We start from the raw sequence: 481528 nt of genomic DNA, 5'->3' as shown, positions 1-481528 counted from the left end.
AGACAGTAGCAACAATCCCTACCTGGTTCTTTGGCTGAGGTAAACACAGCCAGGCTGCACTTCAAATATTTGTCAAGCCATAGACGTTCCCTCAGGGTTACCCACAATCCCCTACTATGTCCACAAAGAACATGAGTCTGTGCTACATCCTATCCATGCCATTAACAGGCAAAATTGTGCAGTCGCTCCTGAATGGAAACAATAAATATTGTCTATTCAAACCTAGACAACCAGCACTTGACAACTCCTGGGTCCAAAATGCCATTTGTAATTCAATATGTTTGTCTGAACAGGGCAATGGTTGATTTCCCTGGTGTGATGTTAATTCAGTGTTTAAGCTTACACGAGCAAGGCTTATTAAAACACCACTATCTTTTTTTTCTCCTGTTGCCACCACAAGCTTGTTAGTAGTCTAGATATAGTACAGTAGTGTTATATACTACAGTTATTAACACTAGAAAAACCACTGAATATTCTATCTGTTATAAGCAGATAATATAGCCACGACTATTATAGTGAATTTGAAAATTAAATAACCCAACTTTGTGCAGAATGCTTGAAATTTGACATCAGACATCTTTAAACCAGAGATTTCAATTCTAAAATTCAAAACAGCTATCGATTCAAAGCATTTTGGCCTCTCTAGTGTTACAGGAGCCCCTGGTTATTATAAGAGACAAATTTTGCACACGGGTTGCTGCCTCAGTCAGTGTTTCTTCCATGTACTGTTATGCATCGGCTCTGCATGCAAACTCCATGCAGAGCTGTGGTGAGGTTAGCCAAAGTAATCAATGAAAATCTTATTTTCACATGTTCTGTTTATGTAGGGGCATACGTGAAAAGGAGAGGGGAATTCCTGTTATTGGTGATGATCACATCTCCTCATATTGTCAAAGGATTTCAGTTTGCTGACATCTTCAACCACCTGATTTTCCTGTCCAAAAGCAGGTCCTGTTAACATTGAACTAAGTTTTCCAATTTTACTGTAACTGATAGCTGACATATGTGTGTGAAAAATAAGCCATCACACCTTCTAAAACCACTGAACATGTGTAGTAAAAGCTCAAACATCGATACTGTACAGTCGGTGTCAAAAGGAAAATGAATCCATTCTTCTTTAGTCCTGCTGACATTATAGAGAGAGCAAGGTTTTTTGGCAATGAGTCTATGTATTTGTTGCTGTGAATGATGGCTATACAGGGTTAGTGAAAGTCTAGACGCATTAATGACAGATCAGAGGCTTACTGCCTACGCAAAAGCTCCTAATGCATTCTCTCAGCAGCACAGGCACTCGGTTTGGACATCCAAAGGCATATTTAAACATTAAAACTCTCAGTTCAAGCTTTCAGACTTGCTGTAAAGCCAACTTCAATCACCAAAAAACACTCCAGAATTGCAGATAAAATTGCAGTTGCCAGTGGAAATGTTTTTAATTATGACAAATTACTATGATGTACAATCCAGGCTGTAAAAGTATAGCTTAATCTTCTTTGGACTCTGAGTAAGAAGGAGTGTTAGAAGGAGCACATGAGAGGCTTTTGAGGTGCACAGAAAGGAGAACAAGGTCTCTGTTTGTTATTGGCTTTAGTTTGTTTGTAACGTAACGTGCCGTCATCAGTGCTGTTATCCTTGTCGTCATCATCCATGTCATCAGTATTTTTTCTTTTCTTTCTTTCTTTTAATTCAATCCTCATCTTCAGACAGGATCGGCTCTGGAATAGATAGTAGTAGGAATAGTAGCATTGCAGTCTAAATAGGACACAAACAAGCCTCTGGTGTTAACAGGAAGAAATACTAGTGACCTCACCAAAGAGTGAATTTGTGGATATCATGATGTTTTTTTTTTTTTCTTCTTTTTCATGTGTGTGCAACTACTCGTTCAAAACTCTTATATGTAGCTTGAAACAAAGATCATTTGCTTATAAAAACTCTAAATATGTGATATGTAGTGTTTAACAAAGCTGGGAATACTTAACACTGAAAGGTTTTACATTCATTATTTGCATTACAGGGAAAGCTGGAGCTGTCCCTTCCCATCGCACTGAGGTCAGTCTTGCAAGTGTGTATGAATACTGTTCAGCAAAGTTATTCAAAACGGAGGTGTCTCTGTGAGAGAAATGCTGATTCTACATTGCTGCATCATCAAATGCGGCTGGTGAAAGCTTTATGCAGATAGAAAATCACTGAAAACAAGAGAATGCCTTTCCCATTGCGTTCAACACACGACACGATGGGTTAATTCAAATGCACTCCAAGGTTGATAATTGTATATCCTCTTCCTCATTATGCGCTAGTTAAAGTTGTTTTCATGATGGAGAAATTAATCATCAAACAGTTGACGGAGCCATTATCAGTGCCATGGATACATTCATTAATGACAAGTCCACTTATTGGACTTATGAATAGGCAAAGGATGAACTCACATGCTAATGAATGAGTTTTTAACAATTTGATTATTTTGGGAGCTACTACTCCTGATAACTGGAAGCAAAGGCTTATTTAATTAGCATGGTTGCTTAGCAACAGGTGACCCAGATGCTTTATAGCCAGCTCTGTGCATAATAGTTTCAGCTTCCATCTCCTTCCCACTGCTGACTTCAAATAGTGGGCCAAGTCTAGCATAGGTCTCAAGCTAATGACATAATGTAGAATGATGGCTTGGTGAAGACGGGTCATGACAGATGGTGATGCAGCTCTCTTCAAGCACACACGAGATCTCTCAAAGTGCTCTTTTTCCCCATACACTCATGTCTTAACAGTGTTTCACCAGCAGGATTCTTATACATTCATCCAGATATGTATACGAAGCACATCTGATTGCTGAAATTATTGTTGTGGCTTGAGAAAAGAATGCAGCTTTATCTGACGGGTGGATGTCAGCTGTTTGAATGCCGGAGGGCAGAGAGTCCCAGCTTTTCTGTTCAACTTCAGATCAGATTGTCTGACAGCCTGAGAATAAAATGTGAGTCACACCTGTGTGCCTCAGCAGACAATTTGTGTATTTGCCTGAGTTGTCTTTAGTAAAAAAAAAAAAAATCTAGCATGCCTGAAACTCATCAGCAAGATTTCACTTACCTTAATCACCACAAACTGTTTTGAAATATAATATTGGAATTTATATACTATAAATTGGAGGCAATGTTCAAAATGAATTCAAAAACTGAACTGAATTTTCATCAGACAGGATGCCTGTGGACATCCTTATTTTATTGCTATATCCAGACCTGACCAGTCCAAGAGGGAAAAGACAGCAGATATAATGCTTCATTTCATTTCCACCTGGAACTTTGAATTTATGACCCATAAATGTCCGACCTGCGACAGCACCGAGCTCACAGTGTCAACTCAGGAAAATGGATGCCCACAAGAAGGACATGCATTTTCATCCAAGAGGAACATTAAATGTGTGGGCCTATGCATCAGTTTTTGCACACATGGTAAATATAGACTTGACGAAGCTCCTACAGTAAACAACAAAATGAGATTTGCTCTTCATTGTTTATGTGTGCTCTTACATCATTTGGGCTGAATTTAGTGAAACTGGACCTCTGGAACAAAACACAGTTTCCTCATTTTTCATGAGTTCTGATTTTAATTGAATGCTGTGTGACAAACATGGTTGCAGATTCAGGGGTTAGAGCAGTGCAGGTGTGCATGAGTGTGTTTGTGCGTGAGAACAAGTGTAACCACTGCCAGTGCCATGTCATCCATGTCATCCTGATCCAAGGAGATCAGGATGACATGGATGACCCCGACACCCTCCACCCCACCCCCATCTTGTGGGAACAAACACACCTCTCTCCAATCTTGTCGAGACTTGGAAATCTATTTTCATGGAGAGTCCGAGCTGTCATGATGGTGAAAATGCCTGCCTCCCTCTGGTGCTGGTCGACTCATTTAGGCTCCAGTCTCCAGTCTTTCTTTGTTTTGTTTACCGTTTTTGCCTAGCTGGCACACAGACATAAATTCAACACATAGAAGGTCTGGTTTGCCAAGTGACAATAAAATTTACTGAAAGAAGTGGCTATGGCACGCTTTCATATTTTGTTAGTGAGCTATAACTTCATGGATGTCTTTGCCTTCACAGCTTACATCTGAGTCACCCCGTGTTCTCTCAGCATTAATATTGTAAAATGTTAAATAAATCAGACGGGTGGGAAGGCTAACCAGCATTTTAAAGTGAATATTATGGAGGTAGAAAATGTGTGAATTTTTCTATGCAAAGTGACTTGATTTGATTTAACTAACTACCAAACAGGGACAAAAACACAGCCTCCTTAGCAGAGGCAAGGTAGGTCTTAAAAATGTAAACCATATATTTAATACCCAAACATAAGCAATTAAGGAAAATCTCACTCACCTTTAAAAAGCCCAGTGGATCCAAATGAATCCAATCAGGTCCAGCCATTAATGCCATTAATTTCATATTCAAATTAGAATTATGATAGTCAGAGTTAGACGTCTGTCTACTTTTCAATCCTTTTTTCAGGTCTCGGGTCGTGCAGCAGTGGGCCTCATTCATTTCCAAGATTATGCATTATTCACTTTTCTGTTAACAGGTGCCACAAACATGCAGAGATGGAGCCAGTGCTGAAGTTTAAACTGGAAATCAATCCCTGAGGCAATGTTTACACAGCAGTCACACAGACAAAACAAATTACACATTATAACCTGCACAGCGGCTGCTAATCACTAAATGACTTGAAAAAGAGGGAGAGGAAGGATAGAGAGGAAAAGAGAAGAAAAGATGAGAGAATACAAGAGAAGAGGAAAGGAGAATAGAAAGTATTTGATTTTGAGCACAGAGGATGCACTTGTGTTGAAATCCTGAATAATTCCGTGAATTTCCCGTCTTATATGTTTTGATGGTGCACTTTCATCTCCTCTGTTAAAATGAGCAATGGAACAGAGATCGTGTTGATGCACAGTCTGCTGCAATAGTTGCCAATTGTTTCATGTTTTCCGAGCTTGAGATGCATATTCCAATAAAAATCCCTGGGCCAAACCTGTTTGAAGAAACACACAAGAAAAATACCCCCCACATTCATCAGACGTCAGACCAAAAGTTGGACCCCCTCAAACAGTAGATCATCTTAAGGGGTTTATCCTAATGAATCAACTTATATCATCAAATGTAAAAAATAGCCTCTTGAACAACTTGAACAACAGATGAGCTTTTCCTGAGCTTGAGACCAAACAAACTCTGAAATTGACATTAAATTGCTCAGAACGTACTGCTGGTATTTAGTGAGAATTACCTAATAGAATAGCAATGAAGAAATATCCTTGATCCCCTGATGACTTCACCTTTCTCCTCTATTGCAAAGCGCTGAAATACATCTGCAAAAATGTACTAGCTGACCATAGGTAAATATGCAGCACTAATTCACATTTGTATGGGTAATGTAAGCAATATACAATTTAATTGGTTGACACGATTATTGTAGGCCTTTCCCTAATATGCAGCGAGACACTCCACTGAATGTAGTGGGCATGTGTATACAAAGAGATAGAAAGAGGACATGTGTGTGAAAGAGAGCGAGAGCGAGCGAGCGAGCGAAAGAGAGAGAGAGAGAGAGAGAGAGAGAGAGAGAGGGAGAGAGAGAGAGAGAGAGAGAGAGAGAGCAAACAATTACCTTTGTTAGTGAATGGCTACTGCTACAGGTCCCCATGGCAACCTCTCCCTCTCCATCCTGAAGATGGTGAAAGCAGGACTAGAGCAGTTTTTTACTGTCTCAAACAGTAAGACATGTCACACAGACAGGTAAAATAGAGCTTCACTTATCTGCGAACCCTCCAAAGTTCATCTTACTTTCAGCTCCTACATGCAGACAACTTTATCTGTGTGTCTCCATCTGCCTACCACTTCAGTTCAGTTCAATTCAATTTAATTCAGTGGTACAATATGTAATGATTTCCTCTCAAAGCTCTCAAAGAAGCCAAGGCAGTGACTTTGCTTTGTGTTGGGGAATCCCACACTATTGATAGAAGCACTGAGGCAACCTTGAAGCAGGACTGCTTTTCATATTTCCAATAAAAAGTGAAGAGAGCTCAAAAAGTGCTCAGGTGCAGTGCCAACGTTTTGGTTCAGCTAAGCAAAGTAACTAAGATACGGTTAGTGATTAGTGATTAGCAAGACACTACTACTGCTTTTGCTTTCAGTCTGAACTTTTGTGTTGCTGCAGAACATTACTTGTACCATACTTTGTACCAGTACGTAGCCTGACATTTATGTTTGCCTTGTACGGCTGCTGCTTGACTTGATGCTTCTTGCTCTTTTACAGTAAACAGTTGTGACTTTATGTGCTAACATAAGCTGTGATGTAGTATAAAAATGCAGCCCTTAACTATGATAAATTAAATACTATTAGGCTTGTGCACAGATGTGGAAAGCAACAGCTACTAGGATGGTATGGGATCATTATAAAAATATATAGTGTTCTTTTAATGCAGTACACTTTATTAGCTGAGTGTGGACAGTGGAGTATACTACATGTTCAGTTCCTCCACTCCCCTCCCTCTCTCTCTCTCTCTCTGCACTTCATCTCTCAGCTTGTCGTGATGCTCCCATCAAGCTATCAGAGGAACTGGTAATCTCAAACTCGCTGACATCCACAGTCACAGGACAGCATATTTTTGACTGACCTCTGTAAAAAAGACATGTATGCCAAGACAGAGGGAGAGAGAGAGCTCTCCTCCCTGGTCTGTGGTGCATGTGCTGAACCTAACACAAGGATCTCCGGGCCTGTCAGAGATGTTTAGAGGAGCTAACATCATCCCTCTGGGAAGCCTCTGTTAGGCAGGAACAGGTCCTGCTCTATGGGCCCCATGCAGGGCTGGGGTCAGATGATGGCTCAAGGGATGAGAGTGGTGAAACACATCTCACTGCTCATAGCAGGCCTTGACAGCGGCTTTAGTGCAAGACAACGAGCATGCTGCTTCAGGGAATGTTTTCACAAACTGCAGGTAAAATGTACTATCGGTGCAGCAGACTAACATAGAGCGCTGCTTGTTTCTTACCCAGTGTGTCAAACAGCAAGGTTTTCATAAACTGGCAATTGACTGAATCACTATGATGTTACAATTAATGACAGTGAGCACTCTTGTGACAATGTTGCAGATTATTCCTTTAAATAAAATGATATAAGATGGTTAGTTTTATAACCAAAAAAGAAAAAAAATTCTGTCCAAGACCAATTGTTGAAAACAAGATCTTACCAAACACAGATCATTTCAAAAATTTGAATGTGTTTGTGTGCATTTTGAGTTATTCATTGTGTTGCACAATCCATCTTTCAAATAATTTCATTTTAATATGATCTACAAGGCTTGACATTTTGGTCCTCTTATTATTTGCCAGAGTGAAGATGCTGGCATTTTGTACTGAACACGACTCTAATTCCTAATTCTGCTGGAACCCTATTCAGCACACATGGTGCTGCTCTGGCATGACATTTCATTTTCAAACAAAAGCATTTGGTGACAATGTGGAGTGCTTTTTTTAAATTATTTTATTATTATTATTTTTTTTTTTAATTTTTTTATTTAACCTTTATTTAAACAGGTGCTGCTGCAAGATACCAGTTGCTTGCAAAAACTGGACTTAAAGATAACACAATAGAAGACACATAGTGCATTAATATAGCAATCTATATTACTGAGCCACATTAGCCTTGCATTAAACTGCTTGAAACACAAAATGACAAAACATCCAAAGATGTAATACATAGAGCAGTGCAAAGAGATGCAAGCAAAAATCAAAAACCTCCAAACATAAAGACATAGCATTCTGACAATAGGGGGCGCTAGTGCCCCACAGGAGAGACTTTTTGACCATTCAGCTGGTTTGTTTTTGATGACAGCAGCATCCAGTGGTGTAGAAATGTTATACATATTCTCTGCAGACATATAACCATGAAGGAAGTATGCATTAGATGTACACTCAGTTACCTCATTATCAAAGCTGAGGAGGATTAGGCTCACAGTTGACTAATTAGACTGATGATAATAAATGATGACAAAATTGTCAAATGCTGCTGTTTTGGACAGGGGCAGATAGAGAGGACAGCAGTGAATGTAAACAGATCTAAAGTGGGTCACATATAAGCAGTCATGCTCCCAGGTTGACCTATTCTGATTGACTATCTGTGACAAAAGACCACCCTGTCTGTCCTCCAGGCACTCTCCATTCCTGACCGTTAAAAACATCACAGAACAGATGTCACACATGAGACTGGCACGTTTTTCGTGACGGGGATCATAAAAGCTTCAGTGTTTTGTAAGAGGTAAAGCAGATCCTCTTGTGGAACGTGTGTAGCAGAATGACAGAGTGCCGGGATGACAAGCAGGTAGCAAACTATCCATCTCTCTTACAGTCAAAAAGCACTGACAGCAAACTCAACCCTGCAAACATTTGATGGATGGCGATGCACAGGCAGTGGTCAAGTTCAGTTCCTCATGTTTACATGAAGGTTCAACGGCTTAAAAAAAAAAAAAGCAAACTAAAACAATCTAAAAATTGTTTTGAGCAAAGAGATATCAAGATTCCAATTTCCCAAAACAATACAGTTAACTTTCATGGATGACTACTAATATCATCTCAGCCTCCATGATTGCACAGCACACAAGAGCTGAGGTTTAACTCAAGCACTGAGGTTATTTCTGCTTCAAAGAAATGTTTATAGAATTAACAGTCATACAATATCTGCATATTTTCTTTTTAAAAGATTTTCAACTTCAGTGTGGTCTGAATAAGCACTAAATTGTTTTGTCGGTTGTACAGCCAATTCAAAAGACCATAACCTCTCTGGGAATAATTTCTTCTATTCTGAGCATTTACGTTGATGTAAACAAGCTCGACTTGTCTAATTATACCGTGCTTGTGCCACATGAGGCTGCTGTGACCGCAGTCCAAGACTTTATCAACTTTGAAGTCATTTATACCCAAGAATCAGATTACAGGCTCATTTTAACAAAAAGAAATTACAATTAATGGCTCAGTATGTACCACAATGTCCCAGCAGTAAACACCTCGGTGCTGCCTGCTAATGTGTAAGTGAAGGGATCAGTCATATCAGTGGGGAACTAATTAGGATCTCTGGGTGGTTCCTGGTCTGCTTCTTCATTGACACACTCCAACAGGCCCATGCAGATCAATATCGCCATGGTGATGCAATGACACCTAAATAATTACAGCCAAAGAAATGTGTTAAAGACCTCTGACCCTATTCTTTGAAAGAGTTTCCACATAAATACATTTATTCTTGAATTCCTAACCCTAATCTCCCCCTCACTACTACTTACCCTACCCTCATCTAAACCAAAAACTTGCTTAACCCTAAACTAATTTAAATCATAACCCTTTTCCTAACCTAAACTTAATTCTTAATTTAACCCTAAATGCAATTTCTGTTTGTGTTTTCTTATTCTTCCTCGCTCCAACTGTCTAAAAAGACTGCTACTTGCCAGCACAGAAATCTAGGCACACACACACACAAACACACACACTCACACACACACACACACACACACACACACATGCAAAGAACTAACATTTCTCTGCTGCACATACCAATCATTTACCAAAGTTTTATGAAGACTGAAAGCTTTTTTTCTGGCTCTATATGAATATGATTCATGCAGCGACATTGCTTAGCTTTAGCGGACAGAAAGCTTAATTGTGTCTGAATGGCAGAATGCATGCAATGAAAACATCTTCATTCTTGTGCTGCAATATCATTCTCATTCATTTTAACTCCCGTGTTCACTGTTGAAAGCTAGACATTCCAATATCAATCTGTTATTGTTTCGGCCTATAGAGAAAGCTATGCAACCCGCTGGTCTGCTGACAGGCAGGGACACGTAAATTATCATATAATTGGTCTCATAAATGGTTGCTCTTGAAACAGCACCACTAAACCAATGTCATGCGGCCAGTGATGCTGTTTTTAGCCGGTCACAAATAATAGTGTGTAATACTAAAATGATTTCGGAGGAAGGGTGCATATAAAATTGGGCTCTCTGGTGGATGTTTGTACTTTGCTTCATTTTCCATCAGAAGCACACAGTAATTGTGATTCAGTTCCTCCATCCAGGCCTGGTTATTTGTTCCCAAGTCCAACTGGATCCAGTTACACTTGACTGACTTTGGTCTAGTCAGAATAAATCTCTCAGATTTTATTTGGGCTCTGGATCAAAAATGTTGTTGAAAATCACTGCTGAGAGGAATTCACCGTCAGAATTTAATTAGAACTTGTCAGGCCACAAAGTCAAGTTTTGTATCTGTAGATTTAGGTGAGGTAACATCTCACAAAACTTAACTTATTTCCTATTGATTTGTGTATAAATTTACTGGCTCAAAATTAGCCACCATCAATCAGTGGAATTTTGTATTCCATATTTATCTTCTATTTGAGTTCTTCCCCCATCTGCTGGATAAGAAAAGCTACAGCACCTTCATTTGAAGCCATCAGCATCATTGCAATGAGAGGTTTTTAATGTTTTCTGACCACTACATTTCAGCCTCTAAACACTGTCCGCGGTCATGTTTTAATGATGTAACTGGTAGCTCTAATAAAGGTGAGAAATCTGGATCTGCGGGACAGCATGATGGAGTATAAATGTGATAAGACAGTGGGAAGTTTCTGGGGAAAAGTTGAAATGCAGAATTGATGTTGGGAAACGGATTACCAATGTAGATATTAAACAACTGCTAAGAAAAAAAAAATGTTCATAATTGCTCGTGAAAGTGCCCATCAATTTTGCTCATAAGTTTTGTTCATGAATCATGCAGCAAAAATACATGCACCACTCTGAACCCCACCCGTCTGGGACCCCAAGCAGGTTAAAACAAATGCTAAGGATTATTCATAATCACTATCTGACAGCAGCCCTAGCTCATACAACAGTCCCACTGGCTCACAGGCTGCATGATGCTGGTTTATGACTTTATTGCATGAATGTGATGAGAGATTTACTGGTGCTTTGCTCTGGGGAGAAGGCTGTTGAAGAAATTTTGTTATTCTGGGGCAGAGAGCAGAGTGGACATTTGCAACTACCATGGAACAGGGTCTCACCTTGGTGCCAAAAACACCTACTAGGTGCCAAATGGGCTTGTTTTTAGAGAGAGAGCTGCGCTAAAATAGGAGCATGCGGGACTTTTGACAGGCCTTTGGTTCAGTGGCCAAACCGACAAGCCTTTTCATGAAATATAACCCAGAAATCTGTTTTCACTACCCGGGCCTGAGCTGCTCTAAAACAACATGGAAACAAACAAGCCTTAGTCCACTGAACTAATGGACTCATTTACTGTACCATGGATTTGGAAGACCTTTGAGTCCAATATGAATGCCCTGTTAATCCTACGTAACTATTAAGATATGCATGTGTCTGGGTGTGCACATGTGCATTACTTCTTTGTATTAACATTGTAATTAAAATAAAATTCCAACCTATAAATACCATTTGGGTAAAAAAAAAAGCCATTTGGGTAAAAATCAAAATGATATACTAGATCAGGAATTCTAAAACAGATCCACAAATTACAGGGGTTTCTCGCCAAAACAGCCAAAAAAAGAGCTTGTGTTGTTTTCACATAACTAAGACACAATGTGGCAGGGATCCATTTAAATCCTATGGAGCCAGCAAAACAGACTTTTCTCTCTCTCATTTTTTTTTTTTTTTTTTTTGTAATAGCAGCACAGTAGGCCGTCCCTATTAGAGACATTTACTGATGCTCTTCTTAATTCCTGAAGAGAAGAAAAAAGTATTGTAAAAGCAGCCCCTTTTGTGTGGATGTTCTAGGGATGCACTCCAGTCTTAATGGTCTCTCCTCCTCATTCTCTCTCTCCCACTATGATCTTTCCCCCATCTTGCCTTCGAATCTTTACCACTTTTTCTTTCTTCCTCTTTGAATTCTAACACTGGCTCTCTGGCTTGCAGTAGTTAAGACTCTGTGTTCCCCTTGTTAAATTTAGTGGGTCACCTCCAACCGGGCTGATACCAACTTTACTGTGTGTCATGTAAAAAAATGGTGCACAATGGCTTCGAGAGTACCACAAAAGCACCATTTTATCAGCTGGTAAACCTGGCATGAGCTATGCAGTAGTTAAAAAAAGGTACTTTACAATGTTGTTGTTCCTCACATTACCCAAAAACTTGTGTGATACACTGACAAACAGCATTTCACATTTTATTGAAACTTCATGTTGGACCAACATACAGCCATGCACATGTTGACTATTCCTTAGTATGCTAAAGCAGAATGCCAGCAACATTTTCAGCATTTTAAAATGCATTTGATCCCATATTTAGTGTTTGTTATTGGGTACTAGTTCCATTCAGCCAACAGTTTACATTTACATTTACCCTTTGGGCCATACACTGATTCACACTGAGTGACTTCTAATGAAATGTAATTGCAATGAACTTTTATACCACAAAAGTAGGCCATGATTAATGCCATGATTCAATGAACTGCAAATATTCATCAGGAATACATGGTATATGAACCACAACCAAATACTTGGTACAGCCGCTTTGCCTTTCAGTAATGACTGAGTATAGTTTTGGAACTGATGAATCACTCATGTCACAGCCAACATGTCAACCATTTGTAATGTTTTTGAGTTTGATCAATAGAAGCTTGTGTTTAAGGGTTGCCGGGCTGTGCGGTATAGGAAAATGAGGCAAAATTCACATAGTATATTTTATTTTTCTCTGTGTCAAGCCTGATCATCTAAAAATGTCTATTGGAAGAAGGATGAGTAATTCATAAGTATTTCCATTGATTGTTTATGTTTGTGCATTTGGCTAAGTAGAGTTCACGTGAGGGGAATTTTTTTTTTTTTTTTTTTTTTTTTTTTTTTTGGCCAAGCGAAGGTGACCTGAGGGAAGAGCCGATGGATTATGCTCGTCTGTGTTTTTCTCAGTCGGAGACTTGTCTCATAACACCACTAACTGGTGCTTGGGCACAGGGGGGTGGAAACAAACGGAGTGCTTCCCATGTGAAAGTGGTTCCCTCACGGATGGGCAAGAGCCCTTGTCTTAATTAGCGGGAATGAGTTACGGCTGGAAAAGCTGAGCTCAGGCAGGCAGGCAGGCAGGCAGGGTGAGATGGAGCAGCAGCAGCACTACAGTCAGAGCCATACTGCCATGCAGGAATAGTTTCAACACACTGAGACCATTGACCTGTTTGCTAGCGAGGCTCAGCTCCCTGCAGCTCCTGATCCAAAGCAGCAGCACTCAGAGGGTGAGACACGATGGGATGGGGAGGTGAGGGCTCGGCTGAAAATACTGACAGAAGCAGGAATGCCTTGCATGGGAACATTTAGAGTGGTGATGGAGCTAACAGCAGCTTCTGTGAGAATGTTAAGAAGTAGATGGTGTCAGTGCGGGGTCATATGTACCACTGAGGACTCCCACCAGACCCTCCACTGGCACGCACTAAAGCTGCAGTCTGGAGATGATGTAAGACCCACAAGCCAACAAAGGCTCATTTGTGCAGATCTGCTGTACAGCGGTGCCTCACAGTGCCCTCTATATACACAAGACTTAAAAGTATGAATGTTTCAGGTAGAATACTTTGCTGTTGCTTAAACTGTTTCAATATGCATCTCCAAGGGCGAAGGGGCTTTTCATCAGCACAAGCCTGGCTTCAAAACAGGAGATTGGGGGCATCAGGTTGCAACCAGCTCACCAACCAGGACGTGGGTGTAGCGGACACGGGGTTCACAGGGAATACATCCCCTGCACTTTTCGCAGCACACAAATCTGTCTGTCCCGGGTTGTAGAGTGCAGGGTACAGAGTTATGAGGCAGCAGACAGGTATAAAGCTCAAAGCAGTCTTAACTAGGCAAAAACTCAATCCAGTAACCAGAAAATAGTTCAACACCAGCAGGTCAGTCAAACAAACAAACAAATCCAGCAGTGATAAGGCACTCAGAATAGGATAAGTGGGGAATATTTTGGGAAGATCGCAAAAGCATGTAAAATAGTTGCTCTGTCCTGGGGCATTAGCTTTAGTGGCTTGCTTGTTGTTAGCCTAACCCTGGTGATGCAACAGGTCCTCATACCTAAACAACAGAACAGGTTGTTTGCCAGTGACCCCCAATATGACATATATGAGTGTGTCCAAATGACATTTTTCAGCATTTTCAGATATGCGGTACAGCATTAAAGACCAGGTTGTCTTGGTTTAGCAACCAAAATGACAGGTTAAGGTTAGGTTAAGGTTAGAATATGATGGCGACACAGGAAACCCCAACCATGTCCCTGAGTGGACTTTGTCGCTCTTTATACTACTTCTCCCTACAGGTGGCTTATATTACACCAAGAAAACATAAACCTTGGTCTTCTTACACCCCTTGAACAAACAACCACTTTGTCATTTTTCTAGTGAGGCCAGACTGATTAATGCCCTATCAGGGACAATGTAATATTCACTTCCCTTATAGCATCCATGAATGGGCCCTCCTAATCTGCATCTGGACTGTATCTGCACATAGCAGGACATGATTCTAACTGCTATTGCCAGGAGATTTGTGATGTGCAACTGCAAAGCCTTTATGAGGCTACTTTAGGGAAGGGGCATTTGTTAACCAAAGGATGCACAATAATGTGAAATTAGTTTGCCCACATGTTATGATGACTAGCCCTCTAGTTGGTCTAACTCAATACTTACTTTGCATTTTAAAAAATCAAATGAGACACAATGATTCGGCAAAGCTGCTAAAATGATCACACTCCAGAACAAGGCTCTCTCTCACTTGAAATAACGTGCACTTTTTTAACCACCAGATGTGATTCACAACCTGCACCATGCGTCTACACTTAGTAATTATAAAGCTGCCCATTTCATTTAAAGCAATATGGCAAAGGTCCATCCTCCTTTGCAAGAGGTCAGCAGGCAGAGCGCCTCAATGAATAACTCATTATTACAGTTATCTGTGTCAGAGTGAGTGTGTGCTGGTGTCCACTACTTGTCCAGTCAGACTGCAGCTGTGTGGAGCAGTGGGGAGGAACAACACATCGATCATCACTTCTACTCTCCACCCCAACAAGAGATAGACAGATAGAGAACGACAGGCAGACAGATACATGTAGACATAAACACAAGAGTGCAAGTAACAAGCTGCAAAATTGCTACTGTACACAAAAAGCCATTTCTGTATTTTACATTTTATTACAATTCAGGCATGATGAAGCCTGAATTGATGATGAAATCCTGAATTTAAAATGGATAATATGATTTTTAGTTACCAATAACCCATAACCTAAAATGGAAAACTGAAATATGTTTTCAGTCAATACATACTTAACTCCACTGGCATTCCAAATTGACTTATCGTGCATCCAAATTCCTGCGAATGTCCTTGAGATGTCTCTACTACTTGCTTTGAGCCCACCTGTAGCCAATTCAACTGATGGGACATGATTTGGGAAACAGATGGATACTCTATACGGTGTAATGTTTCTGCTGATGACTTTGCATGGCAGGGCAGAAACTCTGAAGTCCAACAAAACCGTTTGTGGAATCCAGAAACAGAATAGTGAGGAGGTGTAAAAGCTGGTATAAAAGGGTATAAAACAATTTCTATGAATGGAGCTTTTTTAAGACCTCACACTGGGTTGATATTTTATCTTCCAACTGGTTAGTGACACTAAGACAGAGCTAAATAAAGACTGCAGTGGCTTAACAACAACAATGTGAAAGCCTGCGAGTGAATTATTTCTGTATTTTCCCCCAATACATTTGCAAAAAAAATCTAAAAACACAATTATGCCTCGTCATTATGGGGCAATTTGAGTAGATTGGTGGCCAATGCAATCTATATTGAACTTGCGACACCACAAAATGCTGAAAAAGACCAAGTCAGAATACAATCAAAAGGCAGTGCAGTTTTAATCTTAATTATGACTGGACTGGAAAAAGCATTGTGCTACATTTTAATTACATCTACATAAAAACCACATCATTCATAAATTAGACAACTCTTTATGCTCTACATTAAAGAATCCACTTTGATCTCTGTCCTGTCATCATTTTTACATCTCTGCGCACACACACACACACACACACACACTGCACCTACAGCACTATATTAAAATGACTGAGCGGCTTCCTTTTTAATTTGCTGACCTCTCAAACATTACTTGTCACCCTCACTCTTCTCTTTTCAGTGACTTCTGCCCTGCACTTGTCAAAGTTGAGGTCTCGGGTGTCTGGCTGTCTCAAACTCACATGTTGTGAAAACGATCCTCTAAAACTCAACAAGGGATCCAAGATCTCATGTGGTGCATCCCCTGCCTGTGCTGCTCTGAGAGCCTCACACATTTTCATATCAGGAGCTGCTCAGTACATCCAGAGCCTTCTAGTGTCGACCACAGAGCAGCTTCACGGGAGCAGCTTCACAGGAGCAGCTGGGGTTCAGCCCCTGGCTCAAGGAGGACACACTGACTGTGCTTGTTGAGGGAGCGGAGAGGGAAGAGTGTTACTCTTTCATTATTGTCAATTGACCAGACATCAGAGCTATTCCCAGCTACATAACAGTGACACCATCTCCAATCAAACCACCTCAAGCACCAGCTGAACCTCCACAAAAAGGCCTAATGTGTATAGGATGTCTGAGAGCACTCAGCAGTATGTGCACACACACACACACACACCACATCCAGCGAACAAACTTGAAGATGTGCTAGAACCACAAATGGTCCAGTTTAATGAGCAGGTTGCCTCATCTCTGATGACAGCAAGATTCTCTGTTCTCCTGCTTCATAATGGGATATGTTGGTGTTTAAGACTTTTTGCTTAGACGTGCAACACTGTAGCCATATCATTTTCTAGCAGCAGGAAGGCAGTGACATGACAACAGGGGAGGAAGGGACAGAGTCTCAGGAGAGGTCTTAAAATTGATTAATGATAAATATGCTGAATTTTATGCTGTATGCCAAGCATTTTTCATATACAGAACAGCTCAAAATTAATCAAACTGATCACCTACTAATTTGTTTTTACTGTAAGTGTCATGCCTCATTTTTGACACATGCTGGCAAATGCGCCCCTCCCCAATATCAAACTTGTTCCTTTGTATGCCCCTGCTCCAAAGTTTTTAAATTTGAAAACGGCTTTGAAATGTGGATGGGGAAAATAGAGGTTTTTGTTAACACTGACAGAAGATTGTCATGGGATCTAGGACAAAAGTCTAGTATTGAGCATGTGCAGGCCACGAGTGCATGCCTGTGGATGGCCTGCACATACACTTACTTGATAAGAGACCTCTAGCATCCTGGGGTGCTTCAGTGTGGACGGTCTGAAACACTAGTGTGGATGGAATACCAAAACAGTATTTTCAATTTTACCTGGCAGTGTGGACAGTCTAAACTGGTAAGCAAACTGAACAATCTCCGCTCAGAAGGTCCTGTAATGGCTCTCACAGCCAATCCCTCAGGCTCGTGCCACCCCACATATTTCATATATTTACAATGAGCACGTTTTCATACACCACAGAAATCATATTACCAGCAATAATCAGCTTAAGGCAGCATTTTGATTACAATGTTTACATTGTTTGAAATAAAGCAGATTCTCTGATAATCCAGCTTGTATGGATTCACTTTGTAATTGGTCTACTGCTTGCCATTCCACTGCACTGAATCGTGTTGTTCACTTTGCAAATGCAACATCTGAGTTACTGCATCTGCTGACTGATGGGCAGTTTGAAAGAACATGACAAATCAAATCTAGTCTTTAATTAAAGCATTTAATTCAATCTAACTGTGTTAAATGGGTTATGTTACTCTAATTATGACACTGATTAAAATAATCAGACAAGGGCAAATGCATGATCATTGTAATAGCAGGACTATTGGGTTAACTGAGTTTGGATCAAATTATTATTGTACTTGCAAATGCTCTCGGCATAACAACTTGTCATGATGCTGCTTTCTTGCTCAGGTCTCATGTTAGAAAACAGATTCTCAGTCTCAAGGCTGCTACCTCCTTAAATAAAATAACTTTTGTTTAAAAAAAAAAATAAAAATGAAAAGAAAGACACTGTTTACTGGATCTACTGATTTTTCCATTGAGGCTCTCATATGACCAACCCTCCAAACTGAAAACATCTTACAGATTGGTCTTTCTCCTAACCCCTTTTGAATTCTTTTCCATTCATTTTCAGGTACGGTGCCTGTTAATGTCGAGTTAATGTTTCATTTGTGATTTTAATGCGTCACACACATTCTTTTGTGGGTTGGTAAAGGGAAGCATATTTCACGTTGGAAGGGGACAGGGATGTTTTCCATTGCACGTGCAGGACGTACAGGAAATGTCTGGCTGCAGCTGCAGTAACAACACAGTGCGGCTCCTGGCCTCCTCGCTGTAGGAGCCTGTCCAGGGCCACGGCTGTTTTCAAACCTGCATAGACCTTCTCCATAGGTACATGCTGGGACGTGTCATATGGACGTCCGTCATTTTTGCTTGAATTGCAAAAACATCTGTAGGTGGTTTGTTGCTACAAGAAGTAGCTCTTTTCAGGATGGGGGCAGTTGAATATGACTGAAAAAAATAAAGATAAGAGGCCCCATTCTGTCTGAATGCATGCAGGGATGTAGTAGTGTGTAAACACATCAGGTTATCAAAATTATGTAGTTCATTTTATAGTTCACCCACATTTTTATGGTACCATAAATGATGCGAATGATAGAAATACAGAGTCTTTCAAGGAAAAAATAATAAATTAAAGCCAACTGGCCACTTTAACAGCACCACAGTATTGAGCAGCAACTGAGCTGCAATACCCAGAGGTCATGCAATATGACATTAGAAAACTACACATTTCTCAGACCAAAAGCCCTCTACTTACTGGCTGGCGGAGGTGATGAAGAAGTTCAGCCAACATTGAGTCCAGCTTTTTCTGGATGCTGTTTAGGAGCCACTTTTAGATATTTTGCTGTTAATTTTAAGTCTTAAGGAATAGGTCTATTTCTTTTGTTCTGATTTGTCTCTTTGAACCTGAATGTGATGTGATTTGGTGTTGCAGCTGCACCTTGTGATTCGGGCTGATAAGATGGGTCTATTTTCACAGGAATGTCTCAGGAATACAGCTGTAATTTTTTCCTGGAAACTGTTTTTTTTTTTTTTTTTTATGTTTGTGGTTGATTGCTTTCTGGTGATCACTGATCTACTTTTCATTTGCACTTTACATTCCCGGCAAACTGAAATAGTCTGCTTTCAGGGGCCAAGCAGGTGACCAGTGACCTTGCTGGAGCAGTTTGACCTAAGCAGTCACACCAGGGGAGCATCATCCATGTGAGCCCTTTCATCTCAGAGGGCAACCAGCCAGGTAGCCTTTATTAGGCAGCTTGCAGACTGACCCCAGGCTAGCATTCATCAGCTGTTGATTAGTGACCTGCACCCTATCGATCGTGGAGTTGAAATAATGTGCCGTCTTCTCCTGACAGACTCCATTAGTGACCTCTGACACAAGACAGGATGATGGAAAGTCATCCAAGTCTTTTATTTTGTCTGATGTAGACTGAATAGGACATTTCATGTGGGGAGTAAAAATGTCTAGCGTATGATCAGTAAGACCTTTAAATCTATTGTATTGTGTTGTATTTAGGGGCATTTAACCACCTCATGATTGATTTTCAGTTGGTCATATGCCTCCATATATTTATTGCTTGACTATTATCTAGGCTCCTCATGTGAAAAATGCGATCTAGCATACAGTGTAGAGGAGCATTGATGGGACAACTGGGAGACTGAAACCAAATGAAGTCAAACTATTCTCCACTTTACTCTTTATTCAGCTGCATTGTCTTCCTCTCTATGAAAATGTGAAGATACCATAAAAGATCTGAAATGGTCTGACTTTCAATTATATGAATAATGTCGCTCCTTGTTGTGCATGATCTTTCCACAAAAACAAATAGACAGCAGGTAACGTGGAAGGGGATCTCTCAGTCTCTCTCAACAGACTTGTTTTGATACACATCCACATCTTTTCCCAGGTGGTCTCTGCATTCCAGCACCATAAGAGGTATGACATGTAATATCGGGACATTTTGAAGAAGTCCAGGGGAGCAGGCTTGTGCCATAGTTAATTTTTAAGATGTCTATGCCGATAAGCTTGTTTCTTTGAGGGACTTGGAACAAAGGGGATTCATGGTCACATGCAGCCTAAGAGGCACATTTCTGAGGTGGAAGGGATGGCAGTACACATGTAAGTTATGATGCTGGAAACTAGTGAAACCACATCTGTTGCTCCAGAGCCACCATTCATTCGTAATCAAATCATGTTGCAAGAGTCAAGGTTTTTGCTTTACTTTTGGGATATGATGTTACCTGCTGCTTCTTTTGAAGAGGTTGCTGCTATTTTAAAAGTACATTTTAAAGGTGCTACATGTAGCATTTTAAGCATCTAATTGTAACGCCATAATATAATTACCATAAACAAATGTGGCCACAGTGCAGACAATTAGTAGCCTGTCTCATACAAGCGGTTCTGTTAGTTCTAGTGTTTCTCCAAATTGAGACCTTATTCCTGATTTTTCATTCTCTTTATCACTGCTTAACTTTTCTAAGGAAAATAAACATGCTGAAGTGATTTTTCCATTGGCTTTTCACTCCTTCCACCATCTATCATTACGAGAAACGCTGAAAGCTTGTTTGGACTGGAAGAACAGTGTCGTCTCAGGGTTTTGTGCCGTAAAGCAATCCAACAGATTTGCTTTTGGATTGCATGTAAAATGTCTCGGCTGCGCTCTCTAAATTCTAAACGAGCTCCCTAAATTTTGATAAATTCTTCCAGCGCACTGGCGAAATTTACCAGACAGTGGTTACAGAGATACACATTTCTATGTGCTTAGATGAATGAAATCTGAAACCATTAAAGTGTTTTTTTCCCCATCTGTTTATGTAACCAGTCAACACCACATAGCCTCATTGTTAGTGGAAATCTTCTGAACTTGCCATAATTTTACAACCATTCTGTCTTCATTATAAATATTTGTTCGTGTAACAATGACAGTAATAGTCCAGTTAATGGTAAAAAGCCGGAGTCAAATGTAGTGATCATTTTATAGCATCTAGCCTCATTGACTGCCATATGTTCTACTCTGTTTAACAAGTGCTCAGCACTGCCCCCGGTGCCCGAAAGACTGTATCGCATTCTTTTGTTGTTGCTGTCAGTGGCTGTGGTTAGGCTTTCTCTCTCTACAGGATTTGATAATATCACCGATAACCCTAATGCCACCCAGATCTGTGTACATTACCTCCTCTCCTCTCCTCTCCTCTCCTCTCCTCTCCTCTCCTTCAGTACATCAACAGCCAGCTCCTTCTCTGATGGTTAACCACATGCACTGCGTTAAGAAAAGTCTTGGTGTACCACCCTCTTGTTAAAGAGCCAGATCAAGCCTTGGGGGGAACATCTGCCAAATAGGGGAAGAGCTGAGACGACTGGCTGACTGCTGGTTTTGGGTGGTGCACTGTTGCAGTTATGCTTCTATTTTGGAGAGCTCTGCTGAGGTCACATGGGAACCGGTCTGGCAAGGAGGTAGGACTGGATAGAGAAAGTGAATAAGGATGGGTAGAGATACAGAGAGCTGGCTGTGGTTTCTAGCTTGTGTAGCTGTATTTGCGGTATCAGCCACAATGGGAAGCAAAGCCATGAAGAAATCAGGAACAACCCAGGTAAACAAATTCAAACATACTCGAGATTCTGACCTGGTCACCATGCTGAGTGATGATGGAGCATCGCTTCAGGGAAATATCAGTGGCCTCAGGTGATCAAGGACTTTACCATGCAACATGCATTTTCAACATTGCAACAGACACTGACATTTAGAGAAATATGCCCTTTTGCCCTTAAAGCTGCACTAGGCAATTTTCCACACTGGCATCTCTAAACAGCAGAGAGGTAACAGTTTGAAAACTATTTGAACTTCAATACCCATAAGTCCTATAATGTAACACCAATAAACTGCGAACAGCATGGTTATATTTATCAAACTGGCCAGTCAGTAACCGATTTAAGCTTTATATTTCACAATTAAAGCTAAATTAAAGCAATTTCATTTTTTTCTTTTTTCTTTTTTCTTTCTTTCTCTTTCTTTCTTTTTTTTCTTTTTTTTTTTTTTTTTTTTTTTCCTTTTTTTTTTTTTTACAGTAAAATGACCCCTTGACCCCCATGTGATGGTCATCACTGTCGGTCTTCCTTCCACCATTCAATTTTCAGCTAATCTGTTGTTATTGCCTGGTTTGAGCTTTATAAATTTCTGTATCAGCCCAACAGTAAGCTCCTGCTCTGCCCTCCTGCTCTGAAACCACACATTACGCAGATAAATGCAATTTCAGATAACTCGCACGAGTACCTCTGTCACTGCAATCTATACTTCATCCACAGGAAAAAAGTTAATTCAGAGCAGCTTACCATGTAGCTGAAAGTTTGCAGCTTCTTGTCAGAGTGAAATGCACCCCTCAGCTCAAGCCCCAAAACACATTTTCCCTTTCACTTTAAATTTAAGTTTCAATAATGTAGGCTGATAACACTTTTTTTTTTTTTTTTTTTTTACATAAAATATTTGCTAGTGTAGCTTTAAAAGTTTAATGTAACCTTAAGCAGCACGTGATAGCCAAGAAAATGTCACATGGCATAAACAAACCCCAGCAAGCCATGTGAATCATACCCCTGTGAAAATTTTTGAGTTTATAAACAGCTTTATGACTAAATGCCAGCCTTGGGGAATTCCCTCTGAACATTTTAGGAGTTGTGTGGAAACCTTGTTGATGTTTGTTTTTTGCCGACAGGGTTCCTGTATGTGGCCATGTAGTCACTCAATGATCCAATAATTGCATGGGGAGAGCTTGGCAGAGCCCAGTAAAATGCCTTGACCCCAGCAGGCTACAGTGATGGCTCTGACATGTAAATGTTCACAGAAACACATTTAAATCTGAGGTTAAAGGACATAAAACCTGAAATGGATAATCTAGCACATCATGTGCCGTGCAAGATTCACGTTAAATTGCTTGAGAAACACAGAGGCGGTGAATAGAGGAAGCTTTGCAGTCTTTGTATTGGTTTGGAGGGTGATTTATGTTGGTGCAAATGCCTCTGAGGCTTGTACTTCAAGGGGAAAAATATCTTCTTTTCTTCTATGTCATCCATTTTATAGACATATGTGGGCCGTATTATAACTCTGAGAAGTGCATGGATAGGAAGTAGACATTCTTTTGATCATTTGCATGGCCTTGATTTAAACATCTGCTTGAAGTTTCCTTCTATGGATTCCATCCGCTCTGGATAACAATGTGGCTGACATTGTCGGCCAGAAATCATCATCAGTGTCTGGGCATTGAACTTAAATGTCGGCTAATCATGTAGATTGGATTTCGAGTGACTGAGAATTAGGTGATGGATAATAAAAAAAAATCTGTTCTGGTTCTGATTTCACCAGTCAACACAACAGTGATGTCAACCTGTGATATATTGCCAGCGTAGAGATAAGTTCTCAGTGTACTAGTTTAATACAGCCTCCATGGAAAATATTATTCATGGAAAACAACAGAAAAGCTGGCCTGTCGTAAAAGCTTCACCTGTCTTTCCAGCATACAGCAACACACCTGCTCCATAATGTATCCTAATGTTATGTAATGTATCACTTTCATTTTCAGCACAGAGGTAATGCCAGTCAGGGCCCACAACACAATATGATAGATCTACGATAGCATTCCTGGTCAAGTGCAAATTGAATTACTGTTGAAAGGACAGTTAGACTGCAAGTCCAGCCAGCCAACGAAAATGCATTAATTTTCTCTGTCACATTCTTGGAGGACCTGAGTGAAGACAACATCTGCTCAGAGTCACTTGCTTGTCACTGAACTTTGCCTCTCAACAAGTTAGTAGTAGATGACCGAGGTAAATAAAAAATGAATAAATAAATAAATAAATGACACAGTGAGACTTTCACTTGCTGATGTGTGATAAGAGCTATAGGTCTGGGCAGAGAAGAGGTCAAACTAATGTCAGATCGTGTTTGTGTGTATGAGATCTGCCGGGACTCATCTTGTTTTCAGTGGTACAGGAAACCAAAAAATCTTCCATTTAATATTTCTAGACTTTCCCAAACACATGCTGTTCTATCTCCTGATGGTTTTCCTTATTGCTACATTTTATTCCTAATACAAGACCCATGTTAGTATATCTTGGACGACAACGTTCTTCGTCTCCATATGATATTGTGCCTTTCATGCTTTCACAGGACATTTATGTGCCTTTATATTGCTTTGCAGCATGCGATCTGCAGTTCACATGAATATAATAGGTGTATAAAATTATAATTCTTCCTGGAAATATTCTTTTCCATTTCCCTCATGTTCAGATGTTGAATTATAATAAAAGATAATGGATGTCCATATGGGTATTGATGGTTACCATGCACCGGTGACCTTTCCCGTTCTGTCTCATTGTATTATGCAGCTTCTCATTGATAATGGCTATTATTTTGATGAAATTATTTAGACAGGCACGAGATACAAAAGAAAATCATAACGCTCATCTTGGTTTGCATAATGCAGCTTTCATGCCCTGCCAGTAGCGGCCAGAGGCTCCGTGTGGCCAGTGGCTCAGCACATTGTTCTCATTCTCCCATTTATACTGGTTACATTTTACGAGAAGCCATTATCTGTCTGAAAACATCAGCCTGCCAAATGCACAGATAAAAATGTCCCAGTTTTTTTGTTTTGTACACAGTGATGAAGATCTTGGACCAAGATTACATTACGATATTTTTCTGGCCTCGCGGCTGGTGAGGCCTGTTGTGATTAAGAGGAAATGAGAAAACAAACCTGCTCAAAATCACATCATACAATTTACTGGATTATGGCCCACCAAAGTTGTAATCCACAGAAGAGACAGCTTCAAATTTAAAGTGCTGCTTGAAATAAAATATTTTGTTTGTAGCTGCACACAGTGTGAATGCCTTGGCAGTTTACAGCTTGTGCGTGCCTTCATATTGACACACTGACACTTTAATGTGTGGTCTGTTCTCGAGTGTTTGAGTTCCTACACTTCAGTGGGATCCATGTCCCTACCCCAGTCCCCAGCCTCTAATCTGGACGCTTGTAATCTGGCCAGCTGTGGTTTGGCTGATAGACAGTCAGCCAAGTCCTTCTGTTCTGTTCTACATTCCCTTAGCCACATTCAAAATACATAGTGACCCATATAGACGGCAAACCCTGTTATTCATCACTCCTCAGACTAAGTCCTTCCACAAACAAAGTGTCTATCTAATCAGCAACAGAGCCCTCATCGGGGCAGGCAGGCCGTTAAGGACACAATTTAAAGTTTACGTTATTTGCTCCATATAAATTTTTGTTGTATTCGAAAATATTTTTGAAGAATGTGCCTTAGAGGTACTCAAGGCAACTTAGTAGTTGGACGACATGTCATAAATGCAGTTTGCTGAATTTTGGTGTACTTTCTCTTTTAAAGGATATCATATTTGACAACTAGGGTTCTAGGGCTTGGCAATCTACATGACTGCTCAAATCAGATTCTTCTGCTTTTTTTCAGCTCCTTTTCCATTTCTGCTTGTGTGTATCTCACTGGCTTTTGATTTTTCCGTCATGAGAGCCTGGAATACATATTTGATTTTGTTGTAGGAGTCCTAGCGAGTCTGAGGAGCGCTAAAACTGCACTAAAACTGTTGCTGGGGTGTCATACTTGATGACAGACTCTCCTGTATGTGGTTGTTTGCATCCTTACCCATTTAGTCGTGTTTGCTGGTCTGTGTGAGTGTAATACATCCACCAAGTTTGGTCCATTAACTCCTTCCCTGACACAAGAATGGAGCTTTGCTGGGAATGCTCTGCTCCAAAATGAATGAAGTCGATGCAGACCAGAAAACAACACAATTTTGAGTGGCGTTTTGAAGGATGCACAACAACATATGTTTGTTTTGGTTTCACTTTCAAAGCTCTTCTCAGCTCTATTTTCTGCCATAGCACAGTAGCACTGAGGTCCCATATTCAACTTATATAGGGTGATTTATTGGGGGAATGACTGGTACTGACTGACAAATCAGCAACCTTATCAACCTCTTGCAGATGCATTGTGGTTATTTTGTGCTAGGTGTTATGACTGTTGTTCTTGGGGCCATGTGTTTTTGTTGTTGTGTGAACTTGACAGCTCCCTCCCCTACTCTCCTCAGTGCCTGCAATCAGTGTGTGTTGATCTGCTGCAGGTATGTGTCGTTTGGTCAGCTGACAGAATGCTGTTGGCTGATTGGCTGGGCGTGGCTATTTCATCCCACCGGTGCTGGTCTCCCACCCCCTTCCTCTCTTATGTTCCCAACAATGGAGGCCATGCTGTGATTTGCCTTTTTGTTACTGTCCCGTGAAGATCTAGTGATTGTAGATCAAGTTAATTGTAAATATTGTCAGTATCTATTAAAAGGCGAACACAGAGTAGCACTGGGTAGGAAGGAGAAGCCCTTTTTGTTGGAAACTTTTTCTCCTGTGTTAAATTTAAGAGGTAGGTTAAACTTTTGTCTTTTGTTTTATTTGTTTTCCATGCCAGGTAAGGTCAGGGGCCTGTTGCACAAAACTAGGATTAAGACATCCGGGATAAGTGAGTGAGCCTAGCTCAACGAATCCAAAACACGAGCGTCCAGGCTTAATTGGTTGCACAAAGACCAAGCCAGGATCAGCAGACACGGATTCATCAAGCAGCTGAAACCTATCCTGGATAAGTGCGCGCACGCGGCTTCCTCAGATAGACCCCGCCATCGATCACAGATCCACCGATTCACCATGGCAGCGAGAGCAACGTATTTCTCCCCCTCTGAGGCAGAAATCCTTATGGAGGCTTACGAGGAGGTGAAAGATCAAATAAAAAAGAAGGGCAACACGGACACTGTTATCAAACAACGAGAGAAAGCGTGGCAAAGTACTGCAGACCGCCTGAATGCGTAAGTAGTGCGCAAATACACACTCACTGCTCCGCTGAAACCATCACAATTACAATCCAAATAGTTAATTAACATCTCCGAAAACGTAGCTGTACTCTGATTATTAATCAGTTGAAACTGTAAGTGAAATTGACTGCAGATGTGAGTGAAATTGTGTAAATGTAACTCCATCAGACTGTATAACAATTTGATAAATAGATTAGCTCACTGACTGAATTGAATTTCCCTTTTGGATAAATAAAGTTCCTCTTATCTTATCCTTATATTTGCCCCTCACGCTCCATGCTCCTCTGCATGCACATCAAGATAAAATCCCCCTCAGGTGCCCATCAGGTGGGTTTTTTGAATAGGAAATCCTTTCACAGCATTATGTTTATGTGAACATGACTTTTTGATATTGTCAGTTAATGAACACTGTACACTGCTTGTGATGTGCGTTGATTGGTTTAATAGTCTTCATCTTATAATTTCAGATGGTCTGCAATGCTGACTGCCTGATCAGCAATGTTGTGGCAAAGTGGCCTGGCTCAGTCCATGACTCCCAAGTCTTTCGGACCTCCGGAATCTATCAGCACCTATCACAAGGTGAGCCACACAACCTCTATTAATAACCACTTTTTACATCATGGCTGTGTCAAGAATGTCACGCTATTTATGAGGCTGTGATGACGAGATTTTGTATTGACAGGTGAATTCTCTGGTGTGTTGCTGGGGGACAGGGGGTCTGCCTGCCGGCCTTTTCTCCTGACACCACAGACCCCCAGGGAGCACAGCAGGCCTACAGTCCTGCCCATGCCAGGACAAGGGCCAGGACTGAAATGACCTTTGGCCTCCTGAAGGTGCTTTCACTGTCTTCAGGACTTAAGGGTCAGCCCTATGAGGACATGTGACATCACTGTGGCCTGTGCTGTCCTCCACAGTGTGGCCTGCCTGAGGAAGGAGAGGGCCCCCAGAGTGCCATCACACAGACTGGGACAATCCTGCATCTTCCCTGATGACGACAGTGGTCGGCTGCTCAGGGACCAATATGTGTTAAATTATTTTAGTTAACATGCATGCTCTAAATTTAAGTTAAATATGTCCTGCAGTGGCAGAGATGCCTGCTGTGAATCTCAGTTAAATATGGCCTGCATTGGCAGAGGAATTAAAAAAAAAAAAAAAAAAGTTTAATTGTATTTAAACTGATTTGACCTCTTATGTCGTTTGTGCTGTATACTGTGTGTATACAAGCTTGCTACTGCATCCATTCATTTGTCTGTTCATTTGTTGTGTATGGATTTGTCCTGCATTTATTTCAGTGTGCAGACATGCAGGGTGTATTACATACAGACCTTTGAATGTGTCTTTATTCTTGTGTTGTATAATATGCTTTGATTCTGTGCTGTGTGAAGGAGCTGATTGTTTACCTGCTTTGATTTATCCTTATTCAATAAAGGAATGTCATGTTACTCTTTGATGTGTATTTATATGGGATGTGTATTTTATAGTCTATGGGAAACTGTAAATTATATAATATTGCAACATCTAAAATCATCATTTATCATCAAATTAATGATCACAAATGTTTAAATAATGACAGGGGGTCTAGTTTCGACACCTTCCTAAAATAATCGCCTACGTAATTTTTTTTTTTTTTTTTTTTTTTTTGTCAAAAATGAGTTTTTTTTTGCCTAAATCATCTCCTCTTGATGCTGGCCACCTCTGGTGAAATCACCAGCATCAGAACAGGTCATGCCATTCTACCCCTGAAGTATAACTGCCTAAATCAAGAGTGTGCAAAAACTGTGACTTTGGTAGTTTTATTTTTGCCTAAGGCAAAAAAAAAAAAAAAAAAAAAAACGTTTTTAGGCTATTTTAAGCATTTCAAGATGGCAGCGGTATCAAGAAGAAAGAAAATTTTCTCTGCCAGTGAAGTTATTTCAATGATCCAGGGCTCATCCTCAATTGGTAAGTGATGAGGTTTAGTATAACTTTGGCATATAACATATTACAATTGCCTAAGTCAACAAAGGCATGTTCAGAAATTTGCCTAAGTCATTTATTTCTGTTATGTTACATAACTGACTGACACTGTTTTTAGTATGTCAGTAGTCATCTTTTTTTTATATAACATTTTTGAGTGAAATTTCCAATAAATATCATAGTTAATTTTTGGTGAATTTTTTTGTGTCTCTTGAAAAACCTGAAAAAATGACTTAGGCGATTATTTTAGGAAGGTGTTGATGTGATAACAATGCGTAGTGGGCAGTGGAATAACTTTTAGTTTCCGTTTGTGGTGACTGCTGACTGAGATAAGGGATAAGATTAAATAAATCCTGGAACTTAGCCTGGTCTGGAGCAGGCTAGCTCCACAGAATATATCTCCATGGTAATTTATATCAAAACATATCCTGCTATCCACTATCCTACTTTTGTGCAACCGGATCAAGGATAAGTTAATCCAGGATAACCAAGATATCCCGGCTTAATCCCTTATCCTAGTTTTGTGCAACAGGCCCCTGGTCTTAGTTGTTTTGTTTGTTGTTTTGGGCTAAGTTCTCCTGTCTGAAGTTTAAATAATAATAAAAAAGTTGCTCTGTGAACTTCCACCATGACTTGGTCCAACATTCTTGGGGATGAGAAGAGCGGGGGCTCTGATCATGTTGTGTGTCCAGGTTTCCCCTAGGCCAGGGCAGTAGAAACCTTACTCATAGCCTTTATAAACATGGAAAATGCATTTTTCACAGCTTTTCTGACCCATTGTAAATAAGTATGGGCCTGTTTAATGGTTACCTTGCAACGGTGCTTGTCTCAAAATCTCAATCAATCACTCTGGCAGTGGGGAACTGTCTTCAAGTCAATAAACCCAACACAAATCAAGCAAACAAGACATGTCATCACAGATATGTGACTACCCTGCGTTTCCTCTCACTCTGTATGAGGTGATGTTGTCATTGTCTTCATTATGATTACTGTATCTGTTTATTTTCATTATGAGACTGTCATAAACCTGCCTAACGTAAACCAGTCCCCTGCTGCTTGTGTTTGTGTGGTCTGATTTGAAGTTTGCCATGAGCACTGCATCACTGCAAGGCTTGAAATCGGGGACCACTGAATCGCCAGGAATCTTTTTGAACCATCTGGGTTTTGAAATTGTGCGCTGTGTGGTTGCGTGTTATGTAATAAATGGTACAATCTCCCCCTCAGGCTCATAAGGAACCCAGGGACTCTATGAGCTCCTGGTGATATGTTGTGATAATGGCTAGTTGCCTCTTGTGGTCCTAAAGAGGATTTTTGAGTGGATGAAAATGACATCATTGTCTGGTACAACTCAGAAACTCTGAAGGCAAGGAGACTGTGTCTTTATGAAGTGCCACAGCTGGACTGATGTCAAATGAGAAGTTCGATGTGTTAAGGTCGCAGGTCACAAGATCTGTTAAAATTGGACCGGATTTTTTTTTCCAGCTGATTTCTTTTCATTGACATTTAGAGTGAGGCCCAGCTTTGCAGTATGAATGGAATTATATTGCCTCAAATGATGAGATGTAATGGTGAAATGAAATGGTGGCTCATTCTCACGTGTTCACAAGTTCATTGGAGGTTGGTTGCTGATTTTATGAGGGATACTGATGGTTTTAGAACAAAATTCAACTTTTGGTAGAGTGTTGGGTTGTATAGTTACTTGGGTGAGTCCACATGGTGGTGAAATATTGTCATTAGATGCTCTCTACTGCCGTGGGCTGACCTGGTAAAGCACTTGGTAAACCATTTGTATAGCACCTTTCAAACACAAAGCATTCAAAGTATATATAGGAGATTTAAGAAGACATAAAATAAGATGAAAAAGAATGAAATACAATTACAGTTACAGTATGAAGTTTAATAAAAGGCAGTAGCAAACAGTAAAATTTGAAACTTTAGCTGAGAGTTGGAGCAAACCTCAGATCTGCTTGGAAGCCCAGCAGGTTGTGAAATAACACTTTCAGCATGTAAACGAACAGAAAATAAAGCAGACTATACCACTGAAACAAACAAAAAACAAACAAACAAAAAAACAAATCCAAGAACTCAATACAAGTACAAGTGCAATAACAAGTATGCTATAATAAGAACTAAAAGTTTTCACGGTCATTCTGGATGATCTCTGATCTGAATGATGGAAGGTCAAAAATTTTGAGTGTACGATATGCATCAAAACCCTGAAAATCTGCAAGATCATGAAATGAGAAATAAGCAACGGAGATAATTTCAAGTGCATGTGTAGCCCAACTGCAGACAAAGCATCAAATACAGTGTTAGGATATTAAACTTTGCACAAACAGCTTTAAATATCAAATGTTACACCCTTAGGCCACAATATCAAACTGATGTTTTTACATCCTGTTGAGAGGACTGACATAAAATTTTGGTAAACACACTGATGCTACTCAGAGGTGCACCCTGTTCAGCTTTGGTGACCTCATGACCTTTCCTGTAGTGTCACCCTCAGGCCGAACATTTTACTGGATTCAGCAAGTCACTAAATCTAGTAGACGGATTGCCATGCAGTTTGCTGAATGGACTAATCCCAGTCTACCTCTGCTTGTATGTTAAACACTAACATGGAAAATTGTAACTACATTCATGCTCCCACAAAGAGGAATCCTAACACACTCTGCATTTCATTCACCCTTTCAATTCTGGTAATCTCTTAACATTTCTTCTTTCATTCAAATAGACATACACTCTTTTCCCATAACTTGCCCTCCCCAGTCACACACTACACTCGAGAGACACCGGCCTTTCTGTGTGGAGTTTGCATGTTCTCCCTGTGTTTGCATGGGGTTCCTTTGGGTGCGCCGGTTTCCCAAACCATCCAAAAAATGTGCGGTAGGTTAATTCTCCTGTCATTTCCCTTGACAAAGAAAAAAATTGGAGCTTGTCCCTGGGTGCTGCACAGTGTCTGCCCACGGCTCCTAATAGTTAGCATGAGTTAAATACAGAAGACAAATTTCCACACAGAGATCAGTAAAAGAGTACTTAAATCATTACACGCTATAAAACCCACACGTGTTTAGGTAGATTTTGGAACAGCCAGTAGGTGATGCCTAATGTCTTCACACTGTGATCTGGCCCATAGGGAATTAGAGGTCTGTGCTTGAGCATATCCACAATGCATTGCTCTACAATAATCTCCTATGGCTTCTCAGGGCCTGTTTTCTTACCTTAGCCTACAACTGCATGTCAGTGTGTTGCCACTAAGGTTGAAATGAAACCCCTGCCTTTGGTTTTGCTCATTTGTGCAGGTGAGACAAACACCTTTCAAAAACTTTGATGGTACCAGTGTGCCTCTCTGTCCTCTTCCAAAAAATACGCTGTGGTTATGTTTGTTTGGAGCCAAAGTTTTAGGGTGAGAAGAAGTTGAAGGTCAACATCCATCTTCCTATAGCCTTCAGTCACTCATGCTTGGAAGGCCTAGCATAGCAAAATGAACTGAGGGCAAACTTGAAGACAAGATGAACTGAGCTGACCAGAGGATGTCAATTATAACAAAGAATGTAGACAAGTCCACTGTGCATGACACGTTACAAAAACTCTCTCCAATAAATGGAGTTGATTGTTAGTGCAGGTGACTTTTATTTACAAAATCGTAAACCCTTGTAATTGGGTGTTGTGAACCCAAAAGAACCAAATTTTAAAAATGCAGCAAAGTAAACTTTTCCACCATGGTTTGGACCAAAGAAAGCAAACGAGATATGATCGCTCCCCTAATCTGTTAAATTGCCTCAACAAATTGAGTTGAGAGGGGAGGCACTTTCCCTCACAAGGCTGATATGGCAACTGCACAGTATGCCTCTAAATCACAATCTAAGTATACATGTGCACACACACTCACACACACAAAAATACACACTGAGCTCTTCTATCAGCCGTGTTTATTTCACATACAGTTCTGCCTCAACGTGACTTGGGTCATTGGATCACAGCTCTCTCTGCACATTTAGTGGCCACAGTCTTGTGTTTCGCCACGTTTTCCCTCAGCTTGTACAAACCAAGTGGTCACTTCATCTTAACTGTGCAGCAGAAGTTGTCCACTTCATTCACCCCAAGGCCTGGGGTGAAACTTTGTATTAAAACTACATACACCCCTCTCCTTCCAATGTGCACTGTCAGTTCTCAGAATTGTCTGATATATTATCCACTGTCAGACTTGACTTCATCTTTTAACCATAAACAGAGGCCATTTAATAGCTTCTGTGGAAGTGATGTCATCACTTTATCCCCTCTGATTGGCCTGATGTGCAGCCATAAGAACCTGTCTGCTCTCTTCCTCTGCCTGTTAATAATTTAATTTTCTCCTGGCCTGCTTCATTGGTAAAGAGGATGCATGATGCCATAATTCAAAAAAGGCCAAGATTTTAGAAATGGGACAGCTCTGACAATCAAATGCATGTTTGTACTTGCACTAGAAGTTGGTATGGTATTAATATTGACTGTGATCTACGTGGATGTTTTGGACAACCATGAAAAGACGGATGCAGAGAGTGTTGTTCTTTAGCCAGGTTATGTCACTCACTGGCGGATCCATTTGTTATCCATCAAGATCCAAGAAAGGACGCTAAAAACAAATATTCTGTGAATGTCACTTGTCTTAGTTGCAATTGTTTTCTGTCTCGGTCAGAAAGTTCTTTCCAAAGGTTATCATTGTTTTGGATTTTTTTTTTTTTTTTTTTAAGTCAATATTGTTTTCCATTTTACTTCAGTTTCAGTTTAGTTTTCATATCAGTTTAGTGTGGTTTAGTTTATAGAAAATATTTTTTATTTTTAACATGTATGATTTTAATTCATTTTTTTGTTCTAGTTGTAGCATTTCTGAAAGAAATAGGTATTATGTACCTATTTTCAGCTTCAGTTTTTTCAGTGTATGATTTTTTTTTTTTTAATTTAGTTTTCTTCTCAGTCATAAATCATGTACTTATTACTTAGTGTTTGTCCAATTTTACTACAATGACCTTGTTTGTCAGTCACAACTGCTTTTCGATTAAAGTGGTCATGCTTTGTCTTCTTTAATCCAGTCCAAACCACCGCCGTTGAGAAGTGTCGTGTGGTTTCGGCTGAAGCCATTTCAGTATCACAGAGACAGCAACAGAGCAGGTCTGCTAACAGCTGGCCTCATCTCATTGGTGATGCATTCCTTCTGCAGATTGCCCTCAGCTTGCAACCCAAGCACTACTGACAGCAGAATAATGAAGTCTGAATGTACTTATGCTTGTGCTCACGCATTGTTTTACAGAGCTTTTGATTTGGTGAGCTGTTGGTAAACCAAAGGCAGTGATCTGACTCAAGCTGGAATCAATCACCTCTGTTTTCATACAGTCTAGGGGGCTGGGATACAATCTTGTATCTAGGCGACCCAAATATCATCTAATTAAATATGACATCTAATTAATAACTTTAATTCCTCAAAATTAAACTGACATTCCTATTGTCTGCAAGTGAAACAGCTATGGTGGTTAACAGCAATGAATTGTCTTAGTGAGATTCACATTAGCACAAAGGATGACGGATGATAGCGAGAGGCTGTTTGGACCAGAGCAGACCTCACAGAGATTTCAAAGTCCTAGCAGCTGTGTGTCTTTCCCTAATGTTTTGTCTTTGGATTATAAACTTTTCTTCCTCCTACACTTGAGAGCATGACAACCCATTAACAATGCAAGGCATTAAAACAATAACAGAATAAATGCAGTGAAACTAATCAAGCATGGCTCAGGCAGCGTTTCAACATCGTCGCCAGCCGTTGACTGCAGAGATCTGGTGTTAACGTGGCATACTTTTCTTCAGAGCAGCCTTCCCCCAGTCTGCCCGGCTTCCTGGATACATGCGTCTCTCTGTAAGCCTGGCTGGCAGTGCTCAGCGGGCTCCCTTGCTGCGTGTGTTTCCTTGTCTCTGTTTCCAGCCCTGAGGTGAGATCTCAGAGCAGAGCTGAGGATCATACAAGGACAGGCGCATCTGGAAAATCTAAGCTGGCTGCACTTGCCAGTTTGCGAGCTGGTGATAATGAAAAGCAGGACTCCCCCTACCTCTCACATTGCCTGTTTAGTATTAGTGAAGCTAATCTTCTGTAGTTCCTTAATGCACCTCCATACTTTCATAATCTGAGCATTACAATGCAGCAGTTCATGAAGTAAAGACAAAACAGCCTGCTGAACATCTTAAAGCAGCGTTTAGAAATGTTTTTTCCACATCCTATATTTACAGTATAAGAGGGTGATGGTGCAGGAAAGTTTCACTACAAAGGGAATATGGATCAAACTCTTTGTGGCTATGATGTCAAGACAGCAGGGCAAAATTTACAAGAGAATTATATGCTTGGACAGAAGGGTCCCCAAAATTATACTCTGCTTGCCTGATATCATTGTCTGCAGAATGGGTGCACACTAATGTTAGACACGCTGTGGCTAATATGGCATGTATACATTTAGCTGCACAGTAAGAGGGATTGTTAGTGGTTTTAAGAATGACTAAGTATACACAGCAATACTTCTTTCCCCTCCCTAGGAAGTCAAAGTGACACCCCAGTCACATGGCAGTGCATTGGTGCAGGCACTGCAAGGCTATTTGAGACATTACACCGTGTTTATTTAAGACTTTGCAACCGGCATGCTGTGTGGCTTTCGCTTCTAAGTGTGCCAGTATTCACTGCTGTGAAATCCTATGGTCATGAATCTTTCCTAAGCACGTGACAACGCCCTTGCACATGACCAAAACCACAACCAGTGGTTTAGAAAGTAAAGAGCCCGAGGCATTACCATGACTTCTCTGGGTATGCGGGGTCGTTGCCCTCTCTGAGCTCTCCAAGGCCCCCTTTCCTCTCATGTCAGCCTCAGCTCAGCCGTGTCCCAGGGCTGAAGGCTGGGAAAGGTGAGCAGGTGTGACTGGAACACCGAGCCCCATTCAGAGGAGGAGGCCACGGGGCAAAGACAGGAGTGTAGGATTTACACCGTGTCCACATCTTTACTGTGCGCGGAGATTTACAACCTCCCTGGAAAAGCTTTGCCTATTTCCCAATGACAAGCAGATTTAGAACCGAGGACTTGTCACCTTTTCACAGGACAGCCGGTTGTTTACAAAGCAGCTTGATATTTTTAGATGGGCTGGGTGAACTGCAGTATGATTACACCTGAGCAACATCATCTTGAAATAATCTTCCAAAATGTGTGATCATGATTGCAGTTTAATTGGAATGCCATTTAAATGTCAAGCCTTTGCCATAATCACAAGTCACCACAAATTATCCTATAAAAACCTGCCTGCCAGCTTATTTCAACTTTTGTAAACTTTTTTTTAGTTGCTGTTATTTGGATTTTTTCCTCAAAAAACATTATCGAAAAATTGTCAGTGGATTAATCATAGAATTGCTGAAATCCTGGGTGGACGACTAAATTTCGTGTTGCATTTCACTGTCTTGTATGCATGATTAAAATGTGTGTTTTACATTCTGAGAAACTCATCTCGCTGTGTTGTTTTTTAATCTCCTCCTCCACCATGTTTGCTCGGCTCTCTCGGCAATGTGGGTCACAGTGACGCTGGTATGAAAAATACTCTGTTCAACACACAAACAAATGACCTGCGATTATTTTCAGCCATGGCATGGATGTCAACCAAAAATAAACCCGAAACATCGCAAACATCTCTTTTTAATGTCCGCTGGATTGTGACGACAGCCGAAGTCCACAGCCTAAACAAAAGACTTTGAAAAATAGTGTTTGTGTCAGTTGTTTAGGACTTCGAGAAACCAGCATGGCCCCTTCTCCAGTTTCTGAAAGCAATGTTTATGGTCTGTGCTTCTGTGTTTGCCTGAGTCATAACAAAGATTAAAAAATATTTCCCAAGGCAACTCTTTGGTCTGCATTTGTTTAATTAAACAGCATTTTGTTAATCTGTCCTGCTAAAACTTCTGTTTTGGCCTACGTGCAAGATTAAAGCATGTGCATTTTAGAGTTCATTGTGTTAGGACTTTCCCTGCTCTGATGTTGTTTGTTCTCACACACTCGGTAAACAGAGAGGAATTTAAGTATCTCTATGTTGAAAGGAGGAATTCCAACTAAATATAGCCAAAGTATGCCTTTTCAGTGTCTATTTAGCAACTCAGAGCAAATAATGATATAATCGATGGCAAAATTCTTCTGGAGGCAGGATGTTTGTGGTAAAACAAGAACATAGATGGCAAAGAAAGGTGGATCTATGTGATGGGGCTCAGAAGCAGCACCTAGTGGCTGCATCAAGTGCTGTTTGCACTCCAAAACTGATTCTGCACAAGCAATTTTTTTTTGTTGTTATTTAACGGTTATGTATCGGTTTGAAATAGAAGACAATTGCCTGAATGTTTAAGTGCATATGTACAGAACTATTTTGCATATTGCACACAGATAAAGAAACTGAAATCGAATGCTTCTATCTTCCCAGCAGGCTGATTTCCCTAAGTCTGTTCTTGTCTTGTGGTCATTCAGATTATTTTTTAATTACGCACATTCCTTGTCTTCCAGTGTTCATCTGAAAGTGCCTCCAGGTTTGTCGATAGAACCCCTGGATTTGTGATTTTACCTGCTGGAGGACCCAGGGCTTTCCCACAGAACTGTACCAACACTGTCTAATAACTGGGGTCAGCAAAGGCAAATCTCTCTTTGAATAAAGGTCATGTCAGTCCAGTAAGTCTACTCCTTTCTGTCAGTCCAGTCATTCTGCAGAAAGGAACAAATGAAAGAAATAAAACATGTTCCCTTGGTCTTATGCTGTTGGCAAAACTTGAAAAAAAAAAAGTATTAGCATTCACTTCCTTATGTCATTTTCTGTCTGTATTATTTGATAAGGGACCACCATGGACCGCCAGTCCTGGCTCTTGTTTCAGCACAGGCTGCAGAGGGAAGATATCCGTAACGTTATTCTTGCCCCCAAGGGAGCACAGACCAAAGGAAATACCCGGCGTTCCCAGATAAACCAAGTTAGACTTTTCCCATCCTTTTCTGATAGGCAGTGGAGAGCTGCATCATATTAAATGCCTTGCGTGCCCTTTGTAGTTGAGTATCAGTAAGCTGCAGTGCCATGTCTGTGCTTCTGCTGATTTCATCTGGGAGGAAACATGTTGAGGTGAGCACCGGGTGAATTTTTCCAAATGTTTTATTGCCATTTTCTCATTTCAAAGCTATTACAATCAACAGACACAGGCTTTCTTAAACAAAGAGGGGAGTGAGGATGGCTATCTTCTGATCTGGTCAAAATCTTCCCCGATACCTTTTTATTCTCAATTAGAGCATTGTAAAGGGAAAACACTAGGACACGCCAAAAATGCCTTAGTGGTGCCATAAAGACTGGGAAACTTGTAAACCTCAGGGCCAGGGGTGTATAGGAAAGTATGTAGTAAAAGAGCCTTTATAAAGGCTGAGAGGTGGATTGAACGAGAGCCAAACTGATGCTGGGAGTGCAGAGGAGAGCCAGACATGAGGAGTCAAGCGGCTAGGCTTCCAGTCAACAGCAAACATCCAAGTGAGGGTTTTTCTAGAGAATTGGGCTTTTACTTAGACAAACATTTCTCCGAGGCAGCGCTGAAATATTCTCACCAGTTGAGTTGACTTCAAAGAACCAAGACAGATCTACAGTAAGAGGAATAACTGACAAACCTGAATGGCAACGACACGAGTGAAACTAAAAAAATATCAATGGCAATCACTGTTTTCATTATTTCATGACCACATGACCATACAGTAATGATCTTAATTAAGAGAGCTACATGCTAGTAGGCCGATGTGGAAGTAACTAATCAACTTTAATTATGTTAGTGTAACCGAGTGGCTTTTTTGCATACTTTCTGAGTATTTTTAAAGTCAGTAATTTTACCTTTACTTGGGTGCAATTTTGCTTGGGTATTGCACCCAACAACATTTTAAATCATATCCATTACAAAATACAAATGATCAATAACAGTCAGTCAGCAGAGATGAGAAAAGGAATCTTGTTCTTCTTGATTGGTTCCACTTTCTGTCATTTCCAAATTTCAAATAAAAGGTGTACAATGAGAAACTGCAGATGGTCAAAGGAAACAATGACCATTTAGACTCAACTGGCAAAAATGTGGAATAAGTGCGAGGGGAAAAAAGGAGGATCAAAATCAGTAAGTTGGCCTGACAATGAAAACCATGTAGACTCAACCATGATATTATGTGCTTATTCCACATGTGTCAGTTGAATCTACAGGGTCCTCACTTTAATCAACCATCAGCAGTTTTGCAGAATGCACCTTTAAAAGAATCTAGTTTGAATCATGTAACTTTTACTCTGAGTATGTTTTTAAATGAGCTGCTTTCTACTTTTCTATAGGTAGATTTTTACAGCAGCACCTCTACTTCTGCATGAGTAAAACACCAGCAAAGTAACAGTACTTCTACTTGAGTAACACTTTGCAGCACTCTTTCCACCTCTGCTATGGCTAGTTAGAACCAGAGAAGCAGTCGAGAAGTGAGGTGGCCCAACTCCAAGTCATGTCCTGTGTTGTGTGACATGGTTCAACGCTGCTGACCCCTCCACTTCAGGAGACAAGTGGCAGGTCCTGAATCTATTCACTCCAGTGAAAGAGGGCATACCTGAGAGCAGATTGATCTCCATTCCAGGGTGTTGGTTTCTGGGCTAGCTTGGTGTTACCCTACCCCCGCTAACGCCGCTGCCAGGGTCGATGTCAAATGCCACTGGCGGACCTTTCACTGTAGTTCATTCATTCATTTTCCAAACTGCTTATCCATAAGCCTGTCCCAGCAATCACGAGGAGGAAGGCAGGAGAACACTCTGGACAGGTGGCCGGTCCATCACATGGCAGACACACAGACATATTCATGCACACGTTCACACATAGGGCCAATTTATTATCTCCAATTCACCTACCTTGCATGTCTTTGGACTGTGGGAGGAAACCGGAGCTCCCAGCAGAAACCCACACAGACACAGGGAGAACATGCTGGCCAGCCAGGAATCAAACCCAGGACCTTCTTGCTGTGAGGCGACAGCACTTACTGTCTGACCGCTTTACTGTAGTTAAGTTAGGCTGCTCACTGAAGACTGTTTTGAAATCGTAAAAGACTTTTCTCCACAGTAATGCTTGTCTTCAGTCTCAATGTTTGTTTTTGTTTTTTTGTTTTTAAAGTGCATTTTAACATGAGCATAACACTTCTAGAGTTGACTCATTCATGCATGCTCCAGATTTCCTCCTGTTGGTAACAGCGCAAACATCTTCCTGTTTCCAGAGCACCATGGCCTCCCTTTTGTTGTGCTTTCAAAGCACAAGACGCAGAAATATTGTCCAACTTTTCCTCCACAAAAACTGTTTTTGCCATCGTTGCCATGGCAGTAGAGACTGAAGAATATAGTGCTGAAGATGAAGCCAGTTAGCGTATGCACAAATGAGCCGTGTCAACTCCAACGCTAAAGTATTAATTGTGTAAAAAGTGTAGAGAAGCTAATGTAGATTATCTAGGGACCTGAAACAAGTAAGTATTATTAATAGGTATTTCCAATATTACTGGAAACGTATTCATAAGTAAATCCAAGATTGTCAGAATCTTCTGTCCTTGTGCAAAAGGTGCATATTAATAAAATTTCCATGTACGAAATATAACTAGGGAGAAGACATGGATGTTTTTTTACGTCATATAACGATTTGGCACGAACACAGTAGTTGTATAGCTGCTACCAACTGCATTTTGTTTGTAGCAACAGTGCAAGGCTTCATAATACCAGCTCCTTTCTCTCTTACCTCTTGCCTTTTCCAACAGACTTCAATGTAATGTTACTTAGCCAGAAAAACTGTGCTTGTTTGGTTCAAGTTTAGCTCAAGTCCTCACATTATTTTTGCCTCCGGAGCAGCTTTGCTTCTGTGAGATGGCTGGATAACTCAGCCACCAATCTGTGTTTTCGAAGACCAAGGCTCTCTGACATAACTTCAACCGAGAAACATCTTTCAGTGATTTTTGGATGCAGTAGCTCACTTTGAAAATGAATTTCAGCAGCTCTGACGAATGGTTTCTGGTGACTTGACGTAGTCACCGCAGCATTTGGAGCTGGAATCTCACACAGCACCAATAAAATAATATGCACCAATCTTGTTTTGCCTGATTGCACTGACGCCTCAGTGACTGCTAATTGTCTTGGTGTCCCGCAATCTGCACGTTCCAATCATGATTCATCGCATCATTTTACTAAAATATGACTGGATCATTGCACTCTAATAAAACCAAGACTTGAAGCCACTAAGTTGTATTTACAGCATTTTCATCCTTTGGTAATGGTAGACTGTCACTTCTTGATATAATAGCTGATATAATAATATATAATACGCTCTAATGGTGTTGATGTATTTGAATGTGAAATTTTTTAGCTGTGATGTGCTTGCATATAACTTTATGGTCACCTCACAAAGTTGAGTTAGAGCTTAAAAGCTACAATACAAAACACGCCAGAGAGATGATGTCATGTACACTATGATAGTTATACCATGTATTTTCTTTTCTATGTATGATGCTCTCTCGATTTGCTCAGTTTTGCCCATTGCCATCAGTGCTATTGCAGAAATGAACTGTGACGTGGGCTGAGAAAATAGTGGAAAGAATATAATGAAATTTTCGACATTTTTAAACAAATAAATGCATTTATATTTTGTGAATTTTGGTGATTTGTGGGATTTTTTTCAGGGTAATTTTTTTTTTTTTTTTTTTTTGTTATTTTGACCCTTTTGCTTTCATATAGCTGCGTTTGAGAGCTCAGTCTCAGGAATGCCACTGAAGGAAGTATGCTGCCTTTTCTGGACCTCCTGGGTTTTATATTGTGACAGACTGCATAGCCAGTGTAAACCATTTGACTCTGAGGTGATTGTTTTGTTTTTTTCCACGAGTAATTTGATTTTGTACAGATATGCATCGAGGTTGATTGAAAAAAGTACATACCTCCCTGGAGTAGGGGTATAAATTAGTTTGTGGGCCTCCTGTCTCCTCTCTGCATAATATATACAATTAAATCTCCCCAGACCTCCTTGAGCTTATATTTTTTAGGGCAGTTGATCCACATCTAGGCCACAGTAGACAGCATTAGGCCACCATGGTCATATTGTCCAGAGATGCTCCGCAGAGATGTACAGCCCTTGTGGGAAACATTTTCTCCTCTGCTTTACTGCAATGATAAGCTGACAGAACCATCCTGACAAAATTATTTGTCTGGGGTTTGTTTGGGTTGTGGATTAGTGCTGTGGTGTAAATCAGCAGGAAGCTGGCGGCCAATGAGACAGCTAGAAGCCACATTAAAAGGCAAGAGCGGCTTCGTTGTCGCCGACCACATTCACTACGCAGCCGCTTCCCATTGTTTTTCCTCCAGAACCTGGCAACCCACAGATCCAGCCTTGAATCTGGCAAATGCAGCCACAGTTTTGGTCATATTTCTTTTCCCTGTTTCTCCCCCTGGTACAAGCAATACAGAATCAATTTTAAAGTTAAAATCTGGAATGTCAAAGTCTGATACTGATTCGAGTTGAGACTGAGTATAGGGTATAATGTAGAGACTGCTGCAGGACAAAGAAATGTAAACATTTTATTGTATTAGTGCCAAGGCAAGGATAATGTTTACACTGATACTCTCACTGTGCACAGCATAGTCGACACAAACTATAAATTTGCCATACAGTTACATGCAAGCATTTCAGTGGTAGAGAGTGTTCATGAAGGTCAGGTTCAGTTAGGGGAATAGATTGAGATGCATTGCACTTAAAATTATGAGGTCAGGACATGCAGAGGGAGCCAGGCTGTCTGAGTAGACCTACTTTTAGTTGAGAGGAAACTGTCTCGGCACGTGCAGAAACAGTTCACCTTACAGGTCAACAAGCCCAAAGGAGGAAAGTTGTTGGAAACCTGCTAAATAGAAACAGGGAGAGAAGCCATAGCTGTCGGGAGGCACTCCCACTCGATTGAGATATTTATACGACACTCCCAAGGCTATAATCGCGGTCTCCTAACTATGTCCTTGGGATTGTGGAATGGAAGTGTTTATCTGAACCCCATGGAGAAGCGACAGGAATAGCCAATGGCAGTTTAACATGAAACAGCCCTCTGCTGGCCAGAGTTAGACCTGGCTATTTTGGGCCAGGAACCTCTGTGTTCTTTTTCGGGCCCTTCCAACTGGACCCTGTCTCTAATCAAAGGACGAAAACCACTTCATTCTGGAAATGGGCAATTACTCGTGCTTGAAATGTGGTACCAGCAACATAAAAATGGCATCAAAACCATGAGTTCGTTCAGCTGATGTTTTTGCTGAGTTGATGATAATAGGGCATTTTCTGCACAGCTGTTTAGTGAGCTTAGGCTGCTGGAGGACCTGCTGACTGGATATTTTTTTTTACATTTAGTCAGAAAACAAGGCCGAATAAGCTGGCCAAGGTAGAAGCCTCACTCTCAACAATGTTAGGACGTCCCAGCCTTTGAGCTCAGAATCTTGCACAATCAGCACTTCATCAAGATTTCATTGTGCCAGAATTCAAATATTTTTGTCACAGTTGTTTTGTTTTTAAATGGTAAATATATAACATCCATTTCTACAGGCAGCACTTTGAGGTTTTTGAGCTTTTCTTGCATCCACAATCCCTAAACAGTGAGAACAGCGTCTTCCAATCAAAGTCTTATGCAAAAATGTGCGTTCTAGATTCGTTCTAGAAATGTATTCAGTATTACAAATGAGTAATATCTTTGGAAATCACGTATTTAAATGGAATGCAGCAATTATTGAGATTGCAAAGTGTCACATTAGATGTAAAAAAAAAAAAAAAAAAAAAAAAAAAAAAAAGAGTTCACAATGTAAACCCTTAAAACATTTTTGACTGTCAGTTCTAAGATGCCGTCTACTTTGAACTTGCATCTGAAGACTTTGAAAGGCCACATTCTTCAGTGAGGAATAGCTTCACGCCGTAACTGTCATGTTTTAATGTTGTTTCCTTATATATCCTGTGTGTGGCTTTGAGCTGTCAAAACCCTCTCAAATTTGAAGGTCTGGCTCATTAGTCACATTCATCAGCTGTCCACCTTGTTTTGATACTCTGCGCTGAATGATCTTTTTAGTTCTTGGTTTGGGTGATATTGTGTTGTGATGTTAGCTTGCCACAGTGAACCCCCACACCTTCCCCCTCAGCTCAGTCCAGCTCCATAGGGGTCCCCCATGAGAGGCGGGCTGCTCCGCCCTGGGGAGCACTAAGCTCGGTGACACGGCCGTCAAACAAAATCTATGCACTTCCCAAAGTCCTGGTTGCTACGGGAGAACATCAGGAATGTCGCCGGCTGACAAAGAACGATTAGTAGCCTGATTTCTCCATATGCTGACATTTGTGAGTTTTCATGTGTTGTATGGGAATACTTGGCATTGAGGTTGGCTTAGACTCCACAAAGAAGCTTGAAGGTCCTTTTTCTGACAATTAACACAAAAGATGTTGCAACACATGCAAAACGTTTGTCTCAATCTCACAAACCTGGATAAATATAATAGAATCCGTTCCCTCTTTCTGCAAAGCATACAGTTTCACCTCTGTGTGAAGGTGAAAACAGCACTATTAAACAAAGCCTGTAGTTCGAAAAGGTTCATTATGTCTGCTTTTTCACAAGAGAGTTATTGTTCCTATTTTCAGACAAAAAATTAAGGTAGTAATTTCCTCAGAGTCAGGAGACGTTTCTGAGGAAGACTGCAGATGCCAGTTGAAACATGTCAGGGTAAAAAATAAACATTTACTACCTTAATTTTTTGTCTGAAAATAGGAACAATAACTCTCACATAAAAACAGTGTTTAAGAGAAATTACTTATTTAACCCATGCACTTTCCTTTACAAGTAAGTCTTTACATTACAAAGTTGCTCTTTAAAAGTAACATGTAAAACAAGCATAGATTTTTGCATCACCTTCTACAAAAACGGCCATAACAAGAAAAACATTGATGGTGCTGCTCAAAGTGCAGTCAGGCATGATTTTAAAATCCAAAACAAGACTATCGCTCTGTTTTTAAAACTATGTGCCATTTATTTTTACTTTTTTTTTTTTTTTAAGATGCATGAAATATAGGATTCTCACATTTGTCTTTGAAAATGCAAAAAAAAAAAAAAAAAAAAAAAAGAGACAGAAAAATAAATTAATGTGACAATATTTTAATTTTAACAAGCATATAATTCATGATAATCTGTTGCTAAACTAACTGATTTAAGATTAAAACCCAGGAAGTCTGGCATGGCAATATTTCTATTTCTTGCAATTTGGGGAAAAAGGACAGAGTCATTTATGCCTGCTGCTGATTGCAGCTAAGAAGGGACAAAATCAGGTTACAGGAAGTGATGAACAAATAACATTAAGTTACTTGTTACACTGAATAAAACATAATCAGTCCTCAAGCTCCTGTGCTAAACCAATCAGCTTATTCAGTTCAACAAGCGGCTGAGCTGTTTGTACTTATTTGAGCTATTTGTCAAGCTCGGCATATTAAGAGATGATCACTTTATGTAACGGGTCTGAAATACCAATGGAGTTATGAAAATTGGTGCCCCAGAAGGCATTCATTTTCCTTCCGCATAAGACATAAGGTCCCGGTTCACAGCATGAATACCTGCAGTCAAATGACCCTTTGTTTAGAATAATCAATCTGTTTGCATGCTTCTGGGCCCCAATCTGATTTACTTGTGTTACCACAGTAGCTAAGTGTGTTGATCCCATAATTAATCCTTGCAGCGCCTCTAATTGTGAACTTGGAACCCTTTTTTTTTTTTTTTTTTTTTTTTTTTTTTTTACTAAATGGGTTTCCCAGTAAAGCAAACAGAGTGTAATCACCTCACTGAACTCTGGGTCTGCGTAATGAAGCGTTGTAAATCACTTTCAGTCTCGCCTTGATCTGATCCTTTGATATGACATGCTCAAGTGGCAATTAGGTATTTGCTTATTTTTTTGCCACAACAGTGAGTACCTCATGTGCTTGTGGCTTGAGAGCACAGCCTGTAACAAAGGCAGTAGTCTACTGAAAATAGCATGACTTTGCAGACAAACAAAAACCACCTCATTTCCTATAGGGGTTTGGCTTTGTACCCAGCAGCTGACGGAGAGGGCTAAGGTCAACGTCAACCAAAATGAACTCAAGGTTTTTATCGGACGATCTGATGGCAGCTTCAGGAACTGTTTTGACGTGATATCAGAAATATATTTAGGCCCTGGTTTATATTGACAGGAAAAATATGCGCATCCAATACTCACAAAAGATGCAGGACTGAAGCAGCAATGTAAAACCGTGAGATGAAGAAAAAGGGAGCAGCAGTCACACACTATGACTGCTGCTCCCAATGTGGATTTACTGCCACCAAATATGATGTAACGTTAGGCAACAAACAGAGTGCAGACTTTTTCTTCATCTCCCGATTCATATTTACACAGGTTTTCAATATGTGGTATTACTATATATACACATGAGGCATGATACGTTTACTTAGAGCACCTAATTTTGCCCCAGCATTGTGCATATTAATCCTTCTGCATTTCTGTATGTGAAACCAGTTGGATTATCCTTGGCCTGGAGGGCGATGTGGTCTCTGTGATTTCTATTAGCACCTATTTACCACCTGGAACACCCCAGAGCTGTGGCATTCACCCTCATTAATTGCTAAGTGGTTTGTGCCAGACCCAGTGCCAACCCTGCAGGATCACATCTGGCCACTCCAGCCACAGCCTGGTCTCTCTCTCTCTCTCTCTCTCTCTCTCTCTCTCTCTCTCTCTCTCTCTCTCCTCTCTCTCTCTCTTGCTCTCTCTTGCTCTCTCTCTCTCTCTTTCCTTCTCTTCTCTGCCTCTCTCTCTCTCTCTCTCTCTCCTCTCCTCTCTCTCTCTCTCTCTCTCTTTCATCTCTCTCTCTCTTCTCCTCAATTATTGGAAAATAATTGCATCCAGGCCGTCCAGTAGCCGCCACAGAGGGGTTTCCCCAGGCGTGTCCAGAAAGTTGGCTCAGCAGCAACAGCTCCATTTAACTCGAAATAATGTGAATGCCAGAGGGGAAAAAACACACATTTGGCTATGTACACACATGCAGAGGCATAGACAACACACACACACACACACGTGCGCACACACGCACACACATGCACATCCAGATTTTACGGCTAACAGTAAAAAATAAATATTGCTCTCCGCATAACTTCAACATGGTCTCCTCAAGTAGAAGAACAGGTCTTTGAGAGAATTCCTCTGTCACAGCTGTCAGTGCCGATCTTATTTTTCATTTAATGACTGTTGTGTTGTGAACCTGCAAAACTTATCATTGGCTACATTCAAATGCACACCGATATTCCCTCAGCATCCAGGAGCATCAAATGTTGATGCATGCAAACACAGGTTGTGTTTCACTTAAAAATAGCCCAGATTAGATAGAAAACCAACAGTGTTGCTGGTGTCGTGTGAAAACCCTTCCATTTTGGTGATTTTCGTGTTTTAACTTCAGTTGGAGGACATGTTCCTCTGCGGGCTAAGAAAATTGTATGAGCTCTTAGGCTGATGAAACCCTTTCAATTTTTTGGATAAACTCAAAACATAAAAACATAGTGGTCAATCTGAAAACAAAGCCACTCCCCGCTACAGAAACATTTTTTTTCCCCTTCATCCATTTTTTTCCTCAAGCACTGTTTCCTATCTTCTCTCCTTCTTTCCTTTCTCCTTTATTTTCCTTTTATATATCTTCTCAAGTTAACTTCCAGAGTTTGGTAACCAAATCCAGCTAAAATCTACTTCTTGTGTCCTGTTATACATGGCAATATACATGTTATACATACATTATACATGACAATATATTTATTGTCATTTGATAAACTGCCACCTGAGAGACTTTGTGAAGCATTGGAGGAGGATTGTGGCTGTCCGGCCGAGCCCCCAGACAGACAACAGTGCGTGTCAGTGGAGGGAGAGATAAGTAGAAGCTGATGTAGCGTGGTGACCCCCGCTCAGAGGGCACTGTTGACTGACGCACAGCGGTGTCGTATGCAGACAGACTCATGTCAAACCAAACAATATCTCCTTAACTCTTTCCAGGGATGTAGCGGGGATCAAATCCACCTAAACTCATTTTACCCACTGGATTTAAATGTTTTTGACTTAAATTTAGAACGTACGCTGGACCATAGAAGGCAATGTCAAGCCAGTGTAACATGTATGGAGATGCAGCTTTCTGAAAATCGAAATTATTGGAATTTCTATCAATAGTTGTTTTCCTTGTGATGATCATGACTGGAGCTACATCACTGTGGATGTGCATTGCTAAGAGTAGCTTGACAGGTTGAGTTGAGGTTTAAGCTATCCAGAGTTAGATAGTTATTTATTATTATTTATTTTCTTCTGTATCCTATTAAATGAAGATTCAATAAGGATCCTCTGAAAGTGCTAGTGTCTTTTTCCCGCTGTTAGGATTTAGTGCTTTAGTGCTTTTGTAAGTGTTGGCACATCGTGAGTGTGAAAGGTTGAAATGACTTATTTCTCTTATTTTCAGCATCATCGTCATCCAGACCTTAAAGGAGTACTTTTGGTTCATCTTAGCCAGATATCCACATTAGCTTCGGTCCACTCATGACTCTCCTTTTTGTACTGAAGCTGGGACCACACACTTCTATCCCACAGCTGTTTTAGAACTAACAAACCCTATCAGGCTCATTTGTGGCTCACTGGAACCACTCACTCCCCTCAACACAGGCCGCTTTGCTCTGACCAACCTGGGCCTCACAAGAACAAACCGGCGACAGGTTAAATATATCGTTTCCTGGCTGATAAACACAAGCTGATATAGCTGTGGTAGATTAAATCTGAATCTCTGGCCTTGCTGCAACTGGGGACACGTTTTAGACGCTAATTGGCTCAGAAAAGGTTACAGAGATGACAGTAACACCAGACTGAAACCAGACTGAAACCTCATGAAGCAGCGTGCTTTATAAGGCTTCATTAGAGACGCTGCCAGGCCAGCACGTTTAGAGACACTACAAGCTCTTGGTCACTGTCGTGATGTAGTAGGCATAATGACAATTTAGTGAAAGCAGGGCACAGGCTTTGAGGTGGTGGAAAAATGAGAGCAATTCTCTGCCTTTTTGTGGTTGGCTGCCCAAAAACTCTTTAATTCCCAAATAGCCATGTAGATAACACCATAAATACATAGCTGCTAAGTGAGTGGAACACTTTAAATGCTAAGCGGAGTAATTACAGCTCTTATTCCATTTATGAAAGTGGAGATAAAAATAGAAAATATGCAAGTCTTCTGGGGCATTCATAGCCTTTGTAGTGCAGAAACATTATCTTGCAGTTTTCCTCCTTGCATACACAACTCTGCTGCAGTGAGAGAGGGAGTTCTGAATGGTAATTATTCTTCTTAACCTCTTATTCTTGCAAATGAGTCCCTTCTGACTCCTGTGCCTTTTCCCCATCATGTAATGCTGGTCCCATCGTTGGGCTTGTTATTACAGATGCATGCTGCTTTGTTCAAACACACAAAATTTTATTTTAAACTCCCTACTATGACATCTTGTGTTTGCATATTTAAGCGTGATGTAGCCTCATTGACAGAATATCTATGTGATATTGTTGTACAGTTTGGGAAAAAAAACTGTATTGAATTTTGAAGCTGCTTAGGAGGAAATTTAAGGGAAAATCAGAGTTCAAGGGATTAACAGGGTTCACAAAATCTTATTTGAGTCTGACGTCTGTCTTAAAGACAACATGCTCACTGAACATCTCTTTCCTGCTGAGCGTTCAGTTTGAATTTTTTAAGGGGCTCATCATACCAGCGCCGCCTTACCTGGATTCCCTTACAAGGCCATAAACATTTGGAGCCTCCACATAATTACAAGTGGTCTCCCACTCCTGTAAATCACAGTTCAGACAGTTTGGTGTCTTTAAAAACAAGGTCAGAGATGAAGAATTAAGAGTTAAGTGAGGTTTTTTCTTTTCTTGTGGAGCTCTTTGATGAGACAAACACCCAAAGTGTACAGTTGATGAAAGACACCGGCCAAGATTGTCCCAGTATAATGTATCTTAGACAGCACTGATGTTAGTTGGCCAACCCTGTCATTGTCAGTGTCTGCCAAACCGACACTACTGAATTAGGTCATGCTGTCTGTCGCCTTTGAATGGGAAACAGCCAGTGTTTTGGATTGTGTTGCACTGGATCAATATTGCACAGGCTCCATTCTTACCACAGATTCATCACATCTCATAATTCAAACTGAAAAATTCTCTGACAGCACAAAGCGGATTCTAACAGTCCTATATTTATATTTGATGGAGACAATTAGGTAATGTTTTTACAGTGGTTACCTTTTCCTGTCACAATCAACTATATTTCCTAACCCCTAAACCTGAAACATTGACTTTCCCAAAGGCATCAATGGCATGCCTTTATCCAAAAGCTATGACGGCTGAAGTCAGCTGAAGGACAGCAAGCCCACAAGCTTATTGGCCACAGTGTTGCTTCTGTGTAGTTTTGGGAAGAATTCGTTTTGGGTCTTATTTTGTAGACATCCCATCAAGAGCAATATACTTCCATTGTAAAAACTGCTATTTCTATGCAAAGTGGTTACCCAAATCTGGGTTGGATTTGAGGGTTTATAATGCCTAGAATGACGTCTAATTATACCATAGCTGTATGTTCATTTCGTGAGTCAAAAGCTCCCTTTAAAATCGTCTTTATATTCCAGTGGATATTACTGTGATGCAGCCTAAAACGGCTATCTCTTGGGGGTTATTGTTGCCCCTTTCTTTCTGATAAGTTGTTTGTTTTTATAAACCATTCATTGCTGTTGAGTTTTCTTCTAAGACAGAACAACATGTTGTCTGTTCATATGTCTGGCTACGGCGCTGTATAAGGAGTCCACTGTTCTAGTAAGCCGCGCACTTTCTGAGCAGTAGCCTGTAAGTTCTCCAAGGAATGTCAGCAATTAGCTCAGTAATCACAAGCTTTCGGAAATCTGTAGGAAAACAGCCTTTATTGTTATGTGAAAGTCTTCTGTCTGCACTACTGGTCTGTCTAAAGGGCTGCTTTTACTGCAGTGTCAAAGCTAGCAACGTATCGGTAGGTTATGTAGGGCAGACATGGTAGAGGCTGAGAGTTTTAACCCAAGCTTTGGCACTGACCCTTGGCTTAACATAACCTTGCTGCTAAAATATGCACCAGAGTCTGTGGTAACCAGACCATAACAAAGCTGCATAAACCGTGTATCAAAAGTCTACACGCCCTTTCAAAATTTCCAGTTTTTATTACCTTGTGGCCTGAAAAACCCATTAAAACCGAGCTTTAATTTACATGTGGATATACAATAACCATAAAATCAACGTACAAACAAAAGGCTACTCATTTTGTCAGTGTATTAATGCATCGGCTTTACTGGGATTTAACTGGCCTTCATATTAGAGCATTTCAAACTGCAAAAATAAGATTACCTCACTGTTCCAATACTGTAAAATGTGTGTCTCAGATCACATCCACACTATATTGCTAATGGGCGTCTGATTAAATCAACATAAAATGGATTCCAGAACTGACGGGCAGCAAAAGGAGTACAATAGGTGTCCAGAGGGTCTAGGCTCCTAATTTACAAATGTAGAGTACAAAGGATCTTCACATGCAAGAACACAACGACAGTTTTTTTAATATGACTTTCACTTCACTTTATGATGACTTGTAAAATACTGATAAAAACGGACTTAGAACTGAGAGAAAACAGATCAATCAACCAATAATTAGGCAAGGAATAACTTTATTTTATCAGTGAATAATGCTAGAGATGGGTAAGAATTGTCAAATGCTTCATTAATTGCTTATCGGAGTATTTTTCAACAAAATTCTGAAGCTTGAACTCACCCCACACCTTAATGAGTGAGAAAATTGATAAGGAATGTACAGCCTGACTGCAGTCCAACAGGTCTGCTGGGTCTTGTTTGAGCCTGTCAGGTCTCAATAAATTTGAATTGAAATGGCCATATAGGAAAACGTGAGAAGACAGAGAAAAGGAGGACAGCTGAGCAGACGGGGGAATTAATAAACACTGGACTCGAGTTGCATGTTCTCCCAGCAGGTGGATGTACATCATGTTTGATAAAAGATGAGAATTCCTTGCATTCCCTGTTATGTAAGCAATAAAACCACGCCATCACCATATGGAGGCTTTGTCCTGATCCAGGCAATCCTATAATTTCCATCTCTTTTATGTTGAAGGAGACAGAGACAGGAATGTGGACAGGTGTGTTTGATAGAAGTGTGAAATCCCAGCAGGGCCTTGAAGTTATAGAGCACTGAGCGATGTCTATCAGCTTCCTTCGGACGTCTGCCATCGACTGGAGCTGTAGGTCACCGAGGCAGCACCTCAGGGGGATTCTCTGCTGCTCTTTTTTGACTGAGCTCTTGGCTTTTGTCCGGCTGGCTGAGGGCTCACCGTGGAATCTCTCATTTTTGTTTTGACTGATTTGTAGTACAAGTTACTTTGATGTAAGGGCCATTGTTTACAGAGCGAGCGGTCCTCGGGGGATAGTCGTGATGTTCTGCAAAACTTTCCTCTGGGTTTCAAGAACAATAAATGTGCCAGTTTCCCTCTCAAAGCATCTCCACGGTCTTTGTCTGCTGGTGTGAAAGCGAGAACGTGGGAGAGGAGACAAACGAGGCAGCTTTCAATGGTTACATCCACTCAGAGTGCTGTATTCGTTTCGGGGCTCGTACTCCCACACACACGCACACAGGGAAAAAGCAAACCGGTGACAAACCGAGTCAGGCTTTTAACAACAGGCCACAGTGTCAGATGAAACGCGGATGGTGCTTTTCTTGCTCTCACTGTTTGTGGTCCGACCAGACGAATGGCCAGGCTTGGTCAAAGTGACTCAACGAGAGGGTGTATTCACACCAGCACAAAAAAAGCATCAAACCCTCCCTTGCCTCTTTCAGGCCCTGGCAAGTGCAGGGGATCCTGAAGAGGGGGCCTGTGTGTGTCCATTATCAAGGCAACCTATCTCCTCTTGGTGCTGAGTGCTTTTCCAAGGTGTACAGTACAGCTAGCCAGACAGAAAGGACTCCATTCTTCTCCCCACCCCAACTCTCTGCAGAAGTGCAGCACTACCTCGGGCTCTGGTTTCTGTGGTCCTTTTGTCTCGCGCCACCGATCGAGGACACAAAATGGGTCTGGAGGCAACCCAACACCGCACCCTCACGTTTCTCATCACCCCTGCCGAGCTTCCAGCCCATGCAACATAAAAAGGGAACCTGTTTTCACAAAGAGAGATTGAAACACTTAAACAGGTGGTTTTGTTTCATGATTACTGTCCATATTTGTTTCACATAATGACAGCAACGATGCTTTTTGTACGGCAAACTCGGAAACTCGCTTCACTCTGTCTATTCATGTAAATACATATTCATCACCATTACCTGATACTGGATACAGTACTACCATCTCCTCTGGACCCTTAAATAGGCATTTCCCGCTCACACTTGAAACTGTCCCAGGTGGGCTGCCCAGTAAAGTAATGCCATTGACCTAGTAATGTGAGCAGCATACCTCCCTCTAAGTAACTCTGTACTGCATGCACTGGACCCGAATATAACAGAGGCCTGTCACAGTGGAAGCTGGTAATCGGAGCTTTTCACTACGGGTGAAGGTATGCTGCTGGTAACCACAGATTTGCCATTAGATATGTGCGATACCAAATCTGACCTTCACTATCAAAGGGACACAGTATCTATACAAGATCATGGGCCAGTAGCTGGAGGGATTGGTGTTTGTGGATGTGTATGTGCAAGAGAGAGAGAGAGAGAGAGAGAGAGAGAGAGAGAGAGGGAGGGAGAGAGAGCAATCAATCAATTTAGCCCAAGCAAATCACCTCAGTGATTGTTATTCCACTATAGAATATAAGAGAAAAAAAATGCACAAAGCATAGACCAAGAGAATAGCGTTGTACCTATTTTTGTTTCTGCATTTCTGTCGGCAGCAGTGGCCTAAAGGACGTAGAGGAGAGCTTGTGTCGGGTAGGCTGCTGTTTTTTATGCCCAGTCTGGCTGGCTAACGGTATCCACTGTGGAGCCCTTGAGCAAAGCCTTCAAACTGCCAACATCTCCAGAGGAACAGTGGAGGACTGTGGTTAGACTGGACAACTCCCAGGTGTAAATGTGTGCAACTGTATGAATGTGAAGTAGGACATGACACGGAAAAAAGCATGCAGTCAGTTCTCTGTGGATAAGTAAACTTTGAAATGCTATGGGTAAAATTATGTCATTCTAATCTGTATTCACCACTCACTATCATATGCTGTGAATACTGTAGCTAGTGTGTGCATGAGTTCGGCATGAACAGCCGCTTGACTTGATGGCTCCATAAAAGCATCTCTCAGGTCTCTGTGTTTCCTCCTGTGATGCCTGCTGACAGACTGGCACCGCCTTGTCAGCCAGCTTCATTTACGGGGGGCAGTCTGCCAGTCGGCTCACCCACTCCCAGCTTTCGGACATGCCAGGCACAGACCCATGTGAGGCTTAGGAAGCCAGTGTGGAAGTCTGGTGTCTGGCCTGCTCTTAGCCCACATCAGTCTGTACGTTAGTCACTTCTGTAAACCTTGTCATGGCACAGGCAGGAGCTCCAGACTGGAGGATTGCCCGTCTCTTCCTGTGTCTTCCTGGCAGACAGCAGCGTAAGCAGAATGGACTCCACTCAGAGTCTGTGTCTTTACTCAAGTGTTTCAGAAGATAGCATGAATGGTAATGTTGAGGAGTAAAATTATAGTAGTCTCTTATAAGCATCTTAAAAGTAATAGTCCATGACCTTTTTTATATAAACACATGGTGGTTTTCTTACATGCTCTTGCCAGTGGATATAACGCAACAGTGATTCACCCTACACCCAGTTCATGAAAACTTGCTGTTCTAGAGTAAATGATAGTTTTATGTTTCTTCTTTGGATGCCATAAAAAGAGTAACTGTGCTGTTAGCACGAGCAGTGATAGCCACAATGACCGAGGAGCCAAAAAATAAATAAATAAAAGAGAAAGAGAGAGAGAGAGGGAGAGGGAGGGAGAGAGAGAGAGAGAGGGAGAGAGAGAGAGAGAGAGAGAGAGAGAGAGAGAGTGAGAATGGCCTACAGAAATTCAAACTAAGAGAAAATCCAAGGTTGGTGTTATTATGGCGTTCTGGGCAAGACACACCCACAAGCCCTCACCCAACCACAGTCCTAGCCCTATCTATCTATCTATCTATCTATCTATCTATCTATCTAGTAGGTATTTTACACACTTAATGACCTCAAAATATGGGCACCAAAATGAATTCATAGTGTCATCATTTTATTGATATCAGATCTTTTGCTGAATGTTTTGCTGTAACTCCAACCAAACTGTGATACTGGATTGTTCCTGTCTTTTTCAAGGCCTTCTTAACTCAAGCTTCATCAGATATGTCAAATCAAAGATGCATCAAGTAGTGTAAGACTTCTCACGGCGATACAAAAAAGAAAACACCAGCATCTCTATCACAGCCCTTGTACACAGCCAGATCTCACGCAATGCCTGCCTGTAGGAGGCTTTAGTGTCTGCATGGAAATCTGTGTCTGTCACAGCTATATCTAATATTTAACACCTCTGTGAGGAGAGTGGGGGTGGACAATTTGTGGTCAAAGCGCAGAACACGTACAGACTTCCTCTCTTGCTGGAGGGGGTCAGTCATGCCTCTGAGTGTTCAAACAGCCAGTGTCTTTCATATTTCCACACTGTACTTTCTGTCCTGCAGCCCACCTCTCTTCATCTGTAGGCCTTGATGCTCAGTACCAAATTGCTGCTCATCAGGATGTAACCAATATGTAATATCTAATTAAATATAAACTGGCAGATATCAAAAACATGCCTACTCAGTGCAGGAAGAGGGGCAAAACACATTACATACATTTTTGTACCTACACTTCTCCATATTTTGTATAGAGCATATTGTTGAGGTCTAGTGCAGAATTGAAAAGGTGACTAGATGCAGTTTTTGGTGTTTATACAGATTGCTGATTATTGTCATTCGGGAAAAAACAGATTTTGGCTACTTTCAGCTGTGTTGTGAATGCAACTAAAAATTCACTTTGGTCTTATAGTTCTTCAGCTCAGTATTTTTACTATTTGGTGGTGACCCACGCCCAAGACTATATTATTGCCTGACTCTGATTAAGTAGACGCAGCCTTATGGAAATATATGCTGTTAAGCCTCCACACATGGTGCACTGGCTATGATGGTCGTCATGTATCTTATGATAGCCTGTGATTGTACAGTCACTTTACGGTAAAATGCCGCTGAGTCATACTGGTGCAGATAGGTATAAAGCCAGTTTTGTCTTTGCTGTGGTAAGGATGCTGCTTGTTTGAGGCCCCGTCTGTAACTCAGCACAAGCCCATGGCTTGGGTGAGGGTTGAGAAGGAATTACAGGCCATTTTGTAAACAGAAGCTGCAGAGCAGTAGCTGGGCGTGCTCTCTTCAGGAAATTAAAAGCCATGGCTACTTCCTTCAGTCTCTGTATCCTCTCTCATCTGCTGCCAGTACAGTTAATGAATAGCACACTAATAGTGTCTGGCTTCTTCCTTCCACTGTAGATTGAAGAGGTCATTCACCGATAATACAACGAGTTTAAATAATTGGTCACAGTCACTGAATTACTGTTAGCTCAGCACAACTGAGGAAATCACATTTGTTGGGATATGTGAATCACCGTAATTTTGTAATGTCAGAGACAGTATGGTGGGCTTAGTGCTTCTTTGCTGCAGATGGTAGCTTTATTCTCAAAACCTGCAGTCACTCATACCTGCAACAAACTGAAAAAAAGTTCAACTGTCCTCACATCTCCCCGTTGTGATGACGCAGCTTTCTTTTGAAGTAGTAACAAAAATTCTGTTCATTTCAAGACAGATGACAATTTTTGGAACCACGACTTGCTCTGTGGAGAGGAGGGGTCAGTTGTTTCCAGCCTCAAGAATAAGAGTAAAATGTCCTGATGTGTGTCATGCAAAAAACCAAAGTTCCCAGTTCTAATTGCTAAGAAGTTATGTTACCAATCTATTTTGTTGCAAATACGTTTTGCTGCATCCATTCTGGACACTGTGCATTCTTAAGGTAGGATGCTAGATGGCAAAATCAACAAACTACTGCACTTTGACGCAGTTGATGCACACTTGACAAAGCTGTGTAGTTAGCAAAGTGTGTTTTGTTATCTTCTCCTAAAACCTAGTGTGAGTGCCTTGCAAAATGTTTCGGGACTTTGTTCCACTAAGGCTGCAGAAAGAAGAGGGGTCTTGCACATAGACAACAGAGGCTCTTGTAAATTCTGTTAAATGTAATGTGTTTAGCATAGAAACCTATACAAATGCTCTTTTACATATATTTTTGCATTTAAACATTTTCAGTTAACAAGTCACACGTAAAAAAGTAGATTCTATCTCGTTGTGCTTGACTTGAATAATGGAAAAGTTGCATATGAAAGTCAAGGAGAGCACGTGCATGGTATTTCCAGACGGCAGAGTAAAAGCAGGCATTTGGCGTACTTCTCAAAGCAATAAAGGGGAACAACAAAGGGTTTTCATCCAGAATGGAATCCTGGTCACACACCCGGAGCTGCCAATGTGGTCCTCTTGGGCTGTTTTGGAACATTCGTCTTTTCGCTATTCAAATAGTTTCTCTGCCTCACTTGTGTCTAGAAGAAGACCAGGGAAAAACAAACAGTGGGAACGCGCAAAGAAGTGGCACAACACGCAGACGTGAGAAGGCTCAGACATGTCCAACTTGCCACCTCAGGAAAATGCTGATGATTACGGTAAATCTCAGTGCATGGTTGACATGCCAGACACTTCAAAATGATCAACAGATTTTCACTTTTTTTGACCTTTTGTTTTTCAGTGTAATCTGTATTTTCATAACCTGTCATTTCACAGGCTTGGAGGCATGCCAGCATAAGAGCATCTTTCTGATGTTTTGAGATCTTCTGTGTATCACTGGTGATGAAGGTCACATTTTTCCATCAAAATATTCACTGCCTATTTGAGTTCACCAGGTGCAGTCAGCTCAGGGGTCAGAGGTCGTGGCTCATCCTAGTTAGGAATCCCACTGCAACTGCCAATAATCACAGAAACAGCATTGTGCTGTATAGGGGATGATTTTACGGGGCCTTAGGGAGCAGTATTAAGAGCAGTAGCCAAGGTGTTTATGTGATTATATGGCCGTTATGTCACCAAGCCTGACATAATCACAAGAACCTTTTCTTTATTTCATTGCTGCCAGGAAACAATGCACTTCTGGTACAAAACTCATAAAGCTAAGCTAGAGTTGTGGTATGCAGGCAGGGGATGGTGGGCTGAGGGGGTTTAGGTAAGAAAAGCACTTTGTTTCAGAAAGTCCTTGTTTTGAGATGGATGACCCTGAGAGTAGCTATGCCCATGTCTGAAACACTGTTGTCACTCACTAATTAATGACATGAGGTTTCGCTCAGCTGACATTAGCTGCAGTAGGAATGATTTTATGTAAAAATCCACCTGATTTATCAAACTAAAGCACAACTAGGAGTTGCACACAGAGAAGAGTGTACATCCTATATAAATCAGATATCATTACCCTGTTTACTCAAATAAAATTGGTGTCAGATATGTACACTAATGGGAAGTCTTTTCCACCAACATGAAAAGATGAGTTCCTTTGGTAGTCTTTGGTGTAACGCATCACAGACTGGACAGGTTGCTCAACATGAGCACAAGGTGTACAGTTTGTTTTTCATGTCCTGACCACAAAAGTTTTCCATCAGGGGCAATAAAGTTCACTGAGTTGAACTGTTTACTAATGTCATATTACAGGATTTCTGGGTGTTGAGAGTTCAAGTTTTGACACGCTGTTGCTGCCAACAGTACAGTACAATCAAACAGTATCAGGTATCAATAGGTTGTTTATTAATACTTCATGCATTCCTGTTCACTCAGGCACATAGCACATGTGCTGAATGTATGAGTTTTCACGGCTTTATGACTGAGGTTAAGTTTAATCTTGACCCTTACACACCCACACACTCTCTCTCTCTCACACACACACACACCAGTAATACCATAATGAAAAGAAAATTCTCAGCTAAACCACATTCCAGACCTATTTTTGCCATGTATTTATTGTTCATGAAAATGTTATTTTATTCTTATTTGAGTCTCAGATACTGTATGTACAGGTGGTGTGTTTCTGTTCTAGTACTTATAGGGCTGTGTGGTGGGAGAGGAAGTGGTACTCAGTAGGGGGTCCCTCATCTCAAAGTAGCACTTTAACACTTCATACACAGCGGTGCAAATCACAAAGGTGCTGAATGAGAGATGTGAAGTGAAGGGGAGCCAAACCAAATGCATCATTTGAGATTTTGTGGCCTTGCTGCTGTGGGCTCTGAAAGAGCTACGCGCTCTATCCACTTCCCGGGCTGGATTACAGTAACTAAATAAAGGCGTTGTAACTCCTGGGTGGATGGCCTTTGTTCCATTCATCAGCACTTTGCATTAGTCACCACAGTTCAAGGCTGATGCTCATATCCTGTTACAGTGAATTACTTGCTTGCACACTCTTTTGCAGACCTATTAAAGGTAGTGGAGGTAATTGGGCAGGCCTTCTGAACTTTGGCCTGTCATTACTTAAGGAGTGTGTTTGGTAAGTGGTCAGAGTAGCAGCTTGTGACCGGAAGGTTGCTGAATTATATCCTCTGACCTGCTGGGAAAATCTCAGAGGGGCAGAGAGAAAAAATACCATCAAAGGGTAATCTGAGAGTAATGCTGCTGAACCTTGATACTGGCACTAGAACCGCAGAGGCCACCTGCATATGATTGTAGCTATACTGGGCATCCAGCTGCAATGTGTATAAAGCCCATCTACTATCTGCAAATATGCTCTTGGCTAACTTGCCAGTTTACATAAGAGCTTAAAAAAGACTTTAACTAGTCCTCCAAAGTGCATCTTAGGCCTGAGCTATATTCAGTGAAACAAAGAGGATCTTACACTGAATGTATAGTAAGTAAGTAAGTAAGTAAGTACACTTTATTAATCCCACAAGGGGAAATTCCAATTTAAGTTACATCCCGTCCAAGAGACACCAAACAGACATGACAAATACAGGGTTACAGGATCAGGAGAACTTCGGGTCAGCCACTGTGCGCGGCGCCCCTTACATTATAAATTATTAGGGACATCTCCCTGATGTTGAGTTAAACTTTCTTTTTGCACAGTCCATTGGCTCAAAACATAAAGCAATAAATGATAATGGCTTGTAGAAAGATTCATGTAAAGAGTTATGTGTCTCTAACATTTTGTAGCTTCATCCCTGGTTCCTAGTGTGGAAAATCTGCTGTATGTGTCATATTATTTTCATTTCTCAAATATGAGGAATATTTAAGATAATTTAGGGTTTTCCAAGGCAGACTTTGATTGGAGACAATATTCCTACAAGTATACTGGCCGTGTAAAATGTGAACTCTCTATCATTTGGCAATGATTTAAGATGTGGCAACATTCTTGTCACAGAGTCTGAGGAGGTCGGAGTAAGCATGTGGATGTTTTGGGAGAACTGGCCAAGGGGCATGAGAACTTAAGTCATCAAACAACAAACAGCATTAAAATTTCTTGCCTTAAAGAAACAATCCATATTTGCTTATAAATAAATGCCCATTTGAAATGCTACATCTAATGGATATACAGGGTGGAAAATTAAAGTTTTGGTGTAATTCTTCCAGCCACTCACAGACACCTCCTTAAATCAGTAAATATTTGCCTAGAAGATACGAAAACCATTCAGCTGCTTCTCTTGATTCATTTGTCATGTCCTCGCTTCTCAGTGAAATAGCCGTTTTTGTCGTGTATGACTAAAGATCGCGGGTTTTCTCATGTTTGAAACTTGCTTGGGCTTTTTGGCCTGTTGGTGGATACTGGATGATGATACTGGATATCACTGTTAAAACAAATCATTCCTCAATTTCCCAATTCCCCAGGTTCATCAAATGTGACCCAGAAATGTGTGAGATAGTGTGACGCTTAGGGCCCTGTTAATGATGTTGGCGCTGTGGTAGGTCAATACGGTTTATATTAAAAATGTCACATCCCAGTGTCAAAATCCATCACTGTCCCAAGTTTCTTCTAAAACAGGCCAGCAGAGGCTCAAAATCTGTCTGTGTGTCAGACAGACAAACTGAGCCCAGGCTGTAGTTCCTTCCCTGATCTTCAATCATGGGGAACAAAAATTTACAACCAGTGTGACTTACACCAGTCATAGGGATGTCACAGTCACTGTGGCCACTGTTATTATGTGTGTCTACCAGCCTCTTAGCTCAAACTATATGCTGCCACACTGTGCTTTTAACTTTCAACAGTCCGTTCTGGTGCCAGAGTAGACAAGTGACACTGCTCACTAAACGTTTTCGTTGTTAATAAGTTTTCATATCACACGATGCACATGAAGTAACGTGTTTTTGTGTGTTTCTGACTCGAGCAACAACAGTTTGGAATTAATGCGAAGATCAGGGTTTAGCATCAGCAGCAACAGCCACCATGTCTGAAATGACATCATCAACAGAAAATCCAAGGACAAATACACAACAGTACAGGACACACTGGTGGACTGATAAGTAAGTCATCTCTGGGAATTGCAGTGCAGAAACACCACAGCAATGACTGTCTAGCATCACAAACGCAAGAATTTGCATGCCACCACTTCAAATGGTGCCACATAATCCTTAGCCAGTCATCACCATGCAAGAGCAACAGGAGATGTTCATGATGTGATGTTTCACTGGTGGACTATTTAAGTCTCTGCAGCCCAAAAAAAAAAAACAAAACAAACAAAAAAAAAAAACAGCCTGTTAGTGTCAAGGTTTGTGTCAGCCTAATATTTGCTCCCAGTGTTGTTTAACCTTCTGTGCAAAGGTCTGTCCAGATCACAGAGAGGTCAGGCAGATCAAGCCCAGAGAGAGACCGCTGTGCCACATTCCACATGTGGCCTTCATCACAGAAACCATGTGTGCCTTTTTGCTGAGAGAAAGCCCTGTAAGCTCTCCTCCATTAGTTTCTCTACATTGGGGAATCATTTCGGCTTAGGGTATGAAAGTGCTGAGTATCTAAGTATTGACTGTTGCATTCAGGCAACAGTTGATGTAATGAAAATTGGTCTTCTTAGTGATGACTTCTGGTTGGAAGACGTGCCTGGTATGAGTCATCTGCCAATTTGAGTTTAATGCAAACCATTCTTGCATTTCCACATCATCTAAACAATATGTACATCATTGTTGTATTGTTGTTTTTGATATTTTTGTTGCCTGAACTCTTGATCACCAATAAACTAATGTAGCTGCATAGTGGTAAAATAATTCCTATGCAACACCGATATTCAAGAGAAAAACACATACAAGAGGCTGAGAATTTTAACAACTATTTATTGTTCTTTAAGTATGTAACAAAATAATTGCTATGAATAAAAACAGCATTTTGCTTTGTACAACTAAGTAAAAATGTTTACACATAAGCAACACTAATTGTACAAAAATAATAGTAACATTGGTACACAATAACAAAAAAAAGGTAAAAACGATAAAGAACAGAACATCCTCACGTCAGTGTGCAAACCGTTTATACAGATGGACACGCCCCATTTCTTAGGCAACGAATCCCGATAAATTATTTAAATAGCATTTATCTACACACTCACACACACAAATCAACCTTTTACAAACAGCTAAGACAAAACAGAACAATAATTTATCTGCTAGAAAAAGCACTGGACATACATAATAAAGCAAAATTATTTGTAAAAACTCTCCCATTGTGCTGTCTTTTTCACTGGGGTTGATCACTGGATTGGGAGTTGGGTTGTGTTTTTAGAAGAAATGTCATATTATTTACAGCTCATGCTACAGTAGCAATAAGATGTCCATTTCAAAAAGCATATGAAAAAAGTACTTAGGTTGTGTTTTTGTTTGATCAAATTATACAACAGCAATGAGGTAATATTTGTACATCGAACATTTCCTTTGTTTTTCATCTCTCTCTGAAGAAAAGGCACACAGGTCACATACGTTTCATACTAAGCAGCCCTATCTGAAGAGTTGTTTAATACCTAATTCTCTTTATAGAGCAGGAGATGATAGATCCTGACAGGAGCATGCATCCTACTGCTGGCATCATTACACCTGCCTGTATCTGACTTGGGTCGGTTTTTACTGTGGTACTGGGTGAATCTTTAACTTTGTTAAGTTACTCAAATTCTCTTTGCTGCCTACATTGTAAGCAAGAGTCAGTAAATTAAATTTATTTACACAATTTCAAATTTAAAAGCCTCTAAAGCTGAGGAAGATACTTCTGTTTTATATTTCTCATCAATCCATACCAAGGCTTTGATGTAAGAAGGGGGTGTGTTTCAGAGGGAAAACTGGCTTTGAGATCACTGGCTCTGGCAAATTCTGTTATTCTAATATGACCCTCCCATGTTTTTTCGTACTGGTTTGATATGCTAAGATGGTCACTTCCATCTCACCCTGAGAGTTGTTCAGTTAGCCAACATCATTCTAACGCTTGCCACAAAGCCAGTGACACTTGCAACCCTGTGAGGTCAAAGAGTAGCTAATATATTTTGTAAATGCGTACGTTTGTAATCTTGTATCCACAATACTAAAAAGCACACAATTTCTTAACTGCATCTAAAACCAGCCTTCCACACATGCATGAACACAAACATCCACGACATAATGTTCCTCCTATTTCGCACTCACTCTGATTTTACTTAAACACAAGCCCTCTTAACAGAAAACAAAGAAGCAAAAAAGACATGTCATTGCTTTCTTCATCATTTCGAGTCCTCAATCGTTCAGAATCTACATCCTGGCAGATCTGGTATAGCAAAGGGAGTATTTCATCAGTCTTTTCTTTGGGATGTCCATCCAGAAAGTAAGGTAGAAAGGCACAGAGGCAGAAGAGGAGAGACAGAAAGACAGAGAGGGAGCAAGAGAGAGAGAGATGTAAAGGTTTGGAAGTGCATAGTCGTCTATGGGGAGCCGTTCCCGCACAGAGATGAATGAGGTCTTTCAGAGAGCAAGAAAGCAGGGAGAGCTGGGATAGAAAGGTGTTGGTCTCCCACTGCCAAAGCAAGAGGGCATGTTTTTTTTTGTCCCAGCTCTCCCTACTCTTGGTGGATGGTAAGGGTGGGGGAGAAGGGACTCTCTGATCCTCAACTGGCAGTCAGCCGGTTGGTTCTTTGCCAAAACCAGCTTCAAGTTACCCTGAGGCTGACCACACGCCCTTCGCCCCGTCCGAGTGTGCGTGCCGCAGAAGAAAGAGTTGCGGAGATAAATCGGTCCTGGACTTTGCATCGGAATACATAAGTTCATACTTTATACAGAAAGGTGCATTCCTCAGAGCTTCCTGCGCCGTGCATTTATGCATCTGTAAAAAAAGAAAAAAAAGAAAATAGAGGAAACCGTGATTGGTTTGTCTACTTGTCAAAACAAGCTATTCTATCGTAACTGACTGACTTATTTTTTACTCTAGAGAATCGCAAACAAAGCCAGCAAGCATTTTGATGTTGAATGGATGTTGATGTGACCAAAATGACCATTGGTCTGCACCAGTGTTGAAAACTTATGAAAATTTATTGCTTGGTTGGGTTGACATTGAACCTGCATGTGAAGTAAGAACAGGGTTGGTACTGTATTTAGGGTTGGATGTGGTCACCAAACGCTTGCTTGGAAATCACTCATTACTGATTCTCTATAATTTCCTTACCTCTGCATTCATACTTGAGGTCAGAGAAGTATACCATCTCTTGTGAGAAGACAAAAAGACCTAGTCTGCCGCCTGCATATGTCTTGTCGTAGATGCTACCAGAATCTGCCATGATCTTCTTGCCCTCGTACATCACAACTCTGCGGGAATCAAGATGAAAAGAACCTTGGTGAGATACACAGCTGAGATGCCTTATTATTTAAACCACAAATAACTTGAACCGCTTGTACAGCGTAAACATGCAAACTCTCTCCTTTCCTTCGAGGATTAATTAATAGCCCCTGCCTACCTAATATGTCCTGTTCTTGGTCTGTGGATCAGATGCCATCTGTAAGCAGTGAAGTCCTTCCATCCAACATTCTTAGGGTCATGCCAAAGAGTGCGGACCTAAGTATGGAGAGAAACAGATGCGTTTTTCATTTCAGGTAATGCAAATCGGGCATTAAATTAGTTCTTTGTGTATTTAGAGTGCCTCCATAAAGTCCATCAGCTGTGTTACCTGTCCTGGGGTGTTCCCTGTGTGCCAGAGGGCGTTCCTGAGGTGCTCCCCTGGGCCAGTGGTGGAATTGACCACTTTGATGGACAAGCCAGAGTAGCCCTGGGCCTTGGTGGGTTTATTTGACCAGTAGGTCTGTGTGATCTGCTTCCACATCACCACATAGAACCTGGAGCTGGACTGGTAGCCGAACACAAAGCCAGCATAATCATCATCCCTCTCCGTGTTGATGAAGAATGTCCCACTGAAGTCAACGGCATTGAACTCATCATAACCTGATGAGGAAGAACACAGAATTAACAAGCTAACCTTTTACAAAATTGATTGCAGTTGCACAGCAGTGCAAATCAAAATGACTCCCACGTATCAGTTTACTTACCAACTGCAATGCCAGGGTCACAGTTGACTGTCTGGACCAGCTCTTTGCCCTGGTGGCGAACAACCCAGTTGGGATCGATCTGAGAGGTCCCTTTGGGGTCCAGAGGAACCATCTGGAACTTGCGGAAGTCTGTCTCGCTGATGGCAAAATTTTCTGGACAAACGTCATAGATGTCGGGCACGTTGTCTTGGTCAAAATCATCTTTGCAAGCGTCTCCACGGCCATCACCTGGAAAATATATATTTATTAACCTCAATAGGCAGCAGATCACAAACAGAGCAAATTCATCTGACAAATCAGGCTGTGCCAGTGTACTGTGGCTTCAAAGCCCTGTAGGATAAATGTGTTCAGGTGAAACCATGTTCCATCAAACTCACCATCAGAATCCAGCTGGTCAGGGTTGAAGGCCAGTCTGCAGTTGTCTTTGTCATCAGGGATGCCATCGTTATCGTCATCATGATCACAGGCATCTCCCTTGCCATCCTTGTCGTGGTCAGCCTGGTTGGCATTGGGGATGTAGGGGCAGTTGTCCAAGTTGTTCTGATGTCCGTCCTCATCAATGTCCTGGTTGCTGTCACACTTGTCTCCAACACGATCATCATCTGAATCCACCTGCAATGGTTTGGGCAGTGTTAGCAGTGCCCCTAGTACTAATGTTATGTCTAAATATACAGCTTGAGAGGAGAATGGAGCATTAGTATGCTAACGTTGGTGATTACATTCCACAGTGCTCATTTCATTTCACCATGGTGCTATTGGGCAGCCCTTTCTCTTTCATCTCCTCTCCTCCCCTGCTTTCATTAAGGACTCGCTTTAGTCTGCAATCTCTCTTTGGCTCTGTAAACCTGCCAAGCTCAATTTGTCCAAAATCTGCCGGCGGTTTTCATCTCCTGACAATCAAACATCCCTCCACACGACTCTCACTCCTCCTGCTCCAATCTGCTTGATGAGCACCGCCAGCCTCACCAGCCAACAGCAAAAGCATGCTAGCCATGCTCGGGAAAACTAGACAGAATAGGGGCAAGGGGGAAAAGAATGGGAGGAGGTGGAGGAGGGGGATGGGGTTTGGGGATTTAGGTAACTATGTAGAATCAAAATGGCATTGTAGAAGATCTGAATAGGACCAAAACATTTGCAGAAAGGACTTTACTGCCCTTTTTGTACTCCATAGAAGAACAAAAGGAACAATATAACTGCTTGCAAGTTTGAACTTGTCTGTTTGAGCCTTTAATTGCAGTGTGCAATTCACTCTTTTGAAGACCACATGTGTGTGTGTGGATTTGGACTCACTTTGCAACTCCCCACTACCTCCCTTTACCCCTTTACTGAGTCCCGTTGTTCAATGCATTCCTACTCCTCAGTGTAGCATGGCACAGGTGGACTGGGCAGGCCCGCGGTGAGCCGATGGGGCATGCACACAGCCTAGGGCCAGCCCATTCCACAGTACTAACCAATGCAGGGCCTCTTTTCCTCACATCAGCCACATAAGCTAACGTCAATGGGCCATTGAAAAAGGCCCCTAGCCCCCCACCACGCCTTACTGAACTGATGTGCCCTTGAGCTGTGCATGGGATTTGCTCCACCTTCACACAGGTTGATATAGCTTAGACAATGACACAAAGCTAATACCTGAGGCTCTCTCTCAATTGAAAGAGATATATGCTTAACTGCAGAGAACAGCAGGGAGATGAATTGGATTATTGTTAGCGGGTGAAGTGGAAAGAAATGGGTAAGGGTGGTGTGCATTTGTGTGAGTATGGGTCTGTGTATGTACACACACCTGATCAGGATTATGTTCCAGAGGGCAGTTATCGCACATATCTCCCACCCCATCCAGATCTGTGTCTCTCTGGTCAACATTGTACACATAGGGGCAGTTGTCCTTCTCGTTCAGAATACCTGGGGAATGAATCGCGATCCATGTTAAAAGCCAATTCCTCATGGTTGAAGTTCAGCATGTTTTAAAACAGCATGATTTCCCCCCCAAGACAGACAGTAATGCAGATGTCATGAACACCATTACTATATATGTTTCAGGTCCTCACCATCTCCATCAATGTCCACAGCACAGGCATCTCCCTCTCCGTTGTTGTCTGTGTCTGTCTGGTCTGGGTTGCTGTTGTAGGGGCAGTTATCACAGCGGTCACCCACATCATCACGGTCATAGTCATACTGCCTGGGATTGTAGATGAACGGGCAGTTGTCCTGTTTCAAAAAGAGAGGGGGAGGGAGGGGGGCAAGAAATGAGAAAAATGGATTGATTTTCAGGTGCATGTCATTTGCTGTGCCCTGAGTGGATCTATTTACAGGGAAAAAGAGATCTGGGATGAAAAGGTGGTTTATTTTTAGGCTCTGTCCCAAATCTAATGTTGGGATTAGCAGGACACACTGTAGCTCCTTCAGAGTTGTACCTCTGTACTGGAATTTGAGGTTTTGGCTCAGGCCGGGGAGAAACATTTGCCTTCCTGCTGCAAACCCCACCCCCCCACCTCCACCTGCCTTCTTATTAGACAGCATGAATGATGAATATAAAATTACACTTGCAGGCTAGAATCCAGGGGGAACACACACATACAAGAAACAAAAACACTGCCTTGTGTATTGTACTAGCCGTAGCTGGAGATTTCCACCTACCCTGTCATCAGGAATGCCATCGTTGTCGTCATCATTGTCACAAGCATCTCCAATGCCATCCTTATCGTAATCTTCCTGCCCAGAGTTAGGGAGGTTGGGGCAGTTGTCCTGCAATACAGACAACATCAAGTCAGGCACTGCATATATCAGTCATAATCCTTAATAATCATAAATGCTATATATAGGCTTCATTTGACTTTTAATATACAAAATTTTACTCATACCAGCCCTCAAGGCAAAAAGTCTTCACCAGTAACACTCTTTACTAACATTCATCCCCTTGCCTTCCTCAGAGTAATCATGACCTACCTTCTTGCAGTGGTAGGTGGCGTTCTCGACACACACCAGGTCTGCATTAGGCCATCCATCCAGATCTGTGTCTTCTCCGCAGATGTGGCCGTTTCCAGCATAGCCAGGCTTGCACTCACAGCGGTACATGGGGTCAGCGAAGTGTCCCAGGTAGTTGCAGCGAGCGTTTTTGTTGCAGTCGTGGCTTCCATCGAGGCAGGGATTACGAGGTGTGCACACCTAGAGGAAGAGAGGATAATGGCCTGTTTAATCGATCATTGCCCAACTTAGTCGCAGACACTCATGAGTTTCAAGGATGTTTTTTGGCTCCATGGAACTCAGAAAGACAGGCATTAATATCAGGTCATGCATTGGCCATGTAGTGTATTTGTAGATCTGTGAGTCATCAGTGTGACACATCGGGGCATTTTACACTCTGCTGTTCTTACCTGTTTCTTAGCAGCAGCCTCCTCCACACCCCTGCCAAAGGGCTGGGGTCCAGAGTAGCGGGGCGGGCAGGGCAAGCAGTTGTAACCAGGATCTGTGTTCTCACAGCGGTGCACACCATTGAACTCAAAGCAAGCGTCAGGGACCTCTTTACACTGTTTTTGAGGTAAAAGGAACAATAGAATCATTTGTGAATATTAAATTTTGATGATGTTAGTTGTTACAATGTGCAAGAAACCAAATAGGTAGCCTGATGAATCATAACACAAGGGTATTCTTAATTACCTCATCAATGTCCTTGCACTTGATACCATTGCCAGTGTAGCCACTAGGGCACTTCCCGCACTTCCAGGAGCCATCAGGGGAGCTGGTGCACTTGGCTCCAGCAAAACAGGGGTTGGAAAGACACCCATCTGAAAACAGCAACGTTGGCTCATAATCAAGGCACAACATTTTAAAGAGCCCAAAAATCATACATGTATGTGAAGCTCATATGTAGAAGCTCAGTTAACAGTTCAGTTAACAAATGTCTCACCAATAGGACAGTCTTTCTTATTGCACAGCTGGGAGTCCTTGGCATCACCAACACACTCTTTACCACCATATTTTGGTGCAGGGTCATTGCATAGGCGTTTACGGGTCTGGACGCCGCCTCCACAAGTGACAGTGCAGGTATCCCATGGTGACCAGGGTCCCCAGTTGCCATTGACTGAGGAGGACAAAGAAGAGACATGTAAATTATCAATGAATGTCCTTACTGGGTAAGAATAATAGTTGCTTGCCAGTCATGTGAGCTTATGCATATACAGGTAAATGTAAATGATGAAATGAAAATTTAATTAACTTGCGGGCCTTACTGGGGCATGGAGACTTCTGACACTTCTCAGTTTGCCGGCCCTCTCCCTCACAGTCCTTGCCTCCTAACTGGGGGGTGGGGGAGTTGCAGAGGCGGATACGGGTGATGACACCGGCACCACAGGTGACGGAGCACGACGACCACGGTGACCAATGGCTCCAGTTGCCGTCCTGCTTGACTGAAGTCAGCAAAGAAAGGTCAAAAGTCGGTGATCAGGGGGCAAATGAGAAGGTCGTTGAAATAACATTTCAACTAGCAGCATAATAATGATGAAAGAAGAGGGAAGCCTTTTCCAAATGGGGGAAACTACTATAGCTGCTGAACAACATCTGCTTGTTCAGTTATGTTTGGTTGAAGGATGTGAGTGGGTCATGTTAACTCACAGCGCTTGTCACACTCCTGAAGGTAGCAGTCGCGGGTCTGCACAGAGGTGCCCTCACAATTGTTGTTGATGCGGTCGCAGGAGCGCCCACGCTGCTGGATGCCCCGCCCACACGACACAGAACAATGAGTCCATTCAGACCAGGGCGACCAGCCATCCTCTGCATAGTCACTCGCTGAGAAGGAGGGAGAGGGGAGAGAAAGAGAGAAAAAGAAGAGAAGATGGAGACAATAAAAGAGCTATTCCGCAAGAGAGCAAAGACCCCCCTCCCCTTCCTTGGCCCTAAATGAGGAGGGAAAGCTCTTAAAGCAGAGGGCTAATAGTGTGGATTTAGCTGCAACTTAAACAGAGAGAAGGCCCTCTGTTTAGAGGGAGGACTGAGATCAACACACTGAAAGAAAGGCAAGGAAAACAGAGAGGGGCACTGTCCTCAGAATACACAGGGATGCCCCATTGACTTATGTTTTCCGAAAGAGGAAATAGATTTTGCTAAAATGGCCCTGGACGTGTAATGACTTCAACAAGTGGCCAAGGTAGGAATGAATGTGACTCCCCCTGTTTATTTAGGTTTTAGGGAAGCACTGCGGCCCAGCATGCATAGGTATGCAGAACATGTCACTTCGCCTCGTGCAGAAGATGGCTTCACTAAACAGCCAACCAATTTTCCAGCCCACTTTAACCAATTTGGCAAATTATGCCCATTACAACTTGAAGATTCAAAGATGTTGTGGGGCACAAAGCGCCAATGTTCCAAAAACATAAGCAGTCTTTCATTTGCTGGGATGTTATTGCAGTTAAATCATCTCTAAAATTAACAAGCTTTCTCTTGAATAGGAACCTTTACATCTGGGGAAATATTTGTGGGTTTTTGTTTTATATGGCAAATAAGATTGAAATGGCTCACTCAGCAAATGGGGCAGTGTGTGAATACCCTGTCTGTTTTAGAAATATATACATTCCAGTTTACATGGGCCATTTATATAGTAACTCAGTGCAGGTCTACATAACTAGGCTTATACTCTCCTTTGGCTGTACAGGTTCTGACAATATGAGCTGCGTTTTAGAACAGGAGTGATCAGTGTACTTACGTGTTCCACAGCGTGGGCAGCACTCGCCATCAGGAACAGTAGCATTAGCACAGGGGATCAGGGGACAGGAGATCTTGCGGCAAACAGTAGCAGAATTCTGCACAGAGTACGGAGATAAAGTCCATCGTTAATCATAAGCTTAAATGCATGAGTGTCCCTCAGGTTGTAGCTACACATTTCCTCCAAGTTCAGTTTCCCATTTTGACACTGTGGGACTGTAGACATAATTAATATGCAAACCAATTCTAATTAGTGCATCTTTCAAGGCTGTTGTAGTCCTGCACAAGGCTTAATCCCTGTCCATGCAACCATCCAATTAAGTTTCTTGCTTCACACATGGGTTTTGCCAGGTGTACTGTGCCAGAAAAACAGCAGAATTTGGCTGAAAATCTAGACCCCTGTGGACAACCACCTGCCCACTGGGTCAGGGTAAGGTGGGAATGAGGCCAAAGTCCTAATAATGGAAGTTAGTTTCACTTTGGAGCTGGACTGGGCACTGAGCCCCAGACAAGGAAAGCCAGCCTGCCAACACAACCTGTGTGGGTACACCATGAATGACTAAAGGATAAAAACTTTAACTATCCATGACAATGTCCTTCCTGCTGGATGTGATAACTGACTGGGGAGGGGAAGAGAAATGAGGAGAGTGTAAGGGCAGAGGGGAATCAGGAAATAAAAACTTGATTGTGAAAGGCAGAGGGATTTTACCCCCAAAGTGTTTTTCTCCTGAGCTTATCTCTCCTTTTTGCCCCTTGTCTGAGCCAAGGTCTTGTTGTTAATTAGAGGCAAGGCACTGGTGTAAAAGTCTGGTCAAGTCCCTCTAGGCCACACTACAGTTGAATGTCTGACAACACAATGAGCTGTAGTCTCTTCATTACCACAATAACTGCTGTTGACCTTCTGCCAGCCCTTCAATTAATCAATTGAGTGGTGGTGAGTGTTTTGTCTCAATGTGTGTCTTGGGTATGGTTGTCTTTATGTGTGTGTGTGTACAAACAAAGGAGCACCATATGCATCCACCCACGCGTGTATTAATTTAGTTAGCACCAATATACTCAAGTAGACCGTAGCACAGTCTTGAGAGCTTACTTGACAAGTGCACTCGGTGCAGTCGTCAACCGTCCACTCATCCTTGTTCTTGCGGACGATGCCATTGTGGATACAGACACCGCTGTGCATGCCGATGTGGGTTCTAATCAGCTTGTTCTCATCAGTCTGTGACACAGACAGGCAAACACACAGATAATAGCATTGTTATTTTCCATGTGGTCATAACCAGAAAGTAATTGAGGTGCAACATCATGTAGGATGAGGTTTACATTAACCCAAACAAGCACAACATTTCACAATATGATATCGAAACAGCTTTGGACATTGTTCTGAACTGATATAAGAATGAAATTTAGCAGGTGACACCTGTAATCAAGTATTTGCATAATAATGTACTTCATAGGGATAGATTTCAAAAGAATTACATCCACCAAAATGGTTACTAATAAACAAGCATTCAATTTCTCAGGAGATTCCAAACATTTTTTAACTTTATTTACTGTATTCCTCTCCCTGAATGTGATTTAATGAACCTATCCAATGATATTATTTTCTAGACAAATGTACATAGGTGGTGATGGAAAGTCTTAATACTACACACATGAAATATACAGACAAACAGACAGACATCAGGTAGACAGACAGACAGGCCGAGTGTGGTGGGTTTACTTCCTACCAGTTTGCGGAGGTCATTGGACAGCTCTTTGACCACCACCCCAAGTCCCTTCAGCTCTTTAAACATGCTGGCCAGGTCATCGCAGGTGAAGCCACAGACCATCTGCAGGTCTTAACCACAGGAGAAACACACAGAGTGAATGGTGATGAATGGAGAATCTAGCTAAAGTTTTTCATTCCATGTAATTGTCAGTGTTGTTACTAACGTGTTGATCTATTATTCTTACATGCTCATTATAATTCTGTTCTGTTCTATTCTTGTATATTCTGCTGTATTCCAGTTTAGTCTGGTCAGTCTGGTGTAGTCTAACCTGCAGTGTAATCACCACATCAGCCTAAAGCTGAGGGGGGGTTTAACTGGGTATAAAGAGGTCCACATGTCACAGCCACAGCAACAGTGTTTACCTTTAGTCTTATGGCCAGTGTACTCAGTTCTGATGGCTGAGGAGCCGTTGAGGTTCTCCAGGATCATGGTATCAGTCGGCATGGCTGCAGGATGAGCAATACAATAAATCAGCTGCTACAGTTTTTGCAGTGCACCAATTTGAGCCACAAGCAGTCTCTTCTGCACAGTTCGTCTAGTGATTTAAGTGCATAGTAAAGTATGAGGATATTTGTGCTGCTGGTGTCACATATTTACACTGTTTTGAATTACATTGCATTCTTGAAGGACATACTTCAAGAATGCAACACACAAAGATAAAAAGGTTCCTCTGTGCCTTCTGGTAAACAACTTGCAAGCAAAAAACAAAAAACAAAACAAACAAACAAAAAAAATAGAAAACACTACTTTGATAAGGGCTTTGTGGAACTTGGCAGTTCTGAAAGTGGATGTGTGAGGAATAAACACACAGGGTGTTTTAGTTATGATTACTCACAGTTTTGGCATCCCTTGTTGCGCAGGATGGCGTCCAAAGTTGTTCCAAACACAAAGCGCACGTTTTGCAGCACCCCCTACAAGTAAGGATTCACAGTTTAATTACAACACTGCTTAGCAATAAACGGACCGTCTGTCAATATTTAATCACAGACAGAAGATGAATCATCGCATTAGGTTCTGCTACATGTGCGTATTTTATGAGTTTGGGCACTTTTACGCATTAGCCTTTTAAAATAATCTCTCGGGCAACAACATTAAAAAGAGAATTTATCAGACAGTCTCAAGCCAGTGATGCCTCAGGCTCTTACCATAAACCTGTCTTTCACGGCTCCTTTCCCGATCCTGAGCTGCGCGCTGGTAGGGGTCTCCTGCGTCAGGATGCTCTGGATGGGCGCATCCAGCTCGGCGGTGTTCACCTCATCGCATCCCGCGTACAGCTGCGCCCGGTCCTCCTGCACGAACAGGGTGATATTCTTCCAGTGGCCGGTAGCCAGATCCACCTCTTCGACGGAGACCACCTGCTGCTTGTTCTCGGTGGAGAAAACTATGTCCAATGAGTTTGCCTTCCCGTTGGAGACGATCTCAAACACGGGTCCAGAGCCGTCCATCTTCTCCACGGTCAGGAGGCTTCCCCGGGTCCGTTTGAACTGCTTGAAGTTAAGCAGCAGGAGGAATCCCCTCTCAGCATGGATGGAGTCGATCAGGTCCCTAAAGGCGCCCTCGGGAACTGGGGGGATCAGGTCCGGGTTGAGGATCTTGTAGGCGGGGCTGTACGGGTCGTCTCCTTTCACCAGAGTGACCCCGTGGTTCTTCCTGGGGACTTGGACGAGCTCAAACAAGTCGTACACACTATTGTCATCTCGGCTCTCTGCGGATGAATAATAAGCAGTCAGCCTTTGTCCGGCATTGCATTGGATTTCTATTGTTTGATTTTGGATAAAATTTGGAAATGCTCAAACCACAACGTTTTAACATTGTGAAATAATATGGTTTCTTTTACCGACTGTTGTATTCTTAATATTGTAAGACTTTTTTTTTTTTTTTTTTTTTTTTTTTTTGCAAGTTCAAGTTGAATCACATTGCCTGCATAAAGTGTCTCTAACTCACCTGCGACTCTTACGCTCTCGCAGGTCCAAAGCATCAGTAACAAAAAGATCCCTGCCAACTTCATGGTGAAACACCAACTTGATGCCTATGAGAAACAACAATTTTACCAGTCTCGACGATTATAAAATTAATGTCACTGTCAAGCAAAACTGGAAAATCTACGTGAACAAGTAAAAAAAGTGAATTTTGCTAAAATAAATGACACAATTCAATATCTTCTTCCACTGCAGCTGCTGAGACATAAAAAAAAAACAGACTAAACACATTCCTTTGCAGACAAAAATATTTCCCACTCACCTGCTTAACGAAGGCAGCAGACATAAATGAATAAAATCCCCAAATATGTAGAAATCCAGTAATCCTCGAGAATAAATTTTTAATCGTTGCTTTAAATGGAAAAACAAGTCCCAAATGTAAAGTGCAATGAGATAAAATATCTTGCGTCTTTTTTTGTTGACTGAAAACGTCTTGCTTGTATCGGCCGCTAAAAAACTCTGTTTTAAGCCGAGGGGGGACAAAGTGCTATTTAAATAGTTTGATGCCATTCCTAAGAAGTGGCCTCGTCCAATCACAGTGAGGAGAGAAAAAGGGACGAGCTTATCCTCTTAGCTCACAGGGTGAGGAGAGAGGGAGGAAAAAAAACACTTTCCACTGGGGGACGAGGGACCATCTTCCAACTTCAGTACGGGACTCATACACTTTAATGGACCAGCATTTCCGGTCACTGGGTCTTCCATCAGTCTTGCACAGGCATTTCCAACTCGCAGAGATTCCCCTAATGAAAAGAAAAAAAAATCTGTAGTGGTTTGTAGCACCTCTGTGGTAGTCCACAACAAGTTAGAGAGTTTATTACACTTTGTTAAATCTGCAAGGTATAACCATATTATTCCTAAAAGAAGGTATCACTATAATATTCCTCTAAGATAACATTTTCTGTATGGTTCATACTGTAATTTTGTTGTTTCTCTTTCTAAAAAAAAAAAAAAAAAAAAAAGTATCATGAGATCATCACTCCTTATTGTTTAGACTTGTATTTCCTGAGCAGACGATAAGCAGCATGTTTGATGTAAAAATGCCCACATCATGTCTGAAAGCTGCTGAGTTGGAGCCACAGAAGCTGAATATATCCTCCTCTATCCTCACTCCCAAATTTTCGGACAGCATAAGATGCCTCAGCTGCCTGTTGCTATTCCAGCTCTGTCCGCTAGGAGCCGACGTGAGTTCACTGGAGAGATACCTGAGGCAGCGGCAGATAGTGCTGCACACCTTGATCTGTCCAGAACATCTTCACTGATATCCACATTTTCAGTGTTTTTAGAACATAAATATAACGGAAAAATGTCCATCAAACGGGTAATGTTGTCATGCATCATCACAGTTTTAGTTTTTGTAAGTGGTGAGCTGATCAACCTTATGTCTACCACTATCAAGTGAGGTGTCATTGAGCAAGGCACTGAATCCCTACCTGATCCAGTATACTCTTGTTAACGGGCACTCTTTTTAAAATATGCTAAAATTCATGTGAAAAAAAGCTTTGTATTAATATGTGAAGAGATTTAAGGTTATAGATTCTGAGCTCTGGTAACATCTGATGAGGATTTGTCATTACTCTTGACACTTAAAGGCTAAACCATTAATTAATTAATCAAAGTAATAACAGACAGATTAATCAGCAGTGCAAATTGTGGCCCACAGTGAAACCAGCTCATCCTCAAACTAATCGCTTTTTATCAGTGTCAATCTATGATCGTGCATGAGTTCAAGAGTTGTGACTTAAAATGAGGGTGGAGGGAACATCTCACCAAGCCTTCATGACAATGAATCATAAAACTAAATCAGAAATATATTAGCATATTGGCAGACAGTCGATTTGCATTAACAAAGAAACGTTTTTTTTTTAAAAAGGTTTGGTGAAGGTCTGTTTCTTATAGAAATGGAAAATAATGATAACCATGATTATAAATGGTATCCAGACTATTTCAATTCCTACCACAATACTCTGCAAACATTCAAAATATTATTATGTGGAGTTTAGACATTAATAGTATCCATTCTCTATGCTCATATCTGTGCAGATTCACTATTTTCCAACAAATATGCTCATTTTTGAGACATAAACAGACACTAAAAACACCTGTGGGGGTATAAATAAAACTGGAATGCACTTCACTAGGTAATGGATTCTGCTCATAAACACTAGATATTTACTGATTGCACTAACAGTTTTAAGTTCAGTTAGTAAGTTCTATGTCATTGGAACAACCAATGATCTTTGAACCAGGTATTCAGCATTATTTTGCAATTTTACAACAGCACAGAGACTTTATTTTATGATGAAGAGCCTAAATATTTTTTGAGAACAATTTCCACTGCAGAAAAAGGATCACTGGCAAATCTGAAACAGTTAACGTGTGTTCAGGTCTAAAGCAACTTTAGCCCATGTGTCTATGTGTGAATGCGAGAAGGAATCAATATTCAAGGAAATCTATACCACCCATTACCACCTCCAAGCCTTGTAACATTTCAGGGGAAATGCTGCTAAGGCTGTGGTGTGAACGAAAGCAGCAACATTTCAAGGAAGGGAATGTAAAGGGTTACATCTATCCAATGAATGACACTTTCATGTGGAATAAGTGAATGGCTGGATACTGGACAGATTCAGATATAAGGAAGCTAAAATTGTTAAAATTGTAAAAAAAGTTAAAATTGTTACGCAACTGGCTGGAGCAGTTAGAGATGCTGTAGTGTACAGGAAAATAACAAGAATGCTATGTGAGCTTGGCATAACGAGGCAGAAGAGTCAGGTCTTAAGTCCCTTGTCCCATCTGTTCCAGCATTGCCATGGCATGTGTGAAAAGGCATAAGATGGAAATGTCCCTGAATGTAACTGCTTGTGTGAATAGTGAAAATCACAAGCAGTAACTGAAAGGTTATCCCAGTAATTTATCGGGAACTATGTGTGAAACAGGCTTGTGACTCACATTCACTTGAGGAGCTTCACCTGCAATCTATTTCTAGAGCCTCTTTATTCTTTTGTCCACTATATACTCCCGCTGCTATTGGCTCCGCTATGCTTTGGTGCAGTAGAGTTTTAAAACCACCCATCCAGATCAGCTATCAACAACCTGAGCCATGTGGCCTCTCATTTCTTAATACATGTACGGTCTGTGGACTGGACACAGCACTGTGCAGTGATCGTGAGCGCTTGAGAAACAGTGATGTCTTTTACAGTGTCCTACTCTCCATTCTTCATCTGCCAGGATCATAATATCCCCCTCTTTCTCTTAATCCCAGAGAGTTATTAAAAAGGACGCAGGAGGAGCGGGACGAACAAAAAAATGAGGTTGACGAATGTTACAGCAACTGTTCGCTCTCCGTCTCAAAACAGACAGTGTTTTGACTACCTGGCAACGGGAGAAACATCATCTGTAGATGGTAGACAGATTCGCCGTTTGACAGACAAGTAGTTGGACCTGTTGCAGGCCTTTGTGACACAGAGAAACATGTACATTGGTTCAATGTATAAGACAGATGCATCTACATCTAGTACAGCAGGATTCTGTGCTGAGTTTTGCAGACAGGTGTGTATTTGTGTATGGGGTCTGGTCTGACAGCAGCACCGCCATGAGGTCCAGCGATGTGTTGGCTGACAGCTGATTAGGCGTCTGGGGACTGAACCTGTAGCCTGAGGGGTCCTGAGGTCGGAGATGAGGTGACTCTCCTGGAGCCTGCAAGTCTCTGACTCAGATCAGGACTCTTGATGGAGACTAGCAAGCCTGTTTCAGCCTGTGTAGCCTACACTGTTATTGCCTGAGGTGCCAGGACAGCTGACTCATCTGCGGAGTGACATGGATTTAATGTTAAATGAGGAGTGTGAAATAGAACATTGAGGTTCGAATATAGGTCATACATGGCCTGTATGTTAAAACATGTTGAACAGAAAAAAACCCAAAAAAGAATAAGAACAAACAGTAATATGTCATCATCCAAGTATTTGCACTGTTAATGGGGTGTTACAGAACACATTAGTGCTCTATTCAGTTTTTAGGAAACTGACTATTGGCAGCTGCTAATCAGGTCAAATTGTCACACCTTATTGTTTTTTTTTTGTGTGTCCTCACTGTCATTACATTAAACAAATAAATAACACAAAAACAACAATATATGAATATATTTGACAAGAGTTAACAAATGACAGCATCAATAAATACACTGTGTGGCTATAATGAGACAGCATTTTGCCAGGTATCTGCTCTCCAAAACTAGTTGTTGCCCTTTGGAATTTTTTGCTTAGTCACAGTTCGGAGAAAATAATGCAACAAGAGAGGCTGACATGCACAAAAAAGGTCAAGGTCAGACTCAAAACCAGACCGCCGTGACAAGATCTTAATGGCACATGCTATACGAGTTGAGACATCTCCTCCTGTTATTCTCTGTAGAGATGAGGAGGAAGACTTGTGGTAAACAGAGGATTAAGTATGTTTTGCTGAGCTTTCCCATCATTATGCATGACAACTCATCTACTGAGGATCATCATTTAGGGCTAAATGCCAAATAAGATGGGAGAAATTTCATAATGTGTCAAGAATAAAATTATTTAAATTAAAAGTGCCAGTCCCACAATATGCCTGGTAATTTTCCATTTTAGGGAATATACTTTACACCAAGGTGTCTACAGAAAAACTTTGAAATACCTTTTTAAAAGACACATTTTGGTGAAATTTAAGACAGATTTTTGGGTCAAATCATCTTAATCTTATTCAAATAAATCACTGCAGTAAAGCATAAAGGTAAATACTATATATTTGGTCCAGATGAGTTACTTGTAAACTTCAGTGTGAGGCAGGTAACCATGAATACGACTGACACCAGTTATTTTCCGGTTGGGAAAGACTCGGTAGACGTCATCATATTAGTGACAAATGGACGCATCATGTGTACAAATTATAAATACCCAAAGTTACTAAGATTGTAAGGATTAATCAGATTGAGAACATGGGTTAAAAAAAGGCAGTTAGGTGGGTTTATGGCCTTCTATGTAAGGGTCGAGGCTGCTGACCCTTCCCTCTTGATACCACTGAAGCAGAGTCTCCCCTCAGGGCTCTGCTCCTGGTTTTCACTGATGGCTCTTCTCAGTGAGTCTCCAATCATCTTCTATCTTGTGTGTGTGTGTGTGTATATATGTGTGCATGTGTGTGTATATGCATACCTCACTTGGCAGACACACTTCTCCATTGTGCAACAACACCATAGCATCCACCTATCTGCTGGTAAGAGTTAACCTCGGTGACCATATGAAGTGACTCACGTTTGAGTGACGCATGGCTTCAGATCTTGTCTAAGCTCGTTAACGTTCCTGTTAACGCTGCGGTTGTTATTCTGTAAACATATCCCATAAAGAAGAGCGTTCATACAGAAACTAGTTACTATTATAGAAAAATGTGCCGCTGTTCTTGGCAAGAGAAGACATAAATAAAAGGATCAGGAGGAGAGTTGCCTGAATACATACTCACTCCCACGCACACATTCACCTTAGCCCATTTGTGTTTAGCCCACAAGGCATGCACAATCAGATGTATAAGCATACATGCATGCACACATGCAACACACAACCTATACACAACCATCAGCACCACACACGTCTCTTTTTTCCCCCTAATTTTCCTTGCCAGGCAAGCAAAGAGGAGGCTCTCTCCACTTCTCTCCTCCCCATATAATGTATATTTAAACCTCCATGCCATTTAGCTCACAATGTATCATCTCAAATGAGAAGTGTGAAGCAAGCTCAAAGGGGAAACATGAACTCGCAAAATTTCCATACAGTACCTGGGCTACATTTAACTGTCCTGTGACTGACTCAGCCAACAGCTGCTGTCACACAATGTACCCTCCACTTCCTTGTGCAGGAAGTTAGTGAGTAACATCTCGTGACAGCTAACTAAATTTTGTGCAATCCCTGACCTTCTGCCCGGTGCTGCCGAGGTTCAGCGTCACAACAGGCTCTGACCTGACCCCGTCCCTGCCCGCTGGCTCCTTCGTTTAATGTATTGGAAAATACCTACGTAAAAAGACATGCAAGATCCTCCAACTTTCACTGGAAGCTGAGTGTCCAGAAGCTGGTGATTTAGGGGCTGAGAATGAAAGGTGATGGCAGGTTTATGGTGCGACGCCTTAATCTGTTGTCAAATTCAAGTCTCATGTCCTGTCATCATCTTGGCTTGATGCAAATCCATGCATGTGTCATACTTAGTTGGAATATGAATGTTTCTCTGTAATGTTAGCTAGCTGATTTATTACTCAACAGGACTGGAAGTGATGCACTGCAGACGTATCACTTAGTCATTTTATGCCAGATGTGAGCAGAAAGTAGGTGCTGATAACAGGCATATAAAAAGAAGCTTTGCGTTTGCCTGCTTCCACTTATGTATGTATGTGCAGTACCGAACCTTTATAGGCCTTTAATAGATATGCGAGTGTCTCTGTGTGTGTCTGTGTACACATGTGTTTGTCCTTGTGGAATTCCCCTCAGTCACTGATAGCGAGTATGAATGCATGCAAGTGGCTGGCTGAGTGCCGTGATAAACAGCATGCCATGTGTTTGACTGGTTTGCTCCAGGTGTCATGCACGTGTTTAACTCCTAATTATTACCCTGGACGTCCAACTTTGGTGGTTTTGCTGAAGGTGTTGACACATCTCTCCAACTCACCTGCACAAAAAATAAATAAATAAATAAAATAAAATCCTACTTGGAAACTCATTTCAGAATTCAGTGCATTGGTCAAATCAATGGCATTGGTTAATTGATAGAGATAAATGGAATGAGTCACTCTGCAAATGGTTCCAGAAAAATATTAATAATAAAATTAATAATAAAAAATATTTAAATTGTTCTGTTGTCTAAATCGTCACAAAATTCAAAGGAAAATTTTAATGGCTAAAATAAATTGGCAAAAAGTGCTGAATTGAATCATTGACTCCAATCAAACTGAATCATTAGAAAAAAAAAAAAAGAACAGTCTTAATCACCAACTAGTGGATTATGCATTGTGAATTCGAATTCAAACTCGGTCAAGCCAAAGATTCACAACCCCTGGTAATTGCCACCAACAGCTTGACATGAACAGTGTTTCCAAGTCAGGACCTCATATTTACAGTAAATCCAACATGACGTGAACGCAGCACTTCCTCTCCTCTGCCCCTTCATCAGAGAGGGAATTGTTGAGTGATTGCAGGTGAAAGCATGAGGGCGGTCGGGGCCATCGGGAAAACAAGGACAGCTACAGTGTGGTTGTTATAAGTAATGACAGCTCATTTGTTCAAACCTCATTTTAGTCGCCGGGCATTTTCAAAAATGAGCGGCTATGTTCTGTTATTAAAAGTACTGGAGTTATCCAACACACGGTGAAGAGGCACTGCACCCCTGTGTTTGTTATTCTGCTGGAGCGGCCCAGCTGGGTGAGAGTTTGCCTCAGGCCACACACTCCCATAGGAGATTATTGCTATTACTGCTCCCTCTACAGTGCAGCAGCCAGACAGACAGACACACACACACACGCACACACACACACACAAACCATAGCACCCTCTCTCTTCGCGTCTCACAGCTCTCATTAACCAGCACAAATCACACAAACAATACCAGCCATGGAGAAGAGCTGCTGAGAATTACTGCCCCCCCTCTCACCCCTCCCAGCCTGGCAGAGCTCCAGTGGCCAAAGTTTGCCCATACCCAGATAATTTGAAGAATATTTCAAATTAAACTGGCGATGCATAGATAGATTTTGAGAATTTGGCTGAAAAAAGTGTAGGAGATGTTTTTCTCATTTCAAAATTAAAAAGAAAAAACCCTCACGCTTTTTTTTTTTTTTGATTGAATTGATCATTGTGAACAATTAGTGTTCGCTTGGGTTTTAGGTCCATAAGAACAGATCCCATTAGATCTGATTCTATGTGCAAAAGCTTTTTCCAGGAGTGCGGACCTACAGCTGACCACCTGTGCATTTATTTCACTGAGAACCCCCCCCTTCCCTCTAACTCCTAATAAACTACTCATTGGAGTGTTCACCCATGACATTACTGCGCCCGAGCCAGGACCATTAGCTGGATCTTGTGCACGGGAAAAGACATTCGTAGCCACAGGCTCAGCCACTCTGTGATTTCTAAATATCTAATAGTGTCTAGGAATGTACCCTTGATCCAGTTCCATCTTCAGCCTATTAGGAGGTCACGGTGTGCCAGCTTCTTTTCATGGGCTTCCATGGACAATGTAATTTGCATTCCAGAGCTCAGCGGGACGAGGGAAAAAGACGTTTGGGTGTTCTGAATCATCTGATATAATTGCTGCTGAGAGCGTAACTGCCGATTCTATTTAATTCTAATGGGGGCCTCTGCTGAAATGTTTTCTCCAAATCTGGTGAATTAATACAACAGTCTCTCCCCTTGACCATTAGCAATGTCGCAGCTGTAACCCAGCTGTTTACTGCTAACACTCAAACATACACTCACAGTTGGGTTTCATGGGGAGTAATATATTGATGAAATCTTGTGGGCCGGTTTGCTGGTTTGGAGTTCCACCTCTTTAATGAAGCTCGCTGACGAGGTGAATCGGGGTAAAAACCACCATTACTTATTGGTTTCCCTTATTAAACCTGTGCAAATCCAAAAAGGAGGTGATGTAAGAAAAAAGAAAGTTAGAAAAGCATTCCAATCCACCAAAAATTATTTCCTTATAATGACAGAAAAATATTTCCTGATGCAGTTTGTTCCTGAGACTAATCATTAGTCTCATAACATTTGAAAATACAATGGCTTTAGTCATTATTTGACTTGCTCTATGCTCTTGTTTTTTTCTGCTGGGGCTTAAGCTGCACCATAGTCCACATTAAACAGAGAAACTAACACATTATCACTCGTGGATAATCGCACATCCACAGCTTGGCTCTATTTCCTCTGGGGTCAGTAAAGAAGGATATGAAGCTTTTTTAACTGGGTTTCCAGGCATTTTGCTTCTATCTCTCTCTCTTTCTCTCTCTCTCTGTCACAGAGAGACAGAGAGAGAGACTACCATGTTCAACAGTTTTAAAAAACACTTTTTCATCACCATAGACATTTTTTCCAGGGAGTTTCAAGCCATGGCTTTTCCTTTACGGCTCCATACACATTCCTTCGGTAAACAAACACAAACGGTGGTGACCTGGGCAATAGCAGCAATAAACAATCATCAGCCAGCCTTATTTGGAGATACAGAGGGGTCACCTGCCATGTCAACATTCCTGGCATAGCACAGCAGCATACATAAATATCCTGGGAGCCTTGTTCCATATGCCCTCCCGGTCTCTCTGCCACAGGGCTGGACAGAAATCACTCTGATTGCCTCTCGGCTCACTCAACACAACAAGGGGCACCACAATATCCCCCCTTGTCTTGTGTCGTCAGTGAAAGCCTTGGCAAATCTCAGCTCACCAGGGATGTTTTCACATAGCTGATGGACTGTGCATAAAGGCCTGTCATGTAGTTTCTCTCCTCCCCACTCCTCATGAAGAATAGTTTGTTCATCAGCAACTTTGAACTTTGTTTCCCCTTCGTGTTTTGAAACCACGTTAAATATTGCCTCCAAGCTCTTCTGTAAAATTTGCATTGTGAGAACAAGAATGAAAGAAAGCAAGAGAGAGAGAGAGAGAGAGAGAGAGTTGAAAGAGGGAACTAGGGATACGGATAAAAGGGAGGATTGGTCCAGACCTGCACAGCCCCGACAGCCCATGCAGCCAAATCAAGAAACACACAATTAGGTGAGTGTCTCAAATGCCAGCAGTTATGGAGAATGGGCGTGGATCAGCAGACCCAGCAGTCACACGCAACAGACAGAAATAACCTCTCAGTGAAGGTTTGTTTGCACATCGCCTCCAGGTATTCTTCTGCTCCACACCCTGGCACGGTACTATCTTCTCATCCCGACATCCTGGGATTGTTTACATCAGGTGTAATGGTTTTACTGAAGGATAGGCACCACACCTCATTTGCTATACAGTCAAATCTATGTCAGATGTGCCTGACCTACAGTCTGTAGTGAAGCCAGCCTGAGGTGCTTGTTTCTGCCTGGCTGGATGAGAAAGTCTTATTGGCCTCAAGCTCTGCACATTACGTTCTGGTAGCAGCTACATGAGAGCTTTCAGCAGGTGTTTTACTGCTCCTGGGACCAACTATTCATTGAGAAGGGGCAGTAGATGCTAATTCAATTCTGCTACATAATATCCAGCTTATATGATTAGAAATGAGGAGCTTGTTTGGGTCACTGTGTGTGGGCACTTTGTCATTGTTGTAATTGTAACAGTTGTTGTTATTGAGAGGTTTATTGTTGTCAAGTTGAGTTTTGTTTTTTAGTGATTATTACACAGTTGTTTTGCATTAAGATGTGATGTTTACTTGTGGGGACCCCAGGAAGAGTAGTTGCCAGCATCGTAGTAATTAATATCCACATAAATGAATGAATGAATGAATGAATGAATGAATGAATGAATGAATGAATGAATGAATGAATGGCCCACACCAATGTTGAGAACCAGTTTAAATGCTGTGCCAAAATGAAGGTTGAGACAGGCATCTGCAGTTGCCCATGCATGCTACACAGCTGAGAATAGCCTCCATATTGAAACTATAGCCTTTCCAGCCAGCCTCTATCTTTACATGCTCCATAGAGTCAGTTTTGCAGACAAAATCAAACAAACCGGACATGGTTAGACAAAGAAGTTATTTTCGCAGCTAACTGCAGCCAGCTAACATTAGCTAGGACCTGAGAAGTGGTTTTCTGTAGGAGTGATTGCAAAACAGATGAAGGAAAATTAACAAATATCTACCTTCAGCTCAGCCTCAGACAGCTTTGCAAAGTGCAGGAGCTGCACATCTTGAGGGTATGAATGGAACCCAAACAATCATGTCATGTCACTGTAAAAAAGTAAAAGTACAGAAAAACTGAAGCCTTTAACATGTTAACACTAGATAAAACCTTGGATTGGTGATTTATGGTGCACTTCTGGTGCCTTTTTATTGTTTTATGTTGTATTTTTCTTATTCCGCAACTAACGAGTCAATTTTTAACTCACTGACATCACTGAGAGATATTCTCAGCACAGCATTTACATTTACACATTTTAGCCATCAGATCTCAATTTCAACCCCTAAAAATAAACGATCAAAGACCTCTTTGTAGACTCACCAATTTCAAGCAATGTTAAGAATCATACTGGGAAAAATCCAGCATAGAACAGGGAGAGCTCACTTCTCCCTTTGAGCTCAATTATAGCTGTAGCTGCCTGCGATGTGCACCACATTTGACCAGCTTATCAAGGGAAATATGTAACTGCACCCTCATCAAAACAACACCAGAAACTCAATGTAAGCCAGCAATCCCTAAACAGTGTTAATCAGAGGTGGACCAAGTCATGCCAGTCACAAGTAACTCTGAAGTCCTAGTATCCAAGTCCCAAGTCAAGTCTCAAATGAAGATAGACAAGACTGAAAAGTTCAAATGAAGTCCCAAGTCCTTAACTTTGAAGTTTGAGTCCATGTCTATGCTGTTAATGTGCAACTTTATCTTATAAGATAATTGATAAGATATTTGGTTCTGGTTTCACATTATGATATTTACTTGTTCTTTTAGTGTAAGGTTCATGCTCACATCCATTCAATGTAAAGATATTTGCCGTAACGGTGACATCCTGACTTTCATGTTATTTCTTGTTATCAGTTGGTTTTGAGACGCAGCTGGATCACAGAGTTTATATGTGCCTCTTCTGCAGTCCAAGGTCTTTACAAAAGGCTTATGTGAGATGGTTAACTGAAGCTGAGAACTTCTCAGTGTGTTTAGTCTCAGAGGAAGAAATCCTTTGTTTACAAGATCTGTCTGACAAAACGATCTTAAAAATGTCAAGCAGATAATCTTTCAGGTGTTTACTGAAAGCTTGCATATTTGTGGTTTCATATTTTCTACTTTGTCCTCTGCTTTCGTATAAAAAGTTTAGTCGATATACGCTACTTGTTGTTTCAGTTGTGTTTTTTTGTCCTGACTAGACTTGTTCAGGTACAAAAAGAAAAATCAGGGCTCTCTAAAGTTTGTTTTACAGATTATGACAGACGTTGTCAGCAGCTATTCTTTTTCACATCTGCGACTCCAGACAACATTGAAAAACAGTCAAACAAAAGCGATCATGCTGGCTCATATCCAGTCTTCTTAAACTAAAAATATTAAGACGAGTTTCCCTTTTCCCAACATGAACCAACATCATGGAAACTGCACTGGATTATTTGGTGGTTTGTAAGCTTATTAAATTTACCAAACCATTTATGGGTAATAACAGTGGAATGCCTTTGCTGCGTATGTAAATGTGGAATGTTCAACTTCCAGGAAAAGGAAGTTTGTCCGTACGGCAAAAAAGCCAGTTTTGGGAATCACAACATTCCAAGACTTCCAGAGTGACTGCAGGACTCAGTAAAACCATGACAGTCGGCTAGCTTGGATGCTGGTTTTGGTTCATCTGGTCCCAGAACTAAATGATCCATACTAAGTGACAGCTGGTTTGATATAACACTTTTTTATAATGGCTTTTTTGTTAAAGGCTTTACCAGATAGCCTATGCGTGGGCATGGGGTTGGGGCTGAAACCCTTCAAAATCTTATTCGCTACATCTCTCCTTTATGCACTCAGATTTATCAGCATATCTTTCTAGAAGAACACATATCTTGCTGTAATCAGCAATCAGTTAAAATTCAGTAACAATTCCATTATCATGGATGTTATTACAACCAAGGATTTAGAGTAAGGAAGATGTATTTTTTATTTGTTGTTGCATTTTCCTGTTTGGCTTCATACAACTGTGTGGGAAGGTGTTTATCTGTAAAGAGCCCTACAGGAAATGCTTCACTTAATGTCTTTCCTTGATCAGCCAACCCATAGTTTCCCCACACAGAAGCAAAGGTTTTGCAGCACTTCGTCTTACAACCATTTAACTCAATAAGCCGTTGCTTATTTTGGCTAAATATTTACAACGTTTCTTTGCTTTTTGCCAAACTAGGGCTGCATAAATACTCTGGAGATGCGATAAGTGATGCTTTCCAAAATATCTGTTTTTGTCCCTCATCCTAAGTTGTGGTTGATACAAAACAGGCTGTTATCAGTGGCTCTGTTGATGTGGTTGCCGGGCAACGGTGGGATACAGCCTAATGCGTAAGGAGCGGACTGGACCTCGGGTGATACAAAGAGCTGTTCCAGGGTCATGACCCAAGACAGAAAGGACACAAACTCAAACTCAGAGAGATAGGGTGGGATGTTGACAGTTTCTACACAGTTTCTACTCTTGTTTTGTCTCACGGATTATAAAAAGGGGGCTGCCCATGAACTCACTGAACTCCATGGTAATTACCAGAGACTTGCCATACCATATGGGGCCCCTCCCTTTGCAGACAGATTTGTGCCTATGTCAGGGAATCAGGCATCATTGCTGTATTTGACTCCAGACTCAAAACCAATTTAATTACAGAGAAAAGTCAAGGGCCAGACGTGTGGTAATTTTGTCTCCATCTTTGGTGCTGAGCGGTCACTGCTGTGGTGTTTCTGCACTGCACCTCCCAGATATCACCTGTCAATCAAACTGTGTCCAGCACTGTGACCTCCTCTCCCTTGGATTTTCTATTGAGGAAGCTTGAGTTCCTGTTGGTGGTGCTCTTTTCTTTGTCTGTTCAACCGTGGTGGTCGTTGCTGCTCATTCGATCTCCCCAGTTCTACTTCTGTTTATTCCAAACAAACCGGAAACATGAAGTTCACAGCTTCCTGTGCAGTGGAGGGTTCGTCCCAGAAAAAGACCAGACAACAAGTGTACAACAACAAATGTAAAAGCTTTTATGGACGCTGCTTGCAATCAGAAAATTAGAGAGTTGCAAAACATTTTGGATTATTTGTTCAAAAATTTTTCACACCTGCCTGGTGAGGGTGTTTTGTTTTAGCAACAATGTAAATATTCAATGTCCTTCCATAACGGAGTGGAGAATGAATGGGTCTGGTTCTTGAGCAGCTGGAAAAGCTCTGCAGAGTTGTTTTTCCTGCTGAGGAGGACAGCAGCTTCAGTGACCAGGGTGACGCGATCTGGCATTTATGTTTGAACATCATGTCTCAGCTCTCAGCAGCTGTCGAGCCAGCAGGGCAGAATGACAGGAGCTCTGAGAGGGGGGGTTATAACACTAGAAGATGGTAGGGAGAACATAAGCTGACATGTTGTTAGTGTCAACGCTTTGGTGTGGTTCTGTGGTCAAAACTGCATCATGGACCACAGAGCTCCCTAATCTTGTCAAGCATCCAATTTGAGCTACTTAACATACTTGAATCAATGGGGCCAACATGTCAGGTAGTTGCCTTTTTTGCTTTCATCTGCTGCAGCCTGCCTCAGGATATATTGTGGCTCCAAAATACTACTCAAGTATTCACCTGAGCGTGACACGCTGATTTGTGACAGGGGTTTATGTTTTCAGGAGAATTCCTAAAATGCAAGTTTTCAACAGTGGAAAGGCAAGAAAGGTTGAACGTTTTTAAAAACAGGCTTTGTCAAATTACACTGGCATCAGCTGTTCAGTGCCTGCAGCGATCTTTTTCACATACGTTACTCTGGAGAATCAGCCCTGCTGCTCAACCAGTTTCTCACCGTTCACAGCCGTCACTACACATGTGCTCATTTTTGCAACCAAACTGAAAGTCCATTTTTCCATGCATGCTCCATGGCCAGTCTTTACAAACATCCCTACTTGCAGTGCTCTGACCTCTCATGGGAAGCACAAATATCACCACCTGCCCTTCATCGCATTCCCTGTCTTTCAGTCGTCTCACACCATGTCTGCAGGTCAGTGTCACCTTTTCTGAGGTCATGGAGTCAGTGTATCAGACCAAGCACTGTGGTCAGTGGGTCCAGAGGAGGCTATTCAGCTGCGTAGATGTGCATACCTGAACCAGAATAGAAACATGGCTGTGCAAACAGGGTCTGACCTAGTGGCACCCAGGACAGAATTTGGGGTAGAAAAGGGGTAAAGTGTTTACCAGAGCCACCACGGTTATATGGAAAGAGAAAATGGGGTGAAAGAGAGAGTTATTTCTATCTATGTCTTTTAGTCGGATGCATCTGTTTATTCAATAGGACCTACCATCAACTCTGCAGAGACACTTTAAAACTTATGTGTAAATATCTCATTCAAAACAATAGCTGTTGTTCACTTCACCAACAAAGATAGGTAGTCTGACACTACACTGTTTTAATGTGCAACTTGTCAATTATTTACTTTGAATTAAATAAATAATCTGTGGAATATTCAGTAACGCTTAAGATTACAGCCCACAATGTACGGCGTAATTACTCCAGAGTTATGGAGTAATGTTTTTCTAACAAGCAAACTATTCCTTGATAATTTTGGAGTAGTCATGGATACTGTCAGCCTCTGAGGACTGTCTCAGCTGTCTTTGACTTCACCAGCAAATTTCATCTCTGGAAGCTCGTTTATGGCCTCATGACTCCACCTGTCATTCTCGGACAGAGTTCACCCACCCCTGACGTCACTCACTGGTGTTTTCTGTGTAACCACATGGTGACAGGTCTGATGTCTTTAAAATGCTGAAACTCTTGTCCATTTGAATTTGACCAGCATTACAGCTGCTCAAGGTGCAAGCTCCAGTATCCATGACTTCCCCAAAGTTATGAAAGGAACAATGTAGTTTGCCTGTTTGTTGGTAAAAAGTTCATTTTGGAGTAAAATCACATCTGCATTACTGAGTGCTGCAGAAGTCATCACTCCATCTTCCCTGAAATGTGCAGAATTTTGCTAATTTTTTGGTCATACCTTTTGTAATGGACTAGGGACCCGGCAGTTAAACAATAACAATAATATAAGTTCTTTATAAGATCCCAAATTGTTACCCACTTATTCGATGGCTTCACATCTTGTTCCCCAGTGCCTACCAACCTTATATGTATTGGCACTTAATGTACTGGTGCACCTTAAATACAAAAAAAAAATTCTCCACAAGTCCAGAGGAATTATGCAATAGGTTGCAGGCTGTAATCTAAAGCACTTGTAAGTTCATTTCTGTTTAGATATGATTACAAATTGATATAACAAAGTAGTGAATCAATTTAACGCCAGTTAATTAAAACCTTTACATTTGCAGTTCTGAACACTCAGTGCCTGGTTGGTTGGTCCTCTGCTGCACAAAAAAAGTCATGCATTCTTCAGTTCATGTTCATTTTTAATAAAAGAGTGACTGGGTAGTTTGCATGAAAAGTGATAGTCACCATGGCAAAACAGAAAAAGAAGAGCCCCACCTACAGAAACCCAACATCAAATCCAAGACGTCACACCTCTGGATGCACTGTTTGACTGACAAGGGAAACTATAAATAAACCTTGCAGATTACCACTTTAAATTGTTTACATACTACATCCTTTGCGTGAAATGTCAATCCTTGTACTCTGCAAGTGAGAGATTGTGCTGTGTTGTGACTTTGTGCCACGCAAGCCACTGGAGCAATAAAGCTTTGATAATTAGATGCCACATAGAGTTCACAGTTTATAAACCGAAGAATGTTGTTGTTGAGGGGAGACATGCATCAAGCTATGTAAATTCTGACTTGCCATTAAGCTGTCAGCATGTTAGGCTTTCCTGTTGTTAGATCCCTCCACTTGATTGTTGTTCCATTCCTGAAGGAAGTCATTAGCAAACATCGCTGGGTGGAGTGGCTCTAAACAGACTTTGAACATTTGCACAGAAGCAAATAAAACTAATCAGAAACCCATTAATAGTCTGGTGGCATGGAAGTGGTTTTGAGCAAAAGATTTTGCAGCTTTTGCAACCAAGTGCTCAGTTTCCTCACATGAGCTCCCACAGCTTATTTTCTTCAACTGAGCAACAATGCCCTTTGTTGAAGTAAATAAATGACATAAAACTGGCATCGCTAACCTTTCTGAGACCTGCTCTTGGAAACCACTCAGTCGAAATGTGTCCAACCACAGAGCTGAAGCCGAAATTAATGAGAGCCCCTATTCATGTCTGTAATAACTCCTGTGAAGCGAACACCAGCGAGTTGCTACTGTATCTTCGTCCTCTAATCCTTTTTTGGGAGCAGAAGCAGAACTTGGCTCAGATCCATCTGCTCACTGTACAAAAGGCATACACAGCTGACCAGCAGGAAGAGTTCATAACATAAACAATGTGACTTATTCAGTGTTGTGTGATATGATAGCTGGGCTGGAGATTGTTTGTGAAGCCTTTATGTCCTGAGGTGAGAATGTGGCCAGTGCAAAATAGGAATAACCGCACACTACACAACTTTAAATAGGGCTCTTCTTGTCTCTTCTTGAAACACACTTCTATCAGAAAGCATATCCTGATTTTATGTGAGTTGCCTGTTTTATTTTACTGGATTTTATTTGTTTCTAATTCCATGTTTATTATTTTTAATTTTAAGTTTGCATTTATGTCTCTGTGAGGCTCTTTGTGATCCTTCTTCTTCTGCTTCTCCTTCTTCTTCTTCTGCCTCTGCATCTCCTTCTCCTCGTTCTCCTTCTTCAATTCAGCCAGGCTTTGGACAGCTCTATCTCCTGCCTATACACAAACAGTGTACGCTGTCAAAACAGGACTATCTCTTGAGAGCTTTATAGCTTAAAATAAAGCCTTGAGTCACTTCCTTGAGAAAACAGAGGATACAGCAGATAAACGCCCTGTCAGTAGCAAAGCAAGCGTGAAGAACGCTTGACATGTAATGATTATGTCGGGCAGCATGGCTGGGATTCATCTCGCTGTAACAGCAGTGAATGATGTGGTGATGCAGCCTGTGGTAGGAAAGAGCCGTCATGGACACGACAAAGCAGCTGGGACAGTTTGTACAGGAGCGTCTGTAGAAATGAATAATGTCTAGGATTTTTTCATCTGCTTAGTCTGTCCTGTGAAGAAAGCTGACATGACTTAGACACTTAGATGTAATTACTCAGATAGATACTTAGATATACTTAGGAAATTCTTGTTGTCCAGACATTGCACAGGAAACAATAGTAAGCTACACAAACTATATCCATCAACACTAGGAGAGAAATATGTATATTCATAAAAATAAACACAAATAAAAAAATAATAAAGTGGTTCAGTGCAAAGAACATAAGGAAAAAAAGAACTTTGCACACACACACACACACACACACACACACAGACAAATACATCTATACCATCTTTCACAGACTATATGTATAATGAAATATCTGCAAAATATCTACAGAATATGTATATATATATATATATATATATATATATATATAGAATAGATGTATAATCATAATGTATAAATTATAATATAATTTCTATGTGGCAGTCTCTGGTGCCCGGTACAGGGTGGCACAGACTGTCAGACTTGGCCCAGCCTTATCAAATTCAGTTTTTCATATAATTCAGCATGCAAGTATATAAAGAATATATATCAATATGTAATAGATAAAATAATAAATGTGATTAAAATATATAGATTACCCCCAGTCCACCTTAACTTCATGGCTGAGCCAAACCTCTCCAACTTTAACTCAAACATAAAATTGAACATTTGTAAAAGTATCCCCATGTTGTATAATTTCATTGTCTAGTTGAAAATTTCTGCTGAGTGACCGTTGCCATAACAACCAAGGGCCATTCTCTTCAACCCCTTTGGCGTCCAACCAATTTCACCTTCTCCGTGGGGCGTCCTGAGAAATGGCTGCAAAATAATCACTCTTCATGCTGCTTTGGCCCGGCCCCAAAAGCAGCAGAATCCTGAATGGAAATGTCTTGTGTCTGCGGTGAGGTTCACGGCTCTGCGTCTCTGTTGTGGGAGTCACACAGGTCATGTTTGTGTGGATATCAACAGGATTTACTGCACAATAGCAAGTCAAGTCCTCTGCTTTGATCCAAAGTATGTGAGACAGGGTGCATGTTGAATTTGTTTCTGCCAGGCTGCCCGCTGCTGTTGTCAAGCCTCCTTAGCAGGGAGGAAAATTATTTTTAGTAGTGATGCAAATGAAAAGGTAATTTAGCATTTATTATCTTTTTCATTATGGTGAGTCATCTGTCAAAGAGAGCTTAAAACAGCAACCGGATGGCTCCCATGGGCATCATACTTCTTGAAGGACTGTCACTGAAAAGAAATATTTGGAACAGTTTTGTTCAGGCAGACTGTAGTTTTTCATGCTTCATTCACAATCAGTCCAAAAAGAATGACAACTGAGCACATATTTCATGACTGCTTGTGCAGGAGCACGTTTCATGCCTGTGTAAAACATTAGCGCAACCTTAAAAACTTAAAAAAATTAATGCCATAATGATTAATTAACTGTTAGTTAATTATTATTATGGCATTTACTAATGTTAATAATAATAATAATAATAATAATAACCCTTAAATAACATTTAAATTAATACCTTAACATGAACAGCATTAGTACATGATTCTTAGACACATTAGTTTACGGTTAGTTAACTGTTACTTAATGTTTATTACCTGTTACTTAATGTTTATTACAGCATTAACTAACGTTAATTATTGTACTTTTATTGTAAGTTGTCACCAAAAAAATAAATAAAAAAAAAAAAAAAAAAAAAAATCGGAGGCTGATGCAAACAGAACAAGTTCATAGCTGTGCAGATGTATAATCTTCTGATTAACATGTGCCAGGATGTTGTCATCTTACTCTTACTCACACCACAGGATGTTGTCATCTTACTCTTACTCACACCACATGCACCGCACAGCAAAGTCTAGTTTTGTTTATGCTTCTGATTAATTCATTTTTTTTTTGTTTGTTTGTTTTTTTTTTTTTGTTTTTTTTTTCCTGTTTTAGAAGTTTGCCCCCTAAAATGCGAATGATTAATCCCTTTTTTCAAAATGATGCTTCTCATACGCAATGTTTGGCTGCGGAAATTAGTAAATAAGATTTATTATTACCTTGGAATATGACTCAAAATAAAAGCCTTAGACCAGTCAGTGTCCTTGACTTTAAAAAGGCACAATATGACATCTCTGGAAAGAGTGGAGCCGCTCCAAATACTGTTGAATTCTTCTAATCTGTGCCATTGTTTTTTTCTCCATGGAAATGCCAAAATAAACAAATTATAATCAAGCCCTGCAGAGAAACAATAGTGTTGGAATAGACCTTGCAGTGATACTATGGAAGGATTTACAACAAAAGCTGATGTAATCCACATTAACTGTATCCTAAATGTTGATTCCTACCTCACTTAAGTTCATATTAACCATCTCCACTGTATTGTAAAAAACTATTACTAATGGCGGGAAATAACAAGATTTAAGTCTTTTTGGGTGGGAGTAGCAGCAGAGCAGCAGTAGATTAGCAAATACACAGGGCAAAGCTGGATTTCAACAATGATGTCATCTGTCATACTGTGTTATGGAATTACCCTGAACTATGACAAGGATGACAATATCAAAAAGAAAGTCACAATTATGTAATTGCTGGGTACTATAACATAACATTAATATAGCAGGATATAGTCTTAGTAAAACGGCAGTGTAATATGACTAGACACAAACACAACAAGTGACAAGGTGATAGTTATGATTTTGCCCTTCTCATGTTACACAGATTCAACATTTTACAAATTTTCACCTTATTAAGTATAGCATGAATATTCAGAACAATGAGACACAACACTGGCAGCTCAGTCTCACGGCTGCTGGTGATGTAGTCATGCAAATTTAATCTATAGATTTGTTAGCATGGACACAAACCTATAGATGTACGTTTTTGTTGGCTAGAGCTACTAAATTTAGCCCCTTCTTGAAATGTGTTTAGTCACTTCTGGTAAAAGAATATTCATGTTGGTGGACACAAATTTAATTCATGTCCATATGCATGAAAAAAAAAAATGGCCAATTTGTTTGTCCATTGTACGGGAGCCTCCTCAGTTCAGTCAAAATTCAAGTGGCAAATACAATAACTGAAATGTGTTTGAAGCAATCAAGGGAAGCCTGGGTATAAATATGGTTATGAAATGTTTTGCTGTTGTTTCTCTGCATACTTGTGTGTTTTGGGGATCATTGACTACACGTTAATATCAGATATTGGTTTCATTCTGATTCTAAAGATGGAAAATTGGGTATAAGCAGCAGCATGGAGCCTAAATGTCTTCAGTGTCTGACTGACTTGCACAGTGTGAGCACAGAGCACATCACGTGTATTGCAATGAAGGCATATGCTACACAAAAGACTACACATACACCCTCCTGCATACCCCTCTGTAAATGCCCCACGTCTGTCTGAGAGCCAGTTGTTATGTTCACTTGCGAAGTTTCTCCTGGGGCTTTCTGGGGTGAGGAGCTTATTTAGGTTTTCGGTAATGGTGTTTTCCCTGTAAAGCAGAGATAGCAAACATCAGTGTTTGCTCACAGAGCGTGACCTTCACTCACACCTCCAGTGAATGCCTTCCCCTCCTCTCCCCCCTCCTTTCCAGCTGTGTGAAGCAGGAAGAATGAAAGACTAATCCTAAAATCGCACTTTCCCCAGGTGTTTTGGGTGTCTTGATACACCTCCGATAGGGCCCTTATCATGGTCCTGATTTCCTATCAGCTTTCCTGCATCTGTTAAAGCCCTCATTTGTTTGGGGATTAATGTGCATTTGGCCCTGGGAGCCATCCTCATCCCTGTGAAAGACTGTCACGGTCCCAGCAAAAGAATGCCCGTTGACTCGGAGGATAGAAAAACCTGCTGAGATACGATTATTAACACAGACCTGGGTGTTATATCATGTTACCCAGGACCTGATGGAAAAGATAGCAAATCGTAATACTGCATGGCTAAAAGTATATTGTCTTTCACCAGCATCTATGAAGTTATTTACCCAGTAGTGACAGAAGTGAGTGAGGATTGGATTTCTAAGTTTAAAACCTCAGATGGAAATCTCACAGCACTGATACAGATGAACATAGCATTTCCTATTTGGTGGATGCTTTCACACTTTATAGGTTTTTGACATGGCTGGTCCCAGTGGGAAACACTCCCCTAACACTGGCAGCACAAGCACCATGCTGTACAATTTAATCTACACAAGAGCTCCATTCACTCTCACTGTGTCTGATTTACTCTTCCTGTTGTTTTCACTTCCTTTTAATCATAGAGTCTGTGGTGTGATGAGACAGCTTCAGCAGTATGATGGTAACAGCCCACAGGCAACCACACAAGACTGGTCCAATCTCTGTGTCTCTACTTTTCCTCACAAGAGGAAAGTGAAAACACTCCTACACACACAAACAGACTCTGCATGATTACTTGTCAACGTTATGGTCCTCTGGCCTTTCTCAGGGCATTTAAAACACACAGTAAAACCACAGTCTTATATCACCTCTCCACAATTAGGTGAATCATCCACACCTTGGGTCAATTAACCTCAGAGGTGGAGAGTGCAGCTAGAGGTGGTGTGGCACCCAGGTAGACAGTGACCAAAAAGAAACAAGCAAGGATACACGTCTACACAGAAATCAAATAAAAAACATAACTGTGAACTTATGTCCCCATTACGCTACTCAAGCACAACCAACTCATTCAACTGGTATTCTGTATGTGCAGTGGCAGCCCCACAGGCAACATAATGCAAAGTACAAAAAAAAAAAAAACACAAAAGACCCAAAAACAGTTGGGGATCAGCATCACAGGAAAATCTTTACCAGCATCCAAACAACAGGCTAAATCACTGTTAAATATCATTCAGTATTATTCCATTACAATAGCATAGATAAATCAAATTCATCATTCAAGCCATGACTGGTACCATAAGTTAAAAGCTCTGAGATCCAATAAGTTTCTTGTTTCAAGAATGCCTCTTACTTTGGTTCTGCCATGGATCATCAGAAAAAAGCTGACTCTGTGCAACAAGTGCCAGCTCATGTCCTGAGTCACTGCTCAAGGGAACTTTGCCATTTAGTTTAAAAACTTCCTCTGCCAAAGTCCAACATCTTGAATCAGCAGGCATATCTACACTGCTTAAGTTTGCAGAGTGCACACCAAGGCGCACAAGCAGTACCTTTACTGATACACACCTTATTGAAAGACAAACAGATGTGCGCCAGCTGTGTAGATTGTTTTTACTGGGGGACAGGAGTCTTTTTTTTCTTTTGAAATCTTTTGTTTGTACCTTTTGATCACACAATTTTGACCGTTTTTATTGAAGCACGTTGGCATCTCAAAAGGTCTCTGTAATGTTCCTGCTGTATGTAAGCCATAACATAATAATCTCTAATCCATTTCAACACTCATTACAATTCTAAGATAACTAAACAAAATGCAACTGATCATTTTTTGTCAATTGTTTTAGACATGCAACCTTGCCAAACTTGTGGATGAATATGAAGTTGCCTGTAAAACATGACCTCAGGAATGAACGGAGCCTGTTCTCTCATAAAGTATGCTGTCAAGGGTAGGCTTCCAAAAGTCATGTCATTATGAATAAACTTAACTCAAATTAATTGACAGCATCAGCACAGTTCAAAGCATCATAATAACTTTGAATCTGTTCAGCATCAAGTAGCATCAAAGAAAGAATCCGCCTAAAGAAGTGAGTAACCCTCAGATCAAGCTGGAGGCTCTTGCACATGCACTTTTACCAGCATCCTTTGGCCTGTAAAGATTTTAGTCTTGCAGCCTGTGAGCGAAGCCTCCTAGCTGTTCTCTACACAGAGGCCAAACAGGAACCTGAAACAGAAGGCTTGTAAAAAGTCATTAACCATGACTGTAGGCATGGCAACCATCAAACAAACATAACACTAGTTGCCAGTTTTAATGCAGGAAGTGTTGTTCATTTCACATTTGTAGAAGTTCGGGGGCTTTAAGTACTGTAATCTCTGATCATGATCAACGTCTAAGTCGACCAGTGGAAACTAAAATAACACCGATAAATCTTTTCTTGTCTTACACAAGTCTGTGATACAGCCAACAACTTTCTCACCCCACTCCCATCCCCCACCCCGGTCCCCTGGAGCTACTGTTGCCTGTAATTGACAACAACAATAAAGTCACGCTTCCCAGTAAAGATGAGAATGCTTGCTCAGAAACATGTACAGTGAAGACATGATATATCACCTTGTTAAATACTGAAATAGCAATACTGCTTCGTTATTTGCATTTTTCTTGCAAAAGGAGTATGCTTTTTAGCCTTTGCAGCTGAAATCTTCTGTATCACTGGTTGCCTGCTTTTATCTCCATCCTCCGTTTTGGCAGCTGATAATGAATGTGGTGCTGGGGAATATTAGAGGTGCCTTGACAGGGATGTGAGAAAAAACGGATCCAAATCAGACAATGGAAGGTGTATTTTAAAAGTCATATTTCTTTGAATCACTGGTTTTGATCTACAGCTTTATCAATGCCTCACAGAGTCATCACTGTGTGTCCTAGTGAAAATCTGACTATATTTAACCCTTAATAAGTATGAATTGTATAACTGTGGGTGTCTCCTTGTGCACTTGGACAACAGAGACCTGGGAAGTGGGTGTGAGTGAAAGAATGATATTCATAAGTGAAGTAAGTTCAGTAAAGTGAGGTATGAGCCTTATTAACAATAAAAGTCAGGAATTCTCCCCAGTAGCAGCACATTTGATGAGATGGGGGATGACTTGTTTTGTGCCAGTAGGGTTCGTAGATTACAGTAGCCAGGGCTTTTGGTGCTAAACTATTCAACCTCCTTGATTTACTACCGTGCCTTCGGCCATATTATTGCATGTGCAGGTAAGCCTATTTCCCTCCAACCTGCCATTTATACCCCAGGTAGATAATCCCTGCAGGTATGCGGAGTATTTGTCACAGTGATGGGGCATGTAAAGACTTAATTTAGAAAAAATGTGCAGAAGCTGAATACAATAAAGAGATGCAGTTCAGTGAGGCTTTTGGCTTCATCAAAGATGACCTGCTTATGGCCCAAACTCTACAGCACTCTGACTTTGATTTAATGTGTTTGTGTATGTTTATGTTTGTGTCTGTATGGAGCTTTGTGCAATGAACTGCAAGACATTAATGTGCACAGTGCAAAGCAAACATTTGGGAAAAACCAACAGACCTTTATTCAGGATCATTTAGGAAGTGATCAGAGAGAGCGAACAGCCATTAGTGCGCAGTGGTTGGAAAATAGAGAAAAAAAAAATAAGAAGCGAGAAAGAAAGAAAGAAAGAGAAAGAAAGAATATTGCAAAGACCATGTGGCTCACATGTGTCTCCTAGCCTCAGCTCCTTGTTGTGTGTGGATTTGCATACAGAGCGGCACATGAAAGCAGCGGTGCAGACAAACAATGGACAGATGACACACAGGATACTTCAGGGTGCTATTGGAGATAGTCGGAGCAGAAATCAAACGCCAGCTTGAACACCCCACTGCTGTTTACTGCAACGGGGTAGGAATGTAAAGAATGTCTGCTGTCTGACTTTGTCCCTGAATAAAAGGTGCTTATAAAATGTGTCCCAGGCAACCTTTGAAAGAGTGTTCATTTCATTTTATGGATGCTGGGAATCCCCCTCTATCTGTTTTCTGTTTACAGATTACATGAAACTAAATATCCACTGCATGTATAGGATATGGATCAAAAAGTCCCACACATGTTAACTTTAACCCTAAACAGCAACTACCATCAGAATGGGATGTGATTCATGAAAGACAGAAATGACAAATTGTATAATTTGTCACCTCTGACCTAATGATCAGGGGCAGTTTCGGAGGGGAGGAGCAAGTGATAATGGGCTTAACCTCTATCGTAACGAGGGAAAACAGTATCTAAACCCAAATGGCTTAACCTTTGAGTCTGGCCTCCTGTCTAGTTTTACATTACCAGACCTCCAAGGCTGAGACCTGGATCTGAAACCTGGTCTCATTGGAATCTGGCTCAGCAGAGACGTGTCTTGGTACTCTTTAATATATATATATTAAAAGAGAAAAAATTCCCTGTGTGTCAAATAGTGCATAATCAGTGGGCAGGGACTGTTGCTGTAAAGATGGTGGGGAGAGACTGTTGTGACTTGCAGAATATGCATCCAGCATGCACCCTATCATATTGGTCAGGATGCTTTGTCTGCAGGGGGTGGGATGTCTCTTGCACCGTTAAATTGCGCCTTACTCTTTTGGCAAGCTGAACTCAGTGAACCCAAACTTAGCTCACCGCCAGATCGCCTTTCCCTCATTTGTTCAGAGTCAGCCTTCCTGGATTGCATTCTGCTTGGAGCGTGTAATGGCGGCCACCCATCTTCACCAAGACTTCACGCTGTCCTCATTTTCAATAAGCTGGCCTCATTCACCTCACTTCTAAGTTTAGCAACTGACACGCATGGTTTGAATTAAAAGATGCCCTGAAAACAGTCACAGTTATGGCTGGAACATTGAATCAGCCAAGAGATGTTGATGAGGGTACATCGACCCTCAAACATCAACCAATGTAATAGAACTGTTTAAACTTTGGCCTGGCGCAATGTTCACCAATGTTTTCCTTTAAAGAGCCCTCAGCGAAAGCAATACATTTTTAATTCTGGCTTATGTTAGTGCATGGACATTTTCTTCATCTGCTGCTTTATTTGAGCTTTGGGGTTTCTATTTTTAGTGATCACATCACATTTCTGGTAGGTGATGTGTTTTATGCTTCCAGTAAAGACTAGAAGTGGGTATTAAGCGTGATCCGCCACCATGACTGAACAGACAAAGAAAAGTGTGCCACCAACAGATACTTTGAGAGGAAAACCAAGGAGATATCTGTCACAGTACTGGACACACTGTTTGACTGACAGCGTGATCTCTGGGAAGAGTGGTGCGTATAAACCACAGCACTTAGCACTAAAGATGGGGAGAAAATGTAATGAAATAAAATCTTCCTGATTACTACTTAAAGTAATTTTTGAAAAACAATTCAAAGTAGATACTCCAACCACACTGTTACTGCTCTCCTCAGGGTGTGTGCCTTTTGTTACTAAATGCTCTGATGTTTTTCCAAAGTAGCAGTTCAAGGAATGAGGTTCAGACTATTTGCATAGGGCATAGGCAGACCGGGCACTGATGGTGAGACTGATGGTGAATAATTTACATTAAGTGGAACTTGACACAGCGCTGCACTTACCACCATTTAGCACTCTTATTTTATCTGTTTGTGAAATGTATATAATTCAAAATGCATGCCTTTCAATGCATATTTTAATTGGGTTTGATCCTTCAAACATGCCATTTCCTTTTTTTTTTTTTTTTTTTTTAAGACATGTTCCATGCACCCCGCCCACACAAGCTGAGTGGTCACGTTGCTGCCCTTGTGACTAAGGATTTTGCTCCACGCCGAAGCATATTCTGCACAGTTAATTTACCAGGAGGTGGAGCGTAATTAGCATTGAGCCCCACATTATTTAACGGACTTGTGGTGGTTCTCACGCTTGTCATATCTGGAGGATTGCGTTACCCTGAGAAAGTTGGTTAAGGATGCCCGCGCGGTGATAACATTTGCTATTCCCACTGCTATTCCAGCAACAGGTCATTAATAAAACACAGAGAGAACAGGAAAGAAGGAGGAAATTAGAGGGGGGCAGAGCGAGGCAGGAAGGGAAAGGCACAGACAGTTAGACACAGGGAGCGAGAGAAAATGAGGGATGGGGAGAGTTTACTGTTGATGACTCCTGTTTGTGGAATGCATGGTGGCTGTGAGTTGAGGGGGCAGACAGGATCATGGATCAGTGGTCATCCTGAAACTGGAGCTTGACTCATGATACCTGATGGGAATCACTTTCTTGCTTGGTGTTGGCTCTAAACATTCCCACACTAGCCAAACATTGTGGGCAGAGGAATTTAAATGATACGGGTTGTGCATGTGAGAATCCCTAAATACAACTTTTGGTTTACATGCAAATCTGTAGCAAAAGCTGTTTGTGTATTCATAGAGTCCTGCCGCAGATTCACTTCTCATGCACTCTGTTACTATATGACAGTATGTGTTATACTGACATGGTGTTACTGGATCAAAGACATTTTTTCAACCTGAAATGTATCATCTGAGCTATTGATACAAGAACTGACAGCTTGGGATAGCCAAAAAGATGCTTTTATATTAATAAACAATAGACAAAGCCTTTAAGAACATTTTGATATACTAAGATAATAATATCAATTCTACTTGAAGGGACACACATTTCGCTCTGTTTTTAATACATTTCCAATTTTCATTTCCATATCAAGCCACAAATATATAAAGAATACCCAACAATACACCAGCTGCCTACCAGTTCAGATCAGGCAGGTAGTAGTTGAGACATTTTCATTGTTGTAAATTATTAGTCTCTGCTGCCTTCTGTCCACAGCCATTAGCTTCAAGGAACTCTGAGGTGAGGCTTCCCCTTCACACTGTGTACTGTTATATGTCTCCCCTGCAGCTCACACAACATGCTAGTGGTGATGACAGATGTCACCGATAGGGCCGAGAAACACAACTGTAATCATCAGGTTGGCCTGACAGAGCAGATGTTTTGTACTGATTTAAGGCCAATTAGGAATGTCTGACAAGAGCTTCAGAGCTTCTCAATTTGAAGGGAGGAGGAAGTGGACGTTGATGATTTTTAGAGTAATCGGCCATGTCATGAGTCAGGAGTACAGCAAGAGAAGCTGATAAACAACAGGCTGTCTATGACCCAGGAGTGAAATATGTGCTTTTATCGTTTCCTGTCTGCTTGGTTGCTGGTTGTAAAGGGGGAAAAAACAATGCTGAAAATTAAAGCAATCATATATGGAGTGAAAGAAGAGCAAAAATGGCCTCGGCTTGGTGGCTCCATGTGGCAGCAAGAGGCAGCACTTAAAAAAAAAACAAAAAAAAAAACACTGAATTTCAATACCCAGATATCCTTAAACTTAACATAACACGTCCATGTCTACCAGTCCTGTGATTGTTTCTTACCAAAGGAAGTAAAATATCCAACAGCAAGTCCCGCTTTCTCTGGAGTGTTTGATTGTCAATTTAGAAAACAATGTTAGATTTTAATCTTAAGACTGATGTGTTACTTCTTGTGGACAGAGCAGTGCACATACCCATAACACCAGAATTTCATTTGAGGGAAAAGAGATGTTTAAACCAGGCTACTCTTCTCTGTTTGACACTGTGATTTAGGCTGATAAGAAAGGTGATTTTTTTTTTTTTACATAAAATCTCGCCTATGCAATTTCAATAATGCAGGCAAAAACATCTGCAGCTATTAATCAATCTAAGATATCAGTTTACCTCCAGCATGGTAATCTTGTGTATGCTCACAAGGTATGAAGAATAAAAGCAAATTCTTGGTCACAGTGAAAAGTTATACAAAATAATTATCATGGTTCTGCGTTTATGTTTCCCCCTAGACCAGGGGTGTCGAATCATGTGCCATGGAGGGCCAAGAGGCTGCAGGTTTTCATTCCAACCAAGACTTCCACCAGGTGACTTCACTAATCACCTCACCTTGTATCAGGAAGGAGGAACTAATCAGTGAAATCACCTAGTGGAGGTCTTGCTTGGAATGAAAACCTTCAGCCTCTTGGCCCTCCGTGGCACATGATTGGACACCCCTGCCCTAGACTCTGTAGTTTATGTAGTTGGAGATCTGTTTCTGCTCTGTGTGTCCCTCATGCCTCTCACTAGACCCAGCCCTGCCTGTTTGCTCCTCCACACCTGACCTGAGTTCAGTCCCATCAGTGTTAACCTGGCCAATCAGCTTCCCTCATGCTCTCCAGTCTCATCACCTGTGTCTAGTTAATCAGCTCAGTTAGTGTTTGTCTTGCTTTTCAGTTCAGTTCTTTGTCTGCTCATCATGCTGGCCATGGTTGTGTGTCCACCTGCCTGTGTTCCTTAGTTTCCAGCATTTGTTAATAAATCCATACATCCATGTGACAATAATGTGTTTATTGTGTTATACTATATCACCTTACATTGCAGTGATATTGCATTATTAAGAGTGCCATTCATTTATTCAAGCATCTCAGTACATGTGCCACAATAAACCAATCCTACAGTTTGACCATTTCTTTAAGGCCTAAAAAATCCATCCAAAATATGAACTAATAAGGGTAGTACATAATCATAGCAAAATCACAAATGTAGTTCTGTCTCTACCTGCCCTTATCCATCAGTCTCTCACTCTGAGATGCTGGACTGACCTTGTCTGTGGTTTTACACAGCACTTCTGCCAGATCACAGCAATGAAAGCAATGTGTGTTATGCCTGAGATGCCAAAGTCCAGCCAAAGTCGGGAGCTGACACTCCAGCCTGCCACAAATCGATGAATTCTATTAATGGTCAGATTACAGAGGGTGAAGCCCTACATGTTTTCTTAAACTGACATTTCTGTGGGTTTTTATTTCATTTGGCGAGCTTTGGCCTTTGTGTTTTTCTTGAATTTTTCTTCACTTTTTCGTGCATTCTTTCATTGATTTCCAGGATGCTGGGGATGATTGGTTTAGTGAAACCATAGAAGGCCAAAAGCGTCTCCAAACCCCAGATCAGACAAGACTGCAGCGACTACTAGCTGCAGTACAACAATCTCATGTCAGCAACACACAGTGCAGCGGCCTTTCAGACATTTACCACTAATGATAGTGGAGGTTCCCGCTATTATAATTTTGTTTGCATTAAAATTACAGTTTGCGTGCTGCTAGAGCATTGGATCATGGGCTCTAATTCGCTCCTGGGAGCAGTGGGAAACCACAAGCTCTGGGAGAATGTTATATGCAAACATATACGAATATACGAATATAGGCAAAAATATAAATATTTTGATATGCCTTTCCCTTTTTATTTTTCACTTAATTTTGGTGTGTGGGATATATAACATTCTATTAAAGTCGTCAATCACAGATTACCAGCCCGACAAAATGTTTCACCCTTAATGCTTGGCCTCATTTTGGTTGTATTGTTTTGAAATGGATACCACAACATAACAATGATTTTTTTTTTTTTTGATCAGGTCTTGAACAGGTCTCTGTCAAGGATTCATGTGGATTCTATGACCAACCGCGCCATGAAGCACAGCCAACACAAACAATGTCTTCTAGACTTACTTTTCCCCATAAGGGGCAATGAATCGGGATTTCCCACATAGTTTTTGTATCTTTTAAAGACTGGCATGTTGGCTGCTCCAAATGGCAGCAAGAAGTAACTGCTTGAAACCCAAAAATCAAGACAGCCTTGAGGTAAAGCACAAGTGTGTCTGTTCAGGCTGCTAGTTCTTTGAAACACACACACATGTACACACATGCTTCATGGCCGTGCTTGAGAGGTGTTTCCAAAGTCACTGCAGCAATATTTGAGCAAAAATTTGAGAACTAAGCATATGACTGGATACCAGAGACTTGAATTACACTGCATGATGAGTGTGAGGTTTTTAAACAGAACTTTTGATGGCATTGCGCTGTTGTAAAATTACAGACCCAGTTTTTTCCATTGGATTAGACATGGCTAGCGTTTCTGGAATATTTTGGAATATAATATTGAATATATTAAGTTTACCATGAAGGCATGCGAAGTAGAGCTTTCTTCTTCGGTGATTGAAGGCAGAACACAGGGACAGTTTTTGCTATGGGCAATGTGGGCAACCGCCCAGGGCGCAATCTACTTGGGGGCGCACGAGTGCCCTCCAAAAAAAAAAAAAAAAAAAAAAAAAAAAAAAAAAAGGATAAAGGATACCATATTGACCCACATAAAAGACGATTGATTTTTCAAGACCATTTTTTTGGGAAAAATAGGCTACTTTTTATATGTACAAAATCTTGTTTGAATAAAAAAGCCACCAGCCGGCATCAGGTGGGCCGGCCGCAGCACCGGCTAGTACCGCGCCCACCAGGCCAGTAAGAATAGTAACATGGAAGGGTGCAAGCCAGTAATTTCGCCTAGGGCAGCAACATAGGCAGAACCGCCACTGGCAGAACACGATCAGTACTTTTAAAAAAAAAAAAAAAAAAAAATGCATTATTGGTGAATTATCCCAGTTCATTCACTGTGTCGTGTTGGTTAAAAAGGTCCATACCTGACACAAGAATTTATTTAGAGTGAACAGGGCGAATCCACAATGTGACAAACAGGGGCAATGGAGCACTTTTCTCTGTTGTGACTACACTTTGTGAGTTTTTGGCTGGTAAGACAGTTGTATTGTTACATAAAACTGTTTCCTAGTTGCAGCTTTAGTACTACAGGCCACACACAGCCAACAGCAATGTCACAATGTCATTTTTTATGCTCTGAAAGATGACAGTGATTTCTGTCTCCCCATCTCACTCTACCCCTCCTTCACTCTCTCTATGTCTTGCTCCTTTTTTAAATCTCTCTCTCTCTCTCTCTCTCTCTCTCTCTCTCTCTCCATCCTTCATTCAAGCAGAAATGGCAGTGTGAGACTACTTCTCAGCAGATCAAAGAGGCGGTCAATGAGTCGAGGGAAACATTGTTAATGTGGCTGATACCGTGCCGTCAGCCTATTTGCAGCATGTTCTCAATAACAGGAAGCCAGGAGAAATGAGTTCTCCCATAATTATGTGGGGCTTGTTTTTCCCTTCGTCCTCATACAATATTCTGGGGGTAAACTTTCACTGAGATCAAAGGCTGGAATGTTGAATCTTGATCTTATATCAGAGAGAGCTTACAGAGAACAGCAGCCCCAACTTAATTTTCCTTTCATAAACCCTAATACCAGTTCATAAGTGGGGCCATCCACTCTTTATTTATCCAGAGCTGGGATCTGCTCATGGACAGGAGGAGAGGATCCAGACTGCACAAAGATCAGTCTGTAGGAGCAACACCAAGCCAAGTCAGAAGGCAAACAATATAATCATTGATGGATAAGCCATGGGACAGCGATGGGAAAAAGTTGGGAAAGTGGTGAGGGACATAAGCAGTGTACACATGCACATTCAAATGCTTGATTTTGCCTGATCTGAGCTCCTGAAGGGCAAATAATGACATTTTGGGAATGAAGTCAAAAATACCTATTTTGAGCCATGTTCAATAACATGTTCAATAAATGGAAACATGTTTTTTATGCCAAACACACAAACTCTCCATTGAAACCAAGACTAATGAAATTCTCCAGGTGTTAATATGTCATTATTGATATTACAGACTGTCTCTATTACCTCTCTCCTAAACAACTCTCAGGGATGCCCACACTCTGGTTTTCCTCTTACTACTACAGTAATGAACATTTTCACACACACACACACACACACACACACACACACGCGCGCGATAGTGGTGATGATACAGTACCACTCTGTACAGAAGAGAAAGGGAAGAGACAATAGGGTGAGTCTTTCAAAACTTTATTCAGCGTGGTTTAAATGAGGATCAACAAGATTCACGTCTAGAAATCCTGACACCAGACACCTGGACAAAGTGAATAACTATTAACCAAATGAGTAGGCAAAGAGGTCTGAAGCATGTGTTTCCCTCCAGGAATAAAACCAGATTCTGTGGAAAATAGAGACATTGGATATGAGGAGCGGAGGCCTACATCTGGAGGACAGATAGATGTGTTACTGGCCGCAAGCTTTTTTTTCCATTGATTTCATTCTCATTGCAATCACACAGGCAAAGACACAAATAACAGACACACATACACAAGTACACTTGAACTCGAGGCCTTTCCGAGTATTCCTGTTCCAGATCAGCAGAGCACACACTCCAGGTTAATGTGGAATTCCCTGTGATCACAATTGTTTATTGACTTTTCTGGACATCACGCGTGTTGTTTTTTCCTCTCTCACATTTGAGTCTGTGTGAGTTGATTACATAATGCAGGAAAAGGCAGCTCATTAGGAGCGAGATTACCCTAGACTCTTTGAACGAGCATCTTGTGCAGCTACAGACACAGCAAACAAGCCAGCAAAAGTGATATGAGTTGACTTTGTGTCTGAAACATCTGCTTACAGGCTGACACACGTCAAACACCACTGGAGTGTTTTTCCATACAGTTAGACTGATACTGAACTTTTTATTAAAATTGTATATCAGTCAGTCAGTGTCATCCACTGCAAATATAATGGATATGATGCTCTGGTCTGTTCTTACTATCAGTCTACATGATAACAGAGAGATTCAGTGACTTGCATTGATCGAAATACTGTTGCAGACATTTTCCCATCCTCGCAATAATGGATTTCTTTCTCCTCTTCTTGTCTTATTTTTTTTCTTTCTTTGACATGAAAATCATCACAAAACATCAGTTATCAGCAGTTTCAATACAAAAATATTAGTATCGGCGTTCAAAAATCCATATTTGTCAAACCCTAGTATTTTCCTTGAGGTGTTGTGTGCCTAAAGGGAAAAGGCAGTAAGCGTGTGCATGTAAGTGTGTATGTACTGTTATGTGTGAGTGTTCATGGTTGTATTTTCCATCCATGTTTGTACATGTGCCTGCCTGCATGCATGCGTGCCAAAATGCCTTTGCATGTGTCTGTGTCTGTGTGTGTGCATGTGTTTACAGCAGAGTGAGGGGGGGTTATTGGGACCTAGGAGCCTCTTAAACAAGTGCCACGGGCTCAGCCCTTGACATTTGAGTGTCTGAGGAGACAGATTAGCCTCGTGTCACTTAGACCGTGAGGAGTTTGTCTCAAGGATGCACTTGATGGCCAGCTCTTGGAGAGAAGAGAGGAGCTGACAGCCTAATCACTGCCTCTTCACCTCCTGACCTCCTAAAGGTTTGGGAGGCTCTGCTGATAGCTATGTGTGCACAGTTGCCTGTACTTAGTGCCAAGATGAGAAAAATCCAGAAATTCCATAATGTCAACCATTAGACAGCTGAGATTTAATGCTGACCTACAATCAGAGCTATGGGCGAATGTGTGAAAGTGTGTGTGTGCATGTGCGTGTGTGTGTGTGTCTTTTTTCCTCTGCTGACAGCAGACAGGGGCCGATCTGACCTTGTTCCCTCTATGTTCTATGTAGTTTTTATGACTGAGACTGAACAGATCCTCTATGACCTCCTTCACATTAGCGATGTCAAATTGTCAAAAATGACGACTGGTGTCTCTGTAAAGTCAGGTAGCCACTCTCAGTGAGACTAACCAGGCTAAATAAAGGATAAATAATACATGAACTAGGATACTTTGGATTGTTCTTGGTATTGTGCAGCCTCCTTGTTAATGTGATTTGTTTTTTTTAATTATTACCATTATTATAAAAGATCTGATCGATATTCCAACACCAAAAACATCAGCCTTGCCACTCAAAACTAAAAACTGCAAATTAAAAGTCTGAAGCTGAAAAACATTTCTATGTCATGTTTATTAAAACTTGAATAAATCAGATCCGTATTTCAGTCACCATTGTTCAGGCAATTCGAACAAAAGGTTTTTATGCTTCTGCGAGGCAAATTCCTCTGATTCCTCTACGGTGCCTTCAATAACTTTTTCCACATTTTGTGTTGCTGCTGCCCGAATTTAAAATGGATTAAACTGCTATTTATGTCAACAATCCACAACATGCCCCACACTGGCAAAGTGTAAACATGTTGTTAGATCTTCCTGTAATTTATATTGGAAATAAAATACAGACTCTTCCGGATGCATCTCATTTGAATGAAAGATGAGCGAATGAAAACCCCTATTGTCTCAAATACTGAATCCAGGATAGCGGACACGATACATGAAGCACCAAAGGAAGAAAAAAGGGCAGTACAAGTATAAATATGGGTTGAAAATGTATTCATTATTTTTTCCATCTTCAATTGTAAATTTAAAGTCCTCTTTGACTTTATTGTGTGTAGATCAAGTTGAATACTTTCTGAAGGTATTGTTTGTGATTATCTAAAGTTTGCAATGAGGTCAGCTCCAGACTCGGGCTCTAAATGTTAGAGGAGCCACTGAAGTTGGAACTCAATGTTCATCTGGAGCTGGCTGATGTCTGCAAGCCTTAACACAGGGAGACAGCATTCCCCTCCGAGCCGATAGTAAACACCGCAGTGAAGTCTTCCACAGCCAGACGTGGAAATGTGGAAATGCAGCTGTTCACCCCAAAGGCTTATCATCAGAACAGACTGCTGGCACCTCATTCGGTATGTTTACATGCTGGGTACTAGATAGTATCAGCATGTACCCAAGCAAACATTTACACACTGAGTAGATGGTGATATGATGGTCTGCACCCACAGTCCTCTGAAATCCTGTGGAAATGTAGCTCTAATATGAAAGCTGAGATGTCTCGCGTCTACATCGATTTCTCTCTTTTTTTCATGAAATCAGGACCCATAGCTCAAACAAGTGTCCAGTTTTATTTTAATATGACTTTCTGCTGTCATTATTTCTTGTGAGAATTTTGTTACTTATCACAATTGATGCTGAACGTCCTGTGGGAGCATATCACCGTGCAGCATTTGTCGGGGCCCTAGCTGAATTTCTATGCAGGATTAAGTGCTTCATTTACATCTTGGTGAATTAGCAAAACAGATTATTGCCAAGGAGGTTTACAAAAAATGTAAACCAATAATAAACATGGTTGTGTACTTCCCTCCCAGCGAATCACATGCCGGTATCTTCATGTTTTTCAGCGTCAGGATAACAAGCTTATCCGTGTGATTGTTAATGGGATATGATGTTTTGCATATGCCCACCAGAAACAGAATAATCCTGATTAAAATATTCAAAATGAGTCTCTTAGATGCATTTATAAACACCCACAGCACTTTGCAATGTTTTCACTTCCAGCATTGACACTGAATAGGGTATTGACTCTGAGAGACATTATATAACAGTAAGACATTTACCGTTACTGTGGTTTTTCTCCTGAAGGGTTTGACCCTCTGTAAAACAGGGTGTGAGTTATGCTGTATGCCTCTCATGCCACAGCTCTGCAGCAGCAATGAGAAGAATGTCCTCCTGAAGGGACAACAGCAACCAATCATCTTTCAATAAAAATCTCTGACTGATTCGTTCATGGTGTATATCCTCATGAACACATCCTCCGTGACAGCAGGCGACACTGGGGCACTTGACACTGCACACCTTGTTTATACAGTGATTTCCTGTATTCATTTTTATTTTTTCCCACATCCTGTAGCTATCATTTAACAAAACGAACACTTACAAATCTTGAACATATAATGCATTTATAGCTTTTTGTTTGTTTGTTTGTTTGTTTTATTCACTGTAGAATAACTCCATTGTAAATGCATTCGGACCAGTTCTCAAAAGTGGTTCATAACTTGTATTTGGTTAGAAATAATGGGACCGGGGCACCTTGAAATCATCAGGAAGACTTTTTCCATGTGGTGCCCCTTACCCACTGTGGTCATTATGTGTTATTCAACATGTAACTCGTGCTCTGTCTTTGCCAGTAATGCGTTACAAAATGTCCTGATATGTTCTTATATCAATATATCAGTTTGTTTCATTTTCCATGTCCCAGGGACTTGTAATCACAGGAACAGAAGCCTTGGAATGAAGTCAGACCTTTGATTGTACATTTTTTCCTCCCCACGGCAGCATGCTTTTGATCCCATTAAGAGTTTTATGTAACTATAAAGTTTACCTTTGATTCAACTTCAATATTGTCATCAGAATGATTTAATACCTTAAATCTGTGATTAAACACATTCAGTGGTTCCAGAGGTGACATTGCTTCTCTTTGAAATCATTCACGCCTCCATGCGCCATTAAAGCACTTAATGGCCTATCCAAGCATTTAACTGGGAGAGGGACATGGAGGAGAATGGACCTGTTGTGTGGCTGACCTGTATGGGATAGAGAACATAAAAAGAGAGAGAGAAACAGAGAGCGAGAGAGGGAGAGAGAGGCAAAGTGAAGTGAGAAGAGTGACAGGGGTGAGAAGAGTCACTGAGCTCTCTCTCTCTCTCTCTCTCAAAAACGAGAGAAGGGATTAGAAAGTGAATGGCGATTACCTCCATGCTGACCTGCCAGCCTCTGTAATCAAGGTCAGTGTGAGTGATGCCATGATTGGCCGAAAGGAAGAGACCAATGACAGTAATCCTTGGGAAAATGTGGGCCACAATGACAGGTCATGCTGAGAGACAGGAGCGGCTCCATGTGTTTCAGAAGGGGAGGAGAAAAGGGAGAAGTTTGAGAGGAAGGGGGATACAGAGAAACTTCCTCTGCCCTTCAACACCTTTAAACCGTCTTGCGGCCTTCCAAAGAGGCCATGAAGGCCTGTCAGCCACTTTGGTGAGAGAACAAGAAAAGACAGTGTGAGGAAATAGACAAAGAATGAAAAGAAACGGGTTTCTAATTCAACAATTTGTTTTGGAGAACAATAGGCCTTGTGGTCGCTTAATTTCTAAAGAGGCACAAATCAGAAAACTCACAAAGGTCACTGCATTGCAGACGGCAGACTGAAATTCCTCTGTATAATAGTATCTAAATGGGATCAGACCGAGCTGCAGCTAATTCCTCTGACCACCCACATGATGAACTAATTACTGCTGTGGCAATGCCAAGGTAATCGCAACCACACCACCCTCACACACACCCCGCTCCTCTGGCCATTATCTGCCATGCCTCCATTCATACTTTCTCTTCTCTCTGGCCACTAAAAATGTATCTATTACAGGACGCTGCTTAGAGATTTAGTCAATAATTAGCCCAGCTCTAATAATGTAATCTGATTACTTTCAGTGGAGTTCAAAGGCAGCACTTTATTACTGTAAATCATTATAACGACGGCACAGGTATTCCAGTCTGAAACATGCAAACATTCAAATAAATGTTCGCATGTTTCTGAGGTAATAAAAAAGTGGCTGAGAGGCATCAGATGACATCACTGATATTTTGTCACATGTAATCCTGCCCTTGCCCATGGAATCAGGTGACTGAAGTGTTGCTTAAAAAAATAAGTGAAGGATAAGAGAAGGGGAGGGCTGGATTAAAAAGAAAAAAAAAAAAAAACTGCTACTCAAGCCCTCACATCCAGGGCAAGTAAACGCTGTCAGAGTGTCATGGCAACAGGGTCACTGTTGCATAATGCCTTGAGCAATCCATGAGGGATTGTTTAAAGAGTTACAGTGTCGTTGTGGGGGGTAAAGTTGTCAGTTAACATACAGACACACATGCACAAACACACATGCACACACACATTCGCAACCCCTGCACCTCTCACACTGGGAACAATGCAGGTCTATTTGCTCCTCCGTCATTCAGGAACTTTGATAGGGAGATTATGAGGAGCCAGCTTTTATGCTTGGTGTCCACCGGGTTACACAGGGAACATTGCTTTATCCGTTTAAATGGGCTGAAGAGGGACATTGTTTTCCTGTAATCCAACTTCAGTATAACATGATAAACCAGCAAATGCAAGGCTGCGCTTTAATTGATGGGTGAAACAAAGAGAGAAAAAGTGTTTTTCATTTTGCTCAATTTGTTATGCAGACGCATAATAAACTGGCCTGTGAATTTATTGTCCTTAACCTCTTACATAACTCTCTCTTTTTCTGCACAGACATTTCAACTTGAACTTAATGCTGTTAATGCTCTGGTATTTTCTGCAGTATTTCAGCAGTAATCTTGAAGCCTTGGAGGGATGGGACCCGTCCGGCCCTCCAGATTCCCGCAATGAATGGAAAAGAGGGAGAGTGAGAGAGGAAGAGGAAGGAAGCAACACAGAGATAAAAGAAACATAGAGGGCGATAGAGATGTTTTTCTGTGGTTGCTCAGTCATTTCCCTCTCTGCTGGGACCACATTAGGCCACCATACAGAGGCCACAGAGCAGCCCCCACAGTTTACAGTGCAGCTCGAGTTAACAGCAGGCAAACACTGGCTGTAAATAATCGTTGTTTAGTGACATCATGATGCGGTCCTGAGATTTAGTCTGGAGAGCCCATTAAACTTTGGCCATAATCAAAGGAAAAATGTAACCTTTCCAAACTTGGTTGACAGTGCGGTTGCTGTACATGTTCACAAAAATGTTAATTTCCAAATGTTTTCTTAATGTATCATGCCCAAGTTATCTTTGAGATTCATTACCACTCGGAACTGGCAAGAAAACAGCTTCTCATACATTTCATATGTGGCTCTGCATGCCTGGATTTAGTTTGTAAGCAAGAAAGGAAAAGAAATCTTGTAATGCATAATGTAAGCAACATAATTTGAAGGAAGGAAAACAAGGAAGGCATTTTTGGCCAGCTGGTCAGCTTATCTGTTAAATGATGGAAACAAAGGCACAACAAATGAAAAAGTTCCAGCAAGCCATAATAAAAGCACTGACCATTTTTCATGAATAAAAACTCATCCCTGCTAACAGCCCACAATCACTAGAATGGGTTAGGGTTAGGTCTAAGTTAATGGGTAAGGTGGGATGGGTCAGTCTCTCAAAGCCTTCCTTTAAAGAGGCACAGGTTTCAGCCACAATCCCCGACTGCCAGCTCTCAGGTGAGGTGGTGCCCCTGCAACACTTGATCATGTGCTGCATTGCTTGCATGCTTCAAGAATCCCAGGTGCTAGCTTACATAAGGCAAGCCACTGACACCACCCCTCCACCAAACCCAGTTATGCCTGGAATGGATTTTTTAATTAACTTGCTTTTGCAGTTTTTTTTTTTTTTATCTCTGTTGCATTTGTTCTTTCTTTCGCTCTTTTTTTTGTGGTCACTCTTAAAAAATGTATTCCAAAAACGAGTGTCGCCCACTGATGAAGATCTTCAAGAAGAGGGCTGAAGAGAGAGCAATCTGATAACCTCTGAGGTTAACAGATGATTAGATTGGCACATTATTTGCACTCCCCTTCTGGCTGCTACTGACCCTCCAGCTGCTTGGAGTTAGACCCTCTAATCAGACACACATGTAGGCGACGCCTGCACAAACATAAAGGCCCTTTTTTTTCCTTTTCTGTTTACTGCATGTGTTACAGCACTACACCAACCTTTTGGGAGTTTGGCAAGACAAGAGGATTGACACTAAAATTCTCTGTCTGTGGTAGATTGACCTGTCTGGTGCACATGCTAACCAGCAAGCAGTATTTTAAATAACTGTAGGCAATTAGCATCATTCTACAAAGCAGGAAACAAAAACTTGTCACAACTATGGGGCTATATCGGTTGTTAATTTTAATGACACACATTTCTGGAATACAAGGGGATATAGACATAAAATTCAACAAATTTAACAAAAAAAAAAAAGCACTTTCATCGGCAAAACATGACTCTTCCTTCAGGAATTTAGACAGCTAAACTTTTTGCATCCATATGGAAATGCAATATATGTGCGGCATGCAATTTATGGACATATATGTCTGACATATGTTACAAGTACATGCATCCTCTCTAATTTGTTGAATCATCAGCTGCTGCTTCCACATACATGTACTGCTCAGTTACTCTGTCAGAGAATCTGTCCCCAAATGGCCAGGACCACCTACAGATGTGGGTCTTACTGGGACAGATATAAACAGTTTCATGTGTTCTGTGGTCCTGAGCTGCTATCCGTCTGAGGCTGCATCATGAGTTTGGAGTGTAAACAGGGTCTGTGTTGACCAGGTGCGGATGCACATAAATGACCATATAAAGTAGAAGTATTTCTCTGGTAAACCAAATCTACTACTTTCCCACTGGTTAACTGACAAGTTAAAGAATCTCTAGAGGCCACAAAAAAAAAAAAGAAAGAAACACCATTTGCATATTTTGGGCAAGAGCAATTACCATCTGTATGCTGAAGCGCCAGAATGACACATGATTTTCAGATACTGACTAAGGTGACCATCAGGCCAAACACCCCAAAACATTGTGCTGTCCTATAATATATAAATTACCAGCAACCTGATCCCAGTGTTTTGCTACAAAAAAATGAAGTGCTGTACCTTTCCCCGTCCACACATGAAAGCTGAGAAAGGTTTCCTCCCTCAGGCAGTTATAAAAAGTTCTGATGCCAAAGGTGGCACACTGAAGTAACCGTAAACCTTAACGTCCTCTCATTCCAAAGCAGCACAGGTAGTTAAGAATTTAGAGCTGCACAAGTAAGGAAAATGATTTCCTCCTCTGTTGCACTCTCTTTCAGACTCCTGGGTGTGTTTTGATGGCCTGCTTCATGCCAATCAGTGATTTTGTGAGACAGTTTTATTTACGGGACTGTCCTCTGGGCATCTTCACCTCCGCCCCCCCTACTTCAGTGCGCCTCTCTCCACAGCCTCTTGGTTTTCAAGTAAACGTAACATTAACTGTGTTGCATGCGGTGGGTCCCTGGGCAGGCAGGCTGTGCTTTTCATTCAGCTGCAGCATATTTATATATTAATACTGCTGAAGAGGGTCAGTGATGCAGGTAAAGTGTTTCATGCAAACTTAAATCCCTGTTTTTTAGTAAAACCCTAAATTATGTTATTTTCTTGCTCTATAATTGTTATTTTTGTTCCATTACACAACTCAAATCCAGAACAGAAATCCCTCATGGCCAGCAGTCAATCTTGTTTGCTGTGTGATTATTTTTCTGCCTCTACTGATGATGATGGCTTACCACTCCTTGTTTAAACATATGTTATCTCACTTTGGCTCGATTCATTACAATTGAAAATTTTGCTCCCATCAATCTTCCTCACCTGACAGGCTGAATTACATAATATACAAAACAGCAGAGGAGCTGTGGCTTGACTTGCATGAAGATTTGCTTCAAGTGAAGTTGTTTCGTTTCCCCGAACCTTGTTGCTTCCAGTGGAAACATCCACACATCAAAGAATCCCTGCGCAAAAATGTAGATTGGCTCTTCCAGAAAGTGGTTTGGGTGGACAAAGGTGGGTTTGTGCGATGAAAATGGTCCATAAAGGCCCATTGAGGAGCAGAGCGGGGAAATAAATGTGAGCTGACTGAAAAAGGCTTGTTGTGACGGGACGGGGGGATGTGTTTGGAACAGGAGCTCTGTGAGATGGCCATATGAAAGTGTGTGTGTGCCCATCCCATGAGACCTGTGATGGGAAACGAGCTATGCTAAAAATCTGTGTATATGTTTTAAATATGCATCATGTATGTCTGCCTATACCCTTACTCTTGTTTGGGAAGTAATACAAACTGGATTTCAGTTCCACTGTAACATTGGCTTACCTGGTCAAATTGGTGAGTTAGTTTCTCATTGGCTGGAGGGTGAGCATTAAAACTGAAATTCATACGCTGGCCGTAAATTTTCAAACCAGTCTATGGCAACAAATTGAAACTTAAGTATTAAGCGAACTATGTTAGCTCACTTCAGCTGTTTGCTGCCACATCTTGCCCTGTTTTTAAAACACCAATTGCTTCAAAACTGTTGATTAGTTTTTACTTTCCAGCAGTTAACATTGGTGTAATATTAACATCAACACTGAACTAACTGAGTCATTATTGCATGGATATGTGCTGTCATTACTTCTTTTGAGTAAATCCACAGTGCATACAATGCCGTGGCTCAAGTTGAACAATATATTGAACGGTAAAGTTGAACATTATATTGCTTTTTAAAAGTAATTATCTGCCCTCTCTTTGATCGTTGGTGAGTGGCCACAGTATTGACCTTATGTGCCCCACCCATTTTTGCAGTTGTCTTTGTATTTAGATACTACATAGTGTGGATGAATCCCAAATAAATGATGCATATATGAACAAAACTGACTCATTGTCCATTGTCCTTGTAATAAAACTATAAGTAAAAGAGAAGAAAAATGAGTGGTGTGTCTTTTTTCATTCAGAAATGATGGACAGATCCCTTGCTGGACATTGCACGAGAAGTGGAAAGACAAAAGTAGCAACATGGTGGCATACATATTGCCTAGAAACATACTGTGGACGAGAAGTATAATAATCCTTAATGATGCATCAAAGGGTTTTTTTTTTTAATGCACTCTACAAGGGCAACAGTCTCTGCCTCAGGTGGTTCTTTACTTCAGTGTCACGCAACATGGCTAAAGCCTTTCACGCACACCTTGCTGTGGATTATCCCATACTGATCCCTCATCATGCTCTTCAAAAAGGAGAGGAGAAAGAGAGGGGGGCAGAAACATCTTCTTTGTAGTAAGCAGGAACATATGGGAAATGTGCTCTTGATTTGGAGAAACACAAAATGCTTAATGTTGCTTGTATGTATAGCCAAAGGATGGACCGTTACAATAAAAGTGGCCCTGGACTTTAACCCAGACTGGCCCTCAGCACAGACACACCGTCCAGACTCTCTGTAGCCTCCAACCTAACCACACTGGGCCCACTCAAAAAAGTCATTAGTTTTAGCAGCTAAGTCAATAATAATAATAAAAACTTGCATAAACAGACAGACACACATTACAGAAGTGCATCAGGGAGACATGTTCGGTGTTTTCCAGCTGATCATAACTCTACATCAAAGTCACATTCCTCTCAGTCTAAAGAACAATTCACCACAGGGCAAACCAATACGAGGCCTCGGTGGGATCCCTCCATTCAGGAGAATCAGTAGCAGGAAATTAAGTGCTTTCCAACTGTTCAATTAGGCGTGTGAGAGTATCTGTCAACCCCTTCCTTCTGCTCTGTGATGAGAAATAAGAGAAGTTGGAGCGAGTAGCTGCTCTCCATCATGTCACAGGGTTTAAGCCAAGCTATACACAGCGGAACAGAAATCTGACCGAGTCCGACAACACTGGCAGGAAATTAATGACATTCCCAAAAGTTGGTGGCTTCTTTTTACATAGCCTGAAATGCATATATCTGGCTCACTCCCTCACTCAGCCCTTGAATGAATGATGTTTTTTTAACATTCATTTCATGTTTAAATTAAATTTTGTATGATATCGTCTGATAAAGAAGAAGAAATGCAGAATACAACCAACCAGCCAGGTCCCAACAGTATAATGCATGAATTGTTAACGTTTGCTGTAAAGATGTGAATCCTAATCTTGTAATAACTTAAGTAATCTGTTCATTCCCCTCTATCAATCAAGTTGGGAGAGGACAGAACAAGAGGGGAAAGGGAAGGCAAGGCAAGGAAAGGAAAGGAAAGGAAAGGAAAGGAAAGGAAAGGAAAGGAAAAGAAAAGTGAAAACCACAACGATGGCGGAGGTCAAGGGTCCAAGGCATGCAGAGGGCCAGCAGACAGAGCATGACCTACTTGGCGGGAGGGGAAAGGTTTTGACAGGAGACGCAACTTGACCTGAAGATGGATCGCCCCCAGGAATAGTGCAGACATTGTTCCAGACAACAAATACATGATCGCCGTTCAAAAGGCTATTTGTCTTCACCTGCAAAACAGTTTAGTGCTAAATTTTTTTGCAATCACATCATTTCCTGCTGTCAGCTCGCGCATCCAGAAGCACGCCATCAAAACAAGTCACAGCTAAGGTGCTACAAGTTACATTTCATAAACAATATGTTATTGTCATATCATTTGTGATACTTTGTTGTAATTAGCATAAAGAAGTGAGACGCCATGGAGGTGACAAATAGCTTCTATCTCACAGCAGTAGCATGCTATCATTTCTCAAAAGTAAGACCACATTTCCCATAAACCATCACAAAGAAAATGTTGCCTATTTACTCAGATTTTCTGCAAAATCTGACCTTGTGGCAGACAATATAAAATGCAATCTACAAGGCAATAAAGGCTGCCAGACTTATGTACGATTTTCCTGTTTATTTAGAGTTGTTCTTCAGTAATATTACGATGGTATCAAGCTGCAAATGAGATTTGTAGCTCCTTCATGGATTTCTGTGAGACAAGATGCAGCCTGAACTGTCATGTGGTACAGTTGACATAAATGCATGAGACACAGAACTTGATTAATTTCTTCTTCCAAATTTGAAAACATGAATAGATAGACTGACAACCCCAGACATCATGAGAAACGCTGACAACAGACTGGTTACAGACTCCTACGATTCACTGGCATTTCTTAACACCTATGTTTAGAGGTTTCCAGCCATATCCAAATGATTTTCCCTCTCATGTTGGCGTCTTTTTCATCATCCCCTTGTTTCAACATTCGTTCATCAAAGACAGCAAGGGCAGCAAATGGCGCACAGGCTGAGGTTTGGGGCTTGCATGCAGCGCACAGTGTGAGTCATGGTGTGAAAAACAAAACAGAAGATGACAAAAACATTTTCAGAAGCAAACATCTGTGAACTAGACAAGCCAGCCCCATTTCATCCACATCGAAGTAGCTTGAAAGGATTATCTGGATTGTGAGGTTAAAGTGGAGAGCTGTTGTGCAACGGCCTCTTTGAGCTCAGTGGCATCTCCAGTGGTTTAATAAAGTTGAAGGCTTCTGGGCTGTTTGTGTAAATAGAACAGTGAAAGGAGCGAGGAAAGCTCTTTGGCTGGTCCAGCAAGCAAACCAGCTGTTAGCACATTTAAATAAACCACCTGTTACTTTATTGCACTATAAATGTATTCATAGTCCTTAATTTCACAGCATAATGCACTTCACTGTAACATTAGCCTCCACTGCTACTCTAGAAGCTTCCTAAAGAAAATGATGGCATTATAAAAACTGACTGGAAGCCTTTTGGAACAGTGAGTCCACTCCGCCGTAATTGCCCAACAGTGAAAGCGACCCTGGCTTCAGGTAGCCATGCATTAGCCTCAGATGCCCTGGTGTAGGCTGTGATGTTCAGGCTGAAACGCTGGGTTAAGCTAGTCTAGATGCTATCAGCAAATGAAGCCTCTGGAGCACCAGGGCACAGCATACTTCAGTGGCAGGCCCAGTGCAGATAAAGTTAATAACACCAGGCATACAACAAATCACCGCAGACCACGATTAAGCTGCGGACAAGGAAATGTGATGGAATGCACGCTTTTCAACACTCCCAGCGTGATTCCATCACAAGCAAAACAACTACTAGTGTTAGGGCCGTTACTGAGCACCAGCACCCGTCCTCTCTTGCTTTCTGGCTTCGTCCTGATTGTGTTCGCGGCATCATTTGAAAGTGCCGACAGTCCATCTGGAACGGAGTCAAACTGAGAGCGGAAAAGAAACGAGTTGGAATGTTTCAACAAATTCTTGAAGTAAAATTGCCCAAGACTCTTTGGGAAAGAAGAGGATGCATGGGCACTGGGGTGAAAGTAGGCAGCTGCTAGGATCCCCACCCCACCCCCCCACTTGCTTCTTTTTAAAATCAAATATTCAGTTAAATAAAAGAGAAATGCTGTCAAGCTCTAAATCTGTCAGCTTTCACCTCTCTGTCTGTGATGTTGCAGCTGGTCCTGATTGTGCTCTGAGGGGATTTACAATCAGTAGCAAAAGAATTTTGACAGACAGACGTATCATGGGCAATTTCTTTTGGTACATTCAATAAATACATCTCTCAGATCAGCTGCTGTACACTGAAAACTACAGAATGGCAGGTTCTGATTTTGACCATGTGTCATACAACATGTGATGACAGTTGTTTGGGCCGGCCCCATCCTCAGGTTTGGGGGATTTTTCTCACAAAATTTCTTCAAGTAAATGAAAAATTCACAACTCTTCAAGTCCACTTTTTACAGTTTTGTAGCAGAATAAAGTATCAACCATTCAGAAAAAAAGGCATTTTAATAAATGTGCAGTCTAACTACAGGTGTTTAGCATGGTATGCTCCTGCCCTAAATAGTGTCAAATTATATCTTATATATCTTATATCTGTATTTTTAATCATTTGTGTTATTTAATTTGTAAAGGAATTATTTTGTTTCTAAAATAGATATGCAGTATATCAGAGTAAAGCCCTTCTCTTGTAAGATACTTCCCTCCCTGCATCACTAAATGGTGCTATTATTCACCTTATGTCCACATTCTGGACTAGTGTCCCATCCATAAAAGACTGCGCCTGCAGGAAATTTCATGAATTCCATCAAAAAATTAATGAGGCTGAACGATTCTGTGGAAGTGTCTGAACAACTTGAGCTACAGAAGAAAAAAAAAACCCAAAACAAAACACTAAGATGTGGTCAGCAAACAGCCGTTTTGTATTTTCACATTAAAATATTTCAGCTTTCAAAATGTCCCCACATGACTTCCTAGATTCAATTTCTGTGGAACCCATTGTTGTATGATTGTCAAGATCATGCAAGGACAGAGCAGTTTTACTAATGTTTATCTCTTTCGGTTTACAGCTTATTAGTCCTTATTAGTTAGATTGCAACAATCCACTGGCCTTTTCAGCGTTGACATATACATGGTCGTCATCCATTTAACATTTTGCATCATCATATTTCTCTTTTACAGCCGAGAGCAGACAGCAAAGGCAAGAAGAAGTCTCACACTTCTGTTACCATGCATGAGGCATGCCTGAGTGTATACTGGAACTGCAAAACAGTGTTTATTTCGGCAGTTGATTTTGATTTAGTCTTAGTCTTACTGTTCTGACTAAAATGCATATTAGTTTTAGTCACATTTTAGTCATCTGAATTAGTTAGTGTTAGTCTATTTTTAGTCGACAAAAATCTCTTTCTTCAAGCATCCACAGATGATTTTAGATGCACTTCAGTCTGAACTACATAATGATACAGTGTGAAGAGCAGGGGAGTAGGACCCTGCACTGAATGTTGCTTTTTCTTCAAATCAAGAAACCAAACATTCATTATTTATTTTTTATTTAGCTGCTTCTTGTGTAAAACTGCAAAATGCAAATACAGTGATTTTAATACTGACAGATGATCATAATTAGGCCTGTCAAAAAGCAGCACAGGGCGTCTGAACTCTGTGTACCTGTGTGGCTGTGGCTGTGGCTGTGGCTGAGGCTGGGTCAGCAGTACCGCCCTCATTCAACCAATTCAACCAATGACAGAGATGCACACTTAACAGGGCGGCACACTTCAAGATATATTTTGACAGATGATGCACAAGAGGGGGAATTTTTTGAATGTCTAACAGTCTACAAGTAACGTTTTCGTCCTGTCTTGTCTCGTCAACAAAAAGACCAAACATACATGTCGTCATTGCTGTTATTATCTAGGAACTACTTTTAGCTCTTCTCGTCTTCATCATGGAAAAAAAGGTGGTTAACGAACATTTTTCGTCATCGTCTTCATTGTCAGAATTAACGCTGCTGCGAAAGGTCAGCTTTAATGTTCTGTTTTATTTGGTGACGGTGACCTGATGAGTTTTCCACAGTTCCTCTCTTGAGCGAGTGTTCACAGAGTTCATGTGCATTAACAGTGGCCTCTCATGCCTCTCTCACAGTATGTTTGGGTTGTATGTACCCTCTAAAACTTCATTACGTAAACCCAATTTCCTAAACTGGCAGAAGATTTCTTGGAGAAACATTCTTTTAAAATTGTTGACTGCATAGGTTTTTTTTCCTCAGACTTTCCATAGGCACGGCAGTTATGAGTAACAGTCACATAACTTGTTTTATTAACACAGTACATATCGTAGAACTTAGAGAAAGGTACTGTTGGCCCTTCGTCTGTCATTTAAACCTGCAGCACTGACGTTCACTGCTCTCTCATGGATAACCGCGGGAAAAAGTAACCCAAAAATAACTTTCTATGTACAAGGAGTACAGCTGATTGAGAAAAAGGGATGGAAACCAAGTTAACCCTTGATTAAAGACTTGCATAACTGTGTCCCATATTATATCATCCTCCTGGAGTAGCTATAAACCTTTGGCTATTCCTCATAAGACTATAGATCTGCCAGAGTGGCTTTTATAGACTCCTACAATTAAATCTACAGCTTACGTAACCTACTGTAGCTCACGTTATCTGAGCACTGTCCTTCTTATTTTGATTTTAAAGAGGCAGGTGTGCCATCTTAAAAGACAACTGCACTCCTGCAGACGTTTATTAGAATAACTTTTTCCACATCTATAGGCACGCTAGAAAATCATTGCCAAGCTGGGCTGCAAATTACCCCTGAATCCTGATGTCTGAGAGTCAGCGTATGCGTTCATTCATAATATAAACAGAACCTATGGTCTAGAAGCTTCTCCGTGCAAAAGATTACTTTGCCTGTTGAATGGAGTATTTGTGTAACATCTTTAAGAACTGATCCAAGGCCAACAACTTATTCCATTCATCCATAAAATATATGCCTTTACAGTATTTTGTACTTAATCCCCTGCTAATGATTCAAAGGTTTCAAAGCTCAGTTTCAGTCATGTGATTCAAACAAAGGTATAGAGTATCAGCACGCCACAGTATTCATGTGTATATGCACTCGTCAAGCAACTATTAAGAGGCAGCATAGAATAATTTCAGCCAATTAAAAAACTGTTTAGTCACAAAAAGCAAGATAATTTATCTGCTTCAAGGCAGCGATTGTTATGTAACCTATCTGAGTGGGTAAATATTACATAACAAGGAATGGCTAGAGGTTTGGTAGACATACTTCTGAAATGAACCAGATGCCGCCTCATTTAGTTTGGAAACACACTGCTTCATTCAGTACCAAGGAGGTTCGGCATATCCCATCCACAGGGGCTGTGTGTGTGTGTGTGGACTTACATCCATGCAGAACACCAAAGAGATCGCTCAAATCTACCAACTGAGTGGACTTTGTGGTCATCTCGACATAATTTACTTTGGAATGAGTGAAATCCTTGCTGCCTTGCTGACCTCCTGGAACATATTCGAGACAAAAGAGATATTGATTAATGGCATGCAGGCCTTCCATCCATCCATTTTTCATCCTGAGCACCTTTGTATTGACAATCTGAAGAGCCCGATAATCCCACTGATTTGAAATCGGTGAGATTGGCTGACAGAGTGACATGTCTGTGCCAGAGAGCTGGTTTACTGCATGATCTCTGGTCATGAATCAACTTGGGTAGTGCTTTGTATTTCTGAGAATGAACTGGGCTTTCTTTTCTTCCTTTGTATTAGCACCCTGAGTGTGATGTTTGATATGAACTGTCATCCATATTTTTCCTTGATCAAACTTTAATGATAGACACTGATGTTTTTATGGAACTAGGACCTAAATAGCTTTCTGATTTAACTTCAAACAGTCCCCAAAGCTGTTTTTAATATGGTTTCATATTGTGCCATAATCAGCTTACTAATAAACTCACTAACAAATGTGATGCAGAAATACTGTGTCATAAATAGGGGTTGGCAAAATTGCATGTCTGTATAGTTCAAACTGTTTCCTGTGTATGTTAAGCCTTCGAAAGGGGAAATTCATCACATTGCGGTTCCCAGCTGTATCTAGTGCATGTGCAGGGCAGGCAACCGAAGAGGAGTTAATTGTGAGTACAAACAGCAGTCAGCTGATGGTGATAGCTACCACATGGAAAAGCAGACAACTACACACCAACAACACTACACTAACGAAGCAAGGCGAGCCACCATGTGTGTTCGAGCAGAGATGGTGTCTGAGAAGAGGAAGGCAACACGAAACAAGAGCTCTTTGAGTTGGAGAGGTTTGCATTTACTATTGCACGATTGGCCAGAGCCTGCCAGTTCTTTGGTATTATGGAGGGATATCTAACATTATTAGATTTGGTGGCACATATACCTAGCTGTACATTATACATAATGTTATCCCACATATATACAAGACATGATCAGTGCTACTACTGGTGTCGCCATTGCAGCATTAGAAGTTTCTTATTATAGAGGGACATTACAATATCAGTAGTATGTTGCTATTTTCCCATTAAACCACAAAGGCCCGCACTTTGATCCACTTCCAGTTAAACTTGCTGCTTCTCCTTGATGTGTAGCTGATGTGTAGTCTGATGCAAAGCCATGTCAAAGTGGAAGTTTTCAAATACCTATTTCCTCTGGGCAGAATGTAATCTGTTTCAACATCGTCTGCTGCAGAACCAACATCAATGATGACCAAATATCTACAGAGGTTCACTTAATACTACCCTCTATCCTTTCCAAAGTTAGATCTCTGTAAAGCCTCTAGCTTTGAGACAGAGTCACATCTTATGTGTCTCTCCTCCCCAGGGAGAGGCCCATTGGTTGTGGGTTTTGGGAATGGGAAGCAGATGCTGGAAGGAACATCAGGTACTGGAAAGAACAACAGGTATCTCACCCCTACCTGAGAGTGGGGGCGACTGCTGGAATCCCCCTCAAAGACTCCCGACAGACATTTCAACCTTCAGTATGTGTTGATATGATGGCTTACATTTTCTTTGAAAACCTGTGTTAATATAGTGACAATTGAAAGTTGAGAGGACAAGCTTCAAAAGTTGTTCTAGGAATTTCTAATGTTCCATCATGTTGTGAAAACTTTGTGCTCATTTGACCTGATGGTGAACCAAATCCTTGCTGGATAATTTTAAAGCCACCAGGACACTCCAATGGTGCACAGGCAGAGGCAGGCAGGCAGGCTGTAATTTCCCACACCCACCATCTATTTTTCCAATATACTATTTCACAAAGCACCAAACCTTTCCTTGTTAGCCTGTTCAAGTAATATGATCCAGGGTTATGTTGTGCATTGTTGGCATATCTGTCCAGCTCTGGCCTGTGTCTGCTGTTATGACCACTGGCTTTTACCCAAGCCGCATCATGCTGCATCTCGGTTCAAAGAGCTGATGTGCGGTGACCAAGGCAAGGACTGCTCCTCTTTTGTCAAAACTGATATGATTTATATTTGGATGTAGCCAAGGGCATGGAGAGGTCATTTCTTTGGTTTGTTAATCAAGATAAAGAGCTTTCTGTGTGTTAAGCCTTTGAGTAAGTGCCCAGCAAGCTGGTTGGTCCATTTTTGTGTTACTGCAAGAACTGTCCCCTGGAGCTTCTGGGCTGAAAGACAGCTATGCAGATATTTTTAAGTGTTTTTCAAGTGTTTGAGATTAGATTCACTCAGATCTGCTGCTCATCTGCACAATTTTCCTGATGGATACGCCAAAGTGTTACACAACTGCTTCCCCCAGAGATTGACATGTTTCCAAAATATTGACACTTACCAAAATATTCGACTAAAAAGAAACATGGACATCCAGACACACAAATAGCATTTGTAAAGATCCATTGCGACTTCTAGTTAATTCAAATACTGATGTAAAGAGAAAAACAATGGTATACAGTATATTTCTTCATTATGTGCCTTACGTATCTCATGGTTTGCTTAGGTAGTGTGACAAGTTAGTGTGATCTCGACAGCAGTGTGATCTGAACACAGAGTGCTGAAAGCGGTGAGGTCATTCTCAAACCACCATAACAGCCAAAGTTTAAATCATTCACCAGCCCATGCAGCTGCTTCTATGGTTCAGTCAAACTAGGGCCATGTCCTAAGCATAAGCATAGGACAACATGTCTGACTGTAAAATCTGATACCTCACCTTTCTGTTTTTCTGTATTGTGTCATTCAGTGCATGTTATCTGAGGTCATGATTCCCTTTTTCTCCTACTCGAACACAATGTGCAGCTTTATGAAAACAGACAGCAAGACCACAAAAAGTTAGATTGTTTGTTTTTGGCACCATCCTGCAAGCTACTGCAGCTAACTAGTATTAGGTAGATAAACTGAAGTAATAAAAAGGACAGCATATCAAATGGCCTGGAGAGGGTTGGCACACTCTAAAGTGGAAATAGGATCTGGGTACATGATATCTTCCTTGGGGGAATAGGGACAATGCACATTTACATGGCAATATTTTGATGGCTTGCACACACACGAAGCTGATGTTCTGTATCTAGAGATTGTATCTAGCACTGGTTTTCAACCCCCGTCACTTGCTGGGCTTTTTGGCAATGAGCGTTAAAAATTAATTACGGTACAATGCTGGAGTAACATATAAAGATAAATATTCAGACACACAGACACATATATGCATACATGTGCACACACACACATGCACATACACATACTCACAAATGTGACCCAATGTACAAGTTTCAGTACATACATTTCAGTTAAAAGACAATTTAAAAATGCATCAAAATATTTCTGATATTTGATAGACATGTTTATGATAATGTTTTTGATTGAAAAGCATATCTGAGAAAGGTGATTTATTTATTTATTTATTTTGTACACTCATCATCCCTTTCATGCTAGATGTTAGGACCTGATACCTTGCTAGCTGACCTCGAGGATGTCTACATTGCTGGTAACCAACTCCTGTGCAACTTTCAGGCAGGTTATTGATGTAAAGACAAAAGAGCAGCGGGCCCACAACTGAACCCTGTGGGATACCTCTGTGAATTTGCTGCTGATGATTTTTCTGATTTAATGTTCACAAATTGCTGTCTGTCCTGAAATGTGAGGAGTCTGACATGATGGATCTAAGTGTGACTCTGTTCCATTTTGATTCAATATATCAAATGACACACCAAAAACCAGTGTGCAGTGGTCATAAAATTTCCCATTCAAAAAAGCAACTTATGTAATCACAGCCTAAGACATGCCTTTGTACTGCATGTAAAAAAATAGTGAGGTAGAATGGATTTTACTGCAGATTCTATAGAGGCTATGATGTGCATTAAATCAGCCTCGTATATTATAGAAAATACATTATGACCACATTCCTTTTTCTCAGTCACTGTTACTTTTTGTCCTGACACACTCTGACTGATCAGCCTGATGCAGTGTTTGGGCAGCTCCATGAGGACTGCTGTGCCAGGGTGTGCAGATGCTGGGTGGTCCACACCCTCCGCTATCCCATGATAGCTCATTAGCAAGAACCCAAGTGATCATTTTCCAACGACTTTGTCTGGGTTTACTCTGTAGCATTGATAATGTTCCTAGAATTGATGTTTTTAATGAAACAAAACATAGAGCCAAGGAGTGACATGATACGAGGAACAGCCAGACTGACTCTCTCCTAAGGTAGCTGTAAAACAGTTGAATGAGACCTTGTTAGCACAATTTGCCTTCTGTCTCTCCCTCATTTAAAGTGCACACATGCACTTATGTTCATGCATGTGCACAGACCTGCCAAACATATATGTTTTCAGATTGGAAGAGGTTCATGAACTGGATTTGAGAGGTTTTGTTTGGAGTTAGCACTTGCCACTGCAGCACAACTCTCTCTCTCTCTCTCTCTCTCTCTCTCTCTCTCTCTCTCTCTCTCTCTCTCTCTCTCTTTCCCTCTCTGTAATTCTCACCTTTTCTCTCAGTCTTACTTCTATGTTTCTCTGGGGAAGTAATCAGTAAAATCTCTGAGGAGTTGTACCAGGGAGGAGCAATAAAGCATTCTCCTGTGTGTTGCATACTTTCTGCACATGTGTACAATGTGAGTGTGAGTGTGTGTGCATGAATACAACATGTGTGTGTGTGTGTGTGTGTCATGGAATCTAGACAAACAGAGCACAGCGGACAGCAGCAGACAAGGAGGAGGGAACAGCGGCTCTGACAGAAGAAGACGGGGCCTCCAAATATTGACTGAGTGTTACGTCAGATTTCCCAGGGTCAGACCTCACAAAACTCCAGTGCTCCTGTAAAGACCTGAAATAGCCCACTACTGGATTCCTGTCTCCCCCCTGGGACAGACAGCCCAGACAATGTTTTGGCTGTGTATTCAAAGAAACAGATAGCAAGCGCTTTGTCATAGCACCTTGTTATTCTATCACGGCTTGTTGCCCAACACTGGCATTTTTTTTTTAATTTAACACCCATGTTCCTTATGAGGCACTTTCTAACTGTGTTTTAATAAGTGTGTGTGTGTGTGTGTGTGTGTGTGTGTATGTGTGTGTGTGTGTGGGTGGGTGGGCGGCATTGTGCAGTGTGCATTTTGCTATGCTGTTCCAAGAGGCTGTTTTGAACTTGTTTTGATCTCCAAAAAGTTGTTACTCATTACTTGTTAATAACAGCATAAGGATTTTTTATCCTCATTTTATTTGAATGTGATTTCAGCTGTCTGGTTATGTTGTTGATGAACTTCCTTCATCTCTTATCATTCATGTAGTAGCATGGATTATGTAGAAATATGTTTTAATAATTACTCAAAATCTGTTTCTCAATCATCATCACCTGACTACGTAGGCCTCCAGAGGAAATGTGCACATAGCAGCTTATTGTGCAGTTTGGGCTTCTTTTTTCTTCATTCCCTCTTTTTTGTGGTTTCCAGCTATAAATATCTTTGTCTGCCTTCAACTCTTTGGTGTCGTTAATGGAGAGGTGCGTGCCTCTCACATGATAACTGACACCCATCAGACATGCTTGCTCATTATCTTTAGATATCGTTAACACCCAACAGCAACAACTGCCCACCCAAATGCTTTGCCACAACTCTGATTTCTAAATAATCTAAAATAATTTTATCGACAGATGAAATGATAAAGAAGCCCTTGAAAAAAAGATTAGGGTATAGATAATCAAAATCCATTCAGCGTTTCAGGGCCTTAGGTTTTGGTGTGTTCATTAAAAAAATCCCATTAAGCAAGCCCTATTGTGAATTTTGTAATTTATGTCATTGACTTTGGTCAAATATTGGCCCAACAAACTAAATACATATATACATAAATGTCTGTATACAGTACAGTTTGGAGTAAGATTTTGGTCACCTGGGCTTTATTTTTTTATTATTATTATTATTATTTTAAAATAACCATTACATATAACTTTTAGTTGAGTATGGTGGGAAGCTGGACTTATTTTGACTTGTGATGTAAAAGTAGTTTGTGTCATGATTTGTGCTAGGCAGCAGTGAGCAAAAGATTTCTCTCACATGGACCTTTACCACACCTGCTGCATGCTGATTTTTAATGAATTTGTGAAGTTTTCAACTTTGACTACTGCAGGGTTTAACCTATATTATACCATGTGTTGTTTCATATGTGACACACAAATAGATTGGAAAGAAAGAAAGAAAGAAAGAAAGAAAGAAAGAAAGAAAGAAAGAAAGAAAGAAAGAGAAGGAAAGAAAGAGAATTTTTGGTAAGGTCCTTAAGTGTGTGCTGCTAATGAATTAACCAGAAGCTAATCAGAAATATGGTAAAGCAGAGTTTGTAATTTATAGGTACTTTAACTTTCCGCACATCATTATTTCTTATGTGTTTGTTCCAATCAAAGCAATCAGTACAAAGTGGGTGCAAAAATACTTTAAATGTCATCACTGAGGAAGATAGAGTAGACACATTGTGCCTGGCAGATTAATACCTTTGTTCAGTCAATTACAGAATAGAAAGTCAGGCATGTCTAGTCATGTCTGCTCTCAGCTTTGCCCTTTCTCAGTTTGTCTACCCTAAAACACAATACAGCCGTAAAGTATTTTTCACCCAAAAATCATTAGCAGCCTTTTGTTCTCTGTCTTTGCTTGTCTCCAATTTCTTCCACGATTGGGCGTTTGTGAAACATGTCAAACCATGATGATTGTTGTTAGAGAGGAATCGAGGGAGGTTTTGTGCCCTCCAGGCTTGGCATATTTCTGAGGTTTAATATCTCTCTTAGTATCTGCTAGATAAAAGACTGTGGAGGGGAGAGGCAGCTGGGAGATAATCTCTGACACCATCTCTTCTCACGCTGTGTGTTGCTCAAGGCGCCACATCGTGCCCCCCCTGCTGTACGCTGCTCACGCGCAGCACATAGGGCTCCACTTGGGGGAGCAAGTTTGCGGTTCCTAATATAGCGTCTGAATTTCTAATTTACTTACGTTCATTGCCCACAGCCTTTCCCTAAAGTTATCCATAACCAACTTATGTCTAATCCAAACCTTAACTTAACCGTAACCTTAGCCAATAAGCCAAAATGACCACCCAAAATTATTCTGAAATGCTGACACTGTACTAGGAAATTAGCCTGTGGGGAGTGGGGACCAAATGTATTTCTTTTTATGTTAATTTTTATTAAGACACATAATAAGTGAAGGTGCATTTAAATAAATATTTCCTGGGGGGAAAAAAAAAGTAACACGTAACTGTTCATATGCTTTAACAACTGTCGGTCATGACCTGTGTACTCACAGGAAGACCTCTGATTGGCTAACCCTTCCTTAACCGAAGGCAATGATTACTAGGCAATCAGTGGCAGGTAGGGCAGGGTTGGAAATGGCATCCAGAAGAAAAAAAAACAAACAAACAAAACAAAACGTCAAACAGGCTATTTTTGTAATTACTAATGTTCAACCTGCACTTGGCAACTTGGTGCACGGTTGGCTTGAAATGGCACTGAAGAGGAAACTGCACCCAGCACATTGTTTACCAAACCAGTTGGTCTGTAAGGCTTTATACCAAATGACCTGAGAGGCATAAGATGTGATATTGAATTCAGCTTTCACTGCTCACTGTTGTTGAGGAATTTTGTATTTTGCTCTTGAGTTTCATTTTGTCACCCCCTGTGTGCAGTGAAATGTAGATAAGCAATACCAGTATTTCATCTTGGTGAGGGGACAATACTTTGTTTTGTAACAGAGATTTTGGTGCAGCTCTAAAATTTACTGCTTACTTGCAAGTTTTGTTACAGTGTAATTATTCTATAAACAAATATATAATTTATTTATTCTTACAGAAATAAGCCCAGTTGGTTCCCCCTGTGCTAAAAGCAAAGTACATGTTGCTGTCCAGTTATACTTAAATTCTGATAATCCAATCAGTAACATTAATAAGCATACATTATCTGAAAACAGAATGGATAACCTCAGTCAGTTGCAGCCAGTGCAGTCTATTCCGATCAGTTCATATATGGTAGGTAAGTTTCCAAATAAGAAGCTCTTAATAAACTCCTCCTCACCTTTAGAAAAAGAGGTTTACATGATTATGCATACACCATCTATTGGCTTGGATGCTTTAGTAATTCAAAAGAACCATCACACTGGTATCAGCATGCACCCCTAAACCTTGACTATGTTTGTTATTTTTTCTTTGTAATCTTTTTTTCTTTCTAATTACATAACTCCTTTCATTTAAAAGATTGTGACAGGCAAACTTGAGATGGATTATCTTAAAATAACATATTGGGTAGAGTTTTGAATGTGCTCATACTTTACTGGAATGCCTCCAGGCAGACGTACTGGTCTCCCACTAACTTGTCGGTGTTTTTTTGTCAGGACATCTCAGCTGGAGGCAATGGACTTTGAACGCTTCTGCAAAGGGTCAGTTAATTAATAAGCTACATTAACTGGGATCAACACAATTCTCATTTTGCTGATGCTATGCGGAGTAAACAACCTCCCCTTCTTGGACAGCTGTCTGTCCTGGAGATCATAATGTGCCTCTGCTCCCACCAGCTGTAACTCAGAGAGGAAAACTGTCTGCACTCACCTTTAGTCCAGTTGTAAAAACAGGGGCTAATATGTATAATGTTATAGCACCTAAACCTCACAGGTGACAACAAAAGTTTTCCCCCCTATTCATGGTGATGCTTTTACTGTCATGCTATTTGACAGTTGATTGATCCTCGGTCAGTATTGCGCTTGTTAGAAGTTTAAAAAGGCGTTCTGCTCCTGCTTCAGTTTTATCGCTAGAATGTCCTTGGCAATCCTCACACATTTCCAGCATCTCACGGCGTAGGTCCACGAATGAGCAGCTTCGAAAATATGTCAATAGAAGATGGAAAATTATGGCTGTATAATGATTTGTTTTCGTCTGACCCTTTGAAAGAAAAAAAAAAAAAACACGCCAGTTTCCAAATTTAAAATACATGACCCATTTCCATAGTCCACTTTGGCTCGTCCGGGTCACGAAATGAGAATCAAACACGAGCAAAATGAGCTAAAAAACAGACACAGAATTTCACCTCCCTTCCTTCAGTTTGTTTTTGGCCATGTTTGAACCTAAGCCAGCTGTGTGGACATCATGCAGATTCGTTTTATGATTAACAATAAAGTAAAAATCAACAGGCCATGGACAGAAGCAGCCCACAGCTGTTCACCTTGGCAGTCCTCTTCACAGACTGCTGGCCCAAAAGCCTGACGCCCCCTTAAATCTTCTGTGGCACACCTGTGGATCTGGATTTGTACGTAGTCATGCTTGTGTTTCTATAGTTATTTAGCTGTAGGTGTTCTTGGCCTACTTGTGTCTGTGTTAGTGTTTTTATGTGTATATCTCTCTTTTCGCCATCATATGCTCTCTTATCTGTCTGTGTCCTACTCCCTCGCATACCTGTGTGCCCACTATGCGACTCTTGTGTTTCTGCCTCACTGCTTGTGAGACTGATACTCATGGGAATGATCCTCAGATCCTCGGCAGATGAAAGAATTAGTGATGATGCTCAGACTGGCTGGCTCTGTCTTCTCTGACTCACTGTCATCACACTCATCCAGCCTCCCCTGATCTACAGTACCTATAGTGCTATAGTCTCCTGTCTGCGGGTCACAGCTAAGCCTTATTTGGGGTCTTGGCTATGTGAGGGTTGTCAACACTCGCCAAAGTAAAATGCACTGGAATTCGGGGCCTGATTTCCAATTAACAGCACACAAAGCTTTCTCTCTCCTTGACTCAATATAGAAAACAGTTATGATTCAATTATGTCATCGATAAACTCTTAATCACGAGGTTTGCATTTGTAGCCAAGCATTTTCCCTCTCAAATTAAATCTGGTGCAGAATGTACTGTTACCCATATGCCTTATCAAGCCATATTAAATGTATGCCCACAAATCCAGAGGAAACATGAAGTGTAGACAGTGTATAATCTGGGATGTCATGGTTCGTGGAAATCTACGCAAAATCTCGGCAATTCCATAAGATTTTCCATAAAGATTATTCGTTTTGACGCAGCCCTGCTCCATCATTTCGCCATAGTGTTTTGAAGTGGAACTAACTCCTGTCGGCTGACGCTACAGTGGAAAAGCAGCGACGGTGTTGCAGCAAGACCGCCTCCTTTCTGGTTACAATTAAGTGATTTATAATCTGGCTGGCCCTCTGCTGGGTGTCTGGGTTTCTTCTCTCCTTTCCTCTCATTCTTTCCTTCGCCGGCCACTGTAAAGTGGATCAGAGCGGATCTGTGTGTCAGCTGCCAATTCACACAGGTTTGTTTGTCGAGTCAAACCAGGTCAATCCTGCTCTAAACTCTCTCCTCCAAGTGGGCACACTGCAGCATTGTGCTGAGTTCAGTCTAAGCAAAAAATGTATGCCTCTGCATGTTGACACAAGCAATGAATTCTAAATAATCTAAGCCAGGATATGGAGGAGATCTGAGGATGTATGAATTTGTTCAGAAAATTTGCTTACAGGTTTTAGCATGGGCAGACACCATTTCCTCAGACAAAAATAATGCATAAATTGTCATAATTCCCAATTGATTGCCCTGTTCTTCTCCTTTTATATACAGATTAAAAAAAAAGAAATACATTTTTCTCATGTCTACAATGCATACTTGGAATATTAACTGGCTCAGTGCTTGCTGTAGGCTGGACTCAGACTGTGAACTTTCTGCTTCATCAACAGCGTGTGATGTGACCACAACTGTAAATGCAGTCTCATCCCATTTCTACTTCATAAAGATCCCACTTAAGGAAGTTGTCAGATTGTGTTTATACAAAAGTGAATTTACACTTATTTATGTCCAGTCTACCCTAACATAGCATGTCAGTGTACCCAGCATCTGCATCCATCACACTTTGTATGAAAGGTGTTTTTGTGTACCGCTCCCACTAAACACCCTGATAATTTCATGATTGAATGCATTGCAGTTTTGTGATTAAATTTCTAAGGCTTGGAATGAGCAATAAAAACAAAGCATATTTGTATGTTTGCCAGCTGGCAGTGCATGGACCAAAATATTCAACGGGAGCTAAAAAAAACATTGTGAAATTATGTTTGTGAAGTAATCAAGGTTTCACATTTTTTAACAGACTAATGTGAAGCTGATGGAAAGGAGGAAGGAGCTCCTTTACTGATTCCTTTACTGACTTTGCAGTGCCTCCATCAAAGATTTTTAATCTTAATAGCAAGGATATCTTTGATCACTTTTGTACACACACACACACATCATGTGTGAACTGACCTCACAGTCTCATCTCCAGTATCTGTGTCAGTCTTGCAATTTGAGGGGAAAGGGGAGCTCTGGCAGTCTGTCCTCTCGAAGCAAATGTGATGATGTTTAGAGGACCGACACATCCGGCATCATGCAGGAACATTGGGCTGCAACAGATAAGCCTTGAGCTGACAAGTTTCCTGGCAGTGTCAAAATCCACTTTACAGGCTCGCTGGAGTGCATACAAATGTCACATACTCACACATGCACACACACACAAACACAAAGATGCTGGGTCTGCCAGTGAGTGTCTGCAGGACGAAATGCAAGAAAGAACATGGAGGCAGCCTGCAGTGGGCAGCAACCGCTATCTGTGTTAGGGCTACAGTATACAGCCTGGGTTGAACAGCATTCAGCAGGATCTAAATTCATTCAAATATATTCATGAGGAAAGACTAATGTGAAAATAAACAAGACTTTGAGTGAGATAACACATTTTTTGAGCAAATGAGAACTGGGGAAATGGCTCTCACAAATAGCAGAGCCATTCGAAAGGGGTGGGAGGGTGATGATGATCCCTTGAGAATGGCTCCTTCACTCCAGAGCCTTTACTTTGGTAGTGGTGGAGAGGCGGAGAGGCCCGCTACGAGGCATCTGAAAGACAGCTCAGACATGAGTGAATGATGTGTATGTAAACAGAATGACAATTAGGTGAGTGGGTGACAGCGATTCTGATTGGATCTCAGAGATATGAGCATAAAGGCAGGCGAGCCGATTGGCTTTCTCTGAGGCTGCCTCAGACGGAAGTCCCTACAAGGGAACAGGGAGAGAATTATGAATGGAGCCCTGAGAAAGATGCAAGTATTTTTCTTACTGAAGTTTTCTGTTAGGATGTCTGTCTTGCTGGCAAAAGGGGGCTCAAATTTTTGTTCATTTGTGCCTGTCTAGTCTACATTTAGTCTGCATTGTCATGTTGTTATTTTTTAGTGGGGCTCAATAAAAAAAAAAAATCCTTCACCATTTCCACTCTAACAAAACCCTCTAACAAGCGTTAAGTGTTTGAAATTACCACTGCAAGTAAGCATCGTATTACATTTTGCTGAATTTATTATGATCTACAAACAACTTGAACCACAAAAATGTTCAACTCAGGTTCTTGTTACCACTCTATGTTGATTTTTGGCATTAAGTTACCGTCTGTCAATCAGTCTCATGCCAGAAATGTTAGAGGTCAGCAACAGGAAAGGGGGTCACTTAGGTGCTTTGTTATCTTAGATGCGCATCGGAGGAGTCAGACTTCCATGCATTTTTTTAAATAGGCCACAAGTTGGTCGTCTAGCCCATCGACTCGGCTGTTAGTCCAGACGGAAGCACTCTTCCTTGATCATGGTCAAAGCACAGAGTCCTGAGAGACTGATAAGACCTGCTCGCTCACTATCAGATGCAGTCTAATTGCTCTGAGGCTATTATTGTGTCTGAACGATAACTGTCAAGACATACCGATGCATTTTTAAACCAAACACCCTCGCTGCAGACTGGCTTAGACTCTTTACATTTTATGTTTTCAAGGTGTACTTGATGGTATTTAATCACCATGGAACAACATAGGTCTGCGTAGGCTATAAACCTTGTTAAATTGTCACAGTCTTTCACCAAAAGATTCCTTCCATGATTATACAGTTCATTTTTTAAGTGTGTCTGTCTGCTAGGATTAAGACGGGATGGAAAGTTGAGTTTGAAAAAGATTCCAGAGGAAGTAATGATTTAATGGCGATCACGCTCGATGTATATGCTGTGCCTCAAAAACTGGGTGAAATTCTCCTAAAGCAATCTAAACTGTTGTTGCATAGTGACCCAAATACATGACAGGAGCTGAAGAAAATCACTGCATTATTGTCGAGATCGGACAAGTATGCCTTTGATCCAGAAAAGCCGACTCTGAGAGAAATAGAGGCTCCAGGCAACAACAGCATTTGTAACTGATCTGCCTGCTATTACAAAACACTTAGGACTTCCTCCATGTAGACTTACAATTACTGCCAGTGTGTTTTTAACATTCAAATCATAATAAGAATGATATATGCAGGCAGTTTAAAGTGTACATTGGTAGTTGCATAATATTAGATCATAATTGGGGCTTTGAATGTCCCCAGTTTGGGGACAGAGAGGCAGTGGAACAATAATCCAAAGCCAGTCAACTTTCATTGGAAAGGGGTTTAACCCATGTGATCTAAGGTCCTTTGATTTATTACTTGACCCAAATATCTAATTGACTGGAAATGCAGCGCATTATATTGAAGCCCTAAGAAACCACTATTATGTTTTGAGTGAGCAACATCAAATGGGATCTAAAATTTATTTTTGAACGTCTTTATTTATAGAATGTCATAAAGTTTTTGTTACAGGGACAATAAGTAGGGTTTTTACTGCCCAGTGGCACAAAATGACCCCAATATATCTGCAGGGCATTGATAGGGTTGTTGATCAATAACAGTGACTCGGTGATGACTTCCCCAGCTGCAGAAATTGCCGGCGTTCCAAACATCTACTCTGCCCAATCCTCTTCCACCACAAGTCTCATTGTACAACAGGGCCACTGGACTATGTGTATGCATGCTTGTGTGTGTGTGTGTGTATGTGTGTGTGTGTGTGTTTGTGAATTTCAAAGTGGATCAAAATGACGTTATCTTCTCCATGCCCTCGATTCAGCACACATGACCAAAATGTCAGGGTCACCATTCTGGAAGTCCTTGTCTGTCATCTGTCTTCAAGGGCCGCAGCTAACCACAGTGTCCATCTCCCTGTCACAGAAAAACATCAGAGGCTGGAGGGAGCCATGCATGTGGAAACATGCTCATCAGCGAGTTCAGTTATACAGCGGAAGCCAAAAGCCGACATCTGTGAAGACCATGAAAAGAGATGCAAGCAGATGAAGATAGATCGCAGTGTTTGTTTTGATATTATGATATTGAGGAACCTTTTTTCTCTTTCTTCCTTTTGCTTGCAGAGTCGGGGTCAGTATCTTGTGCACAACATCCCTCAGTCATCCAGATTGAGAACAGCTTCCTCTTTCACTATGCCTACCTGCCCACCATAAATGGACAAGCCACTGCCTTCTATTATATTTCCAGTACTTTTGAGCTGCTTTTGTTTTGTGGAGCGATAAGACATGCTTTTCTTCAAAAACTGAATGTGTTTGGATGAGTATGGCTGCAGGTGAGATTTGGTGAATACTGGAAGTACATAAGTAGACCTGATTAGATTGATTAGTGGCAGACATGAGATCTTATCAGTGCAGGTCAGTGGCCTCAATATTACATTATTATCAGGGCTGGGGACTTCACTCAGCTGCCGCTTATAAACATGACATTTCAACCAGTGATGTAAACTACTACATTACACAAGATTATTCTGATTGTTTTTGTTCACTTTTTACATTGTTTTCTCTCCAAATTTGTAGGTTAGAATGCACAGAATAAATTATAATGACTAAATAAATAAATAATCATTTGTAGACTATTAGATTTGTAGTAGGTTTGCAGTACTACAATAATCTCCATTTACAATGATTAACAATTCTATTAAAATTATAATGGTCTTACTGATACATTTTGTTTCTTTTGAATTTTTTGCCATTTGCCAACCATGGCAAAAAAAAAAAAAAAAAAAAAAAAAAAAATGAAGTTAATGAACAATGCAACAAAGTATCAACACTTCCACTGATTCAAACCAAATCAAACGGACGGTGCAAGTGAAAATTTCCTTGATTCAATCTCTGGTGCATTTACATTTCTAGTAGTTTCAGTTTGCTTGGACAAGTGTGAACATTTTACCACTCAGGTGCAGTTCTACACAAATTAATGCAACACAAGTAAAGAGTGAAGATAGGATTACAAAATTCATCAAGTCATTTTGGGATTTTTCTTATATACGTTGTAAACTTCAGTCACGACACACTGATTTTTTTCACCCACTAGGTCTAACCTAACTTTATGTACAGCTTAATCACACTTACCAGGTTGGTCTCTGCCGCTAATACAGAGTGGACAGATCCTCAGGTTGAGTCTGTAAAGGCACTGGCATCTCAATCATGAAACCACTGACCACAAGATGTTTACAATGAAAACTTTCCTCCACTGATGTTTGATGTAAACTCCAAACGAGTATAACAAATGCCCATGTTAAAAGACATAACTGGCATTTAATTTTTCTTTTCTGACCAGCCCCAACTTTGCACCCAGATTTTCATCATAAGTATGTTTCCACCCCCTTGTTTCATGTCTGTCTGGTAGTGTGTGCAACCAATCCATACCTTAATAAAACTGCAGTCTGAAAATGCCCTTAGAATCTAAAACACTTTTTGGCAGTGAACTTTTCAGATTATCCTGCCAGGACCGGACAATTTTAAGGTGTGAATATGTGGAATTTTTGCAGCATTATGGATTACTAACAGATCATTGTAATCCTTTTAGATTGTAAAGTGATGGGATAGGCCTGGGTTTAGTGTTGATTTTTATTAATAAGGTAAAAATAGGTATCATTAGAGGTGTAGCACGTCTTCCTGAATGTCACCCCGGAGGCTTCCTTTAGGTTCCACCGAGGAAAATCAAGCAGACACTGGGCCGGGTTTTCTCACAATTTACACTCAGCCTGAGCGGTTCCATACTGCTCTACAGAAGGTGGAACCAATCTAAAACTGTCCTAACTCTTTCCATTTCGTCTCCCTCAAGTGACAAATTCCCCCACCTCTTTAGGTCTGTCACGCGAAAGTTTAGACATCTTACATAATTTTTGATTATGTCTAAGTCTATCAGTGTGATGTGATTGAAATTTTAGTGAGAGGCCGAGATCTTCCAAAAGTCTGGAGAGGAAATCAAAAGGGCAGATCTGTTACTTTGTGACGGATACGTCTCCCTCGGAGGCCTTTTTTCTCAGCTCACACTCTCGAGGTTGGCCAGAGCGCCATGTCTGCTCGGGTCGCACAGCTCTATTAGTCATTTCTTTCTCTCAGCAGACAAGAGGATGAATGGGGCCCCTGGAGCAACACTGGACCCCTCTCATTTCCACTTTGTTAAATAGAAAAGAAGGGAGCGAGGGGCATGTTACATAAGTTTTTCCGCTTGGAAACTTATTTCTGGCACATTTGCAAATTGTCAACGTTTTTTGTCTGCTTTTTAAATTCACTCCTCTCTGCATTCAAAGGTTGGATGGCTTTAATGTGATTTTTCCCTCACCGAGTCCTGGGCCATTTGCTCCTAATTTTATGGATTTTAGCACCTCATGTTCCCACTGAACTCTGCCGTATTAATGCTGTTTATGAAGTATAAGTCATCATTCTTGGAATGAAAAATGCAACACCATTCTTCTCCTTCCTCGAGAAGAGAGCCTGACCTTTATTGTTTAAAAAACAAAACTGCTTGTTTAGTTTCCACTATGCTACAACAAATTACTTAAATAGTACCTGGATTCAAGCTTGAAAGAGATTTTGTCAAATGTAATCAAGCTGTACTAAAATATATTTGCATGTTTATTGTTGGCATTTATGACTGTAAATACCCCAAGGTTATTGACTTCTGCATATCAAGATGTGAAATGCTTTTATTTTGGGTTTTATTTATCTGTATCTGTCCAGTACAAATGCTTTTCCACACATGGCGTTCTTAGGAAAGAGGAACAAATTTAGATTGAGACTCATGTACCATGTGTTATTTTGCTGTTGTTTTCCAAATGCCCTTATGTTTGTTGTTTGAGCAGATCCCACGCAATGTGTCTGCACATCTGGCTCTGGTGAACGCCACTGTTCTGCTGCTGCTTCAGTGACGTTCACATGGCTGGAACCTTGGTCTTTAGGTTTCTGCTTTATGACTGAACTAGCAGCTTTCTAGGGCTGCCATGACACTGCTGTAAAGTGATAATGACATGGTTAAATGTTTTGGGATTATGGAAAATTGCCACAGTAATTATGTCCTGATTTCACAAGCCTAATAAACAACTTACTGACAAGTTTGGCTTAAGCCCGTGGAGACTTGGAGCCTTTGTGTGTGTGTGTGTGTGTGTGTGTGTGTGTGTGTGTACACACTGAAATTGACACTTGTTTCATTCTTGAATAATTGGCATCATTAAAACCATTAGCCACTTAATGTACATACTGTAGTACAAATGTATCTTAAATGATCTAGGCAATGCTGCTCAGGTATTAAACACAAAAAGAAACTAAATGGAGAGTAGCTGAAGTGCTAAACTTCACAGACATTTATTGAAAATACACCGAGAATAATGTCAACAATTGAACTGCAACAAAGCACATTTTTTTCTGTTTGTTGTTTGTTTTATGTGTTGTGCAAGTAAAATCTTATTCTTAACTGTCTATGGGTTGTTATCAACTCAAGGGTGTTAAGTCATGATTAATCCAATTAATTAATGTCATTTACAATAGCGGTACAATAGTAGTATAATAGGGGTTTTCTTGTTTTTGTTTTGCTTTGCTTTTTTTGGACAAAAATAATACTTATGCATACTATTCATATAAAAGTAAAATTTCAATACATCATAAATGATGACACAAGAAAGTCTGAGGTCAAGAATTTGTAATTGCTGCCGTACTGTCAACTAAATGAAGAGCACTCTACATGCATCTTGCCAGGCCTATTTTAGGTCCCAAGCACCACATTACATCCAGCCTCCACAACCACGACCTGACTTCCACCCACCATGTCTTTCATTTCTGTGTCATCTTTCTCCATCTGGTTACTTCCCTCTGTTGAAAAACAGCTCCAGGTAAAATGCCTTCCAGCATATGTGCCAGACAAGGATGTGTTGGATTACAGACAGCTGCTGTGTGGAATTTTTCTGTGTCTGGTATATACCGAGCACAAAGGATGAAGAACGAAATGGGGGGAATATGAAAGAACTGCATAAATCCTAAAAATTTGTGAGATACATTTTTGGCATGAGACCAAAAGTAAATATAGTACGGCTGTTGAGGTATTCAGATTTAGAGAAAATCTGCAGGGCACAAAATCATAGTGATTTTGTGCAGAATTTGACCATTAGTCTGGTTTGATGGACATGCATCCGTGTAGGAGACATCTGTTGTTTTTAATGTTCAAATGAAAAGCTATCATGAAATCTTTTCCAAAAAGTTACATAAGGTATGGTATCTGAATGAATACCATCTGTGGACACTATGACAGTTTTGGCTTGTTTTGACTGACAGCTATAAAGCTGCACTAACTGATTTCTGACCACTAGAGGGTGTTGAGAGCTCAAACTCTGTTTCAGAAGACAGTCAGTCCTGTGTCCGGATTCATGGTATGTTATTTAAACTGTTTTGTACAAAAATAACCGAGGGGGAAAAAGCGTTTTTGGGATGGAAATGAGATATATTTCACTTTCAAGAGGCTCTTGTTGGAATATTTTGTCTCTGACCTCCAGTTTGAAAATGTGGTGAGGCTGCAGTCTTTCAGCTACAAGGTAAGCTGCTTTGAATGCATTTTTTTGTTGCCACAGTGCTGATCATATGACTGATCTGAAATTCGGATGCATTTATCTGCATAGTGTGTGGTTTCAGAAAAGCCTTGAATGAAGCTGAGGCGTCGAGGAGATGAAGTGAGGGGCGGAGGAGGAGCTTATTCTCGGCCTGATACTGAAATTTAGAAAACTCAAACCAGGCAACATTTTCATTGTTGTATGATGGAAAAAAGACCAATGGTGATTGATTTGCCAATTTTCTATCACTGAAAGTTATGCTAATCACCTATGATTACTGCAAAATCATTACCATGCATTCTGAGGATGGAAGACAGGGAGCACAAGGAGCAGAAACATAATACATAATACATGGCAAGGATAGCAATGACCAGACAAAGACCTGAATTGAAACAGGACTTAAATACACTAGAAACTAATGAGGAAAGATACACCTGGGGAAGGAGCTGGAACACAAGACTGGAGAACACAGAGGACTGGCTCAGGGAAACACTGGGGAAGGAATAGAACAATCAGCGCTAAATACACAGACTCAGGACTGGTGTGGGAAGCTGGGAAAGGCAAACAAACTCAGAACCATGACATATCTGTGACAATTTTGGTTGCAATCCTCTCATCACACATTGTGTAAAGTGCCCAACTCCCCAAAAAATCAGTGCAGTCCCTCATTATGACTACTCTCTATTTGGTGTAAGAATTGAGCTACACATCCTTCAGGTACACTGCGTCCTGTCATTTGGCTGGAACGCCGTTTACATTGCTATAAAAGCAAGGCAAATACAACTCTTTCCTCATGCTGAGATAATTGGCTGTGGGTTTACCGTACGGAGACCAGAGCGGGGACTGCCACGCTGCTACCTACATCTGACAGAGATGGTTTTGTTTGGCGATGCAGTGGGTGGCCCAAGCAAGTCACAGAGGAGGCATGGGCTGAGTGGAGTGAGCTGTGAAGAGTGTGTCTGCATCAGAGTATTGCCAAGCAAAGCAGGAAGACGATAAGAGTGTGTATGTCTGGGGACAGTGTGTGCCATTGATTTCCCTATTGATATTTGGGCAAATAGTGTGTGTGTTGATTAGAACACAGTCGATCCTAAGCTGCTGCTTTTTGCACGTTAAAATAATAACTACCATTCATTTCAGATTATCAGTCCATGTCTGTGTGCAACCTTTGCATTTAATGCCTCAATCCCTATTTTCTTGGAACTGACTTTTCAGTGACATTCCAGCTGTGGGTGTGGTCAGCAGTGAGCTGGTTATGACTATTAACCCTTATAAGGTATTCGGGTCTGTGGGACCCGTTTTCAGTTTTTAGCTTAAGAAAAATGATACTAATAATTATTTTTTCAAACTGATATTTATTGGCCTTGGGTCATTTTCTGTGAGGAACATGAATCAGAAAAAAAATTTCAATTACCCCCCCTGCATACCCACTCTACACATTTATATTACATACAGGGTCTTCGGGTCCACTGGACCCGGACCTAGTGAAAGTGTGTAAATCATAGATCCTGTGCACCCTCATGTTCCCTTCCTCCTCTGTGTGTGTGTGTGTGTGTGTGTGTGTGTGTGTGTGTGTGTGTGTGTGTGCGCGCGTGTGTGTGTGTGTGTGTGTGTGTGCGTGTGTGTGTGTATTGTGTGGGAGAGAGAGAGAGAGCGAGTGCGGGAACAGGTGCACGGTGTACCTGTTCCCGCACAAGGTTGCAACATTGTTAGAAAATTGGAGTACCCAACACTAACTGCACCCACATTCCCACACATTTCACCCTCTGTCTTGCGGGAACCAATCTCGGGAACCTGACGCTATAGATAGCTCTGTCAGTGTGGTGCCATACCACAACTGATCAAGATGGCAAAGTGATTTTCTGTTCAGACTGCCTTACAACTGATATTGGAAGAGAGAGAAGGTGATGATGATGATGCAGAGGAAGAGGTTTCAGAATGTGAGGATCACATTTCTGAAAATTCTGTCTGACACTGAGTTTGAAGAGGAGGATGAGTATCAGCCAACTCAGAAGCGTAAAAGAGCCTCTGGACCAGCCCTTCAGCAAACCAGGACGATGTGAGCAGCCAGGACGAACCCACGAGCAACCAGCCCATGAGCAACCAGGCCCAGGATCAGCCCATGAGCAACCAGGCCCAGGACCAGCCCATGAGCAACCAGGCCCAAGACCAACCCACGAGCAACCAGGCCCAGGACCAGGCCACGAACAACCAGGCCCAGGACCAGCCCATGAGGAACCAAGCCCAGGACCAGCCCACGAACAACCAGGCCCAGGACCAGCCCACGAACAACCAGGCCCAGGACCAGCCCACGAGCAACCAGGCCCAGGACCAGCCCATGAGCAACCAGGCCCAGGACCAACCCATGAGAGGCCAGGATCAGCCCGTCAGCCGCCTCCCAAACACAAGCGTACCTCAGGACCAGCAGGCCAGCAGCCAGCCCCAGGGCCAGTGGTGAGCAGTTTGCAAATGACAACATATGGATGTCAAGAAATGGCAGAATTGAATGGTCTTCATTTTCAAGAAATGAACCGCCCTGCATTGCTGCCAATGTGACGAGTGTTAGTAAAGATCTTTATCTTCTCATTATTCTAGATTGTGGGCAGCAACACAAAGAAGCGCTGTGAGGTGTGTGGACCCAAGATGGACAGAAAAACACTATACATGCACCCAGTGCAAGAAGTACATTTGCAATGCACACACAGTGAAACTCTGCACCTATTGTATGGCATAGTCTGGTATGAAATGGCTGTGTTCAATTGGGCTAATGTGTTGTTCAGACAGATTTTATGTGTAAATGTTAGGTTACATTTCTAATGAAATTCAAATAAAACACTAGTTATGAAAAAAAACTGCCTTCATTTGTACATTTGCTGATTATTTTCTAGTTATGCCTGTTTTATGATAGATTTTCTTATTTTGTTGCATTTTAATAAAAAAAACGAGTGTTATTTATATTCATAAATGTTATTTTACAAAGGTAAAGGGAAGAAATTTAACATATGTATTGTTTATATTACTTGCAATTGGGATGAAGTAAAGATCTGCTGAATATTTTAACAAAAAAAGGTTTGATTATGTTGAATTAAAAGCCCCAAAATGCAACGGGTCCACCAGACCCAGCAGGACTCCCTGTGTAACAAAAAAACGAATACCATATAAGGGTTAAAGTGAATTTTTTTTGTTTGTTTGTTTTGCAGATAGCTCTTCCACACCTGTGGCAGCTTTACAGATGCTTACCACTTTCCTACTGCCATGTTGCTCCAGCCTGAACCAGCGTGCATTTCCACCAGTGAAAGCTGAACAGATGTGGCTGTTGCACTTTCCAATACCATTTCTATTGCATTTTTTCTTGTAATCCCTGTAGTCCATGTTTATTTTCGGTCCACTTGTCTGTTATTTGGTTGGCAGCTTGAATAACATTGGCTTTCTCCAGCACCGCAGGTAGCCAAAATGTCAGGACAACCTCTTGCACCAGTGTCAATTTGATGTAGAATACCGACAGCAGCTGATGTTGATATTTTTTGATTATAAGTCATGGTGTTAAGTAACCAAAATCCAACGTCTCATGCCAATTCCATCTTGACTTAGAAAGCCAACATTTAGTCGTGAGGTATGGTGACCAAAACCTAACATCTGTTAAATGTCATAATATTAACATCCACACCACATCCCATTCTAACATCATTAGATGTTGATATTTTGTTGGTTTTAAGTCGTATGTTCAGTAATCAAAATTCAACATCTTCCAAATGTCTAATTCCAATTTCATGTGAATGTAGTGTACCAACATTAAGTTGTGAGGCATGGTGACCAAAACCCAACAAGATCACAATTTTTAACATCCAGACAACATGGCTTCCAATATTATTAGATGTTAGTATTTTGTTGGCTGTAAGTCATAGTGTCAACTAACCAAAACCCAACATCTGCTAAATGTCTGAGTGCTAACGTCCATCTAATGTGGGACACAGATGTTGGTATTTTGTGTTGTGTTTCAGTTGTGGTGTTGGGTAACCAAAATCCATTGTCTGTCAAAACGTCTCATACCAACTTCATACTGATGTAGAATACAGACATAAGTCTTTGCGGTAGTGTGACCTATACCCTGTATTTAGTAAACATCAAATATCCCTTCGCTTCATGAGTGTGCTTATCAAAAATGAATGAACTTGATATAGACCTGCAAGCAATGTGATTTTAGTGGCTCCTTCCCCTATCACGGATGCTGGGTCCAATATGAATCGCCCAGATGCAGATTATTTAGCTCACCGCTAGTAAAAATGCTGGTTTGACAAGTGTGAACAATGACATTACCCTGCCTTCTGGCCCCTGACTTGACCAGTCCCTTGGTTTTCAGACCAGCAAGGTTTTGGAGATGTCAAAATCAGACCTAATGCTTGATTTCCAGCCTTTTTGCCATGGAGATGCTCAGTAAGGTTTGCAGCTTGGCACTGGATCTACTGGAAAAGGGGTATCAGACTCAAGCCAGATGCTGTTTCAAGGTCCACAGCTCATCAACAAAAGTGACAAGTGTTGGGGCGTGAGTTTGACCAGCTGAGGGGAGGACAACAAGATGTGTCCGGTGTCTGTCTCAAGGTAAAAAGTTGTATATTGTAGCCTTAAGACATTCCATTGACGTGACAGCATGACCTATTCGTCAGACCTCAAGCTTTCATTTTTGTCCTTTCTCAGTTTACATATTGGATCCAGAGACAGTGAGTCAGTGTTGCTGGTTGCAGTGCACATTGCTGCAGCAGGAGTTTCATTATTGGTCACCTGCCTGAGAGTGATAATGGTTATGTGCACGTGTGCATGTGTGTGCATTCATTTGTGTTTGTGTGTATATGTGCATGCATGCATGCATGCATGTGTGTTTGCAGGCATGTGTGCATCCATTTACTGGCACGATCCATGTTTTTACTCATATGTAGGTAGTTATACGTGTAAAAACTTTCCTCTCCCTTTATTTAACCTCCACTGGGTTTTCCCCTCGCTGCACCTCTACCCTGCTGCTTTATCCCACGTGTGCTTGCTGTGCTGATGCATGGGCCTTGTCTCGGCTATGTCAGAACGTGAAGGACTGTTTACTTTTTTGTGAGCATCCCACAAGGCCATGCAGGAGTTGCCAGGGTCCTTCCGCTTGCTCCCATCTGGTCTGCTCTTGCTGCGCTCAGTGCGCTTGGCTGCCCCTAACTGACACTGGAAAGGCCCAGGGATGGACAAACACTTGAAACTGTCAGCAACTGTGGAACAGGGAGGAAACAAGCCCAAACGTGGCTCCACTTACTGTCAGGAGAATTTCTTTGCAGTGTGTGATGAACACAAGGGGGGGGGGGGGGGCGTCGCTCCACTGGCAGGGATGGAGGAGGCCTTCTGACTGCTGCTACCAAACAGCTTTCTTCACCCGGAGGAGAGAGAGATCAAAGGCAGGAGGAGAGAGGAGGACGAGGCTGGCCTGCTGCTTGCTGAGTAAATACAGGGAGCTCCATCTTTCTGAAGGGATGATTAGATTGTGCGCCACTCCGTCATCTGAGTAAACACTCGTTACTATAGTGACCTCTGTGGAATCTTCACCACAGGCCGAGTGTTTTGGTGAGGCATGGTGGGACTAGAGTTGTTTTTCAGATGGTTTGAGAGAAGGGATTTCACAAGTGTTGAGAGTTTGTTGCACTCTGAAACTAACTTTTTTTTTTGATGAAAGGCAAAGTCTGTGGTTGCATATATCACTGACACAATGATAGGAATAACAAGCTGACAAATTTCAACCAAGTTCACTTAGTCTGGGCACAGAAATGAGGCAGCTCTTGAATGCACTGTCCACTCAGAGCCTGGGTATAATAAACCAGTTATCAGCTTGGGCATTGTCAAATGTAAAATAATGCATCTGCAGCGAGAAAGTATTTCTACTATACATTTATTAGTTTTCCTTCATCTTGTGAAACACTGAATATGTTTCAGGCCTCCAGGAATGTTCTAATAGTTTATTACACGAAAAAAGGCAAAGTCATTCTTTGGTCGAACTGTTCACCCCTTTGCATGTGCGGCCTGCTGAGGAGGGAATGAGAGTGGGAACCACTTTGTTTTAAAGGGTCAACATCCAAAAAGTTTGGCAGCCGCTGTAATAAACCCTCATCCCTGCTTTATCCTGACCAGCCTCTGTTTTAAAGGAACAATTGCTGAAAGAAAACATTGTTTTGTCTTTATTTTATAGGTGCAAGTAATTGAATATGTTGAGTGTGCATACATTTGTTTTGAGATCCAAGACCATATTTCAGACTTGTTATTTGCTCAGCTGTTTAATAGGCAAATCATTGGCCAAAAGGAATTTTATCAGTTTTGGCAAGGCTGTGTTTTGCCTTTCCACCTCTCACTTTATGTGTTACAAGAATCAGTTTTTACTGCGAACAGAAACGTTATCAACATAAAACAAGTTATCACTTGAAGTCATAACTGGGAAATGATTTGGCACCAACCAGCCCAGGGGCAACAAACATTCACACTGCATGATGCTAACACTGACTCAATTCAGCATGCACATTTATTTATTTGTTGTCACTGTCAGTGTAAAACGGTGTCAACTAAAACCTTTGGCTGTCCATCATGCAGACCAGTGTCAGCGGCAGTCATTTGTTACAATGCAAACAATTGTATCTACTAACTGCACACAGATATTCTGACTATAAATAATGTGACTGATAAGTATTTTGTACAGTGAGACAGTAAATAATAAATATCCGTTTTGCTACTTACTTAAAATAGCGCAATCGTGTTTCATATTATGAAAGTTTTTCAGAATATTTATGAATAGCAATATATGAATATAATATTCATAGTTTCTTTAGGGCAACTAGAAGAGGAAATGGATAGTTAGCATGAGCAGTAATGGCCATGATGGCTGAGAGAGAGAGAGAGAGAGAGAGAGAGGGAGAGAGAGAAAAAAAAACATTTTTTTTCCCTTGGTTGGCAAAGTTATCATCTATTGACCAAAATGACTGCTTAAAATGACCACTCAGTTGACTTCATCATTCTTGGGAAAAAAAAAAAAAAAAGATATTCTGGACACACTGTTTGATTGACAGGTGATCTCTGGAAGTGCAGTCTGCAGGGAGGCGGAGGAGCATAGAGGATTGCTGCTATAACTTGATTTTTGCTTTACTGACGTTTCGCTCGTGGCAGGCTGGAGTGCAGTTTGTGGATTCTCCATATTGCTGATGACAGTGTTGCTGTAGCCTGCAGCACTATTGATATTCCAGGAAATCAGTAGTTTCTGTTATTAAAAGAGTTATTTAAAGGTCTAACAATGCCAAATACGCATAATTATTGTGTAATTATGTTGAGGTTTACAAAATATGACGCAATGATTTTTTTCTCTCTCATACTGTCAGCCTGTTGGGTTTGGGAAAACTATTTACTGGATTCACACCTCTGCTGATGATGAAATTAACTTTGCCAGCATTAATCACAACAGTCTCATCTGTGGGTTTCCTTTGAGGGAAACTTCTTTGACATTTATTTCATTTTGGTGGGTACTGGATGTGAAGATTTTGCATAGAAATGTGTATTATATAATAATTATGTGGTAATGAGACATGGGCAAAATATGACAATTTTGCTTATTATGTGGTGTTATTGAGAATGGATGTAGTTGTGTTTAAGAAATGTGGTTAAGTTGTATAAATTGTGGTGTGTCAGACCAATAAGCCAATAATAAATATATTTTCTCAAGAGGCTTAATCTCCATCCATTACATATGAATGGATGTCAGCATCTAAATCAGTCTCTGCCACTGCTCTGGAAATAATTTTCTCCTTTTTTGTTACTTTCTGTATATAATAAGTCTGCAAAATCAGTGTTGCATTTGTACATTTGTAGCCTAACTTTGTGGATATGAGACACAATGACAAAGGTGCGCTGTGAAATATGGTTGTGTTCATAACTCACTTTTACATCCAGTGGAATCAATTAATCATGATTACTAGACAACAACTCCCAAAATCTATTAGGCACACTTGTGCTCATGGTTGGTCTCCCTCACCACCTCACCTGTGTGTGTGTGTGTGTGTGTGTGTGTGTGTGTTAAAAGTAAGTCTTAGCACCTGGAAAGGTTTGTTAGGAGCTTTAGAGATGGAAATCAAGGACAAAAGTTAAACCACTTCAGTATTTTCAGTAAAAGTGTTTGTTGTTAATGTGACTCTGCCTACAGTGGGTCTCATTTCTTGATACCTGTTTTGATACTTCACAATAAAAATAGTGTCTCACACAGAGGCAAGGAATTTGCTTCATTGCCAAACCTAGGCAAAACCATGAGACATACACAAACATGAATGCATGTGTTAACCTGATTAGAAAGGGCACACCTGTTTCCAGCTTTAGTGACGCTCTCCTCAAACCACCTCATGAAGAGACGACCTCAGTCCAGTAGCTTTAAACACAGAGGCTGTTTCTTTTCACAGAGTCCCCTGTGCACATACTGGAATGTATCAGCCATCCTGGGCTGAGCAGCCATACGTTCCCCTGGGCAGAATGATGTCACTGATTAGTCTGATAATCAGGGTTCAGGTCGTCTGGTCTTCCTGTGAGGTTTTCCAAAGCCTGGGTGTCCATATAGCAGATTTGAATCCAATCTCTTGTTAAAAGATTGCAGGAAGCTCTGGCGTCTCTGTTGTCAGAGGGGTGAATTTGACTATCAAAACACAGGGGGCTCTATTAGGTATTCATAGTTTTTGAAATAGCCATTCACATGAGGCAAAAGTCACTCCAGGAAGACAGTGTCATGCTGTAAACAGAGCAGTGGAATACAGCATTCCCTCCTCTTACCTTTCTCACAACTTCTCATTTGTTTTGAGGTGTGGTTGCTCTTTACAGAATCATCTTTACTTATTGTCCCTCAACTCAGTGAAATAAAACAAATATAAATGCCTTTCGAGGACTTTCATATAGAAGGAAAAAGTAATATATATATAATGCCAAATTTTATAGGCAGTATGAAAGGATTGAAAGGATTAGAGTATCAAATGATTGTGGCCATGATAATGTGAAGCGAACAGCTGTCAGTTAACTTTGTCTTAGATTTATCATGATCTTGCTTAACAGTTCATTAATCAAGATGCTTATTAAGGATTGCACAAAAATTGATATTGCCCGTCTTTACTGACAGATATGGTTTGATGGCAGTTTGACAAAACCTTACAGAGATATTTTAGTTCCACACAAGCATTTCTCAAAAATCTAAGAATTTTTGAATTGTAAATCTTTTAGATTGGTTTGAAATAATGTACATTTTAACAGAGTAAAACAAATGAGTCAGTCAGTTCAACCGTAACTGTATGTTAACAAGGCACCAGCGCTACGGCTACATCATTTATTTAGAGTGTGGATTTTTTTTTTTTTTTTGTTTTGAAGTTATTAAAACCAGCTCCACAGAGGTCCACTCCACTCCACTCAACTGTAAGACGACGTTGTGTGAGAGCTACTCTGTTGGAGGCCTGAATTCTTGACATTGAACCCACCTCTGTTTGGCAAACTATCAAAACAACCAGCTAGCATGCTGTGACAGACCCTAAGTAGTGGTCTGAAGAGGAATGATTTCATGCAACTGTGTATGCTTGTTGGGTTCAAAATTTGAATTTCAGTGGCTTTCTCCAGCCACCTGATATTTGATTGCAGTACAAAATAGAACATCATGTGTGAAACCCTTTGCAGATGTCCTTCGTCGAACAACTCTGACAGCAACACAAATGTGTAATGTATTATTGACAGCTTATTAATATCCAATGTCAAGTACAGAGTTGAAGACTCAGCAGGGAGAGGCGGGGTTGATGTCTGGGCATGTGCAGAAGAGATTAATGGGAATGTTGTCAAGGATGACGAGACTATTAAGCCACAAGAACCGCAGGGTCTGAACGGGGACTTTATGGACCAGCCTGTAAAATGTGTCTGCTGGGTCAAATGCATGACTTGGAGCCGATTGCATTTATTCCATACTCCCCTTGCAAACTCAGCAAATCAGGCCTCTTCCTTTAGACCTGACCAGGCCGATATTGATATATTTCCCCTGCATTACATCCAAAATGCAGTGATTCATATTAAATCCAGTGGCCGGCTATATGTGGCATTTCAAAGGCCCACTTGTGACATCTTTTGTGAGCGCATAAGTCAGAAAAGGACACTAAAGTAGTAGAACTGCAGTGGCCTGATGTGGTAAACTAAGGATTTATGCCTCTGTATAAACCTGCAACTGTACCAGCATCAACAGATTGAAGAGAGTCATTCTTCAGTTGTCATTAGGGGGAGCGTACCGCAGTAAACAAAATGTGAGCTCAGGTTTCGCTTTGGAAACCGCAAAGGTCAGATTCCAGGCCCAGTGACCTGTGAGGACCCGGTGCCAGCAGCTAATCAGGTTGGGCCAGCCAAGCTCACGCCAGCTACCACAGCAAGCACATCAGCACCGATAGGAAGCCATGTTTCCACCACTCTCTCTCTAAATGCTTTCAGATGACAGGGTCCCTGACGTAGGCAAGCTCAAGCACATGCCAGTTAGGCAGCGCTCGTGGACTGTGAGCATTTTCCATCTGCTTGAGCACACCATACTGATTATGGCACAATAACTTTAATTCCTTCATTTTCTGTCAGGCTTATTTAGAAATGAATTCCCACCCACAGTGAGGTTTTCTGTCAGTCCCATGTGAAACAAGGCTTTTGTCAGCTGGCTTTGGGGACTGTTGATGGGAATGATAATATGATGGATATTCCATAATACGCTATTTTCCAAGAACAAATCACTTGTTACATTCAATTTGAGTTATTGTGCTGTGTTGTTCATTGCTCCAGCAAAAGGACATTGTGTTTCTCTCGAATGTTTTCATACAGTCTTTCAATATTAGCTTTAATTATGACAGTTCAGGAGAAGAGTGGAAGAAGCTTCAACTTACCCCCAAAATTAACCCTGTGTGTTGTCCCTCAGCATGATGCTCCTAAGCCTAATGATTAGCACAAATTGTCTATTTTTCGGAAGTCCTCATTAAACACCCGTGTCCTGCCATGTCGCTGATCAGTCCTGCTCTGCTGGCACAAGCTAATGCCACTTCAAAACAAAAACTATTTGTTCGTAAACAATTTAGAGAGTGTGGAGGGCAGCATGTAGGATCATTACCAGCGGGAACAATGGTCACTCTGTCCTGCTGCACTAGCTGGCCAGCTCCACTGTGTTCCTGTGGTCGCCCTCTGCAGCTCTTGTCAATGGGCATTCCTGGCATTCTGTAAGAATCTGGCTGACATGATAGAAGTCTAGAATCACATTAAGGTCTCACCGATATAGGTTTTTGCACACTCATACTGAAATGTTGTGTTAACGATGCAGGTAGTATATTTTGTATTGATATTCTATTTTTTAAAGTAATAATGCATGTCATTTTCAAACAAACAAACAAACTTGCTACTGTGCAATGCTGAATGGCACAACACAACCGTGATTCAACTAACTGCCAGCTCATGACAGCTTTTACAGTTATGGCTCTTAACACCCAGTGTCTGCTTGGTCTTTGTTGGGAAAAATCCTCTGGCACACAGGGAGCGATGTGTTTTATGTTCCTAATTTGTTTGGAATAAACTGAAGAGGAACTGGGTAGAGGGCATAAGCAGTGATAGCGAACATGGCTGAACAAGGACAAGAGCGCCATCCGTTGAAAATCGTACTTCATTAACTGAAACTCCAGACAGAAAGAGGTCACAGTCTGAGCACACTGTTTGACTGACAAGTGATCTCAAGGAATGACAGGGTGGAAACAATATGGCAGTAACCAGTTAGTGCCAAAGTTGTTATGTCTGACAACTGTCATGCCAAATAATTGCAATAATTAAAACCTGACATCATCCAAATGAAATTGTTTCAGGTTCAGGAGATCCTCAATTCAAAATTACTCACCACACCTATTCAATACTGGGGAAAACTCTGGGATTCAACAGGCCTTTAAATGAAGACTCAATTTCGCACCAGGGTGAGAGAAGGCCCTCAGACACATGCTTGCACGCACAAACACACACCACCAACATCTCTTTCTGCCAAGCAGTTATGTAATTGATGTCTTCCCTTGTGCACCCTGCCTGCCCGCTTGTCTCTTTGATGCCAGTGACGCTGCTGTCACGCCTCAGCAGCACTGCTTTCTGGATGCTAGGAAAACCCTCACGCCCATATAAGGATATGACCACCCACCCAAAAAAAGAGAAGTGGTCCATTTTCCCATGAAGGTTACTGAACTGAGACGCCATTTGCCCAGAGGACCTCAAATAAACCCTGCTGTTTGTCTCTGTCTGCCCACAGCTCTATGTGTTGCAAAAGAGTGCAGTTTATTTTTCTTTTGAGGGTCTTGTAGTGACTTATACAGAAACCAGGCGGCAAGAGGGCCAGAGATGAGAGGGGAGGCAATCCCAGCAAGTGGGAAAGCTATCACTCTGTATTACGGTCATATAGTCTGCATGGATTGAGTCCCATCTCCTTACATCCTCCCCACTCTGGTTCTCTCTCTTGTGTCTGCCTCTTGACATCATAAACCATGAGGTTGTTAGATCACATGGCAACCGACTTTTCATCAGTCCGTTTTTACCGCAGGCACAAAGAAAGCAGTCGTTAACATGACTGATTGCAGTAAAATGAGAATACTCTTTCCATTGTCCATCCCTTTCTCCCCTTTCCAAGCTTTTTGCCATCTTTTGAAACTGGCTACTCCACGAGAAATCAAAGACCCCTGTAGTTCTGGCGCACTCGTTTCTTTCATTCTTGGTGTCTCAACTTCTTTCCATCTCTTCTCCTGCTGTCTTCTCAGATTCTCCACATTTATCATTTTCCTTATTAATGCCCCCATTTCTTGATTTCCACCTCCCCTTGGTTCACAGTTTTCTGTGTGCTTCTCCGTCGTCCCTCTACTGCATTTTCCTCTCCTTATCTACCTGGATCTCTCCTGCATTAATACTCCAGCAGCCACAGCAGACTTTTATTTTTGCATGCTGTTTAATAGTATTTACCATGGAACCATCCTGGGGTCACATGGCAGAAAAAATAAATCCATGTGCAAATCTGTACAAACAGCTTACAAATCTATGCGCACAGATTGATAAACCATTCCATTGAGTTATGACCCCGTATGCTCAGATTTGTAAGTCATACCCTAGGATTTGCAATCCATGTGCTCAAATTACAACAGACCACATACGCATGGTGCAGTTCAGTGTTAAATAATGATATGGCATCAACCATGTAAAGCCAATATAATTTGTGCCTTGTATACTGTATACTTGTGTCCATTTCTACCAGGGTCACTTTTTCAATGTTTATTATGTCATAAGAAGCTATAAGATTGAAAACTAATCAATTAGCTGTCAGACTTTTGCTGGTTGTGGTCCGCTGCATTTTCAGCTGATAGATTTGGCAATCTGATCTGCTGGAGATCAGCTGATTAGCCACTGTTGTTGACCATGTGACCTGTCAGAGCTTAGGCTGACTTCATATTGTGCTTTTCATTCAAGTAAAGTAGAGTTTAGGTACAGAGGGTATGGGTTTGTAATTTGAGGGTACAGTTTAAGAATTTGACTGTAAATTGAGAGTAGATTAAGATGTAGATTTATTTTTTTTACCATGTGAGTACTGACTAATTATGGAATTGCCACATTATAACACAAATTTCCCTTACCTCCCCACCTTAACCCTGCCCCTCCTACCTCTTGACTCTTTCTTCCCTGCAATCACTCATTCCACAAATCAGTCAGGAGCCCCTTTTCTATGGAAAATACCTCCCCCCCAGTTGTATGAGGGCTTCCCCTTTCCTTGCAGTTATGAGTTTTACCTGCCAAATTGCAGCTCATGAGCGTCATCCTAAGTCTGAACTCAGCAGGAGTTATGGTGAGCACTGAAACTGCCAATAATATAAATATTCTATACACCCTAAGTGTGTTTATGAACACCATGATGATCATAAAACGGGCCTTGTTTATTCGCATTAATCATGGTCAACATGTTTATGATGAAAAGCGGGCGGCTTCCATGGAAACTCATTTAATTTATGAGCGCCGTATAAGGAAGCGTGTTTTCGGGTCGTTGGGTTTCTGTTGTACAGGCGTGCCAAAGCACGACCAAGATAAATTTTAACAAAATGTAAAAGTGCGTGTTCATGAGTAAAACCTCACCAGGTGCAGTGTGTAGCCCGTGCGTCATCATCTCTGCTCCAGCAGGGGCTCACATTCCTGACAGCTGATTCAGACACAATAACTGACAGAACAATAGTGATTTCCACACTGGCATGCACTGTGTCATATTTGGCATGAACAACATTTTCCCTGTGATAGAGCAGTCAAACAATGCTACCTCAAGTGTATAAACAACTCAAACCTTTGGAAATGATTACACTAATAGCTTTCTGGAACTTTTTTTTGTCATTTTACACTGACTAATTGTTTGTCCATGGGAGCCAGCAAAGCAAGTGATTCATACAAAAGATAGTATCAAAATCTGCCCACTTACACGCCTGAGTAGTGGAGACAGATTCAATATGCAGCCAAATCCAAGATGAAACAATATGTCTACATCTGCGATGGAGTCAAGCAATATTTCTTTTTTTCCTGTGATATTCAGATGGTTGGACTGAGGGCATGAGTCAAATATAGCTATAATTCATTCTGGATTCCTTGAATATAGTGTATAGTGTATGAATACAGTTAAAGGGCAAACCACAATGCCATTCTTTATCACATTAGGTCAAGGGCAAGTCAATCAGTGAAAACAGCTTTTGTTTTCAGGATGATTTAGACCAAAATCTGAAACTAAAGAGATAGCCTCTACTCATTTGACATTCACTAACATTTGTCTGGCTTTGTCTGACCAAATCATGCGTTCATGCTTGGCTTGCTTGAGTTTCAAAAGAAAAAAGGAACTGTGCTGTAACCTTCCCCTTAAACTATATAATGAATGTGCTCTAAATTAAGATAATGTCCTTCTGCCTCTAAGATAGGAATGGATAATGGATCGGTTATTGAATAAATGACTCATGGCTCACATATCATTTCTCAAAGGAAAATTCCACTACTCTTATTGCCGTTATGCCTCATCAGATGGTGATGTTCAGTGCAGAGTTATTTGGTCATCTACTTCTACTTCAGTTCGTGATTCCATACATTTGCTGTAATGGGTTTTGACAGCTTTTAGAAAACAGCATGAACTTCCATTCCACTGTTGGGTATACATGTAGGTGGAAAGACTGAACATGTATCAATAAGAGGAAGACTTTTTCCAGTGGAGAAAAAGAGTCACATCCCTTACACCAAATGCATCATGGCTTGTGACTGCACTGCATACTGGTCTACGGAGGCGACTATGAGTGAAGGAACGGGCATCTCTGCCTCGTTTTGATAGACCTCTCCCTGCATGATCAGTGAACTGATGAATGTCAGAGAAAATGACAGATCTGGAATACAAGCTCTTTGATCCTGGGAGGCTGACACCAAAATGTGACATTTACTGCTGATGTTCTGGATAGCTGAATATTTTCTTCACCAAACTCCATGTTGATGCAACATCATACTTTCTATGTTTGGGCAGTTACCCATGGTAATAACAAAAATACACAACCAAACAACAAACTGGGCCCAGGAATGTGCCGCACACTGCCAATAGCAGTTTTTTTTTAGCATGCTTAAGTGTTTTAAGGTGGATTTTTCTCATGAGGACAATAGTTGACCTATTGCATGAGTAGCAATAGTCTCTGCTTGATCCCTCATGCGTTTAAGAAAGCCACGTGACATGCCTTACAGTGCAGGTTGCTCCCATACGGTTTGTGGGTAAAACGTGCATCATTTTACAGTCTCCCTGCGGCTATCAGTAGCCTTGTCTGTGGCTGCCCGGAGGTCCATCTATTGCAGGTAAATTCCAGGAACCAGGAGTCTATATGAGCTCCATATTGGTTTTTATTAGCAGTAAATCCTTTAACAGTCCTCTCAGAGAGACCTCTGGTTTCGCAGATCCTCAAGTCTTTTTTAATCAGGAAATAAATTGGTGAACTAACAGTGGGGATATGCGGTATGATTTTGATGACGGGCATGATGCTGTTATGGACATCACCAACGAGGCTGAGGAATTTGGATTTGTGAATGTGTCTGGGTTGCTGCAACTCAAACATTTCAAAGCACGTGTCAAATTATACTGACTGCCACGCAAACACATAATACATGCCTGCGAGATGAAATTATGCTCATGAGTTAATACAATCTCCAGTATGTGGCCTAAATTTGTATGGTGCCAGCAAAGTTTACAAGTAAGGCTAAGATGAAGTGTTTAAACCTATTAAAAAGCAATTTTGGGGTGCTTTGGAAAGACATGGGCATTAAGTAGGCTCACATCTTGCCCGGGGGAAACAGCCAGGCCATTTTATTTGACATAAATACTATAATGTACCAGCAGGCCTGAACTGAATGCCAACTGCATGACCTAGGAGCCTTAATGGCATCTTATTAAAACATTAGCATTTTATTGCAAAGACTGGACTGGCCAAACTGGATTTCTATGAATGGTTTCATGTGTATGATGCTGATCTCTTCATACCTCACATCAGTAGTTTCTGCCTGGCATTCAAGACCCCATAGAGAAGTGTGCCTCAGCTCCGCTAAGTGATTCCTCATCTTATTTATAAGTCAAAGTCGGTATTTCGGGTTATAAAGGGACACACTATGCTACTTAAGCTTTCTCACCACTCGGCTGCTCTCTTACAGTGTTTTTCCTCTCTACCGGGGCAGGGTCACCTACAGTGCCTCCCGTGTTCTCTACCCTTTGAAGCACAGCTATTTTGATGAAGAGAGAGTTGAGGAAGGGGTGTTTTCCGTGTGTTAAACATTTCAAAGCCAAGGTGGTGAGGGTGATCAAAGCCAGCTTGTGGGCACATAACTCCCTCCTATTACTCCCCTCAGCACCGTAAAGCTGAGAGGAAGATGTTTTGCTCAGGTTTTCGACCCTTCCTCCCCCTTGTTTTTCTGTGGCCAGATCCATGTTGATGACACAATGCTGGTGACACCTGCTCATCCCGCTGCTGTCTTTTGATTGTAAAGTCAGGGCTTTCCTGAGGAATCTGCCCAGCCAGGCTCTGTATCCCAGTCTTTGAACAAACAGCAGGTTCCCATTAGGAAGCAACTGGTGGGATGAGCCCATAACCTCATGAAGCCCACTCCTCATCCTATTGTCTTAAGATGAAGACAGAGAGTAGCAGGGTATAATTTAGCAGACGCTGAGACAGAACAGATGCATGGAAATCCTCAAACCTTAAAATGTTTGAGCTCGGATATGTGGGGAAAAGGAGAATTGATTACTCAGAGAAAGATACAGGAAGGATTGCTGCAGGGTGGCGATAGCATCACACTCATCCAACTTCCTGTATTTATCTCATTATAATGACTAAGAGGTGTCTTTCTGTCTAGAATTATGTGTAACCTATAATTAAAGGGCCATTTTATTGCACTAGCCATGTATTTTTTAAAGACAAAATAGGTCTGAAGCTGTTCATGTAGTATTATTGGGACTGGGAGTAGTATGCACACAGATTTGAATGTTTTACTCTTATGAGGATCTCCTTTGTGGGAAATCATAAACTCCACTCCTTTGATGATAATATCATCATTAAAGAAATAATGGCTGACACAGTGAATGTACAGGTCACCCCTCAATGTCTGATAAGGTTATCCTCAACAGCAGTATGCCATTTCAGAGAGTGCAATCATAATCACTATAATTCCTCAATGTCTCGTTACATGGAGGTAAAACTCCATAGTTTCCTGTCATCTCAGAGACGTATTCACTCTTCGAACTCCCATAAACGGCCTTACAAATGTGCTCAGTTTGCACGTGTCAGCCCCGCAGGGGAGATAAAATGAGAGAAGTCTGTTCTCCTTCCCTGCGGGGCGATGTACTTAGCATCTTACACCAGCAGTAATTCCTCCAGGCTGGGCAGAGAATGTTCTTGAATAACCAATTGCATTTATAAATACTGAATTCACTGCATTATAAAAAAAAAAAAAAAAAAAAAAAAAAAACACTTGAGTGTGAGAGCGAAAACAACTGGTGACGAACACTTGGTTTTGTCTGCCTTGCTGCATGTGATAGAGCTTATTCGCTGTTGCTCCCACAGCAATAATTACCATCAATAAGAAATTGATGAATAGATTCCAGATGTTGAATTAAACATTCCCAGCCTTCTCTCGTATTTTGTTCACATGTTGGATTTGCCATTTTGCAACCTCTTATTGTCATCCCCGCTCACCATCTCTTCCCCACTGAGGCCTTGGTGTTCCTGCTAAGTCATAACAGACGATCAGATGATGCTGCATGCGTTAGACAGATAACAGATGCATAGACGTGGACAGCCCAGAGTTTAAAATTGATTGAAATTGGATGCTGTGGTGAAATCAACACAATGGCCTTCTAACTGCATGATCTGTCCAAGATGCAAAAGATGAGCATGGAAAATGTGCAACTTCAAAACAAAAGTGGTTAGCATATTTCTTGGCTACTTGCATAATTCATTGTTTACTACCACAGTGCCAGTGAGGTTCGTGTGAGAGTTGTCAGGAGTGTCATCGTTAAATATGATAATGCTGTCAGTAGCAATGTCTGTGGCCAGCACACGGACATCCTGAATTGAGTTGGTCGACTGCCTCACCACAATAGAGCTGTAAGTTTTAGTGTTATTTAAACACCTGGATCTCATGATGTGTGAATCATTTTAATCATTCACACCCTACAACTGCATGTACAGGAAGCCCTGAATGAGATGGGGTAGGCTACTTTTCAGCAAGGACTCAGTGTAGCCACTTTGCGTACAAATTCTCATTCACTTACCCATCCAGACAGTATGTATGCACTTAAATTGCTCCAAACCACCTGAGTGAGGTGTATTACGTCTGAATGTGGCTTGTTTCATTTGGTGTCCTGTCGATAAGAACAGAACGATCATTGTGAAATGTGAAAACCTGCTTTACAATCTCGGGTGGAAATAGATGTTTACTTAAAACAGTTGCCGAAGGTTAGCAAAATACCTTCCATGAGTCGCAAAGAGAGGGCCTGTGCATCTGACTGGAAATATGACTGAGTCTGTGAGAGTGAATTTAACCACCCCACATTAGGCCTGTGTAACATAGAGATGATAGTGTATGAATGAGATTTCTGTTTAAAAACATCTCCTGAGCCTACAAACATCTCCCTGCTGAATCCTACTAAATATGTATACCTCTGTGTTTTAATTAACCGTGTGTAATAAAGAAAATGATTTTGTAAGTTCAAATGAATGCATGAAACCATAAACTCTGAATAACTGAGTTTGGTTTCCATCATGAGGTAAGCTCAAAATGGAGAAGAAGAGGACATAGAACACATGGATTAAAAATATGCTCCTTGTGATGCACCTTCATTAGTGAAGTTTGCATCAAGTTTTGCTTACCTGAAATAGTTTCAAATATGAACCTGGCTGCATCAGCTATGTTGAGTTTATCAATATTCTTATTAGCAGCACAGACGCATGGACAAACTTGGTGTCTACGTTCTCATCTGTGTCCTCTGACTAACGTGTCAGTCTTCACAAAACCTGATTTGCTCTCTGAACTTCTTTCCTCCTTTATCCCTCTTCAGGGAGCCTGGTGAAAGGTAGAGTGGGGGTGGATGGAGGAATGGAGGAGGACTTAAGATAGAGATTCCTGGCTCCTTGTTGTCATGTTTACTGGGGAGAACTGGGGTTTTCCTGCAGTCTGGGGTTTCCCTGGAATCAGTGAGCAAAAGAGAGTTTTTCTTCTCTGTGGAGGTTTCTTCTTTCTCCCTCAATTAAAGACTATTATATACTATTATATATCTTTTGGGGGAAAGGGGAAGGGCAATAGATGGTGAGGGGGTGAAATGGTGAAGCTGGAGGACAGAGAGAAAGAGAAAGTGTGGCGCTGAAAACAATGTGAAGGACAGAGTCTACACATGAGAAAAAAGCCCATCTCTGCTTCAGTTACCAGAGTTTATATCATGGACCACGGTTTGAGCTCACAAGGTGCATCTCTGTCACTAATAAGTCAATACTGCTCTTTTAGAGTGTTATGATACGTTGCTGCCGCCTCCCTCTTCAGATCTGTGCGGCTTTTCTGTTACACCAAAGCAAACTAAACACAACCTTCCTGTATTCAGGTTTCTTTGGCTTCACTGCGTTGACTCAGAGCCCACATCCAGCAGCAGTTCCTGTCCGTGCTGCCAGGAGCCGGCAGGCAGAGACATCCATTCGTATGTAGGTGCGGACTTCTGGCTCAGGACCTAAAAAACCCTGCAGTGTCAGATCTACCTGCGTCAGACCTCAGACTGCCTCCCAGAACCTGGTCAGAACCTTCAGTCTTCTCTGGATCCCTGAGGAGCCCTGAAGGTAGAGTCAAACGTACCTGTGGGAGGTCTTCCTGGGTTTGGATCAGCACTGGGAAAGCAGCAAATGAATTGAATTTTCATATGGATGTGTGGGGTTTGACCCGTTTGCTCATTCACTCTTGCTAGAGCTCCATGTGATGTTGAGCTGTGGTAAACAAATCTCCTGGCACAAACATATCCATTCGACAAATTTTTCCTCTCGCTGTTATCACCTGACAGTTAAAACGAATTGGCACCAGCCCAAATGAAAGCACTTTTTCAGCCCGGGATGTCGTTCATTCTTGGTAAGGTCTCTGTGTTTCCTGAGTCGTAGTTGTTTTTTCAGGGCAGCAATCACTTGTTGGCAAGCATTATATTTTATTATTTATCCTCGCCACTGTGAAGGCAAGGGTCAGCCTCACAGATAAGTGATGTGTTTTGTGTTCACAGCTGGTGCATGCTGAAGCTATTGACTTAAGTGTTTTTCCCCCATCAGGAAAATCGATATAAGATTATAATGCAACCACACTAAGAGATGCAGTCATTTGAACTTGGCTCTATCGTCTCAGAGGTGACATGTGATTCAAAGTCACATGTCATGGCACGTTCAGATTAGTGCATGTGCTTTTATCTTTACAGGGAATTCAATTCAGGTGCAATTGATTTTCAATCAGGGTTTCCAAAAAGCACAAAACACAAGCATCACATATCATTTGCCATACAAAAAGGTATCAGTGTATGTTTCTGACCAGAGCTCTCCCTGCAGTGGTTATAAATAAGTCCTTAGAAACTGTAATTGTCTAAAGGTAAAAAGGTAACTAAAGTTGCACTTTGCAACACTGAGAATCAGTTTGGGTGAGGACCATTTAGACTCAACTGAAAAAAAAAAAAAAAAAAAAAAAAAAAAAAAAAAAAAAGCATGACAGTGTCCAGACCCTCAGTGTACCTGTGCATCCTACTGTGTCCCTACTGATGCCATTTCAGTTCTACTCAACTTGGTTAACTTTTCTGGAGTTTTTGCACTGCAGATCATAATGCCCCAGGGTGCTGTGAAGCTCCTCCCTACTCCACAAACACTTGTGTGGGGACCCAAGTGTTTTTATTGTCAAAAAATCAACAAGACCAATTTGAAATGGCTGCTTCACATGAACAATTTTAGTGTAACAAAGAGTTCTCTGGAAAATACATATATTTTTTTACATGGATAGATTATCAACAACAGTACAACATTGATGAGTGTTGTTTTGGCATGTCCAGGTACACAGACTGTCAACCTTGACAGGCTGCAGCCTGGACAACAGCACCACACCTTTGCTAGGTGTACTGCACGTGTCCAACCAAAGGTTCCTTGTCAAACATCAAACACACAGCCCACAGTGGCAGTACTGTGCGCACTGTGTGAAATAATGGACAAATAATGTAGGATCCACACAACTGCACACAGTTTTTCAGAGTTGGGCCAATGATGAGAACCCTATAGACTCTGAAACCCTGCCCAAACTGAAATCAACCCTCAATTTTGCATAGTGCACCTTTTTAAAGGTACGTTCCTATAAATGTTTTATGAATTCTATTGCAATCCATCAGCAAATACTGAGATTTGCAACAGTCTTCAGCCCTGTTGTCCCTGTGTTTCCCCTCTGGCACAGTGTATGGTGGCCTGTAATGGACAATAAACAAAGTCATATTACAAGTTCAGTAGGTGGGAAATATTTGTTCCAAAACAGAAATACAGGCTGGAAAGTGAGTTTTAAAAGCCAGAAATTCTGCACCTGGTAAAGTGATCACTGAGCCACTGCTCAATCACTCGACCCATTGGTCATCAATAATCCTATCATCCCCTTGAAGATATATGGGGATGTAAAATATTATTTTAAATCACCCAAATCATGACATAATCAGTCAATTTCTGTGACAGTACAGAGTCAGATATCACCACATCCAGGGGTCAGGTGTGAAAGTGAACTGAGGAGCTGTTGAATGATTGCAACCCAATACAAAATGTTTCCGCAGCTTGTGTTTGAGATGTTTTATTGTGATTTCTTTTCCAGAAACGACAAAGTAAATAAAATTTATAACTTAGAGGATTCATAAAGAATTACTTAAGTACTGAAAATGACCTCATTTGAGTGTGGGCTTTGCCAGGCGTAATAAATCATAATTATCGTAGATTTAGTTTTTGATGCTGTGAAAATGAAGATGCATTCATCTCTGGAGACCGATTCAGGGAGGAGAAACAAATCTGTCTCCTCCATGCAGTGATGAATGAGTTTTTGGCAGACAGGACTAAAGCCCTCTTTCAGCCTGACAGACAGCGCTTTATGTCACAATACAATGGATACAGGCCATCAGACACTTTTAGTTGTTACCGCTGTTTACAGTCAATAAAAATTTGTCAATACTTCAGAGTGACTGAGGAGCTTCCAAAAGTGAATTCCATTTAAAGCAAGAAGTGTTTGCGTCACATCAGTTCCAATAACATCATGTATTGATGCTCCATAGGAAAAGTGGTTTCTTAGCTATTGAACAATTTCAACTCATGAACTGGTCGTGTGTTCTCGTGGCACCTGGGCCTGTACATAGCTGCTCCTATGTGCTGCAGTATGGGGAATACAGGTCCAATTGACCCCAAGTCTCCTCCACTACCTTCCCCTGATGGACTGTACGGCTCCCTTGCAGGTGTGCATCAGCCTCATAAAGAGTTGTCTGTGAGCATCATGTTTGCCCTCTGCCCGTTTCATCATTAAGGCTTTGGGATGAGAAAATAAGCGAGATGGGGGGAAAGCGGCTGGTCCTTCTAGGTTTACCAATTTATGAAGCAGCTTTCATGAGTGAGGGGGCCCCCGCTTCGCTTCCTGCCGAACACACGGCTGTCTGTTTGAGAGGGCGCGTTCGTGGTCTGCCCATCGTGGCTCGCTGCCCCGTGTCGGTGCATTCCTCCTGCACCCCCTTATGAATACCACTAACTGCACTTTCACTCTTTTTTTTTGTCTCTCACACCACCCCACGACTCTACAATCCCTTTAATTCTCTGTCTCTCATTTCCAATCCCTCATCTGCCTTCGCCCTAGCATGGAATGTTTTTACACAGGGCTCAGTGCAGAGGGAAAATAAACGGCCCGGCACCCACTTCTCTTCACATCTCTGCCATTTGAGGTAAGGCTCTGGATTGAGGATGAGGACGAGGAGCAGAGCAGAGGAAGAGTGCAGGGTAACTTATATGCAATTTTAAACCTGGCTGCCTTGGCAGTGTTTACCTGCACATCCAGTGTCTCATACTTTCCTTGGGTGTTGCTGTTCCTCTCTCTGCACCCACAGAATGGTGCCTTTGTGAGAGAGGGTTCGGCACTCTGTGCGCCTCCCCAGCCTGTCAGCTAGTCTTTCACCCAAATGCTTCAGCGTATCCAAGCATCAGTGGAATGGGTTTTACCTGGGCCCCCCAAAATGCACGTGATGATGATGACCCCAGTCTCTGTATTGGATTAAACCTTTTAGAAACAGGTTTAGAAAATCATGCAAATCTGCCCCTCCTCACTTCATGTGTTTTCATACGAATAATTAGGAGGAAGTACATTTCATTTGCATTTACCTGCTTGGTCCACTCCTGTCAATTTACTTTGGCACCCTGGAGCAAGGAATGTCTTTTTGAGAGGGCTGCTCTCATATGTTACATAATGAAATAACAGATGAAGAAGTCAAAGTATATTCAGGAATGGAAAAATGATTTATCATTGCCAAAATAATTTCAACACCATATTCACTGACATGAAGTTTCAAATGGTTCTTGTGGTTTTTCTTTGTTTTTGTCACAAGACTTTGGCTGTACCACTCTCTGTGGTACACATTGGATTCACTTTCACCTCTGTTCTTCCTCCAGTGCCTGGAATGGCTTCTGTTGCAGGATATGTAAAACTTAAATTTTGAGTTCTCAAAGTTGCCATTTTACATCCATTTTCCTCCACCATTATTGAAACTGGAAAGGAAAACTATTTATTTCTGTTCTCACGCTTCGGGCGAAGATCATGAACTATCTATAAAGACACTCTGTTGGGGGTTTCCTCTGAGAACGATTTGGTGGCTTACCTTTTCTTTTGCTTGGAAAACATTTTCACTTGCAGCTGTAGCTATGTTTCTTTACTAGTCTCCAAGCAAATTAGGAGTGATTCAGTGCAATAATATATTCACACACTAAAAACACTGCTGTGTTCCTGCTGTGTTTTCTACAGCAGCCAAATAACAACACAACAGTCCATTTTTCTTGAAAGAAGAACTTAGTGGAAGCACCCAAAACCAAAATTACTTAGATATACTGAGGATGCTAAATTAAGAACTTTATTTATTTCCTCTCATGCCAGTAATTCTGTAACAATAACAATCGCTTTCATAAGCCGTAGAGGATTACACTTTAGAGGAATTTCTTTTGATGGTCAAAAGACTTCTTTTGGCTTTATTTATTTTATTTTTTTCCCCGGACTTGGCAGTTCTTTTGCTTCCAGCTCCAGCAATTAAATATACAGCGCGTCGACAAAAGTTCATCAGGATGCTTTTCTCTGCGGTGGGTTCCCTTGTAACTTTCACAGAAAGGTTTTACAGCTGACATTCCAGTCTATCCACACGGGTGCATGGCACCTCTGGACTCCTGAGTAACAGAGAGAAAATTTCAGAGTTACATAACAAGCAGTCCTAACAGACAGGGGCCACCTCGGCAGGTGGGAATGCTCTGTGTGAATCGTTAAAGTTGTCGAGCCCATGTGATAGCTATCAAACTATGACTGATGCCTGGGCCAGGGGTCCTCAAGGCCACGGAGTCTCAAAGGACTTTAAGGGGCACAACTTGTCCCTCTGGCCAAGGCCAACAAGGGTCAGTTTACCAGCCAGTGGTAATACTGAGCCAAGGCCCATCAGATAAGGTGTCCCAGGACATTCCTGAGTGGCTGGCCCCCCTCCTCCAGCACCCATTCAGGGATTCATCCACAGTGCCGGGGAAACCGCTCCTCTGGAATGCCGGGATTCGATCGAAGATCAGTATAGATCTACTGACGCAGAGCTGTCCTCCAGTCTAGCAAGTCCTACTCTTCAGACATACTGGAAGAGAAGCTAATGTGATGAAGATTTTAATTGTCGTGTACAAAACACACATTATCATGCCTTTCCAAGAATGGGAAATTAATTCTTAACCAGCATCATGGAGGTGAAACCTTCAGCAGAGGGTTATGTGATTGCCCCAGTTTGTCACCAGGATAACTCAATAAGTAACAGATGAATTTGCACAAAACTTGGAGGGAAGGTTGGTCATGATCCAGTTAACCAGTGATTAACTCTTCGGGCCAATCAGCTTCAAGGGGGCGTGGGTATGGGCGGGACTTACCACAAACAGGGCCGTGGTTTCCAAATGCATCCACCTAACATCACGAAACCTGGCGATGAGGTTGGTCAACCGTCAAGGTTGCATGAGTCACCTTTCCACGGTGGTTGGATGAAAGGGGGCGTGTCCCATGATGCAACACTGTTTAAAGTGGCCGTGGCTTAGCATAAACAGCACTGTAGCTTGTAGTCTGCACTGCTGAATATCCTCGTTTATTTTGTCCCCAGCTGTGATGTTTCTGCGCCTCTCAGAGATCACCTGGCAATCAGACAGTGTGTCCAGTATGTGACGTCTTTTTCCTTGGATTTTCTTCTTGATGAACTTCGAGTTTCTTTAAGAGGACTTCTTTGTTCACCTGTGATGATGAACATGGTTCACCCTAACTTCACAGTTCTTGGATTTATTATAACTGAAATATTCGTTGCTAAAATTGCTGAGGGTCAATTTAAGTGAGGACATTTAGACTCAACTGATAAAAAATGTGGAATAAGCACGCTAGACTCATGTTTTTTGTCAGGTGAGCCTAAAGGGCTTTCACTTAAATCGATCCTCAGCGATTTGTGTCATGCACCTATAAACCTTATAAGTTACTTGTTAGGTAACCTGTTAGTTTCTCTCGTCACAAAAAACCCAGTGTACTGGTATTCATGTCAGAAGTATGATCCACACAAAGTCTAATTGACTTACCATGTCAGTCTTTGGAAACAACACATTCTTCCATAAGAGTACCACTTGAACTTGTGTCTTTCTCAGTGATATCCCCGTTACCCACTTGGATGTCTGTACAGTGGCAGGAGTCTTACTCTGTCTGGATCAGCGAGTTCATGGCACGTCTGCTGTCTGGCCTCTCCCTCTCCCATGAGCCCTAGAGCTTACGGTCTGCATAAGAGTATCTTTGTGATAGCTGGACGCATGGAACAGACTGATAGTGTGCTGTACTGGAGCGACTGCAGCTTCAGCTCTGTCAGGCTCCATGCCTCAACCCTCTATCTGTCTCTTGCTTTTTCTTTATTTTCCTTCTCTCTCTTTCTGTCTGTCCTCTCCCTCTGTTCCTGTCTCCTTTCTCCCTTCTTTGTCTCCCTTCTATCTCTTCTCTTTCTGCTGTTTTTCGCTGCAGAGGGAAGACAGAGCACCTTCAGTACTCCCGATGTTGACTGCAGACACACCAGTTGAGCAAACATGCCTATCAAAACCTCTAACCACAAAATATGTGAGGTCCTTGAAAAGGCATTTTATCTCTGCACCAATATGTCTTGCAACAGGTCGTCAGTCGGCGGCTGGTGCAAACATACCAAGGAAGATGACGGGCAGGCAAATTGATGTTTTTTTTCCATCACATTTACTGGAAAATCCATAATTACTGTAACAAAGTGGATGTATGTAAACATTTGCACTACCAAAAAAGATTGACATCCACCTTTATCCCCCCGCAAATTGTCCCCTGCACGTCAGCATGCCCACATGTGCCAAATGCCAGATTTTTCCTGCCCGAAAGCACTGGGTAACACATGCCATGGTTAAAACAAAGGGGCACAGATGTCCAAATCGATCTCGATCATTCAAGCCTGTGGTTCAAGCACAGACAATAGTTTTGGGTTCCAGACGTTGAGTTTGCGGCCGAGGCCTGTTACTGTGATCAGCATCAGAAATCAGCTTCAAGTTATTTGTTTTTAGAGCTGCATCCGGCCTCTTGCATGGATGGTCATTCATGTGCCTCCCTTCATTCCTGAATGATGGTCAGAGTAATGGATTGTGTTATTGAGCAATCTGTGGTGCACAGGGGGAGATCAAAATCACGTGTGTGTGTGTGTGTGTGTGTGTGTGTGTGTGTGTTTGTCAGTGAATGAGCACAAATGTTTTCAACCATTTAGCTATGTGCTGTTTTTGATGGGGTTTTGTGTGTGTGTGTGTGTGTGTGTGTGTGTGTGTGTGTGATTTTCTAATTAACATGAATAAAATTATTAGACAAGCACAAGCATTTTATTCATACTGACATCAAAGGTTGTGCCCATTTTTATGTGTGTGTAAAATCTCCCAGCCAGTGTGTGTGCACTGGTGATACTGGTGAGGGGATGCTCTGTTACAAACTAACAGAGGCATTCCTGTATAAAACAGAACACACAAACAAACAAACAAACAAACAAAATTAGAGCTGGCAAACCTGCCCTGGTTGCAGGGAAACAATAGAGCGTTATAGTCCGTGGTTCTAGTGAGTCAGCATTTTTTAGCCATGCATTCCCTGGCCACATTTCCAATTCTTGTTTTGTTTCCCCCACAGGGAAAGAGTTTGACATTTTGTTCTAAGACATAAGTTACAACAACGAGCATCTCAAATGCAAAATGGTCAGATGTTGTGTGCTTTAAACAAATAAGAATTGCAAACTAGTTGTAATAGTGAAACTAGAATGACTGTCAGAATAATTACACACTGTTCTGCTCGTCTCCATGTGCTCTGCTTTCAAGCTATATTTCCTGTTTGTTTGTGCTTCTATCAAACTTTCACACTGTTACACTTGCTATTGACACAGTGCTGAGTCAGTTAGCAGTGGCAGCTCGAACATGAGCAGCCATCATAGTGAACACACAGATGTGGTGGTGGTGACGGCAGAACACAACCAAGTGTTGCTGTTCAATTTAGACTAATGTTAATTTTCTGCTTATATTAATCAGGGATGTGATTTTGAAACTATAGGACTACAAACTATAGGCTACAAAACCACAGCCTTTAGAAAATTGGCAACACAAGCCTTTCTTTGCAAGAGAACTTGTTCTTTTTTACATATTATGAAAACCCTATGTGGAAAAAAAAAAAAAATCCATTGAAAATCTGTAGAAGGAACATGTGGTTGAAGTAACTTCCTGGTTGGCACAAAAACACGTCATCATTAAAACACTGATTCTCTTTCTGAGGGAACAAAATCCCGCATCAGTGCATCTGTAGAGACTTTGACACATAAAATGCATCAGGTTCATTGTGAAATCAAGTCAAACACAAAACACAAACTTATAGAGTTATCTTTCCTCATGAAATAGTTCAACCTAAAGTCATCAGGCAGTAGAAAAATAGCTGTTTACATTTTAAAAAAAAGTTGCACCGACTTGGAGTGATATGAATCTTTCTGTTGATTTCTCATCAAGATTATGGGTACAGCCTTGCCATGAAACTATCAGGAGGACAGGGGTTGTCCGTATTTAACAAACACATCTGCCACACACAACACCAGGATACCTTAAATTTCATGATTTTAAGAGCTCCTACTTCACTCTGCTTTTTGAAAATCAGTCTTGACTGATTTATTTTCTCTGCCCTCCAACAGTTGCATAAGGGCTGCTGACATTTCCACCATTTTTTGTGAGTAAAGATCAACATACTTGCAGAAAACCACTTTTTTTTGTTAAATGGGAAGTTATGATAAAATCAAGTGTTATTGTTTCTTTTTTTATCTGAGCGACTACAGATTTTCGTAACATTGCTGTGAAAGCACACACCGAACGGAAACGGCCCGGTTTAGGATGTTGAAACAGTCTGGTATGAGATGTGAAGCACAGATCGGCAAATACCTCACCGCAAATGAACCTCACCTTGGAATTTCATGCGTGGCTGCAGGCATTTTGTCTGATTGTCTGAATGCCAAAATTTACAGCAGAACATTATATTAAATGGCTTTATATTACGGGGCTCGGCCACTTTGCACATCGACTGTCCCAAGTGGCAGCGAGAGGTGCTGTGCCCGGTTAAAGTTTGCGACCAGAGATGTAGCGTGACATCGGTAAACTAAACATCTTGAGGATGGATGTGATGAAAGGTTTCAGCCTCTCTCTGGACATAGTGTTCCCTTGCCGTTGTTTAAATAGGCTTTGTATTTCGCCGATGAGTGTTGATTCATCCCTACTAATGTGGATTTTCCAAATTGGGTAAATAGACAATGTCTCAACTTTTCATCTAAACATCTCACCTAACACAGCTTTAATCTGCTCCCTTTCTCATCAACCTCTCAGTAATGAACCGCTACAAATGTATAAAATGAATTTAGATAGCTAATCATCTCAGGCTCTATATCTCTAACAGGTGTTGCCCCCTCCGTGCTCCTCTCGCCAGTCTCCCTCCTCTCCCTGCGGGTGTTCACACGAGGTGTCAGCCTTTAACTGTCAGGCCAAATGTTCGTCAGCAGCAGAAGTGCAGACTGATCCCTCTTGACATGTAATGTAGACAGGAAATGGTAGCTAAATGTATGAGAGGCGAGTAAGAAATACTCGCAGGTAATTGTTTATTGCATAAGACAATGAAAGGAGCAATACATACTGGTGAGATGGGGGTCAGAGAGGCAGAGAGAGAGAGAGAGAGAGACAGAGAGAGGGGATTATTTAACCTGCACACACGTCTGTCATTACCCAACAATGAGATCCAAGCATCATGTAAGGCCAGCTATAATCTAGTTTCAGGCGAGCCTTCCACTAGCAGTTACTTTTCCCTCTGTTCCCTCAGAACAGTGAGTGTAAAAGTTCTGCTTTTAGTATTTTTTACCATCAATATATCATTATAAAATTAATTGTGATTCCGTGGGATACTGACAGTAAACAAATGAGAAAAAAGTGGAGAGTCTCTTTGTCAAAACAGTGGCATTGGTAGTGCTAGTATTTCTTAAAATTAAAATATTTCCCACAAGCCTTGTTGCTCCTGTCACCAAGAGGATGTTGCTGCTTGCCACCCTCCCACTCCTTGGCGTCTTTGTCTTTACTGAAGAAGATAAACATGCTGGAAGTGATTTTTCCATCTGCCTTTCACTCCTTCCACCATCTGCCATTGTAAGAGACTGAAAGTTTTAGCTCTGTCTGCACTGAAAGAACAGCGCCCTCCTCCTGTTTTGTGTCATAAAGCAATGCAGCAGATTTCCTGCCAAATTCAAGCTGGCGACACCTGATTTAAAATTTATTGTAGAAGCTACCAGTCCTCTCAATGGTGGTCGTGTTTTCGCGTCAAAATTGATCTTTTTATTGATGTTAGAAAGATGCATCTTTAGCTGGTGTGCTGGTCTACAAAGTCACTCTCCACAGTTTCTGGATCTGGACAAATTTGGGCCTAAAGAGAGTGGGTGCAGCTTAATCCTGAATTATGAAAATGGTCCTCTAATGTCTTCTTTTAAAGTGTGCAAAGAGAGTCAAAATTGGTCCCAAATGACAAAAAACAGCTATAAATTTCCATGAGACAAGCCTGACTTGCTCAAATTCGCTGCAGGTCTCAAGGATGAAAAACCTGCTCTAGAAGGAGTGATAAAATGGCAGTAGCAACTTAGTTTCTGGTTGTGAAACTGCAGATGGATTGATTCTTCTTTTGGGCTGAAGTGAAATGGCCTCATTTTCACCTCACGCATGAAACAAGACAGGGGAATGATGACCTACAATATCTCCACGTTTGGTGGAGGAGAAACCCCAAATAATAATGTCTCATATAGAATTATGTGTTGGATGATATGTGTTGGAGTATTATTTTAAACAGGTGTTGATTTAATTTGAGAGCAAATCCATTCATGGTATCCAATAGGGAAATGCAAAACTAGCCATGCAGTGAAAGCAATTACTCTGATGGTTGAATTCAATTTTCCACGTTAATTAAATGATACAGTGACTGAACAATGTAATATGAACACAGAGACCTTTTACACACAGCCACAGGATGTCTCTCTAGATGGCGGTGAGAGGTAAATATATATTTTTAACCCTGCACTTGGAGAAATTACAGTAAAATGTGACTATAGCAGTCAAAAAGCGCACAGGTGGGGGGAGGGGTGGTGGTGGTGGTGGAACTCATGACTTTCCTAGGCTAAAAAGCTTCATTTTCCGGTGACATCTGACCCTAGCGTGTCAACAGAATCTTTGTAGGGGAGCAATGCAGTAGAATCAGCTCTTTGATTTGGCCCATTTCATGTGCAGTGGCCTGTACAGTACAGGTAGGTGTTCGGGAGAACATCAGCACTCAGTTGTCCGGCATGTGAGAGGACCTCACGCGCTACCTGTGAGGTCAAAGTGCCCGTGAACAAGCTGAGCCATTGTCAGACACGGCAGCTTCCTGCAGCCTGACACGCCAGCATCAGCTGAGGCCAAGTCTTCGAGGGGGCCAGATGTATAAGGAGGGGGGGAGGAGGATGAGTGTGCACCAGCTTGGATTAGGAGTATGTGTGAGCCAAGTGAGCCTTCCCTTCCAAACACAATATTGAAAGAGAAGGTCAGGTTTGACATGCTACGGGCCTGTGTCAAGGCTGGGGTGCTGCTGAGACCCAAGGAGCACGTGTTAATGCAATTCAAATTAACCTCCCAGTTAAAGATTTTGGCCTCCTCTGCTCCCATTTCCAGTGAAATCATCAGCTAAGTGGTACCAGATTGTTAATGAACATTCAGTAATACATTTTGGCTTAGACAGGTTATGGCCTCCTACATGATGTAATCTTTCACCCCAGATTAACCGGCACTTAATGACTGCTTTATTACAAGACACCCTACAGGCATGCAGGACAAATTCTGTGCACGATCACGCTATCGTTACAACAACCAAAACATTACCCACAGAAGTGCAATCACATAAACAGCAATTACCAATTTAACAAATGGGATAATTGTGCATATATTTATGCTGTTGTTAACATACTTCTTATTTGCAATACTTGAAAATTTCTTAGGTGGTCTTTGTTGCTTCCTGTAGCTTTAACAGATGTTCCAATGCCTTGTGCGTTGACTGGGAGTATCATTATACCTGAGATGCTTTTTGATGTGTGCAAAAGGAAACTTGAGAATCAGGGAGAAAAAGAGAAACAGTCAGACACAATAACACAGTGCAAGTGTTTACTGGCTGCTATACTATTATTAGTCCTCTCCTGGTGGATTGAGGTGTTTATATTGTAGACTGATGAGCAGTGACGACTGGGCTCATGTGGGGTCCAAAATTAACACCATTTACCAGCCAAATGTGGGTAATTTTTTTTTTTTTTTTTTGGCATTTCTACTTTATTACACAGTGGAGAGACAGGAAAGACAGGGCAGAGAGGGGGGATGACATGCAGCAAACCAAGGCCACTGCGGCTTGGCCTTAGTATTACATGGTTCGCACTGGCAGACCGACGGATGTTTGCATCACTAAAGTGCCCCTCTAGAGTGCCAAATATGAGAGGATGTGCACCATTTTCCATCTTTCACATGGGAAAAAAGATCAAATGCCCTCTAGGGTGCCCTTTCATGCAACAAATAAATAATAATAAAAAATAATAATAATTAAGATGGATAACATGTGATGCAGTGCTGTAGAATGGTGTCCCTGCATGCGTGCGAATGTGGGTGTGGAAGTTTCTTAGTGGATGAGCCTCCAATGGAGAAAATGTGATATGTTGCTACAGGACAGGAGACCTTATAATTAGAGAAATGTGACGTTCCCAAGGTGTCTTTCTGATGAAGAAAACAGAGAAGGTGCTCTTGTAGATGCCCTTCCAAGTGAAAAAAACATCATCAAGTGCCCTTGCAATGGAGGGACAAAAACACCAGTGGAAAAAAAGAGACGCAGCGCTCTGCAGTCTCCCAAAAGTGAGGCTGTGACAACAGTCCAGGGCGGTCACCAAATTCTGTGTTTGCTATACATTTTTGCAAAGGGCCAAAAAGTTAGGCCAATATCTTGCTGGAATTTTGACATAATCTCTGATATAATCTGCACTGTCCCCAACGTTTTACTTTTGAAAGTACCAGTTAGTTGTTAAAATTCACATCCTTTCCACCTACAGCTTTTTTTTAGGTTTCCAAAATAATGGTTTTTAAAGGCTGGCACCTGAATGGACAGGCCTCCGAAACAGCATTTACAACATTATGAGACACTAATAATCTCCAATGTTAGTCAAGCAGGGTGATTCACCACAAATATTCAATGGTAGGGAAAACCCTCTGACACATCACTACCACTGAATGAGGAATTAATTTAAAGCAAATTCATGAATGATTAAAATGTGCAAAAAATGTGAAATAAAAATTGCAGTCTGTCTAAAGCTACAGAATGTAGCTGTAGTCTAAAAGAAGCCTCCATCATATAATGTGGATAACACTGACTGATATGTACTGATATTTAATAAGAGGCCCATTTCAGCACAACATATCGCCAGACTGATTTGTCAGTCTAGCCCTAAGATGTCACAAAGGTAAGATATATATTCATATTTGCTACAATCTGTGAAATTCAGTGTGTGTTACCTCGTCAGGAAGACTGAAGAGAAGCATTGGGCTGAGTTGGGTCAGAGAAGACCATCACATCCTTGCGGTATGGCACAACCCCAGTCCTTCACATCCTCTTCCTGCATACGGCGTGAACAGCATATGAATTACATACTGTACTTCGGTACATATGTGAGGCCTTCTGTCCTCACATCTGGGTCAGCACCGTCTCCGAGGCTCATATCTCACTCTGTCATATTTACTAACTGGTATGGTTCCAAGGTATGTGTAAATCCACACGTACACACACACACACACACACACACACACACACACACACAGACACACACACACACACACACACACAGACACGCTCGTGCACACTCGGCTACAGTTCCCCCCTCCAGCCTCCACAGGGGCCGATGTGATGTCTGGATGGGCCGTTGAGAGGAAATGGTTGCTAACTGGCTGCTCACCTCTGGGTCTTTGACTGTGGTGCTGCAGCTGAACATGAAGGACACAGCACTACCACTGCCAGCTTCAGCGCAACTGCTGCAACTCCATGTGTAGAGCAAGATCTTCCTCCTGAAACCTTCAAATTTACTAACATTTACTTACCAGCTGGAGTAAATTTGACTGCAGTGATTCAAACCTCCAGAAAGTGATTATAACAAAAATTGTTACTCAAGTTTGAATGTAAAGTGCCTTATGTGTCTTGCTGACTACCTAAATAGTCCTTTAAAAAAAAAAAAAAATAACCTCCCCGACTCACCCCCCTTATTCATCAAAGATCCTCTCTCCCAGATGTCATTTGAACTGGACTGGTTCTTGACGATGATACATGGCCCTCAGTGTCCTCCAGAACATATGATAACGAAAGATAACGTAGGACGCAGTATAATCCAAGCACTGATTCTCCACTTGCATGTTCAGTAGATCCCAAGCCAATATACTTTCACTTCAACATTACGAAAATAAACAACTTTCAGAAAATGCCTCATCCAGGCACACTAGAGTTGTGCATTTATGGTCTGTTGATACAGGAAAGATGCATAAGCAGCATGTACCGATGTCATTCGATACGATTCACCCCCTCAATCACGCTGCAGTGCAATTTAACGATTTGATTCAACACAATTCGATTCGATGCAATATGATGATGCAAAGGAATGATGCTGTGCAATTCAATGAGTCATGAGTATTTATTATTATTCTTTATTATTGTAAGCTCTCGTTCTCCATAACACTGTAAGGCTTTATCCTTACCGGTAAAGACGGGTCATAGCGTCAGTGTATGTGGAGCTGTTAGCCAGGGGGCCATTAAAAAAAGTTGTAATACTTTGCTCACCAGACATGGGCCTATTTTCCTGAGATGAATCTGAACATGAGGTGGGGGGGGGCGGAGCACTGGCAGACGCCTCCACGTTCACACCATGTCACCGCCTCAAGTGTGTAATAAGGCAAGCTGTGCTGCCTGTGAACTTTACAGCAGCACAGCACATTTTGCAAATTACATTTGATTTGTCAAGTTGACCATCTCTCTTAGTATTCTCCGTAGTATTTCCAAACTTTTGATTTATAATTCACTGGTGTGTGTATTTGTTCCACCTCAGCCATCTTCAGCTCAAAAGAGTTTGTTATGACACGTCCCAATCCCATGCTGCGGCATTATTGGATGAATCATGTTTTTAAATAAAGGCATAGAGCATCTAATTATTAAATAGATCGGATTTTATCAATGCAAAGATGCAAAAAACAATAAATCTCAATTTCAAAATTGTATCTATGCATCGCTGCTCTAGCGATGCACACACATCATGCCCGTGAGTGAGTTGAGGATTTGAAGTTGACTTTGTGATATGTTTTATTTTGTTTGTTTGTTTTTTTTGGTGCTGTTTGTTGACGTCACCAGTCAATTCCATTATGACAGAAATGCCAACAGTTTTGGAATTTTCATTCTCTTTTCAGTCTGAGGTATGCAGATAGAAAAAAAAATGTTGGATATCTTGGAATGAGTAAATGATTCAAAATATATAGTCTTTGGATGAGGTATTGCTCACTGGTGTGCAAGGCTGTGATTGCTACTGGCCCTTGCCAAACATATGTGCACCAAAAGTAAAAGATGCATTAAAAGTGTCCATTAAATGTCTTAACATATGTTACACTTCTGTTACTTTTGGCATCTTCCAAAAGTGACCTCCATCTGTTTGCACCTCGTTATCACAGTTGAGTCGGGGCAATGGGGCGAATGATTGAGGGAGCACAGTACAGTAAGTAGCGTCTTAGTTCCTTGAATGCTACAGCAAACAGTAAACTGGGCCTGATCTCTACTTCACACAAACACACTCTCACTCGCTCGCTGGCTCGCTCACACCATGCAAATGTTTGGCAAGAGTCCCTCCGGCCACTGACAACCACAGCCCTGTCTTACAGCTCTCTTCACCAGCCTGCTCCCCGTGCCTCTATGCCTGTTTACTTTACCCACTTCGTTTGGAAAGGAGGGAAAGAGAGCAGTGGGCCAGAGGCCTCTAGAGAGACCCAACCCAGCCAGAGGCCTCACCGAAGCAGCCTGAAGGCCAGTCTCTGTTCCCTTGACCCCCAGCCCAGGTAGAGGTACTATAAGTCCATGGAGGTAAAATGGACAGGAGAGTAGTGATATATAAATGTGCCTTTAACAAACAAAATCATGATGAGTGGTATGCATAAAGTTACCTTAAAGAGTCAACCATTAAAGTATCAGACAGTATATTTGCATGCACACTAATTTCCCACTATGATTCCGAATATGACAACCTTTGTAGCTGTTACTGCTCATCCTAACTACCCAGCTCTTCTTGTTTATTCCAAACAAACCAGAAACAAAATGCATTACTGTGTGTGTACCACAGGATTTTCTGAAGAAAGACCTACCAGACACAGATTGTTTAGAACAACAAATGTAAAGGATTTGATAAATTTGCACTTGGTTGCATCAGAGTAGCAAAACAGATTAAAAACAAAATGTGGGAGATTGTTACTATAAAAAAAAAAAAAAACCATCATTGGTGATAAATGAAGCAGAAAAAAATGTGTGTGGATGTTGGATGAAAACAGGACAGCAAGCTGGTAAGAGAGAACATCCTGTGACAGGTTCTCAGGTTTGATATCTCATCATCATCAAGTGTCTACCTTGCAGACATGCTCTTGAGCAAAACATGGACTTGAGCAACTCTACCAAGGTTCTGGTTGCATCTGAACATGCTTGATAAATAATCTGTGAGGTGTCAAAATTGATTTGAAACATTAATTGTAGTATGCCTGAACACATTTGACTGCAAATCCTTCAGCATTCCCATGTATACCAACCCTGCATTGTATCCAGCGCAGTGTTCAGGTCTGCCAGGTTTGTTTTCCTTCTCCCTCAGATGGCTCCCATACCGACCCCAGCTGACCACCTCCAGAGTCTGTTTTCAGAGCTCCAGGAGTTGAGTGTATGTGTGACATATACACACTAACACACACTGGAGGGGTCTGTTTTTATGGAGGTGTAAGTGAGAAGAGTAGAGTTGAGTGAAGTAAGTGGTCTTTGGTGTGTCTGTGGTTGTCTATATGAGAGCAGCTGGCATTTGTTTTTGTTCCAGTGCTGAACACTATTCAGCAGCTTACTGCACCTTGGTGTAACTTCTTCTACTGCTCCTATGGACATAAACAGTGAGTATGCACGTGCACACTGCCCACACACATTTAATACTCTTTGTACATAGCACACTGCTGAGTGTGATAGTATGCTTACCCAAGCTGTTTACAATAGCTCTGCATGGTTGTATGTTACATTTTACACAATAATGAGAATTGAAAACAGCCTCTAATACCATTCTGGCCACACATTGACGCAGACAAAAAAAAAAACAACAAAAAAAAACATTTAACTTAATGTTAAATGTTTTTTTGTTTGTTTGTTTGTTTTACAGTCATTCAGGTATTTCACATTTAACTACATTATACCTCTATGTGCAAAAATTAAGAGAAAACATTTCCAACCATTTGCCACTCTCTAAACTGTGCCATTTTTAGAGAGTAAAGTTTTAATCTGTGACTATCCATAAACAGAGGAAACAGGCTCTTCGACAAATCTCATCATCAGAAAACTGGAGGAAAAAGACATCACAGTACTTAACAATGTTTGGTCGACAGGATCAGGAATAAGCACCTGGCACCAAAGACTGAGATACAATCAGGATATAAAAAACTGTGCTGAACCTCACAGCTTTATACTAAAGCATTTTTAAAATCAAATAAGGGTTTTGAAATGGTCTCATGTGCATGAAGGCCATCAACCTTAATCCAGCTGACTTTCAGCTCAAGTAAACTCACCACCAACTAAAAAAAAAAAAAAAAAAAAAAAAACTCTGGGTAATGGTTAGACAGCAGCAGTAAAATTTCACTATAAAAGCATAATAGCACACACTGAGGAGCGAACTCACAAAATCATTGTATGGCTTTTGTCGGCACTAAACCTGTGTAAATAAGACAAAAATAAATTGTATAATTCACAAAGCACCTGCAAACAATGAAATGCACCCCTAACTGTGCTGCAACACAAAGAGATCCATTGTGCGCCTTCGCTATTTGCATGCATTTAAATGTAGGTAATATGCGCACATTTGCCACAAAATTGGCCCCTTTCTATACAAATGCAAAAACAGTTCTGTACACAAAGACCAGCGCTAATTGCCACACACACACACACACACACACACACACACACACACACACACACACACACACACACACACAACATTCCAGTGATCACAGCAGCAATGATGGAAGACAGATGAAGGGATCATCACTCCAGGCGTTCTCCAGAGTGGATATGTCGAAGGAGAATATCACATTTTGAGATACAGGTTGCCAGGTCAAATGAGTTTTGCTATACCTGATGACATCAAGGATGACTTTGAGTGTGCCACCCAAAGATGCCAAGCAATACCTGGTATAGTCCTGTCAGCTGTGTTTCTTTGTGCAATTCAAAGCAACATTTATACTTTGCCACAAGGGTAACTGCAATACTTTACTTGTACTTGTACTGACATCATTCAGTGTAGAAAACATAGTGAAACTGCAAGAATCTGTCATTCTTTGTATGCAGAGAGAGGACTGTTTTGTTCAGTTGATTATTAAAGCAGCCGTTTTGCTGGAGAATTAAAAGCTACTTTTACATGTAAGAGTGGAGCAAACCAATCAGACCTCAGTTTATTTCTCCCACCACAGTTTGATTTACTCCTTAACTGCACAGTATCCTCAACTGCGTTCAATAAACAGTCTTGAGTAACAATAACTGTTGGTACATGGATGCATTCCTGGACAGAAATCCACGTTCTTACTGAGGATTACTTCTACCAATCTAACATTCAGAAGAAGTTAGCAAGGTGCTTCAATCTAAAAGAGCTTCCACTGGCAATATTGGCTTAATTCCTCACATCACCTCTGCTACTACAAGCTCCAAACTGTATATTTTTAGCAAGTGAACTCAACAGCAGTGTCAGCCATTAAAGGATTTGCCAACAGAATTGTTGCAGGATATTTTCACTTTGCTGGATGGTTGGTCTAACCAAATCAGTGTTGAGACAATGTTATTATCCCACAAAGGGAACTAAAGCCCACCCAGGCCTGCTGGAATGTATTACTGTAGCGAATACAGCCCCTAAATCTCCAATTTATTACAGTTATTGGCTTTTAGGGACTCAGATCTTGGTGGATGATGAAGATAGTACTCAAGAATAATACTAAGTAAGAAAATCCCCATTTCTAATTGGGTTTATCATCTCTTTAATAGCCATGTTATGGTGCCCTTCGACTGTTCTCTGTCACACACATTGCTGGAGCAGAGGGAGGCCTCTTGCTCAGTGACTGCTAATGACATCCTCCGATGACAGCACCGTGGGGAGCAGGGGACCTGGGACAGCCAGACATGCTGTTATCAGGCGGTCTGTGGCTCTGCTCTATGGAAGCGACTGTCCTCAACCACACAGGATATCTGTCAACACTCAGCTGGAAAAGCTATAATAAGAGTGCGTAAAGTGCTGCGTGGATCTCATGTCTGTGTGTGTCTGTGCATCTGTGGTTTGTGTTAGTGTGCATGAGTGTGTCTGCGATTTTTATGATGTACATCGGAATTCAGCCAGACTGCTAACTCATCAGCATCTGCCCAATCCATATGCTTTGTTAGGTTACTTAGGTATAGATAAAATTGAACGTGTGCATGCATGTGTGTGTGTGTGTGTGTGTGTGTGTGTATGTGCTTGTGATTTTATGCACATGCTCGTCAGGACAAGCCAGTATTCCTCCACAGCTAAGCACAGCACTGCTCTGTCAGAAGCCAGACTCCAAACCACAGCCTCATTAAAAGTTATATAACAGTTCAACAGATGCTCTCTGTGACAGTACCCTTACCGGGCTCTGCTGTTTCTCTAATAGACACTGATAGATGGCCCCAGAATGGCCTGATCATATGATTTCCTCAAGATTGAGCACATGTGGGAAATTCACCTCATGTCCCCTTCAACCTCGCTCCTCAGCCACCATTGCACATTTTCTACCCAACCACCTCGATCTGAACAAACCTGGGGCCTAAAACTTTGGATACCCAGGGGTTAGAATGGGTCCATACACCCCGAGTAATTGTCAGATGGCATGCCAGCAGATACTTGATATTGAGAGAGTAGCTGTGATGTGTCTTGCCTTGCCTGCACACATTGAGAGAAATGAGCCTTTTAAGCATTTTTTTTTTTAAGCAGCTGAAATCCCGGTCCACAGCTAGAAAAACAAGGTGGCAAGGAAGACGGGATGATGGAATTTCACTTGGTTTCAGGTTTGCGCACCTGCATTTTAACCCCAGGAAACAATTCAGCATTGACCAGATGTTGGTACGGCTTGTGCCTTCATTTAAAATCTGTGTAAAAATAGAATCGAAATGAAAGGGGATGACGTCTGTAGACATCCACAGCTGCTACCTGCATCTTTTTGTGAAATCGAATCAGATACAAGTTACAGATACTAGTTCATAACAAATCTGTGAACTCTTTTAATTTAAACAATATGACACAGTGTCAGTGTCTATTGCGCAACATGTAAGTGTTGATTTGGCCACTGCAACATCATGAAGCACAAGTGGCTGGGACATGTGCTGTGTGCATGTGTCTGCATGTACACTGCATGTGATTCACTGCACTAAGTACAGGTGGATCATGTTCGTGCATGGAGGGATATAGCTGTGTGTGCCAGGGCAGGAAAGGTAGATTTGACCGCGGGGTCACCAGACGGCCTTTTTCTCTGAAGAGGGCGAGTTCAGCTTGAAAGAGAAATATACAGAGGCCCGAGCTCCCTGTTTCTTGAGCCCCGGAGCATATCTGGTGGTAACGGGGGAGGGAAGGAAGAGAGGGCTGTATGTGAGGGAGTATCAGACCGTAGTGGGCTGAGCAGGCCAAACAGAGAGGGGTATTGTATGAGGCCCTCTGAGTGGACTCACACACACCCACACTATCCAACACCGTAACCCCCAGCCCCATCGCACCTCTGCGTCTGGCTCCCCTTCATTACACAAGATAACATTAATTCAATATAAAATAAACTTTGAAACGGGGCCTCTTTTGAAGTATTTTCCCCTCCTTCTTCTCCATTTTCCCTCATATTCAATGACCATCTCTTGGACAAATCCTTGACTCTACCCTTCACTCTCCTTACATCCACTTCGCTGTGTGTCTGTCCAAATCACTTAACTAACCTTTCTCCCCTAAATAAACTGGCACTTCCTTACACTGCTGACCTGACAGGGCAGCACTATAATTTCACTGTAATCGATCACTTTAATTGGTTTTGAAAAGATTTCCATCCCGGTTTTGGTGCACCTGAGCAGGGAGTGAGTGATCTGCAGCTCAGAGAGGCTCCCAAAGTCGCAGCTCATGGAAGGAAAACCAAATCTTTTACCTATTTGTTCATTTCCACAGGGGAAATGATCAGTGAATTTGGAGAGTTCTCTGATCCTGGAACTGTGATCCTTGGAAATTCAATATTGAGAATTCATACAACACTTTATAGGACTTGGGTTTGGACACTGATCATGATGCCTGCGGTTTTTATATACAGAAGCTCCACTGCCAGGTGATGCAAGATGGTGACCATGAGTCAGTGACAAAGCTGTCTGGCGGATCGCAACAGAATTACATCACATTGCCTGGCAATCTCTGGGCCACCTTGTGGAGCTTAGCGAATCAAAGAGCAACTATTTAAAATCTCATTGCAAAGCTCTGAGCCATAAGTTTGGCTTGCTTTGGTATTAGTCATTTTATTCAACCAAAATTGAAATTATCACATGAGCTTGGCCTTTTCTGTCTTTTTCCCACAAAACAGCTGTCATTTGAAGACCCACCATCACTTGCGTCAGGAGATCAAGGTATTAAAAAAAAAAAAAAAAAAAAAAATCCCCCAAAAATTGAGCAAAAAATTTGCTTTAAAATAAATCATTCACATCTGCCCAGAATTACAAGATTTTCCTTTTTTCTTCCATTCCGACGCAAATGGCAAAATATTTTCCAACCTGCCAACTGTGCTGAGCTTCTGGCTGACATGATTGAGTTGTTTATCAAAATGCATTAGTATGGACCGGCTTGACACAGGCATGATGCTGGTGTACTTGCCAATGAATTTAGAAACTATGAATGGCCTTTTTAAACCTCCACTCTAATCACTCTGCTCTCTCTCATACACACACACACACACACACACACTTATTTTGCTCTGCCTGATTATCTACTTTGCCAAAATGAGCTTTTTGTAAAAAGGCGAAGATGATTAAAACCACATTTGAAAGGCAGGAGCGTTGGAGACAGATGTGTTTTTAAACTGGTTTCTTTAGAATCGGTCACAGTGGGATGTGTGACTGCAGTTTGGTTTTAGGTAATGCAAAGCCTGAGCAATAATTACTGCAAGTAGTTTATAAAATCATCATCAGTTTTATAATTTAAACGTAACTTTAGGTTACTTGCGTAACCCCGGTTCTCTAAGTAGCATGAAACGAATGCTATGAAAGAGAACGGTTTCTTACTTGCTCTCATGATGTGAGTTGAGGAAAGGCTTTTTTGTGCATAGAAAACAAAATCAATTACAGTTTTAAGCTCAGACTTATCCCATCGTCTCTGTGTACAAACATCCATAGGGCAGATGTACTGTTGTAAGGGTAAAATTACATTGGTTTAATATACAAGTAATTTATATTTTAATACCCACTTAACTGTATATTATACAGTCAGGACATACTGACTATATATAGTGCCACTGAGCTATATTCGTCTTTTTGGGTGTTTCTCTCGAAGCAAAACCGTAAACCGCCTGACCATCATGACTCAGCCTGGACAGTCACTGCTCACATTTTCTTATTAAAAAAAAAAAAAAAAAAAAAAGATTCTTGATATCTCTTCCAAACTTTGGAGTGGTTTGTGTTAGCACATTTGGATGGGGAATATTTATGTTTTTTTGTCTATCTGAGCCCGATTTGGCCTCCCAGTGTGTCCTCAAACTGTTCCAGTGCAGGGAGCCGCTAAACAAGAACAAACTGGATGATTCATCTCTGGTTCTTTATGATCTTTGTCTGTTTGCATGGAAAATTTATTTACTCATGACAAATAAAGAATGCCAACAATATATGCTAATTAAGTGACCCCTCAAAGAAAAGTACAGTGGTCTCTTTTTTTGCTTTGCCCTTACTGCACCTTTACTTTACATTATCCATGGTTATTTCCCATTTCTCTTTAAATAACATACTGTGAAGGGTTATGTAATGCTCTCATGATGCTGCAGAGAACCTTCCAGTGCAGGTGATTTTTGATTGATATGTGTAAAATCAAACTTGTCTGCTGCCAAATTCAGGTTATAACATGAGCAGCAAATAGTGTTTGTCCTGGAAACTGTACAAAATTGCCAAAGCTGTCGTCTTAAATTAAGTGTAAACTATATATCTTGCAGTCATGGTTTATGGATCTAGTCTCAGTCTTTTTGGCTTGTGAACCCTAACCAGTGCCTACTGGCGACCCGCTGCCACAGGCCGCATATGCAGGATGGTGAACAGTCCACCTAAAACATGACAGGTTGTGTCATTTGCCTAATTGTCAGCGGAGGCATCACATTTTAAAACCACTCAGTATTTCACAAGACAACAGTAATAGTAAAACATGAAAAAGTCATTACAAATGATAAATGTTTTTTTTTTTTTTTTTTTTTTCTCCCCTGTGTCTTAATCATGTTGTGACCCTCAAAAATTATTTCATGACCCCCTGGGGGATTCCGACCCCCAGACTGAGAACCACTGATGTGAATGAAGACAATGGAGTTTTTTATTGAATGGAAGCCTGTGTACAGTTGCAGATGATAAATCATATTTCACAATGCGCTGTATCCCTGAACAATTGGATGTTGGAAATCTACTAAAATCTACTCATTGAAATCCTTGAATGAATGCTTCCCCTCAGCCAATCTTTTCGCACACAGACACGGCTTTCAGAGAGACGTCACACAGCCGCTAAAATCATCCTATCAGATGTTTACACTCTCAGTTCACCTGCAGACACTGATGCTCGCTGCTGAGAGCATCAGTGCATGTCAAAGAGCCCCGAGCGTTTTTCTTCTATTGAGAGATGTTCTTTCCCTCACTCTCACATGTAGATGCTAAACCACGCTCATAAATTTTTGCTCAGCTCTCTATTTATTCATTCGGAAGGTGCTGCACAGGAAATGTACTCGCCACTGGACAAGCAAAATGTTCCCAACAGATTTTCAGACACAGTTTCAGTCTGAGTGTCATTTTATTTAAAATGCAAACGGTTAGGAGAGGGTTAAGTGAGGATCGTTTAGATAAAAAAGTGGAATACGTATGAAATGTTATTGTTGAGTCTATATGGATTTCTTATTATCGGCTGGCTCACTGACAAAATACAGGCTTTTTCAGAGTTTTTTGTCAGTTGTTTCTAAATGGCCCTCACTTCAGCTGAACCTGGGCATTTTTTCATAATGCACCTTTGAATACACTGTTACATAACTTTACACTCTACAATAAGCCCCATGTGATGCTTTCAACCTGGTAAACAGTGAGTAAATTTTCATATTAGCAACTCTAAGTTCATGCCTGTCTCTTTTCCATTGTTGCAATATACTCTCATTGTTGATGGAAACAATAAATGAATGCTGCAGTATGCCATGGCTTTCCCACTTTATGAATGGACGCAGTCACTGGAGAGTTGCGCAAACCTCTAAACTGGAATGTTTACAATACAGCCTCCACTTAGAAAGCATCATGTGTCATATGTGAAAGTGTGTACAAAGCCTCTGTGATCATCCAGGAGTTTAAAGTGACCCTTTGATGAGCATGTTGTGCAATCCTCATGCATGCAGGTTGAATCTGTGAGGGTTAGTAAACAGCGCAAGACGCCAAATATGCTTCAAGGCTTTGAGTTGAGTCAGGCACAGACAGAGAAGATTAGACCTTCAGACAGAGAGATGAGGGGGGATGTCTTCTCAAAAGCCCTCTTCAGGGGCGCAGGGGCCCTGGCTACTTCATGTACAGGGGCAACAGGCTTCTTCTAAATAAATCAAGCTACGACGTTGTGCACGTGCATGGGTTTTTAGTCCTGTTGAAAACACTGTACTAAAAAGAGAAAACAAAGAAAATGGCTCATGTAATGTTCTTTGCATTATGAAATGTTAGTGTCTCTCATTCTCAATGAAGATAAATTCCACTGTAAATTGAAATAGTAGTTAGGCTAGTAAAGCCTCCCAGCGTTTCCATCTCTTTTTTGTGTACTTCAGTTAAATATGGATCTTCAGTGACAAAAATGAGAGATGCTTTTTGACTGGGAGGGACCAAAAAATTATTTGATGGATGACAACATCCAGGAGGAGGTATTGGTATTGGTGATTCTGGCTCATGGTATCATATACAAACCATATTTTATGGTATATTTAGGTCCTGATCTCACAAAACAAAGTCAGCCACAAACCAGATGGGTTTGGCTCCCTGAGGGCTGAGCTTCTCTCCATCACTTTTTCTGGACCACGTGACGGGACTGTCTGGACTGTCATCATTGTCACTTACATCATGTTTAATCATCTGAAAGGTCGACCTTTCATCAGCTCCTGGTCATGAGTTGATAACATGTATATGTCACATTCCTCTGGGCCTTACCTGGGTAATGTGATCCTTGACTCCAAAGATCCCAGCTCCATGAATGTCACTGATTAAGTCATATGTGTTTTCAACCTCAGACCTGTGGGGGCGAGAGTAACATGAGATCTTCCTCGCTGATCTGACCGCCAAGATAACCCACTCCGAGTTCATTCGCCAGCATTTTGGGAAGGAGAGCTTATCAGTGGAACGCTATTGTCATCTTACTCGCCACGCAGGTAAGAAGGTAATTGTTAAGCAGTTATTACGCAGTCTGCCAGATTGGCAGCTTTAGTACTCATGAGTGAAGGGTGTGTGTACACCTATAGTGTGGGTGTGTGTCTGACTGTGCATGTGTTTCTGTATGCACGTGTGCTAGGGTGCATGACTGAGACAACATTAGTAAGTAAGGTACAACTTTACAATAAGAATACAACAATTAAGTTAGTTAATGCCGTAATAAACATTAAGTAACAGGTAATAAACATTAAATAACAGATAACTAACCGTTAATTAATGTGTCTAAGAATAATTTACTAATGCTGTTCATGCTAAGGTATTAATTTATATGTTATTTAAGGGTTATTGTAGATATTATTAACATTAGTAAATGCCATAATAATCAGTTAATTAACAGTTAGGTAACCATTACGGCATTAACTAACATTAACTAACGTTAATTGTTGTACTCTTATTGTAAAGTGTTACCATAAGTAAATATGATAATGAAAACTAATCATTCAAACTTCCCAAGGAGGCACAACATCTTGATACAAAGGAAACATGTTGGACTGGATCAATCGCTGACCTAAAGTTTAACAAGGTCCATAACTCAAATGCCACTGCAAAGCCTTTTACGAGTGTCACTCAGTTGAATCCCTCTATTTCAGGTAGGCATACTTATGCATATTCGCAAAAACAGCTCTCGTAGCTGTATAGCATTTTGCAAACTAACAGTTCATGGAAAATTGTAAAGACTTAATGTCACTATTTATGGGTGCCCTTAATAACTTCAGTAAAAAGACTGGGTTTCCTCAAAGACCTGATCTAACAACAAGGGAGTACGATTTTCACAAAATGAATTAAAAGTCTTTTTAAACAAACCACATTGAGTTCCACCAGGCTCCCAACATGTTGATACCAATCATTTTTAACATATACATCATTTAACAGCAGCCTGTAAACCACGGAGCAGGAATCGGGGGCTTTCAATAAGCCCAGGTCTGGACGTTCATTCCACTCATGCCTGGGATGACTCAGTAATTCATGGAATTAATGGACAGAACCTAAGAGGGTGACGGGGGTCCAGAGGGCAGGAATTTGCTGGTGTTTAAGTCTCATGACCTGAGATACTCTTGCAATAATAACAGAGCCCATGGCTTAGTGACTAATCAGGGCCAGGAGGAATGTAGGACAGCTACAGTGTGAGGAGAAGGGGAAAGCGTGATATGAAAGAACTGAGAAGAACTGATGATAATTTACTTCAGGGTGGAGCCAAAAGTTAATCTATGTTCAGACAGCAGGCTAGTCTAATTTGTTTTTCAAAATCTGATCTCTGACTGTCAGTTGTCCAACAGCTCTGGATGTTGTAACAAGTTAGTATTTATGATGCCATTTGCTGATTATGGTGAACACATCCATGAGAAGAAGCATGAAATCTCTTCAGCTGGTCCAGGCACCACTATTTTCTGTCTGGCTTTCCACTGTGTTTGTTGCTCTCCAATCTTCTTTGTCACAACACATGCCATCAAATACATGTGGTGTCAGGACTGACAGAGAGGGAGGGGGAAAAAACACTTGATATACGATCTGGGAAATGGGATCTGAATCAGATTTCAAAGCACCTACACAAGTGATTAATTTGCACTGTATATGTGTACAAATTTTGTATAGAAAAATATGGACTTGAGCTGCCTGTCTGTATGTAGCTTTACATGTCATACTGAAAACTTTAACAAAACTTTAGCTGTAGTTAATTAATTAATTATGATTAAGTTAGTATTGAAATAATTACATGCAATATATGAATTGTCTGGTTGTGTTAATGCTGTGTTCATAGTTTTGGTTGCTGTTTGAATTATCATTATTATTATTGTGAGTGGGGTGGGGGGTGACACTGGTATCCACACACCAGTGTAGATACCCCCACACCACCTACATACACACACACCTACACACAGCTGATCTGCTTTCCTCCTCAAGTTTCTGGTGCTGAGAGATTAACAACTTAAGGAGTAGTACGTTTGTCATTCTATACTGGGTCACCAACAACATGAAAACATGTTCCAGTAACTGAAACATGACGGGGCCTTTAGACATAGACAGGAAGTCTTTCTCATGGGAAGTGTTTACATACGTGATCAGTGGAGGTGTAACAGTTCAATGAACCCACAGTTCAGTTTGTATTGTGTTTTTTGGGTCACAGTTTCAGTTTCGGTTCAGTTTGTTTTGTACATTAGGGAGAAAAAACACTACCATTTCCAGTGTTCACTCTGTTTTGTCTTATTTTCAAAATAATAATAAACATACATGTTTCATTCAGAGATCTTGGATAACGATATGAGAACGACAAGTACGCTTTCAAAGGCAAAAGTCTATTAGACCATTTAAAACAAATATGAAAACACTTATATATGAAAACATGTATATTCATTAATTCATCAGCTAAGTGTGAGGTCAAATGGCTCTCAAACAGCGGATGTGTTTGCAATGCTGCACTTTGTAAGGTGTATTGTGTATTGAATGGTTCAGTTGTATACATCTAGTGATTACAGAAAGTGAGTTCAAAAAGTCCTGTATGTTTTAGCCATACTGCCCATTTTTATTGCCTTAGAAGGGTTATGACACTACACAGTTCTTTACAAGTTATCACATTTTGTCTCCCTGCAGTTTCCTGAAATGTGTCAGGGTTACAGGGTCACAGGGTTGTCCATAGCATGAAGGGACTTGAGTGTACAGTTTTGTGCAAGCCCCAGGCCATTTGCTTTTGATGATTAAAGCAAATAAAAACCCAGGCTAATAATTGCGGTTTTAAAGTATTCCTTTAAATCGGTTTAGGTTTTTTGGTGTAGCCAGGTACTTTCACCACATTTCTTCTTCTTTTTCCCACTGGTCTTCCCACTCTGTGGGACAGGAGCCCGGCACGCTGTGGAGAACGTGATCGGCAAGTTTTTCTTTTTTTTTTTTTTTTTTCTTCTTCACACTGCCAAGTGTTGATGTGCAGAGTGTTATTCCAGCAGCACACAGAGCCTCTGGGCGGGTTTCTTACATCTATTAAGTATGTTGTGTTGTTGTCTTGAAGTTGCTGTAGCCACAAGCTTTTGCTGTAGGTTGCAATTGGAGGCAGGGCTGGCTGAGCAGTAGCTGATGGTGACAGTGTATGGAGATGGACCAGACCAGAGTGGTCTGTCTGCAGTTGCTGCTGCTGCTGCAATGTGCTGGGGATCAGGCCAACTGGGGGGACACAATGTCAGCCCACACATTTAAATAGTTATTCTCGTATGCATACACAAACACAAGCGTATGCACAAATCTCACACAGAGTTGACACGCCACTGAAACAGAACTAAACGTACATTCTGTTCCTAATATTTCCGTGTGGCTCATTGACAGAGCTGTTTGGTTCGTGCCCTGATGGTTTGCAAACACATTGCATTTACTGAGTGTGTCCCTCCCCCTCAGCTGTTTACTCCCTTTATCTTAGGCTTTTGGCTCAAAATGTACTCAGATATTTTGCTTAAGTGGTCTGTGATTCATGCTCTCACCAGGTGTGTCCAATTACTTCTCATTGAGAATTGAAGGGTGAGTGAAAGAGCAGTGGAAATCCAACTGTGGCTTGGTACAGTGGTGAGAGTGCAGCAGCAAGAAGGAGGCAAGATGCTGGAATGTCTGTGCGTCATTATCCTCGACTAACAGCAGAACCAGCTTGGAGCCTCTAATGACACACAGACAAAGACGAGGAGGTCGTCTATAGACAATAGTGGGGCCATGTGACAGAGTTTTGTCGGAATGTGCTCCAAAAAGTGGGAGTCATCACTCATTAATTGAGAATAGTCTAATTGGTTGATTACGAGAATGAGAGAAGCATGATGGCTGTCCTGAAAGCCACATGTAAAGGTAAACTAAAGGAGTAGCAAAGACAACAGGTAGTGGTTATAGATCATTTGTGGCTTCTCAGTGAAAAACACCACCACCTAATGTGATAAGAAAGCGAGGGAGAGACAAACAAGTCCAGATGTGTTAAATGTTTCATTAGCATTGCCCAAACACAATCATTTCCATGCTTGAGACAAAAAACTAGTCTGCAAGCTCCTTCTAGTTAGAACTAAAATATATGTGAGTACAAAATACTTGTTTATCACAGATATCAAAGCCACTGCATTTGCAAAGCTTATGCATATCAGCAGTAGTGTAACATCATCCTGAGCAAGTGCCATTTGTTGTTGAGGACTGTCTGGTGACTGGCTGACCTGTTTGGGCTGGCTTGGAGAGATGAGTAAAGGGGTGGAGTGGAGTATGTGTCTGTGCTGATGGGCAAGGGTGGTAACTTTTTTTCTGCCAAATGACATATCTAAGGATAATTAACTTTGAACATGGACGTGTCTCCAACTGAACTCTTGTTGCTCATTTTAACCGCTGGAGGGTGAAGTGAGCCACTTTAAGATAATTATGGAACTGTAACCTTTGTGCTCAAATATTCACGATAGGAATTGGAGAATTCTGTGCTACTAAATGCCAGTTTGAAGAACAAAAAAGAGTTTTACTGAGTTACTCCTTAAAGAAATGAGAAAATTATGTTACATCTTGAAGATATCAGACATCCCTCAGGATCTCCCTCGGGACAGATTGTTGTTCCTCTGCAGTAAAGTAAGCTGGTCAGGAACACTAGGCAAGAATACAACAATGAAAATGTTTTTCTTACGTTGTGAAGTGATTTTCCATCAGAAGAAGAGTTGATGGATTGGTTGCTGACCACAAGAGCAGTATATCAGTGTTCCCTGGCTCTGGTTTTGAAGTCAGGTGTTTCAAATATCCATTCAGTTTGAGCCAAAACTCAGCCAAAGTGATTAGCACCTAAAATGCAGATGGTAGCACCCTCCAGAGACCCTGCAGCTTTCAGGCTGGGCACGTACCACATGGAGGGAAGAATCCAGAAAGTAGCCAAATGGAAACTATTTCCTACAAGCTTGCAACATATCGTGAGGGAAAACATGCAAACACACACTTAGACCACATGGAGAGAAGGGTGGCCTTTCATGTTGGCAAGACCTCTGACAGGGCAAGGCTCTGAAACATCTTAAGCTATTCAAAAGTAAATCTGCACTAATGCTTTTACATACCTCCTTTCACAACACATCAGCTCTCTCACTGTACTGTCGTGCAGAGAGAGAAAAGACAAATTATTTACTATTCTGAGGACTTTACATAAGCCGCATACACACTTAGACATGCACCAAATATCACACATGCATACAAGAGCACACTTGCACACAACCCACTGTTTGGAAACCACTGTGGAAAACACAATAGGAGAAATAAGCAATTATTTGTAAGGCAGCAAGAAAATGAATGGATTGAGGGATGGATTGGAAGATTAGCTGATTATGGACAAACTGTGTATTGCCAATTTTGATCATTACTTGACAAAAATGAAGTGTATGTATACTTAAAAAAAACCAAAAAAAAAAAAACACTACTATTCTCAGGTCAGCAGGGCAGGCCAAAATTGAATCCTTGTTCGGGATAACATAGCAAGTGTTGTGAAATTTCTGACTGCAAAGCCCTGCAAATACCAGGCTACCAGCAGGAACCTTGAACCCTCCCCTTGTCTACCACATTAACACTCAATGTAACTCTTAATATGTGTTCCTATGCCTGTGCTAGAACAGTGACAAATAGTGTTGGCAGTGTATTTTAATGTTTTGTTTTATCCATATGGTCAACATTTGCCACAATAATAGGGAATCCCAGAAGGTTTAAACAATTACATGGAAGGATTTCAATGTAAGTTAGAATTTTCTGTGACTGACAGCTTACCAAATGCTGTACGAATTATCCTCATGTGGTAACTACCGCCTATTTGCTACTTCATGTTGGGTCAGTTAAGCCAAGAATTACTTTCAGCTACTGTTTCACCTGCGTCTGGTGCGCACCTGTTTTTGTGCGTGTGTGCAGGTTTGCATTTGTGCATGCATGCATACACCAAAACACCACACCCTCAACCACACTCAACAGGCAAAATCCTGACAGGCAATGCAACAATAACCAGCAGTGTCCTGCTTTCCAGCTGCCTTTTCCTGTCCTCATTTCAAAATTAATGGCTGTTTAGTGTAGCCAATGGTAAAATTCATTCATTCAGTGGATGCTAGTAATGTTTATTCATCCGTACATACAGTTGGTTGTATGTGGCTGTGGAATATTGACCTCATCCATTGGGTGCAGGGAATGGGACAACTAAGCTCCTGTATGGGGCCACTCTTGCATATCTCCTTCTGGCCTGCAGGGTAGGATATTGGGATCTTGGGGTTGCCAAATGTCCCCCAGGCCAAACCACGGCAGGCAGGGAGGCATGTGGGAAGGGGTTAAAAGGGAAATTACACTGGACTTTCTTTTTTTTCCCAAATGCTACAGAGCCTAAGGCAGCTGGTTCATCGTTGGGAAAACCAGTTGCCTCTCCAAGAAACCTTTGTGTGTGGCTAGAGGCGGATCAGAGTCGATTGCTTTGAGAGAGCGGTTGCATTTGACGAATTACTGCCTTTAAATGGTCTGCGACTAAGCTGGGGACCATCCCTGCTGTTAGGTCTCAGTCTAGTGGTTTGTACCCCCCTGAAGCATGCAGCACTTGTGTAAAGTGACAGGTCAACATGTGGGTCAAGGGCCCAAGAGTCCATGAGGCCCCAATGAAATGCATTGCATGTTGACATTCATACCATTAGGTGTCTGTCCAGGTGTCTGTGGGAATCACTGAGTAATTCACAATATCATACTATTGTGATATTTGACCCTCAATAGCAGCGGTATGACTATGCAGGCGATTATACATTGCAATATATTGCAAGATAATCAGCTATGATAAATCATAATATCTATAAGAATAAAAAATACTCTGGAAAAGATATTGATAGTAACTCAAATGTGCTATCTGTGCAAATTAGAAGAACATCACAACATTACATTGCTATCACCAACCCTAGCCATAGTAATAATTGTGTTTGACAAGTCCTATGGTGTCTAACACAATTTATTTAATTCATTTAAGCTGTGAATTCAAGTTGCTGTTGTCTTGTTCAAACATTTTCACCCCAGTTTCAATGAGTTTCATGTCTATGGGCTGAGAAAATTTTTCCAGTCTCTTACAATTATGACAGCCTTTCAAAACCTCACTGGATAATATCAAAAATGCATTCTCTCTGTCTTAGCAGTTTTGAAGGTCCAAGTTTTCATCTAATATTATGTATCCCACTGTGACCGGCAGTCTAACATCACGTTCCACGGCACGTTCCACCCTCCTTGAGACTACACTATATGTAGTGGGTGATATACAAAGGCCATATACAGACAGACATACACACAGGCGAAAACAAACACACCGTACTTGATGGAAACCAAAAACTACCTCTGAGGTGAGACTGAGGTCTTTCAGTATATTGGATCTGGTGGTGTAGTTCTCTAATGCAGGATGCATATGGAGAGGGTCTTGCCAAGCATACCATAGCCCCTCACCCTGATCAACTCTTGGCACTGTCCAAAGAAAATGTCTAAACTGCAGGGGGCCACCTGCAGCCTAAACATGACAGCCTCTCTTCACAGGAAGAGGGGTGGGGCACAAAGAAGAACCTATTTCCTGTCGATTTCATGCTCTGAGTTATGAATGACCAAAGTACATTTGCAAAGACTACAGGCCAAGATATACAATCTACAAATTCAATCTATAAATCTCGCTGAAAAACACAGTGTAACTCAATTCAACCATATGTTCCATCCATGCTGGGCAATGTGGTTTGTGGCCTGCAATGTGAGAGTACTTTATCATATTTCGGCTCACAAACGTGCTGTGAAGGTACACATGTGTATTTTTATTGGTCAGGCCTGTGTTTACATCCAGATTTTAAAAGATTATTGTGACTACTGTTAACAGCTCCTCTTGATAATGTTATACTCCCCAAGCAGCATTGAAGGATTTCAGGTAAGGACTGTAAATTAGATATATTATCTGTATCACAGAATAATATCCAGTTGCAATGGAACAGAAATGCAGGTTCCAAAAAAACATGGAACTTGTAAAACCAAACAGGCTTGAATGGCAGCCCAAGGTCAAAGGTCAAATGTGAGGAGTGATGGTCCAACAGAGGTTAGACCCTAACTTTTAACTCATCAGGAGACTGTCATGGCATGCTTTGATGTAGGACTGGGTTTTATATTGATCCTATATCGACACTGTGATATGAGACGACATATAATCTAGGATTTTGGATAACATCATATCATGATACAGCATATGCGTCATACCCTAGTTAGGCTTCATAACAGTTAAGGGATGAAATTTTCTGAACTTATTAGATTGTTGTAGTTCTGTCATTTGCCTCTACCTGTTTGGTCATTATATTTGCATCAATAACAAATGTTAATCAAAAATTTTGTTGTGTAAATATTTTGTGAAAGCACCAACATCACCCCTGCAATATCGATCAAAGGCATTCCTTCAAAACTATTATGACACTTAATTTTGTCCATTTCAGCAAGCCCTATTCTGATGTCATGTTGAGCCTAATTGAATTATGGGATCCTTTGCCCTTTGTCATGGTGGTAAATGTTAATGTCAGATATCGACATCCTATAGCACATCGCATGCATGCCTGATTAATGGGTCTTTCACTTCACAGAAATACAGATGTAGCCATTAAGTAAGTCACACTTTTCATCTGCTTGCTGCATTAACACTACACTGTTGCTCCACCCACAATGAGAAATATTTGGAAACATCTGCCACACAAAGGCACGGTAGATGTTGAATGTGACAAGTTCTGAAAAGGCCAAACCTCCTCCAAGTGAAAATATTCAACATGCTATGTTCTTCTTTAGGTCTTATTAAAGATACGTTCAACCCCCATCCAGAATCCTAAGGGCCTATGAAAGCTCACACCACAAAATGATCCCCTTTTCCTGTAGGATCCCTTTCATATAGTCTCTCCAGTTAAGCAGCAAGTCTCTCGCTTTCACTCTGTGTGCTGACTTTCTTTGACTGAAAGTTGTAGCTCCTCGGGGATGGAGACCTTGGCAGCCCTGTGACTGTGTAAAACTCTTTGTAAGACCATCCAAAGTGGACTGAGCCCCTGAATCCCAGAACCACTGAGCAGTAAGACCTCGGCCGCAACAACACAGCCGAGCGCACAGCAGCCACAGATATATACCGCCATCTAGTGGGGGAATTAGCTCTGAGGGGGACGAGGTAGACTCACAGCCTTCAGCATCTGTTTGCTGTAAATGGCCACCTACATGGAAAACTGTGTGTCCTTTTGACTCAGTACAACAAAAGGGATCTGCTGCTCATCCAAAAGTACCTCCCCTGTAAACTAGGGGCTCAGATAAATCACCACTTCATCTCACAGTTGCAAACTTGGTAGAAAACCGAGCCAGGGAGGTTGAATGACATTCGACAGAAAACAAATATCCATCCTGTTCTTTGTGGCCCTGTGTGGATGTTTTGAAACTGAGTGTCTCTACGCATTCTCTTGGTTTCTCTACGTGTGTTCAAAGCTCCTAGAAACCTTCTGTTCACCAATGACTGCAGAAGAGGAGTGAATGTATAAATCTGTCAGATGAACAAACAGTGTTTGTTTGCCCTGCACAGTCCATATTTTATTCACATGACGTTAACAAATCAAAGGCAGTCCCTAATTGTACACAGACTTTAGGACATTACAGTGTTCCCGCGTGCCAACTTTTTCTGTTATTCCCAAGCAATTTCTCTTCCTTGCCATTAGGAAACAAAACTGTGCACAGAAAATGTGGTAATACTAGAAAATAGAGTTTTGCTGCCTCAATTGTGCCAGATAAAATCTAAACAGGGCCAAATCTAAACAACTTCAGTGGACTGACTGCTCATGTCCCTTATTATTTGACAAAGCACAGAAACATTCTCACAGTCAAGCATACAGCTGATGCGTGTTAGACAGCATTACTCCAATAAAGTTACGTCAGCATTGCTTCTGCTGCAGATGGCCTTCTGTGTAAGGCCTTTGTGCTCTAACCCCAGGAGAAGATGTAGACCACGGATCAAAAGACTTATAGAACATGAAATCAAGTGACTTCTACAGAGGGTCTGCAGAGATGCAGCTTTATTGGTTTGCATGGTATTAGACCATTCCCTAGGGAATCTCTTTCCTGTGCTAATGAGTCAGAACGCTGTTAAGTTGGACAGAGAGCTGAGGCGACTCCCTCCTGGGCATCCATCCCTGAATCATATGACAGGAATGCTGAAATCTCCACCACCTCTCCCTTCCTGAGATGTTTGCCATCCCTTTGATTTCATTTGGTTTGCGGTCTGGAGGACAAGGTTCCCAAAACCTTCATCGTGGCAGAACGCCGCACGGAGAACAGAGATGCTGTGTGCGCGGCACTTCGCAAAACAGCCTTACGTAATGTAAACACAATTACCAACATTAGCTCTGATGGCTAGAAGTACAGCCAAGAGCAACAGGCTAGTGCTTTTTCACTCCCACCTTTTGCACAAAGGAAGGGGAACAGGAAAAGAAAAATTAAGGAGCAAAGTTGATTTGTCTTAGTGTGATATTACTTTGATAAAGTAATGCAGCAGAGTAGCTTGTTTGTGATCTGTCCCTCAGGGTAGGATGTATTTCTATTCTGCTTGACACTTAAAACTGCTTCACACTGACCTTAGATCTGCAGTCTGGCTTTATTGCCTGGATTTAACTGAGACAGGAAGGCACTGAAGCCAAGATATAAAAACACAATCCAGTACTAATGACTGACAAGTTGGTGGTGACTTATTATTTGCAATGATCTTTGTATTAAAAGCAAAAATCATAGACTTTTGATATGTGTTGTGAATAAATGAAAAAACAGAACTCTCACACATTATTTGCGTGCCTGCTCGTTCAGTAAAATTTAATGGGGCCAGCTTCACCTTGCACGCTGATGTGTTCAAAGTCTCCAGGATAAATTCCCAAGAAAAATCCAGTCCATCAAGTCTGGCTTGATTTACCAGTTGAAGGGGAACTCCATAAACCAACAGAACATTTGCAATTCTGGAGGCTTTCGATGCACGCACAGACCATGCAACTACAGATATGGATATTCACCACTCAGCAGAAGCATCAAAATGGTTTGATGAAGATGTTTCAGTTACATTATAGTGCTGGTGAAACTTGACTCTGTAAGCAAAAAGGAGATTTAGAGGACTGCACTGATTATTTGGGAGTTCAGCCCCTTGATCACCTGTGATGAGAAGTCGAGCCTGGCCAAAATATCATTTGGCTGATATTGGCCTCTCACAGATATATTGATATCATATCAGTATGGGCGTATATATTGGCCGATATTCAGCGATTATTTTATTATTATTATTATTACTGAACATAATACAGAAACGGATGCTTTAGATCATTTAGAAATGAATATTTGACTTTTTGGTTAGCATACAATATTCTTTTCAAAATTAGTTAGATCAAGTCAAGTCTACTTATTAGGAAGTGTGTGAGCAAACTTCTGTATTCACCTCAAAAGTACACATAACGTAATCTAAGTGATAAATTCAACATGTTAGTAAATGTTAAGCAAATGTCACTTCTGAAATCTGATTCAAGTCATTTTAGGGTTTACAGTGTAACACTGATACTGAACAATAGTGATATTTATTCAGCTATTTCATCTCGTTTTGGTTATCAGTGTATAATAATGTAGAATATTCTTTAATAAAGTTATTTGTTTAATAAAGCAGCCATTTGAGTACCAAAATTGGTGCACAATCCACATAGAAATTGTTGATTTTTGTTCCAGCTCAAAAATTCCACATCAGTCAAGCACAAATAAGAAGCACCGAAATCGCCCCAGTGTGTTTTGCTGATGGCTCCATCCAGGGAGCTTTAGCACAGTTTTGTCTGATAAACACAGGCAATTAACCCAGAATTAAGATTAACCTTTTAGGAATTCAAAGTTGATATTGGTTTTCATTCAGTGGCCTGTAGATGCACAGCTTCTGAAAACAAACATCATCATTATTATTTAGGTGCATTATGACTCAGCAGTGCTATATAAGACAATAGGCTTCCTGGTTAACATGAACTTCCTGTTCCACTTACATTTTGTCTAACATCCTCCCTGTTTACAAGTCAGCAAAGTTTAACATCATTATTATTAGTAGTAGTAGTAGTAGTATTGTTGTTGTTGAATATATATAACTATCTTAATAAACTCATGAGAAAATAATGTGAATTTCTATTAACTGCACTAATAGTGTAAATCTCAGTTCCTCCATCTTGGCCTATATTTACACGGTCACAATGCAACCCGACTTTTAACTTGGAGCCAGTGGAGCAGCCATTTAAAAGCATGTTATAGGTTTTGGCAGACTGACCTCAGAAGAAACGCCGGGTGAATGGGAAATTTCATTCATAGTCTCATGGGAAGAGTGATAGTCTGCCATTGAGCATCTCTCTTCAATGGAAAGTTCATTTTTTGGGGGGATAATTTATGTCTGCTTTCTCAGGACCCTATACATGAGTGCCAGGTTTAGATGTGTGCCATTGGAATTAACAAACCATCCTGTCCAGGGCACAGCTACTGGAGACACAGTGATGATCTGGTGCCAGTCCTCTCGTCACAAATTGGGTAAGGAGACCACTGGGCCAAACTCCCCAAAAGTTGGAGAGGTCCTTTCACTGTGGATTGAGCCTTGGTTTCATTTTGTCCACTGCTTTGTAGGAAAGTTGTTGTCAGATTTAATGGCACAGCTTCATTAATGCCTGCTTTTTGTGGTTTGTTTTGAAAGCTGCCATTGCAAGCCTTGTTATGCTGCTTAGAAATAAGCACATTCTGCTCAGAAGGTCTTAGCCTCACATAAATATGAGGAGAATTTTTCCCATACCTCAGAAAAATTCTTCCTCAAATTTCAACACCCACGGTCTCTAAGCATCCTGTTGTTATCTGGATGAAACCTGGTCATAGAAATCCTTCTTTGTTAATCTAAATCTTCTAATACTCTTACTGACTTTGTGGGTGGCTGCTTTTGTCAAGAAAATCTGATTTACTATACTATATACCGGTCCATGTTTATTTCTAATTCATCTTCAGAAAAAGATGTTTACTGTAGGATTGGAAGGGAGATGAGAACACACTGTTCCCTCTAAAATTTCTTTTTTGAACTGATGGATAGTGAATAATGCTTCAGTATTAACACTTAAGTGCCTGCTGTAAATTTATTTATGTTATTCAAAGTTCTTTTATTCTGCAGTTACATACACAGCAAAGTGATGCATCACCCAATCACATTTTGCTACCAATTAAGAAGTGCTGTATGAAATCACTCTGCTAACTCCACTTGCATCAGTGACAATGATTGAGACAACCGTGTAACTAGATCACATAGTAAGCTGCATTAGGTTACTGTCATTAGTTAATTAGTTGTAGCAACTTGGATTGATGCATCGATTATCCATTTTTAATAGTACATGAAGTATTTCTAATGGATTCTAATGGATTTCTGGAATTACTTTTGGCCTATATATTTCAGTGGAGTCAAACTTTAGGGAGTGTGTTTCATACTGAGAGTATCACCAGGACCAGATATGTCCTTATACATCATGTTTTTATTCTGTCGAACACAGAGCATAAGTTTAGTAGCTTGCTGTGAGTTACACTACACTAAAATTACATTACACCGTTATGATAATCAACTCTGCCTCAGTTTTAAGCTAAAACAGCTGTACGAACATTTGTATAATAGCAAGAATGATGCACACAATAATGGCCAGCGCATGCTAAACAGACCCCCTGTGTCCAGTTACACAACCACCATTGTAAAGTATATCCGCCCTCAACCACAGAAATCGCGCTGCAGTGTGTATGTGCTTCCATCCCTGTGTTTTAACAGCAGATGCCTTACACAAGCCAGCTCATCGGCTTGTTTGTGGAAGCAGACATTTGAGCGGAGACTTGGAGATGAGCAGTTCACATCTCTGTAGTTTTGTTATTTAGCTTAAGCAATGAAACTAAAGTAGATTAGGTTAGTACACAACATTTTGACATGGATAAATGCCCATGTTCCTACTCTCTGTTCCTGCCTAGTATAACACAACAGTGATTCAACCAATAACCATTTCATGAAAGCTTCTTCATTTGCTTTTTGCCTGGTGTCACACACACATCTTTCCTGGGAGAAGTCCTCCAACACACAGGAAGTGATGAGTTTTACTTTTCCAGCAACAGTCAGAACAATTTGTTTGTAATAAATAGAAGAGCTATTTAGTTACCATTAGGATTTTATTATTAGGATTTTATTGGGATCCCCATTAGCTGATGTGAGTAACATCAGCTACTCTTCCTGGGGTCCATGAGCAGTGATTGCTACCATGGCTGAGAAGACAAAGAAAAGACGCCATCCACAGAATTTTTTTTCCAAAAAACACAAATAGCCGGTTCTCACCACTGAACAACTCATTTTACCAGGATTTACCAGAGTGTATTTGTGCGTCCATGAAGGAGTTTGAAAGTTTTGTTTGGATGTTGCTCATATGCACCAACAGCACAATGATTTGAACTCTCTGTTACTTTTGCGTCCCAAAAAAAAAAAAAAAAAAAACCTGGTGTGTTTGCGTTAATGCTGTCCAAGAATCACTGTGCAGCTGAACATGGTAACCCAAACAACTGGCAGGCATTTTCATTTTTGTGGCTGTCTGAAGACAAAATACCAACTTCAAACAGAGGAAATTGCAGAAGAGTGCTGAACTGAAGGAAACAGGGTGTGTTATAGGATGCTGAGCTAGTTCATCATGCCTTGGCAGAGATTCTGCAAGTGTCATTAACTCTGCTGGTGGGATATAACACCGTTAGATATGCCATCATTTGGTGTTTTGCTTATGGCTGTGGAAAATGCTGTCTCATATGTCAGCTTCAGTATCTCCCATAAATGCTGAATTAGACTGAGAAGTGGTGACTGAGGCAGTTGTTATATATGATTTACATTATTATTGTTCTCGTTGAGGCATTCACTGATCACTCATGGCCTGTGGATGGGGGCGATGCCATCATGAAGACCCCACTCACAACAGGACAGAGGGTGCTTCTCCGCAGATTGTGATCATGTAGAACTGATTGGTATTTTCTTGGTGTATGGTGTATGGGCTTGTATGTGGGCTGGGAATCGTGCATGTGGTCAGGACTCATGATGGATTGAGGCCACTTCTGCTAAATCTCCACATTTTCATCTTTCATTTTTTTTTTCTGAGATGGTAAGTTCTGTGCAGGCAACTTTGGCAAGCAGCCAAACACTTACAGGCTCCTTTCCACTCTGAGAATCAGACTTGGCTCAAAAAAATGCAGAGTGGCGGACTGCTACATTTTGGAGTCAAAGAGAAGCGAAACTGTGAGCCCTGAAGAGGAGACAGAGAGACGTGGGAGTAGAGAGATCAAGTTATGAAACATTAGTTGGGTCAGAAGTCAAATCTGCCTCACCAGAATCTTCCTTTTTATTATTACTACTACAGAACAGTAAAATTATGTTGCAAGTCTGGTTTTAAACATCAAATCATGTCCTGCTGGATCCACAACTGGCAGTGAAATTCACTGTAAATTCTTGGCCTAGTCAGTCGGAGCACAACACCTGTTGGGCGTTGGCACATTTCAGAACATTTCAGCATCCCTTTTCAACACTTTATCATTGGCTCTTACTGCCAAAAGAGCTGGTAAAGGCCGACAGTGGCTTTGTCTGTAATGTAACCAACTAGGCGATCATTTGGATCTAGTCAGGTCTGAAAATGTGTGTAGGTGGCAGGTTTTCACCACTCGTACTATCTAGGACATACCGACATAGCAATTAATTTTTTTTTTGAGAAAAAAAAATATCTTAAAATAACAAAAAAAAAAAAAACCCACAAATTTTCATTTCATCTTCACAAAGGTTATGTCCACACAGCAGCTGAAAGTGACCCAATTCTGACTCTTTTTTTTTCTAAGATCTGATCTTTATGTTCACCTTCATCTTTGCATGTGACCGTATCTGAAATCAGTGTGATCTCTGCTGTGACCCCCTATGTTCACATTTGCATCAAGCATACATACTAGTTTAAAAAAAAATGTAATTGACACGACACTTTATCATCACAATGAATTAAATAGTGGTGTAGGCATTCATGTGGTGGCAGTCCTGTTAATTAAATGTCTCCCTGTTGTATCTGCTGTCCTCCATGTTTTGTTTGGTCCACAATTGCTCACAATCAATAAATAATGACACTCTGACCGTGATGTGACTGTGCTCAGTGGGGGAAAAAAACCCACATGAATCCTGATCTGAACACAGCCTTGCCAATACTGCTATGTGGATACCCCCCCAGCTCAGATATAATATTGATGTAAGACTGTATTTGTAATGCATGACATCACATCAGCAATAAACCTGGTCTTGAAATGTTGAACCTCTTTGAAAGGTTTGTGTGTTTGCATGCGTGTATGAGTGACTGTATGTGTGTTGGTACTGAAAAAGGAACAAAACAGGAACAAAAACATCCCAGGGGTATGTATCATCATCCGGTCTTCTTGTTTCCTCATACACCACAACACCTCAAGACCCAGATCACATTATTCCACTGTAAATCAGCTCCAGCACCTGACAGGTAGGCTGCTTTATTGCCTCTCAGTATCATTTCGTTGAAATAAAAGATCTAGTATAAACAGCTGAAGCTCATGGTTACATATTGAATGATTTTATTCTTTTCAAATTCCTAATATCTCTGTCACTAAATAGCCCAACACACTCTTAACTGAAATCAAAAATTGTCCTGTGCTGTGTGCACAAATAATTGCGTGTATAGATAGATAAATAGATAGATAGATAGATAGATAGATAGATAGATTTTTGTCTATTTCCTCCTCGATTGTTGTCACAGCGGAGTTAGAAATAATTTCCATGACATGGTGTGTATTAGGTGTGTAACGGTACATGTATTCGTATTGAAAATTTTCGATACAGGGCCTTCGGTTCGGTACAGAGGTGTGCAACACGGGTGAGTTAGCACATGAGACGAGTATAATAGGTGGCGGAACATAAGTTTCGTTTTCATTTATCCATATCCACCTGCAGCTACACGTGCGAAACAGAGGGCAGCAGTACGCCATGGAAGCGTCTAATTTCTCGAAGAAGAAGCATAACTATAGCTGCTGTGCAGCAATAGTCGGGGCCGGGCAATTTCAGGCAATTCTGAGGAACAAGTGGAGAATAGGAAGATGTAGAGAAAGGTGGCATTTTAATGTGCATTTTGCATCAGTTGAGGCTTGAACTCACAGTTGCACTCCTGCATGAAGGACAATGCTCTATCTCTGAGTTAATTGGCAAGTGCCATTTCATGTGAGGCTTCACAAACTGACTAAGACAGTCACATGATAGCAGCCGCCTATGCATGGAAAGGCAGATTTCAAGCCACTGTAAAAAAAAAAAAAAAAAAAAAAGATTTGATTTGCTCCATAAGTGAAAAACCGATGTTTAAGTGTAAAGTGTACAAAGGTTTCTTCGGTATTGGGGCTACATTTTGGTGAAAGTTGCAAAGCTGTAGCACATATGGTTGATTTATTATAAATTTCAAAGTTTTGAAATTTAGAGGCTTGCTGTAGCGCCACCATCAGGACTATTGGCTTGTGTTTGCAGCTGAGGAAATCTGACATGGGACTGGACCTTTGTGCAAAGTTTGGTGAGTTTTCGCACATGGGAATGTTGCACAAGGTGAGGCTTGAACTCGCAATCTTCGACACCGTGGACTGGCTTCTATCTCACTGAGCTAAAACATTGCATGTTGCTTCACAAACTGACTGAGCCAATCACTGACGTGCAGGACAGCAGCCATCCATGCATGGAAAGGCAGATTTTAAACAGCTATCGAAAATTCAGTTATTAAGACAAAAATCTGAAAATACACATATTGCACCTAGACAACATGGAGATGCTGATCATTTTTTTAAATGATCGATTTGCTTCATAAGTGAAAAACTGATGTTTAAAAATGCCATTCTTGCATTGATTCCAATTGTTCACGAGAGCAAAATTCAAAATGCTGTCAAAAATTGAGTTTTTGAGATAAAATTCTGAAATTTGCCACACATTTGCCGTACACACCGAACCGTATTTTTTGTGTATCGTTACACCCCTAGTGTGTATCATTTCTTTGTCAGCCTTTTCACTCATCACCTTGTTATTCCTCTCCTTGTCTCACTTAATTGCATAAACTAATGACCAACAAGAGTAATAGATGAGACGGAACAAATAATGCATATGCATCACTACAATATTTTTTTTCCTAGGTCGAGTTAAGAATGGACACCACTTGGAATGATAGTGTATATATCTATGATTGGGAATATGAAGATGAACTTTGTGACAATGGCAGATTGGTCAAGTTTTCATCCATTGCCATCTGCCATCTGCCTTCTCTGTCGTGATCGTCCTGAGTCTCACAGGCAACATCCTCGTCCTTGTCATCCTGGCCTTATATGAAAACTTCAAGTCTCTCACCAACGTTTTCATCCTCAACTTGGCAATTGCTGACCTTCTGTTGACTGCTGGGCTCCCATTCTGGGCAATTTACCACACCTGGGGCTGGATCATGGGAGATGTCCTTTGCAAAATTGTGGCCTTCATCTTCTTCACTGGGTTTTACAGCAGCATCTTGTTCCTGACCATCATGACCATCCACAGATACCTGGCTGTGGTCCATCCTGTTTCTGAATTTGGCTCACAGAGATTGAGCTATGGGGTCATTATATCTGTAGTGCTGTGGATGATGAGTATTGGAGCAGCCATGCCTTCACTGCTCTATAGCTCCATCGCCGTGATCCACCACACGGACAAAGAATATTGTGCCTGTGAATACAAGGATCTATGGTGGAGAAAATTCATCATCTACCAACAGAATATCTTTTTCTTGATCGCTTTTGCCATGATGACCTTCTGCTATGTTCGAATACTTGGGAGAATCGTGGGAACAAGATCCCACATGAGGAACAGAACAGTGAAACTAATCTTCTGCATTGTGGCTTTGTTCTTCCTCAGCTGGATACCGTACAATGTGACCATCTTTCTGCAGTTGTCGGCCGCCCACTTTCTGCCTACATTTAATGCATGTGAAGCAGCCATCCGGCTTGACTACGCATTTGCCGTGAGCCGACTCATTGCTTTCTCCCACTGCTGTCTCAACCCAGTCTTTTATGCATTTTTTGGGGTCAAGTTTAGGAGTCACTTGAAGTCTATGCTGCATCGAATGTTCAGCCGTCCAAGTCCAGTGGAGGAAGATGCTGTGAGAATGACAAACATTCACTCCAGTGGATCATTGCTCTAGTTGCTGTCAAGGACTCACCAGTAACTAAAGGCTTGCTGCATTTAATGTTGCATTTCTGATTGATAATCAGTGCCAGCCCTGCCTATGTTGGCGTCCTAGGCAAAATTACTCCCTTGTGCCCTTACAGTTGTGATTATTACTGTTTATTATACATTGTTGCAATTTTATGACAGATTTAATGTTTTTGCCATTTCTTTATATTCATTCATTTTTTATACTGCAAAATAAATATTATACATACTGAGTTACATTGGTTTTGGTTTTGTATGAATCTGTTTCCTATTTTAATTGGACTCACATAGAGAAAAAATAACTTAATAATCTTACTTACTGGAATAATGATAACTTACATTATCACCCTGGAAGAATGGTTTGCACAAATTCATATCTATGCAGCAAAATTTCCAGGTCAAGTTTAAGTTTATTTAGAGCCCTTGTCAGAGTTTACAGTCTCCAAGGGCTTTACATGGCCACAAGTTTACAACAGACAAAACAGGATGACACATGACTTCATCCTCATAGCAGACAAGAAGAAGCTGCCCAAAAAACAGAAGTGAAACAGGGGAAAATGGAAGAAATCTTGAGAGGGACCACAGGGGGAGGAGACCCCTTCGTGGTCACACGTGTGCACCAGGCGCTGCTCCAGTGGGCAGATTACCAAAGCAAAACAGTCAAATTTCAGAAGAAAACACACCAGCAGACAAAATAAAGACAACAAAAGCAGCACGGGGCGAGGAGGAAGACTGTCACACTCAGGCCACCGACCTAAAGATAGCCACATCCATGCAACAAAACACAAACAAAAGCCAGTTACAAACACAGAGGAGAGGAGGTTTGTAACAGAAAACCACACGGTCAAAACCGAAGGTAGAGGTAGGATATCTAAATTGGCAGATGCTACTCTAAACTAAGACGAGCAACTGAGACTGAGCCTCACTCTGCATTCATTTGATTTTGCAGCAGTGCCACTGGGGCAGATGTGGCGTTTGGTGCCTGGCTCAAGAGCAGTTCCACAGGCTGTGCTGAGTGAGAGGGGACCGCAAACTCATTCACATATTTTCCCAACTGTTCACAAGCTCATGAATTGGTTTTGTATTTGCTGAACAGATTCATGCTCATCAGTGCCAGCAAGTCCAACAGAGGACAGTGGTACATCATATTCTCTTGTATATGGAGGTAGCTGACACACATTTCAGTAAATCAGAGATAACATTCCTTTGAGGAATCATGATTTTGGAATAACCCCTGAAAGCATGCCAGTGTAGCCGCAAATTTGTTGTGGGTACTGATGGGGTGCGATCTCATTTAATGTCTGTTGGCAGGTTATCATGGTAACAGTCTTACAGTCAAGACTGTTCATCCTCAAAGTATGCTGACAGGAGAAGAAACCTAAGAAAGAGATGCTTAGATTCAGTTTATGGCAATTTAATATTTCATTTCTTTCCAGATGTGGATTCTGCACAGGGTTTGCATTCTGATTAGTCTTCACATCATCCCAGAAGTGATGGGCTTCACCTCTCCCTCCGCCCCCTTTTTTTTTTTTTTTTTAGATTTATTCATCATTGCAGATCATGTGTTGACATTTTTAAACACAACGCTGTTGTATCATTTGCATCTCTCTCTTTCTCTCTCTTTCTCTTTCTCTCTCTCTCTCCCTCTGTCTCTCCATCTCTCCCCTGCTGAAATTCCAAACCATTTTTGAGTTCATCTCAAAAGCAACTCAGGTAAACAAATCCAGGGGTTTCTGGTAGAGGCTCGGGAGACACCGGATGGCCACACTGTTGGAAATTTTATCTTGATCGACAACGACACTCGAACCCTGGATTGCCATGGTCTGAGAGTATGTTACTGTCCCGTGTTCTCATTATTAGTTGTGACATCAGATTTTGCAATACTCATCCTTTCCATATGCATTTTCCTTCATGTATTTAAACGAACCTGAAGATGAATCTTAAGGTTGAACTTCTGCCACAAGCTTACACTGCGTTATTAAGCTTCCTTTTGGATGTGAACCCATCTTGACTGCTGTCTTTCTCCTTTCTCCTCTCCTCCTAGTAATAGCAACCCCGACTTTAAGAATGAGATCAACGTTAAATGGACAGCAGGGGAGACAAGAGCCAGGACAATCACCTTCACATTACATATATGATATGATATGATATATGATATATGATAAGATATGACGTCTTTGCCCTTTAACCAATAGACGTATGTGTGACATACGTCTATTGGTACGACACATCACATCGTCAATCGAATGGTGAAGATGATTTGTTCCTGTTAAAAACTGTTACTGTTAACATGTTCATGCCCTGAAAAGTACTGCAATGTGACCCTTTGTGTGTACCTGCTCCATGAAGATGAAACCGATACGCAATCCCTGCCACACGTCAAGAACTAACCTTACCTGGCCTAGTTTTTACAATAACATACTAATGTGGAGGTAATGTGGTTTGCATTAAACTCTGTGCATGTTTTGCATGTTTCAGAGACACATTTCTTAAAAGGTATCTGAAGTTCTGGGAACCGACCATCGCTGAGCCTCCAACACCTACAACCACTCAATCTGCAGCTACCACTCCCGTCATGGCATCCATCACAACAATTCCTGCCTCCAATAGTCCTGGCCCTACTGAGCGTACCACAGCATCCAGCACCACCACAGCATCCACCGCCTCACGCCCCCTCCAGGCTCCCTGGCAGCTGAGATCATCGCCTTGACCTTGTTTTGATCTCCTTGGGGTCTGCAGGATGGCCTTCTGCCGCTGCCTTTGCTGCAGCCGGGTTTGGCCTGTTAACAAAGGCAAGACAGTAGCCACCAGTATATGGTAAAACATAGTATATGGGAAAACATAAAACAATTTAATAAAGACAACACAATCCCTACAGACCAACGAGTGGCGACAGGCCGACCATGAATCATTACAAAAAGGAGGGAGCAAGCCACACAACACTGATCGCACTTGAACTGTCAGTCAAATAAGTAGCCAATACATAATACTTAACCATTAATTAAAGCTGCAAGCAGCGTTGGACGGGCCCTCGCACCCGTGCCCCATGTCCCCCTCGTGCCCGTCGGGGACGGTCCATTCACGGTGCCATTCACTCAATCACACTTACACACACACACACACACACACTCATTCACTCACTCACTCACTCACTGACTCACTCACTCACACACACACCCACACACACACACACAGTTCTGGCCCAGTTGCTAGGGGCGCTCCTCCAGCAGATGTCGCCCTAAGCTTGAGTTTGAGTTTGAGAGTTGTTTCTGATGCCTGTCAGTCTTGACCATGGGGCTGAGTGGGGGGAGGGATAGCCAGCTACACTGTGTGAACAGAGCAGAGCAGAGAAAAAAAAAACAGAGTTCAAACAGGTCTTCACCGCGGCCACAAACTTTTTCCAATCCACAGCAAGACCTCCTATTTTTGTAGGAAAATTTGTCCTCTTTCCATCGGCATAGGTTTGAAAGCTGTCAGACTTTTACTTTAGTCACCAGGGGCCTAATTAGTGCCCATTGTCAGGGCAAGTGCCTGTTTATTCACAGCAGGCACACCAGGGTCCATGGGAAAAAGTGGAGGCGCTGGTTGTGGACACTCAGACTTTGCGTCCTTCTGAAATCCAAACGGTTCGAAGGAATGTAAATTCCTTCAGAACTTTTGTTAAGCACTATGTTCTGTGTCATTTATGAAATTTGCAAGCCGATAAAATTAACGCCCTGGGAGTTTATAGATTTCATGCAAAGCGAAAATTTGGGCGAAAAGGTGACATTCAAATGCAAATTGTGGACTTCCTGTTGGTTTTAGGTGGGGAGCACGAGCACAAAAAAATGTCGGGCTTGATGAGATCTACGTTTCGGCGCTGGTTTGGTCTTTCTATCACATTCCTGTGGGCCGCAGGGGCTGCCTTTGCGTCCCTAGGTGGCGCTACCGAGGCCATTTTTGCACCTGGGGGGTTCGGTTTGTGATTTTATCGATTTTTTCGCCTGACCTGATGTGTGTGCCGAATTTGGTGAGTTTTTGAGCATGTTTAGGGGGTCAAATTAAGGCCTAATGACACGTATGTATAATAATAATAAGAAGAAAGAAACGGTACAAATACAATAGGGCTTCGCACTGGGACAGTGCTCGGGCCCTAATAATAGAAAAAAAAAAAAAAGGAAATTCCACTCTAGGTATCGAAAGACATGGTGTGAGGTGCGAATGTACTCAGTACAAGGCCAGGAGTCTTGGGCCACAGGCTTATTGTATTAGCAGAGCCATGACAGGTTTCCATCGTTTAATAAAGACAGTTTTTTGGAGTCTTAATGAGTATGTGATTTGCTCCATCTTGTAAATATCCCATATTTTCTGAATCCACCCATTATAAGAAGGAGGGTCTGGCTTTAACCATCTGATAGTTATACATTTTAATGCCGCTGTGAGCAATATGTTTAAAAGGTATTTCACATCTCTTCTTTCCATACCCTCAGGGATTGCTCCCAATAATGTTATTATAGGGGTTTGTGGAATATCCCGTTTAAAAACCACTCTGAGAGCATCAAAACCATCTTTCCAAAACAGGTTCAACTTAGGACACAGCCAGAATATATGGGTGTGATTGGCAACCTCAGTACCACAGTTTCTCCAGCATGAACTACTATGTGTTGAACCCATCTTAGCTGTTATTTCTGGTGTTCTGAAAAACCTGGTAACTACTTTCCACTTAAACTCCTTCCATGAGTTAGAGTTTGTGGCAAGATGTGCATTGGTGCATATCTCCCTCCAAGTGTCCATTGATATATTCTTGTTTGTCTCCGTCTCCCACCTCTGTCTTATCTGTTCGGAGTTATGTACATTTGTTGATAAAAATATATAATATAGTTTACCAATTATTTTCTTATCTCTGTTACTTATTTGTGTTATGAGGAACTTTTCTATAGGGGTAGGACTTATAAGTTTTCCCCACTCTTTGTGTGTTGTCAGAAAGGATCTCAGCTGTAAATATCTGAAAAAGTCCGTCCTGGGGAGATCAAATTCATTTTTCAACTGTTCAAATGTTTTCAAATTGCCATCTTTGATTAGCTGGTGTAAATAGCTTAGTCTATGGTCTGACCACTTCCTAAAACCAGCATCTAAATTGTTAGGGGTGAAGGTCCTCATAAGTCCAATGTTTGCTAATGATGAGAGTATCTTTGGCAGCCCAAAAGCTGGCTGTATTTTATTCCAAATTTTTAAAGTGTTTTTTGTCCAGACTGTCATTTCTTTTACAGGAGTGTCTAGAAAGGCCAAGTTTTCTAAAGGCTCTGGGCACATACTTTTCTCAATATTAAGCCATCGTGTGGAAATATCATTCTGTATCCATACTATCAGTGGCTTCATCTGTGCAGCCCAAAAATAATATCTAAGGTTCGGAAGTTTAAGACCTCCATCTAATTTGAGTGATTGTAGAGTTTTAAGTCTAATTCTAGGGTGCTTTTTTTGCCATATGAATTTTGATATCATTTTATCAAGGTCATCAAATGTTGTTTTTGGAATTTCCACAGGCAGCATCTGAAACAGGTACAGTAGTCTAGGCAAGACATTCATACGTATACTTTCCACACGACCCGGTAGAGAGAGTGGGAGTGAAGACCATCGTTCTAAATCATTACTAATGTACCGAATCATTTTATTGTAATTTGTATCATACAAATTATGTAGTGATTGGGGTATATAAATGCCAAGGTATTTGATGTCCTCTTTAGGCCATTTGAATCCACTTTGCAGCTTAACACTCTCTGACACAAGGCTGTTCACATCCATAGCCTCTGTTTTATCTACATTAACTTTATATCCAGAGTAATAACCATACCTGGAGATGAGCTCCTTTAAATATGGTATGGTGGATGTGGGTTCTCTTAAATACAGTAGAACATCATCTGCATATAGCGATATTTTGTGTTTCTCTCTATTTATTATAATCCCTTTCATGTTATTATCATCTCTGATAAGCTGAGCTAGTGGCTCAATGCTAATAGCAAACAACAAGGGTGAAAGAGAGCAGCCTTGTCTACATCCTCGTTCTAGTGTGAATCTCTCTGATCTGTACCCATTAACCTTGACAGCCGCTTGTGGGGATGAGTAGAGTGTTTATATCCAATCTATGAAATTAGGACCAAATCTAAATCGTTTTAGTGTTTGGAATAGATATGGCCATGACACGCGATCAAACGCCTTTTGTGCATCTAAGGATATGATGATTGACTCTAATAATGACTCTAACAGGATGTATAATTTGGGTAATTATCTTATTAACACGTCTAGCTAAAATTGCTGTAAGTATACGCAAATCTCCATTCAGCAAAGATATTGGATATCTATAAGACTGACATTCAGTGGGATCTTTGCCCTCTTTATGAATTACTACTATGGTTGCCTCAGTCCATGAAGGTGCCATAGTTTTGTACTCTAGGGCATGTCTGTATGCCTTAGTAACAGGGGTGCTAGCAAGTCTTTGAAAGTTTTATTAAATTCATTGACAAATCCATCTGGTCCTGGACTTTTGCTATTCTTGAGTGATGAGATCATCTGTTTAATCTCCAGTTCTTTGATTGGCTTATCCAATTCCTCAGCTGTTGAGCTTGTTAATTTTATATGTTTTAGGTACTCTGAGAGTTCGGCATCATCACAACATGTATCTGTATCCTTATATTATGATTTGTAGAACTCTGCAAAGGCCTCTGCTATTTTGTCCGGTTTTACGGCCACATTTGCTTGTGATTTTATTCTCTGTACAACATTTGAAGATCGCTGCTTTCTCAATCTAAAAGCCAATAGTCTGCTTGCTCTGTTACCATATTCATAGTATTTTTGATTTGTGAATCTTAAACTTCCCTCGATCTTGTCTGACAGAAGGCTATTAAGTTGCCTACGAGTTACATATAAGTCATTTGTGATACTAATTTTTGCAGATTGTTTATGTTTCTGTTCTAAATTTTTTATTTTATCTTCCAATTCTCATTGTCTGGCCTCCCCCTTTCTTTTCCTTGCAGATGTGAACGAGATAATACGGCCCCTGATGTATGCTTTAGCGCAATCCCACAAAATTAGGGGGTTTGTTTCTGGTGAGGCATTGGTGTCCAGATATGTCTTAAACTCTTCTGAGATGAAGGAGATTAATTCTTTATCATTAAGGAGAGATGTATTAAGCCTCCATTGTTTAGTTGTGAGTCTGTGTCCTATATCCCATTTCAATAAAACAGGTGCATGGTCAGAAATAGTGATAAGCAATATCTCAATATCTGTTATCCTATGTAAATCTGCCCTTGAGGTAAAGAAATAATCTATCCTAGAATAGGATGCATGCCTGCTTGAATAAAAGGTGAAGTCCCTACCTCTTGGAAACTTACTTCTCCATATATCCACCAAACATGCTTCTGTAGTTTGATATTTAAGCATTTTACTCATTCTGGATAGGGGGGCTTTAGAAGGCGGTTGTCGATCCATTAGTTGAGACATCACACAGTTAAAATCCCCTCCCATCAACAGTAGACCAGTGCTATACTTCAATATTGTATTGAACATTGTCTTAATAAATCCAGGCTCATCTTCATTGGGTGCGTATACATTTATTAAGGACACCTCTACCCCATCAATAACTCCATTAACTAAAATATATCTTCCCTCTGTATCTTTATGCATCAAGGTTTTTGTAAAATTAATTTGTCTATGTATAAGTATGGAAACTCCCTTTTTTCTCCCCGAGCGGTGAGAAGAGTAGTATACCTTGTCTGCCCGTGACTTTAACTTTTCATGTTCCACATCAGAAATGCTATTTGGCAGTTAATGTGTTTCAACTGGTTTAATACCTTCTTTTTTTTTAATTGGACTATGAAGGCCCTTCACATTATAGCTTATGATTTTTAATTTATCCATTATTCACCAATTTTTATTTATGTTTTGATTCTCCATTACAAATAGCAAAAGAGGAGGAACAGAAGGTGGAGGTAAATGTGTTGTACAAACCATGTCCTGCTATGTAGGTTTTGAGGAATGTAATCAAACAATACAACTAAACAGAGTGGACTAAAAAACAATTACTACAACTGTACCAGGGTGTTTTTGACCTCAACATGGAAAATATTGATGTAGATGAAGAAAGGGAGTGACTTTGTTGTTACTATAATTAACCCAGGATCCCCAAGGAACAGAGGGATCAGAACAAGGAGAACACAAAACCAGTTCTAACTATTGCTAACAGACATGACAGTACTTGGGACCTTGTCCCTAGCTGCTAAACAAGCAGCACATGTGCGCAGCCCAGGTAGGAATTGACTGTGCTTTGGGTGCGCTAAGACAAAGGAAGAAGAAAATAAAAATACAATTATCATCATCCATTCATTCAGGCTCCTGCAGAGCATAGGAATGTCAAATCAAACAGCAGCTCTTTACCGCTATATGAATTGCTTGTGCGACCAGACTCTGACAGAGAGTTATAAATAACCTATACTCTCATAATAACTACTTAAGTAAGATATATGATAATAAATGATGAGAGTGAGAACTACCGCGAGCTTGTGTCGCTCATGGGACATACTGGTATAGCTATATGGAATATAGTTTGCACTGTTAATGACCCCACATGAAATTTCACAAGTGAACCGGTATTAGACTAGTATTTATAACAGAATATGGGGATAACAAAGAAGAATTGTTCGTAAGGTAAAAGTCTCTCGTCATTATCATAACCGGATCTCAGCCTTCCATCTCTGTTGCTGGGAGGATGTTCTTCACATAGTCCATGGCCTTTTGGGGGTCCACAAACTCCTTGTCCTCGTCCTGGTGTGTGATTCGGAGTCTGGCTGGGTAGAGCAGACCGTAGCAGATCCCTTTCCGACCTCGCAGCGCTCTCCGTACATCCATGAATGCAGCTCTAGCCTTGGCAACACTGGCAGTGTAATCGGGGAATATGGCAATTCGGTGTCCGTTGTAAGATAGTGGAGCTCTGTCCCGTGCTTTCCATAGGATCTCCACGGCGTCTTCATCATGATGTAACTTCGCGATGATCACTCGCGGTTTCTCCCGGTCTCCAAGATTTCTGGTGGTGAGTACACGGTGTGAGCGTTCCACCTTTACATCCCGGTCCAGCTGTAGGATTTCTCTGATACATTTAGCGACCGCTTTAGGAGAGCTGGAGTTCGGATGTTCTTCTATGCCTGCTATCCTGATGTTGTTCCGTCTCATTCTCCCCTCCATGTCCTCACATCGGTCTTTAAGAGCTGTCATCTGGTTTTTAAGGCTGGATACCGTGGCTTGCAGCGATGTCACTTCATCGGACCATGTTGATAATCCGTCCTTCACATCCTGTATGTCTGCTTTGAGGTGGTCTACTTCTGCACGCATTGCCTTTGTATTATTGGCAACTTCAGACTTCAGTCCTTGAAATTCCGATTTAAGTGCATTAAAGTCATCCGCCAGCGCACTTTTAAGTTCATCCCTTATGATTTTGGAAATCTCTCCTCTCAAGGAAGATAAGACCTCTTCTTTAATACCTTCAGCAGACATATCTGAGTTTTCAGACCGGGTGGGCGAGGGTTGGTTGGAATCACCTGTTGTGCGCTGCCTCGCAGTTCTAGCAGGCCGTGAACTGTTAGCTTTAGCGTGGCCGCTGTATTTGTATTTTTGAAGCTTTTCCGCCATTCAAATCCACGCTCAGCATGCAGTTCGACTGTTCACCCCCCTGTGTTGTCTTTCGCACACGTTTGGACTGATCTTCACATATATTTAGCTGTTTTTTTGAAAAAATTATTGTTGATTCTGCAGGAGCTCTGAAAAACGCTTCCTATTCCATGTCTTGCTCACAAGCGCCCCCCTCCTCTCAGAATTATGATAGAAAAGTCAAAATTATGACTTTTTTCTGAGATAAATCTCAGAAGTTTATTTATGTATTTACTGTTGGGTCGGCCCAAATCCTCTTCCTTATAATTGCACTTCATGTGTGATTCTTGAAATAATGTCCTCCTTCCTTCTCTGAGCAAAATTTAACTGGCAGAACTTATAATAAAATATGAAATAACACCATCTAGCCAACAAAGTACAGTAAAGAGACTTATTCAGTAAAAAGCAGCGATCAGGGAGCCTCAGCTGAGGGAGAGACAATTGATTTTACTGATGGGGGCAAATTTAGTCGTGTTTTTGGAGTGTGGGAGGAAACCGGAGTGCCCGGAGGAAACCCACGCAGACACGGGGAGAACCACGAAAACTCCACACAGAGAGGGCGGGGCCGCGAGCCCAAGCCCCACCCCCTCGCTGTGAGGCCGCAGTGTTTCACCAGCAGCCACCGTGCCGCCCGAGGTGCACTCTTAAAAAGGACGTGGAGCTTTTCAGGACGTCCCGGCTCCCAGGCTGGGACGTGTGGAGCGCTGGAAAATAAACTGCCGACGTCCTTTTTAAGAGCGCACATTCATCTTGAAAAAAAAAATCTAATCTGCCAATCATGATGAGACCTTTTGGTGTGTGTGTGTGTTTGTGTGTGTGTGTGTATATGTGGTGTTCATTAGTGTGTAGGGTTTAAGGGGCGTGGAGATTGAGATGAGAGAAGGGAATGGTGTGTGTGTGTGTGTGTGTGTGTGTGTGTGGTGTTAGAGTGTGTAGGGTTTAAGGGGTGTGGAGATTGAGAGGAGTGAAGGGTTGTGGTGGTGGTGGTGGTGGTGTGTGTGTGTGTGTGTGTGTGTGTGTGTTAAAATGGGAAAGGATGCTGAAGGTGAAGTTGGTTTGACTTCAGCCCCGGGATCCTTTCCTCAGTTTAGGACAAAAGGTCTCATCAGGAGGAGATTTTGTTTTCAAGATGAATGAAAAAAAAAAAAAAAAATTTAGGATGGGCCCGAGAAGTCCTCCTTCTACTCTGCTTTCTTCTTCTTCTTCTCCTCTTTTCTGCGGGCCTTCTCCTGCTGCTCTGCTCGCCATTCTTCCTCTCTCCTCTGTCTCTCCTCTTCCTTCCTCAGCAGCTTCTTCCTCTTCCACTGCTGCCGCTCAGCCACCTCCGGGCAGCCGTCCACTGCAGGAGAAAAGGGACAGGTGGACAGGTGGACAGGTGGACAGATGAGTGTGGAGTGTGACGGAGCTGCAGCGGCTCTGAAGGAGGCCACGCTGCCATCACTCCTCCTGCTGAGTGAGCGACCTGACTTACCTTCACAGCTGCAGCAGACACCGTGCTCCTTCTGCAGAGACCTGGAGATCTTCTTCAGGTTTCTTTCTTTCTCCTGCTTGAAGGTCCAGGCCTGGAGCTTCGCCCTGAAGCCGAGGTTCAGCTCCTCCTCTGCTGCCGTGGACGCTGCCTCTTCCTCCTTTTCTCGGGCCTCTCTCTCTCTTTTCTCTCTCTCTCTGGCCTTCTCCAGCTGCTGAGCTCTCCACGCCTCCTCTCTCTTCTGTCTCTCCTCCTCCTTTCTCAGCAGCTTCCTCCTTTTCCACTGCTGCCGCTCAGCGAACTTCACCCCTTCTGTAAAAAACAGAACATTATTTTAAGTTGACGGTGCAAAAAGGTGCTCAAACAATATTGCATGAATGTCCCTGAGCTGTTTAAGTTATATTAAATTATAAATCATTTTAAAAAAGAAATAAATGTTAAATTTAAATTAATTGGAGACTGACTATATTATTGTTAATGGTTTCACACACCACTTTGAAAAAATACAACAATGTGTCTGTGAAGCTACACATCCCTGAGGGGGATACAACTCCTAACCTGACTTACCTTCACAGCTGCAGCAGCTGTACTCCTCCCACAGAGTCCTGGCGATCCTCTTCAGGTTGCGGTCTTTCTGCTGCCTGAAGTTCCAGGCCTGGAGCTTCTCCCAGAAGCCGAGCTTCAGCTCCACTTCTGCCTCTGGGACTCCTGCTGCCTCTTCCTCCTCCTCCTCCTTTTCTTGGGCCTCTCTCTCTTCGGCCTCTCTCTCTCTTTTCTCTCTCTTGCAGGCCTCTCTCTCTCTTTTTTCTCTCTCATAGGCCTCTCTTGCACAGGCCTCTCTCTCTCTGGCCGCCTCCTCCTCCCTCCTCTGTCTCTCTTTTCGGAGCGCTTCCTCCCTCCTCTTCCTCTCCTGGGCCTTTTGAAATTGTGGAGAAGGCTCCAGCATCCACTCCCTCCTTTTCTTCAGGTTGGCCCTGAACAGCTGCCTTTGGCGGCTGAATCTGTCCTGGGGGTCAACAATGACGAAGGTCGGTTTGGGAGCTTCATCACCTTCCTTCTTGTTGTCCTCCTCAGTGTCTTTTGTGGCCTCCCTCTCTTGGTGTTTCTTCTCTGGAGAGGCGAAGGAGCTTTGGAGCTCCTCAGAAGTTTGGTGTGGCTCCTCAGCTCTGGTGGAGCTGAAGGTTAAAGGTCAAGAGTCATGCATCAACAGCAGTCCAAACATCACAAACTACAGCAACAACATAATTAGAGCAAAAGAACAAATATAATGTTGCACCATACATGTCAGACATGATACAGCAGTTTGTTAGTGGCTCAGTCTGATTGGACAAGAGGCGCTCAGTGAGTGCTGATATACAGAATAACAGCACGCTGCTGTTTTACTGTTATTATCACTAAATGAGTAAATCATAATCTGTCGTGTCTTATTTCCATTATTTGATGGAAACTGTTTCTGGAAGTGTTGTATAAAAGCAGCATCACAGGAGAGCGAGCGCTGTCACTCTGAACATCAAACCTGTCAAACCAAATCTAACCGTCTGAAACCTGGATCATTGTCACGTTTCCTGTGTTTAAATTTAATTAACCCTTTGCAACCTGAGCAAACTGGCTTGATTTCTTCCAAAAAATGGAAACAAAAGCAGAGAGCAGCTGAGCAAGACGTGACCCGAGAGAGAGAGTCAGAAAGTCCCTTAGAAAGTTGTGTAGACAGCAGGGAAAATGTCCATACCTGGTGTGAATGTGGGTGATGGGAGCCTGGTGGAGGCTCTGTGGAGCCGGACGGAGCTGTGAGGAGCCCGTCCTCCTGTGGTTGTTGACCTGCTTCAGTGACATGCTTACTGTAGGCGATCACTTTGGAAATGAAAGTCGGGACACACGCGCAGGTCCAGGTGTCTGCTGTGTGTCGCCGACGTCACAGAGGAGCTTTGTGACGGCGTTCCGATGCTCCTCTGTGACAGGAATTCTGGAATTCTGGACCGAGTCAGAATCGAACCTTCTGAGACCTCAAACTTTTCAAAAATATTTTAATGGAATAATATATATAACATATATATGTCATATGTATGGAATGCTGCTTTCACAGCTTTAAAATGTTTTTTTAAATATCAGTGGGTCTAAGCCTCCAAATTTTAATGGCTGTCTTGAATTTTAGATTGAAATATTTCTTGCAAATTTCCAATTTCCAAATTTCTTCCAAATTTTCCCCTTGATGCACAGAAACATATGTTTCTTTGTTGTTGTTTTTTTTTAAATCACAAAAGAACAAATGGACTCTTCTATTTGGCAGTCTGTTTGTGTTCTCTCTCATCTCTCTGGCCTTAAATAAAGGTTGAAGGGAGCTGAAAAGTCGATTGTCAGTATTTAGGCTTGATCTGCTCAAACTTAATCTTCGATCCTGCTGGACTGACACATTTTAGCAGATAATGTGGAAAATCATAACTTCACAGTTACAGGTTATATAGTTTTTATAGAATTTTGCATATTTTGGATGCTTATGTTTGCCGTTTACTTATGCATGTACACTCAGTGACCACTGTATTAGGTCGACCTGAACAATCTAATCTAATCTAATCCAGCTGTTGTGCTATAAAGTCTCCTCTCCTGCTGCCTTTAATGCTCAGCTTGTCTTGTTGTCACAGTAACAGAGGTGATCATTCACTTCTATGTTTGGCATTGAGCTCATAGTTAGTGCTGCTGTTGGACTGGACTGCACTTTACTGACAGCTGTTTCCACTATTCTGTCCCCCCTCATGTATATTAAATAGGCGAGGACAAAAAATTAGAAACACCTCTCAGTATAATGTAGTCCAGTAGCAGACTTCTGCAAACTACAACCTCAATAATAAACACAGAATTAAAGTGACACATTCTCCACAATGTCAACACAAACTGAACATTATAAACTTTCTTTAAAAGTAGAATTTAAGGCAGAGCTGCTGAGCTGAACTGCAGCAGACTGGACAGGTGGAGCTGATAAAGTGACTCTGAGTGTGTATATTTATTGATCAAATTTTGATGTGCACACATTAGAAGAAAAAGAACCTCTTCTCCTGAATACCTCTTGAACCTCTTGAATAGTAACATGACATGTACATTTCCCTTCATTTACATTTTTTTCCCTTTTCACATAATCTTAACATTTATAATCAAAATCATGTATGAGTACATACATGACAAAATAAAATAATAATAAATAGAACATAGGACCAATTAAATTACACAAATTTAAGATGAAAGAAAGACAAGAAAATAAGGAAAAAGAAATAAACAATTCAATAAAATAATGATAATAATAACAATATTAAAGCTGCAAGCAGCGTTGGACGGGCCCTCGCACCCGTGCTGCCGCGTGCCCACTTGTGCCCGGTGGCTGTGGCATTAAGCACACACACACACACACACAGAGAGTTGTTACTGCTCCTTCCCAATGAGTGTGCATTGGGAGAAGGCTGCAGGCAACTACTGTGAGTCAGAGGAGTGGAGGAGGGGAGGGAGAACAGTGCAGAGAGAGAAACCAAACCTGTTGAACAACTCTTCAGTGGCCACAAACTTTTTCAATCCACACCATGATATATAGTTTTGTAGGAATATGCGTCCTCTTTCCATCGGCATAGGTTTGAAAGCTGTCAGACTTTTACTTTAGTCACCAGGGGCCTAATTAGTGCCCATTGTCAGGGCAAGTGCCTGTTTATTCACAGCAGGCACACCAGGGTCCATGGGAAAAAGTGGAGGCGCTGGTTGTGGACACTCAGACTTTGCATCCTTCTGAAAGCCAAACGGTTCGAAGGAATGTATATTCCTTCTGAACTTTTGTTAAGCACTATGTTCTCTGTCATCTATTAAATTTGCAAGCCGATAAAATTAATGCCCTGGGAGGAGATAGATTTCATGCAAAGTGGAAATTTGGGCGAAAACGTGACTTTCAAATGCAAATTGCGGACTTCCTGTTGGTTTTAGGTGGGGGGCACGAGCACGAAAAATGTCGGGCTTGATGAGATCTACGTTTCGGCGCTGGTTTGGTCTTTCTATGACATTCTTGTGGGCCGCAGCGGCTGCCTTTGCGTCCCTAGGTGGCGCTACCGAGCCCATTTTTGCACCTGGGGGGTTCGATTTTTGATTTTATCGATTATTTTTCGCCAGACCTGGTGTGCGTGCCGAATTTGGTGAGTTTTTGAGCATGTTTAGGGGGTCAAATTAAGCCTCGAAGAGACGTAATAATAAGGGAGAAGAAAAAAGAAACGGTACAATACAATAGGGCCCTCTTCCAGAGAGGCGAGGGCCCTAATAATAGGCAAGGTATGAACAGAATAGCACTCCCATGCCATTAGCCACTGCCAGTCATAACAAACCTGTAGGTACATTCTGCCTGTGCAGTTACATGAAAATTTAATATTAAACCTGGACTGAGACAGAACTGATCATTCAACATAGACTCAGCAGCAGCACTCTCCCGTTCTCTCACTACAGTTACACTGTCGGACAGGGCGGCCACATGATCCGGCCTGTCTGACCGTCTCAGACACGGTGACTGTGCTACACGTCGGACACTAGATGGCGCACTAGGATCAACTACAAATCCTCCTTTGGCCGGAAGTTGTCGCTCAACCTGCAGTTTTCATTTGCCCAAATCAATCCCACAATCCTCAAACAGTGCTGGTGTATTCATTTGAATGGTGAAACTCCGAAAAGCTAGCAAAGTAACTTAGCCCTCAATGAACGAGACAAGTTGCGACTGAGTGTACACAAACTCCGGCTTTTAGGGGGGTTATACGCTCAAGGAGACTTCAAGACACTTCGCAAAATGAAACGGTTGGTATTTATGCGGCGTTAGCGATGGAAACTGCAAAACTATCTCCTCGGTTATATCAAGCCATATGTTTCCTGAGCTGCACGGCTAACTGGCTAGCTAGCTCGCTCGCACTAGCGGCCTAGCCAAACGTCTCCTGTGTATCCTTGATAGGTAATGTTAGCCGTAGCCGCTAGCCTTAGCTACGTGCTTGCCGTAATTTTGATGCGGGAAACACCCGTTTGTTGCGGGGGCAGCGAGGCGCATTGTTTACTGTCCACACAGTTAAAGGGTACTGCGCCAGATATCCACTTAGGTAGCAATCTAGTGGTAACGTTAATCATCTTCTTTTGGATGTGTCATTTGTTGCAGCTTACTAACTCCCTAGCTAATGCTCACATCGCCGTAGCCATGATTATCCGGCGCCTGCGTTGCTGTAAGATATTATTTGTTTGCAAACAGCTCCCGAGAGTTTTTTTTTTTTTTTTTTTTTTTTTTTTTTAGGCAACTCTGAGATGGTGCAGCATCTCAGGTGAATGCATGTTTCCATCACAAGCTGCGTTAGACTAGAAGTAGAGACTCAACTACCTGTCACCTCTTCTATCGATTATGATCTTCAAAGTTGCCTATGACTGTCTGCCCTACAGTGTCCCATACTATGGCCGATAGAAAGCATGACAGGCAACAGAAAGTCCTTTCCTTCAACCAGAACAAGCCTCATGGCCTTCTGCGACCCAGCCTGCGTCCTGCTGCTGAGAAGAACATGAAGCAGGTGGGTGGATCTGAAGAAAAAATGCCATGACTTTTTGTAAAAATAATACTCTTATCTGCATCTAAAATCCCTGTGATTATAAAGTGGAATAGTTGAGATGCAGTAGTAGAGACTACAGTGGTGCTTTTATCCCCTATCCTTTTGTTTTAGGTGGATATTTTAAATAAGGGAGAATTAGATAAGCACAGGTGAGTGTGATCCACATCTGTGGGAATCATCTAATGATCACTCATAATCACTGTCTGTATCCCACAGATAATCACTGTCAGTCACTGGACCATCAAGGCACCTTTCCATAACTATAAGCACCATGTCAATGGCTATGAATATTATGTTTTTCCCTTGTCCGACATCTTCTAATTTCATCTGCGTTGACTTTCCTCTCGTCAGATTTCCAGTGCCTTGCGGAGAACACGGTCCAGGCAAATCGAAGCGAGAGTCTGCGTGCAAGAGGAAGGTTTGTTCATTGGTGTCGGTGAGCTTGAAGCGGCTCTGCCAAGCGTCACGTGCGGGCCGGGCCTGTGACCCCGGCATGGCCAACAAAGAAAATGAGCTGACATGCTCCGAAGACATGCGGAGCGTTCACTACAGTGACAACTGCGGGCTCCCGGTGAACTCTGCAGAGACCTCCAAGATGGCAGGGGCCAGCTCCAAATACATTGACTTTACAGAGGTAGGTGACACAGCTGAGCCTGACACATAACATTGAAGATATTTACTGTGTAGAGTACTCCTAAGCCTGTTGAAGCATTTTTAGATGTTTTTTTAAACTATTTCTTAAAATTTGAGGCACTGTGGTGACATACATATAGTTTGACCAAAGTAATAACCAAGAAAATAAAAATAAACAGAAAAATTAAAGGGCAAACAATGTGACCAGTAAAAACAAAAACACAGAAAAGGAACAAGTAAATATAATTATATCTATCTATTTATCTATCTATACACACTCTCACTCACTCACACATACACAAGCTTAACCTAGGATTATGTACAAACTACACACTTTTATATAACCTGTAAGCCCCTGCATTCCTCCACATTCACTTCCAGATCCCCCCAACAATCCATCCATATGTAAATTCAACTTTGTATTATTGACAGGTTTTTCTCACATTTACCGATGCACATTGTTTGTATTTTTCCCAGCTATCAAAGGACCACGAAGCTATGACTCATGTACTTTTTGGAAGGAATCTACGGTTAAATGTAGCTCTGACATTATGGCGACGTAATGCTAGTGAATTAGTGGCCTACCTGATCAGGTAACCAAATGACAATTATCATTCCAATTCAGCAATCAGTATTGATTTTTCAACGGCATGAATCAGCTCCATCTGCAATTGTTTTTTTTCCCCCCCAGAATTCAAGACACAGGTGTGCTGCTTGATTGCCTACCTGTCTTAACAAACAAGTGAGTCCCACCTGTGTGCTTGTTTTTATCTGAACTGTGCAGCTTCACGTGTAATGACATAACTGCATAATTTGGCAAGGATGTACTAAATAAAATGCGTATGTACTGTCATGGTCTAACTAGTCTTTTATGGTAATGAAAATTACTTGCATAAAAAGTTAAAAAGTAGGATTCTCCTTCCTAAGAAATACACCTGACATGAATTGATTTTTGTTTTGTTTTGTTTCTTCAGCCTTAAAGATGAAACACCATGTATTTCACTTGGCTGCTGTGTTGACCTTCTACCGCAAGTCAAAGGGATTCTTGCGAGTAAATATGAGGAGTAAGTCTCTGTGACGAATTGCTCATGTGGTCTCTGTCTCTCTTTGAGATTATGGTTCGATCAGTTTTTTTCCCTGCTGTTTCCAGACACATAATGGTGGGTTTACACTGGGTTCAGTCCGTGATCAGGAAGTGGTGGCCAGAAATTTCCACAAAGGACAAAAGCCTGCAGGACAGCTGTTCAGAAGAGAGGTGGGCACTGCATGCTGATGTACAACCAAATACACATCCTGTAACATCTCCAAAACTCTACGGTTCCTGTTATTGTCAGCCTGGGTCTTATTTTTCTAGTTTTGCTATGATGTAAAGCAATTCCTAAAATTTTCAAAAAGTATAAGTACTTCTCTGTAGAGATATGTGTCTCTAGTTACCAGAGCACTGCTGGGGCCTAGAAAAACATAATTTAAAAAACAAGTAAAACATAACCTTTTAACACAGTAACACCCACAATTTTTATCACATTTTTCAGCATGATGGCAGAAACTTGTGATGTAACATGAGAGCCCTCATGGAAACTGTCACCTTACCATTGGCTGTGTTTCTTGATTTGAGGATATGTTTTTCCCTCTGACGTTTGTCTTACCTCTCTGTGCTAATGTGTAACAGCTGAGGTTAAAATGTAATTTAAGTCCAGCAAATTGAACACCTCAAAATTTTTATGTGAAGAGACGCTCATGCACATTGCTAATTGCACCTTTATTTTAAATGAGAATACACAAGTTATATTTTTATTGCATTCTTTTTTGAGGTGTATCTAAGCTCTGTTAATTGTAGAGAGTGGAGTTTGGCTGGGCTAACAGCAGAGGTGAAGGTCGGGTAAATCTACATGGAAAAATGAGATGCTTGTCAAACAGCTAGTTTTCTTCTGTACAATCTGTTAAATGCTCAACCAGTCCATTTAGTAACTATCTTGTGAAAATTAGCAGGGCTAAAATCCCTCAATGTGGGGTGCCTTGCTTGAGGTATTGTGTCATCAACACGCTGCCATAATAAAAGTGTGATGGGGTGTTTGTTTGCAGGAACATTGAAGTCTTGAAGCAGCGGCTGAAGGACTTGTGGAAGGATGGAGCCCGGTTATGTTTAGTTCCAGGAACTACAGGAGAAATAGCAAAGGTGAGACGTAAAAACCATACAATAGTATTTATAAGGGGCTCTACCACGGTTTTACATGTGTATCAGGCCTGGCAGGGGGCATTTTGGTGACGGTGGGTTGGAGGGACATACGGCTCCACACCATGGCATTCTTGAGCATCCTGCTGAATGTGCTCTAGTGCCTCATAGTGTTGCACAGTGGACTAGAGACACTGTCCAGAAGCCCAGACAGTGTCCTGCATCACAGGCTGAGCACTCCCCTGATGGCCACTGTCCATCTGCACAGTCAGAAAGCCGTCGATGACCACTTTGTGTTTGTGCAGCCGCGTCTTGATGAAACATGTGATGCTACATTCCTGAAACTCCCTCTGATTCCTTGTCAGCAAGACTAGCTCAGGGATAGCAGGTGATTTTCTCGACCTTCAAGGCTATTTTACACCTGCTCTTCTACCTCCAGCCTCTCCCAGAGCACAGCAGACTCTCGTAGTGTTGTCAGGCGGTTCCATGTTTAAACAACGCTGCCTCAAGCCAGTATTGTGTTCCAACAGCAAACAACAAATGAGAACAATTACAACCTTCAATCACCAGCTTGTATCCATTGTTGTGACCTCCAAGGGAGGGTTAAAGTATTTAAAATGTTAAAAAACACAGTAACAAACAACTGCTGGTTCGGGAACCTCAGCATCACTAATAAAAATCGGCTGGGAGGCATTGTTAAACTTTGCCAGAAAATCACTGGCACTAGCTTGCAGCAGCTTGACGATGTCTACCAAGCAAGAGCCATTCAGAGGGCAAAGGTCATCTTGGCAGACCCACATCACCCTCTTTATGCTGAGTTTCGGCTTTTGCCATCAGGAAAGAGGTATACCTTCCCTAAGAGGGCCAAATCAAACACCTCAGATCATTTGGTCCCTCAGCTGTAGCGTTTCTGAATAAGCTTTAGGCTTGTGTCCTTGTACTGTACATCTGTGGTCATGATAACTCACGTGATGACATTCATTATTTGTATTTATGTTTTATGTATTGTACTATTTGGTTGTCGACTACTGTTGCAAATCAAATTGCCCCTCGGGGACAGTAAAGACTTCTAATCTAATCAAATAGTAAAAGAATTAAAAGCAAACCAGAGACACTGGAGCTGCCACTAACACAGGCATCTGAGCTTGGTCATGATAGATTTGTCGCAGGTTTGGGAAATAATACAGGGAATTCATCAATTTATGTATAAATGTTTAGTGTGAGTGCAAGCTTAGATGTAGTGTAAGTTTCCATTGTAAGAAATAAAAAAGGAATTACCATTTGTAAAGCAATAACCCAAATAGATGTACTAATTTCTAAGTTTCTAGTGCTAGTTGCAGTGTCAACACAGATGTTGACACATCAATCCTGTGTCTTGTGCTGTGTGTAATGGCAAAGTCATGGAGTAGAGGTCTGGGAATGTGTTTGATCCTTAATGTATTCATTGTGTATGTATGTATTCATTGTTCTTTTTGAGGTTTGACAGAATGACTGAAGAAAACGAATGTATCTTTATTTTGTGTTTCAGGCCATCGAGGCTTATCTATCTCAACTGCGCTGACAATTGTTGATGTAGCACTGAGGATGTGACCACTACTGCCGAATCATGGCTGTGTTTTGAACTGATAAAAGGTGCCAGACAAACGGACTGGTTCATTCTGCCACTCAGACCTCTCACTGGGACTGAACTTGATCATTCAGGCAACTCCCTCGTTCAGAGCTGGAGACAGATAAGGAGGGTGAGAGAGCCTTTCTGCAAAAAACAGGAAATGACTGCTTCACATTGAAGTGGATCGTCTTTTGAAGGGGCACACGGCAAATCTCCATGAGACTGGGTCTGGGCTGCTTGATGAAGTGCCAAGCTCTTTCTCGCCACACCATTCTTTGCCATGGAATGCAAATGCACTTGTGGATGTAATGAATGCCCCCCTGTTATGTTTTGCACCTGGGTTCTTCTGAATCAAGAACTTGAAACTGCAACAGTCTTAAGTTATTAGAGCTCTCGATGTTTTCATTTTGCCTCTTCGTATGTTTGACTATCATTGTAAAAACAGTGATTCTTTTAATCTTCTTTAAAATAAATTTGCTAAAAATCAAGCTTGTTTTATTTATTTCTTTATTTATTTTTAGTTTTGCATTTTTATTTCTTTACCTACAAGACAGCACAATGAACACAAATTATTTGGTGTGACAGCTGGCTCATGTTATTGCGGCAGAAATAACCCTGATAAAGCGAGTACTTGTTACAATACACATTAATTACTACTTTTAAATTCTCGTTAAATTAAAATACACGTGGCATTACTCGGCTATGATTATCCCAGTCGCAGCTGTTTTGTTTTGGTTGTCACTTATTGGGCGAGCGTGTTTTCCGGGTTGTTCTGCCGTTTTCGTTGTGTACAATAAAGATTTCCGAAAAGTGACGTCAGTATTTTCTGCGGAGACAGCTGATGCGAGGAGCTGCTGTTCGTTACCCAGGCTGCTCTTCAATATATGTCGACCAACATATAATTAGACGTACATCTCGTTAACAGACGGTTTAGAAATATGTTGTACACGGAGAGGATACCGCTGTTAGTGCTGCTGATGCAGGCTGTGCTCGCCGTGGCCTGGTGCTTCACGGACATGGAGACGGGGCCTAGCTCAGGTGTAGCGACACAGACCAACGGAGATCGCTTCAAAATCGAGGGAAGGGCGATAGTTCCCGGGATTAAAACGCAAGACTGGGTTTCTACAGCCAGAGTCTTGGTGGAAGGTGAAGAATATGTCGGCTTTTTGAGGTAAGAAACCCGCAGGAGTCCTCCTTGCAAACTAACCAGCTAAGCTAACTAGCATTAGCTTAGCTAGCGCATGGGTCGTAGCTCGCGAACAGCTCAGCTGCTGTGGCCGGGGGGTGACAGTCACCTCTGGACCGTCTCAATCAGCTGCCTATTAGATGTTAGTTTTAATCATTTAGATGCCAAGAGTGGGAATAACGCGACAGATAAAACGAACTCTTAAAGAACTGGACAATAACACGCATCGCCATTGCAGTGTTATTGAAAATCACAACGGACTGAGCTACGGAAATGGCTTGTGTATGATCAGTGTGCGTTTACTTGATAAGAGTGTGCATGGTTTAGCCCCCCACCCCATACATACATTCCTCCAAAAGCTCATGGTGAAGACATACAAGATGATCAACGAGGGGAGACTGTTACCTAAAACATCGCTCAATAGAATTTGCTCACATTTGCTTTTTTATTTCAGTTGCATGAGGAAAACGGTGGAATACTATTCATACTATACTAATGTTAAAACATGGTTGAGAGACAGTCATGTTGTCATGAAGGTTTGATCATGCCTCTCTCTCTCTTTTTGTTATTGTTGTGTTTGCATTGTCTACACACCCCAGGGGCAACAGATGGAAATCAGTATTGTGCTATACCTGGTGCAGTGCATTTAGTGAACACTGTTCCTGTTTTAAATAAGCCAATAAATGGATGAGTGAATGAAATCAATGATAAATACTGTTCATTAGATTTAGCTGCTGTTTTGTTACAAGCTGCCAGTTCTAGTCGAACCATGCTTACCAAGAGACAAGTGTGGTAAACATTAGGTTGCTTGTTGATGCTGATTATTTGGATAATTAGTAATGTATGGTTTTCAAACTATGGACTTCTCTTTACAAGTGTCAAAATCTGTAGTCCAGTAAAGGTCTTACTACCAGAGCTGATATGAGCAGAGGCACAGTCTGCCAGTCAAAAATGGAGAGTCCTGATGAGATTATTTTTGTGGAAAATAAAAGGGCTGCAGCTAAAAGGCATGTCTGTGGATTGTCACAAACGCTTTTTTTTTTTTTTCAGAACTGATGGGAGTTTTGCTGTGAATGACGTCCCCTCAGGATCTTACGTTGTGGAAGTTGTCACCCCTGCATATAGATTTGAACCAGTGCGTGTTGATATCACATCTAAAGGGAAGATGAGGTAAGGACATGCGATACTGGGAGCCACCAGGGCTGTAATGATTCTGACAAATTGTAACTGGATTTGGCTTTTGATTGTGTGGATGTTATCCTGTTAGATTCTCTATTCTTCATGCGCCACACACCAACTTTACTGTTGTCCCCCCCACCCCCCCACCCCCAAATTATAGAGAAATCAATTTTTAAAAAGTAAAAACTCTATTGATAAACACTGAAAACCAGCCTTGAAAAACATACATAACAGTAGCAACATCTGTTTACCGCTAATCTTACCACAATGATGAATGTGGTGTGTCTGTATGTACTGTGTCTGCAGTGTTGCCATTTGCAGGATGAGAAGATGGCAAACGGTCATTGTGTCGCCCACATTACTTTTCAATTTAGTTTACTGGATACGCAAAATGGTGCCATACTGACTTAAGGGAAGGAGAGGATTCTCCAGCTTTGATTTGTCATTTTCTTTGTCTGTTTTCATAAGCTACAGTCCCTTCCTCTCCTGTCTCTGCCTCTGTGTGGCCTTGCTCCCACACACAGCACACAGGTATTTTGTGCCGGAGGGAGAGTGAATCATTGATCCAGCATTTATTTTTGTAATTCTGAACTGTGTGTTCATTATTATTTATGTATTTATTTATAATTATTTGTTTTGTTTTGGAATTGTCACTCCCCTAGAAGCCACAGAGGCACACAAACTGCATTGCGTTTCTCTTGAGTCATCCTGCCGTGTGCATCAGCTTGAAGCCTGTTGGCTCCTTGTGTCTAAGAATGATGCATCCTTTCACAGGGCACGTCTTGTGAACTATATCAAGACCTCAGAAGTGATCCGCCAGCCATATCCTCTGCAGATTAGGTCCTCTGGCCCTCACAGCTACTTCATGAAGAGGGAGACGTGGGGCTGGACAGACTTCCTCATGAATCCCATGGTAAAAATATCTAAAAAAGTCTCGCTAAACTCACTGACTATGTGTTATCTATCATTTGCATATCTCAGTGAGGGTAAAGAGTAAAGAGTTTGCAAAAGTGTAACATGCTGAACAGATGATGAAAGCATTTTTAATTTTCATGATTCCTGAGGTGTGCATACAGTTGTTATGCTGGCGTACCGAGCTCATCTTGACTTTGTTCGTTCTTTGTTTCCCTTTGCCTGATATCAAAGCACCCATTATAATTTAATTAACAGTTGTCATGCGGTTTGCAGTGACAACAGTCAAGAAATTGATCTGTGCACAGGTCCTTATTTCCATTTGTTTTGGAAGATTTGGTTGTTGAGTTGTTCAGCTGTCCAACCGATTGTTACTAGCCTGTCATACTGCTATGTCCACACTGGCAGGATGTGTTTGTTCTTGATACCTTTAAGGGCAGTTTACCTGTGAGAATATTGTTCTTACCATAGTTGTCAGTGTTGTTCCACAGTATAGAGCGTTTGCAGGGTACAGACAGTTCCATACAGCTAATCTTAAAGATGAGTCAGGTGTTCCCGGCTCTCTTGTCTTGATTCATTGTCTTCATTGCTCCTACAGGTGATGATGATGGTTCTACCCCTGCTGATTATTGTCCTGCTGCCCAAGGTGGTCAACACCAACGACCCAGAGATGAGAAAGGTAAAGACCTATACATAATTTTAGAGTCAAATATTTTTTATGTTTGTTTGTCTGTTTGTTTTGCAATTTTGTAGTGTGCATTTTGTGTACATGTACAGGTATATGTGAATGTGGCTTTAAAGGATTATTAGGCTGATTTCTATCAAATTTGCACGTCCTAACAACTGGGCAGAGAAACTGTGATCAGATGCTTGGTTTGAGCTGATGGTCAGCAGATATTATGTGCTTGTGTGAACGATTTACAGCCACAATCATAAGCGCTATGGGTGACTCGCAGACTGATCTGAGCTGCCCTGATTATGTCAAAAGATGTTGAATATTTATGACTCAACATCTGCAGTGTCTAAACAAGTCCTGTAGTCCAGTGGATATTAATGCATGTTGCTGTACATATTAATGCTCATTGGATCAAGCTCCTATAAGATGAGCGATTGTCACATCAATAATTCACATCACTGCATAGAACTAAGAGTTTAAATATGCCAACCTTTCCTTACGGTTTGGTGTGATCATGTTTATGACCGACAAAATACAGCTGCACCTGTCTTGGTGTGTCATGCAGCCTTTTAAAAATTGAAACGTCTGCTAGTGTGTCCTTAGTCTTACTAGCTGTCCACTCTTCAAACTACAACTGTGTTAATTTATCACCCTCTCTGCAGGAAATGGAGCAGTCCATGAACATGCTGAACCCCAACCCTGAGCTGCCAGATGTCTCTGAGTTCATGACCAAGCTCTTCTCTGGCTCTAAGGGCTCTGGTAAGCCAGGCGGCAGCAGTAAAGGTACCAGGCCTGCAGTCAAGAGGAGGTAGTACCACATGTGTCCGCATGTACTGCCTGAAGCACGGGTCATGCCATGGAAGCAAGATTTTTAATGGGATTGTTTTTTTTTTTTTGTTTTTTTTCTCCTTTGGGTCTGTTGTACAGTTTCTTTTCTGAGAGGGTTCTCACCTCTCGTGTTTTTTTTTTTTTCGGTACATCTGGATATCTAAAGCAGGATTGGAATGACTGAGCAAAATTAAGTTTTTTTTTTTTTTTTTTTGTTTTTTGTTTTTTTGCACTGCACTGTTTAAATCTCCTTAAATTTAATTCAGGATATTATTCTTCATTAGTGTATACTTTCTACTTGTCACTCCATTATTCAACATTAATCTGTCTGAGCTAACCCTTCAGTCTGCATTTTCCACTGCTGCTAATTCAGTTCTAATTCCAATACCTGAAAGAGAACATATATAAATATTCAGAGATTTTCTTGAGGTGATTAATACGACTGTGAATGAAGATTGATTGAATTTTAACTCTGACAAATTCTTATTTAAAAGCCTAGATAAATAAATTGCAATGGTATAACAATTGTGTTTTCTGCATTTGTTGGGGTTGTGGGGTTTTGGACATATTTTGTTTGGAAGTGATGTGAGACCCTCAGAATGATTATTACTGTGTTAGGTAAGAGAAGTTTGTGCAGAAATATGAAACACAAAGGTGTATAAATCAAAATTACTAAGCACTGTCAGTTCAGTAAATAAACGAGCCAGGTGGTTTTCAACCAGATCTCTAGAGAGCATAACTGGCTGTAGCCTACTTTTTAATAAGGGGCACAATAAAGTCCATATTGAAAGTGTGTTCATGATAAATGCCCTGGCTTGAAGGTGAATCAGTGAAAGTTGCTGAAAGGACAAGTTTAGTGATATATGGCTCTATTAATAATAGAGCTGCATTACACAAGTTAAAGTGTGTTGTAATGCAGGTCAACTGTGCTAACATGGAGCCCACAGGGACCAGCAAGATGGAGCACCAAGCTGCCTGTGACCTCCTGGGAATCCTTGGAGGTCCTGAGCTCTGTTGGCTCTTCGCATGTACATGTACAATTTGACACATTCAGTTTTTGTTGGTCGCCATCTGGAATGGGGAAATAAGATCATTTATCAAAACGTTGCATAACAGAAATACAGATCCAAGTCACACATGAAATAACCCTTAAGATGTTGAAAATAGTCATGCCGGCAAAACTCGTAACACTTTTTTTCTGTTTGTATTTCACTGTTCATATCAGTACACGCAACCTCATTGTCACAAAAACTCTAGAGATAGACACTGAGCACTGATTCATTTACAAAGCACTTCTTACCACTCTGAGCAGAACAAAGGCACAGAGTTAATGAAAAAAACATTTGACATTACATTATGAAGGACAGTGCAGTAATTTACAACAGTATCACTCATCCATCAAAGACAGTTTGGTGCACAGTTTCCCACTGAGTAATGCTCCTTCACATACTCCCTTGTGTAATCCTCGTTGTGTATTGTTTCTTCACTATGTATTTTCAAAGGATCATGACAACCTTTTTTTTCAGTTATATTGACATTGACAGCAAAGTTGGTGTGATCCATTAACAATCATATGCCCTATTTCAACTGTGAATCTAATGCAACTGTAAACAGCATACAGATTAGCCCTTGAACACAAGATCAAATATAAATATGAATAGCCTGGATATAAAACAACATAAATAAAACATTCAAACACTGATATATGCAAGGCAATTTACATACAAGTGAAGTGTAAAAACTAATTGAAATAGGCAAAATGTCTCCCTTATACAGTAACATCACACATCACCTTCACATGTGTAAGCCTACAGGATGTCCACTATATACAGTGCAATTAAGTTTTAGAATAAATGGGGATTACATGACTTTAAATCATTACATGAATGTGTAGCTACTAGGATGAGTTTCAGGCAAAGATTTCTCATCTGTAAATTTTTCCGGAGCAGCAGTTAGGTGCTGCATCGAGCTCAGCTGACTTTGAGCACAACCCACATGTACTTCAACACAACAAACACACACAGCACTTCATGCTGAGGAAGAGCACTGACTACAAATCACTTTCCAAGAAAATCCACTCATGAGTAAAATTAATGATGCTATTCAGTGCAATGTCAAGTCATTTTATTGTTGACATTTGGGTTTTGTCCGCACCAGTACAGCTTGTCCTCCCCTCGTCTCCTCCTCCACTGGCAGAGCAGGAGCATGCGGAAGGTCTTCTGGAAGGTCTTGTTGCACAGGGCGTAGCACATGGGGTTGATGGTGCTGTTGACGTAGCACAGCCAGTAGCCCAGGTGCCAGAGGGACACCGGGATGCAGTTCGAACAGAAGGTGGAGATGAGCACCATGATGTTGTAGGGCGTCCACGTGAGGATGAAGGCCAGGAGGATGGCGCTGAGGGTCTGGGCTGCCTTCCTCTCCTTTATCAACACCATCCTCTTCCTCTTGGTGATCTGGTTCTTCAGGACGGGGTCCATGGGTTTGGAGGTGGTGGAGGAGGAAGGGGAGGAGTTCTTATCAGTCTGCTCGGTCTCGTCGGGGCATGGGGTTGCCGTTACAGGATCATCATTTTTATCCTTTGAGACAGGCTTGAACTTGTAAGAGATGCACTTTTTACTGCTCTTCTTTGGAGGGCTTGCAAAATACCTGTCTCCTTCATAATCTGCCACCTGCCCATTGTTATTACCTTGATCTTTGAATGATCCCTGTGGGGTTTCCAATGACACCTGGTGCTCTTCCTCCTCAGATGAGGTATAGCTGTTGAAGGAAGTGACCTGGTCTGCTTTGGCCCATGCCTCGTCTGACCTCGTGGTGGTCTTAGTGGCGTTACTTTGGTTAGAGGAGGACCAGGACGCCTGGCTCCTGTCTCTCCTATCTCTAGTGAAACGAAAGCAGGACTGAATGATGGTTTTCTGTGGTTTAGTCCCTTCTGACGTATCAGAGGTCGCAAGCCCCTGGAGCTCTGCCAGGTCCTTGGTTCTTTTCTCTGTCTCCTTGTAGATCCTACAGTAAAGGATGGTCATTACAGAGACAGGGATGTAGAAAGCAGCAATGGCTGTGCCAAATGTGATCACAGGCTCAGAGAAAAATTGGATCTCGCACCGTTTTGGAGGCACTGTCCTCTCTCCTACAAAATACTGCCAGCATAGAATGGGTGGGGCCCAAAGGACAAAAGACACGAGCCACGCCAGGCCGATCATGATGGCAGCTCGCTTTGGAGTCCTCTTAGCCCTGTACGTTAGTGGCCTTGTGATGGAGAAGTACCTGTCAAAGCTGATCACAAGCAAGTTCATAACTGAGGCATTGCTGGCTACGTAATCCAGTGCTAGCCAGAGATCACATGCAAGGTTTCCCAAGGACCAGTATCCCATTAGTATATACATTGTGTACAAGTTCATGGACAACACTCCTATGATCAGGTCAGCGAAGGCCAAGCTCAGCAGGTAGTAATTGTTGACAGTCTTCAGTTGGCTGTTGACCTTGAAAGACAGCATCACCAGCACATTACCAACTATGGTTATCAAGCTGACAATGGCTGACACTGTAGCTATGGTTATGACCTCCCACAGGCTGTGTGTGAGGGGCTGAGTGTGTGACGTGTTGCCATTAAAAGTCATGTTTAGGAAGTCCTTTGCATCCATGGTGCTGTTCAATCTGTCCATGTTAAAGCGAGTAACTCAGATAAAAGTGTCCCTCTGGCTCCATTAAGAATTTTCATAGGTTTCCCTGAAATAAAGAGAAAACATTCATGAGACATAATACCAACTGTATGATTACATTTTTCTCATTTACTTACAACTGTAAACTATTTGTGGCTCTTGTTACATATCTAACTAATAGAACTTTGTGGTGTACTGTCAATATGCATATTTGAAGTTTTAAATTGCTCCTTATCTATATGTATTCACAAATATTATTTATTTATTTATGCACGTTGTGTATGCAACATGCGGAACCAGTAATCAGCAAGTTTATAGGGGGTGCGTATTCGATGTAACACCCATCACCCTCATGCCTGTTGTGGTGTTACACTCCAAACCGTCCGCTAGTGCTATTTGACAGCAATGGAGGGAAGACCGAGTAGAGGGAGAGGAGGCAGCTGGAGAAGGGGTGGAGGCAGGGGGAATGATAGCGAGACTTGCGGTGGTGAGCACCGGGGCCGAGGGAGAGGAGGCCACCACCGAGGCCGGGGGAAAAGAGACCACCACCGCGGCCGTGGACGCGGAGGAGGCGCCCCTCCAGCCGACTTCCACCAGCGGGTGAGCCAGACGCTGACAAGTTAACGCCGGTGTGGTCTCGACGTGTCCCGGTCTCTCCTGCATGGAGAGACCGGGACACGCCACACTGCATTCAAAAAAGGAGACTGAATGTGGTCTCGCTTCTCTGCAGTCGTGCACATCTTTAACCCCATGACTCAAGACTTTTTTTTACGACTCACTAGGACCCACTCTTCGATTCGGCACACACCACACACACCGAGCAGCACTTATTTCACTTGAATTTTGGCGTTAAGTGTAAGTTTAGCCACCTTATTGCCAGAATCTGCTTACATTAAAATATCCCGTCGGGGGCGTTAGCGAGCACTGTGAAATCGTTATGCAAGTTGAGATTTTACTGAAAGAAAGTGTTGTGACGGAGAAAAAACGATGCCGAATATACCAGGAAATCATAACAATGGCCCCAAAGCTTTTTAAAGTTGCACGACGCCTGTGTGTTGCCGATAAGCAAAGCAAAACTAAACGGACACAATCTTGACTGGACTTCGGTATGGGGCTCCCTCCATACATCAGATAACGGGACACAACGAGGCTGTAATGATAGCACTTACTGCAGCTTACTAGTCAAGAAGGTTAGACAGATTTATAAGGAAGACTTGATAATTAGTAAAAAGCAGGTTCATACAGCTCAAACAAACAACAATAAACACATTTACTGAGATATAGCCTTATTTAATGGCCAGTTGTATTTGTTGTTTGTTGTGGTGCAGAGGAGAATGATTTTTGTGCTGGCATGATTGAGTGGCACATGAATGAATGAAGCGAGTTAGATTGAAAAGAAATGAGCCTTCATTCGGTATCATAATGGTAGTAATCAATAATTATCCAAACACAATAAATACTCAGAGCGGTGTTTTGATGCTGCCATTATATGGGCATTATGCCACTATGAGCATTGTTTCATCTGTGGACAGTGTGACTCAGAAACTGCAAGGTTCAGCTTAATTTGCTCTTGAATCTTCAGTCGAATAATGTTCCTGCCATGGTAACTACAGAATCAGAAGACACAGACTGGGTGCTTCTTGCTTGCTACCATAGAAACCGCCTTTGGTACATCCATGATGATGTCAGGTAAATAAGCACTGTGTCATCTTCTCTACAGTGCCGGATACTCTGAAAAATTGGGCGAAACTATGTCTTTGTCATAGTAACACATCAGCTGTCCCAGGTTTCTTGTTTGCCAGTATTAATTTCCATGACAACACGCTCACACATTGTATGCCTCCTGGTGTGAACTGAAATTTCCACAGAGTACACACTGTTCATTGCATATCCTGCTCTGCTTTTTATTAGGATCAAGATGAAGGGGACAGCCTGCAGCTGGAGAATGATGGGATGGAGGTTTTTTCCAGGAGGAAGTTGGAGTCAAACTGGGACCGCTATGAGGAGTCGGAGAGGCAGGAGCCGGCTGATGACACGCCTTCTCAGAGAGGAACTGACTACCATGTCCTGCTGGAGTCTGCAGGTAAGGTTTCACCTGTCTGAGGCCGTGTTTGTTATGTCAACTACACGTCTAGCACACAGTCGCCCTACAACAACGAGGGGACAAACAAGTCACAAGTTTGAGCGAAACTTAAACAGACCCGTTCCTGTAATCTTTTGGCAGTCGGATTAGCATGCATTACAAAACTAACTCTTAAAACTAGAGACTAGAATGATCTGTGATGTCAACATAGAGCTGTTCCACTGCCAATGAACACCACACTGAATTTTTGGACTCGGTAGCGGTAATTTTTCTGGGACAGTTAGCACTGCAAAGAAATGAAGCTCATTCGGTTCCAGAAGCTCAAGCAAACATTTTATGAATTTTCAAAGTGAGCATCCCACACAATTTTGTTTGCTTCTACACAAATTTTCTTTTACATAAGTGTGTCTTTGGCATTTTGTTTTTACCAATAATGATAATGATCTGTTTTTTCTGTTTTTTTTTTTGTTTGTTTGTTTGTTTTTTGACTTGGCCAGCATTATGGAACCTGCATTTTATATCAGCGCTATACCTTTAAAGAGACTGAAATAGTTGGATGGTCCACATAGGCTAATTACACTGCTAAAGCTGTCTTGCTAATCTAATTAGTAAGTAGAGATGTGTGTTTTCTCATGGGACTCGATTGCCCTGTGTGGACACTGATTTCAGATAGTTGTTTGTCTTCCTTTTCCTAGTTCAGCCTCACTGGTCACTGCTTGGCCCCAGGGGCCCCCTGCAGTCTCATTTTTGTTTCTGTTGATATTTCTTCGCCCCTTAGGAATACAAGAGAGGTTATGCCATCTAGTTAGAGCAAAGGAGAGGCCTTTTTAATATTATTTAGGGCTGATCTAGTCCCTCTGATAGAACCGCGATGCACCCGTAAAGCAGTCATCTGTGTTAAGGTTTACAGAAACATGGTGTTGATTAATGTGCCAGATTTCCCTGTCAGATTAGTTTATCATTTTTAATTATGTCTCCTTTTTACATTAATTAGATCGGCTAGTATTTATTCAACCTAGACTGTGTTTTGAATAGCTGTTAATTATCGGTGGTGGATTTTGTAGCTCTACAACATGTGGACAAGTTATTGGTGTCATTTTAGACACTGATCAGAAATAGAAAGAAGAGCTCCATTTTGGAGAGCAGCTTCTCTTGTCTGATTTTAGCCACATCCCCAAGATGCCAGCAGGCAGAGTACAACATGAAATATCAACCCTCTTATTTTTGGATATGTGTGTGTGTGTGTGTGTGTGTGTGTGTGTGTGTGTGTGTGTGTGTGTGTGTGTGTGTGTGTGTGTGTGTGTGTGTGTGTGTGTGTGTGTGTGTGGAGAGTTGGGGTCAAAAGCAAGCACACTGCTCAAATACATTTCCTCTTTCTGATGGATTTGAAGGTAAAGCCACAAGAATTGGCATAGCATAGGGTAATTAAAAGAAAAGATGCTTTAATTCTTTTGTCCCTGATCAGCGGCGAGTGCAGCGTTCATGGCTCGATGGTTCCCTTTTGCTCCCTTGAGTTTCAATAGATTTTGCCTCTGATTTCCGCATCTTCTGTCCATAGCAGGATTATTGATATTCATGAGCTTTTTCGTGTTATCTATTTGTGAGCACAGTAGCGGCGCACATCCTGCTAGTCAGAAGTTCAAGACTCTTGTCTCCACTTCACTCTCTCTTCACTCTCATGTCTCCTCTGTATTACCATGCCTGAGTAGATATTATAAGATACTGTTCCAGGACTCATCTGGAAATTTCTGAGGGCACTAACATTCAGGCAACATGTTTTACTTCACTAGTGCTGTGATCAGGAGGCACAGTTTAGAGGTGATGTGCTCTGTAATACTCAGCATTTAGGTCATCAGAGTAATATGATACTGCAGTTGTTTAAACTAACAAATACATTTGCCTGCTCAAATATCAAACATTGGACAGTTCCTCCCTGACCATAGCTTCAGGTAAACACTCTGTGCAACCTGACATACATTGTTATTTTCTTTGCACATTTTATTTATTTTAATTTTTCAATCAAGTTGTGGTAAATAAGTAATATTATTATATTATAGCAATTTATCCTAGAGTTTGCTGCTAACTCCAAAAGAATTTCATTAGTCTGGGTTTCACTGGGGAGTTTTAAATGCCCAGTGGTGTCTAACGATCTAAAGGCTGTTTCCACCCTGAGAAGAGTACAGTAAAGAAACACTAAATACCTGCAATGGTTTACATATAAATTGTCCAATATGAAGATATTGAATATAGACACAAAATATTGGTATCTGTTCCTGCCTTCAGAAATTCTTGTTGGCTAAATTCTAGTTTAAACATCAGGACTGGTTTGAAGAATGTGAGAATATTACACATGAAGAAGGCCACATTTAGAACAAAAGTCTTGAATTATACATGAGTTTAACTTGTCAAATATGTAAATCAGTATCAGTTCTGCACAGCTCCATAACTCCAGCCAATTTCTCTGATTAGCTAAGTTTGATGGGCCTGGAGCCAAATTTCCAGGGTTCACTCCCACCGGCTGTGAAGGACGTTTAAACTCGATCGTGTTTTGGAAGAAACTGTAAAGCCTCATTCCACTCAGGATGCCTGCTTAGGCAAACAACAACTCATGCCGTTAGTGTTGCAGCGCTCTTTTTCTCCTTTTTTCTTGCAGCGTGAATGCCAAAGGTGCTGTTGTGAGCTGTTTGCGTCGTATCTCTTGTCTCTGTGTTTTGCCCACATTGTCAGATTAGTCATGCCGTACAGCAAGAGGCCGCCACTCTCTAGAGGATACTTAATTGTACGTGGGTGGGAATGCTTTCAAGAGTCGTTTTTTCTGGCCAATTAAGGTAGCCATGAAATCAGGAATTCTCCATAGCGTCCCCATCCCCCTCCTCCTCTTGCAGAATATGTCTTATTGTGAAGCCTCAGCCATCATTTCTTTTGCTTTCACAGCTGTATCCCAGGTGTTGAAGTACTGGAGTCATTTCTTATTTGTATTGTTGGCAAGATGAGGCAGATTGTACAGGTTAGAGGGGGCCTCTGTTTCTTCTAACCTATAGAACTAATATGCACGGCTGTTTTGTATTTCAGGAAAGAAATAGCTGCGGGCGATGTTCCTCAACCTTTTGTAATGTAAAGGAGCACTTCTCTTTTTTTGTGGCTCACAAGATACAAAACACTAGGGCAAGCATCTCTTCATGGAGGTGAAGAGCACAGGGTAGCCCACAGTGTGGAGGAGGCAAGAGTATGATCACAGGCGGATTTCACAACATTTTAATTACGCTGGTATGATATTTTTCTTTGCTACTCACCAGTATGTCTGCAACACTACTGGCCTGGAGTCTGCTCTAACAAGGCACATCAACTGATTATCACTGCCCTCCCATGCTGTCAGTTATTGGACTTCAGAAATATTTGGGGATAAAGTGCACATGGACGAACCAAAACAAAACCAGCAAATAGAACCACAAAAACATGAATTATTGCAGCAAGGCAGAGAGAGAGAGCATGATGTAACTAGAGATGCACCAATCCACCTTTTTCAGGACCGATACCGATACCGATACGAGAATGTGAATATTGGCCGATACCGATACCGATACTGATACCTCCGTTTGTTTTTTGTGGCAGGACATACCTCGGCTCTAGGTGCTCGATGAGGCCACGAAATCCAACATTTTCCACCACAGAGTGGTGTTTTTAATGTTAATGACTAAAATGTTAATGACTAGAATGCACACAAATGAAATAGAAATTATCTTAAATTAATTGAGGTAACAAATAAACAACACTCTATTTATTTGTTTATTTAATGATTACGTTGTTATAGCAATAAAAGGTGAAAATTATATGTTATTAATGATTGGGGGGGGGGAGTGTATTTGTATGCTTAACCGTGTTGGCTATGGGCTTGAATTTGCATTATTCATATAGGCTAACAGCAGAAACTGATTGTGGATCGGGAAGAGGATCGGTGACGTTGGGCCGATATCCGATACCTGAATTACGTCAATATCGGCATCCGATACCGATACTGGATCGGATCGGTCCCATCTCTAGATGTAACCATATTAATTTATGGATAATAGAATAATTACTGTAAACAAACAGTTCCTTTGTGAAAAAGACATCACTGGGTCAGATTAGACATGACAACTGGTAAATTGATTTACGGCACAAAGGGAGAATTGTTTACAGTGCAAAACAGGAAGAGGGTGCTGTTGTTGTAGAGCAAACAGACCTAAAGCTTTCAGGGTTGGAGGCTGCATATTGGTTACACTTCGTGCTGTTCAAAACAAATGCTTGGAGAGTGAAACCGGTACAACTAGCAACATCCTGTTGGCGACAGGAAGCAACAGGAAATATTGCCGTAATTCTGAGAAACAGAAGTATTAACATTCCCACTGAAAGAGCCTGCCAATTGTCTCGATCATGCTTGCTTTGTTTATGGTACTAAGGAACCGTAATTACTTTGTTAAAAAGGCTACATGTAGCACCATATAAGAAAACATGTTTGATGCTAACGCTGTATGTGGTGAGGCAGGGCTGAATGAGGAAAAACGGGTCATGCATTTGCATTTCCTGCTTGTACATTACCACTGAAAACACACTTTGGAAAAAACAAACTTGTATTGGTAAAGTAAATGTGAAGTCTGACTGTTTTTCTCATAAGCTGTCCCGATACTGTTTTTATGGTATCGTGCTTTTATTGAGTCTCTTTTATCTTTTTCTTTGGTGGCATGATTTGGCAGTCTGACACTGAAGGACAGGAACAGATTGTGTCAGATCATTAAATGGTCCAGTCCGCTGATTGATGAGTCGCAGCTGAGCTTAGAATCCCTGCACACCAAACAGTTACAGCGGATGGCCAGCTGCATCGCAAGTGATGAGTCCCGTCCTCTGGCTAACGAATTCCAGCTCCTACCTTCAGGTCGTAGGTTCAAAGTCCCAAGGTGTAGGACAAAGTGCTACAGGAACAGCTTTATTCCAGCTGCCATTGTCCACTTGAACAGAGCTTAGCAGGGTTTGCACATATTTATTTATTTATTTGCTTATTTATTTATTTATGGAAACTATTTATTTGCCCTTTGCACATTGGTTTTATGCTGACGGTCTTTTAGTGGTTTCTCTTGAGCCCTGTTTTTCAGTTTTTAGTCTTTTTTTTTGCATATGTACTTTGTCAGTGTTTTTAGTGTTTTTTCTTTCTTTCTTACTTTCTTACTAACATGGACGCCCTTTGTTCTGTTTTGCTGCAAAACAAATCTACCTACGGGTACAAATAAAGTGACCTGAACCTGAATTGAAGTTCACATTTTACTGTAGTCTAATGAGCAAAAATCAGACACAATAATAAGTATGCAATATCAAAAACCATGTTATCATACTAAGGCGCAATAGCCAACACACACTGAAACAGGCATACACACACACACACACACTGAATGCATGCACAAATATAGAGATATACACGTTCTGTTTGCCTCTAGACTGCTCTTTGTTCAGTGTTGGATGCCTGTTTCACTGCAGAACAAAATCTATTCAGACTGAGTGGACAGAAACAAGTGCCAAATTCTCTCTCTTTGAGACAGACTGTCTGCAGTACTATGGATGAGTAGAGGTGAAGCCTGTGATCCCCCAATTGATTTTGGCTATTACATCACTCTATTTAAGTTCAAGATTATTTATTTAGAGCGAAGAAACATGAAAAAGGCTCAGGAGTGAAGCGTTAGTGCAGGTAAGGCCGCAGCAGGTTTACAAGTGGAACCTCAGTGCTGTTGAACATTGCTTTACATATTACAATCTAAACAGCATTTGAAGTGATACGGTCCTAAACGGGTCGATATAGATGAAGTGGAGGAAACATTTTTTTCCCCAAGACTTTAGGATAATGGTAATATTAATAAAAAATAGGGTAGAGCTCAATTTTAAAACATTCCTGTTTTTTCCCCCCGCATAAATCTCATAGTCTTGACATATGTTCATATTGTACTTTCACCATTCATTCTTTTCTTTTGTGTGCACTATAATGATGCTGTACTCCATACCCCTCCCCCAACCCCTTCCATACTTTTCATGTCATTTCCATACATTTTATTCTACGTAACAAGCTCCAGTGTTAGTTTTTTGTTTATATAACTCCTCATGTAATTGCCATTTGCTGTATATTTGTTTATGTTCTCTTTTTTTCTGTTTTGATTCTGTTTTTCTTTGTTTTAGCCTCTTATGTTTGTTGATGCTGCGACCCAATTTCCCCACAGACACCATTAAAGTTTCATCCTGTATGTCTTGTATGTCATCTGTATATGGATCTTTGTGTGTGTGTGCATGTGCATGTATATATATATATATGTACACTCATTCCTAGGTTCTATTCCTACACTTATAAAAAATGCTTAATAAATGTTAAATAAATGCAAACACCTAAAGCTAATTGGAGGGGATTTAATAGATGAAGTTGATAAAGAATTGCAGCTGCCGGTTGCATTCACCTGCTCTTTCTATTTGAAGCCAAAAGAGGGTAGAGAAGCTACATGTTTTGCACACTCGGCATAGAAGTCTACAAGAGACAAACAAACAAGCAAAAACACAGCAACAGGAAAACACAATGGCTAATTTTCTTTCTGCAAGACCAACATTGGCACCCCAATTTTATCACTCCTACCTCACTTGCCTGTCTCATTCGTTTGCATTGATTCACTGGTTGGGAAAATGGAACATTTGGCATTTAAGGTTATACACACCATTTGATTTGACCTGCAGGCCGTTTTCTGTTACCTTGTGCACGACTATTATACTGTTACATATCCCTGTTTGTTGCTGGTCTAAACATTCCCAGTGCTTCAGCATCTACGTGTTGATTCACTCTGATTGCACCTTCTGCACCATGGAGGGCTAAAGTTCACGTGCCAACAAGCAGGGATAAACAGTTTTCTCATATATATATATAAATGACATTAAATTATTTTCGAAAACCCTGGGCGCTTTTGATACTGGAAATATTTCAGGAATGGCGCTTTTTGAAAATGCTTTTGTGGAGAAAGTTTTTCCTCGCCTTGAGCCTCAGTCATGAACCAGAGAGGAATTTTGATGAACCGCAGGTGTATAGATTTTGTTAAAATACATGAGCTGCTGTCGCGCCTCGAGGAATGAATTGCCTTCGACCCTGCTGTAACCTTAAAAGAGCTTTTATTTTGTCAGGTCTCATCTCAGTTGTTGTGCATTGTTGGGGCTTGATTGTGCTGTCGCTATGGGTGACGCACATGTGAATCTTGGGTTGTATGTGTGCTTGCAATTGGAGGGGAATTGTTGGTCAGTTATTTACTTTGTAAGACTGTCATCTATCTGTACACATTAACCTGAGGATCAATCCTCCTCCCCTGCAGCCGTAGTTTACCAAGGCTGCTAATGGGCACCTATCAAGGCTCAATCATAATGAGACAAAAGGAAATCGAATTAAGGCTTCAATGATTCAGCTAACTAGATTGACAAACACAAGGACGTTTTTCCTAACCTAGATGAATAGTCTCAATCATGGCATTAGTTTATGTGTTCCAGCGTTGTTATGGATACTTGATTTGCCATCCACAGTGGAAGAGACAGGTGTCAAAGCAGAGGAATGAGGTGGATCATCTACTGTCTGGCTTTCGAAAATAAGAATTATAGTGTGGCCTGTGTTGCTTAGGTTAGTTTGCTGATTTTGGTTAAAGGAAGACATCAGGCTTAATTAAGTATCAGGTAGATCAGAGACTCTCCAGAGTGACTGTCTCCCTCACCGCCTTCACACTTCGGCATGTGTGCCAGTGTTTGAATGCCAGTATCTTTAGCATGTTAGAGCATTTAGTTTCCTGATTGTTAAGGTCAGAGCTTCTCAAGGAAAATACAGAAAATACAGAGGAACAAGGGCCGGGCGGCCAGGCATGTGTTCAGTTATCCCCATGGTTTTTAATGATGTCTTAAATCAAATCAGTTCACTCCTCATCACCCCACTGCCACCATTCCTCCCACCCAAAGCACATATACATGCACACATGCTCACACACACTCGCACACCGAGACTTATTAAAGTCTATTTAAGATTCATTATCAATTTATTATACTTTGGACAGTGCAAGCTTATTTTTTAATGCAAACCACTGTACAAAGTGCAGAGTACAGTTATAATCTGGCGACAACTTGTTCCCTACCCTGAATCTATACTGTTCGTATCAACTTCAATTTGTTTTGCCAGGCATTGTTTGAATTCTTACTTGGGCTATATCTGCCTAAAATACAACCCCTGCCCTTTTTTTAAAAAATTGTTATTAAAATAGTAAAAATTTCAGGTCATAAATAATAAATCTGGTCTCATTTCAGTGAATAGTAGAATAAAACCAGCCCCTGTGAACTGATTAATGTCCTGGTGTAAAAGCAATATCAAAGAGAATACATACTCACCCCTTTTAGCTCTGAAGTCCTCGGCAAAACGCGATCCATCAGCGTCAAAAGGAGCATTTGGCCAGTTCTTGAATATGCTGTTTTTGTTCCCCCTTTACCCCTGTTTCAGTCTGGCAGAGCTCTCTGTTTCCTACTCCCTGTGCCTGTCTTAGCTCTTTATGCTTTCACTGACTCTCTTTCTCTGTCTCCCAGTATTCGCTTCACACCTTCCCCTTGCGCGCTCTCTCTCTCTCTCTCTCTCTCTCTCTCTCGCTTTCTCTCTCTCTCTCTTGCGCTCTCTCGCTCTCCCCGTTCCCTCTCACTGACTTTTTTTCCTCTCTGCTCCACTCTCAAACAAGGCGAAAACCACATTTGTCAAGTACAGGTAGGTCATCATACCATCTCTCATCCTCACCAGATGCTTTGTGCCAGGTGTCTTGACATGAACCAGTTTTTCAGCATCCTGATGCTTTCTAACTGTAAACCATTGGTCCAGCCTACGTCAGAGACTAAATGTTAAATGACGTTGATGTTGGACAGTCAAATGTCCAAGAGAAAAAACAGCGGAGGGATCTTGTTGGCGTTGTTCTGACCTTTTTCACAGTGGAGTGAATTAATGTCAGTGGATCATATTTTTCCTCAAAACCTATGAAGAGAGGATGTCCTCCAAGCCTTCCTTTTTTTGCAGGAGACAAATGTGAGCTCACCGTATCACCATCTTCTGAGAGGACACCGTAGCTCGGGATAGGTTCCTGATTTCTTCCTGCGCAAAGTTTGACAACTTCACCGGCTGTGGAAGTGACGGAAAGAAGTATGACTTGGATCCCCCAGGCTGCATTGATTGAATGCCTTCGTGTTGCCTTCTTGCTGTAGCTTAAAGAGCTGCTTGGATGCACACTGCACTGTCCTCACCAATACACCGATTCAACTGTGAGCCGCTATTAGGAGAAATTCCCACAGGGCCCAAAGGCTCGCCATGTATTGGGGCACTGAGCAACATGTAAGAGGAGGGAATGAGAAAGGGAGAAAGATTTAAGGCGGTGTATTTAAAAAAGACAAAAAGAAAAAAATATATATATATAGAACAGAAGAGGAGGAGTTGAATGAAGCGGAGGGGGAGGAGCCAGAAGAGGAGGAGGTGTGGGCGTCAGCAACAGTTCAAAAAAGGACCAACTGTTTGTCTTTGCATACGCAGTGCTTGGAGTTGGCTGTGTGTGTGTTAGAAAGGAAACACACATACACACACCACTGCTTGATCTTCAAACGGCCTCACACTTTCCAATTCATGATGACTTCATTAATCCTGTCTGCATTTGACACCCGGTTCAGTGGCAGTGGCAGTGGAAGCCATCACTGGTGATTGGCACTGTTTGAACAGCCTTGGGCTAGCCAGGCAATATCAGCTGCTTATATCAGTCTCCAAGAAAATGCTTTTCAGTTTGTGCTTTGTCTATTCACCGGCAGGATCTGCCCAGTCCCGATAAGCTTGTGGCTGTAGATGTGGCCCATGTGCATTATGAAGACCAGGCCATAGATTGTTGCATATGGAGCTGGTGTTCCAAGGTGAGAATAAACCTGCTCAGTGTGTGCTCCATCCTCGCTGAAAAGGTAAACGCTAAACCTGTAAAACATCTTATGTGGTATTTATGTTTTGTTGGATAAGGAATTGGATAGCATGGCTACACTCATTAGGCAGAAGGCATGCTTCATTTTATAATGGAAGAAAGAATCTACCCCTTACTGTTATAGAATAGTGATGCAGCCTATAACCAATAGTATTACAGTATGTTGGGCCAGTGCCCAGGCAATGAGTGCTTATCACCGGAAGTGTTGCCAAAATAAAGAATAACCAGAATGTTGCAGATTATCACTTCAGATATATTCAGGGAAGAGCAGAGGATAAACATACATTTGCTGGGCGCCCACAGTCTGAAAACACTGTGTGCCCTCTACACGTTACAGGACATGTAATTCCATTCATCTGTTCATTATTTGCACAAGCAAAACAGTGTAAATTTTATCAATATGATCGGAAGGCAGAAAAAGGCTACTATGTCAGCCACCTCAACCACCCACCCAATCAATGTAACATCCTCATTGAGTTGTGTGTATGCATCATTATGACTATGAAAAGCAACATGGTATAGATCAATAATGAGGGAGAGACAACTGATTCATTATTGACAAGTGTGAAGTAAAAGGATAATAGCCCCGTAACTTCCCCAGTAAATTCTCAGAATGCCTTAAGCACTGCTTTTACCTCTTTGTTGTGTTCGGTGTTTTGCCGCTTTGTTCAGACGCACTTTTCAGGCTCTTATTGATATAGTCACAAGCAGGGGCTTCTGAAAATTTCTGTGGTCCTATTTAAAGCACATGAAAGAGATATTCACATAGCGAATGCATAAATGTTTAATTTCTCTGGGAGACAGAAATCTAGCACCTCTTGTGGGCTGCTTTAGGGGTGGGACGATGGACGATGTCATCAGAGATCAGCGATGGCTGCAATCTGTCGGCTTGTTTGATGCCATGACTATTTTTTGGAGGGGGGAAATAGTGTCTTAAATGTATGCTGTTCCTCAGTTAAGCCTATTTCCCACCTACATAAAGCCTGCTATTCCTTTTTCTTCTGACAACTCTCGGAAACCAAGCTGTCAGGAGCTGTACGAGCTAGGAGACAAACACAGTACTCCTGATACCCCAATCTGAGGTCTGTGCATAGAATTAGACCATGTAATAACAAGTCTTTTCTTTTTTTTTTTTTTTTTTTTTTGTAATTTGTTCTTCCCAGGCTAAGGGGTCAAGGGCAGAAAGTACGACACCCTGTGGCCATGCCTTGTTATTGAAATGAGAGCATATAGAGATCAAGATTTCCCCAACCTCTGGACAATGCTTAATGGCTGTGTGTAGGCTGCCAAGGCTGCATGGCTTTTGTGGTGACTTCTATGAAATCCAGAAGCCTGTGGCACCAGTTCTTCATTACATAATTATTATTTAACAATAAGGAAGGAATTTTACTTGGGACTGTATTTTCATTTCAAATGATGATACAATGGGCTTAGACTCCAAGATTTTGCAATCTTGCTGCTGCATTTAGTAGCAGCTGGCCATATTAGCATATCACCATGTCCACTTTAGTTTTGTACAGCTTGATGAGTACTGCTGACACATTGAGACTATAACAATGTCACATGTTATGCAACATGCCATGAACACCCACCACATACTTTGTGGTGACAAACGACTTTACATTGTCATAACAGAAAGCACTGTCCAGTTAGCACAATGCCCAGCACTACGGTAAAGCTGACTTAAATAATGATATGCATGTCACTGGATCATTTTACTCTGCTTCAGTTTCAAGTTCATAATCTAGCCTAACACAAGCTGTGCTTTCATGAGATCAAGTTCATCTTTTATTTGTGGAGCCCTTCGTCAGAAGCATCTCAAGACTTCATAAAAAATTTACTTAGAATTATGTAGGCAATGGTTAATAATACTGACAAAACAAAGACAGGAGGAGGCAAAACAACCACAGGTCACACAGTATCAAGTCCACACACCCTCAGACCATACAAAAAAAAAAACCCTTAGAGTCACTTAATAAGAAAAAATGGAAGAAACTTTGGGTGAGCGAGGTCAGAGAGAGATCCCCCAATGGGATGGCTGTGTGCAGTAGGTGTTGAGATGAACAGTCCCCTTGGACATAAACAGGAAAACAGATAATGTGAGAACACAAGGCAACAATATACATATCTTACGTTACTGCTGAGTGTCTGGGACAGCATGGGGCATTGTAAAAACTTAAAAACTTGATGCATTAAATCAGGGTTGTAATACAACAGCAGCAACTTTCAGCAACACACTAGTCATTAGAGTTGTCACTTTATTACGCAGTCTTTGTAATTGGACATTTAGTGACCTCAGCTCCCTGTCCCAGCATCTCTCAGAGCCCATTGAAACTCCAGCATTTGTCTGGCTCGTTCAGGAACCACATCTTGGCTGAGCATCATGAAAGGAGCACAGCTGTTTCATCTTCACTCTGTATGATTGAGCTGTTTGACAAGACCCAGTGATGGGCATTTCTTTGGAAGTCTTTCTTTCATGTGCTACATCTCTTGATGATGACGAGACATGGAGACAGGCAGACCGCCAGGGCATGTTCCCATGGACTACTTGGCCCCAGGCTCACTATTGATTATCAAGAGAATGCAATAGAGAGGATATGAGCCACGCATTATGTATCCCTATGGGAGTTTATATAATGAGGCCCGCAGATATATGGTGATGGCTCGATTTCCGTAGGTTGGGTACATCACAAGCTCCCACCCACGCTCTTGGCCCCGCTGACACTAGCATTGTATCTTGGTGCAATTAACTGCCACTATTATTGTGAATTGAGTTTACAGAGGGCATCACCTTCACTGACTAATGGGACAGTATTGCACGTAACGTTTACTTATGAGCTGCTTATTGCCATGACAAAATGCAAATGATAATCCTTGATGTGGTTGATTCACAAGGTTTATTTTGAAACTGAAACCTGTCATTTCGGTTCTACAAATCAACATTCCTACAGCTCGATCAGTTGTGCCAGTTCAATTGGGTTTTTCGAGAGGCATAGAGAGACAGAGAGGGACTCTTGTCGCTTTTGATTCCATTTTGCGTGTAAATGGCTGTTGGGAAATGAGAAGCCCCCTGCTGTTGGGTATATATATATCCTCAAATCCAAAATGAGGGCAACTTGATGGCCTTTCTGGTTTGGATGAATTGCCGGTGACAGGGACCCACCTGCAGTGAGCCTGTGTCTCAGTGTCATCTCAGTCTTGTCTGGGCCTTAGGGCTCGAAACTGTGTTCTGTCACCTTTAGCAGCTGAGGCCCCTGTTCTCACATCACACCAACTGGTGTACTTGAGAAGATTTGTGGTTTTATGGTTTGTTCCATTTGAACTGGGAAGTTGCAATGTCTGAGTTCCCAATGGGAAATTTCAACTGAAACTCCCCCCGAACTTCACCAACCCCGACCTCAAAATCCAAGATGGCTGCTCCGTCATACACAATGTACTGTCTAACTATCTGTGGACATGCAGCTGCAGTGATATTGTTATGGTATCAGCTGATATTGCCTACGATGGCTAACCTGGCTAGAACTGGTTTCCCAACTTGTACTGGAGTGTCGTATATTCGGGGGTGTTTTCATTCACAGCTCCGTTTTCTGACTTCCAAGTACTGAGAGGGAAGCTTAATTGCTGTCTCCTTTAATATAAAAATACACCTGTCTTAGCAGTGTAAATCTTGATATGATGCTGCGTTGGAGAAGTGCTTCCCATCCTCCGAAACTGATAACTCTGGATTTCTGTGTTTTTGCCCAAATTGATCTGTTGGTAAAGTGGCTGACATGTAATCCTCTTGGTGCCCATGAAGTGAGAAATCTAAACGTAAGGGATACAATATGTGCTCCCTAAACATCACTGAGATACTGAGAGAAAGCTTGACTGACCAGCAGTGACTTAACTTGTTGTCCAAAGGCGTTAAGACGATGAAATGTAAGCTTGGGAGGTGCACAGTTGATTGACATCACATATCCTCATTTCTTAGTATTGAATTCAGTCAATGTTTCGCTGCCATTTTATGTTACCAGAGTTCAGAGTTGCCTTGTGCAGTCTCAAGGATGATGGGCAGTCCACACACCTTAAATACTGTGTATTATTTGCATGTTGTGGCCGTGGAGAAGAAATCTATGAGGTTGAAGGCAGGTCGACCAATTATCTTTGAAGCTCTGCTTGTGTTTTTAAGAAGTTAACATTTCTGCGTGACTCTGAGCATGGTGAAATAACACATGGCACTGTAAAGGAGTGGGTCAGTGATGCACTGAAGAAGGGAATTTCTATGTGTACTGTATAGAAATTAAATGTAACCTAATCTGACATGTTCTAATCAAACCTAGTCTGCAGTTGTGCCATGGTTTAATTTGTTGTAAAGATGTGTTTTATGTTTCATTATTGATTTTTATTCATTTTATTCAGACAGTGTATAATTGTAGGTGAGCTGAATTGTCAAATAACCTTACTGAAAGCTTAGTCATTTATTTCAACAGACTACAGTTTAGAAAAAAAAACAACCCAAAATTAGTCATTTAATGGTACGGTTCTCTGCTTCAATTAAAGATAATTGGGTTGTGTGCTTCAAACCTCCCACACTGTATCACTTGTCTCGTGGTAAATAACAATAGCTGTACTGATAATGATGGCACATTAAGCATTGCACCAGATGCATGGCTTCCAAAACCCTTCGGGGATTGTCAAAACAGTAGCCCACCTCCTGTCTAAACGTTTTGCGGTGACAGTCAGTTCAAGCTGTTCATTAGTTTTGGTCACCGAAATGTAACGCTTTACACCAAGCAAACAAACAGCAAACATGCCCAATTCTCTGTAAGCAGCATTTGCTGACAGTAACAAACCAAGATGACCTTGTCGTACTTACTGGTTGAACCAAATACTTGGACTGCAGTTTAGCCAAGTGATCTTTCATCCCCTCCAGTGTACAAAAGGAATTTATGGTAAGGGATCGACAGTGTTTTGCGGATCAACGGACTGGCTGTACTAATGGTGTTTTCTTGCATTTACCCAATTATTCAGGTCTGAGAGTCTCCCTCATGCCTCCAAAGTCCCTCAGAGCCTAGCTAGGAATATGAATTTGACCTCAGACCACAATTGAAGAACCAAGATGGATGACAGTTATTAAGAGCCCCAGCTGAAATGAAAGTGAAAGTTACTGCAGGGCATTTGTGACTGACAGACTCAAGACAAGGCAGACAGCCTAGCAACAAAAGTTCCTCTAATGGAGAATTTATTCAATTGTTGTGTGCTCTTCCCTTGATTGCCTTGATTTTTTTTTTTCTGCATAACATTCCCACGTGTTCCCGATACAAAGAAACAAACAGGCCATGTAGAATCTAAAAAAGAGATGGACTGTTTCTTTGGTCCTTTTTCCTTAACCTTTTTCACCTTTCTGTGGCTTCAAGCGAGCACATCACCCCATCTGTGTGTAGTGTCTGCCTCAATCTATATGGGTACAGGTAGCACCAGGTGCTGCTCTGTTGATTCTAACTGGAAATGCTTGACAAATAACAAGACATGCTTTCTGACATACTTTTTTTTTTTTTAATGAACTGCTGCAACCCCATTAGTTTGTACCCTGTGGGTATGTGGATACACTTGTCAATAGTATCATAAATACATTAATGCATCTAGTGCTTTTATGAGTCAAAATGAATTGGGATCATCTTGTTTCTCCTCATCAATGTTGTATAGACCACAAAAACTCTTAGTAGATCTGTCTTCCTTTAGGGCTTGTGTGTTTTGAATAGTCTCAGCTAAAAATTAGCAAAAGGGATGCCAGTATCGTACAGCCATAGCAACCATTTTTGGTAAAATGTTGTCTCCCAGGGCCTTTTGACCCAAGCTGTTGATTTTCATGGAGCAGCCTTTCTGCATGTTTAATATGAGTGGATCTCAGTGTGCTCCCTGTGGCATTTTCATCAATCACAATATCTCCCCTCCTGCAGCATTGCAGTCATACGTTTTGTGCCTTAAGGATAAGGGGTCAATTATAAATAAATTAAAATAAATCAACAGCTGACTGCTATATGTTTCTGTATTAATTTATTAACTGCTCAGATTTTCTTTATTAACAACATTATTATAAGTCGTATGTGCAAAAAAAGAAGGATTCAGTTAAAAGGGATGCCAGGGGATTTATGTTATGAAAAAATCTATTGTCCTTAAGATTATATGAATTTGTACACAGGATAAAATCTCATCTCCAGTGTAACCCCAGTGCTGTGTTGTCAGTGTGTTGGATTCCACCTTGAAGAGCAGATCCACTGTTACTGTGTCTGTGATGTGATGTCCACTACACGTCTGCAATATCTTTTATAATGACTAGAGACTTTAATGTCATGGATTCACCCTCTGAAACAAACTGTGGTGCTTTCTGTCTGTAAGACCATGCTATCACGACTCAGATTAACTCAGATGGCTGTGAATATCTTCTGATGAATTAATCATAAGAACAGAGGAAGTCGGGATTTCTGGAGATGAACAGACTGCTGCAGTGGCTGGATAGCTGCTTGGCTTCAAGTACTGCGAGCGATGTCTCACTTCATCCACTGGAGTGTTCAAAACGTGGAGACACACTCTACCAGTTTTGAGTGCAGACAGAACTCAGCAGAAGCGCACCATTCATTTTGTATGGTGGTAGTCCAACAGTGCTCCACAGGGGGCTGGCAGTGGGTGGCACAGGGTGATCCAGCAAAAAAAACGCAGTGGCCATCCGCCAAGAAGTTGAGCCAGATTCAACTTTGGCCAGAATGCAACCAGACGTCACGCTCCAGTGGCCGATTGCGTAGGCCGGCTATCAGACTGAATGGGCAGCCAGTGGACAGACGGCCAGATAGCAGAATATCCATGCCAGCCATGCAGTGACACTCCTGCACCGCTGGACAACGCTGCGGCGGTGTGGGTGTGGCTAAGGGGCGTTCTGTGTGAATGACGTGGTCAAGAGATTTTTGTAATGGGTGCATATTTGTCATAATGCCCTTGGTGCCTTTGAAGTAATCAGATTTTGAGCTTCTAGGTGGAGAGAGAACAAAGGGAGAAGAAAATTTACATCATTAGGTCATTTGATACTCGAATATCCATTTATACTATCAGAGATGTTGGCTAATGTAACATTTATGTATGGCTACTTTCTCTAGTTTGTTTTCATGTTGCTTGTTTTTTTTATTACTACTTTTCTTTTTTCTTTGCAAGTTGATTCATGGAAGATATGTCTGCTATGTTGTCTGTGATGGGCTCAAACAGTGTTTGCAGCTTTTTTCTCACTATTTACTTGTTTTTAGCACAGTGTTGGATGAGGTTTTCAGGGTTTTCAGTGTTTACTGGTCTATAGTCAGCTAACCTGATAGCTGAGGCTCCTTGGTTCTCATTAATGGGGGACCCAGCTGCCCTGGTTCTCTTAGACTGATAGTCTATCCACAGGAACCTGCACTCGGAGGCTGCAGCTGAGCCTCAAGCACACATTTGTTGTCACGTGATCAGCCTGCTGTTCAGCCTCTCTACGGTCTCTTGTTGCGCAGGCTAGCAAGTTGTGGTGCCTGCATTGAAAACAAGGCTGATGTGTGTCTGACAGGATGAAGACGATAGCTGCTGTTCTAAACTATTTGATGATAGAGGCAGGAGCATCGATTCTTGCCTGAAATTGAAGCTCCTACTCATTATATATTGAAGATCAAATTTGTTGCATACTTTACCCCCTCAGTCCTTTGACTATTACACTATTACACAAGTCTATCCACTCATGCCTATCAGTACCCTTTTTTAATTTTCTTGTTACTAGTGTCACTCTACAGTGTGACATGGAGCTATGCTAGAAACACATTTCCTCTATGCCCAGAACAGCTGTCCTAGTGAAAAAAGCTGTGTTGCATTAGGCTGGCTTTAAAACCGTTTCCAGGTGATGTAGTTTTCCATAAAATAAATTTGTGTCCATCACCACAGAAAGCACAGTTTTGAACTACAGTTACCACATTTCATTGCACCAGTGACACAGTGCACTGAGTTTATATTTTTACTCTAATGGTGCTGGTGGTGCTGTTAAAGAGAGAGGCAAAGCCAGAAACATAGTATAGACGATATGTTAAGGCAGTAACCTGTTTTTTTTTTTTTTTTTTTTTTTTTTTTTTCAGATGGGAAGAGACTATAATAGTCTGCAAATGGTGCAGCAGCATGTTAGCTGATGGTAGCCTCAGAAGCTTTACAACGGAGTGAGAGGCTTGTGCCTGAGCAAATATGAGATTTCAGAGCTGCTAAATGAAATGTCAACAAAAATGCAGCTAAAATAGAGCCTAAACACAGATATAAAAGCACAGTACAATAACTCCCCGAAACGCACACACACACACACACACACACACACACACACACACACACACACACACACACACACACGCGCGCACACGCACACACACTCACCACCACAATCTAAGTAAACAGCCAGCGTGTGGGAACCACAGACAATAATGCAATTGTGATGCTGAATGTCCATTATGAATTGACCTTTTACTACGGGCTGCTCGCTGCTTGTGCCTCTTGTGTCTGTAACGAGTTCATTTAGAAAATTTAGAGTTTTGAGAATTTCCACAATGGCACTGCTGGGGAATAATCAGTACTTGCTCGGTATCTGAGACAATAGGCTTAGGCTATTTCATATTAATGTCCAGTTTTGGCCTGAATCTAGTCTGTGCACATTGTCCCCTGAATAGTCTGACCCAATTCTTTGTTTCTGTGTGAGTTGAGGAACCATGCCATATAATCAACTCAACATATTAATGAAGTGAAAGGATTATTACATGGAAATGGGTTTGCAGCACAATATTTCAGCTTATGCTCTACTGCTATAGATATAGAGGGCTGATTTAGTGCAGCACACAACCTCTCCTGCTGATAAGGCTCTTCCTTCACACTAATGAACACAGCAGTTCTGTTGTAATTTTAAGTTGCTAAAAAACAAAACAAAATAAACAAACCAAAAAAAACCACAATGACCTAATAACAATAGGAGTGTCCCAAAAAGACCAGAACTGCATATAACTTCCATGTAAAATGCTGGAATATCATGGATTAGATCCTGTGGAAGCATCAGCAATTAAACACTGGCCAAATGAGGGGGGTGCCTCAAGTGAATTGAACCTCCTTTGATACGGCTTTGACATTAAAATAGCTTCACACTATCTCCCACGAAAAGTTCAAGTAAATAGCTTCACCTCTCTTTATGGCCTCGCCTGGTTTGCTCTGGAGTTTAATTGCAATTAGTGTGGACAGTGATTTATTGACACACAGTGGATCTCAGAGTTGTTCTGGGTTAGGCTAATTGGCTTGGTTAAAAGGCGTGACAGAGCGTGTTAGCCGGTCGCTCTCTGAGAGGCAGCCTCCCGGCCTCCTGGAAGACTACGGGCTTCACTGATCACAAGGAAAAGCTAATCAAAATGCCTTCTGAGGGTTGACCATTTTCTGAGTTCCTTGTGTCCTCTTTCTTCCCCTCCCTACTTTCTTTGCCTCCTCTCATTCTTATTTCTAGTCCTCTGACTCTATTCCTTACATTTTCCTTCCTGTCCTCTTAACGGTGTGCAGTCCCTCCTCTAGGCCTCCTGAAAACTTGTCGATCGAGGTGTTTGTCGGGGTTCGCTGAACACACAGCACTCCGATTGCTCATTCTTCATTTTGCAGAGTGAATGAAATGATCACACATTTTTCCACCAGCAAACGGAGAAAAAAAGAAAGAAAAAAAAAAAAGGTAAAGTGGAAAATGTGTGTATCCCCTCTCTGGCTGGATAAAGTATCAACATGTCAAGGCAGGTGTTACCAGAGATTGAGCAGCAGCAACACTGCTCCCCCCGCCGCTCTCGCCTCGTCCCTCCTCAGCTACTGCTAAGTCACACTGTTGAGTTTAATTACCTTTATTCCCTCTTCCAACCAGTCATTGTTCCAAGGAGGAAGGCCAATCTGGGTTAACACCAGACCACAGCCAGCAGCATGCCAGGCCCGGCGGCTCGCTGCTGGCAGTGTTATTCCTGCTGTGTATTAAGGTGTGGTTTAGTCAACAAGGGTGTGCACATATGGTTTTAAAAACGTCACCCTGCATTTGTGTGTGTGTGTGTGTGTGTGTGTGTGTGTGTGTGTGTGTGTGTGTGTGCAGGTTTGGATAGCAGCTGTAATTGTAATAGAGGTAGAAGGTAAAGAATCGGGAATTGCATCCTGAATTATACTGATGTGGATTTCTAGAGCACAGTTTTCTTTTTGGGGGAGGTGTGCGCTTAATGAGCATCTTGAGTCGTTCTGAAAAGTAATTAATGGGCTCAATGGTGTGTATGAGGAAAACAAGACAAAGTGCCATTTTGAAACATGTAAAATAATCTAGATTTTTTTTTTTTTTTTGGTAAATGTTCTCCTGTTGCGGCGTGATAGAGAGCCTGTGCGGCTTATCTTTGTCCTGACTGCGTGCCAGTGCTAGACAGCCTCGCAGAACAGAGGAGAAAGGTGAAGATGAACAGCAATGGGGTGAGAGCGGAGAGGAGCTGAGTGGAGCAGGAAAAGAGCAGAGCGGAACAGAGAGGCAGGGAGCGAGGCCAGCGAGAGCGCAGAACAGATCCCAATATAAAAGATGAGAGCAGGACTCAGCGTTGCCGAGCCATAGATAGCTCAACGGAGCCGGGCTGCTAGCAGAAGCCACATTTGTTAATATGGGGGATCGGCCAGCAAGATGTCAAGAGACAGGACAGCACATTATACAGGAGTTACACAATGCCAGCTGAGCCACTTAGCCCACAGCATGAGTAATGCAGTGTTTATTCACTGTAGAATAACCCGCCGCGGTGTACGGGCTTAACATTGCCACTGACGCACTTGGACAACCACTTGGACTGTCAAAGCAACTGTTTACACTGAGGCAGCTTTACTGGCAGCTGATATTATGATATAATAATAATTCCAACATAGGCTATACAAACTTTGATTTAGTTCCACGTTCAGAGTCCCTGCGCAGGCCAGGAATGTCTAGAAAAGCCTTGAAAATGAATCATTACCACATTTAATAGTTTGGTGAATTACATAAAATGTCTGGAAAAGAGTGAAAGATTTTGCTGTTCAGGCCTGACACGTACAGTCAGTGGCCACTTTATTAGGTACATCTGCACTATCTAATGAAATCCAATACAGCGGTTCTGCCATGAAATTTACTTTTATGATGTGTATGATGCTCAGGTTTTCTCTCCAATAGAGGCGTTCAATTATATATATTTGGCATTGAGCTCATAGTTGGTGCTGCTGTTGTACTGGACTGCATTTTATTGAGATGTGATTCTGATAATCTGACCCGCTCATGTATATATAAATAGGTAGGACAAAAAATTAGAAAGACCTCAAGACCTCTGCAAACTACAACCTCAATAAATAAATAAAAAAAAGAGAGAATTAAATTGACACATTCTCCACAATCTCAACACAACCTGGACATTATAAACTTTCTTAAAAGGGAGGATTTATGGCAGAGCTGTTGCACTGAACTGCATTAGATTGTACAGGTGGACCTAATAAAGTGGACACTGAGTGGATATTAAGTACACACCGTTATTATCAACCCCTGATTGTACAAAATGACCCGTCAGCCTCACAGCCATTTCCTTTTTTATTTTTTATTTTTCACTAAAAGCTGAGCACTACTTCCAGTAAAACACAATGCATTAGCCTACCAATGTAATTCTGCTGTTGTTACAGTATAGTTCTTGTAAGGTAAACGGATGGATAGGTGAAGTTCAGGATGTGGGAGTTGAGGGTAGGCGTGGCAGTTGTACATTGCATTTACTACATTTATTATTTCAATATACATGGAGTCATCCTCTTACTTAAACAAGGAGGAGACCAGCGCGTTGATCTGTATGGTTATGCCGGTGGTTATGTGTTGCTTGCTGCTAACATGTGGTTTGACATCTGCTTCCCCTCCGTGCAAAACACCAAATCCTGTACTGCAGACTTTGCAAAACACTTTGGGCAGTAAGACAGCAATGATCCACGGGGGTTTCCCTCCCTGCTCATTCTGGTGCCTGCAGCAACGTTTATGCTCCATGTTCATGCTTCATGTCAGCGATGGATACTTTAACCTCCCTCTGTAAAAGTTTTAATATATTGTCATAGCTATGCATTGCCCATATGTGAAGTTGTTTATCAATTTGTGGCACTATACTGTCCTTGGCTTAAAAAACCCACCGTAGCAGCGATAGAAAATACAAACATAGTGCTGCCCGTCTGCAGACAACACCAAAGTAATTTTTCACAGTATTTAATGTTTTATTAGGCTATAACCGATCAAAACTCGATGTCTGATAATCCCATGCTCTGTGTGTGTGTGTGCAGCCACTGCAAGTGATTTCATATTGTTAAAAAGTGCTTGCAAGCAACTGCTACATATTTGTTATGTACAACCTAATATTTGTGTTGGTTTAAAGGCTATTTGTTCTCCAGTAAATGAGTCTAGTATTCATTCGTCAGTTTGTTCCTGTGTGTGTGTGTGTCTGTGTGTGTGTCTGTGTGTGTCTGTGCCACAGCCACAATAAGTGATTTCCTTGATGCTGCTATTGTCCCGGAGTGTTTGCGGAGAACTGTAATTTACTGCCATACCTACTTATTTGTTATGTGGTTTAAAGGCTACTTGTACCACAAACATGTTGGGAAATATGTTAATAATATATTCATGCAATGTTTTTTTGTGTTTTAGGCATGTTTCATTTATCTGAAATTTCATTGAAAATACCCTCATTCCTGAGGTTCTGCTGTATGTCTTTAAATTGATTTTATGTTGGGGTGAAGACTAACCTTAAGGCATAAGGCACAGTGATCTGATCTAGATAACAGTACTATAACCCAGCCAATTTCAGCATTAAAATGGAAACTGGAGGAACTCTTCATGTCAGCTCGTGTGAAATAATCCCCAATCTAAGCACCACTGTTAACAGTCGAGTGCACATGTGCAATTTGAATATGATTTAAAATACACATCTGAAACCACGTAGCCACATGGGCCTGACCGTCTTTGTCCTGGTCTGGTGACGGCTGTGGCTTGACAGCCGCTGTGTGCATGTGGAGCTGTGCTCTTACAGCAAAGCTGCTCTTCGCCAAAATCAGAGCTGTGTTTGGAGGACCGGGCGCAAAGGGTCAACTTTTCCCTCTCTGTCTCAGTCTCTTCGTCTTCCTCTCTTTCTCTCTCTTTTTCTCTTGCTTGCTCTCTTCTCTCTCTTCTTCATGCACTTCCTCTGCATCTCCCCACCCCTCCTCCCTCCTTCTGTCTCTTTTGAAGGTTTGACAGAGGTTTCTCTCATCCCTACTGGCAGCAGTTGCCATGGTTGTGTCAGCGCCTCTGAATTACCTGGATGATATTTCCAGAGACACAGATCAGATCAGGGTTGACACTGGGCTCCATGGTGTAGGAGGGAGGCAGCTCACCAATGTCAGCAGTTGTCCGCTGTTGAGTGTACTGGAGATGGACTGCGGATTAGGGTCTAGGTAGATATTAAACAGAGAAGAACAGGAGCCGGAAAAAAAAGAGTGAACACGAGTGTGAGAGCCAGAGAGAGAGTGAGAGCGTGGGGTGCTGGCCTGCAGCCACTGCTGAAGGATAATTTTGCCACTAATACACATTTTCCATATTCCTGTTATCACCGACCGCTGAGTCTAGTTTGTGAACAGCCACAAAGCAAGAAAACACAGAAATCAGGCTGTTTACATATGGTAAACTGTGGATGTGCTGCATGAACAGTTGAAACAGGTTGTGACACTCCCACCCGCCAAGCGACAAATACCAGCTGAATTTTTCCTTTTGGGGATACACCAGTAACGACCACCCGCCACACTGGATGTTAACTGTTTGAAATGACAACATATGAATGCCGTTTTCATCGGGTTTCATATCTGTGAGATTCCACGGTGGTACAAGCACATTCAGATTCACTGTCGGCCTTAAGGCTTTGGAGAAATTGGCACAAAAATGGCAACCAGAGTTTAAAAAAAATGCAAAATAATGCAGATTAATGTTCTGAAATATTAAACCATGTCAGCCCTTCAAGCATTTGATGGATGCCGGGAGGTGGCAAAGTTCAGCATCAACCCGAACTAGCTCATAATTTCACAGTATATTACAGCACAGTGGCAGCTCCCATTAAAGCAGCTTTGGGAAGTGCTCTGGAGTGATATCAGAAAGGTAATGGGTGTGATGCAGGTAGATTAGGTTTTAGGCTGTATTTCCAATTTAAAGTCCAACTGATCCAGGCTGTATTGGCCCAGATCTTTCTCGGTGGAGGTGGGGGGGACTTGATCTTACTGGTGACAGACACCCAGCACTGTTCAAGAGCACAATATGAAGCCCTCCCCTCCCCTTGCCACAGCCGTCACACAAAGCTGACATCCCATTGCCTTCTCTTATCTATCTGCCTTCCAGTCATTGTAACCTTGATAATGCTTTTATCCATAAATCATCTTTTCTGTGCCTGTGTGGCAGCAGGGATATGGCCCACAGACAAAAGTCCTCCTGCTGCCTGTCCTTTTTGACCCCCTCCTGCTCCCGTAGCGCAAAGCAATCAAGAGCAACTGCAGTTGGCACATGGCTGAAAGGCTGTGTGTCACTAATATAATGCTTGGAGGGCAGAGCAACAAAGCAGGAGGCTGTGACTGACTGCAAGTCCTCTGTTCAGCCTCCCGCTGATCGGCCCATCTGTGTGTGGCAGACTGGCCAGTGTGTGCTGTGCCCTCTGACTGTGGTTCCACCCCTTTAGGGTGCACAGACACACACACACACGCACACCAAATTAAATCAGTGCTGCCTGCCACACCAGCTTGATTCTCAGGATCTATGTGCTGTGATCTAAGGAATTGCTATGCCCAGAGTACAAAATACCTTTTGAACTATACAATACATTTGCTTTGCAAGTAAACACTCAGTTTGTACCACCAAGGTCTGTTGTGAAAACAAGCAGGCTTTACAGGAGACCTGAAGGCACTGTCCCCAACTAGTCCTTCTACTCCTAAATTGTTGAAATTTCTCTCTCTCTCTCTCTCTCTCTCTCTCTCTCTCTCTCTCTCTCTCAATTTGTTTTTCAATTTAAATAGCTTTATTGGCATGACAAGGCAGTGCTTATATTGCCAAAGCGAATAGCAGTGGTAATGACAATAAAAATAAAAATAAAATAAATAAATAAATAAATAAATAAAAAAGGAAAAATAAAAATAAATAAACAAATGGATAATCGTCTCTCTCTCTCTCTCTTGCTTTATCTTAAACTGCTGGCTGCATGGTGCTAGAGGCTGCATGCTCTGTTGTTTTATAATCAAAACTCGCTCCACTCCGCTCACCCAGGCTCACCGGGAAGAATTTCTGGTTACAAATCACCTTCAGTGACCCCACAAGGGACAGTGGTCATACTGATGTGTGACTATTTGACAAATCACGTTTAGTGTTTTGGCAAATAAAGCCCTCATTTCTCTATAATGTGTCACTGTCACTCTTCTTGACAAGTGATAGTTGATTTGATGCTTTTGGCTCAGCACTTGACATGCAGGAATCCCCCCACTGAAACAAAACTATCTCTTGGACACCTGTTTATGAATTCATTTTAATTCATTTTCATCTTGAAAGCTGGTTAATGAGCTGAAGCTAGCACTGAAAAACATAAACAGATGTATCTGACTTTGTATGTAACATGTAGGCTGCCTTTAAACCTATGCCAATTGTACTTTTTGAAGCGAGCTTATTGATTATATAACCCGGTGTCTTTGCTGTAGCTAAAAAGCACCCAGCTAATTGGTGTTTGGAAACGAAGTGCTGTCAAATCTTAGCACAGCTTCAGCTCAGATATTGATCATCAGTTTATACAGACCTATTGACTGTTTTCCAGCAACTCAAGAGAAGCAGACGTGTCCATTTCAGACATTTGAGATGTAAAGACTTATTGATTGGCCTCCGGGAGCATTGGAAATGGACCAAGCTGTTAAACACAGCTTGGAAATGTCCTGTTATGTTTTTAAAGGAAATTAATAAACTGAGCAAATGTGGTTTTGGCTGAAAAAAACTATAACTGTGAGGTACTACTGAGCAATACTTAATAGCACTGACTAGAGCGGTGACATATTGTTTGTGCATCTCTTCCCCAGGGGATTCTTTCACTCAATTCCGCTTTTCAGAGGAAAAGGAGTGGGAGATGGACTCATTAGCAGCCAATCAGGTAAATCTATGTTGTTATCTGGTCAGCCCCCACCATTCAAGTCTTGTTTCCTTGTGTTTGATTAATTTCACCTTTGCTCTGTGAGGTATGCACTTCTCAAGCAGTGACTATTTCTGTTTGGAAGATGCCTCCACAAGCATATGTCATGCACCATTGATTTTGCATGTTTAGTGTAATATTTACAATTTATATACTTACTCTGCTAATCTTTTCCCAAAGCAAGCAGTCATATTTGAGAATTCTGATATACTTTTCCCTTCCTTTTAACCAGCCACTCCTTTTCATTCATTCCACTACGATATGAAAATGAACGGTTTGTGGCAGTGTAAAATGTGGGTTAATCATAGCAGTGGTAGCAATCATAGCATTTATCAGATTGACAAGCAAAAAAGCATATTCACTATTATGTTAAACTCTTACCTTTTTACATTAAAAAGCTCATTCTGTTATCCATCCCAGTTTTCAGCTAAGAGGTGGAACCAAGTAAAAATGTGGTTCAAGTTACAGTCGATCACTTCATGAGAATTTTTCTCTGTCAGTCTCGAGGTTATAGTGTGCGTATATCCTCTGAGAAATGGCAGTCCCAACAATTGACATGAATCCATATGCTCCACATTTACTCAACTTATCTTGATCAAGACCCAGTGAGGTTGAAAGTGAATAAATGTAAGATACAGATTTCTCAGCTCTTATCTCCCTACAACCTGGTATTCCTGACCATTTGCAGAAAATCCACAAACACAAAGCTATGAAACCTGACTGCAAACAGCTGCTTTAAGATGGTGTACTCTCGTGTTTATACACCATTATACGACTCGCCCCTGTCTAGATTTCGCCAGTGTTTGTGGACCTTCCAGCATTGGCTCAGTGCCTTCAAGAAGTGCCTCTCCACCAGAGACTTAACTTGGAGGCCGAGCTGCTACAGGTAGGCTTCCTCATCTCAGCAACTTACCAGCTGGTGTGGCAGGAGGTGTATTACTGGCATTTGGTACCTGTCAGCTACAAAACTCACTGTATGTCCTGTTGCAGTCATTTACAGCAGTCCAAATGTTTCAGGTCTCGACACCAGTAGAGCTGCCTGCTATGACCGTCGCACCCAAACAGGACATCGTGAAGATGGCAGTCTTCACCCCTCCACCTCCCAAAGGCCTCAGTAGCGGCCAGGGAGGGTCCTCAGCTACAAAGCCAGTGCTGGGCACGGACCCTCAGGTTTCCCTTCGTGCAGCCGAGCCAGCAGTGGATGATGCTGATGAGGAGCTGGACCAGCTGCTCAGTTTACAGAAACCAGTCTCAGATGTTTCAGGAAGCCAGTCTGTCAGTGTCACAGATGAGGAGAGCGCTGTTACAGATAAATGTGAGTATATTCAACAACCCCAGCCCCACATTCTTAAAAGGAATGTTTTGTGTCAAAGTGCTGTTTGCAAAGAGTCTGAGTTTTATTAGTCTCCTCAAGCTATGATTAAACGATTCCAGGTTTTTAAGGAAGACAGTCAAAATGGTCCTTTCATCTGTTCTTTCATTCTGCAGTGCCTCGGGAACAAAAGGAGGAGGGTCCAGCGGTGACTGAGGAGAAGATGGAGGAGCTGGAGGAAATTGAGGTTACACCTCCTAAGACAGTTCCAAAAAGACAGGAAGTGACAGAGGAGGACCTGGAGGACTGGCTTGACAGCATGATCTCCTGACACCCAACCATCAACGGTACAAACGAGCACATAGACAGATCAGGAGCAAGTCCATTTAAAAAAGGAAGGAAGGAGGAAATGTTCCTGGTGTTATACAAGAGCCAATAATCCCATTCAGCCTTGGGTTTAACTCTGAGTCTAGAGGTATTTTTGCTCTGAGAGGAACTTGCTTTACTTTATTTTGGATTTAACCTGGAGAGAGTTTCATCCTCTACACTTCTTCTACCTCCAGTTGCTTCTCAAACTCATACATAAGAAGTGCACTATTGGCTCTGTGTAGGAGTTTCAGACTGACAGAAAATTATAAAGCTGACTAGTTTGATTGGCAGTTGTAGGATTGTAGGAGTTCGTAGGATTTTTCCATTGTTCCCCTGTTGCCCCCAACTTTCTGCTGATTTTGAAAAGGGTAAGTCACTTTTCCAGTCTTTTAGGCTGAATCAGTGACAAAATGTCTGTAGGTGTGGAGATGGGACTGTGCATCTTGGACCAGAAGTTTGTGAGAAGGTGTGAGAAGGAAATGTTCTTTCTACAGTTCACGATCCACAGAGAAATAATTCTCTGTTCCTTGTGAGACTTTGGAAGTTATACACCACGGGAGTGTCGCTGTGACGAGGGCTTCAGTCACCCTGTGGAGGGACACACAGTGGAACAGGCCATGCACAACATGGGTGGTTTATTGCATCAATTACTTTATTCATTTCCTCCCCCTTGTCAAAAGAAATGCAGTTTACCAAAGCTACTACATACATACAAATGGCCATACAATAGCAGTTAACCATTTTGTTGTAAGTGTTCAATAAATCCTTGAACTAATTTTTTTTTTCTCAGCTTGTGGGTTTCTTCTCTACTGTGGAAAGAAGTGCAGGCAGGCAGGACACCACAGCTTGGAAACAAAACCAATCTAAGCAACATTTACACAATAATCATCTAGATTTTATACAACAAATGTATTCTCTTTTTTATACTTAAAAGCCACAAAACTAATTTGAGCTAAATCTGTTTGTAACTAATCCAGAACTACAGCACTACAGTGTGTCAGGAGGGACAAAAAATGGTTTTGCATAGTTTTTCATAAGGCACGTTGGCACTTGATAAACACCTAAGTGAGTCATCTATGGTCCTGGAAGAACCGTCCTCAGCAATTCTCCTTTTCATCCAACAGATTGAAACCAGCTATGAAAGGCAGATCAGGTCTCACTCATTTCATTTGATGTAATTGGATCAGCATTAGTGATCAATACCAGCAACACACATCCATTTGATTTGTTTGGTAATAAGTTACAGTAACATTCTGGCATTAATCGTTGTGCATATTCAGACATTCACTTGTCATGCTGTAACCCTCCACATGTATCAAACTTCTACACAAAACAAATTGTGCAACAGGTCGGGGTTAAGCAAGTGAAAAGGCAATGTGTAGTAGAATCAAAAAAACATTTGCATAAAATAGGTGTCGTGGCAAGTGACTATTTTCGTTAACAAGGAAAAGGATTTGGATGCACACACGCGCATACACACACACACACACACACACACACACACACACACACACACACACAATGTCCAACCATCAGTCATCAGTCTTGAATTTGTATTCTCTGTGTGGCTGAATTCAAAATGAATGATTTTACTTGATGCTGTCGAACACCGTGGCAGCAGCAGTAGAGCAAAATCCAGCTTGTGTTTCGATTCTGTCAGAGGGTGAAGTCAGTGAAATGTCTCTCTCAGGAAGGTAGATAGGGTGTTAGGGGCACGAGGCAGCTCTGCCCTCTCTAGCCCAACTGGTCCTCATATTGCTTACGGAAGCAGTCGCCGGCGGGGAAGAAGTCCCAGCATCTCTCTTGATACATCTTCCACACGTATGACTCCTGGAGGAGGCGGGGACAGAGCTCGGCTTAATTGTGAGAATGGGAAAAAACAATCTGTCTATTGAAGAACAGCTGACAAAGGTTTAATGTTAAAAAGCAGCGTGTTTTGGCAGCATTAGCCCTCATCAGGATTACAGTCAACACTAAATACAGTATCTTCAGTGACATTAAAAATTGTCTCCTCAGAGCAGACAGACAAAACATACATCTTTTTTTTTTTTTGTAAAGGAAATTCCTTCATTTCAGTTGCATCAACTTTTTTTTTTTTTTTTTTTTTTTTTTTTTTTTTTTTTAAATCCAAATCTTGTTGCTTTTTTCTTTGTGATTTATTCCTCAAGAGTGATGCTGAATGTGATGCTTTGCAATTCATGCACTTTGGAAGAGCTGAAATGTTGAGACAGCATTTTTCTGCCGCTTTGTTAATTTTTTGACAGGAAACCATGTATGCACATCTTCAGATCTCAGGTGCATGGTGAAAACTGGAGTCAAAATTGAACAAAGGCAAAAGAAAAACACAATGCCCACACACTGATTCTTGCTCCTGTGAAGCTTTACTTGTGCAACACTTCAACCCACTTGATATGTTGCATAAGTGAAGCCTTCTGGGAGCAAGAGGCAGCATGCAGGTATTGTTTTTCCTTTGCTGTCTTCAATTTGTTAAACCACAGACATGAGAATTCACAAATGTGTGATGTTGAGGTGTACAGTATCTCTCAGAGGTGCAATATGCTAAAAAGAGAGGTGAGCTGAGGCTCGGTTATTGATTATGCAAATATTGTGTGATGTACCTGACCCGTGTGTTCAGTCTCATCCTTGTTAATCAGGTACATCAGGAAGAACCTGAAGGGGAGGAAACGCATATTGACACAAAATGTTGATGTGTTTCAGACACCTGAATACATGACATTTTACAGTTTTGGCTGTTGCAGCACTCACAGGTAGTTAGCTAGGTTGTGCTCTTGCAAGGTGTGGGTTTCAAACCCATGAGGCGTTCGATCAAAGTAGTCATTCCCAATGCCGCAGATGAAGCATTTGGTCTGAAAGAGCAAGAACATTGTTGACATTTTGGCATACAGTGGCTCAGCGGACAAAAGACTGTCACATTCTCTCACAGGCTGGATTTTTTTTTGTTTGTGTTCCATATCTGTGGGTGATTTGTCTTAATTCCACAAGGGGAGTGCTCGTCAACTTGTTTTCTCTAAGTTTACTCTGAAATCTGTGATGTGTAGCATTATTAAACAGCGATTTATTGTTTCCCAAATTAGTTCTGACACCTTGATATAATTATGGTAAACACAAGACAATGGTGTAAGTCTTTTTCACACCGAGGGGATTGTTAGTGCTGCGCTTCCTAAGTTTATATAACTCTTGCCTGTTACTTCCGGCCAACAAGAGGATGTTGCTTATTTGGTAAAAGCTTTTCTTTTTAGCTTTACTGAACAAGATAAACATGTTGCGACTTTTCCTTCGACCATCTGTAATTGTGACAAAATCTGAGAGCTTCAGTTCTGTTTGCCTGGAGAGGAACCGTGCTCTCTTCCTGTTTTTTAAAACAATCCAGCAGATTTCCTTCTAAATCGGTCCTGCTGTCACATATCTCAATGAGATAATTATTTCATTAATTTAAAATGCTGCAAGCAGCCGGTTTACCTTACATTACCTCTGCATTATGGCTGTGATCCTACATCTCCCTATAAATGTCCACCTGTTCTGCATCAACATAGGACAAAATGAACAGAAAAGAGCCGTACCTCCATGTCCTCCTTCACCTGCTCCTGCTGGTCTCTCAGTTCACCAAAGGCATCAATGATCAGACCTGTAGGAGGTTGTATCAGTCTGTCAGAGTGATACTGAACAAGTAATACAGATCCTGCTGACTGAATTATCGAGCTGACGCTGTGTAATATACATGGTAGTCAGCATGACAAGATGACAATGGCATATCGAATAATGAATGGAGATGTTCTGGGATTCCTGTGTTATTAAACGGCACACAGCGGGGAAAGAGAGAGTAAGTCATGACTCAAGTTGTGTGCTACAAGTACTTGGCACATGCCTTAGTTTAATGAGCAGAAATGTATACAGAGTCACCCCTAATATTGTGTGAAAAGGTATAAAATGTCATTGTGTGTGTGTGTGTGTGTTGGGGGTGGGGCTGCACTGCAGTCCCCACTCCGTATATTTTCCTGCTTTTTTCGTCCTTTGCTGATCACACCACTACTTGAGCCACTAGGATGATAAAAATACAACAAATGTGTTACAACGCCACTGAACGTCAATTCTGTCATGATAAAATCAAGATCCCTGTACCCTGAATAATGGCCAGGAGGATGACGATGACGAAGAAGAAGAAGGTGATGTCGAAGAGGATGCGGTAGAGCTCGTACGGGTCTCCGGCTGGATCCTCCAACTCATCTCCAATACCTCCTCCGGCTCTCACGCCCACGTACATGTGGAACATATAGCACTACAAAGACATAACAGCTGAACTTAACATAATGATTCACAGCCACTCTTACTCAGCTAACACAATGTTTGGTCTTTTTTTAAGTGAACAACTGAGTAAAATGAATAATTATGGAAACTGATTTCTTGTGCTAATGGTATAAAACTAAGCAGCAGTGGGAGAAACAGGATTCAATCTACTGTACTGCAGTAGTGTCAGTGTGTAAACTCTTCTTGTCAGGAGTGTGTGTCATCTATTGTTAGAACAGGACAAAAAGGTGGAAGATGATACACAGAAGTAAATAATGTGTCAGGGAAAACAGCGACGACAAGCCTGATTTTTGTGTTCATGGATGCTTTTGAAAGGTTAAAAACCCATAAGACCTGTGAAAAGCCGGAGAATAAACTGGAATTAAAGCTGCCAAGTGCCAGTTTTCTTTCCATGACAAGAACAGATTACACTTTTAAAAAGGGGTCATTCTCCAATCCATAACCATGGCACACATTTCTAAAGTGAAAAAAGAGATTAGCAAGTTTACTAATGAAAAGTATTTTCTACTTATCCCCTGTCTGCATACCCTGAAGTGGGCCAGTTGGCCAAAATGTTTTAGTCAGCCATCCAAAGAACAGCCTTAGGAATCTTTTTCAGTTGCCAACATTTGGCCTTAGTTACTGATGCAGGCTCTTTTCATTCCACTGTCTTTTCCATCTCTAAAAATCAAGCCCCTGGCAATTTCTTTCATTTTTCATGAAGAGGATGTTGGAGATGGTCACACGTACTGTCATCATATCATCACACTTCATATCTGGCTCGTCTTCATCCTCGCTCTTGTTGTAGAACTTCCTGAAGAAGTTGAAAGCCACCACGGTGTAGAGATAGACAACCACGGCCAGCAGACCCACAGTCAGCACCAGCTAGACACAGAAAAGGCAGGAGTTATCCATCTGAGCATGTTCTCATTCCCAGGTTTTTCCAGGATGAGAGAAGACGACAACATCTACACACACACACACAGAAAAGAGTTCACTCTACCTACATCTGCTTATGCCCAATCTGAACTTTTCACTTTGCTGACCTCTAACTATTACACACTGTACCTCTTCACCATCAGTGCCAATCTGAGGCAAGATGTGCCACATTGGTACCTAGAAAAACAGCTCTCCAAGAAACTGTAACATCTCTAAGACTTAACTGAAGGTTTGAGGGATGCATTTAACAGTATGCAAGGTTTTTTGTAAGCTTTGGGTTGAGGTGAAGTAAAATAATTCCAGTATTTTTCAACTCCTGAGGACAACCTACAGCTTACTAGCTCAGCCTTCCTCCTTTTAAATTTGCATCGCACTTGCTGCCATAAACCATATAGCTACAGTCATTACAGTCATATAGATAATGGTGTGAACTAGGGCTGACCTAAATACTTTGAAGGTGTTTTTTTTTTTTTTTTTTTTTTTTTTCTCAGGAGACAGTAAACCATGGCACAGAAGAAACAAACTGTGTGATGGAGCCAACAAAATGGCTTAACACTACAGGATAATGGGTTGCTATGGTGATGTTGTAGTTTGCAGAAGAAAAAATCTGCACAAAATTGTTTCATGTTTGTTGTACATAATTATAGTCAGTAATACTGACAATTCATATAGCTATGGGTTTCCTATATTTGTATGCACTGTCACAAATTAAAGTACTTATATATCCCCATAGGAGTTTAGATACTTGTCACGTTTACTGTGATTAAGGGTGTTGATGCACCTGGATTATCACCTTTTCATTGTTCAAATCTGCTGCCTGTTGTGTTTTGTGATGTAGGCCTACCACCTAAAATTAGGTTATAAATTCTGTTGCAGAGGTCAGCAAAAACTTCAAATATGTCAACTTTTTTATAATGCCTATACTGCTTAGCAATAATATACTGGACTGTTACACAGCCTACATGTTGGACTGCGCACACACACTCACGTTCTCTCTCTGTCACTCACTCTCACAACACATAATTAACCCATTGCCAGCACACACACACCCACTCTCCCTGGCGTAGTGAAGCTTTGAATACCAGCAAATTATTGCTGCTGAAGCTTTAAAGCCCAACAGAAGGTATTCGGAAGAGCCCTATTATGAACTTCTTTCAACCAAAGAACCAGTTTGTCCACATGTGAGTACATACCAACACCGCGAACAACACGAGAGGCTAATCCAAACCTTTCCTGATCTAATCTTAGCTATTTCAGTGCTATCCTCTACCTCATGAACTGCTGTAGACATAGTGAGTGAGAGAGATGACAAGGGTCTAAATAACAAAAAACATCAAGACAGTAAATGTACAATTTTTTTTTTCATATCGTCCAAACTGATTTGTGATATCTAAACTCATCAAGATCTGGAAAATATTTTGTCCTCACATTTCAAAACTTTTCAGACTTGTGTAGACACACAAATTGGTGGTAAAGGAGAGGGGAGGTGATAACATGACACAGCTGAAACACAGCCATTTCTGTTTTGTGTGGAGTCATGGTTGCCATCTCCACTGCTCTGCCTCCCCCTGCTGGTTTTTCCACTTGCCTGCTTGCCGTTGTGAGTGACGGACGACAGGATGGTGCGGAGGGTCTTGAAGCCCATGGCGATGTCCAGCAGATGGGCGGCGAAGAAGAAGTTGTTGAAGTGCCCAAAAATGGACATGGTGGTGTACCAGATGAGATAAAGGAAAGACTGTCAGGAGAGAGAAGCCATTCGTTATTGACAGACTGAACAATCACTTGGTTTTCAAGACAAATAATGCTTTTCAAGATTAGATGGTTAGCTATTTTTAATGATGTTCATATTATATTAGTTGTGTGCTGAAAAAATGTAAATAATGACTCAAAACAAATTTATAAAATGATTAAACTGCAGGTTGGGTCTCACTAGTCACCAAAGACCTTTCATATTATTCATTAATATTTTTTATATCTTTATTTTTAACCTGTGTTTGCAGTCACATCAATGTTAATGAAGTGAAAGCTATCAATGAGATGTACTTACATTGTCAGTTAAAACCACTCCTATCTTCCAGATGTGGTACTTGGTATCAATGGAGCTCAGCCTGTCAAAGAGAAAACAAGAATATGCTTCAAGTCAACAGGCGTTAACCCACCACAAGACCAGCATGTAAACTGGTGTGGGTGTTACAAATTGGTTAGCATAGTGCAGCACTGTTCACATCCACAGACTCCATTTGAAGTCAAAGCTGACAATCACAGATTTTCCCAGGTCATGCTGACTAACAGTGAAGAATAAAGAAGAATAAATTATATTAAATTAATGAGCATTAACCCACCAGGAACTGATTAGGTTTGACCCCTACATTTTACTTAAGATGTGGATAGAATTTTTTTCCCCCCATATCAATCGATGCAGGCCTAAATCAAGCCCTAGTCCAAAGTTCAATAAGTAAGACTTACTGAATCAGAGCACAAGAGGAATTGATAGGGTTCCTGATCAATATCAGTGATTTAATGATTTTACCAGGTGTTAAGTCTCCTGGCGTTCAAAACTCAACGTTCCATGTCTTTTTCCAGAGACTTGTGTTGGAATGAATAAGTTCTATTTATGCTGAGGCAATTCCTACTGGATGCTGACAGAGGTTTGCAAAGGTCATGCATTACTTAGTTCCCCTTCAGGCTCTGTGAGAAGGTTAGGGGTTCAGTTCTCACCAGGACACCAGCGAGGCTTCCTTCTCCACCGTCTCCGCCGTGGGATCAAAGTCCAGCGCGCTCTTATCCAAGCCCAGGAGCTCAGCGATGCGTTCAGCCCCGTACAGGTCACCGTATTTGTTGATTACCTAGAGACATTAAAGGCAGCAGAGATGTCATCACTCAAGTCTGAGCTGTGAACAGGGAAGTTATGTTCCAGCAGATTATGTAGTCACATTGTAAAAAAAATAAAAGTAGAGTGGTTTTCAAGCTGGGGTCCTTGAAAAGGGTTTCCAGCAAAATGACAAACAATGACAATGACTGGATTCAGTAGATATTTTTTTGTTACTCACAAGCCTAGACAGGGACAGGGGTTGCAAATGAGCCTCAGCTAGAAACCTGTATGCATGTCATCTATTTTGTGTTTCATACAAATGTGAATTCATGTGAAATAATGTTAATGCACTTGCCCCTGTCAAATACACAAGTAAATGAATACATAAACACAAAACAAATGCTGTTCCAGGGTTCCAGGGTCTTAATTTGTGTCTGTCTGATAAATGACATGAAAATGAGTGAGCATCACTGGTGTAGTAACTGGGAATCTAAACTGATTTGCATTGTTGACACACACTGCATCTTTACATTTTCACTTTTTTGTTAAATTTAACCTGTCAGAAGTCATTATACTATATGAATAAAGGTTGAAAATATGTCTGCTTTGCCTCCACACTCACCTTGCGCTTGACAAACTTGTCCCAGTAGTTGTTGGGGAAGGATCTGCAATATAATGTGTAGGAAAAAAAGAACCTTGACTCAGCAGACCGGTGATTACGCTTACAACTTAATATCGGGTAAGATGCATTTGATATTGGATTGGACGAGTTTCCTTCCAGAGTGAAATAGCAGCCACGTGAAAAATACAGCACTTACTCTGGCAAAGTTACAGACATAATATTACAGCTCATTATGGATATTACTGCAGTCATTCAGCATTTTAGGGCACTTATTTAAATATGTAGTACCATTAGGGATGGGATCAACTATACTGCAGAAATACTGAGTCATAAAACAAGTAATATTTTGAGCAAATTGTCTCCCACACCCCCCCCCTAATGGGTAAGAAAGTGTCGAGATGAGCTAATACTTGACTTGTGGAAGTGACAAGAAAAGAGAAATCTGATGTCAATGTGCGTCCTAGACTGTTTAATGTCAAGTGGAAAGGTAATCCAGCTACACTACATATATAGGCACACTAAAGACAAGCTAATCCCAGGTGTCCCCAGTGACTCACGGGGTGTTGATAACCAGTCTATCCCACTGGCCCTTAATATCGTCATCAGAGGGCTGCTCAGTGATGTACAGACCATCAAACTCAAGCTTCCTGGCAATCTCTTTCTCTCTCTTGAAAACCACCAAAGGAACCTGAAGAGGCAACATAGGGACATGTGAGTGGGGTAAAGGACAGGGGAGGTACAAAATGTGGACAATCTTGGATATTGCTTGAGTTTATATTGAGGTGTTTACACATGGTGGAACCATGAAAGTACAGTTGTACAGTATGATGTATTATATACTTTGGCATGTATTACAACTGTTTGAAGTTCATGTTGAAACAGGTTCTTATGACCACCTGTACAACAGCCTTTACAAGGTTTCCTACAGAGTGCTGAAAAACTTAGTGGCTTATTCCTGCAAAGAGGTCCTGACTAAAACTCTAGAAATGTCCACAGCCGATGGGAATCTTATGTTAACATGAGTGTGAAACATTAAACTCACTATTAACCAATGTTCATGGCAACTTTATGATTAAACTCTCTGTGGTCAGAATCATATATTCACATCACCTGCTATTTTGTTCCAGGATTTTATTTGTTTTTTACACAGAACTATTATTTGCAAAGAAATAATTTTTATAATTTCAAGAAAAAAGGGCTACAGAGGCCGAAAGTGAGCAAAACTGTTAAATAGTGATATGAATTTTCTACCTTCAGATAGTAATACCCGACCAAACAGAGGAAGGAGATGACAGTGTGGAATATGGCCAGGAAGCGAAGGGTTGGTGCCATGTAGCCAGTGGACTCTTGAAGCACAAACTCATCCATGTCAAAAAGTGTGTCCTCATCATCCTCATCCTCACTGCTACCCCAGGGGTCATCATCATCTTCTTCTTCCTCAGCCTCACCGGTGACCTGAAGAACAAACACACCATACATAGTATCAATTATATCTCCAAGGGAATACCAAGACATCTCTCACATTTTGGAAAAAAAAAGTTCCTGTGTTTGTCTTTCAGTTTCCCTAAAATGTTAATCACTGTTAGCATGTATCCTTTGGTTTCTGTGTCAACAAAAATACCAAGTCAGTTTGGGAAGAATAAAGGAACAGGGGTGAATTTTCCCATAGTATGTCTGGTGTCATGGCCAACAAAGTCAGTGTCAGAGAATCCCTTTCATACTTTACAATGCTGTGTGTGCATATGTGTATTGTTAGACTTAAGGAAAAATTTAGTTATAGGGATTTACATTGTCGAATTGGCAAACAAAAGCCCATACACAAAAAATGTGGATGCACTTCTGAATAGGACCAGTTTATTTGTGCATCACTTGATAAAGCCACAGAAAGAACACAGAACATGACTGACTGCACCTTGTGCCAGTTGCCATAGTCCTAGTCAGAGCAGGTGGGCAGTACAAGCACAAAACCTGGTCATCCTTGACACTAAAATTGCACGGCACTGATTAAATGTTACGGACACACCCTCTACCGTGCCTCTCCTCCCACTGCAAACCAGCCAGGTTTAAATGAGTCACCAAAATAGCAACCGAATGCCTGATAAAAACAGTCACTTTGCCAGTGCTAAGTGTCCACCATGCACCAACATAAAAAAAAATGTGGCCCTAACACTTCAACAGAGAGGGTGGATCTTGTTTTCTGGATTGCTCTCATCACATTGCACTTCCTTTTAATGAAACAAGTGATAAGAAAAACTGGATACCTTTTTAAATACAGTTGAACACTATGTTTTGCTCAATACAAAGTACCAGAGATGGCTTATTACCTTATAAAAGAGCAGAATGAAGTTTATGGCGAAACACACAAACAGGGCCAAGAAACGGAGATTATAGAAGTTCCGGGCCAGATAATTCTGTAAACACAAAGTTTAATTAATGATCAAATCAACTACTGATCAACTGTATATAGGCAATAAATGCAGATCAGGCTTCGTTGGAAACTGGAATGCTCAGAAATAAAACAGAAGTGGTTCCAACAAAGACACTATTATATGATTTACATGAAGCAACAGTGTTGGGGCTCACCAGCATCTTGTTCAGATAGACCTCCAGAACAGCAAAGATACTTGACATGAAGGCAGGTGCCTGTTCCTTAGGTTGACCTGATCTGGGCTTGGGCTTCTCCTCTACTACTGGCTCCTTAGACTCCTCCTCCTTTGGCTTATCCTCTTTCTCTTGATTTTCTGTGCTGTATAAGTAAGATTGTATTTACTTTAAAGTGCTTTTTTGGGTAATGACCAATTGCCCTCCTCCCTCCCCATTCAGTTTTACTCACTCTGCTTTCTCTGGTTCAGACTCTGAGGTCTCTGTGGGCTTAACAGCGGCTTTCTGCGTGGGAGTGCGAAACATACTCATGAGCTGAGAGGGATTAAACGAAGGTGATACTGTAAAAGCACGGCTCATGTATTGATTACCTTATATTGTGAATCATATATAACATAAAGACAATCTTATTTATGCATGAAATTTGTGACTGCAGACCTTCTTGTGATCGGCAGTGCTCTCCCCACTCAGCTCAGAAACATCACCCAGGCCAGGTTCCAGTGCATGTTTTCCTTCCTTCTTGGTCGGTGGATTCAGCATCTCCATCATCATGTCAACCTCTGCTTTGTCAGCCGGGGCTGCCATGGCCAGATCTATGCTTCCTGAGGATTCCCCAGCCTCCACTTTCTCCCCTTCTATCACATCACCATGGATACCAAACTGGGTTGGGTCAGGCATATTGCCCAGGATGTCTGTCACTTTCATGTTCTTGGCTCCCTCGACCAGACCACCACCAAACATGGAGGACCAGATGAGGTGGAAGAAACCAAAGACCAGGCTGTAGATTCCCTTGAAGAAGCCAGTGAAGAGCATCCAAAAGAAAGAGAAGAAGCCTGTGATCATTTCCTTGATGCTCAGCTTCTTGATTTTCTTGAACTGCTTGCGCATGTTGTGGATGGAAACCATATGGCGGACATGAGTGATCTTCTTCTTGACTGAGTGACATGCAGTGGTGAAAGCTGAGGCAGACTCCAGGGTGCCCTCTTTCTCTTCAGCCAGCTCCTCCAGGATGCTGTGTGCATCATCCTCTTCCTCCTCCTCAGGTCGTTCTACCGCATCTGGCTCAGAGATCTGCGAGGCCAGCTGCATCTCAAATATAGTGTCCTCACAGAAGTTAACAAACATCTCCATCTTCTCACTCTCACCACCCTCATTGACCACATCAAAGATGAACTGGCGCTTGGACTCCTTGACCTGCGGCTTCTCCCACTGTTCACGGCTTGACTCACTGATCTCAAAGTATACTCTCTCAATACGCTTTGCGCTGCCCATGATCTCAATACGCCCCAGATAAGGCTCAAAGTAGCTAAGCACACTCTCTGCTAGATCCAGGAAGGTGGCCAGTCGGGAGTCATTTGGCATGTGCTCAGACAGGTTGGTCAACAGCACAGCCACATTAAAGCCAATGTCTTTGGCTGGCTCATGGAAACGCTCCACAAATTCCTTATAGTTGAACATGTCATTCTCATCAGCCTCTGCACAGGAAAGCAGGAATTCAATCTCCGACTGGCTGTACTGCTTCTGGCTCTCCATGGACTTTTGGAACTCCTTCTTTGAAATGATGCCTTTGCACTCTGGGTCATACTCTCTGAAGTTGTCAGAGGTTGTCAGGTCCTTCAGCTTAAGGAACATATCAAAGAACTTGAGGATCATCTCCACATTATTAGATGACTCCACCAGGGTGTCAACCATCTGCTTTCCAATTGTTCCGTTCACCACATTACCTAAGGAAGGGAACACACACAGACTTTAGGGTCATGTAGCATTTTTGTCAACAAGCAATGGCTTGTTCAATATGTGGTGTAATTGCACAAAAACAACATCAATTGGTTTATAAGATTTGGATTTGATCTTTACTATACAAGCTTAATGTATTCATATGTGTTTTCTACAGCTACAGCTGTTTTGAAATGTCTTCAGATTCTTACCCTCCAGCAAAGACAGCATCATGACAACCATATCTTTTTGCAAATCCATCAGCTCCTTCAACAGCTCAATCTGACTGGAGTCCTGCAAGGAGACCAGAGCTTTTACTGAAAGCTATACTGTGGAGTTTTTCCTAGGACAAAAAAATGGGATCTTGCCTGAATTACAAGAATACTATATCATGAAACAGTTGCAAAGTTAGTTTCTGAATGCTTTCAAAAGTACATCCATTTTCCAACTTGTTTCCCACATTAACAAGTCACATACAAATCACAAATATATTTGGCAACACTGTAATAGAGGATGCTTTTAAAGTAAAAGTGCAAGGGGTTTTGTACCTGAGAGAGCTTCATCTGCATGTTGGCAAATACATGCAAGAAGCCAACCACTGCATCCCACAATCTGCTGTGAGCTAGACTCTGCTGGTTCCCAATACATGGGCCCTGAAGGAGGACAAGTAAGAAAGGGGTATGATGTGAAAGAGAAGAATATCATAAAATGAAATCTATGCTGTAAGAGGCAACAATAAAGAACAAAGAGAAGCAGATTCAAGAGGGTAAAAAACGGTTTAAATGCCACTGAGTAATTGCATTTTGTATATAAAATATATCAGGTGCATACACGTTTAGATGTTTATTATCTTCCAGATGGCTTTGAACAGATTCACCCATAAACATGAAAAACACTTCAGCCTTTATTCTGTGAATTCACTATTCCAGGTTAGGGGATCAGCTTCAGGTCTTACCTGAATATACTCAGTTAGTGAGTTGAATATCTGCTTGGCCACAGCTAAAGCTTTAGAGAAGCTGATTTGTCCAGTCTCATCAATGATATCTTTGCCAGAGTAGTACCAATAGAAGTCACTGATAGATTCCTAAAGAGCAAAACCACATAAGTATACAGTTGATGTAAGAATAAATAACGGTTAAATGGTGGTGATATTTATGATTGAAATGATGGTAATGAGTTTTGCGGGTGTAAATTTGTTTTTCAGACCTGAAGACGGAGAAGATAGTCCACAGTGCTGATAATGATGTTGACTGTGGTTGTATTTCCAGTTTGTGTTCTCAGGAAGTTTTGGAAATCTAACACAGGAAAAACTCACTTGTTGACCAATGTTTATTAAAGGGGTGAAGCTGAGCTTGTAGTCCATGATTTCTACAAATAAGGCAATACTACTATGTTTGATGGAAATACATGATACAAGAATAAATACAAGTACACATGAAAGTGTCCTCACCTCCGTTGTGCCCCTCACACAGAAGTTGCAAAAACCGGAAGAGATCCTTAGTAAACTCATCGTTCTGTAGCACCTTAGAACCTTTGGAGAAAAGAAACATTGGTGAAGACAGCTCCAAATCCATATAAAGCAATTTATTAAGTCATTATCAACAAAATATGATGTCTAATTATATATGACACTCCCCTCAAATGTCATCAATGTGAGACAGGCAGGATAGGTTTCATGTTCAAAACATTTTTGAAGTCCTGGGCCTTTAGATTGCAGGTTGAAATCTGAATCCAAAGTGCTGGTTGTAAAAATGCTCTTTCATTGACAACAGTGAAACACCAGGTCATTTCAATAAGCTGGGGATAGCCTGGTAACTTTCACATGTAGGACAAGATTGGACTGATGGGGATTGCATTTCAGAAAAGAGGACAGATGTGGTTACATCATCCAGTTTGACTAAACCAGATAGTCCACATTTAACAGAGCTACATACATGTACATGTGAAAGTTAGACATCTGTAAAGAAACCAGCTTTCTGAAATCGGCCCAAAGTCCAAAGCAAGACAAAGCTTTGCTTAGGCTGTGGATAAGTCCACAAACCTTTAGTCAAACCCTTAGGAAATGGTATTGATAGGCTTAGAACCATAGATTTGAGCATCAGTAACAAGAATCACATTAGTAAATGTTAACATGAAGGACATGGTAACAAATATCACACAAAGGACAGGCAATGGATTCTGGGGATCCAGTTTTTTGTACGATCTAACAGTCGGCATGCACATTGTGTCCCTACAAACCAGAGCTCTTGGTTAATGCATCTGAGCATGGGGGAAAGAAAGGCCAGGTATCAAATAAAGCAGGGAGAGTGGACCACGGATATGGAGGAGACATTCAGGGTGGGAGCATAGCCATATGAGGACAATCTAAATTTGCTATTTACCCCGCTCACAGTGGACTGCCATCGATGGGTTTTAAAATGACAGGAAAAAGACAAACAAACAATATACGTAGACATAAGCAAAAAAGAGAGGACATTGAATTATAATACAAAGAAGAGAGATATGAAGACATTGGCTACAAGTGAAAAGACAACGTCATGCAGTTAAAAAAAAAAAAGTCTGAGGAGGGACAACTGCGGGAAAAATTATAGGACAACACTGGCCTGAGTTTTGTGTTGGGTCTAGCATGTGATGGATACCAAATGTGAATTTAATCATGGTGATTTTTTAACAGTAACAGAGACACAAGAAGTAACAGTGAATTGTTAAAGACAGGGGTTGGTGAAAATGTACAGTGGAGGACTGAAGGATGAAAAGACGGACACTGTTTGATGTGAAAAGTGTAAAGTGACGCGTGTGTGGCAAGTTGTAGAGATATAGAGGGCTTGTATTAATGCTGGACCATGTCCTCTGTGGCTCCACACTTCCTATTGATAGAGGCCAATCACAGATAACAGGATACATCTTGGATTTAAAAAAAAAAAAAAGTCCCTCGGTGAGGCTGTGGCTGCTTGCAAGGATGGCATTTTATGTGTGAGGATTACACTCCTCCAGTGTGATATCTAAGTACAAATTTTTCCTCACATTGCAACAGTGAAAGTGCCTACGTAAAAGTATGACATATTATGAAATATAATTTGCCCAATCCATTAAATCTGTCTGTAATTCTCTGCCAGAACAGATATATACAGTGATGTAGAGCTACATTATGTGTAAGTAAAGTCTAAACTCCAGCTGGTGACCATATTTATAATAAATGGAATGAACATTAAGAGGTTTTATTGTCATGTAACTTATATTAGTATGAGACTATTACCACAATCTATACTAAAAATTTTTACCTTTAAGATACAAAATCACATAGGCAGCTTGTGGTAACCTGAAAAGGTGGATAAACTCTTGCTCCAGCCATAAAAAGGTGTGTAAGAAGAATGTGGGTGGGAGGCCTACTCTAAATCCCTTGATGCATGCTGTATTTGTAAAGTACCATAATATATTTATAACTCACTCCTGTTAACTGTAAAAGATGTTAAAGACACCACATTGATCATTTCGGTTACAGCAGGACTGTAGTGCAAGCAGTAAGTATGTATACTCATCAAAATTCACATTCACTTGCAATGTAATTTGATGGGTGTTTTCTCTACCAGAAACTAAACATTAGCCAGTAGCAATTGCTAAGAGCTTTGACACACCACATTGACATTTCTGCAACAGAGATCTGAAGATATCCATTGCAGAACCTCAGTGCAGAAAGAGACACACAGTAGTCATGGTTCAGCATTAGCTACATGAAGGGAATTAAACAGCATCTCTTTATATGTTTGTTTTATCCAGACTTCAGTTTTGCAGGTGCTTCAATAACGGGTAACTACTAGACTTAATTCACACATGTCAAAACTTGGAGCTAAGAGGCAATATTGAGCAACGGTGCATATACAGAGTAACAAACGGTGCTTCCAATTGGACTCGTCTTCACTTACTTGATCCTTCTTCTGTCACCATCCCAAGTCCCTCTGCTTTGTTTTGCCTCTCAAATGCATTCAAGTCCAGGACACTAGGGAAAGAATTTCAAGAGTCAACCGCGGGGCTTGATGTCAGGGCATTCGTTCCGTTCCATGTGCTGCAGTGTTAATATCACAGTACCTGCAAGACTGCATGAGTCCTGAGAGACTCTTGAAAAATCCTGCATCTCGTTTCTCTTTCAGATAATCAAGCATTTTCTGGGATAAGAGGGGAGAAGAGAGAACATGTTAAAAAAACATCCTCCAGAAAAATCACTTGCTGTATTGTACAGTAGTCTATAGCACAGTCTGTACACACAATTTATTTGGTGAAAATTCCCCACCCAGTAAAATCCATTTTATACTAAAACTACCCAAAACTATCAAACCCACACTGAAACTGAACAATGGGGAAAAAACAAAAGCTTTATAAATCCTGCAGAGGGGTCAAGACATAGGTGACGTCAGTAATTAATGAGAAAAAAAAATCCTAATGTGTGAGCACAATATATGTAGAGTATGTGCACGAGTTGTGAAAAATAGTGATGGAACAATAAGGCAGGGGAGTCACTGGCACAATATGGGTAAAGTGTTTTTTGAGTAGCCTAACACTGTTACTATTCTTTGATGGTAGAGATAGACAATATAATGTAAGACTTAATGCAGTTTTTTACTTGTGATGGTGGTGCATACAAAGGACTGCGCAATATACTATATATGAGCTCAACCAGGAAACCAAATAAAGGGAGCTGCAAATAGGCTTCAGCCACCTACTGCCTTCCTGTGTCCAAAATTTATGGCTGCAACTGTGAATAATGTTTGTGTAATAATGTAATATTTTGAATTAATTAATTTTGATCTCTTAACCTCCAGTTCTACCATCAGATAATGTCTAGCATTCATATAAATTTAGTGTAGACTCAAAACCCATCCCTATCATTAGAAAACGGTGACAAAATTAAGCTACTAAGAAAACAGGTTTCAGTTTCAAAACTCTAATTTTATACAAAATCTACTGTTCTTGATTGTAACTTTAGCTGTGCATAAAAATAAACCTGAAGCTAAAATTACCCAATAACCTTTGCATTTAGGGGGAACAAGCTGAGTTTGGAAGTGGATAGATGTTTATGGATGGATAAATAAACATAAAAGATAACCAAGATTGATCGGTAAATGTTTGATGATAAAGTTGGGGTGGGCTGTATGACCTGACCTGCTGAACTTGCACGTTGCCTCCATTTAGGATAGATATGCCCAGTTTGAGGGTGCAGGTCACCATGGGGCCCAGACGTCCTGCTCAGAGAGGAAGAGTTAAGAGATTTACTTGTGTAAATTACCATAGTAACAGGAGTAGGGGTTCACAAAGTGTTGCTGATCCATACCAGTCAACTGTTATTGATAGGGCTACTCAGATTTTGAAGTCTGAAAAAAGGCAAGCCAGTCTGGACACTTTTTTTTGCCCCAGAAAATCCAGTCTCCTCCCCCAGCTCCTACACGTAGCCAGGCTGATGCTGACTGCATGAGGCAGCTAGTCTGTAGAGTCTGATGTTAGCATTTCAAGCACTTGGATGCCCAGACATGTTGACTCAGTTTGAAATAATCTTATCATAGTGAATTTTGCATATCCATGGAACTGATCACTGCTGTTTGTAGTTTTTCTTTGCCAAGCTGTTAGTCAAACATGGCTACTGCTTTTTGCTCTCATCCTACTTGTTTGTAATAGCAGAGCAATGAGATTTGTTGTAGCCTATATGTATCATAAAATGTGTGTTTACTTTGTCTCCTATGGCTATAGCTTCACCTGATGCATCTTGTAGCTCTTTATTTAACATTTTAGGTTTATGTATTAACCTAACCTGTGTTGTGGTGTGAAAATACTGCTCTGTGATAAATGAAATACTATTTAGCTTTTGCTCCCAACCTCTGGAGTCCATATGCAGATGAAGACGGTGATATCCACTAGATGGTACTAAAGCATCACAGAATCACAGAGTGTACCATTAAGGCAGGGTGACCGACCATTCCTATTCAACTGTAGGGAGACCCTGCCATAAATTATATTTCTGAAGGAAGAATTAACTTACAAAGAACAACTGAACAGATGAATGAATGAAGAATATATGCTAATAACATGTCATGGTAGGTTTAACAAACTAGTTTTATATAGCTGTGGTCACGGAGGAACATTCATTGACAGAGCATGACATGCATGGTTGATATATGAGTAAAAGGCCAATATCAGTCTGACCCTATCTTAAAGAAATAAAGGTCCAAGTTCATACTGTGATTCACAGTATGATCACAGTATGGTTCAGTTGACCATGGCAAGGAAAACCCGATCACCATTACCTTTACTGGCACTGATCATCTGCAGCACCATCTCAGCTGCCCCACGGGCATGAAGCCTCGCCTGCTGATAAAGGATCTTTTGCTTTTCCATTTCTTTTTCCTGAGGAACAGCACATGAACACACAGAGAGCAGAAGGTCAGAGCAGCCACCTACATCACCAACACAAAGACTTAATCTTTCTATCCATAGCTCAGGGTGACGTGCTAACACTATCAGTCACTGGCAATGATAATGGCTTTCTTTTCTCATTATTCATTAGCTTGACATCAGGACCAAGACAAATATGCAGCAGACACTTTTCATCAGGAGCAGTGAGATGCGAAAGCAACAAGGCCAGGTGACCCTCACATCAAACTCTCCTACAGACCTTCAGACTGTGCTATCTCAAAGTCCCTCAAACTAAAGGATAAACTAAATAAACTTTTTTTCTTTGCACAATATATGCATTACTTGTTGTAAACATAATAAAAAAAAACATGCTACTGATTTTCAACCATCATTTTTTTAAATTACCAAGCCTACCAGATATATTAAAATTATAACTGAAAGTGCATAAAAACCAAACTTAGTGTAAAACAAAATAAAAAAAAAAAATACAATGAAATTAAAACTAGACAACAACTGAGGTTGCTAACAAAAAATAGATAACTATATGAAAACAGAATCCAATGAAAAATCACAAACTAAATAGAAAAACTGTTCTGAATGCATTGTGGGTAAAATAACAGACTGCAATTTTTTTGCATTCTTTTTCATCACTATCACTACAAGGATGTAAAATACTAGACATTGAGTGGCAAATAAAAAGTAATTTTAAAACTCAGTCATTGTTGTCATTGTTCACAAGGTGAACACATTAATTAAAGAGCCATTGTTCACAATGGGAACACATGAACAAAAGCATACCTCAAATGTCTTCTCTTTCCCTTCCTCTTCCTCTTCTTCCTCATCCTCTGCACAACTCTGTGGACACAAAGCTCATGTTATATGGCATTCAACATATCAGAAACAGATGGATAACAAGAATTTCAGACTATATTGTTGATCAGTGAAGAAGGCCAGTACCTTTGCCATCATGTCTGCATATGCAATATATAAAGGATCTTCCTCCAAGTAACTGAGAAGAGGCAAAGTCATGTCACATTGTATTATTGCATATCACTGAGAAAGAGTATGTAACAGAAAGAAAGTTTCTCCTAGGTTCCTTGGTTCAATATCTTAAGATGATACTATACCCAACAAAAGCATATGGGTCAGTTTGTGAAGTTAAAGTGAACTAAGAGATTCTAATCAAGGCTGCATGTTGAATAAAAAATATTTTCTCTTAAAGGGGCTACATGTAACACATGAACCATCAATTTACCATTTACAAATACTGTAAACATGTGAGATCATGGCAGAGATGGCACCTTCTATTTCACACCAGTCATGTTGTGCACAATAGTGTTTCCAAAATTAAGGCTGCATTTTAAATAAACCCTGTTGCTCTCTGTCATTAAGATGATATGTCTACTTGCCCCCCTACCAATCACTTTCCATGTATTTAATTTGAAAAATGTAGGATGGAAAATAGCCAATAATTGACATGTGATTTTCAGCTTTTCACTCATGCCACCATCTGCACAGCAGCCTCCCATTTTGTGACGTACACCTGCAGACTTCTGCCAAATCTGGTACAGTGTCACAAAATGTAAAATGCATACAGGCTGGTTGAGACCACTGGTCTTTTATTTATTTATTTATTTATTTTAATAAATGGCATTGTAAAGTTAATGTAGCAATTATTTATTGATGTTAAAATAGTACTAATAGGGCAGCAGAGAATGTAGATATTTTAAAAGCAAACTAAACCTTTTTAGCCTGGCTTTTAGTTAAAATTTGGTATTTATTTCAGTCAATCCTCAATTGTTTTCTTGATTATTTCTTTTAAAACCCTACATTCTATATACGGGTTTTATGCACTTAAATGCACTTTGTCTCTTTTAGTCTTTTATTATTTTATCTTGCACTCTTAACCATAGAGTTTTTATTCTGTTATTCATTTGTCTGTTTACTTGTTTATTTATTTTCTGATTTCCATATCTTATTCATTTTATTACTACTTTTATTTTTGCTATTTTGAGTTTTATCCATTTCTTATTGGTCGTGATCCTGCCTCTGGTGTTGCCTCATTGCAAATTGATGAAATTTATCAGTGGTTCTTCAGCTCCTGTTTTTATAGTCTTTTTTTGAAGGGGTGGGATATTGTTGTATTGTTTTATTATTTTAATGTGTGAACCACTTTCTGTTATATGTATTTGTGCAACATGAAGTCAGATTGATTGATTGACTGACCCCTTTCACAAACAAAGAAACACACACTTCACCATAACTTTCACATCTTCAGTCATTTAATTATCTCACCTTCTCTCTGTCAGAGCATTGTGGCTGAAGTGGAGGATGAGCTGGTGGAGAGGGTCTGGCTGCATTTCAGCCTCCTCCTCTTGCTCCTCCTCCACAATCTTCATCGGGGTTTTCTGCGGGAGTCCACATGTTAGCAGTTAGCTCTGCCATCTGACTATTATTCATCCATCTCATAAGAATTCATCCCACCACAGCTCCAATTCTGGAACACTCCCAACATTTTCAAAGAGTATCGGCAAAATACTCACTGACGATATTGCCCGACCAAAAACACTGAAATACTTTATTAACATTCAACTAGCATCAGCATGCAGATGAGGCTTGTCATGTCCTGGTGATCCACAGAGGGGACAGAACAAGGAGGATATAGTGTGGAATGAATAGTGCAGGATCAAATTCTCAAATTCATGCATGTTCCAGCAGTCAAACAGATGCAAGCAGTAAGCCATTTGGTGATATGACTATGAACATGACGAATGATATCCTAACAGTACACAAGCCCGACATAGGACTATCAAAACTATACCAATCTCCAAGAGTCTAAACTAGTATAAGTAGACATGTTACTCCAGCTATGCAGTTATTCTGACAACTAGAATACCATCTTCCCCACATGAAAACAAAAGTGAATCATGATCTGATGTTATGCTCCTTCATCTAAAGCTGTAATAATATCCACTAGCAAGTTGTAGGGTTTTAAATGAGTTTGCTATACCTCTGTATACAAATGTCTAGTATGAAATGTGATCTTCACATGACTACGCGAGCATGCCACTGACGTCACGGCCACAGAACGTAACGTCACCTTCACACTCACACTACAGACTTACAGAGTACACCGGAGACGAAACGACAACTGATGGGTTGGCTCCAGATCTGACAGCGAAACAGCTAGTGACAGTCTCCTAGTGAAAGGCCCTCCTTACCACTGCCGTCAGAAAGGCATAGCCTGCTTTTCTAGAGCTGTGAGCGCCGGAGCGGGCCCTGTGTCTCCTGAGTTGGTCATGCAGCCTCTGACCCCTGATGGATCTCTGTTTGAAGGGTTTCGCACGGCTAGAGCGGGGGCCTCTGGGTGCTTTGGGCGAGGTCCCCACCCGGGCACGCTCCCAAGGCTCGACAGGCACGGAGCTAAAGAAGCATTCGGCAGACAGGACTGGCAGAGGAGTGCCAACGCAGGGCACAGGGGGCAAGGGCAAGGCGAGCCCAGTACTTACTGCCAGGTCCTGAACTAGTTTCTCCTCAAAGGAGTACTCCTCTGCCTCTATCCATAGTCTCTGATAGCCCGGGATGAAGAGGTTGATAGAGCGATGCCTGGGGAGGGGGAGGTGAGGGGAGGTAGGGAGGAATGGAGGGGAGTAGGAAGGGAGGTACAGTGGCATTAGGGTGGGTTCTGGTGAGTTTTAGGAGGAGACAGGAAGGAGAGATGTGGGGGGGAGGAGGGGGTTACAGGTAGTGCATTTCAGGCAGGGTGGTGATTGGTCGATGTGGGACCCACTGGCTCTTCTGACTGGTCACGTTTGGTCACTGAATTAGCCAACAGTTACTTCACTCTGGCTGTAAAATTAATTAGAGGAACATGCACAACTTAGAGGGATAAGTCATTTTCCAACACATCGGTGGATCTCTTCACCTAGGCAACACTTGCTTTGTTCCATGGCTTTTCTTGCCATACACATGTTGGTGAAAGCAGCACAACACAGACATGTTTTCCTCAAACGGGACACACAGATGTGTTGAAAAATGACAACCTTCTGAAAAACGTCAGATGACAAAGGATCACTAACACATCTCTAGATCATTTTATAGCACGAAGCGACATAGCATGAAGCATAAATTTCTTTACATTACTGCAACCAAACATACAATTATGAACCAGCTAGCTGATGCAAGTCAAGTTTCTATGCAATAGATCTTTCTTTCCTTTTTCCCTCTTTCTTTCTTTCTTCTGATTTCTCGCCTTTGAGGGCACATCTGAAACAGAGGCCTGTGGCAGAAGGCTTGCACTATGTTTCCCCTTTTTAAATAAAGTTTATTGAATTGTTTCATTCAGTACTTGCTCATTCTGACCAATCAGAATCAACAGTGCAAAAACACTTGGTTGCTAGGCAGAGGTTGGTCCACAGCCTGGTGGATGAAGGGGGTTGAACAGATGAAGCATTTGCCCTGTGGTTTCACTTTACCGTCAGCAGGGAGAACAGGCGGTCAAAGCTGGAGGCTTTGAATGCCCTCTCCAGCCAAACCTCCCGATAGCCGTTCAGGAAGTAATTGTTATTTTTGTATCTGAGGGAGGATGGTGTAGTGTTATGCAAGAAAACAACACAGAGGAGAAAATCATTAGGGAGGTGATGCGGGGTTTACATGGGCACACAATCAAGAAATACTTTCCACACCCCCAAACTAGTTGGTGATTGCTTGTTATGTTTGGTTAGATAGAGACAGAGCAATGGTATAATTGGGTCATATAAATAATGCATGTCAATATTAATTATTGACATTTTCAGCAGTAATAAAATGTATAAATGTGTGTTAGGATCACCTGGGTAGATTGTAGAGAGGAGCCATGCGGAAGCACGCCACCACGGCACGCTTGCGCTGTTTGGACAGCAGCTTCTGCCAAACACACTTCTTGTTCCTCAGAGGCTGCTCCACCTTTGGGACAAGGAAATAATCACTGAATGATTATGGTAAAATGTTATGAAGCTGTTGAGACACTACATTAAATGTCCTACATTCGATTGTGAACAAATTATTACCACATTAATTCTGAGACCGTCGTACTATTACTGTGATCAAATTAGACAATAGACAGAGGACAGACAGCCTCTCTGGTGCATTTTAAATTGTGGAGGTTGGAAGGATGAGAGCATGTTTGATTGCTTGACACTTAATGGGCAAAAGTGACAGTATGGTAGTGAAAATAGGTCAAGGGAATCCAAGTGGTAGAGAATGAGGTTTATATGGTGGCACTACGGGAAGGATCATGAGGTCACCAAATGAACACCAGGCAAGGAGAGGGGGAACACATAGCAACACCATCTTTATGATAGGAAGTGTTCTTCAATATGACAAACACTCGCACTCATAAAACCAATGCAAGACAGAAGCTTCCCATCAACTCTTGTTGACAACAGTCCCTCAAGGTTATTGATATTTCTGTGACAATGCTGGCAGGTGTAAATGTTTATACACTCAGCCAGACAGACAGTCAGTCAGTGTTTGTGTCTGTGTGTGTGTGTGTGTGTGTGTGTGTGTGTGTGTGTGTGTGTGTAGTGTTTTTACTTGCTCCAGGTGGAAGACAGCAGCAGAGATGCTCTGGACTCGGTCTACAGTCTGATCTGGGTTTGGTGGTTCGCTCTTTATTACCACATCTCTGTACAGGTTCATCTGCCACTGGACTGCTGGGTCATCAGACTACAACACAACAATCATAGAATAATATCAAATTACTGCTAATGATATCAGTACATATACGATTATTAGTAATACTGCTCTGACTGTTGCCACAACTATTGCTACCATACTAAATAACAAAGCCTTTGGAGATAGAAACTTAAAAGAATTATGCTGGTGAAAATCTTATGAACGGTGTGCTGCCATACTCAGCTTACCTTGTCCTGGAGATGGAGATTCTGATGCAAGTGCTCCTTCACTTCTTCATCTGTATCTTTCTATAATTGGAAAGGGTATTAATGAAACACAAAGTCTGCAATTAAAGTAATGATAGTAATATACTACCTCTGTATCTGATAACAGCAATAGTCAACAATGCTCATTGGCACATCCTGCACTGCACTGAACTGTAAATTTGTAAAGCTTTGTAAATCTAACTGCAGGATGTCTGAATTTTGATTTATATCCTCCGTTAACATGATATGTAACCTTTTTATTGATATCCTTTAGAAAATTTAACCCTTTGTTCTGCAACCTTCGCCTCTACTCTTTGCAGCTGCAGTGACCCAAATTCCATTCAGGGATGAGCCATGTAACTAAAACTTTTTTCTTCTCCCTCTGACCCAGGCATTTCTGCTTTTTTGGAAAGGTACAGTGGAGAGAGAAAGGACGGAAAAGAAAAGGAGACAACATGCAGCAAACGGCCTCTGACAGCGTTGAAAACAGGGCACTGCAACAAGCAGTAAAGCCTATCTTTTCAACTTTAAATAGTGTGTCTGTTCACACTACTCCTGTCTGTCAAATACCTGACACTAACACTTGCTTTGACCTGGCGTTGACAGACGCACCTGCTCTATTCTTTGATGCAATGCATAGAGTTTGTGGGAATTCCTGCCGTAAGCCCTGACTTGCTCCTGTCAAAAAATACTATGTAAACACAGCTCACCAGACTGTAGCGCATCTTAGCCAGGGAGATGAGCTCCTGGTCCCCTGGGGTGCACATGTTGAGGCCAATGGGCAGCATCTTCTTCAGGGCAGCCACAATCAGGGAAGTCTGGATTGAGTAGTATTCTCCCCGACGTCGCTTGTGTTTCCTCTCCTGGTCTCCACCTGTCTGCAGAGAGACACAACCAGAGCTAATTTACAGTCCATGTGGTTTACAGCGCAAAAAGGATCCAGTTCAATCTCTGTTGGCTCCACTGGTATCTGTTTGTGGAACTTACTCCCACTGCAAATTAAACACTGTGCCACCAAAGTTAATCTTAAAGGAAGTGATCAAATTACTTTGGAAATAATTGAGAAATAGTGGGGATTGGGACAATAAAGATAATGCCAAAGTCTTTTGGTTGTGTTATTGTTATGTTTTGCATGGTACGTTATTGTCATTTTGGCTTCCATCGAGGTGCCGAATTACACAAAATTATGTGGAGAGGAAAAGCTGGGCCCACGCACCGTTTTAATTATCGATATTGGAGTATTTTTCAATAATGATGTTTTTTTCCAATAACCATGTCAGCAGAAGAGACACAGCTGCAACATTCAAAAGACTGTGAATGTACATCTTGAATCTACGTTCCAAGTTGCAGTCACACATTGCCAGGGCTAAATGTAAAATGTGATTAAATTTCAAGCCTTTGATATGCTGAGTCAGATGTTAAGGCCCAAGGTTGTTGGACATAAATCAGTAAAAGCTGGGGTCTTCTGGGCTCAAGAGCTGAAGACCATTGCTCTACTGTGAGTGCTCTTGTCAAAACACCCCAAGAGTGAAAATAAAGATATTGGCTTGCACTGCCAGAGTACATAAACATTGAACTTTCACAGTGACAGCTCGGTGAGCACTTGCTGGACCAAACAGTCAGCATCAAGATAAATGGCCTAATCACATTTACTACTGCAAATGTCTGCGTGAAAAACCATTTACCGTAAAACACCCTGTGAACAGCTCACTTAGGGAGGTGAGGACTCATACAAATGAGGTGTAGAACATCTCACATCTTCATGTTTAGCTTGTTCAGCTCATGTCTAAGGGATCTATCAAAACCCACACAGGAAGCACAGCAAGGGGAAAAAATGCTTGTGAGGACTTTTCCTTTCATTAGCAAAGTCTTTGAAATGGCAAGTCTTGGAACAGTCGCCCATCAGGGAAGTGAAGCACTGGGGTTGTGCTTTTCCAAAGTGCTGACAAAGTGAAGGGGGGGCACACAAGAAGAGAGCAGTAAGTCCAAATTAGACCAAGAAAGAAGTAAGATGTGTTCTTCTCCATCTCAGGGGTTCATTTCAACAAGTCAGCGTGTTCTGTAGGATGAAGCCTTCCATTTCCAGTGAGAAAGAGATATTCTGGGAAGACCGAGAGCTGTCTCACCTGTACTGAGTGAGTCTAAAATAGAAATGTGCATAGTCAAGAGACCATAAGTAAGATTTTTCCTGGCCTATAGCATAAAATGACAGCAGTATATGTGCTGAGGTTTGGATTATGTATCAGTACTAATGACTCAGTGATTGCTTCACTAGGTACTTTGTGACATTTACTCTGTTTTGGAACAGAATTTCATTAAAAAAATTTCAAGATCACCCTTCCACCCTACTTTTCAGGGTACAGTGGCATGAGAATGGGGAATGTGCCAGACTTGTCAATATGGACTTTACTGAGCAACAGTTTATGGACATGGCTACAGCACCCAGGCATAAATCTGTGCTGCTCCAAACTTCTTTGTTTTGCCTCCGTCCGCTGCTGTAGCTTGTCACTTTAATATTACTGATGTCCACCCAAAACCTTTAATATCACTGGACCGATAAGTCGGACCCCCCCCTAAAAAAAACTCATCGCACAAGTTCACACAAGTCACCCAAATAGCCACGAAAAAAGCGAGTTGCGCTTTTTGGCGCGCTGTTTGCATCTCTGTTTAATGGAGACAAACTTCTGCTGTATTCTCTGAAGTTATTTTTTACTGGGTAATTAGCCATGTACTTACCTTGGACATCTTGGTCTTGCCTTCTCCAGTTAGGAAGCCCAGATTATTGATCTCGTTCTGAACCACGAAGTTTTGCTCCTCCCTTTTAAAGTTCTGAGCAGAGAAAAGATGGCAATCACAAACATCAGCGTTGAGAGCAATTCTGAAATAAGCCCTCTTATTGTTAAATACTAGGCTGAATTGAACAATTTGGTATGATTTATCAAGGTGAGACCTACATGTGATTTACACCAGAGGATGAAGATCTCAGCCACCATCCTGAAGAGCTCAGTGGAATCTCCATCAGGGCTCTTCAGCCACCTAGACCTAAGGACACAAACCATAATACCCACAATACCCAGTTGAGTCATTTTTCCAGAGGTATGTCATCTTACAGCTGTGCAAGACACAACAGCAAAACATCCACTTTAAATAGTTCAAGTGATATCACATGACAGCAATTTTGGCCAATTTTCTGAGAGATTTGTTTTAGTTGTTGTTATACTTTCAAAAAAAATTAAGAAAACCTTGTTCTGATGCATTATACAGTACAAAATGAGAAAAGAAAAATATACTGCTAGTGGAAAAAGTGCAATTATTTTGATAACCCCTGCTTGCCTCAATGTGACCAATTTGATAACTTCTCCAAAAATGAACAGATTATACTCGCTTAACTCCCTAACACCTATCTTTAACCAATTTTTTTTTTACAAGCCATCAGCAGTTTGTTACAGAGCAGACAACAACTGTAATTATAACTATACAATTGTGCAAAACAGCAATTAATTTCATTAAACTAAAATGAAAAACTATAAATGAAGATATAGCTTCATAAAGGAAAAAATAAAAGCAGAAAACACGTCTTTCTGAAAGTGCACATGAGATGAATGTTTAAAAAACAAAACTGCTGGGGAAAAAAAAACAAACAAAATAGAATCAAACAAGCAAACAAAAAACACAGATCAAAAACTGAAACCCTGAAAAAAATCCCTGAAATCAAAAAACAAACATCCTTGCTAGGTGTGTAAATCGTACCTGTTGTTATCCACGTAACGTATGAGCATGGGGTAGAAGGCGTAGAGATCCCTGCAGAGCACAGCAAACTCATCTAGGATGAGCAGCTCAGCTTCCTGGTTGTCACCTTTGCTGTCTGCCTTTAGCAGCTCCTCCTCAGCCGCTACCTAAATTCATGGATCATCATTATCTCATTTGTAATGATGAGGTTAGATTTTGTAAAGACAACCCAAGAAATATGCAAAAAGAAAGATTCACCCACCCTGTGGCATCCTCTATCATAAAATATATGTTGTAAATTAAATAAATAATATATGTTGATAAAATAAAATAAAATAAAATAAAATATATAAATAAAATAAGAAAGAGAGAGAAGATAGATCAGCACAGCCTAGGAGGCAGTGCTGTCTTACAGTCATCAGCAGGGGCAAAAAATGTAGAGACAACTGATAGCACCACATGGAAGTTCAACAGTTAATGTCTGTGTCAGCAAAAAATACTGTATGCTTTAACCAAAGTTACACTGAGCACTGTATAAATGTGCAACCGTATTATAATGTGTATTTTCAGCTACCATGTCTAACTACAGTATAAATATAGTCATCCTCTTTAGTGTCACCTTCACTGTCTTCTTCTTCAGTTTCTCTAGTGTGGGCAGGAAGTGGCTCCTCAGCAAATCGGCTCCAGCCTTGCAGATTATTGGCTGCGAGTAGACTGCAGAGGGAGAGAAAGGTTTTGAGAGACTCAGCAGGGGGTGCCAGAGACACTTAAGTAAACACTTCAGGGCTGAGTGACAGTAAGCAACAAGTGCCTTCCAAAATAATAATTAAAAAAAAAAAAGCTGCACTTTTAGAGATAAAAAACAAACAACTGATTTTTATTTTTCTGTTCAGAACGTGAACCTTTCCAGGTGGTCAACCATGTGAAATGTTAATTATACCCTATCCCAGTGTTCAATGTGTTCACCACCTGTACAGCAGCCAATTACATGTTTTGACCTTTTCTGAACTCCCACAGACTACAGTGTTCAAAGTGTTGTAAAAATGTAAATTATCAGGATAAACAGAGATGTGGGACATTTCTGCTTTGTTGGACAGTGACAGTAGATAGAGACAGGAAAGAAAGGGCTTGAGCCAGAATCTAACCCAGGACACTCAGATAATATGTGGTAAAAACTCTACCAGGTTAGCCAACAGGGTGCTTTTCTGAGAAAACAAAAAACTGGAGCTGTATCACTAATACTTGCTAGCTAAAGGTTTTCTCTCAAACCAATTCACAAAGCTGCTAGGACCACATTTACTAAGGAATTGGAAGAAATGTTCAACTAAGAGGAAGGGCAGGGTTGATCTTGTTTCTATGGATCACATTGGGTTTCATGAGCAAGCTTACTTACTATGCCCACTGTGACTGGCTGATATGGGATGGCTCTGTCTGTCACTGAATACATGATAGAAATACTGTAGAGAGAGATGTCATGTTGACATGTTTAAAAGGAGGGCAGAAACTATTTTAGGATTGTTTGTGATTTGGTCTTACTAACTTAGGAGTCCACTTAACTACTGGTAACATCTCACAGATTTAGGAGCTGGTTTTAGCTTGATCACACTTTGTGAAATACTCTCATCCAAAAAAGAATTTTAAAGTTAGGAGTGACACATTCATGATTTTTAGGAGCTGCTCATAAATCAGCAAGTTAGGAGCTACTCTTAGCCTTAAGATATGTTGTGAATACCAGCCCTGACCAGTGGGAATCCTGTTTAATCATGTGGTGCCTACCTGCAATCCTTTTCATCCAGGGGGCATCATCAATGCCCAGGTTGTTGTTGAGGATCTTGAGGATGTTTCCCAGGATGATGCTCAGGTGATCAGACGTCACCATGGTGCAGCACTGGGCACCAGGGGCTGAATTTTCTGGCCCTTTCTCCCACCAGTAGGACAGATAGTTACACAACATGGGTAGGATCACCTCAATGACCTGTACAAGAGACAAGGGGAAGGTAAGATCACTTAATGACTGACAGTATCAAGGAAGAGGCTATTAGGGCCTCATGCAGGATTCTAGTGTTGATTAGTTTTGTGGTAACGTTACCAATATTTCAACAGTCCCAGCCTCCAGATCAAATACTCATCACAAAAATTCATTTTTTCTTTTAATGTCGGTTATAACAGAAAAATCACCAAAAGTCGCTGTGCCAAAATCTTATTTTTGAGCCCTCTGTCATTGTTGCATAGACGATGCAACAAACATTAATTCTGTACACCATTAGTGGCCTTATAATATCAGCTTTGAAAATTGTTACACATGAAAAAACATGTGTATATCTGCTGGACACCAGAAGCTGTTGATGTGCAAAGTCCTGTTGCTAAAGTCTGATAAATACTTGAAAACTTCAGAGATTTTTTTTATTAGTAGTATAGTATTTTTCCCATTGTGACACTGAACAAGCTCATATTCATTTGTTTTTACAACAATACGAGTGATGGATGCAGTTACAACAGTAACTGCACACTCTAAAATGCTGCACTATGCAAAGGGTAACTTTACGAGGGTGACTGAGGACATTTGCATTTCATAATTTATTTAACTCCTCTGCCAAAACCCTTACTAAGAGCGGAAAAACTGTCACATTTGTCAAGTGGTGGATGTCTCGTTTTGGAACCAAGCACTTAAATAAGGTAGCTGCTCATATTCGTTCAAATATCTCATTAGCCCTCCAGACCTGCGGCATCTCGGTGTAGCGTGCACCAGATTCTGAGACATCGTTGATGTCCTTCAGCAGTCGATCAAGACGAGGCATCTCCGGACACATTTCCTCCACTGAATCTGGCATACTCAGGACTGGGAAAAGAAAACCATGCCCACTTACAACTACAGAAACATGCATAAAAAAGTGACACAACAACATAAAATAACAATGGAATAATGATGATTAAGAAAAAAAAAAAAACAAGTGTTCATGAAGAGACTCACTGGCTCTCTCACGGGGGGTCTTGGTATTGAAGACAGAGAGGGGGTTGTGAGCGTTAAGGTGGGGCTCCAGGAACGCCACAGGCATGGCTCCCACCAGGGTTGCCAGAGACTCCCCCAGAGATGGCAGATGCCTGGGAGCCACATATAAATACATAGTATAAGGGCATGCAATATCACAAGGATGCTGCTAAATGATACATTATATAAACAGACAGGATGTCTACAGGATGTCTACCTTTTAAAGATAAATTTTATTTAACTTTAGACTGATTTTTGGAAAAATCATCTTTTCTTATTGAATTCAGCATTGCAGGTAAGTAGGACATATTCAGTCTTGTGCTGAAGTCAGTTTTAAATAGGAATATGGACGCTTATTGATCACAAGATTCAAACAGACTCTTTTAGCTTAGATAGCAGCAGCTGCTGGAATAAATCTAACCAGGACTTTTTTTTATGAATGAGTGAGTGAAAACTGGGTTTGTGTTCATCTACAACAGGCATCTACCACAGGCATTTTCCCAGCAGGCTACGTGTAGAATGTCAGCTATAGGTTAACAGTTTTGTAGCAACAGAAACGTTGAATTGTATACAGTAGAACTTCGCTAATTTTGACAAAAAGGGTTATCTCATAAATTAAAATGTAAGACTAATTAATGACTTTTAAGGCAAACTGGTGATAAAATTAAATTTAAGACATTAAGACTTTCTAAAAAAAAACCTGCGGACACCCTAAAATGGCTTAGTCTTCTACGTATTTCGTTCTTCCATTTTTCAGCGTTAAACTCACAGGTGTGTAGCACTAGAGGAATGTTTTAGGGATTGTGTTGTAGGGATTGTGTTAGCCACTTGACTCTCTGTACACTCGGATACTTGCAGAGCTCTACATGGTTACAAGATTAATCAGACCAGAGAGCTAAGGTAAGGTTGTGGTCTAAGGCAGTGGATGTTTTGACTGGATATTTAAAGCTTGAGCGCCCTTCAAGGTTAGAAATTTTCCAGTGGTGGTTTCATGGCTGCCACTGGCTAACCGGGGGGGACCTCACCAGCAGGTCAGGGAAGGACACAAAGAGACAGAAGCACTGTTTATACTGAGAGAAAATTCACTGCAGTCGGTGTTACTGCTGTTTCTCTCTCTCAAGGCTTTGTGATTCTCCTCTTTTAATTGATTTCATAAAGTACAACTGTTGTCCTGCCTGCTCGTTAACCACACTTCAGACCTGAGCTTCCAGTCCATAACACAAACCGTTTTTACCGTTTTACCTAAGTGGCAGCATATAAATTATAGCCTACTTAATAAGGGAGTGTATGAGATATTTTGGATCATCTTTAAAAGTCCTTTGGTGCATTTACTACTCAACCCATCTAGGTGAGACTGCAATAAATCATCTCATTGCAAGCATTGTCTTCAATTGGTGCAAAATGCAGTGGCTAGGCTGTTAACAAAAAACAGTTGTCGCTCCAAGATCACCCCAAATCTTGCCTCCCTTTGTTGGCTTCCAGTAAAACACAGGGTTGAAACACAGGATTTTTTATCTGTCCCCGTTCCTATTGTAAATGCAGAGGTAGCTGTACTTTTGCAGTTATAGCCCCAAATGCAGCAGATCAGAGATCTGCTGCATTTATCGTTTGTTTTAAGTGACTGCTGAAAACTCACTTCTATAGGTTAGCCTTTTTATAAATGCTCACTGTTTTGCCTTTAGTCTTTTTTATTTATACGTGTACTTGCACATTTGTCTACTTATCTTGCAAATCAATGCATATGTATGTGTGCATGTATGTATATATGACAGGTATGTATGTATTGTACTGGTATGTGTGTGTTTTTTATCCTATATATGAAGCACTTTGTAACTGTGTTTTAAAAAGTGCTATACAAATAATTATAAATAATTAAGCATAAATTAGTCAAAGGGATTACTTCCAAAAAGCCAATACGGCCACCACTCATTTTCATAATCTTGTTTGCATGTTGCTATTGCAGAGTACCTGGATACAGATTTGGATATATCATACATATTATAACAAGCTGTCATTCTTAAACTTAATGATCCAAGCTTATAAATAACTTTGGGGTCTTGCCCCATGATTTGAGGTGTATAGGTTGACCTCCTACCTCTCCATGTACATGTTCTTCCCCGTTCCCAAAGAGTAGAAACAGGTCAGGATACGGTAACAGGACAGCTGCACGTCATCCACTGGAACACAAACCAGTGGTCATTCATCACGCATGGCAACATACAGTATGTTTCATCAACAGCAAAACTCAAGAGCCTTTAAAGCTTAAATTATGAAGCAACAGAGCAAATTAAAATTGGTTCAACCCATAAGACTGGTACTTATTGGAGTACAAACTCACACAGCAGATCCACTTCAAAGTTATACGTTTTGATGTGCTCAAAGAGGGCGGTGAGGATGGGCAGTAGTGCTCCAGTGACATAATTGATGCTCTGGGTGACACTCTTCATCTGGGCACGGGACTGCATGAACTTCCCCAGTTTTAGCATCTCCAGCAGCTTCTCTAGGTCCTCCGCTGCATTCTCAAAGAAGGACCGCAGTGCGACCTTCACCAGCTCTGATCCAGACTTCATCACTGTTCTGAGAAAGGGCAGGGAACATAGCGGCTCATGTTCTTGCAGAAGACTGCTATGCATTAGGCCTGACAAGATTATTCTTTATTATATAGGCAGCAATAAAACTGCCTATCTGATAGACCATTGTACATTATTATGGTCTATAATGTGGGTAGAAAAGGATCACTACCTTACACTTCAAAATGTGTTATGATCAATACATGCTTACCTGGTGTCAAGTGAGTGGGCAAGGATGTGCAGACAGCTCACCATCATTGCCGAGTCACTTCCTTGGAGAGGAACACACAAATATGGAAATCAATGAAGAGAGAGTCAAAGCAATGAGGCACACGGTTACACAAACAGAGGCAATGCCATTCTTACCAAAGAGAGAAATCCTGTGTCTGACAAGAGCAGCCAGCTTGCAGAACAGACTGGAAAAGAAAGGTGGGGGTTAGGGCAGAAGAGAATAGAAAAAAGCTATAGAACGAGCAGGAAAGAATTGAAAAAGAAACAAAGGAACACAGGGTAATAAGAAAAGCTCCAGCCAAATGCAAATTCTCTTTTACCAGACAAGGAGAAAGGTTTGTTGTTCACTGAGTTAAAACCATGTTTAAAAGATGGGACTGCTTTTTGGTAAATAAAGTGACCAACTAAACAGTGAGGGGAAAATATGGGGTAGTCTCCCTTTGGTGGTGGTTCACTACAATGAAATGCACAACGCTTAACCCACTGTGTGTGTTTAGTGGATCATATATACTGTACATTTGCATCATGAGCTATTCTGCATCATCTCCTCAGTGCACAATATACTACACATATGGGGTTGAAGCTGCAACCAATCATTCATTGTAATCATGTTGTAATAAATATGCATGTTTCCAAAAAAAGGCCTTGTGCTATTTCATGATTCTGCATTGCTCTTCAAGAGTACCTGGTGACCATTTCCTTCTCCTTGTTGGAAGCATAGCCGCAGCTGCTCAGATTCTTGCTGGGTGTCGACATGAAGTAGAGACTGTGATTCTTGAAAGTCTGGTCTATCAGAGGAAGCAAGACCTGCAGAAGAGACAGAGAAGAAAACAGAGATCTGTTTAAAAATCAAATATTTAAACATCAAAAAAGCCTTATAAAATCAAATGCAGCAACATGTCAATATTTCAGTTTCTGTGTTCATGGACTTCCAGACCTTGGCAAAGAACTTGATTTCCTGGTCATGAGGTGATTTGTCTGTCTTTCCACTGGTGGCCATAGCCTCTGGAGCAACAAGGTTAACAAGATCAACAATTTCATTAGTTAAACCTCATAGTGTTGAGCATGTGTTTAAACATGAAGTGCCACACACACTCACCAAGATGTGCAATGAACTCCTGGGCAGAATCAACATACTTCAGCACTCTCTTGAGGAACTTATAGGCAAACCTCTTCTCCATGGACGAGGAGTCCTGCTCCATGTCCTTCAGACCTCTGTGAGACAGAGGGATCACAAATGTCTATTCTCTGTTACATTATGGAATCGTACACTAAACATTACTAAGTAATGAGGAAGCATTAAATTTTCATTACTTGATAGTAGCAATGTTAACTACAAATTTATACAGTACGTGAATGTCAGAATAAGGCATGCCTCCATCAGGCCAGCCTAACAAGAGGTCACATATACTACTGTTATCAGTATCACTTAAATCACTACAAAAGTAAATGTATACTGCAACAATTAGCCTTGATGGCACTGATGCAGATGAATGATAAAGGTTGATATTTATATTGTTTAGTTTAAAGCTGCACTAAGTGATTTTCTGACCACTAGAGGGTGTTGAGAGCACTAACTCTGTTTGTAAATACACCACGCCACTTGTTCCCTCCCTCTGGACCAGCGGATCGCTTGTACAAACCAAAAGTAAAGAAAAGTGTTTTATTGTTGGAAATGAGAGACAAATTTTACTCCTGCAAGGCCCCTGTTGCTTACTTACTTACTCTGAGCTTCAGTTCGAAGATGTGGTGAAGCTGCAGACTTTCAGCAACAAAATAAGCTTTGAGTAAACTTTTCTATTGCAGTACTGCTGACTCATGAGGACTTTTGTTTGTTTGTTTGTTTGGGGCTTGGAGCAAGTGATTTTGGTGCTTTTTAAACTGGATGATTTTCTATGTCATACTAGTGCAATCAATATGAAATCTGGATATGTTTGTCTGCAGAATGTGCAGTTTCAGAAGTGCTTTGAATGAAGTTTACAGCTGCTGGTCTGGAGACACTCATTAGCACCAGTGGATATTTGTGTTTAGACAGTTTACTCTATCCTCATGGAATTAAAGGAGTTACCACTACTAAACAACACATGCTTCAACTACCCAACAGCTATCACTTAATTATGCTACAAATTAAAATATATGTCTGGTGGTTCTTCTGATTGGCAGGGATTCTGTAATATTACTGGGCATATCTGCCATAAAAAAAGTCTAGTGTAGACAATAGTGAGGGGTGAGACGGGGGGTGATGGGGTGATGAGAGGGGCAGTGGAGGAACTTATCATCAGGCCAGTAGATATTTACAAAGCTCAATAACAACAGGCTGACTATAAATTGTATGGAGGAAAGAAAACTACATTTAAGGATGAATCTCTGGTTTTTCATCAAGTGTATGCTCTTGTCTCACATCTTCAGGGCTCCTGAAGATCTCCTCTTCAGGGAGGCATTCCACAGGACTCACAATGACAAAGTCTCAGGATAATGAGTCCTCACATTCAGTGTCACACTATATGTTTTTTTATTTCAACTTGTAGCTATTAGGCAAGACTGATGCAGTGAGAGAGGACTAACCTGGAAATGGCATATCCACTGATCTGCAGGAACCTGAAGAGCTCCTGGGCCTTCTCTCTGTCTCTGTACTTCTCTTTGGCTGTCAGGGTGTCATAGGGAACCAGCAGTGGGTGGGTCCCTCCTCCTAGCAGTCCAAATCAAAACAAATTAATTTAAAAAGCATTTTACAAAGACTCACAAGACACTGGGTAATGTGATAACTATCTTAGAGGCATGGCAGAGCTCACAAAAATGAAACTGCAATACAAAGCAGACAAACCAGATAACAATAACAACATTAAGACCTGAGATGCAACAAAACATGGGCAGTCTAATTAATTAATATTGGTCAATATCAGCTTTAAAAATTAAAATCAGTATAAGCCATGTCTGAAAAGATTGGGGAAGATATGGAGCATTGGTATAGGCCTCATAAATAACCAAACTAAAGTACACTCAAATTCCCTAGCTGATATAACAAATAAAAAAAGAAACAAGTCAAGTTTCTCCATAAAGGCATTCAGGTTCTTGTAGCATGGCTGTAATATGCCGAGTTGCCTAACATCCAGTATCTGCCCTGTAGAACAGCAGTATTTTTTTAAACCTCTTGATACTGGAGCAATAGTGCAGCAGCAGTGAAGCAAGCAATCCAAAAGCAGGACGTCTACAAATGCATCGACCTTTACAGAATGCATGAACCTGACCTTCCTGTGTGACTTAACATGAGGTAAGCTTTATACATGTGATTATATACTCCCTACACTGTACTGCTCACCCTTGCTATTCAGTTCAGTTTTCTTCTTCTTGGCCCAGATGTTGTGGTAATTTTCTGCAACCACCTCAACCATGCCCTGCAGCAAGAGCAAAAATATCAGCTTTATGAAATATGAATGCTTTTACACTGATTTTATGGCTTGTGCACACATTCCTCTCACTGCACCTTCTTCCAACAGCAATTCTGCAGAGATTAGTGAAGACAAACCTGTAACTCTCTAGACAAAGTGACATTGTGCAAGTCCATTGGAGCAGGACTGAATCCATTAGCCTACAAAAGAGACAAGCACAATTAGATCTGAATTACGCAAAGATAAATATAATATAATATAATATAATATAAAGATAACATAAAGATAATATAGAGTTCAAGTAATGGTCCACATTTTTATATTACTAAATGTTCAATTTGCTGCCTGCTTTCCTAAACTGATAAAACACAATAATGACTCAACTTATATTCAATTTTCTGTTCAGAATACTTGATGTCAGACAGATATTTCCAAAGAACAGCAAGTGCATCAAGGATGCTGCAGAAACAGCTGTTTCTGCAGCTGTTTGTTTGGAGGAACCATGGAGTTAGCAAGAGCAGTGATAGCCACCATGGCCACAGAGACAAAGAAGAGAGTGACTCCTACAGAAACTCAGACTTCATCAACAGAAAATCCAAGGAAAACGCAGTGCAAAACAAAACAGAAATGACCAAAATCATCAAAGTATGCACCTCAAGGATTTATCAATTCCATTACAGAACAGTGGACGGGATAGTAAATATGTATCAAAAAGGAACTAATGATTCCTGTGGCCAAGGTATTATCACAGTACATTGGATAATATAGCAGGAAAAACAGGACATTACCTGAGACTCCGAGATCTTGCGCTGTTTTTCACTTTCTCGCTGTTGGAACATGGCCTCTCCCTCCTTGGTCCTCTCAATATTCCACCCCATAGCCAGCATGCTCTTTAGTGACTCCTTCACTGGCCAGCGGTATGTTTCTCTCTCCTGCACAGGAAACATGCATTGACACATATGTATAAGTTCATCACTGTGCAAAATTAAGAATTTTTTATAATGTTTGCTGGCAGTCTAAGATTCGCTCTCTGTGAACCAGGATGCATGAACCTTCTCGCTCAGAGCTTTGTAGGGCTTCAACAGTGGATGGGTTTTGGCCTGCTCATCCACACTATCTCCCAGTTTCCAACCTGCTGATACCTGCAAAAGCAGATATCATAGGTCAGTGTAGGTAAAAGTAGTGTAAATATTTCAGGTATACTGTAAAAATACACAAAGCATCTTTGAGGCTACAGCTAAATGGTAAATAATGCTACAGGGCTGGACTCTATACTAGCTGCAGCAACAAATGATCGGTTCTTGCCATTTGTCACTATCATGTGCAAGAACTTGGACTTCACGTGCACAGTGACTAACCTTCTCTGAGGACCACTTGTCATGGGAATGCTCTGCATATTTGTTAGCAATGTACTCAAGTTTTTCAGGAAGGGAGATGCTGAAAAGGAGAAATAACATTTTACTGTATAGATCTCAATTTTATTTTGTAGAGGACGTCAAAAGGTTGTAAACAGTGCAATACATTTATTTTGAGCGGTAGTTCAAAAAAGATCTGTCTTCAAAAAAAATAAATAAATAAAATAATTTCCATCTATAACTTCAAAAACATACGGTTTTTAATAAATCTGATATATAGAATAGAGTTTGACTGATATGGGTTTTCAAAAGCCTATACTAAAACTGACATTGTGAAATACAGCTGCTTATAGCCAATGTTTTATGACAAGAGCTTTAAATTTAAATTTGTCCATTTTTATGCCATACAGATCCAAACCATTCCAAGTGCTGTACAGATTGATATCAAAATGTGGCGATCAATTAATCCAGGTCTTCCCTGGACTATGAGTGTAGTACTGATTATAGAATAAATGTTCTCTCAAACAAACTGCATAGATGTGGACAGGCATCCAGACAGTGTTGACACTTCCTGGTTGATTTCAATACATATAAACATCAGAGCAGGTGCACTCTAACCACTCACTTGGCAGTGTTGATGGGTTTGGGGTCAAAGTTGCCCTGTGCATCCACTGAAGCCTGCTTCTCCAATGTGGCACCTGGACTGGCATCCACAAAGTCAGGAGGCAAAGCCCCCGCAATGGCACAGAGGCATGACATGGCCATTTTGAAAAGTTCAGCATCATACTTCTACAAGAGAGACAGATGAAGTGGAAGGGAAAGAGGTTACAAACTGGTATTCCCACCATTTCCTCTGCAATCTCTGCAAGACTTTTCAGAGTCAACAGAGAACACATCTGCTTGACTGTGAGATGGCAAGATGGAGCAGAGCAGAGCAGAGCAGAGCCAGGGAAAAAAAAGAAATAGAGATGGTGGGAAAATGGGAGACAGAGCAAGAAAAGTCTGCAGCAAGCGGCGATCTGTCACAGACTGATAAATGATTCATCTCTTTCGGCTTCGCCTCGGCTGCAGTGTTCATAAGCATTTCATTGCACTTTCACTCCACTTGCTCAGACTTCCAAGAACTTTTCTCCCAGGAGGGACATGCTCAAGAGACAAAACTCAGACCCTGACAAAAAAACAAAACAAAACAAAAAGCGCAAGGGAGTTTTATGAGTGCAAAGACCACTAGCCTATTGATAACAAGTGAAAATGATTTGAGGATGCATGTGTCTTGACTTCTGACACTTTCATTATATTCTCACAAATACAGATAGAAAGACAGCATAAAATAGATGCTAAAGATTTTAGTTTCTCTGTCTTACTTGGTAAGAGCTCAGTTAGTATGGCCAATCCACACACTGTGGTCTCACCTTAATCAGTAGCCTACAACTTGAGTTTCCTGCTTTACCTTCTGAGAAAGAGAGTCAAAGATTCCCCAGAAGAGTTTCTTGGTTAGAAGGAGCTCCTCCTCGGAGGCCATACCGAAGCTGCCCAGGCCAGATGGCATGCAGTAGTACTTCCAGCTCTGTTCATAATGGTTGGTCAGCAGCTGGAGATACACATAATACATCTGATCAAGTACTGAAAAGTGACAACATGAAATGCTGCAGTACCTTGATGTTATGGTGCACACTACATAATCAGTCATAATACTTAATGCTTACACTAAATTGCAGACTATTTCACATTTAAAGAGCTAATAAGTAGGATTTTTACTGCAGCATGGCACAGGATCAACACTACACAGCATGTTTGTATGAGATTGTTGGGCTGTTGATCAGTATCTGTATTTTCAACAATCACTTCACCGAGATTTCTGGTATTTTATATTTACATGCACACAAGAAATCAGATTATCGTGAGTTATGGCAGGAAATCAGATAACACGTTTACATGCGTTACCTAATTCAGGTTACTAAAAAAAAAACCCCAACAACCAACATTCCCTGGACTGCTACCGTTGCTGACATTGGCACTGCCGCCGACTCACAGGCGGCAGAAAGCACCTGTCAGCCAGCCTACTGGGATGACCTTTCCTGAGCTCTGGCACTTTGCTCTGGAGGGTCATATTTCCATCAGAGGTAATGCTAACATAAAATGAATAGGTATTCTTCAATGACCATGTAGAACATAAAGTTTTTCACTCTCCCGTGTGTTGTGCAGCTGGTCAGACTCCTTACCCATTCTCTTTTTCTGCACATGCACATACATAAAAAGTCGATCAGGAACCTAGGTAAGTATATACATGGCCCAATAATCAAGTTTCCCAGAAACCTAGGGCAGAAATCTACCTGTATTAACTGGGTTTCTCTTAATTCCTTACCCGGATTTTGGAAATCGAATTTCTCATATATATGGCATTTGAGAAATCAAATGACTACCCATATGTGCTGAATGACCTGATCACTCAAGTGCACATAAACACAGTGAACATTCACTTTACAGACCCTGATTTTGCTATTTCAACTGGTTGTCCATAATAGTCTGGAGAAACTCCTATTAGAGCCAAAACTCATATGCCTCTTTAAAATATCCACGTCTAACAGCAGCACATACGTTTAGTGTGAAATAAAAGGTCAGAAAAAGAGAGTTGCAGAAATCCAAGCATAATCATAAGCTGAATGGTTGAAAAAATCATGACCTGACATTTAAAACAATGAATATTATGTAAGTCATGACTGAGGGTCAAAGGAAAACTCAGGAAAGGAAAAATATTTTTAAATGTGACTTTTCTGTCAGCTGTATTTTTTCTTTCCCATTCTCCTTCTCTGAATCAATTTTGCTTGCTGTTCCTATTTTGTGAGTGATAGATTTCTCACTGGAATTGCCCCAAGGAGCATAAACCACCTCTGCATATCACTTCATCTACTGTTTATACTGTCTAACGCCATGCCCTTTTAACTAATTAATTAAAAACACAATTTTTTTTAAACTAAGATGAGTAATCTATTCTTATTGATGCGCATGGAGGCAGGACAATAGGAAGAGAAGGTGACGACTGGTGGCAGAAAGAAAGATGATGAAAGTAAATCTAGATGATAAAGAAGAAGTGATTGTGAGGTGGAATGGGCTTCGCATATGTGTGTGTGTGTGTGTGTGTGTGTGTGTGTGTGTGTGTGTGTGTGTGTGTGGTAGAGTTGAGAGGACTGATCAGTGGTGCCAAATATCAACACTATTAATGACAAACATCCAAAAATTACTCGAGGGAGGAGGTCTGAGACAACCTGTCCAACACACAGGAAGTGAGGAAAATGGATGGGTTGTGAAATAGGAGATGTCACTGATTGCTCGTTACAATTATCTCCTAAATCCTTCTCCTCATAAATCAACTAAATAATAACAACAATCTGTGTCTGACATCTCACCCGTATGGGCATCTTGCAGTACTCGGCGAGCATGGGGACATCAAACACCAGCCGTCTGAGCAGCTGCTGCATCATGGAGGGACGCAGATGCCTGATAAGGTGAGGAAATTTGATGAAAAGCATTAAAACACAAAAATACTATTATAGTAAAAGCAAACAGGGGATTGTGAAAAGAATGGCAGATTCATGCACCGCACATTTTATCAGTACATGTGGAAGAAAATGAGGTGCACAGCTCATTTTCATAATCAACTGTTTTATATGTCCAACTATAATCCCTGTCATTGCATATTGCACTTCAAAGTCCCTCTTTCCTTTCTGATTACTTAGTCTTATGTATCCAATTCAAGGGCACTGAACATCCCACTGTTCTCTCATTAATGTGTGTAAACCAGTAGCTGCCCACTCCTTAGTAACATTATTTGAAGTTACACCCCCCACCACCCACCCCTATCCCTCGCCCCTCCCCACTTCACTTCGCTACAAAAAAAAAAAAAAAAGCCTTGCATAGCTACACACTTCAGAGAACTGCACTGAACCTTTGTGGTGTAATTCTCCCAGTGCATGACTAAACTCACTTAACCATCTAATTCTAAGCTCTCTTCTAAGCTCTTTCCAGAGTTATTTTCCGTCACAACATGTGATCTTACTGCCTCTTTGATCAAAATGAATAAACTAGGGTAAGCACCTCAGTAGAGATGTAGGGGCACCTATGAACAGTCATTTTTAAAAAGGCCCACTTTAGTCAAATACAGTCAAAAAATACTATAATGATGGTCTCTGACTGCATTAAACTGATGGTTTGTTAAATAAACTATAATAAAATACTCAAATTAATCTAATGAACCTGATGTCATTGTTCCTAGAGCCCTATGACTTGCGGTGTGTTTGGGCATGGTGAAGAGACCTATCAAATATGTGTAGCATTTAAGCGTGAGACAAGCCAGTTGACAGTGATTTGGAATATAAGTGGGTGCAGCCATTGTAACCCGCTCCTCCTTCATAATTTGATTCAGTTGAATCTGACCTAGCGTGGCAGGCCTTACTTGCAGATAGCCAGCAGGCACTCCTCGATGGCGTCTCTCTGAGCCTTGGTGAGAGAGCGGCCTTTGGACAGCCGGTAGATGGTTTGCAGGGTGGAATCGATCAGCCCTGCGTAGTGCTCTGTGCTGGCAAAGAGAGTGGCACACCGGGTCAGCAGAGGCAGCAGGGCTGAGCCGATGTACCTGTTCATGGCCAAGGCTGTCTCTGTGGTACTCAAAACCTCCTGTGGAATAGAAAACAGCCAGAAGTTGAATTAGAGGCTTGTAGAGCCAATACACAGCGGATACCATCCCAGCATGTCGAGATAAGGGCTGCGGGCAGCATGAAAAAAAAAAAAAATCCTATGTGGATCCTGGGTTGAAAAAGTTAAAGAGTGGGAAGTGGAGTTGAACTTTCTTTTCACCTTAAGGTCACCAAGGTCTGAAAGACCAGCAAGACCATTTAAGCAGCTTTTGAACAGTTAACTAAAGTGGTATTTCCAGTGTTATCAGAGCTCCAGACTATTTATTTTCACCACCATCCCAAGAAATTATTTAAACCGTCCCAAAGTCAGTGTGAGCAAACCAAAATTATAAATGTTGTCTCTTGACTTTGTTTTTGTCACCTATAGTGGTTATTTGCATTGAAACACTAAAATGATTAAGAAAAAAAAGTATCTATTTTTATTTAAATATTTGCTTTGATTACAAAATATCCTGACTAGAGTAGTTTTAATTATGTATTATAGGCTCCTTACATTTAGTGTGAGGAAATTAAACAGGCCAAAATTCCTTCTTTAACATCTATTTTATATTGCTTTTATACTGAATACATCAACAGATTTCTCCTTAAAACAACTGTATTTATTAAAATTTATCGCCAATTACAAAATTTTACAAGATTACATTTGAACACAACAAGTTAATGTAATTGTCTATCTTCACCAAATTCTCATTTCTACTGAACAGAACTTGAACACATCATAATGTAACTAAATACAGCCTAATAACGAGAAACGTTATCACTTTCAGTGTGGAAATGGCTGTGGTTTAGTAAAACCCAGATCTGTGTTCCAACTTGGGGTGATTATGGACCCTCAAGCAGTGATATGATCGCAAATTGATAAATTAGTGCCAGTCATGAAACCAGGGTGTGCCATGCTTGTCCCTTATTAACAATTACATTGTTGAAAACGGTGGTCCTTTCTTGTGCTTTTCCCTTCACAATCTTAGCTGCTAAAAAGTGATCACCTTGACATTACCTGCAGTAATGTGCCTTTTTGTTTATTGTTTTCGATTTTATTATTTGGTATTAACGAGCTCTTTGTTTTGGTAAACCTGTTACCCTGACAAAGGCATGTGTCTAAACATCTCTTTAATTTAATAAATGAACCATTTTATCCTGCCCAATAAGGTGCAATATGGTCCTCCTTTTTTCGCTTTTCCACTATCTGTCTTAGCACCTCAGGGTTCATAGTGAAGTTGTGCCAGAATTATTTCACTTATACTGGGTAGTGTGGCTCAGGAGGTAGAGCGATCATCTTTTAATTGGGGAGTTACTGGTTGGATCTGCCAGAGAGTATGTCAAAGTGTCATTGAGCAAGAAACTGAACACCTAATAAGTCCTGATCAGCAAATTGGTGCCTTGCATGGCAGCCTCTACCATGAGCGTGACAGTGTGTGAATGTGAAGCATACACTGTAAAGCGCTTTGAGTCGTCAATGCACTAGAAAAGTGCTATAGAAATGCAGTCTGTTTACCATACTGGGCTTTAAACCTTACCAGCTGAATCAATCAAGCTAGTGTGTGAATCAAGCAGAAACTGACACAAAAACTTGAACTTGTCACCCTCCACCTTGACAAACTGTCACTGACAAACTTAATATGTTCACCATGTCTCTACCACCATGTGAGAGTGTGACCCCATGTGATGAGGTTAAATGATGTCACTGTTAATCTAGTTTGACTCCTGAAACTAATTCAGCTGACACTGTGATATAAATTATCTCACTGTCAGCTGAGTTAGTTGTCATTTTATGTGGACAGTCATTTTTCCTGAGGAGATAATGGTGCAGTAATTACAGTGGTCCCATGGTGACTGTGTCATTGCCCCAGCTGGAAACATTATACTCCTGAGGATGAGACAAGACTGGAAAAGCAGCTTTTTATCTGACTCTCTTTGTCTGGATGAAAAACTCTAAAGTAAAACTTTTAGAAGTGAATGTTGATCAGAGTGACTTTGAAAGAAACTCCCATGAAGGTACGGCATCAAGTCGGTCTCATTTAGAGGATAAGTGGATCACAAGTTTGCTCTTTCTAACGAGATGATTTTACCAAAGTCTACTTTCATGCTGCTGACAACTTGCAGCCAGTCATGACAAGGCTTTGTTCTAAGCCATCGCTGTCCATGTTTGCTGAGATTTCTTGCCTTTGTTACTCTCCCTGATGAGCAAACTGGACACCAAGTATCACTGTTAACATTCAAATCCTTACCAAGCAAATGGTAATGCGGAATGGTTTTGCGGAAAGCCTGGTTAGAATGACAGATACAATCCCTTGTTCCCAGAGTTTTGAGCCCTCAATAAATATCCCTTTTCAATTGCAAAAACAAAAGGAACACAAACAAGAAAAGTCAAGGTCATAAAATGGAGATGAAATATTCTGAAGGCTTGGACCTTTCAAGGGAAACTTGAAAATAGGACAAATTTTAGTTGATGCATTAGCCTCTCTTGCTCACCGTGTCGAGAGATGCTGAGGCCCGAAGGTCAGGCAAGAAGCCGACCTCCAAGAGATGAAGCAGGAAGCTCTGGTCCTCAACGCCGTACACTCGATCCAGGAAGAGCACCATGGGGGCTTTGTGGTCTGGACAGAAACTGGCTGACATGTCTGGTTCAGTCACCGAGCCATCTAAACAGGACCAAGCCAGATTAGAGAACACTTTGAGTTTATTATTTTCATTAGTGAGCTGCACACTTTGGATTACTGACAGTAGCATCTAATTTTTCGTTTCATGATATATCCACATCAATGTGCATTGTGTAAGGCAGGCCTATTCAATTGGCGGCCCGCGGGCCACATGCGGCCCAGAAGCAATTCCCGAGTGGCCCAGCTCGTGGTTCAACCAAAAAAGCAGAGAAAAACATTTGCGAGAATGAACTCGAAATCCCTGCAGTAGTTCAGAAAGTGAATGCAACACTCCACGTTGCCTAGCAACACACAACCAACTCACACTGCAGCGCGTTGTTTTGAAAGTTACTGATGCTAGCGGCTCAAAAGTATGTCTTTTTCAACCCTTAAACGAAAAATTGACGATGAAAACCGCCGTTTTAAATGTCTGGAAAATGTCTGGCCCAGCTTAAGGTCTCGGTTAAAAATCTGGCCCAACTGAATTTGTAATTGAATAGCCCTGGTGTAAGGCATTACAACTGAGAAGTGGTGGAGTTAATATACTGTATGGTTTATACTGATAAGGTGAATGTGTCTGAGTACAAGGACTAACGTTTCAAAGCAACTTCATGTGCCTCTGAGGAACATGCATGTCAAAATGTTAGACACCTCATATGTATAAGCCATAGACTGTATGCTCCCCTAGCTTTGTGTGCTTTCTACTGCCTGCTGAAGTAATATATCACTTTACTTTATGACTTAGAATTAGAGAAAAAATAACTTCTTGTGACTGGTAAGTAAATCAGGCTGCTGGGTTGGGGGAGCTCTTCCTCTGCTTTACAATTACTGTATTTCTCTGCACTTTTAGATTCAGACCACATGTCAGAGTGTGGTATATCATCGTGACAGATTGTCTCTTCCTAGCCATGTGGCCTTCAGGAGCTGATTTCTAGTCATTCTTTACTCTGTGCTTCCATCATGGAAGAAATACTGTACTGTCACCTACAAGGTCTTAACCTCTCAAGTTTGTGCTCAACCTATAAACTGTCATGTTTAGTCATCTCTTTCGCTGAAAACGCTATTTCTCAGAGCAGCACTTGACTGGAACTTTGCAAGAACCTAATGAAGCTGCTAGGCCAATTTTCTTTGCGACATTTTCTAATGGGACCCCAGAGGTTTCACTTTCGCTTTGTAATATGCAATGTGTAATATGTCATGTTTCCTCAGTTAATGCTTCAAATTACTTTTTCATACCTGACTCTTTCCTGTGTTCATTTGTTTGCTCTCTGCATCTTTCACAGCAAAAACACTACCCCAAAGAGGTGTATCTAAATAAATGTATACAGCATTTAAAGTTGAATTAACTTTCTTTGTTTCTGTTGGACTACTAAATTAGATTCTCCCATCACTATCCCAAAGAATAGATTAGGGTCCATATTAACATATATATTTTCCTGATACAGTCTGAACTGAACTCTTTTAAAAAGCTAATACACTGACTAAATGAATATGGCCCTCTATGGGATATTGTCATTACTTAAGTTTAAAAAAGCTCTTCAAGTGAATATTTTCCTGCTGTAGGTAACAATTTCGAAAGAGCCTATTAAAGTAGTTTAGAGCGAAAGTATTCTCCATAGTGCTAAATGAGTATCGTAGCACCAAACTGCAGCTATAATGAAAGTTTCTGAAGTAGAAGCACAACACATGCTGAAGACAAACTACATACAGTAATTTTTATCCAGAGCAAGACAGGCAGACCTAAAGTGATCATACCATTGGTTATACAGTATGTACAAGCTACTAGACAATATCAATAAACAGTGCTCGCTGAACCATACCTTTATTGACCACAGGCATCTTGAGCGGGATGCTGATGACACCCACCAGGTCTGAGGTTGGGACCAGCGAGCGCAGGATGGCTCTGATACGCAGCGCCTCACCTTTACCCTTGTTGATGAGCTGTAAAAGATACAAACAGATAAATCCTCCGTTAAACATTATTATTAAATATGCATCACTTTATAGGCTCCTCTTAGTGCATCGTTCTGGCCAGGGTTGAAGTAAATGTGGATTGAGAGACATGAGTTATGCAGATATTTGAACTGTGCTTCAAACATTAATATTATGATGATAAATCCATGATTGCTAAACAGACGCATTATACTGTTGGATTATGGGCATGGAAGGATGAGGTACATAGTTTAAACATAAATAACAAACTGATGGTGAGAAAAATCAACGAGGCTGTAGACAATTTAAATTTAAAAATCTGATCATTATGCAAAGCTGGTAAAACTGTCTTAGTCCTGAAACAAGACAGTCCTCTTGTCTACGGCCCTGTTTGCAGAATTTAATGTTTCAGCTCAGGTTGTTGTTGAGGGGCTCACATGCATCTCTGGAGCACAGCGTCCCAACAGGTCAATGAGGGCAGAGTAGAAGGACATAATGGCATTGCCCATGTGGATCACCTCCCCTTCTTCTTCACCAGACCTGAGACACAGAAGGAAAACAAACATCAGTCTCTATGACTGGGATAATACTGCAAACCTGCTTGGTGTTCCAGTTAGTATTATAGCAATATACAGATAATTTTGCCAGCAATTATAACAAAGAATATTTTGCCATGATACATTATCTCCTTGAAGCCCACTGTCATCTACAGTGATTCTGCCCCCCTTCTCAATCTCTGTCCTCACTTCAGATAATAAAAATGACCTTCTCCACTGCATCAAAATGTGGCTTGAGTATTGCAGCCCTTACGTGCTGATGTGTGCAGAAATACAGTAACACCCTCAAAATTCTAGTCACAGTCTTGGTCAACATCAAGGCCGCTAAGCTTTGCTGTCTTTATCCTCTCATCATGAAGTCTTTTAAGTTTGAGTGCTCTTTTTATCTTTTATTTCACTCTTAACACCCACCATATCCGAAATGTCAACCACTAAGAGGCCATTTTGTTCTCAACTGGCCTGTCTGAGTAAAGGTTAAAAAACAAACCTGTTACTTGGTGGTAGATTATAGCAAATACTTTCCCACAGAAGAATAAGTCAGTGGGGCAGAAAACAGCACTTTAATCACATGCAATGCAAACCAAAAGAAATGGCCTCCATTTAAGTGAAACAGCAGTTCCTCTGGGCAGGCCAACTCAAGGAAGGAAACACTGATTCATTTACAGTAATGAAGATCTTCATATGAAATTTGTATTGATATAATTCATATTTAAGTAGCCCTCCACTCAAAAATGTGATTTTCTTATGTTTATGTCCACTAAAATGTCTGACCATGACTATACTGACTTGTATGACTACAAAGTTTGTCACTAGAGAGGTGTTTTCACAATCCTCCACTGAAGGTGGAGGTCTGTGTGTGAATTTCCCTAAAATCTGAAATTCAGATGCATTCCAGGTCAGCTAAATTTGATACATCACAAATCTGACAACCAATCCCATCAACTGACTGTGTGTTGCTTTGCATATCATTAGCAGCAGCTCCACAGGTCGTGGTGCTGGTGCTGGACTGCTGGACCAACAACAGGACCAAATTATGAAATGCGGAACAATTTTCATTACTGTCACAGAATGGGAACAGAGCTGTGGTTATGAGCTGGAGTTTCAGCAGGCAGGGAGGTGGAGATTATTTGCATATTCATAGAGTAGCACATTTTTAAGGAGGGCAAGGTTTAGTTACCTTTAAGGCATAAAGGAATGTTTTTTCATGGAAAGAAAAACCTGAATATGTAATATTGATGAGCATAGATTATTTTAGGAGCTTTTTAGGGGCTCAATAAATGACTGGAAGGGGATATTAATATTGATAGGCAAATGCTGGTCTAGCATAGCTCAAAAATACAGTGGGAGGTATAATTGGAGATTTAATTACAATTAACTTCTGTTGAGCCACTGAATAGGTATATGTTATACCACATCATGCGGGACAAGAGACTACCATCGTAAGAATTTTACTGCAAGTCACTTTGCAAATTCAGCATAATATTCTTAAGGCGTTTGGGACATGACATTTCCCACAGAGATCAGAGTTTCCCCTACAGCTGAACAGGTGTGATAGATCATCATGTCTTAAAGAGCTCCTAACCCTTAAAGAATTTCATTAACCTGTGCTTTAATGGAGAATTTCAGTGTCATTCACATGGTGCCAGAGGCATTTCCACCCTGCCAAGAATAAAATTATACAAGAAAAAGTTTGATGCCTACCCAGTAGTGACTCCGGCAGGGCTGCTGGGAAGGTCCAGGGCAGGATCATTAGAGATCTTGATGGCCTCCTTCATAGCAGCCAGCAGACCTTGGCCTCCTTCTCCCCTCAGGGCGGGGCCGAAACACTCTGGACGTCTGATCAGCAGCTTCACCACCACATTGGCGTTCTCCTCAACGCTCTCACCTAGGATACACACCACACACAAACTGAATGACATTTACACATAGATGATGGGATATTTTACTGATAGGATAAGAAATCTGTCTTGAACTCTTGTCCTCCTCCACAGGAAGGTCAGAGGTCAGGGTCAGATAAAGAGCAGCAGTTCTAGAGTTGGCATGAATTCATGCTATGATTAAAGACACCTCAGCAGATCACACGGTTGCCTACACAGGACTTCAGCTCTGGTCATCTCGGTAAAGAACAATTTCATTTTTCTAATATACATTTTTTAAGCCTTTTCCATCCAGAAATGGGGCATCCACATCTGGGAGTTCCACACACATGCACACACACACAAACAGAAGAAGATTCACACAAATAATTTATCCTGATTTGAACTGAGAGCTAGGCTACAGGACAGCCTGGACACAGAGGGCTGTAGGATAAAGTCATATGCAAATTACTGCTTCCTGCTGCAGTGGCAATGACAATTATGCCACCCCTGACAAATTATCTTAATAATGTGTCAAAATGAATGTGATTTAAAAAAAAAAAATACATGCAGCCCTGATTCACCCCATGCACTGTGTGTGTCTGCTATACTACAAACCATTGCAGAAGACAGCAAATCTCAGGAAGGACAGGTAGCGCTCTCCCTCTATGGGATTCCAGCCCAGGTCTGGGTAACCCTTAGCAACCAGCATGGCACAACTTTGTAGACCACAGCCTGCCAGATATGTCACCACCTACAGACACACACACGCACACACACACACAGAGTCACATAGTTCTTCACAGAGACCAGAGAGACACAGCTCTGTTCCTCCCCTGGGAATTATAATGGTCCACTCTGTCTTTTCACTGTCAGTGTCAGTAACACTGACAGCTTGAAAGCATTTGCTGAGTTAGCTTACTAAACTTGCACAAAAACACCCTTCATTTTTCACTGGGGAAAACCTGTGTGCCATCAGTTTTCTGTTTCTAAGTTACTTTCAGTCTAAGTCAATGGAGAAGAATTTTAGAATGAAGCAATCTAATCGCGTAAAGGCATCTGCTTACTATACTGCAGCCCAGGTTGATTAAAGCAATTAATTATAAAATGGCATGATGATCATTATTTGAAATTTCTTTTTGAAAAACTATTTGACAACATATACAATACAATTACAATTTAAGAAAAGACAGAATTAATCTCCCTGCACTCCCTGCTATTTGACCAGCAAGCTGGTCCTGTACTCATGGGCCCAATTCCACAAGGCTGCATTAGAGAGCAAAGCAACCTACAGTAACATTAACATACCTTTGGTTTAAAGCCCTGGTATTCCCATTTTTACTCCTGAATATATTCCATGTTGTTTGATTTCGGTTTGTTCTACTAATTTCACAGTGCCTGGGTGAGTACTGTATTTACCACTGACAGACAGCTAGTCTCTTTCGACAGCAATTCAACTTGAACTCAGCCTGAATGACAGCCACGGGCTAGTGAGCAATTTTCAAGTCAGCCTGGAACCAGAGGATGAGCTAAATACTTTAATAGTCACTATGGTTTTAATAAGTCATAAGTTATGGGCTTAGTCTGTTTTAACAAAACAATTATTTAAAAGTAAAAAGCCAAAATTAATGAACTCAGTGACTATAAATTGTAAAATACATTATATTTTTGTGCTTTGTTTTAACCTAAGATAAGAAAAGAGAGTTGCCCTGAGACAGATAAGTTAGCATACCTTCTCCAGATCGGGCTCCTCGAGAGCCAGAGCGAGCCCATTGTTGTCCATAACTGAAGACGCTGCAACATCCAGTGGGGTGGAGCCCCGCATAGCTTCAGAGGCTACACACACACACACACACACACACACACACACACACACAGACACAGACAAAATGTCAGTATATAAGCAAAAAGACACTCTGCATTTGGTTCCATTCAAAACAACAGGGGGCAGTCTATGTACATCTGTTAACCTACTAGTCTCTTTCCTTCCTCGTACAGTCTCATCTTCACAACACCAGGAGCTGTTTATGTAAAAGTTGTAAAAGTTGATATGTATCCTCGTATATGTTCACCTTTTAGACCACTGACTTCCTCTTGCTACACCTAACCTTAATAACAACTGAATAAATTGACAAATTGAACAAACAAATCAATATGGCCCCTCAAGAGAGAGCAAGAATTCCCAACAGATATTTCAAGACTTGCAATTTTTGTGAATTCCGACATTTACCATAAAGCACCTCTACAGTAAAAGCCAACATAGATATCAAACTCTTTAATAGATGCTTATGTAACTTTCAGCTAGGTAGCCCATGATCAAAAGACATATATGCAATAGGAGATATCAAAGGAGTGAGTGGGCATTATCACTGTAATTAAAGCACTTTTATCAACCTCCTTATCACAATGTTTAATCACAACAATAACTAAAACAATATTGGCTCCTGTTTCTAACTTCAGTGTTGTGACTACTGCATAGCTCGATGTATAGAAACTGCCTATTTCCACTGAAAAATAATAATTATTCTCACAGCACTGTCAAGAAATTTAGATGAAAATGCTCCCACCAAATGTTTTAATAATAACAAATCGTCTTGCAGGTGAATTGCTCATTTTGGACAGACAGTAATTAGCAAAGTATATAAATGACAAATGCCATACTTTTCTAACAAGACTATCAGAATGGTAGCTGGACATATCTGGTTTAGATGAGTAATCAGATATTACAGTGTGCATGTGTGTGTGTGTTCAACAGTAAGTGCTGTGATCACCAGACAAGCTCTTCTCCTCCCTCACAGCCAGGTGCTTTAGTTCACAGCGGCAGTAGCAGCCGGAGCCCAGTGACTCATCAGTCCTGCCCTGCATGCTTAAATAACCCACGTCCCTCAATCTCCCTCCCTCTCCCTCTCCCTCCCTCCCTCTCTGCCATTCTACTCTCTCTATCATCTCCCTTCATTTCTTTCCCAGGCCCTTTCCCTCTCAATCTTGAGGAGATACCTTGGCATTCTGAATTAGAGGCTGTTATTTCTCCTCACCAGTCACTTGTCATAATGTGGGGGAAAAGGCTTCGTATTGGCACTTCAGTTAGCTGAAAAAGTCTTCTGGCAAGTGGCACCCACTGGTTTTGATAAGCATATTGGGGCAAGCTCAGAGTAGCTGAAGGATGGATACTCATTTCCTACAGAGGCAAATTCAAAATGTCAAGGTATTCCTATAACTTAAAATTATTTTCTCTTCCTAATTCTTCTCTCATTATTGCTCTCCCATTTACTGTAAAATTAAATGACTACCCATTTTATAGTTTCTTTTTGAATAGCTAAATTTCTCTTTCTCTTCCACTCCTTCTACTCATCCCTCACTCATCTTTGGCCTATATTTATCCATCCATTTTATAGTTGGCTTCAATTTCAAGTTAATTTAGACATCCGAATCTCATTGGGCCAGTTTCAAAACAGGACAACAGCCCCTGACTTGAACCCTCATACAGTGGTTAAAAAAAAACGGGTTTTGTATTGTTGAAGGACTTTGAATTGCATATTTGACAAGTCTGCAATATAAAGATGGATTGATTGATGACTACTTTTAATGATATTCAATTGGTTTTGCTTAACAGCAATGGAGTCTTTGCTTATCACACCTCTAAGGCTTGGTGAATTATAGCTTGCCTCCAAGCAGGGTTTCTAGGACAAACCAGTCTTAAATTGTGCTTTTAATGTTTAAAGGTGACCTATACTCCCTCCTTACAGTTGATTAAAAAGAGTAAAAATATCAAGTAATGAATGTACATCAAGGAATAATTTTTTATGGCTGTACTGTGACAAAAACTAACTAAATACATAAATAAACAAACATCTTTTCATCTTGAAATTGCTGTCTGGAAGCTGCCAATGCACCTCTGTCTTCTTCACTCAGAATGACAAGCAAATATAATAGTAACTGTAGCTCGACAGTGACAAAAGAGACCTTGTTTTGTGAAGCTGCTTACCAAGACCAACACTGCTGTTCTCCAGCAGGTAGCTCAGGTGGTCGAACATGGCCTTCTGATTCTGACGGCTGATACGACAGAAGTAGCACAAGAAACGACAACAGCTGGCCACCATCTTGGGGAAAGCAATCTCCTGTGGAGGGAGACATAAAAACACAACTTGCATATTAATTGGATTCAAAGCAAACCCCCAGGTTTTGTATAACAAACAAATAAACAAATGAACAAATGACTAACTGAACAAGCGACCAGAACAATGAAGATGTTATCCTAACTTCCCCTCCAGGATCACTGCCCTCTTCTTCATCATTTACAAGCTTTTCCCTTGGTGAAATAATTCTGCAACTCCTTCCTTTGTGGCCAAAATCCAACTGTACAATTTGACCAAAAATCTTTATCAAATCTTGTGACTACACATGCTTACTGCAACACATCTGAAACCTTAATCATAAGTCTTACATTTCTCACGATAAATTTCTCTCTCAGTAACCAAGAGTATACTGTATCTGTTTCTGCTCCCTCTAAATTCAAAGCCATGGTATTATTTTTTGCTCCTGGCCTTCCTTTCAGACCTGATTTCAACCAAATACCAAAGAGCTATTTTCTGCCTCAAAAACTACAAAGCTTTGACAGTGGCACAATACACATTGCAATATAAAACTGCTCCAACAAAGATTGGTTGATCTGAAATCATATGACTGATAATGATTGAAAGTGTTATTTAACACAACAAAGATATGATATGATGCAACTTGTGGTACTTGCTTGGTGATACAAATACAGCAATAGCTTATTTACAACCTATTTAATGCTTTATTTTCAGTCAAAGAGGATAGGTACTGTTTGTAGTGCTCAAGCCTTCAAAAATTTTGATGAAAAATTCAACAGCACCAGTTCTTTTCAAAAGCAATGACACAGATATCCAACATAATCCACAGCAGGGGTGAGGTGTTTAGCTGGGAAGTATTTCATTCTGTAGAACAACAGCAAACTGTATCTATTCGCCTCTAATTCATACTCATTGTGAACAGATAGATACAGGTTGCTAGTGTTCTTCTGTCCTGTTGTATTGGTGTCCCAGGAGACGGCAAAGTCTCAGCAGAGAGGAAACCTGATGAAATCACACAGCACCCGCCTGGATAGAAAGACTGTACTAAGGGTAAGTGTAAGTGTTTTGGGTGAACTGTTCCTTTCACATATTAATGATGAATATGAATAACTTGCAATGTTATGAAGTTACAGTAGCGTTCTTAATCCTGCTCCTGCTTTAAGATTCCAAACACTTGTATGTAGTTTTACTCTTGATGTGATTAACTTTAATTTATATTTAGCTTAAATATTTAGTGATGCACTGCAACGTGAGTTCCCTCTTGAGTTATGTTTTTGTTTGCTTGATAGTCGTTGAGCACCTACAAAGTGCTCTAGAAATTATTATTGTTGCAAGTAAAGCAATGGCTAACAAAATCATGACCCAACACCATCACAGATGGTTGGATATTAAAAGATACCATGACAAAGACAATATTACAGCATGATGAGAATGTAAATACTGCAAACCTAGCCTTTACACCCATATACAAACTAAGCTGCTGCCACTTTATATGGCCACCGTAAGTGAACTGCAAATATCAAGTGGCGGTAAACTGGTCTGGAATTTATGTCTGAGACTACATGATGAGAACACCAGAGTCAGATACGAAGGCTTGACTGTCTCCCCAAGGTCTGTCTATCTGTGTGACGTTCAATTCTTGCTTGGCACACAGCATGGCATTAAATCACAGCCATCGCGTCCAGCTTCTTTCAGCACTACCAAAAAAGGACAGGCTTCAGAGGCGTCCCCTTCACCCGTCTCATGCCCACTCAGTTCCAAGAACTCTTGTGGTTCTGGCTATTAGGTTGTCATTCTTGGCTTATTGGTCCTGGGTCAGGATGCACTGACTACAGCCTCATAATAATGCAATACATATTTTTCCTGAGGACTGCAGTATAAGATCTATATAGCATGAAAAAATATGGCTTGTGTGTGTACTTAAGTACTATCATATCAAGCAAGATTGGAAAGAATATGACAAAACTGAATAAAGTGTGACTGCGGTAGCAATGATTAAGTACTTGTGAATTTGCATGCTTCAGGGGTCTGGCTTAGGTTTCCTCAAGCACTATGATTTGACTTGCAGTTTGCCAGCTGTATGGGCTATCAGCACTGTTGGCCTGTGTTTACACAGACCCATGAGTAAACCAGCATTTACCAATTAGATCAAACTCCACTGGGAGAATCTAAACTGAGGACCAAACTATTATTAGTTGGGTGGGGCAATCCGATCACATCTCCATTCATTTTCTAACTTAAAATGTGATGACAAGGACACGGCCCTTAAAATAGTTGGGCAAGACCTGTGAAATTTAACTTTCAAAACAAGCAAATATGGTCAAACAAATAAAATAAGCATTTAAGGATGTTCAATCCAGGCAATCTCAACAGGTGGGTTCAGACAAAAAGCTGCACAGTAGTTCTCTCTGGAGGCTCCCACAGGAAAAGTCAATAACACAGCATGACATGACTGAATCCAATCATGTACATTTTTTCCTGATCATTATTATTAATATTACATTTAGACCTGGTCATTTAGGTCTGTGGAGATGAAGTGCCTCTTACCTGCGATTTGTCTCCTCCCAACACATTGACCATGACCTCCATGACAGTCTCGTGCATGCCCAGCACTCTCATCAGGTTGGGGTGCTGGTAGAAAACTTTGTTGTTCATGATATCACTGGCAACACAAAGAAAATTATTTGTGACCATCATGGTTTACTTCATATCCCAACATTCTGAGGCAACACACTGTACACAGGAAATACTGCTGCCTGTTAATGCATATTAACTAGCAGAAGACACAATCAATATGAATAACAGATTTACATTGCCTTGCAAAATTGATTATGGCCCTTCAAAAAAAGAAATAACGCAGCTTTTTCCAAAGATATTTCCTCACCCCAGTCCATCAATCATGAGTTTCTCCTCCTCCTTGCCCATGCGTACAGACAGCAGAGACCTGATCTGGCCCAGGGATGCTAGCAGGTTAATAGCATCCTGCACTGAGGCAGCGCTGATGGTGTAAGTCTTGGTCATGGCCCGGAGTAGCTCCCCAATGCCATCGTATTGCCTCCTCAGCAGGCTGAACATCACCCGGACCAACTCTGGGTCCTGGATGTGAGACTCCTGAGCCCAGCTGGTTATGGTCTGGGAGATCAGCTCCTTAAGGTTGGCTGTTGAAGCAAGAAGTTCACAGTTCAGAGTTTACCATCCACACAATGAGTGATGGCACAGAGGTAGGACTGAATTCAAAGTTACTACTGTTTTGCTATTGAGGGCTAAGACTCATCTAGACTTATCTACAATGACTATTATTATGTTCTAAAGTAAACTAAGCACAATCTTTTATTAACACGCACTTCTCTTATCAGCCTAAATCACAAAGTTGGCCTGAAAGAAAGAAAAGGTCCCATCCCTACTAACTGAGGCACTGCAGTTATTCAATTATTTCTGGTATCTGTACATTTTGTACATTCTCTCCACCCAAAGGAAGTGAAAGTTTGATAAGCGCAAACTAATAAATTGTCTCCTGATCAAGAGTGAGCAGCACTCTGTCCACAGAAGGCTCACCTCACTGATATTTGATCTTTTGCCTCTCTTGACACTTTGGTATCCCCCAGTATAAAGCATCACAGATCAGCCAGGTTGATAAACAGTGTGCTGTAGATTTCTGGGAATTTGAGCTGAAAGTTTTCCATTTTCTCCCTGCCATTTAAAGCTGCCAACATGGGAAGCCTAGTGCAGCCTTAAATCCACAATGCATGCAAATGAGGCAGCATCAACACACAGCATCACACTGATGATTCAAACAAAATGGATCCCTTTGGAGTGCTGCTGGCAATGAAAACAGCCGTCTGGAATGACGATGTGCCAAAAGCAGACTGCAGACTGGAACTCCAGTCAATTGTTTCTTAAGCCACTGCATTTAAAATACTTTATGATGTTGTGCTGTGCAAATATACGTCAATTTTACTACAGGTGTGCAAGGGAAAAGACACAGAAAACATATTGTTTCCTGGGCTTGCAGTTGTAGAGTAATTCTATTCTGTCTGTGCTTAGCTGAATCAGGGCTATGTAGCCAAGTTATTCCATCCTCGACACAAATCAGTGCAAACACACACACACACACACACACACACACACACACACACACACACACACACACACACACAACACCACACATAAGTTCAGGAAGAGTAGAAAAGGCAAAAAACTGTAGTTATGCAATATGGGATTACTGTGTCACACAGTTACATATTTTTTCAACACCTGACTCGACTGTCTGGTGTCTAGATTGATTAGAATTTCAAGTCAAACAGAAGAAGATTGGAAAAAAAACATTTTCTGTCCATGAAAACAAAATGCTGAGGCTAGCTCATACCACGATCTGTGCAGCCCCATATTACAGTATATACTACATCAGCAGTACCAGCTTCTGCCTTCAAACTGTAATTCAGGGTTCCATAGGTTAGATCCCACTATTCTGAATCAGCAACTTAAGTATAGACCAGACACCGGATATATAAAAAGGGTTGATAAAAGGCTGTGTTAGGTTCTTCTTTTAATCTTTACAAGATACAAGATACCATATTTGCCATTTCAATACAGTTGACTGGAACTTGCTCCAGTGCCACTCTGAAAATGCAAACATTTAAAACAACAACCAAAATTAAAAAATCAATCAAGTAAAATAAAAAAATCAAATAAAAAGTGTCATTTACAAAACACAACGGGGTGGGAGGGGCGTACTCTACAGAGGCAATGGCATCTCCTTTCTGAGCATTCTCTCTTTTCTCCAGAAATGTTATACAGACTTTCTTCCTTCTTTGTTTAAGTGCTTGTTTGTGTTGTGTTTGTCAGTTTGTAAAAGGCATTTCACTGTTACTTTCTCATTGAGTCTTTGGTCTAAGCACGCGGCAATATAAATATCTCATAGGAAAGAACAATTGTGGGGAATGTATAGTGTATTAGCAAATTTAGGGCTTAATAAACCCAAATTTATATTTTTCAACTTGTTAAATGTGCGTTTTGTATCTTTTAGAATGTGAAAAAAACTATTTGGGATACTGCATCACGTAGCCTTCAGTCTACCTTCTTAGATTACAAGAGATCATGCAGGTTTTCCTGCTGTTAAAATCAAACTAGTCTGATATGATCAGAAGCTCAGAAGCAGCTCCACAGCACAGCAAAGCTGCAGTGATTACATTCCCATATTTACATTTCAAGCATTCAGCAGACACCCTTGTCCAAAGAGACATATAATGCCTGAAAAAATAGAAACAGCTTAAATTTATGTCCACCTTCATTACAAGCCATCAGCAAGGAGCCCAAAGAGTAAAACCAAGATGGCAGGAAAAGTAAAAACATTCTGTTAAGTAGTTCTTGCATTATCAGCAGAGCAAAGAGCCTACTACAGTAAGCAACAACAAAGTGCTTGGTGACAAGTATAAGAAGGTTTATCTCTTTATTCTTGTCAAAACACAAAAAGAATTGGTGCCAATCCACTTTGGCTTCTGCTTTTTTTTCCATTTGGTGACTTGTAGGTTGTCTCAGCTGAGTGTTAGGAGAGAGAGAAATTTCAAACTTCTGCAACATAAGTCTAAATTAATGGCCATGCTATGAAATCAGTAAACTCCTTGTATGCATGTGCATGAGTGTGAGTGAGTATGTCTGTGTGTGCTTGAATTGTGTGTGTGGGTGTGTTTGTAAATCAATGGCACAATCTGGAAGAGAATGTATAAATATGTATGAAAAGTCTCCACATACAAGTATAAATCTGGGATTCATGAATGTTTGATAAACTGTATGACCATGCAATCTCTAACACTCCAATTTTGTCTGTATAAAGATTAATTTTATGCTGGTGTATTTATTGCATCGCTCCCTTGTCCCTCCCTCTTCCTTATGACAGAAAAAAAAAAATGCAATCGTTACCGCGCTCTCTTTGTGTCAGGCCCTGCCAAGTAAACACAGACTTCCTAGCAGTGGCAACGTTCATTCATCATCCTGCAAACGTCCAATATAAGAGTTCCCATTAAAGATGAGGAAATGTACAAGGTGCATGAGGATTTTAAGCAACTGCTATTAGGATTACCAGGATTTATCCATCAGCAAATTATTTAGTAGTTAGTTGTTAGGTTAAAGGAGAGTCGAGAGTCTGCAGGTTTTCATTCCACCCAAAAACTATACCAGGTGATTCCACGGATTAGCTCACTTTCAAGCAGAGAGGAGGAGCTAATCAGTGAAATCACCTGGTGGAGTTTTTAGTTGGAATGAAAACCTGCAGACTCTTGGCTCTCCACGGCACATGGTTGCCTACCCCTGAGTTAAAGTTATATTTGACTTTTATTTGTCCTTTGAAAGCCTTGGGAGAAAAGGTGCACAATTAGTTTCAAGGACTATACACAGCACAGGCATTGGCTCATTACTTTGTTCCCCAGGAGACTCCAAAAGGTTTTTTTTTGTTTTTAATAACAAAGAGCAGGTAGTGTACAAACCTCATGTATTTTATCCTCATTTAGAGCAGAGGGGGCGACACAAGCAACGGAAGCACATCGTAAAGTATCACCCCAGAGAAAGTGACACAGACTAATTAGAGTGCAGCCCACATAGGCATGGATTCATTACAAACTTTCTAAGGTTCAGGTGACAATAGTCTGCATCTTAAATCAAAATCTTTAATCTGTTTGGGATGACAGCTACACCAAAATTGGATAATACAATAACTCACAAGCACAGATGAACATCCCACCTTTGACATGGAATGATAAATGTATCCTAAAAGCACCACTATTTCAAAATGATTACATTGCCATGCCCCAGGTGTTGCTGAACTTTGAGAGCTCAAGTCAAATAGTCTAGCATCTGTAGCAAAGATAGCGTCGGTTTCTCGCAGAATCCTAATGAGAAAGGGGGACAACAAGAGAGAGCGAGACAGTGAGAGCAAGAGAGGTCAGCTGCCCTGAAGGTGAGTCTCTCGTAGCTCCACATCTGCTCTGCATCACCTCAAACAGTGGCTCACAAGGGAGGCATAAAAAAAACCCCAAAGAACACTCCTCTGTCTGCAAACTAATCAGAAAATGACCACTGCAGAAGAATTTTAAAGTTATGATTTTGAAGTCTTCCTGAATCCAGCCGCAGTGCAGGACTCAAGATGGATTTGGAAATGTTGATGTCTGCAACAGCTAGAAAATATGCAAGTTCTCAACTGCTACTGCTAACTTACTATTCTATGTTTTATTGAAGTACATCCAGGCTGCAGGCTACTACAGCTAATACAGGCTACAAAGGCTGTACATAACCAAGAGGTTAAAGTTCTGGACTGAAAAAGTAATGTTGTCTTCAAAGTCTCCTTTTTTCTTTTTTGTCTATTTTGCTTTGGCTTTTGTTTTTTCAGATTTGGTAATATATGTGTGAACAGTTGGTACAGGAGGAAATTAAAAGGTAGATAAATAATTACAACTAGAAGGTGATCATCATAAGGAAAATAACTTTTTTAAAAAATCATGCGGTTTCCCCTAAAAGGTCATTTTCATATAACTTACATCAGTTTGACACTTTATTAAGATCTACATTATGAATTGTGATGAATGAATCTTGAGTAGTATATATGTAGGCCTAAAATATTGCACAAACTGTTATTCTGCAAATAATTTACACACCCATCTAGATTAGATTGGTTACCTGATCCCTGAATATGCAACAAGTTTAAACCCAAAATACTTTGCTGCACTGACTGTGACATTACACTCACTGTTAATAAAAATCCACCCTCAACAACACTGAAATTTATAGTTATAACATTAAAGATTCCAATCAATATTTGTGAAGATAAAACACTCACTGCTTAAGAGTATGACGCCAAGAGAACTAAGACTCATCTGTCACCACCAGACAAAACTTGGATCTGCTCCACTTACAATGAAAAGGAAACTGACATTTACCACATTGTATTAGCTATTACACAGAAGTACTATGAGCTATGCTGTTCCATTATGGAAATTTCTGAAATCACCCGGCTGCAGCGTCCACACAGCTGGTTAGGTCCAGGCAGCGGGCACTGTAACAGTCCATTTTGGACCGTGTTTAGCTTATATTGGTTTGTGTTTGCAATGCAGAGTGAACTTTCCACTCAATTTATTCCTAAAGCCTTGTACAGGCCTGCTAAGACTTTTGAATGTGATTTGTGAAGATTCAAATGTGTCATTGAAATGCATAACCAACAACTCTGACATTGATAAAGAGCAAAAATGTCCCCATAATTTTGATTTAGGTTTTTAGATAGAGTACAAATCAACTTTATTTCCTAGTGTCGTTATCAATTCTTATTATAATTGTGAAAGGTATGGTTATAATCACATTTTCAATCTCTGTCAACTACGTTTGGAGCTGCACAAGACATCACACAGACTAGGGGTGCTGCACACATTTCTGCTAGCAGAGCTGTGAAACTAATTCTCCAGTTTCTTTGTCGCCATATACAAATTACATTACTTCTAAAATGCCAAGTTTTAGTCCAGTACAGATCCTTTCAACAGTGAGACCTCCTTTTACAAAAGAACTGACTGAAAAACCTCTGCAGTATTTATGATACTGAGTAATTAACTTAAAAATGAAGATTTTTTTTATATATAATCCTGAAATCAATATAACACATTTTGAAACAGTAAGACGATTAACAGAACACAAAGTAAAAACACTAAACTGTCAAATGGCATATTGTTTAAGTCTATGTTTAAAATCATTAAACACAGACTTAAACAATCATTGTTATTATCAGATAATCCAAAAGTTATGGTAAACTTAGGTGCATTTTTGAATAATATTTGTTGTACTTTAGCCTTGCAATGTGCCATCATTTTGTTACTGCTGAATGTCCTGTTTGTGCTCCATAACACTGTATCACTAAAATGTTCAAAATGTCTATCAGAGTCATCTTAAATCACATCATCTGTCCACTTGTAAAGTTTTTCAATAATGCAAGGTAGGGGTGGGAGTCTGGAGCGAGGCATTAAAATTTATGGCAGTTACTGTCTTGTTATTTCAGGACTCACTATCAGCAAAGGACAGCAGAAGAGAATACTGAGAACACTAACCTCAGGTTGGCACAACTTCCTTTGTCAAGTTGTTGCTGGGGAGTTTCTTGCACTTCAGAATGGATAAACTACAACCTCCATCATTTCATTAAACTGAGACTTAAATATCTTTCTCATATTAGTTTGAAGCAGTTTCCACAATTCTTCTAGTATGTATTTTGCAGCTTGCCATAACATTATACTGTGAGAATGTCATGCTCAGTTGAACTGACTGAACTCTGCCACCTCCTGCTCATCAGCACATCACCGTGTGCCAGATGTTTGCTGGGCTGATATGAGTTGTTTACTTCAGCGTGTTAATTAACGAATTGTTTTCCCTTTTTGATGTTGATGCTTTGGTTGCCATTTTGTGCTAATTTCCGAAAGCCTTAGGGTAACAATGTGTCTGAATGTGCTTTCAACACCCTGGGAGCCATCAAACATGGTTGATGAAATTAGCTGAAAATTCCATGCCGTGAGTTGTCATGTTTTCCTTTTTCTTTTAGATCTATTGTGCCACAGTGCAATTTTGAATAAAGAGTCTTTCTTTGCTCCTTCTATTTAATACAATAGCACAATATTATTTGAGAAAACCGGCACCTGTCTGGCTGGCAGGCTATTTCCCTCTTAAGGGTTACTTACTGGGAGCAGCCTGTTCCTGTTCAGTGGGTTCTTCCACTGCCTTCTGACGTGGACCCTTGATCTTGTAGAGCAGAGCAAGGAGACGACCTTTAATCGAGGTATCCTGCTCCTCCTCCTCCTCCTCGACTGGAATTCCTGCAGGAGGAAACACATTTCTGTCACTCAGTAGCTCAACAAGTCAAAACTACCTGTATGAGGGAGAGAGTGAGCTGGACAAAGTTTCATTTTCTGGTGACTTATCCACAATATTTTTGCCTTAAATATTAGAAAATCAAAGCAGAAGCGAAACCATGTTAAAGGTGTTACGTATCAATGTATCACTGTCAAAATAATTGTGATTCCTTGGCATAATTACTGTAAACAAATGAAGATAAAAAATGTTATTTGTAATCTCTATCTCACATAAATGGTTTTAGCACTCCATCTTTTAAAATTAGGTCCAAGTTCCCATAAACCCCAATGTCTGCTATCACAAAATGATGCTCCTTCTTCAAGCTTTATCTTTAATAAAAAAAACAGTCAGTGATTTTTTTTACTGGCCTTTCTCTCCTTCCATCCTCTGCCTTGCAAAATGCTTTTGTACTTTTGTGCTGTAAAAAATGCACCATCTTTCTGTTTTGTGCCCTAATGCAATTTCCCTTTGACCCATAAAGCAAAATGCAACATTTGGCATCTATAAATCAAGGAGAGTAGTGGGAAAAGTTTAGATTATTGTCTCAATTATGCTTTTTAATGTATATTTGTGTGAGAGGTTCTGTTTTCATTAACTTTTTGTGTTAGCAAATACCTTCAATGAATCTAGTATATACAGTATAAACATGAAATGAAACATTTGTATGCAATTTCTATACCACAGTGCAGTCGCAGCTCTTCATGGAAACCATTGAGCTCATCTTGGATCTCCTCAGGACAGGGACAGTCCTCCCCTGCACTGAAAGTCAAGAGGATGTTGATCTGCAGGACAAAGATAGAAAGAATAATGAGGTAAGAAGAGGTAAGAAAAAGAGAAAGGGAATAAAAAGTAATAGAAAAAAAGCAAAAAATGGATAAATAAGGAGAAAAAGAATGAAAAGAAAAAAGAGAGGAAAACACAAGTCTGCAAACTCATGAAAAGAACAAATGGAAGAATGATGGCAAATGACGGGTGAACTGAGAGCGATGGAAAGAGAGTGGTAACTGCAGCATTATTATTCTGAGTCACACTCAGCAGCAGATTTACTTTTGCTGCCTCCTGCGGTGGACTAAAACACATATGGGGTTTTCAGACAGCATCTGTTTGATCAATGCAGATAGAAACAGTCTGGGGCGTTTTACATCTAGTTTGTGTGGAGAGATGAAAATTAAAAACTAAAAAAGTAATTCCAAAGCCACAGAAATAGCTTTAATCATGAGGTATTATAAAAAGTTGCACATCTGCAGTGCCTGCTGTATGTCACCAGATACTATAAAACAGACTAAATATAAATGAAACATTTTCTCAGGCCAATTGGACTGAGAATCCAGTTCAGGCGGATGTCTATTTCTGGCAGAGCTTCTTAATAAACCATGGGAGTAACATGGAGCAGTGCTCAAGAATATCGCCTAGAGTATACACCTGCTGCTGACCACTACACTATTTTGCAGAGATCTGAGTCTACCTTTGGGGCTATATTGATCTGCATGGTTTTGCTGCTCATGGGAAGTACATATGAGCATTAAAGCGCGGGGAGGTGGAAATGTCTGGTTTGCTGTGAGATGCTGCAGTGTTGTACTGAGCACAACAGCAATTCATCTGGCTACAAACAGAATGAAAATGATTGGGACTCTCTAGCTGCTGGGCAGGAAGAATGATGTTCTCTCTCTCCTCTGGCTCTGAGACCCACAGAGAGAAATGGACGTTAAATGGAGCCTAGTCATTAGGTATGAGGATCTGAGCCACTGGCACTCCAGTGTGCTGATGCAATTATAACACACTGAGCTGAAAAACGCTGAAAGCATGCAATGTGGGGGCGAGGACAACTGAGAACTACGAATCCAGTTTAGTATGTGTTATAGTGAGCGACTGAACCATGTTCACAGCACTGATTATCTAATCTCAGAATTTCAACCAATGTTTCAGTTGTTTTTATGATATTCATCCAATAAGGACAATAGAAAGCAAGGGACAAATAAAGTGGGAGATGCCTTTGAGCAAAGTATGGAGGAAATATTAACTTAATAAATATTATTAATAAACTTTAAGAAATAATCTTATGATTATTATTTTTATCATTATTATTATTATTTTTGATATAATACAAAGGTGCACTGGCATGCAGAGAATTTAAACAGACTGAATGCTGGACATACAGAGGTGTTATAGCCACAAAGTTTTTCATCTCAAAAATAAGAGGAGAGCTTATAAATGTCAAAAAAGGGTCATAATACAGTATGTCCAAACTGACACAATACTGATCATTTCCCTGATCACAAGGCACAGTAAACCTACCTCTGACCTCTCAAGAGGATCAGAAAGGGCAGATTAATCCAACATCTGTTGTGACGACATCTAAGTCCTCACGGGGGTATTTTTGTCTGGGGAAGTTCAGATACCACAGGCATCTGTCTTCTGATTTCACTGAGAGTTTCTAATAGCATCAAACTGGTATTTTTGGATGTCTAAATGGGTCATGACTTTATTTGAATTCAACTATAACACTATTTAAGACTTTTAAACTACTGTTTTGGCTACCTGCACTGAACTTGAAGTGAACTTGAAGACTAACCTCTAAATTAGTGGATTGATGTTGTGTTCCCTGAGGCCTTCACAATGTATAGTTGTACACTTACTTGAACAGAAAACCACTTTAGATAAATTTCCCCTTTGGGAGTAATAAAGCTTTTATAATCTTAAATGCCAACTATTTGGCTCTAACTGGATGGTTGGCTCACTAAATTCAATTTAGTTTCATATATGGCCAAACTTTCCCTATGGGGTAATAGCTGCAAAGACAGTTGAAGAACAACCAAAAACCTCAAGTTATCCAGAGAACTTAAAAATCCTGTGCATCCATCAATGCCTCAAGTCAATGAAGTGATGGGCTCATTTTGTCCAAAGTCTCTAGAGAACATGGAAGGTTCTGGCATATTTTGGGCAACATAATGCCTCAAAGAGTTTGCATATTTACTACATCTTCAGAGAGATGTAAACAACTGACAATCTACCGTTCAGTTCAGTGCAGTACCTGTTCCTGTGGAGGTGAACGAAACTCTTTGGTCTTCTTGGCAGTGACAGCAGCAGACATGTTGAGGGCCTGCATCAGCTCATTGTAACGGAACTTCTGGTTATACTGCAGCTTGGCCACAAAACTGTCAGAGAACGACACGATGGCCTCGATGCGGTGCTTCAGCTCACAGTCACAGAAGTAGTGCAGAAGCTCACACATCTAGACAGAACACAGAGATTTTGTGTTGCCATATTTTCATGTCACATGTTGTTTTATGTGCGTGCCGATTGTAAGGCAAATAACTAACAAGGCCATTTTTTTACCTTCTACATTTTAAGACACTAAAAGGTATTGATTAAGCAAGGAATTACTGTAGATTTGAGGTTGTATTTTGTTGTCTCTCTCTCTCTCTGTTAAATGTGAACCAGACATCACAAATAACTGCTGTTTCTCATGGATTTTTTGTCAACCAAAATACAGCATTCCTTTTCCTTTACATATATATGCAAGCTCTGTTTATGAAAATTTAATGTTGATAGCATTGTAGAGTTTCACTTTCTTTATCACCTATACCACATTAGTATTCTTTCACTACACTTTGCATTGCATTAATGCAGTAACTTCAAAGTAAGAGAAAAGGCATGAAAGATCTGAAATGCAGACAAATTGGCAATTACCATACCAAATTGGAGGACTGCAAACAAGATGAGCAAAATTAAAAATGAATGAATATTTGCATACAAATTGATGGATTTAGTTAGTTTTAAACAACTATTTTCAGTGTCTTCAAAACCGACTGTTAAAATGTGTGTGTGAATGTTTATGAAATTGTTCTCCCATCACCTGGCGTTTGACGGACTCAGGCAGCGACTTCTCAAGCAGACCCTTAATAGGTGGTTTACTCTCCTTCGTCTCCTCCTCCCCAGCCTCCACAGCCTTCCCTTCATTGCTGCTCACCTCTTCCTTCTCCCCCACCACAGCCACCTCCTCGCCCTTCCCCTCCTCTGCCTCCTGAGCCTCCCCAAACACGTTGGGGTCGATCAGCAGGAGGATCAGCCTCACCTCATCGCTACTTAGGACTCCCATGATCAAAAGGGTCCCAATCAACTTGAGGATGGGGACAAACTGGAACTCCACATTGCCCCCTACCGGGTCTCGAATGTGGGTACCACCGCCCTGCACAGCCTCAGAGAGCATGCTGATGGCCTTCTCCTTCAGGATGCCCAGGGGAATCTCAGGGCTGTAGAGGTGCTGCTGGCGCTTGGTGCCAATAATGCCAACAGGGGAAAAGTTGACCCGCGGTTTGAGGGAGGTACTCAGCCCCACACCGGGCAGCGTGTGCCTCTTTGACTCATCTGGGAAAAGCTTGATGGAGCGCGTCTCGTCTGTCACAGGGATGATGAACTCATTGTTCATCATGAGTTGAGCCTCCTTTGCTGTCTCCAGGTGAATGCTGGCAATGACAGCAATCATCATTTAGCAATGGTGGCATTGACTTCTGCAACATTGTACTCACTGGGAAAATAAGCATTGCCGTATTGTAGGTCATCATTGTACTTTCAAAGGGACATTTTCTGAGTGTTCTTTCAAGAAGCAATAATAAAAATTTATACAGGCCCCAAGCAAAACATGATGATAATATAGCTACAGGATGTTTACTGGGTTGTTGATCAATATCTGTGACTCAACAATTACTTCAACAAGTGCTGAGATTTCTGGATCTCAAAACTCACTGTCTGGCCTGTACTCTCCATTTCCAATCAATAACCCCCCACACATTTTGAAGGCACTTGCTAAAACTCACTTTTTTAAATGTGAGTGTGGCTAGCCTGGTCCTAAAGCCAAAAAAGAATGGTATTACTATTACAAAATTATTATTACAAAAAAACTGCTGTGCCTGAAATTTGAAGAGACTTGAAAGAGATAAATTAGCTATGCTATTACAATTCTTACTGTTTGTCAGTAAAGGTTGATTGAGTTAACAGATTTCTCACTGACCCTTTAGAGTTAATTTCATCTCAACTTCACCTGAGACAGACATCCTTGGGATGAAGTTGGGAATTTGTTAATTTGTTAACATTGTTCTCTTCTATTTCGCCTTCTCTCTTTTTTCTTTTTTTTTTTTTTAAGATAAATAAGCCAAGTTACCAAATTGTAGGAAGGTGAACATGATACATAAAACTGCAAAAATATTTTCAAGTATTTTGTTCCATAATTACCATTTCAAGCATTCTCTAGGTGCTAAAATAACAAATTATTCTCATCTCAACTACTTGCAACATGTTCAAGGCTGAATGTAAGCCTGATCTTTAAACTTTAAATTGTGTTACATTACAAGATTTTGTGTGAAAATACAACCAACACACCTGATCAAGACGTTATAGAATCCCTCTCTGAGCATTCCAGAGAGGTACTGGTTGTCGATGGTGTAGAGGAGCTGTGATTGGTCCAAGTGGCTGCAGAGGGCATGGGCCACTCGGGTGTTTCCCAGGGCACAGAGGGCGCAGTAGAGCTTCAGCGTGTGGTAGTGGAACTTCCTCAAGTCTTCAGTCTCAGACAACTCCAGGATGTCCATGCACCTGGACAAAATGTTAAGGACAGAGGAAGGAATGAGGAAGGTAGGGATCAAAATGGGTAGCTCTCAAAGTAAGTGGGTGCATAGTGCTTCAGATATTCAGTGGCAAAAGAAGACCAATGGTAAACTTTGAAAAATGTCACCGACATTGCATATTCCAGTAGAAATGCTGATGAAAAACATTTAATATACACAATGTTCACCTGTTGCAGGTAGCAGAGGAGTCACACATTATTTAATGTATGTTTTTGTTAGTGTATAAAGTTATTTTGTACTAATGCGCACAGTGGCTGAATTACCATGAATTACAAATTACCATGGTAACAAGAAGGCATTTTTATCATTAGAGTTCATAGATCTAAAACTCTCTCTACGCTTGTCTACATGCCATTCACATATTGCTCTCAGACCTGTTCTCCTCTGGTATATGTACGGCCATCATCTGCAGCGGCTCCAGACACTGCACCACCCAGCCGTGTCTTTCACTGACCCGGGCCGTCTCCACAGTGAGGAAGGTGTTGGGCATCCGGCTCCACAACACCGCCACTATTGTCTGGACATCCAGCCTTGGCGGGCACTGTGGCACCGGGTTTCTGTGCTCACTCTTAAAGATGGCTGAAGAGAGTGGCATGGCATCCTGAGCACAGAGGAAAAACAAGGAAAGTAATCTTGTCAAATAGGGGTCCGTTGCCCAGTGTGTGTGTCTATTTGAGAGTCGGTGACAAAACAAAGTCTGAGAAGGCTCATGCTAATTACTCTACACATCACAATGATTTATTTAAACACTAAATTAGTTACTCACATCCACTCCAACAAATATTTTAATGTGCCAACAGCAGCAAATGTTATACTTGGAAAAACGACAAACCTTGATCTTGACAAACTCAAACTGGAAGAGGTTTGCACTTGTGGGACGTACAAACACGGCTGGGAACAGTTTGGTATTGGGCTCAACCTACAAACAAGACACAGAGCTCAGTCCACCTGTATCGATGTTTCCGTCCTTCCAGCAGCCAGTAAAATCTATTTTCATGGTAAACAAGAACATTTAACAATCCACCCAAAGAAAACAAAAGTGCAGTGATACTACTTGGAAGATATTAATAGAGAGTGACACCTGTCCCATGGTAAATACCAAACTGTAATGGGATCCAAAATCAGTGATAATTATGTGTCATACTTTTCCTGCAGCAGTAATACTCAGACCTGTGCTTGCCTTTCAAAGAAAGGGTCGCTCAATGCAGCTATTAAACAAATGTCAGAAAGCCATTTAACTTCTATGTCTATGCATTAGCTGGTGTTTTAAATGCTAATTCGATGCCTATCAGGCAGGTGTATCGATGGCAGCCATCAGAGAGCCCCAGGCATGCAGAGAGAGTGAGGGAGAGTGAGAGAGAGAGAGAGAGAGAGAGAGAGAGAGAGGAGAGTGATAGAGAGGGAGTGATGTCTAATGCAGTGGCAGGAAATAAGACTTTTCATCATGGTAAAAGCCTCTTGATTCTCTTAGAGGGACAATACCTCTTAAAAAAACACATTTGTGACTAATGCAAGGAGAAAGAGGAAAGGTGGAAGGGAAAAAGAAGCAAAGGGAGAGAGACTAGGAGGTGAAAGAAACACTGAAGAGAGATATTGTTAGGTGATAGAGGCTTCCCGCATTCACAATCATTCCAGCGTCTACTCAGGTATTTAGTATTATGAGAATTGAACACATGAGATCAGTGAGGCAAGAAGTGGATTACTGATTGGCTGTCTGTCTTTGTGTCAGTTGGCTGTGTTATGAGTCTCGGTTGAAAACAGATGAGATTTTGCAGTCAAATTGTATACGTGCCTTCCTCCAGGTCTAATTACTTTACCAAGTTGGAAGGTGAATTAGTCCTGTGTGTGCATGTTGGCAATGCAAATAGATTTCATCATTATTACTAAGATTCATACAATATTCATGGTGGTTCTCCATCACTAAATGTAATAATTAAGGATAATGGATGGAGCTGTGAAATGTGGTATTTCTACCACATATCAACACTAAATAAAATACTGATGTGATTATCTATTAGGGTTTACACCATTCAGTGAGGTGTGTTTCTGTAGGTGACATTCAGAGGCAAAGTTCATACTGCAGGCTTTCAATACCAAATTGCTGCCCATATCTGATTGCTTGGATGACTATTAATTTTCTATTTTGAGAAGTAACACTTATCTGAAACCAATATAAACACACACTGGAGTCAAAAAGACAGAGCATTAATAACAATAGAGGTCACATCCATTTTTCTTTCAAACTCATGTGCCTTTGAGTTATCACTGAATTGAGCCACCAGCCCACTTGCTTTAGTTCCGCCATGTCTTTCAAATGGCAGCATGCAGCAGGTACCTGCATCAAAGCGCTGTCTGAGTGATTTTCATATTGGACATCATGTAACTCAAAATTACGAATCATGAAAAATTATGAATGCAGGCCCTGATAATCAGCTGGGATCAATAATTGTCCATATACTGCAGCTCATGAGTGAGACTGTCCATGAACCTTTTTCCATTGGGCCCGTGTTATTATTATTCACCTGGTATGTGGTGGGCAGCTCTTTGCCATTGGCAGTGAAGGAGACCAGGCCAGAGCCAAGGTCGATCAGACAGCCGATCTCCAGGTCAGAGTTGGAGCGACTGGAGGCGGACGAACCAACTGCATCCGCACCACACACCATGTAGCAGTTACTTCTCTGGACACTGCAACAAAACAAGATCAAAGATGACCTTGAATTATGACTCAGAACAAAGTGGAAAATAGGCTACAAGAATTTCTATGCATAAACTCATCAAAAGATGATAGAAAATACAACAATCCTGTAACAAAGTTTGATCTCATCTTTTTTTGTGATGCCACATTTATTATTGGTGACAGTTGCCTCATTCAGATTCTAAATGAAGTTCTCCTTTTTGATTGATTTACTTCTCTGATTACTAAAACAAAAGTGTATGGTTGTACAGATTAGAATTAAGTGCTTTATTTACAAAACATGCAAAGCAATTTCAGATTGAAAGTACTGCCTCATGTGCAATGCACAATAGTGCAAAAGAATAGATGATGGCACTATCAACATGAATAAGGGTTTTAAAATCAAGTTGTTTGACAGTTACGGTGTTGCAAGAAGTAGCACAGGAATTTGCACCAAGAAGCTGACAATTGTATGGCAGGATCGCAATCATAATATGTTCCTATGATTTCTATGTTCATGTAATTTGTAAGCTGACCACATTACATGGTTCCAAATGTAATCCGGATGTAATATTTCATGACTTTTCCATTTCTTTCCTTAACTAAGCCAAAGGTGGAGTGCTTCTATGACCTAACATTTTTCTTCTTTCTAGGTTTGTTAAAACTGTTTTTGCCCTAAAAAACTCTCACAATTCCACGATATTAAAGAAATACCAGTCTGAATCCTGATATGAAAAGTTAGATGCTTGCCTCTCATGGACCCGGCCCCGCTCGTCTCCAAGAGTAACAGTGACTGTTCGCGTCTTGTTGAGGCTGAAGTTCTTGCTATAGTAATGATAGTCAGGTGTGACCCAGCCCACCCACACTGTGGCAGGATCCTGTCCAGCGAACACTCTCACCGAGTGGTAGTACTGCCATAGAAAACAAATTACAAACACTCACTCAATATTTCAGATATCTTTTCTATCTTTGAAAATTTAGGTGCACTTACAGTTGTGATGCTCCCATAGTCAATACTTCCATCTTCTTTTGGAGGGTGGCTGCAGAGACAAGAACATTTTATTTATTTATTTATTTTATTTTATTTAACAGGGACAATACAAAAAACAATGTATCAAGTTATAAAACATGAAACCGTTGCATTGTATAAGGGGTTTATAGCCGAGGCTAGTTTGCGACCCCAGTCCCTTGTTGGGCCTTTCTATACAAGTATCTACAATACGTAGTTAAAAATAATCAATTACACCAAGGCATGCATGAAGTTCTAATCTGTGCGGATACAAAAGCCGTGACAAAAGCAATAACATTTCCTAGATTACAAATGTACAAAATTACAGTGCCAAATTACAGTCATAAAAGCTGTGTCATCACCAATTTAAAATATGCCAATTAGTGTTCGCACATTTGGTTGGATTTCAACCAGAGTTTAACCTTGACGAAAGGTTTCATGGTCAACAATGCAATAATAGAAATCACAGGTTTTTTATTCCTCTTTTATTTGCCAGATGAAGCAATTAAGAACAAATTGAGATAGAGTAGTCAAATTGATCATTCCAACACTGCTATCGGAGAAATAATTGTTTAAGAAATCAATTCAAATAATCTACAGCTGTAAAGCCGGTCTAACCTGAGCTTGTGCGATTCTTCCAGTAACATGTCAGTGGAGTAAAACTCCACAGGCATGCTCAGCCTACAGTACACCAAGTCGTTGTTGCTGTTTTGGGTACCAAACGTCTTATGGGAGACCTTGAGACAGGGGGGGCTGTCTATTGTCCCGTCAATCCTTGTTACCTGAGGAAGTAACAACCAGGCACCACGATCAACACCAAAAACACTCTTCACATCGGCTACACTGAGGCATGGGGAAATGCAATGATTGGTCATATTCAAACTGAGGTCTTAATCAGGTTAAGATGCAGCTTTGATATTCAGCAATTTAGGACCACCATCATAAATAAACCAATTAAAACTATTTTTTTCCAACCTGTGGTAACACTTCCTTTGGTTAAATCATATGGATGGTCAACAGAATACCACTTGATATTTAAGCTAAACATCAACAAGAGTTCAGTAGAATATCAATAAGTCAGAAATTACATTTCAGAGACATGTCTGTGAAGCGTTATCATGGATCCCACCAGAGTCCTGGACACACCCACCAGCGCTGTGATGAGTCATAAAATGTGTTAGCCTGTTGCCAGTTCACTAAAACAGGCTGGCTATAGGCCTTCACTCAAACATAACCCTAACCTTAACCCTGTGGGCTGATTTTGCCCATAACTGTGGTGGGTTTCATAATAATGCAGCAGGCATCCAGCTACAATGTCAACTAGGCCTGCATGTTTGTTATAATTCAGCAAACACATATAACAGAATTTCAATAGATTTGTCAATATATTGTTGAACTATTATGTATGGCTTGTTGATATTCTGCTAAAATCTATTTGATATTTCACTTTTATATCATTTGGCATTTTGTTGAACATCTATTGGGGACTATCCAAAGACAGTGTGACCAAGTCTGTTATCAAAAATCTCATGTGTAAATATCACAACAGTTAAAGTCAAGCCTCCAACATGATCACAATATTGATATTGAGGTATATTATTTTGTCCATGTTGTAATTCAATTTATATGATTAATTAAGATTAACCTTATTTATCAATACTTTAGATATCCAAAAAGACCAATTTATACAACAGGACATTTCAATAAAATATGATGTGGTACAAATATGAAGCGAAGTAAATATAAATTCATTGTAAAACAACACTGGCCACAGTTTATGATTGGCTACATCAATAAAGGTTAAATAAAAGATGTTTGGATTATATGCGCATAATATGATTCCTACTCTGAGGATGAACTGCTTTTCAACATATATTAATACAAGCAAAATGCAATTGTCCTCACTGCCCGTATTCTTTGTGTTTGTCCCACAAAAAAAAACACAGTGTGCCCAACAGGAAAATGTTTGCATAATGCTTACGTCTTGGCACTGTCTTGTTTACCTCAATATGTGCATGGTCTGTAGGTATGTTCACAAAGGTAGGCAGGCGCTTGCTGAACCACATGGTGACATCTCGTTTCATGTTGACAGCGAAGGGCTCAAAACCTTCCTGGAGGCCACACATGGTGTAGTACTTAAAAGTACTGGCGTCCTTGCCCAGGTTCATACGTCCTATCTGGGACATGCCCAGACTACACACAGGGATGAAGCCTGGTGGGGGGTGGGGGGTGTTGGGGTTTTGAGTTACAACAGAGGAAAAGGACAAAAAACAGCATGTGTGTGCATGTGTGGGTGTGTGCATGTGTATGAGGGTTCGACATTAAAGAATGTTCATACCCTTTTAAGTGATTCCTTGTGCAAGTGAATTGTTTTTTGCAAATTAATTAGTGAGTACTGCTCTGAATGAATGCATTTGCGTGTGTGTGTGTGTATGCACATATGGCATAATCCCCTGATCATATATAATGTAGTCATTTGAATCACATTTCGGACAACTGTATGCGACATGCCATCTTCTGTTCTGAGGATGGGTTCATTTGCAGCATAACTCCCCAGTGTCACAAATTAGTATTCAATTGCAACATCGTTAGATTTGTTTGGTAGTTTACTGTCTGCTGCATAACTGGCTGTCAAACAAAACCCACTCATATCTCTAGAGATTCTGAACAGAATACACACGTAAGTTAGCTGTACAGTTAACTGGACGAGTCCTCACCGTCCTCGGTCTCAAAGTCGGCAAAGCAAAGTTCTGAGCCCTTGTTGGTGATTAGGAGCTCCCCGTTCAGGGTGAAGATCATGGACTTGTCCTCCATGTTAATCATGCAACCAACCACGTCACCCTTGTGCCACGACCGCCCAAAATAACGGCTGCCCGCATGCATCCGTCGACCCTAAGAAAACAAACAAACAAACAAAAAAACTCAAGAGATTAGAATATCAATATGTAGCAGGTAACAGGTATCAGGAATAAGATGTTTGTTATGATGGCTGCCACTAAAATGGTACAGTGCAAGATGTCCTAAAAGAGATGGTTACCTTGTAGCCATCAAAGACATAGGCCTGGTCATCCTCTCCCAGTTCCACATCGGGTCTGCAGCCCGGCCTGGCCCAGCCGACCCTCATATCCCCTCCAGTCAGGGCTTCAAACTCAAAGTACCACTTCCCTGTCTTCACCGCATATGTCTGCTCCACACGGAAGAAGCGTATGGTCTCAAGACTTTGATCATCCACCACATGGACAGCTAGGGGTGAGGGAGAGAGGGTAATTTCATAAAAAAAATACATAGAGAAAAACAACTGGTACCAATGTGAACCAAAAGTCAACCAAGGCAGGGAGAGTTTATATCAGGCTAATAGAGTATTGATTTTCAGGTGGACAAACAACATAAAATTCTGCTTCACATTATACTCCTCACTGTAAGATACTGTAAAGTAGCCATCTATGGCTGCTGCCTGCATGATTTTGTGTATTTAGGACCTATATATCTTTCTGTTATCAGCTGAAAACTTCTCCCAAAGTTGTTCAGATGCATTTTTTTGTTGTTGTTGTTGTTGTTGTTGTTCATATTGAACCTTCACGTAATTTAAGCTTCAGTAGCTGTACTGGGCCTCTTGCTCACTGCCATTTTATTAAGTTGCCCAGTAGGTTGTTTTGACAGGTGTCACTGGCTACAGGATCTAAAGTCTCCTATACCACCAAAGGCAGAGTTAGAAAGATGTGTCATAAAAGCAGTGTTAAACTGCTCTCACCCTCTTGGTCTGGGGGGTCAATGTCATATCCATATCCAACCAGGGTCCTGATGGCCTCTCTCAGACTGTCTCTATTAGACTTCTTCGTGCGCTCATCAAGTAAAGCATATGGCACCAGGCGAGGATTACGCCTGCTCTTCAAATCCTGACGAAAACAGAGAAAATACATCTATACCATAGAGTACAAATGTAAGTACAATCAAGGCACACACATACATACAACATATATATTTATATATTTTCACCTACGCTGCTCAGTTTTATTTGAACAAACAGTCATATACATTCATATACATTCACCTAAATCTACATATTAAATTGTTGCAACAGGTCATAAAAGGCCATTAATAGTGTATAGTTATAGTGGCACAGTGTATTGATTGATAGATTCATCATTCATTTTCCAAGCTGCTTATCCTAATTAGGGTCGCGGAGTAGTAGAAGCCAATCCCAGCGCTGTCCTAAGTAGGAAAAGCAGCTTGGAAAATTAATACAATGAATGAACAGTGTATTGATTAGAACCACGGGTCCCCTTTCAAAACATGAGGTATTTTACCTGCTGGATGCCATAGGTCCATCCTTGTTTAATCCTGTCCTTGGCCCACACATTGTGGGCATTCTCGGCCAGTTTATCAACCAGAACCTCCTGACCTGGAGTAAGTTTCACGTCAGAAAGATCCAGTGGCGTAGGCTTATAACCATTAGACATCATGTAGCTGAAAACAACACAACATAATGGGGATGACGATACATAATCATGGTTCTTGAAATAGTGCAACAATTAATGTCCTGAATGTCAAGTTCCCATTTCCTGTGACATCTAGATGTACTGATCCCCCACCATGTCATGTAAGATAAAAATTTTAACAAGATGTCTGCCATACTCTTTGGGAAGTTTGATTTTCTTCAGATCATCCTCAGCGTGAACGTTGACCTGGGCAACATGGCATCCAAGGGCCAACAGGGTTCTGAAAGAGAGAAAAGAGAGACACAGAGAAAGAAGGATCATAACTTATATCAACACTTAAGCCCCATTACAATTTGCCAGATGAATATGTTCCAGCCTTGCATCAGCAGAATTCATCGAGCAACTGCTGCATTTTTAACACAGCTCATTAGACATCAATAGATCTCACTCAATCAATACAGTTACACTGAGATCATTAGCCATTTTTTTGGCTGTGTCTTCCTTTACAGTTGGGACTCCAACTTCAACATTATGTAATTGACAGACTGCATACCTGATCGAAGCTTCCTGTAACAGGAAGTTGCTTCGTTGAGCCAAGCCTAATGTTTTTACAGTGGGGTGACTCAGTGGTTGGCTCAAATAAGCTTGGGAATCAAGATTTCTTAAAAATCAATACTGGAATTCACTCAAGAGATGCAAGTCATTACAAGTTCAGCTTTAATCTTAGCCTAAACTGCTCTCCCACAGCATTCAGTGGAGACTGGAGCAGTGGCAATTCTATGAATAGGTAATTTGATTATATAGCAAACTGCCCGCCCTTACTTAAGTGTTTCACTGGACATCTGCAGGTTGTAATTCCTTTCTGTTTCGGGCAACTTGGTGAAATCCACAAGGCAAGGGTGCTGCCTTTTGTTGTCATCACGAACCTGAAGAAAGAACAGACTGACATCATTACAGTTCATTTGCGATCAAAAACTCTGGTGAGCTAAATCTTGAGCCTGACCTTTCCATCCATCCTCCATCCTTTCTTTCTTTCTTTCTTTCTTTCTTTCTTTCTTTCTTTCTTTCTTTCTTCCTTCCTTCCTGTCAGTCTTTCTATCTATCCATCAAATCATCCAAAATAAATTTTGCATAAATGACAAACAGACATGAAAGACAAGTGTGACAAAGTGTTGCTCAGCAGTAACAAAAATTAAAACTGTACTGCAGCTGAACCTTTTGCAGTGGAATGTGACAGATGTGTTATTGTTCATTTTCCCGCTGAATAATTTGAGCCTCAGGTGTTGACGTTTTAATGAAGCAAAGATAAGCTCAATTCAGCTCAGAGGAGAGAGACATAGTGGCACAAGCCACAGCTGTCTGAAAAAGCGTTGAACCAAGAGGAATATGCCACTGTGCCTGGACTCCCAATCAGATACTGCCAAGGAAGCTTTCTCTCATAATGGACTTTCCTTTGCTGTTCACAAAAGTTAGGATAAGCACGCAGCACAAAATGTATGAGGAGTACATAATTAGTTTGAGGCACCTGGACACAAAACACTGAAGGAATATCCAAGTTTATCAAGCTTATCCTCAGAAGTTCCAGCCACGTATGTGCCACTTGTCCCAAGACGCTCTCGTCTCAGGTTAGGAAGGTCACTTTGTCTTGTTAAAGCAAAATTAAATGCTGAGCAGCTGTTGGTACCTAAATATTGTCCTTAATAAATGATAAGGCCTAGGTTCCCCCTTGAGTGGTGCTTTCTCCCAGCCTTAATTAATCTGGATGTCATACTCTTGGAAGACGAGACGCTCATTAAGTTTGTCAAACGGCTACAGTGGTGATGGCCTCAGTGGGAAATGATTCTGTGATAACCACTACAGTACAAAAGAGCCACGGTGTGTGAGCAGACTGTTAATCGTGTGTCTGCTCTGCAGTGAACAGGCAAGAGAAAGAAATGGCAGGAGGGAGACACAGAGAAAGAGAGATGAGGAAGGAAGGGACTCAGATCTCATGAGATGTACTGTACACTAATTGCAGTTTGCCATCTTTTCCTGAACCACAACTTGGAGTTTCAATCTTCACAGTAAGCAGTTTCTCATTTGACAAACAAGCATAATAATGAGTTAGGATCAACGAGTGTGTCCTCACTAGGTTTGACTGAACAAACTGTCTCTGAAAGCTGATACTGATTGAAACAGATGATTGATTATGTGCCAATATTCAATATGTCTGTGTTTGACCATTTTTATGCCATACAATTAGAAGTACTCACTGTTTCTTCCATACGTCCATACTACTTGTCAGCATGTAAATGCCTCTCAAACAGCATTTAGACCACATAACTGTAAACCTTACATCACCACCCATCACCACCTCCCTTCCAATGGGAGAGAAAACTCTGCAGTGTATCACTGCCATTGTGAAAAAAAAAATTGAATAAGTAAATGATTAAATAAAATGTGAACAGGTTACAGGTTTTACGGACAGTTTTTTAGTAGCTGTGGTCAAAGAGCAAACTCGATCTTATTATCAGGCGACAACACTGACTGGCTGACATTTGTTATTTAATTAAAGGCCAACATTGAGTCCATATATTGACAAACCGATACATCAGCCTAACCCTAGTCCTGACTTCTGGCATGTGGTTGTACAGTGACTGAAATATTTAGATTAATGGGTCATTAACATGTATTACACTGGAAAGGGAAGGAGTTGATCTTTGTCAGTCAGTGTTTCCTAATATCCTCAGGGGGATCTTGTATGTTGAATTTGGTGAAGGGTAGCAGGTTTACCTTGCCGTAGGTCCAGCCCAGTTCAATCTTGTTCATCCCCCACAGTTCATGGATGTTTTCTGCCAGCTTGTCCCGGACGTTGTCCAGGTGAGGGGGAAGAACAATCTGGAGGGAGATGAAGGGAACAGATGGTTTGGTCGGACGATGCTGAGATGCCCACAAGCCAACAACTGAAAACAGTATACCCTTTTTCCCCTGACTATGTAATTCTTAGATTCCTGGGGATCATTATAAGTTTCACCTTCCTTTGGTAATGCAATGGCAGCTGCAGTAGTCATCCTGCAACTATCCTGCATTAGAGCAGCAGGAGCAACTGTAAACAATTCTTTCTTGAATATTATCAAACAGTTTTGATCCCTGTGGTACTGGAGGTGGTGCCCTCACCTGGCTGGTGTCAACAGGAGTGGGGATGAAGGAGGCCTGAGAGAGGAACTGGGTGGTGCCCAGCAGGTCGCGGATCCCCTCATGGTCCCTCTTATACTCCTTCACTGCCTCTACACGCATCTTCTCCTTGGGCAGCAGCGCCTCGTAGCAAGGAGAGTAACCCGCCGGTGGCAGGAACTTGAAATCTCCATGGCGACCGCCCAACAGAAAACGGACCCTGAGATGAGATTTAATTGGGAAATCTTTGAAATCTTTGAACCCTTTTTAAAATGTGAAAGATACAAAACACAATAATTCCTTTGATTCTACTTTTAATCACATTTATTACAGATTACAATTTTGCAGGCGCTCCATAAGCACTGCATCAGAGACTGACCAGTTTAAGAGTCATGAGTCATGAATGTTATCAGATCCAAATCGCACAGCCTTGACTGATATATATTTAAAGTTCTGAAAACACTGAGTATGTTGGTTAAAAAAAGAGTAATGATTAGCACAGAAACCATCACCAACACATCTCTAAACTGTTGCTGATTCTTGCTGTACTGTATTTTATTTATGTGCATTGATGATTTTTTGCATGTATTTATTTTAATTTAAAGAAGCTGGTGTGAACTCTACACTTGTCACGGTGCCCTACATGGAGAATGACCTTAAGTAATAATATTCTGATATTTATGTAGCTCTGCAAACTCTGCTACTCCTTTCTGACAAAATTTTATACTATACATCATAATACCTAGCATGAAACTGATGTAAGTTGATGATATGATAAGATGATATGATCTTATAAAGCCAAAAATCACAAATTAATGTTTTTGTAAAAACTGATATTTTACCTACAAAAAAGCAGTTCCTTCAGAAAACCCCTTTATTTTCACCCCCTAATTATAAACGGAGAGCCTTACTTGACACCTGCCGAGAAGCTGACAACAGGGAAGAAGAATCCATCGGTGTTGAAGTCCTCAAACATGCCCTGAACAGGTTGGCCATTGATCCTGAAGGACATGCTGGGGGCGCCCAGATCCAGACAACAGCTGACCACATCATCTGAGTTCAGCAGGTGCTGGTTAATGGAGGCCACCGCCCGGGGGACTCGGCCTAGACAGTAGAGCGGGTAGAGAGAGCGAGAGAGGAAGAGAGGGAGGATGGATGGCTGTTACAACTGCAAAGTCATTGGCTATGTAGGGCAGGATGATGGGTGAGAGGGAGCAGAGGGGAGCAGTTTGGTAGTGAGATAGGTGATGAGCATTTTAGCAGAAAGAAATCGAGGAGGGAAGGTGACGGGTCTTTAAGCGGATCAGAGAGGAAAGAGAGGGTGGATACAGGTGTGAGGCTTTTAGCGAGACAGGAGAGAGGATGGTGTATTGAAGGAACTTAGCAGAGAGTGGAAGCAAGGGAGCGGGAGGGGGAAGGGAGAAAAGGGGTATGTTAGGTGGAGGCTGGATGGAGATTTTTATGTCACTGTCAGCGCTGTGACTTTGCCCTTGACTAAGCAGAAAATCAAAACAGCAACCTAGAGGCTGGACAGCAGGCTCTAGTAAATTCTGTGGGGACTCAGTCCTTTCACGTCCTCAAGACTTTCTCTTCATGTATAAAACTTCACTCATCAGGAGTCTGTATAGAACAATGACTAAATTATAGCAGTTTGCTCATGTTGCATCAATCATGTATTAGGAAGATGCCTACAGTTGATCTTAGAGGTGGATTTGCCCCATCCAGCATCTATTTGTTTGTTTGTTTGTTTGTTTTTCAGCATGATATCTAAAAAAGATATGAACAGATTGCCATGAAACTTGGTGGAAAGGCTGGTTATGGGGTGAGCAAGAACTGATTAACTTTTCACACTGATTTCCCAAAGGGGGTTGTGGTAGTGGGTGTGGCATCACATAAAAATGCATGTAACTTTCTAACAGATTCATGCAACACCATAGAACTTACACTCTTTGGCCAATCTGGGGAATGGCTTCTCATAAAAACACATTATTTTCAAAGACTGATGAAACATAATAAAACTTTTTCACAATGATTGGCTGAAGGGGGTGTGGCATGGGTGTGATTCCCTTTTGGTGAATATCCAACATGTGGAACTGTAATATCTATTACATAGTGTTAGTGCTTTAGTACTTTGTAGTTTGTGTTTAATTTTATTCTATGTAGGGACAAGAGATGTGGGGTATGACAAATAGTGCATTATACTACTTGCAATTACAATCTCACCTAGCTCCATTTGCATCAGTAATTCTCTCCATTTTCTTCCATCTTTAAATGTCTAGTCCTTTACTCCTTAAACCTCATGCAATATATGAGTACACATGTAGTTCTGTCCTTGCAAAAATGCCAACCTGACCAAAGGTGGAGTCCATCGAAGCTGTAGGAATACAGATCATCCCCCACACCATTGCCTCCCCATCCCTCTCCTCCTCCAGGGTAGGGAGCGTAGCCTTTGGTGTTGGCCCAGCCTACCCTCAGGTGGGTTGGCTCACCCGTTACAAAGTGGTCCACCTGGTCAATCATCAGCTCAAAGTACCACTTCTTATACTGAGCCGAACCCTCGGCCACACCCAGGAAGATGTTGGGCCTCATACTGAATGTGAAAATGACAAAGGTGAATTACACTGCAGGCAAGTACGCTTGGTATTAAGGCTGGGAGCGGCTACGATGAAACAATGAAACAAGTAGTAAAAACCTTTAAGCTTTTTTTTTCAAGTCATTCTAAAAAATGGCACTGGAGTGCAAGGTGCAAGTGCAAGAACCAGCAACCATAGGCTGGAGAAAATGAATGAAGATTGTACTGCCATCATTAAATGCAAACTCTAGCAAGTGGATTATGTTGCATTAATGGCAGCCTGCTGGACTTCCAATTTCCCCACCCCTACTTGATACTTGTTGTATACCCAGATTTGGCCTGAAAGCTTCATGGATCTTCTGTGACTGTATGTATTTGCGTTAATACAAACATTTCTTGCAGATAGAGCTGCTCTGTTTGGCAAAAATAATCCCATTGCTCTCAGTTAGTAAATATTACATGAGACGTTTGGAGTGAAACTAAACTTAATCCGTTGTGACATTATCATAAGGAAAATGTGAATAGCCAGGTATATGAAGTCACATTTATTTTTTTTAATGATGTATATAACTTCATATTTATAACAAATAAAACGTCATGGCGTTTTAGTGTGTGGCTGGCACTGCAGTGTTTGGTTTACTGCAACACATGACGTCAAATAGTGGCTGGTGTGTGTTTTGTGTTAAATCCTGCTCAGTAGAAACCACAGTCTACACAAAACTCTCCTCAGTCATGACAGCTTGATAAACACTTCCAAATCATTGCTTTAAGGATGTTGCAACAGTTACTCTAACATGAACGCACTATCCTTTTCCGTATTTCTTTACCTTTGAACATCATTGACCAATCGGGTTTGAAGGAGCAGATCCCTCTTCGGAAGCAGGTTGTCACAAATCAGATTCTGATTTGATCTTACTGCCACCCCATTACAAACACAGAGTGAACACAGGACATCTAGAATCTGAAAGAGAGAGAGAAAGAAAGAAAGAAAGAAAGAAAGAAAGAAAGAAAGACAGAAAGAAAGAAACATAACTGAAACATAAACAAACACATTTTTCATTCAATCCTCAATTCATGGTACATTCCTTGCTGACATCAAATCATCAAGTCTTATTTTTCATCAAAGTAAACAGCTACTCATGACATTCTGGACAGGGAGAAATCAGCACTTGTTGTGTATAGACTGGCATAATGGGCCTTCAACTTTACAGGGCCACAGGATTCCACCTGCCACTCATTATCGACAGCTGTTGTTTACGAGGATTCCCTTGCCTGCCCAAGTACCATTTGCAGTGCAAATATTGAGAGACTGTGAAATTTTAACAGTGTATGTAAAACACATAGCTGAAATGTCATCAAAAACAACAGAGTCACCTGATATGCAGCACGCTGACAGCAGCCACAATCACAGCCATGACAAGGATTTAGATAAACTGTTTTGAAGTCTAAAAGATGCAGGTACAGTATAGCCCCATAAGCATGACCTTGGTTTAACAGTGATTTAGGCTTCATGAACTAACATGAGTTGCACTACTTAAATCCTTACTCAAGCCTGAACGCCTGTGTGTTAAGTTTAGCTTTGTTGTTTTCACCCAGAGGAGAGAGGATTTGCTGGCGCAAACAGAGGGAAATGCCTGTCACTCCAGTCAATGTCAGTTTTTTCTGTTGAGAGCCATAAAAAGCAAGGAACTGGTGTGATGAGAGAACATCATGTACTTAATGTATAACACGCAACATGTGTTGGAAACTCACTAAAAATTCACTAAAATAACTTAGATAAAACTGTAAAAGGTTACGGTTAAAATCACACCATTATCACGCTGTTATTACAAGTCATTAGATGTCCCGAGGTAATATTATCTGCATAATAGTAAAACTAAAGTGTGTTGGTAAGTGAAAGGTATATTAGAAAGCTTGTCATGTGTAGATGTTTGTATGTCGATTTTTTTACTCATACTCACTGAGGTGCACACATGTACAAACTACCTAGTACAACCAATTTGCTTCTGTTGAATGCTGAGAAGCTCCACTACAGCATCATGAGGCTTAAGGCACACACCCGACCACAGGATTCACGACAATCACCTTTCAGTCAAAGAAAATCTTGTTTGCCACCCTATTTTTGCTCACCTTATGGTTACGTCCGTGCTTATAGAGCAGGGAGATGATGGACTTGATGTGCCCTCTCTGGATGATGTTCAAAGCCTCTGGGCTTTCAATCAAGATGCAGTGCAGGACTTCCAGAATTCCTAGGTGGTCAAAGATGATATGCATCATTTTATCAGATCATGTCCACATGGAACAGTCCACATCTGAGCTGCAGATGCCAACTTTTGATCAGAGGTATGGGCATTATCTCCCACAATACCTGAGGAGGATTCCAGTCTCTCCAGCTTGCTAACCAACCAGTCCAAGTTACGGGAGAATTGGGTGCAGTTGTTCCTGTTCCCACGGATCAGAGAAGCTACACAAAAGGTGAAAATATAAATAAGATTTAGTTAAGGGATGGATGGTGAGGCTGAAGCAGTTAAATCATATCTAGGCAGATGGCTGGTGGGTGAGTGGAACTCCTGCTGTTAAAATGATAGATCAAACTAAAGCACATTGCTGAATATTACTGAAGTCACAGGCTATCTTGAGATTTGTACTTACAACTGCATAAGTAGAACCACCCAACAACTTTTATGAAGTTTCTATGTAAAAAAAAAAAAAAAAAAAATTAAAAAGTTTAAATAAAACCATGGTGAAGCTATGTGCTCTATAAAAGGTTGAGGTGCATTCCCTCATGGCCTATCTCTGTCACAGTGGTGACATTAAGAAGTCTCCTCATTACTTTACCGTCTCATTTTTCACCATTAGGATCCAGGGACACTGGACTGATAATGCCCGTGAAACAATTTAACACCACATTGTGCCACAGGAATACTGATGGGTGTCTAATCTCCCTTAATTCTGCCCTTTCAGGAAAGCTATCCGTCAATACTATCACATGGATAGAGAGCCACACTGTGAAGCAAGGGCAAGGATATTCACTGTGAATGATGTGAATGTGGAATTAACAGTCAGACGAAGAGAGTAACGTGTGGATGTGAAGGCTGCAGAGAAAGATTGAATGAACACACAGGTCTTGGGAGACTGGGCCCTTGGTGAACTTGCCCGAAAAGTGATGAGAACAAAAACACTAACATCATTCAAGTGTCTCCAGCACATCATCAGTTTAGAGTTCCATGTGAACACTCTGTATAGTCATACGCTATACAGAGTGGTAGTGTGAAACTAGCACCATGTAAAGCAAAAACACTGATCTTTTAGTTATAAAAAGTGTGTGGCCTGTACATTTAACAAGCTACAAAAATGTGATGTATTCCTCCAAACAGATTGCTGGCGCTCAAGAGGAGAGGAGAGGAGAGGAGAAGAGAGGAGAGGAGGTCGGGACAAACAAGACTGCTGCCCAATTCATCATGCAAAACCCTTTCCACCAGACTGCCATGGCATCCTCGGGGGCGACCCTTGTGTTGGTTAGCAGCAGGAATTCTGAAGTGTTCTCAGTGGAATGTTTATGTGGGTTTTGTGAGTGTGAGGGTGACTGTGAGTGTGAGTGTGTGTGTGTGTGTGTGTGTGTGTGTGTGTGTGTGTGTGTGTGTGTGCGTGCTCAAGTGCAAGCCAGGGACACAATGATGGGTATAAGGTCAGTCAAGGTGAGTCAAGGGGACACTGTGGAATGGAAGGCTCCAAAGCCTTAGCAATTGAGATTCAATACGGGCCTTCTGAGAGCAGGCCAGTGCCAGTAACAGTGACAACTGACATCTTGTTAGTGAAGCTATCTTGACTTGGAATACACAGCCGATTGCTCGATATCACATCACCATTCCTCCACGAGAAAGATCTAGTAGGGGGAAGCAGGAAAGCAGGGCAGATCGTGGAAAAAGAACATGAGAAATGTATTTATTTTTGCATTGACTCTCTTTCTTGTTCTCCCTCTTTCTTCACTCTTTTGTTACAGATAATCACAAATAAGCTATTACCATCCGTGAACTCCTGATGAGGTGCAGAGGGAGGAGGAACAGGATGGAGGGAGTGTTTTGAGGTAGAAAGAAGAGGGGGAGATGAGAGGTGTGGCTGAAGGGGCGTCCCGGCAGCTCATCATATAAAGCACGTACCACGAAATAAGCCACCATGGCCTGGGTTTGAATCTGGCTCAGACCCTTTGCAGCATGTCATCCCCTCTCGCTGCACTGTCTTTCCTGTCTCTCTACACTGTGTCTGTCTAATAAAGAAGAAATGCCCAAAAAATCATCTATAAAAAAGAAGTGTGGTTAAAAGGAGAAGAGCAGGGTGGCAGCCGAGCCAAAAATCAAAGCTGGGTCAAGGGAAGATTAATACTGCATGTCTACGCAGGGTCAACAGATGATGGTCTTGACAGATGATGTGGATATTCCACGTGATCTGTTGCTCAAGTCTGCTTACCCAAGAGCTCATAGAGGAGATTGAGAATGTCCTTCCATGCCGCACCAGCCTCCTCCCCAGCCATCTCTCCAAAGTGTGCAGCGCTGTCGTACAGGTTCATCCGGTCGATGCACTTGGACACGAGGGTCAACATGCCCTGAGGAATACAAAATTATTACTTACATTCATCACCGTCACACCAAAAGTAGATACACTATGAGCACGTTTACATGCACACCTTATTCCTGTATTAACCGGAATATTCGCAATATTCCGGTTGCGCACGTGTCATGTAAACACGCACCGAACCCGATTAAGGTCATATTCCGGTTGGAGAGAATTCCGAATAAGCCCCCTGGAATATTCCTGTTCCAACCGGAATATTGGGGCATGTAACCACCTTAGTCGGAAAACTCCCCGAACCGGAATATTCAGTCATGACTGCGCATGCTCGACTCACAAGGCGTCTGTGGCGTCTTTGTTGCTATGGTTACCTGCAAGCGGGGAAAACGGCACGGCGGAGAGCAGCAAGAGCCAGGAGACTGCAGTCCACCTTCAGCTAATGAAAGACTTAAATATCACGGAGTATATCGATGGGAGAAAACATAGAAATAGCGACAGAAGAAGAAGAAAAAGAAGAAGAAGACGAGGAAGAAGACTTCTTCGCCTGATTTTCCGGCAGACCAGATGCCTATACGCGTACTGCTGCCCCCCGCGGCTGAAAGTCGCATTACGTCAGAGAGTGGAATACGCCGAAACACGGGGGCATGCCAAGTAACATGTAAACGGAATATTCCAGTTGCCGCGGCGCAGTTACCTTAACCGGAATATTGAGCCGAACCAGAATATGGTGTGCATGTAAACGTACTCTATATGGACCAAAGTATTGGGACACCTACTCATTACACCTACAGGAGTTTTTATGACATCCCGTTCTAAATCTCTAGGCATTGATATGGAGTTGGGTCACCCCTTTGAAGGGGAGGGCTTTCTATAAGATTTTGGAGTGTGTCTGTGGGAATTTTGCCCATTCATCCAGAGGAGCGTTTGTGAGGTCAGACAGTGATGTTGGATGAGAGGGCCTGGCATGCAATCTCTTTTCTAGTTCATCCCAAAGGTGTTGGATGAGGTTGAGATCAGGGCTCTGTGCAGGCCAGTCAAGTTCTTCCACACCAAACTCACCCAACCATGTCTTTATGGACCTTGCTTTGTGTATTGGGGAATAGTCATGCTGGAACAGAAAAAGGTTTTCCCCAAACTGTTCCCACAAAGTGGGAAGCATAAAATTGCTCTCTATAACGCTCTTTACAATGAACAATTCTTTCACAAATGTTTGTAAAGGCATACGGTATAGGTAGGTGCTTGATTTTATACACTTGTAGCAATGGGACTGAAAGAAACAACTGAATTTAATAATGATCAAATGATCAAAAGAAATGTGGCCCAATACTTTTGTCCATATAAATAAAAGTGCAACAGTGTGAAAGTGATTCCTCCATTGCCATTTCACTTCTTTGAAAATCTGCCATGGTGAGAAATTCTGAAAGCTCTAGCTCTGTTTGCACTGGTGGAAATTCAGCAGATTCCCTACCAAATCTACCCTGGTGACTTACTGTCTCAAATGTAGTTCAGAGATTAGTAGAAGCTGCCAGGCGCTGTGCCGATTGTTTTGCCTCTGTACAGTAAACACCGTAATGTAGTGATGATTTACTGACATTAAAATGCTACATGTGGCACCTTAATATGCAGGTGTATGTTCACTCCTGATGAATACCTAATCAGAGGGAACTGTTAAAATACAATTGACAAGAGTCAAAGACATTGATTAACATTAGGAGAGATTGTCTTGCACATAAGGAGGGTCATCAGTGCATAACAACAGCCTATGGACATGGGGACGTTATTCAGTACATAAATTACATATCAGTTCAATCAGAACCACAATATTAGAGAGCATAATATCCTCCTCAATGTTATCCTCCTGCTAGCCAAAGATTGGATTTATCCACCATGTATGACAAAGTAATATATCTTATCATGTGCAGTTAATGTTATTTCAAGGGCCTTTTGCAACTGATTCCTGTATACCTTTTCAAGGTAATTTCAGATTTTTTTTTTCCTTTGCTCATATTAACACAACAAATAGTTAAATCTCTGCACTCAAGAGCTGATGCCTCCAACTCGTTTGCTCTCACCTCCTCTTTGAAGAGGTCTTGTCGTTTAATGAGTGAGCGGAGGAGACTCTGCTTCTCCTCGTGCTCTAGCTCCGAGTCGGGCTGCTTGAAGTACTCAATCAGGTCATCCAGCGTCTGCAGCACCTCCTCCACATATCCAGCCACCGCTGAGCTCTCACCCTCTGTAGTACTGTCCAAAGCCCTATGGGAAGGGCAAGAGAGACAGAGGGGGGCCAAGAAACACAGGAGAGACTAAGAGACAATAAAACTGACACTCTATGTATAGTGTTTTACTGGAACAGCCCCAGCAAGCATTTGACAGATGAAAACATGAAGAAATTGGAGGTTCTGCCGTGTGACCTTCCAAGATAATGAATTCCATGGGCATGAGTGAATGAAAACAAGCGACTCCAATTTATCTTCTTGACTTACAGTTTGACCAGAGTTACGGTATTTGACATTTTATGTTTACAAGTTGGCTGACTTGCCCTCTGAAAATCTGTATGTCTATGGCTGTGCACATTAAGGTTTGAGTGAATCCATAAAGTTATTTCTGCCTCTAGATCAGTTCTGCCTCCATGAAATGTTTGTGTACGCTAATCAGCATGGTGGCTGAGCTGTACATGAACAAAAATAGGCAGAACATATTGACAGTATGATACTACAGCAGAATAAAAATTGATATAGGAACACCTTAAAAAAACTTGTCTAAATTGATGTTTAGACAAGATGTTCAATATGTGAGCTTCTCCCAAAGTATGCATCACTGCTGTGTGCTGCTCCTTTAACTGTCCTCTGTCCCTGCCTCCACCTGCACAGCACTCAGAAATTGTCCTTATGTTGGCTTAGCACGTCTGATTTATTGTCAATATCATTAAGTGCTATGCCTCTCTCAGGCTCTGTTCTGCACACACCTGGGGAGTCATGCAGCCTGCATCAAAACCCCAGCATGCTGGCGTAAATTTGTTCTCTGAGCATCCAGGAGCAGAGCCACACCCTCAAAAACAATTATATTACCCCTTTGTTGCAATAAATGGCCTTAAGGGATACGTGATTTGACTTAATTAAAAACAATGGAGTAAATTATGCTAATAGGTGATGCACAATGCACTCCTAGCTCTACTGTTTATACTTTCTAAAACAGTTATCTTAGGAATGAACTAAGAAAACTCCCAAGTTAACAAAATGATTCAAACAGCTTATATGGACAAATTACATTCTTGATCAGGTAATATTTCAGACAAGGTTTTTTTAAAAATATATTTTTAATTCACTTATTAAGCTACACTGCTGCTGGCAGAAGAGAGAGACTGAAAGAGAGTTGAGCTCATGTCAGCAGATACTGACCGATGGATGATGACACAGAAAATGAGGTTACTGTGGTGATAAGTGTTCCCATTAGGTTTGAAGGATAGGGAATGGGCGGGTCAGTGTTTAAGTCTTCAAGTTTGATGCAACACTACAAATTCCATCCATTACATCTAAAAAAAAAAAAAAAAAAAAAACCCTAACCCTAACCCTAACCTTTTCCCATTCCTAATTCTTTGCAAGAGCAACAACATAGTTCACACTTGCTTAGTCGTCACCTGACAGTAGAAATAGCTTCCAGTGTGACTTTGTGTGTGTGTATGTGTGTGTGGGTGAGGTTTTTTGTGTGAATGAGCACTTCCATTACTTTATGAAGTTGCTGAAGAGGAGTGTGGTGTTGCGGATGATGCGTGCAGCCCGAGACTCTTCATGTTGACAGCGCTGCAGTGTCAGTCCATCATCCATGTGGCCCTCAGAATGCAGGCAGGCCTAGATCAGGACACACACACACACACACACACACACACACACACATACACACACACATACACACACACATACACACACACATACACACACACATACACACACACATACACACACACACACACACACACACACACACACACACACACACACACACACACACACACAATATATCAAAGTGTTAGCATTACAGAACAACTCTGTAACAACATGACATGACTACACACTACATGGATAAGGCTACACACAAAAGAACTAGTCTCAGCATCATGAACATGTTATTTCCCATAAATGATGCAACCCCTTTACAGGCCAATTGCTAACAAATTGTCACTGTAGGTGTTATCACCTCCCTTGAGCGAATCAGTGCCATTTTTAAAATTTTGTCAAAATCTGTTGAGTGGTGTCTGAGATTTTGCATGTGACAGATGAATGAATGAATAAAGGAAAACACTACTGGTCCACAAAAGCTGCATTTTTTAATAAAAGCGTCTAAATATAGAGCACAGCACACTGTTGTACATAAGAGCTACTTAGCTTCATTAAAAACGTGAGTATAGACAGTAAGTATCCTGCAGTTAAGGGATCTACACCACCACCATCCAGTGAAACCTGATTCACCATAATGAAAACACATAATCAGATCTATCAGTGGAGCAGGGGATTAAACCGTAGACTGACCGTTACCTCTAAGACGTCAGACGCACTGGCATCTGGCCAGGCCTGCCGGGAACGCCTGGTGCCAAGCATCGTGGCCTGGCGTTTGATGACTCTGGAGGAGTGCCCAAGGATGATCAGCATTCCTCGTGCCACCTTAATCCCCCCTCTCTCACCCAAAACTAACTGTCACCCTCCCAGCGCCCATTATCACATTTAAGTAGGCTGCTGCCTCAAGTGCAGGGCAGGATTGTGGGGGAGGGAGGGGGGCGTGGGTTCAAGCAGAACAGAGGTGGAAAAGGTGGCGGGGGTGCAGATGGACAGCTCACCCTCAGGTTTGATTGGGTGTGCAGTGAGACAAGTGGTGACAGCTGCTCAGGATCCCACTGTACACAGAGGTGGACAGCCGCCCCATCAAATCCTATCATTATTTTTGTCTCCCTGTAACAGTGCCACGATATACAACAAGTTGTTGCAACCAAGTAATTTGATTGGTCTGCGACGTGCTCCAACAGGGCTGATAATTCCCACACAGCATGGCTAACTATGATTTAGCAAAAATAGAACGAGTTACTATGGAAACTCCGGTGACCAGGGAGTGAGGTACCCTTCTTTCATTCTTCAGTTTTTTTTCCTCTTTGCATTATGTATGTACACTACTCCACTTTGAATGAAACGTTTCAGATAGTAAACATTCAATAGTAACTTCTGTTTTAAAGCTATAACAAGCTATAACTCTTTGGAAATACAGATGGCACTAAACCAGGATTTAAGAACAAATGCATCCTGTTTTAAGCTTTAATTTTCCAGCGTGGGTTGCCAGCCCACCTTGTATTCATCTCAAAACTGTCCTGCCACACACACACACACACACATATACACACACACACAAAATTAACAGTCTACCATCTGAAACAGTTTCCTACAGTTGCTGAGAGAAAGTCTAAAAATTATCTGTTGAAAGAGCAGCATTTTCCTCTCACCCTTCTTTTCAGGGGTCCTAGGCGAGATGATTTTGCGTCAGGCGCCTGGTAGGACAGCCACAGCCCCGTGGCCACATGCATGATGAAGCAAACAGAGTCTCCGTACTTGATCTCTGGCACTCCCATGCCATCAATATCACGCTTTGCGCCTGAGTCACCTTTCTCCTGTTGTGTTCACACAGAGAGACACATACCCGCATAGACACACAGATACACAAATACGGAGACAGAGATGTACGCACATAAACACACACAAACAATCAAGTGACATGACAAATGAAGATTTATTGTGATTAGATGGTAATCAGAGAGGCAGGCTGAAAAGAGTGCATTCATTGGTCTGCAGGGAAAGATGCTGCCGGCCTCATTAGCTCTGCTACATTCAGGCTCTGAAGAGAAGGAAGAATACAGTTGATTACAGTCGACAGCAGGTAGCAGGGAACACATTAAATGCCAATGTTCGACATGGCAAAGCATTGACCTTTCTAGATACAGAAACAGAGTGACACTGGGACTTGTGGACAATGGAGGGAGGGAGAGAAGGTAAAAAGATGGTGAGGAAATACAAAAAGGCTCCACGGCAACAGCTTTTCCTCAAGGATTATGAGTGCTTCCAAACTTAAAATTTTAGAGGGAGATAAAAGAAAAGATCTTTGGAAATAACTGCAAATACCTCTTCACACTTTGAATTTCTAGTTACCCATACTCTTTTAAGATCTATTTTTAGAAGCACAAAAGTATTTTTTGGAGAGTATGCTATTAAAATAGGAGATCTGTTAAGAGAGTAAGAGAGTATGAATGAAAAAAAGTATATTTGGATAAAAGAGATGGGTAAGAAGAAGTAGTGGCGGCACATGAAGAAAAGATATATAAATATGGTATAAAATATTTATAAACGATTGCAGCATCATGATTAAATATCCCTTGACATCCTAATTAATATATCTACAGCCAGTCCAGTTAAAATTAGGCCAATGGACAAAATGAATGTTTGCTCCAACAGTGCTGTCTAATCAGCATCTGTGAAAAGGTCAATACATTGTCGCCGGTCATGAGCTCATTAAGAGCTTATAGACCTGTCTTGGGAGTCTTTCCTGACGTAGTTCAGGGAAGATATTGTGCCTCTTATTTAATGAGGCAAGTTATTTACATCAACACCCTGGGGAAGGTGCAGATGTGGTGTCACTGCTTTCCTCAAAGGGCACCTCCATGCTCAAGTAAAATCCTCAAAATTAGTTCTAGCAACACATACATTGGAAACAAAAGACAATTCATGTCATATCAACATTGATACCAACAAACTGTGTCAACTTGAACAGTTATTTTGCCAGCACACTTTGGATGGCTGTCACATAATTGGTAGTGTTGTCATGGTGATGAGTATTCCTACAGGACAGTAATGCCATGGCAGAACAGCAGCTGTGCTTATCAGTGAATGTGCACACCCTGCAGAACATCACGTAAGACCTTTTGCAAATTACTGGGAAGCATTCTTCAACTCAGCACGCAAAAAAAATACACCAATATTACAGTTGTATTTAAATTTGTATGACTGGTTTGAATTGGTTTGAATGAACTCTGACCATCCTCTTCCATCAAAAGACACTGTGAAGAGCAGGCCCATGCAGTATGAACCAAGAATGGCACAATGAAACTATGCTGATATTAAGCGCTTCTTGATGGATCACCTTTATGCCTAACAATTCATAAAAGATCAGAAGTCATGTTCTAAAAGGTGTGTGCTTTTCCCAGTATGCACAACCTCAAATTTTTTTGTGTGTTTGTTTGTTTATTTATATGCATGGAGTTTTGCACAGAAATTACAGTTTTTTGAGCAGTTCCATTGCACTGTCAAAACAATGCTCATGGTAACATTATCAAAAGCCTTCTAAAATTTATCAAAAGATACAAAAAGAGGGGTCCTCTCTCAGTCTTGGTGGAGCACTAACCTTAGATGGCCTGAAGCAGAAGGCGGTGGACTTGGTGTCAGACTTCTCTCTATCCTGCAGGACCAGTCCATGGTCCTCAGTCAGGGCCAGGTAATGGCCGGTGGAGAGGTGGCGTAGACGGAAGGCCTGGCCCCAACGAATGTGGCTTCCGCTCCAGCTAAACAGAAAAACAACAGGGATGACAAACATTAGATACAACAGTAAACAATCTCTAATTCAGTCCTCATGCCTCAAAATTAATGTTTCTTTGTTTTCAGGTGAAATCACTGAAATATTGCTGAAACAAGATGAATATGTCTCTGAGACCACGGAGAATGACTGGAGATAAGTGGTTAAGTCATCACATTACGAGGGCATTAATGTTAATATCAGCAAGTGCACTTTAATTTCAAATTTCCTGAATACAGCTGTCCGAAAGATACTGACAAAATGTTGTTTTTCTTATTTAAATTAATTCTAAACGTATAAAGACAATAAAATGGGGTTTTAAGTAACGTTTGACTGGAGTTCAGGGAGAAGGCAAGAGGTAAGAGAAGGGGTAGCTAATTATATGAGGCTTAGTTTTTTGTTGTTTTTTTCCCTAATAATACAACCTAACCATACAGAGTGATCTTGCAAATTCAGAGTAGTCATACTTAGTTGTAGATTTCTTGGTAAGCTAGCAAGCTCGTCTGTTGACCTTGAAAGAAAATAGATCACACATGCCATACTCATGAATGAATGAATGAATTACATAAAACTCTTCTTTTACATTTTATTTTATTTGGAAACCTATACTATACAAAATAATAGTTCTTCATAAAGTATAGTTAATAGTTCTTGTTAATAGTCATTGCAGTTTGCTCAACCAATCAGATTATTTCTGCCTCAAAGAAATGTTTGTGTTAACTAAAACCCCTGTCTGTGGCAACTGAATGTCATCTGAGACAACAAAATAACATTTTAATTGTCAGCGGAGCTTTAGGTTGCTGCAAATGAGGTATGCAGTCTGGAATATAATGACCAAATTTTTCTCTCCAAGTTGAAACTGAGAATGTGACTTAGCTGAAGCACCTGTGACATTTCAAAGTGTGCAGAGTCTCACAGTGAGTTCGAGAAGAGGACGTGACTGGAGAGAGATTGTGCGTGTGTGTGTGTGTGTGTGTGTGTGTGTGGGTGACCAGTTAAAGAAACTGAGTGGAGAGAGAGATAGGAGAGAGAGAGAGAGAGAGAGAGAGAGAGAGAGAGAGAGGAAATTGAAAAAGAATGTAAACAGAGCCTCACCTTCTGACTGGAGGACTCAGCCACTTAATTGGTTGTGACAACTCAAGAGTAAAAAGGGGGGTGGGGTCTGTCTGTGTATGTGTGTGTGTGTGTGTGTGTGTGTGTGTGTGTGTGTGTGTGTGTGCGGGGGGGGGGCTTACATATGACATATTACCTACAGCAGCTGTGACGCCAGTTTCTGTCACATAAAACTGCTTCACTACCGTTATTCTCCATGAAGACATACAGTTCATGTTAAACAACACCTATGTGTGTCTTAACAAGTGTATGAAAGGCTGTCATAATGTCTACTTTGAGCTTCTTTTATTTACTCTGTGTGTGTGTGTGTGTGTGTGTGTGTGTGTGTGTGTGTGTGTGTGTGTGTGTGTGTGTGTGTGTGTACATGTGAGAATTGGGTTCTTATCTCACCTGATCCTGAGAGGCTCCAGTCTCCAAAGTGAGCGGGCCCTTGACGCTCCCTTACCCGCCTCATAGTTGACTATCCTGGGTGTACAATGAAGGAAGAGAAGGGCTCTGTCAATCTGATGTCTTTTATGTCACTTTGGGAATAAAGTAACTTTAATGGTTTCTGTAGCCGTTACAGTACTGGCGCTTGGAACAGTGACAAAACTTGATAAAATCTCAAAGTTATGCTTTATTGATATCCAAAGGGAAATTCAACCTCTGTATTTAACCCATCCAAGCTGGTAGGAGCAGTGGGCAGCCACAGTGCAGTGCCCGAGGACCATCTGCAGTTCTAACACAATGCCTTGGGTCAAGGGCACTGATGGGAGCATTAACCTAACTTACAGGTCAGTATTAGGTCAGGTGTTGGGTCAATGTGGAGGAAACTCATGCAAACACAGAGAGAATATGCAAACTCCACTCAGAAAGGCCCTGGGTCTGGTGGGATTCAAACCCAAGACCTTCATGCTGAGAGGCGAAAGTACTAACCACAGAGCCACATCTTGAACCCTTGAGAATGAAATTATTAATGTGACACTGTATCTTGCAAAACCACCATGTTTGAAGGGGAACATACTTCCGTGACCTTCAGCAAGCGTTATGTCTTTACGCCGCTGCTATTTAGATGCACTGGTTTTCAAATTGAGGGTGTGTAATGATAACACTTAGCAGACGCAGCAGACCATATTTCTTGTCCAGCCTTTACCTGTCACCTTGAAACCAAATAACATAATTTCATTTTTTAATGTATCCTGAAATGGGTAATTGCCATTTGTCTACGTCTCTTCACATTCTTACAGTACACACATTCACATCAAGGAACTACTTTTGGATACTGAGCAGTTTGAGGGTCAAACGGCTTGCTCATGAGCATACTGGCAATAACTGTTGATGAATAGGATTTTTTTTCTTGTTCATCAACCCCTAATAATATTGCCCCAGTCATTCCAAGCATCCGAACCAGAGATTTCCATCTCACAAGACCACTTGGATATGGGATTGAAATGAGTTTTTGAGCAACTTACCTTTGCTCCTCCTCATTCTTGTCTGCCCCAGGGATGGTCAGGCTCTCATCATGGCCATGGCAAAGACGCATCACATGCCCACCAACCAGAAACCCTGTTAAGGTGAAAACAATATTCAACAACTAGAATCATGTAATGTGCACCTGATATTTCATTCATTCTCCCCTTTGATCATGTTAAAGTTCTCTTTTTCTATCTACTGAATTGTATGATTAATGTTTTGAATTTTTAGACAGCAGCTATGCCGTGAAAGTGCTGATATGCAAATGGTACTTCATAGACCAAAACATCAAAAACGCTTGGGAGGAGTTGTAATGTTGCTTGGATGACTTTTGCAAGCTCTGATTTTTCTACTCTTTGAGTTTGCTGATTTCTGCAAACACCCTAATGTGGGTTCTGTATTATGTGCACTGAACCATACTGTTGTTCAGATGGGTGTCTTTTTATGGCCCCTGGGCGCTACAAGACACCAAGGAGACAACGTGACAAAAAGCTCAAAAAGCTACAGTATTTGAGAACATGATTTACAATATCCTTGAGAAAGGAGAAAAAGAAAGAGAGACCATGAGAAAGAGGACAGAAAGCACCAACAAGGGCACAACCTCCAATCTAGTTTCATGTCTGCGAGTTGCTGTCACTGTGGTTGCTATTGTCGTGAACTTGCCTACAGCCATGTTGCTGGAAGAGCAGGTAGGTTGGACGTTCCACAGGGTCTGCATGAAGGAGGCATCAACCTGAACGTTGCCATTGGAGATGGAGAGGTGCTGCAAGAGAGGAGCAGCAGTTTATTATGGGGTTTAGACAGACGGTTTACAATTGAAGTGTGTGTTTGTCAAAAAGGGGAGGGGGTGGATATGGTGATTCACACATAAATATCAAGATTAAGTTGATAGAAAAGAGTGAAAAGCCATCATTTGGGAATTGAAAAGCGATTGAAACAACTTTGTGTCACTGCCAGCCAAAACTGTTTGGCTGTGGGCTAAACAGCACTGTTGCTGCATCAGTGGCTCTCCATGCAACCATGTCCAGCTAATACAATAACTCCTTCCAGCAGAAACACTTGGAGGAGCTCCCAGTTCCCTACAAGCTGGATTCAGAGGTGGCAGAGAGACAGTGGAACCTCAGAACGATCCTAGCCTCGAACTGTATCACAGGATGAGCTGATGTGCTCGGTGGGAAAAGCCTGCAGAAGCGGCACACTTTGTTCCCTTTCTCTGAATCCCTATCAACACCGCACAGTTTTATACCATTATTCAACCATACTTCAACATCTGATCCGTATTTTCAGCCGCCTGTCATAAAGACTTTATTCTGCCACTACATCACTGACTATACTCTGCACATACCTAAACGTAAGTATTTATCAGTGTTTTACCCTGATATCATTTATTCACCAGCATTAGGACAGTAAAACCAGGGATTCATTTGATTTTCTTCTATTCTTTTTATCTCTCTCTAATATCCATAAATTCCATAATGCCCCATGCTCTCCTGTCATCTAGTGGTGAAGTCACCATGTTGAATCACTAGACAAGCCGATAGTGCAAAGGGAAACTGCTGACAGTAAACTGTGTCATAGACCTCTATCATTGCTCACTGTAATGGAGTCCTGATTGCTTGTGTCTGAATTTCTGATGCGTTCTGTTCTTCAGTAGAGGGGTGTCTGTCAGGCCGAATCAGGTGAAAATTTCCCATCGGGAGAGATCAAAGACTGGCAGTGTGCCATCTTTGCTTTAATTGCAGATTTCCCTCCCTAAAGGGCCGAAGCCAACGCCAGAAGCCAGTGCTGCTCTCTATTATATGCTTGGCACGTCCCTGTCCCTCCCTTTTGCCATCCCTTTCTCTCTCTGCACTCTCTATGTCACTCTCCCTCAGTTGCTCTCTCTCTTGCAATCTCTCTACTCTCTCTCTCTCAACCAAGTAAGTTAATTAAGGTCGGCAATATACTTCTGCATAAGGCAGAGCAAATTAACTATAAGCTCATCAGTCAGACAGATGCCTTCCATAAAACGTAACAAAAAATAAATAAATAAATAAGAGGGCTTTACCCATAATCAGATTTCTATTACAGATAGCTGTTTCAGGTTTTCCCCGTTTCTCCTGAATTGCCTTGTCACTCTGAAGGTGGCTGGAGTGAGACCTGTATCCAAGGGCTATAAAAGTTTCAAAAGTACCGTTCAAGACAGACAGTGAAGCAAAGTGAGTAACTCCAGGTCTGCTCTGCGCTGTGGGATCAGTGGGGTGCATAATCTCCACAAAACACCCATCCCTCCTACATTTGGCCTTTTCTACAATTCTCCACAAGGTCCCAATGCAGACAATTCTGTTCTGACAGAAAAGCACTTGGCAGAGAGAAATAAATAAGCCCCAAAGAGAACAGGGCAGCAAATTTGAACAAAGTGAGATCTGACAAGAAGACCAGACATAGGAAAATGAGAAAACGATACAGGGTGAGATGAAATAAACAGACTGTATCTGCTGCTCCCACACTGTCTGAAAAACAGGCTGTACCAAAAGTACAAGAAACTACAAAAATATTTATGAGAGAAACACTCCTTATCTGGAAATGAGACAGAGGGGAGGCCAGCTGATAGAATAAGACTTGTGCGTTTCTGCTGAATTCCACCTATCGCCTCCTGAAACTCCATCACCGCTCCAGTATCTGATGGCAACTGTGAGCCAGATGATTCCCTGCTGAGTCGCCAACGATGCTGCAGCAATGGGACGGACGCTCAGTGCAGTGCAGCAGTGTAAGTTTGAGCATGGTGCTGATAGAGGATGGCACAGCAAATTTTAATGCAGCCAACTATTCTGCACTGACCATTGGGGAAATGAAACAGCCCTTTGTAACATCACTGAATAATGGTACAAAATGAATGGAGCTATAGCAGCTGGATCAAGGGTGTAGGTTTGGTTTTAATATTGATAGGTAATTTTTTTAAAAAAAATGTTTATCAACAGACCAATGTGCATGATTATGTGTTTGTGTACATTTGCTCTCTCTCTCTCTCCTTCGGGTTTGAGCTACAGTGTAAGCATGGATATTGGCATGGATATCCACATCACTGATGCACTGAACCTCACATGCTTCCTGGTCAAGCTCATGCTCACTATCTTCCGCCTAGAAAGAAATGCAAAACAATATGAATTTGATCTATATCTGCAAATTCAGAACAATCAGACTGATCAGCATAGCAACTATTTAACAAACAAGTAATACACCAATATGCTAAATGGAAGGCAGATTATACAACACGTAGATCCGACTGAGCCGACCAACCGACGTTTAGAATGTGCTCAAATGAACATGACAGCACGGCTAGCTGTGCTCAAATGAAAAATACCTCATCACTGAAAATATTACTCCGCCTACATCTTATTGCAAATGGAACTCGGCACAAGCACCTCGTTCCTGGCTGCATCACTGTCATGACAATAATAATGGTCAAGCACACCCTTTCGTGTAATAATGCTTAAGTAAAACACCTTATCACCACTGTCAGACCTCACCTGAGCCCCTATGGCTCTGACCACTTTTCCCCCTGTCTGCTCTCCTGATGAACGGTGTGAGAGCAGTGTCTCCTGCAGGTAATACAATGACCTGGTGTATGACTGAAGAGAAGTAGACCTCCCTACATCAAACCAGTAAATGAACTTCCAGTATAAACATGGCAACTCGGCAAAGACATTAGGTTAACCCTGTATGAAGTTAAAATGACAAGTGCTGAACATTAAAAATATTGGTAGGGATAATTGTTTCCCTAGTGTAAATAATGGATAGACAGCCCGAAAACATAATACATCCAGCTACAGCTGTCGCTGGCATGGAGGCATAAAAAATATAGTTAACTGTACAGTGAAGCATGTGCAATTCTCTGCCTTAATGAAGGTCAAAATAATTCAGAGGGCTACTGTCCCACTACTTTTTGAGGACTTGCTTTAATAACAGTGCCTTGCTCATTGGCATTTACATCAGAACACTAAGTAGCCATTATGTCAAATGACTTGAGTTGTTTTCAACAACCTGTCACTGAGTGATTTATAAAAATTATAAATATCCCTTTAATATGTTTCAGATCATGTACAGTACATCTCAAATTAGACAAAGCTTCGCCGTTTCATTGGTTTAAAATAAATTATTTTAATCTGCATTGGGAGCATGCATTAAAGTGTGTACTGTACTGAGACACTTCCTTCTGATTCCAACATCTCTTGAGCATCAAAAGCGACGTCCGACAAGTTCACTATCAAATGAGCATGATTGACTCTACAGAATTAATCACAGCAGTACTGAGATGTGCATTTGCACAAGTGATGTGGGTAGAATGCAAAGGACAAACTCTGCTTGGAATTGTTCAGTGCTCCTTTAACTTAGGAATAGCAAGCCACAGATGAAAGAACTTGGCAGTAAACTTGGCAGTATACGTGAGTGACCTTGAAAAAAAAAAAAAAAAAAATCACACATAGCATTTTACAAATGTTATTTGTTTGAAGCTCATATGTGTGTGAGTGTGTGTGTGTGTGTGTATATATATATATACACATAGAAATGTGTGTGTGTATATATATATACACACACACACATACACACACACACACACACACACACACATATATATATATATACAGTACAGGCCAAAAGTTTGGACACACCTTCTCATTCAATGCATTTTCTTCATTTTCATGACTATTTACATTGTAGATTCTAACTGAAGGAATCAAAACTATGAATGAACACATGTGGAGTTATGTACTTAACAAAAAAAGGTGAAATAACTGAAAACATGTTTTATATTCTAGTTTCTTCAAAATAGCCACCCTTTGCTCTGATTACTGCTTTGCACACTCTTGGCATTCTCTCGATGAGCTTCAAGAGGTAGTCACCTGAAATGGTTTTCACTTCACAGGTGTGCCTTATCAGGGTTAATTAGTGGAATTTCTTGCTTTATCAATGGGGTTGGGACCATCAGTTGTGTTGTGCAGAAGTCAGGTTACTACACAGCCGACAGCCCTATTGGACAACTGTTAAAATTCATATTATGGCAAGAACCAATCAGCTAACTAAAGAAAAACGAGTGGCCATCATTACTTTAAGAAATGAAGGTCAGTCAGTCCGGAAAATTGCAAAAACTTTAAATGTGTCCCCAAGTGGAGTGGCAAAAACCATCAAGTGCTACAACGAAACTGGCACACATGAGGACCGACCCAGGAAAGGAAGACCAAGAGTCACCTCTGCTTCTGAGGACAAGTTCATCCGAGTCACCAGCCTCAGAAATCGCAAGTTAACAGCAGCTCAGATCAGAGACCAGATAAATGCCACACAGAGTTCTAGCAGCAGACCCATCTCTAGAACAACTGTTAAGAGGAGACTGCGCCAATCAGGCCTTCATGGTCAAATAGCTGCTAGGAAACCACTGCTAAGGAGAGGCAACAAGCAGAAGAGATTTGTTTGGGCCAAGAAACACAAGGAAGGGACATTAGACCAGTGGAAATCTGTGCTTTGGTCTGATGAGTCCAAATTTGAGATCTTTGGTTCCAACCGCCGTGTCTTTGTGAGACGCAGAAAAGGTGAACGGATGGATTCCACATGCCTGGTTCCCACTGTGAAGCATGGAGGAGAAGGTGTGATGGTGTGGGTCTGTTTTGCTGGTGACACTGTTGGGGATTTCTTCAAAATTGAACCACACTGAACCAGCATGGCTACCACAGCATCCTGCAGCGACATGCCATCCCATCCGGTTTGCGTTCAGTTGGACGATCATTTATTTTTCAACAGGACAATGACCCTAAACACACCTCCAGGCTGTGTAAGGGCTATTTGACCAAGAAGGAGAGTGATGGAGTGCTGCGGCAGATGACCTGGCCTCCACAGTCACCGGACCTGAACCCAATTGAGATGGTTTGGGGTGAGCTGGACCACAGAGTGAAGGCAAAGGGGCCAACAAGTGCTAAACACCTCTGGGAACTCCTTCAAAACCATTTCAGGTGACTACCTCTTGAAGCTCATCGAGAGAATGCCAAGAGTGTGCAAAGCAGTAATCAGAGCAAAGGGTGGCTATTTTGAAGAAACTAGAATATAAAACATGTTTTCAGTTATTTCACCTTTTTTTGTTAAGTACATAACTCCACATGTGCTCATTCATAGTTTTGATTGCTTCAGTAAGAATCTACAATGTAAATAGTCATGAAAATAAAGAAAACACATTGAGTGAGAAGGTGTGTCCAAACTTTTGGCCTGTACTGTATATATATGTGTGTGTGTGTGTATGTATGTACGTATACACACACACACACACACACACACACACACACACACACACACACACACACACATATATATACACACAGATAAAATCCTGATATCCAAAGATATTCGGTATAACTCAAACTTTTAGTGCCTTTCTTGGTGCTGCGTGGTCTGTTTACTAATTCACACTAATGCTATCAGATAACATAAAACACAGTTCAACATCAGGAAAATGTCTCAAAAAGAATTTTGACTACCTAATTTTCTTGTCAGTGGCCAATCAATTTGACAGTAAATCAAGTTACTGAGCTACTGGTAACTGCTTACCAGGTATCTCTCTGTGGACACGCTGACTAGGATAAGGTCGTCTCCAATGCGTACTTTCTCTCCCTCAGACCTCTGCTTAGATGCTGGGTGAATGGTCCACCAGCAGGCCTCTCCTGACACACACACACACACACACACACACACACACACACACAATTTTCAAACTCTTTCTATGAAATGTTCATTCATTAACTTCTAATTGTTGATTACCCATAACAGTACTTGACCAGGTCTGTACAGGTACAGGCTTATACATATTTATACAAACAAATGTAGGTGGTGTCATTTTAAACAGTCTCAACTCCATGCTGATCAGGTTGTGGTCTATTCTGAGATGTATAGCCTTGGTCTGAGGAAATTATTCTTAAAGAAGCAGTGGAAATATTGTTTCTATTCTCAGTATTTTTCTACTTCATATGTCACCCTCTATGCAGTACTGTAGCACTGCTGTACGCACTGCACACATGTAGCTATTACTCCCAAAGTTATTGATTCAAACACAGGGTCAGTGTGGCCTGATAGCTATGGCTGTTCAGAAGGAATGAAAACATTTAGGAGCCGTAAAAATCCAAGGGAATTCTGGGAGGGCCTGGTTTGTCATACTGTACCTATTGAATCTTCTTGAAGTCCGACATCGAAAGACAGCTTGTCCGTCAGAGACCTTGACGTCTTCAAGCAGGTCAGGTACTGATGAGATATGAATTGAGACAAGTTTCTGTGATAGGAATGTAGTTCCTATTCAAACATCTCTTGACAGTGATTTGGTAAAAAAACATGAATTTATCTTTGGATATGGTAAAATTCACCACGTATATCACAAAAAAAAACTATTGGCTAGGATATACTTTTGGGGAGATGTAGATGTGCACTTTTTTCCAAACTTTTTTTTCTGGACACTTATATTGCTCATTGCTGTTATCTACATGGACAGTCAGCCCCCTAACTGTTCATAGCAACACTGCCCATCTGCATTTCCTCAAATGTTGCCTGTGTATAATGATCCCCATATAATGATCTGTTTACTATGTCACCATGTGTCACCCAGTCTGTATGAAATCAAATTATATACTGCTAAGCAAATTAGCGATGACACTCACCATACCACTGAAGGAGTGACGCAGGAGGATGGCATGACCGTAGAGCAGGGTCCGGTGTCCGCCCCCCTGAGCCGCCTGCCATGAAGTAAATAGACAACACATTATACGTAGGTAAGGCTGCATGAGATTTAGCTGAGTGCTGTAACTGAGTTGCCTCTAGTTCTGGCTCCTAATTTAGCCCTGTGTGAGACTGTATGGGACTATTCTCAACAGTCTAACAATGTTTTCTGTACTTCTGACCTCTACCCAAGGGCAACCACATAAGAGAAAGACAAAGAGGGATGGAAACAAACAAAACTCCACACAGTCAAACAAACTAGCAAACACAAACATGTACCACACCCGTTAGACAATTTTCCCGTTCTGTGGACGAACAAGAAAAATTTCGATGTAGTACCAGGGCTGAGGAAATGTGGAGAAAAAGTTGAGCAAAAAAGAGGACTTTTTTCCCCCCAACATTCAGGTGAAAAAAGAGGATTTTACTTACCCTTTTAATCAACCTCTAGAGGCATAAGAAAAAAAAAAGAAAAGATACCACAAGTAGTGAAAACGTGATCATAATCAAGGCCAGTTTTTATTCTGCAATGGTACAGACTAAAGATTTCTTCAAATCAACAAGGCCAAGACAGAATAAATGGTATTATGTGCAAATAAAAGCACCATGGCATATAGTATAGCAGTGTTGGGCTCAGTTTGCCTTCACATAAAAGTGGTAAATGTCATAAATAGCACCAAATAGCTAATCTCCGATCTGTGGAGAAGTTATTAACAACTGAGGTGAATTGCAGTTTTTGTTTATATTTGAACTGACAATGCAATAAAAAAAAAAAAAAAAAAAATTCAATCTCACACTCCTATACATCAGATACTGTAATGTAATTATTCATCCCTTCTTTCGTTTTCTCTACCCAGTTAATCCGTCTCAGCATCACAGGGGAGTGGAGCACATCCCAGCTTGCACTGGGCTGAAATGCATCACAGGGCTACCACTGATAGACAAACGACACTCACATTCAAACCTATGGGAAATGTATTGCATCATCTAAACAATCTACTAACCACACAGATAGGACAGGAATCCTTCTTGCTGTGAGGCAACGATGCTAACCACCATACCGCCCACTGTAGTGTTTATCCAACATTCAATACCATGGGGGCTATCTTCTTTCTTGTCTAGTTGTCAGCGTTAATTTGTGCGTTTGTTTGTGTGATCCCATTTAAACTGACCTAAAGGGAACTCCCAACGCTCCCCTGAATATGACCCCAGAGCTAATCCCCTCCCTCTGTAACCAAGTCTCTCCCAGCTGGCTTGTATAAGACAGACGAAAAAGGAAACAGAGGTTTCATCAAAAGAAAAAAGAGAAGAGTATCCTGCAACAGCTGTGGATGGAGAGAGATGGAGGGGGGAGAATGAAAGAGAGAGATGGGGGTGGGGGTGGGGGGCGGGGGGCTATATTTCAGGCCTACCGTCGTGCTGACACATCATTGCCAGAACTGTGACCTTTTGTGTGGTGGTAGTGCCCCTCCCAGTGTAAAATTACTGCATCCTAGAGCATGGCTTGGTCCCAGGAGTGTGTTGTGTGTTTGTATGTGTCTGTCTGTATGTGTGCTTGTGTATATTAGAGAGTGAGACAGAGGGCCCTATCTTGCGCCAGACTCCCTAAACCCGCTATTTGCGGATTTAGGATTTAGGAAGAGGCGTTCCCCCGTAAAAGTTGCTATCTTGTGCACCTCCCGCTATCCGCAAAACACCTCCGCTACCCGCTATATTATGAATAGGCGTGTTTTGGGCGTTATGCCAGTTAAACCAATCAGTGTGCCAGGTGCCATTGCCTTTAAGGGCAGGATGCGCTATCCTAAATCCTAAATCCTAAACCCGCGATGGAGAGAGGGAGGTAGATTTTCTCAGGGCTTCTACTGAGGCTAAAGCAAGTTGGCTTTATATATATATATACATATGATATATTATATTATAGGCGAGTTAATTCGGGAGGTGGAGCCACATGTGTCCAAGTGGACGTGTCACAAGGTTGTACTGATTGAGTAAAATCCCCGGGCCACACCACACACACACAAGAGGCAGAGGTGGAACTATGTGTAAACTAATTTATTGACAAGGTAGATTGGGCAAATAAAATATTTAAAATAAAAATATAGCACAGCTGCTGGCTTATGATAAAACAATAAAACGTGCTGGCGTAAGTGTCCAATTAAAATAGTCTTTCCTCTAAACAGTCTATATGAGTAATATACTCAGTCCATTCCGGCGGCGTCCCGGTATCAGTCCAACCGTGTGCGTGGTGAGGCTCCGTCGGGGCGCGCATTGAAGCCGCCTGGGCGCGCTCTCGTAACAGCCCAAGACCACCCGCTATCCGCTATCCCTAAAGTGTGTGCGCAAGATAGCAACCTTAGGGATAGCGCATGAAACACGCCCACGAACACACCTCCAGGCGCAAATGACGGAGTCGGCATAAGGATAGCGGGTAGAGGGTGGCGCAAGATACCGTTTAGGGATAGCGGAAGCTCCTAAATCCGCAATTTGCGGGTAGCGGGTAGTGGCAGCGGATAGCGGGTGGCACAAGATAGGGCCCAGAGAGTATTTGAGTTTGTGTGCATGTTTTGCAGACATGAGTGTGTTAGAGAAGGAGGTATGGTGTAAGTTGTGTATTTAATGAATATATTAAGTTTCTGGGATGTTGTCCTGTTGGTCGCATTTGTTAAATGATGAGAGCATAGACGCCAAATGATCCATGTGCTCCTGGTAGATCACTGGCTTCGGTACTCCATGCTAACACTATGTGAAGTGATAGACAACTGTTAGGCCTAACACCCACTCACATTTACAGCTGTGTTATCGCTGTAAACCCATAAATGACAAAGTGTTGTTTTTTTTTTAATAAGGCCTAACAATAAATATATGTAGGTCTATTTTTGGAACAAACTTTTTTCTAGTGAAAGCAAAACAATTCACACTTGCAGGTCTTGCAGGAATAGAAATACTCTTACCATGAAAGTACTCCCTGAGAGTTCAAAACATTATTTCCATTTCAATGCCATGTAAATGTTACCAATCTCCAACACAAAACTTTTGAGATGCTAGTGATCCACTATCACTCAACAGAGACAATGCTAAAGTGTTAGCATGGAGCACATGCTAACACTCAAAGTGGGAACACATGGATGATTTTGGTATTTTATTCTCATCTTTTAACAGGTTGGTTGACCAAAAGGACAATCTACCAGAAACTTGGTGTATTGCTATTACTCCTCAAGCTTCACTTCACATGAAAGTGGTACCTTTGCCCTCTTTGCCAGAGCCTGACGAAACAAGCAAAAGCATGACTAAGTAATTCACCTCTAATGTTCACTTCATATTAGTAACTGATCTTATATAGAGTGGCCTGGGGCATAGGAAATAGCTCAGTAATCAATTTTTCAAGGCCATGGAGAAGAGTGGGAGGTTCATGCCAGACTCATTTGCTGAGTACAACATGATATATGGATTCTCCTGTGCATGTTGTCCACGCCTTGTCCTTCAAATCATCTAGATAATGAGACAGATATTATGCTTAATTTGTACATTTGCTTCCCAGCAGTCCATCAAAATGTGATGCATAACAATAAACATTACAGGGGGTAAGGAAGCCAAATAAATCCACCAATCAAGCCATCTCCCTAGCAGCATGGAAGCCACAAGGGAGGGAAGGAGGGGTGTAAAAAGAAGATAAAAGTGGAGTCTGTTGTCTGCATGTACTGAAGACAATACTGATGAGACAATAGGAGAGGGATAATCCAAGAATCAGCTGAAACAATTTTGCTCAACATTCGCGTGCATGAACACTCTGAAATCAAGGCTGATTCCAGGACATTTCCTCGTGTTGATACCCTTGAAATTCATAAAGGTTAGAGACCAAACCAAGAGAGAACAGAGCAAAACACACCCAAACAACAAAGTGAGTGTTCGACCAACATACGGGTTTTCAGATCCTTTCACGTAGATTGGGAATAATCAAACACATTATGAAAGCTCATTACTTTTCTTAGAGAGAGCAATGCACAAAAATAAATGAACTTTTGCAGAAATCTGTGAGATTTATTTTTTGTCAGCACTGAAATATTTTTGTTAGCTCTGTACTAGTGCTTGCACTTTATTGCTTTAAAAGCAAAAAGGATGACTAATGGCTTAAGCAAATGAGAAAGTAGACACTTTCACTTGAAAATGTTTGCACACAAATAGTCTTGGAAGAGGCCAAGCAAAATATTTGAGTCATGTGCACAAGGCGACAGCAACAAAGGTTGTCTATTTCAAGATTGCCAAAAACCAAGGGAAATTTCGGGTAAGTGATCGTCCACAGACTGACTGAGAAACAGAGAATGTTGTAAGCAATAGTTAGATGAATGCTTAATTTATTCTGCAGCAGGAGTCAGGCAGCTGTGACTTTATGAATGCTATACACAGAATCTACACTCACTCAAAGAAATTAAATGTCCATTTACAATCATTTGATCGATATGAGCTGTACTACAATTAGTTAATAGCTTAGCTTAATCTCTCCTTACATTGCAGGTCCTGCTCTCCACTTTGAATCTTAATTTGATCACACAGAAAATGACACTTTGATGACAATCAAAAAATAGGCTACACTTTGAAGTGAAAGCAGCGAAAGTTGGAACCTTTCGTTTGGTGGTTAGTAGAGCTGTCATGCACACTGACAACATGATGAATTACTGAATTGATGGACCTACCCATCGCTCATGGTCAGCACTCTAGCAACACACAAATACAAATGAAAAGAGCATTATTTAAATGTATTGCAGTCAACTGCACAGTCTGAGAGCAACAATTGAGAGAAATGGGGCTTTACTGTGGAATAAGGGGGTGGTGGGGATGATGTATTAGCCTAGCTACCAGAGTATTTGTATTCTAGCCAACATCATGTTGTCTGGCCAAACAAGGCCAGCCAACAATATTGCAGTGTTGAGCACAAAACCAATCTGCTACTCAGGCTAATAACAATGGCAGGTTTAAGTCTCTGGAGAGGATCTAAGGTGTACATTTATGAAATAAGACAATTGAAGCGCTGTGTATGTCAAAAAATCAGCATTGTGCATGAAGATATAGTGGTACTAGAGCAGCAGCCCCCCCAACACTGCATTTATCCTGTATTATGGCTGTGGGATCTTCCACACAATTCAAAGTGGGGATTTTACAGTAGCTGCATCTGTACCGCACAATTATTCATGCCGCCATAGCTTGTCATCTCTGTTCCTGGGATACAAGTGGCCTGCCACTTTTAATGATGATGATAATAATAATAACAATAATAATAATCATCATCATCATCTTATTTATTTATTTATTCATTTGTTTATTTAAAATAGTTACAAGACCTGAGGGTAAAACCATAATCATCTTTGGTCTTACATCTGAACAGCAAGACAGACAATTCAATTGGTCCTCATGAAAAAAGCAATATTTTTGGTACAGTCGATCAACACAGACCATGTGGATCTAGAAGGAACAGCGATGAACTTAACGACCGCCACAAACAAGCACGTTGGGTGTACTAAGTTGTATTCAAGTTCAGAGTCAAGTTAATTTATATAGCCCTTCATCACCAGCATGTCTCAAAGGCCTTTACAAGGAAGAGGCCTGCTGTGTTTTTTTTTTCCCCTGTGTTTTATTTTGTTACATGCAGCATTGCAGCATATTGTTTAGTGGTTGATTGATTTTAAGTTTGATCTGGGTAGAGTTGTTCTCTATAAAGTCCTTTGAGACATGTTTTGTGATGTAGGGCAATATAAATAATCTTGACTTGACATTTGTTCATATTCAACAAGGGGAACGTGGGCAGCATATAGCACTGTTTTCTCTTAATTTCTCCCCAAAACTTTAGGATGAGTTTCATATTTCATCTAAACAAGGGTGATACCACCCCCCTTATATCACATCACCTTCTGCATCTATGACCACAAGTGTTGGACAGACTGATGAGATTAAAGGACACATGGGATGAATGCATTAGAGTGCAGTAGTGTGAGTGAATATGACCATGTCACAGGGGTTTACAGACCGCACAAAGCCAGTGGAAGTGCTTCCCTGCTGTCGATGACACCCTCGTGGCATTCCGGAGTATCTGCCTGATCAAAGATTACTTACCTGCCCTAATAAACATGCCAAGTGAGCTGGAACGGAGCCGGGAGGAAAGGGAGGAGAGATGCCATCCGCTCTCTCCTCGGCTCACGCTGTTAAGTGTAAATCAAGTCAGCGGAGGGCGAGCAGAGAGCAGGCTGTGGATGCACCAAAGCACTCACAGATAATTTCTCTCCTTTGTGTGACTCTCACCGGACTTTCATTTTCAGAGCTTTCTGATCTCGTTTTGCAAAACAGGAATGTGTTACAGAGAATAAAAAAAGACAGCTTGTATTCAAAATTCAATTACAATTCTTGGCATCTCAGAGTACTGTGGCCTGCTTTCCTGATCTAGCTCTTTTGATTTTATCAGTCATTTCTAAAACTGAAATTTTACAGAAAAACCCATGCCTTGCAGTATGAAATAGCTTCAACGCACAATGAGTAATTAGAGCAATAAGCTGTCAGTTTCAACTGGAACCAAAGACCTAGCAACTATAAACTCTTTTATCACGCTAATCATCAGATTTTCATACTTTCATTCTTTTTTTAAAAGATGTTTCATAAAAACATTGTAAAAACTTTATTTGTCTAAATTCAAAGTTATTGCATTTTCAGAAATACATCCTTGCATTTTCAGAAATCCATCCTTTTTCCACATAGTTTCAGACTAAGTTCAGGAAACACACACTGACATGGTCTAATTGGCTCCTCTCACTACAAGAAACAATTACAGGTGTTGTTGTCAGCCAGTCTTGGTCAAGAATTGTGAGGATTTAGTTTTCAAATTCATTCAGTAAAACTCATTTTAACTTAACTATGTGTATTTGCCAAACATCATACAGACCATTATTCTTATCCGGATTAAAAGTATAAACAAAATGAGGGAAACTGAGGAGTAGGAGATTTTTAACTTTAACTCAACTATACAAAACTGAGGTGGAAATATGACAAAGGCATTTTGTAGCAGTGCACTACTGCAGGGTGGTGTGTAAATGTGTGTGTGTGTGTGTGTGTAGCAGGGCAGGGCGTTGGTGTACAATAGTACTCACCCCTTCGCTGTTTGGCCCAGTGTTAGCCAACATCTCCTGCAGGGCCCGCACTGATAGGGACTGCTCCAAGACAAAGTTACAAATACACAGGTCTGGAGGAACATACTGCAGCACGGAGGGAGGAAAAGAGGGAAGGGGGAGAACAGGACGAAAGGACGGAGGGAAAAGAAACATCAGTTGCAGAGGCAAAGACAAGCTCCTTTAAGCAAACACAGACTTGTCTCCAGAGTAAGAAAACAACACGCCTGTAATAGAGTTTGTTCCACATCTATTACCTGGACTGTGTTTTTGTCCCTGTGACCTCCTGTGTTGTAGCAGTTGTGGGAAACAACCACACCCATCTTCCTTGATCTATACTGCTCTGATTTTATAAAGTCACCAAGTGGTTTTTGCACCTCTGATAAGTTTTGTGAATGAAACACTTTTCCATGTCCTACAATGGGCTGCTTGCCATTGCAAGCAAGCATTTGATGGACAAGACGGATGACCTCAGCATCACACAACACAAACTTCTTTAATGGAACTTAAAAATTCCCATTAATACAGTTTTGGAAACCATATTTAACTAACAGAGAGATAGTTAGCTCATTTCTGTCATAATTAGCTTATTTCTGTCATTTGAATATCTATTCAGCTTTAAAATGTTTACTGGAATCTTTAATGAAGTAAGTTGCAATGAATATTTTGCTGATAGAGGCACTACACAGAGACACAGATTTCTTTTTCTTTTCTCTTCTGAGTTCACTGAGGAAGAGAAGAAAGAAACTGAAAGAACAAAGAAGTATAACTGAGTTAGCTTAGTAATGGTGCTGTGAAACGGTATTGATTAACTTCAAGGACAAACATAAAGAAGCAAACACACACACACACACACACACACACACACACACACACACACACATACATGCCTGCTCCATTTTTTTCTGCTTTACATAGTCACAAATTTGCAGAATTTTGCAAAAACAGTTATTAAGGTGGCCGTAAAATTAATTGCAGGCACTGATCTGAGACAAGAGACCAACTGAAATCATTAAACTGCTCAGTGAGGAATGATGGCCGTAAATAATTCTGATGACTTGTAACTTCTTTGCCTTGTTTGCTAATAGCTCACTTGGGATGGTGAGGAGAGCTAATTTTGAGTGTCTGTCTAAAGGTGTGGAGCCCTGCAGCTGCAATGACCAATAATTTGTTTAGCTAGGCCTTTTCTTCAGCTCAAAGGGTTGTGTGGCTCTCTGCTAAAATTGGCTCCAAAGCCGTCCTCCACTGTCAGCAAACATCTCTGTATTTATCTTTCTTTGTCCTTAAACTTTCAATGCATGACTGCCATTATTCAAGAAATGCAGTAATAATTGATGATCATAAAACATTCATTGATCAGAGTTTTCCTTGGCTTTTAGAGAACACCAGGTGGTAACACTGCCAACAGCGCTGAGGCGAGTTGCAGAGCAGAACCAAAAAGTGGTTTCTGAAAAAGTAAGGCTGATGGAACCCATCCTGGAGCCATGTGCAAAATAAAGATGACTGGAATTCACTCAGAGGCCCATTGCAAAGACATAAAATTCTATAATAAAAATATATGCTATACTTGAAACTATCTTTTGGTTACTTAGAATAAACACTTCATCAGGACATCTGAGATTATATAATGCTGGTAAATCCTTAGCCATCAGTCACTTAAGCAGCAGAGAAGCTTTTCCCATTGAAATGCATCTGCTTGTCAAAGTATGAAAAATTAATTTACTTCTGGATGTGCTAGATGGCACTGTTGATAAATATCATGCATCATTCAGACATAACTTGTCAGCAATGACAAGTAAGCAACCAAATGAATTTTAAGAGCTGCAATGTTCTAATAGCAACCCCAAATCCTCAAGTCAGTGCTTAAATCCCTAACCTCATACCCTCAATTCTGTCATGTGTTTGTTCTTTCTATTTTTTTTTTTTTTTTTTTTTTTTTTGTCTTTTTTGTGTTACTGGAAAGCACTTTCTGACTTTATGTTGTTGACTTTCACAGTAAATGCTCAAGCATTCACTGGCATCATATGCACTATTATGCATTTCCTCTTAACATGACATGGGGACTTGGGATGATTTAGGATGCTGGGTGCCCACCCTGCACAGTAACACAGCCAAGTGACCCCTGAACTCTGAGAAATGTGAGCAGAGGGGAGAGCTTTAATGAGGATGACACTCTGTAACTCAACACAAACATGGAATCCTCTGACACCACTGTGTGTGTGTGTGTGTGTCCACCTGGGTCTGCTGCAACCACTAGGCAAGCACGCAAATGAAAGGCTCTAGTTCCATGACAGGATACACATACGCAAGCATAAAGTGATTCCGGAGATGAAGGAAAAATAACTTAATACCAGAGAAAAACACAGAATAAAGACAGACAATAACACACTGGCATAACTCAAAAACCAGTTGACTACTATAAAACCTGAGACAGGGTCAGTTGAATATTTCAGTTTCCCTGGAATTGGACACAACATGACAGGACCAGGCTACAGCTGTGCTGCCGTGCGACCTTTTTCAGTGATAACTTGCAACCTGCTGTACAACTTGCAGCTCTTATGAATTATTCACTTCAAATTTTCCAATTATCATACTTCTTTTGAGGATGGCTGAATAGACTTCACACCCTCCGCTGTCTGGGAATAGAGGAGATTTTCTTGGTGGTCACAGTGACCTTTAAAATATCCCCTGTTTTTAATGCACTACAGGGAGCAGGAGCTACTACAGTAATGCAGGTGGTGGAAATGGGTAAAAGTCTTCTGCAACATTATTTGCTGTTTTGGAATATAATAAATGGTTTTCTTTTGTGAGCTGCTGCAGGGTTGGGGTGGTAATGCATAATTATATTCAGAAAGGCAATGTACCACAGTAGTACCATCTAATCCAAAACAGAGATGAAAGAAATGCATAAATTTCTTAGATGACCCTCATCAGCACCTACAGAAATACCCAGTGTCTTCCTATTGTATGGTAAAGGACGCATTCCTTTACAACAGCATGTAGTGCAAGAACAAATGCCCGAGTCTTTTGAAATGTTAAACTGAACTATGAAACAACAGATACTTGAGCTAGAGCACGTTGTGTCTTGCCATAATCACTATGATTTATTACCTAGTATGCCAATGAACCAATTATGCCAATGAAGTTACTAATTACTGTAATTAATGTATTAATTAGCTCTCTGTGTTAGCATATTTCCCATGTAACATATGGGTTACATAATTATTAATTCTGTATTTTAAAGCATTTAGGAATTATAGCAGTTTATAATAGTAGCAGTTCATAGGAACAGGAACCAAGGATGCCATTTATTTTAGCATGTATATATAGTGTACATTAAAAAAAAAAAAAAAAAAAAAAAAAACACCATCAAAACAGTGCCATTGGTCTTATATTTCATTGGTCCTCTCTCAGTGGTGGAGGCAGGAAGCCAGGTTTACCCAGAGGCTGGGAAACAAGGTGTCAACACCTCAGATGAGCCAGCAGATGACGGTCTCTCCCCTGGTGCCAACCACAGCCGTCACCCTCGATGTTCAGCCACATTTCACACCCAAGGAGGCCTGAAGTATTGTCATCAGTAACACGGTGAGAGGAGGGAGGCATTTACAGAGGGCCACCTAGAGCTCTGCAGGTTGCTGCCCTCCACTCAATGACAGTTTCAGTGGGGTTGGCAGAAACACCTTCTCAAAGTGAGGAGGGGTGGAGAACATCCTCTCTGCACCAGTCTGAAATTCTGTTTTCAATGTTGTGGTTCAATAATCACACTCAATCAGGCTTTATTTGATAAGCATGGGTCATAAAAGGGTCCCACTCTTGGCTGCATCAGCATCTGGCAGATGCTGTCAGAGAGTTTTGAGGCTGTGAAAAAGCTGATTTTCAGTCTGACACATACAGTATAGATGTAGCTGAAAAATAATATCATAACAACAGCAATATGGATGCTGCACTTTATCTCTCCTGCATCTGCAGTGTTGACATCATCAACCTAGAGGCAAAACAGCAAACCTGCTCTCTCAACAGAAATTACAATAACAGAATATTTTGTGACTAACTATAGACATATACTGTACAACAAACATGATTCTATTAATACTTCTATCACTTTTTAAACATATCCAGCATGAGCTCCAGGGACAACGCATTCTGTTTCAACATGTCTTGTTTTTTTAAAGAGTATGTCCTTAGGAAGCTGCACAACACTGACACCAAACAGCTAGTAAGGGAAAAGTGATCATCCAGAGGTAAACTCAGGTCATTACGTCAAGATGAGCCATTTCCTATAGCCAGGAACTGTCAAACTTCATCACCTTACAGCTCCTGAGAAAACTATTTTCTACAAGTCTTATCTGCTGTTTACTGATTAGTATCCACTTAATAGCAGAACAGACATTATATTACAGCAAAATTATGACTTTAAAATACAAGTCTACTAGACCGAAGTAGCTGCAGGTTTAATCACTATTGTGTCATATCAATTGATAATAGAATGTAGCAACATTTATTTACAGCAGAATGCTTGTTAATAATGTATGTTTGTCAAAATAATTACTATTTTCACTATTTTTTCTCACTTAAACATCTGGGGAAAAATGTTTGGAGATATACATTGTGTGTTCCATAAAGTAGGATGTTTTGGTCAATTTTTTGTCACAGATTCTGACTGAAACTAGCACTTTTATGAAATGCTTTGAGATTGTCTTCACCTGAGCAGCTGTACTTTCCAACATGGACGTGTGCAGACTCTGCACCTCTACAACTCATCTCCATTGTCTGACAGGGAAGCTCAACCTTGTTATAAGTACGGAAAAGGAGGGGGTAAAGGACATGAAGGGCAAACAGATGGCTTTTTAGTCTCTTTGATTTACCCTCCTTAAACAGATTCACACTCTAATCGCTGACGGGAGAGAGATTGTGGGCCAAGGAAGTTGGAAGTTGGGCTGCAGTCTGAGGTGAGTTCATTTTGATGGATTATCTATCGGGCATGGCTATTTATCTGTGTGGGAGAATTAATATGGTCAAATGAGATTGGATCCTAATTTAATTTTGAAAGGATCTAATTACTTGGCAACAAGATAAGCAGAGACAGCACTGCAGCATAAACGGTAAAAGAGCTCCAACTTTTGAGTTATCATCCTTTATCAGAATTAACATTATCTTCTAGTTTACAGACACATATTTACTGTTAAGTAAGATAAAACAATACAAACAATAGAGAACATGTCCTGATTTCACACAATCAGTTGTCTCATTATTCATGTCAAGTTAACTTCAAACTAGGAAAGTCTCTACTTCATGTGATATGAACTATTGTAGATCCTCATTCTGTCAGTTCACTGTTGACAAGATAAGACCACTATTGTTAATAATAATAACAAAGAGCTTTCCTATTTCAACATGCTGGGTGTCCAGTGACATATTAAAAGAGATAAACACAGATTAACAGGGTTAAGGAGGTGTGGCTGCACTTGCCATTAAGTTCTGTAGACCGTCAAATAATTCCTAATGCCTAATAAAAAATTAAGCATTTTCCTTTACGGCTTGAAAAACGAAATTCATTCTCAGTGAATGTGTGATCAGCTCTCTAGAATACTATGCTTAGCTTAAAGGTCATCAATCCAAATTGCATCAAAAAGTGAAAACAGTGTAACTGGTGTGTTTCATTTAAAACTGCTTCATAATGCCCAGTGACATTAAAGCAGCCTTAAAAATCCACATCAAGGAGTTCTGTGCCATACTCACCTTAGCTTCGGATGTGGGTTCCAGGTAACACACACGGTTTCCGAGTCCCTCAGCGGACAGGCAGAACTTGCGATTCTCCTTCTGGATGGTGGCCACACTCTGGAGCACCACCTCGTCATCCTGCCAAAGAGAGAGGAGTGTTAGAGCCAAAAGCTGCCGGACAGTGTGACCTATCTAAAATAAACAAGACCTGCAGATTTTTTTCTACTTTTTTTTTTTTTTTACTGCTACTACTACTTACTACACTATTTTTCTACTGATTGGTTGAATTACCGTCTTAGCTATAACTACCATTTCATTGAGTAAGTATTTTGTGAAAGCACCATTGTAGAGATGACAGCAGTCATCTTTACCCCTAGCCTATTCTAAGCCCTATATGCTACAGTAAGCCTAGGGCGTAGGTTATCCTAAATTCACACTCATACGTATTAACCAAGGCCTTACAGTAAAGCCCTGGGTTAAAGATTCAGATTTGCCACTTTCACACCATACTTAACCCTGGGCTAGGACACCCATTTACCTCAGACTAACAGTCACTACAGTACGCCCAAGGCTTGGGTTAGCCTAGGAAGAAATGCAAGAGAGAGGGGCTACTTCTCTGTGGATTGAGACTTTTGGTTTTGTAAAAACTTTTCCAAACCACATTAGATAAACCCGAAAATACATGGTGGTCAAGCCTAAAACAAGGCTGTTCTTCTTAGCTCCTAAGAGGTTGACAGTATGCAGTGGGCTTTTTTTTGTTTGTTTGTTTGTTTGTTTGTTTTGTTTTTGATATCCCTGAAACTAAACACTCAGAAACTTACAGAAATTGGATACATTAAGAGTTGGGTTTGCTCAGTGTTTACATGTGAAAAAAAGCAATTAGTTGAAGGCAGACTTTCATAGTATGAGCCAGAATTCTCTTATATATGATAATGGCTGGTGTATCTTTGTTGTCTAACTAGATGTCTAGTAAAAAACTACAAATGGTACATACTTACATGTCCTGGGAGGTATTATTATATTATCTCAAGTAGAGCATGCATCTTTTATTAATGCAATTTTATGCATTCATGCAGCTAATATTGGGGTACCGTACACCAAGGGCTGGATGAAATCAGTATATGTAGCAAGCTTCTCCCCCATCATAATGAAACAATTTCGGCAGCAAAAAAGATTAAAATTACATTAAAACCTGCAATTGCAAAAAAATTAACAAGAGCAAGGGCAAAACAGTTTTGAGTTGTATCATTTCTTACATCACTGTCCTTTAGTGGGCAGCCTTCTGGTATCGCTGTGGGAGAGAGGAAGACCCCACTGAACTGCGGTCAACACAACCAACAAATGGACATCTCTCTGTCAGAATGGAAGGGGTAAGGCCCTTGCTGGCACTATCCACACAGATATTGATTTCTGTGTGTATGTGTGTATTTGTGTGTGTGTGTGTCTCCTGCCAGCTCACATCCTACACTAATCTTAGCTGGTGGTTGCCATGGTTCTAGCTCCCACCTCTTTCACAGCAGTATTAACTGTGTAGATATACATACAGGCTGTAGAGCACCCACAGACAGAACAGGCAAGATAACAGGCCTTGACAATGTGTGAAACAATAACAAACTAGACCGGAAATACAGTGTGATGCTATATTCAAAGCTGCTGTGTGTCTATGCACATGCAAGACTTTTTATTCAGGAACTTAAAAAGGGATTATTGATGAATTTCAGCTTTAAGAGTGGTTACACAGTTGGTTCTGCAAGAGTAAACGCTGATTCCTACCTCACATATCTAAAAACAAAAGTGTGTTCCCAGTTCATCATTTCCAGAGACAATAGCAGTACACAAATTCCTTACTCAAGAAAAAATGCAAATACTCATCTAAAAATATACTCTGGTAAAAGTTAAAGTACTATTTAAAACCCTTTACTAAAGTCAAAGTGTAAAAGTACATGGTGTTAATTTACTTAAGGTATATAAGTAGTCCTGTGAAAAAAGCAATGAGTGTATTAAGGTTTTCTGTTGTGTTAATCTGAAACACAAATCAGATATAGTTTGCGCCTCACATCACATTTTTTAGAATGTTATACTAGACAATTCTATGTACCGTTGTTCAAATCAGAAAATAAAATGTTACACAACACGAGACTGAGCGCAACAAATATTTATTTGTCATATCAGTGTGGCTGCACACATCACATTTTTTAGAATGTTATACTAGACAATTCTATGTACCGTTGTTCAAATCAGAAAATAAAATGTTACACAACACGAGACTGAGCGCAACAAATATTTATTTGTCATATCAGTGTGGCTGCACACACCTTTGCTCAGGCCAGAGTCAGAGCTCCTGCACTTGTTTCATTTCAAAACTCCAGATATTTTCCTGACTGGGACTTGACAGATGTTCATCATCAAGTTAAACATGAAGTATTTCACAGTTGCAGGGCAATACATCTCCTAAGTTCCATACTTTTTTTTTTTTTAACAGTTCATACACTTTAAGACTTGAAATGTAGCTCATACAGAAATCCTTGATAATGACAGGTGTAACTATTATCTAATACTGGAACAGTGTCCAAACACTTGAGCTCTAAAAGAGATAAACTTAAGCTAGGCTTAAGCTCCAGTCCAAACTCTAATCTCTGTCTCTTTCTCTGCTTTCTGGTGATTACACTTCAGTCACATTTTGTGCTTGAATAGCTGCTTCCAAAATGGAAGATGTCTAAGACAGAAAAAAAAAACAAAAAAACACCCCATTTCCTGTGAATATCGAGTCTCTTTTGAAAAAGTAGTGTGTAGAAATACAGATTTTTCTATACAATATAGTGAATAAAAGTAAGTATCATTAAGTGAAAAAACAACTCAACTAATGTACAGATACTTGGAAATCTTACTTCTGTACAGTAACAAACTACTTTTACTTTGTTACTTCCCACATCTGTTAACTTCACACTTGTGAATAGTGACGCAGAAAATGAAGTGGGGGAAAAGGGAAATGGTGACTTTGACAGTACCCAAGATGATTTTCTGCATATTATGGGGGATTTTCTAACTTTATAAAGATAGCACTACCTTAACCTCACTTGGATATAAGAGTCCAAACAGAAATTACGCATGTCCTATGAACAAGTCAGCCCCTTGTTCTAGGCTTTCCACTGATCTGATTGGCTATATCGCATCGGCCGATATTTTGCATTTTGTGCAATTTGTGTGATCGGCTGTAATGTCTTAATTCGCCGTTCCGATCAATGACGTCATTGTCGTGTTGAAAGTTTTTGCAGATGCTCCCGTTGCATTGTTTTATCTGTCTCGTTTACTCCAAAGAAGTTCCACACCACCTCCATGTTAGTTTTGAGCACTATCACTATGTGACGGATAATAAAGTTTTTGAATCTTGAATCATTCGCTGTCGGATTCAAACAAACATGTCGTGGTGTGGGGCTTCTTCAAAGTGTCTGAGACAGATAAAACTCAAGCTATTTGCAATCTGTGCAACACTACACTACCTCTGTCAGTTTGGGGTTTGAGGATACTTTTGTTGATATTCAGTAAATGGTAGATAAGTATATACAGTAAATAAACAAGTTATTTAAATAGACATATTGCTCCCTCATGTGATCGGATCGGTGATCGGTTTATTTAAACTCACTGATCGGTGATCGGCCCCAAAAATCCTGATCGTGTAAAGCCTACCTTGTTCAGAGTCAGTGGAGCAGCTCTATGTGTTGGTGTGGCATCACAAATTAGAGCCTCGCTTTCTCTGGTCTCCATGTGTGGGAGTTGCTCATGATCAAAGTCACTGATCGGACTCTCTTTCTCCCACAAGAATAACATACTGTGAGAGAATTCGTAAACTCAGCAGTAATTCCATCTAAGTTCCCTTCATTAAATCCTACCCTAAAAATAGTTTAGTCCTGAAGGCTAGAAGTAATTACTGTCCAAAATACAGCTTGAAGGTATAACACTTGACCCCTGCAATTGTACATGAAAGGGAATATCACAAGCTTGGGGTTGTTGGGGGTATGGAAATCACATACGGACCTCAGTGTAAAACTCACAGCCTGATAAAGTTGAAATCTGCGTACTCAGTTTAAAACTTTCTACTTCAGAGTAGTAATCAACATTATCTCACAACAGCACTGCATCAAGATTAAAACCAAACACTGATCGGCTAATAAACAAATTTTAATTAATTGAGCATTAAGACTTTTATTGACCTCTGTTGGTGACCACAAGGATTGCAACAAGATCAATGGCTCTTTTGCGCAGATTATGGTGCAGTGTAATCAACAAAAGCAATAAAAGGCACATTTTACAAAAGAGAGGAGCAAGCTAGCTAATTAGAAGACAGTTCCATCATCAACATCGAGAGAAAAGGTAATATATCAGTGCACAAACTACTTTAAAAAGTGAGTTTTGAAAGCCAAAAATCTCAGCTACTAGTGAAGTAGTTGTTGAGTCACTGGTATTGCTCAACAATTCCATTAACCCCCAGCAGATATATGATGGTCTTTCTGTGTTACAGGGCAGTAAAAATCTTACTTAAAGCACTTTTAATAGATAAAGTGAAGCACATTCAGCAGCACTGTCTGGTTTCCTACACCACTATATCAGTACTTTAGAGTGAAATGCCAAGGCAGACAAAAACAGAGGCCAAATTGGCAGACAGACCTACAACATCTTTATTAACCCAAAACTACTGGTCTCTTACAGGTGATTACAGAGGGAAGAAATCATCAGTGTTCAATCTGAATCACAGCTGTGGTTTTCCTAGTAGCTGCCTGACGCAGGAATACCTAGCTTGTTGTTCCAGGCTATGGATAGGGAAACTCAATATGACCGTGGCGTGACCAAAGACTTGTCACCTCTTTAAAATTGAGTAAATACACCTCTGTTTTCAGCTGACTGGAATTCTGGTGGCCTGATAAAACCAACTGGGCCTGGCAGCAGGACTTGCTTAGTGTGTGTGTGATTTTAGGGTTGGAACAATGTAGCTCTTACCAATGTTATGCACCAGCTCTGAAAAGCTCTGAAATGTTATTTAAACTGTGGGAGACAAAATATCTCCACTGAAACCCAGGACATATCATTATCCTGGGTTTCAGTGGAGATATTCATACTTACTTATGTGAAATTTGATCAGAATCAGCGATGCCTAAGGGCTTTACAGTACATAAACAACCAGTGTAGCATCAGCCATTTATACAATATACAATATAATTACAATTTATGATATCTATCCTATCAGAGGTGAATGGCACCAAGTGTCCAATTTGATTATATTGGCTTGATATCCTCTTGACTCTTGATGTGCTCAGAGATTTTTTTTTTTTTTTCGTCCAGTCACACTAGGACATGGATGTACAGAAATTGGATTGTGCTCTCACTGATATCGGAGCTTCAAAGCCAGAAGTTGTCTGGGTCGCATTGGGATCAGAGTGTTGCATAGTCTGGACACAATCCAGTCACAGTGTGTATCTGAGCAGTGTGAAGAGGTAGAGGGGAAGAGTGGTGGAAGAGAAAATAATGCCAACATAGATCTAAATAAATAAAGCCACAGGGGACACACAGGAGGCATTTTCAGGTCAAGTGTACATGCTCCGTAGTGTGATCTCATAAAATCTGATCTCTATGATCAGATCTCAGAATTCACATTGAAATGGCCAAGAGTAACTACAGCAGTGACCCTTTCTTAATAGGGCTAATTTCTCTCTGTCCCTCTCTCCACCCCTGACTTGTTCCCAAGCCAGAGAATCTGGTGAATCTGCGGCAAAATGATCCTCGCAGCAGCAGTGCAGCCATCTGCTAGACAGCTAAGGTGCACCATCACAGTCTATGTATAGGGCCCTGGCCTGGAGCAGGAGGAGGAGGTGGGTAGCTGCGTTATCCAACTGCCAAGTGTAGAGCAGCAACATGACCCTAGCCTCTCTCCAACCTGCCCCACCCGTCCTTGCTCCACCTCAGTGTTCCTCTGGATCCCACCCCATCAACCCCCTATGTCAACCCGCTCCGGCAACAAAAGACCTTCTCACGCCCTGTTCTGGGCTTTGCTTGATCAACTACTGGGATCAGCTGAGTGTGTTGCTGCCCTTCTAGAGACCCTCAAAGTCTTTCCCACCCTCGCATTTTCTTTTTCTCTCCCTCCTTAGTTAACCAAGCAGCATGCTTCTCTGCTCTTTAACGGACAGCAGCAGGTGCACGTTTGTGGCTCAATGCATCCAGTGGCCGAAACCTGAGAACTCTCGATGCTCTGGAGTGCCAAATAAACTCCCACAACTCACCCAGTGCTGCCACCAATGTGAACTTGAGAAAAGGTGAATCTGCTCAATCCCTCAGCACTGCTATTTTGACCCACATGCTTTGCACATGCTCGGTCCAGATCAACAGACAGAATTTGGGAAGGAAAAAGGCAGACAAGCATTAAAAAACAAAGGCGAATTAAGCAAATTCCAGCGAGTTTGTCTTCTTGTTCACACTGTCTCAGTGCGTAGTCTGTCTAAATAGCTGATTGCTCAGGAGTCATATTTCTCATAAATATATCTGGCAAGGTGATAAGTGCAGGTTTAGCTACGTGTTTTTAGTAAAGCTTAGCTAAGAACATAGAGTGCAAAGAGGATACAGTGTAGATGTGTGAGAGCCACAATCTGTTAAGCTTGATAAGGCTTGAAGTTGGTGTCTATCAAATTGATGTTCCTTAAACTTAGATCAAAGCACAAACCAAAATGTTTGTTTCTGTTGAGTCTCCACATGACAAGAAAACCTCTATGAGCCTGGATCCCAAGATGAGAAACAATACACTTTTGAATCCCAGGCTAAAAAATTTAATAACCCCAGCTACAAAGAATCAAAAATACAACAGTCCCATCTGTCAGCAGCAAGTTAGCAAAATGAAGCCAAAAGCCTTTAGGCATTGCATTCACGAGTTAGTTGTAAACCACAAGAGCCTGATATAAATAATCATGTTACCACTCACATTGTTGCAACCTCACTGTAAATTTAAGAAAAAGAAAGGAAAAACTATTCAGCAAGCTGTATGAATAGAAGACAGAGTGTAAATAAACACTAAAAGGAAAACAGTGACACACTACAGTGATAGTGACAAACAGAAAAAAATTAATAATAGCATGGGATGTAAATGAGAAACAGAGACAGGAGAAGTGAGAAACCTGGCTGACCGTAGTTTTAATTCTAAAACATTTCTCAGAGGCAGAAATAATGGCATTGGTTGATTTAACCTCAGTGGGTGGAGTAAAAAAAAAAAATATAGTTTTTCTCACATTGTAACATTAGGGTGCATTCAGACTATACATATTGCCAACCCTGTCTAATGGGAGTTCATGCAACTGTAACAAAATTGAATCTACAAATTTGTGTCCACGCTCAAAAATCAACCTTTTTTTTTTTTGTGCATATGGATACAATTTCAATTCACTGCATGAAATTTCCTTTACCAGATGTGACTAAAACCACTTCCAGAGGGGGCTAAACTTTGATAGCTTTAGCCAACAAAACATATATATATATATAAAAAAAAAAAAAAACACTTGGTTAAGGTTGGGGAAAGGTTAGGTTTAGACACCAAACCCAGAAACTGGACACGATCTCTAGAGTAACTGGAGCTCCTGCTTTGCCGTTCAGCTTTGCCAGTTAGCTAACTTGCGTTGCAAAAAAACTCCAAAAGAGTCTCTGGCATCACTCACTGATTGAATTAACAACATTCAGTGAGTGATTTTAAAAGATTTTTTTCTGCCAACAAGAAATGTTTGTACAGCTAAAACCAATTTTTTAATATTCATTGACGAACTGCCCTCAGAAGTTGGCTAATAACAACAGCAACACCAGAGAGACAGAAAGACAGTCTAATTATGTGTACATTAGCCCACAGCACTGCTCAATGCTTAAACACCCATTCTTCATCCACCCAACCCTGTGTTGAGCAGCAATAGCTGTACTTGTCTAAAATGTTTTGAGTCATTCCCTACAGACCCACACCGGTACTGGCAATGACACTTAAATGAGATGTTTGAGTACATGAGTACACTGCCACGCAGCCATCAAGCTCCAGAGCACAAATTAAATGGAAATGTGTGTAGTGGGCGCTACTGGATACAGATTTTTCTGAACAAATGATTAATTTATAATATTTCTTATGAACAAACAACATTTTAGTCGGGATGCACAATAATATCAGGACATCATCAGTATCAGCCAGCCAAGCTTTAAAATGAATAACGGAATACTGGATATCGGTAAAAAACATCAATATAGGCTAGTTCATCCCTAAAACTAAATGTGGCATGTTTTCATAAATCATTTTCTTATTTTCCCAGTGAATATGTACATTTTGAAAGGCATTGTATTTTATGTCTGTACCTGACAGTGGGTTATCAAGGTAAGAACAGGCACAATAATACTGTGTTAATTCCCCTACAGGAGAGATTTGATGTTCCCTGCAATTAGGTGGATAAAACATGTGCATTTATCATTATTGGCATCAGCAATCTGCCAAAAGAGTTGGAATACATCAACATATTGGATATCGGGAAAAAATCCAATGCCACGCATCCCTACGTTTTAGAGTATCATATTATAGATGATAGAATTATTACACCCATGGGTATCAACTGGCAACATGTTGCATTTGACATCAGCACCTTAACCTAAATGAGTCCTATGCCAATATTGTTGTATCAAATAAACCTCGAATAATATGGCAGGAATCCTTTTTTTTTTTTTTTTTTTTTGGAAGACAAATCAAAGATGTTCACATCATCAGCATTCAAGATCAGTGTTGCCTCCATACTGATAGTACACGTCTAATAATTTATCACATTGACCACATATTATTTTGCTAGTCATCAGTCATTGCATGACATTTTTCCTAACGATTTAGTCAATATAGGTGGGCTAGGGAGTTTTGGTAGCAAATGATATTAGATGCAAGAACTTTACCCCGGCTTGTGATCGATTCAGTTGATGCCCCTGGTTTCACCAGATGGTTTCAATGTCTTGCTCAAGGATATTTTGAAATAAAGAGACATGCTGCCTGTTGCAGGATTCAGACTTGTGGTGGACAATCACTAGACTATTACAATAATGGTGAGACATATGTAAACTAAAGATTGTGCCTATGTATAATTAAAAATTAACCTTGCAAATAAAACATGCCTTAAATTAATATTTTCTCCATGCTGATTTTGCCCCATTTGGCAATTTTCATCAATCATTGTTGCCATAAACCTGCTTCAAATATAAATATCTTGACCTCCAAAAATAATAGTGTTACAAAAATAGTTCTACTGAAAAGTTTCTAAAGGTGATCACAGCTGCCACACTGACTCTGAATCTGCTCAAAGTTATTTTGAAAGCAATCATTTTAAAAATAAACTTCCATACACAATTCACAAAGATCAGAAATAGGTATAATGACCTCAGGAGTAGCGCATAGAGATTTGTTATTAAAAATGCCAAGATTGTGCTCTTACTGTCACTCATCTGACACTTGCATGTGTGCTTCCTTAAGGTGGCTGTGTGTACGTGTATGTGGATGTGGATGTGTGTGGATGTGTGTGTAGATGAGTGGGTAGGTGGGTAACTGTAACTCATCTGAGACACTGTGACATCTTGGGTCAAAATGAATAATACACCACACAGCTGAGCAATATAGTAAAAAAGAAAGAAAGAAAGAAAGAAAATTCCACAGTCAGACAAGTTTTGTGCCATAATACATTGTCATGGATCACAGACTCCAAGAGTTATATGGTGTCCCTATAACAAATTGGATTTCCCTGACTTAGTTTGCATGCATATTGCTTCAGACCAACTCCAACTACAGAAGGCTGCCATGCATGCAAGGCCGAGTCATTCGCATCAGCAGCAGCACTGAGAAATGGGGGCTCCTGCCAGGGACGGACCTGGAGGAGGCCTCTCTGATGTCCATCATCCTGTCTGAGGAGAGAGACGGGAGGGAGGCAAGAGTTTCACTGTGTGGACTTCTGTTTGTGAGTGTGTGTATGTGAGTGTGAGTGTGTGTGTGTGTGTGTGTGTGTGTGTGTGTGTGTGTGTGTGTGTCTGTGTGTGTCTGTGTGTGGCTGTGTGTGGCTGTGTGTGGCTGTGTGTGGCTGTGGGGTAAGAGAGACAGAAAGAGAGATCAACAGACAGGAAGAGAAGTACTGAGATCAGTTTAAGTGAAGACATTCACCTCAAGCCAACTTAAGCCAGCTTTTCTTCCCCTAGGCTCCCGGTTCCTGACTGGTTTTGCTCTCCTGCACTATCTGATTTGATGCAAACTAAAGATAAATAATCGTATGCAATAGAGGGCTCAGAGGGCTTTATTTGTAGGAACAGCGATTTAGTAAGCAAGTCTGCTTTAAAATAGATTTCATGGAGGTCAGGTTTTTCACCTTTTCCTTTGCTTTGTACTGATATTGAATAGCTATTAATGGGGAGAGGACATGACACAAGATAGATTCAGTGAACAATTAATTGTTTTGCGAAGGATCAGTGGCTGTCTGTGACAGGGTAAACCTCCCAACGAGGGACTGAAATGGTATCCAGCTCCATCAAGCCACAAGATGACATGTCTCCACTGCAGCTGCCATGGCTGAATGCACATAGCAAATAGAAAGTGGTGTTTCTGTGATGTTGGAGCACTTACAACAGAACCAAATACAAGCAAATTATCAGGAAATTGATAAACTGTATTATGGTTTCCTTAAGTCAAACACCCTTGCATCTAAACATTGTCAGAATTAATTTGGATGTGATCGACAATTCAAACAATGTGTTACTGCTTACTTGTAATCACTGAAAGGATGCTAACTGGGCTCGAGAAGAAAAGCATTGTGGCAGCAGAGCTGAGAGCAAACCACACAGGCGCTGGAATTAAATTAAAATAAACTCAGTAACCTTGAGGGCAAACAAAACTCCAAGACGCTCACCGTCTGCACCTTTTTCAGTCCTCTGTTGATTAATGAAGGTAATTATTTAGGTTGAGAGTCCTCTCACGCTGCTGCTCCTACCGGGATTCTTTTGCTAACTGCGCCTGGTCCTCCAAAGAAATACACTGCACAGTCTCTCTTCTAATAAGGCTCTGAAACTGAAATATCAGCATATTTTTGATGCAATTTCAACATTATTCCCATTATTTAATAAGAAACTTGATATCCTATAACAGTAAAATAATGTTGAGAAAGCAATAATTAAAATGAGGTATTGATTATGATGGGGTGAGCATATCATGCTGCTATGCCAGTACAATTTAGTCAGTCAGCTAAATTCTCTGGATTTATGAATCAGTAGAAACACAAGGCCAGGGTCATGATGTGAAAAGCTTTCTTCAAAAATTGAGCACCAAATATTTTTGGGGAAAAAAGATGATTCAAAGTACAAAGAGAAAACAAAATAATAGTTCCAGTTTTTAATGACAATCATTATTTTAGAGATACTGACTGATGAATTTCAGAAAATGAAGAAGGGATATCATAGCTTTGTGAATAAAGTCTTCACACTAAAAGTCTGGAGGGGACAACAAAGTATAGAGGGGCTTCTCCTGAGGATGAGGCCATATACTGATTGAGATGACAAACAGCTATGTCCCACCACCGTTATAATTCATGGTTATTTCATGAGCTTGTCAATAAGGCTGCAGACATAATCCAAAGATATGGCAGCGCTCTGGTGAACAAAAGGCCACAGCAGCGCTGAATGGCATTAACATTTTCTCCATATGGCAGGAGCAACCAGAGATAAACAGCTTCACCTATGGCTTTAACACATCACATGTTTCAGTGTCAATGCTATGTGCCACATACAAACAAATGAGCTCTTAAGTGGGTAAATAACACCCTTTTCAAGTTTCAGCGCGTTATGCAGCAGAACACTGAAGTGTTGACATTTCCCATGAGCCTTTTTCCAACTACAAGTTCAAAATTGTCAGCTAATATAACTGTCCATCTGCATATATTCATGTTATTTTCTATTTTCTTTCAGACTGACCTCATAACACCTATTGTTTACATGTCTTGATGCAATCTCATGAATTTTAATGTAACTGCAGGTTTTCCAGGAACTGGCTAACTCATACAGAATAAAAAATCCAAACAAATCTCTCTCTCTCTCACACACACACACCACACACACACCACACACACACACACACACACATCCACACATACACATCACACCACACACACCACAACACAACACCCACACATACATACAATACATAACATACATACACACCAACACACCACACACACACACACACACACACACACACACCCACACACACACCCATCCTTAGTAAGTTGAGGTGCTCAAGTCCAATACACTTAACAGGACCAACCTCAGCTGAAACCCTTGTATCTCATTTACCTGCATGTGCAAAGCCAACTTAGTGAGGCAAGGTCCTGCCACCGTTACATCAAGGTTGTGTAAATGACAGGAACGGGAGCAGCTCACTGTCCTTCAGTGCTTGATAATGGGGAGCTGCAGCTGCCAGAGAACACAATGTGGCCCTGCCATCAGAGTCTGCTCAATCAATACAGAGGAAATCCTTCCCATTCACTTTAGATCAAGCTGAGGGAAGTTCACTGGACGACCGTAGGACACAAACTCTCTCTCTCTCTCCCATAGCAGAGGCAAACTTTGCAAGGGCATAAACAAGTGCAAAATATCTGTTGCATAATGGAATGGTGGCTCTTGCTTCTATCAATGATTCCAAGACAGTATCGCTTTTCTTTTCACCAAGAAATTATTTTCCTTTATGTCAGCCTTAAAAGGACAGTGGTGTTTTTTGTTTTGTTTTTTAAAGTCATCAAGGTTCCCTGTCCTTTCAATTATTTCCGGTTTGTCTGCACACAAAGTCAGCATTTTGTACAGTGTGACAATCAATTTCCACAGTAAACATGAAGCTGCCATATGGTCTGGTCAAAATGTACTTTTTTTATCCTTAATTCATTGAGTATGGGTTAACTGTTTGCACATCAGTGCTGCATTACATTACACTCTGTGTCCTCTAAATCACTTGACACAAGTATCCACCAGGAAATATTTCCTCAAAAACATTTTGGCATCCAGACTTTGTCACATTCATGACTTTTTATTTAAGGTGTCACTGTAAGCTGGGACATCAGTAAAATTCAACCTAGATTTGACCCAATGAAGTCTTTTTAGAAGCAATAAAAAACACTGAATGTTAAAAAAGTCATTACATATGCAATGCAGTGCAAAATAATTGAAGGAAGTGTAAACTAGGTGTACACAAAGTAAATGGTGTAAAACCCTAAATGAGGCGGCTGGACTCCGTTAAAAAAATGATGGGCTACATCTTGGGTCATCTCTTCTTAAATGACACTTGATTTTTAAACTTTTAAACCCCTATCTATTCTTCAGTCAGGAGGACTGCCCAACCTAGCACAACACCATTTGCCAATAATCAAACTAATTTCTAAGCATATTTTCAGGTGTCCTCAAAAGTGGTTTAAGATAACACATATTCTCACTGGCCTACTGGAACAATAATGCCCCCTCATATTAAATCCAAACCATGCACCTTCAAAGTATCACACTTCAGTACACCACAATATCCAATCTAGAAATGTCTCTGATTTTCTCTGTGCTTCTCCATGGACAACAAGATTATGGACCTGTGACAAAGGGAGATAATCCAACAATAACCACTCCATTGTCTTGTCTGCTATTTCAACTTGCAACAAAAGCCACTCAACAAGAACAGTCTCACTTTGCTGTGGACAAATGATTAAATGTGCTCCAGATGGTGCAAAGCATAACGGAGGTGTAGCACATGTAGATTTGATGTACAGTCTTTGTCACTTTAATGGACATTTTGCTGTTTTACAGCTAAAAATCTTGTCTTTTTCTGTTTCAATGCAACCATCATGTTCTGTGTACAATACTTTGTAGTATACAGCTTTATAGAATGCTGTATATTACTTTGTGGTAACAAGCGGCTGGTTTCTAAATGCTAGTTTATCCCTATAAAAATGGTGTTAAAGTGCCACTGGTCTTGTGCTGCCCCAGCTTAAGCACTGACCCTGGGTTTTGATGCCAGGGGACCAGGGCTGTATGTGCTGTGGAAGCATCAGCTTTTAAAAAGCTAAATTTAAACCTCTCGAGTCCTTGCCTTGGTATGCAGAAGGCTTCCAGAACAACATAAACTCCAAATAAGCCCTGAGGAGCTACTGCCGGACTGGAAGCTGGGATCACCTGGCTGCTTTTAAAGGTGCAGGAGCAGCTAGCTTCAGCTCACCTGGACTAACCATATTTCCTTTCAGAAAAGGTAGATACTTGTTTTGCTGTGGGTCAAAGTTCTAACCCTTTGGGTTTTTGAAACCTTTTCAAAACAAACTAGTTAACTGAGAAAAATAAACAGCAGTCAAGCTAGAGACAAGGCTGTTTTTCTAAACTTCATAAGTTGACATTTTGGAGCTGTAACATTTTCACCCCAGAAAAGTAAGAAACGATCTGGTGTCAATTCAATGAAGCAGCACAATTCTGAAATAAATTAAACCACTACAGTGTTGTTCTTTAAAGCAAATCGCATCACTTTAAACAGCAAAGCAACATTCATATTTGAAACATAACAATAAATAACAAAGTCATGGTGATACAATTGATAAGACCAAAGACTTGACATCATTATCAACTGGCACTACAACTACCCATTACAAGTTATAGTATATAATATCACTGTCATTCACAAATCAATATTTTGATCAAGATAAACACAAAACACAAAATTGAGCAAATCTGAATATTTGCAATCAACAAGATTGAATTCTTTCACCTTTTGGGGGCTGTTTGAGCTACAGGGCTCATCATCAACTCCTGAACGTGATCAGAGTTTTGCCTCATGACTTCTCTCAGCTCTCCCATGTATAGATGCATAATCTCAAGACATCACAACAACCCTGACATTCTTCTCTTTAAAATTAAATTTCAAGGTAAAAAGTTTGCCACAACTAAGGAAAATAAATTCTTGATGATCAGTCAGCACCAAATACAGTGGTAACTTAAAACAGCTTTTTTGGGCGTTGCTAGAGATAACAACAACAGTTTAATATTTTGTAGCTCCAATGACAGCAAAGTGGGGGACCAAAGAGTGAGAGAAGGGCTATTAAGTTACAGCGGATATCCCTCTTCACCTTGTGGCAGAGGTGTAACATTTTCCTTCACTCAGTTGCTTTTCATTGCGATTTCCTTTGACAGAGAAGCTCTCATCGCTGCCAACTTTCCCAGTGTTGCACTTCAACAGCAAGGTGAGACTTAAGGCACACTCCACAAGTTGCACAGCAGGCTGGTATTTAATCAGAATGTCTAGACCTCTATTGCTAGATGACAGTGGTATCAAATACCAGAATGGTTTGGGTTGAGGATGCACTGCAGCAGATACCTGGTGACCACTTCTCAAACTACAAACAGATTAGTTCTTCCAAACACCTGGCAGACTGTTCTATCTAGGAAAAGCTAGAGCTATTTGAGAACTGCAAAGACAGTCGTTGCCTTACAAACTCCAGCACAAGTTGTCCTCTAAGTAATTCAATTCCTAGTTGCAGACGAAAATTGAAAACTATAAATGTCTAAGAGAAATGCTACAGTAACTATTGTTAAATTCAAGTCAACTATTTTTGAATCACCCGCTGAAGACAAGCCAGATGTACCCAGGCTCATTGTGCAATGCTAAACAGATTGTTATGTATTATATTTCAATTAGCACCCTTATTGTGGGGCTTCCTGCAAGGGCACATTTCTCTCACCATTCCACGTTTATAACAAGGCTGTGGGTCTTCAGGGAAGCCCCCGACACATGTCACTGTTGTAATCAGATAATCAAGATGCCATTGTGACACAGGAATCCAAAAGGCGTGGCTCAGTACATCACAGGCATGCTGAATAGCAGGACCCTTAAATACAGCATCCTCCCTGTCACTGACAACCAGCCAAGCCTATATAGCTTACATATAGACCAACATCTCAAACCAATGATAGAAGCATATGCACCTGTTTTCAGAGGTCCATCTTGTCATGACCTGGAGGCATGTCAAAAAATGTATATAAAAAAAACATAAGTATAAATAAGAAGTATAAATAAGAAACATTGTTTCTCAATTCCTAATCAGCTATGTTTTCGGATATATTATGTACCTGCAGGACACCAGTTATAGCCCAACAACATGCAAGAGAGGCACTCCATTCCTCCCATGAGCACTATAAAACAAACACATTAGTCACTCAAGGCAGAGGCTAATTCGTTTACTCAGACACCAACAGATTTCAATCAACAATGCGAGAAAGTCTCGCCAAAAACAGTCCAAACTGTCTGTAATAATGGCCTGTTGGGTTCTATCCACCAGTGGTTTTCAAAGTGTGGACCTAGACCCTCTAGAGGTCCTTGAGGGGTTCCAGGGGTCCCCAGGAACCCAGCATAATAAGGATTTGTTTAATTTCATTAGAATTTAATTCACCAGAAATCACCCTAATTAAAGAATGCATTTATATTCTAATCACAAGCTTCACTGTCCCTATGTCTCCATTGCCATCTAGCCTGCATCCTACAACAGTGATACAACTCAATATTACATCAACACCAATTATCTTTATATACTGGGCCATGAACAAAAAAATTGGCAGTGTAGGACTTACACTGAATCTATATGGGAGTCTGTGACATGAAAACATGTCACACATGAGAAGCCCTATGGCACATGTGCAACCTGAGTCAAAGCTGTGACACAAGACGTGCTGGTCTTCATACAACACCTCCCCTGAGTCAATTAAAACTGCAGGAGGCAAGAATATGTGCGGTCAAGCTGCCTTGCAAGATAGCCTATTCCCGACACACCAACATACAACCTGTCATATCATTTACAAGCATAACTGCTGCCCATATCCACACAGAGCAGGGAGACTGTAAGCAATCTGCGTCAAACAACTAAAATAGTAATTGCAGCGGGCGGCTTGCGTGTGAGCACAACTTATTGAAACTCCTCTCCCTGGGCCTGACAATTTAACCAGAAAAGTAAAATAGTAATGCCTTATTACGTAAAAAATGTTGTCCTACAGTGTATGGGGGAAAAATGCATGTTGAATAATATTTTTATACAGTCATTGCCAAGGAATTGCCAATGTCAGATCCATCAGCAAACGGTAACAGATGAAGGCAGTGAAAACGGCAAGCATATGTTAGGTGGTTTTTGCCCTTGCGCCTGCAGATGAGACTCTCACTGAGATTCCCCACAGCCAAGAGTCCTGTCGACAGGTGCGACGGGGTCCCGGGGTGCAGCGCACAAACCTGCGGCAACTTCCGAAATGCTTTATTCATGCAGAGGCAAAGCCGTAATAAATGCACAACAACCCCGTTTTGTCGCAGAAAAATAACTTCCACGATATGTAACTCTTGGAGCGGGGATTCGCCCACTTATTGACAAGCTGGACCTCCTCTGGGCAAAGCGTTAATTGGCTGCAACCGAGCGTGAACTGTAGCGTGATCAACGGTACAACCGACGAGAAAAATCTTTACTTACAGTTCTCAAGAACTGGATCTCATCTTCCCCTTCTCCGCCCTCAGCCATGGCTGTGAAGGAGCCTGCTCAGACTCTGAAAGCCACAACTGACTGTCCAGAAACGCGACGCTTTGCCCCTCAAGCCGATATTAGCATAGAGCTCATCCACAGCCATATAGGGCAGCCCGGCCGAGCCCCTCCACCCCACCTCCCCTCCTCCTCTCCCTCCTCCTATTCCTCCTATTCCTCCCTCCTACTCCTCCTCCCTGCGCCCCGACGCCAGCAGTGCGGACCTGCGGACGGACGGACCCGGAGCATCACATACATGGCGAGCGCTGCAGGGGTGCAGATGCTGATGGGATGGGGATGGTGATGGTGATGATGACAGTGATGATGAAGGTCAGAGATGGTGAGGATCGGGCTGCAGGAAGCGACACTACACACTCCTACACTTTTCCAGACCTTGTAGTAGTTTACCCACCCCAACCCACCCCCACCTCATACACTGATCTATAATAAAAACTAGCGACATGTTGGAGTGTATTACAGATCAGTACACACACACCCGGGAGTCAGCAGTTTAGTTCACGCCCTGCCTGGCAATAATGCAAGGTGGTCTGAGGGTAGCAGTGAATGGCAGCACTTGGACTGAATGCTAAGTTCTCTCTCTCTCTCTCTCTCTCTCTCTCTCTCTCTCTCTCTCTCTCTCTCTCTCTCTCTCTCTCTCTCCTCTCTCTCTCTCTCTCCTCTCTCTCTCTCCTCTCTCTCTCTCTCTCTCTCTCTCTCTCTCTCTCTCTCTCTCTTCTGCGCTCTATTTATTTAGAGAAATATATTTCCATGTTTTTGCAAACTTGGCCTAGGAGGTAGATAAAATTCCCCAAGTTAGTAATAGCAGGCAGCTCATATTGTAGCACTGGAACCTTCTGAAAGGAATTCATTTTAGGGTTTGCTTGTTTGCATACTTGGTTGTTCACCATCCTTACTTGCTTATTTAAAGAGCTACAAAGTGTGTTAAATTGAACGTTTTTTCTTGGAACCCAAAGCCCAAACTTCAAACCCACTTGCAAAGTTAAAGACTTTATTGGTCTACAATCAGCCTAAACAGTAATTTTCTAATCCAGTAATAAAGGCTAATTGGAACATAATTAAACTACAGTGGTGAGGACAGGAGAGCCAACATGGAAACAGCAAAATGTGGTACTTAACATATCTTAATTAAAGTAAGGACTAATGTGATATTTGAATGTTTTATCATTATAACAAAAAGCAAAGCTGAGTTGAAATAGACATGCATCTATTTGGAAGCCACAGCTAAAAATCATGTCAATGAAGCATTCAAAACAAATGACTTAATAATAGTCTAATATCTTGTCTGAATTCAATAATGGTGCCACTTTATCCCCAGAAATTGAGTCTGTAAGTTTTAGTGGCAAATGATATTGTGTTTGCCAGACGCTGTCAGTTCCAGTTGAATCTATCAAGAGCTGTCAATTTAGTACACAACTGTTGTCAATAATGCAGTTAGTGTTGCTGAGAAAGGGCTAGTGTGCTCAGCCAAAAACGTTTCACCTGCTTGTAGGTGACAGGACCTACAGGGAAGCCTTCAGGCAGGGCAATGACTTTATTCATAAAACCTAAATCAGTGATGCTCCAATATAAAACCTTGTGCTGCTCCATTAAAATGAACTGGGAGATATGGCAGGGAGATTTTCTAGGAATAAGGTTACATTTTCTGATTCAGATCTCATAACACAAAGTATAAAGTTTATTTTGGGAATAAATTTTGTTCACACTCAAACTCGCCACATAATCTGGCCTTGATTTTACAAGCCAATTAAATAAAATCCTCAAGTAAAAGTTTCTGGCCAAAAAACTGATGGGACTGTCTTAGATCGCATGAAAACCATAGCCTGTGTGAGTTATTACACTTAATGGATTTTACCTTTAGGATTACTCACTATAAGAAACAGGTATAAATCATCAATCAACATTAGTGGGGAGTCCAGAATTCACTGAGCACTAAACTTCATTCAGTTTCATTCACTGGAGCAGGAGATAGATGAGAAAAGTCAACTGAAGTCCCACTTGAAGAGGAGGGCAGGGTCATGCCTGCTGCCAAGGGCATTGCTGACATCTAGTGGACAGATCATTGTAGGTTTACTTCCAATCATAGGTTAGATATTCACTTCCAACCATTAAATAGGGTGTATCCATCACAATACATCTGAATTTTGGTGTGTCCAGGCCTATGGTTATTATACAGCATATTTGGTTGCCTGTGCTGCATTACACTGATTAACTGCCATCCAAATGGCATCACTCAAAGGACAAATTCAATGTCATTTTCTCTGAGTGGCACACGATGAATAAAATTTGTTGTTCACTGAAGTGTCTTTTCTCTCAATCTCCTTTTCTATCTGTTTTTATTACAAATATAAAAGCACCCAAAGTCTTCAGCTACACGTCTGTAACCTGTTCTCTAAAGTATGTACAGGGTAATTCAATCACCGTGGTCTGCATTGCAGGTTTTTCAGCCCGTTGCTTTGTGAAGCTCTCGCTGATCATTTACAATGTCACTCTAGGCAAGAGAAGCTGTAGGGATGTAATTCCTCTTCAGTGCCACAACCAGTGTTGGGAAGATTAAGATGTAATGTATTATTGATTAATCCATAGCCTACCTGGATAAAACTGTAATCCATATAAAAGGAATAGCCTAGTTCATGTGAAATTAAATAGGCACTTTGTTTCAGTTCACCGACTTTAAAAGACGTTCATCATCTGCAGGCAATATTTCAAGACTGTAAGATGACACAATAGCCATGACACAATAGCCAACACCATGCTTTTTTAAAGCCAGTGGAAACTGCAATCAAATAATTTTAAGTTTCCCCAATGCACTTTTAGAAAAAGAAAGAAAGAAAGAAAGAAAGAAAGAAAGAAAGAAAGAAAGAAAGAAAGAAATTTAGCAAGATTGCCTTATAGACAGTAGCTGTGGCCAGGGTGGGGTGAATCATTTATTTACAGTTTGACAGAATTCCCTTATTTAAGCACAAATTGCCCATTTTAAAGTTAGATTTCGTCATATGCAGCAATGTACCACTTTTCATGATAGACACTTGTGTTCAGTATAAAACCTTTTTGTAGGTTAAATGAGTTTACCCCACAAGGACGTCAAGGTACACTGGTTTAGACTCGTTACTACATGTAGCTAGCTACCTAGCCAGCATTTAGCCCAGAGTTAGCTTACTCGACTGTCCAATGCCTAGGCAACAACATGTTTATTATTTATAAATAAATAAATAAATAAGGCAACGACTATGTAGACTACTCGTCTGATGAACGATAGGATGAACAGTCCAAAGTTGTACTTACACCATCGTAAAGTCCAAGCTGAGTTACTTGTGCTATGGTATCGTATCATACCGTATCCTATTGTAACGTCCGTTGGGTGTTTTGCCGTGCGTTTGGCGTTTAGGCTACATTACTATTTGCTATTTATGTCACACAAACTAAGCAATAATTGCCCATTTGTTTGATAGTCACAATGTTGGCGAGTTTTTAAAAAATTGCTAATACCGCGATTCGGCAAACCAATAATGTTGCAATTCAATTAAGTTCGTTTGTTTAAGGGCGGAGCTTGCGCGTGTTGATCCCAGAATCCACAATCGCGAAATATTTTTTTCCTAGTAACGCGATGGAATTTTTAGTGACCTACATTAATTCTCTTCCGCCTTCTCTAACTCCAACCTGAAACAATAAGCCAAAATGAGCATCAAGAATATAAAAACTCCGTGGCCGTCCTAGGGAAAAAATGGGACCCCGCAAGACTAATTGAACACCTGAAGCGGAGGTTCCGCGGGAAATAATCCAATTATAAGACCAAGGCGATTCCCCACACAGGAATAATGGGCACATTTCGTCTGACAAATCGACAAGAGGCTGCGCGGCCCGGTGGCAATGACTGAGGAGAGGACCAGTGTCAGATTGATCTGTAGTAGCAGAAACTGTGATAGCTCTCCTTGTTGAGGATGAGTTATAATATTTGGAATCCGATGTGCAGCATAGTGTTTATGTTCAAAGTCACCAGCCATCCTTGTAATTGTAACCGTTCTCCAGTATGATTTTTTAGAGACAGTAGCTCAGTAGAATACACACAATACAATAATCCAAATTAGAAATTAGAAAGGGGAGGGTGGAGGAGGGGGGTATCCTGGAGAGGTGGCCACACTAAGGCGCTGCTGATGGAGGAGATACATTGATATTATATAGATAGATGTTGTTGGCCATGGTACATGGTAAAGTGGCACATGTGTAGTTTTTTGTTTGTTTTTGTTTTTATTTACTTATTTTTGATTTTAATTTTTTTTGTTTGTGCGAGTGTGTGTGCGCGAGCGCACTCTTTGCCAGCACTTCAGTTAGGCAGGAGCAGTATGTGCTGTTTCGTGAGCCGAATATAAATGGTGTGAAGAACCACGCCACCAGCAAGAATAATGGGACCAGCCCACTGCTTCTTTTTTATCTTGGACATTAAATCTCAAAAGATAATGCTTTCCTGCTCCCTGTGGTGTCTTGAGTAGCCTGCAACATTAGCCCAGTCAACATGAACTCTTCCTTTAGAAGTATCTACGTTACTATGTTGTTGTGTTTTCAATGACTATCACAAAGCACTACTAACCTTTTTTCTTCAAACTTTGTTTTCTGATATCCTTGGCCATGACAGCTGGCCAGCATGTCAGATTAGCCCAATGCACTCACCGCGCACTGTGCACAGCTCAGTATGGTGCGCTTCTGACCTACATAGAGACACATAGACTGCATGGTCAGTGGCTGACACACAGGACAGATGTGAGTTACAGAGTTCAAGTTATAAAGAGAATAATGATAGCCCATGAATTCACGGCCATTAATCACAAGATACCACGTTTTCCTTCACGTGTGCAAGTGCTTATCTCAGTCGTATCCGCTCTGCTGTGTCAAAGTGTCGATCCTATCAGTTACCTCTAACTTCCTCTTGCGAGAATAAGCGGTTTGGAAAATGAATGAATGAATATCTCTAACTCAGACTGCATTACTTTTGTATGAAGGTCGATAGCAAACATCTGACTCAACATCGGAGCGAAATGGTTCCAGCATATGAATTAGGACTGCATTTATCATTGCCGTGACACCTCTACCACCAAGCAATTCAGGATTAACAGAAAACCAATCCACTTTTGTCCCAGCTGGTCCCAACAGTTGGCCTTGCACATAGCTCTTGTATAATAAAACAATTAATATTGGTCCAGCATGATATTTCAGCCAATTCTACAATGTGAGAAAATAACTTATTTTGAGCAAGATTTATTAAGGGCTACACATCTTGTGCCTATCCACTATAGATTGAAGTCAACTGTAGAGGATTAAATTGATTAGTTGCAAATCCCCATTGAGCCTACCGTCTGTTTGTTCATATGCTCCCTCAATACCTGTCACTCCTCAGGGGATTACTAGTTGTGACTGTTATCTGATGAGCCAATAGAAGTAAATCAAAGTGCCATCGGTGGTGATGATTGGTTGAAGTTCTTGTCTGTCACTCCAGTGGGTGGACAGTCATCCCATGTCACCTGAACGTCACTGTAACTCCAACAGAAGAATATCCTGCTATTGGATGGAAGGATGTATCATATGGGTGAGTGAGTGAGTTTGCCTAAAGAAATCTTTTGCTTCCTTTTTCCTTTTTTGCATATTGTAGATTTGCTAAAGGTTGTGAATTTTAATTATTTTGATGTTTTTTAAAAGTACTAGGGGAAAATGTTTTCAAAAGTATCGGGACTAATTTAACCAGCAATAATGAACTCTTATTCTGGTAGCCCTCACAGCCTTGTTTTTGTGGGCAGACAGCAAAGCTACATGGGACTATGAGCAAAAATGAACTTGCAATCTGTGTAATAGAAGCTTGCTTATTCTTTGATAATTGGTGTTTGTGATCCAGGGTCAGGGAAGTTTATCAAGTGTTTTATTTGTTTTCAGAACCTTAAAATTTATCATTACATAACATTACTTTTAATTTGACAGATGTATATTTTGATTAAGGGCAAGTCACAGAAAGACTTTCTTACAAGTACATTTTCTCAGTGCAGACATATATGCTGTACTGTATGCAGTGTGTGTGTGAGTGTTATTGTGTTTGTTTGAGGGTGTTTGCAAACATATGCACATAAACTGATTTGAATTTACCAAGGCATAAAATCTATCCTTTTTTTGTGTCAGGGTTCATGAAGTGGCCCATTGGTGATTGACACTTTCTTGGTCATAACAATCCAGAGAAGCTGTCCTTCTGTTAACCAGCCATTGTCTGCTGACCTATAGCAATCAAACAAAATCATGAAAGGCACTCACACTACCTTGCATCTCTATATCCCCATCAGAGAGAGAAGCTTTCTCAGTCCTTCCCTCTCACTCTGCGGGGTCCCGACTTCCCCATCTAAGGCCCCTCTCAAGTACCAACCAGGACTAAACTCCTGTTGCAAGGAGGAGGAACCAGCTGAGACAGTGCAGAGGGGTCAAGCAGACAAATTTGGCCTCAAGGATTATAAAGAAAGCCTCAAGGCAGTGGATGGTTCTTCTGAGCTCCACTGGCTCACAGACCTGTTACCGCTGTGTTCAGAGTGCCAGGCATTCATGGGCATGGGCAACCACCAGGGCACTAAGACTAAGCCGAACCTGCAGAGTTATCTGGATAGGCAGGACATTTCACGGAGATCCCCCAAAGCTCAGATCCCTAGGAAGAGAAGGAAACGAATGGAGGGTCTAGGCTGCACCAGCACCCTTCAGCACACTCTCAAGCAAATGCCAGGGGGTCAGCGGGCAGCACCTTGGGGAAGGGAACTGAAGAAGCTTTTGATATTGAGCACTCCTACTTTTGAGGAAACCCAAGAGTGGGACATAGAGGAACAGAAGTTGGCCATCTGCACTCCCACTGCCAGGAGAAAAAGAGCCGTAGGAACAGAGATAGAGGAGAAAGGTACTTCAGTGTTGGAAGAGATGGAGAGGAGTCTACAAGACCAAACCCTAGTATGGGGAGAGAAGCTGCCAGACCCCTCTTCTACACTTTCTTTGAGATATTCTGGCCAGACACGCCTTTGTTCCCCTGGAGAAGTTTTGTCTCTAAATGAACAACTTACTCCTGATGATTCTGATACAGACCTCTCAGAGTATGACAATGACATGTGCACAACATGCATCTCTACGGATAGCCAACAAAGGGGCCAAAATAGCACCAGTCATTCTCCAGACAGGGTGATCGCCCAGGCCCTTTGCACTGCCTGGGTGGCCAACCAAGCAGATGAGAAGCAGATGGCAGAGGTTGTGGAAGATAAGCCTTCCGAGCAGCAGTCTGAGGAGCTGGGGAAAAGGGACGCAGTCTGGCGAGTAATGGGGAAGATTGAGGAGGTGGAGGGGATCATACGTCGGGTGAGTCTCAGCAACACAGACTGGATCAGAAACACGACAGAGAGGAGAGATGAGCTCCAAGTTACCTCAGGTGAATGTGCGGATGAGGAGGCCACATCAGAGACTACACAGCATCTCCAGATCATGCAACATAGATGCCAGCCTGAATTCCGTGGTCATCCACAAATGCAGACCCAGGACATGGGCTCCAACCAAAGGAAGCCTCTCCCTGCTGAAGAGCTTCGTGCCCTGGGTGAGGCTCTGAACCAGAGTCTGCGCCAAGCCCTGAGAATGGAGGGCTTAGTGAATGGCAATGACTGGGAATTAGTGAAAGCAGTGAGTGACGACTTTGCAGATGCTTACAAGATGTGCGGCTTTAGCGATGGACAGAACCCCTCAGAATCACCAGGGAGGTCTCTGAATCTATCATCTGATCCTTTTGATTTGACGGCTGACTTCTCAGTGGCGCCAAGCGATCTGTCAGCACCCTGTCTTTCCACTCGTGCGGAAATTACCTGTACCCCTTCACCCTCTCTCTCTGCAATTCTGGATGTGTCTCCAAGAACATCTGGCAGTTTTGAGGACAGATCTCCTTTCCTGTCCCATATGTCTTCCTCCTGTCTGTCCAATCCTGGGCCCAGCCATCACTCTCTGCCTCTGACCCTGACTGGTAAGCAGACAGCAGCCAACTCTAAGGGTGAGATAAGGTCAGTAGCAGATGCAGGGGGCTTGGAGATATGGAAGTGCTACCTCAGTCTCCAGTGGGACAGAAATGGATCAGTGGAATACCACAAAGAAGGTGGCTTGTTTAGATATTAGAACTTCTTAAAAATAGAACCAGACTTAGACCTACAGATACATCTGTGAGACAGAAGACAATCTGGCCTGTGTGCTCTCTTCAGGTTAAAAAAAGAAAAAAATTAAAGCTAAAATAAATGCTACCACTACTACATCAGCTTGTACTACCTCTTCTAATATTGCTACCAAGTTGAAATAATCAAAACACTGAAACAAGGACATAGAATAGGAATTCAGTGAAAGCCAATTTTCCATCTGAAAACAGCGTGATAACATTTTGTAGTAGTGTAGAGTGAAGGTCTAGACAAACTGTTGACTTTTCAGAATTCCATTTCCATTTCATATAGTGTCTCTCTTTTTATGGAACATTTATTTGTGGAAAGTGACATGGATTATGTCGAAAAGAGTGGAGGACATGCATCAGAAACCATGAGCTGCATTTGAACCCATGTTGACGCACATACATGTGGCCTACTGAGCTATCAGAATGGTACACATTAGTGCATCTTTTCCAGACGTCACTGTATTTGTTCATTTCAAATTCTGTTTATAAGAGAAATTATAAAGTTCTCTGAAGGACTTCAAAAGGCCAGCTGTCACATAACGGTGCGGTTGCATTGCTGGCTGACATTCTCTCAGCTGAATTTTACAGTTATGCCTCAGCCACATGATCAACTGTGTGTCACGATCATTTCCGGTGGATTATGCAAGACAAAATGCCTTACATATATTGTAATTGATATTCCATGTTTAAAAGGGTGTGTGACAGTGGCGTGTGTAGACATGGACCAGCTGTACACGCTGAAATAGAGACATAACATTGACATTTAGTGGTTGGTTAGTCGAGTGAACAGAATAGGAAGAGCAGAGGACTTTGATGGTGGTACATCTGACTGTCAGGCTAGACATCAGACAAGATGCTCTGATTTTCATGCTCTAGCTTGTCTGTTCTCATCCTCTCCCAGTCTTCTCTGGGTCATTTGAGTACAAACACACACACACACACATATACACACACACTGTCTCTCTTGCTCACCACAGATGCTGAAGCAGACCTGAAGGATGTGTGGTAGTCTGTGAATAATGGCCTCATGCTGGTTTGACATACCACTACATCTTTGTGTGTGTGTGTGTGTGTGTGTGTGTGTGTGTGTGTGTGTGTGTGTGTGTGTGTGTGTGTGTGTGTGTGTGTGTGTGTGTATGTGTGTGTGTGTGTGTGTGTGTGTGTGTGTGTGTGTGTGTCTGTGTGTCTGTGTGTCTGTGTTTGCTCAGGCATGAAGTACTAGGTGAGCACCTGATGTGGATACCCTGGTGGCTGGGTTTGGTGGTCGAGTGGTGGAAAGTGCACTGACCTGAGACAGCTACAGTTCCCCTTCACAGAACAGAATTAGTGTGTGTGTGTGTGTGTGTGTGTGTGTGTGTGTGTGTGTGTGTGTGTGTGTGTGTGTGTGTGTGTGTTGGGAGGGAGGAAGAGAGGGCAGAATCAAGGAAAAACTCTAAATGTGCAGGAGGGTAGCATAAAGTTGACTTAATCTGCATGGGATAACTGCTGTTTTAAAGTGCTAACCATGCCAGGCTGTCTTTTACCATAGGAGACAAAAGTGATCACACACTACCCTGGACTCATTGCAATATCTTTTAATAAATCACCAACATTTATTTTTGCCTCCTCAGGGTGTGTGTGACAAACATTTCACTTTTATCTCTTTATCAGCTGTCTTTACCAACTCTCTGTCTATTAAATCTCTTGTTCAACAGAAGTAAACAACACCATACTGGACCGCAAAATGAATTTGCTTCAGGAATGTGTAAAGGAAAACAAGAAGTCATAAGCAGCTCTGTGCTGTTGCATAATGTTGGTGCACGTGCTTCATTGCACCATGTTTAAAGCCGAATGTAGAAGTCATTTTTCTATCCTACTATACCACCATGATACACAGCATGCTTGCCATTATGTTGTCATGGTGGCATCTATCTGTGTGTGTGTGTGTGTGTGTGTGTGTGTGTGTGTGAGTATAGAAATGAAAACACAATGAATTAAACACAATACATAATAGAAACTTTATTCCCAGTTACTTCAATAGAGAAGATGATCTGATTAGATTTTGGAGCATATTAAAAAAAAAAAAAAAAGTTTAAATTACTCCATATTGTTTTAAGTTTAAGTGCCAAGTTATTTGCATATTAATGTGTTATTAATATTATGTTATTATATAATATTAATACTGCTGTGTTATGTAAGGACAAGCATATTATCATATAAATACTTTTAAGTTAGCACATTAATGAGTTTTATGATCTCTTCAGCATAACTACTCAACTTGGTGATTATGTTGGGACATTAGGCAGCTCAAGCGCCTCTTTTTGATCTTCTCCATGAGTAACCCCATGAGTTTTGGCAACAGTAACCCACTCTTTAGCGGCAGCAGAGTGTAGTGGTATACTTTTGAGGAGGTGGCTGAACTGTGACCCTGACATCGTCTACATGTCAGTGGTTATTTGGCTGAAAGTGAGTTCTCCTTATGGTCCAGATGCACACCCACCGTAACATTACACCTCTATCGGCTATTAAAATAAATTCAAACTGATCAACTCTCAAAGTTCTGACTTTATTTGAAACTGAGGAACTTGGCAGTACTGAGTGCAGTCGAAGTGTTTGTGTTCTCAGTGCTAGATCAGTTAGATCCGTATTGAGTCTGATGGCTCTTATTAGCCTCTCAGGAAATGAAAGCCCATCCAGGCGGGGCAACATGACGCTTGGCTGTCCAAATAGGATTAATGCCCTGAGCCTCACAAAAGACAAGAAATATGTGGAGGATGATGATTAGAGTGAGAGAGAGTGTGATGTTGAGCCTTCAATTCATGTTATTCTCAAAATCCAATATTGTGTTGAATGTGGCTGAATTGAGGACAGATAAGAAATTTCCATAAGCTGGAACAATGCGATCTGTTTAATCTGGCTTCAAGTATGGTTATGTGTTTGCTGGAAGTTACACAAACCAGCTGCTCTTTTGGCACTCTCTCTGAAATTATGGTATCCTGCTTTACCCTGACACATGTAATACGGCCCACTCTCCATGTCAGCAGTTGGAGAAGGGAGTTTGTTGAGACAGAAAATTACCAGGTCAGGGGCCGGGAAAATCTGGATGCATAAAGTGAACAGACTCTCCTCCTCCTCAAGGTTGAGCTGCCTTTGACTACATCTTGCATTTGGTGGATGCATTTATCCACTGTGCCTCACAAGTGTGAATCAAAGTGGGAATTAAAAACCCTAGCTATGCCAGTGCTAGTGCCATGCTGAGTGAAGACTTTAATTTCCAGTTGTTCCAGTGGAATTTTTTTTCAGCAGGCAGTGGTTGTACTGAGCAGCAGGACATACCTTTAGTACCTATTTAAATAAGAATCCTACTGCAACCAAACTATTGATTGTGAAACATACTGTACATGCTGGCAAAATGCAGATTTTGTGTGATAAATATAATGATTAATGAAAGCTCCACTTCTGATTCTCTCTCACCTTTTGTCAGACTGTCCTTTTCAAAGCTCCTCTATTAGCTCAGTTACTCGGGGATCATTAGCTGTCACCCCTCTAATGCTAGACATCCATCATCTAACCCTCCCATCTGTATCTTCAACCAGCCCCCCGGCACCTCCCCACTTCATTCCATAACTATGACTTTAACTACTGTACAGCTATCAAAAAACAATATGTAATGAAGCCGGGGGCAAAGTGTAAAAAGCTAAATCTGCATGCTGACAGTTGCTCCTGTGGTGTATGAATTTGTTAACATCCATAGAGTTGATGGGCAAAATGTCACCTGTCAGCTGTAAGTGTTGATAAGGGTATACGCCTTGGGAGCAGCTTTCAGTGTGTCAACTCTACGTTTGAATCATGCTTCGTATTCTGTCTGGCACCTATACAACAGTTTGATGCATTTGGTCTTTATTCTGCTTTACAAAATGCATCACAGAATAACATACAATAGCAGCAAAGTGAAAATCATGTTCTTGCAGGAAGAAAAGCTGTATCTCATTATGGTGCATCTGATTAATAGTGGACGCTTGATTAACAGTGAGGAATCGAAGAATTAATGATACTGTGTCACTGAACCATTGTATAACCTTAGGAAAAAACTGGATTAATTGATTGCTCAACCATGCCCTTTGAACAAAACATTAACACGTCTTGCTAAAGTTGAGCCACAGGCGTACTGTACAATTCATGTCTCAGCTGCTTCAAGGATTACAAATTTAGTTAATTGAGGGAACCGTATGGTTCTAATAAATTGTGTGTTAGACATATGTTTTGTCTAGGTTTTGAAATTTTGTAGTTGAACAGATATTTGTGCTTAGCCAAGATTTACCTTATTGTTCCTTGAAGTTCCTCTTTTTATCCTCATGGTGACACTATAGGTTAACTTAACACACAAAGGATTTACTACAGGGATGAGACATTAGTTGATCATTTAAAGTTCTCTACATTTTGTTTATGTGGCATCCAGGTGGTTTGGTTGGCAGACATTTACAGGAGGACTGGAGATCATTTCAAACAAATTCTACTACAAGCTGGACACTGGAACATTGCATTATTGTACCTTATTTTTAACTCAGTTACCTCACACATCCAAAGATGAGCACTGGGAACCTTTATAGAGCATTTGTAAGGGATGTAGCGGGACCTTTAGCAAACTGAAGTTGAGGTGCATTGCCTTGAATAATGTTGTGTGATCTATTGTCAAGTCAGTGTTTTGACTACCTGTGCCTAGAATCAAAGAGGAAAACCTCTCAATTAAAAAGCAATTCAGTTACCTATGATGAGTTTGCCAATACTGCTACCAAGACTTAAGACATGCTGATGTTTATATGCAGTGGATGTAGAGTACTTGTGCAGTTTTGCCTAAATTTATGTTTCCCTCTGTATGTTTTGCCTTATATATGCAACCCTGTTTCACCCTTGTAGTAAAAATCAGTTAGCACTTCAGTACTACCAAAGTCACATTAAAACAGCCCAGTAAACCTCATATTGTGCTTGATTTGATTCATTGTATTTGGCAAATGTAAGTGTTTCTTAAAGGTTATTTTTAACTTGGCAGCTTCACACTTTGGCATCCCCAACTGGCAGTGAGAGGCAATTATTTGAAAGCTTAATTTCAATACCAAGTAAATCTGCAGTGTGATCAGAAACAGGAAAAAGATATAATGCTTGTGGGCCCAGCTCTCTCTGGGCATGATACAGAGGCCATGAACCAGTTGTGAACCCATGATGTTGCAAATATTTAGCATACTTATCTGGTCTGCTGAACCACTGACATTCCTCAATGATTGGTGATTCTGCTCGCTCTCCTTCAGATGAGGCTCTCCAGAGACAGGAGGAGATCTGGCAGCAGGAGGTGGAGGAGTCCCTCCTCTTCTGCAGGTCTCTTTCCAGTCCATCCAGACCGAGACACGTCGACTTCTTGCGCATCACAGCCCCCGAAGATGACATCACCGGTGAGGCACCCACGCCCATCTTCCCTGAGCTTCTGGTGAGCAATATTGGCGGTTTGATGTGAAGAAAAACTTTAGTTAGACTGTCTCATACTGTCTAGATCAGTATTTTTGCTATCGTGTGCCATTGTGGTTCAAGAGTATGCATAACATAAATTCAACCAGAAAAGGTGGAACTGATAAATGAAATCTCCTGCTGTATTGTTTGGCTAGAATGGGAACCTGCAGACTCTTGACTGTCACTGTATAATGTACACAATATGGACTAAAGTATTGGGACACCTGCACATTACACCATTAGGAGTTTTTATGGCATCCTATTCTAAGTTTATATGCATTAATATGGAGTTGGTCCCTCTTTGCAGCTATAACATCTTCCACTCTTCTGGGAAGGCTTTCTATAAGATTTTGGAGTGTGTCTGTGGGAATTTTTGCCCATTCATCCAGAAGAGCATTTATGAGGTTAGACACTCATGTTGGATAAGAGGGCCTGACTCGCAATCTCTGTTCTAGTTCATCCCAAAGGTGTTGGATGGGGTTGAGGACAGGACTCTGTGCAGTCCAGTCCAGTTCTTCCACACCAAACTCACCCAAACCACGCCTTTATGGAGCTTGCTTTGTGCACTGGGGCACAGTCATGCTGGAGCAGAAAAGGGCCTTCCCCAAACTGTTCCCACAAATTTAGGAACCATAGAATTGTCCAAAATGTCTAGGTGAACTGAAATGTTAAGATTCCCCTCTCTGGAACAAAGGGGCTGAGGCCAACCCCAGAATAACAAACCCATAGCATTATCCCTCCTCCACCAAACTTTACAGTTGGCACAGTGCATTCAGGCAGGGAACATTCTCCTGCCAGTGGCGGCGTGCTCTACACCGCTCCATCCGACATACAGTATGGCATTGCGTTTTTTGATGTGAGACTTGCATGCAGCTGCTCGGCCATGGAAACCCATGCCATGAAGCTCCTGGCGCACAGTTTGTGTACTGATATTAATGTCAGAGCAGGTTTGGAGCTCTGCAGTTACTGAGTCTACAGAGCATTGGCAACACTTTTTTACACACTATGTACCTCGGCACTTGGCAACTCCACTGTGTAACTTTACGTGGTCTGCCACTTGGTGGCTGAGTTGCTGTTGTTCCTAAATGTTTGCACTTTGAAATAATATGACTCAAAGTTGATGGTGGAATATCTGGGAGGGAAGAAATTTCACAAACTGACTTGTTGCAATGGTGGCATCCTATTACATTGCTATTGCAGCACCACGCTGGAATTCAGTGAGCTCTTTACAACGACCTGTTCTTTCACAAATGTTTGTAAAGGCAGACTGTATGGCTAGGTGCTTGATTTTATAAACCTTTGGCAATTTATAAACCTGTGGACTGAATGAAACATCTGAATTCAGTGATTAAGTGGTGTGTTCCAATACTTTTCTCCATATAGTATATATTAAAATGTCTAATTTTCCTCAGTCATTAACATAACTAATCTATGGATAAGGGTGTGGAAAGTACAAACCACTATTCTTGATCCGGCAAGGAGTGGGATGGGGTGGGAGTTGGGGCTGGAGGTTGTGTTGGCCACTCTTACATTTTTATTGCACATCTGTAGTGTTTCTCATCCTTCAGATATGTTGTGATTCTGTAAGGAGAAACTGATCACTATCACTATTTTCTGTGATAAAGCCATCATAATGATGCTCTACACGCAGCACTGAGTTGTCTGAATAGATTCCGCATCTCAATAACGCTACATCATCATGACATTGACCTACATTTTGTCTCTGGACTACAACAGAGCCAAGTCTCTTGGCACCACCACTGCATATCCCTTTTTGTTCTGGTTCATGGAATAACCTCGTGTACTGGTACTGTATGACACGCTGTTGCTAAAAGAATGCTGTTTTCTCAATGGTTACATAAGGGAGGGGATTTAATGTGACTGTGTAGGTGCCTCGTACGAGCATTTGCTTGTAATAGTAATTTACTGGGCTCTCTCTCTTTCACACCCTATGTATGTGTACCATGTACCAACTAGAGTTACATTTACTGCCAGCTATTAGCTAGCTCTCTGTCGATGTCTCTCTGACATGCCTATCACAGTGGTTATCCCGTGTTCACTCTTTCCCATACATTTACAGATCCATGACCCATAGCTATAACTCACAACAGATGATATATTTCAGGCCATTTTCTTCGTGTTTTGCTTTCACATTGGAGTAGCAGATTTTATCAGCAATATGCAGACGACTGTTAAGATGAAAACCTAATAATCTGGCCAGCAAATATAGGATTAGTTTGGGTTTGGGATTGGATTTTGGATTTTGGATCAAGATTGGTATTTAAAGGAAAACATCTTGAGACTCACAGGACAGTCCAATCAGTATTTATGAAGATGAATAACCCTTCCAAACCAAGAAACCAAAGAATCTAGACGATAATCTGCCCAGTCATGTGATACACTGCCTGAAGATATTCCACTTGAAAAGAGAAGCTGAGACTGATTCTGTGTTCTCGTCCAAGCAAGCTTTAAATTATGGACAATCAGCTCCAAACCAGACAATGTACCCTGATCATGAGAAATTATTTCCATCTTTTCTGATTCAGGCACTGTGGGGCTGTACAGCAGTGGGTCATTACAGATGAAAGGGCAGGACAGACTTCTCATATCTGGCCTAGGAGACAGTACTGAATGTGCACGAATGCAGAACAAATTTAAGAAGGTCAGAGAAAGAATATATGTCAAACCTGTAATTAAGGGGCTTGAACACTCTCACTGAAAATTCAGTTTTAATAATTTATTGCATATATGGCATACTTGAAGTCATCATCTGGACAAATGATTCAAACACCATCCAAGTCCCCAATATATGGTTGTGGAGTCCTAACACAGACTGCCAGTGAACCCCTCTTGCTGCTTTAATAAGTTTCCAATAAAGTTAGACTGCCATTAGGTTTGCACAGACTGTGAGTACTTCAGGCAAACAACAGTACCGTGGATACTCGCTGAATTTGTAAATAAAACAAATATCAAACTTCACTGTTCTGAATGATAATATAAATCAGATCAAAAATTAGGTAATAAAAGAAAGCATTCAATACAGAGACATCTATGTATTATGGCTGAGTGATCTATACCTTCTGCACAGTCTGTAAAGCCATTGCCTAATGCTGGATTCAGGCCAGCGTGGTTGTTCAGGATCTAATTATTGTTGTGTTCACTATGACAACTAATACTGCTCCATAGGATTATCTGGATTCATTTCTATTACATAAACACAGCTTGCATAAAGGCTGCAATGACCCACCTTCTGAATGCAGAGGTACTTAATTAGTATTACTAAGATTAAGTATTGTCCAGTTTTCCACAGAGTAACATGTTGTAGACACATTAAGTATGTACATTGTGCATACATGAGGTATAATGTACAAGGTGCTTTATACCTCAGACCAAGTTATATAATGCTACCACTAATCTTGTGTTCTTCAGCTGCCCAATGACTCTTAACATAAATGCAAACAAGGGTGGGACCTTAGAATAACAATGTGTGTTAATTAAGAAGTTAATTTTAGAATATGACGACATGTTGGTGTGCTACTATGTTGTGTCATCCGAAGGGAAGGTGTTATCTTGAATTATTTTTTTGACGTCACCTTTAAAATTTTATTTTCCTGCTCTGTGTTCTGTTATTTTTATGTATGCAATTTAAAAAATGCTCTTAAAATCATAACCACTCATGAAAGCCCACAAACTTAAAATCATCACAAATCAAATTGTCTACAAAGTGAAAAAAAAATCTTCACTTGCCATTGATAAACTAGATTTATTTTGAGCAGCATTAGTGGTGTGGGTAGGTGGGGTTAGACCTGCTAAGAAGCACGGATTAGCCCGGTAATGCTCAGAACCTGTAAAGGAGTAGAGAGACCTGCCCCTTAACTATATGTTTAGTTAGACTTACAGTGGTCTCTTGCATATTTATTTACTCTCCTCTAACTGTGGGTGTGGTGTCCTGCCATGTGCTCTGGCTGGCTTCCTATACAGTGCAGCTCACGGATCTGTCAGGGTGTTGTCTGACACGGTGGCAGCCACTGTAGGAATGGACAAGCCTTAAGGGAGCAAAGCTTAAGTTGGAGAGACAGAGGATAAAAACACCATCTGCTTTCAGTTATACTGTCACAACCTGTAGAATGACGTCCACGGCACAACTGGGAGCTGTCGGTAAACCGCTGTAGCAGGTACGGAGGAACCAAAGGGAATATGAACCCGAAAGTGGAAGGAAAACATGGCACTTGGATCTGGCAGTGACTGCAGCTCTGGTGAAGACTGAGCTCAGCCTCTGAATCACTCCAGCAAGCGGGGCCATGGAGCTGGGTTTGGAAACCCATACTTTTCCATTACTCCTTGGATTTCTCTGCTTTCATTGGTTACCCTGAGTGACTAACAGCTGCTTCCATTTTTAGGTTTGGGAAGTTAACTCTCTGGTAAGACATGAAGGAACTGTTGTTACAGTTACAGGATAAACCCATTTCTTTTCAACAAACTGGAGCGAAAGCAGGTTCGGTTTTCAGAGGTGATGATATGACTTTCTAAGGTTTATAATAGACAGTGTATTGGTTACCAGGTTTCTTGAATCCTTAGTAGATTCAAAGTAAGAAGAATTTGCATGATAGTGCATTTTGTTAGATAAATGTTTTTGGGATAAGGAGTGCATGCCATACAGATGCCTTATTACCAAAGAGACAATTTTTATTAAGACTGCATTTTTCTTGTGTAAGTTGATATAAAGTTACATTGAAAGAGCAAGTCATGGATTTAAGCAGAGTTGACAGTAACCACAATGCTGAGGTTATAGGAAAAGCTTTCACCGAACTTCCCTCTAACTCAATCCTGGATAAGTTCACCACCATCTTCACTCACAGATCTGACTCCCAGCAACTGGAACAGCAGACAGCCATCCTGAAGTTCTTCAGGTCTCTCTCAGGAGAGGAGAATGAGGACATAATGCAGGGAGATGTTGAGTTCAGTGGTAATCTAAAGAAAAACAGGGATTTGAGTTTTGGGGATGTTTTCAAGCATGATAATTCCTCATCTAAAGAAAAAGTGCCTGTTGAAAGAGAGCAAAAAAATAAGGTTCAGGTAACAGTGAACACAACAGGAAGTGATGCAGACTCAACAGAGGAGGTCAGGAATTACATTAACCAATTAGAGAAGGATGTTCAAGCAAGACAGAGTCAACAAAGCATAGCCACAAACATTGAAAGTGGCTGCTCAGAGGAATGTAATATGGTGAAACAGACCTTTGACACAAACCAGCTGGACGAGAGCGAGTCCCCAGAAAGACTCAGTCAGTGTATGCATACCGTCAATCAAACTGATAAAGTAGGTGACTCAGTGGATGAGTGTGTCTTGAATGAATTAATGCAACCAAGACGTCAGCACATTCCAAATATAGATTGTGCAGTCAGTGTCAAGCAAAATGAGGCTGAGGAACTCATCATGGAAGTGGCAACAGCAGACAAAAACATTCAAAGCACAGACTTCCACAATAAGAACATGCTCACTTATAACAATGGAGAAGAGCATTTCATCTCAGGGCCTTTAGATATTGTCACACCAGCAAATATGTCCACTGAGGGTGTGGTTTCTGATTCTCAAATCTCGTCTACCGTGAGTATTAAGGAACCTGCTACCAGTGGATATTCCAATAAAAGAAATGCAGTGATAACTCTGACTAGGATAGGACCTGCTGTTAAAGAACAGTTTGAATCAGGAGAAACAGTGGCACCAATTTTGGGACATGACCGGGAGCAAACCGATGGGCCTTCCAGTTTTATACAGGAGGATGAAGAGGAAATGGAAAGTGTCAAGGAGGACGATGAAGATGAGGAGAAAGGAGATATATCCCTAGACTCCACCAGCGATTTCGGCAACCCTTGCAGCCCACAGGAAAGTGTACTAAACTCTGCTGTATTCTCAATTCCCCCAGTCAGTGACCCTCCACCTGGATCCACTTCAACCAGGTCCACCTTCTCCCCAGGATCCCCAACAGATACGTCCATCCAGCTCCCTGCTCTCTTCAGTGGCCTCAGGGTCCTTAGGAAGGGAGTGGCAGGGCCTGAGCATGACACCATAACCCAGATCAAACCCTCATCCCAGGGAGCGAGGAGGGCAATCCTCCCTGAGCTTGAGAAGAAGCAGGGGGACTCAAAGATTCAGGGAAGTTTCCTGAATCAGATTTCCCAGTTCCTAAACCAGAAAAAGAAGGGGGAGGAAAGAGGAGAGATGACAATCGAAGAGAAGTTAGAGTCCAGTGACAAGTCAGACAGAGCTGATGGGGAAGCTGAAGGGGAGATGGGTGAGACAACAGAGGACAATGACAGCACAGAGTATCAAGAGGGAGAGAAGGAAGAACTGCACCCTGAAACAGAGGAGCCTGCAGATGCCTCAGAGTTAGCACAGCCTATAAAACCTCCTGTTTCTAGTGCCGAGGCAGCATTTGATGCATTCAAGGCCTTCTTCACTCCCAAGCCTTTAAAGAAGGACCCAGTGGAGAAGGTGGACCTGGACGCCATGAGGAAGAAGATTAGAGGTGATAAAGATGTGCTGAGAGCCCTTTTTTGAGAGAACTTCCAATAAGACCCCTGAGAAGAAAACCATTTGTGATGGCGAAGTATGCATTGTGTTATTATAATGGAAAAAAATCAAACATACCTAAAATGATTAATTAAGAGATTACACAGGCTTTGATTCTTTCTGTGGACATTTGTGGAAAAATAACTACACCTAAGTTATCATTTGAATAGTGTTGTGTTTCCAAAGGACTAATGGTGTAATTTATGGCTGGTTTATTCATAAATCTGTTTTAATCTCTTTCTCCTCTAGACAGAGGCATCCTCTCCTGTAGAGGGAGAGGAGCGAACCCCTGGCCGTCTACAAGCCATCTGGCCACCAGTGAAGGAGGAAAAGCTTGGACTGAAGTATACAGAAGCAGGTATGGCAATATTTATACAAAGTAGTATGTTCAAGGTCCAACATTTTTTATTTGTCATTTGCACAGACAAACTCCAGGTTAAATCAGACATTTAAATTCTTAAAACAACGGTGCTCCAAAAACAGATAATTTAGTTAAGAAAATAAAATAAAAGTGTATATTAACTTGAGTGTAATGTCATCAAAAACTTCAGTTAATATAAGTTAATATGAGTGTAGTACAGCAGTACTCCAGTATATGACTATATTGCACGGACAACATAGAATTTTCACAGTATTTCACAAATTCGTTCTCAGTATCTCACAGAATAGTCTGCCTTATGACTGCAACTGCATAGAATATTTCATGCAGCATCGAGTAGTAATGGCATAGAAATAGTGAATAGAAAAAGTGTGACAGTAATTTTACAGTATGGTATGCAGCATGTCAGATAAGGTAGATAAGTCCTGGTCATAATATTATATATAACTACATATCAAAAACATTCAAATATGGTGATGCATTGAAAAGAGACAAAACATGAGAGAAAATTGCGACAGCGCCTTAAAAAATGACTCCATGACTCATTTATCACCATCCTAAATGTGAAAAATAAACTCACTCACAGGCATATCAGTAAGACTAACAATGTGATAGATGTCAATTTGAAACAAAGCAGTACATGGGGTGGCAGTGTTTGCTCAGTGGTATCATGTGGTAGATGTACAGTACAGTGTGATATTAAGCTCCACTGCTAATGTAAATACACCTCCACCCTGTGTGTGTGTTTCCACAGCAAGTACGTTTGTGAAGGGATTCAGATTGTACACCAAAGTAACACAGGTCACTTAATTTTGTACCTGTGAGCAGAACACTTTTCCAGTGTAGAATGATCTGTTTAATTCCTTCGGGGCAATACTAGGTGTGAAGTAAGTTGTCAAAAACTAAAAGTCCAACAAGCTGACTTTCAGATAGCCCACCTCCCTGTCATTGTGCAAACCACTTTGACTCAGTGTCAATGTAAAGCGTATACTACACTGTAAAAAAAAATTAGGTCACTTTAAAAGCACAGCAGTCATAAATATCAGCTTCTCAGGGCGTTGTCAAAGAGGAGTAATCATTTTTTTTTCGCTCTGTCTAACTTGCCTTACTTGAAATAATTCTGCTTCTATTTGTTAATAGGTTTACCAAAGGTTGTTCGATAAGGGATAAAAATGCCCCATGTGTGCACACCTTCTTTACAGCCTCCTTTGCTACACTTGCTCGAAATGATAGCTTTAATCATCCATTAGTGGCTTAATGTTTGCATAAGAGTTTGAGTATTGTATTGTGTGCTAAGGTCTGTTAATCAGATGCTTAATTACTTTTCAGCATCTACTGCCATCTTATGGTTAAGTTGCATATTGTTTTAGACCAGAATGACCCAATGTGTCCTGAACCTCGATGTGGAGCCTCTTGCTGTGAATAAATATGGATTCATTTTGTTCTGAAAAATTATCCAAGGCTCTCAAGTGTCTCCTGGTTGCTGTAAGTGTCTGGCTGTGGCTTGTACCTGGCCACATTACCATTGTATCCATCACAGTGAGAAAGCCCTCTCAGGCACCACTGTTGTAATAATGAGCATCTGTTGTGGAACACAAAAACAAATGGGCCTTTTGTACGTTTTCTCCCCTCATTCCTGTGTCTTATGCTGTATTTTCTCTCAGAGCACCAGGCTGCTCTTCTGCAGCTGAAGAGAGAATGCAAGGAAGAATTGGAAAAGTTACAGGTCTGTATAAAGTATAAAGTGAAGTGTTTAGCCAGATAATAGTACAATGTGATGCTAACCTTACACTGAAGAGAAAGAAATGCATCCCTAACCCTAATATCATGTTACAATACATGTAATAATATAATAATAATTAATTAATAATGCTTCAGAGATCCAACTACATGCAATGTGTTTATAAATGACTGCTGCATTGGCCCACATTCACCCCCACAGATGTCAAGTCTAACCAACATTATATTTTAGGAGGACTATGACCGGGAGCTGTCTAGACTGAGGGTGGAAAATGAGGAGAATGTTGCCCGGCTTGAGTTCACCTTGGCCCAGCTACAGAGCGAGCTCTCCCGTGGTGGGCCTCGTCAACGTGGGGACGTCAAAGACATTGCAGTGTCTACGGGAGATGACATTTTACATAAATCCTTCCGCAATGTCTGCATCCAGACAGACCGGGACACCTTCATCAAGGCTCCTGAGGATGGGGATGGAGCTGTGCGAACCAGCCCTCAGCAACACAAGGTGGATCCTAAAAAGCTCGACCTGGGCTTCATCAACCTGACCCTCTCTGGACAGAGGGAAGATGCACTTCTCACTTCTTCATCATCTGTACCTCCACCTCATCCTCTGTCACCTGTGTCACAACCACTACCAGCTGCTTCCCAGACCCTGATACCAGCTGACACCACCGCGCTGCCTCCTCCTCCACCACTTCCACCATGCGTTACATCAGCCATAAACCTAATGCAGGTGTCACATGGCCCTCCACCACCTCCTCCACCACCACCACCACCACTGCCCCCTCCATCTACACCAGGCTTAGCTCCCCCACCACCTCCTCCTCCAATGTTCGGTCTCGAGGTGGATAAAGCTCCCAGGAAACCAGCTGTAGTGCCTTCCCAACCCATGAAGCCCCTCTACTGGAATAGGATCCAGATTCAGGAAAATAAGTAGGTTCACAGCTGAAGCATGAGCCTTGTCCTACATCATGGGACCGAGGGTTGGGTAGTATGTTTATAATTGTAGTTGAGAGTAACTGTAAGAGTTTACCTGATTCTGAGCAGGACATTTTGAAATATTCTTGCCTTATTGCTTGTAATTACTTTTCAAAGGGGGTCTATGGTGCCCAGAGATGCCTGTAGCGAAAATGCAAGATTATTAACAATATGACATGTATCTAATCCTTTAGCTATTATCACTGAACTTAAAATCACTTTTAAATATAAGTAACCTAAACATCCCGAAACAAAACAAAAGATAGCTGTGTCATGCTTTAATGTAATCTCATCTGAGGCAAAATTATCTAACAATGTTCATTTCTCCTTTACATGTGTGCAGTAACAGTAGATGCATGGGCTCAGCGCTCTTACTTACCAGACATTATCGCTGGTACACACTAGAAGCCAGAATCAGTCATCAGTTTCCCGTCACCAGAATCAGTATCGCTTTAATTGCCAAGTATAATAAGTAAGATGAATTTTAGTTTCAACCCACATACTGACACACACATAGAGGGACAACAGCCAAGACAGAAACCAAGACGAGGCTCGCTTGTACAGGAGACAGTGATTTGTGTGGTGTTGTGTTTGCAGGCTTCCTCGGCTGTCCTGCTGAAAGCTGATACTTTGTGAAAGGCCTCCTTATCCCTTAGAACCCACACTTAGACATCCACTTTAGTTAGGTTTTGCAGCCAAGTGTGCACTTATGTTAACCACAGTCTCCTACAGTTTGTGTGTGGCTCTCGCCCACACACTTCACTGAGCAGTTCCCACAGCAGTCCTCATCCATTCAATTGCTTCCCAGCAGAAAAGTCAAAACTGCTTTGGAAAAAAAGACAAGGCAAGAGGAATTCAGTTCAATGCGATAGTACACAGTCTCCATCTGGGCTTTCATATGCCCCACTGTCTCAACATGGGACACCCTCTGGCCATGGTCCATACCCAATCAGAACCAATCCATTCAAACCATTAACCAGCGGGTCTTCTTCTGAAGTGTATTGATCACTCCAACAGCATGAGCTTAGTTTAAGATTCATCCACTGATGGTTTTTGAAGGCTCATACCCATACTGATATTTTTGGTTTGAAACAGCTGATAGCTATTATTTTGTGGTGATATTCAATATCATTAGATTTGACTGTTTTTATGCCAAACAATTACAAGTATTTAATGTTTCCCTGAGAATTTTATTCCTCTCAGGGTGGAGAGGTCTCAGAAAAAGCATTTAAACTATCACCGGACACTAAAACTCTTCAATGAAAACCCATGAAAATGATACATATTCATGCATCCTTGTGTGGAATCCAAATAAATTGTCTCATTAGAACCAATTCAGGTTAGTGGCTTCCCAAAGACAACCAGTGAAATACTGATCAAGTCCACAATAAATCTTTGATCGCTTAAACTGTTCCATATCAGTCATATCCGACAGGGATGACAGTGGCTAGTCAACATTTTTGATAAAAGACCAATATCAGTCCCATGTTATTAGTTTCCCAATTTGCGTCATGTAACCCAAAGCCACACTGCTCTGTTGGCTGTTCTCTAAAACACTGCACAGTCAAGCTGAAAAAGTACAATTACTTAAATCAGAACCTAAAGATGTGCCTTGAGAGATAAAATATAAAATGAACCTATGTTTCTGTTTTTTGTCTTCCTCAGTAACAACACACTGTGGAACTCTTTAGAGGAACCAGATATAATCAACACCAGCGAGTTTGAAGATCTTTTTGCCAAGACCACCATGCAGACTAAAAGGAAACCGCTGTCAGAAGCCTTTGAGAAGAAAGCCAAAGTCAGGAAGGTAATACAAAAGAAATTGACCATACTGTAACATCATGTGAAACACACATCAGCATCAGGATTTTTTTTTTTTTTTTTGCTGCTGATTAATCCATACAGCTGAAGGTAGCCTGCTAACAGTAGGAGTACAGTAAGATTGTAATGTGTCCATTGTTCACTAGAGGGGGTCGATGCCATTGAGTTTACTCTGCTGTGCAGGTGGGTCGATAACACTCTGCCCTTCAGATAAAGGCCTTTTCTATTTTAATTGTTGACACTAGGAGTACTTTCCCCTGTGTTGTTTCCTTTTAACATGACTAATATTTTTTAGAACACATAAAAAAGTGGCGATGCTCAGAAAGGCTTTAAAATTTACAGAATTCCCGTTCATATCATGATACAGTACATAACCCTCTGTTATTTGAATTTGTATAATAGTATTGTTTCTCTCTTTTTTCCCCTTTTTAAGTGACCTGGAACCACCAGATTAAACCAAATACTGTATACTCTCTTGTTTTCTCATCAGTTCCTCCTGTTTAGTTCCTTTCAACCCATTAAGTGGGTTTGATTTGAGAGAGAAACTTATGTTTTTATTTAAGGAAAATTGGTCAAAAACATGAGTAATTGATCTAATTTTCCCTGTGACCTGATTTCCCATTCACTCACCTAATGAGATGCATTGTGTTCTGCTCTGGCAGCCTTGGCTACACATGCACAAGTTGCAAATGCATTAAGGTAAAACATAACAACAGCCGTGTTTGCTCCGGGCTATCTCTAAACAGTAGACTCGCTACTAATCACCCTCACTAATGGTCAGTGGTTTTCAGGTAGTCATGGTAACTCTGTGTGTGTGTGTATGTGTGTGTGTGTGTGTGTGTGTGTGTGTGTGTGTGTGTGTGTGTGTGTGTGTGTCTGTTGTGTGCTTTAGATTATTAAGTTGCTGGATGGTAAGCGCTCCCAGGCTGTGGGCATCCTCATCTCCAGCCTCCACCTGGAGATGAAAGACATACAACAAGGTTAGTTATATAAATTCATTACAGACTTTATCTGTTTGGATTGTTGGATGTTCTCATTATATCCTTGAGTAATTAAAATTTTATTTGAAATTTAAAAAAAAAACTCTTTTTTTTTTTTAAAGTTATGTCTTTAAAAAAAAAATAGTTCATTCATTAGGAATGTTTTACACATGGGTGCACTGGTGGCTCACCAGTAAAGAGTGCGTACCATGTACCAGGGCTCAGTCCCAATCACAGCGACCGGGGTTCAAATCCGACCTCAGGTCCTTTGCTGCATGTCATCCCCCCTCTCTCCCCTGTCTATCTCCACTGTGAATGTCAAATAATGCTGAAAAAATAATCTTAAAAAAAAAAAAAAAGGAATGCTTTACACATGCAAGCAAATCCCCTCAGGCCTCAAAACATGTAAAACTCATATTTGGGAGTCATATTGTCAGTCTTTTCATCAGACAAAAATATCAACATGTAAACATAGCTTGTGGTGAGGTATATGTTTCACCAACGAGCGAAATGTTAATAGTACAGCTTGTATCTTTGATACAAGCTGCTAAGCCATTTTTTAAAGTCTATCCTGAGTCATTTACCCAGAGGAACTGCGTGGTACAATTATATATTTGAACATCAAGCAAACATAACAGAGCATAACTGTATTTGACCTATATAGGTTTTGAAGGCGAATAATGATACCAATATTGAAGCTGCTGGTATTTAACATTATTACACTTTAAATATGACCATTCTTGTCCCGCAAAAAATCTAAAAAAAAAAAAAAAAAAACTTGGAATAATATACAGAACATCATAAGATCTGAAACCCAGAGACAGCTGATAATCAAACCAACTGCACTGATCATATTAGAGTGGCCAGATATCTAATTTTTAATAAGAACTTGATAATGGCCTGATGTATTGGCAATGTAACCACATTTTCCCAGCCAATCTGAGACTTTGAACTAGCGGCCATCCAATCATAACATTGGCTCTTAACTTTCAGGTCACCACAGCCGCCTGAACATAGCTCTCGGTTAATATTCCCCGAGCATCACCCTTAACCTCCCTCCCCTTATCCTGTATTTCATCTATGACTATTTGAATATGAGCGGCTAGTGAATTTAAAGTAGGACTAAAGGCTAAAAGTGCATCACATTGTCAGCAAGAGAGTTACAGAGAGGCGATCTGCATTGTTCATCCCCAGATTCAGTCTCTTCATCGAGCAGCAGGCTGTGTTTCACAGTAAAAGGAATGCACTGGCTCTCTGTGTTCATGTCAGACGACCACGTGGGCCCTCTGGGGCTCCGCAGTTCTCGGTTCATGTCTTCACGTTTCATTTTATGTTCTCCCCAATAAATCAAACCCAGGATCATCACAGACCCATGAAGAACTCTGGTCCCTCTTAGCATAGTTTCAGCCATTCCCATCAAATGTGATTCTTGATTGCCTCACTTTGTTTGTTTGTTAGTTTCCCAGAGTACAAGTGGACTTGATCTTCAAGTTGAACATAGCAATCCACGGAATCTGTTTTTGTATTTTATTTCTTTTCTTTTTTTTTTTTTAAACTTTGCCAACATCTTAAATGCTAAGCGGTCAATGCTGTGGTGTTTTGACACTGCACTTTCCTGGAAATCAGTCAGTCAAACAGTGCGGCCAGTCTTATTCTTCCTGGCACTTTTTTTTTTTTTTTTTTGTCTGTTCAACCATGGTGGCTCATCCTAACTACTCAGTTCTTCTTCTTTTCTTTACACCAACAAATTTGAAAGGTAAAATGCACCTCTATATGTGTGCCCGGAAATTTTTCAGACACCGGTTGGTTAAAACAGCAAAATAAAAAAACAGCCAAAAGTTGTGTGTATCAGTCAGTGATATAGACAAAATTGATCTGTAGGAAGTATTTATAGAAAAATGTTGATGGTGAATTATGACTTGAAGGCCTAATATGTGCTTTGTTATTGTCTTACTAATAGCTGTGCTGAATGTAGACAACTCCTTGGTGGACATGGAGACCATTGAAGCGCTGTATGAAAATGTACGTCACACAGCACACTTTTGTTATCTATTTTCATTGGTTTTAATACATTTACTGTAGTAGAATTATGAACCAGCTGTGCCTATTGACATTTCTAATCATCTGCGCCTCAGAGAGGTCAGCCAGAGGAGCTGGACAGGATCAAGAAACACTACGAGACGTCAGAGGAAGACCAAGTCAAACTGCTGGACAAACCTGAACAGTCAGTATCCCCCCTTGTGTTATATGACCCACCTACAAACAGAAATACACATCCTCTGTGTTCACTGTGCATGTTGTGTTTCAGGTTCCTGTATGAGCTTTCTCAGATCCCAGACTTTGCAGGCAGAGCGCACTGCATCATCTTCCAGTCAGCTTTCATCGACGGCATAGCCTCCATCCAACGCAAGCTCCAAATAGTCTCTTCTGTCTGCAAGGTAGGCAGGAGCTTTTTGCATCACTTGCACAGGATAACAATGCCCTGTTCAAAGCGGTGCTGCAGTGGCACATCGGGAAAGGCTTCTGATTGGTCCACTTGTTCCATACTTTGATGTTTTTCTTTCAGTAATACTGGAGAAAACAAGTTTTGTCCATATTATTTTACCTTACTTTACTTTACTTGTCATTTTTTTGTTAACCATCCATTTTAATTAATAAATATGCTTTTATTTGAGTTGCCAGCTGGTTGTTTGATTTACCTGTGCACTCTGTATGTATGCATCCCTACTTTTTTATCTGTGTGGCCAAATGTGTCTCTGACCAACACTGGTTTGGGTGATAAGATGTATAATGTCTTTTGGGTGCATTTACATGTGAATTCTGTGCATTTTCGCTCAATCCAAGTACAATCCAATCAGACAGGACACATATTGAAGAAGAAAGGGGGTTAAAGATGTGTATATGATCTTAAACATACATTGTGTGATCATATGATTACACATATGATATTACTGGATTTTACTTGATATATTACAATGATTCCACTTAATCACCAATAACCATGTAATTTGAAATATCTATGAAGTCTCTGACAGGGAACACCAGTTGTCTGCCTTATGCATTTTAACACTGTTGACCCTGTTTGTCTACTGAGGTTCTGCTGGAGCAGGACAGTGTGAGGGAGGTGATGGGACTGGTGCTGGCCTTGGGGAACCACATGAACGGAGGCAGCAGGACCAGGGGCCAGGCTGATGGCTTTGGCCTGGAGATCCTCCCCAAACTGAAGGATGTCAAGAGCAGGGTAAGGCTTAGCCACCTGAGGGGTCCTCTTTCCTTGCACTGGGTCTTTCAGACAATAGGCCTCAGGAGTCTGACATACCGCTGAGGACAAAGCTTTTCCCAAATATAGAATTCTGGATCCAACACTTTTTCTCTACGAGGGATATACCTGGATTTTTCACATGTTTATTATTATTATTATAATAATTATTGATTATCCCTGTCCCAGCCTCAGATTTAATATTTTATTTAAAACGTGGGCGATTTTATCTGCATGTTATTTGTTAAGTGGGGCAGGATCCACTGAATTTATGCTTCCATTTTCCAACTCAAATAATTATTTTACTAACACACACACACACACACACACACACACACACACACATTAAATATGCTGGCCGCTCTGTTACAGGCTTCACCTGCTAAATTTACAGCTAGAATCATTTAGCTTGCTACTGAGCCATAAAAAATATTAGTTAGAGTTACAACAGCATGGCTGCCTCTTTGGATGATCCGGCATTTTTCTTCACAGATGACAACAAATATATTACAAGGGAGGAGAATCCCAACAGTGCATGTATGGAGGCCAACCACTCAGCCGTTTGCAATTTTTTCTTTTTTTTTTTTAATTACACCAGTTATTGTTAGATTGACTGTCCAAATGTCACACTATTTTTTTTTTCACACTATATATCATTTCTCCCATAGGTGGTCAGGTTTTTGATCTGGAACTGGCTCAGTGACTAACAGAAGACAACTAGCATGGAAAAAAATGCACTCTGATGTGAATGGATAAAAGTGAGGGAAGGTGTGGCAGGACAATGTTGAGCAGGCACGCATGGGCAACTTATCTTGGGTAAATAAAAGTGAGAATAAAAAAAAATAATAAGGCAGGGATAGAGGGTGAGATCCTGCCCTCCCTCCATCACCACCAGCAAGGCATTTAACCCCAGTTGTAGCCAAATGACCAAAAGAGGTGACTGGGAACTTGTCAACTACCACATGCGAATGTGTTCATCTGTATGAATAGGAAGCAATGGGTTGCTGGAGGAATGCATATGTACTCAACACAAAGACTAAAACAGAATAAAATCACAAATTATGTATATTCCTCTCTTGCATGCACTAGGACATGGGTCTCAGTGTTGTGCAATATCTTCAGGCAGGTCACATAGCAGTGTACTGTTTGACATAGTCTACAGACTAATGTGACTTGCTGTTTTTTTTTTCTTTTGTGTGTTTTCGCTGATGATCACTGATGCATTTGCTCCTCCTCCTCCCAGGACAATCGCATCAGCCTGGTGGACTACGTGGTGTCATATTACTTGCACAATGTGGACGAGGTAATGACAAAACAAAACGTTCCCCTCTCTGTGACAGATGTCTGGCTGTTGTCAGGAGATGATGTGTGTTTTACTGTGCATGAATTTAATGTTTTTACATTATTAATGTCAAGAATCCTGTATCTCGTTTAATCAATAAATGTTTTTTTATTTACCAAGCATCACAGAAGAGAAATGCTGAAACTTTACTTCTGAAACACTTTAACTAAACATGAAAAAGTTCTATGCCAGCCTCTGATTTGATGTGCATAATATATGAAAAAGATGTGATGCTGATGTATGTAGACAGTGCATTTTGGAAACCGTGCACAGCATGCTATGTTGCAAAAAAAAACAACAACAACAACAAAAAAAAAAACAAACAAACTATGAGTTATGGTTAGTTAAGGAATCTTATGATGAGAAGAGACGTTCATTCATGTCTGCATTTTTATGCTCACATTAAAAAAAATGCATATTTAGTTTAAGTCAGAGATGGAACGTTTGCCTTAGGCTCCGCACCAGCCTTCCCACTCAGGGGACGCTTTAAAATATGGCTAATAAATCAACAGCAAATGCACTGAAGCAGCATTTCTTAAGCGCTTGATTGCAGTTGCAAACTTATGACTGGTGGTCTCCCACATACTGTACTTAAAGTACTAGCATGTTTGCCAGGGTCCCAAAGTGACACTTAATAAGTTAAGGAGATTCTGGTTTAACACATGTGGTACTCAGTTGTCTTTTCAATTGGATTCCACCAGAATGCTGGCACAGACAAGAGCATGTTCCCACTTCCTGAACCTCAAGATGTCTTCCTGGCAGCGCAGGCCAAGTTTGCGGACCTCAGCAAAGACCTGAGACAGCTCGGACGAGATCTGACAGGTATGAGTCAGTGGGAGCTGAAGTCTCCAACATATTCCAGGTCCATTTTTGTGAGGTGTGTATCTGGAATATAGAGTAATCAATACCAATTCCCTCCTCCGGTTCAGTATTAGTTGGTTGCGCACATTCCCAAAACATTCCCCAAAACATTCTATCGACTTTGAACAGACAGACAGTACGCTTTAGCATCCATGTGACTGGGTGACCGGAATAGATTCGCCTTGTGGTCATTTTGTTGTGTGTTTTTGTTTGAAAACCTCAGTCAGCCCATGTAACTCTATCACTGTGATTTTGTGTTGCTCTTGAGAGTTCCCACAAGACCAAACCTCGGCCCAGTCTGGCATCATTTTTCCTCTGTCCTTCCCACCCACTCTGCTTCTCACCACCCTGGTTTCCCATCCCTGGCCCCAGCCATTGAGAAACTGTTTATACTTAGGGCTAAAGGCCTGCTTCTTTGACCAAACCCAACTAAGCTAAAGCCCAGAACAAAAGATTTCCTCTCCTACTTCTTTTCCTCCTCGCCTGCTTTCTTCTGTCCCTAAGTGTGCCCATATGACGCCTCTCAGAATGCCAGCCAGTTTCACCAGACTATGGTCATGTTGAGGACAATGTGCGTCGCTTGCTTTCTCCCTCTGTATGTACTTGTTTCAATGTATTTGTGTGCATTTATATCCCTATGCATACACGTGTGTTTTTGCATGCGTTTTATTTGTGTGAATGTGTGTGTGTGTGTGTACGCACACAGAGACTAGTAGGAGTCTCTCTGCTGATACTGGCCTGGCGCCTTTCAGATCCAGCTCCTAATCATGCCCATCAGATCTCCCATCGTTGTGCCTTTGTGCCCCCGTCGCCAGCGCTGAGAGACCGTACCGTTCTTCTTATGTAATCTCCAGACCTCTTGTATCTCTGTTTGGGCCTCTGCAGAGATGCACAGATGCTCAACCTGCTCAGCTATATCAGCTGGGCTCCAGTGTGGCCCCCAGATGTGTGCCACAGATAGCTTTCTTTACCTCTCAACACAGCTTTGTCTTATCAGCCCATCTACCCAAACCACCATACAATCTGGATGGCCCATCGCAGGTTTCTTTTGTTCTGCCTGTTTGAACCACCCTCATGCCTGGTTTGAACCTCTGCTTCTGTCGCTGTTCACTCTCTCTGTGCTCTACATTGGGCTTGTCTGAAATGTTTCCCAACAGAGTTAATTGCTGCATGGGGTTGAGGAGAGCGGGGTCATTTCTCTTAAGTGATCTGGCTTGATGTTTGGCCATGAGTAAAAAGAGATTCAAGGCACTCAAAAAGCCTTTGCTCTATGTGGCCATTCATTATGAAACATTTAAAAAATGAGCCCGATGAATTTTGGTCCCATTGCCTTCAGGTTTGAGAAGGCTCTTGGCCTCATTTCCAGTATCATTACCGTTACTTTAGCTCTTTAAAAATGACTATAATTTATCCCTACAGTGATATATGGACTAATAATGCCCCATCTGTTTTTTACATGAATTATGAGGTTAGGTGAAACTTTTTCATTGCTTTTACATTTTCAAGCAATTTTCCAGTAGTGGTTGTGTTTATACTGTTTCCATATGAAATATGGGTTGCCAAGTTGTAATCCTTTAAGAGAACTTCCACTGACTTTAGTACATGCTGTGCTTGATGCATCAAATCCACATTTTGTTGATAGATTGATGTCAGTAAGGACATATTGTTCCAGTGTTCTGGTGGTGCTGATAGGCCACATGGAAGCAGAGATTTACAAGGAGAACAATTCAAGAATGTCTTCATCAAAACCTTAAAACCCCTGCTGTAAGAAAGGTTTTGCAAGCACCCACACCTCACCAAGACACCTAATCACTGCGATGGTGCACAGGCTAGAATTTCTGTCTCGATCTCACCACAGCTCTCTCCTCATCAGTCGACCCTGTTTATGTGAGAGCCTGTGACCCTCTTCAGTCTCAAATAAGCAAACTCTTGCCGGCCACAAAAGGCAGACAAAAGAAAGAAAGGCTTGAGATGCCTGCCTCCAACGTTTACACAAATCCCAAACGAAAACAGTATTCTTTTGTAATCTTATCTGGGAGATGTTGATCGAGCGTAGGGGCAGGAGCTCGGGGGGCTCGGCTCCCCCTGCAGCCGCTATTATGACTGGCTGGGGAGACTGGCTCCTGTGATCCACTGATTGGACAGAGGAACCAAATAGAGCAACTTGGAGCCGCAGACAGGGAGAGGAAGCGGGAGATAGAGAGACAGAGAGAGAGAAAGAGAGAGAGAGAACAGAGTCGCCATCGCTAGGTCAATCTAAATAGGTGACATCTAAGGGGGAAATCATACTGATATGATAACTTTGACACAGGTGGAGCAAGTCCATCCCAGCATTGTCCTCTTCAAATGTGTTGCCGTCTTGCTCTCTTGGTTTCTGTCTTTCTTACTGTCTGTCTGCACTAGGCTAAAGGGTATCATCAGAGTTAAAAAAAAATAATAATAATATTTTCCCCATATTGTACATGAATGGCACATATATTCTGTATCTGCTGGTTGAAACGCTTCACAGAAGCTACAACACACTTGTATTTAGTGAACTATTCAAATGCACAATGTCATCAAATAGAAAATATCTAGATGTCTTGAGAATCCTTTTATTCACATTCTCTTTAATTCAGAAGGACATGTTTGGTGTCTTTAGAAACCTTGGGATCTAAAAATGCTCTGCATCACCTCCATCTCCATCAGACACTAAGATGAAGAAATTCTAGGTCTAAGGAACATGAAACAGACTAAATTTAGCAACTCTAGCAAATCTTAAAATGGTAAACCATGATATTTTGTTTTTGTTTCCTTTTGTTTTAGTTTTCTTTTTTTTTTATGTAGTGCCCATCTTTGGTGCTAAGCTTTCACTGCTGTGGTGTTTTGTGCTGCACATCCCAGAGATCACCTGTCAATTAAACAGCATTTCCATTCCAAACAAACTGTGTGCCTGTATTTTACCAGGAAAAAAAAATCTACATCCGTGTTCAGAATACAACAGCAAAGTAAAAGCTAGTAAAAACTTGCAATTGTACCACTATGGTGGTATATCAGCCAAAGACAGAGGGCAGCTAAAAAGGAAAATGTGGCAGATTTTACATTTAGTTTTACATTTAGTTTTTTAACTTCTTCCTTCAACATAAAAACCAGGACAAATAAGATTCCCTGAATCATTTTTGTCAATTTTCCAAAATCCATTTGTTGTGTCTGTTTCGCAGTGTGTGAGAAAGGCGTACAGAGAGTTTGCTCTGACTCACCTGAGGAACACCTCCAGCCTTTTAAGGACAAGATGGAAGCTTTCGTTTTGAATGGTGAGTAACCACAGTCATACATTGTACAGTGGCAAATGTATTTAATACACACAGCACTTGGGAGAACACACATTTGTGTCACTTTCTAACACTAGGCATGTCAACAACATATTTTAGTACAGGGTGTTACTTTTAACATGATTTTCATTAGAATTGCAATGAATGTGAGCTGTTCAGACTAGATATATGTAAGTGAGTCATTAAAGTGACTCATGCGGTTTACATCTTGTTCAGGTTGACCACAGGTTTCAGCAGCTCAAATTCAGGATTTTTCAAGTTCTTCTCAGTGCCAGTTCAACTGAAATTCTACACCAATTTCACCCCAAAAATATGCCCGAAGAGCAAAAACAGAAGCAGAGTCGCTGTTCACTTTTGCACGATCAGGAAGATTTCTCTCCAGAAATGTAATGCACCATGAAATATCTACAACTCTAATACCTCTGAAACCATTCTCAGTGCTCAAGGACAACATTCAGCCACAATGAAAACATTTCACTTGACTGTATTTTGTTAAATCCTGGTCTACATACAAAATGCCCGGTTTAATGCAATACACAGTTGTTAGTCTATGCACATCATGACATTGCTGCCCAGTGCCAGTATGTAGCTATGTGCTCTGCTGTGCCACAACCATCCAGTGAGCATGAACATGTGATGTGGTCAGTCTTTTTTCAGGGGCATATCCATCCCCCCTCCCTCTCTCTGTCCAAATACACTCCAAATTATTTCTTTGTCTCTAGCATTCAGATAAAGGTAGGCAACATCCTGTTACTGTGGTGAGTATCTGCGTCCCTGTTCCCTATTGGTGGAGGGAGTTTGGTATCTCTGTGTGTGAGGAGATAGCCGGGAGTTGGGATGGGTTCAGAGCTAAGGCTAGACACTCAGATAGGGATCAGACAGATTTGGCAATGACTGAGAGACTCCTGCCTGAGACAGACAGGCTCTGAGACTCTGTCCGTCTACTCAGAGTCTTTCTCACACAGAAAAAAAAAAAAAAAACATCTCACTAAGGCATTTTAGTGTGCAGTCACACAGCGGCACCAGGCAAGATTTTTTAAAAAACGTAAAACACATTTTATCTGCATAAATCACTAAGTAGAGCTGCAACAGAGGACAGCGTCTCATTACTTTTATGCGAGCCTTGTAGAGTCAGCCTGTTTGCTGAAGTTAAATTCTGCTGTTGGGTATGAACACAGGCTGGGAACCTCATGAACCCACGGGAAATGCTGCACTGAAACTTAACAGTGTAATCAAAAGCTATACTTAACACTGTTAGATAGTTTGCATCTCTCATCGCTTTGGAGTCCTTTAGTATAAAACATCCCAGACCAGCTGGATGGGTGAACTGCTGTGTGCAGTTTACTGACATTACGTAAAAAGGATGCCAGGTTCAAATCACTTGCAGCAGGTTACCCCTCAGCGGCATCTGGAACACGCTAAGATCCCTGTTTTGACATTGTCACAGTCGCAGTGAGGTCATTTGTTTCAAAGGACTTTGATTCCAGGAAATTTGTGAAATGTTCCAAAGTTGCATTGTAATCAAATAAAACTATTGAGTGAGATGACAGATTTTTTTCCACATGCTTAAAGAAAAATCTAATTTTAAGATAGAAACCTATATAGATTAAATAAATTTGCTGAGAAGGACATTTTCCTGCAGCTGAAACAGAATCCCCCAGCATTACAGACGGGCAGAGACAGGCAGTAGTGTGCCTCTTATTTTGTGATAATGACAAAGCAATTTGAAAGTGGCAGTAAGAATGGCTCCATTGTTGAACAACTGAGCGTGTAATTGCTGTTTTGAAGAGGCCAAATGGTCGTCTGGCTCCATTTGACAGGGTCATCATCATACAAGAGGTTCTTAGTGTGTCTCTATGAGTATTTATATCAACAGACTGTCCAAAAAAAAAAAAAAAACAACAACAGGATTATGACTATTTAAAATGTCATCTCTGTCCGGCTGCCACTGAAGCATCCCCTTGTGTTTTTCTTTGCAGCTTGGAAAGAACACGCCGAAACTTCCTATCAGCTGATGACTGTGCAAAAAAGGTGGGATAATAAAACCATGCTGTGCTTTTCATGCCTCGTTGTATTTAATTACTGGCCTATCATTGGGTTTTAACAATGCCTTCTGACTTCACAATGTGCCCTGCAAGCATTTGACAGCCAGTGGCATTCAGGAGGTTGTCAAGCCTCATGTTAACCCAACTTATCACAAAATTTCCATCATATGATATTTTGTGGGGGAAAAAATCATATTAGAACAGCTTTGGGACCCATTTGAAATTGTTCGATATCAGAAAAATATATTTAGATGCTGATCTCATAAAAAAAAAAAAAATACAGCTGAAGATGACCTTATGCTCAGAGGTTTTCAGTGTCAGTGCAAGTTGTTGTATCAGCATCTATAAAATGTCATTATTGAGCCAGAAACTTTAGCATCTGGCGCTAGACTTGAGAGTTTGGCTTGAAAGAAATAAACTAAGATTGCCTCCTGGTTTTTATTTCTCTTTTCTGCTCACAGTTTTCAGGAGCTGGTGCTGTACTTCGGTCTGAAGCCCAAGACAGGAGAGAAGGAGGTGGCCACCGGTTACTTCTTCATGCTCTGGTTTGAGTTTTGCACTGACTTCAAAACCAGATGGAAAAAGGAGAACAAGAACATCTCCAAAGAGAGGTATCACACAGCTCTCTCTCTCTCTCTTTCCCTCTCTCTCTCTTTCTCTCTCTCTCTCTGTTCTCTGCGCAGTTCATTTAGAAGTATATTATATAGGAAAACTTTTCATATAATAAGGTTTCCATTTCTTAACAGTAAGGGTGCTGGTATTTGAAAATTTCTGTTTCCGTTTTATTTGTTTGTACTGAACTGGTGACCGATATATGAATATTAACTCATCACAGATATATCTATATCAGCATGTATGTTGGCTGATTTGCGAAAAACAAAACACAGAGAAACAACACACAGATGGCAGTGAAAAGCTTTTGAGATCATTTGAAAGTTGTGCTATTAAATAGTTTGTCCAACAGACTCCACTGTTTTCATATTATGAATAGACAAAAGTGAAAGAGAAAACACAGCACACAAGCTGATGTTTCATGACAGGTGCGGATCCCAAGAGCCAAAATGAGAAATGCAAAAAGTAAGGCATCTTTTAAATGAAAAATTCAAATGTATCATCAAAAACAGCGCAGTAGTTGCACTGAAGAACTGATGTTTTGGCCAGAAGCCTTCTTCAGGTCATGTGTGTTTCTAAACTTATTTTAGACACGTGTTTATAACCTCCGCCTGACAACAGGTGTCATGATGAGAGGGGAGGCACCTTACTCATCAACCAATGAGCTAGTAACGTGGGCAGACAGGGAAACAAGTAGCCCAAAAAAAAAAAAAAAAAAAATTAAATAATTAAGTAGACCAAAAATAGTAATCAATAATAAATAAAATTAAAATTAAAAAACATTTAAAAACTCATAATAATATTTTGAATTGCATGTTTGTGTACATTGTGTTAGTTAAGAAGTCAGGAGGTTTATTGTTATATATAACAATATATATACAAAATCTCAAGCTCTCAGTTCATGATTACCATATTTGCTTATTCCTTGCTAAAATATGTATATACATTTATTTATAAAAATATATTTGTTGTATTTTTTAAAATCAGAAATATTATCTTAAATATTGGCATTAAAAATCACCAGCGTCATCATCAGTCAGGATCAATACTGAACTTAAATTGAGTTCAGCTTTGTTTTATGAATCTGTTTCTGTGGCTTCAATCAGGAAACTGGAAATTGCAAAACTTCATTGAACTCTATCTGCACATGGAGGAAATGTCTGGTTTATACACAGATCGAAGCTATCCAGGGGTTTTTATGTGTTTCATTTATGATCTTACCACCTTTTACAGTCTTAGTCTGGACAATAGACACATTTTCTCTTTTTCAGTTGTCATTTCTTGCTGTGGCTTTCCAGGTTGAAAGAGGCCCAGCTGTCAGTGAAGAGGATCACAGGACAAAAGAAAGTGGAGACAAGAAAGATCAACCCCAACAGCCTGGTAAGACAAGGCTCAACACATCAGAGTGGACTGAAAATAGAACAGCTGATATTTAACATCCACTAACTACAGATAAGATAAATACACATGCAGAGCAACTAACACTTGCACATCCTCAATCCAAGTGTGCTCTCCTGTTAGAAAAGAATGAATATAGTGTTATTGAATACTGAAAGAACATAATACTAAATCCATTCTGTCATGCATTATTTGGATTAGTAGAAACTACCATGTAATGTCCTTTTCTCCGTTAGTAAGTCATAAACCTCCTGTATGTGTCGCCTCGCACAGAAAGAGAGACTGCGGCAGAAAGAAGCCAACATGACTGCCACCTCAGAGACGCAGGAGGTGTGAAGGAGAGAGAGGAAGAAGTGATGTGAGAGAGGAGGTGTTTGTTTTGACCTCTGAACCTGATGCCAAGCTGTCCTGCTCTGCCAGACACAAGATGGACCTCCCACTGTTTAACCAGAACATTTTCAACAGAAGAATATTCCTCATCGCTCAGATACCCTGAAATCTCAAGGGCAGAATCTGAATCACTGGCTAACTGACAATTAGCCCTTTATGTTATACTTACCATTACAAATATGTATTTTGATTTTAAATATTTTATATGGAATAACTATACTTCAGTGATTCATCTAGCTGTGCATAGATTCTTGTATTGCACTTTCAAAAAATATTTTGACTTTATCCTGAAATGTTTAGCTTCCTTTTCTCATACAATATTTTTCCATAAATTAAATGACTGATCAGAAAGAATGTATGAATATGTAACGGTTTGAAACTTAGTTTATTTGCCAGCAATTTTACAGTACACATATCACAATTATATACACGGTCATGAAATGACATGACATTTAAATGTTCAGGTTGAAAAAAAGGAAGAAAATGGAGAAAAAATCAATGTATCATGATAGCCTTCCACTTATATTCCACACAGTGGAAACAATACAACCATTCAAGTCCTTTGAAAGGTTTCCTCACACACTTTGTACAGCTCTCTCGTATAATCCACAGGCTTACACCTTTATTTCCTCAGTCAGATGCCTGCAACAAGCATAATAACTTTATGAACAGTTACTCCAATGCCAATTAAGCATTTGACTGGTGGCCCACTTGGGTTTGGTCCACCTCAGTACCCTTTATGCATATACAGTATATACATGCTCATTGTCCCTCAGCAGCATCAACAAATTCAACTTAACCTTAAGCTATATGGCAAAGTCCCTGCATTTAATATCAGTTTCCACCAAAACTTCCACACGTGCTTATATGAAAAGAATGAGGAGAAAGTGGAGCAACGACTGATGATTGACAAAGTATTAGTAGGCCTAGTTGGCTAATTTGATAAATGATTTGGCTAATGTGATAAATTATTTGACATTTCATCAAACTGTCATCTCAGAGGGAACGCTGGTCCTGGAACCTCCCCTCGTGGCCTCCCACTAATGATCTCTGCTCTCCAAAATAATGACAGAAAATAGCAGATTAGATTTGGTCTCAGACTAACATATGACCAAGTGTCACATGTTGTCATATCCAGTTGACGCCCAATGTGTCCCCTTATGAAATACACACTTTTTCCTTTGTGTTTGTGCATAACTCCACTTTCCTCTCCCAGGAAGGAAAGCAAACATGTACTGTCAGCCGTATCCATCTAATCCAGGTCTATAGTCGTGCAGCGACACTGCTTGACACGCTGGACCCGTTTCTTCCTCGTGCTCGGCGTCTGGCCCGGACAGATGAGAGTGTACGTGACGGTGGTGAAAGTTTTAGGTTTGCAGGTGGAGCAGGACTGGAAAGCGCTGTCCTCGCGGTAAATGTGCCGCGGGATGTAGAAGGAGTTGCACTGGCCGTAGCAAAAACGATTGATGATGGTGCGGCTCAGGCAGCCCTCCTCGTGAATGGTCTGCTTGAGCGGCTGCGTCTTGCACCAATCCAGTTTCAGAAACCGACGCTCCGTGACGTGCAGGGCTTCCTGACTGGATTCAAGCACCTCGTCCGCGACTGTTAGGGTCCCCATGCCGCGGGAGATTAATCCACTTATCGGGGTTTGTTGCGACCTCTCCGATTCGTTTGGGCTGTACTTGTACGGGTGCGGGAAAGTTCCTTGAAATGTGGCGGCGCCTGTACTCGTCAGCAGACTGAGCAGCAGCCCCAGCACTACTGCGGCGGTCAACGCTGACGGTGTCTTCATCCTGTAGGCAGAAGAGAAAGGAACACGGGTCAACCATCATGGACGCATGGATGGAGAGCATTTACGCACCGCTTTTACGCGCGCATTACGCGTCCTCATTTTCCATGCTATTTACGTGTCATCTTGTAATTTCAGCATAAAAACATGAGTATTAATATGGACTAAATGTGCTTACCTGTTATTTATGCAAACTCCGTACACGAAAATTAGATCCAGAGAGGCAGTTTACTGCATAGGTTTCTTGAAGCACTGAGAAAACTTTCAGAGGTCCGACTTCTTCAGTGCTGGCTTTATGAATGACATGAGGGGCTTTCTAAACTGTCTTGTGTCTCAGTGTTTCTGCGGAACACGCCCCCAAACCCGGATCCATAGTTTATTTGTCTAATCGAGAGAGAGAGAAAAAACTCCAAACAGTGTCATTGCAGGTAAATCGTTTATTTGAGTCAACTAAAATCAAATAAAAAATACATCGCAACCATTCTGGCAAGGCAAAGCGACCCTAGGAAATTTTCGGTAGATATCCTCCTTAATGCGGCACAGTTTACTGAATTAGATGCTGACCAGAATAAGTGTGTTAAGCTCTATGTGTCTGCCATGCAACAGACAAGTAGTTTACATCCAGTAAATTAGCAGGGGACAATTCTGCACAAAAAGCCAACCTTCTCCAACATAACAAAAGCAAAGCGACAACAGTTTAAACTTAGCTTCTAAGTATAAGATTTACCTTTAAATCCTTGCCACAAGACACAGAGAGTTTGAATTGGTCATATCAAAGTATACAAACATTAAATATAACTTTGTTTGGACCTCAATCTCTGTACACTGAAGAGTAGGCAAACAGTTTTGGATTTAACAATCTTCCCAAGCAGTAGGACTATACAGCTAGTTATGATACAGTTTTAGATATACTTTGATATTAAAGAGAACATTGTGGGTGCAGGAGTTCAGGGTGTGGATTTCTGGGTGACAGAGGTGGTCGGGGCCTCTTCCTCTTCATCCTCAGGGAAGTGTGGGACAGATTTCTTGGCAACCACATTGTCCAGCCTCTGGCCCATTAAATAAGGGTTGACACTCTGCAGGCAGACAGACAAATTTATAGGTGCGCACATAAAATATTTCTATGCATAATCTGATGAGCTGATATTGTAAATAATAATAATAATAATAATAATAATAATAATAATGATGATGTGAGTCAAGGTTTATCAAACAGTCAAAGCTGAGGTCCCTGGCTTGATCAGAGTACGATTTCACATCCAAAGCTGTGAGTTTAAGAGTACATCAGTTCCTTCAGGGGGGAAAAATCTCAATGGTGGTGACGCGGTTTCTCAGACACAAGCCTACAAAGGAAAAGGATAAAGACAACCAAGAAAGACTATACCCTTTTTCTTCTTTTTGGTCCACCCTTCAATTTCTGGTACAAAAGCTCCTTGTTCTGAAAGGAAATGTACAAAAAAAAAAAAAAAAAAAAGTTAAGACACAGTCATGTTTCCATTGTTTAACAGCTTGTCCCTTTGTTCTCACATTACAGTCAACAAATTGCCTGAATGCCTTTCCAGGGAATAGAAGCATTCCACAAAGTCGCTCTTAAGGCCAGACCTACCAAGATACAGTATGGCGCAGGATGTAGGATGCACCCGGGCAAATTACAAACAAGTTTTGTCTGAGCATTTAAACTGCATAAATCCTGTCATTATTTTATTCTAGCTGCCTGTATCAAAGTATCCACATTCATATACGCACACGCAAGGTATTTAACACCCAAAGGAAGCGCATTCTAATCTCTCACCCTGATAAACCCATGACTGCTGTGTTATTTTTTCAAAGGCACAGCAGGGAGTGAGAAATTTGAGCTAGAGAATAATGAGAAATAAAAAAGAGAGAGGAAGTTCTGCTTTAGTATAATTCCATTTTACTATATTTTAAATGGAAGAAATTCAGAGAAGTGACAGATTGCAAATATTATACTATCATTGTTTGCAGAAATAAAAAAAAAGAAGAAATAAGAAAGAACCAAGTAGAAAAGGACCAACTGGCCTACCTACATTAACAGGCCTTCACCTGGCCTCTTGCTCAGCTACAAGTGGGGAATCAGTGTGTTTTTTGTCCTTGCCATTCATGTTTCACCTGGTCAGTAAGGGCACTCGGTGCTTATGTTGCACCTCAGATATGCTAACTGGAAAACTGCGACTGACGATGTGTGACTAGTCTCAATAAAACAGCTGGTAAACGGGAGAAAGCCGTGCACGGTAGCAATTAGCGTGCCTCTAAGTAAATACGGGCCACTGTGTTTGTTTACTCTGCACTCACCCACTTTGCCAGCGCTGGGTAGTCGTGCTCTGGGTCAAACAGATGCTGGTGTTTCTGGAACTCTCTGCTGAACTCAGCTGTGTCCGGGGCATTTTCCAAACATCCATCTGCAGCTGAAATGACAGTTGTATGAATAAAAAAATGCATCACCTTAAGTTCTGTTTAGGTGCTTTCTGTATTCTGGAAAAGCTCACTATTAACGCTGCCAGTTCAACAGTGACCAGTTAAACATGATTATAATTATAGGTGGAGGATCTTTGAACACCCATGACAAAGCTACAGCCTTGGCATGTACCTGTCTTCCCCAGGGGACAGGGGTTTGGAGGGTCTGGGTAGCCGTGATCCTCACTGAAGTCTTTTGGGACGTTGTCACCTGTCAGCTCAGCCACAATGTTAGGGATGTTCCCGTAGGGGCCCAGATGCTGCAGCCCTTCATGAGCACCCCCTTGTGGAGAAAAAACAAATATCAAATTCAAAGACATCCATGACCCCAAGAGCTGTTAATGGAAAGTCTCTAAGTGCTAGTAAAAAGCAGTATTTTCCATGACACGCTCATTACTTACAGTCCTTGGCACTTTATATTTTTAAGAGAATATTAAAGGTGTACCAGTTTAATCTGGTTTTTACCTGTGTTCATTTTATACCCATGGCTTTGTAAGGTATTATTCATATGCTTGTTTCCCTCTTGATATTTCATGGTTTAAGGTATTTTGATAATTTTTTCTATCATGAATCCAACCCTGCTAGTCATATCAGTAGGTTTGTCATTGCAGAAACCTGCAGAACTTTATTTTAAATTCTAGTGCAGATCCCAAGGATTGCACTGATGCTAAAGATGTCCTGCAGAGTTACAGGGAAATGTGTACAAAATGATGCATAAGACATCTAGACATTTCTATCAAGGGTGCAGCCATAAAACACACACAGGGTTAGAACATTTACAGATTGGATGTATAATTTACACAATAAGCCTGATGTAACTTCAATGAAATGTTGCAACCAGCAGATAGAGAATATGTATGTGCCCAAGTTGTTTAATATGGAAAAGGGATTTTTATTTTTCACTTTGAAACTACTTAAGGGGAAATTTAAGGAAAATATATAGTTGTTATTATGAGTAGTAATGGTAGTAATAGTAGCAGTTTCATTATGATTACCACCACTGTTTTGCTTATCATTTTATATCTTCGTTTTCCTTAATTATGTAAAGCACATTTTTATGGAACATGCTGTGAAAATAATATAAAGTTTTATTACTACTGCTACTACTACCACTACTACCTTTATTGAATTATTGCCTGAATTCCTAAATGAGGTCCAAGGCAATGAAAAACAATTACTAAGACAAGTTTGCATCATATTTTTTGAACATTGTAAAGCAACCATCGACAAGTTTTCATTTAGAATCAGCATCTGAACATACTGCCTCAACAGAACTACTTTCCTCTTATCATTCAAAATATTAGAAAACAGTACCATTATAATTAAATGAACTGCCTTTTACCGTAATCTGTGTTTCAGCTGTTGGAAATCCCTCTTGCACATATGCCCCACAGTATCTCTAGATGAAAGGGACGCGTTAGGATGACAGCGTCCGTCCACCTGGACTCACCTGGTCCGTGTGCTTAGCAGGAAGAGCAGCCACGGGCTCATGTTTGGTGTGTGTTACATGTAAGCCTCTTTCATGAAAGCACATTACTCACCCTGTATACTCTGAGGCCCGACGATGTTGGTGGCTTGGTGAGCGGGATACTCCACCCTGGGCCGAGCGATGCCCAGCTGCTCCATGACGCCGTGCAGCAGGCGCTGGATGTCGGCCTCGGACACCTGGTCCGCCGTGCGGGGGCTGCGGGCAGGAGCCCTGCCGACCTGCACGCACAGCAGGACGCCGAGCAACGATAACCTGACCGCCGAGCCCATTCCTGCCGTCTGCTCACACAGAGAAAAACAATAGAAATGCAGTAGGATAGGATAGCCTCCTCAGCAAACGACAATCAGTGGAGATGAGAAGCCTTTACGATGCAACACTGTACACTGTGCTGTTGTGTTAGACCTATAGGCTAATTATGTAATATGAGGCCCATAATATAGAGCAAATGGTGGCATAAACTGGATATGCTGTCTGTTGTTCTTTTTATGTGATATGCTGATAAGACACTGTAAAGAGAAGCGTTGGAGTGTATCAAAATAAGGTTTGAAAATGGAATAAAGCCATGGTGCGCCATTCACACCACGTCAGAGGTAAATAGAGCCTGAGGCCGTTGTGAATTAAAAAAAAAAAAAAAAAAATTAATAAATAATTAACACAATATGCTACTGTGAGCCCACAAGACTACGCAAACACGCTGGTATAAAAATACATACATAGGCATATGATGCTCTGCTCAATTAAAAATGTAACAGATTATTTCAAAGGATTATTTTTGCACTGCCTCTTACCGTGTCAGTGGGATGGAGAGACCAGGCTATTGCGGGCGACTAGTGTCAATGCAAACAGAATAAAAACTAAAACATCCGGCTGTAGTTTTCAAAATAAAATCTCAATAACTAATACGGCCTTTGTCAACAACATCGTATCTATTTTACAGCTGCGGTAGGCCTATGCAAAACTGGGGTTATTTTGCGGACCGTTGTACGCGGACAAAACCTTGGAAAAGCTAAAAAAGTCATCAGTGAACCAGGCCTACGATGAGAACCGTGTAGGTTCACCCATCAGATTAGGCTACAAGCCTATCCCTCATTTATTTACTTCTTACTTAGGGTATATATTTTTGTCCGCAGTATAAACGTCAGTCCAATCGACCCATGGTGTACTTTGAAGTTTATATCGCTCTTACACGGCAGTGGTATCAATTCTCCATAAGACTGTTGCTTTTATTTAGAAGGAAAAATCTGTTGACTTCCGGTGTTGTTCTGATTAACTTACAGCGACTTGACGCTGTGAGCGACGTTGCCGATCCGCCTCCCTTCATTCAGATGCAGTTGCTAAGAAACCAAAAATCTTCTCCTCTCATTGGCTGTTGCGCAGTGCAAATAACTAGCCCCGGCCAAGCCGTGGGTGGTGGGGGCAAAAAAAGATAAATAAAAAACTGTTTACTCTTACTAAATAATAGGCATGTCCAACCTTAGGAAACTCGATTCTGAATTCTCCCTCATGTTTGTTATTTTAGATTATGACTTCAAGATAGACATTAAGGGTGTTTTCACACGTTTGGGTCGACCCAGTGACATATTTGGGTCGACCCAATATACAATGTATCAATTTTCAACTGGAGCGGCTCGGTTTCACATATGCTTTTTATCGCCGCACCAAGTCCACCGCTCTACAGAATGGAGCGTCATGTATCCATGGCAACCAGACGAAAATGACATGTGTAGCACCATTCCATCCGGAAAAGAGGGTTTAAATGAAGCCTCAAGATGTAAACAGAACACACGTGAACGATGGAGACTCAACAACAACGCCGTCTGATATGCCTAACGTCAGGGACGGTTTTTGCTACGGGCAGTGTGGGCAACCGCCCGGGTCGCAATCTACTTGGGGACGCACGAGAAAAAACAAAATCGCCAGTTTTCTAGACTACCGTATTGACCCGCACATGCCGCGGCACCGGGGCACCATCAGTCGGCATCAGGCGCGCCCACCCGGTCTGGTCTGCCGGATCTGACAGGTGAGCGGCCGGCTCGCCTGATGCTGCCCCGGTGCCGCGGCCGGCTGGTGCCGCAGGGGCGGGGGGGTTGAAGAAGTAACATGAAAGGGCGCAAGCCAGTAATTTCGCCTAGGGCGGCAACATAGGCAGAAAGTACTGTAAGGCATAAGGTAAACATATCTGTACATACAAACAGTGCAAACCGCTAGCGCTGCGAGTCGTTCCCTCCGACACTTCCGTTTTCTGTCAAAATAAGAGTTGATCGGTCGATTTAAGATTACGGTAGACCCTTTTTGTAACGTTAGCTAGCTCTTATTTTGACAGAAAACGGAGGTGCCGCACAGTTATTGTGCGGCTAACTGTTTACTTCTGCAAAAATGAGGTGAATCGCCTTATTTTGGGTTCACCTCAACATAATGCAAATAATCGCCCTGGCGGTTATTCGGGTGGGCGTTTAATGGGCGTTTGTAGCCCAAACTTGTGGAGTACAGCAGGCTTGGGCCGACCCGGGTTCGCTGCGCGTTCACACCACTAGTTTGGTGCGCCGCACCGCACTAAAGGGCTTGGTGCGCCGCTCCGAGACCACCCCTTCCAGCCGCTCTGTACGGCTGTTTAGGTCGACCTCGGGTGCGGCTAGTTGTGTTCACACTACCCGCACCGCACCAGTTAGGTCGGCCTAGACAGTTAGGTCGACCTAAACACTGTATGTGTGAAAACACCCTGAGACGCAGTAGACAGTTGCTGCTTGATCTTTGCTCTCCATTATAAAAGAGGTTTACATGATTAAACCAAGACAATGCATGGCAAGTGCCAAACCTTGCCATAAGTGTAAAGTGTGATTTCACTGTTTTACCAAGAGATTTGCTCAAAAAAATAATTTAAAATAGGCTGTTTATTCACTGGATGGTAAATTACATAGCAAAGCTTTGTTGCACAGAATAATTTACTGTATAAAAAAAAAAAAAAAAAAAAAATGAACACAGTAATCATGAATACATAAAACATGTTAAAATACGACATGAATATGTCTTGCTATATAATGTCCTGGCATGGGACTACTGATGAGTGCCACCTCACATGAAAAATAATAAAAATGACATAAAAAGGGAAACTGCTCTTGTATCCACAGCTACATTTTAAGGTACTGTATGAATATGGGCCAACATTCAGGTGGAGCGTCTTCTCCAAGCAGTTTGGTGTGTTCTTCCCTCACCAGCGGGCACAGGAGAGCTGCCTGTGTCTTGTCCTCTGGTGAACTTGGTCAAACCGCCAATGGCACACAATTTTCTAACATAAAAAGAACAGACCAGTTGTAGTTAAACATGAACACACCCAGTCATGGATCAGCACAAATTTTAAACTTAGCAGTCTTCCTTTAAACTCAGCTTGATCGTTGTTTTAGTGATTTACCTTTTGAATCTCTCATAAGGAGTCCTGCATGCCTCTTTATTGACAGGGCTACTTATGTCCCTGAAAGCTGTCTCTGGGCTGAAACTTTGATCTGTAAATGATGAGATAATGTCCTGTATAGTAGTAACATTATATTCTGTAAAGGTTTAGGCCCACACTTCTCACTCTCTCACTTTTATTCACCTGTGTAGATCCTATAAGGCAGGACACTGGGGAAGTTTTCAAGACCTTTACTCCTCCTCAGGGACTGTTTGGTTGAAGACCTGGATGCCTGATTCTGCTCAGAGACTGACGGAGTCCCTGCCTTTGACCTCACAGGAGTCCAGGGCCCAGTCTTGTCAGATGGTGTCACTACATCCATTTAAGACAATGAAGAAAATGGAGTAAATTGAGATTTTAAGATTAAGAAACTGTGCAAATAGGATCATTCCATTTAATAAAGGTAATAAAAATCATCCCTTAATAATAGCTTCCTTGTTCTTGCTTAAAGGCGAGATGTCATTCACACTGAGATTGATTGGTTGTGATGAAGACAGCCTAAAAATAACTTGGCTCTTTTCATTTTTCTTTATACCATGTAGACTGCGCCTCCTTCTATTCCTTTTTTTAGTGTGTGGGTCTTGTAGGAGGTGGAAATCTGTCACAAATTCCATACTATCCATTACAGCCTTAGGAATCACACCTGGGAAACAGGGAAGACCAACATCCTCATTGTCAATGTGCAGTCTATGACGTAAATACCCTCTTTAAAAGCACCATGTCTACAGCAGTTAAATGTATTAAATACCAAATAAGTGAGGATTCTCGATGAAGGTGCGTAGCACGAGAACTCGAAGTTCAAGGCGGTCTTCAGACATCTCTGCCTTGTTGGGAGGCGGCAGGAGGCATGGAGTGAAGACTACAGCAAGGTTAGAGCTGGTCATCAAGTTGTCAGCACATCTGATAGGAGGCACATGGAATGAAGAGTCAAAATCCAGTGTTAACATTCTGGACATTGGTGCCAAGGAAGGATTAATTTAATTGTCGTGATTGAATCATTTAGTGTAACACAACCAAGAAGATAGTTTATACTTTCAAGAAATGCTTGTATTTTTAGAAGTCTATTCTGCAAAAGATAGAGAATAAAAGTCATAGTTCCCCTTGATTATCATTACTGGGTTCATAGTATTTTCTCAGACCTCTGGGAGATTTTGGAGAGGAAGTTAAAGAGGTAGTGCAGGCAGGAGGCGTTTCTTGCAGGAAGTAAGCAGGACAGCAGCTGGATGGCCGAGGTCCTCTCCTGCAGAGTGGGCAGTTCCTGGGCCTTGAGCAAGGCATCATGTAGCTCAGAGGGAAACAGGGGCTCTGGAAGCTCCCTGCAAAACTGTTTGATGAGACTGGCCACATCATAGGGGAGGGCTGTGGATAGACACCCCTCACCACGATTCAGCTTAGCCTGAAACCAGGAAACAGAACTAGAAAGAGGTTTAGCTTCTCACTCCAGTTACCAGATCCTGCTCCAGAGGACAAATTAAAGGAAAAACCAACATAAAGTGTCTTAGTGAGGTGTTGGGCCACCATGAGCTACCAGAGCAGCTTCAGTGTTCCTTGTTACAGATTCTACAAGTCTACAAGCCCACCGCGATGTGGAAAAAAAGTGATGTGGTTAACCTATTTTGGAAAAGTGGGTGAGTGTATGAACAGCTATGGGAGGTTTTGGACCACTGTGTTATACAGCACTCTCCACCACTACCGTCAAAACATCAAATGAGGGAGTATGTTTTGGAAGAACGGTGCTTCCACCCTCCAGCACAGATCCAGACTCCTCTGGCTAAACGAGCTCCAGTCTGTCTCTCTACCTGCATTCTAATACCCATACTACCATACTATTTAGTAGGCAAAAAAAAAAAAAAAAAGAATTAGTATGTCCCAATACATAGTATGTCAGATGCAGTATGCCAAGAGCACCAGGATGTTCTACTACATCCGGTCAGATTTTGCAGTATGCATTTCAGCATGCTTCTCTGGCCATTCTGACCCATCATCCTACAAGCCACGCCCACATACGGACGACAACAAGACACACATATTGCACAAAACTTGCTCAGTGACAGCAGCAGCGACAGGAAGACAGAAGATAAGAAATATGACAGACACAGCGCAGTATGAAACAGCACCGGCATTTTGACAACAACATTCAAATGTGGCGCTACGGATGGCGGCGGAAGTGAGCAAGAGGGTCGGGCTTCAGAGCAAGCATTGATTATGCAGGACACGGTCTCAATTTGCGGGACGCGTGAAATGGGCTTCAAATGCTGTACGGGTGGTCACCGTATCTGCGAGACATTTCAGACCGCACACCCCGCGCATGAATGGCAGCGGGATGATATCCAACCCCCACCGACCCCACCCCCCTGCGTCACGTACGAATATCCACCCCCCACCCCCACCCCCCTTAGCGCCCGCACAGGTGTACGATAATTTCCCTCAAAATACGATAATTTTGAGTCTCTGGTACTAATCCTACATTTCCCACCTGGCAACACTGATTCCGTGGTTGTAGATAGTTTTTAAATTTACTTTTATGGTGGTAAGATGGGGATTTTCTGCTGTGCCATGCAGTATGCCAACAGGCAAGGCTGTAAGCCTAATCTAGCCTTTTACAGGATACCTTTGGCGGTCCTAGCTAGCGGTCCTAGATCAGATGTTCTATATTAGGACCGCCAGCTAATACGAACAGAGGCCGTGTCCGAAATCACTCCCTAATCACTATATAGTGCACTATATAGTGATTACGCCATTTTGTAGGGGTGTCCGAATATTTAATGTTCACTATATAGTCCACTAGATGTATCCCACAATCCACAGCGAAATGTAGTGGACATCCGATGGTCACTAGCCAGGCAATATATCCCGTCATGCATTGCGGACAAGCAGTCGCGAAGGAAAAATGGCGGAGGAACGAGAGCCGAGTTTTCCTACAAATGTAAGCATTTTTACTTAATGCTGTTGATATGCTGAAGTTTGTTAGCGGACTCTTAACCGCGCAGTAATGTAAGTATGTGTTGTATTTTGATAGTTTAATTACGGTACAAATTATGGCTAGTGAGCCCGATCGCTTTCTTCTGTAACGAAAGTGAGCAAAGTTAAGATACCGTAAAGCTAATGGCGGGATATGCTAGTTTTTAGCCAGTAAACTCTTTCTCTACAGGTCTTGTGAAACTTTTGGTTTCACAAGAGCTGTAGAGAAAGTATTGTTATCGATTGTTAATTATTTTAATCTCCTCAGGGACCGACGACGATGTGGCCAAACTAATTCGCCTGAGAAGAGAGAAAGAAACTCTCTTCTCAGGCAAGAGGTTTGACTCCGCTGCTGGATGGGAGTGAGTTACTTGAACTTTTAGCTTTGGTATCATCTTTTAGTATGTGTAATGTGTTGACTTTCCCTGTGTTGTGTTGTATGTCTTGTATCTTGAGTCTGAGTCTGATTACACACACGCACCCACACACGTAACAGAGGTCCGTGGGTATAGCCAGATAACATCGGTCACACACACACACACACACACACACACACACACACACACACACACGCGCGCGCGCACGCACACACACACACATTATTTTTTCTTTTTGAATTTTGCTGTATCATGACCATAAATAGTAGAAACATACATTATCACAGGTTAGACCCAAGTGCGTGGGCCATTTGTTGAAATGACATGGAATGATCCATACATGTCTTCTCCAACGAAAAACCCTGGATGACCAGTCATGTCCAAGCACTCCTCAGGGCCCGTGATTCAGCATTCAGAGCAGGGGACAGTGCTCTGTATGGAGCAGCCCGGCTGACCTGAAGAGGGGAATTAGGAATGCTAAGGCAGACTACAAGAGGAAGTTAGAGAGCCGAGGAGCATTTAAGCTGTTCTGGTGGTTCATGGAGCAACAGCACCTTAGTAACACACTTAATTTTGGTTTTTCTTTTAATTTCTCACTCATCTGTATATATCAGTGATGCAAACTCTTACCCTGAGGGTCTTAATGCGAGGAAGAGAGCCTGGTTTTCTGAACAGGCCCACAGTTCCAGCTCGCTCCAGAAGGCATAAGCAAGCATCTACCAAAAAGCTGAGACACACAACATTTTCAAAAGGACTTTGTCTTTGTGACTCCTTCTCCCCGGTCATGCCATAAACATCCCAAACCTGCTGCTGACACTCACCATGGCACCAGTCCAAACTCAGGAATGTAGCGTCTTGGTAAATTCTCAAGAGGAACCCCAAACATCTTTCTACTACCTATGAATGGTCTCTTCATTTTCTTCTCACAACTCTTTACAGCGATCCCATGAATGGCTCTAAGGTGAAACCTGATCATATGACTGTCTGTAATCTTCATGATGCTCAAAGTGTCAATGAGAGTACACACAACTGTAATTCAGCAGCTTTAGGCTAGGACACCAAAACCTCTGTTGTGTGTTTGCCAGAGAATGGGAGCTGGCTTTATTATGCTCATCCACATCACCTGTGGCAAAGGTTACCAGGAAGTGACTACTCCAGAAAAAAGGGGAAATGCTGCATTCAGGTCCCATGGGAAAATTGGTATTAATGAGTTTTGCATGTAAAAATAACTTTGACATCAGCTTTCAGGTGGTAAACATCAGTTGTAACCTCTGAGTTTGTGATAAACCTAAATTTCTTTTAGTTCCCAATTTAGAAAATAGTCATTTCAAATGAAGGACCAAATCAAAGATTTTATGATCACTAAGTCGTCCTGAAAATGTCATCTCCAGTTTACATTGCAATGATCCTTTTATTTTTGGCAAAACACAAACTAAAATGTATCATCACTAAGTGCACGTGTGTTAACCATGGAAGAGCTGAACAGGAAGAAACAAAGTCTGCAGAAAATTTTAGATTTTCCCATAAAATGTAAGTACAGCAAAACATCAATCTAACCTCATGATATTGTTTTCTACCATGTGGCAGCTTGTGAACCAAGGAGAGTTAAAGCTTAATGATTTTTTGTGATTTGACTTTTTTGAAAGAGGGAATCAAACCTTGCATTTTTTGTCCATCATTATAAACCACATAACCTTGGTCAAATAATCAATGCTGAGTTTACAAGCCTGTGGTGATGGTGTGGTGCGTTCACTGTCATGTTTGCATGCTGTAGTTATTGTAGACTCTTTGCTAACAGCAATAACACTCCCAGTGACTGTTACAGGCAACTATTTTTATTACAACAGTACATGTATATACAGTAAAAGACACAGTACAAACGCGGATGGGAGGAAAGTTGGTGCAGTTGGAGTGGTGTTTTGGTGCTGGTTGGAGATTTAGAAGCACTTCCTGTGGACGATGGAGGGGCCAGCCTCGTCGTACTCCTGCTTGCTGATCCACATCTGCTGGAAGGTGGACAGAGAGGCCAGGATGGAACCTCCGATCCAGACAGAGTATTTCCTCTCAGGGGGAGCGATGATCTGGAGAATGGGGAGAGGAGAGATGTGGCTTAGTTGGGAGACCAAAAAGCAATTCAAATGAGTTATAAATATTTGTTTTGGGGTTGTTTGCCAAAATTCTCTGGATAAAATCTTTCCATGAAGTGTGAACCTCCTGATTCAGTGTTGCGTCTGATTAGAGGCTCACCTTGATCTTCATGGTGCTAGGGGCCAGAGCGGTGATCTCCTTCTGCATACGGTCAGCAATACCAGGGTACATGGTGGTACCACCGGACAGCACATTGTTGGCGTACAGGTCCTTGCGGATGTCAATGTCGCACTTCATGATGCTGTTGTATGCGGTCTCATGGATGCCAGCAGACTCCATACCTGTGAGGGTGAAGTGAGATGAGAAACGTCAACTAAGCACCGGTTGTGTCGTCCTGCAGCATATTAGTGCTGGTAGATTTGGAAATAATTACAGGAATGCAAAAACATGGCACATGCTGAGCTGAAAGAACAAAAATATAGTATAGATGGACAGCACAGCCTATATACTGTCTCTGATTTTGTAGATGTTGATATCAAAGAGCTGTTTGAATTAGTTGTGTCTTCACAACACAAAACAATTTAAGAACATGTTTAGATCTTTCTATTTTTTTTGTTTGTTTTAACTTACTTATATGTAAAGCTAGGTCAAAATATAGAAAGTCAAAGTTAGAGTTAGAGTTTTTTATTGCCTAAATGTCATTTTTTGTTTTGTTTTGTTTTGATATTCCCTGCTGTTACTGCAGATGTTTCATTATAAATAATTAGTTCTTAGTATTGTAAGAGTTTAGCTTGTCCTTACTATCATTATTTATATACTTTGAAAGGTTTCAAGAATGTGCGTACAAATTACTCTGTGATGACTCTATGAATCTGCATGTGAAGGTCTTCATATGACCACTAGGTGGAGTAGACCCACATGAGCTACAACAGAGCCACTCACTGTGTACATGAAACATAATCACTTATAATTATGACTTACAGAATGAATCACTTTAAGAGGGAGTAGGCTAACATTAGCTGCTGAGTGCTGGGTCGTGTCAGAGTGATAGATGTGTGGTGTAGTGTGTGTGTGTTTGTATGTGTGTGTGTGGTGTTGGTTGCATGGGGCTAACCAATGAAGGAAGGCTGGAACAGGGTCTCGGGGCAGCGGAAACGCTCGTTGCCAATAGTGATGACCTGGCCGTCGGGCAGCTCGTAGCTCTTCTCCAGGGAGGAGGAGGAGGCGGCGGTGGCCATCTCATTCTCAAAGTCCAGAGCCACATAGCACAGCTTCTCCTTGATGTCACGCACAATCTCACGCTCAGCTGAGGGGTGACGGATGGACAGAGTCAGCCAAAAGGTCTCATACAGCAACAAACTGATACAACGGATACAACAGCCTCCATGCACTCCTTCACTCACTCATGCATTCATCATATGAATGCATGAGTGATCATATGAATTAATAGACAGACACATAGATAGATAGATTACTTTATTGATCCCCAGAAGGCAGAATTATGTTGTTGGTCATTATTTGGTAAAAAGTTGGTAAATAGTCATTAATGTTAATAATATAATAAGTATAATGTATAGACTGCTGTTGTTCTGTGATAGGTCTAATTGGTTGTTGAGGTTGACTTTCACTTGTCTTTTGTTATAGAGTTAATGAAGCTGTTTTCACCTGTTTAAATGAAAATTAAATAACATGTGCCTGCAAAATAGTTGGGCTTAAATCTCTAGAACACTGCTTATACCCTCTATTTAGCTAATCCCATGTCATCTGCTTTCTGGTTACATTTAATTATTGGAGACTTCTGGTGGGGCGTTCTTACCGGTGGTAACGAAGGAGTAGCCACGCTCAGTCAGGATCTTCATGAGGTAGTCAGTCAGATCGCGACCGGCCAGATCCAGACGCATGATGGCGTGGGGCAGAGCATAACCCTCATAGATGGGCACGTTGTGGGTCACACCATCACCAGAGTCCAGCACAATACCTGACAGGAAAGAAGAGCTGTTTGTCAGGGAGATAGACAACAAACGCGCAACAATTTCTCCACCATTTTCCTGAAATGTCGCACAGTGAAGGAATTCTAGTAAATTCTTAGCAGGGACTCACCGGTGGTACGACCAGAGGCATACAAGGACAGCACAGCCTGGATGGCCACATACATGGCGGGGACGTTGAAGGTCTCAAACATGATCTGGGTCATCTTCTCCCTGTTGGCCTTGGGGTTGAGGGGAGCCTCAGTCAGCAGGGTGGGGTGCTCCTCTGGGGCCACACGCAGCTCATTGTAGAAGGTGTGGTGCCAGATCTGTCAAACCAAGACAAAGAAAGCTGTCAGGAACAGTAAAGGACATAACACTCCTCAGTGTAAGGCAATAATTAACTCTGATCATCTCTTGATAGGAGATACTGGTCAATCTGTTATGTACTGAGAAGTTTTGTATGGGTTTTTCACCTTCTCCATGTCGTCCCAGTTGGTGATGATGCCGTGCTCAATGGGGTACTTCAGAGTCAGGATACCCCTCTTGCTCTGGGCCTCGTCTCCCACATAGCTGTCCTTCTGACCCATACCCACCATCACACCCTGCAAACAAAGCAAATACAGATCAGGATTTGTGGTACAGCACAAGTAAAACCAGATCTGATTTTACATCTGAAATATCCACATCAGAAAATGCCTATAAGAAACACAAGTCATGAAGACATTAACAGTTAACAATGCCCTTTCAAGTGGCTGACCTGGTGACGGGGACGTCCAACAATGGATGGGAAGACGGCACGGGGAGCATCATCACCGGCGAACCCAGCCTTGACCAGGCCAGAGCCATTGTCGCACACAAGGGCGGTGGTCTCATCGTCGTCACACATGTTTGGTCTTTACTGGACTGGCCTTCTGAAGAACAGACAGGATGGGGACACAGGGAAAATATTAGTTTGTGTGCTTCAACACTGTTGCAAGATATTCTTGAAAATGCCCCATTTCACAGTGTTTATATCAGTATATTGAGCACTGAAAGCTCTTCCACTATTTCAAGCAATATCAAGCTATATCAAGAAATGTCACCTGTCATGGTTAAAAGTATAATATCTCTATTTTAAGTGTCTGCAGAGTATCATATCTCATGAAGAAACAAAGGAGTGCAATGCAGGGAAACAATCTAGCACTATGTTCACTATGAAGACACCTCTGAGAGCTCTAATCTTCTCTCTGACTTATAGCTGCCTGTAAAGCCAAAAAGGGACATAGGACAGCGCCCCCATGCACATACACACATTCACAGGTCTATTTTAAGCCTTGGACCCTTGTCATTCTGGACAAACTGCCCTCCTGTCTCGCACCCCCCCTCCTTCCGCCAATCTCCTTGGTAAGCCAGAGCTAGTTAACAGCTGAGGCGGTTTGTCTGTTGACAAGTGGCAGTGAAGGCCTGGAGTCTCTCAGCTGTCGCCATGTGCTGCCATCCCTCCAGCCTCTCTGGCCCCAGCCTGCATCCCAACTGCCCAGCATCAGTATTTCATTGGTCTGGATTTCAATAGAGGGTTTTAGGATGCCGTGATGGCCTAAACACAGTTTCAGAGGCTTTTCCAGCCTACATTTTGGGGGAAACAATGAATACTTGTAATTTTTTGCCATGGTTGGTAAAATTGAAAGATACTAACCTCAGCCTAAAAATATCAATACACATCAAAAGCCCATATTGCTCAAACCCTTCCTCCTTCCCAAGGCCATGACCGACCTGTGTTAGAGCTGCAAGCTTGGCTCTCCACAGTTGTCATCTCATCCCCCCATCCTAATCCTCAGAGCCTCTTCTAATCTACAGTGCAGGTCACTATTCACACATCAGGATGAGCTGCCATTCAATCCCAACAGCCTGTACCACATAGCACCAGCAATTCTCCACATGTCTCTGTGCCTCTCTTCCCTCCTTTCTCTCCCCTCCCTTGTGCTCAGCTCTCATCCTTTTCTCAACTTTTTTATGCCATTTCCAATTTTCTAGAAGTGTAAAACTTGCATTTAAAGGACTATGCCCGTGATTTTGAATGTAAGGTACATTTACTGCAATTTACCGACATTTTACATTGCAACAAACCATTTTGCAAATCATTCGGGGGTACTAAAGATTTCACACCATATTATAAAAATCCCACAGTTTTCAATTTTGAATTTTGGGTTGAAGCACCCACCATATAATGTTCTGCTTTCATGGTAAACAACATCGTCACCATTCGTAAACCACAGAACTGATAATTTTCTGTGTAAAGCAAACATTTCCCAGGGCACCACACAACTGCTCTCATCCTTTTCTCAACTTTTTTATGCCATTTCCAATTTTCTAGAAGTGTAAAACTTGCATTTAAAGGACTATGCTCGTGATTTTGAATGTAAGGTACATTTACTGCAATTTACCGACATTTTACACTGCAACAAACCATTTTGCAAATCATTCGGGGGTACTAAAGATTTCACACCATATTATAAAAATCCCACAGTTTTCAATTTTGAATTTTGGGTTGAAGCACCCACCATATAATGTTCTGCTTTCATGGTAAACAACATCGTCACCATTCGTAAACCACAGAACTGATAATTTTCTGTGTAAAGCAAACGTTTCCCAGGGCACCACACAACAGTGCTGCTGCTTTTTGGAAAACTATTATGGATGACTTTATTACAGTGATAAAGTGCTGGTGTGAGGACTGTGTTTTAAGGGTCTCAACATTAATATCCATATCAAAATAAATGGGAATCAGTGGCTGAATAAAAAGGTATTAAAATGATATTAGAGATAGAACATGCAACAACTTGCTTTGGGAAGAGATTAGCAGAAACGTTTAGTATATACATTGTGGATATTACATCTAACATGCAAAATCGCTGATGTGGTCCTTTAAGCATCTACTGTAGTGACCATCAGTAGTGCATTTACCCCACAGACCATCTATTCTGATCAAAGATGTAATTCCAGCCCGGCCCTCTAGCTGTGCATGTCTGGTGATAACCCATTCATCAAACTACACCTCATGTATCCATGGTGCAGCAGGCGTAGACCTTACAGTAGGAGTATCTAGTCATCCTCCCTGTCACCCAATCCCATGAATACTCCAAAAACCAACAGCTGAAGCACAAGCAAAGAGACTCACCAAGGTGTACTGCAAGACTGGAGTTTCCACTGGGACAAAAAGTGTGGGTAAGAGGGGGTCCTTAAATATGCTCCAGTGTCCTGAGGCTGGGGGCTGGTGGGCGGGCTCAGGAGTTCACACAAGCCCAAATAAGAGCTGCTTAGTAAAATGGTTCAGTAAAGTGGATCCTGTGTCAGGCTGGCTGGGACGCCACCAAACTAGGTGGAGGTGTCTCCTTGTAGATGGATGGCCTGCAATAGGCAATTGGCAAATGGCCAGTGCTTTGAGGATAACTGCCATGATGCATGGTCATGTTAAATTTATTTATTGATAAATAAATACAAAACTGGAGGTAGGTGTTTCTCTTCCAGTGTGATTTGGACTTTCATGGCCAAGGAGCTCACAGATGTCTTCAACAGATAACATTCATGTTCATGATAAATATAAAGTAATGGTTTAGACTCGACCTGTTTGTGCTTTTTGTTTATTTTCATAACAGCAAACAGGTTTGACTAGTGTCTATCAATCTTGCAATTCGTAACGACTAAAACCTTTGGACTTTCAGAACATCCTGGCATGTGAACAAGGCAACTAAATAAATTCAAAACCCTGCCTCATTAATAGCATCACCTCTTTTTCATTCATACTCTCTGGAGCTGCCCCCTCCCACACACCCCTTGTCCCGGGAAGATGTGCTAATATGACTAAGCGATGAGGAGGGTGTGCTGGTAATTCTAGAGCTTGGGTTAAGGAGCCGTCTAAGGGGCTCTTGCTACAGTCTGTAGAGTGATGCCTATGTCAATTTGCCAACAGCGTGGCATGTGTGAGAGTGAGGGGGGTGGGTGGTTGGAGGGGGGCAAAAACATGCCAGACAGCTGAGAGGTTGGAAGAGGCATAGCTGTAAGCAGGGATGGGAGGGGAATGAAACCAGGAGTTATGGTCTGGACCCTCCGCCAGACGACAGATCCTTCTGACGGCCTGTGCTCGTAGTGCTGTGTGCAGCTCTGAGCTCTGATTGGCTCCACTCTCTCCTTTTAGGGAAATGGAGTGTGACAGGTGCCAGTGGCTACACGTCGCTGCAGACTGCGGGTGGACAAAACGCAGCCCAGGCTCCTTATTCGTCACTTCCCACTGCACCCCCACCGGTGACTATCTTCCTCTGCTGAGGCCCTGTCAGGCCACTGGGCTCTGTTTTTTTCTAAATGGAGTCTAAGTCTGCAGGCCCATTAAGAATGCAAAGACCCCCCACTGTCAGCACATTGAAATATTCCATTTGTAGCTGGATACTGTTGCCCAACCTCAGAGGGAGACACTACTAACCCACTTGTGTATTTCTATTCCCAGCGTTTACATAAGAAGGGGAAACTGATCGACCAGTGTTTCCTTGACAGCTTGTATCTGTGTCCGTGTAATAAATTTGGCTACATTTCCTGGTGAATCACCGTACCCTGCGGTGTCTCAGACTGATATTGTTTGCCCAGCAGTCTGTAAATGTGACGTGTAGTGAGGATGGTAATGAAAATAAATCAGTTGATCTAATGATCCCAAACCCTCCATAAGCCTTAGTGGCCATGTCAGTGAGAGAGAAAGACTCTGAAGAAAAGCGCCATTTAGGATGATGACTCCATGCACAAGATATTGAAGGCATGTGACCAACCTGTGTTGCAGTTGGATGTACCACACTTGGATTATGTGTGGGCATATTTGAACTCTGGGTACAGTGAAGCTTCTATATATAGACATTTTTCACAGCAGCATTAGCAGAGATAGCCAGTGGACACCATGCTTTGCAATTCCTTTATTTTGTGCAAGTCTGCAACAGTTACTGAAGGCCACTATGCTGGGAAATGGACAATAGCAAAGGCAGGAGTGTTTAAATTAAAGCTTACTGTCTGCGCAGGTCACAGATGAACTGTACATGACCCAAGATTATCAATATCTTTTATGGATGAAACTCTATGCCTTCATGATTTAAGACAAAACTGTGACAAAATGACAACAAGATCCAACTGCACAAACAAAAACAAAGAGGACCACTTTTGCTTTGTAGCATTACTAGATGGTTGACTACTGTTTCATTTCACTTAGGATTTTCACATCATTCACAAACCAAGTTAGTATTAACTAATGTAAAATAGCTTCAAATGAATAATGAATTGTAACTGGTACTGTCAATGGGCTCATACTGCACACTGGTGGGCAAAAAGTAGCAGGTATAGACATCCAGTTAAATTTTTGGATGAAAATAGTTCTGTGTTTTGTCAACAGTCCCATTCAAGTCAATGAAGCACTTTTTGGCAGTGGCCTATCTTTAACACCAAGTCTTTATCAGGATAAGCTGATTGGTCTTAAATGGGTCATGGTTTTGGTGAACATTCGTCCTTATAAGGGCATGTAGGAAGCACAGTGTGTGTCTGTGTCTTTCCCTGACAGCTGCCCTCAGTGCACCCCTTCATACCACACACACACACACACACGCTGCAGCTGTTGGCAACAATTGCTTTTTAACAGTCTGCGCTGTCTGGGCAATGGCTTTTTGTCATTACCATTTAAGATATATGTATCTGAAGACAGGGAGGAATGGATTTATTAAGTGCACAGGAAAATCATGCTGTTGCATGTTATGCTAAGGCACAAATTCTCATGTCACAATAAGGTCACGTCACATCTGCTGCTGAAAGACCCTTGACTCTACATTTTTGAGAAAAACTTAAGAAATACATAATAAACACCTTAGGGCTTGACTGTTTTTCATATTCATGTATAACATAATCTTGATATCCTCTGTATTTATATAGTGAAACATCTTAATTTGAGATGTGGGCTGTCCTTAGCACCAAGGACTGTTATTGTAATGTGCCAAATGCCAGCCATAAACAGCTGCTGGCTCGGTAGTGCTGGACAGACTGAATGTTGCTTGACATGTTAATCAGAAAGAAATATTTTTCACACCAGTAGCCATTTTGTAATTTTAAATCATTACAAGAGGGTGACAAAGGAAAGATCATAGATGAGAGATGCGCTGACAGGGATTTAATGCCTTACAATAAACCAGGGCTGCAGCAATGACCCTGATTAAAATTCCATGACTTTCCACAACTGAATCTGAGCGCTTCCATGACCTAATAATGTTATTTCTCCATGGTTGGTCAATTTATTTTGTTTCCCTGAAGGGGTAAACAGTCTGCTATTACAGTTTGTGCTGAAAACCACCGTTTAATGGGATGAATGTGTGATCCAAGTTGTAAAATAGGGCTACACTGTGGCATATTTTTGTAGATTCAATTGTGTAATGCCCTTATTTAACCAGCTTTACTGTGAGGTTTATTTAAATTTAGAGGTGCAGCATGAATGATTAATGATATAAGGTGACAAAACAAAACAAACAAACAAACAAACAAACAAACAAACAAAGATCATGGCCAGACCTTCCTACATAACTTCAGTGTCACAATGCTGTGACTGAATATACCATAGGGTCAACGAGTGTGCTTACTGAGTGCTAAGAGTCCCTTGGAGTGTAAGGCCTTTAAGCACCGCGGGCAGTTTCACAGATAATGTCAGCTCTATAAATATATGGAGTGCTTTGGAAGTTTCCATGTCAGCGCTCCATTGTCCTGCCCCATGTGTGGATTTACTGGCTTACAGGTGTGTGCGTATGTGTGTGTGTGTGTGTGTGGTGTTAAAAATATAATAGTCCCTACAGGAATATTATATTATAGGGCTATTATAGTGATATCATTGGGGATTACAAAAGAAAAAAAAAATAAATACAAGAAGGTCAGTACCCATGATACCACAGCCACATACAAAGCTCCTATAGACACAGGCATAACAGTATTACACTGATATGTTATAGCCTATAGTGACATTGTAAGCCTGTGTTATTTGTGTGAATGCCATTAGCAGGATTTTACCTCTCTTTCTTTCGTTCATCACAGCTAACATGTAAAATGCTGTCATAGTGTTTTCTGGCCCTGGCAAAAAATAATGTCCCACATAAGTTAAAAGGCTACCTCCGCGATCTTATGACAGAAAATTAATATGACCACAAAATATTACAAAATGAAAAGAGGCACTATCATCCACACACACTATCTTCCACAACATATTGAACTGGGAATCACAAAAGTAAGGACTTATGTTTTGTTTTGTTTTTTTAGTTTGTTTGTTTTTGTGTTGTGTTGTGTTGTGTTGTGTTGTGTTGTGTTGTGTTGTGTTGTGTTTTTTCTGGCTGTCGATGTTGTCAGATGAGCATTTCATTGGCTGGCGACCTTAGCAACCGTAATGAGTCTATAGCAACCGTAAAAAAAAAAAAAAAAAAAAAAAAAAAAAAGGAGGTCAGAAATGCTTTATGCGTAAAGTTTTTCTCTTGTAAACACCGTTTAGAGTAATTCTCACATTAATTAGGAGCGCAACATTAAAACACAACCGTGTCTTAAGACATAAACAACCGAGACGGCATTAGCAACCGTTACGAGTCCTCTGTCGTTTCCCTAGCAACGGCGAAAAAAAATGGAGAACGACAAGAAGCAAGTTTGGCCCAGGCGTATTTTTGTGAACAACGTCGACAGTTACTCCTCTAAATATATTGCCAAGGTAATGTAAAAATAATTGTTGTTGTTTTTGTAAACTGGCATGCCAGTCCTCGGTTTAATTTGCCTTTTAATTCGCATACTTTCACACAGTTTTTATCAACATGTGTGCCTGGCGAGTCCTCTGAGGATGCTGAAGCAGACGAGGACACCACATCGTCACCTGGACATGAACAGAGTACGACTTTCCAAATTGTGGGAACGGTTTCCTCCTCCTCCCCTTCTTCTTCTTCCAATGAGAAAAAAGAGAGAAAAAGCTTCCTAGAAGAACAGTATAAAGTGAGTGTCTATTTGACTTCCTTTAATATACACAGAAAATATCTAACTAGCCTATCTATCAGACCAGGGACGCATTCAGTGTTCCTCACATCAGTGTGCATGTAGGAGCTTTGTCTTATATAGCATATTAACCAAATTGTGATATCTTGTCTGCATTAATGTAGTTAATAAGCAAGTTGTAAACTGTTGGTGGCAAATAACACCTGAAGGCTTTGCCATTGGTTACATGCCCTTGAGTTTCACAAAGTCAAATAATTTTCTGTCTTTAATATGTTACTTTTCTTGACTTTGCAAATGTAAACCGCTGCCTAATACATCCTTCACCCCACTGTTGCAGTCACCAACTCGAGATCAGCTGCTTGAACGCTTGTTAGAGTGTGATGTGGTGGTGTACAACATCTCCGAAAATGCAACACAGGAGCAGATTGAAGAGGCCACATGGGCGATCACAGGTAAAAGTGCATTCAGGGTGTTATAACTGGGTGAGAGGGGCTGACTGAAATATAGTAGAAGTTTAGATGTAAGAATACCTTGCTTCTTATTGTTAAAAAGGACATCACCAACCTAACGATGATGCTAACTCATCTTGTTTTCTTCTTCCTGCCGTTACAAACAGCTCTTCACGATGAGATGGAGAGCTTCAGGTCTCAAAAAATGTTCATCCTGGTCTCCACGGTGATGACCTGGGCCTTGACAAAGCCAAGGAATCTGGTGAGCACGGCTGGACACGCTCTCTACTTGTGCTGTGCATAAAACACAGCCAGAATGATTATTATTTCCCCTCCTCAGGATGATTCAGATGTTCTGCTAACAGATGATGACTACAGAAGACGAAGGCCTCATCCCAACTTCAAAAACCACTGTGCTCTGGAGAAGCTTGTGCTCAAACTTGGTAGAGCTGTAAGTAAATCATGGTGACAGTTGTTAAGTTACTCAAGAGCATGGGTTTCAAAAAACAGCTGTTGAAAGTAGAAGCTTTTATATTTATTTTTGCATATTTAGCAGTGTGCGGTCCAAGTGTCACCATATTTATAAGTGAACTGAGACTTCCAGCATCAGGAAACTGATTTTAGTTGTAAAAAGACAGACAGGGATTAATGCCAGAAAGACATGTGGATTCACTCCTGATTTTTCCATCTTACAGAAAAAGTCCAAGCTCACCAGTTATGTTGTAGCAAGTGGCCTTCAGTATGGACAGGGAGAGAACCTCTTTCACTACTTCTTTAAGGTATATATTAACTTAAATTTAATATCAACTTATGTATGACATTGTCTATGCATCATTTTCCATATCATGCTTATTTAACAGTTTTTTTCTTTTTTCTGATAGGTATCTTGGTCAATGCAGTTTCCAAAGGTTCCTGTATTTGGAGTGGGCACAAATTGCATTCCCATGATTCACGTATATGACCTTGGAGGGTGATCTTGATTTACCGTGTACTCTCACAATCTACATACAAAATGTGTTTATTGATTAATCAGTACAGGTCTGAACTGACTGTCTATTTTTTTTTTTTTTTTTCAGAGTGATCCGTAACATAATTGACCTCAAGCCAAAGTCCAAGTATGTTCTTGCCCTTGACGACTCCAAGAACACCCTAGAAGATATCATAAAGGTAACTGTATTGTAATTAAGAGCACAACACATTCCTTAAACAGTTTATTCAAAGAAGAAAAATCACTGTTATGCACAAAAATGAAACAGTTCTTCTTATTCTTACCCTTTCCTTCCTAGATGATAAGCTACGTACTTGGCCCAGGAAAAATTGATAAACTACCAGAGCAGGAAGCCATCCACATGAATGCTCTGACAGTATGTGACTTTCTTCTCATTTTAATTATGCTAGAATCCAATGGGAATTGTCATTATATTTATGTATTTATATGCTTTTTAAAAACCATGAAGTCCAACTAACATTTGTGGTCGATAAACTCTCTCTCTCCAAGAGACTTAACATAATATTGCCATTTTCTAAATGCCTGAGCTTCCCCATAGATAATAACTGGAAAACTATGTAGGCACATAATATGTTGGTTTGAATTTAATACCCAACAAAACTTTATTTTATGTTATTATTATCAGTTCAAAATGGGAAGATGTAGCATTTTCTTTAGGAAACATCCTTGGGTTCTATCATGTTTACTATCTGATATGACGGAACTGAAGGAACCCTTTTTGATACCTTGTTGACATCACAGCATCATAAATACTTTCTTTGATTTTTTTGGTTTAATGGAGAGTTAATCATGATCACAGACATTAAATGGACCGCATGATTTATATAAAACACACAGGCTGGAATGAATACCTTCATACTCGGGTAGCTACCCCTGTGGTCGGTGTTTAACATAAAGCATACTGTTGACAAAGCTTGGGTGGATTTTGTCTCCCATTTCAAGCCAGAGGAACTGGAGTACTTAAGCGTCAACCTGTACCTAGAGCCTGTCCTGCTGAAAGACACCTTCAACCTCCAGTGGACGTCTGAAGCTGGGATGGTTGAAAACATGGATCGCATCGTGGAGGAATACAAAAACACACGACAGTTACTTGTGAGTGTGAATGTGATATTTGAGAATAAGAGGTTGCTGTGGTGCTGAGTTAGAGCTGTCGTGACTCATGCATCAACCACATATTTGCTTTTTCCATTTATTTCTACAGCCAATTAGAATCTGTGTCACTGGACCCCCAGCTGTGGGTAAAACCACAGTTGCACAGAAGCTCTGCCAGCATTACAAAGTGCACCACATCAAGATCAATGAAGTCATTGCCGAAAAGCTCGCGCAGCTGGTCAGTGGAAGCAAACTCATTTATTTTTTCTGCCTGATGGATGTCATTTTACACTCACTGCTGTTGAAGGGTGAAAGGAAAAGTGCTGCCCTCTTATGGACATATGCTGCCTTGCACATCATTGCTGCTGTATGGAAAGCTCATGGATCTTCAAAATGTCAACTTTTCAGCAATCTTTTTTGTTCAATTGATGCACTATTATATCTAAAATTTTAGAATATATATCTAGGCATAGAGCGATAAAACTGTTCTTCACGTTAAATATCAATATGAAATAATGAAAATTTGAGATATTCATGATAGCAGCACTGTGTGAAATATGCACATGAATTGTTGAAATCACATTAATATCGTCATGTTCATGTGCCACAGGAGGAGATACTGAGTGGAGCTGACACTGAGGATGTTCCTGGGGAGGAAGTGGATGCTGCAAAAAACCAACTGCAAACTATTCGTGAAGGCATGGAAAAGAATGCAGGTTAGATGGAGATCCACACAGAGATGCTACCAATCTCTCATACTGACAGATGGTGTTGAAAGGTTAATAATAATCCAACCAGTTAACAGTCTTTTAATCACAGAGAAAGCCAAACATTAACTCAACAGCTCAATCTATTCAACATGGCTACCATCATACCAGGTTAAAAAAATATGAAGTAGATCTTTCACTGTGGTTTATTAACAATCTAAAGATTTATGTTTTATATGGAAGTCTACAGGCGAGGTCCTGTTTATCTGAGACCATGACTACAATATTTATTAATTTATTTATTTATTGACTGATTGTTCGTTGCATTATATGTTAAAGTGCAAATACTTCCGTTTTCCCTCCATAAACTGAAGAAGAAATGTCTATAAATGACTAGATATAAAAACTAAAACAGTGCCTTTTCAATGTTTATTATCTATATTTTGGTCCAATAGGTCGATTGGCTGACCATCTGCTTTGTGACATTTTGCAAGAGAAGCTAAATTCAAAGCCATGCAGCAACCAAGGATTTGTTCTCGATGGTTTCCCTAAGATGTATGAGCAGGCCAAACTGATTTTCTTTGGTAAGTTTCAGACATTTATTTGATTACCTTATAATTTGCAATAATATCTGTTACGGTTTGTCTGAGTGTGTGGCCATTTTTGTTCTTCAGATGAGGACACGGAGAGAACAAGTTTGAAGTCCAAAAGTCCCACGTACAACAAGAAGATCACCCCAGGTTGTTATGTCCTTTTCATTTTCACTCACCACAAAAATTTCACATAGAATAATACATGACCAAGGATCACAATTCAGTCCGTTATTGTACATTATTGTCCAAGTTTGTAGTACAAACCCGTGCATTCATGCCCTCTGGTATAAAAATTTCAAGGCAGTAATTGTATTGAATAGTAAAATATATTATATAGCATTGTTGTTTAAGACAGATATAAGCTCACGATAGTGTGTTTAGTCCCTATATCACCATGTATGTATCCAATAAGAGGTATTCATAAACTGTATTTCTACAATCAGTATTGGAACAGGACTGAACTGGATCCTAAGTTAACAATAACCCCCCAATGCTGCAAATTGCTCTGAGGAAAGCACCGCATTATCCTTTTATTCTATGTTTTGCAGAGCGTGTTTTTGCTCTTGATGCATCAGATGAGTTTCTCATGAAACGAGCACAAGGCCTTCCGCAGAGTGTAGCAGAGGAAATGTTTTGCACCCAGGACGAATTTGTTGCTCGCCTGGCAAGATACAGACAAGTTAACGCCTCAGAGGAAACGCTGCTGGACTACTTTGACGAGCTGGAGATTCACCCAAAACACATTGGTATCACTTCTCAACAGCTCACTTACTGCAGATAGTAGACCACTAGGGTCAGGTGAAAATGATGAAACAAATGAAAAAGAGAAAAAAAAGGTTATGACTGCACGCCAAAAGTAAGGAAACAGGTTTATAAAAAACATTTCAGCAACAAAAACCCACAGTCACAAATACTAATAGAAAACAGTGTATCGAATCCAAACAAGGAAGCAGCAACAACAGAATACATAAATGACAAGCAAATAAAACAGATGTAGAAAATGATATTCAAGCAGCAGTGACTGTGGTGGTGAGTGGGAGTGTGTTTACAATAGTGCTGTGTGTAACATCTGAGATTTTGTTACATCATTATCAAATTAATTGTGGTAGCTTGGTATAATTACCGTAAACAGTAGTGACCATGTTTGAGACAACTGGTCACCTCCATCTCACACCGGTGGTATTGTCAGTTCTAGTGCCTCTCAAAATAAAGACTACATTTCCCATAAACCCTGTTACTTCACTCACATGTTCTCTGTGTCTTTACTGAAGAGGATAAACACTTTGGAAGTGATTTTCCTGTCAGCCTCACACTCCCATCTCCATCTGCCACTACCAGAAACTGTGAAAGGCTTAGTTGTTTGCACTAGGAGAACAGTGACCTCTTCCTGTTTTGTGCTGTAAAGCAATCCAGCAGATTTTTTAGAAAATCTGACACAGTCACAGGCAATCTTCTCAGTAATGTTTCATTTGGTGACGGTAATGATATGAACGCCTTAAAACGCACATGGTAATGATTTATTGATGTTGAAACACTACAAAGGGCATTTTAAAGACAGGAGTGAGAAACGAATGACCAGACTTTCATGAAGTCTTTTTTTCTCTGCAGAGATCAGTACAGATGACCCTGAGTACACAGAGGTTGTCAAGAAGATCACAGAGGTGGTGGGGACTCCCAAGAACTACGGCCCCAGTCCAGAGGAGCAGGAAGAGGAGGCCCGGAGGCTGGAGGAGGAGAGGCGGCAGAAAATGGCCATGGATGCTGCAGAGAGGAGGCGCAGGAATGAGGCTGCACTGGCTGAGATGACTGCTCAGTATGAGGAGTGGGTGAGTTTGATCCAAAAAGAAGAGCTGATAAAATTAAGGCTTTAGTGTATACAGGATATCAGCTGGTAAATTTAAAAATTCCCCAAGTTACTGTCACTATTTTACCAACCGACTAGACTATACAATAGAATGTGAAATGTACATAAGCAGCAATTAAAATATTGTTATGTGCCATTTCCATTTTTGCCCTTTGGTTGGACCCAATATTAGTTTGATCAAACAAATAGCACATCCATGGCTCGGACAAGTCAGCACAATCATGAGAAAGAGCCGTAGAGGGAAAGCTAGTTTTCACAAAGCATAAAATCTAACACTTGGATAGTCCTGGAGGCAAATGTGAAGAGTAGAGATAACTAGATATGTGCCCAAATTCCCTGTCATATGAAGCTGTGGGTGAAAAGAATGTCACTTACTTTAAATAAATTACTGCATTTATTTGATAGAACAAGAATGTGTCAGAGGTGAAAAGACAGGAGTACGAGCTGCTGGAAGCTCAGTCTCTCCCTCTGAGGAACTATCTGATGAAGTACGTGATGCCCTCCCTCACTGAGGCCATGCTAGAATGCTGCACGGTAAAACCAGAGGACCCCGTTGACTTTTTGGTAAAGTCTACTATTTCCAAATAGACTTCATAGTCAAGGTCCAGGGGTGACTTTGGTCTAAATTGCTCCGTGACTCTTGTCTCTCTTGTTTGCAGGCTGAACATCTTCTGCGGAACAACCAACAAAAGTGATACCAAACTGCAGTCATATGAATGTTTGTCTCCAGTATATTTTTAAGTAAAGTACACATAGCAAAACTTGTATAGTAATTAACTTTTTTCTTATCATGTTTCTTTACATTGACCCTCAGTAATGTCAAGAGATCACATTAGTTTATTTAATGTAAGCATAAAAATAAATAAGCATAAAAGTGCAAGTGTTACAGCTTATAATAGTGGAATTAAACTTTTAAATTGATATTAAGAGTTTTGAAGGGGCAGGTTTTATTGTCAAGTTCAATAGTTACAGTGACATAGATAATGAACAAAATGTTAATTTTGAGTGAACTGTTCCTTTGAATTCCCACAGTTTAGTATATATTATATAAGTAAACTCCACACAGCCTGTTTACAGCCTCAGCTACCTTGAACACATTTTACCCTTTGCATATTTAGTTAAATCAAGTACAGATTACAAACCGGGCACTGGCTTCTGGGCTGGTACCCAGAAGCCTCTGACCACCAGGGAGACAGTGTAGCCCTACTGTGAATGCAAAATTCATATAGTTAGATAAATGGCAGCCAAATATGTGGAAATAAATGTCGGCACATTCTTTTTCTAAGCTCTCTCCTCTATGCAGCCCCTCTGTGTCATTTAAGCTGATAATATGGCTGATTTTTTTTGCAAAAAAAAAAGTCTGTCTTGTTGCATCTGTAAGTTATTCTATTGGAATGCTGACCTTTGCGCAAGACGCTGCAACCATGTATTGCATTAGCATCTCTAGAGGCAGTTAATCCTGCTCAACAAAACACTGGGACTTGACTCGTTCCATCCTGTGAGGAGGATTGACAGATGTGATTAATGCATGGCCAGAACCAGACTGTGATTCCCATCAGTGTTGAATCGCTGTGTTGTTTGGGGCAGGACTATGGCTGTGTCTGTGTGTCGGCAGCCTTTAGTTCAGCCAGGTTTCCACTCATTACAGCTCTGTCCTCTTAGTAGGCCTACCTCCGTCTCGCCTGTGACTCAGCTCCTCAAGAGCTATACAGTCAGCACTTCCTGGAAGAGCTCTGCTGACATTAGCCTTATTCAAGCAAAAAAAAAAAAAAAAAAATGTAAACACAGTACGGCACAGGATGCCTTTTGCAGTGGAAAACATTTCCAACAGACAGAGACAAGTCTTCAGAAATATCTGCTGTGCACTTCTCATTCATAGGATGACATTTCAAAGCATTCCCAATTATCAACATGGTATACAAGCTTACATTGCTGAATGATACCTCATACAGTCAGGTCCATAAGTATTTGGACAGTGACACAATATTCATAATTTTGCCCTTGTACACCACGACAGTGGATTTGAAATGGAGTAATCAAGATGTGATTTAAGTGTAGACTTTCAGTTTTAATTTAAGGGGTTGAACAATAAACATGACATTAACCTTTTAGGAATTACAGGAATTTTATACATTGTAACCCCATTTTCAGAGGCTCAAAAGTAATTGGACAAACTATACATAACATGCATAACTATAATTAAAATAATTATATTCAATATTTGGAGGAAAACTCTTTACTTGACAGCTCTATATGAAAGTCCATTAACGAAAATTATTGAAGCCTTCTTTTTTGATTGCATCTTGCTTTGTGCTTGTGTAAATTTAGTACATTTAGGTTTTAAGAGATGTGTACATCCGGAAGCAAAGTATGTGAAGGCACATCTTGAAGTGTCTCTTCAAGTCTCTTCTTTGAACACTAGATGGTGCAGGAATTCTTTTACTAAACCCACCAGAGGCATGACAGAGACCAGCTTTCACTTGTAAAGGTTTAACTTGTACATATTTTGCTGCATTCCTCCCTAAAGACAAGACAATGTTCACCTTGTTAAACCACAGAAGAGATGAGCGCTCTCTTTCGCTGTGCTTTTAACAAGCCAGTCAGGGTGTGGAAAAAGGCCTCTGTTCCCAGTCTGTTGTAAACTTTGTCATAAAATGGGAATGTGCCGTTCCAGCGGTTGTGAATATGAAAGCCAAAATGGTGTTTGGAATCTGTTTTGCAGTCTCATTGTTTGTGACGGCCCATAGCAAAGTAAAATGCAGGAAGAGATCTCATTTATATCACATTCACATCTCCTGAACAAAAATGAGCAAGAGTCATTGTGACTCAGCTAAAAGAAAAATGAGAGTGTTGTCTTTTCCTGGTGTTTGAGGCTGCATTACAGTAAAGGGGTGCAGTTTTCTGAATTTATCAGCCTGTTTATCCGTTCTAATATTTGTCTTTAGCTGCTTGGTCATCATATTCAAATTACCACAGATTGTTTATCAAAAATCTTGTATGTAAAATATCTTCTGAAAGCACCAGTAGTCATCCTTACAGCTCCAATCCAAGCCCCGACGACTGAACATATAACTTTTGCTCTTTCTATATGTCTTGTGTTCTCCGTGTTTCTCTGCCTGTCTTGCTGACTCTCTGTCTCTCTCTCTCTCGCTCCACAGAGCATTGTGTTCTTACTGCAGCACCTTGGCGCAAAACCTTCTACTGTTCTCCAAGTCAATTCAGGCTTGTTGAAGCTTCATTAAGACCTACTGCTCTTAAAACAGGGTTTGTTTTTAGGCTATTCACACAGTTAAAAACTGACACAGGTCATAAGCCATTTTCATTTTTTTTAATTGTAAGGATGATCAACAGAGTGTTATAGAAGTATGTGCAAATGGGGAGCTATTAAAATCCAACATTTCTAAACTGAAGCCAGGCTGCTTGGGTGCTCTTCTAGGTTTTGTGTCAGTGTGTTCACATGAGAAATTAGATGGTGACAGACAGGAGGACAAATGTGCTCAGCGGATGTAGTTCCAACCATATAACCTTTGCTAAAACAGCTCATTTTTTAAAAAAGAATTTCCTAGACATGTGCTTCAAATACACAGGATACACTGTTTAAATAAAAGCTGGAGTGACTGTAAGGTTTATTTTCTTACTTTGACAGAGCCAAGCTAATGACTGCCATAGACTTCAAGTCTTTATGCTAAGCTAACATTCAATGCTACCCACAGGAACCGAACCAGCGGACATACAGAGCTGAAAATACTATCGAACATCTTGTCTCAGTCAGGACGAGTCAGAAAAAGGGAATTTTGCCCCAGTTGCTGGAGGATTCGTTTAACTCGATAAACTTTATCCCTAGAACAGTTTAAACTTTTGTTGAATGATGTTTCATAATGAATGCTACAGTTTTTATGACAAAGAGTGGAGCAGGTGACCAGGCAGGCAGGATTGCAGAGTTGAACATATTTAAATTAAACTAACAGCAGGTTACACACAGAGACGCAGGAACGTGGGCAAACACATGCAATGAACCAACAAGAAGTAGAATCAGAGCAGAACTTAAATACAAACTGAGCTGATTGGCAGAGTGGATACACCTGGATAAGAGGAGTGACACAAGACTGGAGGGTGAAACATAACGAGGACAGGCAACACAGGGACAGGGCTGATGAAACACTGAAGAGCAGGTGTGGGGCACAGACTGAGATACAAGAAACATGCGGGAAATAAGAGCTAGGATTCAGAGGGGAAAATATCAAACTAAAATCCAGAGCATAATGAACCACGCACAAGAGCGAAAACAGAACACCAAAACACAAAGTCCATAAACCATGAGTGCATGACAGTTTTCTTAATGTGTCTACTTCATCCCTGTGAAATGTACTTGCTTTATAAGTCTTATGTCTTATAATTATGTTTCATATGATGAATGTTCATTTTCCTTTTTTCTTTTTACACTTTCTAGACTTTTTACATTTTCTCACCCCTCTCCCTCTCTCTCTTTCTGTCTCTCGCTCCATAATTCTTAAGCAACCACTTGTATTTTTACCACTGCTCATACTACCACTATGTTAGTATTGATCCAACAATTTGAGTTTTGTTTAATGTCTGGATTATGATCATTTGAATTCAACTTTGTTCCTCTCAAAGAACTCTCTGGAGATCATCTAATTTTCATCTTTTA

The 481528-nt window shown here is 41.1% G+C and overlaps 14 protein-coding genes across 16 annotated transcripts; 7 read left to right on the top strand and 7 right to left on the bottom strand.

The window, feature by feature from the left end:
* Positions 1-63237: 63237 nt before the first annotated feature.
* thbs1b (thrombospondin 1b) lies at positions 63238-75533 on the bottom strand. The gene is made up of 23 exons (XM_030047101.1): positions 75345-75533; positions 75048-75132; positions 74249-74808; positions 73939-74014; positions 73466-73549; positions 73062-73171; positions 72425-72550; positions 71336-71432; positions 70249-70422; positions 69867-70043; positions 69545-69718; positions 69295-69422; positions 69012-69164; positions 68584-68802; positions 68275-68382; positions 67686-67845; positions 67421-67539; positions 66018-66252; positions 65641-65868; positions 65265-65536; positions 65055-65152; positions 64766-64905; positions 63238-64426 (listed from the first exon to the last, which is right to left on the bottom strand). The coding sequence occupies exons 1-23, from the start codon at positions 75366-75368 to the stop codon at positions 64419-64421; spliced, it is 3555 nt and encodes a 1184-aa protein (XP_029902961.1). The 5' UTR covers positions 75369-75533; the 3' UTR covers positions 63238-64418.
* A 133350-nt stretch (positions 75534-208883) lies between these two features.
* Positions 208884-209956, top strand: LOC115356323 (chemokine XC receptor 1-like). Its single transcript, XM_030047441.1, is given in 2 exon segments — positions 208884-208985; positions 208988-209956. Coding segments are annotated over 2 exon segments (1020 nt in total). The 3' UTR covers positions 209906-209956.
* Positions 209957-225667: 15711 nt separating this feature from the next.
* On the top strand, positions 225668-231559 carry katnbl1 (katanin p80 subunit B-like 1). The gene is made up of 10 exons (XM_030046531.1): positions 225668-225868; positions 226493-226617; positions 226768-226805; positions 227008-227290; positions 227767-227882; positions 227981-228031; positions 228264-228353; positions 228440-228544; positions 229372-229465; positions 230991-231559. The coding sequence occupies exons 2-10, from the start codon at positions 226504-226506 to the stop codon at positions 231021-231023; spliced, it is 924 nt and encodes a 307-aa protein (XP_029902391.1). The 5' UTR covers positions 225668-225868; positions 226493-226503; the 3' UTR covers positions 231024-231559.
* Positions 231560-231871: 312 nt separating this feature from the next.
* On the top strand, positions 231872-236377 carry emc7b (ER membrane protein complex subunit 7b). Its single transcript, XM_030046532.1, has 5 exons — positions 231872-232242; positions 233308-233427; positions 234211-234349; positions 234947-235027; positions 235687-236377. The coding sequence occupies exons 1-5, from the start codon at positions 232010-232012 to the stop codon at positions 235834-235836; spliced, it is 723 nt and encodes a 240-aa protein (XP_029902392.1). The 5' UTR covers positions 231872-232009; the 3' UTR covers positions 235837-236377.
* A 1589-nt stretch (positions 236378-237966) lies between these two features.
* On the bottom strand, positions 237967-239493 carry chrm5b (cholinergic receptor, muscarinic 5b). The gene has a single exon (XM_030046529.1). It carries the CDS (start codon positions 239491-239493, stop codon positions 237967-237969), a length of 1527 nt encoding a protein of 508 aa, XP_029902389.1.
* A 379-nt stretch (positions 239494-239872) lies between these two features.
* aven (apoptosis, caspase activation inhibitor) lies at positions 239873-270307 on the top strand. Its single transcript, XM_030046530.1, has 6 exons — positions 239873-240111; positions 241423-241594; positions 267742-267812; positions 268642-268737; positions 268869-269166; positions 269340-270307. The coding sequence occupies exons 1-6, from the start codon at positions 239917-239919 to the stop codon at positions 269492-269494; spliced, it is 987 nt and encodes a 328-aa protein (XP_029902390.1). The 5' UTR covers positions 239873-239916; the 3' UTR covers positions 269495-270307.
* A 9-nt stretch (positions 270308-270316) lies between these two features.
* Positions 270317-407147, bottom strand: ryr3 (ryanodine receptor 3). The gene is made up of 108 exons (XM_030047858.1): positions 407100-407147; positions 389578-389697; positions 383821-383925; positions 381382-381402; positions 377123-377137; positions 376636-376710; positions 376147-376225; positions 375539-375651; positions 369629-369728; positions 368965-369058; positions 367904-367978; positions 366233-366389; positions 364284-364448; positions 362525-362646; positions 360871-361051; positions 358697-358832; positions 356598-356693; positions 356360-356478; positions 355057-355190; positions 354006-354247; positions 352569-352761; positions 351661-351877; positions 351277-351381; positions 349327-349430; positions 348701-348784; positions 348373-348532; positions 347817-347961; positions 347103-347308; positions 346783-346957; positions 346069-346277; positions 344684-344847; positions 344048-344096; positions 343807-343967; positions 342905-343067; positions 341215-341301; positions 340757-340983; positions 340138-340350; positions 338615-339224; positions 337790-337990; positions 335438-335540; positions 334587-334721; positions 327770-328043; positions 327433-327547; positions 324777-324909; positions 322524-322627; positions 321410-321545; positions 320637-320820; positions 318816-318918; positions 318267-318387; positions 316280-316449; positions 313567-313787; positions 312521-312611; positions 310564-310704; positions 309739-309902; positions 309117-309195; positions 308811-308900; positions 308547-308690; positions 307896-307958; positions 307689-307764; positions 306935-307058; positions 305469-305584; positions 305307-305374; positions 305055-305176; positions 304505-304554; positions 304350-304410; positions 303907-304145; positions 303664-303745; positions 301551-301681; positions 301300-301418; positions 300356-300554; positions 299199-299293; positions 298601-298746; positions 297805-297892; positions 297587-297679; positions 295561-295728; positions 294833-294892; positions 294504-294635; positions 293761-293873; positions 292151-292535; positions 291225-291337; positions 289887-289938; positions 289728-289784; positions 288821-288920; positions 287685-287764; positions 286614-286690; positions 286451-286524; positions 284909-284923; positions 283978-284058; positions 283734-283822; positions 283483-283611; positions 283076-283180; positions 282740-282821; positions 281250-282535; positions 281044-281096; positions 280794-280956; positions 280535-280621; positions 279462-279665; positions 278768-278898; positions 278211-278253; positions 277495-277622; positions 276824-276884; positions 276365-276511; positions 274588-274722; positions 273673-273829; positions 273114-273178; positions 272299-272399; positions 272151-272202; positions 270317-271362 (listed from the first exon to the last, which is right to left on the bottom strand). The coding sequence occupies exons 1-108, from the start codon at positions 407145-407147 to the stop codon at positions 271267-271269; spliced, it is 14871 nt and encodes a 4956-aa protein (XP_029903718.1). The 3' UTR covers positions 270317-271266.
* A 5574-nt stretch (positions 407148-412721) lies between these two features.
* LOC115356209 (formin-like) lies at positions 412722-446903 on the top strand. Its single transcript, XM_030047282.1, has 19 exons — positions 412722-412746; positions 413486-415179; positions 420657-420832; positions 427675-427783; positions 429469-429530; positions 429777-430474; positions 432185-432326; positions 433233-433320; positions 435281-435342; positions 435456-435544; positions 435629-435758; positions 436415-436561; positions 437823-437882; positions 438623-438743; positions 441983-442075; positions 444073-444124; positions 444600-444749; positions 446049-446130; positions 446422-446903. Exons 2-19 carry the CDS (start codon positions 413739-413741, stop codon positions 446482-446484), a joined length of 3765 nt encoding a protein of 1254 aa, XP_029903142.1. The 5' UTR covers positions 412722-412746; positions 413486-413738; the 3' UTR covers positions 446485-446903.
* Positions 424881-427462, top strand: LOC115356210 (uncharacterized). The gene has a single exon (XM_030047283.1). It carries the CDS (start codon positions 425599-425601, stop codon positions 427411-427413), a length of 1815 nt encoding a protein of 604 aa, XP_029903143.1. The 5' UTR covers positions 424881-425598; the 3' UTR covers positions 427414-427462.
* A 269-nt stretch (positions 446904-447172) lies between the features above and the next one.
* grem1a (gremlin 1a, DAN family BMP antagonist) lies at positions 447173-457154 on the bottom strand. The gene is made up of 3 exons (XM_030047290.1): positions 457143-457154; positions 448506-448777; positions 447173-448331 (listed from the first exon to the last, which is right to left on the bottom strand). The coding sequence occupies exon 3, from the start codon at positions 448328-448330 to the stop codon at positions 447791-447793; it is 540 nt and encodes a 179-aa protein (XP_029903150.1). The 5' UTR covers position 448331; positions 448506-448777; positions 457143-457154; the 3' UTR covers positions 447173-447790.
* scg5 (secretogranin V) lies at positions 448750-453118 on the bottom strand. Its single transcript, XM_030047289.1, has 6 exons — positions 453080-453118; positions 452344-452569; positions 450936-451085; positions 450641-450753; positions 449712-449765; positions 448750-449403 (listed from the first exon to the last, which is right to left on the bottom strand). The coding sequence occupies exons 2-6, from the start codon at positions 452558-452560 to the stop codon at positions 449275-449277; spliced, it is 663 nt and encodes a 220-aa protein (XP_029903149.1). The 5' UTR covers positions 452561-452569; positions 453080-453118; the 3' UTR covers positions 448750-449274.
* Positions 455165-460203, bottom strand: LOC115356211 (rho GTPase-activating protein 11B-like). 3 transcript variants are annotated; one of them, XM_030047287.1, is made up of 8 exons: positions 459899-460201; positions 459708-459804; positions 456879-457154; positions 456488-456639; positions 456275-456382; positions 455884-456051; positions 455701-455791; positions 455165-455577 (listed from the first exon to the last, which is right to left on the bottom strand). In XM_030047287.1, the coding sequence occupies exons 2-8, from the start codon at positions 459791-459793 to the stop codon at positions 455457-455459; spliced, it is 1002 nt and encodes a 333-aa protein (XP_029903147.1). In that variant the 5' UTR covers positions 459794-459804; positions 459899-460201; the 3' UTR covers positions 455165-455456. The 3 variants fall into 3 exon arrangements, with proteins under 3 accessions (XP_029903147.1, XP_029903144.1, XP_029903145.1); XM_030047284.1 differs by having other exon boundaries at positions 456879-457135; positions 459899-460200; XM_030047285.1 differs by lacking the exon at positions 456275-456382 and having other exon boundaries at positions 456879-457135; positions 459899-460203.
* A 689-nt stretch (positions 460204-460892) lies between these two features.
* Positions 460893-466318, bottom strand: actc1a (actin alpha cardiac muscle 1a). The gene is made up of 8 exons (XM_030047288.1): positions 466293-466318; positions 463893-464046; positions 463609-463737; positions 463266-463461; positions 462982-463143; positions 462280-462471; positions 461325-461506; positions 460893-461158 (listed from the first exon to the last, which is right to left on the bottom strand). The coding sequence occupies exons 2-8, from the start codon at positions 464019-464021 to the stop codon at positions 461015-461017; spliced, it is 1134 nt and encodes a 377-aa protein (XP_029903148.1). The 5' UTR covers positions 464022-464046; positions 466293-466318; the 3' UTR covers positions 460893-461014.
* Positions 466319-470786: 4468 nt separating this feature from the next.
* On the top strand, positions 470787-477623 carry LOC115356639 (adenylate kinase 7-like). Its single transcript, XM_030047856.1, has 18 exons — positions 470787-470870; positions 470960-471061; positions 471483-471597; positions 471762-471856; positions 471935-472045; positions 472290-472373; positions 472476-472564; positions 472671-472761; positions 472881-472958; positions 473546-473695; positions 473805-473933; positions 474306-474411; positions 474858-474986; positions 475077-475142; positions 475544-475741; positions 476604-476821; positions 477265-477423; positions 477519-477623. The coding sequence occupies exons 1-18, from the start codon at positions 470787-470789 to the stop codon at positions 477552-477554; spliced, it is 2040 nt and encodes a 679-aa protein (XP_029903716.1). The 3' UTR covers positions 477555-477623.
* The last annotated feature ends 3905 nt before the right edge of the window (positions 477624-481528 follow it).

The sequence above is a fragment of the Myripristis murdjan genome, chromosome 24 (genome assembly GCF_902150065.1).
Source record: "Myripristis murdjan chromosome 24, fMyrMur1.1, whole genome shotgun sequence".
Classification (NCBI taxonomy): domain Eukaryota; kingdom Metazoa; phylum Chordata; class Actinopteri; order Holocentriformes; family Holocentridae; genus Myripristis; species Myripristis murdjan.
Note: the sequence above shows the minus strand (reverse complement) of the source record. Positions and strands in the feature narration are given on the sequence as shown.

Coding starts and splice junctions, on each gene's coding strand:
- LOC115356639 (XM_030047856.1), top strand. CDS start 470,787: ATGGAGAACGACAAGAAGCAAGTTTGGCCCAGGCGTATTTTTGTGAAC. Junction 472,046..472,289: donor TGCTCAAACTTGGTAGAGCT/GTAAGTAAATCA, acceptor TCCATCTTACAG/AAAAAGTCCAAGCTCACCAG. Junction 474,987..475,076: donor GGCCAAACTGATTTTCTTTG/GTAAGTTTCAGA, acceptor TTTGTTCTTCAG/ATGAGGACACGGAGAGAACA.
- emc7b (XM_030046532.1), top strand. CDS start 232,010: ATGTTGTACACGGAGAGGATACCGCTGTTAGTGCTGCTGATGCAGGCT. Junction 233,428..234,210: donor ACATCTAAAGGGAAGATGAG/GTAAGGACATGC, acceptor ATCCTTTCACAG/GGCACGTCTTGTGAACTATA. Junction 234,350..234,946: donor ACTTCCTCATGAATCCCATG/GTAAAAATATCT, acceptor TTGCTCCTACAG/GTGATGATGATGGTTCTACC.
- chrm5b (XM_030046529.1), bottom strand. CDS start 239,493: ATGGATGCAAAGGACTTCCTAAACATGACTTTTAATGGCAACACGTCA.
- grem1a (XM_030047290.1), bottom strand. CDS start 448,330: ATGAAGACACCGTCAGCGTTGACCGCCGCAGTAGTGCTGGGGCTGCTG.
- LOC115356211 (XM_030047284.1), bottom strand. CDS start 460,074: ATGAAGATTACAGACAGTCATATGATCAGGTTTCACCTTAGAGCCATT. Junction 457,136..459,707: donor CTCGCATTAAGACCCTCAGG/GTAAGAGTTTGC, acceptor TCCTGGTTTCAG/GCTAAGCTGAATCGTGGTGA. Junction 455,578..455,700: donor CCTTATGAGAGATTCAAAAG/GTAAATCACTAA, acceptor TTTTTATGTTAG/AAAATTGTGTGCCATTGGCG.
- LOC115356210 (XM_030047283.1), top strand. CDS start 425,599: ATGGATTTAAGCAGAGTTGACAGTAACCACAATGCTGAGGTTATAGGA.
- actc1a (XM_030047288.1), bottom strand. CDS start 464,021: ATGTGTGACGACGATGAGACCACCGCCCTTGTGTGCGACAATGGCTCT. Junction 463,144..463,265: donor TGCCTCTGGTCGTACCACCG/GTGAGTCCCTGC, acceptor CTTTCCTGTCAG/GTATTGTGCTGGACTCTGGT. Junction 461,159..461,324: donor CTAGCACCATGAAGATCAAG/GTGAGCCTCTAA, acceptor CCCATTCTCCAG/ATCATCGCTCCCCCTGAGAG.
- aven (XM_030046530.1), top strand. CDS start 239,917: ATGGAGGGAAGACCGAGTAGAGGGAGAGGAGGCAGCTGGAGAAGGGGT. Junction 240,112..241,422: donor CAGCCGACTTCCACCAGCGG/GTGAGCCAGACG, acceptor GCTTTTTATTAG/GATCAAGATGAAGGGGACAG. Junction 269,167..269,339: donor GAGCGCTGTTACAGATAAAT/GTGAGTATATTC, acceptor TTCATTCTGCAG/TGCCTCGGGAACAAAAGGAG.
- katnbl1 (XM_030046531.1), top strand. CDS start 226,504: ATGGCCGATAGAAAGCATGACAGGCAACAGAAAGTCCTTTCCTTCAAC. Junction 226,806..227,007: donor GGAGAATTAGATAAGCACAG/GTGAGTGTGATC, acceptor TCCTCTCGTCAG/ATTTCCAGTGCCTTGCGGAG. Junction 227,883..227,980: donor TTAGTGGCCTACCTGATCAG/GTAACCAAATGA, acceptor TTTCCCCCCCAG/AATTCAAGACACAGGTGTGC.
- scg5 (XM_030047289.1), bottom strand. CDS start 452,560: ATGGGCTCGGCGGTCAGGTTATCGTTGCTCGGCGTCCTGCTGTGCGTG. Junction 450,754..450,935: donor CTGTCCCCTGGGGAAGACAG/GTACATGCCAAG, acceptor CTGTCATTTCAG/CTGCAGATGGATGTTTGGAA. Junction 449,766..450,640: donor ACCCAGCGCTGGCAAAGTGG/GTGAGTGCAGAG, acceptor ATTTCCTTTCAG/AACAAGGAGCTTTTGTACCA.
- LOC115356209 (XM_030047282.1), top strand. CDS start 413,739: ATGGGCATGGGCAACCACCAGGGCACTAAGACTAAGCCGAACCTGCAG. Junction 435,343..435,455: donor TTGAAGCGCTGTATGAAAAT/GTACGTCACACA, acceptor TCTGCGCCTCAG/AGAGGTCAGCCAGAGGAGCT. Junction 435,545..435,628: donor CTGCTGGACAAACCTGAACA/GTCAGTATCCCC, acceptor GTTGTGTTTCAG/GTTCCTGTATGAGCTTTCTC.
- thbs1b (XM_030047101.1), bottom strand. CDS start 75,368: ATGTCTGCTGCCTTCGTTAAGCAG. Junction 73,172..73,465: donor CACTGGCCATAAGACTAAAG/GTAAACACTGTT, acceptor CCTGTGGTTAAG/ACCTGCAGATGGTCTGTGGC. Junction 72,551..73,061: donor CCAATGACCTCCGCAAACTG/GTAGGAAGTAAA, acceptor TCTGTGTCACAG/ACTGATGAGAACAAGCTGAT.
- ryr3 (XM_030047858.1), bottom strand. CDS start 407,147: ATGGCTGAGGGCGGAGAAGGGGAAGATGAGATCCAGTTCTTGAGAACT. Junction 318,388..318,815: donor GCTGTGCTCCAGAGATGCAT/GTGAGCCCCTCA, acceptor TATCTTTTACAG/CTCATCAACAAGGGTAAAGG. Junction 307,059..307,688: donor AACTGAACTGAATAGCAAGG/GTGAGCAGTACA, acceptor TTGGACTGCTAG/GAGGAGGGACCCACCCACTG.